This window comes from Pleurodeles waltl, chromosome 8 (assembly GCF_031143425.1).
Source record: "Pleurodeles waltl isolate 20211129_DDA chromosome 8, aPleWal1.hap1.20221129, whole genome shotgun sequence".
NCBI classification, from domain to species: Eukaryota; Metazoa; Chordata; class Amphibia; order Caudata; family Salamandridae; genus Pleurodeles; species Pleurodeles waltl.
Genome location: NC_090447.1, coordinates 770658351 through 771185164, shown reverse-complemented (window position 1 = coordinate 771185164; position 526814 = coordinate 770658351). Strand labels below are relative to the sequence as shown.

Genomic DNA, 526814 nt, shown 5'->3' with positions numbered 1-526814 from the left:
GTGCCATCGCGCCAAACTGTAATCTGACAGAACCCTTTTACTACTTCAGGCACATTATTACAACTTTGGATTGGTAAAATACCATCCAAGCCAACCCGGAATGAAAAAAGGAAGCAACCCCTGACACATGTTTCTCTATCATTATATCTCTTCAGAGAGGTTTAGCTTTGTCGAGACACTTGGGAGCGCACAGTATAAGTCAAAACAATAACCTCTTAGGCTTAGAGTGCTCTAATAATGCAAAAATGAGCCAAGCTAGAAAGGGACAAAGTCTTTCACCATTTCCACAGCAAAGTCTTTATGCATAGGATCAGCACTTTCTCCCTTTCTAGCTCAGCATGTAAGGTGTTTATGCTGCACATTAGACAGTGCTGACACCGCAGCAAGAGGGGCAAACTCCTCAATCCTTCTACGTAGGCATGCCTGGCTAACATTCTCTGGGTTCAAACTCGAGGTGCAACAACACCTGCTTAATGTCGCATTTGATGGGAAACTGATCTTTGGTCCAGAGGTGGACTGCCAGTTAGAGAAAATAGAAAAATGATACAAAGACTGCGAAATCCATGGGGGCACTTCAGTCCACTATTCCATGTTAACAGTCCTTTCACAGATATCAAGGCAGAGTGGCCTCCAAAACTGCCATCTTTGACAACCAGACATACCAAAAGCAGCAGCAAACATATCACAGTCAAAGTGGTAAGGTATTACAGAGGGGGCTTTAAGGGGAGTAATCAGAGAGGCAGAGGTAGGGTAATTCCCTTAAATTGACCTCCCACCTTCAAACAATGACCCACCACACATTCCCTCAGACACTTGTTGGGGGAAAGCTGCAGCTGTTTCACCACCTGTGGTCAGAAATAACATCAGACCAGTGGGTACAATAAATCATCTGCTATGGATACTTCCTGGAACTAACCTCCACCCTATCCCCCCATCCTGCCAACATTCCTCCACACAGACAGACCCTCAGCATTCTCACCTTCTCAAAAAGGATGTGCAGTTTGGGTTGATAACAGCCCCAAAAGTGTTTACTAAATGCCTAGCAGTGGTGGCAGTCTGAGAAGACCCAACATTTATGTCTTCTTGTAGCTTGATGATTGGCTAAGCAAGAGTTCAATAAGGCAGCAGTGCCTGAAGGATATACAGGGCATCAATCTGTTACATAAATTGGGGTTCACCATAGATGCCACCAAATCACATTTACTGCCTCTTCAGATACAGCAATATCTGAAAGCAATCTTCAATTAAGTCTCAGCCACAGCATGCCCCAATGCCCAGTGAGTTCTCAATCTAAAAAAACAACTGGCTCTTTTTCAGCTACATCGTAGCCTGCCAGTCAGAGCAGTTAAGCATTTTCTGGGCATGATGGACTCCTGTATGTCAATAGTTCCTCATGCCAGCACCTAGCATCTCCGTGGTCACAAGAGTGGGCAGTTTAGAAGATCTAGTGTTGGTTCCACCCAGGGTCCATCAGTCATTGCACTGGTGGGGCACAGAGAACCTCCTCAAGGACAGCCTTTTGAGGCCCCTTTCCCACAAGTGTATCACCACAGACACATCCCTCATAGGGTGGGACACGCATATGGAGGACATCACGGTTCAGTGTCCTTGGACCTGTCATCAGAATATGCTACACATCAGTGCGCTGGAGCTCATAGCGATTCAGATGACTCTAAAAGCCTTCCTTCCCAGTACAACCAGGAAGGCCTGCCCTTCTCTGAACAGACAACATGACTGCAATGTGTTACATTCAGAAACAAGGAAGAACACACTCAAGACAGTTGTCTCAGCTGGCACAGAATATTTAGCACTGGGATATCCACCATCACGTCCACCTCTTGGTGGAGTATCTCCCAGGAGTAGATAAATCGATGACAGACTTGCTAAGTAGGACGCAGCAACAACTCCTCGAGTGGAAGCTCTGCCCTGAGCCCTCCACCGCTACTTCCAGAGTTGGAGAACACTGGATGTGGATCCATTTGCCACCATAGAAAACACAAAAGGCAAACTTCGCCTCCAGGTACCACTAGCCACAGTTCATGGGCAATGCTCTTTGGATGAATTGGTCTGGGATATTTGTATATGCTTTTCTGCCTCTCCCATTCATTCCATATCATGTCCTGGAAACTACAGACATTTCTCAGGATGATTCTAGCAGCGCCCACTTGGGTGCGACAGCCCTGGTTCACAACGTGTCCTGAAGGTGTCCCTAGTGCCTTACAAGAGGCTCCATAAAATACCAGACCTTCACACTCACATCAAGGGCAGGGTGAGGCCACCAAAGCCCAACCAGACCAACCTGGCAATCTGGCACCAGAGTCGTAGGGTTTGGATACTTGCAATTGCCTCCGGAGTGTATTGACATTCTACAAGAGGCAAGACAACCCACCGTAACATCTTGTTATGCTGCTAAGTGGAAACGCTTTGCACACTACTATATAGCCCAGCTCATAGACCCTTGTGCTCCTACAGTACAACAGATAGTATGCTTCTTTTTACTGTAGAAAGCTGGATTCTGGTTGCAGCCCCACTTTTTGCCTGGTTTTGCTGATGCAACATTGACTGAAGTGCACTGTTAATGAGGTCCCCAATGCCAGTGTTCCTTCCCCAAAAACAAGACCCCTGGTCACATGATCCCTAAGTGGCCAAGCCTAAGTACCCCTGGTATCTAGGGCATAGGTACTTAAGAGGGTCCATCAGAGCTGCAGCATAACTTGTGCCACTCCAAGGGACCCACCATCAACCTAATGCAGACTGCCATTGCAGGCTTCGGGACAAGGTACTCCAAAAAGTGAAAACTCGACATGGCACGCAGGCTGTGTGCCATTTCCCCCAGACACTGCATGTAATATTTGTAAGCCACCCCTACAGCAGGCTATAAAGCCCTACGGAAGGGTATATTATATTACATGTGTAAACATATCTGCAAGAGCAGATATGTCCCTGCTATGTCTGTCGATTCTTGGACAAATGAAGTGAATAGGGAATCCATTTCAAGTACATGTGCTGGGCACTGGTCAACACGAGTTCCCCTGCTACATAAAGGCTTCACTGACACTAGGGATATTATATTAATGTAGGAAGCTTGCCTGGTGTGTGGTGGGTACTTACGATACTTACACCTTATACCAGGTCCAGGTAGCCCTATTAGTGTAGTGTAGCCGGTGTCTAGAAGCAAGGCTTATCTAGGAGACATGCAAAGCTCATGCTATACCGCTGTAGTCAGAGCACTCACACACATGAAAGAAAACACTCAGTGTTACAAACATAAAGGTACTTTATTTTAGTGACACAGTACCAAAACGTACTAGCAAGGCAACCCTCCAATAGGAGGTAAGTAACACACTAAATATATACACTAGTTACCAGAAATAGGCATAGAAAGTGATAGAAAACAATGCAAATGCAATTAGTAAATAGTGACCCTAGGGGAGCCCAAATCATATATTAAAAAATGGAATGCAAACACATGACCGCCACCTAGGTAAGTGGAATATGTAGAGGGGTGCTGTGGGTACTAAGAAACCCCAAAGGTAAGTACCACAGTACCCCCTAGCGACCAGGAGTAAAGGAGTAAGTTACTAGATCTTCCCCCAAAAGGAAGAAAATGCAACACCCAGACAAGACTGCAAGAAACCAGTGGTGGATTCCTGAAGAGGATGACCTGTGGAAGAAGGGGGCCAAGTCCACTTGACACTTCTCTGCAAGGAGGTTATGGCTGTCTTGGCCAAGGGAGTCATAGAGAGGTTCACTGTGCCAGAAGTAGGTTGTGGTTATTTTTCGCCCTACTTTCTGGTGCCCAAAAAGGACAAGGGCCTCCGCCCTATCCTAGACCTCTGGTCCCGCAATCTCTTCCTCAAGAAGGAGAAGTTCAAAATGCTCACTGTGGCTTAGGTCATATCTGCCCTGGATCCAGGAGACTGGATGGTAGCACTGGACTTGCAGGACATACATTTCCGTGTTCCTGTCCTGCCTGCCCACAGGTGTTAATTGTGCTTTAAGGTAGGCCACGAGTATTTTCAGTTTACCATGCTTCCCTTTGGCTTTACCAGTGCACCTCAGGTGTTCACTAAAATGATGGCGGTGGTTGCAGCTCATCTGTGCCGGTCAGGGGTTTCAGTCTTTCCCCTACCTCGACGACAGGCTGTTGAAGGCGGGCTCACCCCTGTCGGTCTTCTCCTACCTCCAGACTATGGCGGACCTCATGCATTCACGGGGGTTCACTACAAATGAGCTTAAGTTACATTTGACTCCCGCTCAGATGCCCCCTTTTATCGGAGCTGTTCTGAACACAGTGCAATTTCCGGCCTATCCTGAGCGGCGAGTCCAGGATATTCAGCCTATGATATCAATGTTTCAGCCTCTCTCCTGGATTTCAGTGAGATTGACTCTGAGACTGCTGGGCCTCATGGCCTCCTGCATCTTGCTGGTGACACATGCCAGATTGCATATACGGGCTCTGCAGTGGGTCCTGAAGTTCCAGTGAGCACAGCATCAGGGGAATCTCTGACATGGTCTAGATCTCAGTGGGAACTGTGCAAGATCTGCAGTGGTGGCTCTTGAACCATGATTGGGTCAGATGCAGATCCCTCCCTTCCCCAACCAGATCTGACAGTGGTCACAGATGCATCACTCCTGGGATGGGACGGCCACATGGGAGAGGCGGAGATCAGAGGCATCTAGTCTGCTGCAGAGCCGGGCTCCAGAGCAATCTTTTGGAGCTCAGGGTGATCAGGCTAGCTCTGAAAGCATCCCTTCCCTCTCTCAAGAGAAAGAAGTACAGGTGTTCACAGACAACACCACCGGCATGTGGTACTGTAACAAGCAGGGCGGGGTGGGGTTGTGAACCCTTTGACAGGAGGCTCTGCACCTCTGGACATGGCTGGAATATCGGGGCAGTTCCCTGGTGGTTCAACACCTGGTGGGCTCTCAACACCAGAGCGGATGAACTCAGCTGACAATGCCTGGTCAATCATGAATGGTGTCTCCATCCAGAGGTGGTGCAAGGTCTCTTTCAGCAGGGGAGAGAACCTTGGTTAGATCTGTTCGCCTCCGCGGAGAGCATGCGATGTCAGCCGTTTTGTGCGTTGGAGTTTCCAAGGCAGCACTCGTGCGGCAGTGCTTTTCATCTCGAGTGGAGCTCTGTCCTCCTGCATGCCCTTCCACCCATGCCTCTTCTCCCCTGAGTTCTCAGGAAAATCAAGAAGAACTGGGCCCAAGTGATCCTTGTGGCTCCGTACTGGGCACAAAGCATCTGGTATCCCGAGCTGTTGAGCAGGGCCATCAATCCTCCGATCAGACTGCCTCTTCGGGAGGATCTTCTATCGCAGCAACAGGAGATGGTTCTCCACCCAAACCTGCCCAGTCTCCATCTTCTTGCGTGGAGATTGAGCTGTGGCAGTTGACAGCTTTTGACCTTCCGCCCAAAGTCTGTTATGTTATCTTGGCAGCCAGGCATTCCTCCACCAAAATGGCTTATGCCTGTCTATGGAACAAATTTGTGGCATGGTGCACAGACGAGTCTGTTGACTCCCAACCCCAATACTATTTTTTTAAATACTTTCTTTGTCTAACAGGGCTCTGGTTTGGGCACCCTCAAAGGTTGTTTGCCTGCTATCTCTGCTTTTTTTAGATTACCTGACCAACTCTCTCTGTTTAAATCTCCTATTGTTAGTATATTCCTGTAAGATCTTACCCGTATGTTCCCTTCTTCACCATTCATAATGCCCCAATAGGGTTTGAATCTGATTCTTACTTTTCAAATGTGTGCTCCTTATAAGCCACTTCATAACTCCACCACATGGAACAAACAAGCAGGTTGGCATTCTTCCTTGATCGTACTAAAGAATTCGGGGTGGACAATCAACTGTTCATGGGTTATGTGTGTGCAAAGAAACGTCGGTTGTAGGAAAGTACCTTCTTTTTGGCATGTTACTCCACAATTTCTGCCTGTCAGTGTTTCACTGGGATCCTGCTAACCAGGATCCCAGTGCTTATGCGCTCTCTCTCCTCTCAATTTTGTCACTGCATACTGGTAACCCAGCATTTCATCCCAAATTGGCCAAATGGTCACCCCTTATAAGTCCCTATTATATGGTACTTGGGTACCCAGGGTATTGGGGTTCCAGAGGATCCCTATGGGCTGCAGCATTACTTTTGTCACCCATAGGGAGCCCATTCAAAGGCTTCTACAGGACTGCCATTGCAGCCTGTGTGAAATGGTGCATGCACCCTTTTTACTGCCATTTACACTGCACCAAGTCACTTATGAGTCACGTATATGTCAGGCCTTCTAACCCTGAAGGCTAGGTGCAAAATACCTGTGTGTGAGGGCAACCCTGCACTAGCAGAGGTGTTCCCATGTTGTCCAGGACCATTTTCCCATACTTCATGAGTGTGGGGATGCCATTTTACATGTGCACTGGGCATAGGTCAATACCTATGTCCAGCTGCACAAAGGTAACTCCGAATATGGCCATGGAAGGTGTCTAACATCTTGGAATTATACCCCAATACTGAGTCTAGTATTGGCTGTATAAATTCCATGCACTCTGTGGGCTCCACAGTCGTCAGGCAGTGCAGAAGAGAACCATCTCCAGATGGATTGTTTGTTGCATTAGAATGTGCTATGCATTGGCTAAAAAGCAGTCCCCAGAGGGTTTGAGCGCTCACTGTACCAGAGCAACAACTGCAACCACTGCGTTAGTACACGGAGTTCCAGTCCTGGACATCTGTCAGGCATCAACGTGGGCATCACTGCACACATTCAAAAAACACTGCTGCCTTGACAGTCAGGTTTGGAGGGATGGGTACCAGAAAGGGAGCACTCTGCCTCACACTCCAGCATGCAGTCAGCCCCAATGCATCATGGTAAATGCAGTCAAAGTTCGTTTTTTATCCATAAAGTAAACTATATTTTTTCACCTTAGTAGGTGCAGCAAGTGCTGTAAATCTCTGGACACGTGTTTCTAGGTTCACCCCTTCATCAGCAAATAGCAGCTTTGTCTGTGGGGTTGCTGGAAGTGCTGCCAAAAGTCCTCTCAGGATTATGTACCACTCACTGGCATGCAGGTGCTTAACCAGAGCTCATCAGCTCGTTGGCTCAAGGGAGCCTTCTTAAACAGGAAAACCATAAAGGGAGCACCCTGCCTCACACTCCAGCATGCAGTCAGTCCCAATGCATCATGGTAAATGCAGTCAAAGGACTTCTTAGTATGATCTTTGTTTGCAGACCCACCTCCAGGGATGGTACTGCTTCGGTATCTATTGTAAGGTAAGAAATCTGCAACTAGAAATCTCTATCAGATGAACAAGTTAGTTACCTTCGGTAACAACTTATCTGGTAGAGACATATTCAAGTGGCATATTCTTTACCGAGTCACCCATCGTCCCCCCTCTGCAAACTGATTTATAGGGACTTCCCTTTCAGGTCCCTGGTTGTGACATATCAGTGGTCCGTGTTCTTCATGGCTCTGTGCTTCTGGTGTGCAAAGTCGGAAAAAGAAACTGATGTCAGCGTGCCGGGGTGGTGCCTATATTGGTCCCACAACACCATATCCAGCGCACACAATGCAGATGACGGACGCTGAACCGACCGACGCCTCCTAATAGAGCGCAGGGATACTGCTTGAAAAAAAATCTCTGGCTCCAGACTGATGCCTGGGGGAAATACTAAGATAATGAATCTGCAACTAGAATATCTCTCTACCAGATAAGGCGTTACCGAAGGTAAGTAATTTGTTTGACACACCTCTAGGGTGACTAGCCTGACGTGAACACAACCTTAGGAATTCCACCATCTTGTGTGTGGTGGATTTAGGAATTCTCGGCAGGATGATGCCCACTCCCCAAAGGAAGTGGTCATCTATGGGGCATAGTGAACCCAGGGGGGGTGGTATCCCATTGGCTGCTATGGCTTTGCTGGACACAAAAGAAGTGGACGAGGAAGACTGCTGACCCAAGAACCGAAGAGCACAAAGGACTGGGTGCCAAGCCTGCCTGCTGCACCTACCCCTTGTAGAGCAACTGACCTCTCCAGCAGCTGCAGTCTCCAAGAAACAGAATGCTGCAGAGCTGCCAGAGCTTTCCAAATCACCAAGAACAAATCCCTTGGAGCAGAGGAGCTGCTTCCATGCATCTACAGGCAACCAAAGAAGAACTGTGAGGGCCCAGGACTACCAAAACCTGATGCCAGACAGCCCCACTGCACCTGGGTCTCCTATCCCGAGCTGAAGCGGATCAACAGAGTCAGTGTGGTTCCCACGTCCTCCAGAGATAAAGCTCACCTTCAGTTTGTTTGCTATAGACTTCCTGACTGCCTCTGTAGCTTCTTTCTGCAGACCTCCCTCATACGCCTCTTGTGACGGAGACCTGACAGTCCACTGACCTTTGCACCTAGACACCCCATATCGGGGAGAAGAGGACCACTGGTGTCCCCAAGACTCGTAAGACCTGATCCTACTTGTTGGTTCTGTCAGACTATCCCCCCCCCCCCCCCACACCATTCCATGCCTGCAGCCTCTTTCTACAGTGCCCCTCTACTGCGACTGCCACCGGTGACGGAAACCCGACGGTCCGTTACATCCCTGTTTCTGGACACCCCGCACTGAGGATAACAGGGCCCCTGGTGTTCCTACCTCCCCAAGCATCACAGGGCTTAGTGGTTCAGTCAGACTAGACTCTCAATCCACCAAAATTCCCTGCCAACTTTTGCGTACTTTAAAAGTCAATATTTTTTCGTAGTACTCACCTGATTCTTGGTATTTAAATTTACATAAAAGTATGTTATTTTTATAAATTGGTGTCGGATTTCTTTGAGTGTGTCTCTCACTGCCTATGGGCATGCATTACATGCTTAGCATTAATCTCTGATATGCCCAGCTGATCGCCATTCTACACAAAAGAAAGCATTTGAGGTGTCATTTGTGCCTTCTTAATCCCTTTAGGGTTTGCCTGGACTCTTTGCACAGCGTACCTCTTTTTGGTCCACTAAATGAAGAGCCAGATTTATACAGTTACTCGTCCAAAAGTCACATTTAGCATATACTTCCATACAACTACACATTGCAGCGTTATACATTTTGTAGATACAAATATGTACATATTTTTAGTTAACTACACAGCACATTTTGATGCTTGTCAAGTTTATTAAATAATTAAAGGGCTCTTGATAATATATGAAGCCCTGGGACAATTTACAAAATGACATAAAATAAATTGTAGCTTGTGTGGCCTTTCCATCGAATGGGCAGTTTGGAAGGCTCAGAGAACATGATTCTGATTTTGGGAACGCCAGTAGATGGTGTAGCGGTTATAGGCGTAATCTCGTTAGCAGGAATCTATCCAGGATATTGGCTACAGTTACTTGGTATCCCTGGATCCCCTGTGTGGAAACACCCAGACAGTACCTGTCCACAGTGATCTTTGTTCTTTCCAGGCAATCCCAATAGATTCTCTTTTCCCCATATAATTTGATCTTATTTACTCCTTGCCAAACTGTATAAATACTATGGAGATGTAGGAAGAAAGGCCCAATGTTTGTAATGATGTATTTACATACTGGAACCATGGTATCTTTTCACGGTGATCAAACCCCCGGTAATATCTTATAATGTCCCTGGTAAATTTAGTGCCCATTTTCATCCATATACTATGCCACCTAGTTATTGTATTAAGCTTAATGGCATCTTCCATATACCCAGTATCATGTTCCTTATGTGCAAAATAGGCAGGAGTCAACTTTGGAACAGCCAAAAGCCTGCGTCAAAAGATATTTTCTTATGTCTGTAACGTATTGCAGTTCGCATAACCCCCATTGAGAAGCCATATAAAGTAGCAGGGAGGCATTTACTTTTGTACAGTTTTATGATTTCTGTAAGAGAATTGCTGCCTATCTTTTTTGCAAAACTCTGCACCACTCCAGTGCCTCTTTTAAATTTTAGTTTGGCAGTTTTCAGGTGTGATGTACAATCTCCTTTCCGAGAAAACAATATACCAAGGTAATTAAAAGCCTTTACTACTTCTAGTTTTTGAACCTGAACAAAATGATTCTTTCCTTTTTTCGATCTTTTGCCACATGCTATAGTATAGGTTTTAGTTAGGTGAAGTTTAAGATCTCTGTCCTCCATAAAGGCTACACAGTGATTTATCAATTGCTCGAGACCATTTGCTGTCCTAAATAAAAGCACCGCCCCATCTGTGTATAATAATATCGGGGTGGCTCGGGAGCCCACTCTAGGCGCGTCTGCATTTATACTCACCAAAAAATAAGTCCACTCCGTTTAAATATAATGAAAATAAAAGTGGCGCATGGACACATCCTAGCCCAATGCCACGTGTAACTAAAAATTAATTGTGCATTCCCCATTTTTTCCAAAACATATAGAAGATGTTAAGGTTGAATACAACTGAGAGAGATGGCAAATTATCTCTATTGGACCTCCATACCAATTAAGACCTGCCATAGTTTTGAATGGTTCACAAGTTATAAAGCACTGGACAGATCTGCAAAGCATGGGTGAATATTCCCCTAGTGTGCCATTGTATATTTGCTAGCAATAAGGTGCAAATTTATACCCTGCTCCACTGTACTTATTTCTTTCCTAAACTCATATTGCAATGCTGCCAGTATAGATTTCTCCGCAGCCCAAGCTTCTAACCTACCTAGGATCATTCTACCCATTTCTTTCCACAGAGGAGTCCAAAAGTGATATTAGTCGATAACATCTGACATTTCCTCTGTCCCCCTTTTTGAATATAGGAATGATCATACTTTCACTCCAGGATTTTGGGTAATGTCCTTTTGCTGCTGCGTTAAAAAAGTTTGGTCCGTATAGGAACCCATAAGAAAGTATATGATTTAGAAGCATCCGCTGGGAGCCCATCAGACCCAAGTGCTTTCCCAGGCGCTCTACCTTTTAAAACTGCACTAACTTCCTCCATAGTTATTGTCTCCAGGGGCACAAAATCATTTACTGCTGGTGTACCCGGGAGCGTATCCAAGGCTACCTTGTTAGGATTAAAGATGCTAGCAAAATGAATAACTCATGCATCTGATTGAACTGAGACTTACATAGTAGGTTTAGAGTTATCTTTGAGAAGGGTAGAATTTATTATTTTCCAAAATAGGTTATCATTACTAGTTTCTGCAGCCCATTCCAGATCTGCCCATGCCTGCTCTGCAGTTTTTTTGTCTTTTAGCCAGTGCTACTTTGTAGGTCCTTCTCAGCAATTCTCTGAATTTCTTGCACTGCCTTCCTTAAAGCCGGATTTGATCTGGAGCAGTGTGAGTTCAACCACCACTTATATTTCCTTAAATTCCCTTGATCTTTAGCTGGGATTTTCAGATTATCTGCAATTGCTGAAGCTATATTAGAAAATACCTCCATTAACCTTTGATGGTCCACCCCCTATTCCGTACATATAACAAAAGCATCCCAACAGTTCACGCCTATGGATGCTAGCATTTTTGGCCCATTAACGATGGCCCATTTAAAATGCTAATACCAATTCTACCCACCAAGTTCATAGGAGGCGCTCTATCCATCACCTTTGGTTTGTTATAGGTGATGTCTAAAAAGAGTTTAAGTACAGCATGATCACTAAGCACTGTACTTTCAATTTCAAACGTTTTTATCAGGTTTAGATCTTTTACAGGCATCATTATGTGGTCAATACAAGAGGAATGCCCATTTCCATTAAAGGTAGGTAACACATGTCTAAGGTCTCCTAATTCCTGCACTATCATTTCCAAATGTAATTTATGCAGGAGCTCATTTAGCGAATCCCCATATGAATCATGAGGAAAGTGGGGTGGATCAGCCCCAAAACAATTTAGGACACCACGTACTCCATTATTGGAGCTCTGACATATGCAGGAGTTAAAATCAATGACCCAATGGTATATTCGATTTGAACCAATCTTATTAGTAAATATTTCCAATTGTTTACCTAGTTCCATAATGATCATATTATGTATATTGTTAAAAACATTATTATAAAAGTTAATTAAAATATACTCATGCTTATGATCTATTACTAAGTGCGCCATCTGGAAGTAGGGGGATTTGTCCAAGATTTTCTTAATGACTATAGGCAATATATTTGAAAATAAAATTGCCATAACTGCCTATAGGATGCCCATGGGCTAAGGGTATAGAGACAAAGCCATCTAGTTGGAAGTCTTCCCTGAGCCAAGTTTCCTGCAAACATATTATATGGACAGACTTGATGGTACTTAACCAATCTTTATTATTCAACTTAGATTTTTACACCTGCTACGTTCGAGGAGATAATTATTAGATGCTTATCAGTGGAGCTTATACATTTTATTACCCCCGCCTAACTGCCATCAGAGTCTGCCAAATCTGATTCCTCTTCACAAGAACCCTGCTCGTGCGTTTCCTCCTATCAATCTTGTTCATCTAAGTGTATCAGCACAGAAAATCTGTTTGAAGTGACAGTAGAGAAATGAGGTTTACAAATCTGGGTCAAATGCCTTCCACGCTCTCTCTCCCAGGGCTTATGTACTCTGTCTAGACACCGTCTGCGACAGGGGTCATAGATCTGTCTTGCTTACAGGGCTTGTAAAAATACCCTAATGGTAGAGCTACTATTTAGTTTATGCTTGGGGTCATTTGTGTGAAGCGCTGTGGTAATAATTCAGTGATGCATGGCCTCTTAAATTTTACTATTCCACAATCCCCAGTTGACTCTTTCTGCTGCACTCCCAAATATGGTGTCCTCCTAACATGCTCCAGCCCCTCTGTCAAATCCCCCAACCATCCAGAATTTGTTTTCATCCAATGTACCGTCTTGTTCTTCGGTGTTGTAATATCCTCTCTCTATCATCTTTTAAGATGATAATATATGGGGTATACTCAGGTTAGTTGTGGGTATCCCCTAGAGGGACATTATGCATTGCCATGTTCCATTTCAGATCTCCCTTGATTTTCCACCTCTTTTGAATTTATTTGGCCTGATGTTATTTAGTGGTGGGGCTGTGGTATCTAAAATGGTTTCTGACCACCTGCCAAGAGACCTTATGCCCTGACCCTCCTGCTCGCTTGCGTTTGGCACTTGATTCATGTTGGTGGGAGAACCCAAAGTATTTTTATTTCCTGACTCCTGCATTTCTTGGGGCAAAACGTTTATTACCGAGATTTGGACCTCAAAGCCATCTAGGCTTGCAAATAAAGGGGCTAGTGCTTGCTTTTTTTTCATATATTTCTTTATTGGGTTTAACACAACCAAATACTGTAATGCAGCAATATACAGCAATGAAAAGAAAAAGAGATAAGAAATATGCATAACGAAAAAGCACAACATCTAACTATGCCACTAAATGAGAGATATTACTCCAGTAGAGTTTACAGAGGTGGAGAGCCATCATTGGGGTACAGGGTCTAAAGCCCCAGGGTCAGTTAGAGTATATTTCAACCACATCTTGGTATTCACAGGGGCACTGTGTGGTGAAGCATGTATAGCAGGGGGAAACACTGCATATGTAACAATACCAAAGGAGGGTACAAAGTATCTTGTATGCGTGGGCATTGGCAACAGTAGACCACCTAACCAGAAAGCAAGCAGGGCACCAGACTAGTGGGGTCCGCCCCCCAAATCCTAAAAGCAACCTAACTGCCCAGAAGGTGGACTGGAAGCTCCTGGGTGTTCAAGGTGGGCGTGCTTCATTTTTGGCTTCAATGGTTACAATAAAAACATCCCACATCTCATAGCCACTACCCGCCTACCCCATTGGATTGCAGGAGGTGCAGGGTTTGGGCCTCCGCATGGGACCACTGGAGCAGGCCCTGTAGCCACTTAGTATAGCTTGGGGCGTGAGAAGCCTTCCAGTGTGTGGCTATTAAGCATTTAAAAGTTATATAGGCCAAATCGATGAATCTATAGAGCTATTTATCCCCTTTAGCCCACCAGCGTAGACCCAATAAACAAGACTCCGGACTCAATATCAAGGCGTGGTTGGTTATTTGTGCAGTTGTCTCAGTAATGTGTCGCCAGGCTGCCGTCAGCAGTGGGCTGTCCCACACCATATGATAGAAGGTGACTTCTGGTGTCGCACAGCGGGGGCACATGGGGTCTTGGGAACATGCGCTTTATGCCGGACGGGGACAGGTAGGAGTGATGCAGGTAATTAAATTAGGTGTAGCAAAGCCTAGAATTGCATGAGACACATTTGAGGGAGGAGAGCACTGCTGTCCAGGCCTTCTGTGATAAAGGGTTGGGGAGTACTGCATCCCATCAAGAGCGAGCAGCCTCCAAACTCAGGCAGGCCTCCACCAGCAATGTAGTGTAAAGCCGTGATATAACTTTTTTGGTGTCAGTTATGGATAGCGTCTGTGTAAGTATCTGCAATATCTAGGGTTCATCATCTCCCGAGTCCCAAGTGGTTCATAGCAAATGTTGTATTATGCAGTAGGTCAGGAAAGCACCTGCGTGTACCCCGCGTTGTCCATCAGTTCGTTGAACGTTAACAGCTTAGCTTCCGAACAGAAACCACCCACCCTCTCCAGACCCGCTTCCTGCCATGGAGTCATATTATGATTTGCAAGCATGTCACGGGCCGGGCAAGTGTAAAAGTGGTATCAGTTGTGAGTATGGTATGTTGGGTTGTTTGCCATGGACAAATCTTAGCCAGCATGTTTTAGCAGTTTCTAGTATGACGTTACCAAGGTGAGTGCGGCATGTTCTGCCTGATAACAAGGTATATGGTGATGTCGTAGCTAGTGTATCTGTTATTACCTTTTGTTCTGCGGTGCAGTGTTCCCCCATCCAGCTGATGGGCCTCTGCAGCTGGGTGGCAGCATAATAAAGTTTGGAGTTGGGCATACCTAAGCCCCCACTGTTCTGTGGGCATTGTGTCGTGGTCAATGCCACGCGACGTCTGTCCTTCCCCCATAGTAGATGAGTTAGCAGACTCTGTAGGGACTTAAAGAATGAGCGAGGGAGAGCAACTGGTAGTGCTGCAAAATAGTACAGTAGTCTAAGAAGGATGAGCATTTTTAGCTATGGCTACTCTGCCCATGGGCGATAGTGGGAGAGAGCCCCAGAATGGAAGTGATCCCCGTATAGAGCAAATAGCCCTATCAATGTTGCCCTCCTTCAGGTCATTAACTGAGTGATACACTTGTATTCCCAAATACTTAAATGTGGTATGGCACCATAGCAAGTAATATCCCTGTAGGTCAGACTGTAGGTCCACGGGAACCAGTATTAAGGGGAATATGCAGGACTTAGACCAGTTAACTCGCAGCCCTGATATTTCGGAGAAGGAATCCAGTATGGCCATTACCCCCGGCATAGAGAAAACGTGATCTTGTAAGTAAATCAAGGCGTCATCTGCGTATGGAGATATAATGTGATGCGTATGGAGTTCCGGAATGCTCCATTGACGTGCATGTGTGCGCAATTTGGTGGCCAGAGGCTCTATACCTATAGTGAACAACAGTGGAGAGAGCGGGCACCCCTGTCTAGTGCCCCTATGTATGGGAAATGTGTCTGATATGATTTGCCCAGTCCTAACTTGAGCCAACGGGTTAGAATATAATGTAGTGATCCAGGTCATATATCTGGTCCCAAAGCCCATTGCACCTAATGTTTTAATGAGGAAGTCCAGGTTTAGAGTATCGAACGCCTTCTCAATATCTAAAGATATGGCCACTCCGCGGTAGTACGTCCCCGTATTACTGTGCAGCAGGCGAAGTAGTCTCTTATTATTCAAAAAGGTGTTTCGGCCCAGGATAAATCCAGACTGATTCTCTTGGATCAACTGTGGAATGAATGGGAGGAGTCTGTTCACCAGTACTTTCCCTAGGACCTTGCAGTCTGTGTTTAACAGAGAGAGTGGGTGGTATGATCTGATGTCTAAAGGATCCCGGCCGGCCTTTGGAAGCACTGCTATGAGGGCCTCACGTAGAGATCCCGGTAGCTGCCCTCTTTCGTGCGCCTCATTGAACATAGTGAGCATGGGATGCAAGAGGTGGTTTGCCTGTGTTGCGTAGTATTCTATTGGTAAACCATCCATGCCAAGAGCCTTACTGCGGGCCATTTGGGATATTGCGGCACGTATCTCCTCTGCACAAATGGGACCATCCAGCGCAGCCGACTGCTCCGGCTGTAAGCGCTGCAGAGGAGGGGTAGCCAGGAAAGTGGACGCGCGCTCAGAGGGGGCGGTGGGGGCAGCCGCATACAGCATTTGGTAGTATAGTAGAAAGCCTCATTTATAGCCACCTGAGTGTTAACTATTACCCCTGATTCTAGTCTAATTGCTCCAATGAGCGATCGCTGCGGGGTGTCCCGACCAACCAAGCCAGTAAGCGGCCCGATCTGTCACCCTCCGCGTACTGTCATGTAGTGTCTGTTGTCATATTTCCCCAGTCTGGCATCAGTCTCCTTATGGTTGACCCGCAAGGAGTGAAGCGCCTCTGGGCACAGGCCACCCTTGGCCAGAGCGACCTCCGCTATACGCATTTTGGACTCTAATCTGGCCAACTCTCTGAGTTATACCTGATGGACACCCACTGAGGCAGCCATGCAATCGCCACGCACCACTACCTTATGTGCATCCCATTCAAGTGCTCGGTGTGATGTTGTATTATTATTTTGCGAAAAGTATGTGGATAAACATGTGGAGGGCTCCTCGCAGAAAGGGGGGTCAGATATTGCCTCATCTCGCAGGTACCACGTAGGTATCATTGTGTTTGGGCGGCCCCATCCCAAGACCACCATTAAAGGGCAGTGGTCTGACACAGTGCGAGCCAGGTACCCAGAACTATGCACCCGCTAAACCATTGCCGACGGTGCCAGAATCAGATCTATTCTAGTGTGCAGGTCATGGACAGGGGAGTAGAAGGAGTATTCATGCTCTGCTGGATTTCCCTGTCACCACAGATCACACAATCCAATCCACCCTCTCCAAGCCTCAAACTCAAGAGAGATGTGCCTACTTGGTGCATTCAGTAGTGTTGGGAAGGAGCAATCCAGGTTAACATCAGGGGCTCAATTAAAGTCACCCCCCCCCCCCCACAGACTCTCCCCAGCAGGGTTTCCGAGCAGACTGGTGGTCGTTGTATTCAAGGAACATCCTTGGTTAGTATTGGGTGCGTATAGCCCTACCAAGAACAATGGTGCACCATCGAGATAGCCCTCGGTTACAACATACTGACCATTGGGGTCCACTTGTGTGTGGTCAGCTTCCTAGGGCACACCAGGCGCAATCCATATCGCCACACCACAGGCGAATGGTGAGGACAATAGTACCAAAGATTTGACCCTTCCAGCTAGAGCGCAGCCTCCCAAAAGTGGCCTCCGATAAATGTGTTTCCTGAAGCATGGCTATCTGCACTAGGTGGCTCTTCAAGTATGTGTGAATACGATGTCTTGTGTGGTGTTGCCATGCCCCTTACATTCCTTGTGATCACATTATAGCGTGGCGTATGAGCTTGTGTCTGTGTAGCCATGTCTGTATAAGAGTCCGATTCTGCACTAGACCCTCAGGAGCCCATCCCATCCTTATACTAGTTGGGCCCACTTGTGCCCCCCCCGAGTAGTTTATTACTACGCTTGAGTCTGTTATCACTCCTGGTTCCCATCTCTCTAATATTGATTAGTGGCAATAATGAAACAATCAAAAGAAAAACAAAATTGGGTCTAACAAAAGACCAAAACCATGTTTCACGAACAACCTGAAGCCAAAACACAGAGCCTGAGATCAGGCATGGGGAACAACTGGTCCATACGTAATAAGGCACGGTGGTGAGAGCCAGGTGAGAGGACTTAATCGCCCGGCCATCCAGATGTTGAACTGGATCCCACAACCTCACCAGACCGTAGGGGAACCAGGAGACCTACGTAAAGTCTTGGCATTGCTTCCCTTAGGACCCTTGTGGTGTAGTCTTTTATTTCCCAGGGACCAAGCAAGGGGATCCAAGGAAGCATGGGCCCCTCTGGTGAAGGGAGTTGGTCTCAGATATCATCAGTGAGCAGCGGGCCGTGAGGAGAGTCTTCCGAGTCAGTGCGGTCTCCACGCTCAGGGTCAGAGTCCTGGGACTCCCGCAGAGCAGAGTATGGATTGGCTGCAAACTGTGCAGCCTTGATCAGTGCACGGGATCGTTCCTCAACTGCCTGAGCTGGTGTGGGCTTGGCCTTCAGTCCTTTTCGACATTTACGCTTCCCCTTTGGATTCGACCACTGTCCTTTGGCATCTTCCGGGCACGTAGTCTGGGCATGGCCCTTGGAATGGAGCCAGGTTCAGGCGTCCTCTGGTGACACGAAGATGTGAGTTTTGGAGCCACCCTGTACACACAGCTTTGCAGGAAACAACAGGGCATACTTGAGGTTGTGTTCCCGGAGGTGTAGCTTCACCAGATAGAAAAAACTGCATTTCTTTTGTACTTCAGCAGTGGAGTCTGGATAGGCAGTGATGATTGCATCCTCGAATTTTCCACGGTCTATCTTTACGAAAGAGCTGGAGCACCAGATCCCTGTCGCTGTGGTTGACCAGTGGAGCGATCAGGGGTCAGGGTAAGCCCCCGGCGGCGGAGGCCTGTCTGGCACCCTGTGTGCCCGTTCCACCGAGAAGAATTTTGGTACTTTGCCTCGCAGGACCGTGTCGGCAAGCCATTGCTCTAAGAACAATTCCGCATTGGGGCCCTCCGCACGCTACGGGAACCCCACCAGGCAGATGTTGTTGTGCCACGACCTCTCTTCAGCATCCTCCGTTCTACGTTGCAACGTTGTCACTTCCGTAGTCAGTTGTTTCATGCGCTCCTGTAGGTCCTTCATTGTGGGCCCTATCTCAGCCACCTCTGTCTGTGTTTCAGCTACTCTCTCCAACAGTGTGCGATGATCCGCACGTAATAAATTAACATCCAATGTCACTGCATCAAACTTCGTTTCAAGGGACGTTTTAGTGTCTAATATAGCCTGTAGTACCTTTTCAAATTGTGAGGTATGAGTGTGGAGTGTGGTGTCCATCTGTTGCAGGGCAAGAGAAGTCACCTCCAATACTGCAGGCGGAGCATCTGGCATGGCCATTGTCGCTGCTGGCGTCTTGGAAGTTTTTGGTTTGCCCATTCAGGCTCCTGTTGTTGGGGCACTCCCCAGCGGGCAACCCTAGAGCGGCACGCCGGCCGGTTCACCGTAAGCAGGTTCTGCAGGGAGAGTGGTGGTAGCCAACCTCAAAGGGGGCCACACCTATACAGGATGGCCAGACTCTCCGCTGGAGCGCACAGCCCCACAGAGCTCGGGTGAGGAAACCGTCGCCGCTGGTCTACCAGGGCAGTGGGTGCCAATATTGCATATCCTTTGCACTATGCCAATGTTAGATTGCAGTGTACAGCACCACTGAAGGGATGGCAGCACCACCTCCAGCATGAGGAGAGGTGAGGGCGGCTCCCCTGGTCCCCCCCTCCCTGCTGGCATGGGTCCAGGGTCCCGCACAGTTAGCCACCTGGGCTCAGTCAATTCATGGGGCCTGGTATTGGGCCGGCTCCGCAGCTCCTCACCCCCCAGCTCCTCACTCCCCAGTCGGGCCAATCATGCTGGTCCACTAGCCATGTGGTTGAAGGTGGGGGGGAACCCAACACGGTGATGCGCCTAATAAGCTCAAATCAGCATCCAGCTGGTCTCCAGTGACTTGCGGCGTGGCACGAACAACGCCTCCGAGGTGCGCTGCCCAGGCCTGGGCCTACGGCCAACGCGGGCACACCACCTCAAGCCCCGCCGGCCGCCCCAGCACGGATCCGTCTTACGCTCGCCTGTCCCTCGTCCCCACAGTCCCCTCCAGGAGAGTCTGACGCTCCAGTCCAGTCGGAGACCCCCGGGGGAAACACTGCAGCCGGCGTGCTCTTTCGTTGTGGGCCTCCTCGGCAAGGCCTGCCCAGCGCCGCAGGCAAGGCACTGCCCGCGCACTGTATCACTCCCCGGAGCAGCCCGATACACTCAAAAGCAGTTGGGGGGAGGCAGGACCCACGGCAATCGACCGGAGAAAGCAGGTGATCGCCTGGGGACAGGATATTTATTTGGCTGGGTGCTGAGCTCCGATTCACGCTGCCACTCCGGTCGCCATCTTGGCCACGCCCCCGTAGTTCTTGCTTAATAACTCCTATAAAGCACTTTTTGCTTTTCTCAAGAAAGGGTTCTATAAAACTTTGATTGGGAATTTATGATTCCATATCTCCCCCGTAGCTTCTAATGCAGAAGCTGTGCCATTTGCCAAACCTCCCTTTTCTAACCATGGCCTGCCTCTGCTGTGAACGCCAACATACTTTTGGGCCCTTTCCTTTAGATTTAACTCAAATAGGGCCCACAGACATTTTCTTCAGTGTGGGACTTGTACCTAGATTCTGCTTATCTGAGTCCTCAGCTTCAGACATGAATATTAAGTCGCTTACGGGAAGCCAGTGCCATAGCTTGAAAGTTTTCCTGTACAGGCGAGTGACCAAATGGGGCAGTACCAAGACCCACAGAGAGCTTTCTCTCAGACAGCTCAGTTTCGGCATTAACCACTCCTATGGCTCTGTGTTCAATCGCTCTGTGTTCTGCGAGGGGGGCTCGAGGTAGAGATCCCTCCTGATACCTTACTGTTAACCATATTCAGCCCAATAAAAAAAAAAACAGGGAACATGAGTACAAATACTCTAGTATGTTTATAACTTCAAGTATTGATAGGCAAACCATACCAAATTGGGGCGGAGGGGGCATATAGACCCGCTCCTTCAGGGGGGAAGAAAGAAAATACTATAAGGGTCAAAACTTACTTTCCCCAGATGGTCAAAGTTAAATGGGGGCTCAGCCCAGTCTCAGATGGACTTAGCGGGACTAGAGGCGCGCTGTTGAAGAGCTGGTTGCACAGGTGTTGCTGGGCTCCTCATTTGCCCTGGATGCCTCTGGTACAGGCAGCTCCTGGCTCACTCCCACTGACAGCTCTCCTGTTTCTAAATCATAAAGTGTTGAAACTAAATGTTTGGAAAATGTGTCGTACTTTGTGACGGAAGCTTCACACATACCCTGAGATTTACTTGAAATGCCTGTAAAGTTATTTAGGCCCATATTTATACTTTTTTAGCGCCCTATTTGCGTTGTTTTTTGATGCAAAATAAGCGCAAACTTACAATTTGTAAATTCCCTCAAAAGATGATGCAAATGCGTCGCTAAAAAAGTATAAATATGGCCCTTAATGTCCTACTCGAACCGTAACAGATTCACTGGTTAACAAGGGGCTGATGTGTGGTTTCTAGTGGCTAAAATGTATTTCAAACAGTTGGAAATGAAAAGTACTGAACAGCAAGAACACTTGAAGCCCGATATCTGGGGAGATGCTGTATCTGATGACACACGTTCAGGTACCTGTGCTGGTTGCTGCACATCCTAATACTAAAGCTGAGCCAGAACGGAGGGCGCTACATGGAAAGTATAGCCTGAAAATGTGTTCCAGAAGGAAGTGCTTATCCAAACGTGTTGATGAAGAATCTGAGTGCCTATACATTCTGTTTCTCATTCTTAAATAATTGTGGTTGTCATATACACTTGGGCGGGCCCTCATTTGGAACCCTCCACGAAACACAATCCAGCCAATGTTGGCTATTCTGGAAAGGGCAAATGTCTTATCATCTGATACTCATGCAGAGGTCCTTCCATTGGATAAACCCACAATCTGCTAATGGCAGTCTACATCCAGCTATTTGCTACAGCTGTAACAGTCTTTGGAATTGATGACCTGTGCTATACAAAAAATATGTTACATATGGAAAGCCATAAAACTGTAAAACATCCTACAATGGAAGCTGTGTTATGAGCTTCCACTCTCACAACACATCTACACCAGTGAAGAAGTTACTGTGTGGTTTGTGTCCTGAAAATTGTGTTCACCCACCTAATGTACACAATTTTGTGGCACAATGTAACGACCTAGAATGTTATGACTAGAAACCTATTCCTTAAAAATATTCAACTACAATATACTTCACGTTGTTCTCAAATGTACAAAGCAAACACAACAGTATTGATAATAGTGGCAATGGATTATGGGCTTTCCACAGTGCCTTATTTGAAAACCAAATAGACAAAATAAATAAGCTGTCTAGCAGATGGCACATGAATCTGAATATTGCAGTACGTTTTGTTTCACTTAATCAGAGTTATTTACACAAAGTCAATTGTAAAGCAAAGGCGATATTCAAAACCAAGCAAACTAGGCTTTTTCTCAGCCCCTGGTCCTGTCTCTACTGTAAAGGCATCTGTTTTTTTCCCTCACACTTAGGTCCACAATGGTTTGTGGGCTATAAAAGATCTCATGTGACAATCAAGTTCAATTCATGAAGGCAGTTTAGATTACTGAATCCAGTCACTAATTCTGAAAGTTTTAAAAAGCTGTAGAGTTATTTGCAAAACTAGTTCAGAAATTTCCCCCTGGAGTAATTGTTCATCCAAGGCTCCGTTTCCTTTTGGGATCTTCTGTGGGAGGGGGTGCTTCTTGCTGTCTCTGCTTTAAAGAGAAACAAGTTATTATGTTTCGCTTCAGCCCTGGGTCAGCCGAAGGTGTCAGCTCAGATCATGCTGCACACTGCAAGTGCCTTAGAGAGGCACACTCTTTTACCGGACTGACAAGCTATGGGGCCACCTCATCATGTATAGAAGACTGAGCACCTCCCCAGCACCACAGGGTGTGGTGGGGATGTCTGATACATCCCTGGTTGTGTGGCAGTTTTTCAATCTTTATGGAGCTGTAGTTGGGAATCATTTGCATACTTATAAAATCTTCAGGGCCATATTTATACTTTTTGACGCAAAACTGTGCTAATGCAGTTTTGCGTCAAAAAAATTAGCGCCGGCTAACGCCATTCTGAAGCGACATGCGGGCGCCGTATTTATTCAATGACGTTAGCCGGCGTTAGCCGCCGGCGCTGCCTGGTGTGCGTGAAAAAAAACGACGTACACCAGGCAGCGCCGGCGTAGGGGGATATGGAGCTTGGGTGCCAAAAAATGGGGCAAGTCAGGCTGAGGCAAATTTTAGCCTCAACCCGATGTCCCCTGGGCATGGTCATTGGGCATAGTGGCATGTAGGGGGGCACAAATCAGGCCCCCCTATGCCACAAAAAAAAAAAAAAATAATAATTCCCTGAACTTACCTTAATGTCCCTGGGATGGGTCCCTCCAGCCTTGGGTGTCCTCCTGGGGTGGCAGGGGGTGTCCCTGGGGGCTTGGGAGGGCACCTCTGGGCTCCTTCCGAGCCCACAGGTCCCTTAACGCCTGCCCTGACCAGGTGCTAAAAAACGGCACAAAAGCGGCCGGACGTCATTTTTTTTGACCCGCCCACTGGGTGTGAATTTTGCCCGGGAGTGTAAATACGGCGCACATGCCTCGGAGTCAATTTTTTAGACGGGAACGCCTACCTTGCATATCATTAACGCAAAGTAGGTGTCCACGCTAAAAAATGACGCAAACTCCATGGACTTTGGCGCTAGACGCGTCTAACGCCAAAGTATAAATATGGAGTTAGTTTTGCGTCGGAATTGCGTCAAAAAATACGATGCAATTCCAGCGCAAACAGAGTATAAATATGCCCCTCAATCTCTTGCAGCTAGCTGCTTCATCAATGGCATAGCATGCAGATTAAGAAAGGTGCATGGATAGAGATGATTGCTGAGGGACCACACATTTTAGCTGTACTGATATTACTATAGTTGAACTGCTTGAACTGCTTGAACATGGGCGTCCAAAAAAGATTTCACCCATTTCAATTGGGTTCCTGAAGCCCAGCGGCCTCCACATGGTTGACCAAAACAGGATCAAGTTAGATACCACAGCACACTTAACAATCAGTCCAAAATGTTCAGAAAGAAATCCATAGGCAGTAGTTCCAAAATCCAAAATTTTATTGTGTGCTCTCCAGAGTATGTCACATCACTTATAATAGGCAGCCAACACGTGTTTCAGCACAGAGGGTGCCTTTTTCAAGGCTAAAAAAGGACGTCCCAATAGCAGATCTGTTTGTAGTGAAAATCATAAATAAGAGAATCTAATGAAACTATGTGGATCCAAGTAAGAAGCTCTTAGAATGAGCAAGTGCTTGGGGAGTAGGACCTTACTTTGGACACGGATGCTTCTTCCCCTACATGGCTTAGATTACAATTTATCAGTCCTCACGTTACTTTCAAGTACTATTGCATTGGCAGTTAAAACACAACCTATTTAGGATATCCGATTTTCTGATCTTATTCTGGGACTACCTCTGTCTGTGTCATTCCCCCATGCACTTAGTCATAGTAAGGCCCAGATTTAAAAGAAAATGATGGAGTGCGACGCTGTGCCAAAATTGGTAGCGCCGCACTCTGTCATTTTCACAAACCAGGGATGTGTTGTATTTAATAGAATATGGCCCACCCATGTGTTGCCCCATGCGCTGGTGCTAAATTTGCTGCCGAGTGCCAATGCAGCCACCCTTGCGCCATGGATGGCTGCGTTGAGAGAGAGATTGTTTTTGTGTGGGAAGGGACACCTTCCTACACAAAAAAAATCTTAAATGGCGATTTGCTCTTTCTATGTGTGCTGCACAATGCAGCAAATATAGAAAGAGCAAAAAAAAGAGGATAAATAAAAGCATTTCTCCTCGTTGCGCCATGCTAATGCCACATTTGGGGTGCAGTTAGATTTTGGCGCTGCCTCAGGTTTACGAAAACTCGTAAATCTGGGGCAGCGTCAAAACCCAATGGGTTTTGCTGTGGCACACCCTTGCAACACCCATTGCATGTCCCTTCCACGCAAAGTGCTTTGTGTGAAGGGGCCGTATTTATAAAGTGGCGTTAAGCCACAAAAAGTACCTTAACACCACTTTGTAAATATGGTGCAGTGCATAATGCCACTGGTGGTGTTAGGGACTTTTAAATCTGGCCCTAAGAGCTTCTTGCTTGGACCCACATAGCTTCACTAGATTCTCTTATTTGAGATTTTTGCTACAAACAGATCTGCTATTGGGGTGCCATTTTTTAGCTTTGAAAAAGTAATACTCTGTGACGTAATGCATGTTGGCTGGCTGATATAAGTGATATGACATACTTAGGAGAACATACGGACTGTACTAGCACACAATAAACCTTGGGATTTTGGATCTACCTCCCTACGGAATTCTTTGTGAAGAACTGCTATATGCACTTTTTCGACTGATTGTTAAGTGTGCTCTGGTATCTAACCTGAATTTCTTGCAGGACAGTGGGCCTTGGCTCATTGTCAGCGGTATCTTAGGCAGTAGGGTACCATATGCCACAATAGCACCAACCTTCCAACTGATGTTATGACTTAAATTTGCCCTTTACAGTATTCCACTTATGAGGTTCAATACAATACATATGCTACTACTACCAGGTTTCACTGGACCAAATTAGGATAATTGACTGCATCAAAGGCTGTAGACAAATCTAATAGTATTGTTAGAAATGAGGTCTCTAATTGGCAGTGGTTTGCACCCCGTCCAAGTAGGGACCCTTAATCTATTCAGAGTAAGGGAGCCACACAGCTAAGAAAACCCCTTCGCACCCCCTTGGTAGCTTGGTACGAGCAGTCAGGCTTATTTCAGGGGCAATCTTCTAAAGTGTTAGTGTACACACACACACACACACAGTGAAAACACTACAAAATGACACAACACCAGTTTACAAAAATAGTCCATGTTTATCTGAGTAAAAGAAGACCAAAAAGACAAATATCCAACATACACAAGTCAAGATATCACTTTTTAAAAGTTTAAGCAAGTCTTAGTCCATAAGAATCAATGGATGTATCTCTTTAGCACAAAGTACCTGGGATGCATCAAAAAGGGGAGGTGACGTGCCTGAAAAGCAAAGGGATGCATCAGTTTCCTAATGCGCAGGGTAGGTGATGTGTCAATTGTTTCCTCACAGGTGAGACGATGGGCCGGATCCTTACTGGCAGGGGAGGTGATGTATCGATTCTTTCCTTTGCAGGAAGGGTGATGCATCGATTTCTGGACACACTGCCTTGGTTCCTTACTGTGGTGCGGGGTCAGCGAGAAATTGGCGCACAGGGATGATGCGTGGAAAATCCAGACATGCTGTGTTCATGGGACAGCGGTGAAACAGGTGCTGTGTCGATTCTGCAGCTACAGGGCAGGCACTGCATCGATTTTTCAGCCACGAGGCAGGCTCTGCGTCAATTCTTCTGGCGCGACACGGCGTGTTGATTTTCTTCTTCAGATCCTCAGCTTGCACTTTCAAGTGCCTGGGGACTGGAGTTGGGACCACTTGGGAAGTCAGGGTTCTCAGCAGAAGAGTCCAGGCATTGGCAGATGAAGTATTTGATGTTCCTGAGACTTCTGAAAAAGGAAGCAAGCTCAGTCCAAGCCCTTGGCAAGCCTTTGGAAGCATAATGTAGAAAGCTAAGTCCAGTCTTTTCACTCTTAGGGCAGTAGGTAAACTTCAAAGAGAAGTTTTTGTAATGCACAAGACCCTGCTTTTTCCTGCCCTGGCCCCAGACACACTCCAGGGGGTTGGAGACTGCTTCGTGTGAGGACAGGCAGTGCACTATTCAGGTGCAAGTGTCAGCTCCTCTCATCACCCAGGAAGACCCATCAAAATGGTGATGGGCTGTCAGGATATGCAAGGAACACCTCAGCTCCCTTCGTGTGGTTGTCTAGAGTGAATGCACAAACAGCCCAACTGTCATCCTGACCCAGACGTGTATTCAGGAGACAGGCAGAGGCACAGAATGGTTAAGCAAGAAAATGCCCACCTTCACCAACTGTCAACATCAGGGCATTGCGCACTCTATGGGCGACTGAACTGCAAAAACCCAGCACTTATGAGATAACATAATTCATGCATTATGTTGATATGCTGTTGTTTAACCTTTTGCATTGCAGAGTTGAATCCTGAAGACTTACATTCAAGGTGCTTGTAAATACTGTTCATTTGCAATGTATTGCTGCAGGCTTTCAGAGTGTGTCAGGGTGTGGGCCCTTTCCAGGGCCTTCTAGAAGCTTTCTCTGCAGCATGACTGGGTGTGGTTTGTGGGCTGGGCCAGACTCTATATAAGGGAGCCAGCCCAGCTGCACATGCTCACTATTCAGAGGTCCCGGTGCAGAGCAGCAGCAATTTCCTGAGCTCCTGTTCCAGAGGCCTACCCGATCTTCCAGGCCTTTGCCCTTCATTGTGTTGGTGATCCTTGATCAGGGCGGTAAGACGGAGGTCGGGCTGGGGCCCCGATCCCGTTTTCCAAGGCATTCGAGTTTTTGGGCCTAGTTTTCATGTTGGAAGATTTTTCCTTGTGAATGTGAATGTGCTCTTGGTTTCTGGCATTTACATATTGATATTTGAATCTGCAAGACGCGCGATTCATTCTTGGCATTTGACTTTTGAGATTCGGTTCAGCAACAGTGTGCACGACCATGTCTAGACATTTGCATATTGACTTTCGGATCAGCAAGACGCACAATTCATTCCTTGCATTTAACTCTTGATTCTCATTGTGCGCTACCATTTCTTGGCATTTACATGGTGGCATTCGAATCGGCAAGACGCACGATTCATCCCGTGCATTTAACTCTGGATAATCATTGTGCGCAACCATTTCTTGGCATTTACATAGTGGCATTCAAATCGGCAAGACGCGCGATTCATTCTGTGCATTTAACTCTTGATAATCATTGTGCGCTACTATTTCTTGGCATTTACATGGTGGCTTTCGAATCGACAAGATGCGCGATTCATTCCGTGCATTTAACTCTTGATACTCATTGTGCGCTACCATTTCTTGGCATTTACATGGTCGCATTCGAATCGGCAAGACGCGCGATTCATTCCGTGCATTTAACTCTTGTTACTCATTGTGCACTACCATTTCTTGGCATTTACTTGGTGGCATTCGAATTTGCAAGACGCGCGAATTATTCCGTGCATTTAACTCTTGATACTCATTGTCCGCTACCATTTCTTGGCATTTACATGGTGGCATTCGAATCGGCAAGACGCGCAATTCATTCCGTGCATTTAACTCTTGATATTCATTGTGCGCGACCATTTCGTGGCATTTACATGGTGGCATTTGAATCGGCAAGAAGGGCAATTCATTCCTTGCATTAAAACTTTGATAATCATTGTGCGCAACCATTTCACACCATTTACATGGTGTCATTCGAATCGGCAAGATGCGCGATTTGTTCCTTGCATTAAAACTTTGACAATCATTGTGCGCGACCATTTCTTGGCTTTTGCATGGTGGTATTCGAATCGGCTTTACTCGCGATTCATTCCTGCATTTAAAACTGATGTTTTAGATCGCTTGCAGAATGCGCGATCATTTCATGGCATTTACATATCCTTGTTGAAATCGGCAGTGTGCGCGATTCATTTCCTGCATTTAAAACTAGGTGTTAAAATTCAAGATGTTACATTATATGTGCATATTCAGTCCTTAATACAATTCCTATTGTGTTCCAGGAAATGTTCAGACTACTTTTTGTCGTCATGTAAAAAGACCATGTTTGTTCTGAAAACATAATTCTAGAAGGTTCTCATAATCCTAGACAGTGTATCATTTAATGATAAGTTTCATTGAGAAGTTGTATTAATCATTCCTGATTCCTTCCCAGGTACCCAGACGTCTTGAGGCCTAGTTATTAGTCCTTTCTTAAGTTATCCATGGTTACAGTATGAAAATGCTTAGAATCATAGCCTAGTGAAAATCAATGTGATATAATTTTGATATTGTGTGGTTTAACCTTTTTGCTTCCTACAGGTCTCCTTCCCAGCTGTTCCCATCCTAATCCCCTTTCCCCCCGCTTGGACCCTCTCAGTCTCAGTGATTTTATCTATCAGTCTTGGAGCTGTCTAGTGGTGGACATGTTGGGAACGTGCCCAGACCCCGAGGATCTGGTCTCCCTGACACCAACCAACTTCACCAAAAGATGTATTTTTAAATTGTGAGTTCAGAGACCCTGAACTCCATATCTCTGTCGGCTCCCAATGGGAAATTAGACTTGAAATATATTTCAAGGCAAAAAAATGTAGCAGTATTTCACTATCAGGACATGTAAACACACCAGTACATGTCCTACCTTTTAAATACACTGCACCCTTCCCATGTGGCTGCCTTGGGACTACCTTAAGGCTGACTTGCAGGTAATAAAGGGAAGGTTTCGGCCTGGCAATTGGGTGCACTTGCTAGGTTGACTTGGCAGTTTAAACCTGCACACACAGGCACTGCAAAGTTAGGCCTGAGGCATGTTTGCAGGGCTTCTCATGAGGGTGGCACATCTCAGTGCTGAAGGCCCAATAGTAGCATTTGATTTACAAGCCCTGGACACACCTGGTGCACTATACAAGGGACTTGCTAGTAAATAATGGAGAAACCAATCACCAAAACATTTCAGAAAGAGAACAAATGCACTTTAGCACTGGTTAGCAGTGGTAAAGTGCCCAAAGCCCTTAAGCCAACAAAAACAGGTCGGAAAAATTAGGAACAAGAAGACAAAATTTTTGGGGATAACCCTGCAAAAAAAGACCAGGCCCAACACAACTCCCTTCTAGCCTAACGCCAGGGTCGACCAATTAATACCTTGATGGACAATACTGCTTTGGGCGATAGAACATGGAACCTGGCTTGCAACAGCAGGAGCGTGTTCCAGTTCTACGGCTTTCTGAACCCATTTGGATTTCCTCTGTCCATAATCTCACTGCCCACTAAGGTAACCCATGGGAAATCCTTTTCCTTGCCTGCGGACCCTATCTGTGCAGTATCTAACCTTACTTTGCTCATAGATGTATCCCAGTAGGCAAACAGTACCACCATGGCCAATGTAGTGGTGTTGCCAGTTCCACCCTCGGGATGTGACGCTGTCCCCAATCCATGGTCAACTCTGTCCACAAGGACAGTAGCCTACAGTAGCCACTGACACAGTGATGAGAGCCAGATCTCAGCCCTTCTAGGGCTCTCTAACCCCTGTGTTTTCTCAGAGTAAGGGGCAGTAGTCCCAGGTTACTGCATTCTTTGTTCACTTGCCCTCTCACCAGTTCAGGTGTCATATATTCAGACTGGTACTCAAGTCTAGGGTCTGTACCTTAACCTGGAAAGGACTCAGGGGAAAGTCCTTCCTCCCCCTGCTCTCCTTCCTGGGTTTCTGTTCTCTCCTTTTAGAAGCTGTACCCCCACATTCCAGAACTCTCAGGGTGCCTGTGCCAACCATCCTGCACAATCCTCACACCAGTTCAGGGCTGCTAACCTGCAACTCGTCCCCCAACCCAGGGTCTGTACCCTTAGGCTGAGCATGCGCCTGGCAAGCCAGGACTTCTGGAGGAGTACAACTACACCCCCCCAAAGGAAAAACATTCCATCTGTGTTGTGTGAGAGTCTACATAGCTCAGGTCTCCCAATCCCTGTCCATCTGACAAAGCATCAAGCCCTTCCAGTTCAAAAGTGGTGTCTTTCAGATCATTCCTGGGGTGCTGTGAACCTCAGAGCTGACAACTCCTGACCCCTGGTCCTCCCACTGGGAACTGTCTCCTACTTTCACCCCTTCATCTGGACTTTTGCACCCTCTTCTGCGGAGTAGTACTGCCAGATACCTTAACTGGTGGGACGCATGTAACAGCCGTCCCTCAAGATCTCTTTACACTATAGGACTCCCATCTGTGACTGGTAACCTGGTACAGACCAGGTCCCCCTGCCTGTGCCCCGTCTGAGAGCAATCCAAGGACTGGGGCTGAAAATAGGGCATCTTGGGCTTATTCACATTCTCACCATTCTCCTACTCATGGAATGGACCTGGGATCCTTCTCCCCTTCCACACTAGGACTTGTCTGGGTGACTGCAACCCTCCCCCTCACTCTGATGGGGAAAACCTGAGCCATCCACCTTGGGATCACTCATTCCCAGTGCCATCCCAGACACTCTGGCACCCACTCATAGGTCTGCTTCCAGTGCAAGCTCCCTGGAGTCAGAGAACTCACACTCCACCAGGTATTGGCATAGCTCTGGAAAACTGTGACTGAACATATGCTTTCCAGCAATCAAATTTTACAGCCCCTCACATGTGGTAACCATACTACCCTTCATCCAACCGTCCAGTGGCTTGAAAAAGTGCCCCACATCCTCCCCCATTTGGTTAGTTAGTGTCTGACTGTTCCCGAAACTCAACTTACCCTCCTTTAGGGTGACTCCATGTTCCCATATTAGGGCTTCCTCATTGGGGGTACACCTCTTTCTGTCACTCTGTTCTAGAGCCAGTAGAGTGTCCCTCCCATCACCAGGAATATGACTCCCTGGGCTAGTTCCCCAATTTACGTCAGAGACCCTGTGCAAATCTGGAGCTACCTCATATGCCTGAGACTACTGGTGTATGTCACTTTCCCTCCTTAGAAACCAACTCTCAGGGCATGTGGACCTTTTCTTCATTACTGGACATGGTGCTTCCGTTGACACCATCTGACTGAGCTCCTGGGATAAAAGAGATTTCTTCTCCTCTAGCGCCAGTCTCATTTCCTTCAAAACTTTTTCTCTCTCTTGCTTTAACCTGAGCTTTACCAGCTCCAACTCTATTCTCCAGCTCCTCTGGGGACGGACCTGGAGAGGAAACACTGGTGCCAGCTCTGGAGGGAGCTCTTCCACCATTCCGGCTGGACCCTTGCCCCACAGGCAATGCTTGTTCCTCCAGCCATCCCAGGTGCAGACTCTGTTCCTCCTCTTTTACAACATCATTCTCCTTCTCTGTGTGCTCACCAGCGTCACTGGGTGCCAACCAGGCCCTTAGTGACCTTTGCAGCTCCTCCTTCCTAGTGAGGCCTTTAAAAGAACATTTAAACTTCCTGCAGAACTTTTTGAGTTGAGGCAACATGCTCACCAAACTGAGACATGATTGTAAATAAAACTCAAAAGTTGCAAAGCAAGAAAAATCAAACCAGTATGTTGAGGTGTAATGGTATGCGATATGGAAATAGTGTACACCAATCACTGTATGCAAGGTACAAATACAAGTCCTATCCTCACAGCTGATCACCAATGTAAGAAAAGGGGTTTCTATTTGGCAGTGGTTTGCACCCTGTCCAAGTGGGAACCCTCACTATAGTCAGGGTAAAGGAGCCACACAGTTGAGATCACCCTGCTTACCCCCGGGTATCTTGGCACGAGCAGTCAGGCTTATCTCAGAGGCACTGTGTAAAGTATTTGTACACACACATAGTAACACAGTGAAAACACCAGAAAAAAAACTCCACACCAGTTTAGAAACATACCCAATATATATGTGAGTGAAACAAGACCAAAACAACAAAAATCCAATATACACAAGTCAAGATATCACTTTTTAAAAGGTTAAGCAAGTCTTAATCTATAGGAATCAATGGATGTAGCTCTTAAACACAAAGTGCCTGTGATGTGTCAAAAACAAAAGATGATGCAGGGCACAGGTGAAGTGAGGCGCCAGAAAAGCAAAGCAAAGTATTGTCAATTCTTTCCTCGCAGGAAAGGCGATGCATCGATTTCCGGACACGTGGCCTCTGTTCCTTCTGTAGTGCAGGATCAGGATGATGTGTGGAAAATTCATATGTGCTATGTTGTTGGGACACCGGTGCATCAATTCTGCAGCTGCAGGACAGGCACTGTGTTGATTTTTCAGCGGCGAGACAGGAGGTACTTTGATTCTTCCTGCGCGGAGTGTTGATTTGCTCCTTCAGATCACCAGCATGCTCTTCTTGCAGGTGAAGAAGGCAAAACGTTTGGGGATAGCTGCAAAAAAGGCCAGGTCCCACAAGTACTAATACAAAAGCCATTCTTCTGTTGCCATCTCATCATCCACTGCTGAAAGTACCACAGATTCCAGGATGTATGCCGGTTGGAAGCCTGCCTGTAGTGAATTTAGATAAGAGTTCTGCAAATAATTACATATTTCCTTAGCTACATGGGTTTTTAGAATTTGTAATGGGTAGGAGAGAAATCATATTGGGTGATAATTTCTTAGTACTCCTGGCAAGTCATCTTTCTTCTTTAGCAGAGGAATTATGACTGCATTTTTAAACAATGTTGTGACTGTACCCAAGTTCAAGGATTATGCAGTAGATTCAAAGGAGGGTCTTTACTGCTGATATCATCTGATATTTTTGTTTTTACAATTGCTAGAGGGAGTGGATCTAACCTGAATTGACCTCCATCATCAAATCTTGTACCTGATTCTCGTTTATCAGATGAAAGGAGGGTAGAGAAGAGGTTGCTGCCTTCGCTTGACTCACATTAAAGACAATACTCTCTGTGATTTATTTATTTATTTATTGAGAAATAAATTATTTAGTTTATTGCAAAAATCTTCTGATGCAGTCAATCTTTGGGTGACGCTTTCAGTTGAAGAGAGCTCATCCATAATGTTAAAGACCTCTTTCAGTATACTGGGAGCTTCTATAATTTTCTTAGAGTAATAAGCTGTCTCTTACTCTTATATTCTGTTAGGCCTAATAGACACTTTGTCTTGCTTTCCTCATTATAATCTTTCCGCCACTGCAGACTGGAAGAGCAGTTCTGAACTCCTAACTCAACTTGGCCATTTAAAGCCACGTAGTCTCTTTTAATGTACATAAATCACCCCCCTGAGGCAGGCTTAGATAGCCCCAAGTCACTATGCTGTTCTTTATAATGTGGAGTATGTGTTTTACATGTTCCAACAGAACAAACCTGCAATAGTAATTTTTACTGGGGAAAAATGTTAATAGCTCATCGCAAGGGCAGAGTGGCAGGCTGCCACCGCAGCCCTGCTTACTTCTGACTGGAAATACTAAAGTCCATACTGTGGGGTATCAAACAACTCATTATATAAAGCCCTACTTGATGCTCATGTCAAAATTAATGTAACTTGTTGCAGTGTGCAAGTTGTACAAAGTTGCTACTTTGTTTTCCTAAATCCCCTGTGCCCATCTACCTCTGCACAAAGGGTTTCTCCCTGACACAGATTTCTGCCCTCTTGGGGAAACGTGCAAATGACTCCAAGGAAAGGAGACAACAGCAGCCTGCATGGGAGAAAAATGTTACGTCTCCTTTGCAGGACGACACATGGGCATTAGCCCAAAAGGTGAGCTTCATGGAACAAATCTGTTTTATTGGTTTATCGTTAAGAAGCGAAGTCGCCTCCTCATAGTAGTACACAGCGTCTCGCCTACAACCCCTCAGGCTGGCTGCAAACTAGAGAAAGCCAGAATAACATACTTTAAACAGCCTTGAGCCTTCAACCCTGAGGCCGGTGGCAAAAGAGAGGCATGAGTTTATAACAATCTTTTAGAGAAAGAAGAAAAAAAGCCCACCCCCTCCCTAGTCCTATCCTGTGCATATTTTAGAAAATGACAAGCTGGTAGTAAGACAGAGTAGGCCACCCCGGCGGGTGCTTATCAACCACCGGCATCATCTACAGCCAGCCTTTGTGGTAGGTCTGGAAGCAGCCACAAGACCCAGAGGTATGATGGACAGGACAGTTCACGGAATTCATGCAAAAGTATTGTAATGAAAGGGGCCCATATGCCAGTCTATGGCCATGGATAATTTATCCATTCCCAAGGTGAACCATAACCTTTGCAGCCATGGTCAGGGACCTAAGGAATACCCCAATATGAAAGTATCACCTCACGAGCAGCATTAAGAGCTAGTGCCATCCGTTGACCCTTGTGTGAAAGCAGAGGGCAGGTCAAAGTGTTGGGTAAGCCTAGTGTGGTGTAGGCCGGGAAATGCGGTATAGTGGTCTCAAAAGCTTGGTCAATATCATCAAGAACCTGTGTCCAGAATCTGGAGAGTCTGGGGGAAATGCCATAGTAGATGCAATAAAGTTCCCGTATTACCACAGTCCCTCCAGCATTCTACAGTCTTGTGTGTTGCCCATTTATGCAGCCTTTGAGGGGTAACATACCAGTAGGATGCAATCTTATAGGCAGTTTCAGTCCCTGCTATGTTATGGGGAATGTGGTGCACTCTGTAGTAGACATCAGTCCAGTCTTTGGTGGAGAGAGACCTGCCCAATTCCGGCTCCCGGCGTAGTTGCCTTTAGGTCTTAAGTAAGGCCTGATCGCGCCCCAGTAGTTTGTGTAGGTCTTAGACAAGTCATCGGGCATCTGTCTTGAGAACAAGCCATTTTTTCAAATGGGAGTAATGCGTGCTCACCGACAGTGTGAGTCACAGTGCTTTGCAACCAGAGGCAGAGCTGAAGATATTGTACATGGTCTGCTTCTGTCAGGGAGTAGTCCACCTGAAGTTGGTCAAAAGAAAGAAACCCATCTGCATTGAAGAGGAAGCCCAGGCGTTTACAGCCTACGTCCCGCCATCGTTTGAAATATTCAAGCCAGCTGGGAAGTCTGGGTTGGATAGTATTGGTGTCATGGGGTATGGAAAGGTTGTGAGACCGGCCTTCGTTACCACTGAATCCCAGACTCGCAATATTGAACTGCTAACTGGTGAGAAGTAGAGTGTAGGAAGTTGGCTCTGTACATGCTATCTCAAAGTGAGACAGAGTGTGCACAGAGTTCAAGATTCAAATTTTAGGTAAATACATATTGTGTAAGGTACTTCACACAGGTAAGTATGGAACTTTGAATTAAAACAGTAGTATACACAGTTTTGGCAAAAATGGCAATAAGCTATTTTAAAAGTGTACACAGTTCAAAAATCAACTGTTCCTGGGGGAGGTAAGTAATAGTTAGTTTTTCAGGTAAGTAAAGCACTTACAAGTTCAGTTTCCTGGGCAGAGGCAGCCCACCGTTTGGGGGTTCAAGGCAACCCCAAAGCCACTACACCAGCAACATAGGGCCGGTCAGATGCAGAGGTCAAAGGAGGGCCCAAACAACATAGGTTCCTGTAGAGAACAAGGGTGCTCCGGTTCCAGTCTGCTAGCAGGTAAGTACCTGCGTCCTCGGGGAGCAGACCAGGGGGTTTTTGTAGAGCACTGGGGGGACACATACAAGCACACCAAACACTCCCTCAGCGGTAGAGGGGCGGCCGGGTGCAGTGTGCAAAGTAGGTGTCAGGTTTGCCGTAGAAAACAATGGAGAGACCCGGGGGTCACTCTTGCGATGCAGGCAGAGCTCAGGGGGCTTCTCGGGCAAGCCACTGACTGGGCTAGGATGAGGGCTGCTTGCTGGTCACTCCTGCACTGGTAGGTGGTTCCTCTCGGTCCTGGGGGCTGCGGTGCAGTGCTTGGTCCAGGCATCGGGTTCCTTTGTTACCAGTAAGTCAGGGTCAGGGGGAGCCTCTAGATCCTCTCTGCAGGCATCGCTGTGGGGGTGCAGGGAGGTCGACTCACGGTGCCCATGTTGTTGGAGTCGCATGGGAGCACTCTCTGCAGTGTTGGTTTCTCCAAACTCGAGCCGGGGGCGTTGGGTGCAGAGTGTGAAGACTCACGCTTCTGGCAGGAAGTTGGAGTCTATTCAAAGTTGCTTGTTTTGTTGTTGTTTCTGGACAGAGCCGCTGTCCTCTGGAGGTTCTTGGTTCTTTAGGTGCAGGTCAGCCCTCTGAGTCCTCAGTGGTCGCTGGTCCTGCCGGATGCGTCGCTGTGCAGGTTCTTTGAGTCTGGAGACAGGCCGGTAGGCCTGGGGCCAAGTCAGTTGTTGTCTCTGTCGTCTCTGCGGGGCTTTCAGGTCAGCAGTGCTTCTTCTTTCTTCAGGTTGCAGGAATCTGATTTCCTGGGCTCAGGGTCACCCCTAAATACTCAATTTAGGGGGTGTTTAGGTCTGGGAGCAGTAGCCAATGGCTACTGTCCTGGAGGGTGGCTACACCCTCTTTGTGCCTTCTCCCTGAGGGGAGGGGGCACATCCCTAATCCTATTGGGGGAATCCTCCAAAACAAGATGGAGGATTTCTTAAGGCAGGGGTCATCTCAGCTCAGGGCATCTTAGGGGCTGTCCTGACTGGTGGGTGACTCCTCCTTGTTTTTCTTATTATCTTCTCCGGACTTGCTGCCAAAAGTGGGGGCTGTGTCCTGGGGGCGGGCATCTCCAGTAGCCAGAGTGCCCTGGGGCATTGTAACACGAAGCCTGAGCCTTTGAGGCTCACTGCTAGGTGTTACAGTTCCTGCAGGGAGGAGTTGTGAAGCACCTCCACCCAGTGCAGGCTTTGTTTCTGGCCTCAGAGAGCACAAAGGCTCTCACACCATGGGTTCAGAAACTCGTCTCAGTGGCAGGCTGGCACAGACCAGTCAGTGCTGCACTGAATGATTGGGTAAAACACAGGGGGCATCTCTAAGATGCCCTTGGTGTGCATTTTTTAATAAATCCAGCATTGGCATCAGTGTGGATTTATTATTCTGAGAAGTTTGATACCAAACTTCCCAGTGTTTGGTGTAGCCATTATGGAACGGTGGAGTTCGTTTTGACAAACTCCCAGACCATATACTTAATATGGCCACACTGTACTTACAATGTCTAAGAATGGACTTAGACACTGTAGGGGCATATTGCTCATGTAGCTATGCCTTCACCTGTGGTATAGTGCACCCTGCCTTAGGGCTTTAAGGCCTGCTAGAGGGGTGCCTTACCTATGCCACAGGCAGTATTTTGTGTGCATGGCATCCTGAGGGGGATGCCATGTCGACTTTGCCTTTTTTTCTCCCCACCAACACACACAATCTGCAATGGCATTGTGCATGTGTTAGGTGAGAGGTCCCGTAGGGTGGCACAACACATGCTGAAGCCCTTAGGGACCTTCCCTGGTCACAGGGCCCTTGGTACCACTGGTACCTTTTATAAGGGTCTTATCTGCGTGCCAGGGGTGTGCCAATTGTGGAAACAATGGTACATTTTTAGTGAAAGAACATTGGTGCTGGGGCCTGGTTAGCAGGGTCCCAGCACACTTCTTAGTCAAATATGTATCAATATCAGGCAAAAAGTGGGGGTAACTGCAACAGGGAGCCATTTTCCTACATAGAGGCCCTGAGCTCTTTGGTTATGAGGTAGCCATATCTATTTCCAGATATGTAAATCAGCGACGGATTGGTCCTTAAAGATCCAATGTTTCTCAGTCATTGGGCAATTCCATTCAACCACGTAGGGGAGTTGCTTGATGTTATTGCTGGATCTGTGGAACCACTAACCCTCCCTGTGCTTTAGTTCTATATAGTAACTGTTTGGGTAAGTGCAGTTTCTTACTATCCCATATAAATGTATTAATCGTTAGTTGCAGTTTCTTCAGCGCATTTGGGGATGGGGTGAGAGAGAGCATGTGGAACATGTACAGGATTCTAGGTAGTATGGTCTTCTTGACTGCTGCTATCCGACCCATCCAGGACAGCTGGAGGCAGCCCCAAGCATCCAGGTCTCATTGAGTCTGCGAAAGGAGGTTGGAATAATTCACACCCACCATTTTAAGGGTGGTGTGAGCAAGCACAATGCCTAGATAGGGCAAATTTTCCGAAGCCCTGTCAAAGGGGTACATGGAATGTAGGCCCAGCTCAAGGGTAGCGAAGCCCATAAGGTTGAGGATCTGCGACTTCTGAGTGTTGGTTTTAAAACCGGCAACCTCTCCAAACGCCCGAAGTTCTTTAGTCAGGGAGGAAAGAGAGCTCAAGGGGTCAGTGATAGAGAGGATTATGTAATCTGCATACAAACTTACAAGGTGCTGTGTACCTCCAAACGGGACACCCTGCATAACCGGATTATCCTGCAATCGCTGTGCCAGGGGCTCCAGGTAGAGCTTTAACCGAAGAGGGGATAGGAGGCAACCCTGTTGCGTCCCTCTCTGAATCAGAAAGGGAAAAGATAGAGCCTCATTCGCCCCAACAAGTGCTCTAGGGGCATTATAGATTGTCCCAATCCAGCTGCAGAAACGGGTTCCAAAGTTAAATCACCGAAGTGTGGTGGGGAGATAGTCAAACACCTTCTCTACGTCAATAGATAGTAGGAGGGCTTCTTGCTGTGACCTTTGCACTTTATCTATTAAATAGAAGATGTGCTTTGTATAATCGCTCGCCTGTTGGGTCGGTATGAACCCTGCCTGATCTGGGACGATCAATTCTGTCATCAAGGGGCTGGGGTGGGCTGCAAGGATAGTGGAAAAGAGCTTCACGTCAATATTCAGCAATTAAATCTGCCTGTATGAACCACAAAGGAGAGGGTCTTTGCCCAGCTTCGGGATCACAGACATTGTGGCCTCCCACATGGTATTGGTGATTGTACCTGTTTCTACAAAGGAATTGAAGAGCCGGTTAAAGAGTGGTGCCAAGTTGTGGCAGAAGGTTTTGTAAAACCGGATGGTGAAGCCGTCTGGGCCAGGGTCTTTCATGATTTTCAAGCAGTTTATTGCAGAGGTGACTTCCTCATCACGGATCGGGTTGTCAAGGGTTGTTGCCTCAGCATCCGGTAGTGGTTTGGGGATGCTGGGCTCCAAGTATGCAGAGGGATTTGCTCCCAGGGTGTCCATGGAGGAATATAGTGAGCTGTAGAAGGCTCTGAACGCATTTGCAGCGTCTATTGCCGTCTCTGTCATAGTGGTAGACCCTGTCTGAATCAACGGAATTGCTCTGGCATGCGTTTTGCTTCAAAGGCGGTGCACCAACAACATCCGACCACTGTGGTTACCGCTGAGGTAGAATTTACGTATAAGGCGTAGTATCACGTATTCAACCCGATCTTGGTCAAGGTGTTTGAGGTGGAGTCGTACCTTTTCCAATGCCCTCCATACTTTCTGGGCTCCCTTACACTAGTTGATGGCTTCTAACGCTGCTACCTCTAACTTTAGAGCCGCCCATTTCTCTTTCTTGCACTCATTGTCTGCTGCTGCCATCGCTATAAGTTCCCCCAGATCACTAATTTCAGTGCTCCCCAGACCAATGCGAGTCACATGTGGTTTGTGTCATTGATCTGTAAGTACAATGTTATCAGTGTTCGAAGGGCAGTGACGTTAGACTCGGTATATAGCAGGTTGTCCAGTAGTTGCCAGGGAGGGTTCATGGTCCGAGTTGTGGAGAGATGGAGTGATAGGTGTATTGGTGCATGGTCCTAAAGAGAACGTGGCGCAATGGAAATGTCAGTGATCAGGCTCAGGAGAGGGGAGGAGGTGAAGAAATAGTCAATTTGTGCATACGTTTCGTGGGAGACTGGGTAGTAAGTGAAGAGCCCACCACACATCTTGGATGCCATAATTGGCAAGCCACTTGTGACCTGCAGTAGATAGAGCTCCCCACTGGCCAAACCGTTGCCCAGATCTGTCTAAGGTTGCATCCATAACCAGGTTAAAGCCGCCACCGATCAGGATGACTGCATCTGGTGTCTGCAGGATTGGGGCTAGTGAGGAGGTTAAAAGGGTCTCCTGCTGTTTGTTGGGGACATAGAGATTTACCAGGGTCAACCCTTGTGTATCAGATCTGATATGGACAGCAAGCCTGCAGCCCCTAATCTCCCTTAGAGTCTCCAGAACCTCCACCTGAAATCCTCAGGAAAAGAGTACAGCCACCCCCACTCTCCAGATTAGAGGAGCCCAAGGATCAAAGCAGCCTGGGGAACCAGGGCATACACATTCTGTGGGTATTTTTTGAGAGCAGGTGGGTTTCTTATAGAGGGCACACATCTGCTGCTGACTGTTCTAAGAGGGAAAGGTTAACCAGCTATGTGGATGGGCTGTTAAGGCCTCGCACATTGAGGCTAAGAATCTTCAGATCCATGGGTCACTGAACAAGAATGTGGAAGCATATGAGGGTCCCTCCCGCTGGTACACAGCCCGATGAAGATCCCATCCGTCCCCAATTGGTTGCCTTGTCATTACATGGATGGAGAAGTAAGAGCACAGGAATAGGCTGGTGAATAAAACCCCAAAGTTACTTGACCAACACAACCCCATCAACGTATAAACAAACCAAACACAACGGCTAAATCACAAAACAGTACAGGCCCCTGTGGACCAGGTAGGCCAGTTTTATCAGTCTGAGGTGGATGTAGTGCCATCTAGTCGGAGTGTGCAAGTGTAACACAGTTCACCACTGAATGCTCCCCGTCCCCACCAGCATCCATCCTGCCTGCTCATAAGGAAAGGTAGCACAGGCGGTCTTCTTCAAGGTGCCGCCATCAGGCCGGGATCATCAATCAGGGTGGCCAGCACCGCCTCATGCTCAAGTGCTATGGTGGTGGGCCTCAGGAGGTTTTTGTATCTTCTGTTTCCGATGACGTTTCGGATGGCCTTGTGGTGATGGTACCGGTGAGACTTCACCCAGGTTTGGTGATTAAATGCCAAGGATCGTAGAGGCCTCACGTAGGGATCATATTTGGAGAAGCTTGCATTAAAGCGAAAAGGGATGCCCCCATGAGTAGGAAATTCCAGTATTCCGCAAGTGGGTTGTAACAGGCTTGAAGTCTCACATTTTCTGGAGGGTGATGGCAGCAAGGTCTTGATACAGCTGGGGGGTATGATTTCGGAAGCAAAGAGGTTGGAGCTCCCGAGCACTGCAGAGAATGCTTTCTTTGAGGCCGAAGTCATGAACACACACCAGAATGTCAGCTGAGGGGCTCAGAGTTTCCTGTAGCAAAACCACTCAGTGGCATAGATCAAGTTCCATGGTTGGGGGGGCAGCGTCCCCCAGTATGGTGCTGAAGAGGGACGTTACTTAGGCTTCAAGATTGGACCCGTCCACCACAGTAGGAACTATGGATATTGTGGATATTGTTCTGCCTTGAGCGGTTCTCCAGGCTCTCTATTTTGGCCTAGAGCTCAGTTTGTTATTCTTGCAGGCAGAGGATTTCTTGTTGCATCCATTTGAGTTCTTCAAGTCTATCATCATTCCAGTGACGCAACCCTCTCCCTCACTTCATCCAGGTCTCTGCGCACCTCTTGCAGGTCCACGAAGAGGCCCTTTTTGACAGCCTGCAGGACCTTGCATAACAAATAGGACAGGGCTTCCAGAAAGGTGCGTCACCGGGCCCTCAGGTTCCTCCGCATCCGGAAAGTGGGTAGTATCTCCACTTTTGGGAGTCTCAACAGGCTTCGTCAGCATTTCCTGCAGGGATCTGTCTTTCTTGGCCTTAGCGGCCATGGTTTTGGTAACATTTTGCACCACTCCGGTCTGCACATGGCAGAAGGCGCAGGTGGACGTCGGGGAAGGGGGAACGGATTTGCCCCGGGGTCACAAGGAGTGAAGTTCACTGAAGATGTCATTCAATATGTCGTCCAACACTCTGCAAACTGTGCCAACTCTCGGTTCGTGGCGGGGGCCCCACCGACCCCCAGGTATACAAGAGAGGCCAATCCCCACACGTAGGCTGCTTGGGTCCCATGCCGCAGTCTGGGATGAGCCGATATATGGTGGTGCTGTCACTGCAGTGGGTGCCTGCAGCCCTGTAGGTGTACACACCAGACCTGGCCCAGGCCTAGCCACAGACAGCCAATTGTGTAGCTGGTCACGTCCATCTCTCCCCACACCAAGGTCCTCTGTGTACTCTAGCTGCCCCTGCTGAAAATCAGGGTTGTTCTGGGCAGCAGACAGGGTGCTATGTAAGACTGAAGATCGGCGGGTCAGAGAGACTGAAGCCCATATCTCACGTATCCGCCATCTTGGCCGCGTCCCCAATAGGTAGCCTTTAAATGTGAAGCGCCTTTGAAGAGCAAATGGGGAACACTTAAGAGAGGAGCTGCCCCATTGTTGAGGTAGGCACTCTGGAAGGTAAGGGGAAACCAATTGCCAAACTGGATTTCCAGGGCTGTTTGGCCCCCCTGGTAGCCACATCTCTGGGTTGGACTAAAGAGCTCATAATGCCAAGAGAGGGATTCTGCCATTTTGGAAGTGGGCAGAATGGTGTATCCTGGGATAGCCAGATGTCTCACTTTGCAGGAAGTAATTTTCAGGAAGGAGGGAACCTGGTAGCCCATTGGTACCAAACCGCATCCTATGGTGAGGGCATTTTCTGAGCATAAATAGGGCACTCGGAGTGCCCAGAACTCATATTTTGATGGACTAGAGAATAGGACTTAAGAAATACTGCCTGCTACACCAGGAGCCGACAAAGAGAGGCTGCACCGGCTGGACTGCCCCTGCTAAACCTGGTGGCTAGAAAAAGAGAAGGGACTGTGCCTGTTGTGTTCTGCTCATGGAAAAAGTATCTATAGATCCCTGTCGAAGCAAGAGACTCCAAGGGTCAGTTGGCTAACCTCCTGTCTACAGCACAGGGCCACAACTGCTAAAGAAGCTTGCTGGGGCAAGTTTGCAACAAAAATCTTTAAGCTGCAGTTCCTCATCATAGTGCAGCACCAAAGACCAGGACCCTGGGCTCAAAGTTGAACCCGGGCAAGTCATCAGAGTGCAGCTTGGTTGCCCAGAAGGTGAGTTATCATCCAGTGAAGGATTCCACTGTAATCATGATACCTGGCAACTGGTACCCCAGTAGCAACTGAACTCCAACCAGGAATTAGAGGATTTTGAGGGACGTCGACCCCTGTGGTTAGGACCTCTGCTCCAAGCCTGTGGACCGAGGGGAAGCCACAGGAAGACCTCTGTCAACTGCACAGAAGCTACAGCATCCTTGAGCAACTTCAGCATCCTGTATCCCTTGCATCGGGACCACTTCCACAAGAACCTATAGCAAAGGATTAAAGTGCCTGGAACTACCTAAAGAGTGATTCTTCCTCCAAGTGAACTGTTTCTGTGGACTTTGCTGGTCCCTTTGACTGGCTCCCTACTGTAGTTGGTCTACTGAAGTAACTCAAAGTATCTGCAATGATACTTACCCAAGTTTTGCTTGCAAAATTTGTTGAATTTGCCAATGCTCATTTGCAATGAAGTAAAAAAGTGCATATTTACTCTATCTTATAATTGTTGTATTTCTAGAATACTCCAATTGATCTTTTTTGATGTAGTGTCTAAAAATAAAACACACCCAATTTTTATAAAGTGGTTTTGAATTGCTTGAGTATCTCATTGATTTCTTCCTCAGTTATTTTGGTACTGTTTACATTTTTAAACTAGTTCCTTTATGTAAGCCTTGCTGCTCAGTGCCACAGCTATCTAGGGTTGAGCTAAACTGTCTTCTCCAAGATGGAGTGTATGAGTTGTGTGTCATCTGCTTAGGAGAGGATGTTTATGTAGTGTGCATGGACATTGTTGGCTAGGGGCATCATGTATGCATTAAAGAGGATGGGGCTGAGCTATAAACCTTGAGGTACTCCACAGATGAGTTTGCGGGCTTCCGAGTAGTAAGGTGGGAGACTGACAGCTTATATTCTATCCCTTAAGAAGGAGCAGATCCAGTGGAGCGCATGTCCTTGGATGCCAATCATGCATAACGAAAGCCTGGTGCCTGAAGGAACATCCATAAAGTGGGAAATCCACAAACTTGAATGCTCCAAACATTTTCCCAGGGGCCAAAAAGTTTGGTCTGCGATGTGCCCGGGGGCCACATTGATGCCAGGGCAGTGGCGGTCGGGTGGTGTGGCTGGGGGGATTGGTGCAAGATAGGTGTAGGAGAAGCGAAGGATATACATCTAATGGCTAAAATAAACAATGGGAAACCAGAAAACCTGGAATTAATCCTGGCTTATCCACTTTTCTAAATTGTGTGAGCCTAGGCAATTGTTTAATATCACTTCCCCTCCTTTTTCTGCATTATCACATATGAGAGGACCTCGAATTACATGATTTTATGGTGTGCGCTGCTTCTAACCTGCTTCTGTGTTTCAATTGCTGCTTCTAACCTGCTTCTATGTTTCATTTAATAAACTATAATGTTTTTCATGTATGATAGGAACCCAGGCCACCCATAGAGTGCACATACCAAGTGACTTGTCTCTTTAATTTACTATTGGTGCTGTTCTCAGGGTAAGGGGAAGAATTCATGGTTCCAAATTTATGTTTGAAAACTATCACTTTTAAATGAATACATCTCAATGCACTGATAAAATAAATTGTTCTAAGGTGAAAAGGTTCTGCACCTTAACTCAATACACTTTTTTAATTTTGAAGAGACTGTCTTAGTTTATGACACTTATGCTGCAAAATGGCTTTAAAAATGAAGGTGTTTCTAAAGTTAAGTGAAGGAGTCCCTAGTTATTTCCTTTCTTTTAAGTTTGAAATAAATGATTGTGTGCCTATTTAATATTTGTATTGTTAGTGTGGAGTCGAGCAAACAGCTGCCCAGTGCTCCTGTTACCAAAGGGGCCGCATGTAAAGATCAGAGGGGCTGCATGAGGCCCACGGGCCGTACTTTGAGTATCCATGCTCCAGACCAAGCTCCCGAGAAGCTGTAAGTAGTAAAAGGCCCTGCACTGAAGTAACAGGAATGCACTCTCCACCTGAGTGCAATATTTTGCATCCTTACAGGCACAACAATCAGCAAACTTATAAATTAGGATGAGCTTCACTAATTTTGATACTGCTCAAGAGGTGACGTATAACAACACTTAATTGACACACAAACATTCAGGCCCTCTACCTTAAAAGAGAGAGACAGAGCTTAAGATAAAACGATCTGTTCCATATCAAGATATTATCAATAAGCACTACGAATGGCAGGTAAGGTTTACCTACTGTAGCAATTTCCTTTTACTCTGTAAATCTGAAGACCTTATTTCGCATATAAATACTGTCCATATTTTCCTTTCGTAAAATGCTTCTTTCCCAAATGAGCGCCTTTGTACATTGTAACTACTGTAGTAATTTTGCGGTCCCACAAATGTTTAGTGCATCAGGCCCCAAATGTTGCAAGTCGAGTTGTTTTTAACAGCCTTCAAAGAATTGCTAAATTCGTATTCTCTTGGGAGCATTTAGGGACATTTTTTTTTTTTTATAAAAAGCGACATGCAATGTTCCATTTGTGATCAGACACGAGAAGAAACTAACCTTTAACCAAATGTTGCGAATGTGCCAGGATATATTTTAGGTAACGTTTTGTGGTTAACAACACCTTGTATTTTACTTAAAAACTCTATTTCTCCTAATATAAATCTGTGCGTAATATTTGAGGGCCGGTTTGCAGTTTTACGAGGTTCTGAAAGGCCTTCAAAATTAACTCAGGCTAATTTATGATGACCATGTCCTTATTTACTAAATTATGTGGTGTCAAGCCAAGTGCATTCATTCTGAAATCATATATCAGTATATGAATATTATTAACCAGCCATTCAAGAAAGAAATTCAGAAGCAAATATAAGCATTGATATTCATTCATGTCGAATATTATATTGTACTGGACTATGTTTTGAGGTACCCCCACTATTACATGTTACGAGTCTTTCGCTGCTTACGCTAAGCAGCACTGCAGTGTGCAGAACTGGTAAAAACAAAAGGACAACATTGTTCAGTGTGTTCACTTTTAGTTCATATGTTTCTCTGAAATTCGACATAAGGCTCAATACAGGAAGGCAGGGTTCCGTCCTATCAGAGTTTTTTTGCATACCGACTAGTTTCCCATCACTTCCTCCCTATATTTTGCGATATAACTCATGTACTAACCAACTGTACCACCAAATCGAAGCGCCAGTTTTCTACTCCGTTATTGTCTGCAAATGCACGGATAAAGGTCTACGAGGGATGGCAGACTCTCATCCCAGCATGTTTAATAGTGCGTGCCCCCGTTTTCTTTAAACTGGGCAGGGCTACTTTGAAAAATAAAATGTCAGTGTGCCATGAATTATATCATGGGGAGCACAGGGTGGTTCTCTGGACCACTGTAAGCTCTACCTGGTGCCGGCTCCATCATTCACTCATGTCCCTTGGAGACAGCTTCCTATTTAGCAAATGTCTTACACCCGCCTTTCGGGTTGCTGTCAGAGACACTAATGCACTGCATATAGACTTCCAAACGGGAGGGGAAGCCCATTACACGCCCTCTTTCCATTGTGAGTTAGCAGGGTCGCACTGTGCACTTTGCAAGTCAAAAAGGCAATTCTGTCCCGCTGTCGCAAAGCCAGATTTTGCAACCACAAACATGCTCAATACATTTAGGCCCATAGGTTGTGGTGACTTCCTCTTTCGCGGATTATTTAAAAAAAAAAATCCTTTCTAAGTGAGTAATGTAAATGGTTTCTGGCATTCTCCCCCCCAGCAAACGAAGATACAGCATCTCAGAAAAATGTAAATATCATTGCTGTTTTTTATTTAGACATTTATGACACCACACCAGTGTCGCACTACACAGGAACGATAAACTTTGTTCTGACTACTATTAGTACAGTCACGTGGCTTTGGAACATTCCACCAAGCCACTTTTACATATCAAAGGCCTTCCTTTACATTTCCAAATGTAGAACAACAGCGGAATTGTACAAGCCAAAGGCACAGATAAAATATGTGCAAAATGGGATATCACTAGCACTTAGTCATGATCATCTATTTTCTTGGGGCATTCCTTTTGTCACATAATACTTTTGCTGGGCATATAACCAGCCCACTGTCTGGCTAGGATTACTTCTTACCCTTTAAAATATTAGTGAATTTTAAGGTTGTTTTGTTAGGTTCTCTCTGGCAAAAAGAATATCACTTTCAAAATGTGTCAGGGCATTTCAATAAATGTCATTAACTTGAACAAGTTAATGCAAGTTTTGATGAGAGCAGGGCTCGGAAGCACAAAGGCAATTTCTGCCCTGTAGTTCTGAACTCTGCAGTCAGCAAATCATGCATCAACTCGGAGATTTTTCAAGATAACGTATGCCGTGAAAAAGTCAAAAATAAATGCACAAACCACTTTTTTGATAGGGCACAAAATGGAATCATGAAATAGACCCGGGTTCCCAGTACTGTTCGTTTACATTAACAACATATCTGCTGATTCACAAAATTGTGTGTTTTTTCATATCATACACTAATTACATCAACATACCCCTCTTTTACAAATCACCAGGGGCGGCTCCTCCATTAGAGCGGAGGAGCATCACCCCGCACCACCAGCAGCGGCATCTGCAAAACCTTTCCAAGAAAACGATAATAGACTATGTTTATTATTGTGAGGAGCATCACCCCCCCCACCAGCAGCGGCATCTGCAAAACCTTTCCAAGAAAATGATAATAGACTATGTTTATCATTGTTTTCTTGGAAAGGGGCAGGGCCATGTGGGTGACGAGCAGTTAGAGGGAGTGCACATCACTCCCCCTCAGAGCACATGTGTGCTTGGCAGGCCATATCGAGCCAGCCAAACACACATGTGCAGCAGGCTCTCTCCAGCCCAGCAACACATTTGCCAGGCTGGAGAGAGCCTGCACAGGCTCCCAGTCTGCCTTGGAGCACCCGGGCTGGGCACTCCCAGCCAATCCTGACGTTGCTGTGAGCAGTGTCAGTATTGGCAACAGCGCAGGCTGGGAGCCTGTGCCTGCAGCAAGGAGCCAGAGGAGCAGAGCAGTGTGGTGCGATGGCGAGGAGGTAAGTGTTTTTTTCCCAAGTTAATTACATTTTTATCCCTCTTCCTCGTGCCCTCCCAACCCTCCCGCAAGCCGCGACTGCAAATCACACCAACAACAGTGTCATAGAATATGATGATAATGTATTCAAATACTGTTTGAGAGGCTCAGGTACTACATTCCTTCTGTACGAGGCTTGAAAGACATAGGACCACGCATTTTTTCCAATATGGTGTGTTTCAATTAAAGTTCCTTGTATTATTATAACCTGGACCATAAAACACTGCTGAATTAAAATTCTGTCCACAACTTGGTTTTAAAAGGACGTTTGCTCATCTTCACTTTGGAAAGCCATATTATCTTTGCTGTGAACATCAACATAATTGGGGGGGTCCAAGGGTGAGATCGCCACTTGCTGTTCTTCCACTTCCATTGCAGCTTTTATTTTCCTGTAGATGAAAATAGAAGTCATGGTGTTAGCCTTTTCTTTAAACTAAAATTAATTGTTTGTATTTACCATCAGAGTTGATATCTATGTACTAAAGAAAAAAGAACAAGCATTAGCAAGGCCAATTATTCTCACTTTTGCTAGACAGCCCCAAACTTTTGGCTTCAACAATGATTTTTTATTGCCGTTAGCTGGTGCCGCCAAGCACAAGCGTACATGCACGGTTGTCATCTTATGTTGCAGTTTAAAAAAATATATAAAAACGTAAATACAAGATGGCACTCATGTTTGCTCATGGAGGCATCAACAGCCATTTTTATTGATTTTGCTTATATTTTTTGAAACTCCAGTGCAAGGTGGCCACCATATATGCACTGTGCTTGCACAGCAGTATTTTTGGAATGATTTGATTTTACCAATGTTGTGAAGCAATTCTCCAGTTTTGGCTAGAGCCAAACTATGAGTAAGCTGGTGCTAGATGAGGAGCTGACTGAGAGCAGTGAGGTCCACATCCTGCAATGGTAGAGGGTGCTGAACGTGGCCCTCTCTGTAGGGTCACCCCAGACTTTTGCCTTCCTTTGCTTAGCCTATTTTTGTTGGCCTTTAGGACACTCTGCAATTTTGCCCTGGTAACCAGTGGTAAAGTGCCTGTGCTCTTCCTTCTAAATGTGGCAAAATTGGCCTACACCTGGTTGCTACTCTCTAATTTACTTGGAAGTTCCTAGCAAATGCTACTATCTGTACCCATTAAATGGTACTAGTGGGCAACAGCATGCATTGTTATACCCACTAACATAGCACTGTAAAATATGTCTCAGACCTGCCACTGCAGCCTCTAGTGCAGCTTGAAGCTGCCGTTTTGACCTGACAAAATGACCCTTTTGCCAGGCTTATACTTTCCTTTTTAATACTTGTAAGTTGCCCCTAAGGCAGGCCCTAAAATTTCAAAGGCCAGGGAGCATGGTATATAAAAACTACTAGGACAAGTGGGTTTATGTTTTACATATCCTGACAGCAATAAACTCCTCCAGTTCGTTCTCACATTTGTAGGGCTATCTCTCCCATAGATTAACACTGGATTATGTTGTTACACAATAAGTGCTAAATCCAAATTGGGGTTATCCTCCTCATGATCATCCTGCTCCTCTGTTGCAGTTTGACTCCTAAATAAGTGGTGTAACAAAGGCCCTCCACAGCTCCGAGCTCCAGGGGCCCCCTTAACACACTACCCAGGCCTGAGAGGTCCTGAATATGTCTGGAGGGAGGGCACTCCATGTACTTTGCAGGGGAGCCCACAACTTTTGTTATGCCACTGTCCTGCATACCTCCTCCCAGTCTCAGAGGGCTATCAAGTACTCAAACTCTGGAAAGCCATTGACCAGTTTCAGTCACCTTTCCCCACATACATTTTCTCAGCTCTGCCATACTGTCACTGTGAAGGTTGCTGAGATCCACCTCCATGCTTGCAAAGCCTGATATGTGCATACATGTGAGGCATGAATTACATTTGGAGAAAGGAAAAATCAAGCATAATTAAAAATACAATTCTGTTGTCAGATTATTATTATTAGGGATTTTTGATGTGACACATGCCTCTAAGTGGCATTGCACAAACACACGTACTGGATCCGCCCACTGAACACCAATGGAAAACTTAGGTTGTTAGTTGACAGAGGTGGAAGCCCCATTAAAAAAAAAAAAAAACACAATCCTTATTAGGGAGAACCACAAAAGTCAGAAAATAAACCTGTGTGGAACTCTCTGGTAGTTTGGCTCAAAAGCAGGCAAGCTTAACTTAGAGGCAATGTGGAAAGAATTTATGAGGCACTCAAACAGTAATAAAGTGAAAACAGAACACCAATAAAAACCCAAACCAATCTAGAAAGAGAGAGAGTAAATGCCTGTACTGTCAGAGAAACAGAGGTCCAGAGACCTGTACCAGGCAGACCCCTCATGACACAGAGTGTGTCACCGTAGCAGGAGGAGGTGGTTCCCCCTGGAGGGCCTGGCTTGCCAGGCACCTGTTCCGCCTTAGGATACAGAGTCTGGGCTGAGAAGACAGTCTCAGGATACTACCCCTGAGATGATGGGAATGAGAGTGAAAGTAGGGTGCCTAACACCTGGGGACGTTGCCTGCTTCCCCCTCCCCACTCCGAGAAACCTCAGAGGTCAGGGAAACCTCATGGGCAAGTGGGGAACTCTCAGCCAGGTCTGAGGCTAGAAATGAGGCATGCCCAAGGCCCATGCTTGGAGCTTCCACCTGGCAGTAAATGGCCTGGGGCCTGGCTCTTGACACTGAGAGCTGTCAGTAGCTTCTCTTGACTCTTGTCCGTATGGGTAGGGTTTTTCTTGGGTTGGGGACAGAAGTCTGACCTAAGGGGCGGAATAGGCCACATCACCTTGTTGGCTATGGTTGTACTGAGCAAACTAAAGTTGGCAGTCTTACAGTTGGGGTTCATCCACAGATGAGGAAAAGGGTTCCCTGTGGGTTACCCAGTAGCTAAGAGAGTGTTGACAGAGGGGACCAACTAGATTCAGAAGGGCAAAGAACTGACAAGTGACTATGCAGAAGAGGGCCTTTGTCTATACTCAATCGCGTGAGCAGGGAAGCGCAGCAAGGTGTTCATTAGTCTACCTTTGGTTTTGGCTGGAGGTGGGTCCTGTTGGACTTGGCCCTATCTGGAGGGTCAGCCCAGATTGTTGCCTTCCTTTGCTGAACCCGGTTATGTTGGCGTTTAGGACTCTGGGCACTTTTTCCATGCTACCCAGTGGAATAGTGCTTGTGCTCTCTCTTCAAAGCATGATTAAATTGGCCTACACCTGATTGGTATCTTTAATTTACTTGTAAGTCCCTACTAAATAGTACTAACCATACCCAGGGCCTATAAGTTAAATGCTACTAGTAGGAATCAGCACTCACGGAGCAACCCACTACAGTAGCACTGTAAAACATGTCTCAGGCCTGCCCCTGCAAACTGTAGTACAGTTTTAAGCTCCCATTTCACCCTGGCCAAATGACCCTTTTGACAGACCTAAACTTATCATTTTAATACTTAGAAGTCATACAAAGGTAGGCACTAAACATGCATAGGCAAGGTGCATGGTATTTAAAAAGTGGGACATGTGTGTTTAAATTTTATGTCCTAACAACGAAAAACGTCTAAAATCATGTTTCACTGTTGTAAGGCTATCTCTCCCATTGACTGACAGCGGGTTACCTCATTACACTAAATATGTGCCAACGCCAGATTGAGACCAGATACAGAAATGCTCTTTCCACTCACATTAATTGTAATTTAAAGTCCTCTTTACTGGCAAAGTCACATCTTATGTGCGTATTCTGAAAATGCTACTTATGGAAAGTTGGCATTTTTGTGCCTAAGCTAGATATGCCTTTCTGCCTGTGTCCAGGGTCACACGAATGTGAATGGCTCTTCTGTAGTGTTTGTGTATTGTTTCCAGGCATAGAGACAAAAGAGGCATATGTGTGGAGAGAGAGGGTCTTCCTGACAGGAGGGCTGGGGAGGAACTGTGCCCTGTCCTGATTACACTTCAAAGGACCCTGCCTGCAGCACACAAAGGAACCTGATACCAAGCTTTCCCTTGCCTTTGTCATCCTTGACACTTTGGAGCTAAACCCAGAAGAAAGGGAAGAATTGGCCAGAACCAGTTTGTGAGGTAGGCCAGTTAATTCCCCCACACAAAGGCCAGCCCCAGCTATAAAAGTGACACCTCCAAAATCTTTTATAAGAACACTCCTGAACCTGTGGAATATTCAGAAGAAGGACTGCCCTGCTGGATGAAAGAGGAAAATTGGACCTGCTTACCTTGAGCTCAAGCTCTCCAGAAGTGACTCTAAGGGTCAGTTGGCTGACCTCCTTTTTGAGCTGCAGGAACACAACAAACTTCCAAAGGCCTCATTGAACTGCCCATTGGACTAGCATCAACTGGACCTGCCTGGACCAGCCTGAGCCCTGCTGCTGACCTATGCTGGAGTGAGAGGTGCCCCCAGGTCCTGGATCCTTAGCTGGCATCAGAGTATACTGCAGTAAATTTTGCGGACATGAGAATCTGACCCATGCTCTATTGGGGCCACTTTGAACTTTTGATTTTCCGTCTGTCCAGATCATTGCAAATGGCACTTTGTGCTCTTTGGTGCTATTTTCACCTAAAACTTTACAAACTCATGTCTCCATTTCTATTGATTGGATTGTTGTCATTTTTTGAGTCATTTTATTTATTAAAATGAACACTATTTTTCGAAATTGGTTTGGAGTTTTATTGGCATTGTGTTTTCATTTTAGTACTGTTTGAGTGCTGTTTAAATACTTTACACATTGCCTTTAAGTTAAGCCTGACTGCTTGTGTGCCAGGCTAACAGAGGGTTAAGCACTTGTTTATTTAGTGACTTTTGTGGTTCACCTTGAGAAGGATTATGTTTATTATTTGAGTGGGACTTCATCCCCTCTCAACAAATAACCCAATTTCTTACCAGTTGCTAGAAGTTTGGGGTGGGTGGAGGGGATAAATAGAGAGTGAGGGGACAGCAGCACAGTGGAAAGGTTATCACAGTGTCGGTTAATTCCGTGGCTTAAGAATAGAATAGCTTACCTTGCCAATGGTGACTTTTAAAAAGGCCAATAGTCAATGGCTGCAAGGCGCTGACTGTAAGCCCTGCACTGCACAGATATATGTGTGTGTGTTGATGACATAAGGGCACCTTCAGTGTGCTTCGGTTGTATGCAGGGAGAGACCTAACAAGAGCTATTGGCCTTAGGACTCTAAGCAACTTATCAATATTAACTAGTGCTAAAGTGCTTGTACTCACTCCCCTTAAACATGGTTACATTAGCTTATACTCAATTAGCATATTGAATTTACTTGCAAGTCCCTTGTAGAATGGTGTCCTATATACCCAGGCCCTGTAAATTAAATGCTCCTAGTGGGCCTGCAGCACTTATTGTGCCACCCACTTAAGTAGCAGTTTAAAATATGTCCCAGGCCTGCCATTGCAGCCTGAATTCAATTTTAAACTGCCACATCAACTTGGCATTAGAATCCCCTTGCCAAGCCTTAACCTCTCCTTTTATTACATATAAGTCACCCGTAAGGCAGGCCCTACGCAGCCCATATGGCAGGTTGCTACGTAATTAGAAGGTTGGACATTTCCTGGTAGTAAAAAACTTCCACATTTGTTTTTCACTACTCTGAGGCCCTACCCTCCCATAGGATAACATTAGGAATTCCCTATTACATTTAATTAGTTGTAATTTCCAAATGGGAGCTGGTAGATATGTCATGGTTAGTGTCTATGAAATTGTAATGATAAGCCCTCTTTAATGGTAAAGTCAGATTTTTCATTACAGTTTTGAAAATGTCACTTTTAGAATGTTGGCATTTTCCTGCCCTTAAGCCTTTCCCGACTTTAGCCTGGTCTGGATCACCTGACTGGGTGTACCTGACAGTTAGACTTTGGCCCAGATTTATGGGCATTTGGTGAAGGTCAGTGTAGGAAGTCACCTTGCTGCGCTACCCTGGGTCAAAGTGAAAGGGCAGGAAGGCACCGTATCTATGGTGTACATCACATTCCTGTCCATTCCCCCTGCACTGGCACAGTTTCTGCAGCCTAGCGCCAATGCAGGCATCCTTGCAACATGTTGCAAGGGTGCCTGCGTTGCATCCTGAATTGTTTGGTGTCCTTTCCTGCACAAAAACAATCCTGGGTGGCTTTTTTATCTTTCTATGTCTGCTGTAGAATGCAACACACATAGCAAGAGGATAAAACAAGGAGAAATAAAGATATTTCTCCTTTTTGCGCCTCCCCTGGGGAGGCATAAGGTTTTGACGCACCCCTAGGAGGTTTACATGGCCTTGTAAATCTGGGGATGTGTCAAAATGTATTGGGTGTTTCGTGGGATCACCCACCGCAACACCCATGGAATACTTCCCTGGCACAGAATAAGGCAACGTAGCGACTTGCGCTGCTTTGCTTTATCTATGAGGCCATTCAAAGCCATGCAAACTAGCTTTGCACGGCCTCATAGATATGACTGAAAGGTTTGCGCTACTGTTGCATCACAATAATAAGTGATGCAACAGCAGCGCATGGGGCTCATAAATATGCCCCTTTAAGAATTCCTCCAGATGGTCACACAAGAGAGGGATTAAGTGTGCCTGAATAGGCCATCTGCTGGCCGGATGGGGGGGGGGGGGGATGAGCACAGTCCCATCTTCCGGATCCAGGGTTCCCATCTTCCGGAAAAAGAGGACCTCAGACACCAATCCTCCAGTACAATTCTGGACGTCTTTATTCTCTGTCAGGAAGAAGGACTGCTATACTGCTATGAGGACGGCCACTCTGCTGGACTGCTGCTCTAAAGGAACTGCTGCCCTGCTGTGCTGACCTGCTATATGATGGCCACTTGCGTGGGGAACAAGAATCTGGACCTGCAACTTCATCTTGAACCCAGTACCCCAGAGTGACACCGACGGCTAGCCTCAGAGACATAAAAGGCTCCCCAACATCTTGAACCAGTCCCAGGACCCAGCTGCAGTGAGTTCCTGACCCTCAAGTGCTTCTTCAATCAAGCTTTTAGGCTCTTCACGACTGTGAATGGGCCCATCCGCACTGAGACCTCATCCCTCGCACTGCAAATCAGCGTAAAATTCTGCCCCCTGACTCTTCACACTGCAGCATCAACTGCTTGTGAGTGCTGCCACATCAAAGATCTAGCAACACCCACTGTGATGCCGGATGGCTCCTCATGCTTTGCTGACAGCATCATGTGATGCTCTCCCTGCTCCTAGCCGCTCTGTGCAACACTAACAGGACTCTTGCCAAAAACCTGCGAAGGTAAACCTTCGTCGGGACTAACTTGGAACAGCAACTGACCTGAGTTCCAGCACAGTCAGCCTGAGCTTTTAAATTTGACTCAGTCGGGGTGTGGCTAAGCCGGCAAGCATGGTGGCTGCGTTTTGGTAGAGCTCCGCGGCCCGCCAGCCAGCCAACTTAATCCTACCTGACCACACGCCACCTGAGGATCCTGGGGGCCACAGTAGTGGAAAAGAGTTCTGAGGTGCGCAAGGGAGCCTCCCAGTGCAGCAGGGGAGGCCAACAAAACCAGCGGGATGCGCCTGCCCCGGGCCCGCCTGAACTTAAAATGGCGGGCCCCACATAGGGCACGCTAGGGCCTCAGTGGCCAGAACAAGGATCCGCCGGGAAGTTGGGGCATCTGGGGGCTGGTGAGGGGCATGGGGGGAGGCTCCAGGATCCAGCCCAGTGTGAGGAGCAGCCCTGTCTTCTGCCTTAACCCCCTGGTTCGTGGCCAGTGGGTCTGGACCCCCGGGTGCCCCTTTTGCAAACAGAGTGACGCGGGCCACATAGACCTGCTCAGGCAGAGGCGGCGAGGTAGAGTGAGGGACTGATGGAGGCCCGTGGTGTTGAGGCCTCCTCCAGCAGATAACAGGGGTCGCCGCTTGGCCTGCGGCTTTCCATACCTGTGGGGGGTCACGGGGAGAGTCTCCAAAGTGAATAAAATTATTTCCACAACAGAAGACGAGGTGACCGTCCTCCGGTGACAGGTTTCAAAGCTTACATCCTCAGTGGTGGAGCTGCAGGAGCGCACAGAGGACACTGAGATTCGGGCCCCGCGCAATTACCTGCGATTGGTGGGCCTGCCAGAGACTTTGGACATTCCAGATCTGGCTGCAGTGAGTGAAGCCTGATTTCGTACCTGGATGCCTGCAGAGAAATTGTCCCCCACCTTTAGTGGGTCAGGTTGCACATCTGTGATCATGGCACTGGTACATCTTGAGGACCCTCCAAAGTGTCTCTGTTGTACTTTCCTAGGTTGCATAGGTGTTGGGTAGGGGCGACAGATGCTTCAGGGGAAGAAGTATGGGGTGAGGGAAGTTGGGGGAGATTATGGGGAATTGGAATGTGTTGTTACTTTTGCACTAATTCCGTTCTTTTCAGGTTAGACTCTTACACAGTGAGTTTATGTCCTCTCCCCCTCTGGTGGTGCACAGATTGTTGCCATGTGCCAACACAGGCACCTTTGCACCATGGTGCCTGTGTTGTGGGGATGAATGTTTTAGGGCAGAAGAAACACCTTCCTGCACAAAAATAATCGCAAGAAGTGTTTTCCTCTTTCTATGTGTGCTGCAGAACGCAGCACACATAGAAAGAGGAAAATAAACGGGGAGAAATAAAGATATTTCTCCCCGTTGTGTCACTCTTACGACAAGATGGGAAAGGAATATGACTCATTCCCAGACTTGTCCCTTTTTTCCATAAGCCACTCTTTTTCTCTTTCATAAGCTATTCTCTGTTTCCCCTGGGTTATTATTATTATTTTTCATTTAATTTTCATCCCGTATATTAAGTTTCTCCTATCCATAACTGTAAATTTGGAGATTTGATTTTAACTTATTGCTTTTCTTTTGATTTTCTCATTCTTATTTTCATTGCTATATCTATGTATGCCACTTACCCTGTATTATTCTATGCAATAACACATTTATATCTTTGGAAACTAAATAGAGTGTCCCTTGTTCCAACTTGACATCTCTCTTCTGGGCTTGAACTCAATTAGAATATTTCTTCAAGTTCAGGGCTTATTCCATCATTATGAGTTACACTATGAAAAAACTTATAGGGTACTAGTGCCTATAACATCTGTCCCTCGATTAGTTAGAATCTTTTGTCTAGCTTAGTGGTGCACTGCACCTCACTGGTTTGATTGGTCGTTATTGCGCCGCACTGAGAAGTCTGAGACCGCGGAACTCCAATATGGCGGCCATTTAAGTCCACAAGATCACTTTAAGACGCTACGGACTAGGTTAGCATGGCGCATCTATCAAGCATTCTATTTAAACTGACGGGTGCCGCGGCCGCCGACGTTTATTAAGCCCCGGAGAGCATATATGCGAAGCGGTGAGTTCTTACTTTGCTACTTTCGGATAAGTCTTTAAAATTTTATTTACGATCAAGTCTCCGCGGACCATCTCCGGTCCACGATGAAAAACTTCATTAGATAAAACGAGTGTCTTCGTTTGTATCTTTTATCATTTACCGTGAGCGCTACTACAACTATTATTTTTATTGGCACAGGATTTTTCCTTTTGAAGTCGTATCAGTTTGACACTTCTACAGAGATTACCAAACATAGGACATCAACGTAAAATACATCTCTAGCCCTGTCAGGTAAACATAAGTATTCATACTTCTGTCATCAAGCCTGTACTGAGCTATAGATTTTAGAACCATCATGATTAATATTTATATTTTTACTATTTTGTATACACTGTTTAGTGGAGATATAATTTTATGAAGTTCGCACTGTATAGATTTTAGTCCTTATATTCATTCATTGTTCCGCCCCTATAGCCAAACCAACTTTCTCCGTCACATCTGATGTGACTATGCCCATATAGAGGCCTGGAACAACAAGTGATTACAACTCTGTTAGAATTACCAACATAGACATTTGAAGTAAGTTAGTCCATATTTGATAAATAGAACTAATTTCACAATGTGCATGGATGCATGTGCTTATGGAAAAGGGACAAAAGCATGAAGTACCACCATATAAAGCTCTACTTCATTATACTTCAAAAACTACATATATTTTAAACATTGCGCTAGCCAATATAATTAATTCAAGAGCTGATAATTATCCATCTGGATCTCTATACCCGTACTTTTATGGGTGTCTTTGGCTATTGTGTATCTCTATAGCTCCACCTTTTTAATCCTCACTTTCACTATTGGATTTTTCTTTAAACTTCTAGCTTCTTGTCTTTAGATTCTCACTCTATATTGATAAGGGGCACGTTTGCTATTATATATACTTTTATGAGTAGATGCACAGGTTTACACATGTAAGTAAAAAGAGATAATTTGAGGACAGTTAACAACACCATAAAAGTATATAACTTTCGATCTTTTTTTTCCATTAGATGACATGACTATGTGACCTTAGTACACCAACTATCCAAAGTTTGATCAATCAATTTGAGAACCTGGCTGCTAGAATTTGAAAAATTATTTTTCGTTTTTTATCAATGGGAATGGCCCTGAGGAAGGTGACCTATAACCATTAGGAACACCGAAACGCGCGTAGGCCGTTGGTTCCCACAGCATATCTTTGCTGTAGTGATATTTGCTTGATTTATTCTCCTCTTAATATAGATTATTTTTGTATTAGATCATCATTGATGTATGTGTATTTACCCATTTTTTGAGTATGGTTTTATATGTTTGTATTTATTGTACTTTTTATGTATTGGTTTATTAATGTTGTCACATGTGCAAGAAAATTTTTGAATTAACTATATTGTTCATTGTTGTTTAGTCTGATTGTGATGTGTCTGAATTCGAATATTAGGGTTTAATAGTTTATAATTCCTTTATTTCACTATTAAGTGTGTGTTTCAGCACTTTATTAAAGTTCTTCTTGTTGTGACTTTGTTCTCTGTTTTTTTGTGTTATTATTTGATTTGGTCTATCAGTCCGGTATTCCCTTTTTTTTAATGATCTCAATTCATCAACTCTCATCCATCCATATATCTATCAAGCCCTATAGGGCGTTACCTCTGAAGACTATCTGATCTTCAGAGCATATATGATTATTGTAGCTCACGCTGTAGTTTCTCTTACTCATTCCCAGACTTGTAAATATGAGAATGAGCCAGATTCCCTTGGGTTCCATGGGTGTTGCTTGGGAACACTCCAAGCAACACCCATGGAATGCCTCTTTCACGCAGTGTCATGGATAAAAGGGGTTGATATTTACAAAGCCATGAAAAGCCACGCAAAATGGCTTTGCATGGCCTTGTAAATATGGGCCAGCACACTGTGCCATCGAAGAGTTAAAAACAAATGACACTCCGCTTGTACAGTGTGCCGCAAGGGCCTCGCAAATGAGGCCAATTTTTTCCTATGTGCTTAGAGTGGGATTTGGGTCAGCCCCTTACTCATGATTGGATGACTTTGTTTATATCCATTGTGTGTGCCTGATTTGATGCCTTTCCTCCTGATTATTGAGTTTGCCCTGCCCAGGAGCATTCTGGTCTCTCAGTGATCTGACTGAAAGCGTTATACCCTACCATTACTTGGTGGTTGTAAAGTGTTTTGAGGCCACTTGCATCCATTTTAGTGCTTCATCCGCACTTTTATTTGCATTTTAATCTACCGTTCTAACATATCCATCCACCATATTAGAATGGTAAATTGAGATTGGATGCCTGTGACATGAAGGCACATGCATCAAGAAACATGTATGACCAAAGTCCGCCATCTTTGAATGGGCTTTGTTTACTAAAAAAATAATTCAAGATTGCGAGCCATGAACGCTCATGAAGCTTGAAGCATGTGCACGCTTGCAATAGAAAAAAGCGTTATCAAACCAGTAGCTCGGTTGCTGAGACCTACAGCCACTAGTCTTCGAACCTGTGGCCAAAAAGCTATGCACAGATCTCCGCAGCAGGTACAATATATATTCTAAATAGATAGACTATGGTATGTTGTGGATTTGAACTGCAGCGTCTCAAGATGTAATACAGTGCAAAGAAGTGGTTGTGTAATGCATGATCGGAGGGGAAGCTCGAGTGCTAAATTTTGTTATCTTTTTTTAAGTAGGTGCATGGGTCCAAAGATTTTTTGAAGCCTGGTGGCAGTGGTGCTAAATATTGAGATTGCCAAATTCCAAGGTTTTCGAATTTCGATTGCACCTCTTGCCTTTTCTTTCCCTACACTCCCGGTCCCACGTTTGCCTGCTCTTTTTCATTCCTACTTTGTACCTGTGTCACCATCTTTCTATCTTTCACTCCTGTTTTTTTCCCTCCCTGTTCTGCCTTTCTCTTTTTTGCTCTGGGTCAAAGTCTGATGATGAAACATAAGCCTGGGTCCCCAAAAATGAGCGCTGTTGTTCATCACCTACAGCCATTGGCAGAAATACTCAGATGCACCAGTGGCGTAACAAAGGCCCCCGCAGGTCCCGCGGTGCGGGAGAGGGGTGAGCTCCAAGGGGCCCCCTCAGCACAGTACACTATCTACGGGCGGGAGCCCCTGAAGGGTCCAGAAGTGAGGGACCACCCTACAGGTGCTTTGCAGGCCCCCCCTTCAGTTTCGTTACCTACTGAGATGCACACCACCGAACTTACACGCACGAAGCTGGACTCTGTGTATGGCTTGCATCATCGAACAGCAGGAAGGGTAATGGCTGCTATTCATTTACTACAACACAGTGAAATAACGAATGTGAAGGACAAGACACTCCAACATTTCATGTGATTGTGGACAAAAACAGACATCACATTAGCTGTCGATCTCTTTTTGAAAGGCTAAAATAAAGTTTTTTGCAGCTTCAGCTCCACATGCTACATATGCAGCCCCACCTCTGCTGCAGCAGTCTGAGCAGGGCGGTAGCTGTCACTGTGCCGTTCTGTGTACTCTGAAAGTTGTTGTTTGCAGCTTCTTTGACCTTGATGAGATCTATAGGCTTCAAGAAGCTCGCTAGTACAACTTCTTGCAGTAGAAGGGAGACCAGGAGGTTTGAAAAGGAGGGATGGGGGAAGGACGGAGAGAGGAAGGATGAATGAAAATGTATTGATGGAAATAAGGATGAAGAAATTATAAATGTAGACATGGGTGATGGAGAGGAGGCACTGGCGTAACTATAGCACCCCAACCCCTGAGGTGCAGGGGGCCCACGAGCTCCAGAGGGACCCCTCAGCACAGTACGTTGTGCATAGGTAGCAGGCCCTTGGCCTGATAGCTCCTGACTGGGTGGGGAGGGGCCCCTCCCTGTTCTTTGCAGGGGCCCCCCTCAAATTTCGTTAAGCCACTGAGAGGAAGATGAAGTAGTGGATACACAGAGAAATCGATGAAGGATTTTTAAAGAGAATGATTAACTGAGAAAATGATGAATGGATGGAGAGAAAAGAGAGCGATGGAAGGAAGGAAAACAAGAAGGCAAGATGGATGGATGGTTGTAAGTATAGATAGACAGATGACTAAAAGAAAGGATGGAGAGAAAATATGGACAGATGGATTGAAGGAAAAAGGAAGGTAGGATAAATGGAGAGAAGAATGGATGGATGCAAGGCTCTCCAGTGCCTAGAACTTGATCTGGCACCTTAGCTCAACATTTTGTTTGAGGTATTCAGGCATGCTATGGTCCCCTTTGGAGTGCCTTAAGGCCCTGTGGGGATACCATATGGGTTTTTGCTGTTTGACCTTAACTCAGAACCATTCGGTCCCTCCGCTAATGCCGGTTTTCTTTGCACCGCTAATGCCATTGGCACTGGTCCCAACTTCAGAGCTGGCTGCTTTGGTGCCCAGCTGCTGCCGCCAATTCATAAGTCCAAAAGGGAGGTGTAAGGCCAACTGGAGGAGAGACAGGTCTGAGAACACTCTCCACTTTATGAACTGTTTTGCACAAACTCTGAGCAGAAGGACCTTCAAGAGCCCTTATAGAAGTTTCAGGGGCTTGCTGAGTCTAGTGGCTTAGCTACCTTCCCTCAGTTGAAGTTACTAGACCCACCTGGGTCCCTTCCTTCTGGAAAAACGTCAAACCTCTCTATCAACAGAAAGGCAACAGTGGTTCTAGCCTTGCCTGCTGCCATAACTAAGGCCCATATGACGACTGAAGCACTGTATTCTTCCGTCTACACTTTCAGGCCTATGCTGCCCTTCAACAATGCTCTCCTAGACCCCATTTTAGCCAAACTGCAGTCAACAGGTCAATTGCAAGAACTTATAGACCTGCCCCATGTGATCCATCATATCTGTTGGAAAATCTTTCACCAGAAACCTCTTCTTAGTCTAAACTCATGCCTGAAAACTATCCTACTGCACTGCTGATAGGGAATATAAAAGGAGCGAGGCTTGGACCAATATGTTTTCGCAGCCGTAAGCCTGGCCTTGAAGTCAGTCAATGCCACGTGTTTGCTAGCGCGCTATGTGTTTGCCCTTTAGGACATGTCAGTCTCGCTGGTTCCTAACCTTCCAGAGGAACTTTAAGCCCAATTCCAACAACTGATAAAGGACAGTCAATCACCATGTAAACAGGTGATATTGTTAATCTGAATTAGGAGAGATTCAGTCATCAGATCAATAGGGATATCTGTCGCTGTCAAGGGCATGGCTCATGAAGGACCTCTGTTTTTTCCCCAAGTATACAATCCACCTTGATAGACCTTCCCTCTGAAGGTACCAAGTTCTTCGGGCAAATGGTAAGGTCCACCTTGATAGACCTTCCCTCTGAAGGTACCAAGTTCTTCGGGCAAAAGGTAAGGTCAGCCTTGGAACATTTCAAAGTGAATTCTGTCACAGACCGCTTTCATAGCCTACAACCCAAAGGAGTTTCTTAAGTTGCATGGATGTGGGAAACACTTCAGCTTTCATAAATGCCAGGTGGCCCATGCTTAGCAGCAATCATAGAACCCCATTGTGCAAAAGTACAGGGGCTGTGGAAAGGGTAGAGGCCATGCAACCCCACAGGCAGTCACTCCATCCTCCTCTTCCCAGCCTCCACAAAGATACACCGCTAATTCTTCCATGCTGGGCCATTTAAGGCCGATGGGAGGCTATAAATTCAGAGCAATGGGTCAAACAGATTGTGGAAAAAGGAAAATCTTTTACTACTGCAGCAAGAAGTGGCAGCCTTACTTCGAAAAGATGCTGGGAAGTTGGTGCCAGAGCAGGAGACTGGACAAGGATGCTACTCATAGTACTTTCCTTTTCCAAGAACGGGTGGTGGTTTCCATCCTATCCTGGACCTCGGGGTCTTGAACTGCTTCTAAAGGGTAAGGGGAAGTTCAAGATGCTGTCCCTTGCTCAGGTTATTCCGGCTCTCGAGATTGGAGACTGGATGGAGTCACGTGATTTACAACGCATGTTTCTCTGTACCCGTGCTAAAGTGCCACATGGAGTACATGCATATTGTGGTGGACATGACTCAATTTCAATTTGCGATCCCTCCTTTTGGCATGACAGCATCATCACAAGTCTTTGTAAAGGTGATGGCGGTGCCGACATAATTCAGACACAGTTAAATAACAAACACAAAACTATGAATGTATACAATGAAAACCAGATTTCTCTATCCCCCCTTGAAGCAGGACATGTGCAACACTTCTCAGTTTTAAACACACTGACAATTAAAAATGATCATGGGAGGAAGGTGCCAAATCAGGAGAGCTTGGTCAGTAAGACTGGGGGGGGGGGCGGTTGGGCTGAGCTTCAGATTTTACGACAATCATGCTGGCATATCATGTTAATCATGAAATGGAAAGCAGCGCAAGAGGGAGGCTCAAGGGCCAGTGGAAAGGGAAAGGAGTGCAGATTGTGAGTGGTACTTAAAACACAGTACTTTGCAGGATAACCATGTTTTAAGACCTTCAAAACAGAGACCAGCTTGTGTGTGTGTTTTCTCTAAGTGAATAGTTAAAAATCCTAAGTGAAATCGAACAGGCATCTTACCATGCCCAACTGAAAGCTCCTGTACCCAACTATTTATTAAATAATACATTTTTTAGGGGGGGTAAACACCCCAAACACCCCCTTGAAGCTCTGCCCCTTCGCCAAATGTTATTTTGCTCAGGGTACTATCTGAGCAACAGCAAGCTTTGGACTGACTCCCTTCAAATCTTTGCAGGACTATAAAATTATGGATCTTTGATTTGCTCACACCTATAACTAGTAGTCAATTCACAAACACTCCTACACATTCCATCGTTCAAGCTTTGATAACTCCTCAAATCTCCCTCCCAACAGTTGAGTAATGAACAACGAGTCTTACTTTCGCTTATCACGCTGTCCAAAGACAATGAGTGCAATGAAGGCAGCCACCACTATGCCTATGACTATTCCAAACACAATGAGCCAGACGGTAACAGGTTGTTCAACAGGTGGTGCCAGGGTGGGCAGGATGCCAATGAATTCCAGGGTGTTGTCGCCTAGTATGAAAGCACTGTTGACACGGCCCCGAGATAATCTGTAATAACAAACACATAAAACAAAATACGGATGATAAATATATATTCTCCTTCGAACACAGCTGGTCACTAGAGCTTCACACATTAGTATTGCAAATATAAACGAAACGATCATCTTCATTAAAGAAATCGGGGCTTATTTAGAGTTTGGCGGAAGGGACAGTTCGTCACAAACTGGCGGATGCCCCATCTTCCTTATTACAAATACATTATAGCCTGCAGCAATTGCAATACGATGGACAGGACGTCTGCCACACTCCGGTGGAGTATATGGTTCTCCAGACTCTAAATAATGGCCATTGTCTGGTGCCGGGCAATCCAAAGTATTCCATACATAGGGGTACAGTGAACACGTTTCCTATAACGCGCGTAAGAAAATTACCTCATGTTACTTTAAAGTATCATAGTGGGGATGTCGCTTTTCCCAATGGGGAGCCACCACTCCACTATCTTTTCCATTCACAAAACCCTCTTCGAATGCACCCACCTTTCAACTTTGAGGAGCAAGAGCCGCTCGGTTTCTGTTTGAATTTCTGACGTCACGTCCGTCAGCTATTTCCTGTGTGAGCTAGCCAATGGGTACAATGGAGGTCCAGGACTGAAAAGGTGCACACATTTTCCTTAAGTGCTCGAGAAACTCCTAGTAGGTAGGTAACATTGATTTTTATTTTCCGAAGACAGAACCCTGAGGTTCGCCTATGCAGAACAAGAAGATGCCGAGAAGGGGCACTATCTCAGCATGACATGGCAAACCCGCTGCCTCTAGTGATCTGCCAAAAAACACACAAAAGAGTCAACCCTGAGGTACATTTGAAATCTGTTTGGCCACTGTTCCTCAGCTGTGGGAAGTGGTACCTCTGCCAACTCAGAGATTTAGAAGATTGTCTCACTGCTAAATAAAGCCTAAGTTTGGAACAAAAACAGTTTGCTCTATCCCTTATTTAGGAAACTGGACACTTGTGCAAACATATATTTGAAACATACTTTACTCCTTATGTTACGTAGCACAATCCTACTGGGCAATGTTATGGAGAAAAATACTTTCCTAAAATTTAAACTTACTTACTTATAGGCCAGGTGCCAACTCTAGCTAGCTCTGGTAGGATTGCACTTTGTTGGAGCAACTTCTACTTTCCATGGAATTTTCAAAGAATTCCATGAACACTCTTTTTTGCAGTTTTATATAGAGCGAACTTGGCTCAAGGGCTTTACAGTGTTTCAAATGAGCACCAGATTACATTACACATTTTTTAAGGTACAGAAAGGTAAAGTGATTTGCGCAGAATCACAGAATGTTGGGCCGAGGTCAAGACTTAAACCTGGTTCCCCGGTTCCAAAAGAGTGCAGAGTCTGGCCGTTGGGTCACATCTCCTTGATGACCAATATAGATTTTTTTTATGAAGGTTTAAATATGAAACTATCATCATACCTCATCGAGGTAATTTATTACTTACAATATAACTCTTGCCTTTAGGCCTTCTGCCTTTCTATTTGTTCTCATAGGTGAATTCCGATCAACACTGTGCAATCAAATATGGCATGTTAAAAACTCTGTGCAGGAGATGTCTTGCCAAACTAACTAACCGTCCAACATAAACCCCTGATATCAGTGACCAGCCAATCCAACTGTGATCAGCAACACTGGCCTCCCGGTTTCCTTTATTAACTAGCTTTCAACCAAAAGTCAAACCCCATATGAGAAACTGCCTGCCGTATGACTAGAAGGAGGGCTCACTCTCCACTTTCCAATAGGGGTCAACATTCAGTAACTGAAGTCCAGCAAGTGGTTGTCACTGAAGCCAGATCATTGCTTTAGGCACGACTGATAGTGTCCAGAATGAGTCTACTTCATCTAGTCACCCAGGAGTACTCTCACACTTGGAAGTCTCAACATTGTAGATTGTTTTGTGATTGAACGAGCACACAGATCTATAGTGCACAGGCTTGTCTTATTGTTTTGTGATTGAAAGAGCACAGGCTCGTCTCGGGTCTACCACAGCTCTTATGTGGAACTACAGAGACAATGCAGTGCACATGGCTATAGAAAAAGGGAAGCTGCATTATAAGGGCACACAAATCTTCACTTACCAGAACTTCAGAGGAATATCTCAAGTTGCCAGAAAGTTGTTTGCTGTGGCGATGAAACAACTGTGCCAACAGTATTCACTAGATACAACGGTCTACCTCTCAAAACTAAGAATGTAATTTCTTTACAGACCCAGCTTTAGTCTCTGCTTTTATATTATCAAACTTTCTCATTCACTGTCGTAGGAGAAATAAGAAAGATGGGAAAGACAAACCTGGAGGTAAACCAGAATCCTCCAAACTACATGGTAACAGTTGCGGCTGGCATGTAGGCAGTGTGGTGGGGGGTGGGCAAATGTGGAGTTGGTGCGTGCGTGCATGCATGCAAAGTGAGTGGTGTGTGCAAATAAAAAGAACACTTACCTTGCTTGCTGAATGACGTCCTCCGCGCTCCATTTTCCGCTTAGGCTCCATCAAATTTCCTTAAGCAACCCTGGCGCCGCTTTCATGCTGATAACCAGCATGAAAGAAGCGTCAGGATTGGAAGGAGCAGCCTTTTTCAGCGCTCTTAAGAGCATTGGAGGCCTGTGCTTTCTCTAACACTTAAGACAGCTAGATTAGAGAAGTTTAAAGTGTGCATGCCTGGCTGGCCGTCACAGGACAGCCATCCAAAAAGGACATGCACACTTTGAACTGTGCACAGCTCACTGCTTCCACCCAGCAGCAGTGGCCCCTCCATTTTATTTTTTATCCGGAGGGGGAACATTTTAGCCAGACGGGTGACACTCCTCTGCCCTAAAGGAGGAACTGCTGCTGCATGGCAATAAATGAGAGGCTAGATGGCTATTGTTGAAAAGTCAGAGTTTTTGCAAGACATAATGGGATTGTACCTCCAAGTTCATATTCACTTTATGTATCTAACTTCTTATAGAAATGTGCTCCTACACTGAGGTTATAGATTTCATTACTTCCAGTTCTAATGGCAACAAATGGCACGCATGTTTGTGCATGGCCAGTGGTGGGAAGATTCTAATACTAGACATGTAAAAATATTGCAACTATCTATAAGTGAATGTGAGCTCGCGCTGGAGACTCAGAAATACAGAAATTGGGCCGAACTCCTTTTTCTGGAAGTAAATACGTTTATGACCGGGGAGCAGTGATAATATGTAGATCTATGTGCCTTGAGGAAATTATATAACTCCTTTGTCTTAGACACTGGATGGTGCACATAGACAACAGTGTAGTATGGAAGCCAAGACTGCCTAGTAAGTCTGTGACATAGTTCTCCACTGACAGATGTGCAGTTTGGGCTCCGGCCCAGCTATAAGATAGCGCTGATTAGCTTTCTGCTTCCAAACCTGGTTTAACGTCTGAACAGTACCACTGGCAATTCTAAAGTACGAGTGATGAATCCCCAAGGGCATTAAATACCTGCTGCATGTGTAGGCACTTTCCATTCACTTCTACTGCAGTCACCCAGGTTCTCTGAAAAATGAGCTGCTGGATCTGAAGTACAATATGGCGGCTCCTAGAAGTGGTCATGCAGCAGCCAGTCTCAGTCTGCATTATGGAAACTGACTGTTAATTGATAGCTAAGTGGGAGAATGCTGGGGATCACAGTGTGAATGCGTTGGTTGTTAACTAATGCTTTTGAGGATATTTTGTATGGTGTGGAGGACAGTTGCAAAGGGCTTAATGTATGCGGTACTTGATTGCACAATGCCCTCTGGCTTTAAACTGTGGGACCATAAAGGCACAGAACCTAAAGATGAGAGTGGCAGCCAATCACACAAGGTCGATTGTAAAAGTGCTCAATTACCTTGAGAAAACGAGAAGGGTGCTCCCATATTAATAAAAAATCGTTATTTTGCAGGAGGCAAACCTCTCTTCCAAGAAGCATACCACTTTGCTAAAAAGGAGGCCCCTCCCACTACAGCTCTTGCTACAACTCACACTTGAGGTTGGTGGTTACTTTGAAACATAAATGTCTAGAATTTAAAGATATATGAAAAATTGATGATACATGACTGTCCTCCATGATGGAGTTAGGTAAATTAAGTTCTGAAGTTGTCATTTTGGCTAGCCATTGGCAGTGACAATGACAATCTGGAACTAGTACCTTGGCTCCTGTAGAAACACAGCTGGGCTAAGCAGGGTAATGGAAGATACTGCCTGAATTGGGAATACAATGGTTGAAATTACAGCAGGGATCTGTGGTGTTTCATCCAGAGACTCCACTTTCTAAAAGAAAATGGAGTCTATGGGTGAAATACTAAGGGAACTGGGGAAACAGATTATCTGCGGTGATGCTTTCTTCCAGGCCACTGGATGACCACCGTAAACTGGTGTGAGTGAGTGAGGTAAGCACAAGGCATCTCTTCTTGGTCCATTGAGAGTCTTACGAATGAGACCCAGAAGTATGGCAATCTTCCTAAAATTACCTGGACAGGGAGGGAGAGAGCACAGAGCAATGCAGGGACATCCTGGTGGATGTGGGAGGCAGCTATCCAAATACCTAGGCTATCAAGGCAAGCTCCCTTCCTGAAGTTTGGAGAAAGACCCATCCTCAACCCAGTAGGTACAGCACATTCCACACACATTCGCACACAAATACACACCACACAGACACATGCATACACAGTGATCTGGTAGTTCACGGCGTGAACGTAAAGCAAAGGCCATTAAACTTATTAGCATCACCAAAACGAAATGCCCCAGGAATTTCAGGTATCTAAATGTATCAGAAAAATAATTACATGGTAAGCTTCCCCTCCTAGATGCAACCAACAGTGCGTCAGGAATTGTTCATGTGGGGGCAAGCAAACACAGTAAAAGAATCACCCAATCGAAAAAAATGTCTATCATAATTGCATTATAACCTGCGTACCTTTGTGATTTTTTGACCACACATTCAAGTATTACAAATCAAAAGTAAATGATACCTAATGGCTGCCTCAACTTCACTTTTCGGTATAAAAGCGGAAACATTTACAGGATCCGTGACGTAAAAATAGAAGGAGATTCTTGCTGTTTCATTAGTTACAACGATATTTTCTGCCCTAAGGAAAGAAAAACGTATGTTATGCATATGGATATATAACATTTTCAAATCGTTAATAAAAGGAATACATGTTTTTGAAGTTTACAAAATTAATTGAGCAATGGAAGTTGTGTTCCCATTTAATCAGTTGTATGTCACAATATTGAGGTCAACAATATCAACTTGGGACAAGCTAGAGTTGGCTACCACTATAGCCACAAGTTATGTATCTATAAAGAAGTATAGATTTACTATTCTTAACCCACATCTTCTTACCTTGTCATCATAGCTTTTGATGATATTGTGGATTCGAGATTGTTTGCACGTCAATGTTTTGATCACGATATTGAGGCCTCCCACACCATTTAATCCACACCAAATCAGGCTGTGTAAGTGGTGTCACTTGCATTTCAAATATTCATAGGAGAACAGACTTCGGAGCGGTATAAGAATGAGGCTTTGTAGAGGGTTGTATGATGGAACCATGCACGCCATTACCACGCATGCTTTTACAACGTGTCCGATAGAACGCGGGTACCATTACCACGCATAACTTTTACCTTGATTTTACAATGATTATGCCTTTACCACGCATGTCTTTACAACTCATTTGTCACAGCAACACCCATTGCATTTTGACGCTGCCCCAGTTTTATGAGTTTTAGTAAACCTGAGGCAGCGACAAAACCTAATGCCACCCCAGGGGTGGCGTTAGAGTGGCACAACAACAAGAAATGTTTTCATTTCTCCTTGTTTTTTGCTCTTTCTATGTGTGCTGTTTTTTGCAGCAAACATAGAGGGAGCAAATCGCCATTGAAGATAATTTTTTGTGGAGGAAGGTGTCCCTTACGGCACAAAAACAATCTTCCCTCAACACAGCCATTATTGCACTATGGTGCAAGGGTGGTTGCGTTGGCGCGCGGCAGCAAATTTTGTTCTGGCGCAGGGGCAAACACAGGGATGCGCCGTTTTACTGTAAATACAGGGCATCCCTGTGTTTTGAAAATGACGGTGCGCAACACTGCCTAATTTGGTGCAGTGACTCGCACCGTCATTTTCACTGAAATCTGGCCCCAAGTTCGTAGAGTTTGTCAAAGAATGTGCAAAAAAAATCAGCACTCTGCAAGTACCGGGGACATTTTTTACACATGATAGCTCTAGTTTAAAACTTGGTACATGCTGATCGGGAAGATGTTTGGGAGCTGCACGTGAAGACTGTAGAATCACTGATTACTGTGTTTCGCAAATTTGATCACATAAACTACCTAAAATATTGGTCCTGGAATTTGGAAAGAGTGAAGAAGCTAGAGGTGGAAAAACCATACCTCTACAGAAAATTCATCCAAAGACATTTTTTGGTGTAAGACAGAGAGCGAAGGTTCAATGCTGTGGCTCCAGATATGAAACTGGAGCAGACAATCCAGAGATCACAGAAAAGCTCAAGGGAATTGTTGGTCACACATATAAAAATGAATATGTTGCTCGAAGGCAGCTAGCTTGCTATGAAGTTCTTTCTATTTGCAATGTTTCAGAGAGATGACAAATTGAAAAACAATGGACCATTGTAAAACTGTTTCTCACTACAAACTTGAGGGAACGAAAGGGGAACATTTTAATAAACATGCTGACAACCTTCTTCATTTCATGCAGCAACAAAGAAACCCCTTTGAAATGACTGAGCCTGTGCGACTATACAACTTTGTGATCAAACAATATGTGGATAATTATATAAAGACACGTCTACTAGATGTCCTTGAACATGGATCAAAACTAAATGCAGAACTGAAGCAGAAGAGATATGTATTGAAAGAGAAAACATTGTTTGACATAATCACTAAAGCTAAATTGCCACACTTTAATTGCCATAGTAAGAGTTTCATCCAAACAGCTGCTATAGAACAGCTTGCAAAAAACAACCTTTGCAAGCACATAGAGAGATGGATGTAGCAAAGGAACGGGGTGAATTTATCGTGAAAATTCTGTTGCATGGTCTTCTTCCAACAAATGCATTATTTGATGGAGATGCTGCAACCAAACCAGTGAAGCACAAACTTGCACAAGAGCTCGAAAAAAACATTTCACCTGAAGAATTTCAGTTAAAAAATGTGTCCTCATTGAAAACTGCTGTTGTTTTGGACTATATGTCACAATTCCGAATGTTCAAGATTTCATCCATGCAAAACTTAGGAGAAGTAATTCAGACTGTTTTACAGTTTTTAAAGTCAGTGTGCACCCTGCAGGAACTGCACATTGTCTTTTACAGTGATCTTGAACTATCTGTCAAAGAATGTGAGAAAATCAGACAAATGTCTACAAGTAGAACAATTGACCTTGCCTGCATCAAATATTTGACACCTATACCTGTGCAACTTGATAAATTCTGGTCATCAACATCAAACAAGATGAACTTGGAGTTGTTAACATGCCAAAACATTGCTGATGCTTCAGAGAACATTGAATTTGCAATTATTGCAAGTGGAATGATTGTCAATGAGGAGTTGGTGCCTGCAGAGGTAAATTCAAAAGGTATGTGCCATATTGTTCAAGAACCTAACAGCAAATTGGAGGAAGCTGACCTTCGAGTTGTGCCACTGTTGAGTGGGCTGTTCGAAATGGTTCCAATCAAGTCATTGTATTATCAAATGACAGGGATGTTATTATTGTGCTACTTAGATTTGTTGCAATGTTCATAAATCAAGGATTGTCAGCGTTAGGGATATGCTATGGAACAGGTGAGAAAATACACTTAATCCTGCGTCATATTTGTACAAGAAACTTGACCCAGAGATGCCCAGTATTCTTGTCAAGGCACATATTATTAAGAGTGGTGACACTATGAGCAAAATTAGAACAAAGTTTGGAGTCTTAACTGCTGAACCTGTGAGGTTTCTAAAAGAATTAGCTGAGACAGAAGCAGAATGTGACTTTAAAGACATAGACAAATGCCGTGTGCATGTGTGGAAAATGAGTTCGGACTGTCACACATTTGACTATCTTCGGAACAGTGAATTCAAGATATCAGTCCTGCTAAGTGACCTTCCACCGACATCATATTCTGTGCGTGGAAACATTAAAAGAGGCTTCTACTTGATCAGAAGATGTGTAAATGTTTTGTATCATGCATTTGTAGAGAAATATCTGTGTGAAGTTGGTTGGGAAGATATTGATGGGGGTGCTAAAACCTATGAAATTTCTAAAGCCTCTATCCACAGAACTTACATGTACATGCACTTGCAAAACCTGTGCTACAAAAAGATGTCCCTGTCGATATGCTCTTCTCAAATGTTCAGCATTCTGTAAATGTATCACAAGCGATTGCCGAAACAAACAAATGAAGCGAACCATAAAAATGTGTGTATAACAGGAGGGATAAACATTCTTTTTTTCATGTTTAGATCATAAACATTGTTTGGGTATACATCAAAGGATTAAAAACCATTATTATCTGTTTTATTTCTGTATATGTCTCTTCTTCCTCTATTATAGCTGCCATTTTGGGAAATGATGGAAGGGTTGCTCTGAAGAGTTATTTTCTGTCTCTATAAGACTACTTGACCCCTGAAACCTATGTTTTGGCATCAAATGAAGTATATAGGTCTCATGGTTCCTGAAATATTACAGCATCACTGCAACACATACAGCATTTTTAAAAATGTCATCCAGAAAACTTCAGCCCGGATCAGCAATGTCTACTCAAGCTAAATTACTTCTCTAACGATCCGAAAACACAAGTCAAAAATGAAAATCTATAGACAACATTTTCTTTACAGAAGTATATCAGGAGGCTGGGATTACCCTAAGGCAGTGGTTCCCAACCGGTGGTCCTGGGACCCCTGGGGATCCTCAAAGCCTCCTCAGGGGGTCCGTGACTGCTTAGAAAATTAATTATTATTAACAGAGTAGGTACCCAGCTTTCAGTAATGACTCAGTGGGGAGTCCCCGGATTCCAATAATAATTCAGTGTGGGCCCCCGGGTTCCAATAATGATAAAGTGGGGGCTACCAAAGTCAAAAGGTTGGGAACCACTGCCCTAAGGTAACTATAATTCAAGGCTTTGCCATGCACAGTTTTCTCATCAATAATGTTACTGCAAATGTTACAGTGACATTATCAATGGTGTTATAAAAGATGTCATGAGTGCTGTATGATCTGGGATAATTAGCAGTGCATTGCGACGGCACAATCTATAGTTACCTAAAGGCATGGGTTATAGTTACTTGAAATAACTATAACTATAACAGCTGAATTTCTAAGGTTTTGTACGAGTAAATTCAGAACCTAACTATAATGTCCGTGTAACCTTTGTTTTTTAAAATACATTTCTGTGTTTTATTAATGCAAAATAATTTTAATTAATATATGTTAATCCAACCACCGCTGTGCATGGCCAGTTGGCCTCAGGGCCTGGCCTGTGGCCAGGCCCTCTGGCCAACCCCCATAACCACCCAACCTGGTGCCACACACAGACTTTGGCCATGCACGCCGGGGTTTGGGTGCAGGGCCTGGCTTGCGGCCAGGCCCTGCTGCCGACCCCCTTATAACCACTTAATCCTGCGCCATGCTCAGCCGTCAGCCGTGTGCAACAGGGTTGCCCGCAAGGCCAGGCCTGCGACCAGGCCCTGCACCCAACTCCCCTATGACCACCCAAACCTGCGCCATGCACAGTCTTTGGCTGTGCACGGCTGGGGTTGGCCACAGGGCCTGGTCTGCGGCCAGGCCTTGCGGTCAGCCCCCATTAAGCTCCAAATCCCCCGCCATGCACAGCCGAAGGGGTTTGGAGCTTGAATGGAGCAACATTAAATACATATATTTAGGGAGGCCGCACAGGGCCTTGGGCCCCAGAGACCACCACCTCCCCTGGGCTACCAAATTAAAATTGTGGGGGTCCACGTGGACCCCCCTTTGAGCCCCAGAGACCACCACATCCCGAGGCAACAATTAATAAATGTATGGAGGTTCTCATGGCCTCCTGGGCCCTGGGGACCACCGGTTCCCCGGGGCTGCATAAAAAGAAGCTTAGAGTGGGCCGCAAACATCCCCCAGATTCCAGGGACCACCACATCCATGGGGCTATTTTAACAGTTTTTATTGGGGGAGGGGAACTGGACTCCTTGGCCCCGGGGACCACCACCTTACCAGACCTCTTTTTTCATTATTTATGAAGCCAAGTCGCAAAATGGCAGCCAACACTTCCTGGTTAAAGTGTTTTCAGCCAATAAGACCTCTGCACAAGATCGAGAGGATTCACAAAGCCTTTGCGCCTCTAGGTATACAAATTTGGTTTTCCTTTAATTTCTCTTAAACTACTGAGTGGATTTACACCAAAAAATGCAAAAAGTAACCTGAGTACCAAAAGCTACCTTTCTGAGTGTTTTCTGCACAAGTGGTGGACCTAGTGGCTATAACTAGAGCATGCCATATTTCAACTCAATTGAAAGTGACTATTTACACAGATAGTCAATATGGATTTGGGATTGTGCATGATTTTGGACAATTGTGGTCACAGAGAAGTTTCCTGACTTCTTCTGGTTCACCAATAACAAATGGTGAAAGAATGAAAAGATTGCTGTGGTAAAACGCAGTGCACATCAGAGATCACAAGGTTACGTGTCATTGGGAAATGCATATATGGATCAAGTCGCAAAGTTTTGCGCATTGAACGACAGATCCTTCAAAGGAGAATGGGAATTGTTACCTGAAGATGATGAAATCTATGCAAATTATGTGATGCATGTTATTTATAATTTGGAGGAATTAAAAACTCTTCAAGACAATGTTGGGAAAGATGAGTGTAGGGATTGGTTGAAATTTAAGTGTGACCAAAGGGCCGATGACATCTGGATCTCAGGAGAAGGAAAATTAGTACTTTCAAACAGTTTACTAACTCAAATGGCCAGATACTATCATGGTCAAGCTCATGTGGGGAGAGATGCAATGGTTAGGCTGTTTAAGCAATTTTGGTTCAGTCCAAAATTTAGACAGGTTGCCGAAGCAGTTTGCCACATATGTGTTGACTGCCAGCAGATGAATGTGGCAAAGGAACAGTTGTCAACATGGGACATATAGGCATGGCTGGAGGACCATTTAGCAGACTGCAAATGGATTTCATTGAGATGCCTGCATCTGCTGGTTTGAAATATGTGTTGGTGATTGTGTGCATTTTCAGTCATTAGATTGAGGCTTACCATACAAGGAGAAATGACAGTCTCACAGTAGTAAAGTTACTACTTAGAGAGGTAATTCCACTTTTTGATTTTTACGGTCTCTTTAGAATCAGACAGAGGAAGTCACTTCAACAATGAGATGATTAGGTTGCTATGTTCAGCTCTAAACATTGAGAAATAGCTTCATTGTAGCTCCTGCCCAGAAGGCTCAGGACTTGTAGAACAAATGAATGATACTTTGAAATCGAGATTGGCATTGGTTCTAATGTCAATGAGAAGTACTCCTGACAATGAAACAGGATTGTCGCCCCATGAGATCCTCATGGGAAGGGCCATAAGATTGACAGCTGTACCTGCAAATGCTCTTGTGAACATTACAGATGATATAGTATTGGAATACTGCAAAGGTCTAGCTGATGTATTTCACTCTTTCTCTTATCAGGTGGAAGCTACCACACTGCAACAGTCGCAAGACCAAGGACAGGACCTGAAGGCAGGTGACTGGGTTGTGATCCGAAAGCACGTGAGAAAATCGTGTTTGGAGCCTCGGTGGAAGGGTCCTCACCAGGTGGTATTGATCACTACCACAGCTGTGAAGTGTGCAGGACTTCCGAACTGGATACACGCGAGCCATACTAGGCAGGTGAACAGTCCAACTGAAGAAGAAGAAGAGCTGTTGAGATTATCACCACCTGAACATATTCCAGGACAAGACAGGAAAACAAACGAGTTGGAGACAGTGCCTGAACAAGCTCCAGTTGACTTGACCACTCCTGTGTCGGACGAAGTGGAAGAAATACGGAAGATGAGGATGAAACGTCATCAGCGTCTTCAAATGAAACAGTAAAAGAACCGATCTGGAGAGAGCAAGAAAGGGAACCGGTCCAGAGAAGACCTGCTCAGAGGAAGGTGTCCTCAGAAGCAGATGGTCTGACAAACAAGACTGAACAAGTGACTGACCCCAGCGGGAATGGAGTTGAGGAGGATCTAAGCCAAACAGATTTGACCCCTCCTGAACCGGTTACAGAAACGTTGAAGGAGAAGTAACAAGAAAATCTCTGAAAGGTGACAACTGGCCAGAAACAAGTTCAAAGTCAAAGAAGACAAATCTGGTGCAACCAATACAGGAAGAAGTCGATAACACCAGAAAGTGAAAATCTGATTGACCGTGAACCAAGTGATGGTCGAAAATCAAAAAGAAAGAGAGTTGCCAAATGAAGCTACTCCGGTCCTGAATGGGCATATGCACTGCTAATGAATGGCAAGAAGAATTTTAGAATTTTTGTTTTGACAAAGACATTCCTGGTCTATATTTTGGCACATGAAGAAAACTGATAGAGATTTGTTTGAGAAAAATTTAAAATCTGAAAAATAAATGAAAGAGACTTTGTTGAAAAGAAAATATTTTTGAGAGACTTTGATAACCTGATTTTGACAAGCTGCTAAACTGATTTGACAACTTTACAGATTTTTGACAAAAGGGTCCTGTGTGAATGAAGCAGTGAACATTATTGGAAAAAAATAAGGAGGGATTGAAATTGAAGGCTGAAGCTTGAAGACTTGACATTTTTTTTGTTTTTTTTGTTTTTGTTGCTTAGCTATATTTTTGTATTTGCTTTACTTCCTGATTCTTTACAGACCATGGGTAACCACAACCAGCAGAACACTAAAATAGATGCTATAAATACATGGGTATTGGTTTGGTGATTGTTTGTGCAATTGTGTGCTTGGTATTGATTGTGGGTGTGATTGTCTTTGATAAGAATGGGACCAACCATACCATACCATAGCTATAGAAACAACTTCTTCAGAATTAGGGCCTTCTCTTTCAACAATACAGAGATTTAAACTAGATGAGAAATATTTGCATTCACAGGAAGAACTTTCTTCTACTGTCTTCTATCGCTTACTGGTTGAGTATGTTGATATAATGGGTGTGAGAGATTGTTAGGTTTGCACACAGATTCCAGTCTCTGTTGAGGAGGGAATTGCTTATCATAGTTTATTGCTTACTTATGGCATGAGTTGTTGTGTTTTACTAACAGGATTCTATAACCAGGAGTATAGCCAATATTTCTATTCATAAGGTGGATATGGTGTTTTGTTTTGTACCTATCATTAGGGATTTCAATACGATAGTTAAGGATAATAACATATCAATCAATCAATCAATTTGTAAAGCACGCTACATACCCGTGAGGGTTTCAAGGCGCTGGGGGTTGGGGGGGAGGGGAGGGTGCTGCTACTGCTCGAAGAGCCAAGTTTTGAGGATGTTGTTGTCTTCGAGGTACCGGGTGAGCTGAGTGTTGACGATTTTCTCAATGACCTTTGCCGGGAAAGGGATCAGAGAGATGGGCCGGACGTTTTTCAGGTCCTTCGGGTCCGCCTTTGGTTTCTTGAGAAGGGTGTTGATTTTGGCGTGTTTCCAGCTTTCCGGGAATTTTGCAGTTTCGAAGGAGATGTTGATGGCTTTCCGTAGGTGTGGTGCGATGGCGGTGTCTGCTTTGTTAAAGATGTGGTGTGGGCAGGGGTCTGATGGTGATCCGAAGTGGATGGAGTTCAAGGTCTTGTGGGTTTCGTCGTCGCTAATGATGGTCCAGGAGGTCAGTCGGCTGGAGTGGGTGGAGTTCGTGGTGGGGGAGTTGAAGCTGTCGTGGATGTCTGTGATTTTTGGGTGGAAGGCGGTTGCTAGGGCGTCGCATAGTTCTTGGGAGGGGGTGATGTCGTTGACGGTGGTGTTTGGGTTGGAGAGTTCTTTTACGATGCTGAAAAGTTCTTTGCAGTCGTGGGGGTTGTTTTCCAGGCCGGTCTTGAAGGAGGATCTTTTTGCTAGCCTGATGAGTTGGTGGTGTTTGCGTGTGGCATCCTTGAGTGCCTTGTGGTTGTCTGGAGTGCGTTTGAGTAGCCATATTTGCTTGAGTTTTCGGCAGTGGCGTTTGGAGGCTTGGAGGTCGTCGGTGAACCAGGTGGCTTTTTTGTTGATGTTGTTGTTGGAGGGTTTTCTGAGTGGAGCAAGGGGGTCGGCGCAGTCGTTGATCCATAGTTTGAGGTTGTGCGCGGCGATGTCAGGGTCGGTGGGGTTGACTGGCGGTTTCTGGGCTAGGGCGTTGGTTAGTTGAAGTTCAGTGACTTTGCCCCATCGTCGGCGGGGTAGTTGTTCGGTGAGGTGGTGTTCTGTCTGCTTCTTGAAAGTGAAGTGGACGCAGTGGTGGTCGGTCCAGTGGAGTTCGGTGGTATGGTTGAAGGTGACGTGGTTGCTTGTGGAGAAGATGGGGTCAAGGGTGTGACTGGCTGTGTGGGAGGGTGTTCTTGATGAGCTGTGTGAAGCCGAGGTTGGCGAGGTTTTCGGTGAGGGTGGTGGAGTTGGTGTCATTGTTGTTTTCGAGGTGGAAGTTCAGGTCCCCGAGGAGGTTGTAGTCCGTGGAGGCGAGTGCGTGGTTGCTGGCCAGGTCAGCGATGGCGTTGCTGAATGGTGCCCTGGGTCCTGAGGGTCTATAGATGAGTGTTCCTCTGAGCGTGGTGTTGGGGTCTGTGCGGACTTGGAAGTGAAGGAGTTCAGCGGTGCTGAAGGAGTCGTCCAGGGTGGTTTGGACTTCGAGGGTGGCTTTGTGGACGATGGCTATGCCTTCTCCGGTTCTGTTGGTGCGGTCTCGGCGAGCGACTTTGTGTCCGTTCGGGAAGGCTAGGGCGATGTCGGGTGCTGAGGAGTCGTTCCACCAAGTTTCGGTTAGAAAGGCCACGTCCGGGTATGTGGAGTCGAGCAGGTCCCAGACTTCGATGGCGTGCTTGCGTGCTGAGCGGGTGTTGAGGACTATGCAACGGAGGTGGTTGGTCTTGATCCTAGGAAGTATGTGGGCTCTGTTGCAGGTGAAGCTGCAGTTGTGGCAGGAGAAGGGTCCGTGCGTGCTCTTTGGAGAGGCCTGGAAGCAGGTGGTGTCTCGGCTGGTGTTGAGTGCGCGGAGGGTGTTCTCGTCGTAGCGGATGCTGGCGGGGTGGCTGTTGCTGGGGCCAGGGGTTCTGGCGATTGGCGCGGTCCAGAGGAGGGGAGGGTGGGAGTGGCAGCTGGGAGGCGGGAGGGCCTGACGAATGAGAGAGCTGGGGGTTGGGGCCGCAGGGGATGCAGCGGCAGGAAATTAGGCAAAAAGAAACAGTGAGAAGGAGGGGGGAGGTGGGAGGGGCCGCCGGGATACGCAGCGGCGGGAAATTAGGCAAAAGAAATGGTGAGAAGGAGGGGGGAGGCAGAGGGGCCGCAGGGGACGCAGCGGCGGGAAATTAGGCAAAAAGGAACGGTGAAAAGGAGGGGGGAGGAAGGAGGGGCCGCAGGGGACGCAGCGGCAGGAAAGAAGGCAAAAAGGAACTGCGAGAAGGAGGGGGGAGGCGGGATGGGCCACAGGGGACGCAGCGGCGGGGGAAAAGTAAGCAAAAAATGCAGAGTGGAGGTGGCGCAGAAGGCAGAGCGGGGAGCGACCTGCCTGCAGAAGAATAATAGAATAGAAATAATAAAGGGTTTCTTTGAAACTACATTAACATTTGGAACTGCTTTCGCACACAGGAACAATTTGACCTGTTTGCTTTTATCTTTAGAAAAGAGCTTTTTAGATTACGCAGAGTATAGGAGAAGGGCGGTCAAGGCTAAAATAGAAAAGAGATTAGTTTCATGTAGTCCTGAGATTGACTATGCATACACTGACATTACTAAACAAGGGAGACTAACTATAGATACGCAACATGTAAGAACACTTTGTATATACAGACCACATTATAGGGTTGATAAAATATTTGTGGGAACAAGTGAATATAGACATGTGTTTTTGTTTGTAAATAAGTAGACATTTATGTGAAATGGTCAAGAGTCACCTGTGCCTGGAGTCTATTACATCTGTGGGAAAAATGCATATTACAGTCTACCTAGAGGGATGGTATGTTATTTGGGAATAGTCTTCCCAAAAATGTACCAACTTGATGACTTGAGTAAATTTCCTAAAACAACTGAATTACAACCAAAGAGACAAAATCAAGAATCAGTTTATAGCATTGTTGGAGATATATTTGGAGCAATAATCCCTTCAGTGGGAGTTGTTCTGAATTCTATTAAAATTCGACAGTTGTCTACAGTTGTGGATAACATGCTGACAAGATATTCAGGAGCTATTATCCTTTTGGATACAGAAATGGCTGCGGTAAAAGCTATGACTCTTTAGAACCGCCTTACGTTAGACATTCTTTTAGCAAAGGAGGGTGGAGTTTGTAAATACTAGGTCTTCATAATTGTTGTTCCTTCATACCGGACAACAGTAAAGTGGTTAGAGGCTTGATTAACAATTTAACAAAAGATTAAACTAAATTAAAATAACTAACAGAGGTCACTGTTTGGGGAAAAAGCTGGCAAAGGGATGACTGCTATGGAAAACTGGATCGGCAACCTGGTAAAAGGATTGGTAATGAAAATAATACAAGGAGTTTCAATTATTGTGATTTGTCTAATTGGAATATGGGGAATATGCAAACTACAAAGTGATCAAAGGAAGAAGATTTGAAAAGAATCAGAGGAAGGTAGAATTTCAACTGGAAAGATTATATGGGAAAAACTAAAAAAAAAGATTAAATAAAAATATGAGGGAAACAAAATTTGAGAAGATTAGTACAATGAAATAAATACAGTTTTGTGGGATGTAGGTGTGATGACATATATAGTCATGAGAGGAGGGATTATGAGAGCTGAGAGTTAGCATTAAATAATTATTTATTATGTAATCATACTTATGTACTAATATGAAATGCTTTAAATGAAAAATAATAAATGTTAACATGAAAATTGTGCCTTACTTAGTGGCCGTCATCAAGTGAAAGGACTGTACATGTTTTATAAAATGTGTTAACTCAGTGACGAGATAAAATATTCTGTCTCTTTAAGAACATGATCTGTGCAAAAAATAAATGCTGAAATAATACAAGTATTTCTTGGGTTTCTGCTGTGCCCTTTAGCAGAGCAAGGCGAGAGCTGATGTTGAATGTCTGCCAAAAAAACTGAAAACACTTGTTCTCTGTTGTGTGTCAAGCAAGCAAGGGTACACCGTGTAGTTATCTGTCTGCCAAGCTGAGCTAAAGTATCAACTTATAAGATCATCTCCGTAGAATTACAAGCTTCTTTTGTTTTAATCATGAGTTTATTCTTTGTTTGTCCTAATGGAATGTGTTCCACTTGAGGGGAAGAAATGATTTGAAAATATTTCTACTTCTTCCTGACTATCGTCCGGCAGCAAGTGTATTTTGAAATGGCTGGACAAAGACCTTTACTGAACAGTGGTGAAATATGTATCAGATATAACAATTAATATCGGTTGGGCTTACGCAAAAGGAAGAAACAGAAAAATACAAAGCATTTAAGCGAATATTGGGATACTTTCTGATGAGCTAATGTTTTATGATTGGATGATTCCTGTCCATATGAAGTTTTTAGCCAATCACAGAAGTTTAGCAAGTTTATTTTAATGTTTGAGAATCAGACATTGGGGGTTCATGGCTTCCTGGTTTTCAGAGACTTCACTTATCATTCCTATGATCTGTCACTTTGAGATTTCATGCTTTGCCAGTCAGTCTCCTGACATTCTGGTATTTTATTTTTTTGAACTATTTTGCATGCTCCTTGCAATGATGCTGATGCTTACTTTCACGCTCAATGCTTAGAGCCTGTAGTGCTATGCTGTCTGCCTTAGATAACTAATTTGAAGGTTCAGAGAACTTAGAGTCCAAATTCTGAATTATCACCCCCTTTTTCCTGCCCCCTGTCCTGATACTGCTGACCCCCTGATGAAGCTATGCTGTGGTGCTGAATTCTTTAGGATTGGTAAATATATTGCTCTGTGCAATGTTATTTGTCTTTTGTTTTAGAGGTACCAGCTGCTACTGTTTTAATTCTGCTGCTATTTTTGATAGTGCCATAGCTAGATGTTTTCTAAATTTATGTTACTAAAACTTTTGCATGAAGCCCAACATGCTAATGCTAATTTGAGGTTAGTGAGGTGATTTTCTCTATGCCTATGATTTGACATTGTTTTATTTCTGAATCAAATTTATTCCATCTCTCTTAAACAGATATTCATGTTATTGATTTGTGTTCTAACTATTGAGTTCATTGTTTTATGTGCTTTGTTTAAACTAAGATTCTTCAGGCCTGTGATGCTTCTTTATTTGTACCATTTGGTGTTGAGAATAATTTTCGTGACCTTAGCTTTGTTAACATAGGGAAATACATATTTTAATTGATACTAAAAGGTGTGGTTATTCGTGGCTAAATGGGTCATTGTGGTGTATCTTGATTCTTTGGTGATTATTATTATCGTTTAATGTTGTTGTTTTATGTGTCAATGATCAATATGTTAATCAATATGGTAATCATTATAATCTAAACGAGTCAAAAGGTTAATCGACCTTAGAGCAGCGTCCAATCACTCACTATTATGAAATAGATAAGCCAAGGGCGCACTAACATCTCCGGCTCGCTGTTATTTTGCCACATGTTCAATTCCATTATATATCAAGGATTTCCAAGTCTCTCCTTGATGTGCTCTCATTATATGCATGGCAACTGCATAGGTGGCATTCTTATTTTCAAATGCCCTTATATGTTCTAGGATCTGTTTCTACAATGGGCAGATTGTACTGCTGACATATTTCATGCCACAGCTGCATTCATTTATATATACCATATATGTTGTATCACCATCAATTCTTTGGTTAATCGCTATGTGCTTTTCTTCATGATCTTGTATTGCTTTTAGGGTTTTCTCTATTATGCATGCCTTGCATATGAAACACTTTCTAAAACTATTCATTGAATTGATAAGCCATGATTCTTGTGATTGTTCTTTCCAGTGGCTTTGTATGAGCATATCTCTAAGTGATGGAGCTCTCTTGTAAATAATAGATGCATTCTGACATAGTTGTGGCGCGAGGTCAAGGTCTTCTTTGAAGATATTCCATTATTTTTTAAATATTACTTTTATTTGAACACTTTTTTCATCATCATTATTAAGTGTATAAGATTCTCCTTATTGTCAGTTGATTTAAATTTTTTAGTGATGAGAGTATCCACCCGATTGATCAATTTAGCTGTGTCATATCCTCTTTGTATGTGAGAACGTTGATAACCTCTCACAGGGAATAGCTGCCACTTTTCTGTGCAGTTTTCTTCGAAGGTTTCCTGTGTAGAGCAATTTCTTTTTAGGCATAGGAATTCCTTGTATAGGATGCTATTAATAAATGTCTGTGGGTGAAAGTTAGAGGCATGCAGAATTGCATTTGTGCAATACAGTGTTGTTCCAAGGTTACCATTTCCAGCATATATGGTCACAACAAGAAAATTCACCCATTCAATGTCAATAGCGTGAGTAAATTGAAGGAGAGGAGACAAAAAAAATGTATACTCTCCACAACCAGAGGAAATTGAAGATGGTAAACAGGACTTAGTTGTGCCAAAGATTTTGCTGTAGAGATGCAAAAGACTTTGGCCCATAGATATACTTTGTTTGCGCTAAATTAGCATCATTGTTTTTAACAGTAATTCAGCGCAACCTTAACTCCATATTTGTATTTTGAGGCTACACCGGTCCAGCATCAAAATATTGGAGTTTTAAGTCATTTTTTGGATGCGTGAAACCACCTTACATCATCAGTGAGATGCAAGGTAGGCGTTCCCGTCCAAAAAACGACTCTAAGCCCGTAGCGCCTTATTTAACGCCTGGGTCAGGGCAGGCGTTAGGGGACCTGTGGACCCATTTCCATGGTCAGGCACCATGGAACGAGCCCACAGGTGCCCACCCCAAGCCCATGAACACCCCCACCCACACCAGAGGGACACCAGAGGATTGGGTACCCTATCCCAGGTAAGTATAAGTAAGTATTTTTAAAAAAATGTTAAAGTGCCATTGGGGGCCCTGAAATGGGTCCCCCTACATGGCATTGGGTGGAGTGGTCATGCCCAGCGGTCCCTTGTCCCCTGTGCTGGCCATTGGGGTATGGATGGTTTTGCATCAGGAAATGACACTAGGCTGTTAAGGCACTTTTTTGCCTCTAACCAGCCTAGCGTATTTTTTTGGTGCAAAACCCCCTCCTCCATATTGCCACCCCCACCCGGCTAACATCAATTTCCCAGACGTTAGCCCACTCTTTGCACTGGCTTGAGGGTTTCCAAAAATATGGCGCCCGGCTGGTGCTCTGCAATGATGCAAGCCGGAGCTATACTTTTTGACGCAAACCTGCATTTGCGCAGGTTTGCGTCAAAATGTACAAATATTGGCCTTTGTCCCTTTCTAGCTTACCGTAGGTGGCACTGTGCTAACCCTATGCTTAAAAACTTTGCTAGAAAAACGGACATTTGAAGAGAACAAATGTGAACAAATGTGGAGTGTCGTTAGTGTGCAGGGTGCTCCTTACTAGAGCTGCTCTCCATCTCATCTTGGGAACTACCCGGAGTTCTCCCTTCTTCTTTGCATAATTTATGCGTCACTCTAACCCTTGGGTCTAGACAAAGCTAAAACTCTCTGATGAGATATAATGATAGCAAAACACATGTCAGGGGTTGATTATGCTCATTCCAGGTTGTCTTAGATGGTATTTTACCAATCCAAAGCTGTAATATCGTGTCTCGAGTGGTAAAAGGCTTTTGTCATTAAACAGCTCCGTGAGGATGGCACTGTGCCAATCCTATGCTTAAAGATTTTGCTGTCCAAATGGCAAAAGACTTTGTAACTTTCTAGTTCGGCGTGGATGGCACTGTGCTAATCCCATGCTTAAAAACCTTGCTAGAGAAACAGACATTTGAGGTGACCAAATGTAGAGTGTTGCAGGGTGCTCCTTACTGGAGCTGCTCTCCACCTAAACTTGAGAACTGCCCAGAGCTCTCTCTTCTTTTTTGCATAATTTATGTGTCACTCTACCCTTGAAAGGGTTTTGTTTTGACTTTTACTAGGTGCTCCTTGTGTTTGGACAAAGCTAACCCTATCTGATGAGCTATAATGATAGAAAAAAACATGTCAGATGTTGCCTTTGCTCATTCCAGGGTGGCTTGGATGGTAGTTTACCAATCCAAAGCTGTAATACCGTGCCTGGAGTGGTGAAAGGCTTTTGTCAGTTAACAGCTTAGTGAGGATGACACTGTGCCAATCCTATGCTTAAAGATTTTGCTCTACAAACGGCAAAGGACTTTGCCCTTTCTGGTTTGGGCTGGAAGGCACTGTGCTAATCATCTGCTTAAAAACTTTGCTAAAAAAACAGACATTTGAGGTGAGAAAATCTCATAGAACATAATGGGATTTAGATTTTGGTGAATGGGATTTCCGTCACTGTTGTGATGGAGTAACCCATCTGCTGAGTTCTATCTATCTATATATATATATGTATAAATATATATATACATCAAAACAAAGTCTAAACGGCCTTGTGAGATGCCTCTGTGTAAGGTACATCTATTAATTCACAACGGCCCTCAATAAAATGGCCGCACTCTCCGTTCTTGTATTTCAGAAATGTATTGGATTATTAAAGTGCAAACGTGATACCCATCAAAGAGCTGCTGGCAACGCGTTTCGGCCGAAGCCTTCAACTGGCCATTACAGGTGATTCAGTGCACAGATATTTAAAGGGGGAGTGTTTAACCACTCCTCCTATCGTCTTTTCTCTCTCTATCTTTTGCTCTTTCTTTCAATTTTCTAAATAAAAAAAACTGAAAAAATAATAAAAATACGGAAAGGTAAATTATGACAAAGAGAAATATCCATATAAATAAAAACACACTATATCACCAAACAAACGAAAATTAAAGGACATAACTTCATTTCCTATCTTCTAATTTCTTATTCTTTCTCAGATTTTTAGGGAAACACACATTTGTAGTCATATAAATAAGCATATTATATCAAGTGCAGTGTATGCTTAACTGCACAAAACATGACAGTAAACTACTATCAAACATGCATATTACAAAAAGTGCAATGTGTGTTTAGCTCCCAAATACTTAACAGTAAAGTGCTTTTGGATTATAATCAATGTTCCATTTGGGTCCTTGCATCTATGCACTTAAATGTTCATGTTCTAAATTACTACTAAAAACAATGTCTTACTTTACCTCTATGATACTGAGTAAATAGTCCCTATTTCTCATGATTAGCAAGCACATATTATTAAATACAGAAACAGTAGCCATCAATTTACCAAATTGAAATGAAATCTTATTCATTTTAAACCTACGAGCACAAAACATTAACCATAAATATTGAAAAGTAAAAAATTTAGTTATATCAGTTTTTCGCCTACAAACAGGGAAGGAAGAAAGTTCACAAACATGTCCGTCTGATCTTTTTTTAGGGAAACAATATTTCAATTCATCATAATTTGAAATGTCATTTGATATATACATGATTATAAATATACATGAAGTTCTGCATCTTGATTCAAGCCCCAAGGGTGTTCGGTATTTAAAAGGATATCCACCTGGATTCTGACTTAGTGAGCGTTCACGGTTTCCACCTCTGGGTATTTTGCTAATATGTTGGACACCATAGTACAGGAGGCCCGATGAGTCTCCATTATGTTTCTCCCAGATATGTTTTGAGATTGCAAATGTCATATCCTTATTTAGTATTGCTCTCAAATGTTGTAAAATTCATCAATTCAGTTTATTAATAGTGCTACCCACATATTGTTTTCCACATTGACATTCTAATATGTAAACTACATATGGTGTATCACATTTAATCCACTGCAGGATTTTGAACTTTTCCCCTCCTCGATCTGAATTCATTCATATTTCATGCAAACTGACATGCTTTACATTTATAACATCACCAAAAACCTTTTTGTCTGCTAGTTAGATATTGTCCCAATGATTTTGTTTTTTGGTATGTTATCATAGGATGATCTTGCAATTTCTCTTTCATGTCAGTTTCCAAAGATAGAATCTTCCAATATCGTTGAAGTGCTTGTTTGATTGATTCACTAGAAGCGTCAAATTCCATAATATATTTAAATATTTGATCTTTTTCTTCCTTGTTATCTTGTAGTTTTTTGTGACAAGGAGCTCATCTCTCTTACATAACCATGCTCTTTCCATGGCATTTTCTACAACACTCCATGGATCTCCTCTTTCCATGAATCTTGAACAGATTTCCTTTGCTTCCTGATGAAATACTTCATCCTCTGTGCAGTTTCTCCGGGCCCTAATTAGTTCTCCATATGGTATACTTCATTTGAGGGCTAATGGGTGACCACTGTTGGCATGCAGTAAATTATTACCACTTGTCAGTTTCCTATATAGTTTACTACATACTTTATTATCTTGTGTGTAAATCATCAGATCTAGATATGTTATACAGTTGGCATTAGTATCATAAGTAAATTTGAGTTTATAAGGGTTTCTCTCCCATGATTTTATCAACCTTACCAATTCATGTTCATCACCATCCCAAATGATGAAAATGTCATCTATAAATCTCACCCATAGTATTATTTTCTGCACAAGATCTTGGTTATCCTCTGTCCTCTGATTCCCATTGTCCCATCAAGGGATTTGCAGAAGTTGGTGAAAATGAAGTACCCATCGCAGTTCCGTGTACTTGTAGGTAATATTTATTATGAAATAGGAGAGTGTTATGCGTTAAACAAAACTCTAGCATCTCTATTAACATATATGTGTGTTCTAAGAGACTTGTTGATCGAGCTTGTAGATACTGCTTGCACGCTTTTATCCCATCCGTAGGTTCAATAGAGGTCTAGAGTGAGACTACATTCACAGTCGCCATTAGGTAATCATGTCTCCACGAGATATTATTAATGTGAATGATAAAATCCATGGAATTTCTAATATAAGAAGGTAAAGATGGAATAAATGGGAACAGAAAGATGTAAATAAATCTGGAAGTATTTTCTGAGAAAGATCCAATTGCACTCACTATGGTTTGTCCAGGAGGATTTGTTATATTTTTATGTATTTTTGGTAGGAAGTGAATTGTTGGCATAACTGGATGATCATTTTTCAAATACTTATATTCTTTTTCATCAAGGAGACCTCTATCAAACCATCCTTTTAATTTTTGATGATATATCATTTGATCTTTAGTTGTGCACTGTTCTTCCAATAATTTATAGTTCTCCCTTTCATCTATTTGTTTCATGGCCTCTTTAATATAATTCCCCCTATCCATAATAACAATATTGCCTCCTTTGTCTGATGGTTTAATAATTAGCTGTTCATCCTGTAATTCCTGTAACGCCTTCCGATCTTCTTGTGTCATATTTCCTTTATGGGACTGGCCCTTTATTTTATGTTCTTAATTTTTATAAATTCTTTCTAATTCCTGTGTCATAATTTCCTGAAACGTATCGATCTTATTACCCACCGGTAATTGTGAACAAAAAGTGGATTTTAGTTTACAGCCACTATTTGATGCTTTTTGTATGCCAAACATGTCGCAGATTTCATAATCAGAGAGAGTTCTTGCAGATAATGATTGAGACGTGTTAGATTTTACTTCCAATTCATGTAGGTCCTGTAATGGTTCTAACTCATTAACCTTTAATGTTTGTAATGTCTGACAATCAGATTTCTTTCACCTGGACCATGCATTATCTTTTTTCATTGCGAAATATTTATGTAATTTCAATTTTCGACAAAATTTGTACAAGTTTACTCTGGCATTAGGGAGATTCATGTTGGAAAGGGGAACATAATTTAAGCCTTCTGCAGAAGTCTCACATGATGTTCTTCTATTAGTTTAGTGGAAAGGTTAATTGTTATCTCTTTTTCTTGGTCTCCTACTGTCTTTTAAATTCCTCCTCCCCTCTCTGCTTTTGCCTCTTCCTTTTTTTTTCTTCTTGTACGTCGACTCTTTAGATTTGTTGTGTCTGTCTTCTCATTAAATTGATTGAAGTCCAATGGAGACGTTCCCATTAGAGGGTTTTTGTCCCCCGAACTTGGTCCTGAGCTCTCAATACTTGACTGTGTTGCATCCTTATCTGTGATTGTATCCATAGCATATTGTTTATGGGCCACATCAAATTTTCTTGCGAAGGTATAGACCCTGCCAATTTCATAATCAATTTTATCACGCATAAAGTTCTTAGCTTTACGTGCTTGCACTTCATTTTCATGTTTGTCTACTTTTAAAAGTAACTTATTCACTTGTTTTTTAAGTTAATCTTTCTCTAATAGTTTTTCCAGAATAGTTTCAATCTCTTCAATCCGTTTAACTGTTAATTGTAAGTGGCGTTCAGCTTGAATTATTAATGTTCTCATTAATTTCATTGAGCACTCCGTTGTATCTGTATTCCACGTATTTAATAAATCAGGGTCCATATTGCTTAATGCTGGCAAACAAATATTCTCAGGCCCCTTGAAAAGCGTTTCACTTTGATTAATTTATTTAAGGATGCTACTTCCCACCATTAAATTATGGAATTATTTACCCTAGATATATTTAAGGTGTGTGGTCAAGGCATGTGTGGTAATGGCATTTGTGAGGTAAAGGGTGTGTGGAAAAAGCATGCATGGTAATTGCATGCATTATGAAGACATACATATGGCTGGCAGAAGTGGTGATGACTATGACATGCCTATTGTTTGCAGGTAGCTGGCAGGATTCTAGATGAAGCCCTGAGTGCTTAATAATGAAAATGTGCTGTTTGAAAGCTGCGCCGTATCCAAGTCACGTTTGACCCCACAATTATTCCAGCATTAAAAGCTGTACCCTAACGCTCCTTTTATTTAGAGCCATAGGTTTCTTTGTAGCCAGGTTAAGACCTGAAGCTTGAACAGCAGTAATGATACCACCAGCTTTTGGGTTAAACTGGATTAAAATGTTACATATGTTATATCAGTTGTGATGTGTGCATATTCTTCTCTTTAGCATTAATCTTTCAGCTCTTCAGAGGGACTTACAGAGGCATCCAATCAGAGAGGGATTATTTAGAAACAGGAAGTCTTGCCATCTCACTTCCTCTTCAGGGCGTCCTATTTGAGATCTCCTGTGACTGTCGCTAGGGTTTCCAACTAACCATACGTTTGCTATGACAGTGACTTCACAATCTGAAGTTCTATGCACGTTTCAGTCTCCTCACGTGCATATGATGGGGGCACAATAGACACAATTTTCTCCCCTGAGGTTACCAGGTTCTCCCTATCTGACATCCGTGCAAGTGGGAAACCAGGCCTCTGTTGGTAACTTAGCACCTCACTAAATTTACAGACGCTTCTGCCTTTTTTCCCTGCTACTGAGACTTAGCTTGTTAGTTAAATATACTGATAACTCCTTAATATTCTAGAAGGTTCAGCTTTGCTCTCTAGTAAGACTGTAGATTGTTATTTACCTTTCAAATCTGCATTGCTTGCTTCTTAGATGGCCTCCCTCTTGTTCCCGTTACCCATCAATGAGAGCAATCAGGCTAGAATTCTAATGTATAGTTTTTTAGATAAATGTTTCTAGTCATTTTCTGTTTTAAGTGTATTTTAGCTGAACAATGCACTTTTGCAACTGAAGTAGTTCATCTGTTCTTCGAAGGGTCGCACTCAAGATGCACCATCATCCTTACTGCTACCTTCTCATATGAAGTTGCTTGAGTGAAGGTTTCTTTCATTAGTTCAAAATGAAGTATCTTGCAATGCTATCAGTTGCCAGAGTCTGTCCCTTTATGTTAATCTCGAAACCCAAACAGCTCCTAACTAGGCAGGAAGGATGCTGCAGGAAAAATTCTCCAAGAATCCAGTAGCAGTTATTGTACGTTTTCTCGGGAAGCCTTTCCGCCGAACACTCTTTATATAGCATTGTCTCCAAAAACGGTGCAACTACAGACTCATTTCTGGCAAGCTTGCTGCCAGGCACTCTACTCCAGCCCACTGTTATTTTTCACTTATAGTTTTTAAATGTGGTGCTTTGATCCTTCCAAACACTCTGATATTTTAGCTAGGGCATCAATTGTTGGTTGATTCACCCTTGCATTCTGTAGCTCATATTATTGACCCGTTATTTGTCTCTAGTACATTTGTCTTTGCAGTCTCACCATTTTTTAATACTTTGGGTGTTGCAATATAGCATTCCCTTTGTGTTTCCTACTCTACTGACTCTACAGGATCTTCAATAGTGCCATATCTGATTCCTCTCAGTAGAGTTTGGAAGCTTCTATGAACCCTTTAACTCAGTCCTTTTTCCCTACCTGTAAATGGCTTTGTTCAGCCATGATTTAAAAATGTTAAATATTTTAGAATATTCATTTTCATCAAATGTGGATCAAATCGGCTTTGAACAAAGTTGCCTGTTTTAACTAGACATGTACCCCCTTCTGCACCCTGGTTTATGCGGATTTAGCTAATGGCAAACAGCAGTGTAAGGCAGGGTTGTGCTGGCCTATAGACAAGTCAATGTGAGAGCTGATTTTTTGGCTGTGTGTGGGCCTGTTTTATGGTCTGCTAGGTCTATTTTATTGTTGAGTTCCATGATAATAAAACAAATATTGCATGTGGCAAACTCAAATCACTGTAATGTTTCACACCTTGCTAAATAATTATACATCATGGCTCTGCAGATTCAAAATGGCCCCAAAGTCCATTTTGTAACTATCTAATTCCCTAATAATGCCCACTTTTATTTTGGTGCCTGGTCCTATTTTCTGTCCTGGTCTGACCCTAGAGTAAGAGCCTTTTGCAACAACAGTGGAAATTATAGCAATCTGATTCTGGATCAACGAACCTGAAAACAATTAATGTCTACAAAAGCTTTGTTTTCCTCTTCTCATATTTTAACTGCTAATATATATACCCAATAGTTTTTTTTTTAAATACAGTGAAGAACCTCTCTGAACCCATATCAACTGTGTCAACCACTCAACCATCCAAAGATCTTTGTAACATTCTCCCTGTTTTTTCTTGATTAAATTCTACACATCTGTTCTCATTTTGAGGCCCCCAGAGAGCTACATTCACTCTCTAACCCACCTACTCTTGAGGTACCCCTTTTCATCTCATGTACTCCAACACTTAAGATACTGCCTATTTCTTGTGCCGTTACATCAGTATGCCAATCTTGATGTCTATCCCATGTTCATTACTACATTAACAGTTGAAACTATTATGGTGGTCATTCCGACCTCGGCGGTCTTTTTTCCAGACCACCGAGGCCGGGGGAGACAGAATACCGCCATTGCCGGCGGTATTCATGCCTCACTATTCCGACATTTCCGCTGGCCCAGCGGAAATGGCACATCAACATTGCTGCCGGCTCGTAATAGAGCCGGCGGCAATGTTGATGTGCAGCGGGTGCAGTAGCACCTGTCGCGCATTTCACTGCCCGAAATTCGGGCAGTGAAATGCGCGATGGGGCTATGCCTGGGGGCCCCTGCACTGCCCATGCCAAGTGCATGGGCAGTGCAGGGGCCCCCAGGGGCATCCCCAGTCCCCTTACCGCCAGCCTTTCAATGGCGGTGTTTACCGCCACGGACAGGCTGGCGGTCGGGGACTCATAATCCCCAGGGCAGCGGTGCTTGCACCGCTGCCCTGGGGATTATGCCCGCCAGGCGGAAGCCTGGCGGGAAAGTGGAGGGGTCGGCGGTATGACCGTGGCTTTTCCGCCACGGTCAGAATTGCTGGCGGAACACCGCCAGCCTGTTGGCGGTGTTACCGCCAACATACCGCCGGCCGCCAGGGTCGGAATGACCCCCTATGTCTTGTCCTCACCGCAATCCTTGGCATCTCCCTTGCCACAGGCCAACGTCTTTCTGTCTGGGAAATCAACTTGTATTGTCTCTCTTTTGACAAAACCCTCAGCCCATTCTAAAGTCCAAAGCAGTTGTAGTCCTAGTTCATTATTTTCATTTCCATGTAAAACCATTGGAAATAAAATGATCAGAAAAAGTACTGATCATCTGGAAAGAAACATCCTACTTGACACCTGCCAAGCAGGCTTTCACTCATTGCATTGTACAATGACTGCCCTGGTGTAGGTAATGGATGACATAAAACATCCTAGATAAATGTGATCATTCAGCTGAGATCTTATTGAATCTTTGTGTCACTTTTGACAGTGTGTTCCATCTTATTCTACGTCAGCAACTTTTCAACTTGAGTGTCCATGATGCCCACCCCGATCGATAACCTTGTTCCTTGATGATAGTAATCAATCTGTCTATCTCCCACAATTTCACTCAGCCACATAATCTGTGAATTGCACGGGCCTCATGATCTTACACCTTTTAATCACATGATCCATTCCTTTGCCTACTCATTCATGTGTTATACCCATTGTAGTGACCTCCCCAGCCTGGGTACCCACCTACGAATACCCACACACAGAGCTATGTATTACACATATATATTCCTCTGTGTGTAACTGCAAACTCTACATTCTAAACCTGCATTCACTTCACCATGTTCTAACCCTTATGTCACAGTTTTATGGAGTTCTTCAGGAGCCAAAAGGGTTCCATCATTCATACTCACACAACACTACACCAATGACATCTAGGTGGCATCTCAGAAAAATTTAGACAATGAATCATCGGTGTTGCCTGATGGAGGAAGAGTCATAAGCTTAAAGGTGATAAAACTGAGGTATTAATTTTTGGTACTTCTCCCTCCTTCCAGCCATCCTGTTGGGGATGTGGGACTTGGGGTCTCACCCTGCACTTGTTAACGCTGTTGAAATCTTTGGGGTTCTGATTGATCGTGATCTTCATCTTTCTGACCAAATTAGTAAAGCAACCCCTTCTACTTTCATCACAAGCGTTAACTCAGCAAAATCATCCTTGCCTATCTCTTAACTGTTAGTTAATACCCTTTCTCAAATTGATTATTAAAATGCTCTCCGCCTTGGTCTACCTAAACTTTCGATTCACAAACTTCAGCTTATCCAGAACATGGCAGCCAAATTTCTGCTGTATCTCCTTATTCGTTCTTCCACTCGAAGACTTTTGTTTGATCTGCACTGGTTTGAGGTATCCGAACACATCATCTTTAAGTCCCTGTGCTTTTGCCACAAGCCTTGACTAAGTCAGGACCTTCTTTTATCCAACATGGATTCATAGGTAACTCTGCCTCAAGATTGATAGCTCCGGACTTTCTCGTAAATACTGTTACTTATTGGCCCCACTACTCTTTAAACTTTACATATCAGACTTATCAAACTACCTGAGTCTTTTGGAAGGCTTACCACCAAACCTAGGAAGCTTGACTATTACTTACCTTGCCTACGTTAATGATTTGGTGCTCCTTTCATTAACCACTTCAGGTCTCTAGAACTAGCTAACACACCTGAAGTTATTTAATCTTGCCAATGGTGGGTTCAAACGCTTTGCTTCCATCTATGATGGGTGCGCAATCATGCCTTTGCTCTTGGCCTTGAAAGCGGCACTCCTCCCAACTCTTCTTCATGCTGCAAACGCACTTCCACTAAAACTGACAAACAACTTCAATGCAATTTACTTGCAGTGTCAGGGTCTTACTCAATCTACACACTTCTACTACTCAGGCAACCTTATGCCTAGTAATGAATTTGAAAACTGTAAAACTGTAAATAGCCTTTATCTAGCCTCTCTTATTAACTATGTGTGTGATTGTCAGATCGCACATGAAGGCACCTCAAAAAACAAGGATATTTAGAAAGCTCTCTAAGAATGACCCAAAACAAAAGCTCATTCAGTCTCTATTACATCAAAAAAGTCTTGACAGAGCACAACTAACCTCCCTTTCATGCTCTATCCATCCTCTTAAGAGAGCCTCACAAGTATTTATTATCAAGCACCTTACCTAGGGTGAGAAAAGGATCTTAAAACATTTGTCAAACAAAAGCACAACCATTTAGTTTTTGATAGCTTTCAAAAAGACTTATCTTCATTCTGATTTGGAAGCGGTTGTCAAAATTAAGGCCCTCATTATGAACACAGCGGTAAAAACCGACGTGTTCATGCTGGCGGTCAAAACACTGACCGCCAGCGTCCCCGGATCCCCGCCGGCCATATTAGGAACATTCCTGTGGGCCGGCGGGAAGAAACATTGTTTCCACCCGCTGGCCCACAGGAAGGCCTGGCCGGGACATTGACGGCGGCTCCATATGGAGCTGCCGCCAATGCCTCTGTGCGGCGGGTGGAGCTGCACCCCTCGTGCAGATCCGCGATGGGGCACTGCACTGAGTCCCCTGCACTGCCCATGCCAAGCGCATGGGCAGTGCAGGGACCCCCAGGGGTTCCCCAGTGCACCCCTTCCGCTAGCCTTTCGGCTGGTGGCTGAGGAAACATTAACCGAGGGGCAGCACCGCTGCCCTGTCCGAAAATGTTTCTGACCGCCGACAGGCTGCCTGACGGAGGCAGCCTGGCGGTGAGTGAGGGCTGCCGATGGTGGCCCTCATGGGGTACATTATGTGGCGGTGTGGCCCGCCATGCCGACTGGCGGTTTTACCCGCCACCGCTGGCATGGCGGCCACACCGCCATGTTCATAATGACCGCCTAAATATCTGCAATTCCACCGTTTGTACATCCCAATTTACGAACTGAAGGGCTCTTGGAACACCAGGTTACGACGTAACTCCAGCTGCCGGCTATGCAGCTACAAAATCAGAAACTTTGGAGCACATAATATGTTTCTTTCCTAAATTACTGGATCTGAGAAGGAAATATCTTCGCCAAGCCTTTATTGACAGCAAAGTCCAATCTGTAAAGAAAGTAACATAGAAAGGTTTCTCGCTACAGAGGAATTGTTCCACTAGTAAACTGGTGAAATAGTTTGGGGAATATTTACTAAGATTTTACGCTGTCCTTGCGCCACAAAAGTGACGCATATCAATGCTATTTACTTTTGAGCGCAAACTTGTTTGGCTCTTGAAAGTACCCTAAGGGGCAGATTTAATAAACTGGCAGGCACCGCAGCACAACAGGCGAAAATGCTGCATTGCGTGACAGGGAGGGAGCAGGAGAGCACCATATTTGCAGAGATATGGCTCTATCCTCCCCTCTCCCTAGCGCCTGCGCTGATTTCAGCTGCCATGCGCCACGTACACATCTTTCAGCCTTAGTGCAAGGGTTTGTGAGTCTATCATAGGTTTTGTACAGGAAGGATACCCTTCCTGTACAAAATACTATGCCTAGACAAGTGGAAATGATTTTCCTACTTTTTATTTGTGCTGCACAGTAGAGCTCACATGCAAAGTCAGAAAAGCAGGGATAAATAAAAACATTCCTCAATTTAACCCCTGCTTTTCAGCGGCATCAATTTTTGGCACTAAACCCTTTCTACTGATGTTCCAGAATAGGATTTAGCGGCAAAAAACATGGGTGGTGTCATGGGTGCGCCCATGTACGAACCATGTAACACGCCCTTGAGGCAAAGCAGCGTTTCACACTGCTTTGCATTACTTTGCCACACAAACCAACACAACTATAAATTTGTGTTGGCTTGGTAACCCCCAAAAAAGTTTAGCATCAGTTTAGCGTTACAAAAGTAATGCTAACCCGATGCTAAACTTTTGAGAATCTGGACCTATGCCTAGATAACTTCTAAAACTTTTCCTACTTTACTAGAAGTGGCAACATCTCTCCTTTTAATACCTGGTTTTAAAAAGCGTTATTTTTTTACACAAAACCCTGTCTCACATTTTTGGTAGCTAGGATTTTGCATCAGAAAGGGTGGGTAGTTGCATGGAAACTCCCATGTAATGCCCCGTTGACACTAAGTAGCTCTGCGTTACTTTTGGTTAATTTCCAGTGCAAAACAAGTTACTTTTTGTGCTGGTTTTTCGTCACTTTTATGACGCGAAGCCAGTGCAAAATGTTAGTAAATCACCCCATAAAAGTAAAGCAAAGTAGCGTGAAGCACTGCTTTGCATTACTTAGCCTGGGGTTGTTACATGGGTGGTACACACCTATACCTTTTGACACAAAACTCTATCTACAGACACTAGTAGACAGGCTTTTGTGCCAAAAGTTAAAGCCATGTGAAAGCCGGGCCCAGATTCTGAAAGGTGTCATGCAGCGCACTGCAGGAGCCAAAAATGCTGTGCTGCGCTGCGTGACAAGGAGAGAGCAGGAGAGCACCATATTCACATAGAAATGGCTCTCTCCTACCCTCTCCCTTGCGCCAGCGCTGATTTCAGCTGCTGTGTGCCACACACACACCTTGGTGCCATAGCGCTAGGGTGTGTGCGTGAGTCTAGCATAGGTTTTGTACAGGAAGGGTTCCCTTCCTGTACAAAAACTATGTCTAGACAAGTGAAATGCTTTTCCTACTTTACATGTGTGCTGCACAGTGCAACACACCTGCTAAGTTGGAAAAGCATGGAGAAATAAAAACATTTCTCTATTTAATGCCTACTTTTCAGCAGCATACATTTTTGGCGCTAAGCCCTTTTTCTGATTCTCAGAATAGGGTTTAGCACCAAAAAGCATGGGTGGTAACACAGGTATGCCCATGCACCACCCATGTAATGCCACCCTTGACGCAAAGTAATGCAAAGCAGTGTTTTGCACTGCTTTACGTTACTTTGCCACGCAAACCAACACAAATACCAATTTTCGTTGGTTTGGGAATCCCAAAAAAGGTTTAGCGTTGGGTTAGCATTACAAAAGTAATGCTAACCCCATGCTAAAACTTTGAGAACCTGGTCCCAGGTGTTAAAAGCAGAAATGTTTTCATTTCTCCTTTCTTTCCAGACTTTTCATGCCAGCTGCACTGTGAAGCACACATACAATGTAGGGAAAGTTTAAAAGTGTGTTTATGCATAGTATTTTATACTGAAAGGGTACCCTTCCAGTACAACATCTATGCTAGACTCATGCTTAGACCCTTGCACTATGGTGTAAAGATGTGCTCATGGCGCAGGGCAGCAGATTTCTCCCCCGGCGCTAAGGAGAAGGTAAGAGAATGCCTTATTTCTGTAAATAAGGCACTCTCCTGCTCTCTCCTCGCGCAGCGCAGATTTTTTGCCTTCTGCGCGAGAATCTAGTAAATCTGGGCCTTCGACTCGTAAGGCGAGAGGCTTGTCGTGCATTTTCTGCACCTTAACTGGAAACTTCAGAATCTACCTGGAATTAATGCTATGCTTAATGTATTGTCTAGGGTTCTATATGTTATGCGCCTTTTGATTATTGACATGAGCGCTGCTTTTAAACTTAGATGGATTTTGTAATTGACTCATACACAATTAATATACATAATCACAATCATACAATATAGAGACTAATATAATAAATATATATATATATATATATATATATATATATATATATATATATATATATATATATATACACACACAATCATATTCCACCTATTTCCTAAGCCCAGATGGAAGGCTGCTCCTTTTTGTTTTTGGTTCCCAAATCCTGCAATAGTATCCCTTTTTAGGGTCGAGCCTGCGTTGCATGCGCTCGTGCATGCGTATCGCAGCGAGACGCTTTAGTATTTAGAAAAGGGCTCGGAGCCCTGTCAACTTCACGTCAGTGTTTTTTATTGGTTAGTGGGCTTGCCTAATAAAATCTGCTTGCTTTCATTAGTCGAAGGCACGCATACGTCATGCCTTTTCCGGTAGCTAGCCCTCCTCGAACGCAGCGACCAAGTACAGAAAACATGCGAGGCTCGCTGTTTTCCATCGGGCTCGTGGACTTCTTTTTCTCTAATTTACGAGCGCGATCTCGCTTGGCAGAAGTCGAGCGCTTTACATAGTAAATTTCACTTTTTCGGGTTATGTACATAAATGCACTTTTGCCCGATAGGTGAAAAGTCGGGTTAGGAGTTTACAACGCGAACAGCTCTAACATGAGCAAACGCGAGACCAGTTGCATTGTAAATGCTTGTTCTATTTACTCTGATCAAGCATATATGTTGTTTCGGGAAAAAATTTAAAACCTGTTTGTTTGGCCAATCTATATAATCCAAGCAGCTGAATCTCTAAGTGCCAGGACACACCAGTTGAGTAGCACTATGCTCTAAATATCGTTCATTCATTTAATACAGTACCCTAGCAACGAGGAGTTCGGAAAATGAATATAATGTGGAACCCAGCTTTTGGGGGAATCAATCTAACCTGAAGACCTGCATTGACAAGTGCAAGGGCACCCCAGCTGGGTAACAGTATAATCTACATATTATTAATTAATTCATGCATTCATTCACTCCCGTCATTCTTTCAGTACGATACCCTAGCAACGAATAATTGGGAAAATGAATATAACTTACATGAAAGGGACACTCTTCTTTTTTTCCTCAATATAATATTTTCGCATGGCGTATGCCATTGTAGACTTGAAAAGATATTGTTCACTGTCGTCCCATGGGTACTGTTAGTAAACAAAAATATATCATGAGTAGAAGATCAGTTACAATACTCAGTAGCTGAATTTAAGAAGTAGTAGTTCTGCAAAATAATCTAGTGATACAGATTAAATCAAATACATCTCAGATCATATGTACACCTGCAAATATCAAGTAAATTCGATAACTTGAATATATTTCAAGGTTTTGTACCTGACTTGGAAATAAATACTAGAAATATTCCACTAGTGTTGTTCTTTATCTCTCCTTACCATAATGCACTTTTTTTCAACAAATAAAAATGGTTTCTCTGCTTAGCGTTACTAACATTAGTTAGATTATGATTCAAACTGCCTCACTGTGCACCATGATACAACTAGGCCAACTATGGTAGGTCGAGGGGAATGCAATGTAAGCTGAAGCAAAAGAAGCCTTTTCTGCAGAAAATGTTCTACAGTGGCAGTGGTGGCTGGTAACCATTAAGAGTGGTGGGGTGTAATCCTTAGCTTGAATTCTATTGAGCGAGACAGACTCACTTAATTGGAGGTTTCACTCAATGTTAGTCATTTGCTCTCATTCGCACTTGAAGTCACTTTTACTTACTCTGACTCAGTTCCACTGACTCAAGCAGTCTCACTCATTCTCACTCTGACCCACTCAGTCCCAACTATTCTCAGTTCCTCTCACAAAATCCCTCTCATTCTAAGTCATTCTGATTGACTCAATTTCACTCTGACTCACTTAGTCTTACTTAATCTCGCTCAGTCTCACTCTGACTCACTCATCCCCGCTCAGTCTCACTCATTCTCACCTAGTGTCCCTGAGTCTCCCCATGACTCACTCATTCTTCCTGATCTTCTCAGTCTCACTAATTCCGATTCACACAGTGTCACTGTGACTCATACGCAATCAGTCCCACTCATTCTCACTCGGTCCCACTCAGTCTCTCCCATTCTGACTCACACAATGTGACTCTAGCTTACCAAGTTTACCTCTGCCTCACTCTGACTCACTCATTCTGACTCAGACTCACTCATTCTCACCTAGTTTCCATGAGTCTCCCCTTGACTCACTTGTCCTCTCTGATTCACTCAGTCCTACTCATTCTAATTCAGTCTCACTGTAACTCACTGATACGCAATCTGTCTCACTTATTCACCCTAAATCCCACTCAATTCAGTCTCACTGTGACTCTGTCTTACTCATTCATAGTCAGCCTCAGTCATTCGCACTCAATTTCACTAATTCTCACTGATTCACCCAGTCATACTCATTCTTATTCCCTCTGATTTACTCAAACTCACTTATTCACACTCATTCTGATTCAGACACACTCATTCACACTCATTCTGACTCAAATTCACTCAGACACAATCATTCTCACTCAGTCTGACTAAATTAGTCACACTGACTCTCACACTGACTCACTCTCACTTATTCTCTGACTCACTAAGACCCACTCAGACTTGATTTACTCAGTCTCACACAGAGTAACATTCAGTTTCATTCTGTAATTCCCTCTCCCTCATTCCCTCTCACTTGTACTCATACTTCTTATCACTCATTGTCCTCACTTTGACTCACTCCTTCGCTGATACACTCAGCTCTACTCACAGATACACACAAAGACATAAAAACATGCCCACATAAACACACACTCTCTCTCGGACACACACTATCACACACCCAGTATTGAAAAGCAGTTTTTGCTTACCTTGCTGTCTATGAAGGTCCCGTTTGCTGCTGCTACTCTCAGCTTTGAAATTCAACTTTCTCAGCTTTGGACACTTAAAAACTGAAACCTTAAACCTGCGCAGTCACAGATTTGAGTTTTCAGTCTCTGCTCATTCACCCCACCCTTTCCCAACGCTCTGATGAGTTGGGAAAGGGTGGGGTGACTGGCTGAGTGACATGTAGCCATGAACACTGCAGGGCTTAAGCCTACAACGCCTGTGGTTAACTTTATCTGTGACGCTTCAACACGCCACAGATTGGGAGGCACTGGGGTGTGCCAGAGGTCTGAGGACAGGGCTGGGAGTTTCACCAGCCCTGGATAATCTCCCATGACTGGTGCAGGTGCTTTTGTGCCCCTGTGCCAGACATCAGACATTCTCACTAGCAGAGCTAAGGCTGCTGCTGCCAGACAGCATTTTCTTTTATACCAAGAGTGAAGAAAAGATTATTATTCACTCTTGGTATAATAAAGCAGGGAGGCGTAGCCCTGGAGCTCTAATAGGATAAACGCCACCGTTAACAATGGGTCAACTTTACAAATTATAGTTTTCAGGCATGAGTGTAACTTGCCAGGAAAACTCATCATTTATGCATGCAAACATTTGAGAATTATTCACAAACTACCAAACAGAGGGAAATAATATATGCATGCATAGTTTGATGACATACTGTACGTGTAACTCTTTCTTGGCTGGGAGCTTTACTCCACCTTGCCGGTTTGTTTACATTAATTTTGCTATTAGGTCATTCAAATATTTAGAGAAAATGTGCCTTTTGAGTGCTCAATCTTATTTTGTTGCTGAATTTTATTACTAGTTTTAGCCTCTGCACACTAGGGCACCGCTGTCCCACATCCTGTGTATATAATCTGGTCTATAAAGTATGTGAAAATTGACTAAACGCTGATTGCATATTTAATTCACCTGTAGGCCTGTGAAGTGATAGTACATGGTGTATAAACTACACCCATGGCATGAAAAGTTAAATATCACCTTCGGACTGCAGGTTTATTGCACCACCACTAGTGTGACGTAGGAAAACGTGGTTTCATGCCTACGGTCCGGCCTGACAAAATAACTATTTTTGACAGAAACAAACATCCCTTTTAAATATTAATAAGTCACCCCTATGAAAGTCTTGTTGCCCACAAAGCAGGGTACAGAGTATTTAAAAGTGGGACAGAAGTTTAACGTTACCATTTCCCTACAGTGACAAGCCCCCAAAATATGTTTTCACTGTGGAAAACTCTGGCTGACCCATGAGGAACACTAGAGTACAGATTAAAAGATCAATTCTGCTAACTCAGGTTTGGGACAAGGTATAGAAATATAGCCAGTTTTAATATTTCAAAAAAATCCTAGTCAATAGGGATGTAAAATTGTTAACAAATATATAGGGAAAGTAACTATAAATATATAGGAAAAGTAACTTTTAGAAAGTTATATTTTTCCTGCCCGAGGCTCCCTGAGGCTAATTTGCATTAGCAGTAGCTGTCCAGCATCTGTCCTGTCAGTGCTTCACCATAATGAGGTGTGAAAACTGCCCTCAGAACAGAAAAATGACTGGGTTGGATGTGGGGGAGGCAGTGGTTAATTTGTAAATGAAAACGTGCTGGTGCCCAAAGCTCTCCTTTGAACCTTGCGGCTGCTGCAAATAAATGTGCAAGCACAGAATACTGAGGCAGCATAATCCAAAAGCCATCTCGGGCCTCTTTAATCCTTTTAGAGCTACTTCCTGCCCCTTCAGCTCACTCTTGTAGCTTTCTGCTTTCTCCCTTTGTGACTCTTTCTCATTTTTCTCTCCTTCTGTCTTTCCCATATGTGTCTCTAGCTCACAGTAAATGCCTAATGCAGAACAATAAGTGGTGGCCCTCAAAAATAAGTGCTGGTGCCCCCCACTAGAAACCACTGGCTCAAATTAAGCACTGCAGGCAGGTGATCCCTGGCAGCCCAGGAAAGGCAGATGGGGAGGTTCCAGGAACTTCATTAACTTGAAAGGAGGGAGAGTTCATAGTTTAGTGTAAGGAAAAAGCTGTGAGTGGGAGCTCTTTGATTCCAGGCCATTTGGGAGCCAGCATGGTACCATCTCAAGGGGGAGTTGTTCCCAGATCCAGTTTGGTGTGCTGAGGAGAAGCAGACTGCTCCATTCCCTAAACACATCCCTGGCTCGGCTATAGGCTTCCTTCACGGAAAAAGGCCTGTCCCATTTTTGATTTCCCTCACAATTCTACACTGTGGGCTAGTTTGTGGGGAGGCAGGTATGAAGTGCTGAAAAAATAGGATAGGTTACATCCTGAAACTCTTTCCTTATTGGTTATGGAGTGTCCAAGAGTCACCCCGCCAACTGACTAGTGAAACCTACAAAGCTGGCACTTTCTGGACCTGCAGATGAACAGAAGAGGATTGAACCTGCTTTTTGAAACCTGTGAGGAGCCCTGAAGGGCTGGACCTGATCCTACTTCTACCCAGGAAAAAGAAGTGGTCTCCATGGGTCAACTGGCTGACTTTCTGTGTAGCTTCAGGGACAACAAAAGCTGTAAGTGACCTTTTTCCTGAAGTGACCAGTTGCAACAGTAATAGGACAGAGCCCAGCTGGTGGCCTTTATTGAGTGAGGCTTTACCCTTAAGTGGTGTCCCGGATGTCCTAGGAAACTTAATGGTGTTGAGAAGGATATATCTCTGGATCATCTGAAATTATAAAATGTTTGGCTTCCAGACCTCCATAAGACCAGGACCAACTAATTAAGTCAAGGTGAGACCTTGCTGGTCAAGAAAATTGGGATGGTCCTGCTCTGAACTTTTTGATTGCTGACAATCCAGTTCAGTGGACCCCTGTGCAAGCCTATCTGACTTTGAACATGCTTCCCAAGAACAGGCTGTTGCCTTGCCCTGCTGGAAAAATCCACACTCCAAAAAGGAGAGAAAGGGCCTGGTTTAGATTTTGGTAGAGTGGGTTACTCTGTCATGACGGTGATGGATGACTGCGGAAATCTAAATCCCCTAGAAAACTATGGGATTTGGTTTTGGGTAGACCGGATATCTGTCACCGTTGTGACGGAGTAAGCATCCACCAAAATCTTAATCAGGCTCTAAGTCTGAAGGTAGAAATCTGGACCTGGCGAAGGTGTCAGGAGTATCTGTCTGACAAGAGAACTTCCCTGCCTGTGAAATTTGACATCTGTCACTCAGAGCTTTTCCGGCCACAACCAAGAGCATCAGTAGGATCTCTCTCAAAGCTTATTGAACTTCAAAGTCATTTTGCTGGACACAGCCTGCTACCTTGCACCCTGACGGATGCTGTCTTCTTTTTCAGAGATTAAGTCAAAAGGTAAAAATCTTTGACTGGGACAGACTTGCGTGGTATACCCGACCTGTACTCCATTGTGGTCAGTCTGAAATTAGGCCTTGGCCCCAGTCAACAATGAACGATGATGACTGATTAGCGCTTTACTTTTCCTCCATGCTTTTTGCCTTAAATCTTAAGAAATTCATAACTCCAGTTCCCGTTATTGGATTTTTATTGTTTTGGTGTCATTTTGTTTATTGCATTTTTGTTTATTTGTATACAATGGAATGTGATTTTTTTAGCTTTTAACTATTTCAGTGCTTCTAAATGCTTTATGGATTTTCTATAAGTTAAGGAAGTCTGCTCTGTGCACAGCTACCACGTGTAGAGCTCACGATTAAATTACTGAAACCTTAACTGGATCTAACCGTTTAGTGATTTTCTTACCTGTTGTGCACTTCCAGCAACTCCAAAAAATCAAACACGTTCTTACGGAAAAATTATCTGTTTTGCCTGTTCTGCATCCATTCGAATAATATCTTTTAGCACATTTATGGCTATTTATTGGTGCTGTTCTGGTATTAATATTGAATCAAAATCAGAGTTTGCAACTGTAACACTAAGGTTTTATTTTTTTGCAAACTTACTCAATACTTACCGTATCTGCCTAACACATAGGCATTGGTTTTATAATACTAACCGCAGAAATATTCTCATGGATGTTTTGTGTCTTCCACTTTGAAATGAGTGTGGCTTTTCACAAGGTTTGCGCAGGCAACAATGTAATATTTGCTTTTATTGTTAACACGTAGCAGAACATAAGTTATGGTGCAGACAAGAGCTCTTGTCATGCTCAGTGACTGAGGCAGCAAACGGAAGGCAGAGGATATTTCCAAGATAGCGGTGTGTGCCGCTTCAAGGCCGAGCAACTGAACTACTGAGTCCCTGTGAGGGGCGCGGAGATGAACATGGAGGATTCTGCCCCCATTCACTGGGTAGTTCGGTGTGATATACTGTGAGAAATTAGCCTCTTTCTAGCATGGTTACCCCCACTTTTGGCCTGTTTGTGAGTGTATGTCAATGTGTTCTTACTGTGACACTGGGATTCTGCTAGCCAGGACCCCAGTGCTAATAGATAAAAACCTATATGTCAGTGTGTTTTGCCTGTCTCACTGGGATCCTGCTAGCCAGGACCCCAGTGCTCATAGTTTGTGGCCTAATGTGTGTGCCTGTCTAGTGCCTAACTGTGTCACTGAGGCTCTGCTAACCAGGACCTCAGGGCTTATGCTCTCTCTGCTTTTAAATTTGTCACTGTAGGCCAGTGACTTCATTTACCAATTTCAATTGGCACACTGGACCCTTCTTATAAGTCCCTAGTATATGGTACCTAGGTACCCAGGGCATTGGGGTTCCAGGAGATCCATATGGGCTGCAGCATTTCTTTTGCCACCCTTTGGGAGCTCATGCAAACCCTTACACAGGACTGCCACTGCAGCCTGCGTGAACTAGTGCACACACTATTTCACAGCCATTTTCACTGCACTTAAGTAACTTATAAGTCACCTAAATGTCTAACCTTCACTTGCTGAAGGTTAGGTGCAAAGTTACTAAGTTTGAGGGCACCTTTGCACTAGCAAAGGTGCCCCCACATAGTTCAGGGCCATTTCCCCAGACTTTGTGAGTACGGGGACGCCATTACACGTGTGCACTACATATAAGTCAATACCTATATGTAGCTTCACAATGGTAACTCCGAATATGGCCATGTACCATGTCTAAGATCATGGAATTGTCCCCCCATTCCCAATCTGGTATTAGGGAGCCAGGTCCATGCATTCTGGGGGCTCCACCATGGACCCTCAGTACTGCCAAACCAGCTCTCTGAGGCTTGCACTGGGCTACAGCTGCTGCCACCTCACAGACAGGATTCTGCCCTCCTGGGGTCTGGGCAGCCCAGTCCCAGGAAGGCAGAACAGCACATTTCCTCTAAGAGCAGGGTGTTACACCCTCTCCCTTTGGAAATAGGCGTTAAAGGCTGGGAGAGGTAGCCTCCCCCAGCCTCTGGAAATGCTTTGAAGGGCACAGATAGTGCCCTCCTTGCATAAACCAATCTACACTGGTTCAGGGACCCCTTCTCCCCTGCTCTGGCGGGAAACTGAACAAAGGAAAGGGGAGTGACCACTCCCCTGTCCATCACCACCCCACGGGTGGTGCCCAGAGCACCTCCAGTGTGTCTCAGACTTCAGCCATCTTGCTTTGCAAGGTGTGGGGGCACTCTGAAGGGCTCTGAGTGCCCATTGCCAGCAGATGACATCAGAGACCCCTCCTGATAGGTCCATACCTGATAAGGTAGCCAATCCCACTCTCAGGGCTATTTAGGGTCTCTCCTGTGGGTTCTCTTCAGATTCTGCTTGCAAGTTTCCTTCAGGAATCCTCTGCAACAACTTCAGACTATTCTGACTTCAGATCAACTGCAGCCTGCTCCAAGAAATGCTGTAATTGCAACAAAGTGTCTACAAAATACACTTTTCTTCAGCAACCTCAGCGCCAAGACAGCAACTGCAACAGTTTCCATGGTGTGCATGCACTGGGGACTCCCTGTCTTCATCCTCCTCCAGAAGGACCGAAGAAATCTCCAGTGGAGTGATGGAATCACTTCCCTGCTCCAAGCAGGCACCTTCCAAGACTACAACCGGTACCTTGGGACTCCTCTCACAGTGACTAGCGTGCTCCTAAGGACACAGAGGGTAGACATCATCAACATAGACTGTCCTGAGGTCCTGCTGATGCAATTTGGAGGAGGTAAGACCTTTCCTTCCCCGAGAGCGATGGTACCCCTGTGTCTTCTTCGCCTCCTGAGGCCTCTGTGCACTCTTTGTAAAATTCCTTCTTGCACAGCCTGGCCCAGGTCCCCAGCACTCCATCCTGTGATGCTCAACTTGCTGAGTTGTTCTCCGGCAGCGTGAGACCTTCTTTTGTTGTGCTGCATTAACTGCATTTTGCACCTCCTTTGAACCTGGGACCTGAGGCTCTGGGGGTGCTGGCTGACATCCTGAGGGCTCTCTAAAGTGCTGAGAGCCTCCTCCTTCTCCTCACACAGAATTGAAGCCCCCAGGTCCCTCCTGGGTCCATCCAGTGCCATTTTGATGCAAAACGCACTTTTGTCATAGCCAAGGCTTATTGGCGACTTCCAACATGAAATCTCATCTGCAACAATCTTCACGCCGTGGGACATTTTTTGCATCATGCAGGAACCCGCTGGCATCTTCCTAGAGTGCATTTCTGCAGTCTTCGACTAACCAGGGACTCTTCTTTTGCACCCTCTTCTGGTTTGGCAGGGGCTCCTGTCCTTCCTGGAACTTCTTTTGACTTCTGGACTTGGTCCCTTTCCTTTGCAGGTCTTCAGGTCCAATAATCCAGGAGTTGTTCTTTGCGGACTTGGTTGGCTGCTGCAAAATCCCAAAAACGTGTAGTGTGTCCTAAGGAAACTTGCAGTATTTTACTCCTGCTGCTAGAACACTACTACTTCACTAATCAGGGATAACTGGACCTGGTATAAGGTGTAAGTACCCAAGGTAGCCACTACAAACCAGGCCAGCCTCCTACACATACAGCCTGATTACCCGAAAGAGGAACGCAATATGCAGCCAGAGTACCCAAGAGAGTAATGTGAGCTGATTTAGCAGGCTCCTGAAGCAGGCTATGTACAATGCACTCTGAGTGTTCCTGCCCGGTGGTTGCAGAGCAATGAGACAGAGGCGCATCAAGTGGGTGGGAAGCAAGAAGCACTTCCTGACTCCAAGGCAGGATGCGCTCTGAGCTCTGAGTTACATTGCCTGGGTCTGCTGGCTCCAAGGTCAGGCTGCAGCACTTTGCAGAACTTTGAGTTTCTCTTCAGGGAGATGAGTGATGTGTGCAAAACCCGAGAGAGGAACGCCAAGAGAGTGAGAGTGCTCACCAGCACCAGGGGACATCGAGCTCATCACATTCTGAGCCTCACTGTCCAGAGGGCCTGCAACCCTACGCACTGCAGTTAATTGGGAGTCCTCAATGATAAGAGGCATCATAGACTGTGAAACCTTGGATGCTTCGGCTGAATCAGTGAGAATGAGCAAAAAGGATAAAATGATTGCTGCATATGCGAGTCTTCAGGTCTCATATGAGCCCGAATTTGAGCCAGAATCAGATAACACCTGGAGTGCGTTTACAAACAGTGATGGCGGGCCAACAAGCATACCAACTTATCCTATTTTCACAACAACCACTATGAAAAGTCGGCAAACTCAGCAAAGAGAAAGGACGAGCTTGGGAGCTGAACAGGGTGTGGAACCCACTGTGCTACATACAGTAGACAGCGTGGATATACATTATGTACTGTAACAGCCTCGGTAAAAGTTACACAGTCTAACACACTAATGGGCTCAGACATATCTCCAATGTCATCACCCTCATCCTCAGTACAATTCATCCTACATCAGATACTCGTAGAAATTCATGAGATGAAGATCTCTCAGGAAGAGGCCATAGAAAACGCAGCGAACAAGTCAACCAGCTTAATACTAATATGCAGCTTTTGAACTCTCGGGTGTCCCAGGTGGAACAAATAATTTCCAATTTGGAGGATTTCAAACTGAAGCAAAATCCTGCAACTTCAAAACTCCAGTTTGATCTGGTCGAGTTGAAACTGAGACTTGATGACTTTGAAAACCGATCCTGCCAATCCAATCTGCATTGTGTAGGCATTCTTTAGTGTTGGGAGAATGGAACGATAGTGACAGCGTTGAGAACTGAGATGATAAACAAACACATTTGCCCAGATATGTGATCGAAAGAGGTGGATCTTATCATCACCGAGCACCCAGAGTCCCATCAAATCAATATCCTAACCTTCAACATCCTCAAACAATTTTGGTAAATTTTAGAAACTACCATGTGAAAGAACGTATATTATCTAATGCTATTAGAGACAGAGTTTACCAGACCTCTGACAATTATTAATTTAGAATTTATTCAGACATGTCACTACTGTGGCACAACACCACAAAGAGATGAAGGGCATGATTGATGCTTTAAAAAATCTAGGGGGTCCAGCTGGCATAGTCCAGCAGTCAAAACTGAAAGTTTTGTATAGAGGTCATTGCCATGTTTTTCAGTCAGTAGAGCAAGCTAAGACATTTTTAGAACAAATTCGTCAAACATGATAGGTGGGAAGAGTATGCATGTTTAACAAGTTTACGTCAGCCTGAGCCTTTAACTCTTAGGATGGGTTAAATTGCAGGTGCTCAGTAACACATTGGAACACCCCTTTTGCACCTCTTGCAGAAGTTAGCCTATGAGTGCCATTCCAGCACACTTTAAGTGGGGGCAAGGGTAGGGGGACAGGAGGAAGTAGGTGTCACCTGGGTGAAGGGGGACACTTTCTTGGAGACTCGTGGTGGGTGGGCCCCTGGAGATGGGAGGCTCAGGGGTGGGTCTAGGAGGGCTGAAGGGCACGATTGGGGTTGGGAGGGCAAGAGGATGGGCCAACTGGGGAACTTCATGGGTGAAAAGTCAGGCTGATTGTCTGCTAAGTCACATTGATTGTTTACTGAAAAGCTATGAAAAAGAATTAAGATGTGTTTGTTTTTTTGAAAGAGCATGGAAGAGAACTTTCAACTTGGTACTAGAGCCATCTTTACAGGGCAGCAGCAGGTTAGAATTTAAGATATCAATTTTTACAATAAGAGCCCCATAAACATAACAGTAACCACCTGTAATGTAAATAGGGTTAACAATCATACTAAATTCAGAGAAATATTGGCTTGGTTAAGATCATCAAAAGCTCAAATACTGTTTCTTCAAGAGACCAATGTGAAAATTCAGGACAGAATTCCACAGACTCCAAACTTTAAAGCACATTCCCTCTATGCATCAGCAAATGCAGCGGTCAGAGAAATAACACCCCTCATAGCTCGTAATTGTCCCAGGGAAGTGGTCCAGGTGGTCTGAGACCCAAGGGCACTTTGGATTCTGGTTACCCTCACATTAGGCAATACATTAATACATTTTATTAGTTTTTTATCGCCCTATTGAGGATGAAGTCACCTCCTAAGAGAAATATAGGAGATGTTGCTTCATCATTCCAGGCATTTGTCTTGACTGGTCACGGCAAAAAAAAACACCAGAACAAACCAAGAGCAGATCATTTTCTATCACAGCTATGTAAAGATTTGGGGGGTCATTCTGACCCTGGTGGCCGGTGGCCGCCAGGGCCACCGACCACGGGAGCACCGCCAACAGGCTGGCGGTGCTCCCACGAGCATTCTGACCGCAGCGGTTCAGCCGCGGTCAGAAGCGGAAAGTCGGCGGTCTCCCGCCGACTTTCCGCTGCTCGGGGGAATCCTCCATGGCGGCGGAGCGCGCTCCACCGCCATGGGGATTCTGACACCCCCTACCGCCATCCTGTTCATGGCGGGAAACCTGCCATGAACAGGATGGCGGTAGGGGGTGCCGCGGGGCCCCTGGGGGCCCCTGCAGTGCCCATGCCTATGGCATGGGCACTGCAGGGGCCCCCGTAAGAGGGCCCCGCAAAGTATTTCAGTGTCTGCTAAGCAGACACTGAAATACGCGACGGGTGCAACTGCACCCGTCGCACCCCTGCAACTACGCCGGCTCAATTCTGAGCCGGCGTCCTCGTTGCAGGGGCATTTCCTCTGGGCCGGCGGGCGCTCTTTTGGAGAGCGCCCGCCGGCCCAGAGGAAATGTTAGAATGGCCGCTGCGGTCTTTTGACCGCGGTGCGGTCATTTGTCGGCGGGACTATGGCGGACGGCCTCCGCCGTCCGCCATAGTCAGAATGACCCCCTTGGTGTTATTCGATCCATGGCGTTTAGAATTTCCTAACGAACAAGATTACACCTGTTATTCAGAACACTTTAATTGGGCGTCACAAATTGATTATTTTCTGGTGTCACTACATGTGATAGAAAAGCCTCCGGTATTTTAGCCAATCCCTTTCCTGATCATCAGGCCCTGTTTTGTGCAGAGGAGGGTTGGGTTTCAAATATGCATTTGAAAATAGAGGACTTCTTCAACCGCAACATTGGCACTGCTTTGAATTGTATAGTTTGGGGCGCCTGTAAAGCTTTTATAAGAGGAGGAGCTATCGCATTTTAAGCTCAAATGAGCAGAGTGAAGAACGAGACCGAGACTGCTTTGCAAACGGAAGCAGAGCAGGCAGTAAAAGTGCATTTTGCACACAACACCACTGAGTCTAAAGCTGTGCTTTTTCAAGTCAACCAACACAACACCACTGAGTCTAAAACTGTGCTTTTTCAAGTCAACCAACACCTCAAAGACCACCTTATCGCCTGCAAAATTGTAAACCAGCGGTTATGCTTTCAGACACAATATAAAGAGAGGGAGCATGTCGGGAGATTTTTGGCCTGAGCAGCTAAATGTAAAATAAATTGTGTAAAAATGAAATCCATCTATGATGAATCCCGAAATTGAATATTTACGCAGCCCGAACTGTTTGGAAAAACATTTTTGAGCGTTATATCAGATTATATACTCCTACGGGCTCAACACTGTAGAGGAGGATATAAAAGCATTTTTGGAACCTATTACTCTCTCAGAATTAAGTTGTGCGTACCAAACCTCTATTACAGCCCCTATCTTGTTAAGGGAAGCTGAAGCCGCCATCCAAGCTCTACCTAATGCAAAAGCCCCGGGGAAGGATGGTTTACCTGCTGAATTATATATGGTCTTCATTGCACAATTGGAGAGATTTCTGGTCACCATATTTAACGAAATTTTAGGAGGTGAAATTCCATACACCTTCACCAAGGTTGTTATTGTTAGGTTTTTAAAAAAGTATAGGCCACCTGAACAGTCTGGCTTATACCGTCCAATTAGTTTACTCAACACCGACTACAAACTACTCACTAAAATATTCACAATCAGATTAGTCTCCACTGCACAGAGTCAAGTCCACTGCGACCAGAGTGGTTTCATACCCACCAGATCAATATAATCTAACACTCGTTTTTTGATTCCGGCTCTCGAAATATTACTCACATAACACGATCCCTGCCTCAACCAATATGTTAGACCCGAGAAGGCGTTCGACTTAGTTCAGTGGGAGGTACTATTTGGGACATTGAGAAGATACGAATTTCCCCTGAAGCTCATCATGCTGTTGCACAATCTATACAGCAAAGCTGTGGCTAATATAGTAATTAATTCACAGGTGACAGGCAGTCTTACAATTAAAAGAGGGACGAGACATGGATGCCGAATGTCACAAATTCTCTTTGCCATCTTTATTGAACGCTTGGCTGCTGCCATACACTAAGAATCATTAATTGAGGGAAAGTGAAAAAACTGTTTCTGACTCTTCATAACCGTAGGAATCTTTTGGAACGCCTCCCTTGTCATTCCCTTTTTATACCTGTACCCTCACAAAGAAAGGGCAGCTCAAGATAGTCAATCACTGCGGTCACTTGAGTATCCATTCAATTGCTATTAAATGTCTGTTTTCCTAGCCAAAGGTACATGAACTTGTATCACAGTAAGAAGAACCTTTCACAAACATAAAGATGGGCTAGAATGCTGTAGATTACTTACACAAGAGACAGGCACGGTCCAACCGGTAATCATGGGTGGTAAATACAGAAACAACGGTCCAATTACAACTCAGCACAGCTCAGAATTAAGGCCTGAGAGAACAGTTCAAGTGGCGGGGATGGTTTGCAGAGTGGTATACACAGTACACCTGTGAATAGTACCATCTAGGGTGACATAAATCTTCAATGCTGTTTCAGTTAATGAAGAGTTTAACACGGCTCTTCCCCACAGACTATTGACTATTTTCAATGCTTACTCTCTCAAATTAAAATGTACAGCCAGATTATTACTGATCGCTACAAGAGTGGGTGATCTCTGGATAGGTTTGGGTCGGTTTCTTAAAAAATGCCCATGACATAGTACTGTCGCCATAGCCATGATGCCAGGAGAAGCTGTGAGAATGTTTACATTCCTCTCTTCTGAGTGTTCAGGCCATATTCTAATGCTTTTGTTACAGTTCTTTGATCCCGCATCATCTGCTACCTAGAATGAGGGGGTTAAACGCAAAACGTGGCCAATTCTGAAATCATGTCTTGCAGAACTGAGTATGTGGGTTTGTAAAAATGACTTTAGAACAATAATGGGCCCTGACTCTATTGATATGTCATCCCAATGTGCCTGTGTTCTTGTTTTGGAAATGTGCCAGACTAAACGGAGTCCACCAAAATTGATAAGGAGGCCTATTAGAGCACTCACCCTTAGCAGATCAATGTATGCATTTTGGTCCTTATAGGCTTGTATTAAAGTTAAAAGCTAACAACAACTAACTCCACATGAATAAAGTGAAGATGTAGGTAAGATATTTTGCATAGTCAACATATGTTGGAGCTTCCTGTCCCTTTACCGCACGTATGTAGGTTTGTTTTCAGCCCTGTTTTCTCCCTTTTTCAGTCTCCTTAACATTATTTATCTTCTGCTTCTTCCCCTTTGTGCCTTTCTCTCTTCCTATGAGTCAAATTTAGATGATGAAAAAACGTAGTCAGTCCTGGCCCCCAAAAATCGGAGTATAAAGTGACAATCACCTGCACAAATTAAGCTCTACTTTAAGCACAGCATTAAAAAAACCACTGAGTTGTCACTCAAATTCACAGATTTTATGTGGTACTTGTGCATTTTGTGGCGCCTGTTGGTATAGGGTATGCTACTTCTTATGATGATGGATGGTGCAGATTTTGTCTCAATGTCAATATATGAACTTTTCACCATGGTTTTGGATGGAGCTACTTTCTTTGCTTGAATGAGGCCAATGGCACCCTTGACACACTGCTGCATAGAGTATATTGTTGACATTTCTGATACAAAATTTCTGGTTTGTGTTGTTTGTCCAGAAGCAGGCCAGCGGTAGATGGCAAATCACCATGTATTTTATTGGATTTCCAGAATATGGAGATTCCAGGAAAGGATATGTTGTTTGTCCGTATAATGTCTGAGTTTCAATATTATTTACTATGTATAGCGTTGCGATTGTGTATATCAACACAGGAACATATGTCTTTGTGTGAGATTTTCCTTGCTTTCCTGTTTATGTGGTATCATTGTCTATTCGGAATATGAGCATATAATAACATCTTTTTATGTACGCTTCAAAGCTTCATAGCATACTTAAGCCTTTTTTAAGAACTATTAATAACAAACAATTATTATCAACGTTTTCTATTGACCAACCCCGGAAAGATGGTAGCCTGAGTCTGCCTTGCTTCTATTCTGAGAAGCTGGAGCATGATGTCTCTGAAGATGGTTGTGCTGATTTGAGTTCCCTGGGACTTCGTAAGCAACTAATAAATATGCTTTGTTTCTTGTACGTTTTGAAGTAACTTTTAAAGGCTTGTCGGCATGGTGACCACCTCTCTCCAGGTCAATTTGGATAATATCTCCTATTCTAAAGGTCTCACCTACAAATCATTGTTTTCAGTGTGTTAGCCTAAATAGTTCAGTGGAAGCAAAACAAGACTACTACACCCAGGATACGTTTTGAACTCACATGAAATTTCGTCCAGTACTGGAAACAATGTCTATAATGACCTGGTGATCGTCCTACTTGATTTCCACATTGCTGCTAATTCAGTAGCCTGGCTTGGCTTAGTTCTGTCAGTTGGTACTGAATATCGGTGTACACAACCACAGACCAATTCCTATCATAATCACCGTTATCAGTGCCCAGTTAATATGCAAAGAACCACCCATGCTGTTTCACATTGCACACATTGGCCAACTTCCGGTGTACTCCATTTACAAGGTCCCAGTTTGCACACTCTGGGGCTGATCTTAACCTTGGCGGACGGCGGAGGCCGTCCGCCAAGGTTCCGCCGTCAGAACACCGAACCGCGGTCGAAAGACCGCGGCGGTGATTCTGAGATTTGCCCTGGGCTGGCGGGCGGCCGCCAAAAGGCCGCCCGCCAGCCCAGGGCAAATCAACCTTCCCACTAGGATGCCGGCTCAGAATTGAGCCGGCGGAGTGGGAAGGTGCGACGGGTGCAGTTGCACCCGTCGCGTATTTCAGTGTCTGCTAGGTAGACACTGAAATACTTTGTGGGGCCCTCTTACGGGGGCCCCTGCCGTGCCCATGCCAGTGGCATGGGCACGGCAGAGGCCCCCAGGGGCCCCGCGGCACCCCCTACCGCCATCCTGTTCCTGGCGGGCGAACCGCCAGGAACAGGATGGCAGTAGGGGGTGTCAGAATCCCCCATGGCGGCGCAGCAAGCTGCGCCGCCATGGGGGATTCTAAGGGCAGTGGTAAACCGGCGGGAGACCGCCGGTTTGCCTCTTCTGACCGCGGCCGAACCGCCGCGGTCAGAATGCCCTGCGGGGCACCGCCGGCCTGTCGGCGGTGCTCCCGCCGACCCTGGCCCCCCCTCTGTCTGGTTCCCAACACCCCTGGGAGTTTCTTGTGATCATATAATCGACAGTAACTAGCCAGTGTATGCACATTCAACTACTGCCTAGAGGAGAGAATTGAAAGGGTTAGCATCACTTTCCCGAGTACCCAAAAGGGAATTCTGCTCCCCCACTTGTGTTTTCATGTCAGAGGTAGTAGGGGGTGTTGGGCGAAGAGTTGGGAAATGTATTCACATTTCCTCGCTCTTCTTAACTCCTCTCTCTCTAATTAGTTGCTGTAACGGGACAATAAATAAAAGGCTGGTTATGGTGGAGCACACTCTTGCAACTGTCTTTCTGCTCCCAGTTCCGATACCCAAGCAAGAAATCTGAGGAACAAGAGAGAGTGAGAAGGCTATGAGCAATATCAGTCACTGAATGTACTTTTCTCACCTCTGAGGAGGCTTCATTTTTGGACCATGGTTGGAAGGATATGATGGGAGAGAGATGGAAGATGGGCTCAGTAGGTTGGTACAGCTGGAAAGAAGCTTGGCAGAGTGATCACTGCTTCTAGACTTCATCATTCCTAAACTCCCTCATAGGTTTTCTTGGGGTTGGAAGCAAGAGGGATGAGAAGGTACAAGGATTTAGACAGCTCTTCAGACCCTCTCATCTATCACATTTTCAACCCCAAGTCCTGGCCTGTGAACACAGGTAGTCAAGTTAATGAGCGCTGTACCAGTAATGTCTCTTCTTTGTCTCCCCCACCCAGGTCAGTCATCTTTTTTGTTGCTTCGAGCCTGGAGGTGGGACTCTCTTGCATCTCTCTTACCATCCCAAACAAAACCTGAGCATCATATGGAGCAAGTAGCAAGAAGATGTTGTGGGAGCAAAGATCACTTCTTCCAGGATCTGTTTGTGAATGGAAGTAATCAGTAAGCTGGCTTTAGATTGAATGGGATGCTTAGACTCTCTACTAAAAATGGGATACAAATCCTGCAATTGTACTAACAAAGGCTTTTTCGTGTTTGTGTTTGCAGATCATACCTAACTTTTAATTGTGTTGTTTCCAATGTTTTCTCCATTTCTATGATGTACTAAGTTCGTCTAGTATGTAACCATTCAGTAGTGCACCGCATTTAAGCATGCAAAGGGGTGGCCTGGCCTTTCCCCAAGACTGACATGATGGTACAAATAAACTCAGAAAACTTCGTTTTGTTGATTTGGTGTAAATCTGTTCAATAGTTTTTGAGAAATAAGCATTTTAAAATGTTTTCCAATGTACTTTAAATGACTAATGTTCTTGTATATCTGTGCCATTTGGGATTTGCGAATCCTTCGAGAATCCAATAAAAAAAAAACCCATCTAATTGGAGGAGGCAACTTTTTTCCTCATTGTCCATTTTGGAGTCACAGTACTAGAAGATTTTCTCTTGCAGAGGCCTTTTTAGGATGTGGGGTTTAGCTGCCCATTGGGAGCAGAGCCTTGGCCCTGGACCTACTCTGCTGAACATGGTCTCTTAAAGAAAAGCAGTGAAATTCACTGAATAAACTTATTTAAAAATGAGTCATAGTTTTGTTAAAAGCACACAAACTTAATGAATTTCTCCAGTTATAGGTACCAACGTACACAAGACATAACTCACACCCTCTGCCATGCAGCACACCGATTTGTTAACGGTACAGCTAGCCAATGATTAATTACCTTTGCAGGTTTGAGCCAGAACCGTAACTCAGCATTATTTTTCAATGAATATATATAAATATATATGTATGTACTTATATATGTGTGAGTATATATATGTATTGTATCTATCTATACACACACACACACACACATATGTATATGCATGTGCATAAGGTTATCCAGAGATAGGAAATCCTCAGATTTGTGCACTTTAATAACTTTGCATCAGTTTAATGAATCTCTGCAAAACTTTGCAGACCTATTGCACCCATTACATTACAAAGAAAAAAGCACACTTGCAGTCAAATGCATTTTATATAGACATTTGTATTGACATAGCACAAAAACATCTGGATGGATTAACATGATAATTGGCAGGATTGGACTTTATGGTGGGCAGATGATCCTTTTGGGTAGTACAGGTAAGTAGAGTAAGTATTTTTTAAGTTATAAGGCATTTTAACTTAGTGATATTTGTATTTGCGGTATTTGCATGAGATTTCATGGTATTTCGCAGCAGTACCATGGTACATAGTGATGACATGTCATTAGGTGATTGGCCAATGACTGCCTTTATAAAAGTTAAAGACAGCCATGTTGTTTTTAGGTACAGTTTGCCTGTGATCTATGTTATGCCTTCAGAGGTATGTAATTATGAAGTTTGGTATTTCTCACCAACTTATTATCATTTTAGTAAAGTGGTAAGAGGTAGGGAAACAAATTTATAAGCTTCTATATATTTAAAAAAATACGGATTAACTCGGTACTACCTCAGGAGTAGTGCAGGTCCAAAAAAATGTGAAAAATGAAAAATACACTGTAATACACTATAGTTTACAAATATAGGGGGTCATTCTGACCCTGGCGGTAAAAACCGCCAGGGCCAACGACCGCGGGAGCACCGCCAACAGGCTGGCGGTGCTCCCATGGGCATTCTGACCGCGGCGGTACGGCCGCGGTCAGAAACGGAAAACCGGCGGTGTACCGCCGGTTTCCCGCTGCCCTGGGGAATCCAAGCTGCGCCGCCATGGGGATTCCGACCCCCTTACCGCCATCCTGTTCCTGGCGGTTTTGGCCGCCAGGAACAGGATGGCGGTAAGGGGTGTCGTGGGGCCCCTGGGGGCCACTGCAGTGCCCATGCCAATGGCATGGGCACTGCAGGGGCCCCCGTAACAGGGCCCCACCAAGATTTTCAGTGTCTGCCATGCAGACACTGAAAATCGCGACGGGTGCAACTGCACCCGTCGCACCCCTTCCACTCCGCCGGCTCCATTCGGAGCCGGCATCCTCATGGAAGGGTGTTTCCCGCTGGGCGGGCGGGCGACCTTCTGGCGGTCGCCCGCCCAGCGGGAAACCCAGAATACCCGCGGCGTTCTTTTGACCGCGCAGCGGTATTCTGGAGGTTCCAGACAGGCCGGCGGCTTCCGCCACCGGCCGGGGTCAGAATGACCCCCATAGTGTACTAAAGTCTATTTTCTATTTTTAACATATGTAAATATGCACAAAAATGTCTCAGGAGTAGAGATTTAATACCTACCAATTACAGTGCTACTTATAAAAATGTGTAGCTCTCCCTAGACTGCTATAAAATATAAAGAAAATGAAAACTAATATTCTCTACCTATTATCTATTAGATAAATAGGTTATAGCTAGTGAATAACAATAAAACCTAATAATTACTTTTATCTAAGACCCTAACCTAGGACGCAGTGAAAGGCACGCTGCAGAATGCAGCACAACTGTGAATAAAACATAATGGACGCCTTTTACTTTTGTTTAACACAGCCACTGGGCAATCACATACTGACTTCTCACCCCTGTGTACTGTGATACACCGCAAACTTATCACAGTGTACAGCAGCACAATATACACTATGCTCTTTTTTAACTTATAACTTTGACGCTACTTGCACTATTTATACATACTACCAAAAATTAACATTTACACTTCATAATGTATCTTCCTGCCACATAACATTCACATCCGTTCTCACACTTTGACACTATGTCTGTTTCTATTAATACACCACTCTAGGCCACGCCACTCCAGGCCACTCCACTCTATGCCAATCCACAGAACTCAATTTCACTTTACACCACTCCTCTTGACGTCACTACACTATATGCCACTACACTCTATGCTAATCCAATGTACGCCATTCCACTCTACTCCACTATATGCTAATCCACTCTACACCACTCTACTCTACACTATTATACTGTACAAGATTCTGTTCTATGACACTCAAGTCTACACCACTTCACTGTACACCTCTGCACTGTATGCTACTCCACTGTACTCTATTCCAGTGCACAGACTCCACTCTACAACACTATACTCTAGACTATTCTGGTCTATTCCAGTTTACTCTGCACCACCTTAGTGTATACCACTCCACTTTATGGTATTCAACTGTATGCCACTCCACTGTACACCACTCCACTGCAGTATATGCCACTCTGCCACACTCCAGTATATGCTGTTACACTGTACTACATTCTACATCACTTCATTACACATTACACTCTACACTTCTACAGTCTATGCTATTCCACTGCACCACATTGTACTCTATTCTGCTCCACTATATGCCATTCCACTGTATGACAGGAGAATGAACACCAATACACTCAACATAATTCCACTCTACACTACTCCAGTGTACTCTGCTCCACTCTATGCACTCCACTGTATGCTATTCCACTGCCCGCCACTGCACTCTATGCTATTCCACTCTATGTCACTCCGCTGTGCACCACTTCACTCCACCCTACTCCAGTGTACACTATTCTGCTGTATGCCACTCCACTCTGCCTGCCCATTTTCTGCTATTCAGCTTTGCTATTTAGCTTTAACCACTACACTGTTCCTTACTCCACTATACACCAGTCGACTCTACACCACTCCATTGCACACCATTGCACTCTGCACCACTCCACTTTACAGCACTCCACTCTGCGCTATTCCACTGTATGCCACTCCACTCTACCTCACTGCACTGTATGCCATTCCAGTATACACTACTCCACTCATTCCACTACACTGTGCAACACTCCATCTATGGCACTCTACTGTACGCTACTATCCTGTACACCATACCATTGTACACTATTCCACTATATTCCCCTGTACCACACTCCACTCTATGGTATCCCCCTTTATATCACTCCACTGTACACCACTCCACTCTATGCCACTCTACTATGCGCTATTCCATTGTACACCACTCCACTCTATGCCACTCCACTCTATACCACTCCACTCTACGCTTTTGTTGGGGTGGAACTTGGCTAGAGAAGATGGTGGCTGCCTGATATGAGAGCTCCGGGTTGGCCCGCCAAAAATCCTGACTCTGCACTGGCCGGTGGGGCTCCCACCAACTGGGAGAGGGGGCAATCGAGGACACTAAATCAACCCTGAGCCAAGAGTCAGGCAAAGTATCTGCCGAATTAAGCCACCTATGCACTGACCATCACAAGTTGTCTGACAGGGAGAAGGAGGCAGAGGAGGTGCTGGAGGATCTGCGGCCTGCTCACCAAGCAATGAAATCCCAACTTATCCAGCTCACAGAGCGTATCCAAAAACTTGAATACCGAGCTGAAGATGCTGAGGGCTGCAGGAGACATAATAACGTGCAGAATGTGGGGCTTCACGAAAACACAGATGGGCCGAATGCAGTGACTTACCTGGAACAATGGCTGCGATCGATCATGAAGGACTGACCCCTTATGCCATTTTTTGCACTGGAAAGAGCGCACCATGTGCCCGCCCGCCGGAACCGGGAAGGCCGCCATGGCCGATAGTGGCCAAACTCTTACACTACAAGGACTGTGACCTACTGCTGCAGAGAGTGTGAGAGGATGGCCCGTTTGAGGTGGGGGTGCCCGGGCCACCCTGTTCCCAGATTTCCAGTGGTGGTCCAAGCCAAATGTGTGCCACCTTACTGCTGTGAAACGAGTGCTGCACGATGAGGGAATCAGATACTTGTTGATGTTTCCATCTAAACTTAAGATCATGCTAGAAGGCCGAACTCAATTTTGCCAAGACCCAGACATGGCTTGAGACATACCGGACAGGTACAGACAGAGCAAAGAATGAGGAACCTGGCCCGTCCTGGCACCGAGGTAAGAAGCGGTGTACATTAGATCTAGTAGGAAATACCAGAGTGACGAAACCGACTAAGCAGCAGACAAGCCAAGGGAAAAAAGCAGCCCTGGGGGCAGCGGCCTCGCTGTCAGAGGTGGGCCTTTCAGAACCTAGGCCTGACCGGGAATCCCCAGTGATAGGAGAGCCCAGAGATGATGACTCTGTGACTAGCATCATGGAGGTGTTTACCCGGGTGATGCCCCAGATCGCAGACGACATTGCTTGATGGGATGGGGCCCCACCTTGCCATCGCCTGTGCCTGGTTGTTGGACAAAGGCCTCGGGCTGACCCGCTCCATGGAAGGTCACCCTGATGCTTTGGATGACCGCCCGATCACGTGCCGGCTTCTCCAGCTGGAAGATGACAATGAATGGTTACACACTGGTTTATATGGTTTGGACAGTCAGTAGTTGGTCGGCTGTTCTTGTGGAGGGGAGTTGGGGTACATTTGTTTTAGCCCATGGTTATTGGAGACACACCGCAATGCTGGGGGGTCCTGTGGGGGCATCTTGGAGGGGGTTGAGGATTAAGATACAAGCTGCGCTTATTAATGGGTATGGTGGACACACATTTTACTCTTAAAATAATATTCTGGAATATCCGGGGATTGGGCTCGGTGGCCAAACGTCATAAAATTCTCTCATACATGAAACATAGGGGAGTGCACATTGCCATGCTGCAGGAATCACACCTCACCCAGGTAGAAGTAGAACGCCTCTAAAGGCACTGGCGGGGGCAGATATTCACAACTACATACTGCGCATATGGAATGCGGGCACCAATTTGGGTGAGAGCAGAAGTACCCTTCTAGTCCTCCTCCGTGGAGGTGAATAAAGAAGGTTGTTGTGTACTGGTGGGGAGACGTCTCTTTGGCAAGCCCGTAGTGTTGGGAAAAATACATGGACCAAACCAAGAGCAGATCCCCTTTCCACATTCTGTGTCTGCCAGCCTGACAAGATTCATTCCCGTTAGTCCTGTTCCTTATAGGGAGAGATTTTAACGGTGTCCTGGACCCCCTCATAGGCCACTCGGCTCTGCCCCTGCAGGGCGCAGCAACAGCAAGGGTGGCGGTGGGCATGACAAACTGGATAACACAGTGCGACATGGTGGACATATGGCGTCTTAAACAACCGCAGTCAGAGATTACTCATACTATTCCCACATCTACCATGTGCACACTAGAATAGACCACATTATGGGGGTCATTACAGCCTCGGCGGTCTTTTTACAAGACCGCCGAGGGACCGCCATGCTGAAGACCGCCAGTGGTGGCGGTTTTCCGCTCGGCGTATTATGACTGTTGGCAGCTATCCGTCGTTTTTCCGACGGAGAGCTGCCAACAGCCATACTGACGGGCGGCGGGGAAATGGAGGTTGCTCCACCTCCACCGCCACGCCAACAGAACACCGCCCAGCGAATCACGTCCTGTGATTCGGCGCAGCGGTGTTCTGTTGGCAGTGTGGTGTCGGCGGAGCTGCCCCCATGGCTCCCGTCCCCTCCTGGAGGATCGACGGAACAGGTAAGTCGATCGTCCGTTAGGGGAGGGGGGGTGAGGAGGTGTTGTGGTTTGTGTGGGTGCATGGGGGTGAGCGTGGGTGTATGTAGAGGGGGTGTGTGAGTGCGTGTATGCTTGCGGGGGTGTTGCGTGTTTTGGGAATGAGTGCGTGTATGTCTGTAGGTATGTCTGTATGGATGTGTGCGTGTATGTTTGAATGTGGGTGTGTGTGTCTGACTGTGTGTGTGGATGTTGGCATGTATGTCAGTGTGTGTGTGTGTGTATGTGTGTAGGTGGTGCCTGCGTGCGTGTCTTGTGGGTATGGGTGATGTGATGTTGGGGGTCGGGTGGGGAGGGGGGCCTTGCCACCTTTGGGGGGTGGCAGGGGTGGGGGGGGTGTAGGGGAGGGAGTCGGGGTGGGGGTGGGTGGTGGAGGAGACCCCTAACAGTGCCAGGTAAGGAATTCCCTGGCACTGATAGTGCTTACGGCCATGGATTTCATGGCGGTTCCTACCGCTGGAAATCCACGGCAGTAAGCTGGGTCAAAATACCGGCGGCGGTATTGTCATGGCCGCCGGGCTGGAGACCCAGGTCTCCAGCCCAGCGGTCATCTCCCAGCGGAACGGAGAAGCGGCGGATGACCATGGCGGTTACCGCCATGGTCATAATCCTCAAAAAAAGACCGCCTGCCTGTTGGCGGTCTTACCGCCGCTTTAACACCGTCTGCTAGGGTTGTAATGACCCCCTATATGTTCTGCCCCCATTAGTGGTATGGTTACACAGACAGAATACCTTGGTCGGACCATTTCTGATCACAGCCCGCTGCTTCTCTACTTACAATTGGCAGAGGCCTGCCCACCAGTCCCGACCTGGCAGCTGCACTCTAGTGCCCTAGAGGAGGAAGTCTTCAGGGAGGCATTGACGACCAGACTGACTGAATACCTGCCATCAAACCCTGGAATGGCATCTAGCCGGAGAATTGAGTGGGTGACCTTAAAAGTGGTATTGAGGGGACACTGCTCAGGACAAATGGTGGGCATTAGATAGGACCTTGAGCAGGACATCACATGACTAGAGGCTACACCAGTGTAACAATGACCTTGATGGCACCTCTGGGGAACACACTCGACTATTAGAGACCAAGGAATTATATAATACTGCGCTGGAGAGACTCCGATGCCATGATTATAAGAAATATATTGGTAGGGTACATGAGGAGGAGGGGCGGACGGGGAAGTTACTGGCCTAGTTGATTCGCCCGGGGACAGGGGGACTCTGATGACCAAATTGGTCACTGCAGAGTGTGCTATACTATACTCACCTATTCAAATAATACGGCCCCTCACAACAAGCCGTGCCCGATGGATCGGATGGCTTCTTGGCCACCCTCCCTCAGAGTGTGCTTACAGAGATGGATAGGGTTGCACAGGGGCAGCACTGACAATAGAGGAGGTCAAGGCAGCCATAACGACCTTGGTGTCAGGTAAGACCCCGGGCTCAGACGGTTTACTCCCAGAGTTCTATAAACTATACAGGGGGACTCTGGCATCATGGCTCGTGGAGATGTATACTGAGGCCTACTTGGCCAAGGTACTGCCAACCTCAACCCAGGAAGCCATAGTGGTACCGCTGCCTAAATCTATGCAAGCGGACGTGGGAGTCACGGATTTTCGGCCACTGTCCATGCTGAATACAGATTTCAAGATACTAAGCAAAGCCCTTGCTACTAGACTGCTGCCCCATATGTGCACTCTGATACACAGTGACCAAAATGGATTTGTACCTACACAGGGCACCTCTGATAACCTCCGTATGCTCTACTCCCGCCTCTGTGACGGCATGAATCCCCCGAGCCCGACAGACATGATTGTCTTGGTAGACCTAGAGAAGGCCTTTGATACCGTGAGCTGGAAGTTTCTGGGGGACATCATGATACCGATGGGACTGGGGAACACCTGGGGATATTGGGTCAAGTTACTGTACTAGCACCCTACTGCAAGGGTTAAGTCGAGACGGGTGATCTCCAGTTGCTATGAGATACATAGAGGGACCAAACAGGGTTGCCCGCTGTCGCCACTACTTTTTGCTATAGCAATTGAACCTTTGGCAGTGAAACTCAAAGAAGTGGGACAGGACTTGGGAAAAAACAGGAATGGAAAGTTTCATATTGTCTCCTTATATGCAGAGGACCTCTTGATATACCTCAGGGATGGGGGCGAGGAAGTTGCCGCAGGTGTTTGACCTGCTGGATGATTTCGGCGCCTGCTCACGCCTCCGACTGAACCGCAGGAAGACATGCGTTTTTCCGATGAGCCATGGCATAGCCCGCCCAGTCTCTTATCCAGTGGATGTCACCTAGCACCCCATTCGTTCCGCTACCTTGGTATTCAGGTCTACCATGACCTTCAGGATCTCCAGGAGGGCAATGTGGGGAAGGCGCTTTGGGCGCTACGGTCTGTTATCACCTTCTGGTGCTCTCTCCAATTACTTATTATGGCGCGCATTTCCCTCACCAAGATTGTAATGCTCCCTAGGCTACTCTACTATTTTGTTAACCTGACCATTTCACTTCCGGCATCCTGGTTCCGGTCGTTGGATGTACTAGTCGGGGAACTGTTGTGGGATGGTGGACTTCAGCGGGTGGCCTTGGCCACTCCGTCTGCCACCAGAGGCGGGGGGCTTGGGGTACCTGATTTTGAGCTCTACTTTTTGGCAGCACAGCTGCAATGGCCTACACACTGGCTCAGTGGGGTGGACCTCTCTGAGATCGCTCCCGCCCCGGGGGAACCGGATCAGAGCAGACTCTTGGCCGCAATACTGAAACCTAGCCTTCAGTGCCACCGACCGGGTGTGCTACTGGCAATGGCCCTGGCTAGCTTGTGGAGGACACTTAAGAGAACAAAGACCAGGGCTCCATATACACCAGCAATTCCCCTGGTGGGAATCCCTCATGGGGATCCACCCACCTGCTTCACAGGGAGACAGCTACATCACTGGTTGATGGCAGGGATACAATCCTTGGGCAAGATGCACTCCCAGGGAATGTTGATCAAGTTTGGCGACCTGGCGGAACAGACCGGCTTACCCCAGGGGCAATTCTTGACATATGAAGCAGTGGTGAGGGCTATCAGGGACCTTCAGACTATATTGTCCATCGGAGATGGTTCTCATCTTGTCTCCTGGCTATATAATGTATTGCTCAGGACAATGCACAGTCCACTAGGCAACCTCCGGACTAAATGGGAGTCTTCTTTGAACAGGACCCTCACTAACATAGAGTGGAAAAAGGTGTTTGCTTATGTTCCCACTCTATCCAGAAACACACGACTGAAATATATCAAATATAACTATAACCATAGGACCTAGCTTACCCCACGTCAAATTAGGCTTACATCTGGTGGGGATGCGGTGAACTTTCTCCGGTGTGGACTGCAGGATGCAGACTTTAGCCATATGACCTGGGGATGTCCAACTCTTCAACAGTTTTGGGATGGGGTCATGCACAAACTTAATCAGGTACTACATAGAAGCTTTGAAAACTCCATGGCGACCTGCTTGTTGGGGTTGTACAGCAGGCCCTGTCCCAGGAAGGTTGGCAACCGGTTTGAGGACCTGGCCTTGATCTTGGCTAAACACAGAATATCTTTAACTTGGAAGCAGAATAGAGGTCCAAACCTCACCTTGTGTGATAGAGACATAACACGCTGGGCCAGAGCGGAAGAGAGAGCCCTGGGGGGTGGAGGGGAGGAGAGTAAAGGGATCAGGTGCAAGCTGATACCCCCTCAGTGGTCTGAAGTAATAGATGAGTGGGAAACATGGGGTTCGGAGGAGAACTCAGGCTCTGGTGGCACCTCAGAGAATGAAGATGCAGCCAGAGCGTGAAAAGGGCGCAGAGTTAATGTACCCATCAGGGACAGATGCCAGTTGGTTTGGGCACCTGGTGTCCACATGGGCGCCCGACATACCCATACAGCTATTATAATCAGTATTACATAGCTGACAAAATGTGCCTAGACATGGATACCTATGACGCCTAGTTATGCCTCCACACCGGATCAGTTTCCGGTTCTCAGTTCTTAACTTTTACATTTGCTTTTACGTTTGCTTAGTTACATGCACCGGGCACGACTAATCTAAATGAGTCCACAACACGGAATATTCTCCGGGAGGGTCGGAGTATCCCAACCCTATCTGGACCATAGAAACCAATAAGCCAACCTGAAAAAAAGTATACCCATTATACAGCTGATACACAAGCTATATAATGAGGGACAGCAACACTAAACTTGCAGTAGAGGGCTCTATACTGTACTCGTGCCTAGAAATGAGACATGTGCTTGTATCATAAGTACTTCTGAGATGGTTGGAAAAGGTGTGGTACAATTGAAATGTAATTGACGAAATGCCAATAAAATAATAGTGTTAAAAAAGCCTACCACTTTTAATAATACAAATAGCAGGAGCCAGTCTGAGACTTGAAATATAAGTAAAAAATGATAAATGAATTAAATACATCATGTTTGTGCTTTATGGCCTTTATTATAAGTGGAAGGATGGCTCTGTAAGCTGTTGGGCACAGAAATAACTGTCAATCTGAATATGGCACAATAAAAAAAATAAAAAATAAACAAAAAATTAAGAATGTGTTTAAAAACGACATTTGTCTATGTCTGTCACCACTTTGTGACTGAATTCCTCACCTATCAATTGTCCTAGTCTGGTTTCCATTCATTCTTTATACAACAAATACTATTCATATATGGATTTTTACGAAGATGTTACTTACTGCATTGCCACCAAGTGCTGATTTCAAACTAATCCGTACTTTAATTTGGTAGTCGTTATCTGAAAAATAGAGTTAATTGGCGTCAGAACAGCATGTATCTCTCTGCATTGGCAAGGTAATGTAAAATATATTTTACAAGTCTTCCATGCTCCTCTACAGTCTAGTTTGGTTTTTAAATTAGAGTCAATGCACTCTAAACATTATAGTTAGACATAAATAAGCATATCTGTGTCATGATCTTTTCACTTCTCTTGCCATAATTGTAAAAAACAGAGCAAATACATACTGGGATTGTGTACAGTGTACAAGCGAAGCTCATTGACCTTAATTATGCATGGCCAGGGGAGCAACTGACATCCAGGGATTGATATTGGCAGCCCTGGCACTGTACTTACTAGCCCAGAGCCCAGGGGCAGCAGCATTGGCAGGAAGTAAACAGTACTATCTTCTACTTACCTTCTGCATTTTCTATTAATTGTATCATTTTAGACTGTCTCTCAAGCAGTATAGGGCTAGCTGTGCGCACACACTTTCTGGTTACAAACCTTGCGATTCAGTAAATCACTGGTTTTCCAAAAGAAAATGTATTTTTAAAATGTAGCAAAGCCATTTAGTGATTCAATAATATGTTACTGAAAAGTCTAAATGAGCTTAGGAAACCATTAGGTATCGCTAATTGGAAGGGAGCATGTTTAAGACATCCCTTACACATAGTTATTACTTATGAGATATATTGATTTTTTGCAACACAAGTGGTCCACTTTCACTTTGTGACTGGTCTAAAAAACATGTTTTCATAATAGGCAGCGATCTGTGGGACCACTCATAAAAAAAAGTTTTAAAAACGTTTCTTTCTTAAGACTCATCACATTTTTATTTAGGGGACACGGGCAGCACTTCTTTAAAAGCAATAAACGATATGGTGGTCTGCTGAACCCAGAAGGACATTATCCCTGTGATGGCAGTGAATCTCAGTGGGTCGCAACTTGTGGTCTACCACATTAATATTGATGAGGCACGTCGAATTAAGATCCACTGTGATTCATTATTATAAGTACATAGGTCAGTTAGCAAAATACCATAGGATTCAGTCCGTGCACAAATTTAGATCAGTTTTTGCAAATTCTATCATTGCCGATGTGAGGCCACATGATAGAAAGTACCCCTGGGGTGCAACGGGCACGTGTGTCCTCTTTGCACGCCCTTGGGGAACTTTGGGATTGCAGAAAGGGCCACAGACACTTGTGCTGCCCTTTCTATAATACAGATTGCACTGGTGCACATAGCAATTGCGTGATCACCAGAGGGTGTTCCCTCATTTGCATCGGGCGTGACCCCATGCAAATGAGGGAATCCCTTTGCCTCTGTGCCTGCACTTTTTTATAGACATGGACACAGAGGCAAAGAAGCCATCAGGAAGTGCACTCATAGTGCACCACCTAAAAGGTGCACTCCCTGATGGCAGCCCTCTACAGGGGAAAGGGGTTTTATGGACCCCTCAGCCACTCACTGCACCCACCTGCAAGGGGATCTCTAAACTCCCTTGAGAGTGCAGGTGGGTTGCTTGAAAGCAGCTGCTCCGTTTTTCACTTGCATGCACTGCCCACAGGGCAGTGAGAGTGTGCTGTTGCCTTGAGGGCAGCGCATTGAAGATAATAGGGCACACTTTCTCTGGTTGCACCTGGCGCACCTGTTTTAAGGTGACGCCGGGTGCAAACAGAGAAAGTGCGCCATATGTGTAATAGGGGCGCTGTCCCTTGATGCTGACACGTGCACTGTCTCACACGCTATAGCTAGTGCTTTGAACTTGTGTGGACTGGAAGCCAGTGGTGATATGTACATTCTTCCGGGAGTGTCTTGAACTGGTCTTACTGTGGAATTTACTACTTCTAATTGTTACCGTTAGTGGTGAATAATTTCAGAGGCTGTTATTGCTTTTTCAATCATGGTCTGATCAGACTAGTAGAAGAAGTGCAAACTTGGATTCACAATTTAAAAAAGTAATTGGATATTGTTATTATGGTGCTCAGTTATTTAGCCATGGATGTTTCAAAATTAGAATTGATACTAAGCATCTTATACTAGTATATGTGGATAATAACAGAATTTCTTACCCAGATATTATTAGAGTGAGCCTTAATGTTCTATAACTTAGCCATGGGGCAATTAGCATTTAACTAATTGATGTTCATGCATGAATGATTTCCTGAAAAATACATTAAGATACCTTCAAATCCCAGCTCATGTTTCTGGACAGCCTGACAACCACCCTGCTGTTGTCTGCATAATTTGGAAACCAAACTGCGAATGGCTACAAAAGTTGATGAAGGGTTCCATTTAAATATTGAAAAAAAATACAGCGACAGAGAGGAATCCTACGGGATACCAAAAAACACAGGTGCGCCACAAAGGGTTTGGTAGACACTGGACTGACTGTTTCCCAGAAAGACGAGGACCAAGTTTCCCACCTAGTCTGACACCCAATTTAATTTCTAATTCAAAATAGGGTGGCCAAGGATGTTGAACGTGGCCAACAGATTCAGTATCAGCCTCTAAATAGTATCTGCATTTGTCAGGTCAGACATGCAATATTTCAGCACTTCAAGAGGCAAGAGGTCACAGTTTATACAAACTTATTATCCAAACTGATGAGGTCAGAGGGGAACTTCACCTGGTTCTAGATTTCACAGTAGTAAAATGCATGGCAAGACCATCATGGTGAGATGGAAATGCTCCAAAAAGAATGTCATTGCTCTATTTGGGCTACAACACATCATCCCTGGAATTCATGGGTGAATATCTGCATGTTCCCATTCACCAGCATCTTTCAGGAATGCCACTCACCTCACCGAGGGGGAGCGCTTTAGTTTTTGGTGATCTATTCTACTCTATTCATAAAGCTTGCAGAGTGCATGGCTACCCGGATCGTACTTCCCAGCACTCTCAGCCCTAGCCAGAATGGTGTGTGCGTAGGTGTGCAATTAAGGTTTTAAGTTACTTCTTCGGAAACTTAGTAGGTTGTTGACTAGTCTCAGGCTGATAGGTAACAAGTTCCAGAGTTTAGGAGTAAGGTAGGTGAACAAGCAGCCTTCTCCTCTAGCTCTCTTAATCCAGAGACGGCAAGAAGACCTAAGTTGTTTGATCTAAGATCTCTCTTGGCCTAATGGGGTTTAACAAGGTGCTGAAGGATATGCAAACCTGCTTTGCATTTTGCCCGATGTATAATGCAGAGCGCTTTGAATTGTATCCTTGTGCTTATAGGCAAATAGTGATGGGTAGGTAAGGGCTGACCATGCGGATTGAGTTTTGGGAATACCGACTAGTATTTGAGCCAGTGCATTTTGGATGATTTGCAGTTTTTTGATGAGAGAGATTGGGCTACCCAGAAACAGAGAATTGCCACCGCCGAGTCAAGATAGAATTAAGCCTTGGATCACTGTTCTACGCCTTCCATGGTGAGCCATTTCAGGGTTTCCGCAGAGCTCTAAGGAGGCTGAAGCAGCTGGCTGCGAACTTCCTTGCCTGGGAGGTCATGGTCAGATGCTTACCCAACGTGATCCCCAAACTTTTTGCTTCTGATTTGGGGGGGTGGGAGGTCACCTAGGGATGGGGGTCAGTTTAGCTGGTCCCATAGTGATAAATTGTTACTGACCACCAGGACAGCCGCTGTGTCCCCTTTTAACTTCAGGAAGCTGGTTGCCAGCCAATTAGAGATCTGTACTAAACAAAGGTTTAGTGCTTGAGATGTGGAGCCTAGGTCGAGAGAGAGAGAGAAAGAGAGAGAGAGAGACAGACGATAATCTGTGTGTCGACAGCAAATGATACCATGGTAAAACTTAACAAACAAATGATATCAGATAGAGGGCTGACGTACAGATTAAAAAGTCCTGAAGGCCCTGTGGCACTCCGCATTTAAGCTGATTGTTTGCAGAAAGGAAGGACCCCTCGCTGTCCTGGAAGCTCCTTCTGTTGAGGAATGATGAAAGTCATTTTAAGGCGCTACCTGTAATGCCTTCTTCTTTCAGTCTGCAAAGTAGGGTGGGGTAAGAGACAATGTCGAAGGCCGCGCTTAATTCGAGGAGAATAAGCGCAGCTGATCCGTCCTGGTTTAGGACCTTTTTGAGATCCTCTGTAGCTCTCAGGAGCACTGTTTCTGTACTGCGGTCTCATTGGAATCCTGTTTGAGAAGGATGTAGTATATTGTTCGATAATAATACTTTTGAGAGATGACTGTTTCTCGCCTTTTCTAGGATTTGCTGCTACCTGAGATTAGCAAGATAGGGCTATAGTTTTCAATCACCTCAAGGTCCAGTGATGGTTTCTTCAATAGAGGGTGTGTGTGACAGCATGTTTCCACATGTATTTGATCTGTTTGAATAAGGGTTGAAGACCAAAGTACTCACAGAGGCTCTGGTGTTGTTGGCTGCTAGCTTAACTGCACAATTAAGGCCTCTCCATTTACCTGTAAGCGGATTATTGTCACCTGCATGTTCCCTGCTCAGAGCGAATCGACTGGAAAATGTCCTCCAGTTGCTAGGTCTTGCCACAGCATGGATTTTTGATCAGTTTTAGAAAGTTTTTCCTGGTCTGTTGGAAAAACTTGATATTCGTTGGTACCATTTTCTGCTGCAATTTGGGATTGGTCTTCCTTTTGGAGAATCATGCAGTTTAACTTAGGAGACCACTCTCTCTTATGGCCTCTACTAGCTTATCTACAGTATCTACAGTAATACAGTAAAAACACTACAAAATAGAAACACCACTTTAGCAAAATAGCCAATATTGATCTAAATCAAAAAAGACCGAAATGACAAGAATCCAACATACACAAGTAAAGTTATGACATTTTTAAATAATAGAATTTTACTCCATAGAAAACAATAGAAAGGTTGTTGTTACACAAAGTACCTGGTTTGCATAAAAAATAAAGCCACACGGGCGAGCGTGCATCGGAAAAGTCAGTGATGAGTCGATACCTTACTCGCAAGTGAGGGTGTGTGCCGTTTCTTCTCCGGTCAGGCAGGCGATGCGACGTTGCAGGTTCACGTTGATTTTGATGCCCAGGGATGATGCGTGTGAAATATGGCCGCACAGTGATGGAAAATCGAGCTGCGTGGGGTTTGTGTCAATTTTAGAAGCTGCAAGTGGGTGTTGTGTTGTTTCTCCAGCCCCGATGCAGGTGATGCGCCGATTTCTCAGCCGCAATGCAAGGGGTGCGTCAATTTCAGTCACAAGGCAGTTGGCGTGTTGTTTTTACAGCCGTATGGCAGGTGGTGCATCTAAATTTTCCTTGCACTGCCTCCTATGCATGGATTTCAGTCCTTGTTCTACCAGTTTCACCTTTCAAAGGCCTAGGGAATGGCTAGTTCACAGCTTGGCAGGGCAGGAGTCTCAGCAGAGAGTCCAGGTGCTGGCAGAGGAAGTCTTTGATGGCCCTGAGACTTCAAAACAGGAGGCAAGCTCAGCCCAAGCCCTTGGAGACACTTCACAAGCAGGAATATAAAACAGAGTCCAGTCTTTGTCCCCTTTATCAGGCAGAAGCAGCAACTGCAGGATAGCCCAACAAAGCACAGACGGGCAACACTTCTCTTTCAGCTCTTCTCCTTGGCAGAGATTCCTCTTGGTTCCAGACGTTCTCTAAAAATCTGGGGTTTTGGGTCTACTACTTATACCCCTTTCTGCCTTTGAAGTAGGCAAACTTCAAAGGAAAGTCTCTGTTGTTCACAAGATCCTGCCTTGCCCAGGCCTGGGCCCAGACACACACCAGGGGGTTGGAGACTGCATTGTGTGAGGGCAGGCACTGCCCTTTCACAGCCCTTTCAGGTGTAAGTGACCACTTCTCCCTCAAATGGGTACACTTGCCAGGTCAAATTGGCAGTTTACAACTGCACACAAACACACACTGCAGTAGCTGCTCTGAGTCATGTTCATAGGGCTACCCATGTAGGTGGCACAACCAGTGCTGCAGGCACACTAGTAGCATTTGATTTATAGGCCCTGGGCACCTCTAGTGCAATTTTTACTAGGGACTTACTAGTAAATCAAATACGCCACTCATGGAAGCGAATCACACACATATATTTTACACAGGGAACACTGGCTCGTTAGCACTGGTCAGCAGTCGTAATATGACCAGAGTAACAAAACCAGCAAAAACAGAGTCCAGCACACACTCAAAACATGGGAAACAGAGGCAAAAAATACAGGTCAGACTACGCCAAGGATGCCAATTCTAACAGTAATGGTTGAGGCTGCCATCCCGTAGCAGAGAACGGGGAGTTTATTTATTTCCTCCAGTAGCACCTAGAGAGAAACAGGAACTGGGCAGAAAAATGTAAGACTCGCTACTTCAGGAGTCCCACCAAGAACGGGCTCAATCAGAACATCAGAGGAACCTGATATCTAGCAGCTATGGAATGCTTCCAGAGCAGGCCTGAATGTGTAGCTAAGGCCCACAACGGAGCATTCTGATTTGTTGGCCATTTCCCAACATTGTACTCCTTTTGTTAATGATAGTAATTATATTGTGCTTTAGCTTTATAAATAACAGGTGTTATTACTGCCATCACTGTTTACAAAGCAGTGGCAGTAGCAGCTTCAATTTATGGTGCTGAGCTTTGGGGACACACTAACTCTAGGTGTCTGACCACGGTAGAAAACCGTTTTATACGAAACTTTTTGAGGCTGCCGATGAGCACCCCTCTCACCCCCCTTAGATTTGACCTAGCCCTAAATGATATCCATAACGAAATTGCACTAAGACCACTAATGTATTGGATTCGTCTTTGGACTTCAGAGCATCTGTCCACCCTCCATATAGCATTAGATGAATTTCTCGTAAATGAAAGTGTACTAAAGATCCCTTGGTTCAGACATATTAGAGATACATGCAAATTCCTCAAGATGGAGGAGGTGTGGAGTGCTCCTCATAATTTGACCAGGGAAATAAAGGAGCGTGTAAAAAGGTGCTACTGGGAGAACATTTTGGCCCAAATTTGGTTAAAAAATCATGGCAGTCGGACTCTACAATTCCTAGATCATAAATGCAGCCCCAAATTTGAGGCCTATATGGATAATGTAAATCCTCCCTATACCAAAACACTATTCATCAAGTTTAGATTAGGGACCCTCCCGCTCAAGACATTTACAGCGCAATGGAGATTGGAGGACTGTAACTCAATATACTGCCATCATTGTCAAAAGACAAAAGTGACACTTGCGCACTTTATGTTTTTTTTGTCCTAGATATCTGGCACCTAGGAAAAAGTGGATTGTTCCGTTATGTAGGTCAGTTGGGATAAGGGAATGGAACATAGCATTACGCCTTTTAACAACTGACACAAATTACAAAATAGTTTTTTCAGTTGCGAGATATTTGCGAAGTGCATGGGCCATAAGAACCAGAGAATTACTATAATAGTGCCTTTTTAACACCTTGGTCTTAGATTACACCTATTTAATATAACAGGTCTTAACTGGTTGAAGTTAAGATACAATGGCCTAATATTTTATTCTGGATCTTAAGATTTTAAGAACAATGATGGTTTGCTTTGTTTCCTACGACTTTGTGATCCTATTATTTATCTATGGCTCTTAAAGTAAACTTTGGAATTCCTTCCTCTTATACTTATCAACTGAGACAAATGACAAAATTGTTCCCCCAGCTGCGAGGTATTTGTAGAATACACGGGAGATAAGAACTAGAGAATTGTTATAATCATGTGTTTTTAATATATTGGTCTTAAATTATATTTATTCAGCTCAACAAGTTTTAATTGATTGGAGTAAAAAATATAATGACCTAATACTTTTATATTTAATATTTTGGGATTTTAAGATTTTAAGAATAATGCTTGTCTTGCTCCATTTTCCACAACCGTGTTTTATTCAGGACTCTTAAAGTAAATTGTGTCATCCTTTCGCCATTTTCTCTGTCTTATAACTGACATGTTGCACATTCATGTTATGCTTTTTATTGTCTACTTTTATGGCTTCCAGCCGAAATAAAGTTATTATTTAAATCCGTTACTACCAGATTTAATGGTAATCAAAAGATGGGAAGTAGTTACTATTACCTCTTATGATGGTACTCAAACGAATGAAAGGCTGAGTTGGCCTTTCGGGTGTTTAAACTTGTTACATGCTGTATGAACATAAACACATATGTGATAAATAACGTAATTGAGCCATCCTTTCTGTAATCCTGAATATATAGGCAGGACGTGTATACAAATAGAATATTTAAGAAATAAATGAGTTATGCAGTAAAGATAATGTCAACTGATCTATAGACAACAGCAGGTGAGGTAACAGCAGTGATTAAAACGCTACATGTACAGGCCTAAGAATGGAGAATTTGGAAGTTAGATGTGTTTTTTTAGTTGACTAACACATCTACTGGAGGAATCCTAGTTAGATCCCATAAGTGCAGGTTCAAGCCCCAGAAGATCCACTCAGTGTTTTGTTTTTTAAGATGGATAAAATGAGCACCTCTGATTTGGGTAACAATAACTGCTATTAGTGCCAGGATACTACATGGTGTGAAAGTGTGCTTCACAAATATAATTTATAGCTGCCTTATATTTTGAAATTGCACTTCTAATGGCATGGTGTGAGTTGAATTTGGCCCTTTCTGCTATGCCATCCCCAAATGTTTTGTCTTTACCTCTCCTATTTTTGCTGAATTCATTTTTGTTGTTTTTAGGACTTTTTGAACTTTACCACTGCTAACCAGAGCTCAAGAACTTGTGTTCAATCCCTAAAACATGGCAAAATTGGCTTACACCTGATTGGCATATTAATTTACTTATAAATCCCGAGTAAAGCGGTATTCTATATTCCCGGAGCCTATAAATTAAATGCTACTAGTGGGCCTGCAGCACTTATTATGCAACTCACTTAAGGAGCCTCTTAAAACATATCCCAGGTCTGCCATTGCAGCCTGAATGTAGGTTTAATCTGCCAATTCGAATTCACAAAATACATTTCTTGCCAAGCCTTTTGCTTCCCTTTCATTACATATGTCATTCCTAACGTAGGCCCTAGGTAGCCCAAAGGGCAGGGTGCATTCTAATTAAAAGGTTGGACATGTACTTTTAAGTTTTGCATGTTCTGATAGATAAAAACTCACAAATTTGTTTTTTTTAACTTCTGTAAAGCCTACCTCTACCTCTCCCATAAAATAACATTTTGTTGCCTTATTACATTTAATAAATGCTAATTTTTGATGATTGGTAGCAGGTAAGGATTCCATGTTTGGTGTCTGAGAAATTGTAATTTAAAATCCTTTTGAAAGGTAAAGTTGGAATTTAAGTTACTATTTTGAAAACTCCAATTTCAGAAAGTTGGCATTTTCCTGCCCTAACTATTTGGTGCCTGCAATCTGTTCCTGGTTCACATGATTGGGTGTAGTTGGCACTAAGACTTTGTTTATTCCTCCTAGACAGCCACACATTAGAGGCATTAGCTGTGCCTGGATAGGCATCTCTGGCAGGATGGTGGGGGTGGAACTGCGCAAAGCCCCAATTATAAATCAATAGGCTGTACACTGCCGTGACTTGTCACCCCTTCATTGCTTCTGAAGCCAGGACAGGATAAGCAGATCATCTCAACCACTTCAAAAGGAATTCTCTAGAAAGTTTGCCTACTCAAAAAAAGGTATATAAATAGGTCCTTCAGACCCACTCTTCAGGTCACTTTCTGGACCTGCAGAAGGACTCTCAGAGGACTACCTGCTGCTTGGCTGCCCCTGGGAGGACTGTTGTGCTTCCTGAATGCTACCTTGAACCCTCAGCGGACTGCTGTGCTGCTTGAACCTTGTTCCACTGCTTGAACCCAGAACTACCAGAGTGACTACAAGGGCTAGTTGCCTCCTGATCATAGCTTTAGAGATAGAAAAGGCTCCAATCATCTTCAACCAGCACCTGGACTGTGGATGAGTGAGTCCTAACTCCCCAAGTGATGTCTCCCCAGTCCTGGGCCCTTGTGAATGGTGATGTAGGTGTCTAGAGAGCGAAAATTAAAAGTTTTTGGCTAAACACTGCTCTGAGAGCTGAGAGGAGACCAGGACCAACCTACTTGTCCCAGCCTGCCTCCTTTTGTGGCAGCTTCCACTACGCTCTTCTCTGCAGTAGCAACTTCAGTTCAGCAGTCCTTCCCAGAACAGATATCTGGCTTTGTGGAGCCCTCATTGGGTAATCCTTCAGCCTCTGCTCACTGGTGTTGACTTTCAAAAATGAGACATCCAAAAGAAAAAATCTTCAAAGCCACTTTGACCAGCAGCTCCCTGGTTACGACGCCTCCTCTTCTGACACCACCTGTAGCCTTGCCCCGCTGAACATCTACTGTCTCTGAGATTTTTGTGTGAAATTTCTTCTAAGTCTGAAGGTAAGTGCAGACATGTGTTACTTTGCGGTTGGCCATACTGCTTGAATTAAGGACCTGTGGGACTAGAGGTGTCTGGCTGGTGCTTTGAGGGCTAGAGGTATGCGTTTGGTGCTCTGATCTTTTAGGCACTAGATTTTACCTTGAACTTTAAAAAATCATAACTCTACTTCCACTTAATGGATTTTTTCCATTTTGGTGTCAAATAATTTATTACAATTAAATCTATTTTTCTAAATTGGTGTGAAAATGTTCTTGAGTTGTGTTTTCACTTTGTTACTGTTACTGAGTGCTGCATAAATACTTTTCACATTGCCACTGATTTAAGCCTGACTGCTTTTCTGCCACAAGACCATATGGTTAAGCATGGGTTAATTTAGTGACTTTAGTTGTTCACCCTACAGGGATTGTGGCTGTTGCTTGAGCACGGCTGACAACACTCCCCAAATCAACCATCCAATTACAGTGTGACACTGTCATGACTAACCTTTCACCCTCTGTGGAATGAAACCTGCCTCCACTACTGCTGCATGCAGAGCTCACTCCTTGATAAAGTAAGAATCCCTTAGCTTTGGTTCTCTCGTCAAATGTCTATCTCAGTTTCTGTTTAGAAATGTTTCAGTCTGTTAAACTGTGTGTTGGACTTGGAACACATGAGCAGGTAGTGTGAGGATCTTACACACCTCAACTGAGTGTGAAGAACTCATGGTACATGTGTGAGGAGTGTGGGGCACATGAGCAGTGTGAGGAGTTTGGAGAACATGGACAGTGTATGGCACTTGGAGCCCATGAGCAAGTAGCATGACAAGCTTACACACACGTACATATTTTGAAAATCTAGGAGCATGTGGACACAGTGTGAGGAGTGTGGGGCGCATGAATGATGTGGGGAACGTTAGAAACTTAGACAACATGTACAATTTGAAGCACAAAAACAGGAGTTGTGAGAAGCTTATAATCTGAAGAGGTAGAAGGAGCTCGCGCTCAGGACAGTGTGTGAGCAGTGTGGTGCACATCAGAAATTTGAGTAGATTGTAAGTAGATTGTACCACTTAGACAGTATGTGGAGCTTGGAAGACATGATCAGGTAGCATGAGAAGCTTGTACACATGGACAATGTGTGAGGAAATCTGAGCACAGGGAGAGAGGGTCCACTGAAAATGTGAGGATCTTGCCCCTGGTTAGATTATTTTTGTAGTGTACAGGACATGAGCGTGACCAGCTTACACACACATACACACAGTGTGAGGAGCTTGTGGCACGTGGACAAAGTGTGAAGAGTGTGGGGCACATAAACAGTGTGAGGAGCTTTGACCACATGGACAAAGTGTATGATTTGGAGCACATTAACAAGAAGCATGAGGCACTTACCTAGTGGAACAAAGTGTAAGGGGCTTGGGTTCAGGACAGAGTGTGAAGAGTGTTGTGCACATGAATCACATGAGTAAACTGCACCACCTGGAGAGTGTGTGGGACTTGGCTTGCAAGAGCAGGTTCCATGAGGAGCTTGCATAACAAGATGATGTGTGGCCACTGACAATGTCAAGAAGATTGTTTAGTCTTGTACAGCTAATATATCACATACCCAAGTGCTAAAGGAACCAAGTCTAGTGGAGAGTGTTCAGTTCACTGTGCCCACCACATGGAAAGTACACTGCTGCTTGATTGTGTAGCTTTTTTACACTAGAGTGTACAGTGATATAAAGAATACAAATCCCTTGTGATCCTTTAGTTGTCAAAACAGACTATGACAAAGAAAGAGAGACAGAAAGAGCCTCCCTTGTATTAAAGGCCATAATGCCTGGAGATTTTAGCACCAAGACCTTTTCACCTAGTCAGCTAGCAGCGACCTCCAAACACACCCATGTGGTGAAATGCTTGCCTCTAAGTGTAGTCCCATCATTGTCCTTGATAATACCATGAGCAGAAAACACCTTATGAGCTTGGGGTGCTTGGGAAAGCATGACATGGTTGTGAGCCGGTACTGGAAGCAATGTAGGCTGTAGACCCTGGGTGAAGCACCACCAACATAAATAATATCCCATTAGAGGATCAACAGCGCTGTGTAGTGCCTCTTATTAACCCCCATATATCAATGGCTGTTAATACATGCTCATTTATTTTTTTAATTCTTCTCATCCTGAGCAAGACCTGTCAAATTGGCTGTTTAAGACACAGCTTGAGTCTGATGTTCTAAGCGTACTTGTGATGACAGAGGCCAGTGATGCCCAATTTACTGAAAACCTCATCCATTGGGACAGGCACACGAGCACAGTCTCATTGCCTAGGTAGGGGGACAGTTAAATTGCACAACCCTGGCTTCATTATTAAACATGATCTAGTCAAGGGCAGTGTAATATAGTGTCCTGCATCATCAATCTGGGAATGGGAGAGAGTGATATACCCAGCCTTGGCCTGAATGGCATCCAGAAACAGAAAATGCCTTTATTGTAGGCACAAAAAATACAGGTGCTAACTAGCCTGTCTAGAGTAACAGACTTCCTATTGATGAAAAAGAGAGGCATAAAACCAAGAATTCTTCCCCATTGGTTTTACTCTTTAGGTTGTATGATACACCCTTTAAAAGTGAATACTGTTCCGTTGAGTTGAATTGAATTTATTGATGTTTAAATAGTTAAAATCATCTCAACACAAAAAGCAATTATAAAACATGATTAAAACAGTATTTAAAATTGAAATGGTATCAAGCTTGTAGTCCCCTTTTGGAGCCTCAAACACCCCACCCCCGCTAATAAGACATGACACATTTGCCTTTGCCTCACGCAAATCATTAGTCATGGAAGCCGTGGGGCTGCACACTATTCTGAAGTGCTCAGTGCTAAAAAGTGCTTCCTATTCCATCTTTCCTGTGGTGGCAGAATAGTGTCCACCAACCGTGGCCTCTTTCAACCTTTACTCCACAGGCAGACGAGGCCCATCTTGGCCAGCCCACGTGCTGGGCATTATCCTTATTCTATCCACTTCAATGTGGCTCCCACTCATCAACAGTGCTCCATGCTAGTAGGGTTCAGCCCCAGGAATGAAAGTGCTCTATCAAAATAAAAGGTGACTAATGTAAACACAGCCATTCGTTTCAAAATTACCACATGCTGCTTTCCTGGTTTAAGAAAAACAGATGGTGTGATTCTCCTCCTTTTAAACAAATTATGGCCAGTCCTCATCCAGGACATTCCTTATTCTGATTCTGTAATTTGACCCCCAATGGTCAAAAGTGCTCTGTTCCAGTAGGATGCAGACCTAGAAGTCAAAGTGCTCTTGTGGAAAAGACTACCAGTGTAAAAGGAATCACAGACATTTTAGATTACTTGTTGCTGCTTTCATAAACTTTAAAAAGCTTTTAAAAGTTAAGCAAGTGGCAGACATAACCTCACATTTAGATTTTTAAATATTGGCCGAAACCAGCAGTACCTTAGGGGTTTCAGAGCTCCCAGGTGGAGATCACGTGTATTGAAGACTCTTCTATTTTTCCACACCACCTGCATCACTTATCACCTTCACCATCCTTGCGACCATACCAATAGCACGTTTGGGGAATAAGGCCAAAACGCATTCTCATGAGTGTATACTTTGGATGGTTTTGGGTGGGGGCAAATTCAGATATTCAGGTATGGTGCCTGGGGTATGAAGGTTCACAGTCCAACTGCTGTGAAATTTTGTTCTTAGATCCCTAAAGTCCTGGTTCCACTAAATTATCTTTGCAAATTTCATTATTAGCTTTGCTGTTGGTCTTCACGGTAAGGTGTTATTATTAGATCTTTTGCACACAGGGCCTTAATGGAGATTGCCAAGAGCTGGCCCCGTGCAGAGCTAGGCTCCTGGAATTTCCAAAGAAGGGATTTCTTTGAGCCAATTGGGGCAATTTTAAAATTTTCACAGAATGAGAAAAATGTTGCCCGCAGTACCAGAACTTGCTTTGTTAATTTAAATTGCAGTTGAAGTTGACTAGTGCTGTCTGGAACTGCAAATAGACGGCAATAGCAGACACATTGCTGTTCATCTAGCCACTCATAGAGTTGATCCTTAAACACCATTGCACCATATGTGGTGGGCATCAACTTAGTTTCAACCACTGTTAGTAGTGTGTTTGTGTTTTGGCATGCTAGGCTTCTCCTGAATTGGTCCATCCTGCATATTATATGTTTCACCATCAATTTCAAGGAGCCTAGCTTTCCTGACCCCCTCTTTCATCAAACGTTTAACACTGAGGTATTTAACCCCTTCGCTGCCATACCTTTTCCCCCTCAGGTGCCAGGCCTTTTTTTGGCTATTAGGAGCAGTTTGCGCTTAGAACCTCATAACCTTTTGTCCACATAAGCTACCCATGCCAAATTTGCATCCGTTTTTTCCAACATCCTAGGGATTCTAGAGGTACCCAGAGTTTGTGGGCTCCCCTGAAGGAGACCAAGAAATTAGCCAAAATACAGCAAAAAATCAAAATTATTTGAATTATTATTCAAAATAATGGGAAAAAAGGGCTACAGAAGAAGGCTTTTCTTTTTTTCCATGAAAATGGCATCAACAAAGGGTTTGCGGTGATAAAATAACCAGCTTCCCAGCTTTCAGGAACAGGCAGACTTGAATCAGAAAACCCCATTTTTCAACACAATTTTGACCTTTTACTGGGACAGTCCCCATTTTTACTATTTTTTGTGCTTTCAGCCTCCTTCCACTTAGTGACAGAAATGGGTGTGAAACCAATGCTGGATCCCAGAAAACAAAAAAATTATAAAAAGTATACAAAACTATGAATTCAGCAAGGGATCATTTGTGTAGATCCTACAAGGTTTTCCTACAGAAAATAACATCTGAAATAAAAAATATTGAAATTGAGGAGAAAGGAGCAGCCATTTTTCTCAATGTTTTACTTTGTAACTTTTTCCTGCGATGTCAGATTTTTTAAAACAATATACCGTTATGTCTGCTGGACTCTTCTGGTTGCAGGGATATATAGGGCTTGTAAGTTATTCAAGAACCCTAGGTACCCAGAGCCAATAAATGAGCTGCACCTTGCAACGGGTTTTCATTCTATACTAGGTGTACAGCAATTCATTTGGTGAAATATAAAGAGTGAAAAATAGGTATCAAGAAAACCTTTGTATTTCCAAAATGGGCACAAGATAAGGTGTTGAGAAGCAGTGGTTATTTGCACATCTCTGAATTCCGTGGTGCCCATACTAGCATGTGAATTACAGGGCATTTCTCAAATAGACGTCTTTTTTACACCCTGTCTTACATTTGGAAGGAGAAAATGTAGAGAAAGACAAGGGGAAATAACACTTGTTCTGCTATTCTGTGTTCCCCGTCTCCCGACAAAAATGGTACCTCAGTTGTGTGGGTAGGCTTCGTGTCCGCGACAAGAAATGCCCCAAAACACAACATGGACACATCACATTTTTCCACAGAAAACAGAGGTGTTTTTTGGAAAGTGCCTACCTGTGGATTTTGGCCTCTAGCTCAGCCGGCACCTAGGGAAGCCTACCAAACGTGTGCAGTTTTGTAAACTAGACACCTAGGGGAATACAAGATGGGGATACTTATGGGGCTCTCACCAGGTTCTGTTACCCAGAATCTTTTGCAAACCTCAAAATTTGACTAAAAGAACACTTTTTCCTCACATTTCGGTGACAGAAAGTTCTGGAATCTGAGAGGAGTCACACATTTCCTTCTACCCAGCGTTCCCCCAAGTCTCACAATAAACATGGTACCTCACTTGTGTAGGTAGGCCTAGTAACCGCAAAAGGAAATGCTCCAAAACACTATGTGGACACATCAAAATGATCTAATACTAAACTACCTGTTTTTGCGGGGAGACCTGTGTTTTTGGTCCAGGGCTGAGCAGCTATATAGGGAAACCTACCAAACCCAAACATTTATGCAAACTGGACACCCAAGGGAATCCAGAGAGGTGTGACTTGAGTGGATCCCCCAATGTTTGGTTACCCAGATTCCTCAGAAAACCTCAAATTTAGCTTAATAAATCACATTTTCCCACATTTCTGTGTGGGATCACCGCACTGGGACAAATTTCTTACAACTCAACGTTCCCCTCAGTCTTCCGGTAAAAATGATACCTCACTTGTTTAGGTGGGCCAAGTGCCTGTGACAAGGAAGAGCCAAAAACATGTTGAAATTGAAGGGGAACCAAAGCGGGTCCAAAAGGGCAGTTTGAAAAAAAAACATTTTTAGACTGGCAAGTGGGGCAGAATGTTTATGAGTATAGATGAGACAATGCTGGGTGACAGGAATTTTGTGGATTCCTGCAGATTCTGGAAGGTTCCATCAAAAAAATGTGGGAAAAATTTGTGATTTCCAGAAAAGTTGGCGTTTTGCAAGGCAATGTGCGTAAAAAATGGTACGGGTGCATGTGAAGCACACCACCCTGGAATCCCCCAGATGTTTAGTTTTCAGATGTGTCTAGGTCTTTTGGATTTTTAACATGGCAACATCCCAAAGCCCAAAAAGTGCAGCCTTCACCATTCCAAGTGGGACGATTTTGAGAGTTAGCCAAGCTCTCATGGCCCAAATGTAAAACCAAAACCTAAAATAATCAAATGTCCTCTTGCTTGCCGTGGGATAAGATGTTTTAGTGTGCGGGGGAGTGCTGAATGACTGTTACCCACTCCAGTTGGGGTGGGGGCATAACCAGGCCCATACTGGTTGGTAGCCACCATCCCACTATTTTTTTTTTTTATTCCCTTGCGTCTAGTAGATTTTCTGCCCCCCTGGGGTATGGATCGGGGGTAATTGCCCCATCTGCCCACTGGTAGGCAGAAATCTTTGGCCCCATTTATTTTGAAAAAAAAATCTTCCCTGGTCTCTGGTGGGCTTTCTGCCCCCCTTGGGGGCAGATGGGCCTTCCACAAATAGGCTGATCTGCCCCCAAGGGGGGTAGATATGGCTAACAGTAATGTGCCCCCTGGGGAGGGACCCTTGCCCAAGGGGCTGCCCCCAAACAAAACACACACATACACACACACCAATCCCTGGTGCCTAAGTGGTTTCTGCCCCCCCGGGGGCAGATTGGCCTAATAAGAATAGGCCGAAATGGCCTAAAGACAATTTGCCCCCCCAGGGGAGCAACCCTTGCCTAAGGGATCGCTCCCCATATTTGAAATAATAAAGTAAACAAACAAAATATATATCCCTGGCATCTAGGGGTTTCTGCCCCCCGGGGGCAGATCTGACTAATTAAAATAGGTGATCTGCCCCCAAGGGGGGCAGAAATGGCCTACAAGAAATGTGCCCCCCCAGGGGAGCGACCCTTGCCTAAGGGGTCACTCACCTTACGTGAAACTGACAAAAAAAAGAATCTCTGGTGTCTAGTGGTTTCTGCCTCCGTTGAGGGCAGATTGGTCTAATAAAAATAGGCTAAGAATGGCCTAAATACAATTTGCCCCCACAGGGGAGCGACCCTTGCCTAAGGGGTCGCTCTCCATATATAAAAAAAAACAAAGTACACAAAAAAAATATATATCCCCAGTGTCTAGGGGTTTCTGCTCCCCGGGGGGGGGGGCTGAAAAGGCCCCAAAATATTTTGCTCCCCTGGGGAGTGACCCTTGCCCAAGGGGCCACTCCCCTTATAGAAATATATATATATATATAATATATTTAAAAAATCCCTGGTGTCTAGTGGGCATTTCTGCTGCCTGATCTCATCATGATTGGGCAGCAGAAATGCTGAGAGAGACATGAAAGGAAAGGAAAGGTCTTTCCTAACCTTTCATGCCTCCCTGCCCCACCTCCCGGTCGTAAGAGAAATGCTTTTGCGCTGGAAGCATCGATCGGAGGTGAACTCTGACAAGGTCTGCACACGATTTGGCATCAGACGTCACTGGGGGGATAGAAGGGAGGGGATTTCCCTTTGATCCTTGACCTTCAATGGAGGGAGCACTAGCGCTTCCCCGTGGGCCCAGTGCAGGACGAGCTGGTCTCGACCCCGGCACATGGGAACTGTATACGAGGACGAGACCAGCTCGTACCTGGTTCCGTACAGGTTCAAGCTTGCTCCTTTGTTTATGTAAAACCACAGCTGTGGGTCCTTAATATAGAGTAAAGATGTATGTTACTTGACTATGGGCCTGATTATGACCCTGCTGGATGGGATACTCCGTCCCAAATGGGACGGATATCCTGCCCACCGTTTTACAAGTTCCATAGGATACAATGGAACTTGTAATACAGCAGATGTGATATCCGTCACATCTGTGACGAAGTATTCCATCCGCCAAGGTCATAATCAGGCCCTCATATATATAAATAATCTATTCTTCCTCATATACACTTACATTTTGATACTTTGCTCCTAGATATTTTAGTGCACTATTAAGTATCATGCTGTTTCCCCTAATGATATCCCAGACTACAACCAAACCATAGTATTCCCCCAAAAGATATGCCACCTGCCAGGTAATTTAAGGGGGAAAGATAAACATGGGCTTTCTGGGCACGATTAGCTTCTGAACCCCCACTCTCTCTATGACACTGAATTGAGTAACTGTACTAAAGTGACGCTCAAGATTTACTAAGTTAAAGAAAGAATGCCTTCCCTTCTGTTATGCTATGAAAGCCATCATCATCAGGGGTCAAGCCCTAATCAGCCAGTGGGTAACTCTTGACGTAACTCTTGGCATAGTTCTAGCAGTACTACTAGTCACAAAAATACAGCACACTTTTCCCTATTTTCGTTTACTGAAACATTATGAACATCAAGAAAAAATAGACTAATTATGATAAAAAGATATGTCTACCCTATGACATGCTATACCTACATGCGTTCCAGTGGGTGTTCCAGTAGGTCTCTCTGCCTTTCTCTGAGTTGTTCTTTTTCAGCCACTCATATAAGGGTTCAAAGTATTCAAGAAGTGGTGCTGAATTCATCTTCGTCTCTCCTGTGATGCTCTTTAAAGCCATGGTCCAGGGTTGTGATTTTCCGAGGGCAAGCATGCTTCTACATATGAAAATAAACATGAATTGAAAAATTAAAGGTACAGCCATCTAGATGTGACTTAGTCCTTTATTTATTGTGAGTACAAGCACGGCAAGGCTTTATTGGACAGATGTAGGCATCACTCATTAGAGGTGTAACACAAATGAAAGGCCTGCTCCTGCAGGTTGTGATGAGGGGCCTCCTCAGTCTCCCATTTATCATGGATATTTATTGACCTTGGGCTGGATGAGGCCCTCTTTGAAGAGTTTGAATGCCCCCTGCAGGGTTGGGGGTCCCTGTGCCACAGGGGCTGTAGGAGTCACACTGCTGGCACCCGTGTCCATGACAAAACAGAGAGGGGTAGGCTGGGAGAACACAAAACATTTTATCATGTGCTTCTTCACACCAGCAACCAGGAAGTAAATGTATGATCACCCGCAGGGCACCCTTGCCACCTACGTCTCCTTAGCACTGTCAGTCACAGTCACCCCCCCTTGACTCCCCCCTCTCATTTAGCAACACTATGATAAACACCACCTCTGAGGATGTGCCCACAGCAGAGATAGTCATTGTAAATACTTACCTTCATCCTAAACCCAAATCCAAAGACGCTTCCAAGCTGGTGGAGCAGCTTGAGAACTACATAAGCAGAGGAGAAATAACTGAAACTGCCAATATCATCGTCTCAGGGAACTTCAACTTGCACCTACTTGAAGCTTCCACAGACAAAGCCGAAATCGCTCTTTCCACTGCTTGGGGTCTTTCAACACAGGGGGCCAACAAACATGAGCGACCCACGACAAGAAGCAAGACACTACTTAAAGGCCTGAAACAACTACACTAAGAGCCTTGAATGGAAGATTTCGGGAAGACTTGCTGCCAGCTGCAACATATTTTTCAACAAAAGCTTCTACAACAATCGACTACATCTTTGTCACTTTGCCATTGTTTGAACAAGTAGCCACCTACCACCTAGGGGACAGGGGAGAGAGCGACCATTGCCCACAGGAGTTAGCCCTCACTCTGACGATCACCGAAATGGACAGAACAAGAATCCCCCTTATTACTTCTTAAACTACAAATTGCAAACGGGTTAAATTTGCACAATCAAACATAAAGCTTGTATCCAATGTAGCAATGGACCTGGCAGTTGAATTAGAAGCAACTGGCAGCAGTGAGGTGGCTAAGTGGGACCTACTAACCACCAGGTTATGTAATAATTTGGCAGAATCTATCTCTGCCCGTCCATATATAGCCCTTTCAGATACAACACACTTATCGCAGGACCACAGAGTCAAGTTACGAGAAGTCAAAAGGAAAATCAATTTCACTATCAGGCATCTCCGAAGCTAGCCAGGGAATCTAGACCTGCTCAAAGCCCTAAGGCACCAAAAACAGACACTAAAATAGCTGAAGTGGTCAATCAATAGGACTCGCAGTGAAGACCTATGGGCCAAGCTATACACGGATGCAAACAGCAATAACAATACACACTTTTGGCACACAATATGCGATCTTACGGGTCCCTTACAGGGTGGCATTACATAGTACATACCTGAAGACATCTGGGCGCAATATCTTGGAGACCATTTCAACTGCCAGCATACAACCCTGGCACCACTCAATATGTTTACACAAAGTCTGTTAAGTGCAGGAACTACCATTCTATACCAGTGCTCACAGGAGCCACAGCTCTCAATAATTACTGAATCTGTCACAGTAAAGGATCTGATGGCCAGGGGCAGGAGGGAAGGAGCCCCGGGCCCAAATGGCCTACCCCTGCAGTCTTTAAGCACAATAGGTCTTTCTGGGGATCAATTCATAGAACCTCTCTACCTGGAAATTGGCCTTACCCAAGTATCCCACAGTCCTGGAAAGGGTCCAGAATCTCACCCATTTTCAAAAATGGGGATAGATCCCTCCCAAAAAACTTTTGTTTACTTGCCCCAATTGTCAATGAAGCAAAGTTCTTTGCAGGACTGCTGCTGAAGCACCTGTCTGCATGGATTGCCGAAAAGAGAATAATTCCCAAGACTCAAACAGGGTTCTCAAAACTAACTGGTACCATAACAAACATTACTGCCATTGCACTTTTCATCGACAAAACTAAGACGCAGAACTGGCAGCTCCATCTATGTTTTGTTGCTTTTAAGGCTGCCTTTGACCAAAGTGAGAAGAAACTGCTATGGAAGAAGTTGATAAACTGGGGTATTCCCCAACCACTTTTAGATCTGATGATAGCCCTCCACACGGACACATGGGTCCAGATTAAACTGGGAACAGGCACTCACCTCTTGAGGAGGATACCAACCACCAAATGACTAAGACAGGGCTGTGGCCTGGCCCCCACACTCTTTAACCTATATTTAGCAGACCTGGTGGGGTCTCTCGTCCTCACAAAACCACATGCACCAAACATTGTGGACCTGGAACTGCCGTGCCTCATGTACGTGGATGACCTAGTGCAGATCAGTCACACCAAAATAAGGCACCAGAGACTGATAAGCGCCAACCAACAATATTCAGACATCCTGTCCGCAAACTTTGAAAAAACCCACACAATGTCAATTAGTACCAAGGTGCCCCTAAGGCGTGGTACCGGAGCAAGACAGAGCTCCTGCAAACACAAAAATACAAATACCAGGTTGTCACTATTGATAAGTCAGGGAATTTTGTGCATCAAAGAGGGTGCATCATGGGGGAAGGCCTGGCACTAGCACTATTTTTAAAACGACTAAAAGCAGATTTGAATGGCCCATCACTAACCCCCCTCTGATGGGTATTGAAATCTAAACTCCCACCTACAATAACCTATGGGAGTGAAGTGCAAAGAGGTAGAGACTCAGAAATTTTATATCACACAGTAAGCAAAGCTTACCGGATCATCTTCAACCTTTCGAAACTCACTTCCCCCACCCAACTAAGACTGGAATTTGGCCTACTGGACCAGTCCTTGGCAAGACAAGTTGCATAAGCTTCTGGAGTAAAGTATGAGGAGCTACCTCAGACTCTCTTATACACCACCCAAGGCAGGAGCTCGAATGCAAGAATGCCTCACCATCCAGAGTTTATATAGAGAATTCACTCAGGAAGACAGGGCTCACTGACCTATGGGGGACCCCAACTTCACACAGGGCCTTAAAAAAAGCTGTCTGGAGTCAATTAGGCTTCAATCCTTGTTGGAGGATAACGCAGCCTTTTCAAGGAGGTCTCATGTCGGGATGACATTGAACACTTATACAACTCTGGCCCCACAAGCATATCTCGGGCACGGCTTCTCAAGGCACACTAAAGAGCAATTCCTAAGGCATCAATTGGGGCTTCTACTATGTGCTCTAAACGCAGCCCCTTGGCTGAAATATTTGGCAAATACTACCTGTCTCTTGTGCGGTGCAGGCACAGAAAATCTCCAACATGTGCTCTGCCACTGAGAAAAACTTGAGCTTGAAAAGAAAGCTCTATTAAAAAGCAAGTTTATGGAAAGAGGCCTACGAACAAGGAGGCAAGCAACCTGCAACTGCACTGTCACCTAGTCAAATTCCTATCCCTGCTAACAAAAAAGCAGCAGGGGCCACCATTACAACACAGTGAGGCAACCTCCTTTATGCACCATTTCATTCCAACCTCTTACATTGTCCTTATGGCACAAGATGCTTGCCACCATGTCAAACAGGGCCCTCTGTTGAAGTACGTGCCTAAACCAACCAAGCAGCAAAAGATAATGTGTCCTACAACAATTTAGATCCCTAAAAGACTCCCTTTAAAAAAAAAAAGTGAACAATTGTAACTATGGTTTTAATGTAATGGTTTTAAGAAACCATACAAATAAAGTATCTATCTATCTATCTATCTATCTATCTATCTATCTATCTATCTATCTATCTATCTATCTATCTATCTATCTATCTATCTATCTATCTATCTATCTATCTATCTATCAACATTTCTACATTATCTGTGATTTCTCTGCCTTGATGCTTATGTGATTGTTTTTACTTTTCAATGAAACACAATAATAAAAATGTTGCATAAATGCATGCTTCGGATGGGCAAACCAGTTTGAACATGATTCAAAACTAAGCAATATAGTTCGCATTGATTCAAATATTTTGAATTGTTTGAAGCATTCAAATGCTAAACTAAGTGTGTTGGATTAACCAGACTCGACCTCATAAAAAAAAAATATATATATATATTTATAAAATTAAATAGGTATTATATATATATATATATGTATGTATATATATATATATATATATATATATATATATATATCCAAAGTTTTCCTTTCAGTCCACAATCATGAAAAAGAACGCCAGCACTCTGGACTACTGCACAATAATCAATTTATTTTGTGCCAGTAATGCGAACTGAAACAACACCCTAAGGCTCTGGGCTACATGTTTCAACCAAAACGGTCTTCTTCATAGCCCACCTTATTCCAGATGAAAAAATACAAGCTGCACTCTCCCTCCCTATTATATCCTGTTTACCATTAGACATAGAAGAAATCCTACAATTCGACAATTCTAAACACAAAAAATCATAAAAAATAAATATTAAAGTCTTTTTTTCTTTTTTCATTCTTAATTCATTTTTTCAATTTCTCAAACATGAAGAGCCTTCAGGACAGAGGACACAAAGCCTCTTTGTCAAAATGCCAGTGCTGTCAAAGAGAAGTGACTTATCTGGGTTATCCAAAGGCAGATGCCACATATCACCTGACAGAATAAAAATGATTCAGATCATGCAGCCACTTTCCACCAAGAAAGGAATAATGTCCTTCCTGGGGATCATGAACTACTGCTTCTAATGGATACTGGAGTACAGATTCTATGATGCCATCTTGAGACAATGCACGCTAAAAGACACACCCAACAACACTGTATGGACTAATGAACTTGCAGAAACTGAAAGAGACATTGTGCACTGCACCAGCATTGTGACTGCCTGATTACAAACTGCCCTTCCATCTCTATGAGTCAGAGCAAAATGGCGTTGCAAATGGTGTGCTGACACTGCAGCATGGCTCAACAAAAAGACCAGTGGCATACTACTCTGTGACTTTGCCTTCAGTAATCACTGGGTATCTGGTTTGTTCAGGGTGGTGGCCGCAGCAGCTGTGATGGTAGAGAGGACGGCTCCCATTGTGTTGGACTATCCTTGTATTGTTTATGTGCCACATTCGGTACAGTTGTTGTTGTCATCTGCAGCAACACAACACTTTTGGTGGGCAGGTGCAGAGGTTTTGAGGCCATGTTGTTGTCTAACATCAATATCACCATTAAAAGATGCCCACTTGTCAATTTGGCAACATTGTTTCCTGTAATAGGTGATTCTAATGTGATCCCTGACCATGACTGTGTTGGGGTGGTAGATACATTCACCACACCAAGACCAGATTTAAAGCAGACACCATTAGAAAAGGCAGACTATGAGTGGTACACTGATGGCTCCTCCAGCAGACCAACCAACACGTATTAAAGAGCAGAGTATGCTATTACAAAAGATGACACCATAGTCAAAAAGCGCAGCTCTGCCACCTGACACATCTGAGCAGTATGCTGTAACAAGAGGATGCATCCTAGCTGAAGGGGAAAATGTTAACATTTACACTGACTATAGTTATCCCTTTGGAGTTGTCCATGATTTTAGCCTACTGTGGCAATATCATGGTTTCATAACAGCAGCAGGGTGTCTCATTCAAAATGGTGCTTTGGTAAAGAACTTCTTAAAAGCAATACTACTACCCCTGAGAGTAATAGTAATAAATTGTGAAGCCCATACAGGAGCTAATACTAAGACAGTCAAAGCTAAAGCCATGGATGACAGCGGCAAGAGACTATGTTACAGCCAGTGCAGATGGTGACTTCAATGCTCAAAAGTATACCGAAAATTCAGTTCATTCAGAGACAGTTGTTGCTAGCTGAAGTAAGCACAATGGTCTGCAACACCAGATAAGGAATGAGTGTGAATTGATGCTGGATGAGAGCAAAATAAAGAAGGATTGTGGGTTCACCAGAATAGAAGGCCTGTTGCCACACACACTGTGTCCCCTCCCCTTACAAGGCTTGCGCATCGAGCCACACATATAGCACAAGGGGGGATGAATGTAATAATTTGACAACAATGGTTTGCACCGGGTATAACAGCATTTAACGCATAATTCTGTTCCCAATGTCTTGTTTGTGTCCAACATTCTAAGGGTCGATCCCCTGAAACACATGATCACTTGCCAGTACTATAGGGACCCTTTACCAACTTGCAGGTTGACTTTGCATATATATTTGCTTGTGTGTGTTGATTGTTTTTTTTAAAACTGGTGGAAGCTTTTCCCACAAGGAAGAACGAAGCAGCAACTGTTGTGCGATTCTTGATGAGAGACATCGTACCACAGTTTGGGGTACCACAGGGCATAAATAGCATCAGAGAGGGTGTGTTTGTGGCTGCAGTTGTGCAAAAGATGTGTGACTGTTTAATAAAAGAGTAGAAACTGCATGTCCCTTACCACCCCCAAAGCTCAGGCCAGGTGAAATGGATGGACGCCACAATAAAAAATAGATTAGCAAAGACTACTGCTGCAACATGCCTTAAATGGCTTGATGTTCTGCCTTTAGTGTTGCATGCCATAAGAGCGACGCCATCCAGAACAACTCTTTTGTTCCCCATGTGGTACTGATGGGGCAGCCTATGTCGGTGGGGGTAAGGTTGGCTTTCACAGCATCCCAAGTAGCACTGCTGTGGACTGCTGTGGACTGATGAAAACATTTCTGACTGCACTGTACAGTTGTCAGCAGTCTTGAGGCATCAATATCTACAGTTGAAGGAAGCTTTGCCGCATCCGTCCTCAGAGATCACACACCATTTTAAAGCTGGAGACATGGTAATGGTGGGAAAAATAAAAGATGTTTCTCTTACTTCTAGGTGGATGGGACCCCACCTCATGCTCCTGGTGATGCGGACTGTGGTCGAAATAGAGGGATGTCCTGAGTGGATTCTTGTGACAAGATGTAGAGCTGCGTCAACAGCGCCTGAGACTGAAGCTCCAGTAACTTAAGAACATCAGCCACCGTAGGAGCTGCACGACATATCAGAAAAGAGAAAAACAAACTTAGCCACTTTCGGGAGCCATGCTGTGGGCCCATCACCAAGTGTCACAGGGTTGGTGTCACCAAATGATGCTGAAAAATAGACTGAAGAAGACACCACAGGCATGTCCGTTAAAACGCCTCTGAAGAAGACGACTGCGGACAAGGAGGAGAAGCAGATGACAGCACACTGCATGCCTTTGCATTGCTGACACTTAGAGAGAGGGTCCTGGATCTGACTGATAGAAAGACATTCCATATCAATATATATAACATTTGAAAAAGATTGAGTAGTACAAACAATATTTTTTAGTCCCTTAATTATGTGTGTGCTATCTGTGTTATGATCTCAACTGGACCATCCCCTCATAGCAGTCTAGGAGAAAGTAGCCCAAGTTTTAGGTTTTAGAGGTTGCTGGATTTGTAGAGGGTTATTCAGACACCTCAGCGACCGTATTGGACTATATGAGGCACCTGCACCTATTCAGAATTATGAGTAAGGGACAGGATGCCTTATAGTGAATGGAACATGGGACTGTGGAGAAGGAAGGATAAGATGGTAATCACAATGCACCTTACTGCCACATATTCTGGCCTAATACCGAGTGTCACGTGTGATAGAACCAAATGTAGAGGACAATGCATTTTCTCTATGAATTAAGCATCAGGTTTCAAGGTGTAACCCAGATACTTAGGATATTTATCAAGTAGCAACTGTCCTAACGTATTGTAATTTGATAGTACCATGGGTAATTGGAATATGAGGGACAGACAGTTAATGAGTAGGAACTGGACCGGCGAGGTGTTAGGTAAACAAGTCAATTATACTTTACATTACTGCAACATCTATATAGAATGGGAGACATTGTTGATGCTCTTATATGACCCATTAATTGAGAGAAGGAATAATTACGCTATCACACCAAAGGTGATTTCTAAAATATTAGAATATCCCTTATGGTCAGCTCGCTGAACTTACATGGCACCATGGCCAATGTTACACTTATAAATTCAGCTTGGATTAATTAGAAATGGTGTGATCAATTTCAAAACAATTTCCCTGAGGGAGTAGTCCTTCCTCTTGGTAAATATCACACACTGGACACACAGATACAGGGAGTTATGAATTTCATTTGTGGCACAACAGCACACAAGGTGCTTCCCCGTCACTGGGAAGGTATGTGTGCTATTTATTACTTTACTCCAAACATTTCCATCATAAAGAGCACTGCAGCACATAAACCATTAGATTTGGAGAGTTTTGCTCATAGGTATAAGAGAGATACACATGCTCCTATTCTGGAGACTAGACAAGGCCTATTTTTTGAGCGAATGCGAGTATTAATTCCTGGGTATGGTGTGTATGATTTAGAACTCGCCCCTGTTAACATGTCTGCTGAGTTAGCTATAGCAATCATTGCAAGAAGAGATGCCCTTCAAGTGTTGCAGGAGGAAATTACTTCCGTAGCGGCCATGACTATTTAATATAGAATAGCACTTGACAATCTAACATTGCAACAAGGAGGTCTGTGCGTTCTACTGAAATCCTCTTGCTGCTATTTTGTGAATAAAAGCAGAAATATAGCAAGGGATGTAGCACAAATTAAGCAGACAGTTCAAATATTAAGAGGAGCAGACACAATGACTGATTCAGGGGATTGTTCCTGGCTATGGTCCTGGCCACCAACAGTATGGTTGAAGAGCCTAGTTCTAGCCCTATTAGGTATCCTTATAACCATAGTCAAACTTCTGTGTTGTCTTCATTGCTGTGGTCCATGGGACAGCAATTCTGTAACAAGGGCATCCTTTCAATTTCTGCAGTTAAAATCCTACCTCCAATGGAGCAGAACTTAGCACACAGATATTGCAGAATACAGCAGGGAAGTAGAGGAAGTAGAGGAAGCACACAAAGAGATTTTCAAGATAATGGCTATTGACATATGGCATATAGATGCATTCAATATTACTATATCAATGTGTATTTGTTTGAATATTGCTTCCATTGTAAATGTATATCTGTGTGCCACTATATGCATTTTATCTCAGCACCAGGGAATGCTATCAAAAGCTGTGCGCTTTATTATTACATATCGTGCATTAGTGTACTATATATATATACATCTATATCTATATATATAATAAAGAGGGAATTGTTGATAGAAATATAGATATATGCATATGTATGTAATACATATTTATTTGCTGGGCTTAAAAAATTCTTAATGGTTTGCGCCAAACATGTAGCACATTGAGTGGTGCAAGCATGGCGCAACTGTCTCATACATATGCCACTTAGTCTCAGCTATTCTCCATGGCCCTGCTTCCACGTGTGCAAATGCAACAGTGAGGACGAATAGTAAGGCTAACTGTGTTTCATTCCCAGTGTAATTTAACAAATACATAGCTACAAAGTTTTCAAATTGCTCATGTGTAACATTTCCATGTTTCTGGAGCACTTATGTGTGACATTTCAGTGTCATATACATGACACTAAGCATCGCTTTACTGCGAGTAGGTCAAAGCATTTATGTTGATGTAATGAGATATATTTCAGGAACTATTTCATCTGTGCAGGGCAATGGATTAGCAACAACTAAAAAACAACAGCATTGCTTTGAAATGCGCTCTGCACACAGCTCTTAAGTCCTACAGGTCTAATCCAGTTAAGATTTTTCCTTTGTATCCTGAGAATGTTATCCTGTATATTCAATTGTAAATCAGAACTACATATCTCAGAATGCAAAGTAAAAACCTGACTAGATGAACTTCTCACACATGGACCTGAGAAACCTAACACCTTATTATACAAGGTCACATACTGTTGTTTTCTTAACAGAGACCTTTGTAGCACCTTAATAAACAATATTTCACTCTTTTCGGTCAGTACCTTAGTTTATTAAAGTGTATGTTCACTACAGTTAAATTAACCTGACTATGAAGCTATAGCACTGAACACTAATAAAGAACAGTATATGGAATCTCTGACACCAGCACAGTTGACAGTAGAGATCCCTCTGCAAAGACATCTTACCCAATAGCACAAGGCAGGCCAGTCTTTTATCAGAGAAACTCCTCCTATCTTATGAAAGTGAGTGAATGAGAAGTAAAAGGTGTCATAGAATATCTTTAGAAATTATGTTGTGCCCTTCATAGGTACCAAATGAATCTATGTAATGTGTGATGTCCCCCAATAAGGCTCAAGTGATCCTGCCACTATTAGGCCTTGAGCCAACCATGTTATCGGTACCACTTGGGGGGATGGGTTCTAATATGATTTATTGGCAAGGTATGGACGCTTAGACATGGAAACTATGTTATAGCAAGTCAGAACTCTTTGCCTTTTGTGAGTTACCACTCCACTGCCAAGATACCTTTGTGTAAATGGAAATGTTTTCATAATTGTTATTATTTGGATTTTTTTAATTAAAATTACAATTACAGTAAATGTGATTATATAAATTGATAATAATTATTAGTAATTGTACACCAAGTAAAATTTATAAATGTTTACATTATTTTTTCTTTTTCCAGAACTGGTGACCGTGCAGCATCATGAAGAAGACTGAACAAGCACATCCTGTCACTCTGATCCCCAGTGTATAGTTCTTTTATGGTAAAAAATCCAACATGGAATTGCGCTGACAAGCCTGCAGGACTACTCACCATGGAAAACTTTGTTAGAGGCAGCTCAGGTAAGGAATCACATTCTACTGGTAGAAATTGCAAGAAATGTGAAAAGCAACATGATTCCCCAAGTATTTTACCACAGAAAGTGCAGGAGTCTGTCTGCTATGAAGAGAGATTTACAGACTATTAAACAAAAAGCTGAAACAAGTGTCAGTGATGATGCTGGAACCAGTGAGTGCACAAGTAAATGCTTAAACAGAAGAACATCATTAAAGTAAAATGTGTTTGATGAAGAATGTATATTTTATGGAAAGATGAAATGCTACAAGGTAACATCAGCACGTGAGAAGATAATCAAGGCCATGGAGCTTAGTGCTGACAAAGGGATTCGAGAGTGTGCAACCATTAATTGTAATTCAAAGATTTTAGCAGTTTGTAGTAGGGACATAGAGGCTGCAGAAGTCCATTATCATGCATCCTGTTTAGGGACTATACAAGGGTTAAAGCAAAGGAGGAACATCATGCATCTAGCCTTCAAATTGATGATCACTACAAAAATATGAGAGATGAAGCATATGATGAACTATTTCTACACATTAGAACTGTGATTATTCCTAACAAAGAGGTAATATTGTGATGACTCTTACTGAAAGGCTTGAAACCCTCATGACACGCAGAGGAATACGTGGAATAGGTGAATCAACCAAGAAGCATATTAGAAGAAAATTGGACTCTGAGTTCAGCGACAGCCTCCACATATTTCCAGAAAACCAAGGAAAATCATTGGTCTAACCTGATAGAGTCATGCCACAGGACGTTGTAAGAGAAAACCAGAGTTTGAAAAGAGAATTATCAGTTTTAGAGGTTAAGGCAACAGACGTGAACAAGATCATTGATCAAACATCATCTCACATAAGAACAATGATTAAAACAAACTTGACATCAACACCATGCCATATCATCCACCAGACGTTGATAAAGATTAATTTACAGTGTCTGATTACCGATTAGGACTTCTGACTGGAGATCCAAAAAACACAAAGCTGTCCAAAAGGGTTGCCTTACTTAAGCAATCTTTTAGTCTGGACCTTATATATACAGCCACAAATGGCCAGAAGAAACCCTCCAAGCAATTGTTGCCTCCATATACCATAAAAGCACTGACAGGCAATGTTGAAATCATTCACACTCCAAACAGACTTGTTCATGGGATTTCATACTCACAACTAGAAGAAAATGATACTGCCTTGGGTCTTCAGAAACTTGCTGCTACCTTAAATGAGCAAATTGTTCTTCCAGCTGACATCCAGCCTCATGTCTTCACTAACTTAGCATGGGATAACATTGATAGGCTGGAAGAGATTTTTACTGGTAAGGGGACAACTCACTGAGTCAATGGAATAGCTGTGCAGCCCAAGTTGTTTGGACCACAACGTTTTAAAGCTCCTCTCCCAAGCATGGAGAAACAAAAGCAAAGAACATTGACCACCACAAATACTGAAGAATTGTTCAAGTATGTTTCTGGTGAATGAGTTGGGCCTCAGCCATTGGTGACAAGTACTGAAGTCCTGCTGGCACCTCAGGCTGTGTTAGATCTACTAGCTTGCAACTGCATTAGGAACTGCAAACTGCCAACGTGCATCTGCTATCTAAATGAGCTCAAGTGCACTGAGATGTGCAGAGTTCCTGCCTGTGAAAATCAAACAGATGCAGAAAATAATGACCCCTATTCAGAAGAAGAAGATGATGACGAAGAATGTGAATGATAAAATTGTGTCTATGTTCACTAATGACATATCTTGCCTATATAAGATGTGACAACTATTATTATTTGAAATTGTATATTTGTCAACATCAGGACAGTGCGCGCTCTACGGGCGATGAAAATGCAAAAACTCACCCTTTATGCAAGAGCATAATTCATGCATTGTGTTTTAATGCAGTTTGTTAACCTTTTGCATTGCAGACTTTAACCTTGAAAAACACTATTAATGATGTTTGCAATAAGTGTTCAATTGCAAGGTATTGCTGCAGACTTATTGAGTGTGTTAGGATGTGGTTCCTTTCTAGGACCTTCTGGAAGTTTTCTCTGCAGTATGACTGGGTGTGGTCTGTGGGCTGGACCAGAATCTATATAAGGGAGACAGCCCAGCTCCACGTGTTCACTATTCAGAGGTCCAGGTACAGAGCATCAGCAATTTCCTGAGCTCCTGTTCCGGAGGCCTACTTTGAAGATCCAGGCCTGCACGGCATTATCTTGGTGATCCTAGAGCAGGGTGGTAAGAAGGTAGTCGGGCTGGGCCCCTGACCCTGCTCTAAAAAGACTCTTGAATTCTTGGGCCTATTCTTGAAAACTTTCAGAGTACGCGAAGCATTGCTTTGATGTTAATCTGGTGTTCGGATCGGCAAAGGTTTTGCGCGATCGTTTCATGGCAGTTGCATACTTTGTTCGAATCGGCTGAGCGGCAATTCATTTTCTTGCATGATAATCCTGGTGCTCGGATCCGCAAAGGCTTGCGCGATCGTTTCATGGCATTTGCATACTTTGTTCGAGTCGGCTGTGCGCGCGATTCATTTCTTGCATGACAAACCTGGTGTATGGATCGGCAAAGGCTGCGTGATCATTTCATGGCATTTAAATATTCTGGTTAGAATCGGCTGTGTGCGCGATTCAATCTTTGCATGATAACCCTGGTGTTCGGATCGGCAAAGGCTTGCGCAATCATTTCATGGCATTTACATATTCTGCTTAGAATCGCCTGTGTGCGCAATTCATTTCTTGCATTACAACCTTGGTGTTCGGATCGGCAAAGACTTGTGCGATCATGTCATGGCATTTACATAATCTGGTTAGAATCGGCTGTGTGCGCGATTCATTTCTTGCATGACAAACTTGGTGTTCAGATCGGCAAAAAGTTGTGTGATCATTTCAAGACATTTACATATTCCTGTTGGAATGGAATCGGCAGAGTGAACAATTCATTTCCCTCATGTAAAACTTGATTTCCAGATTGGAAACAGTGTGTACAATCAGTTCATGGCCATACAAAAAAAGACTCTGAAGTGTAATGTTATTTAATGTGCACACATTTCTTTTTGTGAAAAGGACAAAATCTAAATGTGACGTTCTAGTGCATATTAAGTTCCTAGCATAATTCCAATTGTTTTCCAGAGATGGTTTTCAGACAGCCTTTAGTCCTCATGTTTAAAAAAAGGCAGTGTTTGTTCTGAAGCTTTATTCTAGAAGGTTCTTGTATTTCTAGACATTACGTGACATGCTATGAAAAACCTTTATGAAACATTGCATTAATCATCCTTGATTTTATTCCAGGTATCCAGAGTTCTTTAGGCCTAGTTAAAATCACTCCTTAGAGTATTCATGGTAACAGTAAGACAATACTAAGAATCATAATCTAGTGACAGTCAATGTGATTTTATTCTGATGTTGTGTTGTTTAACCTTTTGCTTCCTACAGGTCTCCTTCCCAGCTGTTCCCTACCTAATCCCCTTTTCCCCACTTGGACTCTCTTAGACTCTGTGACATTCTAATCAGAGTACTGGAGCTGTCTTGTGGTGGACATGTTGGGAACGTGCGCAGACCCCGAGGATCTGGTAACTCTGACAGAATAGTGAGCCCACAAATTATTATCCTCCTCGTTTGCGTGTGTTCTCAGCATGGCTACACTGCATGAGCTAGTCAAGGGTATTACACAGCTCCAAGCAGAGGTAGTGTCATCAAAAGATATAGCAGCCAGTTTAGCTGAGCGAGTGAGTCAGTCACAGGAAAGGGTAGAAAAGAAGGAACAAAGTCCGTTGGGTGTGTCTTGACCTGGTCCTTCTTCTCAAGCTTCTGGAGGTAATCCTCCAGAACGTTTTTCAGACGATCCCTTGAAAGCACAATCCTTCCTGGTTCAGGTGGAATTACATTTTACATGTCGTCCAAACACTTTCCCTGATGCCCAGTCCAGAGTAGCTTTCTTGTTATCTTACCTAACTGGGGACGTAGCCACCTGGGCAATCCCTCTTGTACATAAAGAGGTCCCCTGCTATACAACTGGAGTAATTTTGTTTGTGAGTTTGAATGAGTATTTGATTGAAGAACTGTGACATTGTCAGCAGATCGTGAACTACTAGACTTGCGACAAGGTAATCAGGATCTAGTGTCCTACTTAGCTAACTTTAATCCGCGGGTAGCCGAGACATCCTGGCCAGAAGAAAAGCAAGCGGCTCTGTTTTACAAAGGACTCAAGGATGACCTAAAGGACATTCTTGCCCAGATAGACCCGCAACCTACTGATTGTCGAGATCTAATAAACCTAGTTTTGAGACTAGATCATCGTCTAGCCGAACGAAAGGGAACACGTAAAAAGACTGAAAAATATTCCTGGCGTGTTCACGATCATAGACAATCCAGAAAGAGAGAACTCCAGAACCTATGGAAATCGGAACAACCGGGAGACCTTTGACCAAAGACGAAAAGGACCTACGTAGAAAGAATGGACAATGTCTTTATTGTGGAAGCAAGGGTCATTTTGCCAAAGACTGTCTAATCAAACCAAAGAGCAAAAAAGGTCCTACCCAGAAACTTTCAGCCAATGCACAAGTCGGGTCGGAAAACTAACTCACCCAAGATGTAAAGAAGGGTTGCTCTTGGGTGTCACCGTGGACCCTTCACAGTCAAGACATCTCAAGTTGCTCATAAAAGTTCAAGTAAAGAAAAAGATCTATTTCAAGAAGGCCCTCGTAGACTCTGGGGCTACTGGAAATTTTGTTGATGCCCAATTGGTTCTCACATGGGGGATCCCATGCACCGAGAAGAAGACTCCAGAGATAACACAAGCAGTAGATGGAAAGCTCTTGACTGGAGGCCCAGTAACTCTACAGACGGTCCCCTTGTCAGTGATCTGTGATGGGGGAAAACTAAGAACCAAACACGAAGCGAAGCTTATCTTTGACGTGATTCATGCTCCCCAGTATGGAATTATCCTTGGCTTACCATGGTTATCCCATCACAATCCTGAGATTAACTGGGGAGAACGGAAAGTTGTGTTCTCTTCCGCTCTCTGTAAAAAGGAATGCCTCCAGATGTCTCAAGTTGACAAAAGTTGCAAGTCTTACATAGCCACGGCAGCGGAGAAAGAAATAAAGTTGCCTAGGGAGTATTTGTCCTATCAAGACGTATTTGATGAAAAAGAAGCTGAAACCTTGCCACCTCATAGACCTTATGACTGTCAAATTGATCTAACTCCAGGTGCTATACTCCCTAGCTGTCGTGTATACGCCTCGTCAGAACATCAAAATCAACACTTACAAAAGTATCTAGATCAGTTCTTACAGAATGGTTTCATCCGCCCTTCCAAGTCTCCTGCAGCATGTCCTTTGTTTTTAGTCCTTAAGGCTAATGGGGATCTTCGAACCTGTATTGACTATAGGGGTCTGAACAAAGTCACAATCCAGAATAAATACCCCTTGCCCCTGATTCCTGTCTTGTTGGATCAAGTAAAAAAGCAACAATTTACACTAAGCTCGATCTACGAGGTGCTTACCATCTGGTGAGGATGAGAGAGGGCGACAAATGGAAAACCGCGTTCAAGACAAGATATGGTCTTTTTGAGTACACCGTCATGCCTGTTGGCCTGTGTAATGCTCCAGCAGCATTCCAATTTTTCCTGAATGACGTTCTTAGAGAGTATCTCGACATATTTGCAATAGTCTATATCGATGACATTTTGATTTACTCCGACAATGAAAATGAACATGTACAACATGCCAAGAAAATTCTCTCAGCGCTCCGAAAGCACCATTTATATTGTAAATTAACCAAATGTGAGTTTCATGTTACCACAGTCGAGTTTTTAGGGGTTATCCTTACCCCTCAAGGTATGGTGTTGGCAGAAAAGAAAGTATAAGCAGTATCTGAGTGGCCCACTCCAAAGACTGTTCAAAATGTAAAATGTTTGCTGGGGTTTGCAAACTTTTCTCGCAGGTTTATAAATAATTTCTCTCAAACAGTGGCGCCAATCGCCAAGTGATTAAGAAAGAAAGAAAAATGTGTATGGTCTCCAGAAGCTGATCAAGCCTTTTCAACTTTGAAAGAAGCTTTTTCCACTGCCCCAGTCTTGACTCATCCTGATGTGGATCGTCCATTCATAGTTGAAGCAGATGCCTCTGATGTGGATATTGGTACAGTCTTGTCACAACGAAGGAAAGACACTGGTCAACTCCATCCTGTAGCCTACATGTCTCGAAAGCTGAACGAAGCAGAACAGAACTATGCCATTGCTGAAAAAGAGCTTCTGGCAATCCATGATGCCTTTAAAGAGTGGAGACATCATTTGTTGGGTGCCAAGTACACAATCACAGTATATACTAATCATCGCAATCTCCAGTTCATGAGTTCAGCTAGACTTTTGACTCCTCTGCAATTACCCTGGATGCTGTTTTTTGCTGAATTCGATTTTGTGGTAACTTTTCGTCCTGGTAAAGACAACTGCAAAGCAGATGCCTTGTCCCGCCCAGAGTCTACTACGTTGCCTACCATCCAACCTTCCTGGGCGATAATTGGTCCAGACAAAGTCCTATGTATAATAAAAACCGAAGACTTCTTTGAAGACATCCGTAATTCTTTCACCATTGAGAAATGGCAGGCATGGGCTCGTGCAGATCCCAAAAGATCCATCAAACAAGGACTACCTTTCCATGATGCTCGTTTGTTCGTGCCCACCACCAAGCTTCGCAAGTCAGCATTTCATTGGTTACATGTTATACCTACGGCCAGTCATCCAGGTACTCCAAAAACTCTTGAATTAATCCAAAGTTACTTTTGGTGGCCTACTCTGACAAAAGATGTCAAAACAATGGTGAACCACTGCGAAGTATGTGCTCGCATCAAGACAAGTCATTCAAAACTGAAAGGTTTGTTGCATCCACTCCCAACTCCACGCCGACCTTGGGAACACATCTCTTTAGACTTCATTACAGGACTACCAGTGGTTCAACAGTACTCAGTAATCCTTGTGGTAGTAGATAGTGTCACGAAATATGCCTGCAAGAAATTGCCCACCTCCAGTGAACTGGCAGCCATCCTACTGAACAGAGTGGTCCGTTATCACGGGCTGCCGAAAATGATTCTCTCCAATCAAGGATCGCAATTTGCCTCTAACTTCTGGAAAACGTGGTGCAATATGCTTCAAGTCACATCCACACTATCTACTAGCCATCATCCTCAAACAGATGGTTAAACTGAGAGACTGAATCAGGCATTGAAGCAACATCTGCGTGCTTACTCTGAGAAAGCACTTCATTCCTGGACATCAATGCTCTGGTTGGCTGAGTTAGCCTACAATAACTCATTTCTTTCACACCTCCACTGGTGTCACTCCCTTTTTTGGCCTGTTTGGCTATCATCCTGACACCGTGCCCATCACGATTCCTCAAGAAAGTTCTCTTACACCAGCTGTGTCAGAAAAGATTCAACACCTTTGCCAAACGCAAAAACTGACTCAACAGCATTTAGAAAAAGCTAAACAAAAGTACAAAAAGCACTACGACAAGAAACATTGTGAAGGACCTCAGTATCAACCAGGGGATAAAGTATGGCTTTCTACAAGACATATAGACTTTAAAAAAAAGCACATGTTTAATCCAAAATTCATCGGTCCTTACACTGTCCTCCAGCAAATTAATCCAGTGACCTACAAACTGCAGTTGCCCCGGTCACTGCGTATTCATCCAGTGTTCCATACTTCCCTCCTGAAAAAAGCAGTCCAGAAGATACGCTCCCAACCAGCTCCAGTTCTTGTACAGGGGGAAATGGAATACCAGGTTAAACAGGTGTTGGACTCTAAGCTCCGAGGTCGTAACCTGTGGTATCTGATCTCTTGGAAAGGTCATGGGCCTGAAAGTAACTCATGGTTCTCTGCATCTGATGTCCATGCTCCACAGCTAGTGAGACACTTCCATCGTCTTAACCCAGACCAACCAGGCCCGAGAGCGCATCTGGGAGAGGGGAGTACTGTCAACATCAGGACAGTGCGCGCTCCACGGGCGATGAAAATGCAAAAACTCAGCCTTTATGCAAGAGCATAATTCATGCATTGTGTTTATATGCAGTTTGTTAACATTTTGCATTGCAGATTTTAACCTTGAAAAACACTATTAATGATGTTTGCAATAACTGTTCAATTGCAAGGTATTGCTGCAGACTTATTGAGTGTGTTAGGGTGTGGTTCCTTTCTAGGACCTTCTGGACGTTTTCTCAGCAGTATGACTGGGTGTGGTCTGTGGGCTGGGCCAGACTCTGTATAAGGGAGCCAGCCCAGCTCCATGTGCTCACTATTCAGAGGTCCCAGTACAGAGCAGCAGCAATTTCCCGATTCATTTCTTGCATGACAAACCTGGTGTACGGATCGGAAAAGGCTTGCACGATCATTTCATGGCATTTACATATTCTTGTTAGAATCGGCTGTGTGCACGATTCATTTTTTGCATGATAACCTTGGTGTTCGGATGGGCAAAGGCTTTCGCGAACATTTCATGGCATTTACATATTCTGGTTAGAATCGGCTGTGTGCGTGAATCATTTCTTGCATGACAACATTGGTGTTCGGATCGGCAAAGACTTGCGCGATCATTTCATGGCATTTACATACTCTGGTTAGAATCGGCTGGGTGCGCAATTCATTTCTTGCATGACAAACTTGGTGTTCAGATCGGCAAAAGGTTGCACGATCATTTCAAGACATTTACATATTCCTGTTGGAATCGGCAGAGTGCATGATTCATTTCCCTCATGTAAAACTTGATTCCCAGATCGGAAACAGTGTGTACAATCAGTTCATGGCCATACAAAAAAAGACTCTGAAGTGTAATGTTATTTAATGTGCACACATTTCTTTTTGTGAAAAGGACAAAATCTAAATGTGACGTTCTAGTGCATCCTAGCATAATTCCAATTGTTTTCCAGAGATGGTTTTCAGACAGCCTTTAGTCCTCATGTTGAAAAAGGCAGTGTTTGTTCTGAAGCTTTATTCTAGAGAGTTCTTGTATTTTTAGACATTACGTGACATGTTATGAAAAACCTTTATGAAACATTGCATTAATCATCCTTGATTTTATTCCAGGTATCCAGAGTTCTTTAGGCTTAGTTAAAATCACTCCTTAGCGTATTCATGGTAACAGTAAGACAATACTAAGAATCATAATCTAGTGACAGTCAATGTGATTTTATTCTGATGTTGTGTTGTTTAACCTTTTGCTTCCTACAGGTCTCCTTCCCAGCTGTTCCCTACCTAATCCCCTTTTCCCCACTTGGACTCTCTTAGACTCTGTGACATTCTAATTAGAGTATTGGAGCTGTCTTGTGGTGGACATGTTGGGAACGTGCGCAGACCCCGAGGATCTGGTGAATCTGACAATATTAAAATTATGCATACAATCTATATCACTATATGAGGATTACATTGAAGTTGTATTGTTATTATTTTAAGGGATATATTTTTGTTATTACAATTAATAATCATAATTATTTTTAAACTATGTTGAATTTAACCAATCTGGTGGAATTAGATTTATTTTTCCACACATTGTGATGCATTTGTATGCTATTTATCAAAAATATGAAAACCATTATTTTTTTTAGCTATGGTTGCTAATCCAATAATATCAGACAAAAGGCAAAGAGTGATGACTTGCCATCACATATTTCCCATTTCCCATCACCCAAGTGGTACCTATGGCCTAATTTTGGGGTCCTGGCTCATGGCCTATATGTTCTTCTACCGGTGTGAAACTTTTCAACAGAAAATGCTTAAAATCGGGCATTAGATTATTCAGGTTAATTGTGAGTCTGCTCCTGGGAAAGATGTAATTACAAGTCCTAGGATGCAAAGTGCTCTGCATAATATGTAAGGAATGGCTAATTGTGTCTGTCACAAATTTTAAAGATGTTTGACAAGTATGCAATGAGTTTACTATATGACTGCTCCCTCTCTCCCCCATGTGCACATGCATGTGCACCAAGATTTAGCGGCGCCCGTGTTGACATTGGTTTAAATGGAAGGATTGAAGGATGTTCCTCCTCCTTGTGGGAATTTTTATACCTTTGAGACATTGTGTCACTTTGGTAAAATGTGTGTTCTCATTACAGAAGGATGTAAGGACGACCAGCTTTCATGACACCGGTAAGTCATTTGTTTTTCAGAGAGTTGGCCCTCTCAAAAACAGGTTGCCGTGGAAAGAAAGTCATATTGAAGGCAAAACGTCTTGTGTTTTTAGGGTAAGTAGTGATGAATCAGAGAGATATTCGTTTGTTGGTTCTTCAAAATATTGTTTGGCTATGTAAGAAGGCCACTACTAGGTGTTTTTTGGTTATTTTTAGGTGCTACCTGAAACTATAATTTCTCTCCTGATGATGACCCCTTCATGATTGGTTCTTCTTGTGGGGTCGAAACGTCGACACAACTTACCGTGGGTTAATGTATGATGAAATAGGTGACTTCAGGACACCTGGATTGAAGGGGTCCTCTTTGAAGATCGCTTTAATTTTTAACCACAATTCTGTACATTTTGTATATATCACATGGCACAAATTTGACACGTTATTCACGTTCACTGCGCCGTTACTATAGGAGCACCTGAATAGCCTGACTGTTAGACCTGACAGCCTTAGGGTGGTCTCCCCTAACTTTCTGCCTGCCTCCCTCCACTTTCTAGGTACTGTTTTGCTGGTTTTAAGACTCTGCGCACTTTACCACTGCTAACCAGTGCTAAAGTGCATATGCTCTCTCCCTTTAAACATGGTAATATTGGATCATACCCAATTAGATCATTTAATTTACTAATAAGTCCCTAGTAAAGTGCACTATATGTGCCCAGGGCCTGTAGATTAAATGCTACTAGTGGGCCTGCAGCGCTGATTGTGCCACCCACTTAAGTAGCTCCTTAACCATGCCCTAGATAACCCACAGGGCAGGGTGCTGTGTAAACAAAAGGCAGGACATGTACCTGTGTAGTCTACATGCCCTGGTAATGTAAAGCTCCTAAATTCGTTTTTTACACTGCTGTGAGGCCTGCTCCCTTCATAGGCTAACATTGGGGCTGCCCTCATATATTGTTTGAGTAGTAGCTGCTGATCTGAAAGGAGTAGGAAGGTCATATTTAGTGTGGCCAGAATGGTGATACAAAATCCTGCTGACTGGTGAAGTTGGATTTAATGTTACTATTTTAGAAATGCCACTTTTAGAAAGTGAGCATTTCTCTGCACTTAAATCCTTCTGTGCCTGACAATCCACGTCTGGCTGGGTTTAGTTGACAGCTCCCTTGTGCATTCACTCAGACACACCCCAAACACAGGTTACTCAGCCTCACTTGCATACATCTGCATTTTGAATGGGTCTTCCTGTTCTGGGCGGGTGGAGGGCCTGACACTTACATGTCAAAGGACTGTAGTCTGCACTCACACAAAGGACTGCCACACCCCTTACTGGGACCCTGGCAGACAGGATTGAACTGATAGGGGACCTTGTGCACTTCTAAGCTACTCTTTGAAGTCTCCCCCCCTTCAAAGGCACATTTGGGTATTTAAACACGGCCTCTGCCCCTACCCATTGAGACACTTCCTGGAGAAGAAACTGGAACCAGAACTTGCATCCTGCCAAGAAGAACTGCCTGGCTGCCCAAAGGACTCACTTGTCTGCTTTCTGTGAAGGACTGCTGTCTTGCTGTTGCCCTGCTGCCTTGCTGGTCTCTGGCTGTGGTGAGAAGTGCTCTCCAAGGGCTTGGATAGAGCTTGTCTCCTGTTCTCTGAAGTCTCAGGTCTAAAAAGACTTCATCTCTACAAGAAGGACTTCTTCTGTGGCAAGTATCGATGCACAGCCAGCCAGAAATGATGCACAGCCTACACCATGGTGAAAAATCCACTGCACGCCGAACCGGAACGACGCAGCCTGACTTCGCAATGAGAAGATCGATGCAGCGCCAGCGTAGCGACCGGAAATTTGTTGCACGGCCCACTGGATCGATACACAGCTGAGCCAGAACGACACAGCTTGACTTCCAGAGAGGAATCGACCCAGCGCCTGCCATGTGGCAGAAATTTCCCACAACGCCCACCCGATCAACACAGCCCCTGTGACTTTGTCCTGTCAGCGCTGAAATCCACGCATTGTCCCCGGGGCGTCTGAAAACCCCGCAACCCGAAGAGGATCTACGACCGAGCAGCAGAAATCGAAGTCCAGTCGTCCCTGCGTGAAAACTAAATGACGCATCACCGTGTGCGGCCCGAGAAATCGATGCACATCCCCTTGTTTTCCATGCATCTCCTCCTCTGAGGTGCTTTGTGGAGATTTGGAACGTGAAACAGGTACTTTGGGCTTGGAAGAGACATTTATTGCTTTTTAAAGACTAAAGACACTTTATATCACTTTTACAGTGATATCTCAACATATACTTATTGCATTTTAATCATTGTGACCTGCATCTTATCAGATGAATATTATATATTTTTCTAAACACTGTGTGGTGTATTTTTATGGTGCTATACTGTGTTATTGCATGATTTATTGCACAAATACTTTACACATTGCTTTCTAGGTTAAGCCTGACTGCTCAGTGCCAAGCTACCAGAGGCTGGGCACAGGATAATTTGGATTGTGTGTGACATACCCTGACTAGAGTGAGGGTCCTTGCTTGCACGGGGGTAACCTGACTGCCAACCAAATACCCCATTTCTAACACTGACTAATTAATGTATTGTTGGAGAAGTGTTGTTTAAATAAAAGGAACATGTATTAGATCAACTTTGTTGTTAAAGGTAATAAATTCTTGGTGGAAGTTAAGGGGCCTTGAAATCTCTTGCTATATTTACACACCTAGGTCCTAGGGTTACTGGGTTTGCCTCATTTTTCTTAAACACTCTCTATATGTGGCATTTCTATAATGGGAATAAAAATCTACCCATACCAGTAAGCAGCATTTCTCACTACGATTACAACCATACCAAACATTGCCTATGCAACCCCTCATAAATCAGACAATACCCCCTTTTCATAAGGAAGGGCATTTCCAATGCAATCCTATGAGCAAGCAGCACTCACAGCAGTGAGAAACCAAATAGGCTATTTGTCACTACCAGGACAGGCCACGCAACCAGTCTCATGTCCTGCTTTCTACATACATAGCACCCTGCACATAGGGCTAGCTACGGCCTACCTTGGGGGGGTGACGTACATGTAGTAAAAGGGTGGTTCTGGGCCTGGCAAGTAAATTTAGATGCCATGTCCCTGTGGCAGTAAACTGCGCATGCAGGCCCTGTGCTAGCAGGGCTGAGACAGATTTGAAACTTCTGTGGGTGGCTCAAGCAGCGCTGCAGGCCCACTATTAGCATTTAATTTACAGGCCCTGGGTATAGGGATACCACTGTACAAGGGACTTACAGGTAAATTAAATGTGCCAATTAGGTGTAAGCCAATCATACAAACTTTAGAAGGGAGAGCACCTGCACTTAAGCACTGATCAGCAGTGATAACGTGCTCAGAGTCCTAGAGCTCACAACAAGAGGTCAGAAAAAGAAGGAGAAAGGAAGCAAAAAGTTTGGGGATGACCCTTCAAAAAGGGCCAGATCCAACATTGGCAAGCCAGTAAATTAATATGGAGAGCTCATCGAAGGGCAATGCGTTTTGCTTGGCCATAAGAGACGCATTGCACACACACGTGTGGCGCTCACAATCTTCACAATGCATCTAGGCCTGTGTGTTCCACCACTAAAATTCACCTCTAGAGTCGCCACTGACAGGACAGTGTCCCTGACTGTCTCACACTTGCATTGTCTCACAGTGAATCTCATGTCGAAAATATGAAATACAAATGCAGTTTGCCTTTTAACTCTCAGTGTCTCTCCATTCCATTGTTTAACTTTTTAACCCTAGATGTGAAGTTCCCCAGCTATTAGCTCACTGTTTACAGGATAACTGCGCGCTGCACAAATTGGTTGTAAGCACTCCATAACTTTATTTAAATATAATAAATATTAAGCAACTCAATAATAATGGTAAAACTTTGCACCTTTAAGACTACCTCCCTCTCAGATTGATTTTATATGACTGTGCAGGGTTTGGACTTATAGTTGTGCGGATTTTATTGCGTCTGGTAAGTGCCAGGTGCAATAAAGACCCGCCCACCATTAAACCTTGGCAAACTTACCAGAATTTGTAGATGAAAGAGGTCAGGAAAATACCTGGGTGTTTAATGAGAGGCGACAATGGGCGTACTTCCACCATAACTGAATGTACTCTATTGACCACGTGTAGACACACCCCGTGATTCTGGAACTGCATACCATTTCAGGAGATATTGTATTTCATTGTAATTGTTATATACAGCGCTTAACACCCCTGACGAGGCACTGAAGCTCATTTGATTGGACTGCTGTCATGCTAATCCATCAGTTTTACTGAATTGGAAGAGTGTGTTTGTGATCAGGCCTGTGTAGTAAGAATTTTGTTGTGATGTGTATTGGCCAGAGGATTAGTCAGATCACCTGTAGCTTCGTTTCATCATGGGTGGAAAGGAGTGAACGATGGTGTTGCATGCGATTATACATACATGCTGGTGTGTGTGCGTTTGCCTGTGCGTGAAAACAAGCATGTGTGTCTTCAATGTATTTTTTCACTATAAAATCGATTACTTTATTACCGCAGCTTTCCCCCAGCCTCTGTGGAATTAGTGATGTCACAAGAGTAGAGAGGCCCTTTGTGATTAGCAGCCTGGCAAAGGGCTTTCTGGAACTGGAACTGATAAATAGTCCTGGTGTAGTATCTGGAAAGAGAACAAGAACACCGATTACATGTTATCAAAACAGCTTTCCAATTCTCACTTCATTAAATTTAATAGTGTATTCATGAAAATAAGTGATTACAAAGTATTGCCCCAAAGATTGCATTGTCAACAATGTAAACTGCAAATAGCTGTCAGAAAATGACTAGAATGTTAGGCTAAATTGGGCACTACTGCACGAGTATGCACGAGTATGCACATTGGATTCTGGAAGTATGCAGATGTTTCCAGGGCTAAAATGGCCACTCAAAGAAATGTGAATAGCGTATAACGAGTGCTGCTTTGTATGTTCGATGCAGATTTATGATCGTACAAATGTCCTTCATGGTTCATGACCTCCGATTGAAATACGCCTTCTACCAATAAGCATTTGTTCTTACACTGATCCCCAGCGTTTTATTTTTCTGTGTTCAATTTTAAGAAATAGTGTGATACATAATGTATTAAAATGGTGGTCATCCTAAGTCTGTTTACCAACAGTTTCATTTTGGTGGACTTGAAACACTATTTTAATGGCTGACATAGGTAACTTCCACTTTAAATGGCTGTACAGGGTCCGATTTACAAAGGATTTAGCTTCCCTGTTCTTAGCTGCGTCAAAACGTTGATTTCCTAGTAAAAATAAAGTTTTATGTACGGGAAACATAAATTTACATTCTTAAATGGATTTGCCCATACATAGTAACACAAAATAGTGAAATATTGCATGGGAGTACATTTGCTCTCTAGTGTACAGTGTGGGATTTTCAGGGCGGGGATTCCTGCGTAAATTGGTGCACACCATCACAGATTTATTCTTGTGAAAGACAGATTTAAAATTGGTGAGGGTGTATGGGGATGTGTTTCTTCATGAGGGGAAAATATTTCCCCTTTGAAGAAAAAAAAAGTGATTGCACAAGGGGGGCGCAATCTATACATGTGCAAATTTGCATTTGTTAAATTTAAATAAATGAAAATGCCTTTGAAAGGGAGTAATCTAGAATTCATAAAAGAATTATAATACTGCAAAACTGCAACTGTCACTAGTGGAATTACTTTTGGAATACTTGTGAGTTCCACAAAATTGTTAAAATTACTCCAAATGTAGATGCAAGTCTACAGGAGTCAAGTTCTTACAGTTTTAGGTATACCATTCAAAGGTACACATCATCTCAAAACATGAAGGCAGTGAGTGCACCTAGGACAAAATGCCTTTTTTCGGTGTATTTATGTGAAATTTGAACGAAAGGGCCTTGTTAGGGTGCAAAAGTCCTTCATATGGTAGTAGACCTAATCCTTGCCTTGAGCATCCCAACTGCAGTAGAATCTGGGTCCTTGGCAAAGATTTCGAGCCCTCCAATCGTTAGGACAAGTACATGTGTAAGTGAACAGCTACAGTACATGTAGACAGCATATGTGGGTTTGTGTGCATTGCATAGGTATTTGCTTGTGCCCCTAAGTGATACAGTGCATGGAGGGCTACTTGTATGTTTGCCTGCAGCACTAAGGATGCATCGGTGCCTCTTTGGGTACAGTGTTGAGGGCCTGTGCTTTCCCTGATGGGAGCCCTAGGGTCTACTGGAGACATTTTGCGATAGAGGTGCTCCCACACAGATTTGTGGATTGCTGCATTCCCAAGAGCTGGGTAGGACACAGGCACACACCAGAGGAAGGAATAATCAGGCTCCTTAGTACCCTCAAGCTGGACTCTTTGATTCTGAAACTGGTCACAGGTAAACAAGGCTTGAACACATCTCGGAAAGGAGATGCAGTTGATAAGAGAGTCATATAAAGGAGGGCTGGGGGCTCTGTAACATTTAGATACACATATCACTGAGGCTAACATCCAGGTGTGATCCTCTGGTTTCTCCCATGCCTATGTTGGGGCTAACAAGTACCGGAGAAAATCACAATGAGTTCTGCCAGTTACAACCATGACTGGGGACTGGGGATATGCTAGTCTCCCATGTTGGGTAAGGGAACATAACAGGCGGACAGTGCTAGATTACAGACCTTGTGAAGAGTGTGTCATTATTTAGTGTGTACTGTATTCCAGTTTGTGTGTATGTATGAATACTATTTTTTATAAAAGTGAGTAATTGGTTGGACATTCATTTATTGAGGTTGCTGAACATACGTTGATGTGTTCCAGTGATCGCACTACACCTACCTCCTCCCCGAGAAGCCTTGGACTGCCCAACTTGTGCTACCACTAAGTGTCAAATGTGGAAGGGGTACTTGGTCCAGTTGCTCAGAACCCATGGTAGGCCGGGCCCAGGGACATCAAGAATAAAATTAATCACCCATCACAGTTGGGCTCTGTAGCACCTGCTTACCCCATGGCCCTATGAATGAAGTTCTGACAGGCCCTGTGTACAATGCAAATTTAAACAGCACACAAATTAAGCACAAATGTACATGCTGTATCCTCGGGTGTTCAACAGAGATTCCTTAAAAATACTTCAGGCCTTATTCACGAAAGAGAAGGAAATCTGTAAGGCGGATTTCAACCTGGCAATGAATGCAAATGTTTGACTTTTTGTAATTCAAAAACGCTTTCCAGATTTCTCCAAGAAATCACAGTCACAAGATCTCAAGAGTACTCCTGGAAGACGTTTATGAAATCCATGAGAACATATGCCCAATCATACATGTGCATGAGAAAATTTGCAGCACATGTCCGATGCACCCACTAACATATTCTTTTTCTCAGCAAAGTGAAAATATTTTTCCATTGAAGGCCACCCTTCCACTGCACCACACTAATTTTAGGGATGTACATCCTAACATGCCCCAACCTGGGTACTCCGGTCCTTGACAGGAGTGAATCTGCTGTGTTGTTTTAGGGTGGGAATGAACCAGAGACCAGTTTGTGAAAAGACTGAAATCTTTAAATTTGTGGCTTATCACAAACTCACAGGACATCAATATCCTGCATTTTCTCCGACTATACACTGATTTACCCATGCCGGAAGTTTGATGTCAACAAAACTATTTGTGAGCGCATAACGACCTTCCTAATTAAAAGAGTGTCTTTGCAACTCATAAATTAAGCTGTTTTGGGGGGTATGTCTCACTTGCACATGCAAACAGGTTTGGGATTCTGGTCAACTATGTGGCCACCCAAAGTTATCAAACTCAAAATCACGTAAGTGACAAGACTGTTCACACTGTGAAATTAAGAAATGCTGATTCAATTCCAATGTGTTTCTTTCCATTTATAGCCCAGAAAATACCCCAACATTCAGTGAGGGCAACGTAGGAATTTCGGTTGTCTGTCCTCTTTGTGTTTCAGTGCACAAATGTAGCTTAAAGGAAACGGAAATCTAAATCATGAAAAATAGCGCTATGCGGCTACGTGTTTTTCCAAACCTGATGAATGAGTAATCGTTGGCAACATGGAACAGAGCTGCAGGATCACAGTACGTTTCATCGTGGGGCACTGGTTCCATCACACCAACTATCTCTCGTCTGTGGGAGACAAAACAATGACAATGAAGGCAGTGCAAGTCTTGACTAATCAAGAAAATAAATGAATACTTAATAGAGCATTGAATGCCTACTCTTTCTATTGTTATCTTTTGTTGTGTTACATGCTTGAATTGCCATTTCACCTTCAGATACACAGATGGTGCACAGGCGAAAACTAAATGTTTTGATGAAACTCTAGGGTGTTTTATTTGAATATTTACACCTGTGAGGTAATGCTAACAACATGACACCAAGTCACAACAGAGCATTCACCACCACAAGTTAATGCACACCAAACTTTAAAACACACAACACTTAATCACATCTCACTGAATAACCCTATGAAAAGAAATACTGAGCATAGTACAAGGCCAACACAATCTGCAAACAATGCACTTAAACTAATCTAGTGGCTATCCTAGATTTATTTCTGACTGCCGAAATAGAAGTAGCCATCCAAGTAGCACAATGAACCAAGCACCAAGTATAGGGGTCATAAAGAAAGAACAACCAGGAAAGCACCCATAAAAGCAAACTTCAGCAACACGGAATTTAAAGACAGGGAGTCTGCAGGAATAGGGATCCAGGAACTAGAAGACTTAGTAAGAGAAATACTGAGAAAGGAGCAAATGGAAATAGGAACACTGGGTGAAGTAGCTCAAGAAGCGCTAAGTAGCATTGTCCATCGCAAGAACTCTAACATCAATTTTGAGATACTAAACATGTACAGAAAATGGATCTAGTCGGCATGCAAAACAAAGAATTTGGCAACGACTCCACTGAAGCAAGCTCGGATACAGATCCCAAGTTTGGAACAACCCACCCATAAGTAGTATAGAATGACACACACACACAGTAGCATACTGCTCATTAGAGATCTGTCTAGATTCCAAAGAAACTAAAAAATGCTGTCACTGCCAACATAGGTCAGGGGGAGGGTCTAAAGATCTGAATCCCAGACGTGATACATCCCACTAAGGTGACTCATTATCTCATATAACTTCTATTGCTTACCGGCATGGTCCATCTATATACATACCTCTTCATACATCATGCCATATGGGTTTGTCTGACAGATTGATAGACTCATCTCCGTATATAACAAAATGGTAGGGTGACCCCCATAACTGTACAACACTTAGTTACTCAGACAAGGGCCAGCCACCAGATGCTCCCAATACATGTCCTCACATGCCCTCCAACAATCGCAGATAAAGCGTCTGCAAAAACAAGTACTAGTAGGCCAAGCAAGTTGTGAGTGTGTGCTACATAAAGTCACATAATGTGGAACAGCATGACATTGATCTCCAGAACACAATAAAGACACCTCGCAACAATCCCCCACCACATATGAACACAACACCGCAAACATAAAACTGTACATCACAAACAAAGCCACACTACTACATACAAAAATGCCATTAGACATCAACCCACTAAATAAGACACATCCCAGCAATAAACCCAATGCCTCTCCAAAGCCCAGCCCTGCTCATTAATCACCTAACTCACCTATTGTGTGCATTACACAAGTAGAAAAGTACTGGGGACTGAATGATAGACACATTAACAGTAGACATGACATCCAGGGAATGGACCAAAAAGAGCACAGTATTGACCCGGTCAGACGAAAAATAGCAAAAAGGGACTAGAATGTGACTGAGCCTTTGGTTATTCTGTAAAACAGTAAGTGCCAGGGCCCTCTTCAGGAGGACACAGAAGCTTGCACCATCCATTATACCTGCCAACTCTGCCAATTACAGTACCAACACAACTCCTAACCAGCGCACTGATACAAGTGTGAAAATTAATACTATTCAAGGACCTCAAAGCTATAAGAATGGCTTGTGTGGCACGTATTAGTGATTGTCAATGTATATTAAATTAACAAACAGCTGTTGTGTTCATAACCAAATTTGACAGACAGCGCCACCATGCGGCAGACAGTCACACGCGCTGGTGCTAAGAATTAAGTGCCAGTGACGAGCACCGGAAACGACAGGCTCAAATTAAGTACTGGACTGAGCTAGAGAACTCAGTTGTGCCCAATATCCAAAGAAGAGAAAAGACCATATAATTAGTATCCAATTAGACGTTCAGCTGATGAACACCCACACCAGGCCAACCATGGACATACAATGCACCTCATTGGCTAGTACATTCACTCATGCAACAAAAAACATTGTCAAGTGGTCTAATAGTGGGTAAATCAAGGCCCTACAGAAATGCATCCTTTTGGGGTGAAAGTCATTTGTGCTGTCTTCCCAGGGCATGTTTCTCTAAAAAGTACAGGAGAAATCATCATTAGGACTACCGGTCACTACCCAGTGGCAACCTAGTCTCCATTTTTGACTTGGAATCACTAGTGGCCATAGTGATTCACTTTGGCACTGTGTGCACCCACCACCAGAAATTCCTGACTGCAACCAAGGTGATTCTGAGATGCAGGGCTACCAAACAGACAATTACCATAGGAGACATCAGGGTTAACTAGTACCCTTGCCAGCCATAGTCCTCAGAAAGTAGCCAACTTTTTACAGGACTTTGAACTCAAGTAATTGGCCTCCAGTAGACTATGCCCAAGTACAGGACACCAGTTACAGGAAGCAGGATCGCACTCACCAGACACCAGCCACAAAGACATTATATTGTTTTGCCAGTCCAACAGTGGCCACTTCATTCATTGGTTGGTAGGCTTCCTTGTCCTTGATTTTCTGATTATAAAGTAGGTATACTGACTTCCTAAAAGCTGCACTCGCAACATTCCAAAGTGCATACCAAAGTCCAATTTAAACTATGTCACTGCTATACAAGCTCTAAAACGGTTTCTTTAGCGTTTTAACTATATCTTTATTTCTTTTGAATTTAACATTAGTCTTAATTGAAACACTCAAACTGCATTTTGTTGCCCAAATATTTCAGAACCAATCCAAAAATCTCTGAGGAAACTTTCATAGATTTACATGGGACAAAATCTACTGATTTTGCAAGTTTTGTGCTTTGGCACTATAAATCTGTTTGGAGTCTGTTCTGAGGCCAAGAAGGTGTCACGTTCAAGCTTTATGTGTAGACTGTTAACTTTTATGTAATTAAAATCTTTCCTGGTTAAAGCATAGAGCTGACTGGTTATTGACAGTAATAACAGGTGCTTCCTGTCCTATTGTTTTGTAAGTTACTAACCCACGCCACCTATATGGTTAATCCTTGGCTGCTCGGCCTTGCTACACTGTGAGAGGCAAGGGCTACAGTAAAGTTATAGGCTAAGCGTCGGACTGCATGAGTACCATGGCCCGAGGACACAAAATGAAAAAACACAGAAGGGCACATTTATCAATCTTTCACGCAGTGCAACACAGCAAGCCACCTTGCGGCGCTGCAAGAAAGGGAAAGGGCACTATACAGCACATTTCTGTCCTTTCCTTGCGCTGGTGCATAATGTGCTCCCTAGTGCCAACACAGGCACCCCTGCACCATGATGCAAGGGTGCCTGCATTGTAGGCAGGATTGTTTTTGTGCAGGAAGAGACAAGGAGCATTTTCCTCTTTCAGTGTGCACTGCATTCTGCAGCCCGCAGAAAGAGGGAAAAATGATGCGGAAAATAAAATTTTATTTTGAGGTGGGAATAGTGCTGAGTGTCCGATGGCGGTCCCTCAGCTGGCACTGTCATCAGAAACCTTTGACTTTACAGCTCATCCATCACAGGGTGGTCAGGTCATAGTGATTATTATTGTCCTTACATTGGGTACTGCTTGGCATCTTTGTACTGCATCTTATCCATGTCAGCTTAACAGCCTTGCATACCTCCAGTGAGGATTTAATGATGTGTATGGGCTGGTTAATGGGCTAGAATACTTATGGCACAGACAAACAGGTCTACCTCTCCTAGGATAAAACTAGATAACGTTTGAAAAAGTAATCTATTTAACGTTTGTCCCTAGTCCATTAGGCACAGTATAAGTATAGTCGCCGGGTTTCAGGCATTTTTACCATGAGGTGTTTTATCCTGATAGCGTTATATCATTTTAGTATGTGGGTGTTTGTTTGACACTTTTGCACTGCACTGTATCCAGCACAACATCTTTGTGAGGACTTAAAGATGGCTATGGGTGGACGAATGGGTAAGAATACTTCTGGTACTGTTAATTTGGTCTGCTTTTTCTCGGAATGATGTGCCATGATTAGATGTTTTATGGTTTTTATTAAATAATAAAGTAATTTGTTTTAACTAGGTCATAGCCATGGGTACTGTGCCCTGTTCAGGGAATGGCAATCATCATAATGTTTCCCTGTCCTGGAAAGGCACGCAAGGCATAGTGGTGCTGGGGAAGAAAACAGCACAATGGCCACCACAAGCAGGAAGAAAATGCCCTATTCTTCGGGGTCCTTGAGTTTTTGTTTTTCAAGAATAAATGTGAGAGTGTATTCTTGAAAAGCATAAACTATGCTGAGTCATCAAACATGGAGCAACTCGGAAAAGCTTTACAGCCTTCAACAGAATTTCTGCAGCAGCCTCCGCAAGAAGGTAGCACAACCCCTCTTGCCAAACAGGGATTTCTGAATTAAGGAGTGGGTCATCCACCAGTGCAACAGAGGCCATAGCTTCCACTGATCCCCCAGGCAAATGAACCACCCACCAGATTGTAAATCAAGCCCCAAGTTTCAAACCCTGTTACAGGTAATGAGAGTTGCATGTATTCTCAGCCATTCAGGTGGCATCCGGGAACATAGATATCTTTAGATATTTCTCCTCATTACACCTCCTCTGGGGATGTGTAGCATTTTGACACATTCCCAGGTCTACCACTAAAAGGTAAATATGGGAAGGGGCCACAATCCATGAACGGATGCATGGGAAATCCCACGCTCCACCCATGGAGCGCCTCCCTGGGGCAGAGTAAAGCAAGGCAGCGATTAGCACTGCTTTACGTAACTCTCAATTTATTAAGATCTGCAGAACCACGCAAGGCGGCATTGAGTGGCTTGATAAAACTGACTATGATAAATATGCCCCTTAATTTGTTGCTTTTGAGGACCTGTATCTTCCGACTATCACAGCAATACTAAAAAAGCCTCAAAAACTACACAGAAACAATTCACGTATGCACAACTACACACAGATGTGGATGATAGATCACAAAAACCACCCCACCTCCGGAACTGCAGGGAACGCCCATCCCCCACTCGACACTCATTCACTTATATGGGCCACGGCTTATAAGAGAACAATGTAAAAGAAAGACCCCAGTGGGAAAACAGGCAATCACAGACATACTTTGCATTAAACAGTGCTAAGTGGACAAAAAAATGGCAAACTTAACTATACAAAAAATGTGTAGCATTACATAAAAGGGATACTTTTTCAGAAACTTCTAAATTCATGAATGTAAATCACATTGTTTGGAGAGATAACGATTGTAGAGACTCGGTTACTCTCATATGGATAATAGCATTAACATACCTTCAAATGCTTAACTAAGAAACTAGTTTAATAATTTGTGACCCAATACTGATCCATGTCAACTCACTACGTAAAGGAGACATGGATCTCTTTTCTCACCAAAGCGACTATAGAGCCAGAAGAACCATGTCGTTCCTATAGACCAGAATGTTTTTGTATCAAACTCTTGGGATCAACAAAAGCAAAATGAGTTATTTTTTATTATAACATACTTCATAATTGAAGGTCGAAGATAAACGGATTGCTCAAATGTTAATTATTTCTGAGGAAACCTGCTGTGGATTAGGATTGAATTTCCACGGCCAGTCATTCAGGTGATTCAATGACTGTTAATACCAACTTTACCTAGCTGGATGACACCCCTTCCCTCTTTGAGTGCTGTCACCGACAATCTAACTTTTCATATGCAACCAAACACACACTAATTCCCACAAACCTAGAGTTTGGGGGAGCTGGAACACTGCCATAAATCGCTGGTGCTACTGCCGGAGATGTTTTAAGGCATGAGAAAGTGGGCCCTGGGCCTTTTAGCCCCCCCCATAGAGCCAGCTCTCTTCTGCCCTAATGACCTTCAATAATTCTTAAACATGTTGTTTTAAATACTGTTTTCCTTTCATGTGTTTTAATGCAGGTGATGTGTGAGAGTTTATTACAGACATTTTGCAGCGAAATGTGTTTACGTTGCATGCACCATCCATAAAAATGTTTCTTTTAGCTCAAAAGAAGATCTCGCTTATGAGAAATAGAAAGGTGTCACAGAGATTATTTTCAGTAGTATTAGTGAACAGGTGCTGTATTACAATATTGAAAACGCACATCACTATACATGAATAGTACATGTGGACACATTCAGAATTTCGGCAAGTGTGCCTGTGCACGGTCAGCGCCCTGGTCATTGAGAAAATAAGAGAGCTGAAATTGGATCATACATTCAAAACTGTTCCAAACAGGGCCCCCCGAAAATATGCTTTGCCCAGGGCCCCCTAATTCCTTAAGATGTCCCTGTCCAGCCAGACTGATGGTTCCACACTTTATTTTGAGGTGGGGGAGTGATGAAGCAGAAAATGAAGGTTTTGATTTATTAACGCATAAACGTAGTGTGAAATAATCATGTGTGACATTAACCGAACTAATAAAGATTGTACGGGGACAAAATGTGCCCTCAGAGTAGTTTGCCAACATTTATACGCGTGCTTTATATAACATGGTGTATTAGAATTGCACTAATCCGACATAATCATAAACGGATGCTACGATTTGCTTATTTGAAATGCGTTAGCTTAGCATTACTTTAGAGGAGGCTTTGGCCTAGTGGCCTGGTCTCACGGTTTAGATGTTCGTATTTTTCCAATGTGCTATTAAACGTGTATTTCTGCTTGAAGCTGTACTTTTCCACAGAAACTGTTCACATGCTTATCTTAAAGTTTCGTGCCAGCATGGCATATTTTCTCTTTAATTCAAGGTCGACTTGCAGGTGCGGACAATGGAGGCTCTGAAAGTGAGCTAATTGGGAGACAATGTTGCGATTTGCGTACCCATCTCCAAGGATAATGTATGCTTAAGTAAAAGCTTGAGAACTGTCGTTTTTGATTGGACAATTTGAAGCTAACCTATGAACCTTCCAATGGAGACCCTACTGGATTCGAACTGTTGCCTATAAAAACCAGGTGCACGAGAAGAAATTAGGCCATTACCAGCTCGATACCCGCCATTTTGCAGACTTCGTAGCTATTATGGCCCACTTTGCTGCGACGCCATTTTGAGAGACTTTGATGCTTTCTCTAGTCGAGAGAAAGAGACTTTAATGATTCTTGCCCTAGAGACTTTAACTCTGATCCCTTTGCATGAAGTAGTAGTTTTACCTTGCCGCCGTGAGGCGATTGCCCCGTTCACCCTTGCCCCTTTGTTCCGTCCCATGCTGATCGAAGAACGGTACCTGTGAGACGAAGACTTCCTTGTATGCTGATCGTAATTGGTAAATATGAAAGGAAATTGTACAATTGCATTGTGTTTCTTTTAGGTAACCAACTGCTGATTTTGATAAGGTCCCTATCTAGGAGTTTTCTAAATTTATGTTGCTAAATTGTTTTTGCATGAAGACCCACATGCCGATGCTAATTTGGGTTAGATGAGGATTCCATATGTCACACGATGCAATTTGAGATCTTGTTATGCTGACTAAATGTACGCAATTAGCCCATTACAGATTATCGTATTAGTGCTTTGCATTGCCATTATCGAATGTCTTGTGATTCAAATGCTACATAGATTACACTTGTTTCGACGATATGGACAGCTATTAATGTTCATTTATGTTTATCATTTGGTGTTGAGACACATTTATATTGTGCTAGCTTTGTTAATATAGGGAAATAAATTCACTAACTTTGCAATAAACTGGTGTGGTTATTCCTGACTGAAAGGTCAGGGTTCGCCGAAATGTATTCTGGATTAATTGTTAAGTGTTATGTTGATCAAGGTATTGCTTATGTACGTTATTGATTATTGATTTGATGTGACTGATCGATTAAGAGTACAGAGAGTTCCCACTTAGTCAAAAGATTCATCGGCCTAAAGAGCGTCCGAACACAGGTAAATTGTTACCACGGTTTCGCTCTATCAGTAGATGGTAGCAGAGGATGGTTTCGTCTTTTGGGACCCTGTACTCTTAAAGTACATGGTGTTGAATTAACGGTTACGCATTTTGAGACCCCACTTGAGAAGTTGAACTAGATTTTTCTTGAATAAAATAGATTGACAGAATGATGATGGGCTAGGTCCACCGCGACTTTCCCGGGATCTCGGAGCTTGCGAATGGAGAGAACGGAGGTGTGGAAACAGCGTTGGCGGTACTAGTGATGGTATGAGTGAAGTTAGGGTTTTGCGCTTGCACAGCTTATTGCCGCAGGGTGTGTGAAAAGGTTGCGAGGATTTTTTTTTCTTTAAAGGATAGCGGAGGTGCGACTCCGAGTGTAGAAGTAGAGAAGTCATCGAACTTCATAGAGATAGCGGAGGTGCGGCTCCGAGTGTGAGAGTAGGGAAGTCGTCGAACTTCATGTGCGTGTGGCGCTTTGTGCATAAAAAGGTCCACGTGGTTGTTGTTGTTGAGACGGGCCCTGCGAGGTCAAGAGACTCCGGAGTATGTTGATCCATGTTGTGGTCTGGGCGGTTTAGTAGGTTGATCGGGCGTGGTCAACGAGTCGGTACGTGTGTTAGGGAGTGAAAGAAACTTCGACTTCGGGCTTTGACAAGATTCTAAGTGCACTAGAACAGATCATTGACAAGTTGAGAGTAGGTCTGCAGGTCAGATTTGCTTGCGAACGTGGGGACTGAGAAAGACGGAATAGCGGCCGAGGCTAGTGAAAGGTCCCTAAGGTCCTGAAGCGATTGTGTTACCCTTCCTGTAGTAAACCGACAGATCTGTTTTAGTTTTTGGTAGCTCGCGATACATGCAAGAAGTTGTTACGGGAGGAGCTGAGTGAAGGAAGACTAGCCGCGAGGCTTTGTCAGCCGCAGTGTGTGTGAGTGTGACGTCACTAGGAGCCGCGCTGGGATAGGTTGGTTGGAGAGAAGGGTCGCGCACGGATTGGACGCAGTCCGTGGGGCTCGATTGGAAAGGGAAAGGCAAGTGAAGAGTATTCCGGGAATTAAAGTCACCTATTGATTACAAATTTTGTGGAATAAAAAGTGACCTATTGATTATAAACTTTGTGAAATAAAAGACGAGAAAATGAAATTCCTTAAAGCATTTAGGAGTGCGATGAAGGGGGAGTCTTACATTAAAGCGAGCGTAGGAGAGGAGACGCCGCCCGAGGGCACACCAGCTTACATTGTAATGGAGGAAAAAGGGGTAGCTCCGTGTCTTTGGCTAAAGCAATGGCACAAACTGACAGAGAAACATGGGAGCGTAGCATTCCCGATACATGGGACATTCAATATAAGGATCCTAGAGAATTTGAGATTCACGATGTATGACATGAAGGTACCTCCAAGGCCAGCACAGTTTGAGGCTCTAGCAATCTGGGAATTAATGGCTAGACAGCAACAGAAGAATAAGTTTGAAACAAGGATGAGGAAGGTAGAAAAGACACTAGCGGATGCTAGGTGGGATAATGCGCAGAAGGTGTGGAGGTCAGATATATTGCAGGGAATAAAATTGTTTCCCGCAATTACTAAGGAAGAAGAGGAGACAGGTAAGAAAGCTACCTGTAAGACAGACAGGAAGTGTTCCAAGGATAGAGAGGACGAGGAAAAATTGAGAAGAGAAGAGGAGTTAGAGGATGAGGAGTTAATAATGCAATTGCTGAACGACCGTCCACCACCTTATGCGGAGAATGGACAAGGTCCAAGTACCAGTTCTGCCCCTTCGGCACTGGTACAGAACAGTGAAACCCAGAGTTCAGGAGCGTCATCGGGATCTAAGGACCCGAGTTTACTGTTCACCCCGCAGATACCGCAGGTTAGGAGAATATATCCAGATGTGCCCGTGTTGAAACCAGCAGAAAATTACCAACCGCAGATGCCAGGGTACTACAGCAGTGACAATAGTGGAGGAATGGTTCTAGAACAAACAGTAAGGGGAGTACAGAATGGTCACAATCCAACAATGACACAGGCTGAATCAACTCAGTTTATGATGCCTCAAAAGCAGATGCAGGGAGGAAACGCATATGGTCAGATGACGGGGAGTCAGATGGGCATGCCGGCAATGATGACCCATAGTATGGGAATGAACATGCCTCAGAACATGGGAAATGGACAGAACCCAGACGCGATATCACTACCCATTACTGTAGGTCCACCGGTACCTCTGTATAGCCAGCCTAACTTGGGCATGAACAGTCAGGGATCAATGCTGCAGAATGGGACAGAGAGGAGGTGCATAGAGAACACTCCAGGGATAACTCCGATAGCGGCTCAGCCAAGTGGATCTGGATCCTTGATGGAGTTTAGTCCCATATGTGCTCAGTCTACACTGGTGAGGTCGAGCCCCCCACTGATAATACCTTTAACATCGAATACTGAAAAGTTGCCGCAACCATCGATGGCAGTCGATGTGAATGCTACACTGATGGGGGTAAATGCGCAACAGCTGACACAGTGGTTCAACAGCTTGAATTCCACACAAAGTTCAGACAGTGGGAAAGGAGAAGATTACCTGAATAGGATGAGGCTGAACATGGAAGCACAAGAATTGGTGGAAGGGACTATGGGTGTGAATAGGTTAGAGTCCTACACGGAAGAAGAGCTGAGATACCTATGTCCAAAGATTACGAAAGAAGTGAACAAGGTACATAAAAGTTTGCAGGAAGTAGCGGACAGAAACGGGATTGACATAGGCAAGACGAAACACTTGAGCAGGAGCTATAGGTTGGATTTTGGGACCACAGATTTTGAACACATGAGGTCAGCAGGCATGAAGGCACACCTTAGAGAATTGTTGCAGAGTGCACAAGTGTGGAGGTGCTTAGACAAGTGGGAAAGCAGGTGGGTAAAGAGGAAGGATAAGAGAAGGGACAGTGCTACAGAGCACAACGAGAAAAGACCGCAGAGCAGCGAGACAGTAACCATGTTACCAATGAGGGAGACAGCAGGGGGAAAATTAGTACATGTACCATGGCACAGGAGTGACATTCAGTCATTTACGGATGATTTTCCCAAACTGAGAGAGAAGCCGATTGAATGGTATCAACAGACTGATAGGTTTGTGAAGCTTGCAAAATGTCTCTGGGAAGACCTGAATACTCTCTTTGAGATCGTGGTTCCGGCAGATTTGTGGGAGGATTGCAAAAGGGCTGTAGGTTGGCCGACAAGTGAACCAGAAAGAGACAGGGAGACGGGTGCACCATCACCTATGGTGATGAGCTTGTACTATAAGGTGATTGAGCATTTGAAGACGAAGGTTGCCGCGAAAAATGTGGATTGGCAGAAGATTGATCGAACTGCCCAAGAGGCTAAAGAATCGATTCATAGTTACTATGAGAGGTTGTTGAAGGCGTTCAAGAATTACAGTGGCACGGAAACAATTGAGGCGAAGGATATGCTTCATTTTGTGTTCAGATTTGTGGAAGGGTTGAGACCAGAGATAAGTCAAATGATAAAGTCGCATTTGATTTGTTGGCAGTCTAAACCGATTGATGAGGTCCTAACTTATGCGAAATACTGTAGCGACGAAATTGAAGTGAAACAGAAAAGGCTGAAAGAGAAGGTGATGATGATGCAACTTAAAGCAGCTCAGACAGGTTTGCAAGGTCTGCAAGGTTTGCAAGGGATGCAAGGGTTCCAACAGCAGGTACCGCAGCCGCAGCCGCAGTTGCAGGGAAACATGGCGTTTCAGCCACAGGCGAGAGGCAGAGGCAGAGGAGGTTTTGTGAATAATGGTCCGGATTTAAACACTGTTGTGACGGGTGTGCAGGCAATGAAGAAAGTGATGCCGTGTCACGCGTGCGGAATTGTAGGTCATTGGAAACGCGAGTGCCCGATGGTGGTGCAGGAAGGTGCAGGTGCAGGTGTAGGTGTTGGTCAGCAAAACAATGACGTCAATGCATTTCAGACAATGAGGGGACCGAAAATGAGAGGTCCAAACCCAAATTTTCAGACCGTAAATCATTTGCAGGGATTACAACCTATGCAGCCGCAGCAGATGCAGATGCCCCGTATGCAGATGACGCAAATGCAGCCGATGCAACAGCAGTTACCCATGGTACCTAATCAGCAAATGCAAATACCTTTGGCACCAATGAGTCAGCAGCAAGTGATGGTTCCTCCACAGGTCTCGGGACAGGTAATGAGTACAAACGGCACCGTACAACAGTTCCCATTACACAGTGAGAGTGGAATAAACAATGTATGGGAGAGTGAAAGCTCAGAAGAAGAAGGAGATTGTGTGCTTGCAGCATCCTTAGAAGTTGATCAAAAGGGTCCGTACGTAGAGGGAAGAGTAATGGGTCATCGTGTTTCATTCTTGGTGGACACGGGAGCCACACGTTCAACTGTTAAGAGTAGTGAAGTACCAAATTTGCCACTCTCAGGGAGGACAGTTCAAGTGGTGGGAGTAGCAAACAGACATCTGACGAACCCAATTACAGATCCGGTACCAGTCAGCATCGGTAACTATCAAGGGGTACATCAGTTTGTGGTATGTGACTCAAGCCCGATAGCACTGTTAGGGAGAGACCTATTGTGCAAATTGGGTTGTTCGATCATGTGTTCGAACGAAGGAATAACAATCCAGACGAGCAGTGATGGGGAAGAAGAGGATAGTGTAGAGGGGGATGAAATGGAAACGGTAGATGAAGAGTATCCTCTGATTTGTCTTTTCCCGATGATAACTGAAGAAGATATTCCAGCAGAATTGCGAGAAACAGTCGGAAAGGAAGTGTGGGACATGACAGGGAAAGAGGTGGGATTGATGAAAGGAGTGGAACCAGTGAAGGTGATGGTAAAGCCCAATGCGATCTTTCCCCACACCCCACAATACCACATGCCACAAGATACCCTCATGAAAGTTGCCCAACTCATTGACGAATTTGTGAAACAGGGGGTACTGAAAGAAGTGTTAAGCAGTCCATGTAATTCACTGATAATGGGACTAATAAAGCCAAGTGGAAAGGTCCGACTTGTGCAAGACTTGAGGAAAATAAATGACATCATAGTCAAATGCTGCCCAGTAGTACCGAATCCAGCTGTGATAATGTTTCAAATTCCTTGCAATGCCGAAGGGTTCTCAGTCATCGATTTGTCACAAGCATTCTTTTCTGTGCCTCTTCATGAGGACAGCCAATTTCTCTTTTGTTTCAAATTCCTAGACAGAGTATACAGTTGGTGTCGAATTCCTCAAGGGTTTTCTGAGTCACCGTCGATATTCAATCAGGTTCTAAAGAAAGACTTGGAAGAGTTGGAGTTGCCATTCGAGTCAACCCTAGTACAGTACATTGACGACTTACTGGTTGCATCAAAGACAGAAAGTGGCTGCACAGCCGATACCATTGCTCTGTTGAACCATTTGGGAGGGAATGGACACAAGGTGTCTCCTTCCAAATTGCAGTTCTGTCAGAAGAAAGTGAAATACTTGGGTCACCAGATAGAGAAAGGGTCACGGAGAATAATGAAGGAAAGGATTACAAGTGTACTTCAAATGAGTCCGCCTAAGACGAGAAAGGAGGTGAGGAAGTTCTTGGGAATGGTGGGCTACTGTCGCCAGTGGATTCCCAACTTCTCGACTCTAGCGAAGCCTTTACTGAAACTGACCCAGAAGGATGCTTTGGATCAAATTGAGCTGAAAGGAGATGAGATGGATGCTTTTGTTGAATTGAAAGAATGCATGTGTAGGGCTCCAGCTTTAGGTATGCCTGATTACACAAAGCCTTTCACATTGTTTTGTCATGAACGTGATGCATGTTCTTTGTCTGTCTTGACTCAAGCCCATGGTGGCGTAAACAGACCAGTAGCGTATTTTTCAGCTACTTTGGATCCGGTCGCAGCAGCACTCCCAGGGTGTTTGCGCGCCGTAGCAGCAGTTGGTAACAGCCTCACTCAGAGTGAAGGAATAGTGATGGGACACCCAGTAACAGTCATGGTCCCTCACTCAGTTGAGATACTTTTGACCCGCTCCCGAACGCAACACATGACTGGAGCAAGACTCACAAGGTATGAAACGATTATTCTGGGCTCACCGAATGTGCAGCTGAAAAGGTGCACTACGTTGAATCCAGCTACCTTGCTTCCTGGAGAAAATGTCGAAATTGAGAACGCTGAAGACGTCGAGCATGACTGCCTTCAGGTGACTGAATTTTGCACAAAACCTCGACCGGACATCAAGGATACTAAGCTTGATGAAAATGACCAAATTCTTTTTGTTGATGGTTCATGTCTAAGAGATGGGATTGGGATTTTGAAAGCAGGATACGCTGTATGCACTGTAACAGGGGTCTTGGAAGCGGGATGGCTTCAAGGAGTCTATTCTGCACAAGTAGCAGAACTTGTAGCCCTTACCAGAGCATGTCAACTGTCTGCATTGATGAAAGTCACCATTTACACTGATAGTCAATACGGGTTTGGGATTGTGCATGACTTTGGACAACTATGGTCACAGAGAGGTTTCCTGACTTCTTCAGGATCCCCAGTGAAAAACGGGGAAAGGATAAGGGAATTGTTACATGCCATTCAAGTACCAGCTGAAGTTGCAGTGGTAAAGTGCAGTGCTCACACGAAAGGACAGGACTATGTTTCTCTGGGAAATGCATATGCGGATCAAGTCGCAAGATTTTGTGCCTTGAACTGTATATTACTGAGAGATGAATGGAACTCAATAAATGAGCCAGAACTCGAACCAGCTGAAGCATTTGCCTTGAAGGTCGTAGATACAATAGAGGAACTAAAAGCACTACAGAATAATGTCAGGGAGGATGAAAGAGATTCCTGGATCAAATCACAATGTATAAAGAGACAAGACGAGTTATGGGTTTCACATGAGGGAATTTTTTTTTGCCAAATAGTCTCTTATCACAGCTTGCGCGGTTCTATCATGGGCAAGCTCACCTAGGGAGAGATGCCATGATAAGTTTGTTCAAAACTGATTGGTTTAACCCCAGATTTCGTCAAGCTGCAGAAGCAGTTTGCCATCGATGTGTCACTTGCCAGCAGATGAACCCAGGAAAGGGAACGGTTGTGAACGCGAGTCACATTGGTAGGGCAAGCGGTCCTTTTAGTCGTATGCAGATGGACTTCATTGAGATGCCTGTGCATGGAGGTCTGAAATATGTGTTGGTGATTGTGTGCATTTTTAGTCACTGGATTGAGGCATACCCCACACGTAGAAATGACAGCCTTACAGTTGCCAAGCTATTATTGAGAGAGTTGATACCACGTTTCGGATTCCCGATCTCTTTAGAATCAGATAGGGGAAGTCACTTCAACAACGAGGTGATAAAGTTACTTTGCGAAGCGCTGAACATTGAGCAGAAACTGCATTGTAGCTATCGCCCTGAAGCATCAGGACTGGTGGAGCAGATGAATGGTACACTGAAATCGAGAATGGCGAAAATATGTGCATCAACAAATTTGAAATGGCCTGACGCATTGCCCTTAGTGCTAATGTCAATGAGAAACACTCCTGATAGAAAAACTGGATTGTCTCCGCACGAAATTCTCATGGGCAGGGCTATGAGACTTCCTGCAGTTCCCGCAAATGCGCTTTTGAATATTACAGATGATATGGTGTTAGACTACTGCAAAGGACTGGCTGACGTGGTTCGCTCTTTCTCTCACCAGGTGGAAGCGACCACCTTGCCACCGATCCAAGGTCCAGGACACGCACTGAAAGCAGGTGACTGGGTCGTGGTGAAGAAGCACGTGAGGAAGTCGTGCCTGGAACCCCGTTGGAAAGGCCCTTTCCAAGTGATCCTGACGACAACTACCGCTGTGAAATGTGCGGGAGTTCCCAACTGGATTCACGCCAGTCACACAAAGAAGGTGTTGTGTCCCACAGATGAGGAAGTTGAAGCGCTGAAATTGCCAGTGCCTGATAAAACAGTGCCGAGTGCTGAGACAGGACAAAAGCGAACTGAAAGCGAACAAGCAGAAGCAGGAGAGAAAGAGATATTATTGGAGAACGAAGAGTCCGACTCACTTGGGGAAGACCAAGGAGAAAGTTCAGACAGCGACGAAGAAGCTGCAGGTGACAAAGAGCCTGAAGCAGCTGAGGGTAGCAAAAAGCCTGAAGCAGCTGAAGGTGACAAAGAACCTGAGGCAGCTGAAAGTGATACAGAGCCTGACGAAAGTAACGGTGACGAAGGGCTCGAAAAAGGTGAAAAAGCAGGAGAGCCTGATCAGAAGGGGGCTTTCCCAGAAACAGACGATACAGAAAAGGGAAAAGAGAACGTGATCGATTCCCCTGAAGGAGGGGACAAGGCAGAGCAGAACGAAAAAGTTCAAACTTCTACAGAAAAGGTCGCAGGTCCATCAAATGGACACGGTGCAAAGAGGAGACTAAGTATATCACCAGTAAAACAAAGGTCTGGAGAAGGTTTGAACGACGGAGAGAGGCCAAAAGTAAAAGAGAAAAGAAAAGAAGTGTCTGTCGTGGTACCAACCTCGAGTGAAGAAAAAGACTTGACAAAAGAGGAAAGTACCAGCGAGGCAGAATCGAAAAGAGAAGCAAAATTGAAAAGGAAAAGGATACCGAACAGAAGGTATTCCGGTCCTGAATGGGCATATGCAGTCAATGACGATTGGACTGATGAGTTTGTATCTCTAAGCATCGAGAACGAAGAAGAAGAAGAGATACCAATAGAAAAGAAAAGTTTTATGGACAGTGTTGATTGAAAGGGTGATGAATGACATTGCTTGCTACAATCTAACGTGAAATAAACAACCAGCTGAGACATTGCTAAACCGGATGAGACATTTGCTAAACCGATAAAGACTGAGTTATTGCCGAATTGAGACAAATGCTGCTAACCGATAAGTGACTTGGCCTTTTGAAGAAGACGGTGTGAACATTGCGCTCGCTCAGCTTTGTAACTGAATTGCTAAATAGTTTCATTTATAAGTGCTTCTAGCTCTCTGATTCTATACAGATCATGACGCAAAACAATAGAAAGAAATATTGTAAATATGTGTGTATAGGCTTGGTAGTTACATGTGTACTAATAATAATGGCAATTGTGTTTGGAATGCATGGAAAGGGTGAAAGTGAGAATATCGAGGCTTCTACTATTGCTCCTGTTACTGTCACTGAACTAACAGCATTGAAAAGGCTAGCACTGGATGAGAGACTCTTGCATGAAAGGAAAGAGCTTTCGTATAATGTTTTCTATCGCTTACTAACAGAATATGTTGAGACAATGGATGCGAAAGATTGTTATGTGTGTACACAGATACCGACATCAGTGAAGGAAGGGGTGACATATCACCACATGCCTCTTACATACGGGATTACATGTAGTATAGTAATGTCTAGGTTTTATGGTCAAACTAACATACAGTATTTTTACTCAAACTATGATGTTACCTTTGCTTATGTTCCTATAATAGCACAGCTAAGCCAGACTGCTAAAGATTGGGATGCAATAATTATGAGGGAATTTTTCGAGCCAATGCTACCTTTTGAAACGGCTCACGCTCATAGGGAAAATCTTACCTGCTCACTCTCTGCAGTAGAAATAAGCTTTTTAGATCGCACAGATGATAGAAGGGCTCAAATGAAGGCGAAATTAGAAAAGGAGTTACATAAGAGGACTTCAGTAGATAATTATGATTTTGCTGCAATAAAAACACAAGGGAAAATTGCTTTAGATGCTTGGCATGTAGGGAAGTTTTGTATATATCGAGGTGAATCTTATTATGACAACATTTTTGTAGGAGCAAGTGAGTGTAAACACACGTTTATCTTTAAGGCCAAATGGACATTCATGATGGACGGACTTGATCCTGTCATTCCAGGTGTATATTACATTTGTGGGCATAATGCCTATTATCGTCTTCCAAAGGGATGGTGGGGAAGATGTTATTTGGGTATAGTGTTCCCAAAGGTTTATCAACTGGATGACGTATCGATGATTCAAAAGACATCTGGATCCCATCGTATCCAGAAAAGAGAGACCGCAGCTGCTGTGGTAGGTGATATATTTGGAGCCATGATTCCTTCATTGGGAGTTGTGCTGAATTCTATCAAAATAAGAAAGTTGTCTACTATAGTGGATAACATGTTGACAAAGTTTTCAGGTGCTATAATCCTGATAGATGCTGAAATTGCAGCGGAAAGAGCTATGACTCTTCAAAATAGGCTTGCTTTAGATATTCTTTTAGCAAAGGATGGAGGTGTTTGCAAAATGCTTGGTGCCAGACACTGTTGTACTTATATACCCGACAATAGTGTGAAAATTAAAACTATGCTTGCTAATCTAACAAAAGAAAGTGCAGATTTGAAGGAACTGAAAGAACCAGGAGTATGGGAGAAGGTTGGAAAAGGACTTGCTTCAGTGGGACATTGGATTGGGGGAATTTGGAATGGAATATTGTTAAAAATAATAGAGGGAATTTTAATAGTGATAATTTGTGTATTTGGAATTTGGGGAATAAAAAGGGGAATAATAATGATTATGGAAAGAATTAAAAGAAGAAAGGAGGAGAAAATTATGAAAAGAATGGCAGAAGAATACAAAGCACAAACTAGGGGAACTAAAAGGAAAAGGGAACTGACAAAATTTTAATGGAATAAAATTTGTGGGCTAAATTTGTGTGATGACAAGTAGTCATCAGAGGAGGGATTGATGAAGCAGAAAATGAAGGTTTTGATTTATTAACGCATAAACGTAGTGTGAAATAATCATGTGTGACATTAACCGAACTAATAAAGATTGTACGGGGACAAAATGTGCCCTCAGAGTAGTTTGCCAACATTTATACGCGTGCTTTATATAACATGGTGTATTAGAATTGCACTAATCCGACATAATCATAAACGGATGCTACGATTTGCTTATTTGAAATGCGTTAGCTTAGCATTACTTTAGAGGAGGCTTTGGCCTAGTGGCCTGGTCTCACGGTTTAGATGTTCGTATTTTTCCAATGTGCTATTAAACGTGTATTTCTGCTTGAAGCTGTACTTTTCCACAGAAACTGTTCACATGCTTATCTTAAAGTTTAGTGCCAGCATGGCATATTTTCTCTTTAATTCAAGGTCGACTTGCAGGTGCGGACAATGGAGGCTCTGAAAGTGAGCTAATTGGGAGACAATGTTGCGATTTGCGTACCCATCTCCAAGGATAATGTATGCTTAAGTAAAAGCTTGAGAACTGTCGTTTTTGATTGGACAATTTGAAGCTAACCTATGAACCTTCCAATGGAGACCCTACTGGATTCGAACTGTTGCCTATAAAAACCAGGTGCACGAGAAGAAATTAGGCCATTACCAGCTCGATACCCGCCATTTTGCAGACTTCGTAGCTATTATGGCCCACTTTGCTGCGACGCCATTTTGAGAGACTTTGATGCTTTCTCTAGTCGAGAGAAAGAGACTTTAATGATTCTTGCCCTAGAGACTTTAACTCTGATCCCTTTGCATGAAGTAGTAGTTTTACCTTGCCGCCGTGAGGCGATTGCCCCGTTCACCCTTGCCCCTTTGTTCCGTCCCATGCTGATCGAAGAACGGTACCTGTGAGACGAAGACTTCCTTGTATGCTGATCGTAATTGGTAAATATGAAAGGAAATTGTACAATTGCATTGTGTTTCTTTTAGGTAACCAACTGCTGATTTTGATAAGGTCCCTATCTAGGAGTTTTCTAAATTTATGTTGCTAAATTGTTTTTGCATGAAGACCCACATGCCGATGCTAATTTGGGTTAGATGAGGATTCCATATGTCACACGATGCAATTTGAGATCTTGTTATGCTGACTAAATGTACGCAATTAGCCCATTACAGATTATCGTATTAGTGCTTTGCATTGCCATTATCGAATGTCTTGTGATTCAAATGCTACATAGATTACACTTGTTTCGACGATATGGACAGCTATTAATGTTCATTTATGTTTATCATTTGGTGTTGAGACACATTTATATTGTGCTAGCTTTGTTAATATAGGGAAATAAATTCACTAACTTTGCAATAAACTGGTGTGGTTATTCCTGACTGAAAGGTCAGGGTTCGCCGAAATGTATTCTGGATTAATTGTTAAGTGTTATGTTGATCAAGGTATTGCTTATGTACGTTATTGATTATTGATTTGATGTGACTGATCGATTAAGAGTACAGAGAGTTCCCACTTAGTCAAAAGATTCATCGGCCTAAAGAGCGTCCGAACACAGGTAAATTGTTACCACGGTTTCGCTCTATCAGTAGTGCTGGGTGTCTGACAGCAGCGCATTAGCTTGCACTTTCATCAGAAACCTTTGATCTGACAGCTCCTCCATCACAGGGTGGTCAGGTCTTAGGGATGGGCACTGTGCCCTGTTTAGGGAATGGCAAACATCGTTAGGTTTCAAGGTCCTGGAGAGGCATGGAAAGGTATAGTGATGTTGGGCAAGAAAATAGCACAATGGCCAACCCCAGCAGGTAAAAACATCCTAGTCTTTGGGGTCCTCGATTTGTTATTTTTCAACAATAGATGTGAGAGTTTATACTTGAAAAGCAAACATTTTGCTGAGTCATCCAACACGGAGCCCTCTTGGAAAACATTTACAGCCTTAAACAGAACTGCTGCAGCAGCCTCACCACAGAAGGTAGCACGACCCCACTTGCCAGACAGGAATTTCTGAATCAAGGAGTGGGTCATCAAACCAGTGTAACAGAGGCCATGGCTGCCAATGGCCGATGAACCACTCACCAGACTGTAAATGAAGGCCTAAGTTTCAAACACCCTGACAGGTAATGAGAGTTGCAAGTATTCTAGGCCTCTGAGGTGGCTTGTGGTAATATAGAACTTCTAAGAAAAGAACAGCTATCCAGTTATCAAAAAAGTCAACAGGGCAAGTTCAAGTTCCGTTTAATCAATTGAATTTAGGGAACCCATGCTCGCAACTTCAACAAGAAATCAGTGCCACTGAATCTGTAAGGACTCCTGTTTTTTTTGGAATACATTTTGGGTGATTTAATCAGGTGGCTTATGCTTTACTTCACAGAATGTAGGAATCGCTATTGGATTTAGCTAGATATGTATGATGGCCAAGGGCACATTTATCAGCAAGAAAATAAAAATACGAAGCAGTAAGCATTATTGTCAACCATGTCACCAAATAATGGGGTTCCCTATTTCACATACTCACTTCATCTCCCACCACTTTTTCATCCACTGATCTTTTGGAATTTCACCACTGAAAACCTTCCATCTCCACTCCTCCAGCATGAAGGTAAAGGGCATGGTCGCCACAATGGTGAGAGCTTGTCTGAGCAAGAAGTTTATTTTTGTCTCTGTCAAAGAAATGTTAATTTTAATCACGATAATAACAAATTGGTTTTAGTTCATATATACACAAGTACACAAGGAATGCAAGCAGTAAAATCAAATTATACATTATTATCATATAGTTGTTAGAAAGCAAACGTTATGGCAGAGGTGAGGACTAGTTAATGGACTATTATATTTTAGCTCAGTTCCCACAACCGTAGCATCCAGACATTTACAGACCAAGGGAAATCAGAGCACACCCTTCAAGTTCCACTGACTTAATTTACAGGTAGCGCGGGGTGAGCTCAAAAGTCTTAATTCACTTAAAAGGGCTGAGAAAGCAGATGTCAGTGAGAGCATCTGCAGACCAGGTAAATTATACAATACTTACTATCTATTGCAAAGCGATTTATAAGAATAGCATTTCTATCATTACATTTACACTAAAGGTGCGATTAGAGGGAAAATGTAACCATTTACATGAAAGTGTATGGAGCTTTTAATATTAAATTAATTATAACTAGATTAAACTGCCCTACAAACGTAACAGTCTTATTCTACAAAAAAGTGAAAATATTTTACTATCACTAAAATTGAATTCATAGGCTAGGGATATAGATGAACATAAAAATATTAAAAGTACATAAGCAAATAAGGCATAACGATATATACAAATGACTAAAAGTCCCTGGAAGGCAAGGGCAGAAACAAATAACTACCCCTCTGCAAGAGGTTAAAATCTTTTGGTAGACCAACACCAACGGTAAAAGACTTTGTAAGGTTGCTTATACTTCAGATGCAACGTATCAGGTGATTGTAATGCACGCTTCAAGCTGACTCCCAATACTTAGATGCTGCAAAGAGAACCAGAAGGATACTATTTAAATTGCATAAGGGTACATATACTATTCTCTGGAGAGGATTCCTCAACTGTTTCAATTATTTTGTACTTGGGGAACGATAAAAAAGGGATGTCCTTTAGGAGGCAGGCATTTGGATATTCAATGGATGGGCAAAAAATACGCAGACCAGGCGGGGGCCTTGAGCAAGCCTTATAATTTGAATACAAGGAAACTGGAAGAAGTCATCATATGAATTTTCAATATAAATGCTTCAAAGGGGGATGCTCAATAGTATCCAGTTACACCTCCATGCCTGTAAACACCTTATTCTGAATATAGGTGGAAGCCATTGGTCTTGCCACAATCTTCCCTGTCCATTCAACAAGATCCCAAAATGCAGCTTCAACTACATGTTTGAAGTTAAATGAAATAACAATAAGGCAAATTAGGTTAAGTACACATTTTTCAGCGTTCTTAACATCTCACGGAAAGAGCTCTTATAGATGGAAAATTTAGACGAGCTCCATGTTTAGAGGCAGTATGCAATTTGCCTCCATTGAGCCACTCTTCAGGTCACTAAAATAAGCAACTTAGGCCATCATTATGACATTGGTGGTAAATCCCACTTACTGCCAAGCTGCCTGCCGCCAACTTACCGCCGCCACCACCGCGGATATCCGCTCACCATATTATGACACACACACACCAATCCGTCAGTATTCAGCCACATACACAAATCCGCCACACCAAAGGTCAGTGATAAACTGGAGGTATCCAAACCCACACTGTTACGCAACAGAACTGTGCCCACCACCTTATGACCCACGAATCACCATGGCGGACATTCAACGGCGGTAAACCATTGGCAGTACATACCGCTGCGCTCAAAATGTACACACACACATACAAAACAATACCACATTGGACAATTCAAACAACAGACACCTGACATCCATACACACACCACACCCCCACCACTATAAAACACACACCCACAGTACCCACAACCCTTCACCATTACAAACCATTGCCAGTAGAGAGACATCAAGACCACAGACACAACCAGAGCCACACACTATACACCACTCACACACTCCACATCACACACCCCAACACATTACACAACACCCATGGCACCACAAAGACACCCCTGTTTCAAAGAGGAAGAGCAAAGGGTCATGGTGGAGAAAATCATCAGGGTAGAGCCACAGCTGTTTGGAGCACAGGTGCAGCAGATATCGATAGCTAGGAAAATGGAGCTATGGCAGAGAATCGTGGACAGAGTCAACGCCGTGGGACAGCAACCAAGAACAAGGGCTGACATCAGGAAGAGGTGGAACGACCTACGGGGGAAGGTATGTTCCATTGCAGCCAGTCACCAGCTTGCTGTACAGAGGACTGGCAGTAAACCCCCACCTCCTCCCCCACAACTAACATCGTGGGAGGAGCACATCTTGGCAATCCTGCATCCTGAGGGCCTGGCCGGAGTCGGAGGAGGACTGGACTCTGGTAAGTCAACTCTTTACTACTATCACTCCCTCCCTGCATGCCATCACATACCCCCACCCTCAGCCTCACTCCCATCACTCCACCACTTCCCACACACCTCACAATCACATCTCACTTATCCCAATGCCAAGCCCTGCATGATGTACCAATGCAAGAACACCACTTACAGCCCTGCATGGGCACTCATCACTAAAGCATGCACACCATAGAGAACTAACAATCTCACCATACACTAACATACACAAGTGAAAGCTGGAAGGGCAAATCCAACCATAGAGAGGAAGCCAGGGATGTACAATATGTCAGAAACATAAACCATAACACATCATTAACATCCCCACAGGTATCCCATCCAATGTCAGCAGAGAGGAGGTGCCAGCACTATCCAGTCCCCCAAGTGAAGAAGCCCACAGTGATGACAGCAACTCTGGTCTTCAGGATCTGGATGATCAGCTTGGCCCATCAGGGACCTCTGGACAGCCGGTTACCCAGGCCCAGTCCACACCACCACAGAGCCTCCCCAATCAGGATAACACCACCACAGCACCCACCCAGTGTACCCAAACCTCTGCCCCCAGGACACGTCAATCAGCAGTGTGTCCACCTCTACAGGGACCCCAGGCCACACCTCATACCCAAGACAATCAGGGACCTGGGATCAGTGGCAGAGGGCACACAGTTCAGGGGACAGAGGCACAGGCCAACAGGTAGAATGGGAGGATTGCTGTGCGCCAGGGGGAGGACAGGCCCAGGGAACCGAGTCTCCAGGAGGGGAACCGACTCACAACATTCCTTGAACACAATGGGCCAGATCCTGGACAATGTGCAGGAGAACAGACGGCTGCAGGAGGGACAGTACCAGGGGATCAGGGAGGACCTGCAGGCCATCAACAACACCCTGATCTTCATAGTAGGGGTACTGGCAGACATGGCCAACATTATGAGGGAGGTAGTCAGACAACAGCGGGCCCCTGCCACTAGCCAGACATCTGAGCAGCCTTCCACCTCCGCTGCTGCTAGTGGCCAGGAGGCCCTGCCACAGGACTCACAGGCCACTAGCACCCCTTCCCCTGCAGAAGGAGAACCACCCCGAAAACATTCCCTGTGATCCAGACAGAAGCCAGAGACACTTGCCAAGACCCCCGTCAGGAAATGAGACTCTCCTGATTGTCACCCTTGTGTCCCACTCAGTCACCTTGTCCACCTTGAACTGCCATTGTTCCCCTTCCTATGTCACCTTGGACAATGCACCTGTGCTAGAAACAGACTGGAACAATACCCCAGACTTTCCTCCATCATCACCCCATCCCCTTGCACTTGCCCCTCAATATTTTAGCACTACAATAAACACGCTTGGAAAAAAAAGAAGTTTGGAGTATGTCATGTTTTTCAATTATGTATTCATTGAAACAGGTACAAACATTGAAATTCAACTCGTACAGAAAATGAGCATAGATTAATGACCTGTAGTTGGCTGCAGTGATCACACCAGGAGTGTATGTGAGGTCACCAACATCTGAAAAAGAATTGCCAGAGGAAACAGTGAGTGGGCATGGAAGTGGGAAATATCAGCATGCCAGTGCCACACAAATTCAAACAAATATCATTGAAATGTGAAGTAACATTGTCCTACCTGTGTGTCATTGGAAGTATTGTCTGATCACTGATGTTCTGTTATACTCATCCTCATCCTCTGCCTCCTCATCCTCACTGTCCACCGGGTTCACTGCTGGCACACAGGCATCTCCAGCCTCCTCCTCCTGCAGGAATGGGACATGGCATCTGAGGGCCAGATTATGCAACATGCAGCATGCCACCACTATCTGGCAGACCTTCTTGGGTGAGTAGCACATGGATCCACCTGTCAGATGGAGGCACCTGAACCTGGCCTTCAGGAGGCCGAAGGTTCTTTCAGTGATCCTTCTGGTTTGCCCATGTGCCTCATTATAACGGTTTTCTGCCCTTGTCCTGGCATTCCTCACAGGGGTCAGAAGCCATGATAGGTTTGGGTAACCAGAGTCACCTGTTATTGAGGGACAACATTTAGCCACACACTATCCCATATCCATACCCATACACCGACATATACTGGGTGGGTACCAGGGCTCACCTATTAGCCATACCCTGTGCCTCTGTAGTTGGGCCATCACATTTGGGATGCTGCTATTCCTCAGGACAAAGGCATCATGCACCGACCCAGGATACTTAGCATTGATGTGGGAGATGTACTGGTCCGCCAAGCACACCATCTGTACATTCATAGAGTGGAAACTCTTACGATTTCTGAACACCTGTTCATTCTGGGGGTTGAGGGGGGGGGATTGGGACAAATGCAATATGTGTTCCATCACTCGCCCCAATTATGTTGGTGATATGTCCCATTGCATAGAACTCAACCTTCACTGTGGCCAAATCTTCAACCTGGGGGAAAATGATGTAGATGCACATGTGTTTAATCAGGGCAGACAACACTCTTGTCAACATGTTTGAGAACATTGGCTGTGACATTCATGTTGCCAAGCCCACTGTCACTTGGAAAGAAACAGTTGCCAGGAAATGGAGCACTGATAGCACTTGCACGATCGTAGTGGGGTGACGGATAGCAGATATCAGGACAGGCTGCAATTGGACACACAGCTCTGTGAAAGTGGCCCTGTCAAGTCTACAGGTGAGTATTATGAGCCTGTCCTCCAGTGTTGCCAAGTCCACCAGGGGTCTGTACATGGGGGTGTGTCTCCATCTCCTATTCATCCGCAGCAGTAGGTATCTATGGGGCAAAAGAGTGAGGAGTCGGTCACAAACTGAATAATGGAGCTACAAAATAACTTTTCATGCTGTTAACTTGTAAGTCAGTGTGATTTGTCCAGTATGTCCTAATTTCACCAGTGATGCAGCTATTTTCCAGGGCCTGCCCTGCCCCTCTGAAATGGCAATGCCAGAAATAAAAAAGGAGCCTGCTCCAGCAGGCAAGAAGGGAAAGGAGCCTGCCTCAGCTGCCAGGAAGACCAAGGAACCTGCACCAGCAGGCAGGAAGACCAAGGGTCCTGGGGCAGGAACTGTGTCAGAGCCCCCACCACCAACCCTGGTTGTGCAGCCATCTGAGGTTGCAGAGGATGGGCAGGAGCCTCCCCCTAACAGCAGCACCACCACCTCCATAGGTAGCCGTCCGAGGTTGCAGGGGATGGGCAGGAGCCCCCCCCCCAGCAGGACCACCACCTCCACTGAGCAGCTATCAGAGGTTGCAAGGGATGAGCAGGAGCCTTCCGCCCAGCAGCACCACCACCTCCACTGAGCAGCTGTCTGAGGTTCCAGGGGATAGGCAGGAGCCTGCCCCCACCAGCAGCACCACCACCTCCACAGAGCAGCTGCCCGAGGTTGCAGGGGATGGGCAGGAACCTCCCCCCCCCAGCAGCACCAAAACCTCCAATGAGCAGCCATCCGAGGTTGCAGGGGATGGGCAGGAGCCTCCCCCCAGCAGCAGCAGCACCACCACTGAGCATCCGTCACCGCCGTCGGATGGTATGTAGTCCTGCCTTCATAGGCTGCTGTGTGGCGTGCCCACTCCAGAACCATTGGGTATGACACCCACCTGAGACACTGTGACCTTCCACTCCCCAGGACCAAGCACAGGGCATGTTGCCCCCTCCAGAACCAGTGGCTAAGACACCCACATGGCCAACACTCTCCGGGATGAAGAGCACAGGGCACAATGCCCCCTCCTGAACCAGTGGGTAAGACACCCACATGCCCAACACTCCCCAGGATCAAGAGCACAGGGCATGTTGCCCCCTCCAGAACCAGTGGCTAAGACACCCACATGGCCAACACTTCCCAGGATCAAGAGCACAGGGCACAATGCCCCCTCCAGAACCAGTGGGTAAGACACCCACATGGCCAACACTCCCCAGGATCAAGACCACAGGGCACGATGCTCCCTCCAGAACCAGTGGGCAAGACACCCACCTGAAAGACTGTGACCTTGCACTCCCCTGGACCAAGCACAGAGCATGTTGCCCCCTCCAGAACCAGTGGGTGAGACACCCACCTGAGAGATTGTGACCTTGCTCTCCTCAGGCCCAAGCACAGGGCATGTTTTCCCCTCCAGAACCAGTGGTCTGGTACCATCTCCCGGCTGAGATGCCCCCTTCCCTCGTCCCCCTGAGGTGCCTGCCTTTTTACCATCTGATACCCCTGCAGTGTTCTCTCCGTGTTGATGCAGGTGACATGTGTGGCCTTGGACTTTGGCCTGTGGCCATGTGGCCTACGAACATTGTGGACTGGGCTGTGTCCCTTTTTCTGTACATTTGTATATATATATTATCTTACCTACTTTATTTTTCGTGCTGTATTGATCTCATTACATTCACTTTTTCAAAATAGTTTTGTCCTTCATTATTCATCTGAGTTACGGAGTAAATTTTTTTGTAATGCAGCTGATTATGTGTATGATGTGGGGGGGGTGGTGTGGTGTGTGTGTGTCACTGTTGTTTTCCTCCCTGCCTCCCTTGTGTGCTAGGTGGCTGTACTCATCGTCGTCGTCTTTGCCGGTGTTGGTGTTCGTGGTGGAGCAGAACATAGAAGATCATGGGGAAGACATGCAGTTCAGGCTCCATGGCGGCGTGGTTGTTCCCTGTGTCTCCAATGGTGAGTCCTTTCCCTTCTAATCTCAGTTTCTGCCAGGCTTTTGATGTCGTTGGTACCGCCCCAGAAACGGTGGCGGTTTGCAGGGTTATAATATGGTGGACGGAACATTGACTTCTGCCTGGCTTTAGGTGGCTACCGCCATGGTGGCTGTTGTTTCCGTCCTGGCGGTTGGTGCATTGGATGTCTTTCCGAGATCTTTCCGCCATGGTCATAATTTGGCAGTAGTTACCACAAGCCTGTTGGCGATATTACCGCCACTTTAACCCCAACCGCCCGGGTTGTAATGAGGGCCGTAATGTGCTTTTGAATAATCTTGGGCTCTTCTTTCTGAGAGAACATTGTTCATTTAACAGAACCATCAGAAAACTAGCATGTACAGGTAACTCCTGAATATTCTTTGTCAGACAGCAAAATAAAAGGGCTAGGTCCTCATAAATGAACATCATAGTCAAGTGAACACAGACAGTACATTAAATACATAAATGCCTCAAATCACCAAGATATGTTTCCAACATGCAACAAAAATTCAGCTAGGGTATTGGTCAAGCCATTTACCCAAAAGGGACGGCAGCAATGTTAGTGGGGCACATTACTGCAAAATATCCAAATATCTTGCCTTTTAAAATATATTTGGAATGTTCCTGAATCCACTTCTTACATTTTGGTAATACACAAACAACATTGGAGTCCTTAAATCAACCACACATATGTAAATATAAGAACAATGTCATCACTTTTATATGAACTAGGAAATTGGCAAACATCAGCATGAAATTAGCACCAACCAAGTGTTCCTTTTGTACCTGTTTGGTGCAAAACACATTTCCAATCCCTTCTATAGCTCTTTGAACTTCGCAGTTGGAGCAGCACAATATTGGCCCTGATTATGACTGCAGCGGTCTTTGCCAAGACCGCATCAGCCGCGGCCGCCAGAAGACCGTATTATGAATGCCACCGGATATCCGCACCACCGGCGGTCGGATATCCAGTGGCATTCATCACGGTGGTTGGCAGCGCTTAGGGGGTTCCACCACCGGCACCGCCACACCAGAAGAAAAGACCACCCACAGAATTACAACCAGTCATTCTGTGTGGTGGTCTTCTGGTGGTTCTGGTGGTGTGGCGGTGGGAGCGCCACTCCCATCCCCTATAGGAGGAGCACCTCATCAGACGAGGTAAGTGCAATCTGCAAGGGGAGTGGTGTGTGTGAGAGTGGGTGAGGTTGTGTATGCATATCAGGAATGGGGAGGGGGAGTGTCTGTGCATGCCTGCGTGTGTGCCTGTGTATGAATGTGGACGGAGGTTGAGGGTGTGTGCATGGGTGAAGGTGTAAGGGATAAGGGGGGTGGGAATGAATGCATGCAGGTGCGTGTATGTATGAATGTATGTAGTTGAATGGAGGGGTTGGGGGATGGTGAGTGTATGCGTGCATGTGTGATGTGCATGGGTATGTATGCGTGTCTATTGGGGTGAATGTTGTGTGTGCGTGTGTGTTGGTGCATGCATGCGTGTATGCGGAGGTGTATGAGTGGGTGTCTAAGAAACAGGAATGCAAGTTACCGTCATCGGAGTACCTTACCGCCAGCATTTTGTGGCGATGGAACGGCAAGGAAAATGCTGCCGGTGTCCCATGTCGGAATGACCTCGGCAGTCGTCTGACTCCTGCCGGGCGGTAGGTGGAAACCTCCAGCCCCGCTGGCCACGGTAAAGGCAGGATGGGCAAGGAAGCAGCAGTTTGGCAGTAGCCAAATCCCAGCTGTCGTAATATGGTGGTCTGTACCGCTAGTCCTGAGGCAGTGAGACTGCCCCGGGGCCCTGGCGGTCCATGGACCGCCAGTATCATAATGAGGGCCTGAGACTCCATCTTTCACACATCATCATTGCCCAAATATACATTTACATTTGTCATGATATTTACTGTGTGCCTTAAAAATATGTGTGTGAATATTTAAACGCACTAATGAGATGTAACCGTTGCAAAGATTAAAGACTTCTACAAGTTTATCCTAATGCCCATGTAAAATGATTACATGTATTCATCATTCATGTTTTATATTTACATCTCATACGTAAATATGCAATATTTTTTATTCATGTTTGCATTTATTTTGAAAGTTATATGTGTGCATGTATAATCATATATTTAAAATGTACATTTAAGGCTGGTTAAAGTTGACTTGACAAAAGGCATTCATTTTGAAATGTATTTTGCTTGGTTAACGTGTTCTTTTCTTTGCAGGTGCGTTTCAAGGCTCCATTAGTTAGAGAAAATGAGGATTTTTATATTTATTCGTTTTGTTGATAGTCAGACCTAGGAAGAGAAATCTTGGCAAGAGACTTTAAGACCTAATGAGCTGCTGAAGCCTCCTATTAATCATGTATCATGAACGGGGGGATGTTCAAGGTTGCAGTAACTGTCAGAGTTTTGCAGGATGAGAAATTTAGGTGATGTTGCAAATGCACACCATGATAAAGAGATGATTGGTTCCTGGTGAGGATGGAAGAGAAATGATTATTGTTGAAGGTTCTGTTTAATTTTACTAATCCTCTCTCTGTTAGAAGGTAAGACAGATTCCCTGAGACCTTGACGGGTACAGGCATATTCGCCTTCTTTTATTCTTCTAAGTGTGAAGCTTTAAGCTAAACACTTAGGCCCTCATTTCCAGGCTGGCGGTCATAAGACCGCCAGCCTCCTCCACGGAGCAGGTGGTAAGGTCCGCCACATTAGGAGTTGTGAAACTTGGCAGACGCCAAGCCTCCACATCCCTGCCTAGCTCACCGGTGCGGTCGCACCGCCGCAGCCGGTGTTGAGCACCTCCAACCCGGTGGCAGGCCCCAGCCTACCATCTGGATTACGAGGCTGCAAACCACCAGGCTTTCCGTGGTGGTCACCCGGCCCACGAAAACCCTGGTGGTCACGCACCCAGTGACAGGAATCTTCATTGCTGTCGCCGGCACACACATACACACATATCCCCACAGAGGCACACATCCACCCCCACCGGTCCACACACTCACATACACCCCCCATCCCTTCACTCACACATGCATTCACATACACACCATTCAGCATACATGCCCTCAGACACCCCTACTCACTCTCATTCATCCACAAAGACACCCCCACTCACTCGTATGCATCGACACAGACACCCCCACTCACTCGCATTCATCCACACAGACACCCCCCACTCACTTGCATTCATCCACACAGACACCCCATACACGTGCACATACATGCACAAACATTCACTTGCATAAACGCACTGACGCTACGCCCCGTCCCCTCCGCAAACATGCACACATGCACCCACACACACAGACACCCCTCTCCTTTTTTCGGATGCCCACTTACATTCTTTGTTGAGGGGGACATCTGGGAGGGAATGGGTCCTGGTAGTCTTGCACTTCCATCACCACCACGCCAGCAGGACTCCGCAAAGCCATATTATGGCTTGTAATACGATGGGCAGAGTCCTGCTGCCGTTGCGGTGATGGCAGTGGAATCGCCTCTTCGGAGTTGGACTTCTACCCAGAAATGGGCGGAAGTCCTCCAAGGACTCCTACTATGGTGGCCAAACAGACCATCAGAACTGGCAGTCTGTTGGCTGCAGCAGCTTCTGTGGTCCTGGAAAAGGACCGCCGAAGTCATAATGAGGGCCTTATTGTTGTTGGAAGACTTCTAATGGAGTCCTCATTATGCTGACACCTCTCACTTCCAAATTTCCGTAAGACTTCTTTCAACTATCTTAGGGATATATGTACAAACACATTTTCCCATTGACACAGAATGGGAAAAACCCTTTGCTACATCTGGCCATTAATTCCTTACTTAGAACTCTGATTAGATGATTTTAGAATAATTTCATGTTTAAGCGAGAGATCCTGAGTTTCTTCATGGAACACCTATTTCTCAGGTCCGGTGCTCCTGTTTCCCAGAGTTTACATCTTCCCCCAGGGGCCTCAGAGACAAATCATAATGGAAATGGTCTTCATCCTCTGTGATCCATAGATCCATGTCTGCGCCTCCTGTGATCCACAGGTCATCAGCTCCCTTTAAAACAGTACCAGATGCCTATTGCCACATCAAGATCGTATTAAGCTGTGTTGAGTGTTGGTAAAATAAATTAAAGTTAAGATATTTAAGTCCACAAAACTGAGGTGAGTGAGTGGTGGTGACCTTGTGATCACCACCATTGATGGAATGTAGATTATACAAAAACATGCTGCTCTCCTTGCTGATGACCTTATCAGGAACATGATTTTGAGAGGATGACCACATTTTAAAAATACACAACCTTCACATGTTATAAGGAGTTCAGGAGTATATTTATAATGATAAGTTCTGGATTGTCATAATGTCATAGATCAAGTTAAAAAGCATTAAGTTAATAATCAGATGAACAACGCCGGGTACAACAATACATATTTTGAAGACTTACATTGCTTGCCCTCACCATTTAGCCCCCGCAAAAGCAATATTTTAATACTGTGAAACTCATGTTGATTGTTCCAGTTTGAAGAATTAATAAGAAAGTTGAGAAAAATCTGTTTTTCTATTTGTGGAAAGTATTGTTAACTAATAGCTAATATAATCTTTTGAATGCTCTGTATCAGTGTCAAATATGAATAAAATGTAACCCAATAATTTGAAGTAGCTAAATTGTTGGAATTTTATAAAAATGAATGTTGTCAGTTATTGATTGACCAAGGCTTTGCTCCACACCACAAACTGGTATCTTAGTGCACCATTTTATTAGATGTCAATTTTTATGCCAGTTTAGGGTCTTCCACCTGGTTGGTTTGAGTTCTGGCAGTTCAACTGTTAAACATGTTTGTTGGGTATCTTCTCATAAGTACTCTACGTACAAAATAAAAAAGTAGTCATGTGACTTTGCAGCATCGCTTTTCATGCAATGCAATCCTAGAGGAAGTGTCTTTGATATTATCGCCTTAAACCCCACTACTCTGCCTCTCCTCGGTGCTCTTGGAAAGAAAATATTCAGGTTATCGGTGGTAGTTTAGGGCTTGAATATAAAGGTAATACTGGCATCTAGGAACAGTATTATTATTTATTTATTGAACATGGTAAACTAAGCTGTAGACAGTATTAAGACAAGTTTGTATCTGATTATTAATATAAATCCCTATCCCTGAGTGGTACAATTAACCATTTATTTTTTAGATTCAACAATAAGTTACAAAAGCAGAACAATATATCAGCATTAACTTATTACATAAAGTATGTAACAGTGGAAGAAATATAAAAATTGATGTATATTTGTTGGTCAAATGACTGCAAATATAGGTCAGGAAACCTCACCAGATACTCATTATCAGAATAAATGGAAACACATTTTTATTATATTGGCAACATCTATTTCAAAACATTTTGAAGGTACCCAAAATAGTAGCTAATAGAAATCAAAAGTACACAATATGTACTTTTTTCCACCAAACCTAGGATGAGGGTGCTTACTTGGCCTTCCAGTTTCTAGCCAAAATTATTCTGTATGAAATTGTCTAGTCACAACACAAGAATTGAAAGGTGCTAAAGGAACCATGCCAGATCCAAACAAAAATCACCATATTTATTATGTCTTAAAATGGGTTATCAGTATAAAAAATAAGAAAAAATACTCCCACTTCTGAAGAAACTCACACGAGACGCTGAGGACCTTGCCACCTACTGGCCCTTCATTCAGTGAAAAAGCAGTCTATGCTCACATTCAATATCAAATCAACACTAGCTATTCCCTGCACATCCATCAATCCTGCATCAAATCACACTTCTGCATGTTGACTGTTACCTTACTATCATATATGAGGCCCTTCTTACAATATTTAAAGATGGCCCTTGCCTTTTGATACTACCGGACTTCTCAGCTGCCATCTGCACTGTCAATCCCCCCACCCATCATCCATACCCAGAAGTTCGACTGGGACTCTGAGAAAAAATTCTTTACTTTTTTGTCTCCTACCTATCTAATTCATAAACCAATTTGTTCACATGGAAACCTCTAGGCCACCCTGCCTTCCCTACCCCGTACGGGAATCTCCTTAGGGCTCTACATACAGATAGCAACTTCTGTGCAAATAAGAAGACCATGTATGCACCCAGAATCTTGAACAACAATTTAGGAAAGAGCTGAAGGCACATCTCTGTAAAGAACACTGCATGATTATGCAGTAACTGTGTACTTTTCCTCTTAGAATCCAGCTACCCATCCAATCACAAAATGACTGTGTGTTTGCATTGGACCCTGTACATTGCTCTGTTCTCTTCTGACTAGACTTGAGCTATATAAATACCACATACCTACATAATACATTCACTCACACATGCATCCATGAAGAAATTATTCTGGAACTCAGAAAGGTTTTTACCAAGGGCTGTCATCGCAGTCAGTGATAAAGTTTGTAGATAATGAAGGGGTCTTTTATGTTGGGCTGGAGCGGTATGGGTAACTATAAGAGCTTATACCTGTAGATATTGCTATAAAGGGTCCAGATGTCAGAGGTTGCCAGGAGTTCAGATCAGAATTAAAGCCTAAATCCTCAATAATATTAAAAATATATGAACTATTTCTGTACACAAATGGTTTAGGAAAACGTCAACACATTTCCAGTGGGTGCCATTATAGACCCACACCCACAATCTAAAACAATTGGGTGGCCAGGTGTGGATGTGCAATCTTTATGTATTTTAAGCAGTGTACAAGTCAGTAGAGTATTTAGGTGGCTTTTGTTCAGAAAAGCATACTCTTTCTTATTTCATCATCCCTCACTGAGGCCATTGGCAGTGAAGGTTTGAAACTCATCTTCAGCAGCGGTTAAAGAGTCTACCAATGGTATGGTACAGTATTCTGGTATGTTGAGATGTTGTAGGATCTCTCTTTCAAAGTTAGAGTATTCTGCTTTACAAATGACCCTCCATTGTAATGATTAATTCTGCATTGATCTGTAGAGCGAGGAAAGTATCTTTTTGACCTTTAGTCATATTGGATTTTCTGCTTTTCTTTTGTTTTTGCAGGAGTTCAATATCATTAGAAATAAAATGTACTAAGGTCTTTAAATCATTTTGTGCAGGCATAGTACATGGGCTGAACGGAGGGGCACTGTATAGATCTTTAATGTACAATACAGATCATAATCATTACTGCTAAATAAGTACTTTGGTTTAACCTTTAGACCTGTTCAAATGGTTCTTGTCTTCTGGTTAGAAATATCAGCCCCATACTCAGTTCTTGCATTTCCATTTGCTCCAATGTGTGGTTAGAGAGCTAAAAGTAAATAGGTATTTGCATGATCGTTCTTCGGGCCTGATTTATGAAAAGTTAGCGCCTCCTTTGTGTCATTTTTTGATGCAAATTCAGCGTAAACTTACAAAATGTAACTATTTTGTAAGTTTACGCCGCTTTTGCATAAAAAAATGACATAAAGGCAGCGCTAACTTTTCATAAATCAGCCCTTAGTTTGCATAGTTTGCATCACCACTGGTAAAATTGGTGCCTGTTTTATCATTCCCCTGGGTTATAGTGATTGACAAATCTTTCTCAGTCACTATGACTACCACTGGATAAAAAAAGGATGATGTTAGCAGTGCTGGTTGAGGAGTTAGTGTGGTAGTACATATACACATGTTACTACTTTTACAGCAGGACTTTCAGTACTCAAACGTGAAGATGCATCCAAGGAGATCATTACTTTTCTCCGAGTTCTGCTGCAGTACTCACTGTGGTCACTTGGTGGTCGCTGATAAAGCTCAGGTAGCAAATATGGATAAGCTTCTATTAACTAACGCTATGTATAGAGAGAGTTAGCCTGTCTACAGATTATGGTTCTGAACTCTTGATAATTTGTTAGTGTTTTCCAAGGCATTTTTGCATTAAGATTGATATTATCTTCAAGAATCATCTTTTCTTTTTTTAAATCTTGTGATTTATCTTATTTGATGCCTAACACCATCCAATGGTGAGAATATTTTGGGCCATGCACTGAAGCAGTGTGTAATTATTTCTTGTCCTCTTTGAAGATAATTGATATATTGTTAGTGGGTATACCTGGCCGCCTGCCATTTTTTAAATGTTGTGATTGACTGCCAGCATGTCATATCATTGAGCAGGCACACTACGTAGTACGGGAACATCTCAACTTGTAATTCTGTGTGAAGTGGTTCTTCACAAGTTTAATAATGATTATCTTTTTATGCTAGGTGCATTTATCATTTACCAAAATGTGACTGTGTCTTGCTTTTCATATTGATTCATTCATATTAATCAGTTGAAGGCATTGTTATTTCTTAACATCTATTGAACACTTAGATGAATGCCAGCTGAAAGCTTTCTTTATACTGATGACTCATGTTTTCATATACATATAAGCATTATTGTCTGCCACTATTGATAGGCCCCTGCTACAGTAAGCTGAGTGTTTTTGTTTTTTATTTACTGTGAAAAGACTTATTGTGTGTGTTTTCCCTATTGGTTTCATGTACTTGCTGGTGATTGGGCCATGCTGCTCTATGCGATAACCCTTAGCACTGAGCACTGAATCTTTACCTGATGCACAATTAACTATGCTGTGCATTGTACAATTTTGAATGTATTGTGGAAACACTGGAAATGTCTACCATTTAGTAGCATTATGCATTCTAAATCATAAGTTTGATTACAATAACCTTAATCTTTGGACAAATGAGATGGGAATGGTTTTGCTGCCCTTCTCCTTAACACATGGTATGCAACTGTTCTTTGCTGGAAAAAATTCTGGCATCTTTAATAACTTAAGAATATCCTTTTGTAGATTTCAAATAGTGACACAGTTGTCTATGAACTGTTAATTTGTCCCAAGAAAGGTTGAAACATTGGACTTGATTACGAGTTTAGAGGTCCGAAAACCTGACCGCCAGACCTGTGATGAGGAGACCGCCGCAGAACTGGCGGTCTCCCCACCTGCCCTATTAGGAGTTTTCCATTGGGCTGACCAGGGGAAACTAAGGTTTCCACAGGCCAGCTCAGTGGAAAACGTGCAGCTGAGTCCAGTGTTGCTGCACATAGGGCCTCTGTGGAGCACTAGGAATACGCACTGTCTGCTGAGCAGACAGTGCACATTCCGATGATGCTGGGGAGGGGGCCCTCCAGCTCTTGTTTTCCACCAGCCTTTTCATGGTGGTAAAACCACCATGAAAAGGCTGGTGAAGAACATGGTTGTAATCAGCAGGGCGGCACTGACTTCAGCGCCGCCCTGGCTGATCACAACCAAAACTGCCGTCAACCCACTGGAATCAGAGATCCTGGCGGAGATGGCACTCTTTTGGCAGTCTTAATGCCAGAAGTTTATTAAAAAGAGAAAGAATGTTTGTGTAGCAGCTGCTGTCGCTCTATTTTTAAACTGCTTTTTGGTTTAAATAATTTCTCCATCACATACAGCACCTTCACATGTTACACTGTAATGCTGGTACTTTCTGCACAACACAATCTAACAATTCTTTAGTGTCACCAGCCTATAACAATAACTTGAATGGAACTGCAGAAGTTTTTTGTAATTATATTGACGTCTCTGAATTTCACAGGCCTGTTCTCTCTTTGTGGGGACAATCAAGACATCTCTATCTTTTGCATTTATTACTGATAACTAATGTGCCATCACACGAGAATACCTAACATTGTGCATCATTAATACAATCCAAATGTCTCTTTTGGAAGCTCCCTACTTTCTGTCTATGACATACACAGGCTACTTTATGGGATACAGGATTGCTCTAGCTAGTTATAGGTAGAGAGGTGTGTTATCATTAGTCTTGCATTTACTACTTTCTAGAGATTCTTCATGACTGCACAGAAGTGAGAGAATTCTTGAGGCTAGGATTCTGTAGGCCATCTGCATTAGAAACCCTCCATTGCCCTAATTGCTTGCTTGTTAGGTTTCATAATCAAGTGCTAGATCCCATCCATCTATATAAGAATGTTTAACAGTAGCAGAACATTTACATATGCGGTGCAGGCAAAACTCACATTAAAAAATCCTTGGAGACTACAGAATGATGCTGTGCTAGGTTGCGTACAGGATGGACCATGTCTTCTAGTCTTCTGAAACTGGGTCATTCAGTACAGCACATACAATGGCTCAATGGGCTCAATTTTCCATAAATCTACATAGCTGTAGGAAACACCCATTAACAATAAATGTAACAAAAGGGCCTCGTGGTGGCGGTCGAACTTCCACGCTCCAGGCGGTACGACTGCCACATTACGACCCTGGCGGTCAGACCTCCAGGGACCGCCGTCACTGCCAGGAACAAGGTTCCTGATGGACTGATGTTGGGCAACTCATGGGCAGCCACAGCGGCGCTGAACTCAGCGCCCACCGTGCTAATCATGACTCCTGTTTCCGCCAGCCTTTCCATGGCAGGGACTCCGGCATAGAAGGGCTGACAGAAACACAGTGCAGGATGCATGCTTACATGCATGCCCATGCCATGGGCAGTGCAGGGGCCCCCCTGCCCAGCACCCTTGGAATGCACACTCTTTGCTTTGTGGACAACGTGTGTTGCGAGGGTGCTGGTGTGCTACTTATGGGAGCCAAGGCCAACACAGTAGCACTGTTCCCACCAGTCTGACCGGTGGGAACGTCGTAATATTTTGTTCCCACCGTTCAGCCCAGCGGGAACATTGTAATACTACTAGGGGGAGGCAGCCGGTATGATGGCTGCCTTTAGTATTCCAACCGCCAAAATTGTAATGAGGCACTAAGTTGCTAGAAGTAAGCATGAGGAAAACTCTATTGTAACACTAGGAGTGTGCGTTAGTATGTGGAACTGTGATTTGATGTACGCAGGACAAACCATACAAGTGGTCAAACAAAGAATATGCATGCATCGTAGCAGGATTTGTTGCAAGGTGGAAGGAGCTCCTTTAGTGTAGCACTATCTGGAACTCAAACATCACGAGGCCAACAGAATGTGGCAAGTGCTGGAAGTACTACATTTGGATTCATGTGAAAAGAAAGATAAATACCATTCTGACAAGAAGTAAATACAGGTGGATTGACTGCCTCAGGACCACAGAATTGGGAATGAATGCTGAAAATGAACAGAGGAATGCTGCAATACTAACACTTCAATAAAAAGGAAACAGGCCTGAGTGGTTTTATGCCACTTTGAATTTTGTGGTCCTGTGGACTCCCGAAGATATTCATTCACTGAACCACCATATGCATAAGAAGTAGAGACAAATGTGACACATAAAGGTGGTGATATAAGCACAGACTCCTTGGGCACGCATCATATATGGTATACAAAATGTTACGTAGTTGCAGATGGATGACATCTTCTTATACACATCATTAAATTTTACAGATCTACACCAAGTGACTAGTGATTCAGACTATTTCCGCTCATGCCACACGGCCTTTACCAAAGGTGTTTTGACAAATGATTAGTCTTACCTAGACTTTTCTGACACAGATTTATCAGAAACCAAGGGCCCGTTTTCTTAATCTACAGGTTTCCAGACAGACAGGCTTATCCTGATGAGACCCGTAGATTCATTTTATAGGTTTGAAACATAAATGCAATCTCAAGGGTGTTAAACATTAACCTGTGGCCATACTATGATTCAAATACTGTGTATTGAACTAACACTGCTTACATCTTTAGGACCCTCAGTACAGTCTTATCCATGTATACATGTATAATGAAATTCCTGCATGGAGCACTTTTTCACACTGTGCCATCAACTGAAAAAATTTTGTTAACCAAAATATTGATACTGCATGAGTAAGTGTATTTACATAAATGTAGTGAACATATTTGTAACTCAAAAAAATAAGATTTTCTAAATGTAATACACTTATAAAAATATATGTAAAATAAAAACATATTAACCTTAATTTAATCATTTTTGAAAAATGCATACAAATACATACAGAGTTAAATTAACTTCTACAAATTATATAAATACATGTTAAAATTAAATGATAAATTGAAATACATGTATTAAACAAATACATAAATACAAATTTGAAATGAAAAGATGACATTAATCATTTATATTATATAATGAAAACCAAATAAAAATGTATAGTTATTATTAAATATAAAAAAGCAAAAACAAGCCGTCATTATCAAACCAACAAATATACATTTTAAAAATGTTTCTAAGTATGCTATATATCACAGATGAAAAAACATGAAAAAATAATTGTAAGAAACAAAATATAATTTCAGAAAGAAACAAATACATACTTTGAAATTAAATACACTCAAACATTTCTAAAATAAGATTATAAATGTAAAACAGTGACCAAACTCTAAACCAACTATAAAAACTATTTGAATTTACTACTGTAAGTATAACCCCCCAAACACTTGAAAATATTGACATTCTGGAGGGAGGGAAAGACAAATTTAGGGGCCTATTTACAAGCTCCGGTGGCACTGTCCATTGTGCCATATTTAAAAGGTGGTGCCTTGTAAATATGGGCCCCTCCGACACAGTTTTCTGTGGCAGACGGACGTGCGGTGGGTGTTGCTGTGGAAGTTCCACTGCAATACCCATTGCTTTTGACGCTGCCCCAGATTTACAAGGAATCGCAAATCTGAGGCACCGCCAAAAACAAAAGCATGGAGCAACAAGGGGAAATACTTTTATCTCACCTTTGTTTTGCTTTTTCTATGTGTGCTGCATTCTGCACGTCACAGTGGAATACCACTATCCTACATTTCCACCTTTCTGCCACAGTTCCTGCCTTCACATTTTAAACCTTTGAATGTAGAAGTCCTTACACCAATAACCTCAACAGCTCTGTCATTACAACAGTGGCTTACTGCCCCACTTAGACAAAACATCTCATTTCTGAATGCATCCATTCTATTCAGTCTTCACTTAGAGGCCAAAATGCGGATTATGTGAGACCTTAACTTTACAGTACACAGGCCCAATCCAATGTCTGCCATTGACCTCCCCAACAACATGCATACTGTTAACGCTGATCTTATTAATTAAATTAATAATAAATATTAATGTATTCTGAGTGTTGAATTTGCAGAGAAAATGAAATAATATAGAGGAAAATAATGCATGCATTTGAAAGTGTACTTATTAATGGCTTATTAAAATTAAATGTTGAGCTTATGTTTGATTAATGTAGTAATATATCATATTAAGGGTTCTGCACTATGTATTAGCTTTACTAATTATAGACCTTAACTTGCGGAGGTCTTGGCCTAGCTGCACAACCTCATGTCAAGCTGCATTTCTTAGGCATTTAATAAAATGTCTGCTTAGAGAATTAAATTGTGATTTTCCACTGTGCTGATCTAATGTGCTTGTGGCTAAAAGTATTTTGCATGAGAACTGCTTGCTAGGAGATGATGTACCTGCTAAGGCAACATTGTTTATTTGTAATGTGTGTAAGACTGACTTTCTCAGGAGAATACAATGGAGACACTGACTGAAGTATAAGCTGCAACAATATTGTTATCTGACAATCCAGATGATAAGAACAGTACAAAAGGAGCCAGTCATTGACATGTGAACCGTGTACTAGTAGAAATGTAGATTTGAAGTTTTAGTTTTATTGGACAAAGTGTGAACATGCAATCCCTTGACCAATAGGGATTTGGGAAGTAGTTTTAGGAAATCTAACTAAGCCGGACTGTACAGAGAGGAGACAGCCCATTTTGCCCATTTTCCATCTTGAGAAGAGATGTGCTTAACTTTATTTCTTAAAGACTTGTCCTGAGGACGAAGTCTGTCACAGCTTGCTGATTCAAACGAAGGATAGGTATATGGACTATGAGATTGTTTGCTATGTCTATTTGCTTTTGTTTCTAGGTACCAACCACTATTTTGATAAGAGCCATAGTTAGATGTTTTTTCCAAATTTGTGTTGACTAAATTGTTTTGCATGAAGCCCAAACATGCTATTCTAATATGATGTTAGTTAGGATCCTCGCAAATGAAGTTCAATACATGGAGTAACATTTGATGTCTTTTCTTGCTGTATCTAAATGTATGTAATTTCATTTGCGCAGTTATTCTTACTATTAATTTGTACTGGAATTTTAGAATGTGTAGTATCTGAAGCTGTGATTAGAATGTGTTTTTGTTTAGTTGTTTCTGTCAGCCAGTGTTGTTTCTGTATGTTTATCAATTGATTTTGAGATTAATCTATATCACATTAGCTTTGTTAATATAGGGAAATAAATATTCTAACTTTTACATAACGGTTTGGTTATTCATGACTGCATGGTGTGTGACAATTACTGACACCTATTGATTACTAATGTTATTGATTATTGATGTAATGATTAATTATTTGTTATTGATTGGTGTTGGTAAGCGGTTTATATGGAGGGAACAAGGTAGTCAAAAGGTTCATCAATCTATTTGCGTCCCCTTGTATGTTTCCTTATTAAGGCCAGACGCGCTAACAGAGATAGTAACAGCTTGATGGGTTGTCTCCTTAGGAGCCCGTCATAGAGGCCCGGTAGATTGTTTAGTCTTTTAAGAGCCCATCGTCACTGAGATTTTGATTTATTTTTGCAATGATACAAATTGGAGAGAAAATGTGCCCCGGAGTCCTGAAATGACTTTCCCAGAATCTTGGAGCTTGCCAATGACTGTTTGAAGATGTTCTTTCCGTTTTAGTGAAAGTGTGAATAGAGTAGGTTTCACTCTTGCACAGCTTATGCAAATTGCAGGTGAATTGTGATGTTTATGAGGCTTTAGGGAATTTGCGTACTCCAAATGAAGTTGTAGAAGAAGTGTGCGTACTCTGCAGTGTGAGATTAGGGAAGTCGTCAAACTTCACATTTGTGTGTGGGCGCTTTGTGCTGAAAAATTGTCCATGTGGTTGTTGATGTACGGACCCTTCATGGTCTAAGACATTGAAGTATATTGAAAAGTGTATTAGGCACTTGGTTTTTTTGTTGTAATTTTTATAGTTTAATAGGTCAATTGGGCGTGATCGACAAGTCAGAGGGTGAGTCAAAGTTAGTGAAATAATTTTTCGACTGAGATCTGGCGAGTCCTATGTGCACCAGGACAGACCTACTGATGAGTTGAGAGTGAAATTTGCAGGTCGAATTTTGCTTGCGAATCAGGGAAGCTGAGAAAGAAAGAGTAGCTGTTAGAGCGAAACGCTGTCAGTGAAAAATCTGTAAAGTTTCTGAAGCAATTGTGTTACCTTTCCTGCAGTAAACAGACAAATTGGGTTTCGATTTTGTTTGGTGTTCGCAATAATTTTGCATTAGTTTTGTGTGAATCTGAGTTTGGGAGGACAAGCCGCAAGACTGTCAGCAGCAGTACGTGTGAGTGTGACATCATTTGAGACGTGCGGGGATAGGTTGATTAGTGAGAAGGGTCGTGCACGGATTGGCAACCCTCCATGGAGCGCAATTGGATGAGAAGGTGGGTGAAGAGAATTCTGGGATTGAAAGTCACTCCCTGGTTTGATTTTGAATAACAAAGGTCGAAAATATGACATTTTTCAACGCACTAAAGAGTGCTATAAGGGAAGATACGTACATAACAACAAGTATAGGGGATATAGCACCACCATAGGGTACACTAGCTTAAATTGTATTAGAAGAAAAGGCCGCTGCACAATGTCTTTGGCTAAAGCAATGGTGCAAAGTGACAGAGAAGGATGGGAGCTTAGCGTTTCCTGCTAATGAAATATTCAATTTGAGGAGTTTGGAGAATCTGAGGAGGGTGCTGTACGATCTGAAACCCCCTCAGAGAGCAGCATAGTTCGAGGTCTTAGCGGTCTGGGAGTTGGTAGCCAGACAACAACAGCAACAGAAATTTGAGAGGAGAATGAGAAAGGCAGAAAAGACACTAGCGGATGCTAGATGGGCCCATGCTCAGAAGTTTTGGAGAACGGAGACTTTGCAGGGGATTAAGGGCCAGATGTAGGTACTTTGCAAATTGCAACTTGCAATTTGCGAGTCCGAGCGACTCGCAAATTGCAACTCGCAATTTGCAATGCAGAACGGTGTCTCAGACACCATCTGCGAGTCGCTATGGGGTTGCAAAGACCCACCTCATTAATATTAATGAGGTGGGTCGCAAATTGCGGCCCCATAGCGACTATGGGCACTCACTGACATGGAGGCCTGCTGTAGTCAGCAGACCTCCATGTCCGTGACTGCTTGTTAATAAAGCAGTTTTTTTTTTTTTAAGTGTTGCCCGTTTTCCTTAAAGGAAAACGAGCTGCACTTAAAAAAAATCCGAAACCTTTTGTTTCGGAATTTTTTCAGGGCAGGTAGTGGTCCCTTGGACCACTACCTGCCCTGAAAAAATATTTTGGGGTCCATTCACAAAGGGGAATGGGTCCCATGGGGATCCCTTCCAATCTGCGAGTGGGTTACCATCCACTTCAAGTGGATGGTAACTGCGACTCCATTTGCGACCGCGTACGTGGTCGCAAATGGAATTGCATACAACTGCGAGTCGCAAATAGGAAGGGAACACCCCTTCCTATTTGCGAGTCGGAAATGCATTTTGCGAGTCGGTCCCAACTCTCAAAATGCATTTCTGCATAGCAAACTCCGGTTTGCGACTCGCAAAAGGCAATTTTTGCCGTTTGCGAGTCGCAAACTGGTTGCTACATCTGGCCCTAAGTTATTTCCAGCAATTACACAAGACAGTGAGAGAGAAGGGAGGAAAGCTACTAGAAAGACTAACAGAAGCACTTCTGAGAATAGGGAGGCTAGAGAAAATCTTTGACATTGGAGAAAGAGTCAGCCGATGATGAGTTTATTTTGCAGTTATTGAGAAATCGTCCACCATAATATGCAGCACATGAGAGTGGTCCGAGTACCAGTGCTGATCCTTCAGCTCCGACACAGGATAATGTGACAACGAGTCCGGAGCAGGTTAATCCTAGCCCGACACAGGGCCCGATAGAGAGCAGTCTTAACACACCAGCTACTCCAGTCATCCAAAATCAGGTGCCACAGCCAAATGTCCAGAGAACTTACCCTGATGTACCCATTGTGGAAACTGCCACTAATCTAATAGTGCCAACGGGTCAGGTTTTCCAGAGACGGATGTTGGTTCAGACAGAACCAACTCCACTTTTACTGCCTCAAGCGCAGGCACAAACAATGCCGAAATGCACTCTGACAACAGGGACCCAGACAGAAAAGTCTGTACTGATGAGCCAAAATATGAGAGATACACAACCACATAACCTAGGTGCTGGAACAAGCCCAGATGCTGTGTCTGTACTTTTTACTATTTGTCTGACTGTGCCTTTGTTTGTACAAGAGAAAAACATTGTGAATGGACCGGGAGTCCTCAGTCAGAATGTTGCCCCATGGTACCAAATCTATTTGTTATAATGTTTCAGATTCCATGTGATGCTGAGTGGTTCACTGTCATAGACTTGTCACAAGCCTTCTTTTCCGTGCCTCTTTATGAGGACAGCCAATTTCTCTTTTGTTTCAAATTTTTAGACAGAATTTACTGTTGGTGTCAAATTCCTCAAGGGTTTTTAGAGTCACCTTCCATAGTCAATCAGATCTTGAAAATGAATTTGGAGTCATTGGAATTGCCTTTGCAATCGACCTTGGTACAGTACATTGATGACTTGCTGATTGCGCACAAAATGAACGACGAGTGCAAGTATGACACGATTGCCTTGCTGAACCATTTGGGAAAGAATGGTCAAAAAGTGTCACCACTTAAATTGCAATACTGTCAGAAAGAAGTGAAGTATTTTGGGTCACCAGATTTAAAAGGGATCACGGAAAATATGCAGAGAAAGGGTCACAACCATATTGCAGATGAGACCCCCAGACACTCAGAGAGATGTCAGGAGGATTCTAGGAATGGTAGGCTATGGCCGCCAATGGATTCCAAATTTTTCTGTCATTTCTAAACCCTTGCAGAAGCTGACCCACAAGGAGGTCACCGATTCATAATGTTAGACCAGACTTGCATGAAAGTGTTCTCTGAATTGAGAGTCTGTGCAAAGCTCCGGCGTTGGGTATGCCTGACTACACTAAGCCCTTCACATTGTTCTGTCATGAGCGTGATGCATGCTCCTTGTCTGTCTTGACACAGGTCCATGGAGGTGTAAACCGCCCAGTAGCATATTTTTCAGCTACTTTGGACCCAGTCACAGCAACCTTACCAGGTTGTTTGCGTGCAGTTGCAGCGGTTAGACAGAGCCTCACACAGTGTGAAGGCATTGTGATGTGACACCCTTGAACTATTATGGTCCCTCACTCCATTGAGATCCTACTTACAAAGACAAAGTTATTCCCAGCAATTACACAAAACAGTGAGAGAGAAGGGAGGAAATCTACTAGAAAGACTAACAGAAGCTCTTCCAAAAATAGGGAGGTTAGAAAATCTTTGACATTGGAGGAAGAGTCAGACGATGATGAGTTTATTATGCAGTTACTGAGAAATCAACAACCATCATATGCAGCACATGAGAGTGGTCTGAGTACCATTTCTGATCCTTCAGCTCCGACACAGGTTAATGTGACAACGAGTCCGGTGCAGGTTAATCCTAGCCCGACACAGAGCCCAATACAGAGCAGTCTTCTAGGGATGGTAGGCTACTGCCACCAATGGATTCCCAATTTTTCAGTCATTTCCAAACCCTTGCATAAGCTGACCCACATGGAGGTCACCGATCCCATAGTGTTAGACCAGACTTGCATGAAATTGTTTTCTGAACTGACCCAATACCTAATAGGTGTAAGATTGACCAGATATGAGACCAATAATTTAGGGTCACCAAAGGTGTCATTGAAAAGATGTACAGCACTGAACCCGGCTACGTTACTTCCAAATGAAAATGTTGAAATTGAAAAATTGGAAGACATTGAGCATGATTGCCTTGAAGTAATTGGCCTGTGCACAAAACTGAGACCTGATATTAGATACACTCTATTGGAAGAAAGTGACCAAATTGTCTTTGTTGATGGCTCATGTCTGAGAGACAATACGGGAACACTGAGAGCAGGATATGCCGTGTGCACAATTTCTGGTATCCTGGAAGCGTCTTGGCTTCGGGGAGTGTATTCTGCACAAGTAGCGGAACTGGTAGCCCTTACTAGGGCTTGCCATGTTTCAGCTTAGCTAAAAGTTACCATTTATACAGATAGCCATTATGGATTTAGAATAGTCCATGATTTTGGGCAGTTTTGGTCACAGAGAGGATTTATGACCTCTTCTGGTTCACCAGTGAGAAATGGTGAGAGGATAAAAGAATTGTTGCATGCCATCCAAATGTCTGAAAAGATTGCCGAGGTGAAATGCAGTGCACATCTTAAATCACAAGATTTTGTGTCAATGGGAAATGGATATGCAGTTCAAGTTGCAAGGTTTTGCGCATTGAACGATATATTGTTCAAAGATAAGTGGGAACTGTTACTTGACGAAGGTGAAACATGTCCAAGTTATGCATTGAAAGTAATAAATACATTGGAAGATTTGAAAACATTGCAGAATAATGTTGACAGAGAGGAAAAGTTCATAGAGCAAAATGAAATGTGCACAGTGACAAGATGAACTGTGGGTTTCAGAAGAGGGTCAATTGCTTTTGCCCAATAGTCTGCTGTCTCAAATGGCTGGGTTTTATCATGGTCAAGCACATGTTGGGAGGGATGCCATGATTCGTTTGTTTAAGCATAATTGGTTCAAACCAAGGTTTAGACAGGTTGATGAGGCGGTTTGCCATTGCTGCATCATTTGCAAGCAAATGAACGCAGGTAAAGGGACAGTGGTTAATTTGAGCCACATTGGAAGAGCAGGAGGTCCGTTCAGCAGAATGCAAATGAATTTTATTGAGATGCCTTTGTGTGGAGGTGTGAGATACGTGTTGGTGATTGTCTGCATCTTTAGTCACTGGATTGAAGCGTACCCTACATGAAGAAATGACAGCCTCACAGTAACGAAATTACTGCTTAGGGAAGTGATACCACATTTTGGGTTCCCGATCTCTTTAGAATCAGATAGGGGAAGTCACTTCAGCAATTAAGTAATTAAATTACTGTGTGCAGCATTGAACATTGAACAGAAGCTGCATTGTAGTTACCACCCTGAAGCATCAGGACTAGTGGAACAGATGAATAGTACCTTGTAGTCAAGAGTTGCAAAGATGTGTGCGTCCACAAATCTGAAATGGCCTGACGCACTGGATTTAGTTCTGATGACAATGAGAAATACACCCGACAGGAAGACAGGATTGTCGCCGCATGAGATCCTTATGGGCCTAGCCACGAGGTTGCCAGAAGGGCCTGCAAATGCACTTGTCAACATTTCAGATGATATGGTGTTGGACTACTGCAAAGGTCTGGCTGATGTGGTTCGCTCTTTCTCTCAGCAGGTGGAGGCCACCACTCTGCCACCGATCCATGACCCAGGGCACACCCTGAGAGCCGGTGACTGGGTTGTAGGCCGGAAACACATGCAGAAAAGATGTATGGAGCCTCGCTGGAAAGGACCATTCCATGTAGTTGTGATTACTACCACAATAGTCAAGTGTGCTGGAGTTCTGAACTGGATCCACGCCAACCACACGAAGAAAGTGGCATGTCCCTTGGACAATGAAGAAGAGTTGTTGAGAGTACTAACAACGACAAGGCAATCCTCAGAGCCGGGAAGAGAAGATATAGAAACTGAGGCTGGAATTGAACTCATTGAGGACGGTTCAGTCACTCCTCTGAGAGATGAAGGAGAAGACCTCCAGGAGGGTGACTGTGAGCCAATGTCAATTGAGGCAGTAGGAGAGCCTAGTCAGAGGAGGGCTTTCCCAGAAGTAGATGATTTTAAGAGACAAATAGAGCAGTTGCCAGACCCCGAGAGGGAAGGAGTTGAGGCGTATCAAAGCCATTGTGATCTAACTCCTCCTGAACCAGTTGCAGGTCCGTCAAGAGAAAACACTGCAGAGCAAGAAGAAGTTTCAAAATCACCACTGAAAAAAGCATTGACCAAGAGTCAACTGAAAGGAGACAAGTGGCCGGAATCACAAGCAAAGAGAAAGGAAGCAGTTGTTGACACAACAATCGAGGAAGAAGTAGATGCAACATGGAGAGAAGATCTAAGTGAAGGAGAATTGAATGGTGATTGAAAGTTGAAAAGAAAGAGAATAGCAAGTCGAAGATGCGCAGGTCCTGAATGGGCGTATGCAACTACAAGTGAATGGCAGAAAGAATTTCTGTCTTTTTGTTTTGAGCGAGACATTCCAGGTCAATATTTTGGTACTTGAAGGAAGCTAATGAACTGAACTGTTGAAACAATTTGAGAAAAAGTGCAGAGATAAGACACTGTTGGAAGTAATCGGAAAAGACTTTGAGAACCTGATTTTACCTGTTGAAACCTTATTTTGGATATTTTTTGTGATATTGATTGTGGGTATGACTGTTCTTGACAAAAGGGAAGCCAACCATACTTCAGCTTTAGAGACAAATACTGCATTAACTGCAATAGTGAAGTTTAGCTTTTATGAGAAGTATCTGTATGTAGGTATTAATGCCCAAGGAGAACTTTCTTCTAATGTCTTTCATCGCTTGCTGAGTGAGTATGTTGAAATGATGAACGCAAAGAATTGTTTTTTGTGTACGCAGATTCCTTCATCAGTCGAAGGAGTTACCTATAATAGTTTGTCTCTAACTTATGGGATAGGTTGTAGTCTGTTACTAGCAAAATTCTATAACCAGGAGTACATTCAGTACTTCTACTCCAACCACGATGTGGTGTTTTCATTTGTCCCCATAATTAGGTATCTGAGTTGAATAGCTAAGGATAATGACATAGTATTAGTTAGGGGCTTCTTTAAACCTACATTAACCTTTGGCACAGCTTACGCTCACAGGAATAACCTGACAAGCTTGCTTACACCTTTAGAAAAGAGCTTCTTAGATCACAAAGATGACAGGAGAAAGGCATTGAAGGAGAGGTTAGAAAAAGGCTTAGAGAAAAGGACTTACACGAATGATTATGCTCATAGTGGAATAAAAACACAAGGGAAATTAGCTTTAGATGCGCAACACATAGGGAAGCTTTGTGTATATAGGCCTAAATCTCACACTGAGACTTTATTTGTGGGAATGGGTGAATGTAGACATGTGTTTTTGTTTCAGAGTGTTGGACTTTTTTCCTTATGCAGGGTCATCCCCAGGCTATTTGCCTCTTTCCTCCTATTTTATCTGACCTCTCGCTCTTGGCGCTAGGACTCTGAGCACTTTATCACTGCTGACCAGTGCTAAGGGTGCAGGTGCTCTCCCATCTAATGTTGGTATGATTCGCTTATACCTAAGTGGCATATTTAATGTACTTGTAAGTCCCTTGTACAGGGGTATCTCTATACCCAGGGCCTCTAAATTAAATACTACTAGTGGGCCTGCAGCGCTGCTTTCGCCACCCACTGAAGTAAACTTTCCAACCTGCCTCAGGACTGCTAGCGCAGGGCCTGTGTGCACAGTTTTCTGCCACAGGGACCTGGCATCTAAATTTACTTGCCATGCCCATAACTCCCCTTTTACTACATGTAGGTCACCCATAAGGTACGCCCATAACTAGCCCTATGAGCAGGGTGCCATGTATGAAGAAGGCAGGACATGTGCCAGGTTGCGTGGCCTGTCCTGGTAGTGACAAACAGCCTAACTTGGTGTCTCACTGCTGTGAGTGCTGCCTTCTCATAGGATTGCATTAGAAATGCCCTGCCTTATGTGAAAGGGGTATGGTCTGATTTATGAGGGGTAGCGTAGGCATGTTTGGTATGGGCTGTGATGGTGATAATAAATGCTGCTTACTGGTGTAGGTGTATTTTTATTACTATTACAGAAATGCCACTTCTAGAAAGTTTGCATTTCTCTGTTCCTATGAATCTGGTGTTTTGCAGCTTGACTCCAATCCACATCTGGGCAGAGTGACAGTTGGGGCTTTGTGCATACTTTTCAGACAGCCTGTACACAGGGAGGGTGGAGGTGTCACAGAGGTGCATCTACATACTGAATAGTCTTCCTGGGCTGAAAGAAGGGAAATGTGGGGTACACCTACATTTGTAAAGGCTCTGCCCTTGCCTCACACAATAGGGTTGTTTACCCCCCACTGATGTTTGGAGCCTGTGCTGAAGGAGAGAGGGGGCACTCTGAGAACCAGTTGTAACTGGTTGGAACCTCCTCTCCCCACCATTGTAAAACACTGTAAGGACTGAGCATAAGTGCAGAGGAATTTTCCCCACAATTTGGAGACTCTTAGAATCATCTTGGAACTGGACACAAAGGACTGGAAGGACTCACCAGGAACCACCAAGGACTGCTGCTGTTGTGCTGACCTGTGACATGCTTGGTCACTATAAAGGACTTGCCACCTGCTTACATCCTCTGTGCTGGCCTGTTGCTGGGCCCCTCCCCTTGTGGGCCTTTTTCTAGGACTCTGGTCCCCCAGGGGCAGGATGCTGTGGCCCCTGACCCCTGCAACAATTTTCCGACATGAGGAGTGCTTCAACCTATAGTTGTGATTAGTGCTGTGTAAATCGCTGCTGTTGTGATGGGGCCAGCGCTTGAAAAGCGCTCTTCCAGATTGTGGCCTGAAATTCACTGCCATGACCCGGGCTTAATTTAATGCCCTAGCACTTTGAAAAACGAGCTGCGGTGTCTGGATTTACTGCCGCAGCCCGGGGAGGCTGTTCGACCCGAGCACAAGTGAAGCGCTCTTCGCAGTGCCCCCGGGGCACGAAGGAAACCTCTTTTCTGAAGAAAGCAGCAAGCGTGCTCCTATTGGTGCCGCCTTGGCAAGTCCGCTCCGTAGAGCACCCTTGGGGCACCAGAAGGCCCTGACTCAGGCCTGAAACTTCGCTGAGAGGCAAGAAGGAGAGGAGGACACCTCTCCTTAGCCTGCCGAGCCCAGAAGGGCTCTTTGTCGATATGCGGGTGGGGCGGCAGCCTCACCGGAGGCTTGCCTGCGCCGCAAGCCCCTTGTTGGCCCCTCGTGGGCCAATGCCAGTTCTGTGGCCCCCTCCCCGACTGGGAGGGCCAGCGAAGGCCCTGGGCGGACCCCAAGAGACCGCTGGCCCCAGGAGGGGCCCATCACCAATCGGAGGGGGTGCGTGGTTCCCCCTCCCCCCTACGCTATTCTGAGGACTTTGCCCCCCCTCGTGAGGGCCAGTTGAGGGCCGGGGGGCCCCCAGTGATCGCGGACCCCTGGAGGGGCTTGTCAATTGCACAGAGGAGGTGCGTGCTGCCCCCCTCTGCCTCAAAGGATATCAGAGGCCCCCGTTTAGCACAGAGGAGCACCGGGGGCCCTTTGTTTTTGTTTCCCAGGCACTGGAGGGGCCTTCATCATCAGACCAGGTATTTTGAAACTGACAACATATAACATAGGTTCTTTTTCAAGACTTTGTTGATGTATGTGTTACCTACCTAGGTTTATGATGTTTTATATATGTATGCAAATGTTCCTATTATGGGTATACCATACTAATATGTTTTTATGACTTGCCATATGGTTTATAATGTTCGTACTATGGGCGTTTATGATACTCTTATGACAAGTGCTTTGGTGTAATAACCTGTTTCCTGACTACTGCTTATGTTGCAGATAGCTGAGTAACCTGTGTGTTATATGTGATTACTGCTAGTTTGCAGAGTAACTAATGTGTAACATTCTGACAACTGCTAAGCTAGCAGGACACTACTGATATGTGATGTTTGGTCTAATAATCGCATTGTGTACAATACAGTATATTTTCATATACCTTGGTGTTGTGTTTCCTTTGTGGTGGGGATAGTGTGTCATGTGTGTTGTGCAAGTGCTTTACACATTGCCTCTGGGATAGGCATGACTGCTTGTGCCAAGCTACCAAGGGAGTGAGCATGGGTTATCCTGGGTGTGTAACTCCCTTACTCTGACTAGAGTGGGTGGGTTCTGCCTGGCTTAGGTGCATACCTTAGCCAACCAGAAACACCATTTTTAACACAGAGTAAGTGGGCATTTATGTTGAATGGACAGGATCTAAGTATTCCTGGGATATATTACATCTGTGGTCCTAATGTTTATTACTGTCTTCCAAGAGGATGGTATGGCACATGTTAATTGGGGATAATTTTCCCAAAGATTTTTCATCTTGATGACTCAAAGAAATTTCCAAAAGTGACTGAATTACATCATATTAGACAGAGGAGAAAGTCTCCTTCTGGTATAGTGGGAGATATATTTGGAACAATAATTCCTTTTGTAGGAGTTGTTCTGAATTCGATAAAGATTCAAAAGTTGTTTACTATTGCGGATAACATGCTGACAAATTTTTCAGAAGCCATGACGTGATAGATACTGAATTTGTTGCTGAAAGAGCTATGATTCTTCAGAACCGCCTTGCATTAGACATTTTCTTAGCGAAGAATGGCGGAGTTTGCAAAATACTTAATTCTAGGCATTGCTGTTCATTCATTCCTGACAATAGTAAAGAAATTAGAATCTTATTTACTAATCTGACAAATGAGAGTGCTGATTTAAAAGAATTGAAGGAACTAGGTGTTTAGAGGAAAGTTGGCACGGGATTTGCTTCAGTGGGAAATTGGCTCAGCAACATTGGGAAAGGGACATTATTGAAAATAATACAAGGGATGATTATTATGATTTGCTTAAACAGAATATGGGGAATATGTAAATTGTGTAAAAGGATCAAATTGAAGAAGATGAAAAATAATCAGAGGAGGGAAGAAAAAGAAAAGGCAAACCATTTTCAGGGAAAATTTGAAAAGGGAACGAAGATTTTAAGGAACTGTGATGACAGAATTTTAGCTGATGAAAAATTTGTGAGTGAAGGTTTAGTTTGATGACACATTTAGTCATCAGAGGAGGGATTGTTAACTCTGATCTTATTAATGAAATTATTAATAAATATTTATGTTTCGGAGAATTGAATTCGCATAGAAAATGAAATAATATAGAGAAAAATAATGCACGCATTTGAAAGTGTGACCTCGTGAGTGGCCGTCAATGTTCACGAAGTGTACTTATTAATGGCTTTTTAAAATGAAATGTTGAACTTATGTTTTATTGCTGTAGCAATATATCATATTAAGGGTGGTGCATTATGTATTAGCTTTATTAATTATAGGCCTTGACTTAGCGGCGGTCTTGGCCTAGCTGCATGACCTCATGACAAGCTGCATTTCTTAGGCGTTTAATACAATGTCTGCTTAGAGAATTAAATTGTAATTTTCCACTGTGCTGACCTAATGTGCTTGTGGCTAAAAGTCTTTCTCAGGAGAACTGCTTGCTAGGAGATGATATACCCGCCAATGCAACATTGTTTTATGTAATGTGTGTAAGACTGACTTTCTCAGGAGAATACAATGGAGGCACTGACCGGAGCATAAGCTGCAACAATATTGTTACCTGATGAGGCGGATGATGGGAACAGGACAAAAGGAGCCAATCATCGACATGTGAACCGTGTACTAGTAGAAATGTAGATTTGAAGTTTTAGTTTTATTGGACAAAGTGTGAACATGCAATCCCTTGATTAATAGGGACTTGGGAAGTATTTTTAGGAAATCCAACTTAGCCAGACTGCACAGAGAGGAGACAGCCCTTTTTGCCCATTTTCCTTCTTGAGAAGAGACATGCTCAACTTTATTGCTAAAAGACTTTGCCATTTCTGAACTTTGATGCTGAACCCTGAAGCCTGGCTGACCAGACTGATGTCCTGCGGATGAAGACTGTCACAGCTTGCTGATCCAAACTGAGAATAGGTGTCTTGACTCTGAGATTGCTTGCTTTGTCTATTTGATTTTATTTCTGGGTTCCAACTGCTATTTTGATAAGAGACATAGTTAGATGTTTTATCCAATTTTGTGTTGACTAAATTGTTTTGCATGAAGCCCAAACATGCTATTCTAATCTGATGTTAGTTAGGATCCTCACTAATGAAGTTCAATACATGGAGTAACATTTGATGTCTTTTTTTGCTGAATCTAAATGTTTGAAATTGTGTTTGCGCAGTTATTCGTGTTATTAATTTGTACTGTAATTTTAAAATGTGTACTAGCTCAAGCTTTGATTAAATTGTGGTTCTTTTGTCGTTTCCGTCAGCCAGTGTTTGTTCTGTATGTTTATCAATTGATTTTGAGAGTAACCTGCGTCACATTAGCTTTGTTAATATAGTGAAATAAATATTCTAACTTTTACATAAAGGTGTTGTTATTCATGACTGGAAGGTCATGATGTGTGACAATTACTGACTCCTATTGATTACTAATGTTATTGATTGTTATTGATTATTGATGTTACTGATTAATTAACATAGGGCGACTATTCTGTGTCATGCGATACTCAACAGGAAAGTGGCCACTGGCGGGGTGCCTGGTCCTTGACCTGGAAAAGGCTTTTGATTCCCTGGAATGGCCGTATCTTTTTGAAACTTTACAACGGTTTGGCATTGGTCCGTGTTTCGTACATATGGTGAAGCCCCTGTACGTCAATCCCAAAATCTGGGTCAAGACGGGAAGGAATATTTCGGGACCGATTGGGGTGTGCAGAGGCACGTGGCAGGGTTGCCCCCTCTCCCCGTTGCTGTTCTCCCTTGCTATGGAGCCGTTGGCTGTGGTACTGCGCAGCCGATGTCCACATTGGAGTATCGCACTAAGTGACGGTCTGCATACCGTATCACTATATGCAGATGACCTCCTCTTATACTTCAGGGACATTACTCAGGTCCCTCCAGCGGTCGGGATTATTTTGCAACACTTTGAGGCTCTTTTTAGCCCACGTTTTAATTGGGCGAAATCATGTCTTTTCCCCTTTGCACCTGATCTTCCGAACCCGAGGTTGCGCCTTTCTGGTATTGATGTCCCCTGGCAGCCATACACGTTTAGGTACTTGGGCATTCACATATACCATCAGAAAGAAGATCTGCACGATGGAAACATTGGAGGGGCGGCGGCATCCATCCGGTCCCAAATTACCTTTTGCCAATCGTTGCCACTCTCTGTTGCAGGCAGAGTACCTCTCCTGAACATGATTGTATTACCGCGATTATTGTATTATTTCTCCAATCTCCCATATTACATACCGGTTAGTTTCTTCAGAGAACTAGAACCCAAATTACGCGAGTTTATTTGGAACAAGGGTCGCTGTAGAGTAGCGCTTAAGAAACTCTACTTACCTCTGGAGCAAGGCGGCCTTCAGCACCAAACCTAGAACATTATTAGTTGGCCTCTCAGCTTCAATGGGTATCCGGATGGTTGACGGGACTTCATCTGTCTGAGACGGCGACTACCTTGGAGCCCTGGCCACTTACATGACTAACACACCTCTTCCATCCACTCACGCATTTGGCGCTGCCTGAAGAGCTTTTCCTCAATGTGGCACACCGTTGTTACCCTAGATCCTTACAAATCACAAAGGGAACTATCCCATTCGCCCCAGCCCTGGCACTGCCAGGTACACCTTGTGGCTCTGGAATCACGACTAAAACTGGACTCAGGACGTGGCATGCTGCAGAGCTGCATACACTGGGTGACCTGTACAGTGATGGCAAACTGATTCTGTTTTCCACCCTGGTTACTGACGATGGCCTCGCAGTGGGACAGTTTCTGTTATACAATTCATTATTGAGATCATTATCGAGCAGGTGGGGGAACCTAACGATCGCTCCTCCAACCCATTTGCTAATACAATACACACAGGTCATGGGACATGGCAGACATTTGATCAAGTGGTTCACAGAGGCATTTCAAACACATTTGCTACATGACCATGGAACGTTGCGCGCTGCCTGGGAGCGTGACTCGGGCACACAATTTACGGACATGCAATGGAAGTCTGTCCTATCCAGCCACGCAACCATCCTCTGCAACTCCAGGTTTTGACTCATACAATTTTAAATTATTCACAGGGCATATCTTACACCAGCTCGCATTAACAGATATTTCTTTTGCAGTGATACAGCCTGCCCCTGTTGCAAACATCTGGATGCAGATATCCTACACATATTGTGGTCCTGTCCCCTTTTGCATAGTTACTGGGGAGCTGTTGTTGCTTGTCTATCCACATGCACATCACGCGCACTGTCACCTACATGGGAAGCCTGTGTGTTGGGTCTGTTTCCTAGAGGTCCGCGCCACAGGGCTACCGCAAGATTTCTAGACCTGGGGTTTAAAACGGCCAGGCGGTTGATAACCCATAGATGGAAGGCTGCAAAGTGCCGACTGTGTTGGCTTGGAGACACTCCTTTCTGACTTGGGCGGGGGCTGAAGGGGTGGCGCTGAAGCGGGAAGATGCACTCGGCTTGCGGAAATACCCACTCTCAGGCAGCTGGGACATGATGCTGGCATCTGTTCATGCCCCAGAGGTGGATTCTGACCTGGCTGAGTCAAGTTAATTCAGCTACTCACAGTGACTTAGTGGTCATGGGTCACTGGTGCTGTTCTGTCAATGTTGCTGGTGTGTTTCTTATTCATTGTACTTTAATATTAAACAATTAAATCAGGGCAACGAAGACACAGGGCCTTTGGATGTAAACTATTTGCTCTACGCAAAGATACATTTGTACATTATTAGGGGACTTCCACACACACAAAGTCATCGTAATAATGATATTGAATATCTAAATCCAATGCACTCCTTTGTTACTATATGTTCTTGTTTTACTTACTATTATCCTAGAATCATCATTTATATGAAAGCATACAATTGTGTTTCTTGTTGCCCACAGAAGCAACTTAGTAACAGGGCAATCGATGATCAGTGTTTAAAACCCGGTGCACATCCAATCAACACGCATATCGCTAATATTAAAGCTTTGATAGATATTAATGATTACAAAGTGTATTGCACAGGGCTGGGTACTTAAATATGTTAACCTGCCACCCTTGATATATATAAGTATATTCTTCCTGATAAAACCCAAAGGTTTACAAAACGTACACTAATCGAATCTAACTGCTGTGTCAAACATCAATACTGTATCTACCTGTTATGATGCTAATTAACAATAAAAAGATTAATGGAAAATATTTATGTTAATGATTGATTATTTGTTACTCATCTGTGTCGGTACGCGGTTTATATGGTGGGAACATCTTAAGCGTAGTCAAAAGGTTCATCGACCTATTCTCGTCCCCTTGTAAGTTTACTTATTAAGGTCTGGTGCACTAACAAGACTCTCATCTAAAAGGTAAGTGGCCCAACTCAGATTACCGGGCACTTACTGGATTTCAAGCACTGTCATATCACTGCTTCATATCTATCTTCCTTTTAAGTCTACAAACCTACCAATCACCACCACAACCACACATCCCATCTTCATTTGGCACTTTAGAAACACAGTGACATCTGTTTGAGTCAACCTGTTGTGGCAGAGAAACAATGGTCCTGCATCAACTAACCTGGAGAAACATCCTGAAATTTTATGGCAAGATAGGAGGCTAGCATTATGTATTAATCTTTTTATTCACTACTTCAAAGCAGCCTCTTCAAAGCTCAATGTTAGAATCTAAAAATTACAACATAACTAAAAAGAACTTTCAGTCCATAAAACTCCCCAATACTCCATATTCTTCATCTTTTGTTTGCTGCTTCCGGGCAGATAATTATATCTTCAAAATTATGTCAGTTTTTAGTGTTAAAATAATAATAGAGTTTTAGATGTTTAATTAATTATTATTCATGAGGTAGAGTATTTTGGTGTATTTAACAGTACCCAATTTATGGGACTGTGGTAGAGTGTCAAGAGAGAGGTTTAATGATGATTTTGAGATTTTTTTTTAAAAAGGGCAAAGTGTGTTTGAGAAAATGGGTGTCAATTTATTATGTTGTTTAATTTAAGAAGTAGATTTATTTGTAGTTGAAGTGAATTTAGAAATAATTGTTTAGGGAGATGTATTAAAAGAATAATTATGGCGCATATAAATGTAAGAACAATGTTTTTGTAGTGAAGGGTAAGTATTCTTTTTAATTTGGGAGAACATTAATGTTTTAATCATAAAAAAGTGTTACTTTATTGTTGAGACGCTTTGATTTTGAACGTCTTTCAAAAGAATGTTGTTTTTGCAAGTCGCGTGGTAGACCACTCGCGGGGCTGCTTTGAATTGCGTTTGCTGCCTTACAAGTCACGCGTCCGACTCGTTAGGGAGTTAGAAACGTGAAGAGACACGTGACGTGTCGGGAAGAGCTTCTATTCATGCAGTGTTACCAGATTGGGCAATTCCCGCACAAATGGGCGATATTTTTCCCATTTGTGCGGGAAAAAAATCCAATTGCGGGGACCCCAATTGTTGGGCTATTTTTAGCCCTGTGTGTGCTAAAATCGCGGCGGGGTGGCGTGCGCAGGAGGGACAGCAGCCGGCGGGGGCAGGAAGCAGCGTGTGCGCCGCGCCCGTGCAGTGTCTCAGGGGGCTGTCAATTGGTAGCGCTTTCGCGCGCTACCAATTGACAGCCCCCTGGTGCGACACTGACTCCTGGGCCAGCAAGCGTGAAAAATTACCTCAGATGGTGTCACTTGTTCTTCATTGGTGAGGCGATTACCACACTTTTGTTGGCGGCGAGCTGAAGCTGCCACCGGACCCACATATGATTCAGAGCCACAAAAAGCAACTGTGATCCAGAAAGTTACAAACTGTAAGTTAAACTATTTTTACAGCCCTTGACTGTTAGCGCTGCAATGTTGGGTTAACTATGTTGGAGATATTTGCTGCCATGTCGGGTGGGCAAAATTGGTTTTGGGAGCAGTTACCGGGGCGACTCAAATGTGTGCACAGAGGGAGAGCTCCTTATGTCACAACCTAGGTGTTTAAGCCACCATTTTAACTTTGTTAACAGGGCATTTCAGCAGCATAACCATTGGTGTTTCAGTGTAAGGTCCTGTGACCAGTAGAAACGTCGGGGCCCCAATGTGGCTGCCATTTTTAATTGGGAACGTTTTCACAATTGAACACACCATTTTAGATTGGGATCCTCAATGTGGTTGTTGGCAGCCAATTATATATTTGGAGCAGTGTTGCCAGATTGGGCGGTTTCCTGCACAAATGGGCGATATTTTTCCCATTTATGCGGGAAAAAAACCCAATTGCGGGGACCCCGATTGTTGGGCTATTTTTAGCCCTTTGTGCGTTAAAATCGCGGCGGGGCGGCGCCGCCGGAGATACTGGTGCCCCGGCCAGGCCCCGCCCTTGAGATAGCGAGTTTGGGACTCGCGGGCGGCGCACACAGCAGCAGGAAGCAGCGTGTGCGCCGCGCAGTGTCTCAGGGGGCTGTCAATTGGTAGCGCTTTCGCTTTCCACGGAGCTCTCAGTGGGGCAGAGGGCCGTCAATCTAGTATCGCGCAAAAGCGCTACCAATTGACAGTCCCCTGGTGCGACACTGCGCAGCGGCGCACACGCCGCCCGCCGACACCACACACAGCAGCAGCAGCCGTCAGCAGGGCGCAGCGCACCCCACATTAGCTGATGATGGGGGCAGAGGGCCATCAATCTAGTAGCGCGCGAAAGCGCTACAATTGATGGCCCTGAGAAGAAGCATTGGCCTGCCCCCACGGCATTATTTAAAATGCCTGCGTGGGTGGGCGCCAACAGTGGTGAGCCAGGAGCAAGCCAGTGTGTGGCACACTGTTGACTCACTGGCTGCGCTGAGCACATGGTGGTGTATTCTGGTGTGTGGCTCTTTTCTTTTTTGGCCCTGCCGTGAGCCTCAGCCCTCAGCCTACACAGGTGTGGTGCCCCCCCACCCCCCTTGGAAAAGTCTCTTTTGTTGTGCGCTTCAGCCTTGGACCCCAAATTAAAGCCAGCGCCCAGCCCCAGTGTGCGTGATTGGGGCCCGGTAGAGGGGAGACACCCCCCCTGGCCCCTTCCTGTTGTGTAGGTGCTACCTACGTCCCCTACCTACACTGACGTGCGGCCGGTTGGTGCGCAGCTGCATAAGACAAGGTAAGTGTCTTTCAATTTGTACCTTTGTGACTTGTTGTGAGTAGATGTATTCCTTATTTTTAATATTCAGGGACTAATTGTGGATTGACAGTGCATAGGATCTAAAGCATGGCAGGATTGAATAAGAATGAGTGGCACAGCCAGTGCTTAATTTGTAAATAAAAACGTGTCGGTGTCCACAGCTCTCCTCTTAAACACGCAGCTGCTGCAATTAAATTTGCAAACACGGAATACTAGGGCAGCGTAATCCTAAAGCCATGTTGGGCCTCTTTAGTTCATTTTAAGCCATTTCACCTCACTCCTGCAGCTTTCTGCTCTCTCCATTTCTGGCACTCTTTTTAATTTTTGCATTCCTCCGTCTTTCCCATATGTGTCTTTTGCTTGCAGTAAATGCTTGAGGCAGGAAAAAAGAGTGCTGTCCCTCAGAAATAAGTGCCAGTACTCTGCACCGGAAACAACAAGCACAAATTAAGCACTGGGTGGAATCTCATGAAGGTTGGTGATGACAAAGAGTTATTGTGTTCGTCTGGTAATGCAAAGGGGTTACCAGCTGAGTTGTGCAGTGTGTGCTTTGCAGGGCATTTAAATAAAAATAAATCATTCAGTTTGGGTATTACTTAAACCATTTTATCTGAAAACATTTTGCACGTTTGGTAGCAGTCTGTCTTATACTGCCAGTAATGCAAGTTTAACCTAATGACGTACATTTGCACAATACACAATTCTCCATTGCAGCAGTGAAGATTTAATTCTGTGGCTTTTTGGTTACACACAGACCTTTCAGTGCATTAACTAATAAAGGTTTCATAATATACAGTGATTAACTTAACTTTTTTTATTTTAAGGCATGAGTTATGTATGTGGCTGCCTGAAACAGAATATATATATATATATATATATATATATATATATATATATATATATACATATATATATATATTATTTTTTTGCCACACGTTTAACCCTGCCCCATTGCATGCAGCATCACTGTTCCCATACTCTTTTTAATGCACTTTGAGCTGTGTGCTCAGCTGATTTATTCATTTATTTCACTCCAGTTGCAGGCAGTGCAAGCACAAATGTGGTCTCATTGGCTGAGCTAAGCGAAATGAGGGTACATGGTCAGTGCACAGCCTCACTGCATGGTTCTGTTCATGATCTTAGTGCCTAATTTATTGACATCACTTGTAGTCATGCTCAGCGTAGCCATTGCTTGCATTTGACACAAAACACTAGCCTTTACCAATAATTTAAGTTCAAGTTCACGGAGTTTGGGTTACTGTGTTCTGGCCTCTGGTAGCAATTTGCAGAAGGGTGTTTATCGCCTCACACAAACAGCCTTTTTCACCTCACACAAGGATGTATGTTTCTGCAGGGCCCTGTTGACCTCCACTGTCCAGGGTAGAGGTAGCCCGCTAAAACAAATGTAGGGGTAGTGCCTGAGTACGTCCGAAGGAGGCAGGAAATGAGTGAAATGTTGGTCTGCTGCCCATTTAATGAAAAGTCCAGAAAGTAGAACAGTAGTAGAGCAGACTGCAGATACACACTGGGAATGCTAGATGGCTACTTGCATTTCACCTTTATCTACTGTGTGCATCTGAAAGGCAGTGAAAAGAACAAAGGTTGTGCTTTGAATCCATTTGGGGGGTGTTGATTATCATAGGTTAATGACTGAGCTAATGTAGCAAATGTTATCTTTGCATGTTAGGGCTGACATATTGGGATTAACAGGACTTGAACTGTAAAATGCAAAGGGAAAACAGCATTGGGTCTGCTTTCCACAAACTTGAGTTCGGCATGAAAAGTTGAGTAAGTATGAGGGGTAGTCCATTAAGATGTATAACTTTTTGCTGTTATCGGTGAATTGTTGCTTTATTGTAAAACCAGTTTGAAAGCTAGAGCATACCTCTTACTTAACCTTGAATACAAGGGAGTTGCCATCCTTTGGCTCATTCCCCATTTCAAAACATGACAAATCCAAATAGTCAATTGTCTGCTTGAAACATATTCACATATTTGCTTACAATAGAAATTATATTTATGCTTTAAAATGTTTGCTTCAGCCTACAATTGCATTAGTTCAGTGTTAAAAGTTTGGGCTACTTTTTGGGCTGGGACCGGTTCATTTCGGCTTACTTTGGGTTGGTTGTTCAACAGCTTTGGGCTATAGAAGGCTTGTAAAATCTGGCAACACTGTAGTCATGTGACGCTAGCTTCTAGAGGCGTTTGGAAGAGTGGACGCGCTGTGAAGAGCTTCTCTTCACAATTCGCTCACTTCAAGAGATGCTCGGGGGAAAAGACCCATTGCGGTTTGAAATTAGCGCATGATAAGCGCTTAAACAATAATGTGGAAAGAAATGTACTACAAGAGAGAAGTAAGAAGCAAATGCTTACTGAATAAACGTTTCAATTGTAGTGGAAATGAAGAAACGTTACACAGGAAGTCCACGACGGTGCATTGTGTAGGCTATTGACATCATTGTGTGTTTTTTGGGTCTTTTTCTTGGTTGAGTGAAAACAACAATCGTTTTTTCTTGCAGTCTAGATTCTGAGGAACATTTTAACCGGTTAGTGTAGTTTTAAGAGTTTTAGAGTGATATATTTCACATTTTAGAACATTTTAGTATTTATATAATTGATTAGAACAGTTAGTTAAATATGTCAGACAAAGGTATTGAGAATAATAAACAGGAGGGGAGGATGAGAGAGTTAACTAGAGAGGAATTAAAGGAGAGTATGAAAGAAACGTTGTGTGAGATTTTAAAAAATAAAAAGAGGAAAGGGAAAGATGATGAGGAAGTGCACTGGGTTTTGCCTGATGAAGACAATTCCTCTAATAAAGGTCCAAGTGGGAAGTGCTTAAGAAAAAAGAAACATTTGATGGTTGAGGAGGTCTCTGTATCTTCAAAATATGGAGTCCAACGAGACTCACAGGAGAAGGTGTCCTAAAGCGGCACAAGTTCTGGGTAGGTTAAACCTGCATGTGGATTTGGTCATACTAATAGAGAAAAAAAGCCTAATCCAGATCATGATTAGTACATATTTTACATGGATTATGAGGAAGAAGACATTGGGAGTGATTCGGAGTTTAGAGGTAGTGAGCACTCCTTACAATGGAATGAAAAAAGTCTGAAAGACACCTTGGGTGACAGAATGTTTGATCCTAAAGGGATAAGACATCCAAGGAGTTCAGACTGGTGGCCTTTGGGTTATGTAGCAGAATATGTTAGAAGTAAGTTGAGGAGACCTTTGGAAAAAGAGGAGATAAATATCATGAGGGCTGAGTGCTCTAGACCTTTTATTGAAGAAAAGGTTACAATGACCCCTAATTTAGATCCTAGTTAGATAACTTATTTATTCAAACTTGGAAGGGATCCTAGGAAAGGAATGAAACGCTCACTGAAACAATTGCATGAGTTAGCAAAAAAAGGGGGTGATGAAAAGATTAGAGGGCCTCTTTTTGGAGAAGGAATGGTGAGATCTTTAAGAAAGTTTGTAGCTACATTTACAGCTTTGGACAAAGCTCAAAGATATATGCGCAAGGTATTGTAACCAAATAATTTACATCAAAGGGCTGGAAGGAGAGGACAACTTTCCGGCCGGGGATATTATAAGACCCAGGGTGGGTTTGGAAGGGCAAGTTTTAGAGGAAGTCAAACAACATCAAATTTTACCCGCAAAGGGGAGCAGAGGCAGACCTTCTAGAGGAAGAGGACATTTGTCTTCAACCTCAGGTGAGTATGGAGATTACTTCTGGTTCTTTTCATTTAAAGGTGGGAGGAAGGTTGAGATTTTTTCAGAAAGGAATGGGAAAAGATAACACAAGACAATTGGTTGTTGAATATTGTACAGAATAGAATTCAACAGTATACCTTATCAGGACATAGAGCCAAGGGAACTTCATCTCAAAGTAAATCAGGAAAAGGTCGTAAACTTAGCTGCCTGTTTGGGGTCTGTAAAGAAATGCAATTTGCCTTGATGCTGGACTCTTAACTTTGCCGGACATATGAGGGAGTATTTTGTGTCTGTGCAGCTCAGGGTTTGCTTAACTTGGAGAAATGCTCGGCGGCCTGCCTGCATCCCAGGACTGTAACCTGGGAATATGCTGAGTGTGTTATTATTATAAACATGGGGTTTGCGGTCACGGGCTAGGTGTAGGACTGTGTCTCTGTCTCTGTAGTTTAGCAGGCATGCTGTGATGGGGTGCGCTGGTGTACCGGGCGGTGGCCTCAGACCAAGCGATCTGTCGGCCCGCTCTACCACGAGTACAGAGAAGAGTTTGCCTGGGAAAAGCGCTGACAGCATTGTCTCGACGTAGTCCTCCATGCGACACATGTCCATTGACTCTGGCACTCCCAGAATGCGGATATTGTTCCTGTATGAGCGGGCTTCAAGATCTTCATTCTTGTTGCAGATTAATTCCAGCACCTGTTCCGTTCGAAGGAGGTGCTCGTCCTCCCCGCATCGACCATCTTCCAAGTCTGAAGTGCGGGATTCTACCTGGTCTAAGCGGGTGCTATGATCGTCTACCCTTTCATTCAGGCAGTCAATGCGGTCTGTAAGATGGTCTAGTTTGGCGTCTATTCCTGCCCGGCTATGTTTAAGGTCCAAAAACATGGCTTTTACTGAGGTCGACTGAATGTCTTCCTCCTGGGGCGGCTCTTCCGTCGGTGCATTAGTGTGACAAATTTTTTTTGTGCCCTCGAAGGGCAGCTTTATTTGATTCTGATCTGTTTTCCCCATGGCAACTGTGTCCTGTATCCACGGGGGGCACCTCTCCACCGCAGAACTGCCAGTTCTGCAAAGGGTTCGCCGTCTCTACTTCAGACTTTGCCTGCCACTTCAGTTCATTGTTGTTATAGTCTTGTCTATTGGTGTCTTGCTGTCTACTGACTATTTGTGTGATCCTTTTTTTTTATTTTTTTTATTGAGCATTTTATGTTATGAAACATACAACAAACAAACTTGCCAGTTATCATCATTAGCATGTTACAAATAGTATGCTATTAGGTGTCATATAGAAAGGAACATATTACAATGGTCATCATGTTTATATCAATAGGGACTACAACCACCCAGGCCAGGCACAGGGGCACGGTGGGGCCACACCACCCCACCATAGTGTGCAGAGAGGGCAACAACGGAAGAGAACAGGGGTAGCGGACAGGATCACGTTAGTGTTACATGAATTTCCTCCATAATGTGAAAGGTGGGGAGTGTGATGTATCCCCACCGTCACCCCCCTCCCAAGGATCATTCACTTAGGGTATCTTTTTCTGATTCCCTGCTCTGGTGTTCCCGAGCCCAGCACACAAACGGATCCCAAATGTCACGGGGCCTAGACGCAGCCGGAATTAACTCCCAGAATGTAGTTAGCTGCGTGTGCCCATAGGTTACATCCGCCAGCCAATCCCTCACCGCGGGCACCCTCTGCCCAAGCAGAGGGGAAGGGACATCCGAGCAGCCCACTATCTGGTTTACTGATACAAAAACCTGAGACCAATAACCCTTCAACCTTGGGCAGGACCATGCTATATGTAAAAACGAGGCCGAGGCCGACCCTCATCGCCAACATTCATCCGTCTCCCTAAGCCCCATTCTTTTCAGGCTGATGGGGGTTCTGTAGAACCTATGTAGGTATTTAAAGTGTATTAAGCGCAGCTTATAATTTGGCGAGAGTTCAGCAAGCTGCCCACAGCAGAACTCCCACTGTTCCTCAGAAATCTCAGGTTGGAGCTCCTCGTTCCAATACAACATAGATTTAGGCGCCACCCCTAGTGTCATGTTTTGCATTTGGCGGTAAATACGAGTTACTAGCTTTCGGGGAGAAGGGGAGCCCACCACTGCCTCCAAAGCTGTAAAGACTGGCGGCACGTCAGGGAACCCCTCGAATAGTGTCCGGCACGCCGCACGTAGTTTATGATACAGAAATAGTTCAGAAAATGGCACCGTGCCCCCCTCCACCGGCTCCGGGGGGGGGCATAAACTTGCCATTGGGAAAAAGGTCCGCAAGGGTGCGGAGGTGCATCCTGTCAATCAGGTGACCAGCTATCCCATCATCTACACAAGGCAGCATCGGGTTATGTAACAGAGGGAGCGATGGAGCATACAACAGTGGGACACCGGCCCTCCTGCGCAACTCCTCCCATACCCACTGCAGCATCCTAGCCGTATCTACATCTGCTCTTGGACATCTTGCCTTAGCACATATCGCCACTCCTAGTGGAAGGGGCGCCACCACATCTCGTTCCACCGCCACATGAGGCTGGAAAGGGACAGGGTGGGACCAAAAATGCAAGAACTGAGCCTGGGCGCAGAGGGCATACAGTTTTATATCTGGGGCACCCAAACCTCCCTGTCGCAGTGGCAGTGTCAGCGTATCCCATGCCACCCTGGCCTGTCCACCGGCCCACACCAATTCAACCAGGCATGACCGCAGAGTGGTAAAGAAGTGTGCCGTAAGCGGTATAGGTATATTGACGAATAGATAAAGGAATTTGGGTAACACTATCATTTTTGTCAACGCGATCCGCCCAGTCAGTGATAGGGGCAGGGAAGCCCATAGTTTCACTTTCTCGCTCAGCCACATCATAGCCCTGCCAAAGTTAAGGCCCCTGATCTCCTTGAGGTCACGACTGATCCAAATCCCCAGATATTTGACTTTTTCTGCCTCCCATCGCAGGGGGAATTTAGAGCACACCTCCGCCGTGCCATCCGTGAGGGGAAAGATTACCGATTTAGAGCAGTTGATGGAGATGCCCGCGTACCCCTCGAATCGGACAAATTCCCGCAGAATGGGATCCAAGTTGTCCGCAGGATTGGTGAGATAGAGGGTCACGTCGTCCGCGTATAGTGATATTAAAAGGTTTCTAGAACTGAAACCTATCCCTCTTGCAGTGTGATGTTGTCTAATCCTTGCTGCCAGCGGCTCCATAGCTATGGCAAATAGCAGCGGGGAGAGAGGACAACCCTGCCTAGTACCACGCAAGATAGGGAACGGCTCAGATATCAGGCCATTCACTCGCACTCTAGCTGTAGGTAAAGTGTAAAGCAAGCGAATTTTCCTTAGCAGCAGCGCACTAAAACCCATCCTTTTTAATATATGGAATAAATATGGCCATTCAATTGTATCAAAGGCCTTCGTGGCATCCAAAAACACCACGGCAGCACTAACCTCGGGGTGTAGGTAATGTAATGCAGCGAAGATCGTGCGCAGGTTATGGGAGGTCGACCTTCCTGGTATGAAACCGGATTGGTCAGGGAGTGCGACCATCGACAACATTGGTTGTACCCGGTTCGCGAGCAGTTTGGCCAAAATTTTCACATCTACATTAATCAGAGATAGGGGCCGATATGAGTTTAGATCATCTGCAGGTTTATCCGGCTTCAGCAGTGTAATAATCAGCGCTTCGCGCATAGTGGCAGGCAACACCCCTCTCTCCAGAGCCTCCTCGTACACTGCCAGCAACCGGGGCGACAGCTCATCTACGTATGCCTTGTAGAAAGCTGTAGTGAGACCATCAGGTCCCGGCGCCCTATCAGGCGGCAGGCTCCTGATAACTTGTGCCACATCTCCTGCATCTATCGGAAGGTCCATATATTCTCTGTGGTTATTATTGAGCCATGCCAATGCAATGGAATCTAGGTATGATGTAAGCCCCTCCGGGCATTCATCTTGGGTGTTGGTATATAAGCGAAAATAAAACTTGGAGAATGCACCTACAATATTTTCCTTGTCATGAAGCAGTTCACCATCAATTGTGCGCAGTTCATGGATATATGTCGCAGGACGTGGCGGTCTAATCATATTTGCTAAGACCTTCCCCGGTCTCCCACCCTCGCCGTAGCGTCTCGCCTCCGCATATTTCCCAAGGAACCTGACCTCCCGCAACGCCTCCTCCTCATATTCCAATAGTTTGGCTTTCAACAGTCCCGCCACTTCTGACTCTCCAACCTCTAAGAAAGTACTTTCGAGGCGCTTTATATCTGCTTCAAGTGCTACCAGAGTGCCCCGTATCGCCTTCAATACGCCCGCCTGCCGGGCTATGCATTGGCCCCTAATGACGACCTTGAAGGCCTCCCAAAGAGTCGCCTCGGTGTCCACCGATCCCTCATTACGCTCAAAATAGTCAGTGATATCAGTACGTATCTCCTCTCTGAATGCACCATCAAGTAGTGCCTGCGGTGGGAGTCGCCATGAGAACGCCGGGAAAGGACCCCCAGGAAGTAGTAACCTCAGCATGCAGGGCGCATTGTCGGATAGCGTGCGGGGCATGTGCTCTACCTGTACCGTCCACAATGCAACATCTCGCGTCACAAACCAGAAGTCAAGACGGCACCACGCGCCGCTATAGGTCGATATGCAGGTGCCCTCCCTAAGGTCCCCATGTCTACCACGCCATACATCAACCAGTGCTCCATCAAGCATTATTTCCCGCAGCGCGGAACCTGCCAACTGGTTCAATGTGCGAGCTACCCCCTTCCTATCTACCTTGTCATCAAGTACTACATTGAAATCACCTCCCCATATAATGGTATCGCATCCAATGGCTTTCACTTGCCCCCAAAGCTTATGGAAGAAACCTGGAGAGTCAGCATTAGGCCCATACACCGCCACGAATACTACCGAAACACCGCACACAATGCCCTGTACCCAAACATATCTCCCCTCTGGGTCACATTTGACGGATCCCTCCCGCCAGTCCAACCCGCGTCGCATCAGTATCACCACCCCTCGGGCATAGTTAGAGTAGATAGCTGAATAAACATGACCCCATCTAGTGTGACGCAGCCTTTGGGCAGGGGCGGTATTCAAATGAGTTTCCTGCAATAGGCAGACATCCACATCATGTCGCACCAAGTATGCATGCACCAACCTAGCCTTCCTGTGGTCGTTGAGTCCCCTAACATTCCAGGTGAGACAGTTCAAGGTTTTATCTACCCCTGGCATTTCCCACCAGTATCATTTAAAACGCAGTAAAACACGATGACAATCACATGCTGTACGTTCAAGACACCACTCACATAGCATAAAATAGATGTTGGCAGTAAACAACCAAATAACAACCCCAACCAGCCTCTCCCCACCCACTCCAACCCCCCAACCGGGTCGTAGATTAACCTTCCCCTCCCTGTCCTTAAATCGACATTTTAATAAGCAAGGGAGCATTCCCGGGGGGGTGTGGCGATGCCGGCTACTTCCCCGAGTAGAACGGGGTGGCCGGCAGATCTGCAGGGGATCCTCACCGCACAAAACCTAATAATTTAGATCTATATAAAGAAGCAAATTCCCGGTGGGCAGCCTGTACAGCCGGGGTGAAGTCAGGGTAAAAGGAGATGTTGTTGCCCTTGTGCGTGATGGATCCTCTCTCTCTTGCCAGTTTGAGGATCAAATCCCGGTCTTGGTAGTTTAGGATTCTCGCAATTATAGGCCGGGGCGGCGCACCCACAGGGGGCCTCTGGCCCAGCGACCTATGCGCCCTCTCCACCGCAAACACCGCCGAGAGGCTAGGGTCAAACAATTCGTGCAGGAGTTCAGTGATATATGTTTCCATCTTAGTTATGGCAGTAGTCTCCGGAATCCCTGTGATGCGTAGGTTATTACGCCGGGACCGTGCTTCCAAGTCCTCATTCTTAGCATGGATTATTCCCAATAATTTGTCCATGTGAAGGAGCTGGTCCCTCGTTTCCACTTGAAACTCATTACACTCAGACTGGCGAGCCTCAAGCGTGTCCAACCTCGTCTCGTGTGTGGACACCTGAGCTTTTACAGAGTCTAACTGACTGGTGAGATTGTCCAGTTTGGTGTCAATGTTACGGAGACTGGAGCGCATTTCAAGCATCAGTGTGCGCAAATCCTCGCCCTGAACTTCAGCGGTCAAGTCGCGCCCTTCCGCGGCCTGGGGCCCCTGCTCCAACTCCCCTAGACGCGTGGAGCGCTTCTGCTCAAAGTGCAGCTTCGGCTGCTTAGCATCATGCTTCCCCATGGCAAAAAGAGATCCACCTAGACTTGCCGTGAGCTACCAGCCAATGACCACAGCCATCTCCACTTCTGAGTAGCCACCGCCGGGCACCACTACCTTCTTCACTGCGCTCCAGCTGACTGATTACGCACAAGCAGCCAGTATCACAGCTGTGTTTCCTTAAATTGACTCTCCACATTTGACCAAAACTGTTGCCAGGATGTGAGCAGGTGTCCACTATACCATCCTCCAGCGCAAGGCGACAAGGAGGGGGAGGACCCTGCGATCACCTTACTGCTTTCACGAGGCAACTTGACAGGACTTAACAACGCCTGTCCCTGCTGTCCACATTCCGCTTTTTTTTTTTTCCCCCCTAGTTGTGTTTGCTCATAGGCTCCCAGTCATCTCACCTTTGCATCCACGAAGCACTTCACCCACGGTTCGGGGCAGATCAGGCCCTTCCAACCTCTTAAGAGTCTTCCTCCGCAAGGCGCCCTCGGCAAACACAGGGCATCGCGCCGGTACTCGGCTTCTTTCAATTTTGCACACCACCTCAATCTTTCCTCGGTGCTTATGGCCACAAAATGGCGGCTGCCGCCTCCGAAAACTTTTGTTTCGACCCTACCGTCGGCTCAACAATAATGTTCAGCGGACCGCTTCCGAACGTCGGAGAGCAGTCCAAATGTCACGCGTGCGTTCCAAAAGGGGGGCCCACGCCTTTCCAGCGATGTCCTCGCCCGCGAGCGGCGCTCCGGTTCCTGAGCCGCCACCCGGCCGCCTGGCTCCACGGGCTCCTCTCTTAGGCAGCCCTGGGGCAACCAAAACACCCCAGAGCTGGCCGGATCATTAGGCAGCTTTAACGGCGCCGGGGCCCGTCCGCGTCCCGGCTCCGAACCGACTCAGGCCCAGCCTCTGGCACACACTCCCGGCTCGGGCCGCAGCTCCCCCTACAGCGAGCCCCGGCCGACTCCGCCGCCAAATCCACCCTTAGGCCGCGCGGTCCCCCAACTCCTCACAGGCCATAAAAAATGCTAGTTTCGTGCTTCCATCTGCCTCGCACCATCATCCGCACATTATCTGCTGGCTTTGGCAGCAAGGGCTCACCCTGATGTAGAGGATAAATAAAGGATTTCGATCCGGCCGGCGGAGCTCACTCAGAGAGCGGCCATCTCGCTGCTCAGCAGGCCACGCCCCGACTATTTGTGTGATCCTTGATCACACTGTTTGTCATGTATAAACATATTTCACCATCATCCACACGCCGTCTGCCATATCACCCGCTACTCACCTTGTCCTCCAGTCGGATTCCAGGCACACAGCTCCTCACAATTTCTGCCAACCTCCAGCGGGCTCAGGGTCCTACATGCCCCTGTGGCCGTTTTGAGCATTCCTCCAGTGTGACACTCATGGTCCTCAGCACTCGTGCCCCAAGGCCCCGCTTCATGTCCCTATTGGTGTCTGTCTGGTTTCCAATGGCGCTCCTCCAGGGGCTCCTGGGTGTTCCTCTCTCTCCGTCAGTCCGCCCTTGGAGAGCGTACCATCACCGATCTTCCCGCAGATCCCAGAGTTATGGGCACCAGAGCGGTCACAGTCCCGGGTCGGCGCCCCTGCTTATCTTGCGCTCGCTGTGGCAGCAGCCACCTCGCAGGCCTCCTCACCAGTCTTCTGATGGTTGGCGGCCACTCCGAGGATCGATCTGGGTCGCCGCACCTCCTCACCGCTCACCACAGGGCCGCCGCCGGGTCTCGCCTCCCTGCTCCGCTTCCTCATGGCCCTTGAGCACCAGGCTGCATTTCAGGACTCATAACTCCGTCGGGCCCTCCAGGACAGCCCCCGCTATCGCCGCTTGGATGTTTATATTCCTGGCATGGCGGCACTCAATTCACCCAGAGGATGGCACTTCGAGCGGCCGATATTCCCGGATAATCGTAGGATTAATTTCCTGCTCGACAGAGCCTCATGATGTTTCGGCCATATTGCTGTGCTGCCAAACCATGCTCTGTATGGTGGCTGGAAAATTTCGAAACATGGAATGGGAGAGTGGTGTTTGAGACAGTCCCAGATTACGTTATTCATTCAGATGCATGCACCTTTGGTTGGGATGCAATGCGCAGTGGCCAGAAAACAGTAGGCAGGTGGAGTTTGACAGAGAAACAAGAACACATACATTTTTTAGAGATGAAAGCTGGTGTTTTTGCCTTGCGGAGTTTCAAAGAGACATTACAAGGCTGCTCGGTATTACTGAGGATGTACAATGTTACAACTGTATCTTATATAAACAAATTGGGTGAAGTAGAAGGTAACTGAGATGGCCAGAGAACTCTGGGAGTTCTGTCAGGAGAAGGAGATAGATTTATTGGCTCAGTATTTGCCATGGAAAGAGAATTTGATTGCAGATTGGAACTCTCTGCATTTAAGGGACTATAGCGAATATATGTTAGACAGGAGAATTTTCAAAGTGACAGAAAAATATCTAGGACCTATAGAGATAGATCTTTTTGCTTCCCATTTGACTGCCCAAAAAAGAAGTTTATTTCAGTTGGCGACCAGATCTGGAAGTGTTGGCAGTGGATGGACAAACATGAGGGATAATGCATTCCCACCTTTTGCTTTGATTCAGAGAGTTTTACTGCATGTGAGGAGACAGAGCTGTCAAATAATTCTGTTAACTCCCTACTGGAATACTCAGATTTGGTATCCAACAGTTTTAGAGATGACAGTGGTGATTCCACTCCTAATAGAATGTCATGCAGGTATGTTGAAAGGTATAGACGGATATGAACATCCTCTTGTGGAGGAGGGTTCTCTCAACCTTCTAGTTTGGAAGATATCAGGAGATCAGAAAGATTCAGAGGACTTTTTAATAAAGCTTCAGAACTCCTCGATGAGTCATGGCCTCCAAGTATGAAGAGAAGATATAGAGGAAAATTGAAAGTTTGGGTATGGTGGTGCTTGGAACGAAATCTGAATCCTGTGGAGGCTGATGATGTGGAGGTAGCTAATTTTATAGCAGAGTTGTGTGATAGGGGATTGGCTTATTAAACTTTAAATTGTTACAGATCTGCTATTGCAGCAGGACATTCTTTGGTACAAGGTTTATCTATAGGCAGAAGTGCCGTAGTCTGTAGAGTTATGAAGGGTATTCATTTAAAAGACCTCCTAAGTCTAAGTATGATACATTATGGGATGTGAATATGATTCTGACTTTATTTGATGGATGGTCCTCGATAAGGTATTCAGGTTTGAGGGAATTGTCTTGCAAGTTAGCAACTTTATTATGTTTAATTTCTTTTAGGAGAGTTTCATATGTACGTGCATTAGATTTAAAGACTAGATTTTAATAGCCAGAGGGGGTTTTGTTTGAGATATTTAGGAGACCTAAATGTATGTCAGAGTCAGTACTTTATCCTTATTTTGAGGAGAAGCCCACATTTTGTGTGGTCTGTTGTATAAGTGAATATGAAAAAAGGATGGAAGAATTTAGAGCGGATGGTATCACTCAGTTATTGATATCATACTTGAGACCTTATAGAGCGGTGTCAGTGATGACCATTGCTTGATGGGTGAAGAATGTTATGAAAGAAGCAGGTGTGGATGTGCAAAGATTTAAATCACACTCAAAAAGAATAGCTATGTCCTCGAAGGTTTTTAGTAATGGAGGACGTTTGGAGGAGATTTTGAAGGCAGCAGATTGGTCTAATTCTGAAATATTCAAGAGATTTTATTTTAAACCTTGGGAGCATGTGTCTAACTCTAGGAGCTTTAAACATGCATACTGCTAGCCTCCTGTCTTGCCATAAAATGGCGATTCTCATAGTTTTAATGTTGGTAAAATCGTGATTCTATGAAAGACTAGGAGGCTAGCACTATCCCACCCTCCCTTCCCTTGAAGGGAGGTAAGAAGGTTTTATAGGTACAGTGGTATTAATGATAGTATGACATATGAATAAAAGAGGAATGATTATCATTTTGAAGTGGATGTTTTAGGACGAATAGGTTTTTATATTCAGTGTACTACAGATAACTTATATGTTCACAAATGTATTTCTTCTAGAGAATTAAAGAACTGTTTGCAGAAGTGGCAGAAGAGTGTTTGCTGAAGTTGCAGAAGATTTGTTTGAAGATTCAGGCGAGAAACAAAAGAGGAAGAATATGGAATGGGGAGTTTTATGGACTGAAAGTTCTTTTTAGTTATGTTGTCATTTTAGATTCTAACATGGAGCTCTGAAGAGGCTGCTTGGAAGTAGTGAACAAAAGGATTATTGTATAATGCTGGCCTCTTGGTCTTTAATAAAATGACGATTCTTCCAACATTAAAACTAAACTATGAGAGTTGCCATTCTCTACCACAACAAATCATCTGTAGTAGACATTTCAGCTCTCACAAAATCCAGAAAACTCAAGGTGGATCTTACATTTTTAAATGAGGGGTTCAGAGAAAGCTTACTGAGTCAAAATACAAACACCAAAACCTACAACACAAATCATGTAATTGAGACAGTAGCACAGAAACATTCTGTCAGAGATAGACATAAAGCTACTGCAAAAATATCACTTGAGTCAAAAAAGCCTACTAATTGAACAGTATTCAAGTGTCACTTTATCTGATCATGGAAATATATACAAAAACCACAAATTTATTGTGAACTACCTAAATGTACCTCCATGCAACACTGCAGTTTACCCACTTGAGTCCTCTTTCACATTCACACCAATAAAAAAAGCTGATGTTCTACATCTGGATGCTAAAACCAAAGCATCCAAATATCCTATGTGGTAAAATTAATTAAATTATGAGTAAAAAAGGCAATTTATGCAGCACATTATCAGGCAGTATTATTTTCATCCCTTTGAGCTAGGGACGACATTTGTGAAATATGCAAATTATGTGTCAAGTGATGTAAGTCCATACTAATGCTGTAAACGCTGCAGCACAGAACAACATAAACCCCCTCACTATATTCCTATTTGTTTGTGAAAGGCAAACATATATATATGTATATTACACAATGGTGGTCACCATTGTGTGGTTATAATTGGCACCCAGTTACCATAGAAAGATCGTTTTTTGGTTTGCTAACTTTGGCTTACTTTGACAATTTTTCTGAAATTTTCCAAAAAAAAGTTCATTCACTTCAGTTCCTTCCTTGAAAGTTTGGAGGTGATCCATCAAGTGGGGGAGGGGGGAGGAGGAGAGCTGAAAAAAAGGAAGGGGCTCAACATACAATTTCTCCATGCAATTTCCTGAGGGAGTTTTGAAGAGCGCTAAAACTGAAACTACTAACCGGAAGTACACCAAATTTAGCCGGAAGTTAGATCTTTATGCAGAAAGCATGCTTTTGTGATTTAGGGCCAAATGTAGCAAACTGTTTGCGACTCGCAAACGGCGAAAATCGCCGTTAGCGACTCGCAAATGCGTGTTTGCTATGCAGAAATGCATTTTGCGAGTCGGAACCGACTCGCAAAATGCATTTCCGAGTCGCAAATAGGAAGGGGTGTTCCCTTCCTATTTGCGAGTCGCAGAGGTATGCAACTCCATTTGCGACCGCATACGCGGTCGCAAATGGAGTTGCAGTTACCATCCACTTGAAGTGGATGGTAACCCACTCGCAAACGGGAAGATTCCCCTTTATGACTGGACCCAACATTATTTTTTCAGAGCAGGCAGTGGTCCAAGGGACCACTACCTGCCCTGAAAAAATCAGAAACAAAAGGTTTCGGTTTTTTTTTCTAAGTGCAGCTCGTTTTCCTTTAAGGAAAACGGGCTACACTTAGAAAAAAAAAACTGCTTTATTTAAAAGCAGTCACGGACATGGAGGTCTTCTGTTCCCAGCAGGCCTCCATCCCCGTGAGTGCCCAGAGTCGCTATGGGGGCGCAAATTGCGACCCACCTCATTAATATTAATGAGGTGGGTCTTTGCGACCCCATAGCGACTCGCAGAAGGTGTCTGAGACACCTTTCTGCATAGCAAATTGCGACTTGCAATTTGCGAGTCGCATGGACTCGCAAATTGCAAGTCGCAATTTTCTACGTTCCTACATCTGGCCCCTAGTGTATATCGTTTTTGAGAAAATAAGACTAAAAATGTAGGTATATCTGGAAAATGGGGTTTGCAGTACTCCTGCAGGAGTCCCGCAAACAGTTAAAGAACTTTAAATAATAGCGCAATCAGAATGATTGAGGGGCTTTTTTCCCATCGGCCATCTTGCTCCCATAGGAGTGAGAGGATCCTGCAAGTCTTGCGGAAGCTTACACTCTGGTTGGCTGGCCACAACATGAAGAGTAATTTGCGACCAGCAATTCGGGACATGGGGACTTCATCATTGTGTCCTCAAAAGGTATTAGGGGTAGGATAGGGGTACCTTGACCCCCAGGACCTTTCAGACTTAAACAACCACACACTTACACTAGCAGTGAAAGTAAATGTGGGCCAATATAATGTAATTTTAATTGTTTATTACAGTGCAAAGGTCAAATAATACATTATTTTCAAAGTAAAGTCTACTTAGTGTGATACAATACTGCATTTTGAATCACCCATTGAGTGTTAAAACAACTTTACAGCACAGGGTATGTTTGGTGTGAATTTACATGGATTTAACTCTTTGTTTAACATCCATTTTTATGTGTTGCTAATCTACATCAAAGAGTGGTTTAAAGCGTATGTACAGATCTAGAGAGAGTAACACACACACACAGACACGCACACACACCTTACCTTCATTTTCCACAAAAGTAGTTGGCAGCAGACCTAGAGATTTCAGGTGATCAGGAGTAGCAGCTGACAGTGACATGATTTCGCCCACGGCTTCATGGAATCCTTCATTTGCTCCATCTCGCAGTAGGAATGGCAACCGAGCATAGGCCATGTCATACTCAATGTGCCCCATCTCATGATGGACAGTCAGGAAGTCTTCCATATTCACTTTTGTGCACATCTTTATCCTGTATGTGATGTATATGTCAGATGAGTGAAGGACAACTGACAGACGATTAATCTGTGAGCATAACATTTGTCACAGCAATTTTCAAATGTCCTTTCTTCTCAGTTCCTTTACAAATACAGTTAGATTTCACCATTATAAGGCTTTGGTGCCCAGTTGATACAGTTTTTTAAATAGTAAATGCATTTTGAAATCTAAGTTTGTATTAAAAGTATTTGAAGTTTGTTTTCTTTTCAACCAAATAAATGTATTTAAGTAAAAATAGATCATCCCATATGAGGACCTTAGAAAGATTTGGGAAAAGACACATTATAATTGAATTAGGCAACAATCATCATGTAAACGCCCTACAGAGTAAATATACCTTCAGCACAGCCATTGCAATATGAGGCTGGAGGTGCTTATAAGAATCGGTGGGAGAATGCTCTAAAAAATGTGCCACCTTTCAATGTTGAGTGCTACAGTTTGAACTAAGCAGGAATCTAACCACCTTAGCATCACAGGCTGAAGATACCATCCTACTGTGCAGTAGTTGAAAATGGGCCCAGGTGAAATTTAAATTATGCCAGAGTATTTCTTGTAATTGCGTCAATTTTGTGTAATGTTTATTACACAACATTTCCAAAAATATTAAACAAATAGTAAAATGATCAAACATGCAACGACCATACCTGAGATGTGCAGTGGTTGGTAGCCTATGCATCTGTTTAGCCAAAGACAAATCCTTACACCAATAAAGACAATTAAGGGGCATATTTAAACTCCGTTTGCGCCGGAATTGCGTCGTTTTTTTTACGCAATTCCGACGCAAAACTAACTCCATATTTATACTTTTGGCGTTAGACGCGTCTAGCGCCAAAGTCCATGGAGTTTGCGTCCTTTTTTAGCGTGGACACCTTCTTTGCGTTAATTATATGCAAGGTAGGCGTTCCCGTCTAAAAAATCGACTCCGAGGCATGTGCGTCGGATTTATACTCCCGGGCAAAATTCACACCCGGGCGTGGGCGGGTCAAAAAAAATGACATACGGCCGCTTTTGCGCCGTTTTTTAGCGCCTGCAAAAGGCAGGCGTTAAGGGACCTGTGGCCTCTGAAGGAGCCCAGAGGTGCCCTCCCATGCCCCCAGGGACCCCCCCTGTCACCCTTGCCCACCCCAGGAGGACACCCAAGGCTGGAGGGTCCCATCCCAGGGACATTAAGGTAAGTTCAGGTAAGTGTTTTTTTTTTAAAAATGTGTGGCATAGGGGGGCCTGATTTGTGCCCCCCTACATGCCACTATGCCCAATGACCATGCCCAGGGGACAGAAGTCCCCTGGGCATGGCCATTGGGCAAGGGGGCATGACTCCTGTCTTTGCTAAGACAGGAGTCATTTCTATGGGGGTTGGGAGTGAAAAAAAATGGCGCAAATCGGGTTGAGGCGAAAAAATTGCCTCAACCTGACTTGCCCCATTTCTTGACGCCCAAGCCCCATATCCCCCTACGCCGGCGTTGCCTGGTGTACGTAGTTTTTTTTAACGCACACCAGACGGCGCCGGCGGCTAACGCCGGCTAACGTCATTCAATAAATACGGCGCCCGCATGGCGCTTCAGAATGGCGTTAGCCGGCGCTAATTTTTTTGGCGCAAAACTGCGTTAGCGCAGTTTTGCGTCAAAAAGTATAAATATGGGCCTAAATGTTTACTAGTGTTTTGGCCACCTCCACCATCCTATACTGTAAGTTTAAAAGGTGCACCTCTCCCATCTCACTGCAGCCCTCTGTCCATTCTTACCTTTTATTTGTTGCTTACATGTATAAACCTTACCACACGTATATCTGTTGGACCCCCTATCCATAACCTTCCTCCCTGTTTCATAGATATATTCTGGCTTACTGTGGTTTAATATTACTGATGTTCTAGGGGGAGTGAACTTAAATGGAACTTATTTATTTAATTTGTGGTTATGCAGAAAATGTGACATGGATCTGTATCTCCTGGATTTACTTTGAATAAGTCTCTTCTATGCTCTATCTACTTTTTTGTTTATTTTATTTATGTATAAACAGCTCGTCCACCTTCAGGGCATCATGGTTCTGGGTGGAGATCAACCGTATGTGGACTGCCAACCGAAGGAAAAGGAAAGTAACAAAATAAGTGGAGTTTGAATAGGTTCAGGGAAACAGACTGTTAGCATGCTTGCACAGATCAGGAGGAAGAACAATTCACATTTTGTGTGTGAAATGGTAGAGTGCCCATATGAAATCCTACCAATGCAGCCTATATTTGCCAAGCAGAAGGCGCTCACTCTTTTTGCCATAGAGCCTTAAAATATTTGCACACGTCTATGCCTGTATGTCTGACATACAAGTGTTTAGGTGAGAAGGAGAGTCAGAAGCCTCTTTGTCCATCTGGACAAAAAGCTGGGTGTCTTCACCATGCTTGACAGCTTTACAGCGATGATGTTTAATAAGCTTGAGTAAGAGGGGCACATTGACTTTGAATTGTAAAGGAAAGAGTGAGTATCCTTGTGGCACTCCATATTTAATCACCATAGTGCTGGGGCTGTGAGGAGGCAGGGACATGGGTGGGCTTGTTCAGAAAGAAAGCAAACCAATTTGTAACTATCTCCTCAATCTCCGTTCATTCAGCCAACATAGGAAAATGTTGTGGCCCATCATCTAAAAAACAGCAGATACTTCCAGCAAAATCACATCTTGCAAAGTCACTCTTGTCCAAGGTTTTACGAAGTTTAAGAGAACAGATTCCGTGCTTCTATCAGACAGGAAACCTATTTGCCAGGGATGTACGGCGTTGTTCTCTTTCAGGAATTGTGAGTCCTGTTTGGTGACTATTTTATTCCAGCATTTTACAAGAGACATAAGCAGGGCAATGTCACATGAGTACTTTAAAATCGTAATGTTGCATATTGCTAATCTTAATGTTTGCACAAAGGAAATCAGATTTAGCTTTAGCAGGGCTTGTTTATAGAAACATATTTGTAACTTATATGTTTTGGCGTCATCAGTAACATGTTTTCTACGTCAGCTACGTTCAGACTGTAGTGTTTTAGGATGTTGTACTTTGAGTGAGTCAAAGAACCATTATCATCCAGTTGATGATAATAATGTGCTCAGGTTTTAGAGGGACTGCTTGCTGAAAGGAATTTGAAGCACAAGGTTAAGGTGGGGCCGTTAATACCTCTTTTAGATGTCAGCAACGTCATTCTTCCCTATAAGCAATGATCCCAGAGACGTTCTCACCACATATGTGGATGTTGAAGTTTTGTATTGTTTGAGTCGGAAAAACAACTTATTTGGGTGACTTCCTTGTCTGCCATATCCATCCACCCTGCATTGCAATACACATTCTGTATATAGAACCCAAGGTCAGCTACTAGTCTTCACTGGGGTTTGTCCAGGTATCTTCTCTGACAGATGCACTAATGTTAATTGTCAACCTCAACTTTCCTGTTTCTGCAAGTTTGCCCTTTACATCAATGGCACCCACCTGTTCTTCCCCCTCAAAGGTAATTTCTCTAATGACTCTGAGGATCTAAATGGGTGAATGAATGTAATCAGTGCATATGAGGAACAACTGGTTGGCTGTTAAGGCTTCCAAAACAAACTGAAGGTATATGGATCATGCCATGTTATTTAGAAATGAGGGTTGGACTTTTGAATATTTTTGTTGCATGACTGGAGATTCCTACAGCCAAGCTACAAAGAGTTTGCAATTTATGATGAATTACGTATTTTTCTTTGAAGATCAAATGAATACTCTTACCAATACTGTAGTTCCACCTGATCTGGTAACTTGTCCAATTTCTGATTGATGAGACCAAATTACTACTGCACTTTTTGTTACTGGATTGCAGTGATAGTCAGGGGTCTCCAAACTACAGACCGTGGGCCACATCAGGCCATCTACAAGCTTTTTTCCAGCCCTCTGTTTACCAAACCCTCAGATTCTTATGATCAAAGGCAAATATATATATATCCAGTTCCTTTGGTAGCCTGTAGGTGGCAGCAGAGCCTTTTAAGTTTTCTCTAGTGTAAATTTTGGACTAAAATGTTGTGCATGTCAGATCTTTGAAAAATGCAAGATCCTACTGCAGATAACCCATGCTGCAGAAAATCCCAATTGCAAGAATTGTCTAGAAAGGTACAGACTAAATTTATTTATGTTAGACCATTATTAAAAAGCTCAAATTTAATTTGAATTTCTTTACTTAATTGTATTGAAGTTCTTTATTGGAGTGTGTTTATTTTTCTTCTCATTTCATGTAAATTTGAACACTTTCAGTATTTAAAATTAATTTAAAAATGAATAGCCTATAAGAGTATAAAGGAAACTGATGAGCATTTGCTGTTCTTCTGCCCACCCTATGCTAAACCAAGGAGCAGATGGATAGTCCCCCTGTGTAGATCCCTCAGTTTACTATAATGAGGAGAAGCTGATAGAATATGCAAAAGTGATACCTCATCAATTGTGATTGAGGCTTTTGTACATAGCATGGACATTGAGGCAAAAACTATAGCCAATGTGCAAGGTTGCGCTTTACAGTGAAACTGTTTTATGGATACTTGATGCATTTTGAAACAAATACATCTTAAATTGTTATTTATTCATGTTTCTATCCTTGTGGAAATTTTATATACTTCATCTCAGTTTTTACATTTAAAAGTTTGGATTACTACAGCCCTCATTACAACCTTGGCGGGTGTGCCAGAGGCCGCCCGCCAAGGTTGAACCGCCGAGCGGCCGCCTATGCTAACCCGCCGGCCACATTACAATACCCCCACAGAGTTTCCACCCGCCGGCCCAGCGGGGATGTCGGCCGTAACATTGCAGCCGGCTCTTGATGGAGCGGGCGGTGTTGTGGCCGTGCGAAGGTTGCAGCTGCACCTGTCACGCTTATCACTGTCTGCTGTGCAGACAGTGAAAAGCAGGGGGGGCTGTGCCTGGGGGCCCTTGCACTGCCCTTGCCAAGTGCATGGGCAGTGCAGGGGCTCCCAGGGGGCCCGCGACTCACCTTTGCGCCAGCCTTTCCATGGCAGTCTCTACCTCCATGGACAGGCTGGCGGGAAGGGGAGTCATAATCCCCAGGGCAGCGCTGCAAGCGGCGCTGCCCTTGCGGATTATAACTGGCGGGACAACGATGGCAGGAAACCGTCGGTCCTGGCGGTGTGACCGCGGTGCTACCGCCGCAGTCATAATATGGCGATTTGTACCGCCAGCCTGTTGGCGGTACGATCACCAAAACAACCCTGGCGGTCTTTGACCGCCATGGTTGTAATGAGGGCCTTTGTATCTTTGATGACGAAATTACTGTTTTGAACTATCAATAAACGATAATGATAACGAATTGTCTGCTTTTCTTACCTGTAGTTAAGTAATTGATTATTTGGTCAGAGATTTTGCTAATGTTTAGCATGTTTTACTCATTGTATATATCCGATTAAGCACAGCATTGTTGCTTTGTAATTTTCATATTTCCATTTTGTTCTGAATCATTTCATGTTGATTGCAAAAAAGATCCAAGTAACCCTTGATAATTCATTGACATTTTATTCACTAATTTATTAAACTGATTTTTTTTTCAGCCCACTAATATTTGAAAAATATGCAATGTGGTCCTTGTACTGAAAACCTTGGAGACCTTGAATCAACATGATGCAGACCAGCTATAATTAGGAGTATTGTCTGGTGTAGATAAATTGCACTGCATTTTCCAGGCACTGTACGTATGCATGCATTACTACATGAAGGAGGACCAGAATACTGGGTTCTTTCAATTGGCTGGAATACCCCAACAGATTCTTGAGGCCTGTTGAAGCCAATGACAAACTACTGACTTAAAGTTGCTTAAGGAACAATATGAGGCTCACTTTTTTCTTTGATGTGACCCAGCCCCCTTGACACCTTTGGGTTTAGGTGCTTTATAAATCGATTGGATTGGGTTGCAATGGATTGGATTGGATCGGATACGATTGAATCAGGTTGGACTGAACTTTGTGGACTATAATCAATGTTGCTTTTTTTCTCTGTTTCTCCTGTTCTTTATGTTGTTGCATAGTTCCAGTTCTCTAACAAAGAGTATCAATAAATATAACGAGTCAAAATAGTATTTGTTAAATACCTGAAATCATCCTTTCCCATATCCCAGGCTGTGGGATGGCAAACAACCTCTCTTCCATCATTAGGCTTTGTTAGCATGGAGAAATTCCAAAATTTGTCATTCATTTTGAAGAGGCCAACAGAGACAAAGAAAGCCTCAGCTTCCCTGAACATTCTGTCTTCAGTCCATTTCTGAAACAAAATATTTAATTGTTGTAAGTAATGGTAATTCTATACCAATTATTAGCTATGAATACCTATTATCTGCTACTTGTTAATACTGCAAATGTTGAGCTGTTTCTGAAGTCGTGACAAAATATTTTACTCGCTGTTTAGACATATTTGCTTGTTTATCTTCAGTTTATGCAGACGAGCTGCAAGCTCAATCTGTATATATTAACCAGGTTATCTCATTTACACATAGGAATTAAATCAAAATGTAGGTCAAAAGATGGAGCCTGTTAAATAAAACTGAACAATTGTTGTCACACATGCATGTGCAAAACTATCCTCTAAATCAACCCTCGGTTTTGTTGCCTCAAACTTTCTACTTCCAGCTTCTTGAAATATGATGTTAACGTAGGAGCTTTACATAACCCCTAAAGCAATAACCTTCACTTCCGCACAGAGTGGTAGGCAGCATATCAGCTGTCATAATTGTCTTGGGTCTTCATACACTTGAGACTGCAATTTGTACTCCAGATTTCAGAGGCCACAAAGACAGTGTAGGACCCAAAAGTAAATAGCACTACAAAGGTCCTGATTACTGTCTGTAATTTCCACACTGTGCCCAACCCTTAGCCCATCAACAGCATATAGGATACTATAGGGTGGGATGGGCTCAGGATAAGACTTCTGATATCACAGGCGTACTTTGATAAATAGACATCCATTCTCCCATATGGTTTGATCAGTATCAACTGAAATAGGGGCTTGCAAAAAATGTACCACAAACTTTAACAGTTCGATGAGGCAGATTTGTTATGTTTTTTTAAGCATTTTGTAAGCACAACCCCTGTAGATTCTTCATGGCCCTTTGGCAAGGGCAGGTTTGAACCAACTTACCAGTTTCGAGCTAAAGGAACAGATACATTTTGCCCCATACGTTTCTCTCAAACTTACATGCAGAACATGGTTATTAGGCTTGTAACAACTCTGTCAGACTGTTAGACATTTTTTATGTATTGTTATTGTGAGTTTTGACAATGTTATGACACAAGTTGTCAAAGACATCGTTAGGCTTTGTCTTAAGCCATATTTTAGGGCAGCCACATGGCATCTTCCTTGGATGAAAATGTTAATGTCTCCATGGTTATGATGGGATAGCTTAATGACAGATGGAGCAGCGTTCTCTAGAAATGTCTTTCATTGGGGCTATTTTCTTTGTACTTTTGTCCACGTCCCAGAATTAAACTCCATATGCAATGTGGCTTCCTACTTTTGCTTGAACCACTCTATCAAGCCTGTAGGATAGTGTTGGCCGAAGCATTAGATTTCTGTATTACTTTGTTAATATACACTTTCCATGTTATGTTGTTGGAACCTGTGTAATCTCATTAGACTAATGTGTTATGCAAATGCTTAGCGTATAGAATGTTCTTGTAGAATATAGAGTGCTTTTTATAATGAGACTCTGGTCAGTTGTTCTCTCGCTGGTTTGTTGGCTGGGATGTTTCCTATGTACTGCTGTACGTCAGTAATCAACTTGTTTAGACTTCGTCCTGTGTATGGCCTACTTCATCACAACAACTTTGAACCTCATCACACTTTATTCGTCTGCCTATCCAGTTACGAAGAGTCCGCATGTATGGGTAGCTCTCAATACCGTTTGACACACTTAACGGCGAACAAAAAGTACTGGTTGTATGCAACAGGAAATTATATTTGGGAGTCTTTAATATTTCCAGGTAATTTGATAAAAAGCACGTTGCATGCCCCCTGTACTTCGCTTTGTGCAAGAACGATTACTTGTTCAGTCCACAGCTCGTACCCTGTCAGCATCCATGACATTCTAGCACATGGGGTCTATGCAAACGCCTCATGCGCTGTTTCTCTTGTGGCCTTCAGGTGCAGCATGTCACTGACCCTTTGCACAGTTGCACAACATATTCAAGCTTGGTCACGTGCTACTTTCATCACAGCCTTCAGCATGTACGCTCTGACGCATTGGTAATAGAGGATCATGGGGCACGTCTCTCAGATGCTACTGCCAGGAGCTTTATGCATTGGACACTTTGCTTTCCCCAGACGCTGCTCTGCTTCTCTCTGTCATTTGTTGCTGATTGGTCTCTTTGCCCTGCTATGTCTTGAAGAGACTGCCGAGACGCTGAGCGCTCCGCTCCTCCTGCCTGTGCCTTGGATTGCAAAAAAAGACTGGAGAAAGCGGAATTCTATGTCTGGACCAGAGGCGAGGATTATGCATAACTTTCTTCACTTTATTAAGCAGCAGATGTAAAGAAAACAAAGAAAAACCTCTATGCAAAAACTACATGTCCCATGAGGCTCTGGATATCAGATTCCAAACACAGTCCAATCATAGTCCAGACCAACATTTATAAGCATATGACGTTGCTTTCTGTTCCGTCTTTCTTCACTGCTCGTCAGTTAAGTGGCGTGTTTTTTTTCTCATTATCACTGAAATACTTTAATATTTATATTCAGTTGTGTTAATACTGTTTTCTTGTATCAGCGCAGTAGGCTTCTGCCCGAGCGCCTGTTTATTATTTTTCTCACAGGACCGACGAGGGCGCATGCGCGCCACTGAATGGCCTGTCAGGTGTGTCAGCAGTGCCTGAGGCGGCTTCTCGAGAGCGCTCCAGCTGACTGCTGCACACATTTTGTGGGAAGCTTGACAGGAAATTCTTTGAATTCCTGTCAGATGCTTCGGTATCCCCGAACCAACCCTTGCTTAATACACCGGTTGGTGTATATTTAAAGCAATAGCACCACTTAATGGTGTTATTTCATAAACTTTAGAGTTATAAGTTAAAAACTATAGTTTGTTTAGGAGCACCAGCGAGGGGGCTACCCATATTAGAATTGGGTGAATAAATAGTTTAAAAAAATCTATTAATATTTTAATAAAACAAAAAAAAAAAAAAAACAAAAAAAAAAAAAAAAAATATATATATATATATATATATATATATATATACATATATATATATTAATACCTTAAGTAAAATATTTATTTCTTTTTATTGTGCTCCCACCCTCAAAATAGACCATAATAATGGTAATGAAAATTCATCCTTTCAGGATGCTGAACAGGAGTGGCCTCCTCAACTTCTTCCCCCAGAGGTGAATCTAGTTATTTATATAGCTATTGCGAATGCGCTAGCGCCTCTTAGGGAACAGGTTGACAAACTCGCTAAGAGCATTCCAGGTTTTTTTTGTGACCTTATACAATCTAAACCAGGCCCTAGTGGTCTTAAATCAGCGGGAAAAAAGGCCACTAAGTGTGATGTGTGGCACCTGGAAGGTTTTGATAAGCTTACAGAGACCTTCCATAAGAGTGCGCGCACGCTTAAACAATGCCCTACCAGGAGGAAGATCAACCTGGGGAAGTGAGTGACTTCGTCGCAAGAAATGCAGACCCTTTCTTTGGGGTTCTCCTTGGAGGGGAGAGGTTTCGGGTGCAGAAAATTCCTCAGACGAGGAATATGATACAAATAGACCCTGGCGTCCTAGTTCTGCTTCCCCTGATTCAATAGAGGGAGAATCTGACATGTTTAATCCATCAGAAATGTACCATCCCAGATCCTCAGAATGGGTTCCTGAACCTAAGGTGGCTGATTATGTCGCCAATAAGATTCGCCAGCCTCTGGAAAAAGAAGTAAGGACTAAACCCAGGGCGGAATGTCCCAGACCTTCACTTCCTGCAAGGTTGCTGCCACTCCTGACATTGACCCAAAATGATGTACCTTTTTCAGCAAATACATTAAGGACCCTAAAAAGGGGATTGACAAATCTTGGGGGGGTTGTCAGGATAAACTCCTAGATGTGGTTGGCGCTCTCGCTCAAATTATACAACTAGCGGAACAAGCAAAGCACACTGGACCTCCATTATCGGTGGATATTGTAGCTGGTTGGGCACAAAAGGCCATTTGCCTCCTTGGAAATGTGAACTGCACTCTGGGAGCAGAACGCAGAAGATCGCTCCTCATTAAAATAGACCCTAAGCTCAGGGAGTTAGCTACTTCAGAGGCTGGGGCTATTGCCCAAGGCAACCTTTTTAGAGATCCTTTTGTAAAGGAGCTAGGGAAGTTCATTGCAACTTTCTCTGCCTTTGATAAGGCTCAAACTTCCATAAAAAAGATTTTCCCTAATAAAGTTTTTGCTGGGGCTGGATGAGGAAGGGGACGCTCTTCTGGCCGTCTTTATCACCAAGATCCCCCAAGACCTTACCCAAAAAGGGACAATGACTGGAATGATGGTGGTCAAGGAACCTTCTATCCTTCCAGAGGTTCCGGCAGAGCCAGAAACAACCATGTCAGAGGAAGGGCTAAATCACCAGGAGGAAAGTCCGGTAAGGGTTATCCCTTTTTCCCCTCAAGATCTTCAGGGAAGGCTTCAGAGATTTTCTCAAAGCTGGGAAATGATTTCTAAGGACCCCTGGATCCGTCAAACAGTGCAAGATTTTCACATAGAGTTTTATGGATCTCCAATCCAACAGACTCGACCCAGAAATTTTCTCAACACAGGAAATTAATCTTATAGATTTGGAGGTGCAGGATCTTCTGCAAAAAAGAGCCATTTGCAGGTCAGTACTTCACCCAAACGGGTTTCTGAGCAATATTTTCCTTGTAGATGAGAAGGACAAGGGCTTTTGCCCTGTCATAAGCTTAAAAGAATTCAACAAATGAATAGTTTATCGACATTTCAAAATGGAAGGTATTCATCTTTTGAGGGACATCCTTCTTCTGAAAGAATGGATGGTCAGGTTGGACCTCAAGGATGCATATCTTTCAGTTCCCATTTTTCATCCTCACCGGAGAGAGCGTGGAGGGAGCAAATTTACGAGTTCAAGGTTCTCCCTTTCGGTCTCTCCCCAGCCTCTCAGTGTTTCACCAAACTCCTACGTCCACTGGTAGAATTTCTCCATACCAGAGGAATACGGATGATTACATACCTAGACAACATACTCCTAATGGATTAGTCCTTAGTTCAGCTCAAGTTCAATTTGAACACAACTATTACGCTCCTTAAACAATTCGGCTTTGTAATCAACTCATCAAAATCACAACTGATTCCAACCCAAAAGACTGTATTTTCTGGGGCTCCTCATAAACTCAGTCATGGCTTCTCTCAGCCTTCCATTAACAAAGCTTACCAAGATTTGGAAAGAACTCAAGAAGGTTCTCAGAAGAGAAAGAATATCTCTCCACCAATTGGCCAGGATAGTGGGACTTCTATCCTCATCAATTCAGGCCATCTTTCCAGGTCCCCTTCACCACCATGCATTACAGAGACGAAAAGCATCTAATTTCCGGAGAGGACTAACTTATTCAGAGAAAATCTCATTATCTCAGGAAGCCAAGACGGAACTCCAGTGGTGGATAGACTACATGGAAGCTGTAAACGGGACAGCAACATTTGGCACATCACCAGACACGGTAATAGAATCGGATGCCAGTCGTCTGGGATGGGGAGTCAGTTGTGGGGACATAACAAAGGGAGGCAGATGGTCAGAGGAAGAACTCTCTCTCCATATCAATTGCCTAGAACTCCTGGCGGGTTCTTTTGCAATCAAATCTCTCATCAGGGACAAAGAGTGTTGTGCCATTCTCCTAAGAATGGACAACATATCAGCATCTGATATCTGCCATATCAGATTTTTGGCATTATTGCCTACAGAAACAGATCTCGGTAACGGCAGAATATATCCCAGGGATCAAAAACATTGTGGCTGACTGGAACTCCAGGAACTTCGCGGACAACACAGATTGGAAACTGGATCGGAAAGTTTTTCTAACCCTAATGAAAATATGGGGTCCTTGCAATCTAGATCTCTTTGCCTCTCGACTAACTCACCGATGGACGAGGGTGACCGGATCTGGAAGCAATAGCAATAGACGCTTTTCTTAAGGACTGGTCAAAGGATCTTCCATATGCATTCCCTCCGTTTATAATGATTCCCATAGTAGCAGCTCAGGTAAGACGTCAAGTTGCATCTTTGGTGCTGGTGACTCCAATGTGGAAATTTCAAGCATGGTTCCCAACTCTGATGGAGCTATGTTGGGATATCCCAATAATATTACCATCATTCCCTTCAATACTTCTAGATTATCAAGGCTCTCCTCACTAGTTAGTTCTCCAGGGACATCTTTCCCTCATGGCCTGGAGGATTGCTGGGGACATTGGAAAAAAAAAACACCTATCAAAAGAAGCTACTAACTTCATTCAACAAGCCTGATGTACAAGTACAACCAAGGCACATTGATCGGCTTGGAATCAATGGAATTATTGGTGTATGGAGAAACATCTTGATCCCTTGGGGGCAGAACTTACCTACATCTTAAACTTCTTAGCTGAACTTCCCCATTCAGGTTTAGCTTATCGCACATCAACTCTTTTAGGTCAGCAATTTCTGCTGGACATATCGCCATTGACAGGAAACCAGTCGGCGAACATCCATGGGTATGTAAGTTAATGAAGGGCATTTGCCTTTCTAAGCCTCCAGAACCCAGATATTCAGGTCTCTGGGATGTTAACATAGTCTTACATTTTCTCTCTCAATGGCAAGATAATCATTTCTTATCCAGGAAACAATTAGCAGCGAAATTGGCTATTCTTGTATGCCTCATATCTTGCAAAAGAGTTTCTGATGTTAGAGCCCTTGATTTATCAGCCAGAGTCTTCACTCCAGAAGGTGTTAACTTCACCATCTCCAGAAGGACCAAAACTAATATTGGTTAGTATCTTGCCCTGCTTTCCCAGAACACCCGAAATTATGTGTAGTCAGATGTCTCAAGGTATACAAGGACATGACACTTGATGTCAGACCCGCAGGTGAGAATCAACTTCTTATTGCCCTACAGAAACCTTTTAAAGCAATTTCATCTCCTTCTATTGCTAGATGGGTTAGATGGATCATGACAGAGGCAGGTATTGACATTCATGGGTTTGGGCCTCATTCCACCAGAGGGGCAATGGTCTCTAATGCCATCCAAGTAGGTGGTAGATTTGAGGACATTATGAATTCAGCAGATTGGTCATCAGAATCCACTTTCAAAACTTTTTATTTTAAACCGATATTGGAGGCTGCAGCTCTAGTTGTCAGTAAGCTTTAAATATGCATATTTCTTGCTCCTGGTCCTGACATAGAATGAAAAATTTGCTAGCTAACGAGAAGGAAAGTTTCAATTCTATTAAGGACAAGTGGCGAGGATTATCCCTTCCAGGCAACTTTTCTTATTAAAGTACCTCTCCCTCCCACAGGCTAAATACCTATGTTTATTCAGTAAGTAATGTAAAATCATACTGCTATTATTGTATTCCTGAAGATAAGCTTCTTTTTTCATGAGTATGTTATAATTTTTTAGTCCAAACCGACAAATCATCGTTTGAGTGGTTTTCTTATAATACACTATATTATTTTAAGAGCCTGATAACGTGGTTCATATTTTTTTTTCAATATACACAGGAAACAATCAAGGATTGGATTAGGATCATCATCAACTTGAACTTCCTCGAGTGAAGAAGACAGAACAGGAAGCAACGCCATATGCTTACATATGTTGGGCTGGACTCTGATTGGACTGTGTTTGGGCTCTGATACCCAGAGCCTCATGGGACATATAGTTTTTGCATATAGTTTTTTCTTTGTTTTATTTACATCTTCTATTTAATAAAGTGAAGAATGTTAAGCATAATCCTCACCTCCTTGTCCTTAATAGAATTGAAACTTTCCTTCTCGTTAGCAAGGACTTTTTTCATTAGCTGTCTCACAGCATTTGTTACCACCAAACTCTGGAGAGCAGTAAGACGTCTGCTGAAATGTTTTTTCTGAGGTTAGTGTTTCTTCAGGTGTCTATTCAGGCACTGGTGCTCTTCTTCATATGGCAACACCTTTACAAAACGCAATTGTTGTGGGTCATTAGTCTGGTGTCTTTTCGGATGCCGGTGAACACACTATTGGGTGTCTATTTGGGCACCAATGTTTACGTTAAATTGAACATTGTCTTGAAAAGACTTCTCTGTAAAGTTCAGTACATCACACACAATTTTACTATATTGAAGGTTGACTGTGAAGAGCTTTTCTGAGTATTCAAAGTTTTAGAATTTGTATTTTAGGGATCTGTTTGTTTTGCATATGTGTTTGCAGGAAGCACAAGTAGTGTAAAATTTGTATAATTGTGCAATTATGCCGAAGGTTAACCCCCCCTCCTTTTTTCCTTTCTGCTCCAGATGAATCCACTATCAGGTGGCCTAAGTGAAAAAAAAATGTTTTCGCACTATGCTTGTGTTTTGGTACTTCTTTAGGTACAGAGAAGAAGGCCTATCTGCTTCTTCACTGTCTAGGCCCGGAGGGACAGGAAGTGTTTGAAAACCTTTGGGAAATCAAGAGTGATGCAAGTTTGATCTCTGCATCAAAATAATTGACAGACACTACCTCCCGAAAGTAATAACAATCCTGGAGGGGTACCATTTTGGTGAGCGACTACAGAAAACTCAAGACCTGTGGAAAGCTTTGTTAATAGATGGCGCTATTTGGGAGCTACATTTACGTTTGAGGGTAGCTTAGAAGAATGCATCAATAAACAATTTATGCTTGGTTGTAACATCAAAAATGTCAAAGATGAGTTATGGCAAAAGGACGACCTGAAACTTGATGAGATATTGTCGATTGCCAAAAAGATTGAACACTCTTTAGCGTGTGTTGACGTTATTAAGAAAGAACACAATCTTGTCTCTCAGGAAAAAGTACATTTGGTGAGTAAAATGTTAATTAAACATACAGACCATCAACTTCTGAAAAAACCCTTTTAATGGGAAGTGTTTTAGATGTGATGCTTAGAGTCATCTAGCAAATGACAAAAGTTGTCCTGCTTTGTTGGCCAAGTGTAGCATCTTCACCAAAGTAGGACACTTTGCTAAGAACTGTAGGTCTCAAAGTGAGACTAAAGTTAAGAAAGTGAAGGAGGTAGTTGTAGATGATGAAGATGAGTATGATTACAATGATTTCCATTGTGGGGAGGTGGTACTTCAAGTCGGACAACAAAGCATGAAGGCACCTATTGATGTGGTCATGGCGAACGGACAGCCTATTGACATGCTGTTGGATTCTGATGCACAAATCTCATTACTCCCCAAAGATTTCTATACACGTAAACTGATGGGTAGAGTCAAGCTCTTCAACCCCGACATTAGGCCTCTAGCTTAAGGGAGCAGCCCATAAAATTGCTTCCCAACTTCAATGGGGATTTAGAGTACTTGGGACGCCTCACAGCAGGGAAAAGCTATGCCTCTTGCATAGGCAGCAGCAACATCAGCTGGTTCCACCAAAATGATTTAAATGTCATGCTAGATCCTAACAGCGAACTGTGAGTCATTTTAAAACACTTACCTGAAGCTGTACGGTCGGTTCATGACAGTATCTTTTCCACACCTAACTTCTCTGGGGATGAGGTTGGGACGGGTGAGCAAGGTATTCCTGATGACTTGATTCAAGAATTTAAAGAGGAGTTGGGATACTTGTCCAATTATTCTCACTAAAGTGTGCTGAAAGATAATTTTTCTCCTGTTGTGTGGAGTACGGCTAGCAATGGGACAAGTCATGCTCACTGAACTTAACAAATTGGAAAAAGAAGGTATTGTTGTTAAGACAGGAGTGACAGAATGGCTTGCCCCATAGGTGCCCGCACAGAAAGCATCAGGTGATATACGTATGTGGGTGGACCTGACAGGGCTCAATAGGGCTGTGGTGATGGACTGGTATCCTCTTCTCAACATTTCAAAGATGCTTGCCCAGTTAGAGGGAGCTTTTGTTTTTCCTGATTTAAGCCTCAAATTCGCGTATCATCAGATTTGTTTAGGTAATGATTCCATGGGTCTAACATTTTTCATTGAGTTGTTTGGCATGTTCAAGTTCACCAGATTGCTGTTTGGGCTCAATTCTGCATGCTGCAGTCTTACAAAGGGCAAAAGAAGATGCTATGGTGGTGTAAAGATTTACCAGGACGATGTATTGATCTATGGGTCCAACCAAGTGGAACATGACTACAGACTAAGATTAGTCTTGGAGAGGTTTAAAATGAGAGGTCTTACTTTAAAAGAGAATAGGTTTAGTCAAACTGAGATAGCATTTGTAGGACATAGGCTCCCAAGAGATGGTGTGAAACCTAAGGAGCAGTTGGTGCGTATCTTTGAGAATTTTAACTTTTCTGCTATGAATGAGGAGTTAATAACGTTTCTCGGAATGGCCAAGTATTACAATAAATTTGCACCATCCTTTGCCAGCTGAACAGACAGCTGGAGAACTCTACTGAAGAAGGGTGTGAAGTTTCTTTGGTCTTCAAAATGTGGCTGTTAGATTTAGGATGTCAAGTCTGCCTTGAACAATGCAACTTCTTTGCAGAGTTTTGATGTCATGGAACTTTCTATCTTAGTTACTGACACAAGTTCTAAAGGGTTGGGTGTGGTACTTAAACAGGTGAAGAATAGTGTGGAAAGAACCATCATGTTTGTTTATAGTGGTCTGGTAGGACCTGAAAACAGATAGATATTCTGTGACTGAGCATGAAGAACTTTGCATCTACTAGGCCTCAAAGAAATTCCTCTGGGGGGTGGACTTTCTGGTAAGGATGGACAATAAGCCTCTCAAAGATGTGTTCTGTAAAAACAATTTGGATGCAATATCAGCCTGAATTTTCAAATGGGTTGTGGCTTTACAAGATTGCATTTTCAAAGTGGAGTACATCCCTGGTGCGGAATATAAAGTTGCAGATTTTAGTTGCACTTGATCCTGAAGCAGTCAAGCTGTGAGCCGGAAGTGGAGGATAATCCTTGGGGTTGAGATGAGTACAAGGTTTGTGAGATGACTGACGGTATTGTCAGCGAGTCTCAATGGAAGTCTTTTGTGAATGAAGATGTAGTATTAAAGCAGGTGATCAGTTTGCTTATCAAGAGGTGGAACTCAAAAAGAGGTGTGAGTGAGGGTGGTCTGAGGGGTGGTCTGAGGTTTTGTAATGTTAGAGATGAGCTGTCTGAGAGTGATGGGATGCTGTTGAGGGGCTCCAGATTGGTCCTCCCAGTAAAGTCAAAGAAAAACTCATCCAGTTGTGTCACTAAGGTCACTTAGGAATTTCTAAACCTAAGGAGAGGATCAGCTGACATTTCTGGTGGCCAGGAGTAGACACCCATTTGAGAGAAAAATATTAGAGAATGCATACAGTGTTGTTCTGGTGACATGGTTTGTAACACAAGAGTTCAACCAATGCTGGTCAAAGATACCCTGGAGAGAGTAAGGCAGGAAATATTTGGTAATTCTGGAACCAGCCACAAGCCAGACTGGTTAATCAAATGTGTTAGTAACAATGGATATGCTTTCACGCTAACCAGAAATTTGCATCACAGAGCATAGAGAAAGATAAGGTAATTGCTGTACTCAGAGATGTTTTCAGTAGAGAGGGATGTCTAGACTGCATCTTAACAGACAATGGTGTCCAGTTAGTTTCTAAGGAAATGGAAGAATTTTTGACCATCAGGGGGATTAAACACAAGAAATGCTCTCTCTATCATCCCGAAACCAATGGGATGGTAGAGAGATTTAACATAGTTTTGAAGGAGTCTATACAGATTTCAAGATCACAAAACAAGGATTGGAAGAAGGATATACTAGAGAGGGAGGGTTGAGGTTTACTGCCGAACTCCCCATTCGGTCACAGGAAAAGTACCCTTTGAGTTATTTAGGAGCAGAAAACCTAACACGATGGTGAGTCCATCATGGATGATGAGAAAGTCATCCATGAGAGTGCTGCCCTGCAAGGGTGACTGAGAGAGAACTCAGTGGAAAAGGGTTTGGAAAGGGAAACAAAACCTTGAAAAGAGAAAAGGTGTTGGTCACAATAGGGTAAAAGTAGGAGACATGGTAAAGGTGAAACTTCTGCAGAAAAGAGGGGTTGCAAAGTTTTCCTCTCCCTTTTTAGTTTTTAGGTTGTTTCCAAATTCAATTAAACTGAACAACAACTGTATTTGGAATTTAAACAGAATTGTGGTGGTACGATATTAACCAGTGGATAAAAGGGTTTATATGGATGTGTGTGGGGACAATAAACCAAGACGTAGTGGACTCCAACATCCACGAGAGGCTATGTATTAAAGTAATTTTATGTTTCACTGTTACTTTCTTCCTAGATTTATGAAATATTATTTCACTTTGTTTAAACATTAGTGTATGTTTTACTGGGCAATTATTTTTCTCCTAGATCCACGACATACTATGTATAAACCTGTGTGTTTTTACAGTTATTCATTGCTTATTTTTTTAATTCCCTTTTAGTTTTGTTTTGTTTTGCTGTCTCCCCTTGCATATATAAAAAGAAAAAAATAAGAGGGGAAGATGTGTGGCATCTCATTAGACTGATGTGTTATGCCACTGCTTAGTGTATAGAATGATCCTGTAGCATATGGAATGCTTATTATAATAAAACTCTGGCCAGTTGCTTTCTTGGAGGTGTGATGGCTGGGGCATTTCCTATGCACTGCTGTACGTCAATAAGCAACTTGTTTGGACTCTCTTCCCTGTGTGCGGCCTACTTCATCACAAAACCCTTTGTAAATCTTCTTTGTCTTCTAAAGGCCATAATCTTTGATTTCTTGAGGATGATATTCAGTCAATTTTAATGGAGTACTTCTCCATAGCATGTAGGCTAACATGTAGCTCTGTTTGGGACTGTGGCAATCACAATGGAGTCATGAGCTTATAACAGTGCTGGCTCTCTGTGGCTGGAATGCTGCCAGGACTTCTCCTTCCACATCGTACATGTATAGCATCATCAAAACTGGGGCTAGGGATCTCCCCAGCTCTGCTCCACATGAAGTTGGAAATGGGCTGATGTGCCTCACTTTTTGCCTCACTCATACTCGAGCAGTGGTTCCTGAGTGGAACACATTATGAAGGTAGTCAAATACACCACATCATTTACCAGGTTTGTTTTGCCAGTCTTGCTCTGTGGACCACGAACAAGGCTGGAATTAAATCCAGAAATGTCACATACAAGTGCATAGATGTTGTCATGCTATATTTGTGCACAATATGCAAGAATAAAGATGTGGTTGATGGTGAAAATCCCTCATTTAAAGCCTTTGTGAATTGGATTCAGTATGCCTTGTTCCTTCACTCAATCTTCCATCGCCTTAAAAAATTAGTTTAGAATATAGTTTGGGCATATATTAGTGAGCATTATGGGTCTTTATGAATTATGATAACTTCTGGAGTCTTTCTGGTAAAGGGTGATAATTTTACTGTTCATTCAAGATAAAGGACATATTCTAGTACCTGAAATCTCTGTAAAAAACATGGCAATAATAGGTGCCCACAAGCTAAATATTGTTAGACCTCTGGCGGTATTATCCACAAGAGTTGGCATACCTGAAATCTCTCATTGATTACAGGATTTGCCATTCTGTGAAAAAGTGACCCTGTGCTGTTCGCCTACCCTGTGATTTCAGCTGGGGCCTAGAGGTCTAACATAAAAGTGACATACCATATACCTATTTTAGTATAGATTTTGGAGGTAGCGACATCATGCACAAACACTGAAACATATTTTGTAATCAAAATAAGACTCCTAATTTCAATTCATCTAAATAATATAGGCATAGGAATTTACTTTGTTACGACTATCAGCTAAAAACACTACCTAGTCCAAACTCTATCACAAAAAACACATAAACTATTACAACAAAAGAATGAAAATATTACAACAATATTTTAACGCTGGCCAAATAAATCCTACAGACTATACTAAATATTGAAAGGGGCTAATAAAACACATATTTGTTATTTGTGCTATCAACCTCAATTGCATTAGTCTGTGGCAAATTGCTCTGCTGTTTGGTTTTTTCAAAGCGATGTTTATATGGAACAACATATAAATAAATACATTACCATCTTATACGTCTTATTTTTGCATGTGTCGAAAGAAGAAGCATTTTAAGTATGGATCCACCTTGCCAATTCTGGCAGCCATTGGGTATGGCCCTCGAACTTGCTCTACACCCTGTTTGTGTTTAAAGCACCATTCAAGTTTAACTTTAAAATACTGGATGTGCAAAGATGGAATGAAAAGGGAGCTGTTTCAAATAAATCTACCTTCTATTTTTCCAGCATGTATTCTAGACAATGGCTCCGGCTTTGGCAGCAACAAAACAAGGGTATCCAAAGTCAAATTTATAATATTGAAGGGCCATGAAGGGATTTACTGTGTGAGACACCTAGCAGAATGCTTGCCCGGTTTTAAAATAACTCATGGATATGGGTATAATTTAGAGCAGCATTGAAACTGGTAAAAAATGGGAAAAGGGACATACAACAGCTTTAAACGGTACAAGCTTTAAATCCATTATAATTTCACATAAATTATTAGCCTGACACTTAACAAAGAGAACGATAATTCTCTTGGTTGCCAGCCTACGATAACCAAAATCAATTAAAAGACCCAGGACCTTTGTCACATAGTAGAAGCATGGAATAGTTAGTGATTGAATAGTACACCTTGAGGGTGCATAAAGCAAACATTCCCAAACTCTAGTCAAAACCTGATGACCTGAAATTTGGTAGAGAGATGTAATACTTTTTTTAATTGTTAGACAAACACCCATTAAATCTCATCCACTGGCATCCAAAGAGATAGACCTCCTCCAAATGTGCCTTATTAATGAGAGATGTCCTATATTCCCGGGACCAAGATCCCACTGACCATAACTGTTCTGGCTGTGATGACGATCAAGAGTACAAACTATGCATTTTCAGAGCTGGAAAGGAGTACTTTCGAATAGGAATCTGTTTAATTATGGAAACATCTGCTTTAACCTCCATCATGATTTTAGGAATGCAGTTCAAGGCTGGTAAGTTTATGGATGAATCATATTGCTTTCATACTAGAGAATCCAGTGGAAATGATTTAGCTCCGTTTCCCTTCGTACAAAACCGAATATCCGCAGAATCCTCAGAGTGTATTGGCCAGACCCAATTAATTATGGCAGAGTTCAAGCACAACTTAAAGATAAAATTCCAGGGCCCCAGGACCTATCAATCTTTTTGAAAGCTCCCTCAGGTGGGAAGATCTTAAAATACTTGCCTTCTCTGGAGGCTGCTTTACTTAATGATTATCAGATATAGCCAGAGTCATTGTTCCAAAGTGACTTTTCCTAATCAAAACCCTGCCTGCTGTGTTGCAAGAATCTGCTCCTTAGCCTACCAGATCTTTTCCTATAATGATAGGGGTTGAATTTATTAAGGATATTGGATAGTGGTATCCATCATTTGTGTAATTTGCTTTGGGGTAATTACATACAATTTCAGGAATATATCTTGAAATTACTCTTAACTAGGCAAAATTCAAATCTAGCATTTAGATCTATATTTAGTGTTACATATAGTGCTAGGTATGCATCCCCAACACAATTCAGGCTAAAAAACACAAAGACTGTGATCAACTGCAACTCACATTGTGGTCGTTCACATTGTTCCTGCTCCCCCAAGCTATGATTTTGCAAATGTGGCATAATTAAGCAACTTAGGGCCTGATTTAGAGCTTAGCGGAGAGGGTTACTCCATCACAAAAGTGACAGATATACCATCTGCAATATTGGGATTCCATTATAGCCTATGGAAATCATAATAAGGTGGAGTAACCCCGCTGTCAAACTCTAACTCAGGCCCTGAGTGTAATTAGAGGAATTTTACATAACAATCGTAATGTGAAGTTATGCAAATTATGCCACCCTTACTTAAATTTCACCTGGGCCTAACTGTGGTTAGAAGGGAGATTACAGTCCCATTCTTCAAGGATTTCTCTAATCACCATCACTTGTTTCGAAAAATGATACTTGATTACAACTGGGTGTAAACTCAGAAATTTCTGGAGCTCTCCCACTCCCTTTTGCATTAAGCTGTGAAGTTTTCTTGACATGTTGGCAATTGATAACAAGACAAGGGTATGAAGCTTTGAGGTACACTTGTAATTGAAAGAATAAATAGAGGAAACTGTAGCTCAATCATAATCACTGTATTCATCCACACAATTGTAATCAAGGCCAATCTAGTGGCTACAAAAGCTCAGTTTATCTCTTGCATCAAAGAAGTGGAAAACTCCACTACTGAGCTAATCCTGAGCTACAAGGAAAAGACAACTCAACAGGACCACCCATTCTCTTCTACATTCCAATTACTATGTGAAATCTGCTGGCACTCTTCAACAAATACAGTTGGTGCACTCAGTGAAAACATGCAGCAAATTTGCCATTTTATAGGGTTCTCTTAAAATGCAGAATCACTGTGCCTCATATCCTTCATTTAATGCTGAGCCCTCAAAGATCAGATCATTTTTCATGATGTTTAACGCCAAAATGATATGTGTAATGCAAAGGCTATCAGTCTCCAAGTACTGCTACCTCTCATCTCAAATTTCATCATTTCATAATTTCCTGATATCAATATGTGAATGCCATTAAGGGTTAAACAGGCAATTCTTGCCTATCTACTGAAAGGTTTGACTGCTCAATCTGAGAATCTATCCTATATAAACTAATTTAAAACATGTTATCCTGGAAACAAGGGTTGATTCTGAACTCTTCTACCACCTGGAGAAACAACACTGGCCACTAAATGATTGCCCACCAGGGCACTGCAATGCCACAACATGGGATAACAAAGAATACACTCCTTAAGCTCCAGAGACCTCAGAATCATGCTGACAGGATGATACGAGACTCCCATTATTTTGCTCATATAGAGCACACTTGAAAGGACATTTATTGGCTCCCATTGAGAGAGCGAGAGAGAGAGAGAGAGATCACAATTCAAGACTACGTGGAGAAACATACAGGATCTGCCCAGCATGCTATGACTCCCTGAAACATCATTCTTTTGTTCAAAACATGTTTTTGGCTACCCATCCTGTGGTCTGAAGAGGGTACTACTCCTTGACCCAGTCTGCAAAGAACTTGTCTTCTGCTATCTGTTAAACCTTTAGGGTGAAGTAGCTCCCCCTGGAATGCTGTCTACAAGGCTTCGCAAGTAGGTTACGTTTAGACAATTTGGGAAGATGGGGAATACCTTTATGTTTCATTTGTTTGAGTGTTTGGGATGTTCATGAACATTGCAAGCATAATGTTTGAAATATTGGTTGTAATCATCTGAACGTGTCCCCACAGTGAACTTGTCATAAGAGTCAACCTCGTTTATTCAGCAACATTTATTTATGTGAAAGAATGATGATTGAAAGTGAGAGGATGAATACTGTAGAAAGAAAAAAACACCCTGATCTCCACTTCTTCTCCCACTGCCATTCTTTGTTCTGTTGGGCCCTTGAAGGGCATGCACTGGGTTTGCCAGCATAGTAAACCCCTGGAAAGAGTACATGGTCATCTGCTCATAGACTGTGCATTCCGTGAAGAGGGCATTCCCAGAATTTCTCTGAGGAAGGAAACTCGGCCTCATCCTGATTGGCTGGACCTTTTGAACTTAAAGAATGCACTGATTCTGATTAAGATTGGGTCATGTGCAAAATGCTGGAACATGCTCATATATGCTGAAACTACCATCTAGGTTGTTGTGCCACTTTTCAATACATATCTGTGCAGTAACTGCTCCTGCTATGCTTTCCAGAATGTCACGTTGACTGCTACCTGTTTCCTCCCGGCTAGCAAAAAGCCTGAATGCCCTTACAGAATGTCTGCTGTCCTGATGAGTTGCCCTGCCATCATGGAAACTCCAATTCAGTAGCTAAGCTACCACTCAGAAAGAGTAGTCTAGCACATCTATCTTTCACCAGGCACCTGAGGTAGACAGTCCCAAGAAACAACTCTTACAGTTGCAGTTAAGATTAATGGTGAGACAGTCTGCTCAGCAGACTTTTATTGTTTTTGCTCCCTTTACTTTGTTGTGCTTTCAGATGGCTTGCCACCTACCTCATTCAAAAGAGACTTATGCAGTATAAAGCAGACTCTTGTTGAGTGTGGGCTTACATTTGTTAATGTAGCTCAGATTGGTGTCTACCTCGCGTAATCATCTAGGGACTATGAGTAGTAGGTTATGCCCATGTTAAACAGCTAATACAATTAACACTAGGGCTAGGATGGGGATTACTTTCCTGGGCACGAAAAAACATCTTTCTTAACTCTGAGCCTCTACTTTTGCAGGTTTTAAGGAGTGCTGCATTCTTGTCAGCCTTTGTTTACTCTGATTTTCTGCCTGCTTCTTGTTGCTCTCAGGCACTAGGTCTATGACTTATCTCTGTTTTTGTAGGAGGATTTTGATCCTGCATTTTACAGTGTGGTGATCATCCTCAGCAATCAGCCAGTCTGTGTTTGCGGAATCTGGGAAAAGATTCCAACGTTATTGAAACTGTGTGTTTTGCTTTCATAATTTTGCCAATATCATGTTCTAGTAGTGATCGGAAACCGTATATAGTGTGCATAACCTGTGGCCCTGGGTATATTACTGTATTCTGTTGCATTACAATTTGCATTGCTCTTTTTTATTTTCTATTATTTTGATGCCCATTTTATACTGCAAATATATTGATATATGTTGATATGTGATTAATGTGCTCTTAAAACTTTCTATGTGGTTATGCATAAGCCATCAGCCTTAAATCTTCATTGGGGATGAAATACCCTAGAACAGCCAAAATCATAGATTGGCATACACTTCCCTTTAGTTATTAGCAAGACCTTCCAGAGTTTGACTGCCTCCTCTTTGACAGTGTTAACTGTCGTCCATATCATTGACGCTCTTAGGCTGTGCAGGTCACCAAAGCCCCTGCATCTGAAGGATTTTTGAAGTAGAATATGTTTTCATGTTGTTCCAGGTTCCCAACATCCAGAGGGTGTTACGATTTCCAGCTCCAGTAGAAAAGCCACATGTAGCAATCAGAAAGCACTTGTACTGGTTCCTCAGAGTACTGTGCTAGAAACTCAGAGGGATCTCGTTACCAGCCTATTGCTTCTAGGAAGAATAGTGTGCAAGACTGTCATTTGGGAGAACTGCTACAAGAAAGCCTAGATTCTTACAGGAAACAGTCACTTCAAAAACTATGATTGTTCTTCAAAACACATATGCGTCCTGTTACCAATTGAAAAGTAGATTTCACCTCTGAATTACTTGACCGTGAGCACACACCGATTTCCTTAATGACTTCCTTTGCCCGCTACACATTTTGCTTCTATACACAAGATGTAGAATAATAAGCCTTAATCATCTGTCTCCCATCAGCTGCAACTACACCCATCTTAACATTTTCAGCTTGACTCTAAGAATTCTGTGATATACGTACCCATCAAATTGCTCCAAGTATTAAGATGTCACCAAGTTCTAAATGTGGCGCACATCATCTTTCGTGATCATGATACCAGTAACCTTTCTACTTATTTTGTTTAAATCTGTTTATTAACATTTTTCCATTCCATTCATACATTATATATGACAGTATTTCAATAACAATACATTAGTAAATACAGATATCCATCACATATATAATCGTACAGCACTAGACTGCAAAGTTGTTATTTGTATACCCATAAAAAGTAATATATGTGAGGTGTATAGCAGATGTGCTACAGAGGTGTTACATATAACATTGCTTTGTTAAATACTCACAGAGTATATGTCATCTTTGTTAACGCTAAATTTTACTAATGAATATTCATGTTATTCTGAGTGTTGGATTTGCGTAGAAAATGAATTAACTTGAGTGGCTATCAATGTTCACGAAGTGTACTTATTAATAGCTTATTAATGTAACATTTTGAGCTTATGTTTGATTAATTTAGTAATATATTACATTAAAGGTTCTGCATTATGTATTTGCTTTATTAATTGTAGGCCTTAACTTAGCGAGGTCTTGGCCTAGTTGCACGGCCTCATGTCAAGCTGCATTTCTTAGGTGACTAATAAAGTGGCTAATTGGAGAATTAAGTTGTGATTTTCCACTGCACTGACCATGTGCTCATAGCTGGAGTTAGTTCTCCTGAGAAATTGCCTGCTAGGGATGTTGTACCAGCTATGGAAACATTGTATAATGTAGTATGTGTAAAAGTGACCTTCCCAAGAGAAGACAATGGACTCACTGACTGGAGTATAAGCTGCAACAATATTGATACCTGACGAGCACAATGACGAGAACGGGCGAAGAGGAGCCAATCCTCGACATGTCGACCGTGTAGTAGTAAACTGTTAGACTTGTGTTTTTATTTTCATTGGACTAAATGCTAATATGCGATTCTTTGACCAACAAGGACGTCAGAAGTAGTTTTAAAAAATATAACTTGGCCGGACTGCACCGAGAGAAGGACAGCATTTGCCCATAATTCCATTTTCCACTTCATGCTTAGCTATTCTTTTCCAAACTATATGAAGAGAATATTTCCCAAACTTTGATGCTGATTCCTGATGTCTTGCTGACTGAACTGATGTCCCTTTGATGAAGACTGTTACAGCTTGCTGAACCATACTGAGGCAAGATATAAGACGATGTTAGTGACTGTTATGTCTATTTGCTTTTGTCCCTAGGTACCAACTGCTATTTTGATAGAGCCATAGTTAGATGTTTTTCCAAATTTGTGTGACTAACTTGTTGTGCATGAAGTCCAAACATGCTCTTCTGATTGGATGTTAGTTCGGGTTCTCACTGATAAAGTTTGCTACGTGTCATAAAAGTTGAAGTCTTTTCCTTGCTGAATCTAAATGAATGCTATTTCGTTTGCGCAGTTATTCGTGTTATACAGTATATTTGTACTGCCACTTTGATCAACAGGTATTGTTTCTGTATGTTTAATATTTGATTTTGAGAAAAAGGTGGTCATTTTGACTTTGGCGGTGAAAACCGCCTACTGCCGCGGTGACGGCCGACAAAATACCGCCACCACAGCTGCCATCGGGCCACCGTATTGTGAGCATTGCCGGACTTCCGCCACAAGAAGGGCAGAAATCCGGCAGTGTTCATGGTGGTGGACTGTGGTAAGGTGGTACTGCTACCACCAGCACCGCCACGCCAGTAGAACACCGCCAGCCGTATCATTACCTGTGATATGGTCCAGCGGTGTTCTGCTGGCGGGGTGCTGCTGGCGGTAGCAGCACCCCTTCCCTGCCGGGAGACCTCCTCGACAAAGGTAAGTTGGGCTTCTGACAGGGGAGGGAGTGAGAGGTTGGGGGCTGTTGTGTGTGTGTCTGAGTATGTGCATGAATGTGTGAGTTTGTGTGTGAATGCATCTGTGTGTGTTGTGTTGTTTGTTTGGTTGTATGCATGAGTGCGTGTCTGCATGTCAGTGTGATTGTGTGTAAGAATGTGTGCGAGCATGTCTGGAAGTATGCATGTATGAATGCGTGTATGCCAGTGTGTGTATGAATGCATGTATGCCAGTGTGTGTATGAAGGTGTGTATGCCTGTGTGTGTATGAGTGTGTGTATGCCAGTGTGAGTGACTGGGTGTATGTGTGGTGCATGTCCGCAGGTGTGTGCGTGTATGGGGGTGGGCAGGGAGTGAGAGGATCGGAGGGGGTGGGGGTGTGTTTGGATCGGGGGTTGCGGGGTGTATGTGAATGTAGGAGGGTTAGTGTGTGTATGGGAGTGGGGGGCCTTTAGATGGAGAGGGGTGGGCGGTGTCAGGTGTGTGTTCGGGGGTGAGAGCTGCCTATCGGTGACAGGGAAGGAATTCCCAGTCATCAATAGGGCCTACCACCATGGTTTTTGTGGCATTGCTAACGCCACGAAAACCATGGTGGTAGGCAGGCTCATAATGCTGCCGCCGGTACTGTGCCGGCCGCTGGGCTAGAGGTTGATTTCTCCAGCCCAGTGGCTGATACCGCCATGGCGGTATGAGTGGAGAAGTGGTGGATTGGCTGCAGCCAAGCCGCCATTCTCATTATGTGGCGGTATGTACTGCCAGCCTGTTGGTGGTACTACCGCCACATTTACACTCACCGCCAGGGTCACAATGACTCCCTAAGTTACGTGACATAAGCATTTTTAATATAGGGAAATAAACATTCTAACTTTTACCTAAAGGTCTGGTTATTCATGGACAAGAGGTCATGGTGTGTGGAAATTACTGACTCCTACTGATTATTGATATCATTGATTGCTATTGCTATTGATCTGTATTGGTACAGGCTTATATGGCGGGAACTACTCGAAGCGCAAAAAATTATGTGGGGCTGATTGCAAATGTGCAGCAGGGCAAGGATCTGGTGAAAATCCTACCAATGAGAGAGATTCCAGGAGGGAATTTTGTCCATGTCCCTTGGAGCAGAAGTGACATTCTGTCTTTTACAAATGACTATCCCAGGTTGAGAGAGAAGCCAATAGAATGATTCCAGCAGACAGACAGGTTTGTGAAACTTGCAAAGTGCCTGTGGGAAGACTTAAACACTCTACTAGAGATAGCAGTTCCAGCCGATCTGTGGATGGAGTGTAAGAGGAGTATAGATTGGCTGACAAAAGAACCAGAGAGAGATCTTATTACAGGTGAACCATCTCCTGAAGTAATGAAATATTACTACAAAGTAATTGAATTTTTGAAAACAAGAATTTTGCCTAAAAACAGTGACTGGCAGAGAATAGACAGAACAGCACAGGAAGCAAAAGAGTCGATATATGCATATTATGAGAGATTTTTGCAGGCATTTAAGCATTTCAGTGGTTCAGAGACAATTGAGCCGAAACATTTTGTGTTTAGATTTGAGGAAGGATTTAGACCTAAAATTAGCCAGATGATTAAGAATTATATGAATTGCTGGCAAGAGAAGCCGGATGATGAGGTATCACAGTATGCAAAGTACTGTAGTGACGAGATTGAGTTGAAGCAGAGAAAGTTGAAAGAAAATGCGATGGTGATGCAGATTAAAGCAGCACAAACCTGAATGCAGGGAAATATTCCGTAGCAGCAGCAGCAGCAGCAGCAGCAGCAGCAGTAGTAGCAGCAGGGAAATGTGGTGTTTCAAAATCTGATGAGAGGTAGAGGTCGCGTAGGAATTGGTAATGGAAACCGTAGTTCTGATTTGGGTACTATAGTGGTCCAGAATGATGTGCAGGGAATGAAGAGATTGTTGCCTTGTCACGCTTGGGAGTGTCCGATGATGGTACAGGAAGGTGTCGTTCAGCAAACAAGTGACATCAATTTGTTCCAAAACATGAGAGGACCGAGAATGAGAGGTCATAATCCAAATTTTCATAATAATGTGAATCAAATGCAGAATTTTCAACCCATGCAGCAGGTGCAAATGCCACGTGTACAAATGACACAGTTGCAGCCAATGCAACAGCAGGTTCAAATGGTACCTAAGCAGCAAATTCAAATACCTCAAGCCCCAATAGAACAGCAGCAAGTGATGCTTCCTCAACAAGTCAAGGTCAGAAGTTTAACCAGAGTAATAACACAGTTCATCAACTCCAGTTACACAGTGATAATGGAATAAACAATGATTGGGTGGGCAAGAGTTTGGATGAAGAGGAATGTGTGCTTGTAGCTTCTTTAGAAGTAGACCAGAAGCCCCATATGTGAAGGGAAAAGTAATGGGTCACAGAGTTTCATTCTTGGTTCACACAGGAGCTACACACTCTACAGTGAGAACTGCAGAAGTTCCAAACTTGCCCCTTTCAGGAAAGACAGTTCAGATTCTAGTAGTGACAAATCAGTATTTGGCCAACCTGATTACAGAACCAGTTCAGGTTAAAATTGGCATCTCTAAAGGATTGCACAAATTCGTAGTCTGTGATTCAAGTCCAGTATCCCTATTGGAAAGAGACTTGCTGTGTAAAACCAAGTGCTTGATTACTTGTTCAAACGATGGAATCGAGATACAGATGAATACTGATGATGAGGATGACCCAGTTCCAGAGACCGCGTATGAGACAATAAATGAGGAGTACTCCCTGATTAATTTCTTTCCAGTGTTCACTGTGAAGGAGTTTCCTCCTGATTTACAGTGAACGGTTAAAGAGAGAGTGTGGGATTTGATAGGGAAAGAGATAGGTCTGATAAAGGGAGTTGAGCCAGTTAAAGTTCCTGTGAAGCCGAATGCAAGTTTTCCTCATATTCCCCAGTATCACATGCCACAGGATATCCTTATGAAGGTTGCTCGTACAATTGCAGAATTTGTAAAACAAGGGATCTTGAAAGAGGCGATGAGCAGCCCATGTAATTCACGATAATGGGATTAAAAAAGCCCTGTAGGAAAGTTTGAATTGTCCAGGAATTGAGAAAAATAAATGACGTTGTGATCAAATGTTGCCCTGTGGTGCCAAATCCAGCTGTGATTCTGTTTCAGATTCCATGTGATGCTGAATGGTTCACTGTCATAGACTTGTCACAAGCCTTCTTTTCTGTGCATCCTCATGTGGACACTCAATTTCTCTTTTTGTTTAAACTTTTTGGGCCGAGTTTATTGGTGGTGTTGAATTAGTCATGGGTTTTCAGACTCACCTACCATATTTAATCAGATCTTGAAAAATAATTTGGAGTTGTTGGAATTGCCTTTCTAATCAACATTGGTACAGTACATTGATGATTTGTAGGTTGCACCCAAAATGAAGGACGAGTGCAAGCTTGGCACAATTGCCTTACTGAACCATTTGGGAAAGAATGGTCATAAAGTGTCTCCACTTAAATTACAATGCTGTCAGAAAGAAGTGAAATACTTGGGTCACCAGATCGAGAAAGGATCAAGAAAGATATCCACAGAAGGGTCACAGCCATATTGCAGATGAGTCCCCCAAACACACAGAGAAATGGCAGGATGTTTATAGGGATGGTAGGCTATTGTCCCCAATGGATCCCCAATTTTTCAGTAATTTCCAAGCCATTACAGCAGCTGACCCACAAGGAGATTACTGATCCTCTAGTGTTAGACCAGGCTTGCATAATCCATAATCCTGAAAAACCTATGCAGATTGAGGGAGGAACTGCGGGCCAGAACAAATCCTTTTTGGTTTGGATGTACCAGTGTTGGTACTAAAGGCATCTGACAATCAGCAAGCACCTTGACCAGGATCTTGTAGTCAGTATTTAGGAAGGCTAATAGCCTATAGGAACCCAGTGCAGTTGGGTCCTTATCTGGTTTGGGAAGGGTTATGAATAGTGCTTCAAGCAGCAACGCTGGCAAGCAGGAAGCTTGGAGTGAATCGCTATAGACTGTTATTAGGTGGAGTGCCTAACAGTGGAGCCTAGGCCTTATAGAATATGGCAGACACGCCGTCTAGGCCCAGTGTCTTACCAGTGGCTAAAGAACGAATTTCAATGAGGGTAAGGGGATTATCAAGTTCTGTTGTCGCCTCTAGCATCACTTGGGGAGCAGTGACACCAGTAGGAAAAGCGTCCACATCAGTTGTGGTGGATGTGGTTGCTGACTAGTATAAAGTGGAGTAATGGTTGGCCAGCTCACTATGCATGTCATACTGTGTCCATCGGAGATCCCCATGGGTTGTTTTTAATTGAAGTATTGTATGATGGGGTTGCCCTCGTCTGATAATCCAGGCCAGCATGATCCAGACTTGTCAGCTCTGACATGTTCTGGCTGAGTGAGGCACATAGTTGAAACATCAAAATCTCTCTAACAGTGCCGTATTTTCCTGCTGTGCATGTGTCAAATAAAGCTGTTGGAAGGGAGTCTACACAGTGTGAGTCTCATGTCTCAGCATTTCACGTACAATTCCTGCAATGTCTTTGTCTAGCTGGCGACGGATATTCCAGGTGGTGCCAATACACTGTCCCCTCTTCGTGATCTTAAAGACATCCTGTTCAATTAGATTGGATGTAACAGTGTTAATATCAAAATAGTCAGTGATGGTGGTGTCCAGAAAGGTCCAAGAGGGGGGGGGTCTTCTAAAGGTTGTCGGTTGTAGACCCCACGTGGTAATGGGTGGAGGCCTCCTGTTAGAAATGGGGTCTTTGGTTGGCAGTCAAGTTAAGTTACCCCTGTCCAAGCAAGGAGCATCACTCTAGTCAGGGTAAAAGAGAATCACCCTCAGCTAACCCCCGCTCACCCACTTGGTAGCTTGGCACGAGCAGTAGGCTTAACTTCAGAGTGCTAGGTGTAAAGTATTTATACCAACACACACCGTAACTTAAAAAAAAACACTATAAAATGACACAACACAGGTTTAGAAAAATAGAAAATATTTATGTAAACAAGACAAGACCAAAACGAAAAAAAATCCACAATACACAAGGCAAGTTATCAATTAAAAAGCAACAAGAGTCTTCATGTAGTTTTAAACACAACGCTAATGCTATTAGCGTGAAAATGTACCTGGATGTGTCAAAAATAACCCTGCACGGCATCAAAATGGGCTTGCAAAGCGTTGATTTCACTCATGAGTGAGACGTTGTGCTGTTTCTTCTTAAGTCGGGTCGGCGTGCATCTTTTCTTCTCTCCGCAGGAGAGCGATGCATCCGGGCTCAGCTCCGGGCAGGCCTTGCGTTGTTTTTACACACCCAGCGGTATTTGCATCAGAAATTCAGCCGCACAATGGTCTGAAAACCATGTAGCGCGGGTTGCGATCTCAGCAGCCTCCGTCAGAGATGCTGCGTGTCGTTTCTCCCGCCCTGGGCGTCGATCTTCCAGTCACGTTGCAGGGGAGCGTACATTTTCAGCTGTGAAGATTTTTCAGCCGTAGATCGGAGTTGAGTCGATCTTTTCCCCGCACTGCGGTCTGTGCGTGGATTTCTCACTCTTGGGCTGCCAGCTTCTCTCCTCAGGGTCCCAGGAACTGGATGAGCACTACTTGGCAGAGTAGGAGACTCTCTAGAGGCTCCAGGTGCTGGCAGAGAGAAGTATTTGCTGTCCCTGAGACTTCAAATAACAGGATGCAAGCTCTAAATTAAGCCCTTGGAGATCTTCACAAGAAGGAAGGCATCACAAAGTCCAGTCTTTGTCCTCTAGCACAGGCAGAAGCAGCAACTGCAGGATAGCTCCACAAGGCACAGTCACAGGCAGAGCAGCTCTTCTTCTTCAGCTCTTCAGCTCTTCTCCAGGCAGAGGTTCCTCTTGGTTTCCAGAAGTGTTCTAAAGTCTGGTTTTGGGTGCACTTCTTATACCCATTTTGCCCTTTGAAGTAGGCCTACTTCAAAGCAAAGTCTCTCTTGTTTATGAAATCCTGCCTTGTCCAGGCCAGGCCCCAGACACACACCATGGGGTTGGGGACTGCATTGTGTGAGGGCAAGCACAGCCCTTTCAGACACACAATCTTAAAATCAACTTTACTAAAAGATGTATTTTTAAATTTTGAGCTCAGAGACCCCAAGCTACACATGTCTATTAGCTCCCAAAGGGAATCTACACTTTAATCATATTGAAAGGTAGCCCCCATGTTAACCTATGAGAGGGACAGGCCTTGCAACAGTGAAAAACGAATTTAGCAATATTTCACTGTCAGGACATATAAAACACATTACTATATGTCCTCCGTTAACCATACACTGCACCCTGCCCTTGGGGCTACCTAGGGCCCACTTTAGGGATGCTTTCCATGTAGGAAGAGGGAAGGTGTAGGCCTGGTAAGTGGGTACACTTACCAAGTCGAATTTACAGTTAAAAACTGCACACATAGACACTGCAGTGGCAGGTCTGAGACATGATTACAGAGCTACTTAGGTGGGTAGCACAACCAGTGCTGCAGGCCCACTAGTAGCATTTGGTTTACAGATCCTGGCCACCTCTAGTGCACTTTACAAGGGACTTACTAGTAACTCAAAAATGCCAATCATGGTTAAACCAATTACATACACATTCTGTATAGGAGCACTTGCACTTTAGCACCGGTTAGCAATGGTAAAGTGCCCAGGGTAACAAAAACAGCAAAAACAGAGGCCAGCACACATCAACAACCTGGGAAACAGAGGCAAAAAGTTAAGGGAGACCAGGCCAAGGATGAAAAGTCTAACACCTCCTATCCCAGTCAAAGTGCTAGAGCTGGGGTTATGGTCCGAGTGTGTACGCCCCAGATAATCAACATGCCATTCGTATGAAAGAAAGTTTGGGGAGCCAACAATGCAGTCAATGCAAACATATAAATCAGGCAGAAATAAAGAGAGTAAACCTTGGCAGTGGCATTGCATGTGTGCCAAATATCCACTAAATGCCAGTGTCTGAGCCAGTCTGTGAGGTGTTGGGCATTCATCGTAGCAATTGTGTTGGGGAGGGGGGAAACAAACGATATAAGACAAGCCACAGCACACTGTTGAAGTCCCCTCCTAAAAGCCAAGGTAGTCCACCCCAACCCGATGTGACATCAGACAGTTTTGTTAGGAGCGTTGCCTGGTCCGTACTGGGGGCATAAATGCTTCCTTCTACCACATGACGGCCATCAAGTCTACCCTTGATCAAGACATATCTTTCATCTTTGTCAAATCTGATAGCCATTGCCTGAAAGGGAGCACTAGTCTTGATCCACATCAGCACTACCCTTGGGTATATTGAAAAGATGGTGGAATACACCTGCCCTTGCCATCGTCTCTGCAACTTGGCAACCTCAACAGTGATCAAGTGTGATTCTTGTAAATAAGCAGTGTGGGCATTGCGTCAGTGCGGGTAGGACTATACAGTGTACCTATGTGAAGGGGTGTGCATGCTCCAGATCTTCCACATTATCAAGTTGGTGCCAGGCATGCCACTAATTGAGGTATATTGTGGGGCCATGAGCCCATCCACAAAAGGGAAGGCCCAAACCTGGTGTAATGAGAGTGGCTTTTGGGTGCGGGCAAGAGAACCAAATGAAAGAACAATGAAAGCCAAATGTAGAATACCATTGAGGCAGATCTGCAACATGTGTCCGTCCACACTATCTAACGTACCACACAAACCATTATACTTATTAAAGGACTTTTTCCTCAGTCTTCTGCTACATACCTTGCTTTTCAAGAAGCATATATGTCTCATTCTTACCTGATTAATCATTTCTTCCGTCACATCAATGCTTGACTGGTTCGAATAAGGCACAACCAGGGGGTACAGATTTGTCCAAAACCTCCCCCACATGTCACCTTTTCAGAAATAAAATATATATATATTGATTGTTTAGCCAGAATGCAATAAGGTAAAATCATTTACTTTTTCTCTCATGAATGTCATTTCTAGAAAACTGAAAAGTTTATGAATTCTATTTTAGTTCAACATTTGTTGTAATAAATACGTCACACAAATTATCCTGATAGAGGATTTATCCTGGGAGGTTATTACAGATTAGGAAAAGCACTCAAACACTGAACTTCCCTTCCTTTAGTCAAAGATGTATTTTCATGAAATGCTCAAAACTGTATTCATAAATCAGCGAGTAACCCACCTGGACATTCACACAAATTTCACTTCCAGATTATATTGTTCTATACAATGTAAAGACAAGAGCATACATGTGAGTGTTGAATTACAGCAAAACTTGACGCTTCAGTGAATGCATGCAAAGTATGAGGGAGATTCCAGGCCAATTCCTGTGTGACCAAAACTTGCATTCAAAAGTCTTTGCCTTTTTTTCAAGTGGAGAGTTTTTTGTTTCTTCCTAATTTAGGGACACATGTATGTATCATTTTTCCTGTGGAAAACGGCCTGATTCGCAGAATTGGACCATTTGAGACAGGAAAAAAACATTTTAATATGTACAGACCTTATTTTGCGATTCAGTAATCTATTTACCGAATCACAAAATAGGTTTGCGAGTCACAATTAGGAAGAGGCGTTCTCTTCCTAATTGCGCGGCTCAGCGCGATGTAGCATTGTTTTGTGACCGTGAATGCGGTCACATAACAATCACAGCTAGCACCAGTTTCAAACTGGTGCTAACCCATTCGCAAACCCATTTGTGAATGGCAGCAAAAATATTTTTTCAGAGCAGGCAGTGCTGCCACGGAACGCTGCCTGCTCTGAAAAAATGAAAAGAAAGCGTTTCATTTTTTTTTTTTTAATGCATCTCGTTTTCCTTTAAGAAAAACGTGCTGCATTTAAAAAAAAAATCCTGCTTTATTTAAAAGCAGTCACAGGGATGGTGGCCTGCTGTGGTGAGCAGGCCACCATCCCTGTGAGTGCCGCCATTCCCAATGGGGCCAAAATTGCAACCTACCTCATGAATATTCATGAGGTATATCATTTGCGACCCCATTCCGAATCGCAAACAGTGTCATTGACACTGTTGTACATCCGGTTTTGCGAGTCGCAAATTGCGAGTCGCTAAGACTCGCAGTTTGCGTCTCGCAAAACCAGATCTTCGTACATGTGACCCCTAATGAAATGTCCCCATAGCCCAAACTATGGGCTCAATTTACAGAGACTTTGCTGTTTAAAGGTGTGAAAGCCAGATTTTGAAATGAAGTCAGAAATATTTGTGGGTTACTCCTGGGTTACCCTTAGCATTTAAGAGTCTTACTTCTGGCTTACTTCTTGACTTCAAGAGTAAGCCAGGAGTAATACAAAAGTATGTCAGAGCAAGTTCGTTTTAAACTAGGCTCCATATAGAGACTGCTGTCCACCCATCTTCACCTAAGCATGCTCTACCCACAGAACATCTGTTTAATTCCAAACATTGCCGGCGCTGTTCCGCCGTCGTGTTTTTGGCAATCAGACCGCGGCAACCTTGGCGGTCCGACCCCCGATCATGAATTGGGTGGTGACACCGTCTCAGGACCGCCACCATCACTGACATCACTGCTACTGCAGTGGCGGCAGTGGGGGCAGTCAATGGAGGCAGGCCCCCAACATTAGCCACTGGGCTGATCAGGACCTGCCTTTCTACCGACCTTCACCTGGCAAAAAAAGATATTGTGTCAGGGAAGTTTGACTGTCTGGGTTTATACTGGGTGACTGTCTTGTTTGCTAGTCAAAGATGACAACAAATGCAAGGCAAAGGGCCCTCAATTTGCTCTAGGTCAATTATATTATCACAGGAGGGCGTCTTACCTCCAAGTTTTCTGTAGTGGTCTGTTCATGGGCTGCCACCTGATGTGAAACCAGGAGGAGGGCTGGTGCTGCCCTTGGCATGGACACGAACAAGCGCATATGGGCTTGCCTTTGGCGCACCAACAGCGCTTCCATTGCACACAACCTCACCACAAGCTTTTTCATATACCCAGTGTCCCCCTTCTGTCCTGTCTCCTATACAGCAACTAGATCGCTAACCTAGTAGTAGGAACATCAGCAAGGAAATGGCTTCAAATGCTAAGGACCCAAAAACTACACTCTCCCCACAGAGTCCACGGTGCAAGAGTGCCTGTAATCATGGTATTATGCTAAGAATAATATCACCCCACAAAAGAAATACTCGCAACGGAAGTAGAGTAAAAAGTTCAGTGTTGAAAATCTTCTATTCTTCAAGTGCAGGGTGCTATTGAAAAAGGCAGGATTAAAACAGTTCCAAATTTATACAGATTTTAAAAAAACATGACACACAACAAACTAGTTAAAAAGAAAATGTATTAGAGCTGCTGCATCCCTGTCGCGAGCCCATCTATATCCATCTTGTTCACCTTAAGCCCCTCCTCACAAAGAGCAACTAGACCACTAACCTAGGAATGTCGGCAAGGAAATGTCCTCAAACACGAAGGTCCCAATATGCCACTCTGCCCACAAAGCCCACGGGGCTGGAGTGCCGAAAATCAGGTTATTATATTAAGAAAAATTACCCCACAAAAAAAAATGCTCACAATGGGAGCAGAGTTTAAAGTGCAATGTTGCAAAACTTCCAAGTGCAGCGTGCTAGTGAAGAATGCAGGATTAAAATAGTTCCAAATTCACACAGATTTTAAAATAATATGACATACAGTGAACTAAAAAAACATTTGAAAAAATGTGTTAGAGCAGCCGCACTGCGAGCCCACTCATATCCCCATTGTCCCTCTTAAGTACCACCACTCACAGAGCACCTAGATTTCTAACCTAGCTATAGGAATTTTGGCAAGGAAATGGCCTCAAACGCGAAGGAAGCCCTCAAAATGCCACTCTACCCACAAAGACCACGAGACAAGAGTGCAGATAATCAGGGTGTTATGTTAAGAATAATCCCTCCAACAAAACAAATGCTTTCAATGGGAGCAGAGTAAAACTTATATTAAAAATCTTATAATTTAAAGTCAGCATGCTAATGAAGAATGCAGGATTAAAACTGTTCCAAATTCATCCAGATTTTAAAATAACATGACATACAACAAACTAGTTAAAAATGAGTTAGAGGTGGCTAAATGCAAAGTGTCATAACACTTCATTGAGAAGTTAACCCTCAGGTTTTAAAGATCCATTTTTTTTTGCCTGAATGCTGATAGAATTGCTTATACCTTTAAACAAATGAGCATAGCTCAATATGCAATACACTATAGTTATGAGATCTAGGGTCAGATGTAGGTAGAAAACATTTTGCGAGGTGCAAATTGCGAGTACCAGCGACTCGCAATTTGCACCTCGCAAAATGTTATGCAGAAAGGTGTCTCAGACACCTTCTGCAACTCGCTATGGGGTAGCAAAGACCCACCTCATAAATATTCATGAGGTGGGTCGCAGTTTGAGACCCCATAGCGAGTCAAGGCACTCACGGGGATGGTGGCCTGCTGGAGACAGCAGACCACCATGTCCGTGACTGCTTTTAAATAAAGCAGTTTTTTTTTTTTCTATTTGCAGCCCGTTTCCCTTAAAGGAAAACGAGCTGCAAATAGAAAAAATACCGAAACCTTTTTGTTTCGGTTTTTTTCAGACCACTGCCTGCTCTGAAAAAATAATTTTGTGAGCATTCACAAAGGGGAAGGGGTCCCATAGGGACCCCTTCCCGTTTGCAAATGAGTTACCATCCACTTCAAGTGGATGGTAACTGCGAGTTGATTTGCGACCGCTTTCGCGGTCACAAATCAACTCTACATCGCGGTGCGACTCGCAAATAGGAAGGGCACACCCCTTCCTATTTGCGAGTCTGAAACACATTTTGCGAGTCTGTACCAACTCGCAATATGTGTTTCTGCATCGCGTGAGAGCATTTGCGTCTCGCAAGCACCGTTTTTCGCCGTTTGCGAGGCGCTAATGCCTTCCTACATCTGGCCCCTAATCTTTTAGACACGGAGTCACTAACATGCATTTAAGAAAAACTCAGACATACGCGTTCATGAAGCAGAGTTCCATTCCTGATTTACAAAATCAGTAACAGTGGAAATATTCCCTCACAAAGGGATATAGGGCCAGATGTAGTAAACTTTTTGCATGTCGCAAACAGCTAATTTCGCTTTTTGTGACATGCAAAAAGCACATTTTGATGCCCATTCCCTGTTTTGCGAGTCGGTACCTGGTTATCGACTTGCAAAACTGGACTATGAGTCGCAATTAGGAAGGGGTGTCCCCCTTCCTAATTGCGAGTCGCAGCGCGATGCTGTATTGCTTTGTGAGCACGAACGCGGTCGCAAAGCAATTGCAGTTACCACCAGTGTCACATTGGTGGTAACCCATTCGCAAAAGGGAAGGGGTCCCCATGGGACCCCTTCCCCTTTGTGAATGGCATGGAAAACATGTTTTCAGAGCAGGCAGTGGTCCTATGGACCACTGCCTGCTCTGAAAAAATGAAACGAAAACATTTCGTTTTTTCATTTTGTAATGCATCTTGTTTTCCTTTAAGGAAAACGGGCTGCATTACAAAAAAAAAACTGCTTTATTTAAAAGCAGTCACAGACATGGTGGTCTGCTGTCTCCAGCAGGCCACCATCCCTGTGAGTGCCGCCACTCGACATCTTGCGAGTCGCAGATGGTGTCAGGGACACCATCCTTCATTCTGGACTGCGACTCGCAAATTGCGAGTCGGTCTGACTCGCAATTTGCGAGTCGCAATCCAGAATTTTTGTACATCTGGCCCTTAGTGCGCATTCAAATTCTGCTTGTAATTTGGAATTTCTATGTATCTGCTCCAGGAGGTGGGTACGTGGTAATTTTCTGGCAGGTCTACTTGTAGAAGTTACATGAACATTTACAAACATGCAAGTGTGTAGCAAATCACAGGCTCTGCCCAAGCAGTTTCTCACATTGGAATTGTAATAATTTAAAAGGAAAGGAATACAAATATTATCCCGGTGGAAATGGGAAGGTAGCACCCCTCAAACTGACAGAATCTTGGGGAAATATATTCCTGTTGCACAAACAGACACTAAGAGCACAAGCATCTGTCTGATTCCATCTTCATATGTAGAAATGTGTATGTTTATGTTTTTGTGATCCTTAATGGCTACTCGTAAGTATTATTTTCCTCTTCTGTTGATTTTCTGTATTTCAGATACCATGGTCAATAACCATTAAATCAAGAACGCGTTTGTTGTAATGAATATATTATATCATTATTTGCTTGTCATATGTATCTATGCTTATTGGCTTTTCCATTAGCAGTTAGTTTTTCGTATGTCTTTTAAATTCCAAAATAATGATTTCAATGTAAAAAGTGCTCTCAAAGTATAGGCATAAGCATTCAGAAGCAAGGCTTAGACTTTTATTAAGGAAAGCCTTTGAACCAACAGCTTACTTGCTTTACTTAATTTGGGTTACATCCTTTCTTTTTTTCAACATAGGAAAGGCCGGCAAAGAGATAATCTATGTACTCACAAATCCAGCTGATGTAATGCAGTACTTAATCCTTTTTTGCTGTTGTGTAAATATTCTCATTATTCATATTATTTTCGTTACATAAATGGTAGTGAGTAAGATTCCTATTTGCGGATATGAAACATATTTATCCTGCTTTAATATGTCCAGTATCTACCTTTTACATGATAATGGTTTTGCTGACTGGATTTAGTGGGGTCTACATCTATAATATGCAAACATCTCAAAACAATGTTTTAAAGAACTAATCGGGTCATTTACAGGCAGCTGGCAAAGAGACGGCTTTGAAAATATGCCGCTGACCCCTAGGCCAATTTCTCGCATTTCCCACCCTATTTAGAGATCAAAGTATTGTTGTTTCCCGACAGGCGGGACCACTCACTATAAACAATTGGCAATGCGAATGTGACTTCAGAGTTAATTGCAAATAACTATAAGTAAGAAAATAAGACAACTGCCACCCATGCGCCCCTGGGTCAGCCTAACCGCCAGCACTCAGAAGGCCAAATCGCCAAGGCCGTATCACAACAGAGGAGCAGAAATAACAACCAATAAGGGTCGATGCTGTCAACAATGGTGTAGCTTGCTCAAAACCATGGAGCAGGAAGTGAGGCGGCTACAAGTGCCTCATTTTGATCAAGTTTAAGTTTAGGGGTCCAGTCATTTAAATAAGTATGCTGGCTGTCTAGAAACATCTGGCACAGGTTTTGCTGCCCCTACTCTCCTGCCACTCCAGTCAAATGTGTGTGTGCACCACGTTAAATAGTCCGCAATGTACCCATTCATAAGTGGTACTCATAAGTGGGTTTAGATGAGGCCGCAAGATGGAGCCACTTAACTGAAAGTGCTACGTTTTGAAATTTAAAATAGATTGAAATGTATAACATTTGTATATATTAATAGTTCCCCACTTGGCAGATGAGTTGAGTGCAGGGGTGTTTTCGAAATTAGTAATTAATCCTAGATGCCACTTTCAGTGGTTAATAGGCAATTAATGGCTATTCTTCCATTTTTCTTCTATTAGTTGTCCCATCCTTCCTCTTGATGCCATTATAGCGCTACTTGCCATCTCACACAATGAACAATGAAACTCAATTACATCACATGGTGTACCACCTTTACATTTCTATTATTTTCAAAACCATTAAAGTCAGCCTGTCTAATGTGCCTAAAAACTGTTTCTCTCTGGAGAATCAAAATCCTCATCCTGAGCTTTCTGTGGTAATGATCCGGTAATGCAGAATTCTCTTTCTCTTGACAATCACCTCGTTCCTGACTTAGGGTCAATTTAGAGTTTGGCAGACCGGCCCTATAGCATATAATGGGATCGTAATATGATGGACAAGATATCCATCACGTTTGTCACAGAGTAACCCCATCCGCCAAACTCTAAATCAGATATTAACTCTTTTCTTCCTAGTGAACTCAGAGTCTCACCTTATTTCCCCTTTTCACACTTGTTCCCCTCTCCTTTATTCCCAAACCAATTCAGTGTTTCCCTGTCTTGTTCCGTGGTAGTTTTAAGAGGCAGGGAGAGAGACAGGCCTCAATTCCAATAAATCTGACTTGTAAGAAGAAAACTGTTTTCTGTCTGCAATACCTGTTTTACCAGGGGTTACTTGAGAGAAGCAGAGAAGATTTTCACACAGAAATGCTTGTAGTACGTGTAGAACAGAACCAAAACATCAATTTAGTTATGAAATAAAAAAGTAACATTTTCAAATACAGTTAGAGAAACTTTTAATGAGTACAACTGCACTCGATTTAAGAAAATCATAAGGAGTTGTGCAAACACAAAAAACATTGTTATTCTAATGGATACAATATAATGATAACTCGGTATCTTTCTTGCCTTACTAACAAAGGAGTTGATCCCAGTCAAAAAATGACCTTCAGACTTAAACAACCTTTAAGGGTTGATAACCTTTAGTGAAGTAGCTGTATAACCTGTAACTGAGAATGACTTATAAAGGTTTGGTACATTGGGTAAGTAGACCCAGGGTTGCCTCAAACGTTATGTGAGAAGACAGAGTGGGAAAAAACATTAAGTTGAAGCCACCAAACTCATGTATTTTTCATGGAGGCTTGGAACATTTTCCCAGTGTTCCAGAAATTTATATTTTCCAGGTCTCAGCTGTTTGAAAAAGGCATGTCAAGTTTTTTCTGAATGTCTAAAAGTCTGAACTTTCAGAAGGGGTCCCCTGAACATTAGTCTATGGGTTCAAGAAGCAGAAAGGTTCTGTACATATTCAATTCAGTTCAAAAGAAAAATGTCCTATTACAAGTCGTTTCTGGGATTTCTCTGCAACAACAAAAACAAAAGCTTCATTCATCAAGATGCCCTTTTGTAATCTTCGGGCATAATGGTGACATTTCTCAGGGATAGTTGGCCGAAATGTTCAGTTGCAGCCAGCCCCCAGGTGTCCGAAGCGCACAACTTGTCAAGGACCTTGTGCAATATCCAACCACAATACAGAAGTTCAACAGGTAGCAGGTAGGCTTTCCTGGCGGTGCCTGTTGCTTTTGGGAGTAAGCAAGAATTTAACACAACTAAATGTCAGAGTGTCATGGCATTCCCAGCGAACCAAAGTGGAGCTCGAGACAAAATTTCCCTGCAAGCCTCTGTCAGGCAGATAGGAAATCTTCAAGCAGCAAGCAGGAAAGATTGTTCTTCTTTGGCTCCAGTTAGCTTTGTGCCACAAGTGGGTCCAGCTGGGCAATTTAATAGGAACAACCAGCATGTGATTGGAGATGACCCATAACCACTCACACTAAAATTCTCTTCCTTTCACCATTCAAGATTGGAAAAAAGTAACTCCATTTCTGATTCAGGAATGTACCTTTTGTGGCAAAAGCTATTTCTTTCACCATAGGATAAAAACATGCTAACAACCTTGTCCTCTGTTGATCACACCCTTCTTTCCCTCAACAGCTTCTAAGGCTGACCCAGATACTCTCAGCAAGGACCAAAGAAAATCACAAACTACAAGTCCTCATCTGTGCTTGCTGCCATGCTGTGCTTGGCATGTCTGTCTTAGGAAAATTTTAGTCCTCAAAGATCCATGGTGTTGCAGAATCCATTCACAAGGAAATTTGACATGGAGATCTTGGAGGGTATTTTTGTCCTTTCATACAGTCTTTGTGTGGGAATACCTTTCATAAACCAACTGCTGACCGCCTCAGTCCTAGGGGAAAAATGTGTTCCGTGTGAAGGTGATGATTAGATGTGAACAACAGGAGGCTAGCCAAGAATCTTGCTCAATACTGCACCAACTTTCAGTTACTCTATATTTCCCGATTCAAAACCTGGATGAGTGAGAAAGACATTACAGATCTTTGCATCTGTTTTCTCATATTGGATTACTTATATGATGCAAATTGCAGTTTGCAATATTTTCATAAAGATGGATATTTATGGATTTTAATGTAGGCCGCACAGGCTCCTGGAGGCTACATGGAGTAAATAGGCATGTTTTACTTTTAAATGCATGCAATCATTTAAATTTCAAGTGATGAAAACCGTCCCTTTACATAATGCTACTGTGCAAAATATTTATCCTCAATTGCAGCTGACCTACCAAAGTGTCAGTCGTGTCAACCTTATGATAAAAATGATTATTTTTTCCAATCACAGCTGGGGACTGATCAGCAGGCTTCATCCACTCGAATAGTCAAACACTAGACATACGGGGCAGACACATAGGTAGAACAGCATATTATAGATTTCCTTAATGTGCATTATTGTCAGGATATAGGGCTTATTATTGGGATTTTGGGGAGTACCAGGACACCTGTGCTGTGTGCATTCCAAAGGTAGAGAGGCTGGCACAATGCAATGAGTATTGATGAGGCCTGGCCAAAGGTTTCACACTCAAGATGGCTGCCCAATGGGACGCCATGCGAACAGGGTTTATAGTTCCCAGGAATCCCTGAACTCTCATAATGTTTAAAGATGGTGCCTGCCACCCTGGATTGCCAGGTATAACTGACCTCATGTTCCACAGTAAATTGCTAGGCAATCGAGTAACTATATTGCTGCAGCCAGGATCCTTGCCACATTGGTTTATGATTCTTGTTGAATGAACTACATCTTCCGTAAGAGTTTGCTGAGAAGAGATCCATATTACAAATACTGTTGGAGCAAGTTTTTTTGGGAAACAAACTTTAAACTGATCCTTGAATTCAATATCTATAGCCAAACAAATCTCACAAATATATTCTAATTCTTTTATGAAGGAACAGAAATGCTTTTATTGTCAAGTCGCCATTGATGATGCTATGTCTATGTCATATGAATTTAAGGTACAAGGGATGGTAAGTGTGTGATATATATGTCTTCCAAATTAGGAATCACCGAGTATTTATGGATGTTAATTACTTTTCAGCTGTGTCAAAGTCAAATCAGAAACTACGATAACCAATATCAGAAGGTGGGCACAAATGAAGTTAAAGGTAGTTACCTTGCCAATAGGGGAGGAGTTTAATCAACTTTTCAGTGGTAACATATATCTTGGTGAATATCAGATTTAGAAAAGTCAGCTTCATACTAAAGATACTGAGAGTAGGTTACATAGGAAAGTATATCCTTTCACTTTTGGAAGTTAGATGAAGGATGTTTATAGTAAATGACTAAAGCTTTACTGTTTGCCTTTACGTATCAATATCAATCTGAAGATGTCCGTGTTACCAGAGTAACAAAGCCGAGATCAATATCCAATGTCTATAATGTTTCTCCTATCCCATAGTGTGTGTGATCCATAGTGATTGTGGTAAGACACAGAAAAATGTCACGATCCCATTATATTCAGGATACAAGCTTATTAGCATTTATTGCCTTTTGCTTAGGTCCGTCTTCAACAAAGTTTAAACCTACTAACATTTAACTATCTACCTCTAGGTCAGCATCCAAGTCTGGTGCAGATCTGGATTATGATGAAATGAACTAGACTTAAGTGGCAAATGAGTAATAAACGATGTAATAAAGTGGGAAATATTTTGGCTACCTTGATTATATTTTTTATTGGAGGTATTTACAGATGTCATTCTGATTTTGGCTTAGGTGTATTAAATTGGTAAATGACGCTCACCCATTCTTGGGATGCTAGCCTCTTGAACCAGGCTGCACACTTGAGGAAAAGATTCCTCTAACTTGCATAACCAACTTTTGAAGGAAAGCACAAATTAAAATATTGTTGTAGCCTGCTCTTTCATCCTAAACAGGCATCCCTAACAAATAACTCACGGATCACTGCAGAAGTTACAGTACTTATGTTCTCAAACAGAACTTGCTTCTTTCTTGATTAGATATTTTGGCAGGGATCGAGAGAGTCCATTTTCTTACTGGCTAGCTCATCACTTTATCAGGAATTGGGCATTTAGGGCCTAATTACGAGTTTGTCAGTCCACTAACTCATGGTAGCGGCCAGACCACCGCAATCCTGGTGGTCTGACTGCCAGATTGTAATCCTGGCAGTCAGACCGCCAGGGGGCTGCCGCCTCCACTGGGATCAGGGATTGTGATAGATTGGCAGTGGTCGAAATTGTGGTCAGCCACGGCGGTACTGATCATGACTTCCCTTTATGCCAGCCTTTTCATGGCAGGGTCCCCGGCATGAAAATGTTGGTGGAAAGGCAGTGCTGGTGGCCACAGAGGATCCCCTGCACTTCCCACGACCATGTCGTGGACAGTGAAGGGCCCCCCACCAGCATCTTCAGAAAGCGCACTGCTGTAGCAGACAGTGCGCATTCTAAGGGTGCTGTGGGTGACACCATTGACCTCGGCTGCCTCCGGGCTGACCGGCAGAAACATCGAAATACAATGGTTTCTGCCGGTCAGCCCGGTGCAAACATCTTAAAACGATGGGGGTGAGCCCTCCGGCTCAATGGCTGCCTCATCACCGCCATATTTGAGTTGTGGCAGTTCAAGCGCCTAACTCCCAATCAGGCCCTTGGTCTCCTTTTGCTCGCTTTTACAAAATCAAAGTGTTTGATTACTGAATCAAGAACCAGGAATTGGCTGTTCATATCTGGCATCCATCCATTTATTAAAAATTTCGGTCAGATGTAAGTATGCATCAGCACTAGTGTGAAAGCAGAACATGTTTTGCTTTCTCTGCACCTCACTTTTTTAACTCCACCAGAGAATGAGGGACAGTTGGTTTATATAAATACTATACCAAATCACAGTAGGGATAAATTCAATGTGCATTTTAATAGTGCTGGTTAGACATTGAGCACAAAAGGGGGATACACATTTTATTGGTGTTCTTTTATCAAATCAATATCCCAGTGTATAGAATGGAAACCCTGACGAGCCTCAGGTCACACGTATTTTACTAGTTTGGCTTGGACCTAAGCACAAGAGTGTTGAATTGTACTGCAAAATGAGTCTTCTGCAAGCACTAGTGGAGTTAACAAAAAACAACAAAATTCCAACGAGAGTAAATGGCAGATGAAAAAATTAAGGGGGTCATTCTGACCCCGGCCGTCATGGACCGCCGGGGCCAGGGTTGGCGGGAGCACCGCCAACAGGCTGGCGGTGCCCCACAGGGCATTCTGACCGCGGCGGTTTGGCCACGGTCAGATGCGGAAAACCGGCGGTCTTCCGCCGGTTTTCCGCTGCCCATTAGAATCCTCCATGGCGGCGCAGCTCGCTGCGCCGCCATGGGGATTCTGACAGCCCATACCGCCATCCTGTTCCTGGCGGTTCTCCCGCCAGGAACAGGATGGCGGTATGGGTTGTCTTGGGGCCCCTGGGGGCCCCTGCAGTGCCCATGCCCATGCCCATTACAATGGCATGGGCACTGCAGGGCCCCCGTAAGAGGGCCCCACTTTGTATTTCAGTGTCTGCTTTGCAGACACTCAAATACGCGACGGATGCCACTGCACCCGTCGCACCTTCCCACTCCGCCGGCTCAATTCTGAGCCGGCGTCCTCGTGGGAAGGGTCTTTTGCACTGGGCTGGCGGGCGGCCTTTTGGCGGTCGCCCGCCAGCCCAGTGCAAAAGCCAAAATACCCTCAGCGGTCTTTCGACCGCGGAGCGGTATTTTGGAGGGGGGAACTCTGGTGGGCGGCCTCCGCCGCCCGCCAGGGTGAGAATCACCCCCTAAGTAAGTAAAACTGTTTTTTTGTGAATTACTAAACTGCAGCTTAACGTGAGAAAATCTCAATGGGGTGGTTGTTGTTCAAACATGTAATCTGAGCAGACAACCTTCTAACCATACACACTTTGTATAGAGGCCAACTCTGTAGGTTGCAGTACATGCAGAGGAGTCTAATTCTAGATACCAGAGACCTAGGTTGCGTTAATACTATTAAAACATTCAATGGTCAAATCAAGGATTTTAAAATAAGCTCGATTTTAAAGGCAGCCAATGTGACAACATCAAAATCAGTGAAACAAATTCCTCATTTAACTCCCAAGGTCAGCAACCCTGCAGAAAAAGGGATGCCCCTGTAAATGTTGGAATTTGAGAGGCAGGCATGTCAACAAGCAAGGAATTGCCATTTCCTAATGTGGAGATCATCACACCTCTGACTGAACTACCTGCACATGTGCCGGGTGTTGAACACACATGACACATGAAGACTACGAGCCTCCTAATAAAATACTAGGATCTGGTGGTTGATCCAAAAGAACTGAAAATGTAAAGACATATGGAATTGTTGAAATTAGCATGTATGACATTTCTTTGGTGAGGTCTTACTTCTCAGTTAAAGATTATACCAATAGATAGAAATATTAATGTAGATGTCAGCTCAAACACAGACAACCTTTCCCGGTTTGACTTGAACAGTATTAATCATGAACTGATAGACCTTCCTACTCACTCCCAGATGGAGATTCCTCATCTGGTCACAGTCATTATGGGCTACTACTTTGTTTTTATTTATTCAACTACATTAATTAAAGGAGGTTCAAGCAGTATTGAAACAACTATTTAAGTGTTTGTCACTTCACACTGCAAGATAAACAATATGTATCACTTTGAGAAGAGCTTAAAGTTGATACCTGTTGAGCTTAGACATTGCAGCAACATGTTTCAAAATTGTATTTTATGTTTTCAAGCTTGGCCAACCCACCTGTGTACAAGCCCTGCTTGGACAATGACAAGAACTGAGCTAGTCAGTACCCCAACTGATTGTAAGACCAATAGACCAATAGAACCTCCGGTAAGCTCCTGGGCACTGCATGCCTCCTGTGAGGTGCCGTAGTGTCTATTGTCATATGTGCTGCCTGATAGCTTTGTGTTCATTGAAACAAGAGAAACAGGCAGCTGCAAGAATCTAGCCAAGACAAGAAGCTTTTCTTGCAATCTCTTGAGCCAGGAAGAGGTCAGGATTGGCCTGTACAGTCAATGATCATTGCCTAGAATGTCTAACCATGTTGACTTAGATTTCTTTGGATGTCCTTGGCCAGATACTCAAAAGCTTTAAAAATACAGTCTATAAAAATGTTATCCAGGTTTAGTGATTCAACAGCACACTGGGGCATCCCACTAGCACCTTGTCAAAATGCTGCAACTTGACACAATCCAAGTTGCAAAGATCTTTTAGAGGGGGCTCCTATAAGGGCAATCCAAACCAATACAAACTTCCTGAGTTTGACCTCATAAACAGTGTCCTCTGAGATTCCTAGTGCTCCAGAGCAACCACAAAACAAGAACAGGTCATTTGAAGGCTCTAACAGCAATCTACAGAAAGTGAGTCGTCTATTGGAAGGCACCTTCACCTGCTGGAAGCTTTAATTTTCAAGTTAGTCTTCTTCATTGCAATTAAGGAGTATTCAGAGCTGTGGACTTCTGTTTGTGTATAACTATCTGTCTTAACACACTGACCTATTTAATACAGGTTCCTAAAAACAAACATTGGCTTGGTTGACTGCCATATGATTCTACGATCTTCATTGGGACTTCTCTATTTTATTATATATTTAGAACTCCATTTCCCTTGTTTACATTTTGTGGTTTCTAGTTCACCCATTAGTATCCATTTCATAAATCCTTGTTTGGTCCACATAGCTCATCTCTTAATAGTATTATAGTAAGGAAACAGGTTATTAGTTGGAGAGGATGTGAGTGCTTCCCATGCAATAAGTCCAAAATCTTCCAGCAGGGAAAGCCTGAAGCTATATCCAACAAAGTCCTTTGAATTCAGACACCATTCCCAAAAGGTCCCAATGAGCTTCTGAAGCAGCGCCTGTTTGTTCTTTCCAAAGGACCGTGGTACCTCAGGGACAGCATATAGGGACCAAGACTCACTCAAGCAGAAGCCACCTGAAGCATCCGTTCCTGGTCATAGCAGGTAAAGGGCCTCTTGTTGCTTGTTGTGTCCATGTAGCCAATTGACACTTGAAATCCACTTCTCAGTTCTAGGTACAAGTAGGAGCAGGTCCAGCCCCTCAGGTCCTCACATAGGTCTAGTCCTCTTTTGTTCTTCAATAGGTCCACATGTGTTCTAACAAGCTGTGTGAGGATTCTCTTGCTAGTTGGTGCAGGTGCTACTGAACACCCCCTAACCAAATACAAAAACAATTACCCAAAGCAAACCTTACCACCATTGCAGCTATCCCACAGCACACTTTTCTTCAAGGTTTCTGGTTTGCCAGACAGCTGTGTTTAGGGAAATAAGCAGCCATTTCCTATTCAACAACACCAAACTTGCTCTGGGAAAACCCCCCTTCCACTAGGCTTGTACCAAGCTGGCTACAGCGTCTCTTATTAACAAAGGCTTCTCTACCCCAGGTCTACACTTAACTCACCTCATTAAGGAGAAAGCACTGACAGGAAAGCTGCTGGCAGGTTAATTCGAATTAGCCTACTGAAGATTGAGACAAAGTCAAACTTTTAAAAAGTTAATTTTCCTAAATATTTATTAAAAAACTGACTTGACCAGCAGATTGGATTTTTAATGAAGATTACAAAAAATGTTGATTCATCTCTGTAGCTTATCCCAAACTAAAGGTAATAGAACTATTATTTATCGGAACTTTACTTTTTTCTTATAGTATCAGATAAAGCCCTTTGTACTGAAAATAGTATTTAGGGGCTAGTTACTTCATGAACATGCCAGCATAAAATTCTTACATGTTCTACTTTTAAGTTCTAGGCACCCTATCTTGAGGGCTACAAACCATACTTCAAAAATGATTATTTTGTCAAGCTCTCCTGCAGGTTTTAAAGCTCCAACAGTCAGGCTACACAGACAGGCCTCAAGCAGTTTTTTCCTTGTAAGCCTATTGAATGCACAACATGTGCTGCAGTACACAGGTGATATTTAACTCTATGAGACTGATGTATTTTGGCCTTACTGGAAAGTTAAATATGCCATTTGGGGATTAGCCAATTTTACCATGTTTCAGGGTCTCATCACATAGACTGGAGCATGGACAGCAGTATTCTTGTTTGTAGAGGTAAAAAACTGGCAATATTAGTTAGCAAAAAATAGGGGTGATCACGCAAAAAGATGGATTTACTCAAACTTACTGCTTGAGCTGTTGTTGTCTCACAAATGTACATCTCCAAACTGTAACCTCTAAGCTCATCTAGTGCAATCAAATAGTGAATCTGTGGACACTCTTGTTAACCTTTGGAAGGCCACTGTGGAGACCCTCTTATCATGCTGTTCTGAGACCTTTGCTATATAATCTATGACATTTCTTTGTCACTCCTGCTCACAGTCTTCAAGGTATATTTGATGCAGCTATGTAGCTCCTAGTCCTTTTCCCCACATATATAAAACCAATAGCCAAGAAGGCTACACTGAACCATTAACATGAAATATGTTTTCTATGTTTGCTGATTCTTAGTTATGGTTATTTTATTGTTGGAAAGTGGAGTAGTATGCAGTCATGCTAGTTAGGCTTCACTTTGTGATACTCTCAGAATATCCCAAAGATGGTCCCTCGGATTCACACTAATAAATCCTTAGGTCAGTCCTGGTAGTGAGGCAAAGAGCAGTCAGGCTTTAGTAGAGGAACATATGTTAAGCATTTCAGAGTACCAACGTGGATGATAAGTAATTGACACGACTTAAAAGAAATCGCCCCCCCTTCTTAAAAATAGGGCAGTTTTTTATTTCATTTTAGGCACCAAAACAAAGCAAATCATTTACGTATAGCAGGAGTTATGGATTTGAAAGCAGAAATAAAATAAGTGCATTTACAAGCTGTCAAATCTCATCTTAGTGGTCAATGGAAAAAGTCATTTGTGACTCTCGATCACTTACGGGGTGAGTTCAGGAGAACCCACTGGTAGTTAAGGTTGTGGGGGTACCAAGATCAAGCTGTGACAGTCAGAATAATTTTACATGGATCATGTTGCGTAGATGCAGACGTGTCCTGGCTGTCCTTGGTACTGAACGGAGAAGCTGCTGAAAAATGGTACTTGTGACATTTACAGGTCGAGCTTGTGGGAGCCCACTGGGGGATAAGCTTGGGTGGCCCCTGGACCAGGTTTCACAAGGCAGAACAACTCTACCTAGTCTTAGCATCTCGGGTGCAGAGGTGTGCATGGCCATCCTCGGAGCTGAACAGGAGCTGCGGTTGGTAGCTTTACCACTGAGACCATGCAGGTAAAGAAACAGATGCAAAAACTCAACAATGGAGCCACATGTGATGTCGGACAAAGGTGTTGCAGTGTGCCCTCAAGTTGTAGCACCGAGGCAGCCTGCTTGCATATCAGTGGCAGTGTGCCCTTTGAAGCTCACTGCTTTGATGTGCCACTTCAATAGCCTTCCTGGTAGTGAGGGATGAAGGTGGGGAGGAAGGGAGAGATGAAGGGAGGTGTGACCTCCTTCCCGTTCAGGCCATTGTCCTGATTCCTGGGAGTGTTCACATCTCTACCCAAGGAGTCAGAATCCTGTGTTGGTGGCAGCAGCTGCTAGCTGGCAGCCAGAGCACAGGAAAACTGGTGGAACTCGTGGGAAGCATCTAAGGTTGCTTTCTGGGTCTATACCACATCACCCTTGACACAAGATTCATGTAATTGGTGAGAAGGCATGATACCAAACACGACCAACTTCGGCTGTACCATAATGGAGCTGGTGAATTTGGGTTTGCCCAGGTGGTACCCTAAGTAAGCCTATGGACCATCTGTCACTTATAGTAGCCTTCAATGGAAAAGGCCATTATAGGGACATATAACCTTGCACTTATATGTTCACACCTCTAATATGCATGCAGCCTCCTGGGCTCTGGAGGCCTACCTTAGGGGTGACTGACATATACTAATGGCAGTGCTGGGACCATGCCACACATGGTGAGGGTACGGTTGAGTTCAATCAATTTGCACTGCTCCTGCAGTCTGCATCAGCAGGCCTGCTGTCAGTAGTTTGCTTGGGTCACGCAGGGTGGCACAACCAGTGCTTCAGGCCCTGGTGACCCCTTGAACACCCATAACCAGGGTACCACTGGTACCACATAATAGGGACATATAAGGGGGTGAAAGTACTTGCCAATTGGGAATAACAATTCACAGTTACCAATTTAGGGAGAGAACACTAGTGCTGATGCCTGGTTAGTAGGCTCCAGTGCACTATCAGAGTCATAACCAACAGCATCTAGAGGAAAAAGTGAGGGGTGACCACCCAAAAAGCACACTTTTCTACAGACATTTGATATGTGCTCAAATTCACTTTTGTAAATTTCAATATATAGCAATCAATGTAACACAAAAGAAAGCCCTGTGAATGGACAGTCCTGTGTATGGATACAGTTCAATAAAAATGGCTTCTGGTTTGTAATACTGACATCTCGCATTAGGTTGAGTTAGAAGAAATAAGAAGCTTATTTAGGCAAAGGATCAGTCCATATCTAAGTAATTCTTGAAAATCAAGTAATTAAGGAGGTTAAATTCCATTCTTTGGTAATTTCCTTTGATGAGTTAAATCAACTTCATTGGGAGTAGTGGCAGAAGAATGCCAGATCCAGAATGAGCTCCCATAGCCAACAGTTGGACGAGAACACACTTTTCCTTGTTGTTCTGTTTATTCTGTACTTTTTCTACTAGCTCTTTAAAGTGTGATCCTATATAAAAACCCCAGTGAATAATCAAACCATTAGTAACAGTAAAAATAAAGATAAACCCTGACATGTAGACCCCACAGGATGGAAGTGAGATCTACAGGACTTTGTGTGTGACTGTTGCAATTTCAATTTGATTTACATTTGGTAAATTAATACATTAGTCTCTTGTGACTTTTTAAATGCAACCAGAAACGGATGTTTCAGGAACTTTATAGATATAAAGGTCTTCCAATTCTTTTGAAGCGTGTATAAAAGAGGAATTCTTCAATAAAAGATGTCAATCTTTCCAAAGGCATAGCCTCAACTGTTTATAAGATTCTCAAGAGATATCCAAATGCAGAGGTTCATGATGAAACTAGGTATGCCTCAGCTAAATAACTCAATACAGAGACGAAATCTGAATTGTGTAGGTTAACTATATAGATGAAAACAGTTAATTGTGTAGCAGAGCAAATCAAATAAAAGTTAACAATTCAGTTGCACCAACTGTTCCCTGCTTCAAATGTGTCCACAGATGATCAATTGTTTTGTCATTAATTGATCATTCAAAAAAGAATACATTCAAGTTCTCTTTCGATGAGTCTGATATATTTTACTCCCTCATTTTATACAGATCAGGTCATAAAAAACAGAATATACAGAGAAGTTGTCACTACAGATGTCTGTGACCTGATAGAATATTTATTGCCACAGACATCTATAAAGACAACTTCGGAATGCGGAAGTAAAATATATTTGACTCATCGGAAGAGGACTTGAATTTTTCATTTTCTGAATGGCAATTAATGACAAAAATATTGGATCATCTGTGGACACATTTGGAGCAGGGGGTAATTGGTACAACCGAATTGTTAACTTTTACTTGTGGTCCTCTTCTACGTGGAGTAACAAGTGCCCCCCACACCCCCTTTGGTACAGGGGTGCCCTGAGCTCCAGGGGGCCCCCTCACCACAGTACCCTGGCCTGACAGCCTCTGAGTCAGTCTGATGGGGGGCCCCTCCATGTACTGGGCAGGGGGGGCCCTCAAGTTCCTTTACGCCACTGCTCCGCTACACAATTTACTGTCTTGATTTATGCTGGGTTAAGTATCTGATTTAAACACATTGTGGCAATGGGTATGTGTTGTAGCATGTGAGCACCACTACGTGCTAGTACCACTATTGCTTAATTTTTGGGGATGCCTGAACCTTTTTAGAGGCTGGTTTGAGGTGGACATATGCCAGAAATCATGTTTACAAGCTACCGGTGATATATATATATATGTATATATGTCAAACGCAAGTTTGTGCAGAGATCAGAATTCTAAATTGCCTGATAATTAGCAACAGCCCCCATGTTTTCCCATGAAAATGTTTGGGAGGTTCGAGGTCGGACCTGTCCTAATTAATTTATCAGAGGAGAAGGCCCGGGAAAAACTGAAAAACACCAATTCTGCATGTTTTCAAAGTAAAAAGCTTGGAATATGAGGTATTTACAGATCCGGGTAAATAAATACCTTATCTAGAGGTAATGTCTCTGTAGGACATTGCTCGTAGCAAAAACAGTAATGCTGAAGTTTTAGAAATCTACCAGCAGGATGAACGTAGATGACTGTGTACATGTGGTTTTTTTTAAATAGCCTAATTTGAAAAGTGTTGTGTGGGCATTGTAATAGGCCTCAAGAAAACGACAGAAGGACTACTCTGGTCAACAAACGACTTAGAAAACAAATGTGCAGAAGTGTATGTTATACGTGAAAAGTACAGGCCTCAGTTTGAATGCAATGGTCAAGTAGGGATGCAGGGACAGAAAGGAGAATGAGGAGAGAGGCCAGATGCAGGGTAAAAGTAGTCACAGTCTGACTTCACATACCATAGATAATTTAGAAGGACGCATACACAGATGAGAGTCTGAGCCACTTTCTGATACCAGGGTTAGGAGAATGGGTAAATCATGACAGGCTGAAGGGGAGACATGACACTAGATGTTTGTGTTTCAAGGCTGGCAGGGAGTGGGAGACAGACCGTAAAACTTCCAAGTCTGGTAGACGTGTAGGGAGGACATATTGATAGAGTTCAAAGGGTAGGATCGAAGGACATTGTGTATATAGTAAGATATAAATGTAATATATCTGTTATAGCTGTATTTTTGTATCAAGCAGTGAGATAGCGTTTAAAGAATTAAGGTCTTTAATTGTAAATGTTATAAAGGAGGTGGAACTTAGGCGTCCACCAAGAGTATAAAACCCGCTGTTTGTAACAGCTGAGTTCAGTGTGGCTTCAGTTACAGAACTGCGCTGTACTCCCAGCTGTATTTTATTTACTTATAAATATACTCAATTATCATTAGATTTGTGTCACTTCTTTATTTCTGACAAAAACTCAACTACATTTTGGTGAGTGGCAGCCAGGAGCCCGCTACTTCCTCAAGTCCCTGGACCTTGGCTGAAGGAAACACCACCTGTGACACTTGACTAGAACATTGCTCGCAAACCAGGTGAAGATTACACCTATCTATTCGAGTGGATGGGCGAGGTTCCAGAGGCTGCTGTCCTAAAGGGTGAGGAGGGGTTGGGCTTCGAACTTAAAAGTTAAAAGTGCATAATTCTCTGGTAATTGTAGTATGGGGAAGTAAGTGCATGCAGGATTTTTGTGTTTTAAAAAAATATATAATGTTGATTTAGAAATGAAATGTGATATCCCAGCCAGGCCGGAAGACTAGCTAGTGGGGATTCCCTTTTGTGACAGAAATGAGATAATGTGTATTTGTGGATAACCTAGGAGAATAGCTCCTGGAAGACACACTAGGTGTATTAGTGGATAACCTAGGAGAATAGCTCCTGGATGACGTAGGTGTGTTAGTGGATAACCTAGGAAATTGTTCCTGGAAGGGACAGTTAGTGTCCATTAGGTATCCTAGTTAGGTCCAGAGGGTGAGAGTAGAGAGTGGGGTGAATCAGGTAACATGTGAAGTCTGACATGAGGCAAAGGGATTACCAAGTGGTCGGTGTCCATTGACTTTACCTGGAGCACAGTCAGACCTTTTGTTGAAAACTTGAAAAAATGTAATAATAATAATGACTAAAATATGTGATATTAACAATGTATAATAAGGATGATAAAAAGAATGTGATTTTTCATAATCATAGTGGGCAAATTGTAGAGAAAAGGCAAGGATTCTCGCCAGAGGTTATAAAATCTGAAATAAGTGAGGAAGAGAGACTGCGAGATCTTTGTTATATTTTTGATATCCCGATAGAAAAACTTGAAGTGTCCTGGGAGTGGGGAACCGTCAGTGCAAATAAAACCCGAGAATTAAAATTAGATGATATCAAGATTAGTGGAGATAAATAGAGAACCATCATGAGTGAGATTGATAATTCCCTGTGGCAGGAAGTAGATATCCTCGATCTAGTTTTAACATTGCAATGGGCCCGTGGCTAACCTCCATGTCAGTGTGACACTCTTCGGTTTCACATAATAACGCAGAAAATCATTGTGTTAGAAACCCTCCTAGATGCATTTTTCACAGATTAATATGAGTCTGGGGTCTTAAATTAAGAAAGAGGCGTTATGTCCCCAAGTGCCACTGCTGATAATTCTCATTCATAATAGGTTGCAACCTATATCGTGTTAGGTAACAATCCATTTTGTCCCCTATAAAGGCACCCACACTTGGCATTGAGATAGAAGAAGTGCTATAGGTAAGCGAAATTGACAAAGAACACATACAGAGTAGAGAGAGGACAAAAGGAGTGGGTGGTAATAAAGAGTATATATACTTATAGGAAGCATATGTCCTGGGGAAAATCATGGATGCTCCCCTGGAACATATGATAAAAACATTTTCGTCTGACAAGAAGAAAATACCGAAATATTGTAAACAATGGTATAGAGATACCAAAGACCATGCTCAGCCATGGTCTAAGGAAGGGACAGTTGATGAGGACATAGATGAACATACATTGACTTACATTAAATCTAAGTATCAGAAGAAAAGGAGAAAGAAGAGTGAAGCTATTTTGTCATTCTGGCGGGTTTTCTGCGATACAAAGACAAATATAAAATCGACAGTGTTAGAAAAGACAGTGACACAAGCCAAGAAGTATCCACTGAAGGGACTCCAGAGGGACCCCCACCGCATGGTCTCTACCATATTCGGCCAGCGGCCCGATATCAGGATCCAGTACAGGTCGAATTTGAAGATGGTGAGACAGAGGTGAAGGAGGTGGAAAGAACGCCTAGCCTAATCCCGACAGATCCTCGGACAGAATGTGAACAGAGAAGAAAGGAAGGAGCAATACCTAGGGTGCAATGCACTGGAGAACGGGCAGAAAAATTTGAGAATGTTGACCCCCTTCGAGGACAATGGACTACTGGGCAGATTATTCTCAAATTAGGAGATACATCTGCGAATACATTGAGAGAGGCGGCAGGAGAGTGGATGTTGGAAGAAAAAGAGAAGGAAGAAGATGTAGAAAGGTCACAATATGATAGATATTTAGAAGAAACAGGAAGGGAAACAGGAGCTGAGGCAGCAGTTGAGGATTGGGATGATGAGTCTGATACGAAGGAGGGTGCAGCAAGAAGAGACAGAAGCCTGTATACCTTTCGACCCCGTCCTATATGAAGGTTACAATTAATAGCACGAGACTCGGGAGAGATAAAGAGAAAGTCAACTCTAAAAACAACCAAGTTGAGGTTGTCACCGATTGAGACGATAGAACGGGAAGAGGGCAGGTATTTTTGCCAACCCTTTTCAGATGAATTAGCAGAATGGACTGAAAAAGAGGGGCCAAAACCATGGCCTCAACAGGGGTCTTTCCAACCCTGTGATTTAGCTATTGCAGAAGACTGTATACAACAGAGACAGGGTGCCCTGGGTTGGGATTATCCATTCATACAAAAGTGTCTTGCAGTTTGGGAGATGTATGTCGAAGAGAAACCGACTGAAATAATACGCAGTAACAGGCCAGACCCGAGGTCAAGTCGTAGGTTAACAGGCACCCTGCCTATCACTCAACTGCTTCTCATTTTTAAGGGAGGACAGGCACCAACATACGTGCCTTAGCTACAGATGGACAAAGAAAATTTAAAGAGAGCACTGCCCCCACTGTCTGAAGGTGCAGGAAAATGGATAGGAAGTTTTGAAAAACATACTGCTGGAGTGAACCTTGCTCTGGGCGATGTCAAGAGTTTGTTGAGTTCTCTGGCAGGAGATGAGGTAAATACTATTTTGTAAGGGAATGCAGAATTAAAAGGATAGATGAATGTCTGCAGGCGTAGCCCACCTTGCAAAGACAAGTAGCGCCATGGGTAGGCAAGGGCAGGTAGGAGGAGTAGTGGTGCAAGGAGGTAGCCCCTTTTACGCACCGCCCCAAGTATCTATTGGAGCACTGTCATCTAGTTATGTCCATTGAAAAGCCCACAGGTAACAACTATGTGTTCAATACTATTGGTAACCCACAGATTAGAGGAGGAACCCACTGTGACAGTAGCCATAGAAAGTCGCCCCTATCAGTATTTAATTGACACTAGGGCCACCAAATCTTGCATAAATGAAGGAACATTACCACTCTTGTGCAACTCAATGGACACACAAGGGTTTTCTGGGGCTGTCAGACAGGTTCCTTTTCCTAATTCTGTAAATATGACTGTTGGTGATACACAAATTGATGGGCCATTGCTATATTCCCCTGAGTCACCAGTTAACCTTCTGGGGCGAAAGCTAATGATCAAATTGTAAATGAGCATCTCGTTTTTGGAAGATGGATCGATGGTGTGTTATACACCTGGTGTTACGCCAGGTAGGATATTATCTCTCATAGCATGTGAAGAATCTAGACAGCAAGTCAGAGCAGTACCAGTAAACACAGAGGCTTTTTGAGGGGCATATATGCTCTGATAGCGCATACACCAGCGCTGCAGGGGAAAACAGTGCAGTTACCAAAAGAATTAGTATTTAGACCATGTGAACCCATAGACCCAATAGTAGAACGAGAAATGGTACTGGACATATCAGTTCTTGGACTAAGGCCATCGTGGGTCATTGCATGGCTCCTGGGTGGGTTGTTATACTAGATATCTATGAATTCCTGCTCTCATCTTATCACACTTATCTACCCATCATCATATGTCATCAAACTATCCTTCATTCTCACTCTGACTCATCCCAAATCCTTTCTACTACTTTCATCTCCTAAATAACTCTGCCTAAGCTCTTCCCTCCGCTTCCACATCTAACTCACCCAACCTCACTCTTCTACCGTGACCTCCCACACAACCCTACTAAATTCTCCTGCATTTATCTCACCCTGCTACTATGGGCTCCCTAACCCTTCCACATACTTTTCCCTCCTCCATCCCCTTTACTCATCCCAAGCCTTTGGGTTGAGTAAATTAAGGATATGCTCCCAATTAACACTTCTGGATTTCTTTCCTCCTCCACCCCTCCATTACTCCAGTCAATCTAACAAACAAACTCTCATATCCGCTGCTCAAATTAACTCATATTAATACTAAAACTGCACTCATTGTTTCCCAATACTAATCCATCACTAATTCTTGTTGGGTTCCAGAGTAGCGTGCTACTCACTGAAAAGCGCTTCGACACCTCGTCAGGGGTAGTAAGCGCTATATAAATATGATTACAATTACAATACAATACAATATGCAGTGCTTGTTGCATTTGACAAAGGACAGGGAATGTGGGCATCAATAGTATTCACAGATCCCGGGGTCAAATTAAGAGATATTCCAGATGAGGAATTGTTCAGTGAAAAACCTTTAATTGGAAGAGCTGTGTTTGAAATGGACATTTCTTTCAGAATGGCTGCTGCTAGGCACTGCGGTATATTCTACAACAGTTCACGGATTTGTTCCACCCACCAGAGAATTTAAGTAGCTAAAAATTAGGTCAATGGAGATACACATGAACGTGCACTACCTTGTTTTTTTTTTAAAGATGTGTTTATTTAATTTTTTTCCAGTAAATCAAATCTTCATATGATTAACAAGTCATGTTGCAGAGCATCTAGTTCGCGATACAATCATATCAATATTCATAACGTTGAATATGTAAAACTGGCATTTGATTATTATGTTAACAGTCATAATCTACTCATCGTGGTAATGGCCCTGTCCTCTGATAGTGTAGCCCTCAACTCCTTCCCAATCTGCAAAGTGTTGCGCTCTGCAACAAATCATCATCATGTCTTATAAACCGTGATAACTAATAAATCTAACTTTGCGCTGGTGAGACAGTCCCAATGCTGGCGTGAGGATCAGGGCAAACAGGGCCGCCGGCCCACCACGCCGGGGGTAGGCGCCCGCCCATCACTGTCCCTCCCCACAGCACTTTCGTCAGGGTTCAATCACAATATTTAACAGCTGGCTTCTCAATACATCTTGTAGTGGGTTCAAGGTGCTCCTGACATTCATATTGCAGTTCCCCCATTTTTGATCAGCGCTAGTAGTGTCCCTCATTCCTTTCCATACATTCCAGTTCAACCCTATTCATCACCTGTGCCGGGGCCTGTGTGAGTCATGGCAGCCTCTTCCTCCCCTTTCTCCAAGCTATTTCCTACCACTGATACCTGCTCCTCCCAGGCTTTCCGTAATTCAGACCAGAGTGTGGCAACTGGATGCTGACGGATCCCTCGGGCCTCCTCATGCCGCCATGCATGCAGCTCAGCCTGCGTCCAGGTCGATACATCGCGTCTCCAGGGCCACCACTGGGGGTCCCCAGGGGACTTCCAGTTCATGGCAATTTGGCGTATGAAGAGTGCCAGCGCCAGATCCAAGAACCTGCCACCAACCTTCCGGGAGGCCGATCTGGGGCTTAGACCTAACAAGCAAATACAGGGGTCCATCTTCACGCCTAGCACACCCTCCATGTCACTCAGTACGTTCCGCCAGAATTGCTGTATCTCAGGGCAATGCCACAGCATGTGGTCCAAGTTCGCATCCTCAGTGCCACATCTGGGACACGCCCGGGGGTCACCCCCGTATATCACCTGTATTCTGTGCAGTGCAAGGTATGTTCTCTGTACCTAATTGTACTGGATGTATCGAAGACGGGTGTTCTGTGATATCCTACGGGGGTACGCCAGCACTCTCTGCCACTCCACATCAGTCATGTCTCTGCCCAACGTCTTCTCCCACTTTGTCCTAAGGCACTGAAGGGATTCCATTGTGCTTTACTTGTGGGCTCTATAAAGCCTAGTGATGAGATGGGTGTCCCCCACCATGGTTAGTAAGAGGTGAAGTATTGTATGAACCTCTGGTTCCGCATTCACTGTGTGCCAATGCTCCCGTATGGAATGTGTCAGCGTTTGGTAAAGAAGGAATTGTCCTCTCTGAACTCCACTCTCCTCCATCATATTAGTGAAAGAATGCATCACCCCATCACAGAAGAAATCTTCCAGGGACTCCACTCCCGCCTGGACCCAAGCCCCACCTTGAGATCTCGGTAGTACCCGACATGGGGCGCCTGAGGCAACGCCTTCAATGGAAGTGCCAGCGGGTAGGCTGCCTTTATTCCCATGTGTCTCAGGCACCTCCTCCAACAAGAGAAGGCCACCTTCAGCAGAGTGTTCCCCGCTGGTAACGGTATCCGCCAATTGAGCATTCGTGCCAGTATCAAGTCTCCCCCAATCTCTCCCCCGTGAGTGACCCGGTCCAGCCGCCCGCCCTGCAAACCATCTGGCCATCCATTGTAGCTGGCTCAACAAGTAGTAAAGTTCAAAGTCTGGGACTCCCAGTCTGCCCTCATCCACAGGGCGATGCAAGACAGACAGGGCAGTCCACCTGCAATCCCCCGTCCCATATGAGCTCTCGGAGTAGTGTATTTAATTCACTGAACCAGCTTGTCGAGACTGTCACCGGAAGATTGGAGAAATAATACAGAAGGCGAGGCAACATAATCATTTTAGAGAGGGATATCTGCCCATTGTGGATAATTTAAAAGAGCCAGAACATCACAGAAGACCTCAAAGACCGGTGTGCCCTGCCCAAGTTGCCGTCGCGTAGGTCCCCTAAGTCATGAAACACTTGTACTCACAGATATTTAAAAGTGCGGGTGCCCATCCGATATCTACAGGGCAGGACGGCGGCCGCGGCTCACCCGCCCCCCCCCCACGGGAATACGTATGTCTTACTTCTATTGAGTCTAAGGCCTGAATGGCCACCAAACTCCTCAAGCAATGTAAGTGCCCATGGGATCCCAGAGTCGCCCTCCGTCAGATAGATTAATATGTCATCCGCGTAAAGTGAAATGTTATGTTCCGTGCAGCCCCACGTCACCCCTCTGCCTTGGCTCTCCGCCTGGAACCGAGCCGCCAGGGGCTCGATGGCAAGGCTAAACAGTATCGGGGACAACGGGCAGCCCTGTCTGGTGCCTCTGAATATGGGGTAGGCTGCCGATACTGTGTGGCCTGTCCTCACCCGCGCCATCAGTCCACTGCATAGTAGGTCAACCCACTGCACCCATCCCTCGCCTATGCCCATCCGAAGCATCACTGCCCTCAGGTAGTCCCATCGCACCGAATTGAACGCCTTCTCCAAGTCCACAGTGAGAAATACTGCCCCCAGCGATCTCTCAGCTCTCGGCATATGCAAGAGAGCAAACAGACGCCTAAGACTGAGGGATGTGCTACGTGCCAGTGTAAAACCATTTTGGTCCTCATGAATCAGGGAAGGGATATGTTGAACCAGTCTATTGGCCAGAATCTTGCTCAGTATCTTAAAGTCGCAATTCAGCATTGAAAGCGGCCTGAAATTGGTCACCGGCGCCTCCCGCGACTCTGTCTTGGGCAATGGGACCACCAGAGCCTCTCTCATTGTCTCGGGAGTGTGCACTGCTGAAGTGCTTCTGCATAGAGTTCAACCAACATGGGCGATAAAATATCCAAGTACATCTTATAAAACTCCATAGGGAGTCCATCCGTGCCCGGCGTCCTACCCGCCGCTAGTTGTGGGATGGCGGTCTTAACTTCCTCTAATGTCACTGGGCCCCCCAGTGGCTCCCTGTCCTCCAACGCCAAGGTGCGTCATGGCAGTGAGTGCTAGCGGGTCCCCAACGCTTCTGGTAGATCCTCCTCTGGCTGTCTATAAAGAGTTTTATAGTAATACATAAATTCATCATTAATTTCATCCGGTCCATGCAAATGAACCCTTTCCGTGCCACGTACGCTCGTTATTGGCGCACCCTCCCCATGGGGCCTTACCAGCCACACCAGCATCCTGCCCGACCTGCCCTCCTCTGCATGTACAGCTGCCAAGTACTTCCGGTAGCTATGGTGTCGTAGCTGTTCCTCGGTCAGATTGTAAGATTATTTTGCTATTAGGAGTCTATTTCGTGCTATCGGGCTCATGCCCCCCATATTCTCGCCTTCGTGTATTATCTTTTCTAGGCGAACAAGCTCACGCTCAAGAGTCTGTGTGATCCCCACTGTTTGTCCCATGCAATGTCCCCGGGTCACTACCTTAAGAGTTTCCCATTCTACATATCTGGAGGCAGTGGATCCCTAGTTGATGGGGATGTGCTCTAACAGGTGTGCTCTAATTGCTTCCCTGTAGGGTGGGTCCTCTAGCGCCACTGTTCTAAGTCTCCACATCGGGATGGGCGGTCTGGGCTCCGCACAGCGCCAAGTAAGGAGTAATGGGCTGTGATCTGAGAGGGTGCGTCCCAAGGGCTCAGAGTGTGTTATTTCGTGTACTAGGTTCCTGTGCATACCACCCTATCTATTCTAGTGTGCACCTGGTGTAAACCCGAGTAGTAGGAGTAATCCCTCTCTCCCAGATGCTGAGTCTGCCACACGTCCTCTATGCCCCAGTTTGTCATCCAGTCCTGTAGCCCTTTAGCTAGTTTATGTGATGGTGCCCCTGTCAGCGGAGGGAGTGATCGATCCAGCTCAGTGTCTATACCACTATTAAAATCCCCCGACCACTAATTGTTCCCCCAGCTGCCTAGTGAGCCGGCCCGAAAGGCGCTGCAAAAAAGGAACCTGGTCCTGATTAGGGGCATACATACAACTTAGCACCACCTGTTTTCCGTGCAGCCTACCCTCAAGTATCACAAATCTACCATCTTGGTCTGTGTCAACAGTTGTAGCTTCAAATGGGACCACACCAACGTGCCATGTGCAAAGGCTGAGTATGTGGTGGCAAATACCTGTCCCCTCCATCTACGTCTTAGTTTGTCTACCTCACTGGATTTAAGATGGGTCTCCTGTAACAGTGCTACATGCACCCCCCTCCTCTTCAAATATGTCAGAACTCTGTGCCATCTGGTCAGCGTCCCCATCCCCCTGATGTTCCATGTTAACAGGTTGTAGTCCGCCAGTCTACTTGGATTACACCAGGGAAGACCGCCCCTCTGCCCAAGCAGCTGCCTCCACCGGTCCCTGCCACCCCCCCAGTCACCAGCATCCACATCAGAACAAAACGGTCCTTTCTCCGACACACAACACAAAACATGTAGCTGTAAACCCCAACTCCCTGCCCCCAGGGCACCTCTCCAATGGTAGGCTGGCCAGTAAACAGTGCAAATGCACAACCAAAACAATAAGTCATTCTGCGTTCTCGCCGTTCACTCCTCCGTGGCTGAGAATCTAGGGGGGGTTCCGTGGCCAACGGGTCCCCAAATTCAATCCAAAGTCCCCATCACAGGTCTGGGGCAGCTTAGTCAATATCAACCCAGATCGTCAGCAGTTTGAGGGGTCAACTGCGAAAACCCACCCCCGATGTGTCTGAAGCTCGCTCTGATTCCCTCTCACTGGCCTCCACTGATAAATCTGTACTCCGCAACGATGGCGCCACCTCCAGTGCTGCTTTCCTGGCGGATTCCTTTTGAGCCTGGGTCGGTCCCACTCTCGATCGGGGCTATCTTTGTTGTCTCCTTAGCCCTCTACGGCCCCAGCATCCTACGCGCCCCGCTCTGCCCCCGGGGTTCCCCCCAGCCTTATGCATCTCCAGCCATTGCCACGCCTCATCTGGAGTCTGAAAAAAGGTGGTGCGACCCTCAGCAATCACCGTCAATCTAGTCGGAAACAGGCGGAAATATTGAATATCTTCGTCCCGGAGTGCTCTCTCTTCACTGCTATATAGGAGGCTCGCTTGTTCTGCACCTCCGCTGTGAAATCTGGGAATAATGTTACTGTTCCATTTGCAACATGGAAGGGTCCGTCCTCTCTCGCTCACCGCAGCAGTACATCTCTGTCCAGGTAGTGCAACAACTTGGCCACGATCACTCGACTACAACGGCACCCGGTGCGCACGCTCCAATGCAAAGAAGGGAGTAAGTAGCTTCGGGGCCACATCCGATCGTAGCCACCTCTCCAAGAAAGTCACCATGTCTGCGCAATCGGCGCCCTCCGGGAGGCCTATAATTGTCACATTGTTTCTTCGATTACGGCCTTCTGCGTCCTCCGCCCTGCGTTCCAGTCACTGCACACATTCCGTCAGCTGAAGAACGGTGGCCTTGAGCTCCTGCTGCACCAGCGAGAGCTCCGCCAACACTGTCTCGGTTTCCTGGACCCTGTCCGCCAGTTTCTCTTGATCTGCCCTGAGTAATCTCACTTCCACCGATACCTGACCGATGTCCTGCTCAAGCGTCGTCTTGGTGTCTTCTATGGCTCCCAGGATCTTGTCCAACGTGGCCTGCAGGGGTGGTGTCACCGGGACTGCCATTGCTCCCCTGGTCGAGTCGCCCATGTGCTTGCGGGCCTGCGCTTTACTTCTATTTCAGCCCCTGGAGGACATCTGTTATGCTGGGGTGGTAAGTTAACGATCCCCACTCTGTCACAATAAGGATCTGGACCCACAGCTTAACTAGGGATTCTCCCTGCTGTGCGCTCTGCCCCCAGTCTTTTCCTTGGGCTGATGCACATGGTCCCCAGGTCAGGCCACTGTCCCCTAACGCTCACCTGAGCTCCTGAAAATCAGTCCTCCTCACTCAATGCCGCTCACAGGGGTGTTGCAGGGTTCCCCAGAGCCGGGCTCCTCAGCAGGGGTCCTGTGGGTCCCAGTCCACGTCGGGGCCCTTCCACGCAATCTCTGCCGCTGCTGCCGTTTCTTGTTAGTGCTTGGCTCATGCTGGTGCCCCCCCTGCTCCTCGCCAGGATCCGCTGGCACCAAATTGCACTTTTGGGGCACTCGTTCGGCCCAGTTCACTGCTGGCTCACACCTCGTCCGTCAGGAAGGCACCGCGCTCCCCCAGCGGTACGCCCCCCAGACCAGCAGGCTCCAGCTGCAGCACACCACATCTTCGGGTCCGGATCACCCGCGGCCCGGTCACAGCCTCAGGTGCTCTTTGCCTGCAGGCCGGAGTGAGCCCAGGCCCTCTCCCTCGCGGGCCACGTCTCCGCCAGCGTCTTCCTGCACGCTGTCTCCTTCCACCGGACACTGTGCCCCCTCAGCAGCAGGGGGCCACCGGCTGCCACGTCACAGCTCACCAGACTCTCTGGGCCCTTCCCTTCTGCAGCCCACGGTCGGGTCGGGTGTTCCCCTGCCGCTGGCCGCTCCACATCTGTCTCCATCGACTCCCCCTGCTCGACGGTGCGCACTCAGCTCGTCACCAAGGAGCCCAAAAATGGCCTCAGGCTTCTGCTCAGGGGGCCCCTATTATTTCCCCGTTTTCCTTTGCCGCCTCCAGCTCCCGGTGGGTCGGGTATGAAAAGTATAAATAATGGGCCCTGACGGAGCCGCAAGTTCACATGTCCGCCATCTTGGCCATCCAGGCCATGTCCCGCGTGCACTACCTTGTTTATGAACAATCCTGAGACTTTGCATGGTTCTCCCTGGATACAGTTTGCCAGAAAGAACTGCACAAACTTGAGAAACGCCTGACATCCAGCATGGATGACTGTGAACCGAATTTGGGAGTTCTGCAGCAGAAATTCACTCCTCAGTAAAATTAAAAAATGGGTGGATTTTGCCTGTTTCGCAATTCAGAAAATACTCCATGGACATCATTTAGGGGTAGCCAGGGGTCGCAGTTGCAACCACTTGCCTGCCCTTTGTGACCCTTGGCTTCAGAGGTGACAAATTCAGTGCCAGGAACATAGCGGAACGCGTCCTTATGGACATCAGTTGGTACTTGTTAAACTTGGCATCCTAGGCGTGGTCTCCCCTATCTTTTTGCCTCTGCTTCCCAGGTTGTTGATGTGTGCTGTTTTTGCTGTTTTTGATACTCTGGGCACTTCACCACTGCTAACCAGTGCTAAAGTGCAGGTGCTCCTGTATAAAATGTATGTGTAATTGGTTCTCCATGATTGGCATATTTGATTTATTGGTAAGTCCTTTTTAAAGTGCACTAGAGGTGCCCAGGGCCTGTAAATCAAACGCTACTAGTGGGCCTGCAGCACTGGTTGTGCCACCCACATCAATAGCCTTGTAAATATGGCTCAGGCCTGCCACCACATTGTCTGTGTGTGCAATTTTAAACTGCCAATTTGACTTGGCAACTCTAACCACTTGCCAGCCCTAACTCTTCCCTTTTTATACATGTAAAGCACCCCTAAAGTAGGCCCTAGATAGCCCCATGGGGAGGGTGCAGTGTATGTTAAAGGTGGGACATGTACTGGTGTGTTGTACATGTCCTAACAGTGAGATACTGCTAAATTCTGTTTTGCTGTTTCAAGGCCTATCTCTCACATAGGTTAACATGTGGGCTGCCTTTAAATATTATTAAAGTGCAGATTCCCTTTGAGAGCAGATGAACTCTGGAGTTTAGGGTCTCTGAATACATATTTTAGTGAAGTTGGGTTTTAGATTGTTAGTTTGAAAATGCCACTTTTAGAAAGTGCTAGAGTGGAGGGAGAAGTGGTCACTTATACCTGAATGGGCTGTGCCTGCCCTCTCACAATGCAGTCTTCAACCCCCTGGTGTGTGTCTGGGGCCTGGCCTGGACAAGGCAGCATCTTGCAAACAGGAGAGACTTACCTTTGAAGTTTACCAACTTCAAAGCCAGAAAGGGGTATAAGTATTGGACCCAAAACCCCTCAAAATTAGATCACTTCTGGAATCAAGAAGAACCTCTCTCAAGGAGAAGAGCTGAGGAGAAGTACTGCCCCTGCCTGTGACTGTGCTTTGCTGGGCTATTCTGTAATTGCTGCTTCTGCCTGTGAAATGGGGCAAAGACTGGACTTTGTTGTGCATTCCTGCTTGAGAGATATCTCCAAGGGCTTGGAGTACAGCTTGCCTCCTGTTTTGAAGTCTCGGGACAGCAAAGGCTTCACCATCCAGTTTTGAATCTACATGCTGTGGACTCTAGCTTGCGAGAGGGTGCCACTCCAGTTCTGGGACCCCTGGAAGTGAATTTCTGGTGAAATCCTGACTAACTTGTTACAAAGGTACTGTACCTGGGGGTCCATACGACTTCAGAAACGGCACCAGTGGAGTTGCATTGTGGGAAACGACTCCGCCACAATGCCGTTTAATACCAGCTTGCAGCATTTGTTCATGTAGGCACTATTTTTGTGTTTTTAAGTGCTAAAATCATATTTTTCATTATGTATTGTGGATTTTGATCGTATTTGGTCTTGTTTATTTAGATAAAATAATTACTATTTTTCTAAACCTGTCTTGTGTCATTTTGTAGTGGTTCACTGTATTACTGTGTATCTTGGTACAAATACTTAACACTTTGTCTCTGAGTTAAGCCTGCTTGCTCGTGTCAAGCTACCAGCGGGGTGAGCGGGGATTAACTGAGTGTGATTCTTCTTTACCCTGACTAGAGTGAGGGTTCTTGCTTGGACAGGGGGTAACCTGACTGCCAACCAAAGACCCCATTTCTAACAGTTCTCCACGCAGGTTTCTGTCAATTTGTATTACACTAATAGTGAATAATAATATATTATTCACTAGTAGTGTAATAAATATGGAGTACAATTAGCTGGGAATATGCCATTCCACAGTAGCTGAGGTAAGTAAAAATAGTTTTAAATGTATATTGTGTGCATGCTTGCAGGTGGGAGCGTATTCATGTGCGAGAGTGTGTGTGTAAGTGTGAATGTGTGTGTATGTGTGTGTGAGTGAAAGTGGAGGTCCAAGAGAATGTGATGTCACTTCTGCTACCCCCGGCATTTTGGTGAATTGATGTCCATGCTCCCACCCACCCTTATTTGTGAAAGGAAAGTCTGCACCCCAACTATGGCTGTCTTTCACTACCTACTTATTGAACTGGGGGCACTTTTCTCTGCTTTAGGCCCGGTGGAACCCTTGCTAAGTCACTATTTAGTTGGCCGTTTCATAATAAAATAAGGCACAGAGATAGTGATTAAAAATAAAATGCACACAGAAACGGATAACTAATTTGGTGGTTGGGAGTTAAGCAGTACAAAGTAGTATACAGAACAAATATTACATATTATGATCTCTAATACCATCGAAAAATTGTTTGTTATCCAAAGAAGAAATACCCTTCATCAACAGATCTCACGTATTTGACAACATTGTCACTAACATTACAAAGTGGAGCATTTTTTTATGTTTTCTACATAAAACATAATTGAACGTCCAGCAATTTGTGTTTCTGTGGTTTTCTTTCAAATCTATCCTGCTGGCAAGGTGGACCAGTCAGATAAGTGCGGGCTAAGGACATCGATATGTGACCTGCACACCACACCCTTAACCTCGGCAAGGTTGATGCATTGTTTACTAGTCCAAGGTCAATAAAGCGAGCAGTATTAATTCGGTCTACAGTGCTACAAAACAACAGAACCAGTAATGGAAAGCACTACATAAAAAAGTGATTGTGTGAATAGGAAAATATTTTCGTATTTAATTTCTTTATCATACTTTAAGAAGTCGACAAAATTCTACAGCTACACTACATTTTTTATGCAATTTAATCAGCAGGCTATCTAGTGTATCCATGCCGGGGTGAGTAGAAAGAAATGCATGGCAATGGTAACAAAGATGTTTGGCAGGTAAGGGGCAAAATTACATTTAGCCTCAGGAGCACTCCCAAAACATGAAAAACCTAAATCTTTGGCCTTCCTATTGTAATTTGGTGGCACCTAGTTGTGTGGCCTTAAGGCTGATGGTTTAACGAGCCTTATTTCAATGTTGGCCCTGGAAGTGCACACCACCAGAGGGGAGGTAAAAAGCGCAGGGATGTGGTCTTTCACATCGAAGCAGGATTCACATGTTTGGATGGTGGTGTCGCAAACAGTGGTGTTGTCAATTCATATTGACTTCAGCCGTCTCGTGGTAACCGCAGTTAAAGCAGGCCCCCTAATACATTTTTAGTGGGGTGATGGGGTGCACTCATGCAGATGTGCCTAGGGTACAAACATTCTAGGGCTGCCCTGAATACATTTAACTCATTTGTCAACATATGGCTTTTTGTCTCTTAAAAATTTGCTTTAATATTATTAGTTATCTTGTCGTTTTGTTACCTTGTGTTAGCATACAAAACCTTTTCTCCTGTCTTTACCTGTGCGTGCATTCATCATACATCTGTGATATTTTTGCTTAATAAAGAAAACGTGTTAAATTTTGTTAATATATGTAACTTTTCCTTCAGATGGAGTTATGTCATTAGCTTTGGTGATGAAGGTTGATAATGGTATGCATTTAACCCTTCGAAGTATAGGGCCACATTTACTAAGATTTGACGCAACGGAGCACAGCAACCAAAGTTGCTGCACTGTGTTGCATCAAAGTGAGAGCCTAGGACACCACCATATCAACTAAGATATGGAGATGTGTCTCTATTCCAGGGGCTGCAGGCACAAGCTTCCAGCCTGCCCTGTGGCCAATCTGAATGCTGCTGTCATGCTGCTGGCAGCATGACAGCAGCGTTCGGATTGCTTGGAGCACCCAGCCAGGGCGCTCCAAGGCAGAGTTGGAGTCTCTGCCTGCTGTCTCCAAACCGGCAACACAGTGCTGGGTTGGAGGGAGCCTAGTGGACATGTGTGTTTGCTCGGCCCGAGACGGCCGGCCAAACATACATGCACATTGAGGGGAAGTGCTATGCACTTCCCCTGAGTGCTCATTACAGCCCGTGCCCCGCCCCTTTTACGAAAAAACGATAATAAACATAGTTTATTATTGTTTTATTTTAAAAGTTTGGCAGCTGCTGCTGCTGGCGGGGGCCGTCGCTCCTCCGCCTGAGCGGAGGAGCCACTCTTGCTATGTTCCCCTGCACTGGTGCACCTTTTGGCAGCCTTGCGCCATGCAGTAACCCTTGCACAACAGCACAAAGGTGTGTGTCATGTCTATATTGGTTTTGGTATTGGAAGGGTACAGTTCCAGGACAAAATACTATACTTTATACACATTTAAAAGGTTTCTAACCTTGTAGTTCTGCTGTACATTACAGAACACGTGCAAACCTGGAAATATTTAGAGAAGAGAAAACTTTTCTCACACATTACAGCCTTTGTGAACAGGCATCATTTTATGACGCAAGTCTAGCTTTTTTTAGTAGATAATGATTTGCATCAAAAACCGAGGTTGGTTGCATGGGAACACTCATGTACTACTATGATACATCTACTTGTCACAAAGTAGCGAAAAGTAGCACGAGGTAGCTCACAGGGCTACTTTGTCTTACTCTAGGGCTAATTTCCCGCTTTGCACTGGAAAATAAATACCAAACAACTCTTTACACCAGACTGCATCAATCTTGTGATGCTAACGCTGCACAAAGTATTAGTAAACGGGTCCCTAATGTAAAGGCGATGCTCTGATTCTTATTTAAAATTAATCGAAGTTTGATTTATTGCCCTATATTTTAACAGTGTGGCTCAACAGGTCTATTGTGATATGGAAATAAAATATTTTCCTTTACAAAATTGCGCATATCTATACCCCTTCCAAATAAATATGTCTATGAATAAACATCTGTAAGGAAATTGGTTAAATCTAAATTATATAATAAGATAGATCATATGCGTGTTATAAACCATATTCATGTCACATTTGACTAAAAATCACATAGAATGAAGACATTTTAAGATATTCTTAAATTCCTTACCGAGTAAATGTGCGGGCAGGCATCCAGTTTTATCGATGTATGCAGAGCCGTAGACATCATGCAATCTGCCCCTCACATAGGCATGTAGTTCCTTGTACAGAGGTTCTATCTAAAGAATTATAGAAGTGATACATTATTTTGTGAACCTGTCCATTAATGAAGATCTTTAAAAGTGACACCTTCCTCCCAACTTGAATCATCAATAGCTTTATTATTACCACTTATCATTACATCTCCATGGTGCCTACATCAAGCCACCATTCAATTGTGAATCTACCCAGTGCAGGGTAGGCATTTCAGGTAAATCTGGAAGCCTGGCACTGCACAATGGGTCAGCTTGGACGTGGCAGTCTGTGACCCGCTTTTTTGGTCCCATTATTGCCCCTGGGACCAAAAACAAATCATCCCACATGCTGGCCCTTTCAAGGTAGCCTATGTGACCGTTCTGCCCGAAAAGCCATTTCCCAACTGAATCTAACACTTTGATCATGCCCAGAAAGTTGAGGTGAACCCGATATAATCTGTCAGACTCAGGGCCCAAGTTTGAGTTTAGATTGCGGTCTGAGTAGGAGGGTGGCAGTGAACCACAGTGAAAGCCTGCACTGCAGGGTTTTAGAAAAGCATGTTTTATTGCCTTCACTCCTAGCCGCAAAATGCAGCACCACGTTCTCTGTGTAATGAGGCATAACAATCTGCATCTGCCATATGGCGACATGGCACATTTTTCCAATGCCACTTTAATGCATTGGCATTTGCTTAACAATCATTGGCAAAGCCAATAGGTGTCGCCTATACAAGAGCTATTCGCTTTGCCAATGTGTTTCAGCCATGTTGTACACCAGCGTGGCTGCTGTTTAGTATGGCTAAAAGTCAGTCGCATAGAAGTGAGTGGCGTGGAGTGTTGTAGAGTGGAATGGCGAACAGTGGAGTAGAGTGCTGTAGAGTGGAGTGGCAGATAGTGTAGAGTATTGGAGTGGCATATAATGGAGTCGCACAGAATGGCATACACTGGAATGGAATAGAGTCGAGCCAACTGGTGTAGAGTGCATTGGTATAAAGTGTTGCAGAGTATAGTGGCGCAGAGTCCAGTGGCATTAAATTCAGTGAAGTATACTGCAGTGTCATAGAGTGCAGTGGTGCAGACTGCAGTTGTGCAGAGGGCAGTGGTGCCGAGGGCAGTGGCACAGAGTGTAGTGGTGTAGACTGGTGCAGAGTGAAGTGCATAGAGTTGAGTGACCAAAACTGTCTGGTGCACCATCGCACACCAGACTCAAGCTGCACAGCCATGTAGGCATTGCCATAGAAATCTAGATACGAAAATCCACTCCAAATGAAATACTGCACTCGAAATGTATTCCAACATTCTTCGATGATTGATGAATTTCATACAGAAGCAGTGTGATTCCAAACATTAAATACTTAAGAAAATGCCTATACAGGCCTTTTTCTGCAGCACGTTAAAATTCCCTTTTCGTCCTGGGTAACCCAAGAATTCACCCAATGCATTTTGGGCAGGAAGCCCTTGGTCAGAGGTAACTGCGATATAAAACAGATCCCATCAAACTGTGGATATTCTTTTGAAGCGAAAGTCAACATTAAAAATTAACTATATACTATACACAATATATGCAGTAAAAACCCATGAACATCCATCCTTTCCTTAAAGGAAAATGGGATGCATTTCAAACAAATACATTAAAAGTTTTCTTTTCATTTTTTCAGAGTAGGCAGTGGTCTGTGGAATGACTACCTGCTCTGAAAAAATATTTTCGCTTCCATTCACAAAGAGGAAGAGGTCCTGTGGGGATCCTTTTTTGTTTGCAAAAGGATTACCACCAATTTAAATTTGTGGTAACTGCGAATGTTTTGCAACCGCAGTTGTGGTCACAAAACAATCAGACATGCCACTGCCACTCGCAATTAGGAAGGGACGCCCTTGGAATTCCCCTTCCTAATTGCAAGTCGCAATCCCTATTTTACAAGTTGGTATTTGCGTGCCAGCTTGCAAAGTAGGGATGGTACATTGGAAAAGGTAATTTTGCGGTCGCAAAAGGTGAAATTTGCCTTTTGCACTCGCAAAATCATGTCGTATATCGGACCTGAGGTTATTAGTGCCCGGATGACAATTAGGCACAAAGTGCAGAGGCACAGAGTTCTGTGTCACAGAGTGGAGTGAAGTGGATTTGAGTGCAATTGCCTAGAATGATGCAGAGTAGAGTGGCATAGAATGATTCAGAGTTGAGTATAGTGCTGTAGAGTGGAGGGGCATAGAGTGGGGTAGCGTAGAGTGGAGTAGTGCAGCATAGAGTGACAAAGAGTTCAGTGCTGAAAAATACAGTGTTGTGGAGTAGAGGGGCAGAGTGTTGTAGAATGGAGTAGAGTGGTGTAGATAGCAGTGGTGTACAGTACAATGATGCAGAGTAGAGTGAATTGGTGTAGAGTGAAGTGTCAGAGTGAAGTTGTGTAGAGCGCATTGACATAGAGTGCAGTGGTCAAGAGTAAAGTGGCGTAGAGTGCAGTGGCATAGAGTGGAGTGACACTGAGTGGAGTAGAGTGGCACAGAATAAATTGTTTCAGAGTAGAGTGAACTGGCATACAGTGGAGCGGTGCAGGTAGAGTGCAGTTATATAGTATGTAATGGCATAAAGTGGTAAAGAGTGCAGTGGCATAGAGTGCAGTTGTGCAGAGTAGATTAGAGTGGTGTACAGTGGATTGGCTTAGTGGGCAGGGGCATAGAGTGTAGTGTTACAGAGTAAAACGCATTGGTGTAGAGTGTATTGGCATAGAGTACAGTGGCATAGAGTGGAGTTGTGCAGATGCAGAGTAGATTGGTCAGGCCTAGACCGGAGTGGTGTAGAGTGTGGTGGCGTTGAGTATAGTGGGGAAGAGTAGATTGCAATAGACAAGAGTGATACAAGGTAGAGTAGAGAGGCGTAGTGTGAAGTGGCGTAGAGTGCAGTGGCATAGTGTGGGGGGTGCAGAGTGCAGTGGCATGAAGTGGTGTAAAGTGGAGAGGTGCAGAGTAGAGTGGAGTGGCATAGAATGGAGTATTCATGGTGTAGAAGCATTGTGCCATTCCAAAAGGCACATTTTTAATTGAAATAACCATACATTTGCACCGACATACAGTTTAACTAATAACAGTACACAGACGAAAATGTGTCGAAATTGCATCACCTAGTGAAATGATTTGTTTGATCATATTTAAGTATTTGTTTCCAACACACTTCAGAAATAACAAAAATGTGCTTCATTTGTGTTACTGATTCTGATATATTCTGAAATACTTCCACAATTCATTTAAATGTTGTCGTGTGCTAGAAAAAAACTCTTTCCTATCCCTAGTATCCATAAAGATTGTCACATGAATCCTCTCACTTTGAAGTCAGAGAAAGAAAAGGAAACAAGCACCCTTAGAAGACAGGCACCTGACATTTGACCTCAGTCTTTGAATGCACAGCGAATGTGACGAGGGAGGACTCTAAAGGATACTGTAAATTAAGTTTTAGCAGAGGAAGGTACGAACTCAAGCTGGACAGGCTAAAAACAAATAAAGCCAGCAAATCAAAAAACAGAAAATGGGCAGAATGCATTTCTAGGTCAACTTTCTGAATATCCCAAAGATAACTTAGACTGTGACCTACAAAGTGCTTTTCTTCAAGTATGACACTTGTGCAGGAGCAGCCCATGTGCCTATTTTGGAAAAAAAACTTTAATATAAGCGGAAGTATATTTAAACAGCCTCATTAAGCTTCCTTACTCATACATGAGTCTGAAGCAGAATTTCTTGTCACATTACGGCACTGGAATAATGCAGTCTTTAACTTAGTCCCAAACAGCAAATGGAGTTTGTTGGGGATTTGTTCTTTGTGTTTTACAGCTGACATAATCTCAGTGTAGCTATTAAACTGCTGCATCAGTGCTTCCCAAACGTTTTAAAAACACAACCCAATTTTTAGAATGACAAATTTTTGGGACCCACCTACCTTTAATGGAGATGAGGTGGGCGATTATTTAATATAAGTAAAGCATCATGTGGTAACGCACTCTCATATGCAGACAGCACATTTTCCATTGAAATGGCTACTCATTTTGCACAGACAAACAGTTTAACTGATGAACTATAGTGCAAGAAATAGTAATGTGTGGAAATTGGGTTTCAGTGAATATTTATAATTTGTGCACCACCAATTAAAGTGTCTTGATTTATTTTGATCCTATCAAAATATTTGTTTCCATTACACTTCAGAATTACAAAAAATGTTTCATTTTTGCTGCTGAGTGTGTATATAGTTCATTTACAGAAATGTATATTTTGTTACAAAAAATATATTGTACAGACTTTCCTTTTACACGCTCTGCACCCCAGCAATATTGCCACATAATTTACTTTACTTTTCTTTCTCTGACTGGAAAGTGAGAGGATCCTTATGTTAAAAAACAGAAGCATCAAATTGTCAGAAGACATAACCTGTCATTTGACCTCTGTCTTTGAAGCAGTTGGGAAAGACTGTACTCAATACATGCAGGGATCTGTTACACTTAGTTTCATGTGCACCACACCCCTTAAGTTCAGGCCATCAGATGAGCTTATAGTGTCCAGCTGACACAAACAATGCAGCCCCCTCTCCTAAAAGAGTTCTCCTTACACTTACCCATACCTATCTCTCACAGGTACAACCATTCAAGTTACTCTGTGACAGAACGCCGTTCAGAGAGCCAAGGTGCAAACAGGAGCTACAGGACCCAGCCGTGGGGTTAGGGGCCTTTTATTACTCATGTGAAATGGACAGACTTACTATGGGTCCTGAGCAACTGGAAGTACTACTCTTCAGCACTTGACTCTCACTGGTAGCATGGGTTCAGCAGTCCATGACTTCTCTGAGGTGAGGCTCAAGCCTCAAATTAGATTCAGCAACTCTAAATGAATGTCCATCCATATTCTCACTTTTAGGATAAAAGTAGCATTTATATACAAACACAAAGTGAAATACAACACACACAACCCTTTTAATGCTGGCACTTTAGCATTGTCTGGGCAGTGTCCTGAGTATCATGTCCCCGTCTACAGAGAGTGATTATTCCCCTTTACGATAGGTAACCTTAAGGTCAGGTCCCCTGTTAATGAGTCTGAGTCTTAGAAGTTCCACAATGGCTTTTTTGCAGAAGACAATGTGTTCCAAAGTTGTAGAGATATGAGCTAGAGCAATTCCCCCCCTGGGGACTCTGTCTTGATGATCAATCTTACCCACTTCTGCTGGTGTTGCAATATGGAAGACCTCTGAAGTGTTCAGCACTCCATTGTCATGGTGGACTAGAGCTGCTGCTATCGATGAGTGGTAGTGTCATTGCTGCAGGCAATACTGCGGGTCATTCATGGAGAAGCTTGGATGATGTGGCATGTCAGGCTGTCACTTGGCTTCCGATGCTTCAGTCATAGCTCCCAGCATATTGGTCAGCACCCACTGCTCTTCGTGGTCACACACTATACATAGCAATGACCCTCCCTCATGGTATTCAGTGCACCAGGGGGACATCTCGTGCTCTTCATGATGACCCCCTCTGGCATGCAGCATCTCAGACTTTAGGCCAGGACATGGGCATGGGGCCTGACTGGTGCAACAGCAGCAACATCTTCAAGGCAGGCATACTGGGACACTGAGATTTGGTTAGTACAAAGACAGACAGTCCGGCCAGTGCAACAGCAACAATATCTTAAGTGCAGCCCCCTCTGGCATATGGGGTTGATGACTTTCTTCAGCACACGCACAGACACACAGGGTCACCAACTTTCCTCAGCACAAATGTGGATGACCCGACATTACAACAGCAATTATCTCACACGTCGCACCAGGGATCCACTTACCAGGATCCCCACTGGACGTCACACCCGCCAGGCCCTCTCCTCCTTACAATGTCCTCTAGTCTTGCAGGCAAGCAGGCGCTAGAGTTCCAGTCTTAAGGGCAGGTGATCTTTATTCCCCTCAGTGATGTACACTCACCCAGCTTTGAAACTGGCAGACCTTAATCCCCAGTCCTGGCCACACAAGGCAGAAGCCTTGTTGAGCCTCTCTACATCTAGATACAGCCTGTTTGATGGTTGACTGATTGAGAGACTCAACCTCCACTTTTTATAAGTCTTTGCCTTGTTCCCTCACTCCATCAGATCTGTGAGGGGAGGGGTAGCCCTACACTGGAAGTATGCATTTCATCATCCTTCCTGTACTGGACTGCTGCTCCCACCTACCTGGCTTGACTCATTGTTGGCACTACTGTCCAGAACCAGGCCACATCCTGTCCCAACTGCAGCTGCCTACTGTGAAGATTGCACCGGCCATTTTGACAGCTTCTGTGAGATGTGACGTGCTATCCACAGACATTGGTTGCTCTTGCTCACAGCCCTCCGGGAGCATTAAATAATGCCAGAGACAATGACTATGACTCCATATGCCGCAAGGCAGCAAATCCTCCCATGCTCAAAGCACACAGGCAAGCAAGAAAGGGTGAGGGACAGGAATTAAACTCAGTCTGCATCCCATGCACTAGTTTGAGGGCTATAATTGAAAGGGCCTATAGAATACAACTAGCAAGCAGTGAGGGCACCATCTGCTGCAAAGCTCACATTTCTCTCTAGGCCCAAGGCAACTGGCATCAAAAAAGTTGTCTAAACCTAGAAGGTGTGCAGCTGACTGGTACGTAAAAGTTGGCTTTGGGAAACCCCTGTAAAGTTGGCTTTCCCTCTAGCTTCTCCTTCGAAGGGGGTGACCAGCCAGCTCTGATAAGAAAGTGATTGTACTACAAGGAGATCACTGTCTGCAGGCTCTATCCACAAGAAAAAACTGGCAACTGCTGGGCAACAAACTCTAGCCGCAATCAAGGAAAAGATGCCCAGCAAACAAACCTCAGACTCATGAGTGAAGACCATCCCTCAGGTGTACTAAGTATTCAAACAAACCCAGCTCAAGACATGCCCCATCACCACAAGGCTGGCTTACATCTCAATGAAGCACAAGCCTCAGCATAGTGAACCACGCTCCCGGGCTGCTCATGCATACTTGGTCCGCAAAGCAATCATAATTCACCTGTTACCGCAGACTACATCTCCCTTCCAACTTCACAACTCTACTCACAAAGAGTCCCTTATGAATGAGAGCATGTAGCATAGGGTGCAGCAAACTGCTTTACCCCTGTGAAGGGGAAGGGGATTGATGCCTGATTTGAAAGTGATCCATCCTTTACCTCAATGACATTCAACTACCCGTAAAGTTACAATGACCTTTTGAAGAAGAGGCTCACAACCAAACACCAAGAACAAACAAGAGAAGGGGGTGAACTCCTCGTCCATGAACTCCTGGTCAATGCTAGTGAACCAGAAGGCCACACCAATGCATAAGAAGAAGAGGCCTGCTACAGCTTCTGGTCAGATTTGTTCATGACTGCAGATATTACCAATGACCCGTACTGCTGGTTGTGAACACAAGCATCCATCAATCCATGACAGGCAGACCATGACTTGGTGAATGCCTAGCCTGAGAAACAGAATATGTGACAAACACTATAGCCCTAGCCCTAACCCCCTACAGTAACCATCCAGACACAGCACTGGCTGCCTAGCAAACAGTGGCATCCTTGCCAAAGAATCACTGATGGCTTGCACATGCTGAAGACTTTCCACACCAGCGAATTACAGATACACTGGAAAAAGATATACATCCTGTTACCATCCAGCCTTCAATGCAACATAGAGGAACTTCTGTGGATGCCTGGGCAACCCAATGACAAATATATAGGAATGACAACCATACATTAAGGGGCATATTTATACTCTGTTTGCGCCAGAATTGCGTCGTTTTTTTTACGCAAATCCGACGCAAAGCTAACTCCATATTTATACTTTGGCGTTAGACCCGTCTAGCGCCAAAGATCTTGGAGTTTGCGTCATTTTTTAGCGTGGACACCTACCTTGCGTTAATGATATGCAAGGTAGGCGTTCCCGTCTAAAAAATGACTACAAGGCATGTGCGCCTTATTTAAACTCCCGTGCAAAAATGACGCACGGGAGTGGGCGGGTCAAAAAAAATGACGTCCAGCCGCTTTTGCGTAATTTTTTAACGTTTAACGCCTGGTCAGGGCAGGCGTTAAGGGACCTGTGGGCTCGGAAGGAGCCCAGAGGTGCCCTCCCATGCCCCAAGGGACACCCCCTGCCACCCTTGCCCACCCCAGGAGGACGCCCAAGGATGGAGGGACCCATCCCGGGGAACTTAAGGTAAGTTCAGGTAAGTAATTTTTTTTTAAAAAAATTGTGGCATAGTGGTGCCTGATTTGTGCCCCCCTACATGCCACTATGCCCAATGACCATGCCCAGGGGACATAAGTCCCCTGGGCATGGCCATTGGGCAAGGGGGCATGACTCCTGTCTGTGCTAAGACAGGCGTCATTTCAATGGGGGTTGGGAGTAAAAAAAAATGACGCAAATCGGGTTGAGGCCAATATTTTGCCGCAGACCTGACTTGCCCCTTTTTTTGACGCCCAAGCTCCATTTTCCCCTACGCCGGCGCTGCCTGGTGTGGGTCATTTTTTTGTTACGCACACCGGTCAGCTGCGCCGGCTAACGTCATTCCATAAATAAGGCGCCCGCATGGCGCTTTGGAATGGCGTAAGCCGGCGTTAAATTTTTTGACGCACAACTGCGTTGGCGCAGTTGTGCGTCAAAAAGTATAAATATGGCCTTAAGTTTTATAGTGGATATGCTCCATGAGAACCTGGATGTCTTACAGAGAACTGGTCCTGCTGATATCAGCCACAAACAAGTCAGATATCCATGGAGTTCCCGGGTAACCCAATCAGTAATTGGGACATCAAAGTTCCTTTAAAACTGCATCTCTGCTACCACCTGGAGTCTGCATCACAACCTGACTGGAGTCAGACCATCAGAACCCCACCAAAAGCCAAGAAGCATCCTTGATGCTCTGAAGCAACAGCTAACCAGTGAAAATATGCTCAATAGTTCACCATCATGCTTCAGTTTTCAGGACACTGACCAACTGATCCACAGTGTTTCAGAAGTGACTAGCCAGTAGCTCCTCTGCAGTTCTGCAGTGGCCCACGTGTTACAGATGAAACCTCAAAATAGCACACATACAGTCCGGTGGCAACACGCTCAAGGTGCCTCCTCGCATGAGAGATGACTTCAACACTGCTACATTGAAGGATACCAGAATCAGCAGTGGCCCAGGAGAACACTTCAAAAGTGCATCAACAAGTTTTCAAGTTCCTAAAAGACTGTCTTTGTAGAGTGAAGCAACACAACCAATGGAAAAGCGAACTTTGCAATGGACTCCTTATGACTCTAGCAATGCGCCTGATGCACTTTGAAAACTTTTAGACATTACCTAAAAACTATCCCAAGCATCAGCAATGTGAATCACTCTGTAGTTTCTCAATGTTAAACTAATGTACGTCTTCAAAAGATCCTGGGCTTCTCTGCATTAGTGTTCCTGCCCTGACTCACATCAGGTTAAATTATGAACTTAAACAACAATGTCTTGTAGCTAGCCTTGTTTGATAGGTTTTCCGCTGCTGTTCTGCTGATTGGCTCAGTGTTTGACAGACTTACAGTGGCGTTCAGTTTTGTTTTGTGTACCCCATTGGGCTACTCTGAGGCCGCCTATAATAGAGCTTTCCCTACACTTACACAAGTAGCCATCCCTCATAGGTGTCACCAGTCAGGTGACTCTGTTAATAAAAGAGGAGCTAGGCATATGTGCGCTCATGTACCCTCACTCTCCACTCCTGTCTCTGTGTCATTCCTTACACTACAGTGGGCCGATGGCCCACAACATTACAACACTCAGAAGTAGCCAAAGTCAACATATTAGCATGTTGCATGAACTGTAAATGCATGTGGTATCTAGCCACTACTTTGTGGACTTCAGTTTTGTTCACCAGTAAGCAATGTATTAAAGGCCAATCCATTGATAAAAATATATGTAGTCTTCACTTTTATTTAGCTTATCAAATGCTATGAGATATCTTGATGGATGTACCACTCTGCCATCTAGCTTCTTTGACAAACAACACTGGATAGTTCTGCTTTTACAATATTGTAGGCCAAACATGTTTTCTTCAGAGTGAAAATGATATTAGCTGTTTTTAATTTAAAAAAAAATAATAGTAAGTCAGTGCAATCAACAATTGTTTAAAATAGGAGCAAGTCTCAGCATGCATGACAAACCTGTCCCAGTTAGCACTAAAGATGACCATATGAGTTCTATGCCTGCTCAAATTGTGGCTACTGTCATTATTTTGTAGCTGTTGCCACTCATAAATAGAATTAGGCAATATGCAGGTATGGCACAGTTTTAAGCTATGACACTTATATAGCTCTGACAACACTTCTCTCAACTGTGTTAAGATGCCTCAGGACGACCTGGTTCCCTCAATTGGGCTGCACCACATACCATCCTTCAGCAATATTCTTTTTGGTATGAATAATGTGTAATACAACAAATACATCTCTTTTGGTAGACAGAGAAAAAAAACTCAGATACTGGTAACCTTCATTACTACAATTTTCTTTTCCTCACTCCTGCCCTTTGCTTTTTTAACAGATTGTGTCCACCTCTCCTTCTAGGCACTTGTTGCCATTATTCCAGATGTTTATTGTTAGAAATTGGGTCTCTAGTTGGCAGAAGTATGCATCCTGTTCAAGTAGGGATCACAATCCTAGTCACGTTAAGCCGCTTACACACCATAAATTAACCTGTGCTCAACCTCTAGTAGCTTGGCACAGAGAAGGCAGGCTTAACTTAGGAGGAAATTGGTAAAGTATTTGTGCAACTCTTAAAAACAGTTACAAAGTGAAAGCACCACAAAAAGCCTCCACACCAAGTTAGAAAAATAGATTATATTTTTATGAGCAAAACGAGACCAAAACAAAAAAAATCCAATAAGTAGTCATCGAGCCATGCAGTTGTGGATGCAGTGTCCTCAATCAGTGGTATAGTGTTGAACCCTTTGCGAGGAAGGCAATGCTTCATCATCAAGCCACGGAGCCAGAGATGCAATGTCCTTGAACAGCAGCGATGTGCTGGCAGGAGATGTATCGAGTCCGACCGGTGCAACGATGGTGACGTGTGGATTCTGCTGGCTCAGCACAGGAATCCCACTTCCAAGGGCCCAGGACTGGATTGGCACTACATGGCAGGGAAGACTCACAGTTGGCAAGAGCCCAGGTGCTGGTGTAAAGTTGCTGCAAGTCTTTGATATCTCTGAGACTTCAGAACAAGAGGCAAGCAGACAAGCCCCTGGTGCTACTCAGGGTCCAAGTGATGTATCGAGTCCTTTTCACCCAGACAGAGAGAACAGCAGGCATGTCAGCACAGCAGAACATTTCTTCCAGAGCAGCAGTCCAGCAGAGTAGCAGCCTTTGTAGCAGCACAGCAGTCCTTCTTCCTGGCAGAGTATCCACTTGCCTAGAATTGTACTGAAGTGGTTGTGTCAGAGGTCCAGTACGTAAACCCTGTTGTGCCTTTGAAGTGAAGGAGGCTTCAAAGGGAGGCCTTTGAAGTGCCTACAGTCGCTGCCCTTCCTGCCCTGGCTCCAGACTCACTTCAGGGATGTATGCAGCTCTTTGTGTGGGACAGGCACAGCCCATTCAGGTGCAAGTGTCAGCTCCTTCCTCACATCCTGGTGAGGATGACCCTTCAAGATGTTAAAGGCCCATCAGGATGTTGATGGCCCATCATGCACATCTAAGTTCCCTTTGTGAATGGCTGTCTAAAGGGAATGTATAAAGTCCAGCTGTCACCCACCCGGGACTTGTAATCAGTCATAGGCAGAGGCACAGCATGGTTAAAGTAAAAAACTGCCAACTTTCTAAAACTCGCATTTTCGGAATTAAATGTAAAATCCGACTTCAACATAAGGTGCAATCTTAAATTTTGATTTTAGAGACACCAAACCTAGGGGTCCCATCTCTTCCCAATTGGAACTTACACTTTTAAAAGGTAATAAGCATCAACAAGACTGTCATTCTTTGTAAAACCGCCATTGCGGCCTTGAAGCTGAACATTGGGGACCAGCAGACCATAAAAGTGAGTGAGGCTTGAGAATTATGGTAGCTGTTAGCTGAATTCTCTGCAAAACAGGTTAGCACGGTCTACTGCTGGAGTGTGATGATAGCATTGAAGCAATGCACAGTTGGTGTTGCCCTCTTTCTCAATGCAACAAAAACCTACTTATGTGGCCATTGAGTGCTATACTAACCCAACAAGTGAGATTTTTTTAATTTCCGGTTGTTCGATGGGTGATCTTTTGGAGCACAAATCTGAGGCAGGAAGTGAAAAAACGTTTTGCTTTTAAATTTCAGTCATTTTTTTTTTTTAGACGCAAACAGCCTAACACTTCAAGCAGAAATGCCATACAAAAGGACGGAGTCACTACACAGCATGAGGATCAGTTTGAGTGGAGAATGTAAATAAATGTTATTTATTAAAAGCTACCTAGGAAGGATGTAAGAGCTCAACTTTGTAAAATGCCCATCCCTTAACTTTGGTGTTTGAAATGTAGAGTTAGTGAGCTTATCTATGCGCCAAACCAGGCTAGAGAGCTAAAATAATGTAATCTTGTGACCTAGTGGATAGGGTGGCATTGTTGTGCCCTAGAGCCTGAAATTCACATTGGACTCTAAAAAAGAACCCCTAACCGCCAGATTTGAAAAATGGACTGCGAGGCTCCATATTTCAGGTTATGTTTCCTTGTCACCTCCTCAGCCTCTGTTCCATACAGGTTGCATTTGGCTTGCCTTCTTCCACTACCCTCAGCCAATTGTGTATATTTTCCAGGTGTTTTTCTCATCTTCCTCTCTGTCCCTTTAAACCATTTATCCCTCATTCACCAATGTGATTTCTCAAACTCTTGCTCCCTTTTCCTCTCCATTTTGCCGTCATCTCATTACCATACTTATGAAAAACAGAACAATAATATGAATGCATTACAAAATAACATTGGGAGCACTGCATTGCAGATGAGCAAAGCACTAAATACTGCAGCAGCAGTCAGGCATCACTGACAAATGGTTTAAAAATAAAGCAATATTCGAATTTATCCAAAAGGACAAAACCCAGGCAATTGCCTTTCTGGAGAAACAAAGGTGTCTTGCCCTCCAGACTAAACCCCAAAGCTGTTCGAGACAGGGCAGGTATGGGATTGATACAAATCCTCAAAACAATAGAAAGAAAGCACATAATTAATTGTGCAGGCCTGTAAGGAAAATATCAAGAATTGCTTTTTTCCCCACTATATTGAGACTGCCATCACCTAGACTATAACTATGAGATTGTGTACAAGGTGAATGTGTAGCAATTTGTGATGGACAATAATTTGGTGCTGGAGACCCATGTGTTTATATTAGTAAAACCAGGCCCTTCTCATCAAACTTATCAGAAAGCACCTCACAGACCTGCTGGTTGATAGGCACAAAGGCATGAAGAGGGGCTGCACAAGTGAGAGATTATAAACTCTAGCACTCTATTCACACTTAGGTTAACACATTTGCCTTGCCAAGAGAAATGTTATCTTAGTTGTTCCTGGAATTCTATAATCAGCAACATGTGTTCCAATATATCTATCCAAGATCTCCAGGAGGAAGATTATTACCTCCATGGAGTAGAGGGAATAGAGCCGTTGTAGAAGGAACCATGGTGTGTGGTAGTCTGGAAAAAAAGACCAGTAGTTACCCTCTTCCTTCATCTATTGCATGAATGTCTACCATCTTTGTTCTTCATGGCCTTTAGTGCCTTCAAAAGTGGGTTTTGAGTCATAGACTCATTTTTATCTTTCTTTGATAATAGAACTATGTGTTTAGAGGTGGATGATTTTAAATAAGACCAGATTCCCTTGACCCTTGTGGAATATGTGCCTCATTCTTTTAGAATCTCAGAAATACTTTGCATTCAGGGAATCGGTTACCGTTGTAGGCCACTAAGATGCTTATATTTATATTGCCAGCAAGAAAAAGCAGCAGCACCAGCTACTAATGAATTTGAAAACGGTGAGCAAGGTGCCCCGAGTGCTTGGCTCTATCATGACCTGATTTCAAAATTACCCTCAGCTCAGTTTGAATGGTGGGTGTTCAGAAAGGATTTCTGTAGTGACCTCGCTAACTGTGTCTACATAGCGTGCACCTTCTTGTCTTGTTAGTTCAAACCCCAGACCCAAATGAGGCAGCCCTCAACCTACAATTAATATGTAATTTTCTTCACATCATTAGTATTTTTTTTCTTTGTGTTGCCATCACAATATTTTTTACAGACCAGTTGTTGTTCATCCAGTAGCTTCCTATTTCAATATTTAAGTTGGCTCATTTAATCTTTAATGATTTTGTTTATGGCTGGCTGACTACATGCTAGTTTTTATTTTAAAGTTTGTTTTATATGTTGGTGCAGTGCTTTAAATTCTGACTGTCTGGGGAAATATGTTGCTTTTCATATGTTTATGACAGCTTCACAGTGCCTAGGAGAAGACGTATCAACAGGAGGGAGTGTGCATTTGATGAGAGGTTTACTCCTATTCCTAATGCAAAGTTGTTGAAGCTGTTCTGATTTAACTTAGGCTCTCACTGACTATCAAGAGGACAGAAGGAAAAAGATGGTGAACACTCATTTTGTGAAAATACCTTGTTGAATGGTATTGTAATTTTTTAGAAGTTTACTGGCATATGATATGACTTGTGACAGACCAAATATATTTTGCAGAAAATGGTAGTTATTTGTCCCCCGATTTTTCAAAACATTGGGTTTTATAACTGAATGTGTTTATTGGCAACTTGAGAAACTGTTCTACATGTTTGTATTTCTATCTCAAATAACAGGCTGAGAGTATGCAGAAGCTGTAGAAAAAAAACATCAGGGGAAGTGATTGGGTCAAATGGGGAGGTGATGTTGCATGCTGTTCTGCAGGTGTATAGGTCTAGGTTAGGTGTTTTGTTGTCAAATGCCTATTGTGTGCATCACAATACATAGGTTGGATTGTGGGTCAGGCTTTTGCTTGTGATGGCTTTCTTGTCTGTCTCAATTCTCTGCTTCCCCTTCAAATAATTTTCTCCCCATTCTCATTTTCCCCACTCATGGATCATTTCTACTGTACATTGTTCCTGATTGGATGAGTTATATCTTTTCACTGTTGACTTAAGGGGCCTTTTTTTCCATTTTTTTCCATTGAGCCCTTTATGACAGGGCTTCACTTGCCATGCTCTCAACTCCATTTACTTGTTCCTTTCATACTCATCACTTCATTTCACCCCCACCCTTTCGTCCGTTTTTCCACTTTCAGCCCACCACTTTTAAAAAACATATTTATTAATTTAATGTTCTGTCTTCCAAAGCATCTGCCACACAATGTGTATCTTTTTCACTTCATTATTTTGAGTACCCAGCAACTGCTAAGGGCCGCTGGGTCATTTGAGTATTTGTTTGGTTCTCTTACAACTTTGTTTTATTTTCCATGTGTTGTTGGAACAGTAAATAACAATGCCTAAATACCACAGGTATGTGATTCTATGCCATCTGTCATTCATAATTTTAGCATTTCTCACTAATCCAGCATATTCAATAGCAATTTTACAATGGTAGATTGAACTTTAGGATAAAGTAAATGATAGCTTCAGTGAAACTGGAATTGACAATACCAGTAGGTATGCACTCACTTTTTAAATACAAGACTTGTTTGCTTTGCCAGTGCTCTCATAGGTTAGCATTACTTCCAACACTTACTGATGTACATATTTATTGTAATAACAGCTTAGCATAGTTGAAAGATGACATTAATGTGCTCCTGTTTAGTGAGTTTGTGAGGGGAACCACCATGCCCGAGACACTCAGCCACCCACTGAAAGTACTCTCCTATTCTGTGTTACACACATGTGTGGGGTCCTAATAGCACTAAGGAGGACAAAGACGAAGTGTACTGGTGTTTACATATCTAGTGTTGGAAAATGGGTTATTGGTAGGGCAGGTAGGTACCTACACCTAGCAACAAGCCACTAACCTCCACCTAGGTACAGTTAGGTCTCAGTAAATTAATCCCAGCTCAACCCTTGGTAGCTTGGCAACGAGCGTCAAGGCTTAACTTAGGAGACAAAGTGTAAAGCATTCAAATATCACAAAACAGTAATTAAATAAAACACAGGAAACAGTTTAAAAATCCAAAACCAATTTATAAAAATAGTTTATATTTTTATCTTTAAAATGACACAAAAACGATTAAAATCGGTTCAGGGGAACCAGAGATATGAATTTTTAAAGAATTATTACTTTTCTAGCGCTTAGAAACAAAAAGCGCCAATCGGGTCATCTGGTTGCACCTCGACCGGGGCAAAGTCAAACTTTCAGGCCGACCGCGATGGAGCCCTGCTCGGCTACAGGTCGCGGGAGGCCTCGGTTAAAAAGTTACCTTCTGACTTAGTCTTTATTTTGAAGTTTTTCTTCACCGGGACGAACCTGCCAGTTGAATCCGACCTCCTGGAGCCCTTGTCCGGATACGCGATGTGGGTTTCCTCGGTGGAGACTTTTACCTTCGGACTTAGTCGTTTTTTCGAGATGAAAATCCTTCGACCGGGGTAAACCTGGATCTTGATCCGACGTCCATGGAGCCCTTCTCGGATACGATGGCTGGGAGGTCCCGGTCAACTTTTTACGTTCGGACTTAGTCTCTTTTTTGGATGTTTTTCTTTACCGGGACGAACCACGAAGTCAGGCCGGGTCGCGGTTGAGGCAAGCCGGCTAGAATTTCCGCGGCGGGTCGGTCCCTCTCTGGAGCTTTTTTCCAAAAATTCTCAAATCTTTTCCAAACTTCTGGGGCTTCACCCAGATGTTCTTTTAAGGTTCTTTTGGGGTCCACAGCTCACCCCAAGGGTCCAGAAGTTCTGTGATGGTCCTTGGGGGGTGCGGACTTCAACTCCCAGAATGCACCTGGCGCAAACTCCTTTTTGATCACTGGACAGTGGTCAGCTGGTCGCTTTCTTCAGGAGTTGGTGCAGGGGACTCTGGTTAGCAATTTTTCACCTGTAGCAAACAGGGAGTCCCTCCTTGAACCAGTTGAAGCCAGGCAAAGTCCTTCTTGTGGTGAAGCCCAAGTGTGCAGCTGGTGCAGTCCTTCTGAGTGCAGGTTCCAGGTGCAGGCCAGGGGTCCAGCAGGGCAGTCCTTCTTCTTCTTTAGTTCCTTTATTGTTGAATTCTGGAGGGGATCTGAGGTGTGGGTGCAGGTCTGCCAGTTTTATCCTTGCTCCTGGGTGAAAAGCAGGGGGGCCCTGGTTCTCCAATCAGGGACAGGGTCGTCCCCCTGTGATGACCACTTCCTGGGAAGTGTGGCAAAAATCCATCCCAGAAGGCAACAGTCTCTAAAAATCCAACATGGATGAATCTGATTTTTGGAGGTTACATCTGGCTGAGCCCACCCACTGGTGTGGCTAAAAATCATAAACACACCCCTCTCCTGACCTCTCCTAATCTAATCAAGGGGGCACCTAATTGTCTGGGGTTGCAGGATGTGGGGGTGTTGCTGGGTGCTACAAATGTCCTTCTCTGCCTTTGAAGACCAGTTTGGCAGCCCTCCCCCTTCCTGCCTCACCATCTGCTGAGGGGAGATTCTCTCCCCCAAGCACATTCCTTTGTGTGAAGCCTGGCCACTTCACGCCTCATCAAGGCAGCCTGGCAGAAGCTGCTGCAGGCTGGCCAATCAGAGCACAGCAGCAAAAACAATGCAGAGCTGAAATTGGCAACTTTTTAGGTAAAGTCTAAACTTTTTACCTGGACAAGTTATATTAAATCCAACAACTGGAAGTTGTGGGATTTATTACAACAATCAATTTGATACCAAATTCTTGGTATGTAACATTTAAGGAGACTTTAAAATTTAAAATAAAGTCTGCCCATTCTAGCCTATGAAGGCCATTTACTTCAATGAGGGAAAAACGAATTTGGCTGTTTTTACCTCACCAGGGCTTATAAATCTATTTTTATAAAGTCCCTGCTTATAGTTACATGGCACCCAGCCCTAGGGGCACATAGGGCACACCTTAGGGGTGACTTATATGTAAAAATAAGGTAGTTTAAGACTTTGGAAGTACCTTTAATTCCAAAGTCGAATTTGCATATAACTTTAATTTAAAAGCAGCCAGCAAGGCAGGCTTGCTTTTAAAATGACACTGGGCACCTCAGCAGTGCACCTAGGTGTGCACCACCTATGCTGTGGTCCCTAAACCTACATGCCCTACCATATACTAGGGACTTATAGGTAGGTTAACTTAGCCAATTATAATTAGCCTAATTTGCATATCCATTTTACACAGAGCACAGGCCCTGGGACTGGTTAGCAGTACCCAGGGCACCTTTAAAGTCAGGAAAACACCAGCAAAAAGTGGAAAATGGGGGCAAAAAGTTATGGGGCCTCTGCAATCAGCCCTGTTTTCTCACATCTAGTATTTGAACAAAGGTTTGATGCAAGATGTTTTCCAGGGGCAGAGACCTTGACTCTAGAGCTGGGGATGTAGAAAATAGGTATTCAGTTATTGTTGGCTCCTGCTTGTTGAAGCAGAACTGGAGGAATTTGTAATCCTCCTCTGCAGATGGGAAACCAAATCACTGGCAACAATGGGAAGTACCCCACAGCAATCACGGAAGTCCGAAAATTCTTGCTGTCCCACTTCAATAGAGTCTCTGTCTCTTTGGGTTATAAGAGACATTATAGCAACTAATCCACACTGAATAAAGTGTGTAACAACCTGAACATTTAGATGATGAAAGTGTTTCACAGCAAACTGGAACATAATACGGAATGTGTTTTTTTATACCTGACCACCATATTTATCCTTTCCTACACCTAAGTTGTAAGAATGCAAAACCTGCTATAATGGTTGCAGAACATACATGTAATATGTCACTTCTGGCATAGGGTCCCTTTTTACTCTCTTGGAGTTTTGACAGCTTCTTCTTTTAAAACTACTTAGCCATCAATGTTCAGTGACTAAAGGTCTGCATCCACTTCATGAATAGAAGTCCAACCCCTTTCTTTGAAAATTGAGTTTTGAGGATTTGAACTTAGCTTCTGTTCTCTTTTATGCTCTAAGTAAACTTGATATCTGTAAACTTGTTCATAAAACACCTAATTTTGATCTGTAACGGCTTGCTTATCTGTATTTTGCTATTTCACGTTGAAGATCTAGCAACAGTTGTCACCATAGCGCTAAGTTAAAACGTTGCTTTATTGGTTCTAAGCATAGTTTACAACTTTCGACGAGTTGTATTGTCTGTGGCCCATCCTTATTAGATGTGGGTTGCCTATATTTGTCTTGGTAGCATTTGTTTTTCTTTCTACATAAAAACATTCTTCCACTAATCGTACATCCCTCAAAATATCTTGACAAAGTGCTACACCCCGCTCAATGCTAATCTTTATCCCAATGGCACTCTTATACATACAGACAAAATCTACTACCATTCCAGCAAGCCCACTGTTTCTCCCCCTCCCAGCTGTAACCCCCCAATACTCAGAGACCTGTATATACTTAGAGAAACAGCTTTCATTATGCACAAAATGTATGGGTTTCCTATGTGGTATAAGTGCATTGTTATGCACACAGCTCGGTTCAACCATTGTGTGAGATTATTTGGGCTTTCAAGAGTGTTATGGACTGGTTCTCAAACAACTAACATGTAGAAATGGAATTCTTTAGCCCCACATAGGAGATCCACAGATAACTATCTTATCTTCAGAAGACTACTCAAGTGTTGGCTCTTTCTTACACAACCACCATACTCAGACAGCAATGTACTGCATATCTCTGTATGTATGTATGTAAACATGTATAATTTGATCATATGTACATACTTAGATGTGTATTTCTTTGAACAAATATGTATAATAGCTATTTTGTTTGTCTTAAACTATATACATACTCTTTAGGCCTGCTTATCAAATGTATATATTACTTACTTTTAAATATATATACATATATATGTATATATATTGTATAAAATCTCCATAAACTCCCATCCTTGGCACAGTAACCCTTCACAAGCCACATAGAAGTCACAGATGATGGCTGCACACTCTGGTTCATTCAACACTTTTATTCACTTGTGTGCAAAAAGACTTTCATTTCCATGTCATGGCGACACATTGCAGCTGTAGCCTTCCACTGGCCATAAAAACAGACAAAGTGCAAGTGCTATTTAAAAGTAGAGGCACACCGTCCCTCCCATTCTGCTTAAAGGGAACACATCTCGTTTTGCAAAGAACACAACATCTTATTCAGCCTCCAAAGCTGACCTTATATTTCAAAACACTTTGCCTCAACCTCTGTTATTCCAGTTTCAATACTGCTGGATTGTCTAGGGAGACAAAGTAGCACAGATCTAAAATATACAAAATTAATCTTATTCCCGTAACAGTACGAGTTGTAGAAAATGAAGACTTCAAAAACATTGAAATTTGAAAAAACGCAAAGAACAATAAGAATTTTGAGGTTACTTTATAACCGCATACCTGCATTTCTGATATGAAAATGTTTTGTATAACTCTTTTTCCTTGTGTATATTCTTTCTCTCAAATATGTTTGCCCCGTGTTTATACATTTCCGCAATCATATACATATCTACATTCATCATTTTGAGAGATTCTTGATCTACTCCTGTGTCAGTTCAAATCATCTATCAGAGCAAAAAGGTTAAATCCTAAAATGTCCTATGCTTGATTTGATTTGCAAAAAGTAATCAACATCCTACTAATCAATAAAGTGTCCTCTGCTTATTTCAGTATACAAATTGTTCCCTTTTGTCAAAAGACATGAATCAAATCCCTATAAGTTAAATTATTCTATTATTGCAAAAACGTTATATCCTGAAATGTATATATAATATATATATGTATATACATATATATATATATATATATATATATATAAATATATATATATGTAGATACATATATAAATATATCTATCTATCTATATATACATATATATATATATATTTATATATATATATATATAAATATTCATATATTTAATTTTAGATGCTTAACATGTTCATAGGTCATTTCATAGTTTCAATATGTATTGTTTTGATTAGAAGCTTCTTAGTCTCACTTTTGAAATATTGAGGAAACATGACAAAATAATTTTATAAAAAGTACACAAATAAATTACCTTCAAATGCTGCAACACATGAAAGTCTGTGTTTATACAATACAACTTACATCTCAATATATTATCTTCCTTATACATGCATTCCTTTTCTCTGTAATCATTTATCTGTATATTTATTACCTTAACCCTACTGTACAAGAAAAAAAAATGACTCGCTCCTATGCACTACTCTGTCCCACCCTGAACCTCTCTCAATCTATCCTCTATCTCCACTCTCTCACTCATCCCAAACCACATTCTACTACTATGATCTTCAAAATAACCCTTCCTAGTCTCTTACCTCCTCTATCATTCCTGGTGCACCCTAATCTCTGTTTACTACTATGATCTCCCAAACAGCCCCACTAAACTTTCCCTCATGTATCTCTCCTTTGACTCATCCCAATCCTCATTTTACTACTAGGGTCTCCCTAATCCATTTCTACAGACTCTTCCGTCCTTCACCTCTCCTTTACTCATCTCAAACCTCACCCTAATTCTATGATCTCCCAATGAACACTTTCTGGATTCTTCCCTCTTCTTTCCCTCCATTATTCTGTTCAATTCAACTAACAGGCTCACATGTCCACCGCTCAAATGGAGTCATATTTCCCTATACTAAAACTAATACTATACTTATATTTCTCTATGCTGAGTCACCATTAATCCTTTTGGGTTCTGGAGTGTGCTAATCGCCGAAAAGCGTTACGATGGCTCGTCAAGGGTAGTAAGTGCTATATAAATACAATTACAATTACAGTTGCAATATTGCAATCCCAATTTTATACTATGGGAGAGAGAGGCCTTTCAGTAGTGAAAAATGAAGAGTTTTTCACTACCTGCACATGTAAAACTTAAAAGTACATGTCTGACTTTTTAAATACAGTGCTCCCTGCCCTTGGGGCTGTCCAGGGCCTACTTTAGGGATGACTTATATGTATCAAAAAGGAAGGTTTGGGCCTGGAAAGAGGGCTAACTTGCCAGGCCAACATCGCAATTTAAAACTGCACACAAACCCTTTAATGGCAGGGTTTGTACTATGTTTGAAGGGCTACTGCCGTTGGTGGCACAATCAGTGCTGCAGGCCCACCGGTAGTATTTAAGTTACAGGACCTGGGCACAGCTAGTGCACTTTACTAGAGACGTGTAAATAAATTATATATGTCAGTTGTGGATGAACCAATGTTACTATGTTTTAAGAAGGGGACACATGCACTTTATCACTGGTTAGCAGTGGTAAAGTGTTCAGAGTTCTAAAGCCAACACATATGAATTCAGCAAAAAGGAAAGGAGAAAAACTAAAAAGTTAGGGGATGAACCTGCAGAAAGGGCCTGGTCCAACATTTATGATTACATCTAACTCTGTCCTCTACTAGAAAGGTAGATGGTAAACTCAAAATAGAGCATGCAAGACTTAGGGTCTGATTTAGAGTTTGGCAGATGGGATATTCTGTTACAAACTCATTAAGATATCCTTTCCACATTATTACAAGTACATTATATCCTATGGCACTTGTAATGTGATGGATGGGATAGCCGTCATGTTTGTGATAGAGCATCCAATCCTATAAAACCAAAATAAGGCACCTGGTATGACTCTAAGAACAGGGATATCTGTAGGTTGTACTTTCCAATCTCTACTGGAGGATTATCAAGCTTTCTCAAAGGCACATTAATTTGTGGAGTACTGTGGAAAACATATCTTGCTGTGCTTTCCCCAGATGAAGTGGAGCATTATCTCTGCTTTTGATGCCAAGTCTCCTATTAAGAAAAAATTGGGGGGGCATTTAGAAAATGAAGGGTGGTTTGCTGGTACAGCAGGTCAGTAGAGGCTATGGGGCAGTGCGTAATTTGAACTGGCAGTTTCTGGTACTCAGCACTGGCACCTAATTGTCAACAACGGCAATTGTGGCAGTCTGTCACATGGTGGGGCTGTTTGTCTAATTCACAGATGAGCACAAGAAAAGTTGTTTTTTAATTGAATACTTTGGGGGCCTGAAATAGTCCAAAGTGTCAAACTTATTAGTTTATTAGTCAGGTTGGTACTGCCATTGGCCGCTCCAGCAGGGGAGGTGGGTGATGCAAGCTGCAGTGACCACCTGACAAAGGTCCTGGCACTTTTTTAAAAACAAATTAAGCATACTTTTGGGGTCTGCTCACTTGGCAGTGGACTGTCTACCATAGTCAGAGATCCCTATCTATCTCTAACCCTTGAGGAGTTGCACTAAAGGCAGAAAACTCTAGCACATTGCAGAGCATTACAACAAGTAAGGGTGCTGCGCTACGTTATACGAACAGGAGAAAGTAGAACAGAATTATATCTACTAAGATGTGGTGCTGTTCAGCTCTCTCCCTGTGTTGGTGCACATCATGCTGTCATGCACCTATGGAGAAAGCCTTTTACCATAGTGCAAGGCTGTATGTGTTGTGGAACGCATATTGTTATGTACAAGATAAGATACCTTTCTGTTAAGAAAACTATGCATAAATGTGTTCTTTCTTTTTGTACTATAGAATTCAGCACACATGCAAAGAGGGCAAACAAGAAGAAATGAAAAAATGTCTCCATGTTATGCCTTCATCAAGGAGGTGCAGGATTTTGGTGCAAATCCAGGTCTTCAATTCTTTGTAGATAGCGATTTATGTGAAAACCCACTGGTGGTTGAAATGAAACGTCCATCTACAATGCATAGACAACTTTCTGAAGAAAAGTAATGCAAGGCAGCGCATTCTGCAGGTTTGTGTTACTCTTGGTTATAATCCTATGCAAATTGCGATTTGCCTTGGACTGTAAATACCAGTGAAAGACTTTGCATTTGGTTTGTGTTAAAAATAGTCAAAAAAATCCGACACAAAGTCTGGAAGAGCAGCTGCCACCTCTTGCCAGAAGCCCTGAAACCACAAAGCTCTATATGACCTTAGAGTCCCAAAGCTTCTGAAATTTGGCAAAAAAATGATAAGAAAAAATCCTGATATAGCATCCTCCATAAATTATTTAATAATTACACACGCAGGCACACACACATATTCACATATTGTAGATGTGGTGACAGTTATGGATAGGTCACAGTTTACACTGAAAAGGCATTCTTTGTTTTCTGAAAAACGTTGTCATCGTTTCAAAAATCTGCAAGAAACTTTAAAAAAGCTATTGCAGTTACTTTGGTTTCTTTATGGCTATTTTTTTTAGATCCTTAAAGTGGGGTCCTAAAACCAGACTAGGTGGTAAGGAGGTGGGTCCCAAAAGTGACATTTCACATTTTAACTTCCATAAAATCCTTTGCTCCTTGATACAGAAAATGTGGACGAATGGAATCACATAAAACTTGACATGTAAATAAAATTTTGCGCAAGGTGCGGCTTTGCCTGGGTTGGTGTATATCCATTTAGTAGTTTTTGAGAAACTAATGTTATAACATGTTGAATGGACTTGAAAGTATTACAAAGATATCAATAGTTAGGCCATTAGACTGCAAATCGGTCTTCAGCAAAGGTTTGAGGACAGTTTACAAACCCAAATAAAAAAGAATAAATACATATATCTATTTGGCTGTTGTCACTATTTGTTTTTCTGGGTTCTTTCTTGGGGATACCACACATATTAAAAAAATCTGTTGAGTACATGGACTCAAATTTGAGTCCACAGACCTGGCACACCTGCCAATGAGGGCAGGGCTTCCTGGAAGTCTGTAAACTTTTGGTTGAGTTTGCGCACTTTCGGTCAATTTAGAGAACATTCTGACCTTTTCATTGGCTGTAAGTTCGTACATCCTTTGACAAAATCAAAAGTGCCTGCTGTTAAAAAAAAAAAAGGCCTAGTTTTAGAACAGTGATTTCTCTCTGCTTCCTTGAGGAGTGACTGTAGCACCTCACACCACTTTGATAGATTTTAGGTTTTTATTGGAAGGGATGAAAAGGTGGCTGCAAAACCAGGCCCATCTGGAGATCAACTACAACCACGGAATCGCAGCAGACAACAGGTCAACATGCAAAATGCAAATAACAAATCTGTCAAACATGCGGTCTAACGGAGACATAGAAGTTGAAAAGCCAACTTGATACATATGTTTAAATGTAGGAAAGAGTATTGTTGACAAAAATAACTCCTGACATATATATTGGGGGCTAACTATAAGTCACAGAATATCTAATATTACCTTCACTGGAGCATATTTTTGTACATTTTCTTTAGGATGTAATGGTTTTGTCAGGCAATAATTAATACACCTAACAACATCTCTTGACATAATTCGCCCCACTGAGAAATTCTTTTTCATGATAATCAAACTGTTTATGACTAGACAGGATTGAAACCACCATTCTTTCTCTCCTCCCCTCGTACTAGGATTCAGAGTCAGACTGTGTTTGGAAGCAGTAAATTCCACAGGTTGTTGTTTACAACTGGCCCTAGCGATAGCAAAAATATTTTTCTGGAACTGAAAATCACCTGGTCTTGAAAAAGAGGAAACTGGATAACAGAAATACTAAAACTAGTGTTTAATGAAAGCATCCTGTTATAACATGAGATAACCCATTAACCTTCACCAAAGACTTGTAGCTTCGAAGATTTGTGCGCTTGATTGACTACCCTTATTTTGTAACATTGCTAACCTGATTCAAGAAGAAACTCATTTTGGCTTCTAGTAGATTTCGTTACATTTTTGTGAATTTTATTTTTAATAAATACAATTTCTTAACTACATTCACAGTATTATAATGTAACTTTATTTACCAACAAATTCTAATGATGACTAATCTACGGAAAGCATCTGAGATTTCCAGATCGTTACCTGATGCAATCTAGATTATTTATTTTCCTGAGAAATGTATTGTAACCCACTTGTATTGTTCTAAGTAAGAAGCTTGGTGCCAAAGGAACACAAACAGCAGAACAATTCCAGGGTTCGACCTACTAAATAAAGCAAGGGCATTTATGTGCATGTAAACAAAGTACTTGGAAGATTGATCCCACCTCACAGCTGGCTGCCCAACAGCTGCATATTACAGTCAAATAACGCACAGACAAATAAATGGTATTATTGCTGTGTACCTCTTTAAATGTCCGTTCCACGTCTCTCTTTAAGTCATCGCGACTATATGCATATTCTTGGGAGCCATGCGTTTGATAGTTGCTCCTCCAATAGTCTCCGTAGTCTGCATAATCTGTAAAAATAACGAATTTTAGAAACTTCACATTACAAATAGAAACCTATTGGAAACTGATTTCCACAAACACAGTCGAACAATGAGATGCAGAAAACAAAAAAAAGTACCACTCAGGACTTGAAAGAAGAAAACGTACTCAGTGAATCCACAAATGGGGTTAGGAGGAGGACAGCAGGTTAGAACGTCACGAGAGAAAATGGGAAGGGTTTCTCCTTGTCTATGATCTACCATTGCACATGCACATGAACATACACATGCACTACTTCACCTCCAACGAAATTGACAAGTAAACGTGTGATAGTAAAGCCATTCTAGCTTACTTTATTGGTCCCAAATAGACTGCATTTCAAAATGGCTGACAGGGTTTAGATCACAGCTGCAGTCACCTTTGACTATCCAGACCATCTCTGGATATAATGGGACATATTTACAAGCCCCTAGTGCCGCCGCCTTGGACCTCTCTGTGCTTTGCTGGACTAGCGCCAACATTTTAGGTGCTAGTCCAGCAAAGCGCCACAATAGCATCAAAAACATTGACGCTATTGTGCTAATGTGTGCCATGGTGTGCTGTATTGTAATTACAGAGCTACCGTGATGTCGTTAGGGGGGCGCAGGCTGATGCAAGGAAACTGGCACATTGGAGCCGATGCAACAGTTTCATGTAAATATTCCCCAATATATCTACGATGGCGCAGGTGGTTAAAACACTTACCAGAGAGAATTGTGTGCAACATTTGGTTACATGTTTAAATCATCATAAACTAGCTTAGATGTTTAATGCTCTTGCTGATGTGCATTGCTTGAATCCTGCAGGACAGTGGGTTATTGTAAAGATCCTTGCACAGCATACTGGAGAAAGGGTCCAATCCTGTTAAATTATCTCAGGAGGTATGCGCTCACTGCAAACATCGCCATGTAGATGGCAAGACATGCATTTATATCCTTGCAGGATTTAGCAAAATCTTTCTTTCTTTTACTATTGATATAATGTATTCTTTTGAGTTGAGTAGCAATAAACACTTATGAATATGTACAGTCTGCATTATGTTCAGTGGTGAAGTTTGAGAACGCAAACTAATGTCTTGGTGTATCGCTTTGCGGACTTGTATAGTGACATGCATAGTGCATCTTTGTTTCCCCTGAAGGGATGTTGGGTCACAGACATGCAGTTTTCTATCCACCTAGTCTCCCTTTCACCTAACGCTTTAGTTCCCATTCAAGACACAACGTGGGCTAAAGGTATTACCTGATTTCCTGTAAGTGAGGCATCTGGAGCAGGGCTCTGTTTCAGGGAAGAAGTGCCTCTAATCCCTCCAGTGTTTTGCAGGCTGGCGCTCTGTCCAATGAAGCACACATTGAATGTGCAAGGACACTGCCTGCTGTGTACCAATGCCACACTGCACAGGGACAATCTAGTGGATTCACTAGAGCCTAATCATAACCCAATTCCGTCTCGCTAATAGCTTTTTAGAACCAGAATCCAGGTGGTTCCCTAAGTACGATAGCTCTGTTAGCAGACATTTTTTTAATCTGAGATTAAACAATTTCAATGATGGAAGATTTATAGGACAATGGCTCCCCTAAACGTTTAGGAAAATTTGAATGGGCAGTTTTTGCTCATCCTGTCCTGATCTTCGCTAAAATGTGGCTTTATTTCACTTGGCATGTGTTTTGTGGCACAGGAAAGGGGTCATTTTAAGAGCAAGTAAGTTCACCATGTCCTACTCAACAGCTGGTACCAAGTATGCATCGCAATAAATCGTTTTCATTCTCTTCCAATTGCAGCAGCAGACTCCAAAACTGTAGATGCTGTGATGTACAGATGAATCTCACAGCCACAGCCCATTTCAAGTGAGGTGCAGTTAAAAATAAAATACGAAGTGTGGCTCAGGCTCCTATCATTTATTTATATTGGTAGTGCTGTTTGATGAACCTGCTTCATATGTGACTGGCATTTATGTAACTGGCATTTAGCAAATTACTCCCAGTGCAGGTAGTTAAGGTTTCACGTCAAGTCAATGGGGGGTCAAAGTTGAAGTGGCAAGGTCAAAACATGTTTGAATTAAAAATCACTTTGGCCCTATTTGTTTGATAGGCATAAAAAGGGACACAACATGCTAGGACTACTATTGGTTTTCTCAGTTGCAGGCAGGATTATACGGGCTGTTCAGATTTAAAGGAGATTGAAGAAGCATTAATTTCCTAATATATTTGGAAATTTGGTAGACGTTTAGAAAGTATAACCTTCTGCTGGGTGTGTCAGAATTTGAGCAGATCACTCAAAAGAATAGCAAAGATAAATCCAGGCATTAAAAGTTTTATTCATTTAAAAATTTACCATTTTTTGATAATCTGCCTGATATGTGGCAGAAAGACAACAAATTAAGCCTCGTGCAAAGCCCGGCAATACCTGCAGCCAATCCCCTTTTCCCTGTGGCCGGGTGGCAGAAGGCTGTGAGCAGCATGGAATGAGTATTTAGTAGGTTAATCACTATATCATTAAAAATATGAAATTCACTGAAAAATAGAAATGATATGTTAGTTATGGTTTAGTAAACACAAAACCAACTTACCCTGGAATTCGCTAGCTATCTTGGGTTACAGGATGTCTGTTAGTTAATGGATTTTCTTCACTCCCACCAACTACTAGTTATCGAACTTCCAGAGAAATTTGAATTATTAGAAGGGCCAGCATGCCATCATGGAAGGAAAGCTCAAATGAATCTGAGCCACTGGCTACCACTAGGCCCACCTTCCAGACCATTGCGCTTCATCCACTGGTCCATTTTAGACAGGGACCAGCCACATGCAAATCAATTCTGGTTCTGCTCCAATAGGAACAGTCCAGCCTGAACTATCAGACCAGATCCCCTCCAGACAGGAATTCAAGCACCTCCGGATCATTTTCACTCCAGTCAAGCCTTGTCATGAGTTATATATAAGACCTGCTGCACAGTGAGCCTAGAGCCTACGATGTGGCATTCCTGTTACATTGAGGGCACCTACTGCAGCAAACAACAAAATGATGGAAGGAAACGTAGGATTAATCTCAGCCACCTGCGAAAACTTCGGGCTGCTTTCCAGAGCATCATCTTTCAACCATTAAGCATTCTAAACAGAATCCAACCATTTGCAAATCAATTTTGGTCCTGCATAATATGAACAGTCCACCATGAAGTGACAATCCATACCATTTTTTATTTTACCTTATTTAATTTAATCTTTCTCCTTTTATAATGTTCTTACTGTCCAGGCTATTGCCTAATGAATGAATTTACAAAGTATTCAAATGTTTGTACTAATGAGGAAAAAGTATTATTTGGCCCCCTGGTTAAATTCCAAAATGTTTGAATATTTCTGAAAAGATTACCTTTGGGCACCACATTTACGTAAATTCATTGATAAGGAAACACAATGCGTTGCTCTAACTTCTACTTAGAAAGGAAAACCCAACTCTTTTTCAATCCCTCATCCCCTCCGAAAATTATGCCAACAGTTTTCTCTCACACTCCTAAAACTAAGCCCAACAGATGGTAAATCCAGAATTTAGAAAAATAGCGATACGAAGTAAATTCACTAACGCCTTAATAATTATAAAGCAACCACAATGGAGACCTCTTGCAGTCAGGATTGGCAAGTTATTCTCTAAAAAGAGGTAGAGGTCAGTTGCAAATGAGTTCACACAAAGCCACACATCTGAACTCCGCTCTAGTAGCAGCACGTGCAGAAGTGTGTGGACTACTGCAATGTTCTGTTGATTCTGATGAATTTGTAGAGAACAAAATAGAATTGAAATGTTTTTCTGTGAAGTCAGTTTTTGATGTTTACATCTATGAGGTTAGGGGATAAAGTCTAAAACAGCAAATTAGCTACTTTCCTGTCAGCATGATACAGGGGGTCTACGTTCAACCACAATAGCATACAATACCCAAAAATCAATAAGGCCTTGATTTACATTTCATGTAACACAGCAGAGCAAGTGAAGTTGTGGTGCTGCATTGCACGAAAGCGAGAGAGCAGAATTGCCATATTTTCAGGAAATTAGGGACTTCTGCTGTGTCCCTGCACTGTTACACTTTGGGCTGCCTAGCAACAACACAAGCACCCTTGCGATATAGTGCGAGAGTGCCTGTGTTATGCTCAGGATAGTTTTTGTGCAGGAAGGTGATTTTTGCTGCGCAAAAAGTCTCCTCGGAAGCTTTCTTCTTTTGAATTCAGAATCCTCCACTCATGCAAAGAGGAAATGTCAAGGACAAATAAAGCTATTTTGCCTTGTTATATCAGCCTCAGGCAGGCACACCTGTTTTGTGCAACTAATGTCTACATCTATTTGTAAATATGAGCGGAAAATCCATGGTTGAGTGCACATGAATGCTCATGCACCACCCGTGGAATCTCTGTCTTATCTTTATTTTAACAAAGCAAACTGGCACCTGCTTTGCTTTGTAAACACCAAAATTGATTTTTTCGTTTGGTCTGCTTCAGTGACTCAAACCTGATGCAAAATGTTTGAAAATCTGGGCCTACCTGTATGCCAGTAAATAAATATGTGAGCTGACCACTGGAGAGTGAAAGCTCTCACAGGGACCAAATGTTCTATAACAGCTGACCTCGATAAAGTGTGCTTGATTCCATTGAGTTATCCAAAGTAGTAAACCTTCTTGTTAGTTGAGGAAGGCATATCCATAACCGGCTATGGACAGGCCGTTTGTTAGGAAATGCTCCTCAACAGGACCCTAATGAAATTTCTTAACATGGCAAGAACAGCAGAAACAATGATCAAACCAGTAGAGGTAGTTCTGCTAAATGGCAGCATCCAGAGTGCTGCCAATGTACATCACATTACCCCTACAGCACACTTCAGAAGAGTCATTGTATTCCGATTTTGCCCTAAACTTAACAACATTGCGACCCAAAAGCGGGTCAGAGTTCCCTGGTTGTTCTCTTCGGTAACTTGCTTGCAAAAGTCATGTAGAACTTTGGGGCTACTTTTAAACAGTTGGAAAGACATTGATGCCTACTATCTTTGTGCAGAACGCTTTTATCAATACTGAAAATTAAGGGCTCAAATGCCATGGAGATCTGTTAATAACACATTAACAGGCAGATGAGTCAAAGGATTTTGTGACACAACAATCTGTTCAGATAGGGAGAGATTAGCAGAGACATTTTAAGGCATGAGCAAAGTGGGCAATTGCCCAGAACCCTCACCTTCCAAGGCCCCCCAGAGAAGTAAAATGTATCTTTGTAAGAAATTGGGTTGTTGGTTGACATGGGTGTGAGCTCTGGTCAAGCAGCAACTACAATCCTTGTTAGGGTAAGGCACAAGCAAACCCCAAATTTACCCATGCTCAACACCCTGGTAGCTTGGAACAGAGCAGCCAGACTTAACTTAGAGGCAATGTGTAAAGTATTTGTGCAACAGTTCAAACAGTAACACAGTGAAAACATACCACAAAAGGATCCCACAACAGGGTTAGAAAAAAAGAGTAGTTTTCAATAAATTAAACAATAGCAAAAATGACAAAAGTCCAATTAGTAGAACCAAAGTTATGGAATTTCGAAGTTGTTTTTGTAAAAATAGCACCAAAAACAGAAAACACTATTAGGAATATATGTTTGTACAGGACTGGGACAAAGTCATAGGTTCATTCCAACCACGATGGAGCGCGGGTCAGCTTCAGGGACCCAGTAAGGCCTGCTTACACAGGACCTTGAATTCTGGCTGTGGAACATTACATGGATCTGTGTCAAAGATGCACAAGCGCAGCTGAGGCAATGCATGTGTTCTGAGATGCACAGTCATTGATTCTGAAGAGCGGTGGAGCTGTGACATAGAGGTTCTTTGTCATCGAAGCTGCTGTCCACAACATATGTAAGGATCTGCTCCCGGGAAGCATTATGTAGTGGCCGTTCTGAAGGCGATATGTCAGACCCAAGATGTGGGATGCAGTAGCAATACAAGTGTTTTGCAACTGGTCCAATACATGCAGCAGGGGAGATGTGTCAGTTATACTTGGGGATGTACTGCTCAGCTAAGGAGATGTACCACTCGGCAGAGAGATTGCAATGGTTCTGCTGACATGCACCTTAGGCCCACTTTCAAGGACTGGGGTGGCACCACTTCGAAGGTTAGACCCCAGATTGCAGAGTGCAGGTGCAGGAGCAGGGTGGTTGAAAGTGTGTTATATTCCTGAGATTTCAGCCCAGCCAACAAGCCCTTGGAGTCACTCTGGATTCTGGGTTTAAGAGGTGCAGGTCCAGTCCAACCAGGCCAGAGGGCAGAAGGTCAGCACAACAAAGCAGGAGTCCAGCAGATTGCAGTCCAGCAGAGATGCAGTCCTTCAGCAGCAGAACAATCCTTTTTCCTGGCAGACTATTCACAGGTCCATAAGTATATTGAAGTGGTGGTGTCTGAGGTTCATTTTTTATATCCTGGTGCCCTGGCTCTGGAAGGCAGGAGAAACTTCTAGACAGGGGCTGCTTTGAAGTGCATGAAATTGCCTGCCTCCCATGTCCTGGCTCCAAGCTGGCTGGAGTGACAATACAGGATCATTAGGCTCTTTATGTGTGAACAGGGCACAGCCTATTCAGGTGTAGGTGAGGCAGTGTCCAGCTCTTCCCTCCCATCCTGCCAGTGATGCCCCATTAAATCACACCTCAGCTCCCATTCTGTGTGGCTGTCTAGAAGAAATATACAAAGCCCTACTGCCAACTACACTCAGTCATGTGACCAGAGACAGGCTACAGGCAACAAATGGCTTAGGTATGAAAATGCTAACATTCTAAAAGTGGCATTCTCGGAATTGCAATTTTAAATCTGAGTTCACCATAAGTTAGGATTTAAAATTGTGATTCCAGAGATTCCAAACCTGAAGGCATTATCTCTCCCCATTTGGAAAATACACTTATAAATTATACTAAGGCAACTCCAATGGAATCCTATGGGAAAGATAGGACTTCCAGTAGGGAAAAACAAATTTAGAAGTTTTTCACTACTAGGAAATGTGAAACTTAAAAGTGCATGTCCTACATTTTTAAGTACATTGCACACTACCTTCTGGGCTGTCCAGGATCTATCCAGTGAGTGACATATATATTAAAAAGAAAGGGTTGGGCCTGGCAAAAGCTTTATTTTGCCAGGTCAAAATAGCAGTGTGGAACTGCATACACAGGCTGTGCAATGGCAGGCCTGAGACATATTTAAAAGGCTACTTAAGTGGGCGGCACACTCAGTGCTGCAGGACCAGTAGTAGCATTTAATTTACAGTCCCGGAGCACATATAGTGCACTTTACTACGGACACATAAGTAAATTATACATGCCAACTGGGGATATGCCATTATTACTATATCAGAGAAGAGAGCACAACCACCTTAGCACAGGTTAGCAGTGGTAAAGCGTACATAGTCCTAATACCAGCAAAAATTAGGTCAGAAAAAGTGGAGGAGGAAGGCAAAAAGTTTGGTGGAAGACCACCTTAAGCTGACAGGTCTAACAATCTTCATTTAGATCACGTCTGTTCATTTTCATGTGTCATACTCTCACCTTTCTGCCTACCTCTGCCTCTAAGTCACACTTGCTTTGCCCAGTGGAATCTTAGGAACTTTCAACTTTAATGTGTGAATCCCATTTTTGAAAGTTTTAGCTGTCTTGCGTGCTTCAATTAGCAAAACATGTGCAGTAAAATTATGAATAGGGGGCCCCAGAATAAATCTTAAATGTCTTAAAACAACACTGGCGATAGGTACAAACTATTCAAAGGAGCAAGACAGCCAGGATCTTGCATCAGTTCTAAAGCTGTAACACTTGGGCGATGTGTGGAGTATAGATGTATCAAATCAAAAGGTTAAAAATAGTCCTCTTTGTGTGACTCTCTAATCAGGTAGTTGAAGCACCTACTCAAAAGACCTTCAGCTGAAACTTCTGTCAATGGAAAATCATTTATGCTTTAACTATTAATGTAGATTTACAAGAATAAGTATTACCAACATTTCAAATAGAGCATAAACAAAAAATGCCTTTATTAGGCCATCCAAATAAGCCTTTGGGTAAGTAAATGATATTTCTCTGCACATTTCTAAAGATGGGCTAATGGTAAGCTTTAGCTAACTTGCAGGCACATTGCAAATTAAAGTCTTATATTTGGCTATTGCAGACAGCAGAAGGTTTAACATGGAATTCAGTACAACCCAGGCACAGGACGCTCAGCTATGTGAATCTAATTTTCCCCATCAAAAACACTTTGGTCGCCCAGAAGTTGAGTAAGTAGGCCAACAGAATCTCCGTTGTCTGAATGACCAGGAATTTCTGGGATTTTTGAGCAATTATAGTTATAGTCCAACATTTGAACTAGGTGGTATATCTATATTTTGTTGGTCATATATCTAACACTGACTATTCCTTCACCACTCCAGGCAACCAAAAACTTGGTGGTTTATTCATCTTGCCACCATATTTTGTATTCATAAGAAAGTGTATCCTCATCCGTATACCCCATCTTTCCACTGATGTATAGTGTGGTTGAGTTACATCCAGTTTCCCCCATATGTATCTTTATCCCAATGCACTCTCAGAGTACAAAAGGTGACCTATAGCACCTTACACGAAAACAGGTAAAACATTTAAAAATATATAATATAGATTGATGGCACTGAGCCTTCCCTTGTACAGTTTGAGTGATGGTAAGTAAATGGCTACTTTAGACCCAAACACTATTCATTTTTTTGTGAAACAGGTTCCTGCAGTTTGTGTGGAAAGATATATTAGGGCAATTCACATTCTTTCTAATTGGGTTGTCCATTGCTCTTTGAGCTTCCAATTATATTCTACAGATGTATTGGGACAGTTGATGAGTTATAGTTTTGTAACCCATTTTACTAACTTTTGACATGGACTCTTTGCAGACAAACCCTTTACTGTGGATATGAAACTATCATTTGTAATCACAGTTTGAAAGATCAAATTATCTGGACTTGTGAAAGATATGACAGATGCAGTTTTCAGACAACGAAGGATTGGGCTACTAAAAGTTGTAATCGCTACCATGTTATGAAAGTCACAAGTCTCTAAGAGAACATTTGGAAGAACCATTAGATGTATTTCGTATTTAAGCCATATTTCTCGGATCCCTGGACAACAGGATACTTCAGAGGCTGACGCTCTGCCTTCTCTGTTAACATCTTTTGTAGTTGAACATGGATACCCTTTCTGGTACATGTGAAAGTGGTTCTGCCTTACTGGCATTGGTCTTAAAAGTCTGGAATGCTGTGACATCTACAACTTTCTAACAGATCTTGATCTGAAGCCAGATGCCAACTTCACAAGCTAGGGTTGTCTTTAATGGCAGCTATCCAGGCGGAAATGTGGTCTGTCCACACAGATCATGTGCACTAAGGTACTTGGTATAAGAAAGGGAAATATTCTATCTTGCCAAGTATTATACAAATTAACATCAGTTCCTTATGTACATTGCCAAAGAAGTTCAGTACTCAAGCTGGCATGACATTAGTCTATTAATGCTTGGGTAAACCGATAATAAGGGGATGTACCTTCCAAAAGTGAAAGATTTGTGTGCTCACATGAAATCTCTATATCAATAGACAAAAGAAAATAAGGTTCTTCTTCCAAATTCAATTTAGATGACTGGCAATCAAAGTGGATTTCTACAAAGCACACTTAGATATTGAAGTTTTACAGCTAGTGGAGCTCTACCTTCAGAACGGGTCACAGATACAGGTTTATGAATTGCCTGTACATTTCACCCATTCTCAGTGGATCATCTAGTTTTAGTACTTATAGCAAGATATTGATATTCTATAGTGGCAGTGACTCCCAGCAGAGAGACCCAGTTCATGAATCTGGCAGCAGTAGGCCACATGATATAAACTGTAGTACTTTCGTCCTTTTTATTGCATATCCGGCTGGATTTGCTGATGAACGCAAACTGTGCGATGCTGTTAGTATCCCTCTCTGTGATTTTCGCTCTGCCCTGTTCCTGCTTTTGCAAATGGGTCAATAGTTTTATATCCTCAGCAGTCCATTTTTTCTAGATTCCTCATCCAGTTGTGGATTGTGGAGACATTGCATTGCACTGCATTATGCTTCTCAATGAACAAAGGAAAGTCCATGAACTTACAAATATTCTTAGCTTTTTTGGGACCGCTAAATTCACCGAAAAGGCAGGTTGTCAAATTCAAATCTAGGCTAATCTTGAAACATTCTTTATAACATCAATCATTGCTGACCAATACTGTTGCATCAATGGACAGTGCCACACAATGAGGAAAAAGTCTCTCATTATCAGCCTTGTAGCTAGGACAGGTTAACAGCCTCCCGGGTATATCGTGGCAATGCAGGCTGGGGGAAGGTATTTATAGTATAGAAAATTGAGTTGGGTGTACTTGGAGCGGGGATTCCTTTATATAGTCTTGGTGCATTCCAAAAACCTCAGTCCTTCTTCAGTCGGTTTGTCTTCCCTCAGCTGATGCTCCCTTGTTACTTTGAATGCAGTTGGGGGCCAGTGCTCTATGCATGCATGTCAATGCCCTGCGACTAAACTCCATGTGTTACTAACAGTGAGCATTTTAGTAGGTGGTTTAGATATATATAATAAGATATCATCAGCATATGCACATAACTTTACTTCACTGTTATGAAAACAAAATGCCTTTATATTCTTATTTTTTTAATCTTCTATAAAAATGGATCTAAAACTAGAATAAATAGAATTGGCGATATTAGGCCTCCTTTCTTGTACCCCTTCTGAGAGCAAAGTATAAAGCAAGTTAGCCATTAATAAAAATGTAAGCCTTCAGAGAGTCATATAACAGTGACATGTACTTCAGAAATGTTTGACCTATTTATTCTCAAACTACGTAGTAAAGCAGTTTTCCTCATCCAGTGCAATAGCAGCCGTTTGGGAGGACACACTGGAGGACTTACTTTTTATTTTTACAGAAAAATCCAGAATTATTTGAGAACAATCTCCCCTAAATGCAATCTGATTGCTTAGGTCCAATAAGATTAGATAGGCACACTTCAAGTATCCGAGCTAACAACTTAGGCCCAGATTTCCTAGAAAATGATGGAGCGTGGCGCTGAGCCAAATTTGCTAACGCACGCTCCGTCATTTTCAAAATGCAGGGATGCGCTGTATTTAATAGAATATGGCGCACCCCTGTGCTTCCCCCTGCGCTGGCTCTAAATTTGCTTCCGAGTGCCAACACAGCCACCTTGCGCCATGGTTCAAGGATAGCGGCACTGCAGGGGAGATTGTTTTTGTGCAGGAAGGGACACGTTCCTGCACAAAAACAATCTTAAATGGCGATTTGTCATTATGGAGCACACATAGAAAGAGCAAAAAACGAGGAGAAATGAAAGCATTCCTTCTTGTTGCGCCTCTCTAATGCCACCCCTGGAGTGGCGTTAGATTTTGATGCTGCCTCAGATTTACGAAATATCTTAAATCTGAGGCAGAGTCAAAATGCAATGAGTGTTGCTGTGGCATTTTCAAAGCAAGATCCATTGAGCGCCTGTGTGAAGGGGCCGTATTTACAAGGAGGCGTTCAGCCACTAAAAGAGGCGTTAGGGCCTTGCAAATCTGGCCCTAAGTATGTACTATATGATAAGGCTGTGGGGCCTTATTGGGCAGGACACTCACAAATACCTTCTTGGGTCCAACCAGGCTCATTTACATAACCTTAAATTCAACCCTGGGTAGCTGTGGCTGTGAGCAGTAAAGCTTAGCAAAGGAACTATGTGTAAAGCATTTGAACAGCAGCAAACAACAAAATGGGAAAGGCACAAGACACAAAAGAAAGATGACACCAATTTATAAAAATAGATTATAGTTTTATGAAGTTTTTCGAGATCTTGATTAATACAATCCACAAGAGGGTTCCAGAGATACAGGTTTTTGAAGATATTATCTCTTTTACATGCAACCTCAAACAAGCGTTGGTAACCAAAACTTTGGAAACTTTTGAAAAGTTTGAAACAGTTATTTCAACTACTCTGGGCTAGGTGATCAGTTCCGTCAGGACCGAGGTCTACCCGGCCACTAGTGGGGTTTAAAAGCAAGAATCAAACTTTTAAGGACAACTTCCATAGACATCAGTGCAGTAGCCCTGATTCCGAGGGATGCAGGCAAAGGATGCTCCAGTTGTGATGCATTCAATGAAGTTTTATTTGTGGTTGCTCCTTGTTCCATGGATGAAAAGGGGCAAACTTGGCCACAGAGACTTAGGTCCCTTGATGTTCTGGCAATATTAAGGTACTAGTCAGTCTGAAACATGGTTGGGGCAAAATCTTTAGCTGGGGGCTAGTGTTTCTTGGGTGCGACAAATCCAGACTTGGATAGTACTCCCGTGTCAGGAAGACTCTGGTGCAACTTTTGGGTATCTCGGATTTGTCCTTTTGGGTGCCAGGTGACTGGTAGCAGCTCATGTGCTCCTGGAACTGATTCCAGGAAATCAGCTTTCTGATCCTTGGAGTCACTGCTATAGGTTGGGGTTGGGAATCAACCTTTCCTCGAAACAGGAGCCGCAGGCACAGTCCAAACTTTGCTAGCCCAAAGTTCAGCTTGTTCAGTCCTTCCAATGATGCAGTCTCTTGCAGTCCTTCTTCGGTACTCTCTCAGATTCCAGCATAACTGGAGGCTCTGGGCACCAGGGGTACCATATTAATCCAAGAAAAGTGCCCTGAGGGGACCATGACGTCACTAGCCAATGGGCCACTGTGTCCCCTCCTACCTACAGACAAAGTTCCTGTGATGTGTGGCATCTGGCTTTCCCAGAATGCCACATTCTTTTCCCTTTAAAGATGGCATGACCCTTCCTTGGTCATCAGGAGCTTGGTATCCCAACCTAGAGGTGTGGCTCTCAGAGGGATACACACCCACGGTAAATCCATTTTGGGAGAGAGGTTTCCTTTCTTGACCCTGTCTCCACTTTGTCTGTAGGATCAAAAGGCATCCATCTAAGGGGTGTTGGCACTACTTCCCTCACACATGTGGCCTCGTCTTTGAAGCTAACCTTTTGGGCTAACTCCCTGAGTGGCCATCATCGTAGAGGAGGTGACATCTCACACTATGGCAACTACCTTTGTTCCTGGGCTATGGAGTCATTCACACATCTCTCCAGGAGGGACGAAAGATGTCTATGTGCCAGGGCCTCTGTGAGGCCGTTGGGCTAACTGGAGAACAGAGTGGCAACTTTCCTAAAGTTGCTAAACTTTATTTGTGACATTACATTTTACCTGGGCATCTGGTTGGGTTTAATGCTATGATTAATTTGATACCTTACATAACCCAGTTAGGTAGTCCCACTCACAAGTTTGCCTGTTTGGGGTGCCAACCAGTAACCCTTTGTTAGCCAATGGGGCTACTAACTTTATCCACAGCAAAGCATCAATTTGGAAGTGTTGCTCTTAAGACATGTTAAGAAAATATATGTCTTACCCAACAAAATATATCTCCCTGCTATTGGGCTCTATAGGCATTCCGTAGGGGAGACATGTATATATTTGAAAGGGATAGGGTGGCTTTGCCATTGGTGTGAATAGCTATATCGAACTGGCAGTGAAAACACTGTCCTTCCAGTCTGCAATGAAAGGCTGGGAGCCATTTTGCACTTTGTCACACACAGGGTGGCAGAAACAGTGCTCTAGCCCTCAGTGGACACTTCGCCTTATCTGCCCTGGGTACCATATACTTGGAACTTATAAGGAAGTCAGTCCTTGCCAATTGAGATATCTAATTTGACATGTAATTTGTATAGGTGATAGAACACTGGCACTGAGATCTGGTTAGCAGCATGTAGTGCACTTTTAGAGTCCAAAAACCAGCAGCATCAGTCCAAAAATATGGAGGTGAAGCTGCAAAAAGAGGCATTTCCTTACAGTTTATGACTAATTTACAATCCAAGCTAATCAACTAAACTGGGCTGTAATATTTGCAGTAAGTCACATTTGTGCCTTTTTTAGTAATTGCATTCAAGAAAAGAAACCTCTGACTTATTACCTGGAAGAAAGGTATTATACAGCTCAAAGAACATGGTCAATAATATGTCAGAAGCTTGGTTAGAAAACTCTGATGGGAAACCATTGTGTCCTAGAGAGTTTCTTTTCTTTAATATATGTAATGCTGTTGTAATCTCAATAGTCAAATCCTTCTCAAGAGAGGGTACATCCTGACCCTTCTTTCTGGTATATAAAGGTTATAATAATAGTTAATAAAACATTCAGTAATATCTTTCCTAGCAACTCTATTGGTGGCAGACTCATCATAAATACCAAGAGATTGCTCCTTTGTAATATTCAAATGATTAGCTAATAATGTGGCCATTGTGTTTGTCTACTATAAAGTTTGGCTTTAGCTTTGAATACAATATCACATGTATGTTCTGTGATTTTATTTTTTAAAGTCCATTTTAGCCATCACCAATCCTCTAGGTACATCTGGTGACTTTACAAATAAAGAATATATGTTTTAAGAACTTTGGGCCTCATTTAGAACTCAGTGGATGGGTTACTCTGTCACAACAATGACAGATATCCCACCTGCCAGAATCTAAATCCCATTTTACTCTTTGGGATATAGATTTTGACGGATGGGATATCTGTCACCGTTGTGACAGAGTAACTTTTCAACCGAGTTTTAAATCAGGCCCATTATTTTCAGCATGTTGTCTTTGAAATACTCATGAGAAATCTTTTTATCAGAGACATGGTTTATAATTAAATCCCTATCAACAGTCTTAAACGTTTCCCAACTGATTTGTATAGACATGTCTACTGCTGGATTTGCATACAAATTATTTAGCAACAAACTTCAAATATAGATACAAACAGCATATAATTCAAAAACCTCATATTGAACCTTTATCTATTCTTTATCTTGTTATGAAAGACATAATCAAAATTGGATATGGCTGGAGTATGGCCTGATATTATAATATTTCCAACGTCAGAATGTAGAAGAGAATTATTTAGATGTGAATTTGCAGAAATATAACCTATTTTAGAGCTGAAGCCAAGCTGCGGGTAGAAAAAAAGAAAATTAACTCTAGACTAGACCATTTAGTTATGAAGTAGGTTAAACCATTTGTGCACAAGCAGATTTTAACTCTCACAACAGCAGTACACCTGCATACATTTATAGCAAATATAGAGGGCTATTCTCTTTTTGTAGGTCAGTCCTACAGGTTTAGTCAGGGCTTTTGACATCAGGGCTTATGCAAAAGGGTATAATGCTTTTAATGTGGCAACCCTGCTAAAAGATCCAAAGAGTGCAGGTTCTGCTGTCCATTCCAGAGAAATTTGGGAATATGCAAATGTTTGCAATTGGCTATGAAGTGCACTTTGGCCTGTGATAAATTGGGTTGTTGGTTGACTGGGCTGTGAGCCCTGGTCAAGCAACAGCCACAGTCCCTGGAGGGGTGAACCATGAAAGTCACTACATTAACTGGTGCTTAACCCTTGGTAGCTTGGTACAAAAAGCAGTCAGGCTTAACTTAAACACAACATGTAAAGTGTTTATGCAGCACACAATCAACAATAAAGTGAACACAACATAAAAATTCCACAACAATTTAGGAAAACAGAGTGAATTTTAAGAAATTATTTGACACCCAAATGGCAAAAAGCCTATCAGTAGAACCAAAAGATTGAAGTACCAACCGTAGGCAAAAGTCGAAAAATGTGACTGACCGCGATAAAGTGCGGTTCGGATATAAAAAGTGGATTAGGCCCGACCAGTCCTTACCTTTAGACTTAGACAAATTTTCAAGAAAAATGTTTATAGATGAAGTAGTGTTGAAGATTTATACATTTGATCTTAGGGCCTGATTTAGAGTTTACGAAGGGCGTTACTCTATCACAAACGTGACGGATATCCAGGCCGCTGTATTACAATTCCATTAATATGGCAAATGGGATATCTGTCATGTTTGTGTTGGAGTAACCCTTCTGCCACACTCTAAATCTGGCCCTTAGTCACTTTTTATGGAAGTTGAAAATCTCCAGCGGGATGAGACAGGAGTCTGTACCCGAAGAGAGCTCCAGGAGGTCCGATACCCCTTTGCCAAAGGACCGTTAAACAGGATTTGCTCCTGCAGAGAAGAATGTTGCGGTAGCAGCTGTAAATTCATCAGGTCGACCGGCGATGCACATTGGGCGGGTCAATAAGTAGGGTGGACCCAGACTTCTCTCACTCTCAGAGCAGTTCTTAGTCAAAAGAATTCTGTCTCAAGTGTTTGATTTTAGCCAACTAGGCACCTTGAGCACTGCAGCCAAGGGTCTAGGACTGGTGGAACACTACTTGGGGATTCGGGACTCACTCAGGCTTGGTCCAGGTGCTGATTCAAGATGGTGGGAGCCATTTATGTCTCTGTGGCCATAAACGGGCTAGCAAACTAGCACTTGGAGCGACTTGAGGCACACCTAATCCCTCTATTGTGTGACTGTCTGGGAGGAATTTACAAAGTCTACCTGTCAGTTACACCCAGTCAGGTAAACTAAGACAGGCTTTAGGCAATAAAAGGCTAAGGGTAGGAAAATGCTTACTTTCTAAACATGGCATTTTTAAAGTTATAATTTAAAATCTGACTTTACCATCAAAGATGATTTTTCATTACAGTTCCATAGACACCAAATATGAAATGTATACCTAGTCCAAATCACATTTTGGCACTCATTAAATGTAATAAGACAACCCAATGTTATCCTATAGGACATGTAGGCCTCACAGTAGTTGAAAAATGAATTGAGGAGCTTTTCAATACCAGGAGATGTAAAATGTAAAAGTACATGTCCAATATTTTAATTACAATGCACACTTCTCTATGGGCTACATAGGGCCTACCTTATGGATTGACTTATATACAATAAAAGGGGAGTTTAGGCTTGATAAGGAGGTTATATTGCATGCCAAATAGTTACTTTAAAAATGCATTCAGGCTGCAATGGCAGATCTGGGTCATGTTTTAAGGGGCTGCTTAAATGGGTAGGACAATAGGTGCTGCATTGCCCACCAGCAGCATTTTATTTACAGGCCCTGGGTATATGGCATAACCACTCTAGAAGGACTTAAAAGTAAATTAAATATACCAATCAGGTGTACACACATTTTACCATGTTTAGGGGAGTAAGCACAAGCACTTTAACGTTGGTTAGCAGTGGTAAAGTGTGCAGAGTCCTAAAGCAACAACAATTAGTTCAGGAAAAAATGTGTGGGTAAAGGCAAAAAAAGTGTGAGGAAGACCACCCTAAGGCTGACAGGACATGGCCTGAGGCTGCTTCTCTGTTTTGTGATGCTGCCATCATTGGCTGTTTATTTTTTTCTTTGATTTTTTAACTGGGCGTTTTTGTTTTTTTCACTTCATGGGTGCTCCTGCCCCCGTAGCACAGGAGACAACATCCAAGTGAGACCGGTAAGAATCTTACACCAGAAGTCTTTGCACACTGTGCTCATTAAGTTTAGCAACAGCAGCTGCTTACTAAAAATGAACCAAATGATGAGTGAGTGAAGGGTCAGCATTCTTTTACAAAAGTATCCCACTGGGATCAAATAGCAAAAACACTAAGGGCCTCATTACAACCCTGGCGGTCAAAGACCGCCAGGGCTGTTTTGGACATTCTACCGCCAACAGGCTGGCGGTACAATCTTGTGGATTACGACCGCAGCGGAAGCGCCACAGTTGTACCGCCGGGACCGGCGGTTTACCGCCATGGTTGTCCTGGCAGTTTTAATCCGCCAGGGCAGCGCTGCCCAGGGGATTACGAGTGCCTTTCACGCCAGCCTTTCCATGGCGGTAGAACCCGTCATGGAAAGGCTGGCAGGAAGGGGAGTCACGGGCCCCTGGGGGCCCCTGCACTGCCCATGAACTTGGCATGGGCAGTACAGGGCCCCCAGGCACAGCCCCACACTGCTTTAAGCGCGACCCGTCGCACGCCTGCAACACCGCCGGCTCCATTAGGAGCCGGCTCCCATGTTGCGGCCGACATACCCGCTGGGCCGGCGAGCAGAAACTCTGTTTCCGCCCGCCGGCCCAGCGGGGATGTCAAAATGGGGCAGGCGGGAGTGTGGCCACATTGGCGGGCGCACAGCGGTTAAACCTTGGTATAACTTTTGTATTACTGTTCAATCAGGAATGATAGTAAAATAGCACTGTAAAGCACTAGGTATTTTCCCCTTTACAACTAAAGGGATGGTGCAGTCTGTTTTGGTCTCCAATCAAATAATATTACTTTCAGTCTGGGCCCCATCTGCCACAGTGCTGGTGCTGCACAAGTGCCAGCTGAAGTCACCCACATGTGTGCACATGTTTTCAGCACAACTTATTCAAATTCCCTTAACCCAGCTGTACTGAAGCTGATCTCATTTTAAAAAGATGGGCGCTGCAGCTTTTAATTCAGGACACTTGTAATAATATCATTACATCAGATGAGACGCCATTAGAATGTCACCCCTACAAGAACTTATTCAGGCAAAAATGCAATTTAACAAAATCTCAACGGATAATGCCTCCTCTTTTCTTCTGCATAGTAGTGCCCGTTATTATGGTGGTCGAAACAGATCGGGGAAACTTTTGGCTAATTAGTTAAAAGTACGAAAGCAACGCCATATTGTGAAGTCTATAGTTACAGATACTGGTAAGTCCCTTTTTAAGGATGAAGATATCTTAGCTGAATTTGTTAATTATTACAAGACACTTTATACTCCTGAGTCAGTCCTGACCTCCTTACAGATTGATGATTATTTAAAGAACATTCCAAACCCTAATAAGACGCTTGTTGATGCTATTTCACTTGATGTAGATATTTCTTCATTAGAAATTTTTAAAGCCCTTCAATCTCTAAAAAAAAAAGGTAAAACTCCTCGTCCGGATGGATTTACAGCGGAATTTTGTCTACATTTTTCTGATATTGCACTTCCCAAACTTTTTCAGCTTTTTCAATTCTTCATGGGTTCTGGTTGTACGGGGGGAACATTTCAAGAAGCTTCGATTTGCTTAATTCCAAAGGAAGGTAAGGATCATATTTTCTGTAAAAATTATAGACCAGTCTCTCTTCTCAATACAGATTATAAAATCTTTGCTAAATTATTAGCCTTACGTCTTGATACCCTTTTACCTGCGCTGATAAGTAAGGAACAAGCGGGTTTTGTCAAAGGTAGACTTGCTTCTGACAACTCTAGAACATTCTTCAATGTACTCAGCAAAAAGCTCCAGCTCTTTCGTACTCTTTAGCAGCAATTTCCATAGATGCTAAGAAAGCGTTTGATCGGTTAGACTGGAGTTTTCTATTAAAAGCTTTAGCCTGGCATGGTTCAGGTCCACATTTCATTTATCTCTTTGCTTTATCAATTCCCAATTGCATCAATATTGGTAAATGGGAGATTGTCCAGATACTTTGTATTACGCCGAGGTGTACGTTAAGGGTGTCCGCCGCTCTTTCCACTCCTATTTATTCTAGCTCTAGAGCCCTTTCTATCATGTATTAGAAATAACATTTAAATTGAGGGTTTCAACTACGGTGAGAAACACTTAAAATTAAAGGCATATGCAGATGATATACTTTTATATATCTCAAACCTGAACTCTCGATTCAGTTTCTACTTTCGGGAGATTGAAGACTTTTCTTTGATCTCAGGTTATAAGATAAATTTGGATACAACTGAAATCCTTCCTCCAACAAAATTTGTTTTAGATCATCGTTTGATATTACTGGCTTTCACTGGAATTCTTCCAAGATTACATATTTAGGTATTTGGTTCACCTCTTCTATTAAAAAGTCCATTAAAGTGAATATCTCAGATGCTTTAGAGAAGGTTGAATCGATTTTGTCATGGAATCCCTTATTTTTATCTTGGTGTGGTCGTCTTGACTCTATCAAAATGATGATTTCTCCTAAGATTTTATATATCCTATCCATGATTCGGCTTCCTCTACTTGTCACTTTTTTAAACAATTGGACTCCAGATTGTCTAAATTCCTCTGGAACAATAAAAAATCTAGAATTTCCCTTAGTCATCTTCGTTATTCTAAACAGGAGGGAGGAGCCAATTTTCCTGATTTCAGACTATATTGCAAATCCTTTTGTTTGCGTCAAGCTTCTAGATGGATCTCCCTGTCAGGCTCTATGTTTACTCCCTTATGGTTGGATATTGAATGTTCTTTTCTTCTGCCTTTTTCCCCTCGTGAGGTGGTATCCTTTTCTTATAATATTTTGCTTATCTCCTCCCTCTCCGCTTCTGAAGCATACTTGTGCTCTTCTGCGTTCTCACTATTTACCTCCATCCGTCACTTATTCCTCTTTTCTGAATTCCCCTATTTGTCATAATCGTCTCATCACTATTAATAAAAAACCTTTATTTCGGAAATCCTGGAGACAAAGAAATATAGCGTGGGTCAAAGATTTATTCTCCAGTGATACTCCACTTTCTTTTTCACAATTCTAACTTCTATTTCATTGTCCCAATTCATTTATGCCTAAATATCTTCTTCTTATTAATATTATTCTTGACGTACTTTTTTCCTTGCCTTCCCCTCTTTCTTCTTTGGAATTACCCTTTTCTTTGTCATCCTTTCTTACCTCATATCCTAAGGCATCAAATATTTATAAACTTTTTCATTCTCCTGTTGTGACACGTCCTAAATCTAAAATTGAGTCTCAATGGGAATTGGATTTGGGATGTACCTGGAATGTTTACTTTTGGAATAAGGTGTGGCATCGATCTTATAAAATATCTAGATCAGCTTCTACCACACAGTCACTTTTCTTTCTTTATCACATACTTTGTTTTACCCCTTCTACTATAGCAAAGTCCTGCTGTCCTGTGCCCGGTGTATGAGCTCTGACACCTAAAACATGTAAAAAAAATGCCAAATCCCTGATAGACATATTCAGCCACCCTGTAAGGACACATTATGTTGTGGAAACAACATTGATGGAACGCAAATCTAAATGTCAACAGTGTACTGCAGCACCTATTGTGCCATCCACCAGTGTTACAAGGAAAACATGGCCTACCCTATGAAGGCAGATAGCAGCTGCTTGAATCCTGCTGCACAGACCTGTCACAATTACTTTTTTGAACGGGAGGAACAACTGATTTTTAATATTAAATACGTTAGCTCATGGCACACCTTGCTGCACACAAGGTAGAGTGCATAATATTTAGACGGGGGATATGTGTGGCGTTATAAATGACATGTTCCCCCTCTGACTATGCCAAAACAACATTGTCACTGGTCAGGCTGGAACTGCCACCTACGGAATGTCAAAGCATAGGTTCTATATTTTTTTCTATAATGTTTGACCTGTACCAGCTACTGATTCCATTAAAAGACTTATTTTTATATTTAATAGAAATTCAGTCTAATGGTGAAGACAGATTATTGATAAAAGCTAATTTGCAATAGCCCTCCAGTCATTGGCAACCTGTACTTTGCTTGAATGAGGTTTGAAGGAGGAGTGAACATTTCTTCCGGAGGAAGGGCAATGGCTTGGGATGGGGAGGTGTACTCTTCTCCTGGCCGGAAGACCAACTGGCATGGGCAAAGGAACTTAATTTACTTTAAAGCGGCCTGACCTGTCATACGTAAATGTTAGGTGATACCTGGAAAGGCCCAGCCATTGTGCTCATAGTCAGGATGGCTCCAAATCCAGTGGAGGAAAGTCACCCCAAGGATGGGGTTTGAGTGACCACAGAGGACTCCTCATTACCCTGGCCACACCTCTGAGTGGGCTTACAGGCTCTGCACAAGGGAGGAAGCGTTTTCTGATTTTGAGTGATGAGTGTCAGGAGCACTGTGGGATTGTTTGCAATAGGCCCAACAGGACATACTGGAAACAATGGATAGGGTTGCCTCCAGTAACTTTCACCCAAGTTGCAGGAATCACCTCCCACCCACTAGCTACAGCCAGTCATAAAGTAGACAACCCACATCACCCTCCTTAGAACACTCTCTGGACTTGTGGAACAACAGAAGGACGGCATCCGCTTTATGAGACCTATGAGGAGACCTCAAAGACTGGGCATGCTCCCACTTGTACCCAGGACAAAGAGATGAACTCTATGGGTCAGGTGGATGACCTCCTGCGTGTCTGAAGAGTCACAACAATTTGCAAGAGGCCTTTTTCTTGAAGTGCCCAGAAGACCAGTAGCAACTGGACCTGGACTGGACAATGCTATTGGCCTCCGCCTTATTCCCTTATAGTCGCTAAGTGACTCCCCTAAAGACTTAGGGGCCTTAAAAGAGTACTCCTGTGGGTTTAAGGGCACCTGCACAAAGTTTTGAAACTTTGAAAAACTTTTCCTCAGAGTGCCCAAACTTCAGTGGGACCCACTGCCAAAAGTATCTGACCAGCAGGTTCACAGCATCAGTTTGAATTTCAACTTTGTCAAGTTTAGAAGTCCCAATCTGCATTGGTACTTAGAATGAATTCCCTGGCACTGATAGTGCCTACCACCATGGTTTCAGTGGCGGTACCGAAACCACTGAAACCATGGCGGTGGATGGGGTCATAATGCCATGGGTGGCTGAAGTCTCCTGCCCGGTGGTCGTTACCGCTGCGGCGGTCGGTGTAGTAAAGCCAAACCGCCAATGTCATAATAGTGGAGGTAGGTACCTCCAGCCTGTTGGCGGTGATACCTCCACTATACCACCGACCACCGGGGTCGTATTGACCCCCTATGTGCCTACTTTAGATGTCTTATACTGTCAGGCCCATGCTCAGTCCAGGGTATGTCTGACATGAGAGTTTAAGGAGGGCATCTGCATCTTTAGATTGTAGGCCCCCATGTTACGAAACCAAAAGGCCAAAGGGATCTTAGGAGCAAGTGAGGGACTCCTTGCCAGTCCAAAAACTGTCAGTGGATGGCTAGAGTCATGGTTACTGACATTGACTGTTGTCAGTGGTCTCTGTTGGTTTCTTCCCTTTTAGGCAGAGCTGGCCCTCACTTGGAGACAGAAGACTGAATTTTAAGACAGAATGAGCTACACCACTTTGTGCTAGCCATGGTGGTCCTATTCAGGCATAATGTATGCAAAGGGACCTTTCCCCTGTTGGTGGGGGGGGGGGCGATAATTGGCGCAAAGAAATCTAAAGGATTTCTTCACGTAATTTATTTCAGCACTTTTAACGCCTACTCGGATCGGGCGTTAAAAGGAGGCATGCCATTTTTAACAATGGGCCCCAATGGGCTTTGCAGGATTAGCGTAAAAAAAATGTATGCTAATCCTGCAAAGCTCCAAACTAGCGTCATACATTTTGACTCTAGTTACCCTAACTACCACCATGGTGTGCCATATCTTAGATACGGCGCACACATGGTGGCATTAGGGTGGCCACTAAGGGGCTCAAGAAAAGTGGCGCTGCACTGGGTACAGCGCCACTTTTCTTAAATCGGAGCCTAAGTCCCTTTCTGCATTGGGAATTTTCAGCAAGAAATTTCCAGTGCTCCAGAGCCCCAGCGCTACCACCCAGTTTCAGGTATCCCACCTTTAGTTATACCACCTTTAGAAAAGCTACAATTTCAGCTGTGGTTGTGGAGGATCTTAATTTTCTCAAAAAGGTAAAAAGGCTCTTTCTGCATTGAGATTTAGGGCTTGATTACAATTTTGTCAGTGCATTCCAACATGTGTGTAAACCGGTGTTTACGCATGGTTTGGAATTGCAAGTTGAAAAGCATTTAATGTATTCCATAATTATCGGATGCATTAAATACCTAAAGGTTTGATCAATTTCAGCAGGTCAAACCTTCTGAAAAGTATATGATATTTAAAGTGTCATGTAGACTTTGGTGTGTTAAACACCAAAATCTCCATGTTATTCCCCATGAACTCATAATAGGTGCAATTTATCACACCCGATAAATAATGTACCCTGTGGTATTGTTATTTTTCAGGTGCACTATATAGCACCTACACTCCTAATCAGGCATCAACAACAAATTTCAAAATGTACACCAAAAAGGTGGTAAAGTCCCTTTCTGAAGTGGGAGTTAGTCATTTTCTTTTACTTTTTGACTTCCAGACTTCCACTGGGACCAATCCAACCTGGGTTCCATCGCAGTTGGCTGGTCTACCAGACCCATTCACCATCATTGGCACATTACTCTTTCTTGGTGCTTTTTTAACTTAAATCTTTAAAAATGGATATCTCTGGATCCCCTAATTGAATTTCTGTCATTTTGGTGCCATGTTGCTTATTACACTTTTCTCACTTTATACAAATTGAAATGGGATTTTATTGTGTTGTGTCTGATCTTTGACTGTTTTCATACTTCTAAATTATTTCCACATTTCCTTTTTGTTGTCTAATGGCAGTTTAGGGCCCATATCTACACGGGGGTTAGCTCAGGTTTAAATTACCGAAACTTTGGACTTGCCCCAATAGGTTAGTGATTTTATTACTTGTGGTGAAATACTATCCACCACAATTATTAATTTGCTTTCTTAGAATGGTCATTATAATTATGACAGGGAGCATTTAGGAAGTAATTCCGAAACATTTTTCAGATAGAAGCAGCGTCCCTTTTCTTTGCACAAGCTTTTATTGGTGCAGACGATCTGTCCAGCGGAGTTCCTTTTTTCTACCTCATTGTTTTCTTTTTCACATACATTTCAGATTGACACAGCAAATTGCATCTAGGGCTTTTGAACTCTGCTGTAGAAGCAAATGCGTGGAGTGCAAAGATGTGGCAGCAGGGGATATGTACATTTGCAGTGTTGTGACTCAAAATGGAGATTTGGATACAGAGCTGAGAGATTAGGTTATGCTTAATTATTTCTGGAGCGGAGAAGAAGGGCAAAATGTGAAGTGTTGTGCAAAACAAGATACATGCAGTTATAAAAAACTGAAAAATAATGCTGTGTTTTTGACCTGGCCATTTCTGCTGGAGCAACCCCACAATTTTTGCCTTTTCCCTCCACTTTTACTGAGTTCGTTTTTGTTGGCTTTAGGAATCTGGTCACTATACCACCAATAATCAGTGCTAAAGTGCATGTACTCTTTGCTGAAAACATGGTAACATTGGCTTTTCCACAATTGGCATATTTAATTTACTTATAAGGCCCTACTAAAGTGCACTGTGTGTGCCCAGGGTCTGTAAATTAAATGCTGCTAGTGGACAAGCAGCACTGATTATGCCCCCACTTTAATAGCCCTTTAAACATATCTCATGTCTGCCACTGTAGAGCCATTAGGTGTAGTTTTAAACTGCCATGTCGACCTGGTTAATTAACACTCTTGCCAGGCGCAAACCTTTCTTTTTAATACATATAAGTCACCCCTAAGATAAGCCCTGGACAGCCCCAAGGGCAGGGTGCAGTGTATTTAAAATGTTGGACCTTTTAGTTTGACATGTTCAGTTAAGAAAAACTCTTAAATTATTTTTTCCCTTCTGCAAGGCCTATCTCTCCCAAAGGTGACCATGCGGATTACCTTATTACATTTTATAAGTGTAATTTTCAATTGGGAAGAGATGGGGCCACCAGGTTCGGTGTCTCTGGAATCAGCTAATGATGATTTTGGATTTCAAATTGTAACTCTGAAAATGCCACTTTTAGAAAGTTGGCATTTTTTTACTTTAACCATCTGGTGCCTCTTGTCTGTTCCTGAATTCACATCTGGGGAGGTGACAGCTGGGCTCTTGTGCATTCCATCCAGACAGCCACACACAAAGGGAGCTTAGGTGTGACTGATGGACAATCAACATCCTGATGGTCCATCCTGGGCAGGATGGGGATGGGGGGGGGGCTGACAGTTACAACTGAATGGGCCTGAGCCTTCACAAAGGGCTACACAACCCCCTGCAGTGTGTTTGGAGCTGGGGAAGGAAGGGCAGGGACTTTGTGCACTTCATAGGCCACTTCAAAGGCACCACTAGGTATAAGAGCTGGACTTCTGACCCCACCAAATCAGTACACTTCTGGACCTGAGAACATTCTGTCAGGAAGAAGGACTGCTGTGCTGCTGAACGGACTATCACTCTGCTTGACTCTGCTGGACGTTGCTGGACTCCTGATCTGCTCCTGCTCTGCTGTACCTGTCCTGCTGCCTATTGCCCTCCTTTCCTGGAGTGAGAAGGACTGGACCTGCATCACCACATCTCCAGAAGCAAAGTGATTCCAAGGGCTTGTTGGCTTGCCTCCTGTCCTGAAGTCTCAGGGACATCAAAGACTGCACTCACCCCTGCTGCAGCCTCTGGTCTGTGCCACCTGTGAGTCCTGCCATGCCAAGTGGTGCCAATCCAGTCCTGGGTACTTGGAAGAGGGTTCTGCAGTTGTTTCAACAAAAACCCACACTTCGCCGTCATTACCCTGATTTGAACCGACTCCTCTCTCCTTGATGTCAATGCATCACTGCTGCCGCTGAGGACAAGGACATTGCAGTGCCAACTGCATGGCACAGAATGGAAGCATTGCCATCAGGACCAATGAATCGCCTTTGCATTGCTGGCTGTGCATCTTGACGATGACGCATCACCATCATCGCAAAGGGGATTGCCGATGCAGCACTGTTCAAGGACATTGCATCAATGGCTGCATGGGTCGATGATGATGCATCTCTAACTCTGTGGATCAGAACTGAAACCTCATCTGCATCCGAGGGGATCAACGCCGACCCATTGTCTCCTCTATTCCTCACATCGGGTCATCAATGTTGATGCATCTCTCCACCCTTGGTACTTTTCAGCTGGACAAGGTTGGTCACTGTATGGGACCCGCGCTCTATTGTGGTTGGCCTGACTTTTCAGATTTCAACCAGTCTAGCAGGGCAAGATAGCCCAGTTGGCAATTTATGCTTCAAAGCACTATATTTGCAGATATTCATTTCTACTTATTGGATTTGTGGTCTCGTTTTACTCATAAAAATGTAATCCATTTTTCTATCTTGGTGTGGAGTCTTAGGGCCAGATGTAGGAAACTAGCAAATTGCGACTTGCAATTTGCGAGTCCGTGCGACTCGCAAATTGCAAGTCGCAATTTGCTATGCAGAAAGGTGTCTCAGACACCTTCTGCGAGTCGCTATGGGGTCGCAAAGACCCACCTCATTAATATTAATGAGGTGGGTTGCAATTTGCACCCCCATAGCGACTCTGGGCACTCACGGGGATGGAGGCCTGCTGGGAACAGCAGACCTCCATGTCCATGACTGCTTTTAAATAAAGCAGTTTTTTTTTCCAAGTGTAGCCCGTTTTCCTTCCTTTTTTGGTTCCGACTCGCAAAATGCATTTCTGCATAGCAAATACGCAATTGCGAGTCGCGAGTAGTTTGCTACATCTGGCCCTTAGTGTGGTGTTTTCACTGTGTTACTGGTTTAAGTGTTGCACAAATACTTTACACATTGCTTCCTAAGTTAAGTCTGCCTGCTCTGTGCCAAGCTACCAGATGGTGAGCACAGGTTAATTTATGGTGTGTATCTGACTTGCCCTGACTAAGATTGCACTCCCTACTTGGAGACGGTGCTTACCTCTGCCAACTAGAGACCCAATTTGTAACACTGTATCTTTAACAAACATGAAGATTCATGTTTTCATGTGTCAGGAGCATAGATGGTAATACCTATATAAATGGGTGGTAAGATCTTCTCACAATTGTAAATCTTGGTAGTTCTCTACAAACACAGGGCAGAAATACTGACGGGCATGTAATCATGGCAGGAAGAACCAGGAGCCATGGACTTTACATAAAAGAACATAATCTAAGCAATATTTAACAACATGTAAAGTTGAGTAAAAACTAAAACTTAAGTACATCCCATACACATCAAGAAATACTTAACAAGTAACTTGTGTTGTGTAGTCATTTTAGCTATAGTTTATACACTTATTTTAGCAAACTAGGCCTGTCGCTGCGCACTTCAACCTAGATATGTTTTATTTTAGCTTTGTCATATTATTTTAACATTAGCCACATTTGCGGTGTTGTTTTATATTTTCTGTCTAGCTGTTCTTCGCCTAAGTCGGTACAGCGTTCTTAAACTAGACATTTCTTTCATTCTGTGCTTTTCTCAAGGCTGCAGTACGATAGGTTGCCGGCAAAAGTGGTACGCTTTGTCTCCAATGTTCACAGAAACATACACACTCTTACGTAGGGATCCTTTCTTGGAACATCAGTTGTTTTAATATAAAAATACTACTTTGACCCATGACGTTAGAGGAAGGTTCCAGCCAGATGACCACGACTGTATGCTGATTGCTGATTGCTTCGCTACAGCTGCTTATGTAGACTTGAGGTCCCTTGCTCAGGTATGAGGGATGATGTCTTCCCAGGGGCAACCTGAAGGGCCGAATTAGAGCTTAACATGCTGTGCTCTAACATAGTCTAGGTAGGAACTATCTTTACAAACTCTAGTAACGATATGGTAGCGCTATTCTTGTGTTCTACTCTCCTTGTCACAATTTTATTCTTATTGTGCTTCATTGTCCTAGTTATTGCAATTCATTCTTTATTATCTAAGATGCAGTTACTTCAATGAAACCTTATTGAACTTTACTCTGCCTCTGATTGTCCTTGCATATGTGAAACTGATGTAACTGAGAGAAATGGATGAGACCTAAGTGACCATGATTCCCCTGAGGAGTCATTTATGTCATGCGCCCGGATGCCTTACTCATCCCTGCTCTTGAGTGGAGATGAGGCACTGCTAGTTAGCTGGAACAAACCCGGATTAGGCCGACAGGAGTCACATGATGTAGGTTCAGTCTCAGTCCCCCATAGTACAAGTGATTCTGCCGCCCAAATCCAGTAGTCTCATTAGGATAATGAGAACCTACATGACACTTGTATCAGCATATATTCCATTTGTGTAATTTTATTGTGTATTTTATAATAACCTGATCCATATATTCTCTGTTGCATAAAACAGACAAATAGACATATTACATGAGAGCATGTATTAGTTGTGCCTAGTGAGAGTTTTTAGACGTGCCTCTTGTGCAAAATCACTACATTACATTAACACTAAAAGAGATTTGAGTGGTTAGTTTGGGTAGCGTCCTTTCTCCATGCCTCCAATCTATGTACTCTGTTCTATAGCCACTTCATATATCTCACCACCTAAGTTTGCTCTATTTAAAGTAACTTACAATTTGACCATACCATTTTTTTAGTTTTAAATCAACCTAAAATTATTAATTCTGGATTACCTAAATTACCTTCTTTGTGGAATACCTTTTGCCACGCTGCCTTTGGCACCACACTGCTATGAATGGCGTGTCGTACTCAGGGGCGGCTTCTCCACTAAGGCGGAAGAGTGTCGCCTCACTGGAGTTTAGAAAAAGAAAAACGAAAATGACAATAACGCTGCATTATTATCATTTTATTTTTCCTGGGAGAAGCGACAGGAAGGGGCTGGAGGGAGGGGGCCAGAGGAGGGCTGGAGGAGGGGTATGTGCACCACAAAATACCCATATATGTTTGGCTAACTATATTGGGCTGGCCAAACCGACATGCACACTTTGCATGTTCTCTACCCGGCTGTATTGCACAGCCGACTGGAGAACATGCACAGGCTCCCACTCCCAGTTTGAGAGGCAAAGAAGTCCGCTCTGACCAATCACAACACTGCTGTCATGCTGGTGACAGCAGAATCGTGATTGGCTGGGAGCTTGTGAGCAGTACAGCCAGGAAGAGGACAAGGACGGAGGGGAGCCAAACACATCTCCCCAAGAAGGTAAGTGTTTTTTTCACTTTTTTTTTTTTTTTTCACCCCTCCTAGCCCCGTCCCATCCCACCAATCCTGATTAGTGGCAGCCACCACTGGTCATACTTTCTTCAGAATGTTCCCAGATAATTGACCAGTATGGTTATCTATTTGAAAAAATACATTTTCCTCATGGACTATCATTTTCTGGTTGACATCCTAAGTAAGCCATACTTTAGGCTCTTGTCTGTAACATAGAGGATTTCAATATATTTCTAGGTATCTGTGTCTATACACAACGGTGTAATGCATTCTGGAACCTCGTTACTTTTTGACAAAACTTAAAAAATCATAAAATGAATAACTATTTTAAAATGTTTCCTATTTAACGTTTTGCTTAAGTCAGCCATTTTGTCTACTCACTGTTTTTTCTGGCTGCTTCATTTTCCAAGTCCACATAAGTTTCATAAAATGGTCTCATTTTCTTTCCCACTACAGATCGCCAGCCTTCCCAAGCCCACAGCCTCTCATTGTAATTTCGGCTCTCAGCCATGATGTGATCCAGGCCTGCAATGAGAAAAGGAATGTCACTTGTTAACCCTATACTGGATTTTAGGAGCCTCATTCGCTGAACTATGTAACAAAAAATGAAATTCCATGCTTAAGGTCCATTTTATGCCTAAAGCAGAATTCAGACGTTTATGGGCTCACAAAAAATCACCCCTGGAGCACCCCTGAGAATATACATCGACAATAAATTTCCCAATCCCCACTTCTGTACTTCCCTGTTGTGAAATGGATATCCAACTCCCTTATGAAATTTAGCAGTATTCATTTTTAATTCCCTGTTAGCAGCAGTCAGCTCCAACGTTTGTCTTTGAGAGTAAGCTACCAGTCTTTGCAAGGTAGCAATGGTCATGCAAAATACAAGGCCCTTATTATAAGTTAACTTCTAAATACAGACCCTTCTCAAACCGGGGTTTGAACAGGGCTAAGATTTACAAGTTGTGAAATAATCATCACACCCTGACAGTTTTTCCCTGATACATTCTGGCAGGACAATCCTGCTAACATTTATCAGAGAAAGAGGCCTGGAAAAAAGGCAACACATGCATGATTGGTTGCGTTAAAAGACGATTCTACATTTTCTGCCTCATTTTTTCTGGAATTTACTACACATACCTCACCCTCGGGTAATGGTATTTAAGTTCTCCACTCTATTCTGACAAACTTGTAAAGAGGTCCAAAATGTGTGATGTTGGAACAGAAAAGTCCCTCATATGGGGATAGATGCATATCTCTGCCCTGACTGCCCAAGCTGCTGTAGTATTTTGATCCTTGGTAACAATTTGTGGTCATGGGCAAAAATGGATCATGAATGTATGTTATGACCTAGACCTGTCTCATAAATTGCGGTCTTGTTAGACTGGGAGAGGTGCACAGTGCACTACCCTCATAGTGGTGAAATGCTACAGCCCTTACCATGAGGGAAGTAGCACGGGCATGGTGGTGGCAGCATACCAATTTGTAATAAGTGCCTGGTGCATAGAGCATTGAGGCTTGCGTGCATTTTGTTACATGGTGTGCTGTTATGTATTTGTTGCTGTGGCAGCAGTACCTGGAAAGCTACACGTGGGTTTGCGTGAAGTACTAAGGATGCCCGAGTGCCTGGGAGTAGTACACTGTAAAAGGCCTATAGGTCCATATTGGGAACCCCAGGGCTGTTTGGAGGAACATCTCAAGGTAGTGGATTCACTGCCAGACAGCATTGCTACTATTCGTGAGAGCTGGGTTGGACATACACTGGAGGAAGGAAGAGCCCAGCTCATTAGTATACTTCAAAAAGGGATCTTTGATTCTGAAAGATGTCACTGATCAAAGGGCAGATCTCAAGAAAAAGATGGGACCAGTAAGGGAATCATGAAGAGTAGGGTTAGATTGGTAATCTTGATGAACATATAACTGAGGCTGACATCCAGGTGTGAACATCTAGTGACTCCCATGGTCTGTGTTTGAGGCTATCAAGGTTGGAGACTGTCCTGCTGTTATAGACTGCTCTCTGGAGAAAGAGCACAGCAAAGGAGTGGACACTTCAAAGTGGGTGATCACTAGAACATTAAATTCAGAGACAATAAATCACATTTGTGTCTGGAAATGGAGTTTAAAAAGAGGTGCTTGAGATTCCCAAATTGTAAACCTAAAGCTGTAGATCAGAGTGAAGATGCTCAGTACAAATTCTGTCCGTTGGGACCAGGCCTGGGGACAAATGGCATGCTGGTCTCCCATGCTGGGTGAGAGTAAATCGCCCAGGAGAATCAAAAAATCCACCTGGTGCCTGGAGCACCAGCTTCTGCCTAACTCAAACCTAGAAGACCCTGTGAGGCGAAGGAGATCACCTAGGGGGGGGGAGGTCCAGTGGGGATCCTGCTGAGTGGCTCCTGGGAGCAGAGTGTGAGATTCAGTTCCATCGAGACCACTGTACCAATTGGGCTGTCTGATAATGTGGACTGTGGTGACCTCCTATGTCAAGTGGGGGCTGAGGTGAATAATAAGGGTATCAACTTTGGTGCTGCACAGTGGCTAGAGAAGGGCCTTTGCCTTGTGCAGTACTGTGACCTGAGGAGGGCTGTCACCTTATTGCTAATGCTTGCCCCTATATGCCACGTAGGGGTCGTGGAGACGAATGAGGGCTGTTGCCCTTGTGCACCTCTGAGACAAGAGAAAGGCCATTGCCCTGTGCAGTGCTGTGACCTGAATGAGCTGTTGCCCTGTGTGTCGCTTACTGTAATCCCTGTTATGCAAATGGGGGCACGAGTGGGAGGGGCTGTGGTAAAGTGAAAGGACTGTTAGCCTCAGGCAGCATGCAGCTGAAGGATTGAGCCGTGACCTGTGGAAGAAGAGCCATTATTCAACTACTCGATCAGGTAGACTTACCATGTTGATGGAGGAGTGCTAGGGAGGTCTGCCACCCCGACCACAGGATCCAGATCTCTGGTCATCGTCGGGCTGCAGATGTGCACTTGGACACAGTGCCTGATACTCCAGCTAGAGTACTTCTAAATACAAGGCTGCTGGGCCTTGGTAGGTGGGGATTCCTCTGACACGCACTATGGTGTGGAGACACTTTTACTTTCACCAAGCCATTGTGAAACTTCTAAGACTTGAACTCACTAGTGGGTCTAGTTTGCATTTCACCTCACATCAAATAAAAACGGACCTTAGAAGGGGAGGTGGGACTTGAGAAGATGACCCTGAGAACACTAGTGTGCCTGCTTTCAGAAGAATGTGTGCATTATTATTGGTGTGCTGTATTGTATTTTGTGTTTGTGTGTATATATATATATATATATATATACTAGCTTTCATATGAAAGCAAGTATTTGACTGGACACTTATTTATTGGTGATTGCTGGATGTATTATGAATTGTGAGCCTGTGTTTGCTCTATGCCCACCTCCCTGTCTGAGGAAAAACTGGACAGCTCAGCCTGCGCTACCACTGAGAGTCAAGTGCTGAAGGGGTATGTGGCCCAGTTGCTCAGAGCTCCTATTAAATAAATTGGGCATTGGGGGATCAGGAATAAAATACCCCAACCACCACGGTTGGACCCAGTAGCTACTGTTTCCCAATGGACCTCTGAAAGGGGTTCTGACATTTGCACATCTTCAAATCCTTACAAATTTTTAGGTGTTCCATGCATTTTGCATCGCCACTGCCCATCTGATAATTCCCTTCACTTGTTCACTTTTTTATACTGAAATTAGACGGAGCTCCATATCCTCTTGTCACTTTTGGCTTCCTGGTTCAGCCATGCCCTGAAGTGAATTGGATAACGGGAGGCGCACACCAAAATGTGGTATATGTTTGCTTGGTATGCAAAATATTGTCATAGAAGCAGACATGGAACTTTGCATGATTCAGACAGCCTTGGCCACTACCATGCAATGAAGGATTTTACATGAATATATACCACAGAACTTTAGTGCTGCTTTATGATTGTTTCAGCTTCCCATCAACCCTTCTTTTTGCTCGATTGAATGTGAAATTTTTTAGGTGTCTTAGAGGAGAACAGAATCCTGAATTTCCACAGTTTGCCTTTGGAATGATTCAGTTAGTATTTGCACGCAATCTTTATAAAATATAATTTATGCGGGCTAATAAATTGTTTTAGCATATCATGTTTTCCATTACCAAGATCATTTGCACTCCTCCATCTTGCTAGACTGTGTTTATAATATTTTTTAATTTTCTATAGTTCTGATTTTAAAGTTTTTCGCAAGGAGAAATTACATGAGCATATGTTTGGAAGCAATCTATCCCAGGGTCTTTTGCTTATCATACTGTAATTATTTTCTAATATAGACGTTTTATGAAAGAAACCCAGTCTGGCCAAATCACTGCCTTGCTGTACTCTAAGATAGGACTAAAACGTTAATAAATGACATGAAGTATAAGCCACTGGAAGAACTTGTGACACAATGAAAGTGTGAAAGCAATTGCTATCAGACAACAAAAATGACAACGTTACACATTTGTTGACCTTGTAACACACTTAAATTGACCTAATTAGATGCCCCCATTTGTCCTTTAAACACCACAGTTAAACGTTATCAAATATTGATACATAGAAGAGCCCTTGAGGAGAAATGAGACATACAGAGCTGAACATTTAGAATTGAACATTTAGATATGTATGGTTTCTACGACCTTTCATTGTACGCTACCTGGTTCCAGCAGCAAACATATCGACGAATTACATACTTTGCCTGTGCTGTAAATAGTGCTCATCTCACTTAGGGCTTTGTTCAGCTGCAAAGGAATAGAGGGACATTGAATTAAGTATGAATACTGATACATCAGCATATTTCTTGTTTGATCTAGATGGCTCATGAAAGGCAACTAAGAAAGGAAAAATGTGCACAGCTCGCCAAAGTTCAGGCATGAGGATGACACGCATCACAATTATTATTTTTTAAAAAGCTGACAGAATATTTTGGCAGACATTGGTATTGTGCTGCTATCAACAGAACCTTAGGGGCACTGCCTGCCACATAGTCTCATGACATTCCGCTTTGGTTCAGTTTTGCTTTTAACCTTGACACAATCGCCCGCCAGGAATAAATCCCATAAAGGGAGTTTCTGTAGTCAATTTTATTCATCAGTCATCTAATCTACCTCCTACCTTTAAACCCAAAAATCAGGGCTGCAACCTGAGCTTTGTACAACACTCCGATAAATACCTCAGGTTGTGAGAGCTCGCTGAGTATTTGCAGTGCCCACCCAGCGAGAAGCTAGCCCAATGATGAAGCATGCTGCCTAGGTGGGTGCGGGCTATTGTGTCCATGAATTTGGGATCCCTGAAATTTATGAACACCAGTGATCTCTAATGTTGACGTAATTCTCTATCGCATGACGGAAGAGCGCACCAATTTTTCTTTGAACACTTTAAACCTGGGTAGCTTGTGTGCTGCCCCTCGAGAACTATTTCCTCTCCTTTGCCTCTTTTGTGGTTGTTAATAAGACAGCATCAATTTTTGTTTTAAATATATTGGTGATAATCTGTTTATTAACTGGTATTATTACTAAAAGTACCGCAATAAAAATGTGTTACAAAATAATATATGGTATTTTGGCAAAGGTGTTTAGTACAAAGTTGAAAAAGTGTGCATGCCAACATGTTTTGTAGGATAAGGGGATCAATACTTTTTTTGCAGATGCTATATAGTCTGTAAAATTAAGCATTTGGGAGGTACCATTGACTTACAAGATTGTATTTGTCATCGGGCAAAACGGAGGACCCTTTCTCCTGAAGGGAAAGAATTTGGAGCTTAGTTGCATCGTCATTAATATTCTCTGGCTTGTACGTGTTCGCCTCCTCGCTGGCTGTCTTGTAAAATGCACTCCAGTTTGCTCCTGCTTCATTCTGTAAGAGATCAAGTCAAAGTAAAAATGAGAAGAAAGTTGTTTTGCCTGGCATGGAATGGCAGGATTATGATTATCATACCTATTTCTTAATCAAATAAGAAGACTGAGAAGATCACGGATTTGCAGCATCTTCAGTCCTGCACCTAAATAGAGATCGGAGATCTATATAGCTTAGTAGTGTACAGCATAGGCCAAGAAGGGGCAGCTGAATGGCAGATTTTTAGTATAACAACTGATCCTGTAAATGAGTTCCACTGAGATTCTTTGTATGTAAATTAATGGCATGTGGATATCCTGAAAATCTAACATACGTCGGGACATCCTGGACCTAAATTGGACACCAAAATATTATTTGTTTCAGTCTTGCACAATAGTGCCATATCACCCAAAACTTCCTTTAAATGAAATTGTTTGCATACCAAACCATAAATGTATTGAAATCAACCGGACTCCAGATTACTAATACATAAACAATACAGTTAGTTTCTTAGGCATACTTGGTGTAATAATTAGTGCACAGAATTTTGTAAACCAAAGCTTGCCAGCTGTCAAGGTTTACCGAAACGCAGGAAGCAATGTAGAAACTGTCCTTGCCTAAAGGGTTCTCATGCATCCTTTACAGCAGTGATCTTCAAACATTTTGATGCCGCACCCCCCATTGGAAAAAGAAATCATTGGGGTCCCCCTCCAAATTTTTCAAATTTATTTTATTAAGTTGGCAGTGTTTAAAATGTCTAGACTTATTTAAACATTGTAGTTAAGTTCTGTTACTGCTTTAAAAATGCAATCAAATACATGAATACATGATGCCAAGCACTGTTCTGGTCCGACAGGCCTTACTAACCTATAAAAGTGTCCAGGTGTGATTATAGGAAGTGGAGGTGGGTGGGCGTTTTGAAGCCTATTTGGAGTGCCTTCCCTTTCGACACATGCTCCCAGCTTCGATATATGTTCAATTCTAAATGTTCAGGAATGTGTTGACGAGCGGGATTCTCAGCAGCCCACCTTTTTGCCAATTTATCTTCCCTAGTCACTGACACCAGATCAACATGATTTTTTTTTTAACTGCTGCTTCAGACAGTGTTGCACATGTTCTAATACCTCAAGTCTTATCATTTGATTATCATTCACTCCCATTTTTCACTAGGGGAAATACTGTATTAAATGTCAAATTTGTAATCATAATAAATGTTGAAGTTCTCACATAATAATCACCGGGGAAGAAAAGCAAGAATTTTACCTGGTGTTTTTTTCAAAATGTTGTAATTTTATGCTGGGTTAGGCTATGCTTGATTTACAAAGGGTGTGAAGCATGTGCACTTACATATGTCTATTCAGTCATGTGCACAGAACATAGAGGCAATTTAGCCCTTAGAGATGCCTAGTGGGAATTCAGAGAAACGTGATCACAGAAATCTGATAAAAAACAACCCAATGACTAGGGCTTTATCTATGCCATATATTGACGATAACCACAGAAAATGTGAACAATTTCCATTTAAATACAGTGTACACAAAACTATTTTATGTGGATAACAGGAAAATCTGATATCTGTCCATCTTTCCTGGGCATATGTTGTGCATGCCTGAAATAAGGTGAATACAACAACCGTGTACTTATGCTTCAATATTTGGAATAGATTTCACCCCATATATTCCATCACATCTCATTTCTAAGGGAAAGATTTAGACCTAAGTGCTGCAATGAGGAAAAATCAAAACATTGTATACAATCCATAGTGAGGTGTCAACAGCGGAGTCCTTTAACTGACCATTTCTTTACCGAACATGAAAATTAAAATAAGATATATTTTTTTTTCCGTAATCCCTACCCGTAGACATATGTACCCATTGCAATACATAGAGTCCTAAGGGCAAGGGCCCAAGGGGAATCTGGAAAACAGCTTACACTTTAGAGGCTAGATGAAATCCTCCTGCGACTCTTAACCTTTGAATCACGAACTACAACCCAAGAAAAAAAGAGCCTCATAAGAAGTATACTGCACAGTACTGACGAATAGTGTCGGTCTAGGTACATTGAAACAAATGTTATTTTTAAACAATGTTTCAGAACTGCATGATATCGCTAACATGTATGGCAATCTGTATTTTAAAAAAAAGCTGAGGTGGACCTTTCATTTATTGGGGAAGAGAGGGAGTTAAAAAAACAATCCAAAATGTGAGGTTTATCTTGCATTCATTGGGGAAGAGAAAGAGATTAAAAAAACAGTCGTGCAGCGAAGGGTGTTTAACCATGAAGTGGAGCTGTTAGGAAGGTGTTCTTGCTCAGTGAAGCAGCTCCCCTTTACTGCAGCTCCAAGTCAACTTGTCCCTGAGAATGGGCAGCAGATGGAGTAGGGTGAAGCTGACACCACTGGTTGCCCGAGGGATGAGGACGTTCTAGTGGCCCCACCCTTCCCAGAATGCTTGTCGTTGCAGCGGGTGACATCTTTTTTTACTCCAATGCTAAGAGCAGCATGCCCACCCTGTACTGTAATAGGCTGGGTTCTGCACAATATTCCCTGCTTTGGCTACTCCTAATGTGAGAAGAACTGGTACCCCAGCTGTCCTATTTGACAAGAGCCTTTTTCATACTGCGGCAATAAATGCAAGCTGAATAGTAGCTTTTATAAAACTAAACTGTAAACCTTATTTCTGAAACATGGTGATAGAGATCGAAATTTGCTAATACAATGGTGGCATAAAAGTTAGCATATGGCAACTTACACATTTTCAGTATAAAAGCCTAATAGAGAATTAGCATGGAAAGGTAAACATGCACATTTGAATTGTGGTGGACCATTTATATTTTGCCTTCCCGTTTAATATGAAGGCTTTATGCACTTATAAATGAGTGAATTAATAATCAAAATTAGCAGGAAAGTATTATTACTTAAGAGTAGAAATATAGTATATTATTATGTGAATTATTTGTACTTATATTGATTACATGGATTCCATTAATATGAATTGATGTGTTTAGAAAAATAGATGCATGTTTAAATGGTTCTAATACATCATTAATGATGTTTGCAATAAAATAATTTGCTTTGCATATATAATTAATTGTAAGGTGTGCAATAGGTTGATAAATGCATTAATTGTATTAAGGTGCATTTAGGCTTTCTTAGGTGAACTAGGTATAAAGTTCATTTTGCAGCAGTAATGGAAAATCACTTGTTTATTCGGTCCCCTCTGACCTGAAATCTTTCCCTAAGCTGCTAATGTTATGTTCTATTGTATTGTAGGTAGAAAAACATGTTTTCCATTAATAATGTTGCAGTCTTTGTTCTAGCTGTTGAACAAGACAGGAAATTTGTAGTTCTCATGTGAAAGAAATTAGTAGTTTATTGTGTGATGTGAGAGAGGATCCCAATGTAACAAACCATCAGAAAATGTAATATTTGGCAGAAAAGTATGAAGTCATGAGAGTGACAACGCACTTTGGTTGGGAAGATTCTGAAAAGTGGCAAGCACCATCGATTGGATGCTGAAATTGACGCACAAAGTATGCCTACCTAAAGAACCAATCACAAGCCTGCACTTTGGTTGGGACGATTCTGAAAAGTTGCAAGGACCACCAATTGGATGCTGAAATTGATGCACAAACTATGCCTACCTAAAGAACCAATCACAAGCCTGTAATTATTTCTTATTAGTGAGGGACTTTGAGACTTGGGGAGAGTTTAGTTTGGTCCTTGTTTAAGTTTGCCTTGAGATTTCCCTAGAGTTAGTTCTTTTCTTGCCTCAAAGCTGTCCAGAGTCCTGTCATAGTTTTGTCTATTTTGTGTTATTAAGTCTGCTGTCACACTCTCTACTCTAAATTCACTGATGAGTGTTGTCATTGTAGTCTTAAATTGCCCCATTTGTTATGCTGTTCAGTACTCAAATGCCCAATTAATTCTGAACTGTTGATTTACCCTATGTGCAGCCTGTGTTCTGCACCACCTGATGCTGCTGTCAACGGATGTCGGAAGAAGGTGATTGTTACTGCTGAGGAATTATCCTGTATGCTGTTCTATACGGAAAGGTATAACTAAATGTAGTTTCTTATTTTCTTTTCCAGCTTAATCACTTACACCAGCACATGTTCATAGTGGGTTGCCCTAGATTCGATGATTTTTTAAAATTATTTTTGTCTTTCTTTTGGTTTTTGCTTCACCTGTTAGCCCATTTCCCACATGTGCAAGTCCCAATTCGTGGTTACAGGTAAGGGTGTCCCAGCTCTGAAAATTGACTATAAATTGTATTTTGATGATTTCCTGATGTCATCATCTGTTGCTTTGAGATTTGAAATGAATGTGCATATTGTTGTCTTGCTGATTTATGTTATTCTTTTGGGCGTGTTTAACAGTATTGATGTTTAGTAGGTTAAATCTCTTTAGACACTTTGGTCAGCCTATGGTTTTTATGTATGTTTTTCATTTAGTTTTGCACACCATTTACGTGACATTGATTTTGGGATTGTAATAAAGCTTTGAAACGTATTCAGATTAGAGTTTTCATTGGAGTCTAAAATGTTCATGGTGTTTGAAATTCGTGCATTGTTTAATGTCAGTGATTTGTGATTGTATGAATCTGACAACTACATCTGTCACCAACTCCAAAGACTTAGTTGACCTCTGAAGGTGAGAATAGTGATTGTATCTCACCCATGCGCCTGTGGTTTCTTAAGCTGAGGCGGGAAGAGGACCTCGACAGGCATGCCAGCAGTTGTTTAATAATTATATTTGGTGGTAACTTATATAAAACAAAATGAACTGTGAACAGCAGAGAAAGCATGGTACTGCTGAGCTCCACTCTGCATGAACTCGTGCAAAGTGAGAGCTACTGCTACACTCTCAAGGAACTTAGAGAGGGGACTCTAAAGACAGACGATAAGATAATCCTGACTGTGGCGCTCCTGATGCTATATGGCCCCTGTGACAGTAGTGATGGGAGGAGGAATAAGGACCAGCAGCATAGTGCACTATGGCAGCACCTCCTGGGAATGTGCACTGCTCATATCACAAGGACCCCATAATAGTCTGGTTGGCAAGGCTCCACAAGCATCTTCCCAACCACGAATGTACATCTCAACAACTAATTTTTTGTGATATAGGGGGTGATTCTAACCTCGGCGGGCGGCGGAGGCCGCCCGCCGAAGTTCCCCCACCAAAATACCGCTCCGCGGTCGAAAGACCGCTGAGGGTATTTTGGGATTTGCCCTGGGCTGGCGGGCGGCCGGCAAAAGGCTGCCCGCCAGCCCAGGGCAAATCAACCTTCCCACGAGGACGCCGGCTCAGAATTGAGCCGGCGTAGTGGGAAGGTGCGACGGGTGCAGTGGCACCCGTCGCGTATTTCAGTGTCTGCATAGCAGACACTGAAATACTTTGTGGGGCCCTCTTATGGGGGCCCCTGCAGTGCCCATGCCATGGGCATGGGCACTGCAGGGGCCCCCAGGGGCCCCGCGGCACCCCCAACGGAGGATTCTGCAGGGCAGCGGGAAACCGGCGGGGTCAGAATGACCCCCATAATGTCCTGTTTTTTCACAGCAGCTCTGTGTTGTTGCCACTGGTGCCAGGGTGTCTGTGTGTCACTCACCTAAAGCCTAAATAATTATTATCAATGTACATATGGAAAAAACAGTGTAACAAAAGGGGTAGTTGTAGCTCTACTACTAAAACTAGATAGGAATACTATTAGACAATGTAACCACCCACATAGGCCCACATTTATACTTTTTGACGCAAACCAGCGCCGGCGCTGGTTTGCGTCAAACATTTTACCGCCGGCTAACGCCATTCCTATGCCCCATGCGGGCGCCAAATTTAAGGTTAGCCGGCGCTGCGGTCTGGTCAGAGTAAAAAAAAATGACTCAAACCAGGCACCGCCGACGTAGGGGAAAATGGGGGTTGTGCGTCAAAAAATGGTGCAAGTCAGGTTTAAGGCAAAATCATACCTCAAACCTGACTTGCACCATTTTATGATGCACAACCCCCATTGAAATGACTCCTGTCTTAGCAAAGACAGGAGTCATGCTCCCTTGCCCAATGGCCATGCCCAGGGGACTTCTGTCCATTGCCATTGGGCACAATGGCATGTAGGGGGGCCCAAATTAGGCCCCCGTATGCCACTTAAAAAAAAATACTTACCTCAACTTACCTGTACTTACCTGGGATGGGTCCCCCCATCCATGGGTGGCCTCCAGGGGTGGGCGAGGGTGGCAGGGGGGGTCCCTGTGGACAGGGAAGGGCACCTTTGGACTCCTTCCATGGTCAGAGACCATGGAAGTGAGCCCACAGGTCTCTTAACGCCTGCCCTGACCCAGGCGTTAAAAAACAGCGCACATCAGGCTGTGCGCCATTTTTTTAGGCCCGCCGTCTCCTGTGCGTCAAAATAATGCACACAGGCCTTAGAGTCCATTTTTGGGCGGGAACGCCTACCTTGCATGTCATTAACGCGAGGCAGTTTCCCGCATCCAAAAAATGACTCACACGGAGGAATTTTGACGTCCGTGGGCTCAGGCGTCAAAGTTTAAATATGGTGCACGGTTTGCGCCGAATGTGCGTCAAAATGTTTGACGCACATTCGGCGCAAACAGAGTATAAATATGCCCCATAGTGCCATAACGTTAACGGAGAGCTTGTCAACCAAAGGCAGAGCCTCAAAAATACACAACATTTTATCGATGAAGACATCTGACCTAAAGCCTCTATCTCCAAAACCTTTTTTTAATTAATGGCAAAAGGATTGTCTAGAAACGAAAACAATTGTCTGTAACAAGACCTATAAAGAAAACATACTTGCTTATATTGATCAATTGGTACTCCTTGTATAAGTTAAACATTTTATGACTTTGTAATCCATAATATGCCTGGTCTCTTTAATGTATGAATGGCTGTCTAAACCCTGACAAACCTATATGCAATCATTTCCCCCGTTGCTTAAATCCTGATCTATAGACAGAACCAGGAAGAATTTTTGCTGAATAAAAACATTACCTATGCAATTTTCTTGTCAACTAGGTAAAGTGAATTAGAAGAAAGCGTGCTGATCACGAAGTTGAAACTACAGTGTATAGAGTCAAATGTGTGCAAGGCATTTGAAGGGCTTCCTTCTGTGCAATAATGATGGCACTACTGCTTTGCCAAAGTCTACTTTTCTTCATTCTAGTAACGCAGCAAGTACAGTCGAAAAGGTAATGAGATGCAGCGAGGTTGACAGCACCGCCTTAACTGCTTGCCTCTAAATATTTTAGAACCCCACATAGCCAAAAGGAAATAGTGAACTATGAAAACTAAACATGACCTACATAAGATATCTTCTCCCTAAATAACCTAATAAAAAAACAGAAGATAGTAAAAATGGAACAAGTTAAGACGAATTAAATATAACAATCCTTCTCACAATCTCAGGGTAAAATGATCAAATATATGTCAATATTCAAATACAATTTCCGAAGTAACCTAAAATAGCACTTTTAAACGTAGTTCAAATATGTTGTGTGTATGTGACCATCTCTGTCATACACCAATAACGCGCAGACAAAGTCCTTCTGTTTCTGTGGTCTGGAAATTGTTATGCCAGATCTTCCTTTGAGGACTCTGCTTTCAACAGGGATACTAACACTTTATGGGCACCACATATGTCACTTTCTGTTTCCCAAACTTCAATTACATCTTCAAATTCCACCCAATCAAATCTTCCCTCATGTGCTGCCCTTTCTCCACAATGTGAGGAATACAGTGGAAATTCATTACTTGTGCCATGCTTTGCATCACTCAGCAGTACACACAGAAGAAGCAAAATGTCATGAATCTATAAGGGCGATTTGGTACTTCTATGTGCGCTGCAAAATGCAGCACTCATAGAAGTACCAAAGCGTAATTTTGAATGATTGTTAATGTGCAGGAAGGGACACCTACTTGCGCGTAAACAATCATTCATGGCATTTTTCTTCTTCTATGTCTGCTGCATAACGCAGCAGACATAGAAAAAGCAAAAAAACGAGGAGGAATAAAAGCATTCCTCCTGGTTTTGCCATGCCCTCGGGTGGTGTTAGTTTTTGGTGCTGCCTCAGGTTTACGACAACTCGTATATCCGAGGCAGCGTCAACAGCAATGGTTGTTGTGGTGGAACGCCCACCGCAACACCCATTGCACACCCCTCTGATGCAGAAAATTGTGTCGGAGGGGCCCATATTTAGAAGGAGGTGTAACGCCACAAAAAAGTGGCGTTACACCTCCTTGTAAATATGGAGCAGTGCTTAGCACCCCCGGAGCATCACGAAAAGTGACACTCCGGTGGTGCTAGGGGCTCTTAAATATGCCCCTTAGTTTTTATAATTGCTAAATGGCCTTCATAACAAAGATCGAGAAGTCTCTTACACAGCATACTGAATGGAATCACGCACTCTCTTCTCCACAAAAGTTCATCTTCAGCAAATGATTCATTTCTCACTTCCCAAATTGCATTCAAATATTTAATAATGCCACTCGTCTCTGGTCAATAATTTGCAGTGTAACTCTTCATAACACTTAACTCTTTATCCACTTCTATCTTTTTTTCTATTCCTCTAAACTGATTGCATGTACTTCCTGGATCCACATATTTGCCAAACAACACTCATCCAAATAATCTAAAGATACTGCTTTTGTTTGTTGCAAAGTGTAGCTCAAAAAATCCAACACTCTGCACTTAACTTCAAGTTCATACTGAACTTCATAAACAAAATCTCTCAAGTTAGTATGTTATGTTATGTTATAATTGCTTAAATAGCGCTTAAACTGCCCAGATGCCTTGTAGCGCTTACACTGCAACACAGACTTGTCACTGTTCATAGTCGTACAAGAATTAAGCTTTAAATAGCCAGGTTTTTAAGGCCTTCCTGAAGGGAATCTCTTGTGAATTTACTCTGACATTAAGAGGGAGGCTGTTCCAGAGTATAGCACCTTGATATGACAAAGACCTTCCTCCCCATCTTGCTTTCCTCACTGTTGGAACTATGACCAGCATAGCTGAGGAGGATCTGAGAGGTCTGCCTGGAATGTAAACAGATGCCAATGTTTTGAGCATTTCAGGGCCCTGATTGAACACAGCTTTATGAATATGGCATAAAGCCTTAAATTGAATCCTTTTATCTACTGGGAGCCAATGTAAGGAAGAAATTCCAGTCCGTATGGATTGTTGCTTAGGTGTATTTAAAAGCAGTTGTGCAGCTGCGTTTTGCACCCTCTGTAATCTTTGTATCACATATCTTGGTGATCCTACAAACAGGGCATTGCCATAGTCAAGACAAGAACCTATCTGTGCCTGAATAACCAATCTCCTGGCAAGAAAAGGCAGGATTGTTAAAACCTTCCTCAAAGCCCTAAGCAGAGCAAAGGAGGTTTCAGCTACTCTATTAGCGTGTTGTGACATTGAGAGTTGGGGGTCCAGCCATACCCCAAGACTTTTAATAAGACATTTAGGGTGCGGGACAGTGGGCACTCCTGTTGATATGCTAGGATTGGCTAAGCAAGTTTTTGTTTTCCCAAAGAACATGACCTCAGTTTGTTCATCATTGAGCTTCAATTTACTTCTCGACATCCATTCAGCAACTGCTTTCAGGCAATGACCTAATGCTGTCCCCATGTCCGGTTGAGTATTGGAGAGGGAAACAATTAGTTGAGTATCATCTGCATAGGACACCAGGTTCAGTCCAAATGGCTCAACAATCTCTGCTAATGGCCGCATGTAGATATTAAAGAGTAGCGGGCTCAGGGCAGATCCCTATGGGACTCCACAGCTGCTGAAAGTAAGCCTGGAAGTACACGATCTGTCCAGTACCTGAAAGGACCTTCCATGAATAAAAGATAGAATCCAATCTAAGGCTACTCCAGAGATTCCACACCCTCGCAATCTATCTTTAAGGATATTCAGGTCAACCATATCGAATGCCGCACTCAGATCTAGGAGGATGATAGCTGTTTCAATTCCTTTATCCATCCTCTTTTTTGCTTCTTCTGTGATCACAATCAGTGCGGTTTCAGTCCTATGCAATGGCCTAAAACCCATCTGAGTGGGATGTAAAATCTGTTTCTCTTCCAGAAGAGTAGATAACTGAGTATGTACATACTTCTCTGCAAGTTTAGCCATGTTAGGTAACAGTGAAATCCGTCTGTAGTTAGTCAGTAACTTAAAATCCAAATTAGGTTTTTTTAAGAGAGGTTTAACAATGGCCTTTTTCCAGGGGTCTGGTACTGTTCCGGATGATAGTGAGGTTGTCAATAAGATTTGTAATTACCGGACCTAACACCGGTATTCCCATAGAGAGAATCTGAGGAGGAGCCGGATCCAGCGGAGAGCCTGATTTAGTTGAGCCCAGTAATTTAATAACTCTATCCAAACCAATAGGAGTAAAGTTTGTTAAAATGATCTCTTCCCTAACCTCCTGGTCCATCACCACATGATCTCTTGTTAGAGTGTTAGGGAAAGATACATAAATATCCTGAATTTTCCTTTGGGAAAAAATTGCCAGATCCTCAACATGTTGCTGCGGGGAGTCCATACTTTCCGACTCCTCAATGGGATGAATAAGATCTTTTAAGGCCTTAAAAATCTCCTTAGGCGAGTTAGCTGCTGCTTCAATTCTAGTAGAATAATATGTAGCCTGTGCATTTTTTATTTCTGAATGATAAGCCTGAATCATATTCTTATATTCCTTTTTCATGGAATCATCTTGAGTATGCCTCCATTTCCTCTCTTGCTTCCTGCATTCTCTTTTCATCTCAAGTAGGCTTGAGGTAAACCATGGGGAGGACTTCTTTCGTAGCTGTTTTCTAGCGCCAGAGAGGGGTACAATTTCTTCCAGGCTATCCTCGATCCATTTGTTAAAGTGTGATGCTTCGATTTTGTTTCCACAATCAAAATGTCAGTCAGTCAGAAATTAATTTCGGTCTGATTGAGACCATAAAAGACAATGAATAAATAATAACATCATAAAAACCATTATAAAATCTCAGGATTAAAAAACATGCAATCACAGGATAAGAACAATATATGAATGCATATGAATTAGTTGCACCTGATGCTCAGTGTATATCTGATATAATTTCAAGACAGCAGAACATAATTTAACAGAGCCGAGTTGTACAAATATTAATGCCAACTGATCTGACCTACTGTTCACAGATTTTAAAATAGGGCATAAAAACTTTTTGTGCTGACTTTTATAATGTGTACAAAATAGCATTAAGTGCACAATGCTTTGTGGGGGAATTTTATCACAGGGGCATTATGGAAGTTTTCTGAACCAAGACTGCTGGACGGGAAAAGCATACAATAAATGAATAGTACGAAGTCTAAACCTTGTTCAATAAAACCTATGCTGTAGGTTGCAAAATAAAACAAGGTAAGGCTCCAGGCTCCTGTTGTAGTCAGATTTGAATGAGCAATAACTGCATTTTCGAGGCTCTTTCTACTTGTGAGGGTTTTTACCCTTTCCTTAGATGTAACAGTAGTCATAGAAGGATTGGAGTAATAAACTTTGATACTCAGTTGGTCAAACATGTGCCACAAAATCTTATCCGCGCCATCCACAACGCTAGGCAGTCTTCCATTATTAACCTAGACAGGGCAGCTTCTGTAGTGGATCAAATTTTAATCCATAAAAGTAAAGGGGCATGTTGGGCCATGTCAGCAATAATTTAGGCCCAATTCCTCATGGTAGCTATAGGAATCTACTGAGTTTGGGTGGATAGGACACAATTCAAAAATCTATTTTGTAAGGTCTGTAAGAGTTCTATACTTATTTGGCTCCAGGCCCATGCGCCATACAGCCCACAGGGATGCATTTACTTTTATGTATAAAAAGCACTTCTTTTACTAATTTAGAACCTGGCCTAAACGCAAATCTAAATAGTGCTTCAAACGTGCTCTGAAATTATCGAGCTTTTAAGGTAAGTTAAATGAGCCTATGTTAAAGAGCTATCAAAAGGAATGGGCAGGTAATTGAACATGGGTACACTAAGGATCTTGACCCCTTCAACCATATTCATCCTAGATTTCCGTTTTCTTGGGCCTATAACCATTGTGAAAGATTTAGAAAAGTTGTCCCTTAAATGTAGCTCAAGCATAAATAATGTAAAATATTGCAAGGATAATTGAAAGAGCATTAGCTGTTTGTACAAGAAGCACATCCTCATTTACGTATAAAAGACAGGGGTCTGGGGGAGAGCTCATCTGGGGCAAATCCTTCCCATTTTTAATCAAATGTTGGTCCAAAGTATTTATGTAAAGAAGGAAGGGAAATGGTGCCAGTATGCATCCTTGCCGTACCCCTCTTTTACAGTTTATTAGAGGAGTACATTCCCCATTTTGCCCATATTGGATTTTTATTTTAGTATTAGTATCCATCCGCTTAAGAAAGTCCACAAATGCTGGCTCAACCTTCAAGGTATCCATCATAGCCCATAATTTGGAGCAGTTAACATTGTCAAAACAAAGACGCGGTCCATAAAAGCCAAGTGTGATGCACCTCCCCTGGCTTTGACATATTCCCCAACAAAAAGCGAGAGATTAAGGCATTGCTTCACTGTGCCTACCCTAGGGTAGAAGCCGAGTTCGACCATGGAAAGAATGTTATCAGATCTAGCCCAAGTCTCTAAGCACAAAAGACGAACCCACCCTAGTAGTTTGGAGAATGATTCCGGCAAAAAACACGGGCCCGTAGCAACTTGAGTCATTTCTCTCTCCTTTTTAAAAAATAGGCACAATAGCCTCTCCCTTCCATGAGGGAGGTATATAGCCAATAACAATGGTGCATTGTATGTTGGTAATCAGAGGGTCCAGAATTCTAAGTTTGCCTTAAATGAGTCCATGTCTGGGGCTTTGCGTGCCAAGCTCTTTTTAATAGCAAGGGTCACTGCCTTTGGATCTATGGAAAGACTCAGATCAGCCGCTGATTCAACAGAATATATAAATAAATCCAGAATTTGTGTAATGCGGCAAATCACCTGTGATGGTCTCAAGACATTGAATTGTAGGCATGAGGAGATTAAGTGATTTGCCCAGAATCACAGGATGATGTGCCGACGCCAAGACTCAAAACTGGTTCCCCCAGCTCTGAAGGTGGCAGCTCAGGCCGCTGCACCAGAACCTCTCTCCTGGACCTCCCCTGGCACAATTTCTGAACCATTTTCTTGATGAACGAATTTTTAAAAGTGTAGGACCCAAGTTTCAGAAGGAACTATATACTTTACCTTATAACAATTTGTTTCAGAGAAGAAAGGACGATTAACCACTTCACGGAAGTGAGATTGATCATTTGCCCGTATGAATGCTTCTAGTTCATCACAAGCTGATTTTTGGATTTCTGTCTTCTTACACGAAAGAGCTTCTTTGTAGTGCTTCTGGCAACTTTAACTAGGGCCTTATCTCTAGTGTTGGCCTTGAGTGCACTTTGAAGATTATGGTGTACAACGGTAGATTTAGCATTAAACCAATCACATGGTTTAGGACCCTCCTTGCCTTTCTTAGTAAGCGGAGAATTAGACACCTTATGGCCAATTAAAGTAAACCCATTTATAATCAAAGATGAATCTTGTTCAAGGGAACAGGTGAAAAAAGTTGCCTCCTCACTCTGGATCAAATCTAGCAGGAAAAGATCAAGGGTTATCGTTTCCCATTTTAAACTTACACCTGAATTGGCCTAATGGCTCCTAGGATTCCTGGATTTGCTAAATGCAGGTTCAATACTAGAGATAGTAAACTGTGGTCACATGAGCAGCCGCTCATAAATGAAAAATCCCCAATCAAAGAGGCAAGGTTGTCAGTAATTAAGATGTATTAGAACATTGGAATGTTGGCAGCTCCATTGAAAACAATGGAGTGCTCCGGGCTTTTACTGGCCGGTAAAAGCCCGCAGCGCCAACATTCCAATCTTCTTTGTTCACAGCAACAGCTGTGAACAAAGCCTTATGGAGCCTGAGGGGATTTTAACCCCCTCCGGTTCCGTGAAGCCTTTGTTTTATTTAGGAGAACATTCTGTCCTCTATGGCAGAATGTTCTAATAGCCTTAGAACCCGCCGTAGCGGGCGCTACCAGCTATTAAAGGCCCTCTCCCTTGTTTAAGGCCCTCGCCTTCAGCTCAGGCCTTTAACGCGGGAGCGGGCCTTTAATAGCCGGTAGAGCCTGCTACGGAGGGTTCTAAGGCTATAATCAATAGTGCTACAATTACCATTCCCATGAAAGCTAGAGGTGTGGGCAGCTGTTTGGAAAGTAAGTCAAAATGTAATCTTGAAAAAACATGCATCCTTCAGTCTCGTAAACAGTTTAAACATCAACCTTTGGAACATGGCAGAGGCAGAGGAAAGACCAAAAAGCACTCAATAAAACTAAACAAAAGCCAATAGGAGTAATAAATGTCATTAGCCTCGTACCACTGGGATGCAGGATAATTTGGTTGTGGACCACGGTCATGTCTACAATACAGAACTACTTCATCCCCTTAGTCATAGATAATAATTCATGTGTCCTTGGTACTGGAAATTTGCAATCTAAAATATTCTTATTTAGGTCTGTAAGGTCAACGCACAGCCTCATCTTTCCCATCAGCATGATATATCAGTACGAATGAAGAAACCCAGTCAAATGTTTCTACGGGTTCTATCACCCGTGCCTCCTTCAACATCTTAATTTCTTTATAACCTCTTCTCTAATGGAAATAGGAATACCTTATGCAAACATGGCTTGGCATCCTCTTTCAGTACACTCTTGTAGAAAAAAACAAGCTCATCCGTTTTACCAGTAAAGACATTTGGGAATTCATTCCACATATAATTACCAGCATTTCCCCCTTCATCTTCAACCATAATGGGTTCTGGACAGTTGGGATTACAATCATACCCAACTCTCCCTTTTCTAACCTACCAAAAACTGAAGGACATTTAGCCACAACATCCAGCTTTCCATCCTCTTTCCTGTCCTTGAACTCAAAAAAGCATTCTTTGGAAACCTAGCATTTAAAAGGGTTCTCTTGAAACATCTTTAGACCTAATGGCTGGTGTTTCCAGCTCATTTCCTTAAAAAAAAGCCTTTGTCTCTCCATTTGTGGTATGGTGAACCAAACTCAGCAACAATTGACATTGTCATCCCTCTCAACCGAGTTTCACACAAATGTTTTTTCTTGAAAAATAATTCACTTCCAAAACACTACAATTCACACTTAATACACACACCTTTCTCACATTCATCTGAATCACTAATGAAATGTGGCTGCTCTCCCACCACACATTTTACACTATTGTCTTTTCGTCTGCAACATATCTTATAAAAGTGTCTTAGCATGCCCCCATCCCGCACCTTTTTGATCCCTTGTTGAACTTCCTTATCAGTATGATTTGCTTTATTTCTCAGTGCTTCTAAGCCTAGTTTACTCACTTTTAGTTTTACTATTGACTTGTTCATTACTAGCAGAATTTTCTTGCCTGTAATCCTTGACTTTCAATCTACAGACTACTTCCTTACCATGACTGTATATTATTACTGTCTTCAGCTCTACTGATTGCCCTCGTCTTCCTGTTAACTCTACCTTTCGTACTATGGCAACAAAGTCTGCTGGTGAAGAATCACCTTTAATGAGCCCCAAGCCCTTGACGGCATGACATATTGTTGTTTTCTTTGCCCAAGATATACACATAGTACATCCTCTGGCCAGGAGTGGCCAGAGGCTATAAATAAGTGGGGAAATGACCGTATGGGGTCTTCCTCCCAAAGCATATGCCAAGGTGTGTCTCCAGCTCTTTGCCGCGCTGGTGGTGTCATACCATTTTCCAGTTTGCCAGTGGTCTTGACATTCAGGCCACCACATTGGTGGTGATGGCCCCCTGCCCATGCGCCCTACCTTGCAAATAGCCTGCAGCCCTGTGCCAGCCTGAGAGGAAGCCATGTGCCCGGAGTGCGATGCCCATTTCCCTGTTCTCTTGAGGTTTCCACTGCAGGCACTGATGCTGGCTGTGCCTATCTGCCATCCGGGGCCTGCCTCCAACATTAACATCATGGCCTCTCCCACCGGCCAGTAGAATCTCATGCCTGCCTCTCCTGTGACCTGCAGACTGCCTCCGCTGCTGGCACTCAGCCCCGTCCCCACAATTCATCAGAGCAGCCACTGGCCTACAAGAAACACGCGACGCCAACCCCAACCATCTGCCTCCATCTGCCCTGTTTGGAAAGCAGCAGAATACAGCTCTCATGACCCTGGGCATTTGATCGGCACATCGCGTACCACATTTGAGGCATGTGAGTGTTTATTATGGCACACCGTGCCTAGACTGCCCTGCCTGCCATGCACCTGCACAATCTTTCATCTGGATACCCCGCGCACTGTTACGGCCTGTTGCTGCTTGGTGCTTCTCGGTGAAAATTCTGGAGCCATATTGGGCACTATTCCAAGAAATCCCTGTTTCTGTGCAGTCCAGGGGCGGAAGCATTGGCCTACAAAAGAGCCGTGTGACCACCCAAGCCTTGAGGAGCACGCCATCCAGGTAACACTAGAGAGATTCACGCACGTCAGACATGACAGATGACCTTGCACCAGCGGCAAACCCCCATGCACCGCACACAACAACATACTATGGTAAGGGCATTCTCACCACTTAATGAATTGGCAGGCCCAGCCACAGCATCCCTTCGATGAAAGATGTGGGTGGGGTGGCTAGAAAATAATTTCATTACCACTTGTGAACATGACGGGGCTGTGAAAAGGTCGCTCCTCCTACACTTCAGGGGTGACAAAATATACAAAATCTTCAGACACCTCTCAAACACCGGTGCTATTGATGATTATGACCGCAAGTGAGAAAGCTTAACGCTCAGTTTGACCAACAACTGAATCCAGACTTTGAAGGGTTCTAGGTCCGCAAGGTGTGGCAGAGAGAAGGGAATCAAATTATAAATTTTACGAATGGCTCAGAGAACTTGCCAGCACGTGCACGGCTGATGACCATCCCAAAGAGATACAAGCACAGATTATCCAGGGATGGTGTAACAAAACGCTCAGAGGCCTCTTCCTGAGGCAGGTGATCATTAACCTGGATGACATTTTGATAATGGCACAGGCACACAACCTCCCAGCTGCCAGTGCTACCAAGATGGAAATGGAGATAACAAAAGCTCCCGAAAAGGTCCCCACGATTAAGATGGAATGTGCCGACGAGATACAGACACAACATACAAAGGGGAGACCCAAGATGTACTCCCCCATGAAGCAAGGGGTGCACTGCACATATTGTGGGTGAGAAGAACATGCCCCGAAAGACTGCCCAGTGCAAGGACGGATGTGCTTCAACTATGGGAAAATGAACCACAATGTGGCTGTTTGTGGAGGTGGCACCAGAGGGAGAGGGGCAATAGGAAGACACGACCCACAAGGGCAGTGAAGCAACTGTCGATGCTAGGACCACAGTCACTGGAGACAAGTCATCATGCATCAAAGTACACACCCAAAGGCTCATCTCCTGATGAAGAAGAAGTTTTCCTCATCTTGTTTACAAATGACCAAAATTGCCATCGGAGACCCCAGCCAACCTGTGCAATCAAAGTGGCAGGGTCCCAAGTAAAAGCCCTCATAGACACTGGTGCCTCAGTCAACATAATGGGCGTGCATCAATACCCGCAGCTTCAACCACACCCAACACTGATACCCTCCAACACAAAGATCTTCACATATGGGAACCTCATACGCTTGCAAGGGTCGAAGGGAAGTATGACAGTAAGCATCAAATCCGATGACAAAGAGATTCAAGCCACATTCCAATTGTTGGCAGGGAAGCTGACACCCTTCTCTGTAGCAACTCAGCAGAAGATTTAGGGTTAGTGTTGTTTGCCAAAATTGTGAAGGAATACCAGATAGAAGAATTACTGAGTCAGTTCCCAGAACTGTTCTTTGGCTCTAAAGTGTCTGAAGGCCCCACCAATGAAACTGCAAACTGACAAGTCAGTAAAGCCCACCACTCTACGACACCAGCGTATCTCTTTTCACCTCCATCCACTAGTGGAGTAAGAACTGGACAAGCTGGAGAGCAAGAAGTAATAGAGAAGGTGTCAGGGCCAACCCCTTGGGTACCCCTATGGTGATCGAAGAGAAGCCAAAACAGCTGGGGAAGATACAGCTATGTATCAAAATGCATCTCCTTAATCTAGAGGGAGAAGCACATGAAGCCCACCATAGCCAACGTAATCACTGACCTAAATGTCTCCCATTGGTTTTTCAAGTCAGACCTAAATGCAAGATATCATCAGTTGTGCTTGTCTGAGGAAAGTAGGTACATAACCACCTTCTCAACACATCTAGGGCTGAGGCGATACAAACGTCTAAGCTTCAGCATCTCCTCCACAGCTGAGGTATTCCAGGACACCATCCGGGAGACACTATCAGGACTTAAGGGCGTCATGAACATGAGTGACGACATCCTCATCCACTCCACCACTGCAGAGGAACACCATCAACATATGAGGGCTGCTCTCAAACACCTGCCAGGGAATGGCCTGACTCTTCACAAGAAGAAATGCTCCGTCTTCCAGACGTCCATCAAATTCTTAAGGTACATGACCAGACAGAAAGGCATACAAGTTGACCTGCAGAAATACAGGCCATAAAGCAAGCCCTGGTGCTAAGAACTGTACCTGAAGTGCGGATCTTTCTTAGAATGACCACCTATTGCGGATGATTCATACCAAACCTAGCCACACTGGCTGAGCCGCTCTGGGCTCTCATCAAAGCTGACGGTCCCTGGTCTTGGAGACGCAGAGAAGATGAGACCTTTCAAGCACTCAAAGAAGCACCACTGTGAAAGACCACAATGGTGTATTTTGACCCAAAGAAGAAGACAGAGCTCATAGTCAACGCTAGCCCAGTAGGCCTGGGAGCTGATTTGACCCAAGAAGTAGAGCCTGGCAGGTGGGCGTCACTTGCTGTTGCAAGCAAAGCTCTCACACAGACTGTCAAGTGCTACACGCAGATCGAGGGAGAAGCCCTCGCTATAAAATGGGCCTGTGAACATTAGCTCTACCTCTGTGTAAAGCCTTTCAGAGAGGTCACTGACCACCAACCACTCTTTCTGCTTTTCAAGGGCACTGACCCACATCCTCCCCACGGATAGAATGCTGGGCTATCCAAATTCAATATTACCACATGGAGGTAACCTACAACCGTGGTGCTAGGAACCTGGCCAACTTCTTGTCCCAACACCCACTTCAACCTGCTGTAGAGAAAACACCTGCTGATAAGGTGGCCAAGAAATATGTGCAAGTGTTAGTTTACAGCACTTGCTCCAGAATACTTGACCTGAAAGAGATTTCGGAGGCCACTGTGATGATGCTGTACTGGCAAAAGTAAGACACGCTCTAGCCGAAGGCTCCTAGCAATATTTCCTAAGATATGGACAGTCATTGGCATGACTGGCACCAGGGTCACTGCACAGAAGGAAGTTGAGTCCTGGAAGGCAACATTTAATGAACCCCAAGGTGCTAATTCAGACCTCAGTAATACCACCTGAGAACCTCCACAGGACAAACAAGAACCAAGGGTTCCGACACCCTGTTACCCGATCTTTGGACAGAACACACAAGGACATCAGTAGACAGCCTTCCTGATGCTCAGGAGACTTTGTATGTCACACAACTGACTGAATATTAACACTGAGTTGAGGAGGGATGTAATGAGCCACACATTGCTTTGCGGTGTGATTTAACATTGTTTTCATTGCCTCTGGATTTGCACATAGTACATCCTCTAGCTAGGCGTGGCTAGAGGCTATAAATAAATGGGGAAGTACCTCACTTGGTCTTCCACCCAAAGCATATGCTGAGGTGTGTGTCTCCAGTCTTTGTCATGCTGCTGCCGTCATACCACTTTCAGGTTATCAGTGGCCTTACCATTCAGCCCACCACATCATCCAGCGACTGCCCAGTACATTTGGGGGTGCAGAGCGCATCATGATTTGATTTCTGATCAGTTCATCATGCAATGTTCCAAATCAACAGACTATCTCTAAAGTAGAAACATAATCATCCACCCTCTCATGTTTGTCTTCTTTCCTATGGAAAAACTTCTAGTGGTCCTACTACACACACACTGCTGAATAAAATAAGAAACACAGGTCCTGATTCCTAGTTTGTCTGAATCAAGGTGCTCATGGGACATGTAGTTTCTAATGTGCTATTTTACTAATGTCTGCTACTTATTTACAATAAAAAAGAGAAACATAATTAGAGCCTCTGGTTCTACAGTAGAATCTGCTTTCATTAACAGACTAAAATGGCAAGGCGAGGCAAGATTACGCACCCTTGACCCGACGTGATGACATAAACCTTGACCCTGTATTGTGTCATCAGCCAGGTACAGTTCATTTTTGCGTGAGAATAAGGCACGGAAAGCACTCGCCGCTGAATCCACAGCTGCCACAGGATTCAAAATGCACAAGGTTCTTAGGTTATGAGCATTCAAGTATCATTGTATTGGTAAGCAGTATTTGTTTTTCCAAGGATTTCAAGGAACAGTCCAATTAAAAAAAAAAAATCTTTAGGGTCTGTTCAACAGTAGTAACACAAAGACGCTTTTTACAAATCGCCAATCTCTCACATCCAATTTGTAGTCCTTATTAACTGTCCAAATCTCTTCTGCTACTTGTGGGTTCTGCCCAGGGCTGCTTAGCAACTCCTCACCAGTTTCTTGTGAAATAACAATGACACCATTCCTGTGCCAAAGAGAACTCTTCTTTATTCTAGCAAATTGGCAAGTGCCAGAGAAAAGGTGATGAGATGCAGGCAGGATCGCAGTCACACCTTAACTGCCTATTTCTAAACATCCAAGAACCCACCACAGCCAAAAAGAATTAAGAGCCTATAAAAACCTAATAGGAACAATATCACACTTCATTTGGATCTGTTCCTACCCAAGGTAATCCCCTCATGCTGTATCGAAAGCACATTATCAGACTGAGAGCACTGAGTGGCCATCTGTACAAATCGAAGTAAAATTAACACCGGGACACATTTCGCTCGAAATTCTAACGAGAGGCTGTGTGCACGCTCATCAGAGCCTCCTACAAACAATCATAAAAGTTGAATAGGCAAGGGGGTAAAAGTGCTCATTTATCGTTTTAAAGGCTCCCATCAGCATAGTTAATGTTTTCTAGGAAAGCTGTTTGTTATGAACCTCGTAGCATTATCTCATGCAGGTGGAGGGGATAACACACGACAATGCCACACGGAGCATTATTGAGTTATGTAGGAGTTGCCAGGATAATGATTAAACGTCTTTCTGGAAAATAATTAAAATGGATTGGAGATCGTCGATCTCTTTAAAAATGCATCTGCATGTTCGACTTAGAAAGAGCAGCGTTTGTTTAGCTTTTGGATTTCTTTCTGAAAAAACAGAAGCGCCCCATTCAGAAAAGCATTACGGGAACAGTTACTCTTACAAACATTTGTGAATCAGCCCCGAAGTCCAACTCCCTGTTGGTAAAAATTCAAAGAGGGTTTAGTCGTTTCTACTAATTGTAGGGTTCAATTCCCTGATTATTCTAATATTGGATGTTTTGGGGGCAGTTTACAAAGGCATGTAAGAGCACTGCAGGAGTACTTCTTTACATACTCTAATATGCCTTGTGAATAGGCCGCAGAATATGGGGGCCTGTGGTGTGCACCAGCACTCATGTTTGGCTGGAACTCAAAAACACACTTATTTTTCATCAGCAGGCTTTGACTCAGAGAAAGACAGAAATGGGAGAAAGAAAGAGGAAGTGGAATAAATAGTGAGAATGGGAGGAAGCAGAGTTGAAGAGAACATGCAAGAATGTGCTAAAGAGACAGGAAGTGTGGAAAAAAGAGGAGTGAGGTGAAGTCAAGACTGGGCAAGCTTGATAAATGGCAGTACCAGCATATGCAGGGCCAGTAATGTGGACGTAATAAAACTTTTAGCCCCTGCATGTTTTCTTTTTTTTTTTAATTAGACACTAGCCCTGATTCACAAAACTTAACATCCATAAATAAGTCAGACTTGTGCATTGAAAAACTGGCTATTTTTGTGTACACGTTCTAAACTTACTTCAGAAAGGAAGAACAAGTGCCCTTTTTCATGCAGATGTGCCACCTACCAGTGTATATATTTTGTGGTGTACGTTGAATCTCCCACAAATATTTGTCATTTCCTTACATTAGCAGCCTTCATACATCATGCTAGTCCCCCTTCACCCTCAAATTTATCACAAAGCTTTGTTCGAACGGGGCTGAACCACAACTACAATTCCCAGAATCCACTGGAATGTTAAATGAAAACCCAGAACTACAAAATGAATTCAAGCTTCGAAAAACATTATTTTAATTTCAAGACCATGTGAAGTGACATCTACCTTCCCTTGGATGTAACTGGCTGATAGATATGCAGACATTGTCTAGATATTGAGCACTAACAAACGCATACCACTTAGGTGACAGCCAATGGTTGGGGGGTAATTATTGGCCATTAACCATTACATTGACAGTAACATCATTAAAAGTTTGAATTAGCCAGACCCTGTTGCACATCTGCACATTGAATGTGCAGACTGAAGATGCTATTGGTATGCATAAGGCAAGACGGTCCAGGCCTTTTCGGGCCTGGACTGGCATAAAAGAGCATTATAGATGGTAAAGCACTCGTAAATCGTACCAGACTGTACACTTCCCTTGACCTCTAAGCATGTTGGCCCTCGTCCATCACACGAAGCACTTCGTGGCCATCTACCGAAACCATTACTTAGGTGCCTTGTTCCATGAGAAACCTGATCACAAACCTAATTGTTTCCCATAATACCTTCACCTTTTTAGGTGGCATAAAATTTGAGTAGATAGACCAGAACCACTACCACCAACCATTGGGTAAATATTAGTTAGCAGGTTAAAGGGCGTACCTATAATACCAGATGTAGATTAAGCATTATCTTTGCTGAACAAGGAAGTAGCTCATGATTGCATCTTTTTTGGAAAACAGAGCTGTGTGTTTTTTCGATTCTCGAACGTATGGGGCATTTTATAAAGTATAATGCAGTCATACACAGGTTTATGAGAAAGTGGAATCTGCTCATAAATAAAAACAAATCTCAAACCTAGGAAAATGCTTTTTCGAAGCTAAAACACCGTCAATGCCCTATTTCAAAATTGAGTAGGAGGGCTCACTGCACAATTCTCACTGGCAATATACGTGATGGAACCTTAGTGTAAAGATACATAATGGGTCACCACACACTGCTGGAATCAAATCAGCTGAAACAGAACGTGGAAAGGACATTGCAGGCAAGGGACCATAAAATACTCAAAAAAGAGAAATCTTCCTATTTTACTGCTCCATTAGAAAGCTATTCTAAGCTAGCAAAAAGAACATTTGAAAATTCTTGATGAAGTATTTAACAGACAAGTTGAAAAACCAAAAACTTAATTTTCACAAGTGTGAGGCCACAGTCTTTTGTTTTACAGACATTACATAAGTGCTCTTGAAATCACAATTAGCTATGCTAATATATAAGGCCAATGAAGACGAGATGGCTACAATTGCTATAAAACAGAGAACACTAGCTGTATACACCAATTTTGGTGGAGATCAAGCGTATCAGAAGACGAACGTCTCTGGTTGATAACCTATACACTTCAACGTACCTTGAATCTCTCTCCATAAAATGGAGAAGTTCTGGAACCAGTAAAAAGAGCAGTTATTACACCCCAATCGAGAAGTCTAAAGCTGAACTACGGCCCAAACTATAAACCAATACATAACTCTCTATTTCGTTTCGAATTACTTGAATCAGCAGTGGCACAACAAATGCCTCGTTTTCTTGAGGAGAATGGCCATCTGAACACTCTGCTAGCTGCTTCCGGTCAGTGACAAGAAGGGAATCAGCTAGGGTAACCACTGGGCCAACTGAACTGGGAGATGTATATAAATCATCTCACAGCTCGCAGCTGCTGGTTAAGTCTAATCGTATCTACCAGAGACAATCCAATTACATCAATCACTACTCCAGTCACGTGTTGTCTCATACACTTCTGTGTTGTTACCACTTTTTAAACATCCATATGGTACTGTTAAAGAGAATGATTTATTCATTGTCGGGGATCGAGCGACGTTCGGTACAGGGCACAGTCACAAGAGGGTGCTTGCTGACTGCAGGGAGAAGGAATTTCCACAGGATGAAAACATGTACAAGTAAGAATCTGAAGGCAATGAAGAAAGATAGGACAGAAGCTGAAGACTGGAGAAAGAAGGAACAGGCTGTAATCAGGAAACTGAAAGTTGGCAAAGGGAAACTATAAGATAACACAAGTACCAAGGGTGGCTTCTCCATTAGGGCAGAGGAGCGTCGCCCCTGCCAGCAGCAGCAGCTGCAAAACCTCTAAAAGAAATCGATAATAAACTTAGTTTATTATCATTTTCTTCTAGGGGGCAGGGCCACGGGAATGACGAATGTGATGGGGAGTGTTCAGCACTCCCCCTCTCAGCGCTTGTGTGTTTGGCCTGCAGTCTCGGTCTGGCCAAACACACATGTGCACAGGGCTCTCTTAAGTCCAGCAACACAGATGCTGGGCTGAAGAGAGCCTGCACAGGCTCCCGGTCTGCCTGGGAGAACCCTGGCTGGGCGCTCCCAGACAATCCTGACACTGATGTGATCACATTTGTCCAAGCAAGGTGATCATAAGTCTGCTCAATCAATGTTGGAATTTGACAAGGTTAACCCACCTGGAAAACAGCATTTACAAAGCTGTCTATACCCTGCATGCTTTTACCACAAACCCTTTATCCACACAATGCCTTTACCACATATGCCTTTACCACACATATGCCTTTACCACTCATGCGTCTACCATGTAAAGCAAGTATATTTAAGGTAAGAGAGAGTGTGTGTGTATGTGTGTGTATAAAATTTAGAGTATAGGGGTGGGCAAGGTTGTAGGGAGGTAAGGGTATTTTAGGGCTTAGGGGTGGGTAAGGGTATAGTAGTATGGGAAGGGGAGTGTTTAGGTTTAGGTGCGGGCAGGGTTATATGGGGGTAAGGGTATTTTTAGGGTTTAGTAGGGGTGTGTATATATATATATATATATATATATATATATATATATACATTTACATGATATGAGGAGTAATTTTCAGATTAATGTGGGTAGGATGGGATGTCAATAATTTTGACTATTTGTTAAATATCTTTCTGGTACATTGATTTAACATCTTTACGTTTTCATAAGAAAAAGATGAAGAAATGATCAGCATTTAGGTAACTGATTTAGAATGATGTTTATTCCCTTTTGTTATTTGTAGCCCCAATTGAATGTTTCAGTATAAGGTTTTCCTTTAATTTTTGTGATAGCTTTACACAGATGAAATGAGAAGGTTTCAGCACTTAATTATATACCACAGTATGTGGGTAATTAATTCAGAATGATGTTTTTATTCTTTTCTTTTTTGTGGCCTCAATTGGATGTTTCAGTATAAGGTTTCCCATTATGTTTCGTGATATTCACACATGGATGAAATGAGAAAGATTCAGCATTTTATTATATAGAACTTTACGATCTTGTACTGTAGATGGGAGATTACCTTGAAATCTGGGTAGCATGGATTAGTTACACAGCACTTTAAGGTCTTGTACTGAATATTGGAAATTATTTTGAGTCTGAAGTAGCATCTAAATGCACTTTATTCTCAGCGCACTGCACTTTGTAACAACTATGGACATTTTAGATTCAATAATGAAGTATTAGGACTCTGCTCTCAATATTGAGAAGGGATGCAATAATAACAATTTGGAACTGTAGGCTGAACAGTGTCCTGTTCTATGTATTGAAAGCCTGAGATTTGATAGCATGGCACCCTAGTATATCAGAATAGATGACTGATTATACAGAACAGATAGTTGAAGTTAAATGATATGTTTCTCTATTGTGCTGTGTTTTTTTGATATAAATAAAACAGTAGAGGAGATTGGTCATAAATTGTATAAATTGACGTAATCATGGTAGTAATTCACAGAAGACAAACTGCATAGAGGGAATTTTGGATATAGAAACAGGGATCTCACTCCCAGGAGAAATCTATTTCGTGAAATATCATACATTGGTTGCTTGAGAGGCCCCAAATTTATAAACTAAAGATTAAAGAAAAAAGTGAAAATGGGGGTTGAAATAATTTTGAATAATCCTGTGTGATCTTGATTTAAAGCAGGCCACTTGGAAAAAAGTTTAGTACAAACTCCATCTTTGTACATGTAAATATATGAATAGTAATAATTAGAAGGATCATATAGTGCTTGACTGATAATGAGAACCAAAAAGTACTTTACTCCCAGGATTTATCATTAGAAATACAACATCTATATATTTGAGGTACACTATATTGGAAACATATAAGGAATAGAGTTAATAAATGGGATAAGAAGGAATGTAGATTAACAGTGAAATGCCTGTTTAAAGTTGAAAAAAGAAAGATGAAATTAGAATTTTATATATTAATTAATTGGAGAAGTATATAAAGATAGAATTTTTGAACAGGCATTGTCTTTTAAAGACGAAGTGTACTTATATATACTAAAATGGAATGGAGTTGTGATATATTACACTGCATAAGATGGTAGCTTTGATGAATGAAATATATTGGATGAAGTGACTAGCAGTGAGTAAACAGGAAGGAATTTATACATACAAGTTCTTTTAAAGAGGTGGTAGAAATAATGAATGTGTCCCTTTAAAAGTCACTCTTGATGTTGTCACCCTCTGGCCCAGTCAAAGGCTGTGGTCAAAAGCACGCAGGCTATTTGTTGTTTTGAGAACTATGCACCTTGGGATTTAAAGAAAATAAAAATCAAGGCCCATATTTATACTTTTTTACTGCCGCATTTGCGCTGCTTTTTGACACAAAAGCGTCGCAAACTTACAAAAAATGACGCAAATGTGGCGCTAATAAAGTATAAATATGGGCCTAAGTTTGGTAAACTCACCACACTGTGCTGTCTCCTGTCTACACCCAAGACCGAATGTTTGGAATTTGGGCATGCTGATTCAGGAACAAGTACTTTATACTCATATACTCTATTTGGATTTTGACTCACGCAGTAGAGAAAGTACACACCATTGAGAGATAACAGTTACCAGCACAGCAAACAAAGGACAGTGGACAGGACAGCGATGTATTGAGGCCAATTATTACCTTTTCAGACGATTCTGCATTGCTTTACAAAACTCTTAAAGGGAACTGGAGAATCATACAAATGGAGCAAATAATTGTTCCAATGTTACCTTCGGCTCCATCAATTGCTTATAGACGAAACGCACTTCACTTAAGGACATATTGATGCATATCCACTTTAGCGATGCTAGGAAAGAGAGGCCTCCACCTACACCTCCACCTCAAGTGTGAGAGTCAAGGAATACGATGTGCCAGGGGAACAGACATGGAAACCCATTAAAAACTATTGAATTGTAATTCCAATTTGGGTGTATATGTTCTTGTTTGCCCTTGCAATAGATGGTATGCTGGCAGCACTATACATGCTGCCAAAAAGAGAATTTTGGAACTCATGTGGGCAATTAAGAATGGAGATGTGATGTTCCCAGTATCCAGGCACTTTCAAATTGAGCCCCATAGTGATAGTACCATGCTACAATATTTTTGTATTGATCAGGTCCCCAAAGATGAAAAAGGAGGTGGCAGTAATGGTTATTTAAGACTATTGGAGTCACGTTATGTCATTCAGTTACAGACTAGGACCCTGAGGGATCTAAATAGTGATGAGAAATTGTGGACCTTTATGGGTTAGGAACTGTGAGGGGAGAGTCCTGTGTACTACTATTTATCTTTCATGGTGGAGTACCCCCAATGAGCAGGGGTACGCCGAAAGGGCAGCAGATTACATTACCCATTGGGGTGTTAGACAGGGATAACTGTTTAGCCCTTTGCTTAGTGGTAGCACAGCACAGATTAAGATTTGGCCCATTCAGGGTGTGATAACTGGCCTTGCTGCCTGTATTTAGGCTTCACATACTGCCCGTGTGGCGTAGATGTTCTCCACCATTGCAAATGACTGGGGAAACCATTTAGGTGATGCTTAAGAGTTAGAGGTTGAACTACTACCTCCATTTGCCCATTGTGTATTTGATGCCCCCTCTTTTTTATTATTTGAACATGATAATGAATTCAAGAAGAATGAAACTAGGGCTGTTGCTCATATCATTTGAAGGTTGGAGTATTAATTTCAGGATCAAAAATAATACCTGAGGGGACTTCGCACTCAGATGAGTTGAATCAGAGAACGGTATTTTGATTATAAAAATTCATGATTTGTATATTAATTACTTTGTTTGATGGGGTGTAAATAAAAATCTGTGTGAAGGATAAGGTGAATTAAGGAACTTATACATGGGTTAAGATGGCCGCCCCCAGGGTTGGTGAGGAATTCAGGAGTTTCATTTGTGAGTGCACTAACTATTGTGATGAATGTTTTGCTGCAAATCCGCAAATCCAATGTGATCTAGTTTGGTTATTTAAACGACGGCAGCTTTGACATTGAAGAAGGCAGAATGCTAAAATGCATTTGTGAAAGCTTTTTTGATTTACAGCTTGATGGCAAATAAAGGGTTTTGAATAATTACTCTCCGAGAGAATGCAACCCGTTTTTGGCAGTGGTGAACATATATATATATATATATATATATATATATATATATATATATATATATATGAAAAATATGTGTGTGTGTATATATATGTATATCTATCTCTCTCTCTCTCTCTCTATATATATATATATATATATATATATATATATATATATATATATATATATATATGTATATATATATATATATATATATATATATACAATATGTGTGTTTGTTTAGCTATACTTTACTTGGCATGGCAAAGGCTTGTGTGGTAAAGGCATATGCATGATAAAGGCATGAGTGGGAAAGCCCTCCATGGTAAAGAATGGTAAAGGTATGAGGTATAACTATACAGCCCTCCAAATTGCCCCCAAAATGCAAGTTTTTTCCAGACCTGCTCACATTTCTTCAGGAGTTTTTCTATGAAGGGTTAAAGAGTGGAGTCAGGTCAGACCATATATGTACTACAGCGAAGGCCAGGGTACTGGAGTGCAATATGTAGTCAAAGGTAGACTTTCAATAGGCATTCACCTGTGAACAAAAATATAGCATTTGGATTTTGTTGATAAAAGAGGCAGAGAAAACGAAGTGCAACAATATAGTTGGCATGAAAAAAGACTATTAATGTCCTCAAACAAGAGACCTGACCTTTCCCCACAGTAAACAAAGATCTGCACTAACAAGTCCTGTCTCAGAATGTGTGAAAGTGCTTGGCTGGACCAATATCAGCTCAGAGATGCTGCTTTTATGACACGGAATATAATGGAAAGTATGCTACAAACATTCTCAAAATAAACAAACACATGATTTCCCTCCACCTCTTTTGTGTTTTCTTCTCTGCCAGTCAGTCCTAGTTAGCAGCAGCACAGAATCAACCTTATGCACAGACGGCAAACTACCTCACTGGCTGTTAGTCTGAGAGTCAGACCTCTACAGAAAGGGGTGTCTGTTCATAGACCAGTTGTCAGATCATTAATTACAGATCAGGATGAGGAGCTTTAAAGAAGAGTGAAATACAGAATGAAAGTAGAGGTGGCCTGGGAAGTGGGAACAGGAAGCAACGTTTCAAAACCTGGTTGTCAGAGATTATCATTAGCTGTATCAACTTGATCAACTGAGAACTACATAACATTAGACGGATGCTACAAGTGAAACCTCATCCAGTAAAGGGAATCTAGGGGCTAGATGTATTAAGAGTATATTTGCAAAAAAAGGTCGCAATTGTGCATCAATGTTTTGCAAACAGATGCTGAATTTGTGAAGCGATGTATACACAAATAGGTTGCACCACAAAATCACTACGGGAGATGGGGAGTGGTCACAGAATGACCAGCCTAATGAATGAGTTTCCACCTGTGAAGTGTCACTAACTGTCCAACAGTTTGCAACCACAATTATAGTGAAAAATATTGATACATTATGTACCGAATCGCGATTTTGAAGGACCAGCCCTTCCAAGCAGTGATTCGGTATGGGTCACAAAAGCCATCGTAACATTTCTTTGAGTCGTTAAATGGGTTTTGTACCTAAGAGAAAGGGGATTTTGCGGTAACAAACTCAGTATATTTTAATATTGCAGGATTTGGGATCTCAAAATCCTTTTGTACATCTGGTTTATATTTAGGCCATTAATTGCAAGTGCTAGAAGTGAAAAAAGATTTAGAATTATTTTTATATTCAGATTAAGATTTATTTCTCATAAAACAAAGTGAAGTAATACCACTTCGCTGCACAGTAAGTCTATGCCTATCAGTACCATAAAAAAGGCTGGTGCTAACTTTGCACCTCTAAAGTAAGGAAACACCTTTGCCACATTTATTCCCATTTGGAGCTAAATCTATGGTAATCTGTGATTATCAGTTCTGTTAATGCAATTACCCTATTCCGATAACACCCACACCATCTCTAAATTAGGTTTCTTACTCTTAATTAAACTCTGCACAGAGCCCTTTGAAAGACATTGATTTTTATGCAAAGTTTTTACATTTCTACCACTGAAACAAAAAAGTAGCCGTGAAAACTCCATGCTGTTAGTGCTCAGCCACTTAAATTTGTTTTAACGATAAAGCACAATCACAAGATGAATCAGGAATTCCTTAGTTAGTAGATGCCCTATTGTTTGTGGGGAATTTTGCAGGATACATTTGAAATGTCACGGTACAACATGAACTCAACAGCCTGAAGGACTGTGGGTTATAAGCTTGAATTTGTGTAAATAAGTTAAACATACTGAGAAACATGTTAATGTATAATGTCAAGAAATATATATTTAGTTGACTCTTGACAATTGTTCTTAATAATAACAATGGTTGATTAGATGACTGGGCTTGTAAATTGATAGGAACTATTTTTAATTTGTCAAGGAAGGAAGGCACGGAAGAAGTCTAGAGGTGATGTGTATTTAAGTGACAGATAGAAAGTGGAATGTGGAGACTAAATTCAGGCGTAGGCTTAATCTCTGTTTATTTAGTTTTTCTTTTAGTCATAAGCAATTTAGCTCTGATCACATCTAAACACCAGGAAGGTGCAAGTTCTCTTTTGTAGTAAATTTAGATGTTTACTTTCTTCCACCTCCCATTGCAATTTTGAAACACCGAATTTCGCCAGATTTTGGTAAACACTTCGGTAGATTTTCTCAGAACAGTAATCAGTTGATGTTTTGAAATTACCTTGATTAATTTCAAATTGCAATCTGTGCAGTTGTATTAGTGAGTTATCCTATTTGGTGTATGTTAGTTGTCTCTGTTCTATATTAGGTGTGGATGACTCGGTATGCATTAGTGGGAGTTTGCTTTGGTTTTACAACCAGAATAACGACCTGACAAAATATTTTTGCAAAAATATAGTCTACGAGAATATCGTGAAGGTAAGCATGTATAGGTTAGAATAGGTTTGCTATAGTTGACCCCACTTATCATGATCATGTATTTCTTCAAGGTAGGGAGAGGTGAAGTTAAGAATAGTAAATCAGTACTTACTTTTGTATACTTATCATCAGAATATTCTGGTTGCCAATAATTTTGCCACAACATTTTGACAAGTCAATGTTGTTGACCTCGATATTCTGACATACACACTGTCTTTTTCTGGAAATGCCTAGTAACACACCAGAAGGCTTCAAGACATGTGAATTTAGATATCAATATGTGGTTTGATTCTTGCGTTAAAAATATTGTTCTAATATACTCTAATTAAGTCACACTTGAATAATATACGCCAAGGCAAGCTGTGTTGGGGTTGCATTTCCAGCAAGTAAATATGACTCGGTTGGTTACAGACTTTTTTCTGCTACATTATATGCATCATGGGGGATTAAGGACAGGGATTTTTTTAAACTTTCCGATTTTAACTCTTTGACGCATATTTCTACCTTTTCTAGTTTTGATATGATTTATTTATTCACATTTCCTAATACATAAATATTCTCCTTTCTGGTTAAAGTTACTCCTTATATGTTCGTAAATTTTCAAAACTGGTTAGAAAATGTTACTTTGTCAATTAGATGTTGGTGTCTCACTTGGTAGTGAATGTGAATATGACAGGGTGATTTAATTATGTTAATAAGACCAGAGGCTGCTTGGGACATCTGCTAAAAGATAGGAATACCCAGTTTGACAGGCTTATTACTGCAGTTTTTAAGTTTACCACTAAATTAGGCTCCAACCCCCTGGACACAATGATAACTGTTTACAAGGTCAGATGCACCTCGGTGGCTACAAATGGTATGGGTATTTGGAAAGTCCCTAACACAGTTGAAATTCAGGTCACTGAAAATAGCTTTTTGAGAAGGCTCCTGTTCTGTTCCCATTTGTGTACCCACCTATGCCTGCAAGGTGGAGCTGTAAGATCGGATAAAATATTCACCTCTAATGTTATAGCTTTCTATCCAGAAAAAACCCCAGAACAACTAATTACTCAAGCCATGATTACTGATTGTTTGAGGCTTGACAAAGCTAGCAATATTCCTTGTTTGACATATGTAAGGGATCAACTTTGTTTGATAGGGGGCCTGGATCTTTTCAACAACCCACAGAGTATTAGCTTTTACACCCTTGTGACTCTGGGTCCGCACAATCCACATTATATATTTTTTTTTTTGGTGTACACTTCATGAAGTACTAAGTAATTTTTTTAATCCCCTCTTTAAGCTGGTCCTATTTTATTTACAACTTCTGCAGTCTGAATTTCTATATGACATATGGTTTCATTTCAACTGCAGTCAGATTACGAAATTCAGTATATTAATAATACAAAGCTCCAATATGATCTGTGGATAGGGATCAGTTGTCATTGTATTTCATGTCTTTTCCTATCTATGGACATGAGATAATTGAGCAGATCAAACACTATTGGGCTTTCATCTTGGTGTTTCTTTTCTCTTATTAGGAATGCACAACACCACTTATGATCTAATTTGTCAAATTTTATGGATGTGAGCTGGTTGAGCTGACTACACATAATAGGGATTATTCCTACATCTTTTTTTCTGTAAATCTGCTGATAAGACCTTCCCTGAACCTATGCACCTCACTTTATGACTTGACTCTCAGAGCTTGCTACATTTTTTCTATTTATTGCACTTTGCACTGATGGTTTTTAGATTGCTCAAATGTTTAACCATCCCGTGACCAGATGTTTAACTCTTGCAATGTAATTTTATTTGTTGTTTTATATGCTTAAATGACATTTTTGTATTCTTTTATGGATTTTTAGACTAAATAAAGATTGTTTGACAATGATGACAGAGTGATTGTTTAAGTACATTGCTTACTTTTACCTGGTTGCCAATTCTATATGTTTTATGTCAAGCCTTTCCCTTAGTTGTGTAAAGTTTTGAAGTGATGAAGAATTACATTACTGGCCTAGGTCAAGTGATAAGCAACTCTGTTGTCCGTATGGGTGTTACTGTCTTGTTATAGACAGGTTTAACCATCTCCCACAGACAGCATGTTAACCAGTGCCTAATTTGAGCCAGTGGTTGCAGATGGGGAATACCAGCACTTATTTTTCTCAACAAACTCAGAAGAAAACAAATAAAAACACAAAAGGGGGAAAGGAGGAGGCACAGAAAGACGTAAAACAGTGACAAAGAAAAAACACAAGGATGAAAAAGAACCTAAAAGACTGAAATACAAAGATAGAGAGTTTGGTAGTGGTTGGCAGCTCTGGCATTTAATAGCACAAGATGAAGACTGCTGAGAAAAACTGTGGGCCCAGGCATTTAGGGCATCATTACATGCCTGGTGGTCTACTGGTCTGAGTGCCACATTATGACCGCAGCGCTTTGCCTGCGGTCGGACTGCCAGCACCGCCAGGATTAGTTGTTCCGGCAGTCTGACAGTTGTGGCGGTCCTAATCTGCCAGGGCAGCGCTGCCTTGGGGATTACGACCCCTTTCGTCACCAGCAATTTCAATGTGGTAACACCGCCATAAAAAACATGGCAGAGACGGGGTGCAGGGAGGCCCAGGGGGGCCCCTGCCCAGCCCACGCACTTGGCCTCAACCTGCCTCACCACTCTTTTTCTGACTGCCATGGCACAGCCCACATCTAATTTATCTTTTGACCACCTCCCTGCTCCATGGCATCTTTCGTGCATAGGTGCCTTCTACATCAGTCTCTCTTCTTGCTCTGGCCTCTCCTGTGCCTCACTCTCATCATTCATCATTCCCCACACCTCAATTGTCACTACATATTGTTTTTATGTATTGTCTTAGCCAATATCTTTCGATTTCACCAGTGGCGGCTGCACTTACCTTACAGCGTCCTCCTCTCCTCTCGTCGTCTCTCCTTCTCTCAGCGCTCACAAGAGCACTAGAGGCATGTGCTTTCTCTAACCAGGCTATCTTAAGACGGCTCGGTTAGAGAAGTTTAAAGTGAGCATGTCAGGCTAGCCATCGCAAGACAGCCGGCCAAAGGGAAATGCACACTTTAAACATAGTGCACAGCTCCCTGGTGCCACCCAGCAGCAATTGCCCCACCCTGACCTTACACTCAGTTCAGGACGGGATGCTGAAAAATAAAATGGTAATAAATAAAGTTTATTACCATTTTATTTTTCAGTTCTGGTGAAATTTCTTTAGCGGGGGTGACACTCCTCTGCTCTCTTGGAGGGGCTGCCACTGGATTTTATTAAAATTATATATGTAATATAACTATATGGGCTTTCAGCCAGCCTTCTTGATTGATGGGTCTGTTGTGTTACACACAGTTTTCTGCTGCCTCCTACATCATTCAGCTTGGAGCAGAAGGTCGACCCACTTCAACGACTGCCCAACTTCACTGTGAGTGATGTCATTCTGTTCTTTCACAGGAGCACATTTGCACACAAAGTAATTCCCTTTAGTACCAGAGACTGCAGTGGCAAAATGTGCTTTTGATACCGTAAATAATTTTGCTCTTAGATAATTTTATGTTAGTTAGGGCCCAGCAGCTCCTCCAACAACAAAGTTTTCCCAAAAATGTCAAACCAAAACAACCATTGACAAAACCAAAAGGCTTGCAGCTAAAACCAGATCTGTTAGCTTGTCGATTCTTGTTTATCTAGTGGTTGGCATTTTTGTCCATGAAGCTTGTTGTATGACTAGAAATATCCCAAGCCCTGCTAATAAAATTAGATGATTTAACTATAGAAAAAATCCCAGCCATAATCAGTGATCAGCTTTCTGGTCCCCTGCTTGCACTCAATAGTCAGCCTTCCAGTACTCTGTTATCCCCAGTGATCAGCTTTTCACTCCTTTCTGTTGATTTAGATCATGCAGCTCACAAATGATCAGCAACTCTGCATGTAATTGACAAAAGTGTTACCAAAATAGTGAATGGGCCTGATTATCGCAGAAAATATACCCAGTACACACTTTATTTCTGTGAAGAGTGTTAGATCATAATAGAGAGCTTTAGATAAAGAGATGGAAGTCTTTCTGCCCTTCTCACAACAGAATGATAACATTGCACTGCCCCTAATTGGTTCAGTGCACATGACATAGACCACACAAAATTCTCAAGACAGAACTTTGTACCTTGTGGTGACTCTCTTGTACCCTGTGGCAATGTACTTCCTTTATTCCTGTTGATTCCACTATTCACTGACGCACACAAAATGTGAGTAAATTTTCTACCTTCCCTAAACATTCACGGTGGTGCCTATACGTACCCCTGCTCTGGTGTAGTTGGGTTCCATAAGAAGGATGGAGTGTTTTTTGTGCTCAGTGTGTGCTGATGCTGGGTCACTGTATATCTCACTATTCTAGTATAGTTGTGCTCTATTTTAATGGAGTAGTGCCAATGGCTATGGGGAATAGTGCGGTTTCTTGTGCTAGGCATTTGATGGTTGTTAGAAATAGGGTCTCTAGTTGGAAGTGGTTTGCACCCTGTCCAAGTAGGGACCCCCACTCTAGTCAGGGTAAGGGAGTCACACAGCTTAAATAACCCCTGCTCACCTCCTTGGTAGCTTGACACATGCAGTCTGGTTTATCTCAGAGGCAACGTGTAAAGTATGTGTATACACACACACAGTGACACAGTGAAAACACCACAAAAGTACTGCACGGTAGTTTAGGAAAATAGCCAATATTTATCTAAGTAAAACAAGACCAAAACGACAAAAATCACACATACTCAAGCAAAGATATGAATCTTTAAAGATGAAATCTCAGTAAAGCATTTAGAAACACAATAGGTCCAACTGGGGCTATCATGACATCTTGACATAGTCGTTTCCAACAGTCTGACACCACTCGCGAGGGATTGCAGGCCAGTCAAGGAGTTGCATGGGCCCCAGGCACAGTACCCTTGAAATGTTGAGGAAACAAAGATGTTACACAGAGTCAGGGAGGTGAGGCGTAACTGGAGCCGGCGTGGCATTGGTTCCTTACTGCTACCAGGGAGGTGAGGTATTGCTTCCTTACTTCTAGACCTCTTACTTCGAAGTCAGGTGTTGGTTCCTTACTGTTGCAAGGGACGTGAAGCAGCACTGGTGGCGAGGCATCTGTTCCTTAGAATCCAACGGGGTTGATGAATCCAGCAGAACAAGACGTGAGGTGTCAACTTCACATGTCGCGATCACACCATGAGGCCACAGGTGCTGCGATGGAGTTGGGTGTCACGGACGTTAGTGACACAGCATTTGGGACTCATGCTGTGGTGGGACTTTGGAGTCACTGTGGCGGCATCAGGCTTATGCTGCAGGCCGTGGCTGTTGCACTCAGCGGGGATCAGGTCTCCGGTGCAGGTAGCTGCATGGAGTCAGACAGTGGCACTGGTTCCGAAGTCACTCTGGAGTCGATGTGTTTAGTTTTTTCTTGATTGCACCAAAGCTTGCTTCCAAGGGCGCAGAAACTGGATTTGGCACCACTTGGCAAGTCAGGCAGGAGTGCCCAGGTGCTGGCAGGTGAAGTCTTTGATGGCCCCAAGACTTCTTACCAGGAAGAAGCTCAGTTCAAGCCCTAGGAGAACCTTGGAAAGCAGGATGTAGAAAGCCAAATTCAGAACTTTTACTCCCAGGGTAGAAGCAGCAAGCAGCAGGCCAGCACATAATAGCAACAGGCCGAAGGACAGTCCCTCCTACCTCATTCAGTTGTCCTTCAGGGCGGAATGTCCTCAGACCAGATATGTTCTAACATTGTTAGGTCTGAGGTCCAGTACTTATACCTGTTTCTGTCTTTGAAGTAGGCAAACTTCAAAGAGAAGGCTTTGTAGTGCACGAGACCCTGCCTTTCCCTGCCCTATCCCCAGATGCAATCCAGGGGTTTGGAGACTGCTTTGTGTAAGGACAGGCACAGCCCTCTTTAGGTGCTAATGTCAGCTCCTCCCACCACTTTAGCTGAGGAAGACCCATCAGGATATGCAGGGCATACCTCATCTCCCTTTGTGTGACTGTCTATTGTCATCCTGACCAATACGTGTATTCCACAGCCAGGCAGAGGTCCAAAATTGTTCAGCAAGACTGCCCACATACTAAAAGTGGCATTTTCAAACTTACAATTTAAAAAACAACTTCAACAAATGATTTATTTTTAAATTGTGAGTTCAGAGACCACAAACTCCACATCTCTATCTGCTCCCAGTGGAAAATTACAATTAAAAGATATTTCAAGGCAATCCCTATGTTACCCTAAGGGAGAGGTAGGTCTTGCAATAGTGAAAACTGAATGTGCCAGTATTTCGCTATCAGGATATGTAAACCACACCAGTACATGTCCTACCTTTTAAATACACTGGACCCTGCCCATGGGGCTTGTTTGGGCCTATCTCAGAGGTGACTTATATGTAGTAAAAGGGAAGGTTTGGGCCTGACAAGTGGGTGCACTTGCCAGGTCAACCTGGCAGTTCAAAACTGCACACACAGAGACTGCAGTGGCAGGTCTGGGACATGTTCACAGGACCACTCCTGTGGGTGGCAGAATCAGTGCTGCAGGCCCACTAGTAGCACTTGATTTATAGGCCCTGTGCACACATGGTGCACTAGGGACTTACTAGCAAATCTAATACCCAAATCATGGGTAAACCAATTACCAATACAACTTAGACAGGGAGCACTTGCACTTTAGTACTGTTCAGCAGTGGTAAAGTGCCCATAGTCCTAAAGCCAGCTTAAATTCTGCACAGAATCTAAACAGGAGGTCAGTGGTCAAAACGACTGGAGAACCGTGCAGAAAGGGCCATTTCCAACACCACCCCCTCCCAGCCTAAAGCCAGAGTAGGCCAATCAGTACCTTTCTGTACTTCCTTGCTTAGGGTTATAGAACCTGGAAAATGCCCCTCGACTGCAGGGACTCTTGCTAGTTCTATGCCTCTCTGAACCCAGGTGGACCCCTATGTCTACAATCCCAGGGCCCACTGAACTAACCCAGGGGGAACCCTTCTCCTCATTTGTGTACTCAGTCTGTGCAGCACTTAACCTTACTTGGCTCACAGATGCATCCCAGTAGGCAGACAGTACCACCATGGCCAGCAGCATGATATGGCCCCTTCTACTCCATGCGTCTGAATTTGGTTCCCCACCCAGGGAAAATTCTGACCACAAGGATAACAACCGACAGAGGTCGCTGACAGCTGTCAGTGTCCAGAACCAGGCCCAAGGCCACCCTGGGGTCTCTAGCTTCTGTGGTTTTGAAAAGTGGGGGGGGAGTAGCCCCAGGAGCCTTGCACCCTTTTTTCACTTCACCACGCCCCTGTTCAGGGGTGGTACCCTGAGACTGGTCACTCAATTTATGCGCTGTACCCTCAGGCTGAGCAGAGGACAGGGGTGGGGTCTCCCTCCTCCTGTCCCTCTTGCTGGGGTTGCTTTGTAGTGGTACCCCAGAAAGCTGAACTGTTAGAGCACCTTTGGTGGTCACCCCTCCCAGCTTTCAAGACACTGGGGGCAACTCATTCCCCAGAATGTAGTCTATGGGCATCTGGGGAAAACTATCACCCTTCTCTGGGTCACCTTCCCACCCTACTTTAGGGACACCAGAGCCATGGGGCAGAAAAAAAGCCTACCCATGGGCTGGAGTCACTCTACACACCTGGCCAGTGTGATTGGGACCCCCTCCATTTCCATCTGGTAAAATATACAACTCCCACCCTGTGGAATCACTAACTTACCCTTTGAGTTCACCTCCCAAATAAGGGAGATTACAGCATGGTCTATGACCTGCCCCGGGGATTATCTCCCCCTAGAGCCACACTGCCACCCCTATAGAGGGGCCACCAATGTGGGCATTCTTAGGACAGACAGAGTCCCCTTTCTTGTGTTCTACCTGGGAACACTCAAAACACCAGGTTGAAAATGGGGCGCCCTGGGCCACCACCTACCAGAACCTCCCTCCTTCCTGTCTGAATGGACATGGGAAAAATTTTCTGCCCCTTATCCCTGGGACCTGCCTGTGTCTCCCGTGAACTCCCCCTCCTTCTTCTGACGGGGACCCTGCCCACCCTTGTTTGAGTCTCCTGCATACAACTTCTTTTGGACCATGGTACTGATCCAGTGGTTTGCTACCTGAGCAAGCTTCCCGGGGTCAGTAAGGCTGCTGTCAATCAAGTGCTGGCACAGGTCAGGAAGACACAGGATAGACAAGTGCTCCCATTACCCATGATTGGCGTACTTGATTTACTAGTAAGTCCCAAGTATAGTGCACTATAGAGTCACAAGATAGTTTTTTGTGTATGAGTATGGGCACCATTTATTGACACATGTATTTTGAATTGCACTGTGTCCTTGATCAACACCCTGAGTCATTGATCTATGTAGTGATTAATTATTGTCACTGTCTATTACGAAGAATAATGCACCTATGCATAACTTTTTGGATGATATGATATGGCTTTTTATGAAAAATAGCCTGCTTGGAAATAGCATTTTTCTGTTTTGATTGCCTTGTGTCTAAAATGAAATGCGTATTTAAATTCTCTATCCACAATAAATAATAATTATTTTGTTCCTACATAGGATTTATTGTAATTCCATGGATTTATTGTTATACTATTCTTTTGTAAGGGATCACTGTGCTTTTTACAAGTGCATTAACAGGAGGCATGTGTTTGTTTTAGACAAAGGATTCTTCAATTAAAGATTTGTGTCTTATTTGTAGTGGATGACTGCCTTTTGTTCTCATTGTTTACTAAATCCATGGGATGCCAGACTTTAGCCTGATCTTCAGAGAAAGCCAGCTTACGTTCTAGAGGTGCAAGGTGAAACAATCACATTTTGTGACAATCCTGGCTTCAGCATGAAATGTAGCCCCTGGTGGAAACACTGAAGACTTTGGAATCTGCCTAGAAATGTATTGCCTTAGTGAGCCAACACACAGGAAAACAATAATACTTTACTTGAAGAAGCAGCCTGTGATCTCACTATAACAGGAACATTGTTCATGCCAGTACAGAAAAAACATTTAGCAATACAGGCTGCTTATTAAAAACTTAGTTTTGTATGGAATCTAACTTCAAGCAATGCTGTAACTCTCAGCCAAGGATAGCAACTTCATCAGTTGACTTCTCCGAAGGGGTGCATACAGTTCTGCAGAAGCGTTATCATCCAAGCATACCAACAGATGAATATATCCATCAGTTTACACCACAACTCAGAGTGTGTCATGTACAATTTAAATAAGGTAGCAGATATAGTGGACAACCTGATAAGCTGAGAATGACTGTGTAGGAAGGTGGAGAAATATATTTGAAGTCCATCTAGTCTGAAAGTGTCATGGGCAATTGTGCAAAATGCAGACAAGAGCCATCCTGGCTACTATTGCCATGCAGAGCGGCACTCTCAGTTCTGCAGGAAGCCTGAGAACTCAGGGGTAGATTTAAGAGTCCCAGTGCCTCCTTCTGCCACATTAGCCTAATATTTTGTTGGCCCAACGAGGCCAAAATTGCTGCTCCATATTTACAAAGTGGTGCAATGCATGCATTGCACCACTTTGTAACCCTTTGCGCTACATTATACCTGTGCCAGGCATAATGTATGCAAAGGGGGTGTTCCCTCATTAGGGGGACCGAAAAAATGGAGCAAAGTAATCTCAGAGATTTCTTTGTGTCTTTTTTTGGCACTTTTAACACCTGCTTAAAGCAGGCGTTAAAAGGAGGCACACCATTGTTTACAATGTGTCTAAATGGGCTTTGCAGGATAAGCTCCAAAGTTGCATCAAAAATACTGACGCTAGTTCCCTAACTACCGCCATGATACGGCGCACACAAGGTGGCGTTAGGGGGGCGCTAAGGGACACAAGAAAAGTTGCACTGCACTGGGTGCAGCCCCACTTTTCTTGAATTGGGCCCTAAATTCATAAGATTGCAACAAATGACTACTGCTACCAGTGTCATTCAACTTTAAAACACAAAGCTCCACTGCACTGCCCAAAAAGCCAAGATTAACAAGGCTGGCTATTGCAAATCTAGGCTTTAGCAGGTTTAAGTTACAGAAGGATATGCTTTCTCTTCATTTCATCATGATTATGTCTAAGTATGTTATGCCAGAGGTGGTCAGTTTGAAAGGTCAACTTATCTTTCCCAAATATTTGTGGTGCTTTGAGATTGGCATGCCTGTTGTTTTGCTTATTCACCTTATATTGCAGCACCGTGCCAAACTGGAAGATTTCATGTCGTCAGAAACATATTTTATAGTTTCAGAATTAAAAAGAATTAATAATCTAAGCGTCCTATGCAAGCCTTTTCCCAGCCTTTAACCTGGATATACTTAAACTGGACCTCAGATCAGAAGACAAACTATAAGTGAGGAGATCGAGCGAGGAGGTATAGTTACCCTAATCTATTCATGATATAAAAAAATTAATCTAAGAGCCTAAAAGAAGCACAGTCAGCCCCCTTCTGTACAAAGTATGATTGAGGAGATGTCATTTTGTTCTTAACCCCTTCCCCCCCAAGGACGTTGCGTGACGCTGAGGCACCACAGACGTAACCACTACGTCCTGGTATAGGCCCTCGGGGGAAGCGATTCCCCTTTCACCCCCGACCCCCCCACCCCCAGTGACGCCAACGCACGCTGATCTCATCAGAGGTCAACTCCCGTCGCGCTGGAAGCAATGCTTCCAGCGCGCACCCAGGAGAAACTGATTTGTTTATCCTCGGTACGGGGGGCAGGGGAGGCAGAGATGCATGGAAAGGGAAGGAAAGGCTTTTCCTTCCCTTTTCATGTCTCTCTGTGCATTCCTGCAGCACGATCGCATAGCGATCAGGAGCTTTGTTTACTTTAGGTAAACAAATAAGGGGAGTGGCCCCTTGGGCAAGGGTCGTTCCCAGGGGGGTAGTTTTTTTATTAGGCCTTTTTTGCCCCCTGGGGGGGCAGAAGCCACTAGACACCAGGGATTTTTTTAAAAATGTATATTGATAAGGGGAGCGACCCCTTAGGCAAGGGTCGCTCCCCGGGGAGCAATTTTTTTATTAGGCATTTTCGGCCCCCCAGGGGGCAGATCGGCCTGTATTAATTAGGCTGATCTGCCCCCAAGGGGGCAGTAGCCACTTGACAACAGGTTTTTTTTTTATTTAAATTGATAAAGTGGGGGCAAACCCTTAGGCAAGGGTCACTCCCCAGGGCAATTTTTATTAGACCTTTTCTGCCCCCCTGGGGGCAGATCGGCCTATATTACTAAGGCCAATTAGGCACCAGGGATTTTTTTTTGTTATATTGATAAGGGGAGCAACCCCTTAGGCAAGGGTCACTACCAGGGGGGTAATTTTTTTATTAGGCCTTTTCTGGCCCGGGGAGGGGCAGATCGGCCTATATTAATTAGGCCGATCTGCCCCCAGGGGGCGCAGAAGTCAATAGACACCAGGGATTTTATTTAATTTTATTTATCTTGATAAGGGGAGCGACCCCTTATGCAAGGGTCGCTCCCCGGGGGGGAGGGAATTATTTTTAGGCCATTTCTGCCCCCCCCCTTGGGGGCAGATCGGCCTATTTCTATTAGGCCAATCTGCCCCCAGGGGGGTCAGAAACCACTTAGGCACCAGGGATTGGTGTGTGTATGGGCGTGTTTTGTTTGAGGGGGCAGCCCCTTGGGCAAGGGTCGCTCCCCATGGGGGCACATTACTGTTGGCCATATCTGCCCCCCTTGGGGGCAGATCGGTCTATTTTTGGAAGGCCCACCCCAAGGGGGGCAGAAATCCCACCAGAGACCAGGGAAGATTTTTTTTTATTCAAAATAAGAGGGTGGGGGTATTGCCATACCCCATCCCAAATAAATGGGGCCAAAGTTGTTCTGCCCACCAGTGGCCAGATGGGGCGATTACCCCTGATCCACACCCGGGGGGCAGAAAGTCTACTAGATGTCAGGGAATTAAAAAAAAAACTAAAAATAGTGTGGTGGTGGCTACCAACCAGTATGGGCATGGTTATCCCCCCACCCCAACTGAAGGGGGTAACAGTCTTTCACCTTCCCCCCGCACACTAAAACATCTTATCCCACCGCAAGCAAGAGGACATTTGATTATTTTGGTATTTGGTTTTACATTTGGGCCATGAGAGCTTGGCTAACTATCAAAATCATCCCACTTGGAATGGTGAGGGCTGCACTTTTTGGACTTTGGGACGCCATATGTAGAAAAATCCAAATGTAGAAAAAGACTCAGACACATCTGAAAACTAAACATCTGGGTGAGGCCAGGGTGGTGTGCTTCACATGCAGCCCGCACCATTTTCTTACCCACAATGCCCTGCAAACCTCCAACTTTGCTGGAAATCACAAATTGTTTCCACATTTTTGTGATGGAACCTTCTGGAATCTGCAGGAATCCACAAAATTCCAATGACCCAGCATTGTCTCATCTATATGGATAAAAATTCTGCCCCAATTGTCAGCCTAAAAATGTTTTCTTTCAAACTGCCCTTTTGGACCCGCTTTGGTACTCCCTCAATTTCAACATGTTTTGGGCTCTTCCCTGTCACAGGAACTTGGCCCACTTACACAAGTGAGGTATAATTTTTACTGGGAGACTGAGGGGAACGTTGGGTGGTAGGAAATTTGTCCCGGTGCGGTGATCCCAGCTAAATTTGAGATTTGCTGAGGATTCTGGGTAAGAAAACATTGGTGGATCCATGCAAGTCACACCTCCCTGGATTCCCTCGGGTGTCTAGTTTTTAGAAAAGTTTGGGTTTGGTAGGTTCCCCTATATGGCTGCTGAGCCCAGGACCAAAAACGGAGGTTCCCCCCCGGCAAAAACAGGTATTTTAGTATTTGATCATTTTGATCTGTCCACATAGTGTTTTGTGGCATTTCTTGTCGCGGGCATGAAGCCTACCCACACAAGTGAGGTATCATTTTTATTGGGAGACTTTGGGGAACGCTGGGTGGAAGGAAATGTGTGGCTCCTCTCAGATTCCAGAACTTTCTGTCACTGAAATGTGAGGAAAAAGTGTTTTTTGGCTACATTTTGAGGTTTGCAAAGAATTCTGGGTAACAGAACCTGGTGAGAGCCCCACAAGTCACCCCATCCTGGATTCCCCTAGGTGTCTAGTTTAAAAAAATGCGCAGGTTTGGTAGGTTTCCCTAGGTGGCGACTGAGCGAGAGGCCAAAATCCACAGCTAGGCACTTTGCAAAAAACAGCTCTGTTTTCTTTGGGAAAATGTGATGTGTCCACATTGTGTTTTGGGGCATTTCCTGTCACGGTCGCTAGGCCTACCCACACAAGTGAGGTACCAATTTTATCAGGAGACTTTGGGGAAGGCTGGGTGGAAGGAAATTTGTGGCTACTCTTAGATTCCAGAACTTTCTGTCACCAAAATGTGAGGAAAAGGTGTTTTTTTAGCCAGGTTTTGAGGTTTGCTAAGGATTCTGGGTAACAGAACCTGGTGACAGCCCCACAAGTCACCCCATCCTGGATTCCTCTAGGTGTCTAGTTTTAAAAAATACACAGGTTTGGTTGGTTTCCCTAGGTGCCGGCTGAGCTAGAGTCTAAAATCTACTGCTAGGCACTTTGCAAAAAACACGCCAGATTTCTATGTAAAAATGTGATATGTTCATGTTGCGTTTCCTGTTGCGAGCATTAGGCCTACCCACGCAAGTGAGGTACCATTTTTATCTAGAGACTTGGGGGACACAGAATAGCAAAACAAGTGTTATTGCCCCTTGTCTTTCTTTACATTTTTTCCTTCCAAATGTAAGACAGTGTGTAAAAAAGACGTCTATTTGAGAAATGCCCTGTCATTCACATGCTAGCAGGGGCACCCTGGAATTCAGAGATGTGCAAATAACCACTGCTTCTCAACACCTTATCTTGTGCCCATTTTGGAAATACAAAGGTTTTCTTGATACCTATTTTTCACTCTTTAAATTTCAGCAAATTAATTGCTGTATACCCGGTTTAGAATAAAAACCCATTGCAAGGTTTATCTCATTTATTGGGTCTGGGTATCTAGGGTTCTTGATGAACCCACAAGCCCTATATATCCCCGCAACCAGAAGAGTCCAGCAGACGTAACGGTATATTGCTTTAAAAAATCTGATATCGCAGGAAAAAGGTACATAGTAAAACATTGAGAAAAATAGCTGTTTTATTATCTCAGTTTCAATATTGTTTTGTTTTAGCTGTTATTTTATGTAGGAAAACCTTGTAGGATCTACACAAATTACCCCTTGCTGAATTCGAAATGTTGTCTACTTTTCAGAAATGTTTAGCTTTCTTGGATCCAGCATTGGTTTCATACCCATTTCTGTCACTAACTGGAAAGAGGCTGAAAGCACAAAAAATAGTAAAAATGGGGTATGTCCCAGATAAAATGCCAAAATTGTGTTGAAAAATTGGGTTTTCTGATTCAAGTCTGTCTGTTTCTACAATCTGGGAAGCTGGTGATTTTAGCACAGCAAACCCTTTGTTGATGCCATTTTCAGGGGAAAAACCACAAGCCTTCTTCTGCAGCCACTTTTTCCCATTTTTTTTAACAAAATGAAATTTTCGCTGTATTTTGGCTAATGTCTTGGTCTCTTTCAGGGGAACCCACAAAGTATGGGCACCTCCACTATCCCTAGGATGTTGGAAAAAGGGACACAAATTTGGCATGGGTAGCTTATGTGGACAAACAGTTGAGGGCCTAAGCGCGAACTGCCCCAAAAAGCCAAAAAAAGTCTTGCCACCTGAGGGGGAAAAGGCCTGGCAGCGAAGGGGTTAAGAAGTTAAAACTCGATGAGTGCTTAAGTTGTGAAGTGTAAAATAAAATGACAACCCATGACCACATCAGGAGGTCATAAGCCAAATATTAACCAAAGACTGCTTCTCCTCCATTGACTACTTCTTATCGGCTATCTCTTCCTATAAGGGATAAAGTGGGGCTTTGCCTTATACTGGCACAACCACGTTACTGATGCTGGAAAACAATCAATAACCGAAACGTCAGTGTTACTTAAGGAGTCAAAGGTCAGTGGCCCTTACCGAAAGAAAGAAATAAAACCACATCAAGAGAACAATCTAACTCTTTAGTAAGAGCTGACCTAGTTGCAAAGTTAAAACCCTGACAGTGTACTCCGCAAAATGAGGATGGTGTGAAGTGGTTTTTAAGAGTTTTATTAGGACAGAACCAGTTTCAATGGACTCACTACTTACAAACCCATCATGTTTGAGTGTCACATTCTCCAGAAAATCGCACAGGCAGAATCGCAAGCCCCGAATCAAGAATAGAATACCTTTTATTGGCAAATCACAACTGCTTTTTTATTGCTTTTAATGAAATTAAATGAAAAAACAAATACACGCACCACACCACACATTGTGTACATGCTAGAAGAAATGCTGCAGGTTCAAGGTCTTTAAGTATTTGGGCCTTTTTAGGCCTAGTAGTTTATGATGCCTCCTTCGTGGTGTGGTTGGGGAACTCAGTCCTCCGCCGCAAGCATACTTCGCGCCTGGGGCAGCCCGACAGTTTTCTTCCCCCATGGTTTAGCTTTCATAGCCAGTGCAACCAGCTCCTTCCAGCTATTTCTCGTCGTTGTGACATTGTGAGGAGCAAAATGGCTGGCAAAGTTTGAGAGAGGATCATATATCACGCGGTCTGCTACTTGCCGGCACCAACAGACAATACTCTATCAATTGGTCCTGGTAGTAAACCGTGTCAGGCAGCCAGTCATCTATCCTGAGTGCAGCTGTCCATCACCAATTGCGCTCTAAATTATGTTTTGCAAAAGTAACAGCGTAGCAGCGAGCCTACGTACAACGGAAGGTATATCTGCTACATATCCGAGTAGGGCCACCATATGGGTGAATGACAGTGTTGTGTCAGTAATGTCACCAATTACCTTAGACTTTAATAGCGCAGGAGTTGCCAGTTTAGATCACCCCTTTACTTTGCTGTCCAATAACCTTAGAGACATTGTCCTAATAGTTCCTGATTGGGTGACATTGTCACTCCAGGTGGAGGAAGCTGGGGTTGGTCATGCCACACACACCTCATGCACTGAGTGTGGAGGGGCATACGACATAGCCGGTGGAAATATTTAACATGGTTAAGCCATAGCCTGTAGTTTGGGGATAGTGCACCAATTTGGGAGCAGCAATATTGCCTCTGTTGGTCCATTATGTCTGACCTAAGTCCCGCTGCTGTTCTTCTTGCACTGCGGTGTATAGACTGGTGATGAATGTCTTTGGGGAGATCGCAGACAGTAAGATGTCCAGTGTAGATAAAAGGGCCGACTCTTGAGGGAAAGACAGGTGAGCCCACCAGACCACACAGTGCAGATAGTAAAAGAGAAGGACATCCACGGGTATGCATTTCACAGCAGCCCTCAGTGTACCCAGATCCATGGAGGCAGCAATGGGGTAGAGGTCCCCCATAGTTGTCAACTGGAGATGGCACGTTTGTCTGCACCCCTTGCCTCCAGCATGGGGGGGCACAGCTGGATTCTGTGCCAGTGGTACTACAGGTGAACACAGAGTCAGCAGGCGCACCCTTGCAGAGTCCAGCCTGAGCCCAAATTGTGATGCCCATCATGTCTGTGCCACCAGTCTGACGAGCCAGGGTCATGCAGATTGACATTTTTAGGGGTCACAGTGAATCGTCAAGCTCTACAGCCACATGCAGAGTGAAAGGTTCCAGGTGCAAACTGTGCTTGTGCACAATTATCGTACAGTTCCATATCCTGGACACTAAGGCCTCCCTGGTCAAACAGAAGTCAGGACCTCCCATGCCAATAGCGGCTTTCTGACACCACATGTCAGAGTGATGAGTAATGGTAGGAGTCCCTCTGAATAAGGCAATGTTAATGGCAACAGGAACTTGACAAAAAGTTACAAGAACTTGGGAAGCAGGAGCATTTGGTCATTTGTTGTTCTCCCAGCCACAGAGAGCAGCAGGCTGACCAAACGAGGTATCCGGCACCCTGCCCAGGCCAAAGCCCTTCCATAATTTTCTTGCCACAATTCCCCACTGTCGCTACTCACTCTCGGCCCCAGGTATTTAACCTCAGAGTCCGCCCATCTGCGGGCAAAATCATTGGCCATTAGAGGGAAGATAACTAACTTAGACCAGGTGATTGTGATCCCAGAGAGGCCCTCAAATCAAATGAATTCCCACACTATTGGCAGTATGTTATTGGCGGCCTCGCTGACATACCCCGTCACATAGTCAGCATACATGGACACTATAAGCACCCATATCATAAAAATTCTTTCCACATGCAGCTTGATGCTGATGGAGGAGAGCTGCCAAAGGCTCCATTACTATGGCAAATAGAATTGGGGATAATTAACAGCTCTGTTGCGTGCTCCTGCTGATTGAAAAGACTCACATGACCATGCCATTCACACAAAGGCAGGCCGTCAGTGCAATGTTAAGCTGCTGAATCCATCGGAGACACCTGCTGCTGAGTCCTATCTGTTTTAGTAACTAGAACATATGATATGGCTACTCAAAGGAATCAAAGGATTTAGTTGGACCAAGAAAAGCCGTAGCATCCCTTAGATCAGGGGTCAAGGTGTGCAACACAGAGAACAGGATCTGCAGGTTGTGGGCTGTGGATCTCCCTGGTCATGGAGCCTGATGGGTCCAGCTGTACTATACTGGGAAGGACTGGCTGCAGTCTATATGTCATGATACATGCCATTATCTTATTTTCTACATTGATTATTGATAGTGGTTGGTAGGAATTGCACGTGGTGGCTGGTTTGTTAGGCTTAAGTATAGTCACTATAAGTGCCTCATGAAGAGAAGGGGGCAGAATACCAGTGCTCCATGCATGTGGGGCCAAAATATCAGCATACAGTGTGTAAAATTGGAGCATCCAGGCCTGGTGCCTTACCACTAGGCATGCCACATATCACCTATACAATATTCTCTTCCTCAAAAGGCATGCCAGGGTACTACCCCTTGCCTCATTCAGCCGTAGCGGTTAAATGGTGTTACAATACTCTTCAAGCAAACTGGAAGTGAGTGTGGAACTTGAGCTAAACAGCTCAGGGTAATACTGTTTCATGACCCCGCTAATATCTCTGATAGTCTAATGGGGCTGTTGCGCTTTGTCTAAGACCTCAGCAAGGTATGGACTAGTCTATGTGGCTTATAGGTGGTTTTGCTAACTCTATCTCTCTCCCCATATTGTCTAGCAGCAGCCTCCTTACGCAAATAATGCATCTCCCTGTCCACCTCCTCCTGGTATTCTGACAGCTTACTGCAGTACTGTGCAAGTATATATATAGTTCATGCTCCCCATGAAGTTGAAACACGTGCCAGCCATTGTCTCCCCATGTCAATCCTGCCATACATCACGCAGGGGTTGGTCCCACATGATAGCTCGAACCTGCACAGATGACCTGGGGTATGGCTGGCATCCCATCTGTGATCTATCTAGTACCAGATCTATCATCACATTAAAGTCACATCCACTCTCGCCCCAAATAATGGTTGAGCAACCCAGGCTCAGCACCTTACTCCTAACCAGGAGGATGCAATCAGGACTGTTCAGATTGGGACCATAAACACAAATGAGTACCTGTTTTTTGTCCTCAAGTGTACCATGTAGGATGAGGTAGTACCACTTGTGGTCCACCATCTCACAAAGGGTGCATCAACTCAGCCCTTTTTGCATAACAATCGCCACCCCCGGCAAACTCAGGGTAAGGGGAAGTGTGAATCTCACCATCCCAACCAGATGGAAATCTAGTACGGAAGTGTTCAGTGAGAGGGAGCTCCTGGAGGAAACCTGTCTCCAAAACCTGCCATCTAAAATATGCAAAGTGTTGCTTGACCCTTTGGAAGTCGCCTATGCCCCGGACATTCCATGTCAAAAGTATAGGACCCTGCATTATAGCATTATCTCTTCCGGGGCCACAGCTACACTCAAGGGGGACACCCTTGTTCTAGACATCAGTCATAGTAAAACAATAGCACCTCTCAGGTGTGTAGTAATGCCTCATCTTGTAGGGTAACATGTATGTTTGAACTTTTTACTAGAGTTCACAGTTCATTGAAATCAATTCAAAGGCTTGATTCACATGCCCATTCAGGGTGTAATCAATTCTATTCATTTCAGCTCTTGAGGCTGCAACTGGAGGAAATGTTCTACAATTGGAGTGTTAACCCATTGTGAATGTTTCCATAATTGTTGATGATTGTTTCTAATGAATGTTGGACATTCGGATACAAGTGCATGTATGCAAGAAAAAGGGGGTCCCAAAATGCTTTTTCCCAACGTAATTTCCTTAGGGAATTTTAGACACAACTACAGTCCGAATCGTTGTACAAAATATCACCAAATTTGGCAGAAAGGTAGCTCTTTGTCCAGAAACTGCCCATTTTATGATTTGGTGTAAATCTGTTAAGTTGTTTTTGAGATATTAAGTGAAAAAGAAATTTGTATATCTAGGGTCGCAGATCCTCTATGGATCTGACAATCCCCAAGTCTGTGGCCCATTATGGGACTCAGGCTCAGCAGAGACCTGAATAAAAAAGAAAAAAAAAAGAAAAGGGGCCAGGGCAGGAATACCCTGACCCCCTAGGGCAAAAAAGGAGTTTTTAAATATTTTTGGCAGAAATCTTGGTGGATCCAATGAAAAAATTTAAAAAAATAACCATGGGTTTTTGCACTTGTTTTTTTATGATCCCCTGGTTGGGCCTGCCCCCTGCGGGCATGCAGCTTTTGTGAAAAGGGAGCGGGGCACACACAGCACCTTTCCTCAGGCTTCTCCAGGGGCTTTATAAGTATAATGGAATGGGGCCGCTTGGACCCCCCTCTAATGCCTCCATGGAGTCACATAGAACACCACCTCCCTGGGGCTTTTGGGAAAAAATTAAGGTGGCAGCGCCGGCGCCCCTCCTATCCTTGGGTATAGACCTAGAGACCACTACCTCCCTGGAGCATAAGTAACATATTGGAGGGGTGCTGCATAGACCCCCCTCCATTGCCCTATAGGGTCCCAGGGACCATCACCTCCCAGGGGCCAGAAATGAAAATAAAGGGGAGACGCACAGCCACCTCTTCTGGCCATTTGTGGCCCTATGGACCACTTCCTCCCCAGGGCCAGGCCGTGCAAAATAAAGGAGGGGGCCATGTGGCCCCCTTCTTGAGCCAATATTAGCTCTAGGGACTGACATCCCCCAGGGCCGGCTCCCTATCTCCTGAGTTGCTCACCCTCAGGAGAAGGCAGTTTGCTTTCACTTGACAGGAGCTTTGACAGTTCTCACCAAGCAAGAGCAAACTGTAAGTCTGCTCCCACCTGCTAGGAGTAGACTTTCCACCTGTTTTCCTGGCCAAAAGGATTGCTCCCACACACAGGGAGCAGCATTTTTAGCTGCTTTATGCGTGCAGGAGCATTGCCAGCTCCCACTGGAGGCAGGGAACAGGCTGGGCCCACAGGGCGCTTGAGGCTTGCCCCACAGTCTCTGATTCATTCCAGCAAAGATGTTCATTTTACAGAAATTAAACCTTAAGGGGAAGTACTTACAAATATAAACATGCTCTGTTGAAGCACAATCTCTTCTGTACTGACTGTGATGAGTGGGATCTCTCCTCCAGTGCTTCACTGTGATAAACTGCATTAACAACAAAAGTGTAACCCCTTTTGTACTGAGGTCAAGACATTCCCCGGCCACCTACAGCTCTTCCTTTATATTCTTTCAGCTGTAGATGTGATTGCTGAAAATAGTCACATCTGCTTTCTTCTGACAGTTATATTCTGGGGCCTTCAACTGTTTTAGTGGCTACAGAATACAATTTACATTCTGTGAGAAACACTTAATCAGATTTAGTGGAATAATAATTCTCTCTTCAACCAATATCACTATTATACGTGGGATTATTTGAACCATTTTTTGTGGCTTCTGCCAGCTATAAACCAATAAAACATAACATTTGTTGCCTGGCATTTTTTCACATTTTTCTATCAGCCTCAAACTTCCCACTATCTCATACATCACTACGAAGCCAAACTGCTATCCTTTGTGAGCTACAGTATGTGTAAGACTGCCAACCTCTTATTGATGGCAACCTTTGAAATGACTGTACTCAGCCTCAGCCATACCTAATCTTTGGATTACATTTTAGTCCTTGCTAGTAGTCTTGGAAAGGGTTCCTCTACCCCTTTCACTGTTAAGCACATAAAAGCTGAACTCATCTTCACCATCTTTACATTCCCCTCTGTATCTTATACACATTGATAAATTTGAAGACCTCACAACACTGACAACCTTTTTCTCAACATAAACCACTGCTATATTACAAAAAGCTTATATTTCCTCACATTCTTTGGGTTATGAGAGTAGTCAACAACAACAGCTTCTCCTGGACATAAAGATTCCAAGGAAGGCAGAAAATGTGCAATGGCCTTTTACATTTGCTGTAAAAAAGAGAACTACTGAGCTCTCTGAAGATATTTGTCCTACTGTGACTCTGAAGGTTCTGGTGCAACTCCTTAAAAGAGTTTTGGTCTGAACTCTTGAGTTGTTGATCCCTTGATTCATTTGTTTATACCAAAATCCCTTACATTATTTTGACACGTTCATTTGTGAATGTCCTCTCTTATAGACAAGAGCATGACAACCAACATGGAATTTCTATTTACCTCTTTCACCTGCTGTATACTCACTTCATCAATCACTTTCAGTGTTTACTTGAGGGTATTAAGTTGTGAGTTCACTGCACTCATTTTATGTCTAATTGCTAAAAGGAGTCATAAGTTTAAGCATCATCCTTTTTCAGTAAGCAAAACCATCCTCTCATATCAGCCTGAATTGCTACCATTAGGTAGGGAATTTGTGTCAATGAGGTCTGTGTATAATTACGTCAATTCTTTGCAGAATGTGGATTTCCTTACTTGATGTGGTCTGTGGATGGCATAAAGAAGGCAATGTTTGGTAGGTAACGTGATTCTAGCACAGTAGTGTTCACCTGTGTTTCGAAGGTGGTAACTCCTGGTACATTGAGGGCCATTCTGGAATAATCAGTCCCACACTGGTGCAATGATACAATTTCTTTCCAGCAACTCGGCTACCGGACTCTTCTGAAGGCCATGGTTTGATACAGTTGATCAGGGCTGCAGGCCTATTTGAGACTTACTAGAGCTCAGCGGTTACCCGCCCAGAAAGCTAAAACCTTTCATGGCTAAAACCAGAATTTGATGTGCATCACTACTGCCCGAAGGACCTGGGGCCACCTCCTAAAAATTTCCATGAAGATTGAGTATAGCATGGAGGAGGAAGGGGCAACAAAAAGATGCGTTGGGAGATCACTGTCCTAACAAGAAAAGGTGCTATAGTCTTGAGAAATTATTGTGTGGATTATTTAGTGAGCTGTATTTAGACTGTGTACTAAATTATTTTTTTACACTAAAGATCATTATTGACTGGACAATCATCTTATTGGGGTGGTGGGTCACATTTGTCTTTTTAGAGGTACAAGCTCTTGAATACGTTTGCACCTACCGCCCCCTAAACATTGTTTGACTGCTCAACCCAAGCTATCCCTGAGAGTCAAGTGCTGAATGGACAGTACTGGGCCCAGCTACTCTGGAAGGGGCCCAGGACATCAGGAGTAAAAGTCACAGCCCCCTACCGTTGGGCACACTAAATCTTTCTTGCCCCATTGCCCTCTGAAAGGGGTTCTAACAATATTATTTTCAAAATATATTTGAAATATATATTTCAGTGATCAGACATTGTCAACTCGGATAACATTTTGCTGATTTTAGCTCCAGTGTGTCAGTCAGAGGGCACTTATTGCTGATTGTTATTATGCAAATCATGCAAGAATACTTCAAAATTGATTTTGTTCTTGTTACATCTTTATATTATAGAAGTGTGTGATACTCAAACCTGCATGATTTGTTAGACCACTATCTTGCAGGTACTCTCAAGAACTCCCTAGCATGAGTATTAGCACTGCTCTGTTAATCTATGAGATCTCTTTGACTAACCTGTCTGAAATATGACACATACTTTTTAAAAGTGGAGAAGCGGCATGTTCAGATTTTGTTTTTGCTTATATATATATACCTTTTTAGCAAATCTTTAGTGATATTATGCATATTTTTCACCATTTTCAATTTTTTCTTCAAGAGGGTGATCATCGATCATCCATTGGTAGGTTAGGGCTTGTTTGAAAGATCATGAAGGAATTGAATATGTCATTGTCACTCCTTCAAGAACATACCACTTTTTAGTCAATTAATGTGAAGTTTATGCTGTGAAATGCCCATCATGTCCCTTTTTTTCAATGCGTTCTCAAGGGGAGGAATATCAAAATCTCCATTGATGTAGTTTGAATTGCTTGCTTCTCTATATCTAATTCAAGGCTGGCATTTATGTCCAAACATTTTGCTCAAACATTTTTAAGTTTACTGGCACCACTGATTCCCACTTTAACTTTAAATAGTATTACAGTAGCTTGGTATTACTGTGCCTAAGAGTGTTATTATATTCCTGTTACACCACGTCATCTCATATTGGATCCACCAAACAATGATGGGAGTGTTGTGCCATTTGCTTTCCACCAACACAACAAACAAGCATTGACAAACCCAATTGGTCTTGCCTTTGAAAGGTGGACTTTTTGGTTTTGCCGGTGCATGTTTGTAATGCAGAACATTATGGGCAAAGGCTAAAAAAACCATGTTTGTGGTAAATGCTGTTCAGCAGAGGTGTGGTAGGAGCAGGATATAGCAAGTGAACTCTGTAGAGAAGTACCACAGACTGGGGAAGGATGGGAAGCAAAGTACTGGCAATATAAGCATTGAGGAGGTAGGGAAAAAGTGTGGGCGGAAAAAGAATAAAGAGGAGGGGTGATGCAAACAACAGAAATGCTATAGCGAGTGAAGATCCATGCAGAGAGGTAGTGAATATGAACGGAGAAACGATGCATAGGGCAGAGACAATTAAAACACAGGCACTCCCATGGAATATTAACATTAAATGAAAATAGCTCACTGTAAGTATTGGCATTGTGCAATTGAGGTCTTCAACAACAAATAGCTAAAGCTGACGGTAATCGAGACTTAAAAAGAAATAGAGAGCCATCATAGAACGTCTTGGGATTAGAGGAAAGAAAATGAAGCTCAAAATGTTGACAGAGAGCAGTAGCAGGGTAATAGAGATCTAAGAGTTGTTGGTGGACAAAGGTGAGGCACATGATTGTTATCTCAAAGATGAAAGGTAAAAATAAAGAATACAAGGAGACAGAAGTAAAAAGAGAACATTAGAGGCACATGATAAGATGGGCATGGATTAATTGAGGTGCTTTATCGAATGGCATTATGCTATTAGGAAAAGTTATCTTGTATTAAAAGTGGCAGAGAAAGAAGGATATAGCCCTGAGAGTAGTCAGAATTCTGTCAGGGGATTGAAGGACAGCAGCATAACAAGGAGAGTGCAAGAGTTGGAGGCAATCGGGGCGGGTGCCCATTGAAGAGTGGAAAATAGAGGGCTGAGGCAATTTAGAATTTGAAGTTAGCAGAAAGGGCAGAAAGAACAACCCTACATAACAGACATAACAGACATTGCATAGATGCTAGAATCTCTCTTGCTCTCTCTCTAGCTCTCTACATATATATATTCACTTAAAAAAACAAAGCTTACAGGGATGTTATAGTTAGGCTCACATTTTAAATGTACCAAACCATAGAAATTCACCAGTTATAGCTAGAGTTATCTCAAGTAACTATAACTCATGCCCTAAGGTAACTATAACTCGCACCCCGCCATGCACAGTTTTTTTTGTCAAAAATGTTACTGCAAATATTACATTGATATTATCAATGATGTCATGAGTGTCCTAATTTGTGGGGTAATTAGCAGAGCATGGTGAGGGTGCGGGTTATAGTTACTTTAGAGTGCGAGTTATGGCGGTCTCTGGGGCTAGAAGGTCTGAAACGGAACCCCTTTCTAGTTTTTTTACTATTTGCCCCGGGTTAGTGGTTGCCCCGGGGAGGTGGTGGTCCCCAGGCCTGTGGAGGGGGGACTGCATGCCCCCCCACATAATATTTGTACACAGCCCCTGGGAGGTGGTGCTCCCTGGGACAGTTGGGGCGCGTGCCCCCGACACCACATGTAATAAATGCCCCGGGAGGTGGCAGTCCCCGGGGCAGCCGGGGTGTGTGGCTCCCCCGCACCATATACAATCAATGCCCTGGGGAAGTGGTGGTCCCCATGGCAGCAGAGCGACACACGGCCCACCACTGCACCACACCACATGCAATAAAAGGCCCGAGGAGGTGGTGGTCCTGAGGCAGCGGGGGCAGTTATAAGCCCCAGGGAGCCGAGCCCCAACATGGCTGACAACATTTCCTTGTTGCACGAGATCAGGAGGGATTGCGAATCCTTCGCATCCCTCTATATAGACATTTGGATTTCCTTTAATTTCTCCAAAACTGCTGAATGGAGTTACACCAATTGCAATGCAATGGGTTTCACATTTGTTTGACTGAGAGCTATTAGCTCTGTAAAATCCTAACAGGACTTTTCTTGACACATAAATTGAAAATGAGAGGTAATACAGTTTTACATAAGTGAGCCGATTTGAAGCACAACGGCATGAGCATGATCGTGAAGGAGCACACAAAAGGAAACAGAAGTTCGCTCGCAGTTAAACATATCACCAGTTATGCAATTATCTGTGTAACAGGGTCGATGTCATGTAAAGCGCTTGACTACTACCCAGGGAGATCGTGTTGCATAGGAAATAAAAAGAAAAAATAGTCCATAAACCATATGGAAAACATGGAGCCTCATATGTTTTCAGTAGTTTACCGGTGCTGTCGAGGAGGGCTAAATACTGGAAAATTACATATGCATGCCTTTCACAAAAATAATCAAGTGAATTTTAAAAGGCAGGCCCACGAACCAACAAAACTGATGGGCGTTGTTAAGAACCCACAGAGAGATTACAACAGGGGCCAGAGTGCTTGCGTGCTCAACCCTAAAAAGGGTTCTTCCTGGACCAAGAGATACCTTTCTGCCAAATTTGGTGTAATTCAGTCCAGTGGTTTTGGCGATATCGCTGTTCAAAATCCCCATGAAAAAATTAATGGGGAAAATGCATTTTGGGACCCCCCCTTTTTCTAAGCCTTCCCTTGACAGATCACCCTGAAACATTCCAGACAGCAGCTGAAGTGAGCGGCATATTTTCTTGGAAAAGTTTGTGATAATTTATCAAATGGTGCTAAAGTTATTAGCAAAACAAAAAACTCTCTTTATATAAAAAGTTGGCCCTAACTATAACTACCTAGTGGCATCCGCCACTGAGTAATATATATATATTATGGAGTGGCTCCTGCCACTCTGTAGTTATAGTTAGGGTTGTAAGTGATAGGGATTTCTCTGATTTTAGTCCCTTAATGATCTTGCACCCGTTTGACAAAGCAGACCTGTTGAGGCTGTTACATTGTCAGAGGATTGAAAGTTTTGCGATGTTAGGTCAACATATCATGGTCACGGTGGGCATAAACTATAAGTCTTGACTGCACCATTCACTATGTTCTGAGAAATTATCTCAATTAAGATGTCATAATTGTTGTGATGAAAGCTATGTTTTCAGATGGTATAATTAATGTCATATGCAAGGGTATAACCAGTGCGTTGAGAAGCCATGACTTATAGTTAATGTAGTATGATTAGCGAGGTGAGAAAACTGTGTACTAAGCTGTATGACTACTAGTAATTCTAAGATGATGTGCCAAGTGAAAATGTAAGTTATAAGTAACATTGTGTACATAGGAGGGTGACATAGAAATGAGCATGTGGTGTGTAAGTTGTAAATTAAAGGTATAACTATAACTTTTAGAATTTCTAATGTTTATGTAGTTTAAGTATGGTTTGTATGCAAAGAATAAATAAAGTTTTCCTAACTATAACTTATTTGTCACCTTTGTTTTTTTCATGGAATATAGACATATATAGATATATATAGATATTGAAATAAACATATATGTTGTCTCTGTAGTTGTTATGGTTCATCTGCAATTGAAATGAATTTTTAGGATTCCTAAGAATTTTGGAGCAGTTTGATAAATCTAAATGGATGTTTGAATACCACTAGAGAAATTGGCTAAAGTTTGTGATGCCAAGTTTTGTGCTGATCCATACAGTTAACTAATATTAAGGCGGGGTGTCAAAAAATACATTTTCTATAGGACATTCTGCTCTCTACTATAAAAAAAATGGATTTACACTAGAACTTAACTCAAAAATACTTTTATTTTTTATTTTGTGTAAATCCGTTCTCTAGTTTTTTAGATATTAGCATTTGAAAATATTGTCAGACAGACCTCAGAAAGTTAAAAGTCAAACAGGAATTGGCTATTTAGCTCACAAGCTAGAAACTCAAAAACTCTCTTAATCACATTTGAACTTGTCTTGAAATTTGATTGTCTGATGAGAGGATTCAATGTTTATTTCCTGACACCCAAGGTACCCAAGGTAGGTAAATCTAACCAGAGAGAAGTGGAAAAATCTTATGAAAAACAGCCAAAAATTAACTCAGCATACAATAAATGTGTGAATTTTCCAAAAATCTTCAGCACGCAGCTCACATTTCGTATTAAAAAGTATGAGTACCTTAATCCTGAATTCAGGACTTCCAGAAAAAATGTACCTTTCAGAAATCGGGAGCTTCAGAAAGTCTGCACTGTAAAAAACAAGGGAGGCAAAGGATCTCCTACTGAGATTTACCCTATCAGGTTTACCCCACCAATGATGTGCTATACCTTGCAGCAGGGTCTATATTGTTCCTCTTCTCCACACCCACATATCTCACACAAGTATAGAAAGAGGTTAGAAACGGATAGAGATCAGGCACTTAGTGGCATATTTAAGAGGCCCTTGCACAACATTAGAGTCATTTTTTTAACGCTAATGTGGTACAACAAGGCCAAAATCGCTGCACCATATTTTAAAAAAAGTACTGCAATGCATGCATAAATCTGCCCCTTAGTGTGAAAGATCTGAAGATAGACAATTATCTCATTAGGTGACAAACTGGTAGGAAAAGGTAGCCTTTCTGTTTAGACTTGAAAGGTACTAGATTAACTCTCTTATTTTGTCTTTAACCTTGAAAGGACAGAGGTAGAAATATAGAGGTGTATTTATTCACAGTCACACAATTTTAGTCTCTCTGCAACTCAGCCCTACCATATGTAAAATGATACACCATTCTGAGACTTCTCCCAAATCTCTGCTATTAAGTCAAGTTGCAAAAAAATTGTCACCCACAAGGAACAGACTGAGGCTGAAGCACGCAACTAGGGCCATATGTACGAACACATTCTCCCATAGACACAGAGGGGGTCATTCTGACCCTGGCGGTAATTACCGCCATGGCAGAGGTTGGCGGTAGCACCGCCAACAGGCTGGCGGTGCTCCGTTGGGCATTCTGACCGCGGCGGTACAGCCGCGGCCAGAAGCTGAAAGCCGGTGGTGTACCGCCGACTTTCCGCTGCCCATGGGAATCCGCCATGGCGGCGCAGCTTGCTGCGCCGCCATGGGGATTCTGACAGCCCATACCGCCATCCTGTTCCTGGCGGTTCACCCGCCAGGAACAGGATGGCGGTATGGGGTGTCGTGGGGCCCCTGGGGGCCCCTGCAGTGCCCATGCCAATGGCATGGGCACTGCAGGGGCTCCCGTAAGAGGGCCCCACAAAGAATTTCAGTGTCTGCTTTGCAGACACTGAAATTCGCGACGGGTGCAACTGCACCCGTCGCACCTTCCCACTCCGCCGGCTCCATTCTGAGCCGGCTTCCTCGTGGGAAGGGTGTTTCCCGCTGGGCTGGCGGGCGGACTTTCGGCGGTCGCCCGCCAGCCCAGTGGGAAAGCCAGAATGACCGCCGTGGTCTTTCGGCGGGTACCGCTTGGCGGGCCGCGACCGCCGTCCGCCGCGGTCAGAATCCCCCCCAGAATGTGTAAAAACCTTTGATACATCTGGCCCCTAGTGTTGATTGGGGTCCAACATCCTTCTTAGAAAAGAACCTCTAGACAATTTACTATAAAACAATCAGTGTTAGAATATAGGCATAATATTGTCTTGTCAGTTCTCTCTGCACCAACAGTAGGAGTCTGTGTATTTTCTTATTTAAGGTGGTTGTGGAGGCTATATTCGGACCCCTTTACTAATGACTACTTTCTCTACTCTAGGTGTATTCCGAATGTAGTGACATAACGATACCAAGACAGCTTTAAGGTTTGAAAAAACAACCATGGTAGATTGGTCATGAATGTTATATGGGATAAAGAACCCTCTGATGTGCACTATAAGCATATTGCAAGTCGCCTAAGGAAAATGCAAGTCACCGAGGAGTTCCTGTATTAGGTCATGGAACTCCGAGGTGACTTGCAATATCCTTTTAATGTATGGTAGAGAGTATATTATTCATGATAACAGATTGTCGCAGCAATACTTACTTACACTTAAATCCAGGGTGTCTTTGGTATGAAAGAGTTGATATGGTTGCAGGCATGAAGAATAAATTCAGAATCAGCAGTGTGAAATTAAATACGGCATACATTTTTTTAATTTATTGCAAAAAAGATATAAGTATCAGTTTAACTGAAGTCAAATAAAGAAATGATGCAGCCCAGAATGTATAGAAATGTACAGAGAGATTCTATCTTTCCTGGTATATTAAACATGTTGCCATTAATAGCGCCTGTCTGTAAATCACTGTTCATTTCAGAAAATAGAACAGGAAACGAAGTAATTTCTAGTTTTTATAAATAAACTACAGCTATAATTATTCTCTGCGGTCTTTCTTTCATATCGATTGCTGGCTCTGGCAACAGGCAGTATGACATCACAACTCGTCTGTGAGAAGTTATTACAGTTAAGCAGCTATACAATGTCTTTACTACAGGCGAGTAGAGATGTACCAACTCTAGCTAGCAAGGAAATTGGACACAGGCCGTTATACAGAGATTGCAGGTTCTTCGGTGTTATAAATATGAATATTGCAATATCTGCTACCAAGCCCTTTGACGAAGAGCTAACTGGAGACATCACCTAAATGAGCACCTGACCAAATATACTTTGTCAAGAGAAAACTAGCAACAAGGGTAGGAATAAAACTGTTGCAACCTATTTGACTTGGAAGAGTTGTACAGTATCAACAAAGTGTTCCTTAATATGCTATGTATTATTAGTGGGACTATCAGCTCCATTGTTCCAATGCAAAAAGTACTACTATAGAAGAGAAATGCACACTTTATTGTTGACTAACTCATCAACCAGTCAACGTGTTGATATCTCACTTTAGGGAGCTCAATATTCTTGACGGAAGTACAGACTTAAGAAAATGTAAACCACTTCGGAAAACAAATGTAGCAATGTCCTTCCAGGTTACTGTATCTGTGCTAAGTAATAAGAATAGACTGCCACATATCGTCATAACTTTAATGATAAACAATAATACCTATGAGTGTTCCCCCCTAAAAGCAATAAAACACACTAACCATTATCATGGCGTTCTCTTCGGTGATGTTGGTGTTGTAGGCCCATGATGCAAGTGAATTTTTGTAGGATAAATCTTCTGCCCCTGGGTTGAATCTATCCAGAAAGGCCTGGGCTTGACTTGTGATGTCATTCTGTGCTGAAGCAACAGCAAGCAGAGCGTAGCAGAGCCAGAGATACAGAGACATCCTCCCTTGTGAGGTGAAGCGTAGAATAACTGATCTTCAGTGCAGCATGAATGCTAATCAGCAGCCAGGTATTCAGACTTTGACATGGACATCTCCTGTTTACGCAAGCGTCATCTCCAGGAACAGCATTGCCCTTGTTTATGGCGGCGAATGAGCTTCAGAACTGATACAGTGGTGAATCTGACACTTATCAGTCTTTGAAAAGGTGTAGTGATAACAAAGAACTTACACCTGCATATTTCAAACCACCTCGTGAGCAAGTCTGAGTATTTGAACCTATCTGTGAAGACAGGCTGTGTGCAATATATGTCTGCTAACGTCACTCTTTTTCAGGTGCTGCTTCTTTTTCAGATTAGAGAGATGGGACACCTGTATTAAAAGGATCTGACTCACAAAGCCTTTTAGCAGTGTTTATTTTGCACCAGGGGCTGCAGGTGGTGGGCACCAGCCCTCACGTTTTGGGGAAGGAGACCTATGTTTTTTATGATCAGACTTTGATCCGGAGCAAGAGAGAGAAAGGCAGAAAGGGGAGAAGAGTAAAGAAGAAAAAAATAGAAATTAGTATCGAAAGTAGAAACAGGGATGCCAAAGAAGCAGGACGAGAGAGACAGAGAGACAGTAAATGTGCAGTGGTGTAAGGAAGAGGCATGGGATGGAATCAGAACCCCGGGGTTCGGTGGTGGGGTCCTTGGGGAGGACGGGAGGATAGTAATAAGTCTAAAGCGTCCACTGTTGTTCAAACCTAATAATTCAGAAACAGGGGTCTCTAAAGTTGACGGTGATAGAGAAGCAGTGCAGGACAAAGCTTAATATATTCGTCTTTACATTATGCATAATTCCCAAAAGTATAAGGTATGTACATAAGTACAGTCTGGGTTTATATGTTCGAGAAATGTATGCAAAGTAGGGGAATATTACACACCCAAAGTCCAAGATGGATTGGAAACTTGAACATGCTCAGCATCAGAGGAGCTGCCAGACAGATCAAAATCTCTCTCTTGCCCCTCGAAACCATCAACAGCTGTGATTCTCACCTAATATTCAAGTATGTAACATAAAGATGTAAACATAATCCCACCTCTAGATTAGGCCATTGTTTTTTCTCTATATCTCTTATGTAATTTGTTGCACTCCTATGCTGTTAATGACACAAAAATGATTTTTTTTCCAAACCTCTTCATTCACTTTGGTCTACATGTAAAACCAAATCTAATGAAACCCAAATAATCCATAAACAGTGCTCTCGAGCACCATGCTTTAAATGTGTTCAGATGATGTAAACAAAATTCCGTGCGATTGAAGGTGCTTACATCATGTTCAAATACTTCAGAGTTGAAGGTCCATGATATCTGTAAAAACTGGCAACTCACTACCCCAGGTCAGGTAGCTCAGATCAGATCTTGTTCTGCAAGACTGATCAGCCATCCAAACATGAAAAGAAGATGCATGGACCCATTTGTGAGTTAGGAGAAATAAAGATCGCAGCTGGCAGCTCTGTCAGCGCAGACCTGTATCATCTCTGCCCAGCTTGCTAGAAATTCGGCTGCATATTCGGCTATACCCTTTTGAATTTTCTCTTGATGGTTACCTCATCCCTACCAGCTTTTTATCAACTCTTCCTTACGAGGCTTCCTACCTCACGAGCTCTTGTTACTCTCATGGCACCGACAAGAGGGAATGCATGCCGGAGAGGATGCATCAAGGATCGGTACCAGCTAAGTACTCGGGACTCTCGGGAAGAGAAAAAAGCAGACAACGAAGATACTACAACCGAAATAGGAAACTAGAGTCACCGCAAATCGGCAGACCAGTGCTAACCTAACTCGCAACACAATCCAGTCCTCATAGTCAGTCGGCGGTGCTACCTCTCGAGGCCTCTCCGGTTACAGCCTGTGTGGTGGATACAGCTCATGAGGGCTTACTGTCCGCATACTTGATTTAGGGCTTGCCAGCTCTAAGAGACTCACTCAACATTCATCCGGACGCCCGCGTAGCGTGGACACTACTACTAGCACGCCTGAAACTTACAAGACTATGGGCCTGCTTTAAGGAAAGTGACACTGCACCCAGTGCAGTTTCACTTGTTTGCACCAGTTAGCGCCCCCTAACACCACCATGTGTGCGCCGTGTCTAAGATACGGTGCACCATGGCGGTAGTTAGGGAACTAGTGTCAAAATTGTTGATGCAAGTTTGGAGCTTTGCAGGTTTATTTTTTTTTTAAATTGACTCTAATCCTGAAAAGCCCATTGAGGCCCATTGTAAACAATGATGTGCCTCCTTTTAACGCCTGCTCTGAGCAGGCGTTAAAAATGCAAAAAAAAATAATGCAAATAAACCTCTTAGATTTATGTGCGCATTTTTTCAGCCCCCCTAATGGGGGAACACCCCCTTTGCATACATTATGCCTGGTGCAGGTATAATGTAGCTCAAAGGGTCACAATGTGGCACATTGCGTCACTTTGTAAATTTGGCGTGGCGATGTTGGCCTCGTTGGGCCACATTCATGTAAAAAAAAAAAATTACACTAATGTGACACAAGGAGGCCTAGGGGCTCTTAAATCTTCCCCTATGTGCAATGGTGACAATGTTACTGTGACAAAGGTAGTAGTTTCTGAATTCTCTGCTGTTGATACAAATGGTAAAAATGTTGCAAATATTACTGCTACAAATGTTACTGCTACAACCTTTGTTGGTATTGTGCATACACTCTGCACACACATGGACCTTGACTCTCAAATTGATAAAAGAGCTGCTGTTGCCACTGGAAAACTGGCCACATATCTCACTGACCTCACTAAATGACAGTTTATAAATGGACGATAGATAAAATGGCTAATTATGCAATCTAATATACGGAAGTGGACTCCCATGTAGGTGCTGATGAGGGATCATTCTCTATGGAAATACCAGTGTCTGGACTTGGACATGAGACTAATATTAAAGCAATGATGTCCCAACCTAAAGATACTTTATTGGGGAAATGGGCAAATAAAAGGAGCTTCCATGCTGAACCTCAGATGGGAAAATTGTAATATTCTGAACCAGAAACCTAAGTTAAAGGATATAAACAAAGGGGGTACAACAGCAAACAACAGGAAGAAGGACCCAAACACATTTACCTTAGAAGAAGCCAGCAACCCCACCAACATACAACTAACTGTAGGTCAAGGCATTTGACTTGTGTACAAAGAACTAGAAAGTGCTATATATCGGCCAGGCCTTCCAGTATTACACAATACAGTCTCGGAGAGTTTAGCCACATTAGGGTGGCCTAAGAACAAGGATAATCTCAGAAAATAACCAGTCTATAATACTGAACCACCTCTATCACTATTTCCCAACTGTTAAAGAGTCAACCTGGGGAGACATCAACACAATATAGAATAATTATAAAAGAGAACTGCAGGCATGGAAGTGCTATAATTCCAATAATAAACGTTTGAAGGGTCAAAGAGACCAGATTCAGACCTTCCAATGCAAGATGAAGGACTTGGGAAACACCAGCGGTGGAGCAACCTCAGAGTAATGGGGGTTCTAGAAGGGATAGAAGGAGATGCTTGGCAATAGTATAATATTGGACTGCTTTAACAAGCGTTTCTGGAACTGTCTGATTTGGATTGGGACTGCCAGTTTCCTTCTGCTCACTGCATTCCAAGTTGGATACAAATTCTCATCAAATGTTGGTAGACCATGCTCAATTTTGATTTACATTGGAATCTTTTTGCTACACCAAGCTATCTATTTTAAAGTGCATCCCACTGCACCCAAGACAACGAACTCAATATCCATCTTTTTAGGCTCAGACTTTTGGCAACTAGCTATAGAACAAAGTGGTGGAAACCAGGTCGAATGACATTCTGGTGTATCTGACTGCACCCTCAGGAGTAATAAAGGTGGTGGGTGTCAGAATTCATTGGTTACATTGGTTAGTTCACTTTGTTGCATGGTGTCTTGAGTTCTAATGTACTTAACACTTATGATCCACCGAGCATTACCAATAACTCATGAATGAGGGGCATAGGGTGACAGTCAACCACTGTCTGTTTACTTGCTGTGGAAGGGTCCCCACATAGACTCAACATATTGTTTTAAAATAAATAAAACTATGGGAGTCACTTATAGAGTCTAATCAACCCACTCAATTGCTCCAGCATTACATAGCTTGTAGTATTTCAAATACATCTTTCCTGCACTAAAAGGATAACTCCTAAGCATGTGTTTAAAAGGAATAACATCTTTCTTGATAACTATGTTGTGAGTGAACACAGGAACTTTCCCTAAACCATATCTAATGTAACTCTTCTAAAAAGGTATCTCACACCATCTTGCAATAAATTGATTTTTGAAAATTATCTAAACAGGATAACTTGCATTGGGATTCAGTGATGTACCCAGTTTGCCTAGATGTTACCATCCTAAGACATGTTGACCATTGATGGCCACATAGATTTTCCCAAGAAGGCATTATCCTTGAAAACAATAGTAGTAATCAAATACCCTAACTAATCAGTTTCTTTTGTATCACAGGCAGATGCTCACATGTCATTTGATTTAAATCTTTGCTTTGTCAGTGTTGAAAAAGTAAACATCTGACAGGATGGCACATTGAAACCCAAAGCAGCCATAACTTCGACCTCTTTACCATCTGTATCTTTCACGTAATTGAATGTATTATATGGCTTTTCATCAATACCTACTTTAATATCTTCTTTCAAATTTAAATTCTCCACAGGCACAGTTATGTTGGAATGTACATGGCTTTAACCAAATGGTCCTAAAAGTGACTTGTTTTTATTTATCAAATTTGAAGATGTATCTTCAGAAATTAAAACACGCACTCCTGTTTAAGACATACTTCAGCTTGAACACATATGATCATACTAATTTGGGTTCCAGCCAGACATTGTTTTTCAGAACACTCTTCTTATCTCCTACACTCATTCAAAACATGTTGTATGTTTTCACATTAAAAGCATTCTTTACTGCAGGACAAGCCTTACAAGATGCATTACTGAGTTACCAAGTAGTATCCAAAAATATGGCAATAGTAATGCTATCATCACAGTATACCGTGGTAGGCTGTGAGCCCAAAACCGAAGGTATATTAGAATTCCATCCCCAAAATAGCCATCATAAGCCTATAGTAGGTAAAAGAAACAAGTAAATTATGTTTAAAAAACATTCTGTTCACAGACCACATAAGCACAGCAAATCATGAGTCTACAAAAGTGCAAGACGCAAAGAGATATCTGTAAGCAAATAGTTATATACATACAGGTGACATGACTGAAGCGGTATAGGCGACAAAAAGATCCATGCAAACTGTAAGGGTATGTAATTCAGAAGGTTGTAAATATCTGTCCAAAAGGGATAAAAATGTAAAACATCGTGAAGAATGAAAAGACTTGTCCCTGAGTATATGAACGCGTATGGTGCTCGGTATGCTCGCTAAAAAATATCCAACTCTTTGGTGCCACTGTCAGTAAATGAATACAAAGGCGAGACCATGAGACAAAGGCAGACAATAGAAAAAAAACCTTGAATCATTGAAACACAAATCACAAAACTATTATGGAGAAAAATAACTGGGGCAAGAAGCAAGACAGAGTAGTACGTGGATATGTCTAAACCCGAGATGACGAATTATCGTCATGGGTACGTAAAGTTTTAAAAATATCCTGAGATAAAACAAAAACTTACTGCGAAGAGTTCATGCCTTGTGGCGTCAATAGAAGTATAGTTATCGTCCAGAAAAACGCCATTATGCTCTTGTACATATACTTTAATTAGCAATAGAAAGATGACTAAACACTAGAGCGCAGAGCCTTGTAGTCTGTGGGCACCATCTTGGAAGCTGTTGAGTAAGCAGGAAGAGATACAGTTTTATGTCCAAGGGTGTACAAAATATGCAGTTTGGCAGTAAAGTATATATATATATGTGTGGCAGAAAAATATATCAAAATATGGGATCAGATAAAAAGAGGGGTGTTCATGTTGCTCGTAATTCGTCTCTGCAAAAAGTAATGTGGATGCAGGATATTTTCAATATAAGAGGCGATGCCAGACAAAGTAAACCATGCTTTTTCTGAAGACATGCAGAGTAAAGCACAAATCTGAACATCCATTGATGTATATGTGACTAAGCGAGGGGATAATTTGTTAGGTTGGCGCCATCAATGTAATATGAGCGTTAGACTGGATCCCTATTCCCCTTGTCAGGTGATGGTGGTAAGCAATGAAGATGCCTACCAGGACATTTTTTAGATGTTTCCCGCAGTTTTTAGCAACACTTTATGTTGTTTGCGGGGCTTTGAACACAGGATTATCCTAAAAAACAATGCCATCCCATGTGTACACAAAGTGAGGAGTGCCCCTAAAGTGATGTTGGAACCCTTGAAGAAGGAATTGCATAAATTGTTGGAGTCGGGTGTCATAGAGGAAAATGAACCCTCAGAGTGGCTGACACCTTTGGTATTGGCACCGAAGGATGGTGGGAAGCAAATTTGCATGTGTGTTGACCTCAGTGATATTAATATACACATATGGGTGGATCGTCAACCCTTACCTAACATTTTGGAGGCAGTGGCTGGTTAAGGTGGTTCGAAGTTTTTCAGTGTTCTAGATCTATCCACAGCCTACCATCAGATTGTATTACATTACTTAACATAATTTATTACACCTCTAGGAGCGTACCAGTTTTTAAGAATGCCGTTTGGCTTATCGCCAGCAGCTACTTGTTTCCAACGTATTATGAAAACAGTGTTAGGTGAGATACCGGATGTACTTTTCTCTCAGGATAACATTCTTGTCCATGGAAAGATGTTGTCTGGCCATGATGAAACCTTATGAAGAGTATTGAGCAAACTAGCTTCATCAGGGCTGATGGTAAAGAAATAAAAGTGCAAGTTGAGAGTCACTGCTGTTACCTACTTGGGACATACCAATGCAGGGAAGGGCATCAAATCTAAGTTGGAGCTGGTAGATTCCATAATTAAGGCACCTGAACCTAAGATAAAGATGGGATCAGATCCTTTTGAGGCTTGGCTGAATATTATGCAAAGTTCATTGCAAATTTTTCAAGTGTGGTACAAGCCGGGAGGTCCCTTCTGAAGAAGTGACGTGAACAAGTCAGTGTGCATCCAATTTTGCTTCCATCAAAAACAGCATCAACAGTATGCCAACCTTGGGTCACTTTGACGTGTTTGCTAAGACCATACTGTCAACGGATATAAGTATAAATTGATTTGGAGCAGTATTTTCCCAAATGGTGAGAGGAGAAGAAAAAGTTATTACCTTTGCTTCCCGTTCTCTCAAGGGTGCGGAACAGAACTATTCTATCATAGAGAGGGAGTCTCTAGCATGTACTTGGGCAATCAAACACTTTAAATTCTACTTGTGGGGCTTAACTTTAAGGTAAAGACAGACCACAGTCCTCTTGATCAGATTGTTTCTTCAAAGAAGGGTGATGAGTTGATCTCCAGAATAAAAACGTGGGTGAAAGGATTAACAGAGTTCAATTTTCATGTGGAACACTTACCTGTTGCGAAGAATAGTGTGGCTGATTTCTTGTCACATGCTCCTGTTGAAGGAGAGGATGATGGATACCTAGGATGTGTGATTTGCTGGGTGAGGGAAGAAGCCATTACTGAAGAAGAGTGGAGGTTGGCGAAAAAACAAGACACTGACAGGAAGATGCTTGAAGAGTTTGTGGTAAGAGGATGGCCTGAGTATAAGAACATTCATGAATCTCTAAGAGGTTATTAGACTGTGAAGGAAAAATGATATTTCATAGAAAATGAGTTATTCAGAGGATTGAAAGTCATACCACCCATGGGGTTAAGGGAAAAGCTGATTAATTTAGCCCATGAGGGTCACCTGGGTAGGTGTTTAACCAAGTCCAGGCTCAGGGAGATTTATTGGTGGCCTAGGTTAGATTGAGAAGTTAAAGTAGTGATGAAAGACTGTGTGCTCAGAGTGACAAAAGCAAATCTGTAGCCAAAGCTCCCCTTTCACCTGTTTTGGTACCTGACAAAGTATGGAAAATTTTAGGTTTGGATTTTATGGGTCCATTCCAATTACTTACTGCCAATGAATGCTATGTAATGCTATTAGTTGATTGCACATCCAAGCGGGTGGTGAAAAAATATGTGGAAACATTGCACATAGGTGGTGATAGAGTTCAGTGGAGGGAATTCTCCTGTGAAGGTATACCTAATCACTTAGTGACGAATAATGGTGTACCCTTCACCTCCCAAGAGATGCAGAATTTCTTAAGATCACTTGCTATTGTTCATTTGAAAACAGCCTTGTATTTACCTCAAGCCAATAGTCTGGCTGAGCGTATCAATAGGATGGTAAAGTTTTGTGTACAGAGAGCTGTGGAAACCAGACTTTCGATGGCTGAACTACTCAGAGAAATGTGGTAGGCACACCGTAACAGCCCAAATTCTATCACCATGGTATCTCCTTTTATGTGTTTGTGATGTAGAGTGGGTTCTATAAAGATGAACCCAGCATAGATGGAGGCGATGTTGCAGTCAAGACAATGGGAAGAAAAATGTAATCAAGAGTCCTGAGTTGAGAAGAGCATACCAAGAGAAGTATAAGGCAAGGTATGATGTTAAACATGGTGTTTCTGATGTCAAATGGGCAGTTGATGACAAGGTATTAATAAAGAAACCTGGATTTGGGAAAAAGGGAAGATCTTCATTGATGGTTCCTTTCTGGATAAGTGAGGTAAGAAGGAATGCAGTAATTTTAGAAAATGGTGAAGTATGAAGTATGTCTCGCATTGTGAAATGGTGGAGACTGTCTGACAGTCCACACAACAATGTGAAGACATCCCAACAAAAAGGATCAAAGTCTGTGGTTCCTATTAAGGTAGGAAAGGAGGTTAGAATCTGTCGCAAATCTGAATGGTTGAAGGATTATGTACCTTAAACTTCCTACATTACAGTTTTAGCACATTTTACTTTGCATTTCCTTTCCTCATATTTACATTTGTTATCTTGTCATTATTTTCTGGTTCCCATGTTATAGTCCAAATTATCTTGTTATATTTTGGTATTATTGATAAAAGTGTGGGAAGGGATGTCTGTTGTGGTTTGTTTCTACTTTGTGTCATGTTAACAGAACCTGGGTTTGTAATAGGCAACCCTAGCAGCCCAGGGTTCTGTAATGTTCAGTTGACTGATGTTTTCATGGAAGCTGCCTGCTTCGGTTGGTGTCTCTGCAATAAACTACTTTTAACCCTATTGCATTCAGAGTCTGCTTGCAACATATTTCCATTGGCTTATGGTGGTATCCTGAGCCCTTCATGGAATGCCAAATTGCTTTCTTTGGGTAATATGTTTAAAGGATGGTCGTCTTGTCTTAAACAGCTTCAGGTGCTGCAGAAGAAGATTTGATTGCTGAGTCATCAAAGGGCCTCAGGTTGCCTTTTAACCTCTTGCACACCATGGACGTAATGGTTACATTCATGCCTGCGCCTGTGAGGCACAATGGATGTAACCATCACGTCCATTTAACAGCCCTCAGGGGAAGCGCTAGCGCTCCACGCGAGGGCCGCCTCCCCACCCCCCAGGTCAGGGCTGGAAGGGGAATCGTTTCCCCTTCCACCCCCATCCCCCACCCCCCCATAACAGCAGCGCGCAATCGCACGCTGACATCATGAAAGGGTGCAAAGACGCGTTGGAAGCATTTTGCTTCCAGCGCGTCTTCGGGGAAGGAGGTAAGTTTTACCTCCGGGCAGGGGGGATCCCTCTGAAAGAGGCATTGAGGGAAAGGAAAGGGTTTTCCTTTCCCTCAATGTCTCTTTGAGCATTCCTGCTGCCCGATCGCGATGCGATCAGGCAGCAGGAATGCCCACTAGACACAAGGGAATTAGTGTGTGTGTGTGTTTACTGTGTGGGAGAGTGACCCCTTGGGCAAGGGTCGCTCTCCTTTGGGGGGGCAATGTATTTTACGTAATTTCTGCCCTTATTTTTAGGCCGATCTTCCCCCAAGGGGGACTGAAAGCCACTAGACACCAGGGATTGTTGTTGTTGTTCATTCTTTTGTGTTGGGGGCAGCCCCTTTGGCAAGGGTCGCCCCTCAAGGGCTCAAAAGCACTATTAGGCAGTTCTGCCCCCCTTGGGGCAGATCGGCCTATTTTTTAGGCCTTTGGGGGCAGAATCCACTTAGCGCCAGGGATCATGTTTGTGTGTGCTTTGTGTGAGGGGGTGGCCCCTTGGGAAAGGGTCACCCCTGAAAGGGGGCAATGTAATCTAGGCCATTTCTGCCCCCCTTGGGGGCAGATTGGCCTAGTTTTTGTAGGCCCTTCTGCCCCCGGGGGTGCAGAAATCATGAAGAAGTCAGGGATTTTTTTTTTCTTTTTTTCTTTTTTTTGTGTTGGGGCGGCGCCCCTTGGGCAAGGGTCGCCGCCAAGGGGCAAAAAGTACTATTGGGTATCGGCCTATTTTCTTTAGGCCTTTGTGCCCCTAAGGGGGGCAGAATCCTCTTAGCGCTAGGGATCATGTGTGTGTGTGCTTTGTGTGGTTGGGGTGGCCCCTTGGGCAAGGGTCGCCCCCCAAAGGGGGCAATGTAATCTACGCCATTTTGGGCAGATTGGGAAAATTTAAAAATTGTTGGTGGTGGGGTGTTTGTCAACTGGCGAAGTATTTGCAATTATGATAATGACAGCTTATTTCTTCTTTTTGTTCTAGTTCAAAGCTTTTGCTTCATTTGCTGTGGCTTGTTGCAGTTTTGGCAGTGGTTGTCCTGCGGTATGCGTAGTTGCATGTTTTAGGTAAGTAAATAAATTTACTCCAAAGGAGTAATGTTGCCATGCAAGAATGACATGTTTGTAGGTGGTGTACTGAATGCAGGATTGTGTGTGAAATTGTCCTTAGATTTATGCACAATGATTATTGTGTTGTCTTATGTCTAATTTGCTTTTTTTCTATTTTTAGTGGGATATCATTGGTGATTGCTGTGTCTGTGCAAAGTTTTTTTCAGGCTAGTGAGTGGTATAGTTTTTGAGTTTATAACTCTTAGTGATAAAGCTACACTTTGTTTGTTACTTATCTTACACAGTGCTGGTTGTTGGTGGTGCATTTGTCCAGTTAATTTTTGTAGGAAGGATCATGGCAGGCCGTAGGAAGACCACTCAGCAGGCTGTTGATGTGCTTTTTGAGTCGTATTCTGACCCTGAGAATGAGACTGGCTCTGCATCTGAGGCAGAGGAGGAAGTGTAAGATTCTGGAAGTGAATTTTCTGTCAGAGAGGAATCATCTGATGATGAAGCCACTCTCAGTGCTGATGAAGGGCCTGTTTTAGAGTAGAACACTGATGTGCCAATGGTGCAGGAGCCAGCCGCTGAAAGTCTTCCCTTTGGAAGACCTGACACATGGATTGCACCAAACATGGAGCAGCCACAGTTGCCTGCGTTTACTGGTTTCCCAGGGTATCGAATTAATACGGAAAACTTTTTGCCCGTCAACTTTTTTGAGTTGTTTATGGACAATATATTTTTGGAAGAGATTGTTGAGCAGATTAATTTGTATGAAGAGCAGTATTTGAGGGACAACGCTGCCAGACTTAGGCCACACTCTAGAACTAGCCGGTGGATTCCCACAAATCTGGAAGAGCTGAAAAAGTTCTTGGGTTTAACTTTTTTGATGGGGCTGATAAGGAAGCCATCACTGTCTTCATATTGGTCTATTAGTCCCTTGATGGCAACTGCTATATTTCCTGCCACCATGAGTCATACAGGTTGAGCTTCTTCTACGGATGTTCCATTTTGAAGATAATGCTTTATCCTTGCCACAAGATTACCCTGATTCTGACCATCTAAGAATAGACTGGTCCTTGATCATTTGGTAGATCGATTTTCAGAGATCTATGTTCCAGGCAAAGAAATATCTATATATGAGTCTTTGGTCCTGTTCAAGGGTCGTTTGGGTTTTAGGCAGTACATTCCTAGCAAGAGGGCATGGTATGGAATTAAGATGTATATGCTGTCTGAAAGTAGTATAGGATATGTTTATAATTTCCGGGTCTACACTGGCAGGGATTCGAATATTGACCCCCCTGGTCGTCTACCCACTTTTGGAGTTAATGAGAAAATTGTGTGGGAACTTGGTAGACGACTGTTTAACAAAGGTCACCATTTATACGTAGATAACTTCTACACTGGAGTTCAGTTGTTCAAGGAGTTGTTCAGAGGCTTGTGGCACAATCCGCTCTAATCGGAAAGGCTATCCAAGAGATTGTCTGTAAAAAACTTGATAAGGGACAGTGCAGTGCCTTGAGGAATGATGAGCTGCTAGCTCTGAAATTTGCTGCTCGCAAGTCTTATGTTTGGTATAAGAAATTAACAGTTCACCTGTTCCACTTGGCAACTTTTAATGCTTTTGGTGTGTTCAAGGATAGTTCACCAGTATCAAGGATGACATTTGTGAAATTTCAGGAGTCTATCATAGCGAGCCTTGTTGTGCTGGAACAGGCAAGAGTTCCTAGAGAAGCAGTGGTAGAGGATGTGGCTAGAATGAAAGATGGTCACTTTGCTGAGCACATTCCTCCCATGGCCCAAAAAAACTTTACTGCTAAGCGATGTAGAGTCTGTACTCGAAAAGGTATCAGGAAGGAGACTAGGATGCACTGCCCTGATTGTCCTTCAAAGCCTGGGCTGTGTGTGGGTGGCTGTTTCAGGAGCTACCACACACAGAAGAATTTTTGGGAAATTCCGTGAGCGTAAACTGCTGTTTTATATTTTTATTTGTTCAGTTTCACGGTTGGCATTACTGTCATGTATTCAGTTAGAGCTTTTGTGTTTGTAGTTTTGTACTTATTTATAATTAGTGAATTCTTTGTTGTTTAAAAACAAAACAAAAGTGATGGGGGTGTGCGTGGAGTGGTGCTTGGCTGGCAGTGTGAGTGGGGTGGTGCTTAACTGGTGGTGTGAGTGGGGTGGAGCTTGGCTGGGGGTGTGGGTGGGGTGACGCTTGGCTGGCGGTGTGAGTGGGTTGGTGCTTGGCTGGCGGTGTGAGTGGGGTGGTGCTTGGCTGGCGGTGTGTGTGCGTGGCGCTTGGCTGGCGGTGTGAGTAGGGTGGCGCTTGGCTGGTGGTGTGCGTGGGGTGGCGCTTGGCTGGCGGTGCCAGCCAAACACCAGTCCACACACTCATCAGCTGGTGTGATTGCTGTATCAGGCATGTGGGCGTATGAAAGTGATGGGCCCTTGAGTGGCGCTGTCTGTCGATGCAGGTGTTGTAATGTGCTGGGCCCGTGGCTGGCGGCGTGAATGGTCTTGTGCATGTCATCTATGGAAGGTGTGTGAATGTACTGTAAAGCGGTTGGTGCCTTGTCTTGGCTCTACAGCTCACAAGCTGTGAGTCATTGGTTCAGTTTTTTGGCCTTTCACTTATTAACAGTGCATTTCATTTTTGTGAAATCTCTCGTTAATAAAATTTGATCCACTGAACCATCACTCACCCTCGTGCCAAATCTAACCAGTATGTGTGGTAAAAATGACAAAACCTGCTCCGCTGTAATCAGGCGTCGCAGCACACCTGTGAGACGCTAGGTGTCTCGGGTGGGACCCCGATGATGAAGCATGCCACCAACTTGGTTGGTGGGTGAGGGGTCTTTTTAACATAACCAAAGTGCATTTCTTTTCACAATTTTATTGTTTGGAACACCACATAAGTTGGTGGACACATCCAATTGATCTATTGCAAAACTACCTGGTGGTGGGGGGGCACCTCTGTTTTTGGTCCCTGGTGCGGCCATCATCTAGGGAAACCTACCAAACCCAGACATATTATAAAAATAGACATGCCAAGGAGTCCAAGGAGGAGTGGCTTGCCTGGATCCCCCAACATTTTCTTACCCAGGCTCCTCTGCAAACCTCAAAATTTGCTTAAAGAAGCATATCTTCCTCACTTTTCTTTGTAGGATCACCGCTGCTGCACAAATTTCCTACCACCCAGAGTTCCCCTCAGTCTCCAAGTAAAATGATACCTCACTTGTGTGGGTCCCCAAAGCAGAGTCAGCCTAAAAGATGTATAAAAGAAAACATGTGCTTATCAAGTCGCTGTGCTATCCCCTCAATCTCTGCAGGTTTTTGGCATTTTTCTGTTGCAGGTACCTGGGCCACCCACACAAATGAGGTATCATTTTTATCGATAGACTTGGGGAACGCTGGGTGGAAGGAAATTTGTGGCTCCTCATGGATTCCAGAACTTTCTATCACCGAAATGAGAGGAAAAAGTGTTTTTTTGGGCCAAATTTTGAAGTTTGCAAAGGATTCTGGGTAACAGAACCTGGTCAGAGCCCCACAAGTTTGTGAAAATGTGATGTGTCCACTTTGTGTTTTGGGGCACTTCCTTTCGCGGCCGCTAGGCCTACCCACACAAGGGAGGTACCATTTTTATCAGGAGACTGGGGGGAACGCAGGGTGGAAGGACATTTGTGACTCCTCTTGGATTCCAGAAATTTCTGTCACCGAAATGAGAGGAAAAAGTGTTTTTTGGCCAAATTTTGAGGTTTGCAAAGGATTGTGGGTATTAGAACCTGGTCAGAGCCCCATAAGTCACCCCATCTTGGATTCCCCTTGTTGTCTAGTTTTAAAAAATCCACTGGTTTGCTAGGTTTCCCCAGGTGCCGGCTGCGCTAGAGGCCAAAATCCACTGCTAGGAACTTTGTAAAAAAGAGCTCTGTTTTCTTTGTGAAAATGTGATGTGTCCATGTTGTGGTTTGGGGCATTTCCTTTCACAGGTGCTAGGCCTACCCACACAAGTGAGGTACCATTTTTATCGAGCGACTTGGGGGAATACTGGGTGGAAGGAAATTTGTGGCTCCTCTAGGATTCCAGAACTTTATGTCACCGAAATGAGAGGAAAAAGTGTTTTTTGGGCCAAATTTTGAGGTTTCCAAAAGATTCTGGGTAACAGAACCTGGTCAGAGCCCCACAAGTCACCCCATATTGGATTCCCCTAGGTGTCTAGTTTTCAAAAGAGCACAGGTTTGCTAGGTTTCCCCAGGTGCCGGCTGAGCTAGAGGCCAAAATCCACAGCTAGGCATTTTGTGAAAAACAGCTATGTTTTCTTTGAGAAAATGTGATGTGTCCATGTTGTGTTTTGGGGCATTTCCTTTTGCGGGCGCTGGGCCTACCCACACAAGTGAGGTACCATTTTTATCGGGAGACTTGGGGGAACGCAGGGTAGAAGGAAATTTGTGGCTCCTCTTAGATTTCAGAACTTTCTATCACCAAAATGAGAGGAAAAAGTTTTTTTTTTGTCCAAACTTTGAGGTTTGCAAAGGATTCTGGGTAACAGAACCTGGTCAGATCCCCACAAGTCACCCCATCTTGGATTCCGCTAGGTGTCTAGTTTTTAAAAATGTGCAGTTTTGCTAGGTTTTCCCAGGTGCCGGCTGAGCTAGAGGCCAAAATCAACAGCTAGGCACTTTATAAAAAACAGCTCTGTTTTCTTTGTGAAAATGTGATGTGTCCAAGTTGTGTTTTGGGGCATTTCCTTTCGCGGGCGCTCGGCTTACCCACACAAGTGAGGTACCATTTTTATCGGGAGACTTGGGGTAACGCAGGGTGGAAGGAAATTTGTGGCTCCTCTCAGATTCCAGAACTTTCTGTCACCAAAATGAGAGGAAAAAGTGTTTTTTTGGCCAAATTTTGAGGTTTGCAAAGGATTCCGGGTAACAGAACCTGGTCAGAGCCCCACAAGTCACCCTATCTTGGATTCCCCTTGGTGTCTAGTTTTAAAAAATGCGCAGGTTTGCTAGGTTTCCCCTGGTGCCAGCTGAGCTAGAGGCCAAAATCCACAGCTAGGCACTTTGTAAAAAACAGCTCTGTTTTCTTTGTGAAAATGTGATGTGTCCACGTTGTGTTTTGGGGCATTTCCTTTCGCGGGCGCTAGGCCCACCCACACAAGTGAGGTACCATTTGTATCGGGAGACTTGGGGGAACGCAGGGTAGTAGGAAATTTGTGGCTCCTCTCAGATTCCAGAACTTTCTGTCACCGAAATGAGAGGAAAAAGTGTTTTTTTGGCCAAACTTTGAGGTTTGCAAAGGATTCTGGGTAACAGAACCTGGTCAGAGCCCCACAAGTCACCCCATCTTTATTTCCCCTAGGTGTCTAGTTTCAAAAAATGCGTAGGTTTTCTAGGTTTCCCCAGGTGCCGGCTGAGCTAGAGGCCAAAATCCACAGCTAGGCACTTTGTAAAAAACAGCTCTGTTTTCTTTGTGAAAATGTGATGTGTCCACGTTGTGTTTTGGGGCATTTCCTTTCGCGGGCGCTAGGCCTACCCACACAAGTGAGGTACCATTTTTATCAGGAGACTGGGGGGAACTGGGTGGAAGGAAATTTGTGACTCCTCTCGGATTCCAGAACTTTCTGTCACCGAAATGAGAGGGAAAAGGTTTTTTTTGGCCAAATTTTGAGGTTTGCAAAGGATTCTGGGTAACAGAACCTGGTCAGAGCCCCACAAGTTTGTGAAAATGTGATGTGTCCACTTTGTGTTTTGGGGCACTTCCTTTCGCGGCCGCTAGGCCTACCCACACAAGGGAGGTACCATTTTTATCAGGAGACTGGGGGGAACGCAGGGTGGAAGGACATTTGTGACTCCTCTTGGATTCCAGAAATTTCTGTCACCGAAATGAGAGGAAAAAGTGTTTTTTGGCCAAATTTTGAGGTTTGCAAAGGATTGTGGGTATTAGAACCTGGTCAGAGCCCCACAAGTCACCCCATCTTGGATTCCCCTTGTTGTCTAGTTTTAAAAAATGCACTGGTTTGCTAGGTTTCCCCAGGTGCCGGCTGCGCTAGAGGCCAAAATCCACTGCTAGGAACTTTGTAAAAAAGAGCTCTGTTTTCTTTGTGAAAATGTGATGTGTCCATGTTGTGGTTTGGGGCATTTCCTTTCACAGGTGCTAGGCCTACCCACACAAGTGAGGTACCATTTTTATCGAGCGACTTGGGGGAATACTGGGTGGAAGGAAATTTGTGGCTCCTCTAGGATTCCAGAACTTTATGTCACCGAAATGAGAGGAAAAAGTGTTTTTTGGGCCAAATTTTGAGGTTTCCAAAAGATTCTGGGTAACAGAACCTGGTCAGAGCCCCACAAGTCACCCCATATTGGATTCCCCTAGGTGTCTAGTTTTCAAAAGAGCACAGGTTTGCTAGGTTTCCCCAGGTGCCGGCTGAGCTAGAGGCCAAAATCCACAGCTAGGCATTTTGTGAAAAACAGCTATGTTTTCTTTGAGAAAATGTGATGTGTCCATGTTGTGTTTTGGGGCATTTCCTTTTGCGGGCGCTGGGCCTACCCACACAAGTGAGGTACCATTTTTATCGGGAGACTTGGGGGAACGCAGGGTAGAAGGAAATGTGTGGCTCCTCTTAGATTCCAGAACTTTCTATCACCAAAATGAGAGGAAAAAGTTTTTTTTTTGTCCAAACTTTGAGGTTTGCAAAGGATTCTGGGTAACAGAACCTGGTCAGATCCCCACAAGTCACCCCATCTTGGATTCCGCTAGGTGTCTAGTTTTTAAAAATGTGCAGGTTTGCTAGGTTTTCCCAGGTGCCGGCTGAGCTAGAGGCCAAAATCAACAGCTAGGCACTTTATAAAAAACAGCTCTGTTTTCTTTGTGAAAATGTGATGTGTCCAAGTTGTGTTTTGGGGCATTTCCTTTCGCGGGCGCTCGGCTTACCCACACAAGTGAGGTACCATTTTTATCGGGAGACTTGGGGTAACGCAGGGTGGAAGGAAATTTGTGGCTCCTCTCAGATTCCAGAACTTTCTGTCACCAAAATGAGAGGAAAAAGTGTTTTTTTGGCCAAATTTTGAGGTTTGCAAAGGATTCCGGGTAACAGAACCTGGTCAGAGCCCCACAAGTCACCCTATCTTGGATTCCCCTTGGTGTCTAGTTTTAAAAAATGCGCAGGTTTGCTAGGTTTCCCCTGGTGCCAGCTGAGCTAGAGGCCAAAATCCACAGCTAGGCACTTTGTAAAAAACAGCTCTGTTTTCTTTGTGAAAATGTGATGTGTCCACGTTGTGTTTTGGGGCATTTCCTTTCGCGGGCGCTAGGCCCACCCACACAAGTGAGGTACCATTTGTATCGGGAGACTTGGGGGAACGCAGGGTAGTAGGAAATTTGTGGCTCCTCTCAGATTCCAGAACTTTCTGTCACCGAAATGAGAGGAAAAAGTGTTTTTTTGGCCAAACTTTGAGGTTTGCAAAGGATTCTGGGTAACAGAACCTGGTCAGAGCCCCACAAGTCACCCCATCTTTAATTCCCCTAGGTGTCTAGTTTCAAAAAATGCGTAGGTTTTCTAGGTTTCCCCTGGTGCCGGCTGAGCTAGAGGCCAAAATCCACAGCTAGGCACTTTGTAAAAAACAGCTCTGTTTTCTTTGTGAAAATGTGATGTGTCCACGTTGTGTTTTGGGGCATTTCCTTTCGCGGGCGCTAGGCCTACCCACACAAGTGAGGTACCATTTTTATCAGGAGACTGGGGGGAACTGGGTGGAAGGAAATTTGTGACTCCTCTCGGATTCCAGAACTTTCTGTCACCGAAATGAGAGGGAAAAGGTTTTTTTTGGCCAAATTTTGAGGTTTGCAAAGGATTCTGGGTAACAGAACCTGGTCAGAGCCCCACAAGTTACCCCATCTTGGATTCCCATTGGTATCTAGTTTAAAAAAATGCGCAGGTTTGCTAGGTTTCCCCAGGTGCTGGCTGAGCTAGAGGCCAAAATCCACAGCTAGGCACTTTGTAAAAAACAGCTTTGTTTTCTTTGTGAAAATGTGAAGTGTCCATGTTGTGTTTTGGGGCATTTCCTTTCGCGGGCGCTAGGCCTACCCACACAAGTGAGGTACCATTTTTATCAGGAGACTTGGGGGAACGCAGGGTGGAAGGAAATTTGTGGCTCCTCTCAGATTCCAGAACTTTCTGTCACCGAAAAGAGAGGAAAAAGTGTTTTTTTGGCCACATTTTGAGGTTCGCAAAAGATTCTGGGTAACAGATCCTGGTCAGAGCCCCACAAGTCACCCCATCTTGGATTTCCCCAGGTGTCTAGTTTTCAGAAATGCTCAGGTTTGCTAGGTTTCCCCAGGTGCCGGCTGAGCTAGAGGCCAAAATCCACAGCTAGGCACTTTGTAAAAAACAGCTCTGTTTTCTTTGTGTCCACGTTGTGTTTTGGGACATTTCCTTTCGCGGGCGCTAGGCCTACCCACACAAGTGAGGTACCATTTTTATCGGGAGACTTGGGGTAACGCAGGGTGGAAGGAAATTTGTGGCTCCTCTCAGATTCCAGAACTTTCTATCACCAAAATGAGAGGAAAAAGTGTTTTTTTTGTCCAAACGTTGAGGTTTGCAAAGGATTCTGGGTAACAGAACCTGGTCAGATCCCCACAAGTCACCCCATCTTGGATTCCGCTAGGTGTCTAGTTTTTAAAAATGTGCAGGTTTGCTAGGTTTTCCCAGGTGCCGGCTGAGCTAGAGGCCAAAATCAACAGCTAGGCACTTTATAAAAAACAGCTCTGTTTTCTTTGTGAAAATGTGATGTGTCCAAGTTGTGTTTTGGGGCATTTCCTTTCGCGGGCGCTCGGCTTACCCACACAAGTGAGGTACCATTTTTATCAGGAGACTTGGGGTAACGCAGGGTGGAAGGAAATTTGTGGCTCCTCTCAGATTCCAGAACTTTCTGTCACCGAAATGAGAGGAAAAAGTGTTTTTTTGGCCAAATTTTGAGGTTTGAAAAGGATTCCGGGTAACAGAACCTGGTCAGAGCCCCACAAGTCACCCTATCTTGGATTCCCCTTGGTGTCTAGTTTTAAAAAATGCGCAGGTTTGCTAGGTTTCCCCTGGTGCCAGCTGAGCTAGAGGCCAAAATCCACAGCTAGGCACTTTGTAAAAAACAGCTCTGTTTTCTTTGTGAAAATGTGATGTGTCCACGTTGTGTTTTGGGGCATTTCCTTTCACGGGCGCTAGGCCCACCCACACAAGTGAGGTACCATTTGTATCGGGAGACTTGGGGGAACGCAGGGTAGTAGGAAATTTGTGGCTCCTCTCAGATTCCAGAACTTTCTGTCACCGAAATGAGAGGAAAAAGTGTTTTTTTGGCCAAACTTTGAGGTTTGCAAAGGATTCTGGGTAACAGAACCTGGTCAGAGCCCCACAAGTCACCCCATCTTTAATTCCCCTAGGTGTCTAGTTTCAAAAAATGCGTAGGTTTTCTAGGTTTCCCCAGGTGCCGGCTGAGCTAGAGGCCAAAATCCACAGCTAGGCACTTTGTAAAAAACAGCTCTGTTTTCTTTGTGAAAATGTGATGTGTCCACGTTGTGTTTTGGGGCATTTCCTTTCGCGGGCGCTAGGCCTACCCACACAAGTGAGGTACCATTTTTATCAGGAGACTTGGGGGAACGCAGGGTGGAAGGAAATTTGTGGCTCCTCTCAGATTCCAGAACTTTCTGTCACCGAAAAGAGAGGAAAAAGTGTTTTTTTGGCCACATTTTGAGGTTCGCAAAAGATTCTGGGTAACAGATCCTGGTCAGAGCCCCACAAGTCACCCCATCTTGGATTTCCCCAGGTGTCTAGTTTTCAGAAATGCTCAGGTTTGCTAGGTTTCCCCTGGTGCCGGCTGAGCTAGAGGCCAAAATCCACAGCTAGGCACTTTGTATAAAACAGCTCTGTTTTCTTTGTGAAAATGTGATGTGTCCACGTTGTGTTTTGGGACATTTCCTTTCGCGGGCGCTAGGCCTACCCACACAAGTGAGGTACCATTTTTATCGGGAGACTTGGGGTAACGCAGGGTGGAAGGAAATTTGTGGCTCCTCTCAGATTCCAGAACTTTCTATCACCAAAATGAGAGGAAAAAGTGTTTTTTTGGTCCAAACTTTGAGGTTTGCAAAGGATTCTGGGTAACAGAACCTGGTCAGATCCCCACAAGTCACCCCATCTTGGATTCCGCTCGGTGTCTAGTTTTTAAAAATGTACAGGTTTGCTAGGTTTTCCCAGGTGCCGGCTGAGCTAGAGGCCAAAATCAACAGCTAGGCACTTTATAAAAAACAGCTCTGTTTTCTTTGTGAAAATGTGATGTGTCCAAGTTGTGTTTTGGGGTATCTCCTTTCGCGGGCGCTAGGCTTACCTACACAAGTGAGGTACCATTTTTATCGGGAGACTTGGGGTAACGCAGGGTGGAAGGAAATTTGTGGCTCCTCTCAGATTCCAGAACTTTCTGTCACCGAAATGAGAGGAAAAAGTGTTTTTTTGGCCAAATTTTGAGGTTTGCAAAGGATTCCGGGTAACAGAACCTGGTCAGAGCCCCACAAGTCACCCTATCTTGGATTCCCCTTGGTGTCTAGTTTTAAAAAATGCGCAGGTTTGCTAGGTTTCCCCTGGTGCCAGCTGAGCTAGAGGCCAAAATCCACAGCTAGGCACTTTGTAAAAAACAGCTCTGTTTTCTTTGTGAAAATGTGATGTGTCCACGTTGTGTTTTGGGGCATTTCCTTTCGCGGGCGCTAGGCCCACCCACACAAGTGAGGTACCATTTTTATCGGGAGACTTGGGGGAACGCAGGGTAGTAGGAAATTTGTGGCTCCTCTCAGATTCCAGAACTTTCTGTCACCGAAATGAGAGGAAAAAGTGTTTTTTTGGCCAAACTTTGAGGTTTGCAAAGGATTCTGGGTAACAGAACCTGGTCAGAGCCCCACAAGTCACCCCATCTTGGATTTCCCCAGGTGTCTAGTTTTCAGAAATGCTCAGGTTTGCTAGGGTTCCCCAGGTGCCGGCTGAGCTAGAGGCCAAAATCCACAGCTAGGCACTTTGTACAAAACAGCTCTGTTTTCTTTGTGAAAATGTGATGTGTCCACGTTGTGTTTTGGGACATTTCCTTTCGCGGGCGCTAGGCCTACCCACACAAGTGAGGTACCATTTTTATCGAACGACTTGGGGGAATGCTGGGTGGAAGGAAATTTGTGGCTCCTCTTGGATTCCAGAACTTTATGTCACCGAAATGAGAGAAAAAAGTGTTTTTTTGGCCACATTTTGAGGTTTGGAAAAGATTCTGGGTAACAGAACCTGGTCAGAGCCCCACAAGTCACCCCATCTTTAATTCCGCTAGGTGTCTAGTTTTCAAAAGTGCACAGGTTTGCTAGGTTTCCCCTGGTGCCGGCTGAGCTAGAGGCCAAAATCCAAAGCTAGGCACTTTGTAAAAAACAGCTCTGCTTTCTTTGTGAAAATGTGATGTATCCATGTTGTGTTTTGGGGCATGTCCTTTTGCGGGCGCTATGCCTACCCACACAAGTGAGGTACCATTTTTATTGGGAGACTTGGGGGAACGCAGGGTAGAAGGAAATTTGTGGCTCCTCTCAGATTCCAGAACTTTCTGTCACCGAAATGAGAGGAAAAAGTGTTTTTGTGGCCAAACTTTGAGGTTTGCAAAGGATTCGGGGTAACAGAACCTGGTCAGAGCCCCACAAGTCACCCCATCTTGGATTCCCCTAGGTGTCTAGTTTTAAAAAATGCTCAGGTTTGCTAGGTTTCCCCAGGTGCCGGCTGAGCTAGAGGCCAAAATCCACAGCTAGGCACTTTGTCAAAAACAGCTCTGTTTTCTTTGTGACAATGTGATGTGTCCACGTTGTGATTTGGGGCATAACTTTTCGCGGGCGCTAGGCCTACCCACACAAGTGAGGTACCATTTTTATCAGGAGACTGGGGGGAACGCTGGGTGGAAGGAAATTTGTGACTCCTCTCGGATTCCAGAACTTTCTGTCACCGAAATGAGAGGAAAAAGGTTTTTTTTGGCCAAATTTTGAGGTTTGCAAAGGATTCTGGGTAACAGAACCTGGTCAGAGCCCCACAAGTTACCCCATCTTGGATTCCCCTTGGTGTCTAGTTTTAAAAAATGTGCAGGTTTGCTAGGTTTCCCCAGGTGCCGGCTGAGCTAGAGGCCAAAATCCACAGCTAGGCACTTTGTAGAAAAACAGCTCTGTTTTCTTTGTGAAAATGTGATGTGTCCACGTTGTGTTTTGGAGCTTACTGTTTCGCGGCCGCTAGGCCTACCCACAAAATTAAGGTACCATTCTTATCGGGAGACTTGGGGGAACACTGGGTGGAAGGAAATTTGAGGCTCCTCTCATATTCCAGAACTTTTTTGTCACCGAAATGAGAGAAAAAAGTGTTTTTTGGGCCACATTTTGAGGTTTGGAAAAGATTCTGGGTAACAGAACCTGGTCAGAGCCCCACAAGTCACCCCATCTTTAATTCCCCTAGGTGTCTAGTTTTCAAAAGTGCACAGGTTTGCTAGGTTTCCCCTGGTGCCGGCTGAGCTAGAGGCCAAAATCCAAAGCTAGGCACTTTGTAAAAAACAGCTCTGCTTTCTTTGTGAAAATGTGATGTATCCATGTTGTGTTTTGGGGCATTTCCTTTTGCGGGCGCTATGCCTACCCACACAAGTGAGGTACCATTTTTATTGGGAGACTTGGGGGAACGCAGGGTAGAAGGAAATTTGTGGCTCCTCTCAGATTCCAGAACTTTCTGTCACCGAAATGAGAGGAAAAAGGTTTTTTTTGGCCAAATTTTGAGGTTTGCAAAGGATTCTGGGTAACAGAACCTGGTCAGAGCCCCACAAGTTACCCCATCTTGGATTCCCCTTGGTGTCTAGTTTTAAAAAATGTGCAGGTTTGCTAGGTTTCCCCAGGTGCCGGCTGAGCTAGAGGCCAAAATCTACAGCTAGGCACTTTGTAGAAAAACAGCTCTGTTTTCTTTGTGAAAATGTGATGTGTCCACGTTGTGTTTTGGAGCTTATTGTTTCGCGCCCGCTAGGCCTACCCACACAAGTGAGGTACCATTTTTATCGAACGACTTGGGGGAATGCTGGGTGGAAGGAAATTTGTGGCTCCTCTTGGATTCCAGAACTTTATATCACCGAAATGAGAGAAAAAAGTGTTTTTTTGGCCACATTTTGAGGTTTGCAAAAGATTCTGGGTAACAGAACCTGGTCAGAGCCCCACAAGTCACCCCATCTTTAATTCCCCTAGGTGTCTAGTTTTCAAAAGTGCACAGGTTTGCTAGGTTTCCCCTGGTGCCGGCTGAGCTAGAGGCCAAAATCCAAAGCTAGGCACTTTGTAAAAAACAGCTCTGCTTACGTTGTGAAAATGTGATTTGTCCATGTTGTGTTTTGGGGCATTTCCTTTTGCGGGCGCTATGCCTACCCACACAAGTGAGGTGCCATTTTTATTGGGAGACTTGGGGGAACGCAGGGTAGAAGGAAATTTGTGGCTCCTCTCAGATTCCAGAACTTTCTGTCACCGAAATGAGAGGAAAAAGTGTTTTTTTGGCCAAACTTTGTGGTTTGCAAAGGATTCCGGGTAACAGAACCTGGTCAGAGCCCAACAAGTCACCCCATCTTGGATTCCCCTAGGTGTCTAGTTTTCAAAAGTGCTCAGGTTTGCTAGGTTTCCCCAGGTGCCGGCTGAGCTAGAGGCCAAAATCCACAGCTAGGCACTTTGTAAAAAACAGCTCTGTTTTCTTTGTGAAAATGTGATGTGTCCACGTTGTGATTTGGGGCATATCCTTTCGCGGCCACTAGGCCTACCCACACAAGTGAGGTACCATTTTTATCAGGAGACTGGGGGGAACGCTGGGTGGAAGGAAATTTGTGACTCCTCTCGGATTCCAGAACTTTCTGTCACCGAAATGAGAGGAAAAAGTGTTTTTTTTGGCCACATTTTGAGGTTTGCAAAAGATTCTGGGTAACAGAACCTGGTCAGAGCCCCACAAGTCACCCCATCTTGGATTTCCCCAGGTGTCTAGTTTTCAGAAATGCTCAGGTTTGCTAGGTTTCCCCAGGTGCCGGCTGAGCTAGAGGCCAAAATCCACAGCTAGGCACTTTGTAAAAAACAGCTCTGTTTTCTTTGTGAAAATGTGATGTGTCCACGTTGTGTTTTGGGATATTTCCTTTCGCAGGCGCTAGGCCTACCCACACAAGTGAGGTACCATTTTTATCGAACGACTTGGGGGAATGCTGGGTGGAAGGAAATTTGTGGCTCCTCTTGGATTCCAGAACTTTATGTCACCGAAATGAGAGAAAAAAGTGTTTTTTTGGCCACATTTTGAGGTTCGCAAAAGATTCTGGGTAACAGATCCTGGTCAGAGCCCCACAAGTCACCCCATCTTGGATTTCCCCAGGTGTCTAGTTTTCAAAAATGCTCAGGTTTGCTAGGTTTCCCCAGGTGCCGGCTGAGCTAGAGGCCAAAATCCACAGCTAGGCACTTTGTAAAAAACAGCTCTGTTTTCTTTGTGAAAATGTGATGTGTCCACGTTGTGTTTTGGGACATTTCCTTTCGCGGGCGCTAGGCCTACCCACACAAGTGAGGTATCATTTTTATCGGGAGACTTGGGGTAACGCAGGGTGGAAGGAAATTTGTGGCTCCTCTCAGATTCCAGAACTTTCTATCACCAAAATGAGAGGAAAAAGTGTTTTTTTGGTCCAAACTTTGAGGTTTGCAAAGGATTCTGGGTAACAGAACCTGGTCAGATCCCCACAAGTCACCCCATCTTGGATTCCGCTAGGTGTCTAGTTTTTAAAAATGTACAGGTTTGCTAGGTTTTCCCAGGTGCCGGCTGAGCTAGAGGCCAAAATCAACAGCTAGGCACTTTATAAAAAACAGCTCTGTTTTCTTTGTGAAAATGTGATGTGTCCAAGTTGTGTTTTGGGGCATCTCCTTTCGCGGGCGCTAGGCTTACCTACACAAGTGAGGTACCATTTTTATCGGGAGACTTGGGGTAACGCAGGGTGGAAGGAAATTTGTGGCTCCTCTCAGATTCCAGAACTTTCTGTCACCGAAATGAGAGGAAAAGTGTTTTTTTGGCCAAATTTTGAGGTTTGCAAAGGATTCCGGGTAACAGAACCTGGTCAGAGCCCCACAAGTCACCCTATCTTGGATTCCCCTTGGTGTCTAGTTTTAAAAAATGCGCAGGTTTGCTAGGTTTCCCCTGGTGCCAGCTGAGCTAGAGGCCAAAATCCACAGCTAGGCACTTTGTAAAAAACAGCTCTGTTTTCTTTGTGAAAATGTGATGTGTCCACGTTGTGTTTTGGGGCATTTCCTTTCGCGGGCGCTAGGCCCACCCACACAAGTGAGGTACCATTTTTATCGGGAGACTTGGGGGAACGCAGGGTAGTAGGAAATTTGTGGCTCCTCTCAGATTCCAGAACTTTCTGTCACCGAAATGAGAGGAAAAAGTGTTTTTTTGGCCAAACTTTGAGGTTTGCAAAGGATTCTGGGTAACAGAACCTGGTCAGAGCCCCACAAGTCACCCCATCTTGGATTTCCCCAGGTGTCTAGTTTTCAGAAATGCTCAGGTTTGCTAGGGTTCCCCAGGTGCCGGCTGAGCTAGAGGCCAAAATCCACAGCTAGGCACTTTGTACAAAACAGCTCTGTTTTCTTTGTGAAAATGTGATGTGTCCACGTTGTGTTTTGGGACATTTCCTTTCGCGGGCGCTAGGCCTACCCACACAAGTGAGGTACCATTTTTATCGAACGACTTGGGGGAATGCTGGGTGGAAGGAAATTTGTGGCTCCTCTTGGATTCCAGAACTTTATGTCACCGAAATGAGAGAAAAAAGTGTTTTTTTGGCCACATTTTGAGGTTTGGAAAAGATTCTGGGTAACAGAACCTGGTCAGAGCCCCACAAGTCACCCCATCTTTAATTCCGCTAGGTGTCTAGTTTTCAAAAGTGCACAGGTTTGCTAGGTTTCCCCTGGTGCCGGCTGAGCTAGAGGCCAAAATCCAAAGCTAGGCACTTTGTAAAAAACAGCTCTGCTTTCTTTGTGAAAATGTGATGTATCCATGTTGTGTTTTGGGGCATGTCCTTTTGCGGGCGCTATGCCTACCCACACAAGTGAGGTACCATTTTTATTGGGAGACTTGGGGGAACGCAGGGTAGAAGGAAATTTGTGGCTCCTCTCAGATTCCAGAACTTTCTGTCACCGAAATGAGAGGAAAAAGTGTTTTTGTGGCCAAACTTTGAGGTTTGCAAAGGATTCTGGGTAACAGAACCTGGTCAGAGCCCCACAAGTCACCCCATCTTGGATTCCCCTAGGTGTCTAGTTTTAAAAAATGCTCAGGTTTGCTAGGTTTCCCCAGGTGCCGGCTGAGCTAGAGGCCAAAATCCACAGCTAGGCACTTTGTCAAAAACAGCTCTGTTTTCTTTGTGACAATGTGATGTGTCCACGTTGTGATTTGGGGCATAACTTTTCGCGGGCGCTAGGCCTACCCACACAAGTGAGGTACCATTTTTATCAGGAGACTGGGGGGAACGCTGGGTGGAAGGAAATTTGTGACTCCTCTCGGATTCCAGAACTTTCTGTCACCGAAATGAGAGGAAAAAGGTTTTTTTTGGCCAAATTTTGAGGTTTGCAAAGGATTCTGGGAAACAGAACCTGGTCAGAGCCCCACAAGTCACCCTATCTTGGATTCCCCTTGGTGTCTAGTTTTAAAAAATGCGCAGGTTTGCTAGGTTTCCCCTGGTGCCAGCTGAGCTAGAGGCCAAAATCCACAGCTAGGCACTTTGTAAAAAACAGCTCTGTTTTCTTTGTGAAAATGTGATGTGTCCACGTTGTGTTTTGGGGCATTTCCTTTCACGGGCGCTAGGCCCACCCACACAAGTGAGGTACCATTTGTATCGGGAGACTTGGGGGAACGCAGGGTAGTAGGAAATTTGTGGCTCCTCTCAGATTCCAGAACTTTCTGTCACCGAAATGAGAGGAAAAAGTGTTTTTTTGGCCAAACTTTGAGGTTTGCAAAGGATTCTGGGTAACAGAACCTGGTCAGAGCCCCACAAGTCACCCCATCTTTAATTCCCCTAGGTGTCTAGTTTCAAAAAATGCGTAGGTTTTCTAGGTTTCCCCAGGTGCCGGCTGAGCTAGAGGCCAAAATCCACAGCTAGGCACTTTGTAAAAAACAGCTCTGTTTTCTTTGTGAAAATGTGATGTGTCCACGTTGTGTTTTGGGGCATTTCCTTTCGCGGGCGCTAGGCCTACCCACACAAGTGAGGTACCATTTTTATCAGGAGACTTGGGGGAACGCAGGGTGGAAGGAAATTTGTGGCTCCTCTCAGATTCCAGAACTTTCTGTCACCGAAAAGAGAGGAAAAAGTGTTTTTTTGGCCACATTTTGAGGTTCGCAAAAGATTCTGGGTAACAGATCCTGGTCAGAGCCCCACAAGTCACCCCATCTTGGATTTCCCCAGGTGTCTAGTTTTCAGAAATGCTCAGGTTTGCTAGGTTTCCCCTGGTGCCGGCTGAGCTAGAGGCCAAAATCCACAGCTAGGCACTTTGTATAAAACAGCTCTGTTTTCTTTGTGAAAATGTGATGTGTCCACGTTGTGTTTTGGGACATTTCCTTTCGCGGGCGCTAGGCCTACCCACACAAGTGAGGTACCATTTTTATCGGGAGACTTGGGGTAACGCAGGGTGGAAGGAAATTTGTGGCTCCTCTCAGATTCCAGAACTTTCTATCACCAAAATGAGAGGAAAAAGTGTTTTTTTGGTCCAAACTTTGAGGTTTGCAAAGGATTCTGGGTAACAGAACCTGGTCAGATCCCCACAAGTCACCCCATCTTGGATTCCGCTAGGTGTCTAGTTTTTAAAAATGTGCAGGTTTGCTAGGTTTTCCCAGGTGCCGGCTGAGCTAGAGGCCAAAATCCACAGCTAGGCACTTTGTAAAAAACAGCTCTGTTTTCTTTGTGAAAATGTGATGTGTCCACGTTGTGTTTTGGGGCATTTCCTTTCACGGGCGCTAGGCCCACCCACACAAGTGAGGTACCATTTGTATCGGGAGACTTGGGGGAATGCAGGGTAGTAGGAAATTTGTGGCTCCTCTCAGATTCCAGAACTTTCTGTCACCGAAATGAGAGGAAAAAGTGTTTTTTTTGGCCAAACTTTGAGGTTTGCAAAGGATTCTGGGTAACAGAACCTGGTCAGAGCCCCACAAGTCACCCCATCTTTAATTCCCCTAGGTGTCTAGTTTCAAAAAATGCGTAGGTTTTCTAGGTTTCCCCAGGTGCCGGCTGAGCTAGAGGCCAAAATCCACAGCTAGGCACTTTGTAAAAAACAGCTCTGTTTTCTTTGTGAAAATGTGATGTGTCCACGTTGTGTTTTGGGGCATTTCCTTTCGCGGGCGCTAGGCCTACCCACACAAGTGAGGTACCATTTTTATCAGGAGACTTGGGGGAACGCAGGGTGGAAGGAAATTTGTGGCTCCTCTCAGATTCCAGAACTTTCTGTCACCGAAAAGAGAGGAAAAAGTGTTTTTTTGGCCACATTTTGAGGTTCGCAAAAGATTCTGGGTAACAGATCCTGGTCAGAGCCCCACAAGTCACCCATCTTGGATTTCCTCAGGTGTCTAGTTTTCAGAAATGCTCAGGTTTGCTAGGTTTCCCCTGGTGCCGGCTGAGCTAGAGGCCAAAATCCACAGCTAGGCACTTTGTATAAAACAGCTCTGTTTTCTTTGTGAAAATGTGATGTGTCCACGTTGTGTTTTGGGACATTTCCTTTCGCGGGCGCTAGGCCTACCCACACAAGTGAGGTACCATTTTTATCGGGAGACTTGGGGTAACGCAGGGTGGAAGGAAATTTGTGGCTCCTCTCAGATTCCAGAACTTTCTATCACCAAAATGAGAGGAAAAAGTGTTTTTTTGGTCCAAACTTTGAGGTTTGCAAAGGATTCTGGGTAACAGAACCTGGTCAGATCCCCACAAGTCACCCCATCTTGGATTCCGCTAGGTGTCTAGTTTTTAAAAATGTGCAGGTTTGCTAGGTTTTCCCAGGTGCCGGCTGAGCTAGAGGCCAAAATCAACAGCTAGGCACTTTATAAAAAACAGCTCTGTTTTCTTTGTGAAAATGTGATGTGTCCAAGTTGTGTTTTGGGGCATCTCCTTTCGCGGGCGCTAGGCTTACCCACACAAGTGAGGTACCATTTTTATCGGGAGACTTGGGGTAACGCAGGGTGGAAGGAAATTTGTGGCTCCTCTCAGATTCCAGAACTTTCTGTCACCGAAATGAGAGGAAAAAGTGTTTTTTTGGCCAAATTTTGAGGTTTGCAAAGGATTCCGGGTAACAGAACCTGGTCAGAGCCCCACAAGTCACCCTATCTTGGATTCCCCTTGGTGTCTAGTTTTAAAAAATGCGCAGGTTTGCTAGGTTTCCCATGGTGCCAGCTGAGCTAGAGGCCAAAATCCACAGCTAGGCACTTTGTAAAAAACAGCTCTGTTTTCTTTGTGAAAATGTGATGTGTCCACGTTGTGTTTTGGGGCATTTCCTTTCGCGGGCGCTAGGCCCACCCACACAAGTGAGGTACCATTTTTATCGGGAGACTTGGGGGAACGCAGGGTAGTAGGAAATTTGTGACTCCTCTCGGATTCCAGAACTTTCTGTCACCGAAATGAGAGGAAAAAGGTTTTTTTGGGCCAAATTTTGAGGTTTGCAAAGGATTCTGGGTAACAGAACCTGGTCAGAGCCCCACAAGTTACCCCATCTTGGATTCCCATTGGTATCTAGTTTCAAAAAATGCGCAGGTTTGCTAGGTTTCCCCAGGTGCTGGCTGAGCTAGAGGCCAAAATCCACAGCTAGGCACTTTGTACAAAACAGCTCTGTTTTCTTTGTGAAAATGTGATGTGTCCACGTTGTGTTTTGGGACATTTCCTTTCGCGGGCGCTAGGCCTACCCACACAAGTGAGGTACCATTTTTATCGAACGACTTGGGGGAATGCTGGGTGGAAGGAAATTTGTGGCTCCTCTTGGATTCCAGAACTTTATGTCACCGAAATGAGAGAAAAAAGTGTTTTTTTGGCCACATTTTGAGGTTTGGAAAAGATTCTGGGTAACAGAACCTGGTCAGAGCCCCACAAGTCACCCCATCTTTAATTCCGCTAGGTGTCTAGTTTTCAAAAGTGCACAGGTTTGCTAGGTTTCCCCTGGTGCCGGCTGAGCTAGAGGCCAAAATCCAAAGCTAGGCACTTTGTAAAAAACAGCTCTGCTTTCTTTGTGAAAATGTGATGTATCCATTTTTTGTTTTGGGGCATGTCCTTTTGCGGGCGCTATGCCTACCCACACAAGTGAGGTACCATTTTTATTGGGAGACTTGGGGGAACGCAGGGTAGAAGGAAATTTGTGGCTCCTCTCAGATTCCAGAACTTTCTGTCACCGAAATGAGAGGAAAAAGTGTTTTTGTGGCCAAACTTTGAGGTTTGCAAAGGATTCTGGGTAACAGAACCTGGTCAGAGCCCCACAAGTCACCCCATCTTGGATTCCCCTAGGTGTCTAGTTTTAAAAAATGCTCAGGTTTGCTAGGTTTCCCCAGGTGCCGGCTGAGCTAGAGGCCAAAATCCACAGCTAGGCACTTTGTCAAAAACAGCTCTGTTTTCTTTGTGACAATGTGATGTGTCCACGTTGTGATTTGGGGCATAACTTTTCGCGGGCGCTAGGCCTACCCACACAAGTGAGGTACCATTTTTATCAGGAGACTGGGGGGAACGCTGGGTGGAAGGAAATTTGTGACTCCTCTCGGATTCCAGAACTTTCTGTCACCGAAATGAAAGGAAAAAGGGTTTTTTTGGCCAAATTTTGAGGTTTGCAAAGGATTCTGGGAAACAGAACCTGGTCAGAGCCCCACAAGTCACCCTATCTTGGATTCCCCTTGGTGTCTAGTTTTAAAAAATGCGCAGGTTTGCTAGGTTTCCCCTGGTGCCAGCTGAGCTAGAGGCCAAAATCCACAGCTAGGCACTTTGTAAAAAACAGCTCTGTTTTCTTTGTGAAAATGTGATGTGTCCACGTTGTGTTTTGGGGCATTTCCTTTCACGGGCGCTAGGCCCACCCACACAAGTGAGGTACCATTTGTATCGGGAGACTTGGGGGAACGCAGGGTAGTAGGAAATTTGTGGCTCCTCTCAGATTCCAGAACTTTCTGTCACCGAAATGAGAGGAAAAAGTGTTTTTTTGGCCAAACTTTGAGGTTTGCAAAGGATTCTGGGTAACAGAACCTGGTCAGAGCCCCACAAGTCACCCCATCTTTAATTCCCCTAGGTGTCTAGTTTCAAAAAATGCGTAGGTTTTCTAGGTTTCCCCAGGTGCCGGCTGAGCTAGAGGCCAAAATCCACAGCTAGGCACTTTGTAAAAAACAGCTCTGTTTTCTTTGTGAAAATGTGATGTGTCCACGTTGTGTTTTGGGGCATTTCCTTTCGCGGGCGCTAGGCCTACCCACACAAGTGAGGTACCATTTTTATCAGGAGACTTGGGGGAACGCAGGGTGGAAGGAAATTTGTGGCTCCTCTCAGATTCCAGAACTTTCTGTCACCGAAAAGAGAGGAAAAAGTGTTTTTTTGGCCACATTTTGAGGTTCGCAAAAGATTCTGGGTAACAGATCCTGGTCAGAGCCCCACAAGTCACCCCATCTTGGATTTCCCCAGGTGTCTAGTTTTCAGAAATGCTCAGGTTTGCTAGGTTTCCCCTGGTGCCGGCTGAGCTAGAGGCCAAAATCCACAGCTAGGCACTTTGTATAAAACAGCTCTGTTTTCTTTGTGAAAATGTGATGTGTCCACGTTGTGTTTTGGGACATTTCCTTTCGCGGGCGCTAGGCCTACCCACACAAGTGAGGTACCATTTTTATCGGGAGACTTGGGGTAACGCAGGGTGGAAGGAAATTTGTGGCTCCTCTCAGATTCCAGAACTTTCTATCACCAAAATGAGAGGAAAAAGTGTTTTTTTGGTCCAAACTTTGAGGTTTGCAAAGGATTCTGGGTAACAGAACCTGGTCAGATCCCCACAAGTCACCCCATCTTGGATTCCGCTAGGTGTCTAGTTTTTAAAAATGTGCAGGTTTGCTAGGTTTTCCCAGGTGCCGGCTGAGCTAGAGGCCAAAATCCACAGCTAGGCACTTTGTAAAAAACAGCTCTGTTTTCTTTGTGAAAATGTGATGTGTCCACGTTGTGTTTTGGGGCATTTCCTTTCACGGGCGCTAGGCCCACCCACACAAGTGAGGTACCATTTGTATCGGGAGACTTGGGGGAACGCAGGGTAGTAGGAAATTTGTGGCTCCTCTCAGATTCCAGAACTTTCTGTCACCGAAATGAGAGGAAAAAGTGTTTTTTTGGCCAAACTTTGAGGTTTGCAAAGGATTCTGGGTAACAGAACCTGGTCAGAGCCCCACAAGTCACCCCATCTTTAATTCCCCTGGGTGTCTAGTTTCAAAAAATGCGTAGGTTTTCTAGGTTTCCCCAGGTGCCGGCTGAGCTAGAGGCCAAAATCCACAGCTAGGCACTTTGTAAAAAACAGCTCTGTTTTCTTTGTGAAAATGTGATGTGTCCACGTTGTGTTTTGGGGCATTTCCTTTCGCGGGCGCTAGGCCTACCCACACAAGTGAGGTACCATTTTTATCAGGAGACTTGGGGGAACGCAGGGTGGAAGGAAATTTGTGGCTCCTCTCAGATTCCAGAACTTTCTGTCACCGAAAAGAGAGGAAAAAGTGTTTTTTTGGCCACATTTTGAGGTTCGCAAAAGATTCTGGGTAACAGATCCTGGTCAGAGCCCCACAAGTCACCCCATCTTGGATTTCCCCAGGTGTCTAGTTTTCAGAAATGCTCAGGTTTGCTAGGTTTCCCCTGGTGCCGGCTGAGCTAGAGGCCAAAATCCACAGCTAGGCACTTTGTATAAAACAGCTCTGTTTTCTTTGTGAAAATGTGATGTGTCCACGTTGTGTTTTGGGACATTTCCTTTCGCGGGCGCTAGGCCTACCCACACAAGTGAGGTACCATTTTTATCGGGAGACTTGGGGTAACGCAGGGTGGAAGGAAATTTGTGGCTCCTCTCAGATTCCAGAACTTTCTATCACCAAAATGAGAGGAAAAAGTGTTTTTTTGGTCCAAACTTTGAGGTTTGCAAAGGATTCTGGGTAACAGAACCTGGTCAGATCCCCACAAGTCACCCCATCTTGGATTCCGCTAGGTGTCTAGTTTTTAAAAATGTGCAGGTTTGCTAGGTTTTCCCAGGTGCCGGCTGAGCTAGAGGCCAAAATCAACAGCTAGGCACTTTATAAAAAACAGCTCTGTTTTCTTTGTGAAAATGTGATGTGTCCAAGTTGTGTTTTGGGGCATCTCCTTTCGCGGGCGCTAGGCTTACCCACACAAGTGAGGTACCATTTTTATCGGGAGACTTGGGGTAACGCAGGGTGGAAGGAAATTTGTGGCTCCTCTCAGATTCCAGAACTTTCTGTCACCGAAATGAGAGGAAAAAGTGTTTTTTTGGCCAAATTTTGAGGTTTGCAAAGGATTCCGGGTAACAGAACCTGGTCAGAGCCCCACAAGTCACCCTATCTTGGATTCCCCTTGGTGTCTAGTTTTAAAAAATGCGCAGGTTTGCTAGGTTTCCCCTGGTGCCAGCTGAGCTAGAGGCCAAAATCCACAGCTAGGCACTTTGTAAAAAACAGCTCTGTTTTCTTTGTGAAAATGTGATGTGTCCACGTTGTGTTTTGGGGCATTTCCTTTCGCGGGCGCTAGGCCCACCCACACAAGTGAGGTACCATTTTTATCGGGAGACTTGGGGGAACGCAGGGTAGTAGGAAATTTGTGACTCCTCTCGGATTCCAGAACTTTCTGTCACCGAAATGAGAGGAAAAAGGTTTTTTTTGGCCAAATTTTGAGGTTTGCAAAGGATTCTGGGTAACAGAACCTGGTCAGAGCCCCACAAGTTACCCCATCTTGGATTCCCATTGGTATCTAGTTTCAAAAAATGCGCAGGTTTGCTAGGTTTCCCCAGGTGCTGGCTGAGCTAGAGGCCAAAATCCACAGCTAGGCACTTTGTAAAAAACAGCTTTGTTTTCTTTGTGAAAATGTGAAGTGTCCATGTTGTGTTTTGGGGCATTTCCTTTCGCGGGCGCTAGGCCTACCCACACAAGTGAGGTACCATTTTTATCGGGAGACTTGGGGGAACGCAGGGTGGAAGGAAATTTGTGGCTCCTCTCAGATTCCAGAACTACGCAGGGTGGAAGGAAATTTGTGGCTCCTCTCAGATTCCAGAACTTTCTGTCACCGAAAAGAGAGGAAAAAGTGTTTTTTTGGCCACATTTTGAGGTTTGCAAAAGATTCTGGGTAACAGAACCTGGTCAGAGCCCCACAAGTCACCCCATCTTGGATTTCCCCAGGTGTCTAGTTTTCAGAAATGCTCAGGTTTGCTAGGGTTCCCCAGGTGCCGGCTGAGCTAGAGGCCAAAATCCACAGCTAGGCACTTTGTACAAAACAGCTCTGTTTTCTTTGTGAAAATGTGATGTGTCCACGTTGTGTTTTGGGACATTTCCTTTCGCGGGCGCTAGGCCTACCCACACAAGTGAGGTACCATTTTTATCGAACGACTTGGGGGAATGCTGGGTGGAAGGAAATTTGTGGCTCCTCTTGGATTCCAGAACTTTATGTCACCGAAATGAGAGAAAAAAGTGTTTTTTTGGCCACATTTTGTGGTTTGGAAAAGATTCTGGGTAACAGAACCTGGTCAGAGCCCCACAAGTCACCCCATCTTTAATTCCGCTAGGTGTCTAGTTTTCAAAAGTGCACAGGTTTGCTAGGTTTCCCCTGGTGCCGGCTGAGCTAGAGGCCTAAATCCAAAGCTAGGCACTTTGTAAAAAACAGCTCTGCTTTCTTTGTGAAAATGTGATGTATCCATGTTGTGTTTTGGGGCATGTCCTTTTGCGGGCGCTACGCCTACCCACACAAGTGAGGTACCATTTTTATTGGGAGACTTGGGGGAACGCAGGGTAGAAGGAAATTTGTGGCTCCTCTCAGATTCCAGAACTTTCTGTCACCGAAATGAGAGGAAAAAGTGTTTTTGTGGCCAAACTTTGAGGTTTGCAAAGGATTCTGGGTAACAGAACCTGGTCAGAGCCCCATAAGTCACCCCATCTTGGATTCCCCTAGGTGTCTAGTTTTAAAAAATGCTCAGGTTTGCTAGGTTTCCCCAGGTGCCGGCTGAGCTAGAGGCCAAAATCCACAGCTAGGCACTTTGTCAAAAACAGCTCTGTTTTCTTTGTGACAATGTGATGTGTCCACGTTGTGATTTGGGGCATATCTTTTCGCGGCCGCTAGGCCTACCCACACAAGTGAGGTACCATTTTTATCAGGAGACTGGGGGGAACGCTGGGTGGAAGGAAATTTGTGACTCCTCTCGGATTCCAGAACTTTCTGTCACCGAAATGAGAGGAAAAAGGTTTTTTTTGGCCAAATTTTGAGGTTTGCAAAGGATTCTGGGTAACAGAACCTGGTCAGAGCCCCACAAGTTACCCCATCTTGGATTCCCCTTGGTGTCTAGTTTTAAAAAATGTGCAGGTTTGCTAGGTTTCCCCAGGTGCCGGCTGAGCTAGAGGCCAAAATCCACAGCTAGGCACTTTGTAGAAAAACAGCTCTGTTTTCTTTGTGAAAATGTGATGTGTCCACGTTGTGTTTTGGAGCTTATAGTTTCGCGGCCGCTAGGCCTACCCACAAAAGTAAGGTACCATTCTTATCGGGAGACTTGGGGGAACACTGGGTGGAAGGAAATTTGAGGCTCCTCTCATATTCCAGAACTTTTTTGTCACCGAAATGAGAGAAAAAAGTGTTTTTTGGGCCACATTTTGAGGTTTGGAAAAGATTCTGGGTAACAGAACCTGGTCAGAGCCCCACAAGTCACCCCATCCTTAATTCCCCTAGGTGTCTAGTTTTCAAAAGTGCACAGGTTTGCTAGGTTTCCCCTGGTGCCGGCTGAGCTAGAGGCCAAAATCCAAAGCTAGGCACTTTGTAAAAAACAGCTCTGCTTTCTTTGTGAAAATGTGATGTATCCATGTTGTGTTTTGGGGCATTTCCTTTTGCGGGCGCTATGCCTACCCACACAAGTGAGGTACCATTTTTATTGGGAGACTTGGGGGAACGCAGGGTAGAAGGAAATTTGTGGCTCCTCTCAGATTCCAGAACTTTCTGTCACCGAAATGAGAGGAAAAAGGTTTTTTTTGGCCAAATTTTGAGGTTTGCAAAGGATTCTGGGTAACAGAACCTGGTCAGAGCCCCACAAGTTACCCCATCTTGGATTCCCCTTGGTGTCTAGGTTTAAAAAATGTGCAGGTTTGCTAGGTTTCCCCAGGTGCCGGCTGAGCTAGAGGCCAAAATCCACAGCTAGGCACTTTGTAGAAAAACAGCTCTGTTTTCTTTGTGAAAATGTGATGTGTCCACGTTGTGTTTTGGAGCTTATTGTTTCGCGGCCGCTAGGCCTACCCACAAAAGTAAGGTACCATTCTTATCGGGAGACTTGGGGGAACACTGGGTGGAAGGAAATTTGAGGCTCCTCTCATATTCCAGAACTTTTTTGTCACCGAAATGAGAGGAAAAAGTGTTTTTTGGGCCACATTTTGAGGTTTGCAAAGGATTCTGGGTAACAAAACCTGGTCAGAGCCCCACAAGTCACCCCATCTTGGATTCCCCTAGGTGGCTAGTTTTAAAAAATGCACAGGTTTGCTAGTTTTCCTCAGGTGCCGGCTGAGCTAGAGGTAGGCACTTAGCAAAAAGCAGCTCTGTTTTCTTTGTGAAAATGTGATGAGTCCATGTTGTGTCTTGGGGCATTTCCTGTCGTGGTCGCTAGGCCTACCCACACAAGTGAGGTACCATTTTTATCGGGAGACTTGGGGGAACGCAGGGTGGAAGGAAATTTGTGGCTCCTCTCAGATTCCAGAACTTTCTGTCACCGAAATGAGAGGAAAATGTGTTTTTTTGGCCACATTTTGAGGTTTGCAAAAGATTCTGGGTAACAGAACCTGGTCAGAGCCCCACAAGTCACCCCATCTTGGATTTCCCCAGGTGTCTAGTTTTCAGAAATGCTCAGGTTTGCTAGGTTTCCCCAGGTGCCGGCTGAGCTAGAGGCCAAAATCCACAGCTAGGCACTTTGTAAAAAACAGCTCTGTTTTCTTTGTGAAAATGTGATGTGTCCACGTTGTGTTTTGGGATATTTCCTTTTGCGGGCGCTAGGCCTACCCACACAAGTGAGGTACCATTTTTATCGAACGACTTGGGGGAATGCTGGGTGGAAGGAAATTTGTGGCTCCTCTTGGATTCCAGAACTTTATGTCACCGAAATGAGAGAAAAAAGTGTTTTTTTGGCCACATTTTGAGGTTTGCAAAAGATTCTGGGTAACAGAACCTAGTCAGAGCCCCACAAGTCACCCCATCTTTAATTCCCCTAGGTGTCTAGTTTTCAAAAGTGCATAGGTTTGCTAGGTTTCCCCTGGTGCCGGCTGAGCTAGAGGCCAAAATCCAAAGCTAGGCACTTTGTAAAAAACAGCTCTGCTTACTTTGTGAAAATGTGATGTGTCCATGTTGTGTTTTGGGGCATTTCCTTTTGCGGGCGCTATGCCTACCCACACAAGTGAGGTGCCATTTTTATTGGGAGACTTGGGGGAACGCAGGGTAGAAGGAAATTTGTGGCTCCTCTCAGATTCCAGAACTTACTGTCACCGAAATGAGAGGAAAAAGTGTTTTTTTGGCCAAACTTTGTGGTTTGCAAAGGATTCTGGGTAACAGAACCTGGTCAGAGCCCAACAAGTCACCCCATCTTGGATTCCCCTAGGTTTCTAGTTTTCAAAAGTGCTCAGGTTTGCTAGGTTTCCCCAGGTGCCGGCTGAGCTAGAGGCCAAAATCCACAGCTAGGCACTTTGTAAAAAACAGCTCTGTTTTCTTTGTGAAAATGTGATGTGTCCACGTTGTGATTTGGGGCATATCCTTTCGCGGCCACTAGGCCTACCCACACAAGTGAGGTACCATTTTTATCAGGAGACTGGGGGGAACGCTGGGTGGAAGGAAATTTGTGACTCCTCTCGGATTCCAGAACTTTCTGTCACCGAAATGAGAGGAAAAAGTGTTTTTTTTGGCCACATTTTGAGGTTTGCAAAAGATTCTGGGTAACAGAACCTGGTCAGAGCCCCACAAGTCACCCCATCTTGGATTTCCCCAGGTGTCTAGTTTTCAGAAATGCTCAGGTTTGCTAGGTTTCCCCAGGTGCCGGCTGAGCTAGAGGCCAAAATCCACAGGTAGGCACTTTGTAAAAAACAGCTCTGTTTTCTTTGTGAAAATGTGATGTGTCCATGTTGTGTTTTGGGATATTTCCTTTCGCGGGCGCTAGGCCTACCCACACAAGTGAGGTACCATTTTTATCGAACGACTTGGGGGAATGCTGGGTGGAAGGAAATTTGTGGCTCCTCTTGGATTCCAGAACTTTATGTCACCGAAATGAGAGAAAAAAGTGTTTTTTTGGCCACATTTTGAGGTTTGCAAAAGATTCTGGGTAACAGAACCTGGTCAGAGCCCCACAAGTCACCCCATCTTTAATTCCCCTAGGTGTCTAGTTTTCAAAAGTGCACAGGTTTGCTAGGTTTCCCCTGGTGCCGGCTGAGCTAGAGGCCAAAATCCAAAGCTAGGCACTTTGTAAAAAACAGCTCTGCTTACTTTGTGAAAATGTGATGTGTCCATGTTGTGTTTTGGGGCATTTCCTTTTGCGGGCGCTATGCCTACCCACACAAGTGAGGTGCCATTTTTATTGGGAGACTTGGGGGAACGCAGGGTAGAAGGAAATTTGTGGCTCCTCTCAGATTCCAGAACTTTCTGTCACCGAAATGAGAGGAAAAAGTGTTTTTTTGGCCAAACTTTGTGGTTTGCAAAGGATTCTGGGTAACAGAACCTGGTCAGAGCCCCACAAGTCACCCCATCTTGGATTCCCCTAGGTGTCTAGTTTTCAAAAGTGTTCAGGTTTGCTAGGTTTCCCCAGGTGCCGGCTGAGCTAGAGGCCAAAATCCACAGCTAGGCACTTTGTAAAAAACAGCTCTGTTTTCTTTGTGAAAATGTGATGTGTCCACGTTGTGATTTGGGGCATATCCTTTCGCGGCCACTAGGCCTACCCACACAAGTGAGGTACCATTTTTATCAGGAGACTGGGGAGAACGCTGGGTGGAAGGAAATTTGTGACTCCTCTCGGATTCCAGAACTTTCTGTCACCGAAATGAGAGGAAAAAGTGTTTTTGTTGGCCACATTTTGAGGTTTGCAAAGGATTCTGGGTAACAGACCTGGTCAGAGCCCCACAAGTTACCCCATCTTGGATTCCCCTTGGTGTCTAGTTTTAAAAAATGTGCAGGTTTGCTAGGTTTCCCCAGGTGCCGGCTGAGCTAGAGCCCAAAATCCACAGCTAGGCACTTTGTCGAAAAACAGCTCTGTTTTCTTTGTGAAAATGTGATGTGTCCACGTTGTGTTTTGGAGCTTATTGTTTCGCGGCCTCTAGGCCTACCCACAAAAGTAAGGTACCATTCTTATCGGGAGACTTGGGGGAACACTGGGTGGAAGGAAATTTGAGGCTCCTCTCATATTCCAGAACTTTTTTGTCACCGAAATGAGAGGAAAAAGTGTTTTTTGGGCCACATTTTGAGGTTTGCAAAGGATTCTGGGTAACAAAACCTGGTCAGAGCCCCACAAGTCACCCCATCTTGGATTCCCCTAGGTGGCTAGTTTTAAAAAATGCACAGGTTTGCTAGTTTTCCTCAGGTGCCGGCTGAGCTAGAGGTAGGCACTTAGCAAAAAGCAGCTCTGTTTTCTTTGTGAAAATGTGATGAGTCCATGTTGTGTCTTGGGGCATTTCCTGTCGTGGTCGCTAGGCCTACCCACACAAGTGAGGTACCATTTTTATCGGGAGACTTGGGGGAACGCTGGGTGGAAGGAAATTTGTGGCTCCTCTCAGATTCCAGAACTTTCTGTCACCGAAATGAGAGGAAGAAGTGTTTTTTGGGCCAAATTTTGAGGTTTACAAAGGATTCTGGGTAACAGAACCTGGTCAGAGCCCCACAATTCACCCCATCTTGGATTCCCCTAGGTGTCTAGTTTTTTAAAATGCACAGGTTTGCTAGGTTTCCCTATGTTCCGGCTGAGCTAGAGGCCAAAATCTACAGCTAGGCACTTTACAAATAACATGTCAGATTTCAATGTAAAAATGTGATGTGTCCATTTTGTGTTTCTTGTCGCGAGCAGTGGGCCTAACTACGCAAGTGAGGTACCATTTTTATCTGGAGACGAGGGGGAACACAGATTAGCAAAACAAGTGTTATTGCCCCTTGTCTTTCTCTACATTTTTTCCTTCCAAGTGTCAGACAGTGTGTAAAAAAGATGTCTATTTGAGAAATACCCTGTAATTCACATGGTAGTAGGGGCACCATAGAATTCAGAGCTGTGCAAATAACTACTGCTTCTCAACACCTTATCTTGTGCCCATTTTCGAAATACAAAGGTTTTCTTGATACCTATTTTTTCACTTTTTATATTTCAGCAAATTATTTGCTGCATACCCGGTAGAGAATGAAAACCCATTGCAAGATGCAGCTCATTTATTGGCTCTGGGTACCTAGGGTTCTTGATAAACCTACAAGCCCTATATATCCCCGCAACCAGAAGAGTCGTAACGGTATATTGCTTTCAAAAATCTGACATAACAGGAAAAAGTTACGTGGAGCAAAATGGCTGTTTTTTTTACCTCAATTCCAATTTTCTTTTATTTCAGCTGTTATTTTCTGTAGGAAACACTTGTAGGATCTACACGACTGACCCCTTGCTGAATTCAGAACTTTGTCTACGTTTCAGAAATGTTTAGCTTTCTGGGACCCAGCATTGGTTTCTCACCCATTTCTGTCACTAACTGGAAGGAGGCTGAAAGCACAAAAAATAGTAAAAATGGGGTATGTCCCAGTAAAATGTCAAAATTGTGTGGAAAAATTGGGTTTTCTAATTCAATTCTGCCTGTTCCTGAAAGCTGGGAAGATGGTGACTTTACCACCGCAAACCCTTTGTTGATGCCGTTTTCAGGGAAGAAACCACAAGCCATCTTCTGCAGCCCCTTTTTTCCCCATTTTTTTGAAGAAAAGGAAATGTTTGCTGTATTTTGGCTAATTTCTTGGGCTCCTTCAGGGCAACCCACAAAGTCTGGGTACCTCTAGAATCCCTAGGATGTTGGAAAAAAGGACGCAAGTTTGGTATGGGTAGCTTATGTGGAGTAAAAGTTATGAGGGCCTAAGTGTGAACCACCCCAAATAGCCAAAAAAAGGCTTGGCACGTAAAAGGGGAAAAGGCCTGGCAGCGAAGGGGTTAATACAAATGAATCAACTCACTGTGCTATTCCCAAGTGAAGTGGTCAGACAGGTTATGGCTGGCCCTTGATTTATTCACAATAAAAGCAGAAGTGTGGCTTAATTAAAGTTTCTAATGGTGTAAGAAATTGCACTATTAAACCATTTTTCAGTAGATTTCAAAGGATCCTGGAGTTCTTGCCCATATATTAACTTTGACAGTAGAGCTCCATGATGGTGTATTTAGAGCATACAGCTACTCTGCGTTACAACCTGTGGTCGCACCTTAGCCTCAGAAAGTGCTCTGCACTTCAGTTTTCCGTTTTGTATTATTCCTCGTTTTATTATACTGCTCATCTCCTCTGTAAATAAAGACAAATATGCCTTAAAAAGCACTTATGATTAGATTGCCATTTTTACTAGATGATATTTATGTGTTATACTGTATCAGTGTTCCTAAACCGTTATCACCCTTCAAGTATAAGCTTGAACACTTGCCCATGTCCCTCACCACCCTCTCTTCCCTGGGAGTCAATGCCCATATGGGTGTGAGGGCACAACACTTAGGGAGATATTTACTTACAATCCATGCAACGTAGCACAGCGCAGCAAGGTAAGTTGCTGCTCTGCGTTTCATGAAGGGGAGAGAGCTGAAAAGTGCCATATCTTCTAAAATATGGTACTCTTCTGCTCTCTCCCTGCGCTGGCATCCTTTATCCTTGGTGGCTGCCTAGCGCCAACGCAAGCACCCTTGTAGCATGGTGCAAGGGTGCCTGTGCTAAATGCAGGATTGTTACTTGTGCAGGAAGAGATACCTTCCTTCATAGAAACAATCCTTAAAGACATGTTCCTCTGTCTATGTGTGCTGCAGAAAGCAGCACAGATAAAAAGAAGTAACAAGGAGAAATAAAGGAATTTCTGCTTGTTATGCATGGTTTAGAAAGGCACAGCATTCTGATGCATTCCCAGTTTTCCAAGTCTTCGTAAATATGGGAATGCACCAAAATCCATGGGTGGATGCATGGGAATGCCCATGCTCTACCCATGGAATGTCTCCCTAATGCAAAGTAATGCAAGTCAGCACTATCTACTACTTTGCATTAGTTTTTGGGAAAATGTCAAAGGAAAGCACGCAAATCTGATTTGCGTAACTTCGTAAATCATAAACAACATTTTGTGTGGAGCCTGCGTAAAAAAGTGCACTATGCAAAATTAGTAAATGTGACCCTGAATAAAGTACCAATGTTACCCACCCATACACCATCCAAAGACAACAGCCAATACTTGTTACAAGGAGTATTCTGTGCCTTCTGAGTCACTCAGGATCTTCTGTGAAGGTCTAACAATCAGACTTGATTTTAAAACAGCCTCAGCTGATACAAAACTTGTTGTGACTTCTTACTCACTTATCATAGGCGGACCTGCCAAATTGAAAATAAAATTTGCTGCGTGAGAAGAAGTCATGGGCTTGTAGGGCCTGGGGCTTTATGCTTAGAACTATCTTTGAGGCCTCTTTGCCACTGCGCCCTGCCCCCATTGACTTATTTTGCCCTCCAAAAACAAACACACAAAGGATGCTGGGGCTGCTGCTGCAGTCCAGGGTTGTTTTCACACACCTTAATGGACATAGCTGTTTACAGCCTCCAAAGAGGAGATGGGAATCCACACTTTTCAGTGGTTTCCAGCTCTTCTTGCCTTGTGATACTGGATACTCAACAGGTAACTGTGTGAAGGGAGCCGAAATAGTGTAACACACGCTGGCACCATGCGAGTTAGCAGGTCTGGTCGCAGTGCCTTAATAGAAGTGATCCGTTAAGATTGGGCCCCCCTGCACAAACAGGCAAGGGTTTCAATTATAAGTTGTACGATTTTAATTGCACTTGGTAATTATTGGGTGCAATGAAGTTTGTGCCTACTATTACATTTTGGCATTTCAAAGCTGTCAGAATTTAACAGGAGGTATAGGCTTGGGATATTAGAGGAAACGCAGATTTTGGGACAGTAAGCATCTGAATGTGGACTTTATTCCACAAAAAGTCAGAAAAGATGATAATTATGATATGCCAGAGCCAGACTTTATCGGGTATGCTAATTATTGCGCCTGACAAAGGGTACTCTCAATCAGGTCCTAGGAGTAATGAGAGTCAATATAGAATCTGGAGCACTTGGAACAGCGGGTGGGGGATGGAGCTAAACCATCAAAGTATTATTTTCACATCCCTTCAAATAACGATACGTAAACACATTGTAGGACACTGTGCTTCAGGTAGTGTTTACAAAGCTTTAGTGCTCATATTGTCATGGACAACATGTCGCCCCTTTCTTCTCAGTACATTAGTGGACTGCTGATCCACAACCTTGCAGTAAAGTCTCTTGGAAAGAGTCTGTAGAGAAGCCATTACTCCCATATTGTGTATAACTGAAAAGCTTCCATAAAAGTTATCTATTTTATTGCCTGGAAAACACGTTGCTAGGAACGAATAATTTGCGCAAGTGAGCAAAGGTTATAAAGTGTTGTTTTCCAGGCGTGTGGCAATTTGCAACGCAGTATTTTGCTACTAAGAGCTTTCTGCTTTATCACATGCTGACCCTGAAAAATATGTACGCACTGTGCACACTAAAGTATCATTTGAGGCCTTTGGACTACTTAGAATACAATTATGTTGCAAACAATATCTAGATATCTCTCATAGAACTGGGATAGATTTACAGCATACCTAAAAAGTCTAATTATCTATCGTTCAACGCAAGTGAGGTCAGCTAATATGCATTGGTCAAATTTGCGCGTTATAGAGATTTAAAATGTTTGGAAGATTCATAGGTGCGTGACTAAAAAACTCTTACTAAGCCTAAATAACGAACCTGTCTAAGGGCCAGCCTAGTAATGAAAGAGTATTGCCTAACTCATTAGTTGAAGGTTATTATTCAGAGCGTTGTGCATTAATATATATATATGTATACAATAGAATTTCAATGACAAATGCACAGCTGTACTCAAAATGTTGCCTTCTAAAATAAAAACATAATTGAATGTAATCCGTTGCGAAGCCTGGCCCAAGCTTTCTCTACTAAAGTGAATCTGTTTCTCCCAGAAAGCAACTTCTCACATCTGGACGGCTCTGAATCTCTGTTCCAAGGGTTCCCAGACTCAATACTGGATCACGGCAACATTCGCCATCAAGGACCTGAAGAAATATGACTGGACCATCCCCCACCCTCAAAGAAATCTATTGGCTCACCTTGCCTGTCTGTGCCAGGTTTAAATCCTGCTGTATCATCTACAATACAAACACTACAGGCATCACACCTGGGTGGTTTCCAACCTTACCACCTCTGGTGGATCTCAACACTTCTGCAGCCAAGACACCATTAGCAAGGAAATAAAGGAGCAAAAAAAATTATTACAAACTAGCAGCAGGCCTTCTTCATCTATGGACCAAGAACATCCTCATATACTTCAGGCCTGCCCCAAACTGGCTCCAGTTTATGATAGAGTTGAAGACACATCTCTTTAAAGAACACAAGACAGTGATGGAGTAACAGTCAACTTCCACTCTCAGAGCCCAGCTACCCTTCCAATCAGTCTTTGTATCTTTGCCTTTGCTCATTTCAGTGCTCTGATGCCCTTTAGTCTAGGTTCACACTACCCAAATACCACATACATACAGTTGTAATGTATTTATTTAACAGTTATGAATAGTACAACTACACCAAAGAGAACCACACCTTCCTTTCTTTTGCTAGTAGAGTGAATGTAGTTGAATAGCACACTTAGGAGGGATGTCATTTTGCTCTTATATATGTGTGTAGTGGGCAATAACAATCACTTGCGATGTTTTTCCCTTGGCATGTAGTATAGCAGAGTTTGAGTTGGCTGTGTATTGTCTGTGTTACAGATTGCTCTTCTTACTTTAGAGAGTGTTTTTGCTAAATAAAGGATGGTTGGGTTTCTGCTTACTTGTTTTAGAATATGTGACACCATGGCAATGACTGCTGAGGAAATAATGTTGCCATAATACCTTAACATAATAATGCAGATGGATAATGTGCTTGTGCTGAAGAGCTGCATGTGTAACTTTTTATATGTAGGTGTGCTAGACCTGTCAGCTCTTCGTGTGGTTTCTCCTGTCTTTTTGTTTCTGACCTCCTGTTTTAGATCCTGTGCTGAATTTCCGTTTTTGCTGGCTTTATATCTCTGGGCACTTAACCATTGCTGACCACTGCTAAAGTGCAAGTGCTCCCTGTCCAAATTGTATTGGTGACTGGTTTATCCATGATTGGCATATTTATTTGATTTATTAGTAAGTCCCTAGTAAAGTGCCCTATATATGCCCAGAGCCTGTAAATCAAATGCTACTAGTGGCCCTGCAGCACTGACTGTGCCACCCACACGAGTAGTCTGTGTATGCGGTTTTAAACTGCCATTTCGACCTATCAAGGTCACCCACTTGCCAGGCTGAAACCTTCTATTTTACTACTTGTATGTCACCCCTAAAGTAGGCCCAAGGCAGCCCCATGGGCGGGGTGCAGTGTATTTAAAAGGTAGGATATGTACTGGTGTATTTTACATGTACTGATAGTGAAATACTGTTAAATTCGTTTTTCACTGTTGCATGGACTATCTCTCCCATAGTCTAACATGAAAAATACCTTAAAATATCTTTTAAGTGTAGTGTCCCATTGGGAACAGATTGAGATTTGAGATTGGTGTCTCTGAACTCACATTTAAAAATACATCTTTTGGTGAAGTTGGTTTTTAGATTGTAAGTTTGAAAATGCCACTTATAGAAAGTGGGCATTTTCTCTTGTTGCAGCAGATATGCTAATATGAGAATATGCTAATGAGTTGCGCATAATAACTAATGAGAAAATTTGACATTTGATTAACAGTAATTGAAAATAAAGTGTAATGTGCAAAATGTGCCCACGGGGAGAGGTCACCATCTGTGTTAACAGTACTAAATAATGTGAATGTTTAATACTTGTACTAATGTGTTATAATGAGAGATATAAATGTATGTTATGATGCTTCATATCATTAAATTAGCTATACCAGAGGCCTAGTTGGCACTGGGCCTTGCTTGCTTAAACGTGGAGACGCGATGAGCTGCCGAAGACTGGAACTGGAGAAAAGAGACCTTGAACTGTACAGAGTCCACCATGAAACACTGCTAGAAAAATCTGCAAACTCACCAGCGGACAGGAGACGATCAGAACAAATGGATACAATTATGTGTAGAGTAGGCTAAATGTACTAGGACTCGAACAACAGAGGTACAGACTAAGAGTTGGGAGAAACAATTTTGTTACCCGAAGAAACCGGATGATATACTTATCGACATGAGGACTAATCATGTTAATGGAACTTGACTCTCAAAATAACGTAGACAAGTTGTAAACAAAACTTTTAGGTTAGAGTCATAACTCCTGATAAGGTTGACCAATGGCCAATTTGTGGGACGGACTGAGAGACCCTAATAAAAAGTCATGACATGAGGGGAAGAATCAGAACGGAGAGGCGAAAGTTGATGACATCCGGAGACGCTGTCCGAAGTGTTGAAACTTGGGCTTGCTGCCTGTGAGCCCGTGTTACATTGATGACTGATGACCTGGAGACGAAGTCTGACTCGTTGCTGATCTATCTTGGATAGCTAGCTATAACCTGACTGACTAATGAATGCTTTTTCTTTCTAGGTACCAACTGCGCTGTTTTAAATGTTTTTTCCTTCTAGATAGATTTTTCCAAATTAATGATTGTTGGTTAAATTGTTTTAGCATGAAGACCCACATGCTGATGCTAATTTGGAGATAGGTAGGCTGACAAGGGTGACTTAGGGTGATTTAGACTGACTGACTTATATTGTTGAATTATTCGATTGCTCATGAATTGCTATGCTTTGTTTAACGTTGGTTGCATATTAATAAAGTGCTGAAAATTAATTGCTTATGTTGCTAATAAAGTTTGGAAATCATGATGTTGTTGAATAAAGGTTTATGATTAGAATTGTAATTAATAGTGAAAAAAGCAAACTAACTTTCTGATTAGATTAGTTCATGGTAATTTAAGTTGATTGGATTGATTTGTTGATACTGTTTTTTACTCGCTATACTTGACTAGGATACCCCATGTGTTCCAAAAGATTCATCAACCGATATGCATCCCCTTGTAAGCTTTCTTACTAAGGACAAGGCGCGCTAGCACTCTCTTAACCATTCTTTGCCTTTCCCTGTCTGCTGAATACATGTCTGGGTCGGGATGACAGTTGGACTGTTTGTGCATTCACTCTAGACAGTCACACAAAGGGAGCTGAGGTGTGCGCTGCATATTCTGATGGCCCATCACCTGGCTGATGGGTCTTCCTGAGCTAGAGTGGTGGAAGGAACTGACACTTGCACCTGAATAGGGCTTTGCCTGTCCTCACACAAAGCAGTCTACAAGCCCCTTTAGTGTGTTTGGGGGCAAGGACAGGGAAAGGCAGGGTCTTGGGCACTACAAAGACTGGTCTTTGAAGTTTGCCTACTTCAAATTCAGAAATGGGCATAAGTACTTGACCTCTGACACCTCATAGTTAGAATTGTTCTGGACTGAGGAAATTCTGCCTGGAAGAAGAGAAGAGCTGGATGCTGTTGTAGGGACTGCCACTCAGCCTGTTGCTTTCTGCTGGCCTGCTGCTTGCTGCTTCTTTCCTGGGAGTAAAAGGACCAGAGTTGGCTTTCTAAATCCTGCTTCCAGAGGTTCTCCAAGGGCTCGGACTGAGTTTGCCTCCTTCTAAGAAGTCTCAGGGACATCAAAGGCCTGGTCTTTCTTGCTGAAAGTCCTGACTTGCCAAGTGGTATCAAATCGAGTTCCTGGGCCCTTGGGAGTGTGTTCTGGTGCAACAAGGAAGAAACTAGTGCACTGACTTCCAGAACGACGTTGGAAGCGTTGCAGCTCTCCAACCCCTAACCGCTGCCTATATTGGAGCTACGATCCCCACTGAGCGCAGCGACCAAGACCTACAATGCAGGCCGAAGTCCTGCCACAGAGTGAGTCCAGAGTGCTGCGTCACTGACATCCGTGGTACCCAACTCCGCCGCAGCACCTTTGGCCCTGTGGTATGATCGCAACACCGCAAAGTTGATGTCTCGTGTCTTGACCTGCTAGATTAATTGACCCCAAGTTGTCATAACAAACTTATACCTCACCACCAACACGCCTCACCTCCCCTGCCGAGCAGTAAGGAACCAATGCCTCACCGGCTCCTGCAACGCCTCACCTCCCCGTCTCCATTCAACATCTTTGTTTTCTCATCGTTTTCCAAGATACTGTAACCGGGGTCTACATGACTCTGTGGCCAGCCACGTTCTCTCGTGGCTGGTGCCAGACTGTTCGAAGCGACTCGGCCAAGTGATAGCCCTAGTTGGAGCTTTTGTGTTTCTAAGTGCTATACTACATTTTCTCTTTGAACATTCGTATCTTTACTTGTGTATGTTAGATATTTGTTGTTTTGGTCTTGTTCTACTCAGATACATATTAGTTATTTCTCTAAACCGATGTGGAGCACTTTTGTTGTGTTTTCATTGTGTTACTTTGTGTGTACACAAACACTTTACTCATTGCCTCTGAGATAAGCCTAACTGTTTGAGCCAAGGTACCAAGGAGGTGAGCAGGGATTATCTTAGCTGTGTGACTGCCTTACCCTGGATAGAGTGAGGGTCCCTAATTGGTGCAAACCACTGCCAACAAGAGACCCTATTTCTAACAAGGTGCATGTTTGCAGGGTGTTGATTTGGGAAGTGTGTAATGGAGTGGTGACAAACAGGTGAACTGCAATTGGACAATGACCAGACCAGTCACTTTTAATTGGGAAAACCACTAAATAGATAATACAGGTGGTGCTATAATGCTCTGTAAAACTGCACCTTAGGTACAGTGGACCAAAGAGTACAACCTTAAGTATTGTTGGACAAATTCTTGCCTTTATAAAGAAGATTTATTTTTATTTAATTTTTATGGGGCTTTTTTCGGAGGTGTTTTCCAGTTACCAAGGTGCTCCTTTGTCTTTAACAAAAAGGTATCAGTAAATATTTGGTTACAGATCAATCCTTGTTATAGTCCCTAAAGAGTTCGATATTAAAGTGATCATAAGGATCTTCCTCACATACTGCCTGCAGAACTTTATTGAAGGTGGACGGGGGGCCACGTATAAGATCCACCTGATCGAGGACTTCTGTACGGTAAGTCTCCACACTGGGGATAACTGAGGATACATAAATTGACGACGTGTGCATGAGTAATGTATTCAGAGGTGTAGAGTATACAATAGGTTTCTGGTAACAAAACAGGCATGTGGAAGATATGTAGAGACTCTGACATTGATGTAGAGACAGAGATGTAGAGATTCTAACAGCACCTTTACCAATGACCTTCTGACAAATAGTTATGTATAACCAGACAATTCCTGTGTAGCCGGCATAGGATCCATATCTGAGGCATGTAATACATAGGACAGAGTCATGACCAACAAGAATGCTGTAGCATATTTGTGATTATTTAGAGTGTGCTATGATGGACAGAGTTTCTGACTCGTTGTTCGCTCAGGTAGTTTATAGAAATGAAAACAGTGTCCTTTTAGAGGCATAGCTTGTTGCGCATGCAGAAGTTAGGTTGCCGTCGGTGTGTGACTCTCAATGGCTGATATTATCTGTGCGCCCTGGGAGTTTGCAACGGTGGAAGTCTGAACCTGCCTTGGGGAGGGAGTAAGCACTATGCATAGTCCACAAGGGGTAGGTGCTCCAATCACACAAAATTCTTCAGCAGCGAGACTTGATGGTGGGCTGCCCTTATCGTATTAGCAAATTACTGTTGTTGATGCTACATTTCATTATTATATGGCAGCCACTATGTTAGGACTGCTCTTTGGTGCGTGTATTGCCGGCGCTCAGAGCAGCAGCAGTAATCTGGGCTATCGTAGCGCGCACTATCCATGGGTCGCAATGGGTAGGTGCTTCTACCTCAGAGAGTACCTGCGCAACAGGTTGATAGCAGATGACCGTGTTAGAGTTTTGCTGGTGTTGATGTTGCATTAGGCTGTTACATGGCAGCTGCAATCTTAGGTCTGCTCTTCATGCCTGACCTGTGAACAACAAAGGTGATCTGAGTTAACGTTGTATTTTTCTGAGAGTAGGCAGCACTTAAATGTGCAGTGAGGTGTTGGGGGCTGATAACTTGCCTTATTTATCTCCTAGAAGGCTCGTTAGAACAATTTGTATACTGTATAGGCAGTCCTTGCCCAGAGCATCGTATCTAAGCTACCATTTCCAGTGGGCACAAGCTACAACCCCCACTCAATAGATAATGAATCAGCAATCATGAGATTTGGGAATTTTCCTTTGTTATAAGTAGAGTGAAGGTTCGATGTGTAGGAGTAAGAGGTTCTAAAGGGTACTAACATGTTTGCATTTTGCATTGCCCCAATTTATGCTGAATTTGCCCAGAAATATGTTGTTTGAAGTGTACTATATAGTTGTAGAGGTTTGAGTTGCAGTTTAGGTGAGATCTGACCAAAGATGTGTTTAGCATTCTCTCTGACCTTTTGCTACTGAAAGAAATTCATAGGGTGTCCACGTGTATCCCTTTGTTACCTTTGTGTGGAGTAAAAACATTGGGTACTGCATTGTACTCCGTGCCCCAGGGCTGGCCAATGGTGGTTAAGCCTGTAGTGTGAAGTACTAGTGCACTGACTGAGCCTAAGTGTGGGTGCTTGCAGTTTAGTGCTCATCATATGCAACGTTTTTTACTGACCTTTAACTAAACAATAGTTTAGTGTTGGTGCTGTAGCTGTCTAGCACCTATATAACCACCCATGTCCCTCCCAAATGAGTACTGACACTATAATTTGTTCTCCAAAACCTTAGAGGAACACATATGAAAATGGATTACTCTCCCACTAGAATTAATATTTAAGGTGACCCATTTTCATGCTGACATTCGCAATCTAATACTTTAAAGGGATGAATAAAATTACTAATCACAAAATCACAAATGGTATTTTTATTAACTAGTCAGGTGTAGTTAATGGTGTCATAGGTCCACAAAGCTGTTTTCATGGGAATTGCCTCTCTAGACAACAAGGACCCAGTGTTGTGTATGGTAACATGCCAGTGGTAGCCCTTAAAATGTGCTAGGAATAATGTGGAAAGAAGCACACTAGAGGTCTTGGCCTGGTATGGGAGCCTATAGATTCCATAGGTCAGGTAGTCCTGCATCAAACCTTTAGGTCACACTTTGTAAGCAAAGCAAGGCCCAAATTTACAGAGTTGTATAAATGAATTGATTAATTAACATCACATCACTTTGTAAAACAAATGGAACACATAGGTGTCTAAGTCCTAGATCATGAGGAAGGAGGTAGACAATCATCAAGTAGTTACAAGAATTCAAATGATTTTTGATGAGCAAACAAGCTGAACTTCATTTTTAGTCTTGGGTGCCAAGATGTGAAAAACAGGGTCTAAACATAGACAGGAATTTCTTTTAGGCATAGTTAGCATAAACGACAGAACAAGCTTACCACATTTACAGTTATGCTAAGGCAATAACTCACATTACACAATTTTCCCTCTCCTTGCACTATCAGTTCAAATTAGGGCACATTGACAATCAGTAAATTATTTCTGTCCGTTTCATATCCGATTCATATAAGATCCAAAACATTGTAAATAGCCATAATCAGATTTCATATCCATATCATCCATATCAATCAATGTTTTGTGTGGGTAAGACAGAGAGGTATACTTGCCTTTGGTAAGGCTGTTGATGAAGATGATGTGCCCTTGGACAATGATCTAAATCAGTAAAAGGACAACCAAGATGACCAAAATGATTTCAATAATCTTCATTGGCCAACCGCCAGAAATACTTTTTAAACAAGATGAAATACTTCACCTATCAAATCCCATCCAGTCACCTATCTATGTAAGTTCTTAAAACTTTCACATTTGATCAATCTGTTCCTGTATGCCTGGAGAAACATTTGGAATGAAAGTACAACATTCTGCACCTATAATTGTGCAAACAGCACCTTTGGTAGCCAGCATAAAATCAAGAGCCATTCTCATTTGTTACATTATACTTCTATCAACCTCTAGTTGTTCAGAAATCAGTCTAAACGCTATGGCAGTTGAATTTGCAACATCCTGTAATACTTTGACAACTTCACAATCATTATAGATTGACATTCCCACTCAGTAGGTAGGGAGAATAAAAAAGAAGTGACCAGTCTCTTGGGGAAAGGATGAAGATTGGCTTGAGAACATTATAAAAAGGAGTGACAGGATCCAGTTTATTCTTCAGTAACCAGACATAGGCCCAGTTCCCATACACCCAAAAAGTCCCTAGCAGGTCATGGGTGTGGCTCAGGCTTTAGAGTGAAACTGTTTGAAGTTTAAAGGAATACAGAGTTCACAACAAAGGTAAATGTGGACATTTCCTAAAGCCAACAAAATGCTGCCTTTTCTAGTTTGAGAGGCCAGTCCATACACATTGACCCCCAAGATGAACAGCAGGTGGGAAGTTTTGTTGGTCAGGAAAACAGGACCATCCAGTAGAATGTATAATAAGGATAGTGGCATTTTTACATTCGGAGTGGTAGCAGGTACATTTCAAGGCATTGTTCTTATTTGCAAAAGGGACACAAATGTTGAGCATGCCTCCTTTGGTATCAGCTTAAATATGAAGGGGTGGGGAGAAATAAATTAAAAAAAAAGACTTACTGTTCTTCACTGCCGCTGCCTCGCTCATTCCCCATTCCCTGGGCTGGTGTCCCATCTGCACATAGGCGATGGCCTATTTGGCAAGGTTAACTTCACTGCAGCCTCTTCTGGCCTACCAGGTCACTGAATGTCACAATTACCATTCCCAGTTTGTCAGAACCCTCCTCCATTCTCATGGGAATTATTGTGCCCCTTACCATTTGGTTTGGAACCTGCCTATGGATAGTTTCTCTGCCATGCTCTACTAGTGTTCTGTGCGAGCCACTAACCTGAATTTCAGGCATTCCGATGGGGCGATGACAATTCCCCAATCCCAGAGAGGACTAACGTGTCCGGGATGAAGAGTACATTGCCCTCTCGCAAGCCCTCAAGGGGAAGGGAGTTTTGGGAAGAGAAAAGGAGAACATACCAGCTTCTGCTTCGTGGACAGCTGAATCGGACCGCTGGAACCTAGACTGATTATCATGTTGGGCATCAGGACTTCTGATTCTGGGTACTTTTTGGGGGGGATTCTGGGCTGCAAAAGAAATACTTTATTAATACCTTGAATTTGCATAAACTATTGTACATTGCATAATGTCAGTTATTGTTGACACATTGTTAATACGTTTCTATAATGCTGAACAAGTCTCTTCCTCTTTTTACAATACTTTCAGAGTCTATGAAGCAATGTCCAAACTCAAAAACAATCAATTTGATGAAAGGGTTTGTGTCCTGATGTAATCTCTTGCCAATAATAGTTTTGATAAACTTGCTCTATTTCCAATCTCCGAATTCTCAGGGGAAATTGTTACAGGAAATACGTCTTTCCTTAATGTCTGTTTAGTGGCATCTTGGATTCCCACCCAAACGATAAATCACGCTAGTTCCTATTGTCATAAATTATGTAAAAGACAGAGTTCTGTTTTGTTTCTTTTAAGTGATAAATCTTCCTTTACTTTGAAATGAAGTTACTTGCTTGAAACTTTATGAAGAACCCAAACTGGGTTTTTTCACCTTTCCTAGATTCTATCTTTTACAGGAAATACAGGATTGTTGGCAAAAGTCGGAAGAGGAGAGCAGAGACTCTGCAGGAAGCCGATCAGAGGGCGAGGATCACTGGAACGCGACTTGAGGGTGTCCTAAGGACCAGAAATTCTGGAACTCAACTGCAAGCTGGTCGGAGAATGAGGAACACTGAAAATGGACTGGAGGAAGGCTAGTGAACAAGGAACTTGACTTGCACTGGAACTCGACTGGAGGCAGGCTAGAGGACAAGGAACTTGACTTGACTGGAAACAGGTAAGCAGATGAATAGGTACGAAGCCAAACAAGGCCTCAGACTCACTAGCATCCTTAAATAATCAAATGTGCACATGTGCCTTTTGCCAATCGATTGCTTGTTATGGAAATGAGCAATTATCCTCCTGATAGTGGCGCACATGCAATACAGATCACATTGCAAAGAACACGTTTTGAGTGTTACAGTTGGAGCGGGTGGAAAGGCAGTTGGTGTAACGCCGCGCTCTGACGCGCCGTCTCTTTCTGTCCTCACGGGTGGAACGCGCTACCGATATTCGGAGCGCCGTTCCCCGCGTTTTTTGACTATGCTTTCTGGGAAGCATTTATTTCGCTTCCGGACACGCTACACTTACTTGTAGCCTTTTTTCTTCTTTGTTGTTGGTGATGGGTTTTTTTTGTTGGTCCTTTTGCCTGTCTCTATCTATGTTGTGTCTATCTTGTCTTCTTCGTGTTTTTGTCCCAGCATGCTCTGTTTTTCTTTTATACTACTTCCTTTTTCCTATACTGGTCTATGGGCTTTTCCCAATCCAAGATGTTGTTACTTCCCTTTCCTGTGATGTCACTTCCCTTTTCTCAGTATATAAGTCAGTCAGTCTTGTTCCTCCTTGCGTTGCAAACACTTCCTTCTGGTTGTGCTGTTCGCTCCTGTTCTTTGTTCCTGCTTTTTTGCCTTGGGAGATTTCTGCCTGTTCCTTGTTCCTGCTTTTGCCGTGGGAGATTTTTGCCTGTTCTTTGTTCCTGCTTTGCCTTGGGAGATTTTTACCTGTTCCCTTTTTCCTGCCTTTTACCCTGGATACTGCCTATTTTTGTTTCCTGTTGTCAAGTCCTGTTTTTTCTTGTTTTCCTTCAGGAGTTCCTGTTAGAGGTTTTTTCCCCAGTGTTGGGTTTTTTTCCCTCTGGGACTCCTTCTGGAGGGTACGGTCTGCTTTGGCGTAGCCTGTCAAGCAGCACTGTGGCTACTAGAAGGGGTCGCCCTTATCTGGGAGTATCCAGGACCTGTAGAAGACTTGGTGTATTCGCCAATCCGAAATCCAGAGGTGAGAAGTCCAGCGCAGTACGTGACAGTTGGGTGCTTGTTAAGTAAATGAGCAATTATCCTCTTGATTTTGGAACATGTTCAAAATAGATTACATTGTGAAGAGCAGATGTTTTGGCAGTTACAGTTGGAATACAATGTGCATAATCAACAAGCATTGGTTTGGTTGTAGTAAATGAGACATTTATCAAGCATTGGTTATTGCAGATTTAATATTCACGGATGTAATGAATATACCCAAGTAAGTCTGAATGTTAAAAACAACAGCATCTTACTATAATTGAGCTCTTGGATGTGCTAGTGTACTCACAACAACTAGTTCCTAGACACCCCTGTTAGCTAACTACTTGTCAGCAACTCTGCATGCTTCTCTGGAAGCCTCTCTGGAAGTTCAGGCAGATATTGCCTAAGTGGGGAAGAACACTCCCATCCTAAGTTTCTCTCTTGCGAGGGATACATTTCCTTCTCGTGTTTCTTTCTTTTTCCTTCTGTTTCTCCCCCCAATCTCTCTTTTCTACTCCCATCCTCTCGGTTTGTCTATCCTCTTTTGCAATTTCTCTTCCTGGGCCCATTCTTCCTGTCTCTTCTTTTGTTCCCGGTGAGCTAGTCTTAGCTTCTCTGTCTGGAACTCTCTGGAGTTTGCCTCATCTTCAGCCTCTGACTTCTGAAGACCCAATTGCAAGCTCAAAGTTTCTGCTAGACTCAATCTACCCAAGGAATTTACTCCTGTAATTGGTGGCAGCGGTTCCCTAAAAACTCGAGGTGGTGTACACACTTAGGGCATTTTAGAAACTAAAGGTGGTGAGTGTCTTGGAGAAACTCTGTAAAATGTATTTGGGAGCACACTCTGCATTCAACTAGGATCATCTGCTATAAGGGGATATTAGAACCTGAATCCACAGCGTTCACTTCCTGGGTCAACTACAGCCTCTACCATTTCAGCCAGTGTTTCAAACTGGTCCCTAATGAAATTAGCAATGACCTCTCTGTCCCTACACCTGGGAATCACCCACCTTCTGTCCCTACATAAATTCTTTGGGTCTGTAGACATGATGCTGAGGTCTTTTCTCAATCCTTTGTTTTCCAGTGCCTTTGTGTGCTGACGTTGTGCATAAAAGCAGGACTTATTGTACTACTAGCACAAATTGGATATGGCCAATGCCACACCTGCAGCCAAGTCTCCTAAACGTAAGGTGCCTCACCAACCTGTTGTCAATTGTCATAACCCCTTTCAGACAGCCACGGGGCAAATACGACCTAGTGGGATGAATCGTCGGGATTGAGGCCTTTTACTCCTGATGTACCAGACCTACTATGTATCCTAAGTAACTGGGCCAAGTACCCCTTCAGCAATTTATTCTCAGTAGTAGTGTGGATTGAGCAGCAAGAGGGTTATTGGGGTGGTAGATACAAGAGGGTGAATACAAGCTCAGAATTCAAAACATGCGCAGTAAAAAACAAAAACAAATTATTGTCCAGTCACTTTCTTTTACGACGAAAGGAGTATTTCTATACAAACACAAACTGAAATATGGCACAGAGAAACAATACACACAGCCCAAGAGGTCAGGGCTCTTGTGTTCATTGGGCGTCCCCTGAGTCTCACTTTCCACTCACTAGCAGTAGTGGTTATTCCCCATTCACAAAAGGTGACTAGCAGTCCAAATCACAGGAGTCGCACTCTGACTCTTGTTAGAAAAGTCAAAAATGTTCCAGCGTCAAAGTGCTAAGTGGCAAACAAGTTTCCCTGTGGTCTTTCACCCTTCTGATCAGTGTTACCCACATGACGTCACACTGAACGGTGAGGAGGCTGCAACAGCTGCCTTTGGTGAGTAATCCTTGTGACTCAGCAGGGGAAGCACAGTGGCCTCTCCTCTCAATGATGACATCAATCAGGTTACAATGCTTGTGTTTCTGGTGGCCCCCCTATGGCATTCAGGGTCACCACCCTTACACCACACTTGAGCAACGGCTCGATCAGCACGGCAGCAAGTCCTTTTCATGGTGATTCACTCTGGCACACAAGGTCACCGACTCTTCAACATCACATGGGCAATGGCCCGATCAGCATGGCTAACTTCACAGCAGTTCCCTCTGGTATATGGGGTCACCAACATTCACACCGCTCACAGGCAATGGCCAAATCAGCATGGTTAACTTCATGGTGGCCCCCCTCTGTCATATGGGTTACAGAGTTTCACACAGCACGCTAGCAGCAGCCCAATCAGCACAGTTAACTTCACAGTGGCCCACTCTGGCATCCGAGTTTCCAGCTTTCACACATGCAATGACTCAATGGGCACAGCAGCTTTCTTCTCACTCCTTGTTACAGGGATCCAGTCACCATGATCCCCCACTGGACCTTGCTCCCGTCAGCATTCTCCTCTTCCTCATACGGCACACTAACATTGGTAAGCAGGTAGGCACTGGTGCTCCAGGGACCAGGGGCAGGTGGTCTTGGGATTTCCCTGGGTGATGTCCCCTCAGCCAGCTTGGAGGCTGGTAGACCCTAACCCCTAGTCCTTGTCACAGGCAAAAGTCCTGCAGACCTTCTCCTCCTCACACAACGCAGCTAGCTTCTTGGAAGTTGAATATTTTGAGGACCTCATGGTCCCCTTCTTATAGTCCATTTCTAGACCGAATGTGATTTAGGGTCTGAGTCTTTGAGGTTTGTGTTGGGGGTCGGATTCCTTTTGAATTGCCCACTTCTCTGCCCTGGCCTTCCACCAGAAAGCAGTCTGTTGCAGTCTGTCACAGCTGAAGTGATTCAAAAGTTGACACCCCAACAATACAGGCCATGGGAGTGATTAGAAGTTCACACCTGGATGTCAGCCACAGTGATATGTGCATCAAAGGTTGCCAGGGTGGCATCCTACTCTTTATGATTCTCTTAACAGCCCCATCTCCTTTCTGATGTGTACCCAGGCCCACTTCCAGTTACCTATCTCTGAATCAAAGAGCACCCATTGAAGTATACTTAACAGCCTGGCTCTTCTTTCTCCAGTGTTTCTGTCCTTCCCAGATCACAGGAACGCAGCAATCTACAAAACTGCCTAGGGGGATACCCCTACCTCCACATGCCCCTTTAGTCAGATTTGGGTCCCCTAAATTGGAACCCAGAGTCTTCTGTGTATGGTGCCATCCACAGGCACACATACACCCAGCACATGCATACAACACACATGCACTGCACAGCACTACATAGTATCTTGATGCAGGCCAAGGGCGAATTAAGCACACAGCTGCACGGCCAGTAGGCTTCACTTCAGTGACACACATAAAAAGGTCTGTTCACTTCTTTTGACTACTCCTCAGTATGCTGCCACCACCTCACTTGTGCTCTTTAACTCCTGGCAAAGGCAGTAGCTTTTCACCATTATGAGGGTAGTGCTTTGGGTGCCCCTCCTGCTCCAACAAGAGCACAATCTATGAGGCAGGCCTATGTCATGGCGCACACACATGATTCATGTTCACCCATGACAACAGGAATCAGCACTAGGTATCTAGACGTTGCAGCTAGGGTCACTCGGGGCTGGGGTGCAATCCCATTACAATACAAGGGACTTTTACATCCCAATGTAGGGTTCACAGCTTTCACATAGCTGTCGATTCATTTCACAGTCTCCTAAATGGTAGGGTATTTGTTTTATGAGATTTGGGAGAATTCATGTTGTCTAGGCTAACTGTGAAAACTCTGGAGCAAGTTAGGGCAATCACATTTCCAGTGTCCTAACTCTCCACAATTAAAAGATGAGCAACCACCAGCCGGAGAAGAATTTCTCCTCCCCTGTTTCTGCTATGTTCAGGCCCCACTTTCATGCCCACCTCCTCATGGGTCTTGTTCTCGCTGGTCATTTTACTTCTCCATTCCTCCCCGCCCACACCCCTTTGATGGAAAGATTGCATTTGTAAGGCATTAACTTAGATTTGGTAGGTTTTTTCTTTAGTTGTTGTACAGCAACACAATGATTTGCAACTAACACCAAGTCAAAAAGACCTTTGGTTTACGACCATAGCAAATGGCACGCAGATGCTCCTGACTCTTTGGCAAATGTCACTCCAACTACCTTTGGCGAATTTCCCCACCATAAGCAATACAAGAATAACTATCAAATACGTCTTTCAAATGATAAAGATAAAGAAAAGAAGTTTAACCTTTGTTCTGTTTGTAACTGCTAATTTTAGTCCAGCTGCTTTTTACAGTACATTCATCAATAATAACACTCAATAGTGCCTCTCGAGCAACAATAAGAAAAGCTATGTCAACAGGTTACTAATGTGCCCAATTCGCACTCTCTAATAAATGGTTCTTTAATTCATTTGTCATAACAATGAGTATGAATGAATTGACATCAGACCAATTGAGTTTGTAACGTTGAAATACAGTTCGATATTCTTCATGGAATTTTTAAGAGTTATAAGGTATGCTATGGAATTGCCATTTGATATTTACTAGGCAAGGGCAGACCAGGGAATTTGGACTGTGACATAGCCCTACACCTTTCAGAGTGGAAAGCCATCTTGTTGGAAGTAGGCAATATTATTGGAGTTATCACTTTCCTCAGGAGCTGAAGAAGTATGTCAATTGTGTCAAACACTTGTCTCAAACTCTTTACCACTATATCCTGCAGTCATCTTTAGAGTGCAAGCGTGACTGCTACATTGCCTTTCTTTGGAGTAAAGAGGTACTGAATGAGATTGCACTGGGGAAGGTAAGTGGGAGGTTGCTGTGTCAACCTCTCATCTTTCCCTTCCACCAGTCATGCTGTGCATTGCCATAGTCACTGCCCTCACTATTCTGACTGAGCTTGAACATGCCTTGCATGAGACTTGAATGTGTCTCTCCTGCTGGCCAATTGATAGGTGCTTCTCTGTTCTCTGGTGCACCTTGCAGTGCACCATATGCATCTCCTACTGGCATGGGAAAACTCATAATATATTTTCCTGTTTTTCTTTGACCGCTTCTAAGTTTTCATTAGTGATTTGGTGAAAATGTAAAGATGAGGCAGCACAGTGAGCACTCAAGTCCAAATCCTCCCCTTAAGTGACTCATTTGGTTCATTAGATTCTTGTTGTTTATTTCCCTCCCCACAGCTGAGATTCTTGTTTAGACCTCATGACTTCCTTGTATTGTACCAAATTAGAAAGGCAGTTGGAAAGGATTCATATTTAGAATCTTTCAATCATTTCTTATGGATGTTCATGCACTCAATGTCAAAAGACCTACTTCCAGAAAGACCTTTTTATCCTCATCACTAGCTCACTTAACACAATCTTCAATGTACTTGCCTGTGCTTTTTCCATACTATTAACACTTCACAGGGATGTGAGTCCCTTTTGCTGGGGCTTTTTTACTTTGGCTTTTCAAGTCAACTCATAGAGGAGTTGGGTTAGAAGCGTAAGGAAGATAAGGGTGGGTCTAGTAGCTCTTCTCATCTTTTCACAAGGAGGGAGGTAGGATAATTATTACACTGAACCCATTGCATTCAGAAACCCACAGTCACAAACTAATAGAGATTCTGGGATGGCTAGATACATTCACCTCTGTCATTCACAGGTTCATCTGCTAGTATCTATGCCAAGGATTCTATGATTTCCCCAGTACCATCCCAAAACCGATTTATTTCTTCATCAACTACCCAGATGTCAATTAAATTTTATTACAGCTCTCAATACAATCCATAAACACAATCAGACTTCACAATTAAAAAAATCCCGACTCTGGCCCTCTCTATACTGGTTGATGAGATGAGTGCCAGCACACTCTCTACCTAAGTTGACCCCTGGAGAATCCGCCATCTTACCTTTGTGGCAGCTCGAGCTGTTGTGGGGAGTCTGGTCCAGCTCTCATCCATGCATTCATCAAGCACAGGCTCTTCTATCCACCAATGCTCCAATACTGTCAAGGAAAATCTGCACACATTCCAGTCAAAAATTGACAAGGATAATTGATATCAGAGCCCATTCAGGCTCAGTGGACAGACAGGAGCTACTGGGCCTCAACTGTGGTGGATGTAGTCTTTTGCCAATGGTGTATTGAGGTCATCCTACTATAGCTCTGCAAGTACAACCCTTTCCGCACTTGACTTTTATGAAAGACAGGATGAGCAGTGTAAAGGCTTCTCATGGAGGTAATGTTGAAGGTAAAAGCTCAAAACTCAACAATTAACCAACAAACACAGGACCTGATTACAAGTTTGACAGAAAGGGTACCGCTGTTGAAATGTTGTCGGATTTCCCAGCCGGCAACATGGAAGTCTGTCTGCTGGACTACGATGATGCTGGGTTGCTGACCGCGAGACCTCTGCTATCCTGCCTTCTCCACCAGACATTCGCTTTCTGCCTCAAAGGGTGACATGGGGAAAGTAGCTATCAGAGGGGGGTACAGACAAGGTTGCCGCCATCCATATTATGAAGTGCTTTTCCATCGAGCTGGGTGTGACTGGGGAGACCACCTGCTTAGAGACAGCAGAATAGAAGGAAATGGGTGCAAGCTCACCCATTTCCTTCTTTTCTGTTCATTCTCTGATGTGGACCCCTTCGTCCAGGGACACCCTTCAAAGCTTCACAGAAACTTGACCCCCAAGAAAACAACCCAGTGGGTGACGAAATCTAGGAAAGTACATTTTGCACTTTTCCCCCATTAACTGGGCTGGGCACCTATGGACCGGGCTCCAGCAATGGAAAAGTACTTGTACAAAGCTTTTTTTCACCTGTCACGCATATGTGTAAATATTACACTTATTAAGTCAAAATGTACACACCTGCATCAACACATATGAAAAAATATTTCTTGAATTTCTGACTGTGTCCTACGCCAGTTCCCCCGTACTGGTCCAGCAGTAACATCTAACTATGGTGGGCGGGACCACTAACTCCACGGAGTACTTGGGTCTGCTGTTGTGGCGAAATGGCGGTAAGACCGCCAAACTCGTAATCAGGCCCACAATAATTTAAATGCCCAGCCCAGAGCATTTCTTTTGTAGACATGACCTAACTAATTACTAAACAATCCTGCCCTGCACTGCCCATGGCTTGGGCAGTGCAGGGTCCCACTGCCCATCATCCTCTGAATGCGCACTGTCTGCTTTGCAGACAGTGCGCATTCTGAGAGTGCTGGTGTGCTATGGTTTTGACCTCGGCTCCCTTAAGGTAGCCGAGGCCAATACTGTAGCACTGTTCGCTTTGGGCTGACTAGCAAGAATGCCATAATACGATGTTCCCGCTGGTCAGTCTGGTGGGAACATCTTAATACGGCAGGGGATGAAGCAGCTGAGTTGATGACCGCCTCATCCCCGTGAGTTTGGTGATTGGGTCATCCAACCGCGAAAACTCGTAATGAGCCTTAAGTCTGAGATCTTGAGAATGGACGTTCAGATAGTTACAAGTATATAAACATGTACAGGGACCACTGACATAATATTGATGCATACAAAATTGAAACACAAAAATATTGCAAAATAAATATTGATAACAAAAATATTGACTTCCTATTTTAACTAGTAAAAGCACAAATATAGAGAACACAAATACTGTTGTTAAAAATATTGATTTTTACCTATATTGCAAACAAAATTGTCAGAAACAAAAATTATGGACCTGATTTAGAGTTTGGCGGTGGTGTTACTCTGTCACACACATGACAGATATCCCTTCTGCCATATTACAAGTTTCATAGGCTATAGTGGAATTCAAATATGGCGGATGGGATATCCATAAGGTTTGTGATGGAATAACCCCTTCTGCCAAACTCTACATCAGGCCCATTGTTACCTTTAAAAAAGCGCATAATATGTCAAAAGTATAATTTCACACAATTCTCACTACATATTTATCATCAAAGTATCAAAATATTTAAATAATCATTAATAAATATAAAAACGGTTTACGTAAAATAATTATTTCAAAGAAACCCAAAACATTTTATACACATATTAAACTAAGGCCCATATTTATACTTTTGACGCAAACCTGCGCTAGCGCAGATTTGTGTCAAAGGGTTTAACACGGGCTACCGCCATTCCAATGCGCCAGCCGGGTGCCTTATTTATGGAATGACTGTAGCCGGCGCTGCGGCCTGGTTAGCGTCAAAATAAATGATCCTAACGGGGCAGCAGAGGCGTAGGGAAGACTGGGGCTTGTGTGTCAAAGAATGGTGCAAGTCAGGTTAGAGTCAAAAATGTTGACTCTAACCTGACTAGCGTCATTTTTTGACACACAATCCCCATGGAAATGACTCCTGTCTTAGCAAGGACGGGAGTCATGTCCCCCAGCCCAATGGCCATGCCCAGGGGACTTTTGTCCCCTGGGCATGGCCATTGGGCACAGTGGCATGTAAGGGGCCCAAGATAGGCCCCCCTATACCACTTTAAAAATAAAAAAAACTTACCTCTACTTACTGTAGATGGGTCCCCCGATCCATGGGTGTCCTCCAGGGGTGGGCGAGGGTGGCAGGGGGTATCCTGGGGGCAGGGAAGGACCACATTGCCCCTATACTTAGTAAACAAACCAAAAGAATGCACAACATGCTACAATTTAAAGTAAAACTCTTCATAAATAACAAAGTAGGACATTGCTTAGAAATGATAGCCAAAAGCATATTTTAAAATAAATGGTAACCAACCAAAGTCCTCAAGAAATATCATAAAATCGAAAATAACATTCCAGATCTTTTTGCGTAAAATAAGTAAAGAAAAAAGTTAATTAAAAGTCCATCGTTAATGAAGACTGATATAATAAAATGATGTATACATTATTTTTTAACAAAATGAAATTGTCACCAACCAAGAAATTAAAAAAACAATCCCAATCCAAAACATTAATTAATTATAACACATAAACCAAACAATTGCTAGTAACAATCACATGATATTTACACAAACAACAAGATATCACATTTACAACCCACAAATAAATTAAATATATAAAACTTACTGTTTTGTAGCTGCAGATCTTTTCGGGTATAGATGTACTCAAAAATAGTAATCCAATAAATATGGGGAAAATATTGTCAAAAAAAAAACCCAAAACAAAATGCAAAAATAAAATGAATTCAATAAAAATCTCTCAAAGCAATTCAACATATCTTAGGCCCATATAAAACCTAAAAAAAGTGTTTAAAAAGCAGAAATGCTCCAAGAAATACCAAAAAAAGGAAATCAAAATAAAAACCATTGGTTTATTATATACCATAAATAATTTGCTTTAACAAAAACGTAAAATCCCAATGCCCATAGGAGACTCTTGTAGATGGAAACCTGTAGAGTAAATTAGAAAAACCACCTGCAAAACACATTACATTCTCAAAAAAACCTATACTTCCCTGATAATTATAAAAAAATAATTATCTTTGCACAATTTAACAAACATAGTAATACATTACAACTCAAAACTACTGAAAAACACTAAGGGCCTGATTACGAGTCTGGCGGTCAGACCGCCATAGTGTTGGCTGCTAAAAGACCGCCATATTACGAGTTACACAAGCAGGACCAACAAAAGCCAGCCAAAAAACCAACACAGCCTAGACTTTGGAGGTCCGACCACCAGCACCGACAGCTCGTCAACCAACGACCGAACCTATTTCAAGTACAAAGCCGCAATGGCGTTCAGCCATGGCGGTCCACCAATGGTGGTCCAAACCACCGCAGTTTGTGGTCAAAAAAGCAATACACACCACCATGTTGGATGGATTTGGAAACAAAATAGCAGACAAACATTGCAACTCTACCATTCCGGAAAAGAAGACTATAAAACACACCCCTTTCACATACCACAATCCTTTGCATCTACAACGCAATACACTGTAGCCAGAGCTCATTATCAAAAAAGATAAAATCATAGAAAAGGCACCCCTCCAAATTTCACTAAGCACATATCCCACACCCTCAACACACTCCCATCAAACCCATTTGCACTTCTCTACTCCATTTACTCCCCGTCACCTGTTTTTTTCCCACCACCTATCAATTTTTTTATCAGTGTTTTTATTATCACCATCATGTCGCCCCAGAAAAATCCAAGTTTCAGTGAAGGTGAGTTAAGAGTCATGGTGGATGAAATTATTAGAGTAGAGCCACATCTATTTGGAGCCCAGGTCCAGCGCACTACTATTGCTAGGAAAATGGAAATGTGGCAAAGGTTAGTCGACAGAGTGAATACTGTAGGCCCCAACCCGCACACAAGGGACAACATCAGGAAGAGGTGGAACAATTTCAGGGGCAAGGCCCGTTCTATAGCATCCAGGCACCAACTGCATGCCCAGAAGACTGGTGGTGGTCCCCCACCACCTCCCTTACAACTCACATCATGAAAGAAGAAAGTTTTTGCCATCTTGCATCCTGAAGGCTTAACAGGAATATCTGGGGGAGTGTAGTCTGGTAAGTCACAACACAATTATATCATAAAAATGTATTGTCATGCATGCTCACTGATCGCTTTTTGCCAGGTTCACTGTCAATCCACTCAACAGCCCAGTGTCCACCTGTCCAATGACCCCAGTCTAGCCTCCAACATGTGAACTAGACTCACCTGGGGCAACAAAATCTCTGTACAAGGAATTACAGCACTACAATTCCCATGTTCCACTATTACAAAAACCTGAACAGTGTATCCTACTGAAAATGACTTTGTCTGTCAACTCCCCATTGGAATGTACCCACCTGAGAAGATGGCTTCTGTATAGTGTGTGGGTAGGACAGACACTGATAGGAATGCTAAGGACAGGAAGCACTGCTACTATCACTGCACTCAACCAAAACAGTGTCCTCTGCTCCAATGACCCTTCTCCCTCTACTCAGTGTTTGAACTGTACTCACCTGAGAGGATGACAAATGTATAATGTGTGGGTAGGACAGGCACTGACAGGAATGATAAGGCCAGGAGGCCCTGCTACTGTCACTACCATCAGCAGAAAATGTGTCCTCTGCTCCAATGACCCTTCTCTCTCTACTCAGCCGTTGAACTGTACTCACCTTAGAGGATGACATCTGTTAGAAATGGGGTCCCTAGTTAGCAGAAGTGTACACCCTTGTCCAAGTAGGGACCACAATACTAGTCACGGTAAGTCACACACAATCCAAATTATCCTGTGCCCACCCTCTGGTAGCTTGGCACTGAGCAGTCAGGCTTAACTTATAAGGCAATGTGTAAACTATTTGTGCAATAAATCATACAGTAACACAGTGAAAACACCACAGAAATACACCACGCAGTTTTAGAAAAATGAATGATATTTATCTGGTTAAATTAAGGTCAAAACGATAAAGATTCAATAAGCACAGGTTCAGATATCACTTATGCAAGATTAAAAAAAGTCTTAAATCTTAGAAATCAACAGTTGTCTCTTGTTTGAACAAAGTGCTTAGGTTGCGTCAAAAATAACACGCAAGGAGACTGCATAGGAGGAGATGCGTGGAAAAACAGGGTGTGCATCGGATTTTCCAGTGCGCAACAGACGATGCGCAGTTTCTTTCCACGCTGCAAGGGGCTTTGCATCGATTTCCAGCGCGCAGTCTTGGTTCCTCACTGCAATGTGAGGATCTTTTTGACGCACAGGGATGATGCGGGGAAAATCCACGGGCATGCAGGAATAAGTCACAGGTGTTTATTTCGATCCGGTAAGTGACATGTCGAATTTTCTGTTGCACGGCAGGCGCTGCGTCCATTCTTCACTCAGGAAGTCAGGCTGCGTCATTCCGATTTAGATATGCATCGATCCAGTAGGTTGTGCATCAAATTTCCGGCCGCAAGGCAGGTGCTGCATCGATTCTTCACTTGGGAAGTCGGGCTGCATTGTTCTGGCTCGGCTGTGTGTCGATTTCTCGGTTGCAAAACAGCTGTGCGTGGTTTCTGGCAGGCTGTGCATCAATTTTCAGTGCACAAGGAGTTTCCAGAAGCGATTAAGTTTTTTTGGCTCTGAGACTACAGAAAACAGGAGGAAAGCTCAATCCAAGCCCTTGGAGAGCACTTCTCAACAAAGTCAGAGGGCAGCAGGGCAACAGCAGGGCTGCAGTCCTTCTCAGCAAAGCAGTCCAGATGAGTCCTTTTGGCAGCCAGGGAGTTCGTTTTGACAGGTTGCAGGGTCAGGTCCAGAAGTGTCTAGGTTGGTGGGGTCAGAGACCCAGTTTACAAACCCCAAAATGCATTTGAAGTGGGGGAGACTTCAAAGAGTAGTTTTGAAGTGCACAAGGTCCCCTTTCAATACAAGTCTGTCTTCCAGGGTCCCAGTCCATCAAATGACCCTTCCCTTGCTACTCAGCCTTTGAACTGTACCCACCTGAGAGGATGACCTATGTACATTGTAGATCCCAGAAGGACCGTCACCACCCCGGAGGGTCCAGACAACTCCACTCCACCCACAGAAGAGGTCCACAGAGACAATAGCAGCTCTGCCCTTCTGGATCCTGATGACCAGCCCCGACCATCGTGGGCCTCGGGACAGTCGGTTCCCCTTGCACAGGCACAGCCCAACATTGACCTTCCACCCTCTGGTAACACCAGCACAGCACCCACCCAGCAGGCCTAAACCTCCGTACCCAGGACAGGTCAATCAGCGGTGTGTCCACCACTACAAGAAACCCAGGAAAACCCACCACCCCAACAACAACAGGGACCTGGGGGCAGTGTTAGTGGGCACACGGTCCAGGGGACGGAGGCACAGGAACACAGGGGAACTGGGAGGGCTGCTGTGCGACAGGGGGCGGACAGGCCAAGGGAACCCACTCTCCACGAGGCCCTCTCCTCCATCATGGGAGCATACCACCACTCCCAGGAGACGATGGCGACGGTACTGGTCAATTTTCAGGAGACCCAGCACCTGCAGGAGGACCAGTATTTGGGGTTCAGGGAGGAGCTCAGGACCATCAGCTCCGCCTTGGGCACCATCGTAGGGGTGCTGAAGGACATACAGCAGACCTTGAGGGACACCGTGGCACTCCAAGGGGCCACTGACACTAGTCAGGACGATGAACTGCCCACCACCTCCGCCGGCGCTAGTGGACAGGACGCCCTGCCACAGGACCACCACACCAGCACCCCACCCCCTGCAGATGGACAACCACCACGCAAGCGGGCCCTGAGATCCAGGAACAGAACATAGCAAGATGGCAAGACCCCTGCCAGGAAATGAGACCACCCTGATTGTCCTCCCACTGTCCCACTTTGTTACCATGTCCATGCTTAAACTGCCCCAGCTCCACTCCCTATGCCCATATGGGCAGTGTACATGTGAGACTAATAGACTGGACTCTGCCATGGACATTCCTCCACCATCACCCATCACCATTTTACAACCCCCCCTCCATTTTTTAGCACTTCAATAAACACCCTTGAACCACAAAACAATCTGGAGACAGTCTATGATTTGGTAATATGTATTATCAATGACAGTGTAAAAAAGAGTTTCTACTTGTAAAGGCAACATATTTATGTCACACATCACAAGTCCTTGAAGGATGCATGCAGATGACACACGTTGGTAACCACACCTGTGAAACCGTACTGGAAAGGAACAACTCAGTTACCAAATAATGCTATGAAATTACACACAGGATAGAGGAATACCTGTGACAGTGAATGTAATAGTAAAAATGAAAATGTTCTCACCTGTGTGTCACTGGAAATATTGCTGTATGACTGACTCCCTGTTGTCGTTGTCTTCTTCCTCAGCTTCCTCCTCATCACTGTCCACAGGCTCCACAGGGTCCACAGCTGCCACAACACTGTCATCTGGACCATCCTCCTGCAGAAAAGGCACCTGGCGTCGCAATGCAAGATTGTGAAGCATCGAGCAGGCGATGATGATCTGGCACACCTTCTTCGGTGAGTAGAATAGGGAACCACCAGTCATATGGAGGCACCTGAAGCTGGCCTTCAGGAGTCCGAAGGTGCGTTCGATCACCCTCCTAGTCCGCCCATAGGCCTCATTGTACCGTTCCTCTGCCCAGGGATTCCTCACTGGGGTCAATAGCCAGGACAGGTTGGGGTAACCAGAGTCCCCTAATAGCCACACATGGTGCCTCTGGAGTTGACCCATCATATCAGGGATGCTGCTATTCCGCAGGATGTAGGCGTCATGCACTGAGCCAGGGAACACAGCATTAACCTGGGAGATGTACTGGTCTGCCAAACAGACCATCTGTACATTCATAGAATGATAACTCTTCCTGTTCCTGTACACCTGTTCACTCCTGTGGGGGGGGACCAGAGCTACATGGGTCCCATCAATAGCACCTATGATGTTGGGGATATGTCCAAGGGCATAGAAGTCACCTTTCACTGTTGCCAAACTTCCACCTCAGGGAAAATGATGTATCTCCTTACGTGTTTCAGTAGGGCAGACAATACTTTGGACAGCACGTTGGAAAACATAGGCTGGGACATCCCTGATGCCATGGCCACTGTTGTCTGAAAAGACCCACTTACAAGGAAATGGAGCACTGACAGCACCTGCACGTCAGGGGGGATTCCAGTGGGATGGCGGATTGGTGACATCAGGTCTGGCTCCAACTGGGTACATAGTTCCTGGATTGTGGCACGGTCAAACCGGTAGGTGGCGATTACATGTCGCTCCTCCATTGTCAACAGGTCCACCAGCGGTCTGTACCCCGGAGGATTACGCCATCTTCTCAAATGTCCCAGCTGACGGCGCCTAGGAAGGACAACAGCGACGACCGAGTAAATTTTTAGCAAGGTATGTACCCACAGTTACACAGAAGACGACACCAAACACAAAACCCTCCTGCATGTGTGTTGAGTGTAGGCCTAGCTATGTGTGACGCAGAAGTAAAGGAAGCCAATTGGGACCCTGAAATTGCGGCTGCCTGACCTCTACACTGGGACAATGGGATTGTGGGGAAACTGCGTTGGCGTTTCACACCGTCGCGGTAGGCGGTCATAGACCGCAGCGCAATGCTGCATTGGTTAACATCGGACCCTTTAGGTCCCAGGAGCCAATGAACAAGTTCGCCGGCGGTGATGATACGCACCGCCGGGGTACTTCACCGCCGCGGACGTCACCGCCGCGGACGTCACCGCCATTTTCTATCTGTTCAATCACTAGATACTTGACCTTCGATAGGAGAGGACCTACACTGCAAGTGCTGCTGTGACCACGGTCTGGAAGCGACGATGGCTGCTACGTCTGGGGAAAGGGCCCCTGCCTTCACTGCTCAGGAGTTGGAGAAACTAGTAGACGGGGTTCTCCCCCAGTACACGCTACTCTACAGTCCTCCAGACCAACAGGTAAGTACACAGGGAGCACGTTGTATGGGCTAGGCCTGGATGGAGAGGGCTGGTTGTAAGAGGGAAGGGGGCAGAGTTCAGGGAACATGATTGCATGTGCCAAATGGAAAGGGTAGGGAGGGGTGACACTTACATCTACGGTGCAGTTGGTAATGGCTTCTCTTCTTCCCTTGTGCATGTCATGTAGGTCAGCGCCCACCAGAAGAAGGACATCTGGCGTGCCATCGCCAAGGACGTCCGGACCCTGGGGGCCCACCAGAGACGGGGCACCCACTGGCGGAAGAGATGGGAGGACATTCGCCGCTGCAGCAAGAAGACGGCGGAGGCTCAGCTGGGGATGGCCTTCCAACGTGGGAGAGGTGCCCGTCGCACCATGACCCCCCTAATGTTCCGGATCCTGGCGGTGGCCTACCCTGAGTTGGATGGGCGCTTGAGGGCATCACAGCAGACACAAGGGGGTGAGTACAACCTCATTCTGCGGACTTTGCGTGCAGTGGAGGGGTCTGGGTGGGGGAGGAGGCCTGTGGGTGTACCTAGGCCAGGCAGAAATACGTAGACTAGGCCCCTCTGTAATGCAGGCCATGTGGCACTCTACCCCACCTCAGTATAGTGCCAAGTACAGGTATAGATGCCCCTGTGACATCCATGTGTGCAGATGTCCACCATAGCCATGTAGGCCACATCCCAGGAATTGCATCTGCAGAGGCCAAGAGCACGGCGTAGTGCAGGGGGCAGCTGTGTCTGTATTGTCTGCCAACGGTAGCGGTATGCCATGCACTCAACCTGTTCTTCTTCTGTCTACCCCCCCCTTTTTGTGCTTTCCCTGTTCTTATCTGCATCAGCATCATCAGGCGGAGGTACAGTGGCACCGGAGCATGAGCGAGCTGCATCCCACATGGCCATGGAGGGCCACACCACGGACTCAGAATACACCAGTGGGACGGAGGGCGAGGGGAGCTTCACGTCGGCCACCGGATCACCAACCAGTGACACAGACTTGTCCGCCAATGGGAGCTCCTTTGTGGTGGCGGCACCATCTGTGCGCCCCACTTCTACAGGTACAGCCGCCACCTCCCCTACCAGCACCGCCCTCCCAGCAGCCCCTCAGCGTTCGCCCCATGCCCGCTCACCAAGGAGGGTGGGCATCACCTTCGCCCCAGGCACCTCAGGCCCTGCCCCAGTCACCCCTGCTGCCCTCAGTGAGGAGGCCATTGACCTCCTCAGGTCACTCACTGTTGGGCAGTCTACCATTGTGAATGCCATCTAGGGTGTAGAAAGAGAGTTGCAACACGGTAATGCATTCCTGGAGGGCATTCATTCTGGTCAGGCTGTCCTTCAGCGAACCCTGCAATCTCTGGCCTCAGCACTGATGGCAGCCATTGTCCCTGTGTCTAGCCTCCCCCCTCCAACCTCCTCCACCCAGACCCAATCCCCTGTACCCCAGCCCATCCCAAGCACACCTACAGACCAGCATGCACACACGTCAACACCCAAGGGAAGCTCTGGCAAACATAGGCACCACACAACCCACAGGCACTCAAACAAGCATCACACACATGCAGACACACCAACACACACTGCCTCCACTGTGTCCCCATCCTCGTCGTCTGCCTCCTCCCTCCCAGTGTCGTCTACACTCTCACCTGCATGCACTACATCTACAGGCACCAGGAATCGCACCAGGACACCCAGCACCACAACCTGCTCACCTGCACTCACAACCTCCACTCACATTTACACGTCCCCTGTGTCCTCTCCCAGTGTGTCTGTGACGCCCCCACCCAAAGTACACAAACTCCGGCAACCACACACCCAAAATCCATCCACCTCACGACAGCCTCCAGTACCTGCACCTGCACCCAAAACACCTAAAGTGACACCTCCTACAACCACCTCCTCTTCCTCCACTCCCAGACCCCCTCCAACTTCCCATCCCAGTGTTCGTCACATTGACCTTTTTGCCCCCCCCTCCAATTCATCAGTCCCGTCGTAGCGCCTCAGCCAAAAAGCCTCCAGTACCAGTGGTGCCTGTTCAAGGTGTGTGGAGTGCACCGGCCACCAGGGCAGGCAGTGTGACCCTGAGCCAAGGCACTGGCAGCCCACCCCCTGTAAAGGCTCTGAAATTGGAAAGTGGCCGACGGGACCGTGTGAAGACTCCTGGAGGCAAAACAACTCACGGGGGTTCCAGGGGGATTGCAGAGGCAGCTGTGACTCCTCCAAAGGTGGGTAAGGGCCAGAGGAAGGCTGCACAGACTGGTGTGAGCATCACAGCAGATAAGGGCGGTATCCTTCCCGGCGGTCGGGACGCCACCGCCAGCACCATTTTTACTGGTCCGGAGACCACCGCCACCGCCAGAGTCATAGCCCAGGAGGGCCCAAGTATCGTCACTGGTCAGGAGACCACCGCCACCATCGGAGTCATAGCCCAGGAGGGCCCAAGTATCGTCACTGGTCGGGAGACCACCGCCACTGCCAGTGTCATTGCCCAGGAGGGCCCAAGTATCGTCACTGGTCGGGAGACCACCGCCCCCGCCGGAGTCATAGCCCAGGACGGCCCAAGTATCATCACTGGTCAGGAGACCACCACCACTGCTGGAGTCATAGCCCAGGAGGGCCCAAGTATCGTCACTGGTCAGGAGACCACCGCCGGAGTCATAGCCCAGGAGGGCCCAAGTATTGTCACTGGTCAGGAGACCACCGCCGGAGTCAGTGCCCAGGAGGGCCCCGGCTGCCACAGCCCCGCTGGGAAATGAGGGAACGTCATGCCACACACCAATGCCCAGTCCACAGAACGGCATGCCACACACCAATGCCCAGTACAGAGAACGTCATGCCACACACCAATGCCAAGTCCAGAGACCGCCATGGAACAGCACCGCTGAACAGTCCAGATCCGCCATGGCAAAGCACCGCTGAACAGTCCAGGGACCGCCATGGCAAAGCACCGCTGAACAGTCCAGAACCGCCTTGGCAAAGCACCGCTGAACAGTCCAGAACCGCCATGGTAAAGCACTGCTGAACAGTCCAGGGACCGCCATGGCAAAGCACCGCTGAACAGTCCAGGGACCGCCATGGCAAAGCACCGCTGAACAGTCCAGG

At 43.7% G+C, this 526814-nt stretch overlaps 1 protein-coding gene across 1 annotated transcript; it reads right to left on the bottom strand.

Annotated features, from left to right (window-relative positions):
* Positions 1-47029: 47029 nt before the first annotated feature.
* Positions 47030-452376, bottom strand: ACE2 (angiotensin converting enzyme 2). The gene is made up of 18 exons (XM_069205018.1): positions 452065-452376; positions 389908-390066; positions 388868-388952; positions 384567-384710; positions 354373-354485; positions 328139-328247; positions 290491-290588; positions 261404-261573; positions 255062-255288; positions 198362-198506; positions 177034-177132; positions 173542-173664; positions 147978-148156; positions 128806-128864; positions 100177-100277; positions 69709-69825; positions 64543-64737; positions 47030-48737 (listed from the first exon to the last, which is right to left on the bottom strand). Exons 1-18 carry the CDS (start codon positions 452248-452250, stop codon positions 48605-48607), a joined length of 2442 nt encoding a protein of 813 aa, XP_069061119.1. The 5' UTR covers positions 452251-452376; the 3' UTR covers positions 47030-48604.
* Positions 452377-526814: the final 74438 nt, after the last annotated feature.

What these genes read in the sequence shown, in the direction of transcription:
- ACE2 (XM_069205018.1), bottom strand. Translation starts at nt 452,250, where the DNA reads ATGTCTCTGTATCTCTGGCTCTGCTACGCTCTGCTTGCTGTTGCTTCA. An exon ending in CAGCACTTGGTGGCAATGCA is followed by an intron (nt 100,278 to 128,805) that starts GTAAGTAACATC and finishes GTTTACTAACAG; the next exon opens with TACCCATGGGACGACAGTGA. An exon ending in AAGAAGAGTGTCCCTTTCAT is followed by an intron (nt 69,826 to 100,176) that starts GTAAGTTATATT and finishes TTCTTTCCTTAG; the next exon opens with GGCAGAAAATATCGTTGTAA.